This window comes from Pholcus phalangioides, unplaced genomic scaffold, assembly GCF_987345545.1.
Source record: "Pholcus phalangioides strain wild (caught in Gottingen) unplaced genomic scaffold, Ppha-v1.0 ptg000009l_1, whole genome shotgun sequence".
NCBI lineage: Eukaryota > Metazoa > Arthropoda > Arachnida > Araneae > Pholcidae > Pholcus > Pholcus phalangioides.
Window position 1 is genome coordinate 57,058,524 of NW_028301602.1, and position 550,213 is coordinate 57,608,736.

General features: G+C 35.5%; 14 protein-coding genes across 26 annotated transcripts; 7 read left to right on the top strand and 7 right to left on the bottom strand.

Moving 5' to 3' along the window:
- The first annotated feature begins 236 nt into the window (after positions 1-236).
- Positions 237-73,038, top strand: dsf (nuclear receptor dissatisfaction). 2 transcript variants are annotated; one of them, XM_089236613.1, is made up of 8 exons: positions 237-864; positions 6,576-6,634; positions 39,960-40,040; positions 48,389-48,550; positions 64,191-64,951; positions 68,346-68,601; positions 71,828-72,089; positions 72,777-73,038. In XM_089236613.1, exons 2-7 carry the CDS (start codon positions 6,625-6,627, stop codon positions 72,076-72,078), a joined length of 1,521 nt encoding a protein of 506 aa, XP_089092739.1. In that variant the 5' UTR covers positions 237-864; positions 6,576-6,624; the 3' UTR covers positions 72,079-72,089; positions 72,777-73,038. The 2 variants fall into 2 exon arrangements, with proteins under 2 accessions (XP_089092739.1, XP_089092740.1); XM_089236614.1 differs by having other exon boundaries at positions 64,194-64,951.
- A 47,728-nt stretch (positions 73,039-120,766) lies between these two features.
- LOC149083358 (monocarboxylate transporter 10-like) lies at positions 120,767-224,036 on the top strand. The gene is made up of 5 exons (XM_089236615.1): positions 120,767-121,841; positions 215,318-215,651; positions 215,835-216,117; positions 218,980-219,361; positions 221,679-224,036. The coding sequence occupies exons 1-5, from the start codon at positions 121,301-121,303 to the stop codon at positions 222,338-222,340; spliced, it is 2,202 nt and encodes a 733-aa protein (XP_089092741.1). The 5' UTR covers positions 120,767-121,300; the 3' UTR covers positions 222,341-224,036.
- A 5,635-nt stretch (positions 224,037-229,671) lies between these two features.
- Lerp (lysosomal enzyme receptor protein) lies at positions 229,672-349,413 on the bottom strand. Of its 2 annotated transcripts, XM_089236617.1 has the most exons (43): positions 349,132-349,413; positions 341,858-342,152; positions 341,520-341,754; positions 339,622-339,833; positions 337,278-337,452; positions 333,343-333,523; positions 331,066-331,169; positions 324,435-324,599; positions 315,374-315,514; positions 314,277-314,429; positions 310,784-310,921; positions 305,908-306,061; positions 296,569-296,865; positions 295,311-295,461; positions 294,993-295,145; positions 293,794-294,003; positions 290,476-290,677; positions 286,825-287,139; positions 286,056-286,249; positions 285,892-285,972; positions 284,278-284,500; positions 283,499-283,873; positions 282,816-282,882; positions 279,076-279,232; positions 278,164-278,296; positions 277,109-277,231; positions 274,466-274,719; positions 272,161-272,373; positions 268,702-268,848; positions 268,211-268,390; positions 265,094-265,301; positions 263,070-263,137; positions 257,259-257,416; positions 256,022-256,170; positions 250,650-250,854; positions 249,061-249,138; positions 248,110-248,291; positions 246,251-246,360; positions 242,778-242,863; positions 240,082-240,243; positions 239,512-239,581; positions 234,436-234,484; positions 229,672-232,669 (listed from the first exon to the last, which is right to left on the bottom strand). In XM_089236617.1, the coding sequence occupies exons 1-42, from the start codon at positions 349,257-349,259 to the stop codon at positions 234,449-234,451; spliced, it is 7,068 nt and encodes a 2,355-aa protein (XP_089092743.1). In that variant the 5' UTR covers positions 349,260-349,413; the 3' UTR covers positions 229,672-232,669; positions 234,436-234,448. The 2 variants fall into 2 exon arrangements, with proteins under 2 accessions (XP_089092743.1, XP_089092742.1); XM_089236616.1 differs by lacking the exon at positions 234,436-234,484.
- Positions 349,414-361,137: 11,724 nt separating this feature from the next.
- On the top strand, positions 361,138-367,215 carry LOC149083360 (PHD finger protein 10-like). The gene has a single exon (XM_089236620.1). The coding sequence runs from the start codon at positions 361,459-361,461 to the stop codon at positions 363,442-363,444; it is 1,986 nt and encodes a 661-aa protein (XP_089092746.1). The 5' UTR covers positions 361,138-361,458; the 3' UTR covers positions 363,445-367,215.
- Positions 367,216-367,343: 128 nt separating this feature from the next.
- On the bottom strand, positions 367,344-395,382 carry LOC149083361 (epsin-2-like). 2 transcript variants are annotated; one of them, XM_089236621.1, is made up of 8 exons: positions 395,112-395,382; positions 393,796-394,089; positions 392,196-392,420; positions 388,368-388,434; positions 386,082-386,392; positions 383,650-383,716; positions 380,151-380,321; positions 367,344-376,072 (listed from the first exon to the last, which is right to left on the bottom strand). In XM_089236621.1, exons 2-8 carry the CDS (start codon positions 394,069-394,071, stop codon positions 375,885-375,887), a joined length of 1,305 nt encoding a protein of 434 aa, XP_089092747.1. In that variant the 5' UTR covers positions 394,072-394,089; positions 395,112-395,382; the 3' UTR covers positions 367,344-375,884. The 2 variants fall into 2 exon arrangements, with proteins under 2 accessions (XP_089092747.1, XP_089092748.1); XM_089236622.1 differs by lacking the exon at positions 395,112-395,382 and adding an exon at positions 394,646-394,829.
- A 1,044-nt stretch (positions 395,383-396,426) lies between these two features.
- Positions 396,427-401,004, top strand: LOC149083362 (oxidized purine nucleoside triphosphate hydrolase-like). Its single transcript, XM_089236623.1, has 3 exons — positions 396,427-396,861; positions 397,961-398,106; positions 400,780-401,004. Exons 1-3 carry the CDS (start codon positions 396,713-396,715, stop codon positions 400,959-400,961), a joined length of 477 nt encoding a protein of 158 aa, XP_089092749.1. The 5' UTR covers positions 396,427-396,712; the 3' UTR covers positions 400,962-401,004.
- A 4,054-nt stretch (positions 401,005-405,058) lies between these two features.
- Positions 405,059-406,985, bottom strand: mRpS9 (mitochondrial ribosomal protein S9). The gene is made up of 2 exons (XM_089236624.1): positions 406,812-406,985; positions 405,059-406,535 (listed from the first exon to the last, which is right to left on the bottom strand). Exon 2 carries the CDS (start codon positions 406,364-406,366, stop codon positions 405,113-405,115), a length of 1,254 nt encoding a protein of 417 aa, XP_089092750.1. The 5' UTR covers positions 406,367-406,535; positions 406,812-406,985; the 3' UTR covers positions 405,059-405,112.
- A 208-nt stretch (positions 406,986-407,193) lies between these two features.
- Cluap1 (clusterin associated protein 1) lies at positions 407,194-421,886 on the top strand. Of its 2 annotated transcripts, none has more exons than XM_089236630.1 (11): positions 407,194-407,361; positions 410,420-410,531; positions 411,031-411,115; positions 411,465-411,647; positions 411,968-412,063; positions 413,922-414,005; positions 414,231-414,364; positions 414,639-414,780; positions 416,928-417,093; positions 418,797-418,861; positions 421,539-421,886. In XM_089236630.1, the coding sequence occupies exons 1-11, from the start codon at positions 407,340-407,342 to the stop codon at positions 421,689-421,691; spliced, it is 1,242 nt and encodes a 413-aa protein (XP_089092756.1). In that variant the 5' UTR covers positions 407,194-407,339; the 3' UTR covers positions 421,692-421,886. The 2 variants fall into 2 exon arrangements, with proteins under 2 accessions (XP_089092756.1, XP_089092757.1); XM_089236631.1 differs by having other exon boundaries at positions 407,207-407,435.
- A 556-nt stretch (positions 421,887-422,442) lies between these two features.
- On the bottom strand, positions 422,443-437,263 carry Shmt (serine hydroxymethyl transferase). 4 transcript variants are annotated; one of them, XM_089236625.1, is made up of 8 exons: positions 437,068-437,263; positions 430,752-430,961; positions 428,492-428,850; positions 425,459-425,671; positions 425,246-425,329; positions 424,138-424,260; positions 423,089-423,316; positions 422,443-422,781 (listed from the first exon to the last, which is right to left on the bottom strand). In XM_089236625.1, exons 1-8 carry the CDS (start codon positions 437,184-437,186, stop codon positions 422,615-422,617), a joined length of 1,503 nt encoding a protein of 500 aa, XP_089092751.1. In that variant the 5' UTR covers positions 437,187-437,263; the 3' UTR covers positions 422,443-422,614. The 4 variants fall into 4 exon arrangements, with proteins under 4 accessions (XP_089092751.1, XP_089092755.1, XP_089092752.1 ...); XM_089236629.1 differs by having other exon boundaries at positions 430,752-430,951; positions 437,068-437,162; XM_089236626.1 differs by lacking the exon at positions 437,068-437,263 and adding an exon at positions 432,349-432,585.
- A 76-nt stretch (positions 437,264-437,339) lies between these two features.
- On the top strand, positions 437,340-454,421 carry LOC149083366 (phosphoribosyl pyrophosphate synthase-associated protein 2). 4 transcript variants are annotated; one of them, XM_089236632.1, is made up of 12 exons: positions 437,472-437,595; positions 437,817-437,943; positions 444,963-444,989; positions 447,895-447,947; positions 448,094-448,160; positions 449,798-449,970; positions 450,483-450,598; positions 450,707-450,794; positions 451,120-451,242; positions 452,438-452,508; positions 453,808-453,954; positions 454,100-454,421. In XM_089236632.1, the coding sequence occupies exons 2-12, from the start codon at positions 437,867-437,869 to the stop codon at positions 454,256-454,258; spliced, it is 1,101 nt and encodes a 366-aa protein (XP_089092758.1). In that variant the 5' UTR covers positions 437,472-437,595; positions 437,817-437,866; the 3' UTR covers positions 454,259-454,421. The 4 variants fall into 4 exon arrangements, with proteins under 4 accessions (XP_089092760.1, XP_089092758.1, XP_089092761.1 ...); XM_089236633.1 differs by lacking the exon at positions 437,472-437,595 and adding an exon at positions 437,650-437,671; XM_089236634.1 differs by lacking the exon at positions 444,963-444,989 and having other exon boundaries at positions 437,340-437,595.
- Positions 454,422-455,485: 1,064 nt separating this feature from the next.
- On the bottom strand, positions 455,486-479,715 carry LOC149083367 (uncharacterized). 2 transcript variants are annotated; one of them, XM_089236636.1, is made up of 10 exons: positions 479,589-479,715; positions 472,360-472,446; positions 470,697-470,756; positions 462,263-464,896; positions 462,008-462,160; positions 461,143-461,318; positions 459,572-459,808; positions 458,441-458,543; positions 456,769-456,917; positions 455,486-455,891 (listed from the first exon to the last, which is right to left on the bottom strand). In XM_089236636.1, exons 2-10 carry the CDS (start codon positions 472,429-472,431, stop codon positions 455,663-455,665), a joined length of 3,813 nt encoding a protein of 1,270 aa, XP_089092762.1. In that variant the 5' UTR covers positions 472,432-472,446; positions 479,589-479,715; the 3' UTR covers positions 455,486-455,662. The 2 variants fall into 2 exon arrangements, with proteins under 2 accessions (XP_089092762.1, XP_089092763.1); XM_089236637.1 differs by lacking the exons at positions 455,486-455,891; positions 456,769-456,917 and having other exon boundaries at positions 458,459-458,543; positions 459,664-459,808.
- A 10,546-nt stretch (positions 479,716-490,261) lies between these two features.
- Positions 490,262-513,306, bottom strand: LOC149083368 (monocarboxylate transporter 9-like). 2 transcript variants are annotated; one of them, XM_089236639.1, is made up of 5 exons: positions 507,459-507,796; positions 499,041-500,508; positions 497,212-497,439; positions 495,357-495,639; positions 490,262-492,527 (listed from the first exon to the last, which is right to left on the bottom strand). In XM_089236639.1, the coding sequence occupies exons 2-5, from the start codon at positions 500,337-500,339 to the stop codon at positions 492,121-492,123; spliced, it is 2,217 nt and encodes a 738-aa protein (XP_089092765.1). In that variant the 5' UTR covers positions 500,340-500,508; positions 507,459-507,796; the 3' UTR covers positions 490,262-492,120. The 2 variants fall into 2 exon arrangements, with proteins under 2 accessions (XP_089092765.1, XP_089092766.1); XM_089236640.1 differs by lacking the exon at positions 507,459-507,796 and adding an exon at positions 513,081-513,306 and having other exon boundaries at positions 492,014-492,527.
- Positions 513,307-515,799: 2,493 nt separating this feature from the next.
- On the top strand, positions 515,800-518,308 carry Exo84 (exocyst complex component Exo84). Its single transcript, XM_089236641.1, has one exon. It carries the CDS (start codon positions 516,126-516,128, stop codon positions 518,184-518,186), a length of 2,061 nt encoding a protein of 686 aa, XP_089092767.1. The 5' UTR covers positions 515,800-516,125; the 3' UTR covers positions 518,187-518,308.
- Positions 518,309-525,948: 7,640 nt separating this feature from the next.
- Positions 525,949-537,699, bottom strand: LOC149083370 (mitochondrial thiamine pyrophosphate carrier-like). Its single transcript, XM_089236642.1, has 6 exons — positions 537,537-537,699; positions 534,099-534,250; positions 533,178-533,333; positions 528,722-528,901; positions 527,896-528,082; positions 525,949-526,760 (listed from the first exon to the last, which is right to left on the bottom strand). The coding sequence occupies exons 2-6, from the start codon at positions 534,225-534,227 to the stop codon at positions 526,462-526,464; spliced, it is 951 nt and encodes a 316-aa protein (XP_089092768.1). The 5' UTR covers positions 534,228-534,250; positions 537,537-537,699; the 3' UTR covers positions 525,949-526,461.
- Between the last annotated feature and the right edge of the window lie 12,514 nt (positions 537,700-550,213).

Genomic DNA, 550,213 nt, shown 5'->3' on the forward strand with positions numbered 1-550,213 from the left:
CAGGAGTTTCCGCAGCTTCCTTCAAATCAGTGATAGTTTCCCGCCAAATCCGGGTTCCTCACAGATGAGCGTATTGGACTCCGCCTCCGAAGAGCAAATCAACCTCTGAGAATCTTTGGGCTGCTCTCGGAGCTCCTCCTTCCTCACTGAGTTCGCTTCCCAACTGCGCAGCATTCAAGCAGCTGCCCACGTTCCCAAAGTATTTAATTCGCTTCTATGACATGGTGGCAGTTGGTTTCCTTCCCGCTTACGCCTTTTTTGTATATTTTTATTGTTTTTTCTTTTTTTCCCCATATTACTCGGTCGAGGAAACCTTTGCACTCTTTGCACATGAGTCTCACACCTGAACCGGCTTCGAACGAAAGCAGACATGACAGATTTCTCTGCTGATTAACTCATATAGAAATATTATACATTTTTGAAAAAAAATACCCCATTAAATTATCATCTTAAATCTTTGCCGAAACTCGTATACAACGATGGTGGTTATTTGAAGAGTTTTGTCACTCTGTGTCAAAATTGACTTTGACTCTCGAACTTTGGAAACTATAATTGTCGTGCACTTCTTTTTTCGAGTAAATACTTTTCTATTTCGAAAAAGTAAAAGTCGCCAGTATTTTTTTTTTTTTTTTGCGACTGCATAAATATGTAATACATTTTCCAATACGGCAACGGAGACATCAAAAGAGGTTATAAATTGACTTACGATGTAGATTTCACATTAAAAGTGAAGATATATCTATGTTTGGAAACTGCGTCTCCGAATAATTAATCAGGCTCCAAATATTTTGAAGTTTTATTTAAGAAGAAAATATAAGAAGTCAAGCTGTTTTCGCCAAGTTCAAGACCGTGCTTGTTTTTCAGGTAAGTCCGTCGTTAACCATTTACTTTCTCACGCTAAATAGTCACACGCATTCAGAAACGAATAAATACTTCAACTTTTACCACCACGTTCACAAAAGCATCCTTGATTATCGTAGTTTGAACAGGTTTTGGGTTAACGTTAAAATTATTACGTGATTATCTCATCCAAAAACATTTTAGCATGCAATGAGTTGTTGCAAAATGTTCAATTGGCAATGTGGTTATCATCAGAAGTATGAAAACCGTAAAAGAATTGTGTGAAAAAATTTCGATAGAAATAGTAGAAAAGATGATAAAGATTAAACTTTCTCTCATTCGCTTCAGAATTTCCAAAATGTATTTACATATCTACAGTTGAAGAAAAGACACTTAAAACAAAATATTTCTTAGGAAAATGATAAGTGAAACTTAAGAAATTACATATAAAAAAGGAGAATCGAAAAAAAAGGTTTTTCTCTTTCAGTTCTCATGAAATTCATGAGCCGTACATAAGTTATGCCTATTTCGTTGTTGTTCCAGGTTCTAAAATTTTCCTCAATGTTCCGTACAATAATGCAAAACTTGCATCCAAACAGTAATCCAAACTTGAATAAAACCAGAAGTTGACAAGTTAAATATCTAAAATATGTAAAAATGAGGTAGAATATACTACATGGATGTTTTTTTTTATTTTTTTAGTACGATTTTGCTTTTAAACATAACGTTTAAAACTTGAATATTTGAAAGACGAATGTTATAGTTTTGATGAAATCGAATTTAAAATTTTCTGAACGTAACTAACCATTTGAAACAAAATTTTCGTAAATATATATATTTCAGTCCTATCCATTTTCATTCGTATATACAGTATTTTTATATAATTAAACGTTAGAGAGAGATTTCACAAACAATACTCAATATTAAACGTGTATCCACAATATGCTCGATGATTGTATGCTCAATTGTTTTTAGTTCGTTTTTCTTGTAATTGTGCCTATACTGCAAAGTAGGATTTATCGATAGATGTTTGTGTTTGCATCCCACTTATTCTGCAGGGAAAGATCATAAATTGATCAAGAACGTGATAATTTTCTACAGCACATTACTAAATTATAATTAACGTAGTATGACTTCGTCATATAACATTAGATTTATCACGAGGAAGTAAAGAAAATTACAATGGTGCTATGAACGGAACAAATGACAGTTTTTTTATGATGATTTAATATGTTGTTTGTGAATATTTTTAATGAATTTTTTGATATCTAACATTGTTTATTAGAAGCAAATAATAATGCTAAAAACATCATCGCGATGAAGAAATCATTGTAAAATATATTTTCAGCGTAAAACTATCATAAGCATAATAACGATGATAAACTAGAATTTATTTTTAAATGTGGTAATGAATGCCCGAATTTTTTTTAACTGAATACTTTACATATTTAGTAATATTATACTGTTAATAAGTATGTTCTTCATCAGCTTATTAGCTGTTTTCGTGGAACAAATAAGGAAAAACGTCTCGTCTATCCATCCTATTGTTAAGTTTCTTTGCAGTATAGATATTATTGCAGCAAAAACTCCCTCAAGGTATGTTTATAGAGTATGGTAGTATTTACGTGCAATTTCTTACAGAATCAAGTATATATAACGAAAAAATATATATAATGAGACATTTGTGATTGCTTACAGTGTCAACATTTATCTTTTTTTGTACTACTGTTAATCTCAGAATAATTCTTAAAAAAAGAGCCACACGCTTAAAATGTTTCCAGCTTCTGACGTAATCATAGAATAAAAAGAAGACTACTACCAAAAAATGCACTCTGATATTACGTAAGTTCTTTATGTTTAAGAAGATTAAACGGATTAAAATTTTTGAACCAAAAGAATAAACATTTAGAAGACTTCAGAATGTTATGAATAATTTAGTAAGCATTTTGAAAAACTATTTTTGGAAAAATATGACACATCTTGTTCCACACTTTCTAAATTCTCGACACTTACTAAATTCAATAATGAGAATTTTAAACGATAATTATGTTTGAAATTATGGTAAAAAATATATTTTGTATTAAAAAAAATTTAATTGATTAATAAGCAACTAGTATTTGTGATGTTTGAAGCGTTTGAAGTTCAGCCACACAGGGGATTTTATGGTATGAAAACTTATTACTTTTTTTTGTTATTCGTAAATATCAACTGAAATATGTATTCATTTTTCTTTCCATTTAGAATTAAACCTAATGTTATTTCTAGTTTGTAGTGAACTCTTCTTTTACTAATCACAAATATTTTATGGACATTGATTGAAATTTTTTATCTTTTCGTACATGGGGAAAATACTCGTTAGAATGAAAGATAGGATAGCATAGTTTTTTTATTGCTATAGAATACCATAAATATATAAGTTGCAGTAAATGTGATAAATTTGGTTATTATGAATAATCATCGAAAATTTTGGGAAGTTTGATAAATTTCAATAAATTCATAATTTTTACCGGTGATTATGCATGATACCCAAGCATCTTTAGTAAACATGATAAATCGTGATAAATTCATTACACTTGCCGATTATCATGCATAATCATCATTTCGTATTGATAAACATGGTCGGTCTCATTTCCGTGATAAGATTTATTATGTAGATGACCGTATTCGTGAACCAGATATAATGAACTATGATTTAACATTTTCTGAACATCTTCCGAAATTACTCCTATATGATGAATTCCAAAATCGTAACTCGATATAACAAATTCCTATTTAACAAATTTTACAATCATACTCCGATAAAATGAACTTCTATCTAACAATCTAACAAATTTTATGATTTTACCCGATATAATGAACAAAAAAAGTTTTTGTGCTGATGCAATCAAACCCCAGTATAACAAATTCCTATTTAACGAATTCTATAATAGGATCCCGATATACTCATTTGGGATTTTTTCCATGCTCATACAAATAAACTAGATACGTTTGGGTATTATCAATCGCAAAAGTTGTAATATTTTCAGTATTTATCAAATTTACCAACGACACTTGTGTGGGTATTAGTGGTAAAAGTAATAAATTCATCAAATCTACCAAGACGATTGGCGATTATGCATAGTATAACCAATTTATCACATTTACCGTAATATATATATTTCATATTGTCATTGGAAAAATTCACATCTCAGTGCTTCTGACACTTTAAGCTTTACCCTTCAGCACTATAAATTGGATGTTTTAACGAGGGATAATAAATTGAAAAAAAAACAACAACATTAATGCTGAATTTATGAAATAAAACTACACAGATTTCTTCATCGAATAGTGAGTCATCGACTATCGTGACGTTCCTGCGGTAATTAACTTCACGCAATGTCAAGGAGCTGGACCGTGAAATCTCAAGACGGAGAACACGTTAAGAGATATCTACAACGGGCGAGACTTTATTTAACACTTTCGAAGTTTAGATAGAATCACGGTTTATTGGACCGTTAAGTCAATTTTCTAATTCTCAAGAGACACGGAGAAAATTTGTGTGTGGATTCCAATTCAGAAAAGTTGCGTTTCATTTACGCTCCCGGGAGCGGAAGAGCTTTCGTCGGTGACAGGACTCGTCGGCGATGCTGCTGTTTTAAATAGTGATGATTAATTGGCAAAACACGGAATGAGAGATAAATATTTGAATCTTCTCGTTGCTCTTCTTTGGAAAACGATTTCAGCATCTGTCATATTCGAAAGATCATTAGTTTCACTGTAAAATAAACTATATGCGTATACAGTTGTTGTTCAGATGTTTTCCCCATTAAAACGGATTAACACATTTCAAATAAAATTTACTTTTTTTGAATTTCGAATACTTATATATATATATAATCTTCACCATATTTTTAAGTAAGTTTTTGGTGGGGGGTAGCCCAAGTAAATAACATATCCACGATGTCAAAGAACGTTCCGTGATTTCTCGAATGTAAGACCCGTTCACTCCTCGTCTGAATCTTTCCTGAGAAAGAGATGAAATATTTTCACTTTTGACAGATAGATGGCGACAAAACAATCACACAAACATTTGGCAGAAGTTCCACACAGAGTGGTTAGTGAACTAATCACTCGGTGAGAGACAGGGGAAGAAAATAAGGTGGGAAAATTTGTTCTGGTGATCATAACATGGGGGGTGGTGGAACAAAAACGGGGGAAAATAAATAAAATGGCTATTTTTAACTTAAATCTCTTGATTTTTCTAAAAATCGAGAGAATCATATACTTTTGAATGATTGAAAACATAGAACTCTCTTTCTACAAGACTTTTTACATCTTTTTCTTTTTTGAGAGAATATACACTCTGAGGTCGAAAAATACTCATTAAGCTTCCTATGTAATTTTTTTATACAAAAAAAACTTTTTATTTACATTCTATACCAAATTTAACTTTAGTAGTTCAAGAAATGCTAATTTGAATACTCATATTTTAATGTATTTTTATTTATCACGTAGTACTGAAACCAAGTAGTCATATGTACTAGATTTTTAATGCTTGCACGGAATGATTAGATGTTAACGTGCAAGCACTCATTTGACACGGTTTTGAGACGGCTTTGACAAAATTTATATACTAATATTAAACAAAACAGCTGATTGCAAAATTAAATACAACCCAACATAACATGATTTATTTGTCCCCAGTCATTAAGATAAAATTATACAACGGGGTGGGAACCCACGGCACGCTTGTCACGAGTGGCATGCCATGGTATCAGGAGTGGCACGCGAAATCTTTTAAAACATTAAAGAAATTCAATTTCATTTTTCTATTAGAGAAATTCTCTCCTACTTTTAAACAATCATTTCCTTATGAACGAAAATGCCTTGTAGGCTGCCAAACCTATATTCACTATGGTAGATACTCTTGAAATAATAGTTTTGTGATGAATTTATATTCAATGTGGTCCTGTTCGGTTTTCTATTTTTAGACATAGTTGCTGGACGTCTCGTATATGAGATTCAGGATTGTCCGCATAGGGTACATCGTATAACCATGAATTCTTGCATTCTGGGGGGGGGGGGGCCTAAGCCTATTTAGTGAGTGGGAAGGCAAGCACCATGAGCCCTGAGATTCCAGTTTCTACGCTCAACATGGTTTAGGTAAGATGATTTATGATCCAAACTAAAAATAATTTGTAACTCAAAACAATGATAAACTGAATGTTTTTATGAAAAATAAGAGGACATTCAGCCGAACAATATTTAAAAAAAAAAAAAAACGGAAAGAATGCTCGTGTCCCGTAAAAAGGGACATATGGTCTGCTCGTTAAAATTCTTAAAGTGGGACGCGCATCGAAAGTGATCTTGATTGTGGCTCGGCTTGGAAAAAGGTTGGCCACCACTGCTATACAAGTAAAAGTTTACAATGAAATTACATATTTTACAATATTTAAAAGAAAATCCAAAAAGAGAAAGAAAAACAAGAGAGACTTGTACTGTATATAAGACAACAATAGAACAGTTATTTATTGTGTGATGAAAAACCTAGGACAGGGAGGAGAGCAGCAGCTTGATGCTAGTAAACTGCTAGTAATGCTAGTAAAAAATACAATAAAATTAATTAGCTTTGTTAAAATCTCCATCTTATACGATGAAATTATATAAGTCGTGGCTGTGAACTAACTAGAATGATGATTTAGTAAAATGCAAGTGATCATACTATACGTCTTAGCTCTCTTTTGTTTATTCATTAGGAGTCCAGATGTGAGCCGTTATCAAGGAAAGTGGAGCGGACCACAGAAGATGGAAAAAAGTGAGTTCCACTGAAATATAACTAGCCCATCAAGAAATAATGAAATAAATAATAATGAACACAACTTTTTTACAAATATATAGATGAAATTGTAAAAAACATTGCCAAATATATGCAGTTTTCTGTTTAAATAATCAGTTTTTGATGTATCACGTGAGCGTTTATATGTACACAAGAGCAAGATAGAGCGAGACCTACTTCTGCTTAACCGCACATGCACATGTAAACATTTCTCTGTGGAATTTCTGACAAATCGATACATGCCAGGTGTGTCTGTAACACGTTTATGCTGTCAGGGTTATGCGTGTTTTATGTTCTGGTGGTGCTGCCATTTGCCTTCCATATTTTGAAGTGAAAATTACCGATGCCAGACTTTTCATGTTATGTAAGTACCGCGTTGAAGGTCTGCCTGCTCTTTGCGGGGAGACTTTTACAAATGGAAGACCGGCATTCGCTCGAAACTGGCACCTACAGTTTTAATTCTACTACAGTTTTAATTCTAATGCACCTACAGCATTCTATTCATTCCGAATTCCGAACGGTAGTGTTTCGATGTGATTTGAAATCTGTGAAGCCAGATAATGTTGCTGTAAAAACTCAATCGATAGGTGACTTAGTTCTTAAGTGACTTATTTAGCGTCATATTAAAAATGTTAAAATATGATGACAGTTACAAAGCAGCAGCGATTATTCTAAAACTTCGATGATTCTAGTCTTGATTAAATTTGAATCAATATGTTTCCTGAAATTAACACAAAATAATCCCCATTTTTTCCGTAAATAACTTTCGTTTTTTAATATTAATTATAGCTTAATGAGATTTTGATGTAAACTTCTTTTCACTAATTTTGATAGCGTAAAATAATAAGCCTATTGTTCATCCAAGATTTAAACAAAAAGTCGCGTCACAGTGTAGTCGAATGGCTTTTATATGTTGGAGCATATACATTCAATTCACAGTAAAGGGCATCAAAAAAGAGCAAGAGAATCACCCCGGCCGGGGCCTTTTACCATCCATCGTGTGTGACCTGAAGAACTGGATCACGCGATTCTTCCTAGAGAGATATTAAATATATGTGACTATTTTAGATAACTCGCAATCATTTAGCATTAGATGCCGCTTTAACGAGAGGGGGAGAAGGAGGAGAATATAAAAATAAAAGGTAGGAAAAACAATAAAGAAAGAAGAAGAAGAAGAATTACACCACACAAGAAATGCAATGCTTGTTTTTTGCAGTTTCTTACACGCTTTCGCTTTCAAAAGAAGCTTAAAAACTGACATTTGCTCTAGCTTAAAGCTGATCGCGTGCCGCAAACGTTGGAATTTTTATGCACGGGGCATGTAGGCCATGCCAAACACAACAAAAGAAAACCTACCTTGGGCAAAGGCTAAAAAGAATGCATTCCCTCCCCTTCCAAAAAATACTTTTTCAACTTCTTTTTCGGATTTTTTTTTAATATTTATTTCTCCGAATATTTCAACCCAACTTTTAACAAGCGCGTTTTTTTAATGCCACCATAAAAGCGGCAAAATATTAAAAAGCCCTCCCTGAAAATATCCATATTAATGATGATGTTTTTTCTAATCGCGAGATTTTTCCCCTTAATTACCTCTTTAACCAAATTCCAAGGAACGAACCGTGACGGGTTTTCATGTTGTTTTAAGAATCATCAACTGCCAGAAAGTCCATGAATATGAATGTTTTAATTGCCCCCATGTGAAGCAAGAGCAGAGATTAAGAAATTAATAATATATATGTATGAAAAAATTTTACATTGTTTTAAAGTGATTTTTTTTCCTACCGTTTCCTCCGTAACTTTCTACGCATCGAATTTACAACCGTTTAAAACAGATTAATGAAGCCTGTAATTTGTTTTTTGGCTTAATTGTCTTCGTACTTCTTGATATAGTTTTGATTTTTTTTTGAATATTTTCTTGGTTTTTTTCTGCATTTTTACTTATAGGAAAACGCGGAAAAGAAAACAGAAATCCTATTTGTTATAAATATAGAAATAAGGAGATTGAACAGAAACTTCAAAATCTCTTACGGACTAATTAATATTTTCAACTCTTTTGAATATTCCTCGGTGAGTGATGCTGAGAAAGAAACACCATTCAAATAACTTCAATTTTCAAAGAAAAATAAGCTTATTAATTACTTCACTAATAAAAAAAAATTTAAAGCAAGTTCATTCACAAAGAGCAGGGCGTTAACGACACCCCCCCCCTTAATTGTTCAAAATAAATAAAGTTCTTAGGTTCTTCATAGGATGATTTATAAACAGTTTTCTAAGATAATTTTGTTAGATTAAATACTATAGGCATCTCTGGAACAGGTTTCCTGTAAGCCCCCCTTTGAACCCACAGGCGTATACTTACTATTAAACCACACACACACATGCACCTCGTCCATATTCCTTTGTGGAACTTTTAACGAATTGGTACATGTTGGAATGCGTGTGTGTGTATGTATTGCGAACCTGACGTGAAGTTTGTTACTGTGTAATGCTTGTTATGTGTAGTGCTCTGTCATCTGCCACCAACTTTTCTCACTATGACTGAAGTGTAATGACTGAATAATTTTATCGTTGTAGGGCTGTTGCTCTCTGTGGCGAGACTTTTTAATTGGGAGATCGGCTCACATTCGCGCCCTGAAGTTGGGAACCACAGAAAACCAACTTCAGCCGACCACCATTGTGGTGACGGTGGGGTTCGAACCCGGATTCTCGCGATGCGAGTCCGTCACTATGACCACTCGACTACCACAGTGGCGGCGTATACCTACTAAAGATTAGTCCTTCTTATACTCCTGGTTAGAAGAGTTTATTTGAGATTTACATGTCAGACATTCAAACGTACAGTGATATCTTGGCTAACGAAGATAATTCGTTCCAGAATCACATTCGTAAGCCGAAACGCGATTTTCCATAAGTTTCTAGAGGAAATCATTTAATTCATTCCAGAAATGTAAAACAAATTCGTAAGCCAAGGCATTCGTTCGCCAAGGTATCACTGTATTTAAGTATTAAACACATTACACGTATTCGTAATCCATGTTGTCTCCTAAATACTGTCACGGTGAATAGCGATTACGTCCCTCTGATCACTTAAAATCACGAACTCGTTCACGAAGAAGAGTTGTTTCATAAAACACTTAGAAGCACTGTAAAAAAAAAAAATACTTTATGGGAGGCTGAGATAAACAACGTCACAATTGGATGAAGATGAATTTAAAGTAAATGAGATGCTGAACATCTGTTTATTTTACACTAATGTACGTACGCTATACAGTGAGAAATTCGTGAGCCAAAGTGAAAAAAATGTATGTTAGGGGGTATGCTATGTGAAGTAGTCAGCTCATTCCTCTATCACACACATGAAGATGCCTAGAATACCCAGACTGTTCAGTTTGGTATTAAGATTCTTTACCGCACCCACTGAAACCATTAAAACAGGAGGGTTTTTCAAAAATTAATTTTTTAAATGAATTTTCTCTTAGGTTAATCATTTATTTTACATGAAATGGCTCAAAATCTATCTGAAAAAGTAAACAGAGTTGTATCTGGAAAGTGATTTAGAGATAGAAGTAGATCATCTGGCTCAAGTGAAATTCAGTTACTCATTGGATTTATTTTTATTGGCACGGGAATTCAACTCGCGACACGTCTGTTTTATATTAGTGCATGCATCCATATTGACTAAAATGTTCGTTAGCTGGATCCGCATTCGTTGTCCGTATCAGAAAAATATCGGAAACAGTATCCGTGAGACGAACAATTTGTAATCCGAGGTGTTCGTTAGCCAAGGTATCACTGTATTTAAGTATTAAAAACACATTACACGTATTCGTAATCCATGTTGTCTCCTAAATAATGGCACAGTGAATGGCAATAACGTCCCTGTGTGTGATCACTTACTACCTCTTACTCGTTCAAAATTTACAGCTAAGGTAGAAAATCAAAGTTATTTTTCGGTTCAGATGAAAAAAAGAATTCGAAACAGTCCCATACGGCTTCGGCAATTTTTCAGTTGAAAGCAGCGCATAGGGGAGTTTTGCGATTTGTATTCATACCCAGTCAGATGGAAAAGACATGCACAGCACAGCCCCCTTGATGAAGCTTAGGGAAAGTTAAATTGGCCGATTCAGGATTTTCTTTTTCTGCATGATATAAAGCAGTGGTTCTCAATCTCTGAAAGTCCACGGCTCGGTTGATTTCCTCTTTTCTTCGTAAGTGAATGAATCGGTCATACCCACGACTGATAGGAAATGAATGAGGGAAAATAAATAGGAAAATCACAAGCGCGCGCGCGCGGCCTGGTTTTATTGATGTGAGGTCCGGCGATTGCACCTATGAAAAGTATCCAAATTGTGACATGTTCAAAAAATGAGTAGATCTGAAACTTCGATTGATGTAATATTACTACTAATTAATCTCCAGACCAACCGTGGCCCCCGCTCTGCTCCACTACTTCTTAACTGTACATACACGTAGTGCACATTCCTCTGTGGAATTTATAACGAATTGGTACATGCCGGAATGTGAAACCTGAGTGTATGTGTGGCCCCTAACTTATTTATATTGCCAGAGTTGCACTTGATTCGTGCTTTTTCACGTATATTCACTCTGCTGGTGATGCCACCGGTCTTCCATCATATTTTGATGTGAAGATGATAAATGCTTGAATTTTCATGTTATGTGTGTCACATTGAATGTCTGCCTGCACTCTGCGGAGAGTTTTTTCAAATGGGGGACCAGAGTTCACATTAGCGCTTCGAAATTGGAAAACCGCAGAAAACAAACGTTAGCCGACCACCGCTGAGCAGCCAACGGGGGTTCAAACCTGGATCCTTACGACGATGGTCCAGCACGATACCCACACGACCGCATAGCGGCTTGATGTACTACAACTTGACCTCACGTGCACCTCGTAAAGATTCCTCTGGGGGATTTTTAGGAACTTTGTTACACGCAAGAACGTGTTCTGTGTATGACCCTAACGCAGTTGTGTTGTCAGATTCATACTGTTGAAGTGAAAATGGCGAATACCTGAACTTCCATGTTATGGAAGTATAGTACTGGAGGTCTGCCTGCTAATCAGACAGAGGGATTGATTTATATGCTTAAAACAAACTAAATCACACACGCGCGAAATCAACATAGAAATCAACATAGTATGGTCGTATATTCGCTCTCGGAAATTGCATTTTATCCATAACGGAGTTCCTAAACGGTTCAGATTATCTGAAAATTAATTCTGTTTAAAAAGCATGTTTTCCAATTCATCGAAGGGTTGAAAATCATGAAAATTTATGCATGTGAGTACTCTATTATAGATCGACGCGGATTCCAAAGCAACCTTGTAGATTCTTGTACTAGAGACAAAACTTCGCACTATTTTGTGTATGCTAAACATTTTGTTGGTAAAGAAATCCATTTTCTCAAATTATTCCTTCCCCCTTCTATATGATAGTTAAATGTCAAGGAATTGGTCATGCACGAGCACGCGTGGTGTGTCTTGCGGGAAAGTTCAAGCAAACGCGAAGTAATTTCTATGGTATGAGCCATTCGCCCACGAATGCGTTGGTCTCAGAGGGAGGAACAAACGTCATTAGCAATAAGGGAAAACGTCTTCTAGTTCGCCCAACACTTTATAATACGAGTCTATGATCTTTCACCGTATCATGTTGGTTCTTCGTTTTGGATAACTATACACCAACGCGGATATCATTAGTGCTTATTTAAGAATCATGGCGGAGGCGTTTAACGACCTTTCAGCTTAATCAACGATAACTAAGTTTCCAAATATCTTTACGACCGACGCTAACATTTCTCGCTGGTATGTTTAATGTTTGCTAGTGTGCCGTTACACTTGGCTTCCTCTTCACCCACTAACTTTGATATCATTTCGTTTCATACACAGTATGTAATAAACATTAGAGCTTGAATCTCATTAAAAAAAATGTCATAACTTTGTCATTGCCATCATTTAATACCAACATGATCGTAGAAACATTTCAAACATTCATAAGCATATGCATGAGTCGACATATCGGAACATAGCTTTGAGATATCGGCATCTCAATCAGGATTGTTAATGACGAAACCTTGGCTGATGTGTATTCCCCAATTAAAGAAATAGAAGGATCTTGATGATTCAAGTAATCAACTACAACAAATGAACAGCCGAACCGATATAATCTCACTTTACTTTATTGAACATTCATAACCCTGGTCCATTGCTATGGACAATTCACTACCATTTTGCCTCCTATGACGTGGATTGTGTTGGGCTAATGTTTTATACGTGGAACCTACTAGTTCAGAATGTGTGCCATCTACCTTAAGTCGGAAGTAAGAAATTGACAGATTGAGTAAACTATGGGAGCAATTTAATGTCGCGGGTCCGCTGCCACTGCTCAAACGGTACCACTAATCTCACGCACCCATGCATAATGTCTCTCAAAATTTAAGATAGCTATAATAACAGATTAAAAGCCACAGCTGCGAGCAAGATCATGTAATATGTTCCCCATATTCAAGAAAATGAAATTGCTGCATAAAATAGTGACTTGCAACAGAACACGGTTCGTTGAGGTATCGGTTAATCCAAACAGGTGAAAATCACGTTGACCTGGTCATAACCTCATCATACATTACCACTTCATATCGCTACGTGTATCATCTTCAACTACTGCTACTAAACATCATCTCATAAATATTCCTTTGAGAAACTTTTAACGAAATAGAACGTGTCGGAGTGCGCTGCGCGTGTATGTTGTGAGCCTAAGGTGAAGTTTGTTTCTGAGGAATGACTGTTATGTATATTCCAAAGTGCTACTTCACCGTGCAACAACTCCGGTTTTACCGCCATTTGCTTTTAACTGAACGTGTGTATTTTTCGATACGATATTTTGATTTTTCTTACCTTCTTGACTCTTCCTGTCCCTATCATACTCTTTTTCCCCCGACGGTAACCTATCGGTTAGAAGTTCTTCGGAATATGGGTCACCGTTTCGGTCAGTAAGTAAGTAAGGTCTTACCGCCATATATCAATTTACTACCGATCGAGTTGGGACGGAAATATTTCTTTCTAGAGAAATTCATGATACACTTCCGTACTCGTCTTGAGCATGGAGGAGACTTTGCGAGGGCATATTGAAAAAATTACATTTACCGGTGGCTGCCTCAAGTTCGGTAGGGAAAGAGCTTCCCCGGGACCTGATGGCAAAGAAGTTCTGCCATCTAACTTCCGAATTCCGAAGATAACTCGGCTGGCTATTTAGCTCGCTGCATCACGTGGAAATTTTTTAAATGTGGTAGGTCTGATTGCTCTTTGTGGAGAGACCATTTTAAATGAGAGTTTGGCTCGCATTCACGACTTGAATTTGGAAAACCAACTTCAAATTACCACCAGTGGTTCAATAGAATTAAAACCTGACCCTCACGATGAAATTCCATCACGATGCCCACGCGTCCACACAGCGACTCGTCTCGCCGATACTCATTTTACTTCTGTCAACGATGTTATCGTTGTTTGTTCACTAGAAACACCCCATTTTCGTTCGAATCAGAAACCGTTACTTTTCGAAAACAAGCCAGAATGCAAAAATACATAAACGAAGTTTATAACGAGAATTGCATAAGAATTTAAGTTTCCAAAAATTGCTGTGTCGAGTTCAAGTGAAAAAGCTAGAGAAAGAAAGAATAGAGTTTCACACACCGAATACATACTATTTCGTGTAATATCTGTACTTATGTTACAGCTGAAATTTTCGGTTTTATGATAGTGTATTTAGTTACATTGACGTTATGTTAATGATTCGCGTGAAATTCAGCTTTGCTGAGGAAAAAAATTATTCTGAAACACATTCACTACATGCACATGGTAGTTCTCGCTGTAACAAGGGGGAATATTTAAATAATTTTTTGCTTCAGCAAAATAAATTCTGTATTTTTTTATTTAAATTAAAGAAAAAAAGGCTGCATAGAAGTAAGTATTACATGCCTTACATTTTTATGAAGCCAAGAATACACATGCAAAGCATATAGATTAAATATTTGCTGTCTGAAAGGGCCCTTTAACTTATTCTTCTATAAATTTTTTGCAGCATGAAACTTTGCGGCTTTCTCGAGTGCCGTGTTTATACAGCCTGTATTTATACAGCCAATGTTACTTTTTCATATTTTCTTCATGTTTCCGGGTTTTTTTATCTCTTTCCAATCACTTTAAAAGGTGCTTTTTTTATGCAGTGTATATATACAGGTATTTTTCTTTGTCCCGTGTTTTTATCTATGTATTATTTCTGAAACATTCGACGAAGAAATTTCTTGGCGGAATTCGAATTTAAAACCACGGCAAGCCTCGAGAGGAATTTTCGTGACTTCTCACTGATTTAACAAAACATGAGTCTGTGGCTGCTGCGGGAAAAAAAAAAAAGAGCGTTTTTTTCCTATTTCTCCTGTTTATAGGAATCCGGAAAGAAAGAAATATTTTTCCGTATTTTCACACACAAAGAAAGAACTCTTCGACTTTACTTTTAGATTTATAAAGCCCAAGATGGGGGGTTGTCTTCTTGTGCGCAATGCATTCGAACCATTCCGTGTGCTTTGCGAAGCGTTCAATGTCGATTCGGAACTTAAATTACAATCAAAGTTCTGAATCGACATTGAATGATTATTTAATGATTATTTAATGATCATTGTACGTGTATACCGATGGTATCTAATCACCTAACATTATACAATTAATATTTTCTTTTAGGGAAAAATTATCTAAAAGTATCTTATATAGAGTCAATAAAAATTCATTGATCATTTTCGTCACTCCACGGTCATTTTCTGTACACAACAGCTATATGGACTGGGACCTATAGAGTTTATTTCCGGTTCCGAACGGCAGCTTTCGACGTGTTTTTTTACGTATCTCGTCGAGAGGTTGGTGCACTAGCCCTTCGGGGGGGGGGGGGCTCACTGCGGAAAAAATATTTTCCGTGGGAATTCTATCGCCTTTTCTGTTGCACCTCCGCATCAGGATGGACTCACAAGGATTCGGGTATCGATCTCCCCGTAAAATGTCTCGTGATAAAGAGCAACAGGCCTACAACGGCGCATTTATTTAATAACTCATAGTTAGAAAAATTGACGGCAGCTGGCAGCATTGTAATAAGCATTACGCAGAAACAAACTTCCAGTTGAATTAACAGCAGATGCGTGCACATTTTCCAGCATGGCCCAGGTCTTCTTCTATCACCTGCTTATATCTTTTCATTGAGACAAAGTGGCAGGCCATGATCAGGTTAGGAGAAGGAGGGTATCATACTCGTGACACCTTTAAGATCCTGTGATACCTAAGGTGGGTATCGACCTGAGCTACCGCGCGCCCCAAAACATAATTTCACAATCGTAATTACATAGTCATTGTAATTATGCTTTTTGAAAGAAAATGAAAACGAACATATTGATGTGTGCCTACTCATTAGGAGCCCCTTTCACAGAAGTGTCCCAAACATATGGTTACGGGCCAAGAAAACCACGGGTGTAAAAAGTTTGAAAATAACTGGTTAAGGAGTTAATTGTAATAAAAGCCGGAAAACGAACGACAACTATTAAATCACTCATACGCGTACTAAACATACCTCTGATGAATTTTGAACGAATTGGTGCGTGGCGAAAGGTGTTATATGCATATGCATTTGTGTATCTAACACATCTATGAGTGTCAGGTGTGCGTATTATGTGTGTGAAGCGCTAGACTGCAAAACCTGACAGGTTGTATCTCATAGAGATTTCAAACATTGCTATCGAAGCTAGAATGTGAAGTTGTTGACCGTTATACCAACGAGTACGGCTTCCCAATGAGCCAAATCGAGGATTATCCCGAGTTTGAAGTGCTGCCACCGACGTTCTAATTCGCTAGTGAGTGTAAATGGTGTAGAGATAATTGGGTAGTTCGTAAATTATTAAATTGTTTGTTTTATTAATTACGCTGGTTGTTTCTTTCAGTTATTCTGATACTATTTCCTTCAAAAATTCTGAAATTATTTTTTTCATTAAAGGGGTTTTCAAGCATTTTTGTGAATTATGAAATTATTTATGATTTTTTTTCCCACTTGAGATAATGAAACTAAGGCCCCCGGAAAGTGTTTGCTCCCCTTAACCCGTTAAAACGGCCCTGGTCAGATGCGCACCGTTAATGCGGGCTTCATCGATATATTTATTTGCTTAACATCTTAACATAGCTGTTTCTCAAAAATGGTAGGCGCACCACAGCAAAAAACTCTGATTATTATCCCATGGGCCATGCTTTGGAGCCCGTTTCCCAAAGATATACGCTTATCAGTATAGTCGAGATTTTGTGAATTGAATGTCCCAGGATTGCGCAGATTTCAGGTGATGAAAAGAAATAAAATACGAAATCTCTCTCTTCTCAGGCTCAACAAACATACGTCACGGTTTGACTTGATATAATCCGAATAAACAGTTCATTCGGAGAATATTCATAGCAATATTTCACCACGTGCTAATTAGAAAAAAATTTCGTTGTTGATTTTTTTTATACATTGGAATCTCTCACACACTTACCGATAAAGCCGCGAGAGATATCCGTACTCAATCTACTCAAAATAAGATTTATTTGTATAAAAAAAAAGATGAATTTGTTTATTTTATAATTGCTTTATAATTTATGATAAATTCTTACGTGGGACCAACTCAAAAATAAATAATATTTTTTTCCTATTTATCGAGAAAATCTACTGATTAATCGGCATGAAAAATTGATACCATGATCATAAATTTATAAATAACCGAAAACGATTTTCTGAATGGATGGTGCGTGATTCAAGCATTCTTAGATGTATGAAAGTCCCCTTAAAAAGTTGAATAGGTCTCCATTTTTTCGATAGCGACTTTGGCCAGCTGCCTCTTAAGCACATCCCTTAAGGAATAGCAAATCTAGCTCTGTCTGACTTGAACGAAAAGAAATGCACACACACATATATACGTATATAGAAGTTGGCTACAGAATAAGTTGCTTTTACCTATTCCTCTCCGTCTACAGCTATTCCATCAGCAAGAAAAGGAGGAGTGCTTGCGTTTCGCTTTGGATTCCGTCGCCACCCACTTTTTGCCAAGGGGCAAACTCACTTTTCTTGCATGGCACGGCCAAAAATCTTTGAATGATTGCCCAGTCCGTGCTTTCCCAAAAGGGGCTTTTTGAAAACTCTGGATACAGTCAGGCAATAGGCTTTCCATTTTTTCCCCCCTTGTTATTACTTTTGCCTTACACGAGATAACATCACACAACGCTGCCTAAAATCATTGTGGGGAAAGAAAAGAAAAAACACTTTTCAATAGAAAATATTTATTTTTCGCCGATCATCCTTTACCCAACAGATTTTGTGCGAAGAGTCCATTTTTCACTGGGCAATTTCGGTGTTGATGTATATTTTTTTTTCGGGATAGCTAGCCAACCACTATGTGCGTTTCGACTTATCCTCCGGGTATCGGATAACGGAGTGTATGATGGAATGTATCCGTGACTGTTTCGCGGATTCTTAATGGTTTTGGCTCTTGAAACTTCCAGCTTTCTCTCTCTTTTTTTTTCTGCTAGGATGTTATTCTTCCTTGAAAGTGGATTATTTCCTTCAACCTTTTCTCAAAGAAAGATGATGCCGATGTGAAATACGAATCGCGAACGATTACAGGAAAAACCCTACTTTGACCGAATCCTTTCTATCTACAGGGGAGATGCGCGACGAGTCTCATTTTCACTTGTACCTGAGAAGTTTTTAGTTTGTTGTCGAGACACGTTGCTTTATGATTTCAGAAGTCAAATAACTGTCGGTAACTGTAAGTACAATGATGATAAAGCTTTATGAAAAAGACAAATTTCGAGTTTTAATTTAAATATGAGGGTTGATTTTCGTCCTGGACAGGAGTATGCTGTAAGGGTTTGAAGATCATACCTACAGAGAGACCTTGACATGGTTGAGGAGGATGTAAAGAAGAGTTACGCGTGTTCTTGTTGGTGCAAGGGGCTTGAGCTATGAAGAGAGACCTCTCATTTTTTGAATGTGTTTACATTGGAAGAACGCGGGGGTTCAGAATTTTTGACGGGATGGATAGGATTTAGACTTGAGTTATTAATACATCTTCAATCGAGTGTTTCGACGAGGGGCACCAGTATCGATTGGTAGTGGTGTAGCAAGATCTTTACCTACCGAGCCTAGGGCGACCACCGATGGATGGAGCCTTCATTTCAAACTCCACTAGTTGGAAATTGCCGTATGGCGATATATGACCGGAGTTGGTGTGCGGTAAAGAAGTATCGATTGGTAAGGGACAACTCCAGGTTGGGGTGTCGCATGGGATTTTTTTCTCTGACTGGGTTGTGAATAAATGGAATAGCTTTTCCTGGGTGTCACGAATTCTACCACAATTGACTCTGTTGAAAAGAAATACGATATTCATATGGTATAAATCGAGAAGCTATCCATACTTATACAAGACAACTATAATTTTTTATGGGGTAGTGTATTTTATCATAATTATTAGTTTTTTTTTATGATAATTGGTCTTTTTTTGAGTTGGTATGTTTTAATTATATTTAAAATCCATATTTTTTGTATATGGACATCTTTTTTTTAACCACCTCATTGAGCATTTTACTTATTGTGGCCTTGTTTTACGGAAAAAAAGAAAAAACAGCAACAACAACTATGCTTTCAATATTCCAATTTCTCCCCCATTCGAATTCCACAAACCCAATTTCTGTTGTTATCGTTTCCCTTCTGTCCTACAGGGATTCAAGATTTTGTTGAACCATGCCACGGTAATTGTGTGTCGATTGACATTCCGGAACCTTCATTTCTACTTATTTCTCTGCTTAGAAACGCTGGCCGGAAAGAAACCTTTCTAGTGCAAGGAAGGTGTGAGCTTATAGAGACTCTCGGTGATAACTTTGGGCTGTTGATTGAACTGTATATATAATTCCTGCCAGCAAAGGCATTTTATTAGAACTTGCCTAGATACCAGATCAATGCCTCAAGTAATAATGAGTAATAATGTGATATTTTTTTGCGGAGTAAGATCAGCGGAAAATCTGCGATTGAAAGTAAGAAGTAAGAAATTGTGGGTTATCTTCCGATTTTGATTGCATGTGCGGTGCCGTCTATAAATACAACTCAGTTGGTGTGAAAATGTTAATTATTATTGGAGAACTTGTGGGGAAAAAAATCTATCAATCAGATGTCGTTTAGTTAAAAGTGAACTACTCAATCGTGTATTCACTTCGTATAAACGTATAAACATTTCTCTGGGGAATTTCTAACAAATTGGTTACTTGCCGGGACGTGTCGTGCGTGTGTATGATGCTTCACCCTAACGTATAAATGTTGTCAGAGATGCTTGTTTCGTGTTATACTGCTGCTCAGCCACTTGACTTCCATATTTTGAAATGAAAATGGCAAACGCCTGAATTTTCGTGTTATTTAAGGATCGTGTTGAACGTCTGCCTGCTCTCAGCGTAAAGACGTTTTCAAATGGGGGACCATTTGGTATTTGTATCTTGAAATTAGGAAACCGCAGAAAACAAATTTCGGGAGAGCACCAAAAAATGTGGTTCGAACCTTGATCTTCACGATGAGAATACAGCACGATGCCCCCTACTCCCCACCCCCCGACCGTACAATCTAAAAGTGAATTGCAGAATCTGTGAAACATTGTTTAAGCATGGCGAGTGATACGTACACAAAACAACATCAACAACAACACCAGGGAAAATGCGTCTTGATTTCTATACATGAAATACTGAAGACTACGTTTGATGAGTGCATCGGAAACAATAATAGTCAAACTTTTAAGGTAGTTCTATGGTGACATTGATCTAGAGCCGAATTCTTGACTTTTTTCCAGTCACGAGCATTGCCTGTACCCATCATCAAAAGAAGAACACTCTTCCGGCAAGTTTAACATACGAATGTATAAAATGACAATGATTTCAAAATCCTTGAATGCAATTCCTCAAAGGTATTTAATTGAAACTTTGATGAAGTGCTCACGAGCATGAAATCGGACACGAGCATCGAACACTCTGGGTACTTCAGGGAGCACAGTGGTGATCGCAAGCAACGGGTTGAAGATGTCTGATCTACAGTATCTAGAGATGAAAATTATGATAATGCAGGTAATTTGGATGACCAAGAACTTGTGAATTTATTTCAAATGGCCTTTTAAAATTTTTCCAATTTTTGTTGGTACATTATTTCAATAAGGTCTTAATGCGGTGATAGAGTAGAACTTACGATAATCCCCCCCCCCAATATGATCAAATACATTCATCTGTGACCTTATCGTGCCATATGGCATAAAACCTTTTTTTAATTTTTGCTCCCCCCCCCCCCAAATGGGATCAAAGTGCATCGCAGGCCTTACATCTTTTTCAGATTTCAATGTGGTGATAAGGGATGGATGCATCACCAGCGTTTATTTATAAATCAAACTTATATACAACGACGATCATAATCACATCAAAATTTGGTAAATTAAAGATGATAGGTAATGAACGATGATGTTGTAGATCACTTGTTGAGAAGTCCCGGATCTCTCATCGGTTAGTAGTCACGGTCTTGTTATGCGAATCGCGATAAGCTTAACTGTACTGTCCTCTTATTGTAAAGACGATGTAAGTTTCTTTCCACTAATTGGAGAATGCGATCAAGTCGCGTATAGTTCATTGGGCTTTGTATAATCCGTCTCTTGCACAACCACAGGTCTGCAATAGACGCATTTCCAAAGTGCAGTGTTGCAGTCTGTGGGCATTCGAGGCGCAAATGAGTACTGATCTCCCCCTTACAAAGTCTCACCACAGACGGCAGCAGACCTACAACGGTACAATTATTCAATCATTACACTTCACTCATAGAAAACTGATGGCAGATGACAGCACTGCTCATAACAAGTATCACACAGGAAATACACTTCGCGTTAGTTTCACAACACGTACACGCACATTCCAGTATATACCAATTCGTGAGAAATTCCGTAGAAGAATGTAAAGGAGGTGCATTTACGGTTAAGCAGTAGGCGTCTGTGGGCATTGGGATATGCAGTGCCACAAAGAGCCCTCGGCTCCACACACGCAAATGTCATTGTCCACATTTTTGAAACAGAGAAGATAATTCGAGAATGGCCGAAGTTCAGTTATTACATTGTTTTCAGATAATGGTCCCCCCTCCCCCCAATAAACATTGTGATAAACACCCATGTCCAGACGTAAATAGACTATGCTCGTATCTGATATGTAGAATTGTAGAAATTGCTTGAGATAGTAAGAAAGTAAGAAACGGGTAAAGAGAGGTTGATTATGATACCCTTCCTCCCTCACCCGGAAAGAATAGAAAGCCACGGAAAAAAAAAATTAATTTGAAAAAAAGTGTATAAATAATGTTGATGTAAGAGAGAGAGAGACAGTGTGTGTGTGTATGTGTTGCACACACACAGCGAATCCAGAAATGATTAAAGTTCAGCTAAAGTAAATGGCCTCCGACACGCACGATTTTCCTTTGGCCCACCAACTGAATTTTAGCACCTTCGAGAGATAAAAGAAAAGCTCTAGTGACACCAACAAACTAACTTTCCAGTCGTTTACTCTTTTTTTTCCCCTCAGCCTAAAACCACGATTCGTTTACTACCAGTACCATTTCTCACGTCTGCTATCATGTTGTCAGACCCTACGCAAGGCAAAAGTAATTTACTCTTTCTAACATGTGAGAATTCATGTTGTGTTCATTTATTCATTATTTTCTTTCTTTCTATTTTAACCTCGAACTGGAATTACCATAAATTAGAGAAAAGTGGCTGAACAATTTCGGCTCTGTGCTGACTTCCCTTAAGGATTATTTGTTCTTTGCTATAATAATAGTAAAACCTATTTCTTCACATGTGTATATAATAATTAGTATATATTTGAAAAAAAAAATATTTCATTAGGGAATTGGAACAAGTGCTAACTTCGCAATACTGTAGATTATAATTTTTTGATGGTCAATACGAGTTAGTCAAATTCGGTTATAACGGCACTGAAGATCCCACGAACATTTGTTTGATTATTTTGATCATTTTTGTTCTACTGCGGTCATTTTCTGCACACGAGCGTTAATTAGACCGGGACCTACAATTTATTGCTGATTCCGAAAGGCAGCCTTTTTTATACTGACCGAGAGGTTTGTATACAAAACCCTCGGTGTGGGACTCCATGCGGTAGCAATATTTTCTGTGGTCATATCGCCGTTTCTGTTGTACTCTTGTGTCAGGAAAGTTTCTGACAAAGACGAACAGGGTATTGAACTCACAACTCTAAACATCCTTTGGCACTTAAGGCGAGTATCTTATCGACCTGGGCTATCGCACCCACATTTTTACAACCTCTGTCGTTATACAACCGAGGTTGACGTTACTAAGACCTATCAGATATGAGGAATGTAATCAGATGCAATAAAATACTGTACACACGAAGTTGTCATTCCATTGTCATCAGGGCGACCATATTTTAGGGAGAAAAATATACCGAAAATATCTTTCTTTCCCAGAATAATACCGATGCATGATATTGCCAATTTGGGCTCCAAAAAATGTTACAAATTGTTGGTGAAATTGTCAGTTTTGCTGCGCATAAATAACCCTAGGCGGGAAGTAAAGTTCCGTAGCAGGTACGCAGTGCCATAAAATGCATTTCCCGAAAAGAAAAGTTGAACGTGACAAATACATGAGAAATAAACATTTACAATCATATTCATTATTAAAAAATATATAATTTATAAATTATGCAAATTATGTCCATACCCGATTTTGGAAAATATTGGGAATATTCAGTTTCAATTCAATTGTGCATATAAGCAACATTGAAAAAAACGAGATTTTTTTATAAAATGTTTGGTAAAATTGCAGAAAAATACAGGGATGGCCCGTATACAGGTTATACCAATAAGCAAGCCGAACTGCCAAACATGTAACAAATCTTTTTTTATTATTGTTAATTATCAATAGAACAATAGACAAATGTTCTCTCAATCTCATCTCAAAAATTAACATTAAATTAAAAATATATTAATATTCTCTCAATTGCTGAGTTCTAATCCCTTCTATATCTTTGAAAAATGCCAAAAAAATTGCAACTAAAGCATCGAAAAAAATGTTATTATATCGGAGGTCGTTGCACTTTATTACCATTATAATCTACGGGAATCAGTCGGGACCAACAATATTTGACGTTATAGCCGAGGTAACGTGACAAATGAGCTCGTTATAACCAAATTTGACAGTATTTTAGCTACCAATATAACCTACATACAAGAGGATATTAACAAACGTATTTTGGAGAGCTTTCTAGCGAATCGTTTTATAAATTACTTTTCAAGATTATTAGTCTATGGGTATTCCCCATTCACAACTCAAATGTATCTAAATGCTTCTATGTTGTCATTCCTGTGTGTTTCTATAAATTTTGCCCCTTTGCAGTTTTTTTTTTCATATTTGCTTCATTTGGAAATGAATTTGTGAAAGAATTAGTTTTGCAAAAATTTATCAGGATAACAATTGTGAACAATTTTTAACTTTTTTTTTATAACATGAGTGAAATGAATTTTTTTAGACTAATTTTGGGGTGCCAAATTATGATTGTAAAAAATCTCCATCACGTACATTTTTTTCTGTATGCATGATGGTCATTTTTGCGAAATACACATACACTATGCAAACCTTACGCATCTTGAAGTTGAGATAATTGTCATATTCTTAATAAATTGTAATATATTTATTACGATAGTTACTTTATCATACATAGTTATATATGAAATAGCAAAAAAAGTTTTTCTTCAAACACATACATATAATATATGTAAGAGTTCGCATGTATATGTTACGGTAAATGAGAGAAATCCAGTTATTGTACATAATAACCGGTTATTATCCATAATCGCCAAGCATTTTGGTAAATTTGATAAATTTCCATAAATTTATCACTTTTACCGGCGATTATGCGTAATACCCAAGCATCACGTGGTAAACATGATAAATCGTACTATAGGATATACTATACATGATAATTCGTACATGTAGTGTATCATTATATCAGGATACGATCGCAAAATTTGTTATCATTATATCGGGGTCCGACTATATTCTTCACACACACCAGATTCATTTGGAATTTTTTTAATATTTATCAAATTCATTTATTACATTAGGGTGTTATGCATAGTCACATATAAAGGTGATAAATTTCAAGTATTTATCACATATGCCAATGGCACGTGGTAATTATACATAATCGCCGGTAAAAGTGATAACGTTTTCAGTATTTATCAAACAACGTTTGCGTATTATGGATATTCGCAGGGAAAAGATAAATTTATCAAATTTACCTAGACGAAAGCTAAGTATTCATAACAACCGATTTATCACATTTACCGTAACATATATGCACAAAACTAAATTTATAGCCATTTTTCTAGTATTTTAAGAAAAATAATTCATTTCTTTCTCTTACGTATCGTGTTGCGTTCTTTCTGCAAAAACCAACAGGTAATCACTCATCATTGTAGGGTCCCACCCGTCTCATACATATTTCGAAAGGTGGAATCTTTGTTCTGGTTCATCACTGACTGCATCTAGGTTATCAGGCAAAAAATCAAAATTTATTTTTGGAGACATTCGATTTCCAATATTTTTGTACGAACAAGGAAAGTCTTGGTAATACAAGCGGTTGGTAATTTTCCTCTTTGCGGTTCAATAAAAACTTCTTCACTGTAGATGTGAATAACTGTCGTACAACAAGTTTATTTCTAATTAAAATTGTTGTAAAAACAGAATTACTCTAATAGTATCCGTATTGGAGAGCCTATAAAGATTCCTTCTTTCAGTTTTTTTGCCTCACTCAATTTTTCTTTTACGTGCGTTAAACCTGAGCCAGATTTGTCCATAGCTTTCACAAAGTTTTTCATCGGCCCCAATTCAATGTGGAGCGTTGGCAACGAAATATCAGTTGGATTAAGAAGAAAACAATTATGAATGTTATTTTTCCCTGAAATGAAGATATCTTATTTAGGCCAATCTTTTCTTTTGTGATTATTTACTGTGGTCCTGCTATCCCACATGCAGAGAAAGCAACAGAATATGGTGAAACCAGTGTGAAGCTCAAATAAGAGGGACATTACTTTCAGACCCCCACATAGTTTCTTATATTAATTATATTTTATTGCAGAGACAATGCTCTTCATGATTTCGCGTCTCCTTCATACCTACAGTATGTATTTCTGCCATCTTTTATACTTACCTAGTTTCATTTCACACGTACAAATATGCTAGTTTTCAAAGATAATAAATGTTGAATACCAAATAGCACAAAAACAAAATAGACATGATGGCTACTTTTTTAAGGTGCGATCTAGAGAGAATCAGCACCTAAAAATTAATTAACAACAGCTAAATTTCTCCATGTCATAAAATCTTGTAGATCAACGTAATTTATGGAGACGTCAATTAATTTTTTTGTTGAGCCCTTACAAATAAATAGTTGTCGCCATAAATTTTTTTATTCGTAGTCACAGCAGATTTTTTTGAACAATGCTGAATAGAGATTTCACATTTCGTACTACGTCTAAGATGTTAAAATAGCGTGACACAATGATGAATTGAGCAAAGGTCCTTGAAAAACTATCGGTAATTTTCTGAAATATTAACCAATTCTAAATGCTGAAATTAGATTTTCAAATTGAGCAGTTGTTAAATATGACTGTAGATCACTCAATAATCCCACAAAATTGACACTGAACGATTGGAGCTATTCCATCGATATTATTACTTTGTTTCCTTCTCTAAGAACACCACGCCTACAACGAAGAAAAATGTTTGCAGGAAAAATGAGTGCATAATTGCCAATTTTGAACAAAAATAACGTGCTAAATCCTAGAACTATTCTTATAGTACCAGTGATACTACGTAACACTTTCCTGCATGTTCCATGTTTTCATGGAGTTCCTCAGACAAATATTTACCAGAAGTATGTGATACAAGCTGTCTTCTCAGCAGAGAACAAGCAGACTTTCAACCTGACAAAAAATAAACACGGAAATACAGTCATCGGCCACTCTTACGGAATACAGATGGCAGCAGTAAAAGAATATCAAACATGCATTGCTAAGAAGTACATCTACAATCCAGATTGCAGTTTTGGTGGTCAGCAAAGAGCAGGCAGACACTCAACATGATACTAACATAATATGGAAATTTAGGCATCTGCTAGTTTAATTTCAAAATATGGAAACAGATGGCAGCACTACTAAAACATGATGCACTCCTATATAAGTCATGACACCATAAATACGTTAGAACCACACAACAAAACAAGTTCCTGCATGCAGGATTGACCTTTGGAGGGGAGAGGGTGTACAGCGGGTATGAGAAGGATACAATGAATTTTGTAACGAAAATTCTCAGTTATCAATCGTTAAAAAACATTTCGAATCAACAGAAATCGATTCAGATAGCACATAAATGTGTTTTTTTTCTGTTTTAATCAATTTACAGTTTCTTAAATTTTATTTTTTATTTTTGATTGACTTGTGAGGGAGGCGCGAGCTTCCCGTTCTCCCCCCCCCCCACACCGGTGAGAGCCTTTGTAAACATGCAAGAAATTCTCCCAGAGGAATGTGTACGAGGTGTATGTACGGTTATATTGTGAGTGGCGCAGTGGTAAGATGCTCGTTGACCACACTGTAGGTTATTGTCAGGGCCACAGTTTCGATCCCAAGGATTGGCAAGGTAAAGTTCTTACCCCATCGAACTTGAGTCCCACCGAGAGATAGATGAAACCTCCTCAATATACTCTCATCAGAAGTCTTAGTTATGCTCAAGACGAGAACGGAAGTACACCACATTCTCTAGACAGGAAGATTTCCGACCCAACTCGAGATCGGTAGTGAATTAGTGTATGGCGATGTGACCTAAGTTGGTGGTGAGCGGTGAAAAGAAAGAAAGTAGTAGTGTCACTGAGAATATTTTGCAATTAGCGTGAGAGACTGGCGCTGTGTGGCCGCGTGGCCATGATGACGGACTCGCATCGCGAGAACGCGGGTTAATGATGTATAATTTTTGTTGGATGTATGTTTTGAAGAGGGATACCATGTTGTGCATGTATTTTGGGCCATGATACCCTTAAAGGCAACACAGAAGGAAGCATAGGTAACAGCACAAACGGCATTTGGTATTTTACTGGCAAACCGTTGATCCTAGAAAGGCATACATGCAATTGCAATTAAAAAAAGTACCCAAATAACGTGTGGAACTCGGGGGTTGCATAGTTATTAAAATAAAAAATAATTTTATACAGTCTCCGTGTGCTTCAAAACCTAATTAGGAACTTGTTGCCCTGTCTCTCCTGATGGAAAAAAATTCCACTTTTCTAAGTGCAATAGTCGCTGAGATATTCGAATTCGAGAAACGAAGGAAAGTTGGGAGAAAAATCAGCATTAAATACGGGCAAAACCGTTTAACCGCATTTAATGCTGTTTTTCCAATTTTCTTCATTATTTGAATTCAAAAATATCTCAGCGAATATTGCATTTAGAAACGTGGAATTTTTTTGTATAGTCATAAGGAGAGGTATAACAACAACTGTCTAATCCGGTTTTCGGGCACACGAGGACTTTTTTTTTCGAGAACACTACTTTTTCTAATTGGAAGTATGCCGCTTGGATCGACGGTTTGCCAGTAAAATGCCGTGCGTGCTGTTACCTATGCACCCTGAATAAAGATATTATATATCCGCAAGAAGATTATTTAATGGTTTTCTCTGTGGTTCCCACAGCTGCGAGGCACGAATGTGAGTCGATTTCCCCCTTAAAAATTTTTACCACAGAGAGCAACAGTCCTACAACGGTACAAATATTCAATGTCATTAAACCTTACTCATCGTTTGAAAAACAGATGGCAGCGATAAAAATTTTCACGCACAACACTAGATACGCACATTTCCGACACAACTCATTCGGTAGTAAGTACGCCGATCGACGTGCTCGGTTTGGAAGAAGAAGAAGAAGAAAAATTGAAACTTCCCCCTTATAAGAAAATTCTGCGTACGCCTATGCCGGTGCAAATTCACAAATAATTCATGTACAATATAGTACGTTCTAGCATTCAATGGCAGCTCCCATAAAATTAAATTAAACTTTCGTTAAAAAAGATAACAAAAATTAAACTTTCAGTATTTATTTCTTTGAGCTACAAAAACACGAAAAAGACAATATTTTAAAGAAAGAATTAAAATTTTGTTTCCTAACAAAGATGGACGTACGGGCGTGATTTGAAGTACATATGCGTAATCGAAGCAATCTTATTGTCGAATGCATGAAAAATCAGCTTAACATATTGTTTCCAAAATTCAATTCTAAACATTTTTTTTTATTATCAGGGAAATGCCTTGGAAGAGACTTACATCTTCCTATGAATGATTTCATCAAACGAAAAAAATATATATATGATTTACTTTTTACCATTCATTTCAAAAGCAACGAAATATCAGGGAGGGGAAAAAAATTAGACATTTCCATTTCAGGAAAAAGCATCTAAAGCAAACGAAACTAAAGTAATTCCCCCTAACGTAACATTTAAATGAAACATGGAGAAATAAAAAAAGTAAAAACAAATGGAGACGGAAAAACTAGAAATAAATTCATGCAAACAGAACGACATCAAACGACGAAACTAAAATTAAAACTTTTCGATCGACTGAACACATTCCCGAATGAATATTCGGAAAAACATAAAATAATAATAAAGAAGAGCCTCACCGTTAACATCGAGCCAAACAATCAGATTTTTGATTGTTTAATCAAACTGTTTTCCGGAACATTCGCCACATTCCTCGCGTCACACTCCCATCCTATACCGCCACTACAACGTGATTTCATCTATACACAATCGGCAAAAATTCCTTTGCCACCCCCGCCCCGCTAAATTCTTGTTGTATTCCCACGCGCTGTTCCCGCTACCACCACCACTTTCCACACACAGCCACCCCTCCCCCCATTTTATTTCGTGTAACCGTCCCCTCCACCTTCATTTCTCTGTCTACCTGCCCTCTATACTTGAATACAGAATTTTTCGAAATTCGAAAATATTTTTGCCCATTAATTTTTGAAATAGTCACAAAATGATAAAAGATAAACACTCGTAAAACGAATGAAATTGTTCGGAAATATGCTCTGAAGGAAAGAAATAGAGGAGGGCAAGGGGTGTGTGCGGGAATCGAAGAGGGCAAGCCTTTGCTCTTTTGTATTTTCACATGCATGCGTACATGCGGGGTGGGGTTTATGCACACGTGTATGCATGCGTGCAACTAAGCGAGAACATATTACTACATCAGTTACCGGCAGCCGCGCTTTTATCATTAAATCAAAGAGGCGAAAAATGATTTTTACGTTTTCCTGAAGCAAACAGACGAAAATCGCAAATGACAAATTGTTCAGTTCTCTCTCTCTCTCTCTCTCTCTGTCTGTCTATTCCCTATTCGCTTTCCATGGTAAAGATTGGTGGAGACAGAGTGGGGTCGATGGAACCCAGTTTTACCTATGTCTGTTTCTTTTTGCTGCCCCCGTGTGAAAGCAAATTGTGTTCCAACCACCCATAGAGAGAGAGAGAGAGAGAGAGAAAGAGATGACAGTTTTTGGTGGTATTGAGAAGAAAACATGAGGGTTGGTTGGATGGTCGGGATGAATGAAGGGTGGTAAGATGTTAATGGGATTATCATCCCGAATGGCAATGGGCGGAGGTAATAGGTGAAGTGGGTACCAATGGAAAAGTGGGACAATTTCCGGAGATTAGCCACCCCTGGATGTCTCCTTTTAATAAAGCTTGTTTTCTTTCGTGTCAGTAGAGAGTGAATCGCGTGGTTCTTTGTGCCCCCTACAACCCTCTTTTACCACCGCCATCATCGTCACCGATTTGCGCGGAAAAACTCTGCAAATCATCCGCCGATTCAAAAGCAATTAGCGTTTTCGATCCGGCCTTCCCCTCGCTTTTTGAGAATGACAATCGAATATATGTACTTACATGAACATTTATATGTATGCATGTACAAAAGCGTATCACGACCATTGATTTTTTTTTCTCTTTTATGTTAAATATTTTTACTGTGTTTTAGGGTCTACGAGAGGGAAGTTCCTATTAGAATTCGGTCGGAATTGGGTTATTGAAAATTTATTGGAAAATTTTCATTCTTTTATTGAAAAATTGGTTGCAAACGTGTCTGCGAAATGGAAGATGGTAAATTTCGTGCTTATGGCTATTGAAAAATAAATTTATGTAATTTCTCTCTCTCTCTCGTGGATCGAAAAAGTCTGATTTCAATGTCGATTATAATTGAAACCAATAAATCAATCGGTTATTTATGGGTATGAATGGAATCGTAAGCAATGAACTCTAGATGTTTTTCAGTCTCGTAGAAATTAGAAAAAGGGCTAAATGAAAATATTTAATATTTCTAAAATATATTGTGTAATGCCGGTTAATAGTGATAGTCTTATCCGAAAAAATAATTTTGAAAAGTAAGGGATATTTTTTAATAAAAAGAGGGGAAACCTTGAGGGGTAACCAGTGAGAAATAATTCTATTTATTAATTATTATATACTAAATACCCACTCAGAATGTTAGGAAAAGATACAAACATACTTCGCGCACAACGCACTAGTAAATTGCCCATAGCGATAGACCAAAGTTGAACTCCATTTAAAGAGGAAAAAAACCATTTACGGGCACTGATACTGTTGAATGAATGAACGCCAGAACTTTGCCACTGGACTTATCCCGTTGCCGAGATCTCTTCCAGCCCAGCTTCGTGACAGAGTCTGGAACACTTTATTTTGTGTCAAAAAAGAAAAAAAAGGGAGAGGGGGAAAGAACAAATATAAAAATTTTTACAACATATTTTCCCCGGACAATTGGGTACTGTCACGATTAACAAATTTTGTGGTGATTACAGACGAGATGGTGCTGGGAGTTGGAGAAAAGTTCCGAGGCTTCTTTAAGACGGAGAATGTACGCATATTGGGATGAAAGTATATTTTAAAAGCAATTGAGGACCCCCCCCCCCGCCATTTTATCTGTTATCTTACACTTGCCATATTATATACACAGGATACAAAAAAAAACAACAACGAAATGAGAATCTTATTGTGGAATATAAAATATCCATCGGAACGAGTCATCTCGCTAAACACCTTATTGGTGAGAAAATGGGTTTGATAACTTGCGGACTAGAAGCCAGCATCAGTTTTGTTGGGTTGAGTTCACTCGCTCCGGTGGATTTAATGAAAATATACAAAATAGAAATATTGAGGGGGGGGGGAATAATATACAATTAGGGATGACCCGTGCCATTTCGCTTCACTGACACTGCTGTGGCGTTTACATTAATTTATACGAAGAATGCCCCCAAGAAACGGACTGTGAAAATCATCGTAAAAAAAATGCAAATATCAAATAACTAAATTCCATTCCAACCGCTCAAGAACGTGTAGGTGTCGCTGTATTACGTTGATGTTACGTTACCACAAATCTTCTATAAAAATGCGGTTGACGATTCTTTCTTCTTTTTTTACTTTAAACCTTCAAGCATACCTGCTTTAAGTTTTACGATTTTTTAACATGTTTTGCTAACCAGTTCGTTTTGAAGTTGTGTTTTTAATAAATTTATAATGTTAATTTACTAAAAAGAACAGGGGGGGGGTAGTAGTAATTCTTGGAATCAGGGCAAACAAAAGGTCCTACCATCATGTGGTTCCGACGAAGTGACAATTCCTTATCGCTACATTCATGGTGGTACAAACGTGTTCCAAGCACTATACCTAAGCTAAAGCTAAATGTTATCTTGAAAAGTAAGGGCTGGACCTAAATTGAATTTTTTTTTTGGATTGTGGTGTTTACGTTGTATAAAACGGTAATTTAATAAGGCAATACGTGTTTCATTCCATATTCACCATATAGTGGATATTAATTTTTTTCCTTCAATTTAATTCACTTTATTGTTTCATTTTGTTACATGAAATACAAGATGAGGCAAAATATCAGCCAAGTGGTCTAGAGACGCATACTGGTTGTTACATTGCAAGTTTATAATGAATACTAATGAACGCTTACTTAATTAGTGAATAATATCACCAAACTAAAACGGAAAAAAGAAATATAATCAAAAAACGCAAAAGGGGGAATTTAAAAATTAAAATTTTCTTTTTTTTCCCCCCTGTTTTTTTTTTGCAGTGGTTAATATGAGGGGAAAAAAAGCAAATATATCAAACAAACTTTCGCATGATTTGTAGTATTTTTGGCAACAGGGAAGGCGTGCAACTATATGAAATATACAACTATATGCATGGTTTTCAGATGAGTGCAAATAACAAGAAACAATATAATGTTGCAATGCGTAAGATCGAATAGATTCATAATTTAACTGAGTAAGGAGTATATGACAATTGAAAAAAAACTCTCAATGTCACTGATTGAAAAATGATATTACTTCCCGAGTCTTTTGGAAGGTAATAAATTAGTAATATTAAGGATATCAGATGACAAAGAGTTGCAAAATTTTGGGATGAGATAAGTAAAATGCTTCTTTAGAAGGGTTTTGTGAATAAGTAGTAGCGAGTATATATTGTTCAATCTGTTTGAGAAACTGTTTAAAGGCAAAGTAAATTGTCGTTTAAAAATAATTATAGTACATTTGTAGAAGTAAAGCTGATGTAGGGAAAGGATTCCATTTCTATGTGTTAGAATCAATTAACTAAGACAGGCCGGTTGCCCACTGGAAGCGACTTGAAGCAATAAACGAGTCGTTCGCAGATGTCTGCATTCGCAAGACTGATCTCATTGCACTGAAAATACAAGAGCCTCGTTCATTAGCAACGATCTTCAGCTAGTGATTTCCGGCAACAACATCAGACGACAAATATTCCGAATCGAATGGGATCTCACACTTATTGCCGTATCTGCGCAAGCACAGTATGGTTGTTTATTGTTTTTCGCGCCATTCGCTGCATTTTTCTCTTCCTTTCTGGTTTCTTTCCCTCCATCCCTCCTTTCACGCATGAACATGGAAGCTGAAAGTTTGATTTACAGCTTCCAAACTATGAACTGCCGTTTATGGGTTGTGATGGTAAGTAGTAAATAGTAGTTAAGTAGTTAAATAATTTATTTACAATAGGGACGCCTTCTCCGAGTTTTTGTCAGATGTCTCATTAAGACTTGATAAATTTTACCCAAAAAATTTAGTTTTCCAATATTTCCTCAAATTTATTTAACGAACACATTCGTCTGAATGGAGTGCAGTCACAAACTAAATAGCTGTAAGGGTCGCTTTCAGTGGACAACGTCAGACACCCTTTGTCGTCGGACTCAATATAGACTGTTGCCGCTCGCGTAGCTTGTCGCATGTTGCCGCTTCCAGTGGACGGCCAGCCTCAGAGTTTTTTTTTTTAGATATTTTTCGTTTATTCGATCGACTAGAATTTATCTTTCCTTTACTCTAATCAAAGCAGGAAAAGTAGAAAAAGATATTAACAATAGAAAATTTGGCAGCAAGTTCCAAGTTCGATTACACCCCCAGTTTAAACCGCATTATTTCTCGTGTGGTAATGACAGTGAAGGCTTTAAGCTAACTTACACACACGATAAAAGAAAGGTAAATACGAAATTGCACGTTGGAATATAATTATGCAAATCAACGTTAAATTTCTCTCCTCCCTTTTTCCGAAGATATCTACAGCGTAAGATAGTATATCGATATGAAAATATGCTTTCTTTTCACACGTTCTTAAAGAAGTCGTGGTTCAAAGATGATCTCTTTACGCTTAGCTTCTAAGAGTTTTTGGCTTGTAAATAAGCAAAAATATGCGTTGAAAATTTAAATACCCGCGTGGTTAAAAATGTAAATGGCGTTGATTTGTTAAAAATCTTGTTTACACTGATCTTTCCTCGAAGATATTTCTTGAAAAATGAAACGGGGGGAAAAAAGGCTATGAATTTTTCTTCGCTGGAAAAATATAACATCAACGATAGTTTGAATTTGCTGTTTTATTTGTAACAAAGTATTTTTACAAAAATCTCTTTATTTATTTATTTAATTTTTCTATCTTCGTTGTGAACTGAACTAATTATACTTAATACATGCGAGAGCCCATTAGACTACATCGCCGAAAATATGACTTTTTGTTGCTGAAAGTAATGAGAGAGAGAAGTTATATATTCCAAGATAAATAAACGAAACTTTCGGGAAAAATGTTTTATATTTCTGAATAAGGTTATATTCGTTTATTCAAGGCCTTCTATTGAACTCGAATATGCAGTAAAGTTGATTAATCCATATAAAAAAGATTTGACGTGTTTTATGTTTTATTATTATGCAGGATGAATGCTTCTCCATGCGCTGCAAATTAACTGAAGACCGTGGATCCTTGAAGTATACTTCTAATTGAAAAAAGGTATCCAAATAACGCGCGCTAGTACAGACTCCAGAGATACGTCATTGATATTTCGAGAGCACAGTTATTAAACTAAAAGAATTAAGTTTTTGTTTGGTCACCACGTCCTAAAAAAATCCAATTAGTTATTTCTTCTCCTGAGGCCAACAAAAGAATTTCCATGTTTTTAAGTGCAATATTCGCTTAGGTATTTAAATTCAAAAATCGCTGAAAAAAAATGAACCGCATAAACTAACGAACAAGTTCATTCATTCTACGCTTCTTTTCCTACCTTTTCAGCGATTCCTTATTTAATTCAAGTATCCCAGTGAATTCTCATAAGAGACAGGGAAACAACTTTCTAGTGGGGTTTATGAGCACAGGGTGTCCGTATAAAAAGTTAATGTTTATATTTTAATAACTATACAACTCCTTATACAATATGAATGAAATATCTGAGTTCTACACATTAATTTGATACTTTTTATAATTGGAAGTATGCCTCTAGGTTCACCAGTAAAATACCATACGCTTTCTGTTACCTATACTTTTTTCTAATTGCATCCTGTATAAGAAGCGCAACAATAGTATGCATAAAAACACATACTGGCATAGGGACATGAGCGTTTACCCTGTATACAGTGCAGTAGGCCCACTGCATAAAAACGCTGCATAGTGCCTACTTTTTTTTAGAAAAATATTGTTTTTTGATGCAGCTCTCTACGGGCTGCAGTAAATTTAGACAGTTTAGAGAATCAACTTAGAACAAACTTTCAAAGAAAAAAAAATCTGAAATTTTAAAGATTATTATCGTTTTAGTCCATTCTTTCTTTTTTCATTTATGCTCATCTTTTTTCTTCTTTCTTTCATATATATATATATATATCGTGACTAGAACCATTGGTGTATACCAATAAGATTCTAAAATTTCTTGCCTTCTTACATCCTAATATAAATTCACTGAACTTCACTTCGCGAGTTAAGACGATTATTAATAATTGAGCACGTGTTTTCGTAAATATATGTATGCGTAACGAAAATTAACCGATATTAATTGGAAATTCAATTCCATCAAGGTGTCCGCGCACATCGATGCGGCGCTTACATTACACACCTAAATGTATTTAAAAAAAATGACTGCTATAGATACGCTAATTTATCACTCATTCTACGAAATATTACTTAAGCTGCGGTATAGAAAATTATGATGAAGCTTTTTTGTAAATTTTAACTATTATTCCTATTTTATTATTTATGGTATTTGAAAAAAAAAAACCGTTTCTTGGTATTTGAGCCTATTCCAAGGTTAGCTATTACTGTATTTAACACTAGAACGGCCAGAGCAATCATTTGCATGGTTTTTGATTTTGAAACGCTCTCGACAGTACGTAACGTACACACTCAATTTTTGGCGATTTTTGATTATTTCTATACGTCTCTCGATGTACAAAAATTTTAAAATTTTGAAGGTTTTGTGTGGGAGATATTGATATTTATACCTAGAACGGATAAGAGCAGTCATTTCGATTGCTACATGTAAATTGTATATGTTTTCTTGTTGGGATAGTTGATGTATGTTTTTAGGTACATCTATACTCCTTATCATTCACTGATGACACACACAACACAACGCATATTCACTAGTGTGATACAGATAAGAAAAATAAAAAAATGATATTTGTGTGGTATCGTGGTACTCGGTTTTCGGCTAGCTAAAAAGGCTGTTTGCCGGGACCGAAGAAGTTCATGTATTCACAATCAAGACACAATTTCTTATTTGGATGTATATGTAGTCTCGGTTATCAAAGTTGAGGAAGCTTTTTTTATGATCGTTTACCTGGCAAGCTTGGTTTTTGTTTGTCAGACTTTAGATAACTCTTCATGCCATCATCTGCTTTGAAAGCTTCCTAGGAAACAGAAATTCATTCAGTGTGTGAAAATGGTTTTTAGAAGACGGGACGTGTTTGAAAGACGATGATATTTTATCAGTACTAAAGCAGACAATGAATCTCAGGCTGAAGAGATTTACGATGATTTTGTACCACATCCACCCGAAAGAGAAATTACCGATTAACGAAAATGGCTGGTCTGAATCTGATAAGACTGATTAAAAGAAAGACAAAGATGTATTTTTAATTTGTGTGTGTGTGTACTTTTTATAAATTAATTTGCACAAAGGCATTTCAGTAGTAGGCTAGTTTTTAATCAATATGAAAATGTATAGTAACATAATATTATGTGTTATCCGTTGTGTGCGCGAACAACTATATAATTAAAAAAAATTAACATCTCAAATAATAAATATCTTTACAACATCCAGTCTTCCGTATATCTTGTATCAACTACATAGTCTCAATAGAAATCATCAAAATAGAGCAATGTACGATGTGATGTGAGTGTTTATCTGTTTATCTAGCATTTTTTTACAGTAAATTCGTCAATAAACAGTTGTCCCCTCTATTTTAAAATTTAAAGTTGGAGAGTCATTTTATGGACTCGCCGTATGCTAAAAAAAAGTAAACTTCAAGATGAACAAATTAACCATGTAAGACATTTCATTTTTTTTATTTCACAGCCTAGGCTCTATCGACCATTGGGACAATGCTAGTTACTTTTTATTGTAAAATTTAGTGTGATTAAGTATATTGTACTAAAAAGAAGGAGCAGCCACACAAAATGAATGCGTTGGCCCTTATAATAACAATAATAATAAGCTGATGCGTCATACTAAGTCCGAACGAGAATTGTCCTCTAACTGTAGCGATAACTATAATCATTCCTTCGACGTATTTCATATTATTTCTGAAAATGTCCATTGTTTCGTTTACAAAGAGCAGTTCTGTTAAAATCGTGTATTTTCCACAATCCAACCAGACAAAACCTAATTTTTATAATTTCGCACCTCTTTGAATTTAAAATTGAAAAACTGTTTCATTATTTTAATGATATTGTGAAGTTCCTGAATTTTTTAAATTGAAGTGTATGTGTGTGTGTGTGTGCGTGTTCTGTGCCTTACAAGTTGTATATTAATGATTTGTAATTTAATACTTGTATGTTTTATCTCTGTACTCCATCCTTGCATGGGTCTGGCCCCATAGGCAAATAAATTATTATTATAGTGAGTAAAATATAATTACTACTTGTGAGGGAGAAAAAAATGTACCGGGTGAGGAAAAAATTAACCAACGACAAAAAATATCATAATTTTTTTTGCAAAAAAATTAACAGTGGGAAAAAATAACCACAAAAAACGCATTTATACATCATTCGGGGGTCACAAATTACACAAAAAAACCCCCAAAAAAAACAAAAACAAAACAACCCTCAAACTTTTCTGCTGTTTCCGAAAGATGAGTCTAAAAACTTGACATTTTTCACATCATTTATCCCGGGTGCCCATTGGTATAGCACAAACGGCTTAATTCCCCCAACACATTTTTTTTCATAATTCAAAAAAAAAAATCCTCACACCTCCAGAAAACACGTCATTAAGCTCTTTTTTCTTTTTCAAAATACCGATCAATAACAAAGAATTTATATAATATACGACTGTGAATGAAGCATTGAAAACACTAGAGAGAAAGTTATGGAAGGTGTGTGTATATATTTTTATATCGACACTTAAATCTTCAGACAGGAAAAAAAAATGTTTTTTTTGACAAATTTGCATATTTTGGGGAAGAAAAGGTGTGGGGGAGGGGAGAAGAAAAGATGTTCCGAATTGAACAATTCAACATTTAAGACCACACTTAATAGCAACGTTCCTTAATAGCCTTTACTTCTCTTCTTTCTGAAGTATTCCCTTGTAAAGAAAACAGATAGTTACCGGTTTTTTATCTAGCGGATACGTACGTGCCACCGACATTTACCAAAAAACTGAAGATTCTCAGCGTAATTATGATCTTCAGATACGTTTTATCATTGGTAAAATACTATTGGTTTCTAATCAGCTTGGATTTATTTGATTCTTTTTCTTTCCTTCATTTTTTAAACTTTCCGCCTTAATTTCCAAAAGCGTTAATTTCTCTACGTACTTTTATTTTACCGATAAAATGCGTTTGAATATATTCACCGCCAAAGTAGTTTTTTCTCTCTCGCTCCATTAACTACTTGTTTCGGTTAAAGCTATGATCAGCTAACGATTATTTTTACATTAATAACCATAGATAATGTCTTCTTATCGCTAACATGTGAAATAAAGAATCGAAGCTGTCCAATTTGAGTTAGTGTCTTTAGTCTTTTAAAAAATATTCAAATCTCCAAAGACTTTTTTCTCCCTTCCGAATTTAGAATGTGTATCGAAAATTCCCTCTCTAATGGTAATTATTCCCCTTTATTATCAAAGATACTAAAAGAACAAATTCGGTTATTCTTTTAAACTTTGAAAATTTAAAAAAATATTCGGATTTTAAAAAAAAATTAGAAAGTCAGCGAATGTGTATATTTGACATTTGTGCTCGTCAAAAGAAATATTTATAAGAAATCTTATAAATTGACCAGTGTCTGTTAGTTTCCGAAAATGTAATATTCGATAGAATAATCAGATTTATTCTTTTTGTCTCAGCATCAAATAACTCTTTGATGTGTTGAACGCCCGATCACATTCGATTGACTATTTCTCAACTAGATTTTTTTCAGTAAACTTGTATATTTTGAACTTGCTATTATTCTGTATTAGTTACTGTGTGGGGTGTTTTTTGAATAAAAACAATAAAAAAATGATATTTTCTTTTACATTTAAAACATTTTTACTTTCATTCGATTTTCAAAAGTTTCTAAGAATTCGTCTTGTTTTTGTTCTCATTTCGCCTAGAGGATCGGCTACTGGACATTCCATGTAGAGTATGTGGAGATAGAAGTTCCGGCAAGCATTACGGTATATACAGTTGCGACGGTATGAAATTTCTTAGTTTATTGAAATTGTTCATGTGTTTGCATACTGTATTGAAATAATTGAAAATAAATGGGAAAAGCAAAAAAGAAATTCGAAATCAAAGCTAAATAAATAAATTAAAATTTTCATTCACCTATAATATAAAATAACGTGTGAATGCAGATAAATTGTTGATTGCGTAATAACTAACATACATAATAAAATTATAAATAAAACAATGAAGTAGATATATTGATATTGTGGAACATTAAACTTCAAAACTTCGAAAAATGTAAGTTTTCTATATAAAAGCTGCCACAGTATAGTAAGCTTGTACGAAAACGAATATTCTTAGTTGTATTGCTACAAACCCCATTGAGAAGAGGCATGTTTAATAATGAGGCACACACACGAGGAAAAGAAAAGAAAACGCTTACAACGAATCAGTGAATGGCCCAAATGAAATAAAATAACGTGATAAAATAATGATTTTACGTTCATCGGTTACAATGGCATGTTAAAATAGATAAACATTTTATGGGGAAAGAAAGTAATAATGTATTTGCTTAGAAAAAATTCAGCTAATATTCAGACGAAATGGTTGACAGAAAAGTTTTGGTTGCGAAGTTACATGCAAAAAAAAGAGGTATAGTATTGTACTAGCAGATTTTTGATTGCGCATTCAAGTTTATTTCGTAGTGAGATGTTTTCAAATATGGCTAAATGTGAGAAAAGAAATGCTGTTAAACTTGAATACATATGAAAAGATAGCGAAACACTAAAGGAAGAGGCAAAACGACGATTTGTAAGGAAAAAAATCAAACTGGAAACATCAAAGGACAGAATCGATCAAAGGCTGGCCGATTAGGCTGGCCCATTCGTCATCTATGATCACGACGTCAGTATTATCGCAATACTCAAATGATGTTTCCTACCCTGTTTTTTTCAACGATTAGACACCACTTAAAGCGGCAAGATGGACGAACGATGAGTCCAATCTCCTTGGTCACTAAGATCCAGGTCTGTTAAACAAGACCAAACCTCTTCAACATGTAGCTTTCGTCAGTCTGACACTATGGTATCGTTTATTTCTTTTGGTTCGTATATGATTCGTAATAAATGTTTCTTCATCGTCTCAGTTTTATCGTTCCATTATTACATATAGCAGAAAGACCACATCTTAAAATCTGAAATGCTCTGAATATCTCTCTGTATCGTCATCCCAGATGTAAATTTGGAAAAAAAATTTGAGATGGTTTGCAGATATTATCCAATAAGGAAATACCTGAATTTTTTTTCCAAAACTGAGTTATATTTAGGCCAAAAATATAGATATTCATAACATCTGAGATTTTGGATGTAGCTTTGTTGGCAACAAAGTCGTGATTAGGACTTTTGGGGGGGGGGGTGGACATGATTTTTCGCCTACCCCACTGTAAAATTCGATGATTGTATAACGGTGTTTTTGTTCACACCTAATATTCGCCGCCGACAGTTGCACCCTTTGCCTTCCTCTAGTTCTCGGCTCCTCTCGGGTAAGGTTTCTTGCATTGCATCTACAGTTAGATGCTCTTTGCTAAGGTTGAAGTTAGAGACACGAAAAAGAAAACTGTATCACAGCAGTTTTTAAAATTATATAGGGATATCTCTCTCTATAACTGCATAATAAGCATAAATAAAAGAAATTACAAAGTCGAAAACTTCGAATGGAGGCAAGGAAACTACGAATTTTCCTGATCCGTTTCGTCTCTATGGGCATCGTCTTCAATTAAAAAATTCATAGGAAAAAGGTTTGGAGTGTATATCTCTTATAATAAATATAAAGTGTATTTTTTTAAAAGTCGTTGATGATAGCCCATGTGATGTTTTGGAGTGGAAACATCCTTTCTCTGTCTCTCTCTTTTGTAGAACAACGTCTAGGCCTAAAGAGGCAAAAGTTTTTCAATGACACCACACACACAACCGAACTTTTACAGTCATTATCTTGATTTTCCATTTATTTTCTCTCTTGGCGTGTGCCGCTGCTTTTGAGAATTTGTATGCAGACGCTTATGCTAACTTTGCGAAACGCAAATTATACAAATTTGACGCAAACCGCCCACCCCCTCCACATTTTGCTTCACAGCGCACTTTACTCATTTGGTATTTCGTGGAAAGAAGAGGGGGGGGGGGGGGGTTCGTGTGTTTGGGAGTTTGAATATGTGGGAGACTAGGGTAATTTCTTTGAAACTCGTTGAAATTTTATGGCGTTCTTGGTGGTCGTGGGTAAAAGCAAAGGGGAAGGGGCCCGACCCGGGTTCAATCCCCCTCCCCTCTACATGGATTCATAACGGCATGTGAGAAAGGCAGATGTTGAGGCGGGTGGATTAATTTCCTCATAAGACACATTCGGTTAATGAGGAATTCAGATGTTGCTAAGTTGCTCGTGTATCTCAGGGAAAAACTCCTCAACGAATGACGTCAACTCCGTAGTTCGAAATTCCTTTATTTTCTTTACTGTTATTATTTCAACTATTTAAAGGAAAAAACACTTTTAATTGTTCGGTTTCTTCTTTTTTCAATTAATTCAAGACTTACTGAAGCGTAAGTCTTGAGTTAATTGAACAAATATATAAATATATTTGCAATCGATTGTACTCAAATTTTATTCTATTTTGACACAAAAAATATTTTTTCTTGAAAACGAAAGTGAAGTTTTTAATATAACCGTTTTGAGTTGAATTATTCTCTAATTTTGTATGTATTTAAGCTTCTGTGTATCATGAATGCATTTAAGACCAAGTACATCTATTAGTTTAGATGCTGTTCAATCAATGGGAATTACAAACTAGAGAAATTAAATGTAAAAAACATTATCGATTCAGTGATACTCCGGCACTTAATTTCTATTTAGATATAGTAATTATATTGACTACGCTATTGACTGAAAAATTTATAGGAAGTGCAAAAAAAATTTTTCATATTTTAAGTTTAAAAACATTGTTTGATAATACGGAATAAAAAAGGAAGCAAAGAGTTAAATACGAGTAGTACTCGCTGAAATACGATGCTGTACATCTGATTTCAGTGTTTTTGTTTTTATCTTGAGCAGGAAAAAAAACCCATTGTTAGACAGCCCTGTATTGCCAAATCGTTGTTAATCAAACAATGTTAACACTTTTACTACTACTAAAGTACACATATATCTCATAAATATCTATCTGAGGAACTTCTGACGAATTTTTACATGCCATAATATGTCGTGTATATGTGGTGTGTATTTACCATGGAGTTTGTTTCTAAAGAATGCTTGCTATGTATTCAAATAGTGCTACTATCTGCCTTTCGAATTCAAAAGCAAAAACGTTGCTTGCTATTTTGCCGGTTTCGTATGAAACCGGAACGTTAAATGTTTTGGGCCAGTCAAAGCAAACGCGTAAAACAGTTACCGTATTTCTCCGAATTAGTCGGCACGCCAGAAACATCGAGGGAGACCCCTCGGTCACAGACTCCGAAAATGTTTTAATTTCTGGACTTTGAGAATTTGTTGATTTGGGAGATTTGAAGCTTTTCTGTTCTCTGCATTTCAAGATCTTCCGTGTTTAACGAACTACGTCGGAGATGGCTCGAATTTTACGTTTACTTTAACTACCGTTAATTTTGGTTTTTAGATGATCTAAATGGAAAAATTAGTGGACTGCGGAGTAGTTTTGTGTCATTTAATCAAGCGTTTAACATTTGAATAAAACAGAGAAAAAAAAATCAGGAATTGCACTGAGAAATATTGCATTGAAATTGAAATCGTACTTCGTATTAGGCTGGTGATAATTAGATTAGAGCGATAAATAAATGCTCAATTTTCATTATGGTTATGAAATTCTTGGACAAAACAAGTTTTCACTGTGACCCATCTAGTGATGGACGCTGTCGCCAAACACTTTTACCTGCGATTATGCATAATACCCTAGTGTCGTTGATAAACATGATTAATCGTTCCAAATTCATCACATTTGCCAGGTTTTTTTGCATAATTGCCATTTCTATATTTGTAAATGCCTATAATAAAATATATATTTGCAAATACCTATAATAAAATATATATTGTAAATACCTATAATAAAATATATATTTGTAAATACCTATAATAAAAATATAATAATCAGCCGTGATACGATTCATCATTTAGATGACCGTACTTTTGAGCCAGATTTAGTCTGAACCGGATTTAATGAACTCTGATTGAATAAATTTTTCCGAACGTAACCGAAATAACTCTTGATGAATTCTGAAATCGTACCTCGATATAACAAACTCAAATTTAAGGAGTTTTACGATTTCACCCCGATATAATGATCTTTCATTTAACAAATTTGGCGCCGGTACTCCGATATAACGAACTCTCATTAAACAAATTGCTTGATTTAACGAAGTTTTGTGCGTATGAAATCAGACATCAATGTAACAAACTCCTACTTTACGAATTCTACAATTGGATCCCGATATAACTATTTCTATTTAACAAATTTCATGACTGCATCTGATATAATAAACTCTCATTCAATAAATTTCGCGATCGTACCCCGATATTACGTATCATTTCATCGAATTATTATTATTATTACCTATAATTTTTAGCATTTACCAAATTTACCAACGATACTAAGATATTATTGATAACCACCGGTAAAATTGGTAATTTTTTATCTTTAGCATTCATCAAATTTGCCACCGACGCTTGTGCATAATCTCACCGGTAAAAGCGATAAATTTATCACAAACAACTTATAAATTTATAATAACCAACAATAACCGGTTATTACGCGTAATAACCGACTTCTCACATACACATATGATAACATATATAACTTCCGTTCAAGTAGTTGCAAGGCGATTCCAATTTTAAAAAAATTTGTCTCGCCCTTTATTAAATCACATTCTATAAGAATGTGACAATATATCAGAAATGTTCTTTCATTATATTATAATATAATAAGAGAACATTTTTGATATTGTAATAAAAAAATGAGTTACATAAAATTAAATTAAATGTGTTTTATTTAACACATTATTTATATAAATATTAGTCTGATAATATACAAAAAGAACTACGTTGCTTCGAGTTATCATACTAAATAAAATTGTATTTATATATTTATGTATTTATGTTTAGCGAGGAGAAATTCGGCGTCGAGATTGTTTTAATAAACACAGAGTAATCTGTAATTGTAGGATACATAATCATTCCAACATGTCAAAATAAAACAATGATATGGAAAATCTCTCGAGACTTTTGAAAGAATATAATAACATTCACGAGCGTAATATTTGCATTTACCCCAAAAAGAGAGAGAGAGAGAGAGCGCATCGCGTGCTAACGGGGGGAGCGAAAACTAGCAATTGTTTCCGTATGATTTTAATTGCAGTGAAGGCGCTTTCTGAACAATTCTACCGCTATGATAGCACTATCCTCTGAAAGCTACTCTCTCTACAAGGGAAAACTGCCGGCCTTAGGAAAATATTGATAATTTCTCGTGAGCTTAGTTCGTGTCCTCCCTCGCTCCACTCTTTTCACTATTTCTTCCGCCGCCGCCACAAATTTCCGAGATGCTTTTACACTCATAAATGAACCTTTCTCTCATGAAACCGGAAAAAAAGAGACTCATACACACGTCATATTATAATAATAAGGGGGGGAGAAAAAAATGTAATAATTCGCTCTTTTAGATGTGATTCGTCGAATCTTCATGAGATTTGTGAATGACGTGATGTTTTCAGGGAAGGAAAAGAGCGGTTGTAACAACAACGGGAAACAACAATCGCAATCACATACACGACTGCATAACTAACACTGCTGTGCGAATCTGAAATGAGATTGTCAGCTGTAGAAGTTGATGGTTCTATGTTTTTACTTCGGGGGGGGGGGGGGGGGAGGTAAAAGCATGCTTTCTCTCTTATTCTGTCTCTTTCCTAATCACGCATAAAGAGGGAATCCTTTAATAGGATTAAGTGGAGAGTTTGCCAATCTTTTCATATTTGTCAGAAGTATATATTTCCTAGCCCACCCGTGATAATATGTGTATGAACTTGCGTTTTGCGTTTTTTCCTTTTTTATTTTCCGTTCAAAATCCTGTAAATGAGATTGAGGTTGTTGAGAACGAAGAGGTTCATCTAATTACACCGAGAGAAAGAGAGAGAGAGTTTGTTGCTTTGTATTTAGGTATCGCTTCCGCGTTTCTTTCTACTTTTGGTTTGGGAAAGGATAATAACACTCTACCTCCAATCTTTTCTTTGAGATATATTCTCAGAATGTGTACTGAAAATACATTTCGAAAATTTTTCTTTTCGAAGCCGTATACGCGTATAAGACAGTCGAAAGTTCTAAATATTTATTTGCTTTCCTAACAACGAATGTCTTATATGCTTTATTAATTTGTCTCTAAACTAAGATTCATTTACTCTAGCACCTGTTAGTGTAATGAAACAATTTTCTATCTCAATTTGAGGAAATCCTTTACCGCCAGATGTTTATTCTCATTGAAATCTTTTCTAAGCTTTTACTTGGAAAGAGACAACAGCTAATCTTTTTCGAATGAGAGGGAAAACATCTCCGATTCATTAAAAAACCCTTTTCTCTTATTGAAATTTTTGCATCGTCTCTTTGCTTACTTATTACATCTAATTTGCGCAGCATGTTTTACTCAGAATTTTTCATAACTAGCATCACGAGGCATTCTTTTGAACAACATCTCAATGAAGTTTCCTACACCAAGACAATGAAAATATACGCGTTTGTTTCAAAAAATTAGAACGTCTCAGAAATTTACCAGCGCAGTGCATGAAATGCTCAAGTTGGAAAGCCGAAATTTACAAGCATGGCTGTTTTTTGTATTTTCATCTTCTAAGAGGTTGTTCTTGAGCATACCGGTGGCAGAAAATTTGCATAAAGTAGATTGAATGCGTCTTAAAATGCCGAATTCCTTTTTGTTTTGAAAAATTAGAACATCCCCAATATTTGTCTCAAGTAATTAGAACATCGGACGTTAAACGAATTATTACATGTAATATTTTTATGCATATTTCCATCAACTCGATCAAATGAGTGTTGTACGTTTTTCCTGGTTATGTATGTAAATTTAGAATAGTTCAATCTTCATATCACGAGTAGAGAAATGGGACATTTCTTCGAACGAAATATTACATATACATTGTGCTTGTATAGTATGAGGAAACGCGAGCTGATATCATACGAATACTTTGTACTGTGGCCATCTTTGGCCTTGACCATGGATTTTATGCATCAAAAGTTGAACATTTGTCCATAGATGACAATTTCACTTGCTGTCATTTTGGTTATGTTAATTTCAGTAGCATTGACACAGCTTAATGAACGTGGTCAACATCTTAATACCATATTCCCCTCCAGAATTTGAAGACTTCTGGAATCGGAAAATAGAAAGTGTAATGTTCTCAGAAAGGTCTTCTGATTCTTCTGGTCTTTTTTTCTGGCTCCAATAGCTGGAGACTTTATTTGAAGATTGAAAACGCAGATCTTATCAAGAAGTCAGAAATGTCTTTCAAATATCGTCGACAGTTTAGTGGTTTCCATTATATTTCATTATTTTACCTGATGCCGATCCTATCAAAAGATTGAGGTGTCTTGGTGAAAAAAAAAGGTTGACCAATTCCAAACCAGCTCCTACAGGCTCTACAATAGCGAAGAGGAGATTCATAGTTGAATTCCAACTCAGATCTGTGCTGGGGACTTATCTATTTAATGTCTTGATGCATAAAAACCATGATTAAGATCGAAGATTAGTTACAATATATTCGTATTATATCAGCTCGTGTTTTCCCAATACTGTCCAAGCAGATACACATGTAATTTTGCGTTTGCAGATGTGACTCGTTTTTCTATCCGTAATGCGAAGATTGAACTATTATAAATTTACATATACGTAGTCGGAAAATACATACAACACGAGCTGATGCAAATATGCATGAAAATATTCAGGTAATAATCCGTTTCAAGTTAGCTGTTCTAATTCTTTGAAACTACTTTCGGGCTGTTCTAATTTTTAGAAACAAAGAGAAAAAAGTAATTTGGCATTTTTTAGAGGACGCATTTAATCTCCTTTACGCAAATTTTTTGTCTCCGATATGTTCAGGAAGAATGTCTTAGACGGAAATGCAAATTATAGCCATACTATAAATTTTTGCTTTCTAACTTGAAAATTTCATGAACCGCACTCGTAAATTTCTGGTATTTTTTAAACAAATGTGTATATTTTTTAATTGAAGAACGTGAACTCATTCAAATCATATGAAGTAAATTTTATTACTTTGAAAAGAAATTATTGTAAAAATGTTTTATCCTATATTGTTTATCATAGGTTGTTCCGGTTTCTTTAAACGCAGTATACACAGAAACAGGGTCTATACTTGTAAAGCTCAGGGCGAGTTGAAAGGAAAGTGTCCTATCGATAAAACCCATAGGAACCAGTGCAGAGCCTGTCGACTTAGGAAGTGTTTTGAGGCGTGTATGAACAAAGACGGTGAGACTCCTCATTTTCAATATTAGTAAAATTAATATGCATATGCGTTATTTTCGTCACAGCATCCACATATCGGCAGCATTCAAGCAAAAGTCATCCAGTCTACCAAAAACCTTTTGATGCACTACTTCAGTTGATTAATTGCAATTAATTATTTCATGATATGAACCACGAACTTGTTATCTAAACATCACTAAACATACTGTAAGCATTAAAAATCTTCAAAATAATTTTCACTATTTTTCATAATGATTCAAAAGTTTTAATTGAGAAAATCTCAAAACTGGACCTGGTGACTTTTGCTTGAACGCAGACGGCATATAATTGCGATGTGATTTTTTTCTTATATAAATTCAGTTTCAATTTTTTCCTTTTACCGAAATTTTAACACAACGTTGTATTGTTATTGAACAATAATGTTGAGTTTGATATTTCGACGTTTCTATCACTATCAAAAGTTCAGGATGATGAAAAGTTGACAAATCATTTTTATGTTAGAGAGACTCTTAAAAAATAACAATCTTATTCATTTCTTCTTCCACGGATTTGCGTTCATAGTACAGATGAAAATATTACAGCGGACACCTCTCATATCCGGTCCCGGGGATTAGGGCTTTAACGTATTTCACTCCCCGTTAGCGGACAGTAAAATTAGGCAAATTCTAATTTGTTAATTTTCGATCATAAAGCGGGAATTTATCATATTCAACGGTGATTATGGATAATCCCAAGCTGGTAGATATTGGTAAATATGATACTTTCACTCAATTAATTACTTGATTAACTGAACATATAACTATGATACAGGATGCTGATTGTGGATGGTAATTTTGGTTTCGTTCGCACTTGTTAATACGTGTGAAGAAAGCCAAAGTAACTGATAATGTCGTTATGAACTTTTATTTCTCTCTTCTTCACACTTGATTTAATTTAACTTTGATTGCAAATATACGTAGTGCACGTATCATGTACGGGAAAAAATAATTAATTGATTTAATGAAATTACCGAAAGGTTGTAAATTTTTCTATATTTATCACTTTCCAATCATTATTTGGGAATTATGCATAATCGCCGGTAAAAGTGATAAATATAGTGAAATTTAATGAAACTTTCTTTATCGAGACGATTGATTATAACCACTGGTGTATATCATTTTTACGCACAGTAACGTATAAGGACCAATTGCGAAAGAAGCTGAACGTCGTATAAATTGGAGAGTCGTATAAACGACGTTCTATTATGTATCGTACCTCCCCAATAGCGGACTTTCCCCGTTAGCGGATAAATATTTTGGTCCCATGGGTGTCAGTTATCAAGAGGTTCTACTGTACTACAGTGGTGGAAGAAATTATAGGCCAAGTGAAAAATTGCGGTTAAATAAAAGTAACAATCGGAATTTTCCCAATTTTTTTTTCAGAGATGATGACCAAAATGATCTTCAAAATTTAGTAAAAAAAAACTGCAATACTTTTTCAGTAAATATATATATTTTTTGATTTACACTATATTGGAATAAACTATAAAGCCACTCCCTTTTACTAGCGTCACTAAAATCATTCGCACATGCTTATGGCTATGTCAAATCTCATGACTGTGTGTGTGTGTGCTCGTAAGGGGTCGTCAGGAAAGCCTTTTCTTCGAACACACTGTATGTGGACCTCCTAATCTTCTATTTTGGACAATAATACTGATACAAGAGAAATCATAAACGTTCGCAATTTTCTCTGAAGACATTGTTTCTGTTCACATCTCGAATTATTACTATTCTCTTCCACCAATCTGTTGATGACGATGGCCTAACTGTACGTTTATACGCCGAATAAAATTCGCTGTTCTTAAAGAAATAGTAAACCAATTTTAAGGACATTATTTTCTACCCATTTTCTCAAGAAATTGGAGGGGGCACATATCACGACCTCTAAAGTCGATTTTTCAGAAACAACTTGAAAAAATACTCAATTTTTTCTCAAACTAAATGCAAAAAATCAGTCAATTTTTTCCTCCGAAACCAAAAAGAAAAATAATTTATTATAGCGTAAATGCATACAATAAAAAAAATACTTTGAACGCGATTTCTTCACACTTAAGTTTTGAGCATGTAAGTTTTTCCGTAAGGTTAAGAAAAAATACCCCCCCCCCCCCCGTATACCAAAATTGCTGAAATTTTGTAGGAATATTCATACGAAGTGTCATTAAAATGAACCTAAAAAGGGAATATCTGACTATTCCTTAGAATTCCAAGTTTTTAAAGTTGGAAGAAAAAAAATAAATTTCGAAAATTTGAATTCAGATTTTTTTGAAAAAATACTTCTCACTAGCGTCAGTTGTTAAATCGGGAGTTCATTTTATTAACACATGTCGAATACACATTTCAGCAAAACTTCAGTATTTTTTGTGCAGTATTTTCTTTTTAAATCTTACAGATGGGCTGAAAAACTTCAGAAATTCCATCTGAGAAAAACACGTTTCATTGGTTTGTCTCTTATACTTTACACTGCCATTCATTATATCTTTTTTTTATTTTGAAAGAACCATTTAACAGACCGACACGAATTGAAATGTTTTTTTGCATTTAATTTGCAATCAAATGAAATCATTTCTATAGACCTTTTTGGAAAAATTGTCATTTTTGAACCTCAGAGCTCGTGATACTGTGGCGATGCTGTCGGCAAGAGTGTGTAGGTGTTGGTTTCGAATAGCATAAATCTGCCAACACCTCGTTATGTGCGCGCGCCTTTTCTTAGCCTCTCTTCCGCTTTTTGGCAGAGAAGGCTTTGGTTTCTTGCAGAGTAGAGATGTCTTTTGACTGTGTGTCCGTGTATTATTATTTCGTATATATGTGTTAACGTGCCGTGTGTTTCTTCTAATTAATAAACCGTATATTTAACCGTATCTAGAATTGAACAGACTTAGTGGAGTCAAATAAAATTTAACTATGGATAAATAGCTACTTCAATTTAAATGTCATTATCACCTCCGGCAACTACATATGGTGTCCACAAACTGGTGACTCAGGACTATCGGATTCGTTACAACGAATCATGAATACCTCTCTGCAATGTGGATTTTAATTTCAGTTTCGTGGTGAGTGAATATTTCTCTCTTTCGTAGGACTATTGCCGTCTTCATTCTTTCGCTATGGCAAATCCGCAAGCAACTGCTAGTCAGACTGAACTTTCCCTTTCGGGAACCGAAGTCTCACGTGTTTCATTCCGTGCGCCTCCATTTTGGGAAGCCGACGTTGATTTATGGTTCCTTCAAGTGGAATCCCAGTTTATCACGGCAGGCATTACCGCGGATAAGACGAAGTTTCATTCGGTGATTTCCGTTCTCGACACAAAAATCTTGTCTTACGTGAGTGATTTAGTACGTAATCCTCCCTCACACGATTTATATGAGACTCTAAAGAAACGTATTCTTTCCCGATTTGCTCAATCTGAAACTGCTCGCTTGAAATCTCTTTTTCATGAGTGCGAGCTAGGCGACAAAAAACCGTCCCAGCTACTTTGTGAGATGCGAAACTTGTCGAATAACACAATCAGTGATGATGTTTTGAGCACATTATGGCAGCAAAGATTACCCGTCAGTGTTCAACAAATTTTGTCGATTTGTCGGGATCCTCTTGACTCTTTAGCTCAGATAGCTGATCGCATATTAGAAGCTTCGAGTTTCAACGCTGTCGTTTCTCAGGTGTCTCAACCTCCTCTGCCTTCTTCAGAGTTGCATGAGCTTAAAAAAGAAATTGCATCGCTCGCTACACGAGTCGAAGAGCTCTCTCGTTCTCGAAACCAATACAGAGGTCGGTCGCGAAACAATTCGAAAACTCGTGAGCGGAAAAAATCTTCAGATCGCTCCGATCGACGCAAATTGTGCTGGTATCATGCTCGATATGGTGAAAAAGCACATCGTTGCATTTCACCTTGCCAACACTCGGAAAACTAGTGGGCAATCCTGTTACAGCGGCGGCCGGAGATTGCCACTTTCAAAGTCGCTTATTCATTTGTGATAGAAAATCGAAAATTCGTTTTCTTGTTGACAGTGGTGCAGCTGTGAGCTGTTTTCCTAAATCACTTGCCAAAGTTTCCAAGCCTGACGACCTTTCGTTATATGCGGCTAATGGCACTAAAATTCACACATATGGAACTAAGCATTTTGAACTTGATCTCGGACTGAGGAGAATATTCTCATTCAATTTCTTAGTGGCCGACGTCACAAGTCCTATTTTGGGTGCCGATTTCTTGGAGAGATTCGGTTTACTTGTTGATGTCAAGAATCGCCGGTTGGTTGATAATTTGACAACTCTATACTCTCTTGGTGTCGTTACCACTGGTCCTTCTCTCGGTCTAACTACAGTTTCTGGTGCCACTACATACCATAAAATTTTGACCAAGTTCCCAAATCTCACTGGTTCGGTCTTAAATTCTCAACCCAAACCACATGCCATTATCCACTTCATCGAAACATCAGGGCCTCCCGTCTTCGCAAAGGCTAGACGTCTTTCTCCTGAAAAACTTTTTGCCGTCAAGAAAGAATTTAACTTGCTTTTGAAGCAAGGCATCATTCGTCCTAGCAAAAGCCCTTGGGCTAGTCCTATCCACCTAGTCCCAAAAAAGACAGGTGGTTGGCGCATATGTGGTGATTTTCGTCGGTTGAATGCCGTAACTACTCCTGATCGTTATCCTATTCCCAATATTCAAGACTTTTCTTTCGGTCTGGCTGGAAAAAGAATATTTTCTAAACTCGATCTTGTAAAGGCATACCACCAGATTCCTGTGAAAGAAAGTGATATTCCCAAGACGGCTGTGATTACACCGCACGGTCTCTTTGAGTATGTTTTCATGACCTTTGGGCTCAGGAACGCCGCACAAACATTTCAACGATTCGTTGACAGCATCCTCTCGGATCTCGACTTCTGCTATGTTTACTTAGACGACATTCTTGTTGCGTCAGCTGATGAGAAGTCGCATGAACAAGATCTCGATGTGTTGTTCAAGAGACTAAGCGAATACGGTTTAGTTCTCAATCCTGACAAATGCCAATTTGGACTCAAAGAAATTCAGTTTTTAGGTCATCTTGTGTCAGAAAAGGGCATTTCCCCGTTGCCGGATCGTGTTACCGCCCTTTTGGACTATCCATTGCCCAACACAATCGATGAGCTGCGACGTTTTCTGGCACTAATAAATTTTTATCATCGTTTCATGAAAAACGCTGCCTCTACGCAAGCATGTTTACATGATCTAGTTAAAGGCAAACAAAAACGGGATAAAACAAAAATCGTCTGGTCTGAGGAAGCAAAATCTGCATTCGAGTCATGCAAGCAAATGATTTCCAATGCTGCTCTATTGGCTCATCCTATTTCAAGTGCGCATCTCCTTCTAGCTGTCGACGCGTCTGATTTCGCGATTGGCGGAGTTTTGAATCAAGCAGTTAATGATCAAACTCAGCCATTAGGATTCTTCTCGCGTAAGCTAACTTCAGCTGAACGCAGATACAGTGCGTACGATCGAGAATTGCTAGCGATATATTCAGCAATTAAATATTTTCGACATATGCTGGAGGGATCTGACTTCGAAATTCTCACAGACCACAAACCATTGGTCTATGCATTTTCCCAAAAAAGTGAAAAATGTTCACCTAGGCAGATTCGTCATCTAGAATTCATTAGTCAATTTTCAACCCGTATCAAGCACATTTCAGGCGATCGAAATGCAGTAGCCGATGCATTTTCAAGAATATCGGAAATTGAAATACCTCCTAGTATCGATTTCGCCGAGATGGCTCGCGCTCAGGATGAGGAAGAATTGCGATTACTTCGTGAAATGGACTCAGGTCTCGAGTTAAAACCAATGACTTTCGGTTCTCCTGAAGTCACTCTACAGTGTGATGTTTCCACTGGTTCAATTAGACCTTACGTACCGTCAACGTTTCGCCGCGCTATTTTTGATGCAGTGCACAACCTCTCCCACCCTGGTGCCAAAGCTACTACTGAAATGGTTCGCAGACGATTCATCTGGAAATTTTTAGAAAGGGACTGCAAAGAGTGGTGCAAAACTTGCATCCATTGCCAGCGATCCAAAGTTGGTCGTCACACACATTCTCCTATTGGTGCATTCGGATTACCTTCCGCAAGGTTCTCGCATGTCCATATTGACATCGTGGGTCCACTTCCACCAAGTAAAGGAAATCGCTACGTTGTGACTTGCAGTGACCGATTCACCAGATGGCCGGAAGCTATTCCTGTACCCGATCAGACTGCTGAAACTGTGGCATTCGCTTTCCTGTCGAATTGGATCTCCCGTTTTGGCGTTCCAGAACGCATTACTACGGACAGGGGTTCTCAGTTTGAATCTGAACTCTTCCGATCTCTTGCGAAGTTGCTGGGTGTGGACAGGGTGCGTACTACCGCTTACCACCCACAAAGCAATGGAGCCATCGAGAGATTCCACAGGGACTTGAAAGCTGCCATCATGTGTCACGCCACTGAAAGATGGGTTGACGTTCTTCCTACCATTCTACTCGGGATACGCTCAAGTTTCAAACCTGATTTTGGTGCTACGCCGGCGGACATGGTCTACGGAACATCTCTGAGGTTACCAGGAGACTTCTTCAAAGATTCCGGTAAGCACACCTCAAAATCTGATTATGTCACGAACTTGCGTATGACTATGTCAAAGCTTCGTCCTTCGCCTTTGTCCAATCATTCCTCAAAAAACATTTTTGTGCACAAGGACTTGGCCAGATCCACACACGTTTTTGTGAGGGTTGACACTGTAAGGCGTTCGCTACAGCAGCCTTACCAAGGACCTTATGAAGTTTTGAATAGGACTGATAAATTTTTTACTTTGCGTATCAATAATGAATCTAAGTGTATTTCTATTGATCGTTTAAAACCTGCATTTTTGTTTAATTCTCTCGAATGCAAAGAATCTAATGTTCGCAAATCATCTATATGTAATGCCCCAGCCTCGCCACAGGGCTTCGTCACGAGGTCCGGACGGAAAGTCCGTTTTGTAACACCTTATCAAGCTTAACGTCCTTCGGACTCGTGGGGGAGTACTGTGGCGATGCTGTCGGCAAGAGTGTGTAGGTGTTGGTTTCGAATAGCATAAATCTGCCAACACCTCGTTATGTGCGCGCGCCTTTTCTTAGCCTCTCTTCCGCTTTTTGGCAGAGAAGGCTTTGGTTTCTTGCAGAGTAGAGATGTCTTTTGACTGTGTGTCCGTGTATTATTATTTCGTATATATGTGTTAACGTGCCGTGTGTTTCTTCTAATTAATAAACCGTATATTTAACCGTATCTAGAATTGAACAGACTTAGTGGAGTCAAATAAAATTTAACTATGGATAAATAGCTACTTCAATTTAAATGTCATTATCACCTCCGGCAACTACATATGGTGTCCACAATACGCCTATTAATCTACACTTTTTCAAAACGATCTTACCTTTTACTATAAAATATAGCTTTTTATCTCGTGCCGTCTTTGTCGTCCAATTGTTCAAGAAGTTCCTACAATGATGTCTAGCCATCATTTGCAAATAAAGTAAGTGACGCGAGTAAAACAGGGAGTGGCCTTATAGTATTTTCTGATTGCAATGCACACAGTGAATAAATTAATATATATTTACTGTAAAAGCGTGTACATTTTTTGAATAAATTTTCAAGATATTATTTCTTATTGTAGTCGTAATCTCTGAAAAAAAATTGCAAAATTCTGACGGTTACTTCTTTTTAATGGCATTTTTCGCCTGGCTCTATACGTTCTTTCATCACTGTACTTCATTTAAAACATCTATGTAAAAAAAATTATTTTCTGTCTGCGTGTGTGCGTATGTTCTCTCTACAAATCTGCACCTTTAGATCGATCGTAGCCAAATTTTGCATACATACGAAACAGAACCAGGATTAAACGATAGGCTGCTTTAAAAATTCGTCAGAGCTGGGCGATAAAAATCTGTCACGCAACAATGATTCCTAGGCCTCAACGATGATTTTTAGAATGTTTATTTCGGTTACCGTGGTTCCCTAACAATGCGTCTTGGACACGTTTATTGCTTTGCAATGGTTTGTCACTTTTTCAATGCTCCCAGTATATTGAGAAAACCCGGGCAGCGCCGGGTATTACAGCTAGTCATTAACAAATAAGAACAAAGCAATATTCACGTATATAGAAAATGACCAGAATATCTTCCATGCATCGTTGCGTTATTCAGTTTATGGATGTTTTTTCTTAAAAGAAAAGTTGAGTTCCGAGTTTAGAAGTTTCTCAAAGTTAATAATAAAAAAATGTCCTCCCGTCTTAAATTTCAAAAGTTTTTAAAAATGTGAGCCAAGAATAAATGTTTGCTCGTGCGACAGCGAAGAATAGAACTTACTTTTTTCTTAAACCGTTCTGTACTGACAGCTGACGTACGTATATATAGATACATAGATAGTAAAGTAGAAAAGAACGGGAAAAGCTACAGAAAAATCTTCAGGATTTCAAGGAATGCCTTTAAGCTCTTTGCCTCCATTCTCTCCGCACTCTCAGCCAGCCGGAAGATGGCTGGCTGTATGTATCTTGCACTCCTACTGGTCGATACATACACCCTTTCTGCTGCTGCTGATGGCATTTGATATAACTCCATCCTCTAGAAAGGAACATGATCTGCTGTACCGAAGTTGAGAGGTCAAACAATCGGAAGAACACAGTAGAGAGGAGGAGCTGAGAGAGAAGAAGTGTATGTGTGAGAGAGAGAGAACCTTCGTGGGATGGATATGTACGTATGTAGTTCGCGAATGGAAGGTTGGGTTGGGCAAGCAAAAGAGAGATCCATAGAGAGATAACTGGTGGAAACGCAGTCTCATGCTCTCTCTCTCTCGCTGTGTGTGTACTCCTCCCCGTCGTCGACGTGACGATTATGCGTTCTCCCGGGTTTAACTCCTGTCAACAAAGTAAAGGGCAGCAGGGGATTAGGGCGAGCAGCGACGTGTAATTCAGTCCGGCTTACGGACCTGGCGTTGTTGCAGGCGTAACCTTTTATCAAAGCAAACAGCTGAGCAGAGTGTTGTTGGTTAAGTGTTTCTAGAGGGTAACACAGAGAGAGGGGAAAGAGAGGTGAATGGGTTTCGTTACAGAGGAGAGAATGTCATCGTAGTTCTCTGTATGTGTCTGTATATATATATATATAGAGGCCATGGTGTATGCTAAGAACGAGAGAGAGATGTTTGAAAGTGCTGGTGCATGTATATATGGGGTAGAAAACGCACTACATCAAGGCGGAATGTCGAAATGTATGACTGCTCGGTGGTGAAGGACAGGTTTGTATACCATCAGGAATATCTAAAAGTTGCAAAACTTTCCGAAAGACGTCTAAGCTTAACTACTTATGTTTGTTGTGCAGGCAAGGAAATTTCGTAGTTCTCAAAAATCATCCATTGAGGCTTAAGAAACTAGCAAAGAGGCTTGAAGAATCTATACTGCAATGTGCTGATGAACCATCTTTTTTTTTCCTCGTGCAAGTGGGGATATGACTTACCCCTGGTTAAACATCTGCTTACAAAGTCTATGGCACATATAATAATACAAGAAAAAGTGAAATAATTAGCAAAAAGGTTTTAAATTTTTTTTCTGGATGCAATGTGTCTTTTATCATCAAAATTTACGCATACGTATGCCTTTTTTCTCTATTACAATATTATACCTTTTCAACGGGTTGGAGGAAGGGTTTGAATGGTAGACACGCGTTTAAGGTTTTGCTAAAATAGGTGTTTCGTGATAAATAGCAAAACAATAAAAGCAAGATAGAAAAGTTCGTGGAATCAGCAGAAGTTTTCTTTAATTGTCAAAAATTAGCTTGCAATCTTCAAACGCGCGAAAAACATCCGAGCCCCCTTTGTCTGTCTTCGTTGCAGCGTTAATGATATTGCAGTGAAAATATTTGCAAGTATTTGTAACAAATTCTAAATGGCTCAGCGAATATCTCGCAAGTACTGTGCAGTATTACGAAACCCCGGAATTAGATGTAACTTATATATACCCTCTGAAATCACTAAATATGTGTGTATCTTTATAACTATATTGAAGCTAAACTAAACAAATTTTCATGCGGAACTCATTATGTAGTTGCAGAGAGTGTTTTGGAAAGTGATTTCCACTGCACTAACTCCATTCTCAAGCGTGTAATTGATCTCGAAATTAATGTTTTCAGACTTGCTGGCTATGAGCATATGATTATTCTATTTACTTGATAAATGAGCATACGCTAGAATTTACTCATAAAAAATAAGTAATAATAATAGCACCTGTAATGTCACATCAGGGTGTATAGCACATGAGTAAAGGATACAGAGAGGAAAGTAATGAATCATTTTAATACTGGAAGAAAAAAATGACGAATTTCGTTCGGGCCGCATTTTTCGAATAATTCAGAGGATGATGAATAAAGAAGCGTTTCGAAATGAATGATGGAAAAATATAATTTGATTACAATAATAAAAAAAACAGGAAGAGCAAAGAGAGTAAAATGAATAAAGGAGACTGAAAATTTCTCTGGAATAAAAATCGTTGGGAAACCGCTGCAAAGTCGGAAACCTCCACACGATGACACTTTGTTGGTTAAGAAAACATCCTTTGGGCTTCTTTTTTGTTCTTGATGCTCTAACGAAAGCCTGATCTTTGCTTTTAAATCTTTTCTTGCTTTTCTTCTTATCATCATCATCTTTCTTCTTTTTTGTCTCTCTGCACTTGCATACTCTCTCTCTCTCTCATCCTATAGTAGAAACAACGTCTCGAGGCATTGTTCGGAACCAAGAGATGCCAGTTCCCTAATTAATTTCGAGACTTTGATTAATGATGCTGCTGTCAATGTCTCCAACTCCCCAGCTTCTTTCTTCTGCAACTAGCGGAAGTTTATAAGGCAGTCTTGTTAACAATGGAAAGCCTTTTTTTTCCATTTTCGCCGTCGTCCACTATAGTTTTCACAACGAGCTGACACTATGGATGTATACTTTGTCTTGTAGAAAACCTTCTGAAGACCGTGTGAAACTCAAATCCAGAAGCGAGAATTTTTCTCGACTGTACACAGTTTTCTTCCTTCGAACGTCTCCAATGCATTAAACACTCATCATGCACTCTAGTGCGTTATTTCATCACCTCACACTGACACTACTCAAACCAGACATACACCTCGTCGATATTCCTCTGCGGAACTTCTAACAAATTGGTACATGTTGGAATGTGTGTGTATGTATAGTGAACCTGCCGTGAAGTTTGTTTCTGTGTAGTGCTTATTATGTGCAGTGCTGCCATCTGCAATCAATTTTTTAAACTATGGGCTTTTTCTCAACTCATAGTGAGTGAAGTGTAATGAATGAATAATTGTAATGTTGTAGGCCTGTTGCTCTCTGCGGCGAGTCTTTTTAACGGAGAGATCGGCTCGCATTCGCGCCTCGAAATTGGGAATCGCAGATAGCCAACTTCAGCCGACCAACACTGCGGCGACGATGGGGTTTGAACCCGAATCTGAAACCGTACTTAACGTCGTAATAACAGTGCATAGTATTCGACGTGATTCATGTACGTGTGGATCTGCTTTTTTAGTGGCCTTCCTATAAAATGAAAGCAAAAGAGCCCTTTTATTCAATTCTTGACGAGTTTCTTTCAGTTGATCAGCTTCAACTTTCGTTTTCCAAAAAACTTTCTCAAGGGATCTATGAAACGTATAGTATGTGAATTAAAAATATATTGTAATTCGTGATATACATTAATCAGTTCCATTCTAACGCCTCACAATGGCTGAATAACAAAAAATGTGAGATTTTAGCTCAAAGGGGGAAGAAAGTCCTGTTTTAGATTTTAAAAAAAATGGTAAACGATTAAACATTTTAATACCAATTATTAGGGAAAGAAAACATAGTTCTGCCCCGTTTTACCAATACCCGTCTACCATACGTCCCGTTCAATCAGACGGGATGTATGGTCACCGTACTTGCAAACGAAACTTTTTCGGGTATAGTTATCACATTCAGTTATTGTTATCAGAAAATGGTAGTCCCGATGTGATCACATTGTCACATCATCGGCGTGGATTGTACCCTATATTTGCCAATGCAACGACAAGAATCCAAATTTTTTATAAGAAAATACACGGTTCAGGTTCCTATCACCTTTTAAATTGGAATAATCAAAACAAAATTAAAAATGGCATTCCATACCCGCGCAGGTTCTATATCATACCGATCGTAGACCTGACTTGAAAATACTGATCTCCCCCGAAGTTTAAGTATACCAAAAATCTATTCCACTGATCGATTCATACTACTCTCTATCAATTTAGCTGGCGTGAGTGTTCACCAGGCTTCAAATTAAAATCTGATTTCGTATCAGAATACTCCCAGTAATTCTAGGGTACAACACGTATGAATCTGAATATTAATCAAAAGGATCCTCTTTAACAACTGTTTAATAACACCAATGTTGAATATACCAACCTTCAATGATTCATATCACCTGGAAAACGTTTGAAGATATATTAGACATGCAATAATGGACTCTAAATATTTATATCTTAAACTGAACTTAAATATTTTGGATAAAAATTGATTTCATATATAACGATCGGAATAGGTATAGAACATTTGAATAAATAACTTGAAACATATCTTACCTTGAGGGGGAAACAGAAATAAGAAATAAATTCGCAAGAAAAATGTTTAAAATGTTGCCATCGCACAAAGCAAATTCCTCCTTCCAGCAAATAATCGATTATTCCTCTCTCATTCTTTATTTTTACAACGATGATAATATATATATAACGAGGCCGTCAACGGTTCGATTAACTTGTAATCGAAGGTAATTTTTGACGCGATTGTAAGCAAAAAAGTCATTGAATTTTCCTTCGTGTTATCTTTAACATCTTACTAAGATCTAAAAAAAAGAAGAAAATGTTCGCTTTTTCTTTTTTGTACGACACCTCATCAATTGTTTTCTACATTCAGAAATTGGAAGAAATATTTTTCTCCGTGCCTTAATGGAATTTTCATGAGAAAAAACTTGCCATGATGAATTTTGTGTGTCTTCTATCGATTCCGAAAGAGGGAAAAAATAAAAACTTACACATTTTTAATTCCCATTTCCATATTCTTTTCTTTGTTACTTTATTACGAACTCGTAAATGTACATGTTTTTGGATTGACGTTATATTTATAACACCGCACTAAAAAAAATACATCAGTTTTTTCGTATTTTTAAAAGATTATCAAAATAGATGTTTATTTGTGCTGGGTAATCTGTATGCATGAAAAAAAGGCGTGAAAGTAGCATTTATTACAAAACATAAAATATTTATTATTACAGAATTTTTTGTAGAATATTTAACGCAGCATTTGGTTTCATAAAAAAAAATGTTTTCAGAAGTTTTTCATTGATGCGGTGCATACTTCAAGTGTTGTTTCAGAAATAGTCTTGATGTGTGTGTTGGAATCTAAAAATTCTCTTGCACAACTCTTAAATATCAATTAATTTAATCGAGTTTCCACTATGTATTTACATTTGTTATGAGTAATTAGCATTTTCCGCTCTTGATCCTCTCTGTCGGAACAAATGTATCTGTTAGGCACATCATAGGTTTTTTTTTTGTATTTCTCGCGAAAAACTCCGACGGAACCTAAAATATTTGTCTGAAAATTACAAGAAAACTGTTATCATATGGAAGTTGAATTTTATTCTAGAAAATCACGGGACATACGCAAATGTGACGCTAATTTCGGGAAATGTGGAACATATAGTTTTCAATTGAAATTCATTTGATGTAGTGATGTATTTGGATTCAGCTGTACATGATTATTCTTGCATATTATTCATAGCAATATCAGTGGGAATACATATAAATTCATTTTTCGAAATTAATGCAAAAGTTGAAAAATATCTGATATTTGACTGTTGTTTTTTTTAATGGTAAATGAATTACAGTGAAGCCTCGCTACATCGATACTCGATATAACGATAAATAACTCTACAACGATATTTTTCTGAATCTTGTTTTTAATAGCCAATTGTCTAATGTTTAACTCCTCTCGAAACAACAATATCACTTAATACGATAAATCCCCATATAAAAATATTTTTGGGGATATTTAGAAACCCCCCATTACAACGATATTTTTTATATTTCACTCAAAATCACCTACAATATATTTTTAAATTCCTCACAAGTGTTTGTTCTTTCGAGGGTGATTTTCGTTTTTTCTTCAACTAATCAATCAGAATATTTCTTGCGGTAAATAAATGCTTATAAATCCATTTTATCGCGGTACTAACAATGCCATTTCAAAAGTGATGCCAACAACATCATAAATTTGGTGGCACCTGATGATAATGCTACCTCTCGATATAACGATAACCCCCCCCCCCCCTACAACGATATTTTTTTCTTGATCAACAGAGTATCGTCATATCGAGGTTTCATTGTATACGCTTAGAAATACTAATATGATTAATATGGTCGGTTTTATTTTATTGTGTTTTACTAAATAGCTTATTATAATTAGCTGTATAACACAATCATGTGTCTACAGGTATATGTGCCATAATTTATGCGGTAATTATGGCAAAAACTTTTAATGTTCATCTCCCATATATTTGTAAGGTTTAACTTTTTTCCGCGATTTTTCAGGAATTTTAATTATGATCGGTGATTGTGCTTACTTATGGCAAAGTTTGTTAATGACAATTGGTGATGTTCAATATTTTACGGATTATTATTCAAGATCCCAGTTTTTACCGTATTTCTCTCAATGAAATATGGCCATCAGATCGTTTGAATATTTTTTCGTGAGGTACTGCACATTTTTGTTGATGATGAGATTTGTAGCAGCCCTTTATTTCCACACTTTTCAACAATTCTATCAGTGATTACAAAACTGCATTTAAAGCAATAAATTGCCTTTTTTTCAGCAAAATTTAATGATATCCCTTATTTAAGATCACAATTTCCTGCATTGTCCTCCTCGATGATGTATGGTGAACCTAAGTATGAAGGTATAATTTCATTTGAAAACCCATATGGATATTACTAATATCATTTACAACGGGTGAATAATTTTATCAAGTCTGCCTGCGGACCACCTATTGGCATCATCGCGGACTATAAGTTAAGAAACGCTGACCTAGACCTATTTTCCGTGTCACCTGTTTTCGAAAATAATTTAGGAAGCTTACACTAATACTACATCTATGATAGTTTTTATTAAAAAAGAAAAACAAACTCGAAAAAAATCGATTTTATGATTATTGTCGTAAAAAAATTAATTAATAATGGAATTCTAAACGAATGCATGAAAATTAAGTGACTTATTTCACATGTTTATGTTTTGTTCCGGGAAGGTGCTGAGCACACGACAAGAAATGTGTTAAACATGCATTTTATAGCTATCTGTGTTTAACTAATAATGCTCAAAACATATCCGAGTGAAAATAGTCAATTTAATTTTGAAAGATAGTCATAGTTTTTTAATGCTGCTCATAACTGTTGTTGATAATATTTCCAAGTAATATAAAAATTATGCGTCAAAAATTTAAATTGTAAATTTTTTGTCGTTTTGTTTCGAACAATGACGTCTAAATCTGTTCTATTTGTTTTTCAATATTAATTATATAGCAGTTCAGCACGAGCGAGGACCACGAAAACCAAAATTCAAAGACGCTGGTGATCATCTAAATCATCATCATCATCATCACCATCATCATCAAAACCACGCCAACAAATCGAACGCGCTACAGCATCTGCATCCGGCCGTTCCACCCATCTACGGTTCAACAAAGCTCACCTTCGACATGAGCAAGCTGCCGACGTCCATCGCCGCGGCGGCGGCCGCCGCTGCTGCCGTGGGCAATCAGGACGGCATCTTCAGCTCGACGACGCCCACCAGCGGCAAAGACCACCCAGCTGCTGCGGCTGCTGCTTACTTCGGCTCGTCCTCGGCGGGACTCTTGCAAATGCTGCTGAACGCCGAGAAATCCCAAGAACTAATATGGAATAGCGTCAAGTTGAATAGTGGCTTGGGTCTGGCCGTCAATCTAGGAGGACTGGGCAAGATCGGCGATCACCACTTCGGCAACTTCGCTACCTTGCCGCCACCCCATGCCCCGATGCTCTGCTCCCAGATGATACCGCCGACGTCCTGTTCGGACAGCAACGGAGGAGGAAGCAGCGCTAATGGTAGCAGCTGTAGCTCTTCACCTACCCTCAGGCCTGCTGCAATCGGTGCAAGTGGAGGAATCCTAGGATTCGGAAACTCTATTCATGGCATAGGATCTTCTAGAGAATCTGTCCATGAAATCACCGCTCGATTGCTGTTCATGGTCATGCGCTGGGTGAAGTGCCTGCCGACTTTCCAGACACTGTCAAAGAGCGACCAGGTAAAAAGGAACCCCCACCTTCTCCCCCCCCCCCACAAAAAAAAACCAACTAAAATACTCGTCAGACATTGGCAAAACTTTACCAGAAATTCTAAGATCCCTCCCTTCCATTTAACAAAGCATAATAACAAAATTTACGTCAATTTTTAATATAATGATGCTTCTCATAAATAATTTTCACTGATTGCTGTGATGTCCAGAAATAATAAGAAATTTTTCGATGTTTCCGAAGACAGTTTCAGATGCGAAATTTCCCATATTCATGGCCGAAGATACAAAATTTCTATTGCTAAAATCTAATGATTTAAGGAAATAGACCTTTATTTCTAGATATTATGCCACAAGTTGAACTCGGAAGGAAATTAATCTGATCTCCACTGGGAATCGAACCCACACAGGTGCTCTTGCAAACCGGGCAAATGCGCTACCAAATACACCACAGGGGATACGGCCCTCTCATTTCACGCACTGTGACGCACTGTGAGGCACTGGAGTAGAGACAGTAGCCTTTCATAACTTCAGCAAATGTTACCCAGGTGGGACGGTAGAGAGAGAAAGAAAGAGTGAGACGGCTTTTTTCTCAGTCCAAATACATCAAGGAAATAGACCGTTTCGGGTTATTATGCCAAGGTGAACTCGGGAAGCAAAGTCATCTGGGCTCCTCCGGTAACCGAACGCAGGTCGTCTTACAAACTAGGCAAGTTTGATGATTTAGTTCGATCGAATAACCAGTGTATCAATCCTTAGACTCGTGCACCAAATATTTCATAGGCAAAGCCTAGCTATGAACTGCTATAATTTAAAAAGATTGCATTTTTATCTTTTTCCCCCATAGAAATAAAGTTCTTTTTAGAAGATTATGCGATTAGAACCTGGTCTTCGAATCATGTAGCACTGGATCATAAATTTCACTGTTTAGTGATTAGTAATTATGGCTATACATTATAGTTCTTAATGTTATTAGCCTTTCTGGCTGCACAGGATGATCAGAGGTGGATTTATGGCTTTGTGCAAGGTGTTCAAATTTTGCCGCCCTTCTTCTATTCTAATTTCTGCTTTTTCATGTTCTTGACCATACAAATATGACGCTTCCATAAACACAAACCTATCTAGTTTGGTGGGTTTCGATTTGCAAGTCAATTTATTTTTCAGTGAAAAACAGTACAAAAATAACAAAAAAAAAAAAGATAGACAAATGATATTTATTTTGAGCGTAATAGGATTGATACTTAAATTTTGAATTAATCTTTAAGATTAATTCACGATGGAACGATGTAAATAAATTACCCACAAAGCGAAGCCCCAGTTTTGGTCGGAACAGTGCCACAAACTTACTATCGAGCATATAATGATAAATGATAAGTGAGTTACAACTATATAAAAATGATTTAAAAGAGAATTAGTTCCCCTACATATAAATAAACAGCATTTACTTTCTAATCAAGTTTTTGACAGCAAAGTGCAACTTTTTCCTGACAAAAATCCCATTTGAAACCAACTACTTCTCCAAACATCAACTCTGGCCATATCGCTGTACTGCAATTTACTGCCATTAATGGGGTTGGGGGTGCAGCATGGGTTGGAAACGAAGGCGCTGTCTATCTGTGGTCGCCTCAAGTTCGTTAGGGAAAATATCTTATCTATATCGTCCCTCGGATTCGAACCCGGGACAGCAACCTTCACGGTGGTAGACGAGCATCGTACCACCACGGAACACGGGTGTTGTTTGAAACTAAACTAGCACAGATATGTTTATCAAACGATATCCAAAATAGCGGAAAATTACTAACTCAAGAGTTGACCAATGATGTTCCCGTCGAGAAAAACCGAAACCGTTTTGAAATTTTCATTACAATAGCCATTAGGCAACGATGAATTTAATATTTTTCAGGATTAGTGCAAAGTAGCCCCGGAGATTACGGTACCTAAACATATCATTTCAGATTACTGCGCAATTATTAGGCAACCGGAACTTTTTTTAAAAAACACCGCAGTGACCATACGGCCCCCCATATATGTATATATATTCAACTTCCAAAAAAAAATTTACTTCCCGAGAGAGAATTTTTTCCCCATTACTTAAGAAATTAATTACAATCTTAAAGTGAAAGCGCTTCTGCTCCCGCTTCTTTGCTAATTCCCCTTTTTTTTCTTCTCCTTCTTAATTCTTCTTATTTCCACCACCTTTACCTTGTGTTTCCTCTACGGAAAAGCCCTGGGAAATTCCGTTCAAAAAAAAACACACACACACACACACACACATTGAGAGGGAAAAAACCCTCTGCCTGCACCATCTTCTTCATCACAGTACATTCAGTACTTGGGGGTAAAAAAGGTATTTTTTATACTCTTCATTATACTGAAAAAAAAAGAGAGTTTTTTTCTGATCTCGTTTGTGTGTCTCTTTATCGTAGTCATGAAAAAACACACATAATATTAATTGAACTTTTTTACTTAGAACAGCTTCCAAGTAACTTGAATCTTATCCCTGGGAGAGAATTTTTTTCCCTCTCCCACATCGTGCGTTTCCTCGAGAATTTCGGTATTTTTTCTGTGTATGTGCATACATGCACAGATACTTTCTTTTATAAGTAACAAGGTTTGAGAGGGAGGGCAGTTTAACGCCTCAGTTAATAACACCTCATTTACAGAAGCTTAAAGTTTTATCTTTTACACCGGAGATAACAGGTAAAAAAGGATTCTTATTCCTGTTATGCTTATAACGTTTTCTTTCTACCTTAACACTCGCTTTGCCTTGGGTGTTACCATCTCTCTCTCTCTCTCTCTCACACACATACACACACACACAATGTTTGAACTTTGATGATGAGTCTTTTTTTTCAAGTCTTGATGTACTTTTAAGTTGTTGTTTTTTTTTTTTTTTACTATTCCACTTTTTTTGAATTTAAGAAAAAAAAGTGTCATGTTAATTTTATTACAAAAAAAAAAATTCTGTAAAAAAATTGTTTTTTTAAGCATATGGTTCCTTCTCCTCCTTCCCCCCCCCCCTCTTTTTTTCTCATGAAATTGTAATTTCTTGTAGGGATCAATTGATATCAATGTTGACTCATTATAATAATGATGAAATTCATTTACTATGTTTGGAATGCAAAAATTAGATTTTTTTTTCAATTTTTTTTCTCAGCAATGTTTTTTTTTTTTTTTTTTTTTGGTGTTAGAAATTTAGAGGAATTTTTCTCTTATCAATATCAATCAATTGAGCGAACATTTATGGAGTTTATGTACCGAATCATATTGGTTTTGCAATTTCTTTTTGCCTCGAAAATGTTAAAAATATTGAGTATAAGAGTATGAAGAATTTGTGTGAAATTTCTCAAATCAATATTTAGTGTATTGTTATCTGAGTGTTCATTTATAAGGTTCTTACTTTTAGGTAATTTTGTTGGAGGAATCGTGGAAGGATCTTTTCTTGCTGAATATGGCGCAGTGGTCAGTGACGCTCGACCTAATGTCAACCTTACCGGGCCTGACTTTGTCATTGGACCGGGCTTCCTCAGACCAGAAAGGTGAGGACAGTACCCACATCGTCGATATGCACTATGTTCAAGAGATCATGAGAAGACTCCGTCAACTGTCGCCGGATGGTACCGAATGTAGCTGTCTGAAAGCTATCATACTTTTCAGACCAGGTAATATATATTTCCGGAGAATTGAACCTTTCTCTCTTTTACTCCTCACCTACAAACAATCATTAAATTTAAAGTTGAATAAGTTCTCCAAAGCAATCATTAAAATTGACTGTTGCAACAAGTGAGCTGTTTACAAGGAGGTACCATATATAGCAGTGGTTCTCAACCTTTTTGGAACCGTGGCCCAACGAATTAAATTTCTATGAGTCTACGGCCCGGTCAGGAATAGCTTACTCGTTCATAAGTTAATAATTAATAAACAGTCAATTACATTTTAAATGCGAGCTAATTATGATTAATTAATTAAAACAACTTTAATTGATTAATTGATTTAAACCCTTTTAATTAATTAATTTCAATTATTTTAATTAATTGATTAAATAATTTAAATCGCTTTAATTAGTTAAAACCATTTTAATGAATTGAATCCATTATTATCTTACGGAGTGATGTAAAAATTTTTTTCGGTAATGTAGTAATAACGTGCAGAAGTTAAAACATAAGCAAAGCGTTTCATCAGCAACTGCAGTAAACATTCTCATTGCTTAGGCGCCGGAACCTGGGTAATGAGGCTGTTTGAGCGCCCCAATACATTTTTCGAGGGGAGTTGAGCCTCCCAATAATTAATTAATATACAATGCAAAGTACCACTCCCTCTCCTGCATAAAGGCTTGAGCCCGTATATACGGGACAAATGACAACTTTCAGCCCCCCTCAATGCTTTCTTTATTTCGTTTTTATGTTTTTTTAATTCTTTAATTCTCTACCTCATTAGAAAATTCATTTGATCGCGAATCAAACGAAACGTCTTAATATTCAATTTTACAGACTAATTTCGCATGGTGTGCAAAAATACGAAGTTTTCATTAAATTTATTTGTGCTGACATCGACGCAACACTTATTTATCAACACTTTTTAATAACTTAGTGTAAAATATATTTTACGATCGAGCTTTGTAATTAATCTTAGCTAGAAAGAAGGTAATGATATTAAAAAAATTGCCTATATTGTAACTCACCATAAAAGTCCGCTGAAGAGCAGAAAATTGTTCAGTTTCTGACGAAACATTCTTTTCGTATATTCACAATAGATGCTTACGTTAAATGGTGTAACTTAATAAATTTCTAATACTTTGAGCGCGCGATTTTTCTATTCTAAAACTTGAAAACGTTTCTCTACTTTTTAACAAAAATTTAGATTCAGTAACCTATCATTTGAACAAATGAAAAATACGACACTGGGAAAAAAAATCAAAACGGAAACTCTCGCAACGTAATTCACTGAGTTCTTGCAAAGAAAACAGTATTCGAGTTATCACCAGTAGTTATGTGTGCACCTTGATGACCGATTCAAAACACACTATTTTCTGTATACAGCAGGTGCTTCACTGATTAGCCGCTGACATTCGCCACGCATATGTAAAATATTCCGTTCATTTCTGAGAACACGTACTAAATCATTATAATAGGACTACTAGAGGTTTTTACCGCTGGCCATAAATAATGGGCAACGAATCCAATGGTCGAAAGTGGTTTTCTATTGCCCGGAAATTCCAAATCACTCATAAATATTATATTTTGAAGTCATGCGGCTTGGTTACTGGCGAGTAGCACACAGATGTTTTTCCAGTCTCCGAGGAATTATACAGATATCGAGTTTTCTCATGGTATTATTGTCTTCAGGACATTTTCTGTAGTACCGACAATGGTAAATCGTGAACACGGCAAACAACAGTGTCATCTGGTTGTCAACAGAGAGCCCTGAAGCAGTAGGATATTTTCGGGGGAAAGGAACGAAGAGTATGGAGAAACTTTCTCTTCTCCCCCCCCCCCCTCCCGCCCGCTGTATTGTGCGGGTTTCATGATGACGGGTACTCAAAAGTTCGAAAAGAAAAAAATACAATTAAAAATAGTAGTTTCGAGGGGAGTGGGGACTATATATATAGAGGCACGTTTCCCTTCCTTGGGGCCTTGCAACGAAACGAAGGATTTTCAGTGCGATGTAAGGGAAACAGGGATCCTCCAAATTCTTATAATTTGCAATTGGCCTTTGTTCTGGAACTCTAGGAGGGTTTTTCATCATTTCCCTTGTATGATTTTTAGACTGAAAAATTCGAACAATATGTCCCATAATAGTGAAAAAAAAAATAAACCAATTATAGTTATATATTCGTGGAAATACTTTGGAAAATGAAAGGGCAATGAATGTATTCTCGTGGCCCGGCGGTTGAGAAACACTGGTATATAGTAGTACTTGCTTCCACTGCTATTGTGGTAGTGTCTATAAGGACCCGGGTTCGTCGAACCTCGTGAGGATTAAGATTATTAGGAGAAGAAAACTCTCTCGAGGAGTGTTCGATTTAAACTTTGAGCGCTAATGTTCCAATGTTTTTCGGTTAAGCATGTAATCGTAGTGCTGCTTTGTATATTGACAGAAAATTAAAAAAATCAATGTTCGAATCGTCATACACACCACACTGACCGTCACACTGTTTAATAGTTTATGAAACAACTTTGCAGCCATCTCACTGATGGGAACTAAATCCCTATATTGATTTTAAAATAAAATTAGCTGTCCGTAAATTCGTAATAGTGTCCTAATAAAATATGAAGAACCTGTAGATATGATGAAATAAATTTCTTAATATGGAATACAAGTGGCAACACCAGTAAAAACAACAAACAAGCATAACTCTGACAACGTTAATACGTTAGGGGGCACACATACAACTTAGAAAACACATTCTGGCATGTACCGATTAGTTGGAAATTCCTCAGAGGAATGTGTTTGAGGTGCATGTACTAATATCAGTAGTAGACTAACTATTGATATTAGTACTAGACATGTTCAAATTATTATCTCAAATTATTATCTCAAATTATTATCTCAAATTATTATCTCAAATTATTCTGGAAATATTTTTAGAGATTAAAAGAAATACGAAAGTTTATTTCTGGGAATTTCTGAAAATTAAATTAATGATCATGATAAGTATAAGGTTTTCAAAAATTTCTATAACTCTCTGCGGGTAGATTTTCTTTTTGTGGGGGGATTTTGATGTATGGCCGTGTCTTGCTCTCTCTCGCTCTCTCTCTCTCTCTCTCCTTTGTGTATGTGTGTGTGTGTTTTAAATTTTATTGTGGTTTTCGAATAGTTAAAATTATGCCTAATTCCAAGAATGCGCACATATGATATTTCTACATGAAAAAAACAATCTATATGCAGAAACGCTGCGTTTGTGCGATGTCCATCCAGTGGAAATGCTGCAAGACCAAGCGCAATGCATCCTGGGAGATTACGTGCGTCACAAGTATCCTCGTCAACCGACGCGGTTCGGTCGCCTCCTGTTGCTGATCCCTTGCCTCAGAGCAGTCAGTGCTATGGCCGTCGAAAAGCTCTTCTTCAAGGACACCATCGGTGACATACCGATAGAGAAGCTCATTGGCGACATGTACCATATGGAGAGACTCGAATAAACGAACCTCAGGTATGATGACACGAACTCTTACAATGACACGAGCGTGAATCTAAAATCCAATATGAAAGACAACAAACAAACAACCGCTAATAAAAATGATCAGCTTCGAGTTTTCAGCTCTCGCTTCATTAACCGAGGCTAATAATGACTCGGAAGAAGCGAGAGATTAGCTCACTAATGGACATTAATTCTCATTTGCGTTCATTTAATGTGTTATTTGTTTTGACTTCTCCGCTACAGAAACAAAAATTTTCGCTCTTTTACGGTGACAAGGGAAGAAAAAACCAATTACTTGATGTGCGGAAATGCTTTATACGAAAAGGCATTAAGGCATGTAAAAAATCATTAAGATGCCATTAAATAGTATCGCTAATGACTCGAGGTTGATAATGGCAATACGTAAATTATCTCTGAAAGTAATGGCATGGCGGCATTGAGAATCGCAACAATCGTAGAGAAAAAAAATTCAAATAACATTTATAAGTAAATGTAATTAAAATGCATTAATTACGTTTCATTTATCAGCCCTTGAGACTATGCTGAGTTAACATTTCTCAGTCACATCTTACGATGAGCGAAACGTCATTGAGCATGAAAGCATGATAATCAATATACTGAAGCATGTTTTTTCTTTTAAATTCGCCACAAAGGGCAAATATCTTGACCATTGAAATATCACTTTTCTTTATTTTACAGGATAGCATTATGTGTATCAATCCTTCCTTGAATCACCGAACCTTTCAAATTCAAGAGGCTGTTGCCAGCAAAAGAAAAAGAAAGATCAATTCAAAAAAATAAATTGATGAATGGATCGATCCCCGATGTATGAGAAATAAATCCTGTACATTTTTACATGACGCTGAACTTTTGGTTCCCCGAACAAAATCGTTGATGTTGTAAAATCCTGACAGTTTTTTTTTCTAAATAAATGTACAGCGTTGTGTGTTGATATTATCCATTACTGTGAGCTATCTTTATTACTTAGTATTAAAAAAAATCAAAGGCACAATGTCTTTGATTTTTTTTTTCTTTTTGAATATGAGTTCATGCATTGATTTTGGAATTATTTACGGATACAAAGTTTTACTAATTCTGTGGTCTTCGATACGTAGACTATATGAGACGGTACATTAATTTTAATTATGTTTAAAAAGCCAACTGTTTTGAACATTTTACATATCACGCACAGTTAAAACTATTGATAAAGTGCGTGGAAACTCTGTAGCATGTTCTAGGAATGCAAAAATAATATACTTCTATATTCCTGAAGTATCCTCATCTTTTAATTCGAATGTCATATTCCAATATGTGCAGGGTGGACGTGAATTCCTGGACACATTTAAAAAAATTAATAACAAGTAAACCAATTTATATAAAAAGGTGCGGTTTGCACTAAAAAACTTATAACCTAGAGGGGTTTTTTTTTTGATAAACTGAAAAAGTTCAAATTTCACTCACAGGTGGCACTGTAAAACGAAAAACTCGTCATCTATATGTATATATAAAATTGATTTTCTTTCTGTCTCTGTGCGTATGCTCTCAATATAAATCTGGAATTTTAGACCGATCATCACCACATTTTGCATATACAGTCGAACCTCGTTAATGCGTCACTCTTGGGAAAGCAAAAATATGACTTAGTAAGCGGAGTGACTCGTTAAATGGAGTAAGCCATAGCTGTGCTAATTCCTGCCCGAGGATAATTGGGACTTCCAAAAAGTGACCCGGTAAGCGGAGTGACGTGTTATCCGGGTGACGCACTAACGAGGTTTGACTGTATACCAAACAGGACCCGAATTGAACGATAGGCTACTAGGCTACTTTAAAAGCTTTTATGAGCAGGGCAAATGCTCGAAACGGGCGAAAAACCGTCGGGCAACAATGGATCTTGGGCCTTAACAATGACTTTTGGTATGTTTACTTTAGCTACCGTTGTCCCCTAAAAACACGTTTCACATATGTTTATGCCTTTACAATGATTTTTTTCACTTCTCCAATTCTCTCAGTATATGAAAAAAAACCCAAGTGGCGAAGGGTATTATAGCTAGTAACTCATAAAACGCAACACAAACAGTACATAATTAATGTTTATGACACAAGTTGCATTTATAAAAAAACACTTCCATATTTCAGACCCTGAAACCCGTTTAGATGTAAGCTCGAGCTAAAAAGGGCGCCCATATTGAAACGCGATAGTTTTATGAAACGCAAATTGCCATTAAAATTAATTATGAATTTTTGTTTGTGTTTCATTCAATACGTTTTGTCAAGTTTTTTCGTGATACGGCACCATCTGTGAGTGAAACGGTTTTTACTTAATTTTTCAAGAAAACTCTAGGCTATGGTAAGTATTTCAGTGCAAATCGCAAATTTTTATGTTAATTGGTTGATTTGTTATTAATTTTTTAAATGTGTCCACCCTGTATCACACCTTCATGAAATAATTTTACAGTACAGGACCTCATTGAATAATGAAAATGGGTGACAATGGTCATAGAAAAAGCATCCACATCAAACGGATACATTACCGTTGGTTGCTGTCATCTTACATTTTATGAGTGCTACAACGTATGAGATTATTACAATAGCAAATATTGTATTTTTACAGGGCAAAAAAATGGAAATAGCTTCTTCTTTTTCATGACAATCAATGCCATTTTCCGGATGCGATGTCCGATGTCCTGGTTAATTCGAGACTAGCTGATACACTCATTGTATAGGAAATTGGTCGTGGTAAAGCAAAGCTGTAAATGTGAATTGGAAAGTTATTCATTATGCCAATTTTTCAAACAGGAAAAAAAATTCTCTAAAAAATACAAATTGCGCATATTTCTTTGTGAATTTTGAAATGACTTCTAGAGAGAAACTTTTTTTTTCGTTTTTGTCAGTTTTATGGAAATTGCTGAGGTTTTTTCTTTCTCCTTTTTTTCAATGATTTGAATAGAGCAGGGGAGCACAACTTTTTCAAACCGCGGGTTATATATATATATACGGCAATTCTGCCACTCACGGGCCAGAAGCTCACTTATATAAAGGGTAGCCGTATACCTTGTGTTTTACGAAATGTTCCTGTAATTTTGCCCTTCCCCCCCCCCCCCCGTTCTAACCTTTTCCCTTATTTTCAAAGAGGCTGAGTTGAATTTTTGGATATCAAGATTATTTTCATTACTTACGAATTATATATGATAATTATTACTCTAAAATTATAATAGTTAATAATAGTCGTATATAAATGTATTTATCTCACATATTTGTCAATCGAATTGCATTTTGACTTGCAGTACCCATCATTTTCTGCGATTGGCAATTCTACTAGCCTCGAACAATATTTTTGTCTGTAATTGACAACATCACTGGCCCTTGACAATTTTTTCTGGCTGTAAATGGCAACTTTGCTCGTTTCTGAAAATTTTTTTTAGTTGACAATTTCTGGATGTAAATGGTAACTCTACTCGTATTTGACAATTTTTTTTTGCTGTAACTGGTAACTTTACTTACCTTTGACAAATTTCTTGGCTGTAACTGACAAGTTTACTCACCCTTGACAAGATTTTTGGGCAATTGTACCTACCTTGGGCAATTTTTTGGGCTGTAATTGGCAACTTGACTTGCTTCGATACACTTTTTTGTGATATACCGTATCTTTATGAGAGAAATATGGTAAGCTCTATAGATAAATAAATCTATGTAATGTGCCATAAATAGGGTGATGTGTGGATTATCGTGTCGTGTATTGATACTTTTGTAACGGAAAAACTTTTGCGAGCCAGTTGGAATCTCTTGGCGGGCCATATATGTCCCGCGTGCAGGAGGTTTTGCACCAATGGAATAGGGTATTTAATTGAATATATATATATATATATATACATACATACATACATACACACACACACACACACACACACACACACACACACATATGTATTTCTCTCTCTCTTTGAAAAACAGTTTTTCAATGACGCTAGTTTTGAAGACCACAAAAACTTCGTCCATTGAAATACGATCCTCTTCCTCATGAAACTCATGAATTCTTTCAAATACACGTATTTGAATAGTGTGAAGAAAAGGTAATTACTGAAAAACACATAAATCATCATTTTTTAAATAAAATTTTTATTTTTTGTGAAATATACTTTTTTTTAATTTAATAAAATTGAGAGCAAAATTGAGTCCATCACTTACGGTTGAAAAATATCGAATGCACACGATTCTTATGTAAGAATTTGCCTCATCTTATTCCTCTTATCAGAAAACAAAGAGACTATATCGCTTAAAATTTAATTTAGTGGGGGAGGATTTCGATACACCAAGTTTAAATCTCGTGTGCACATTTTCCCAGTGCTAGATAGCATTCGCACACACGGAAATCATAGCCTGGCTTCGAATATTCTGCTCCACTCGGTAATTCGTGAAGCTGGCAGGTGGATTGTTGTTGTTGTTGTGATGGTGGCAGTAACGACTGCCGAGTGCGTGCCGCTTTAATAAGGTTAACGCTGAGTGATTTAGAGTAATGCTACCCACTAAATACCGAGGTAGAGGATACTGCATCCCAATTACCTCGCCGAGAGGTAGCGGCGGCGTGCTCGCATGCTAGATGGAATTACGTCGATATGCTGCTTTATTGGAACGCGAAGTCAGGTGGCCGAATTTGCATGGCCGGATCGAGAAGCCACGCATACGTATCTCGAGGGTGCACGACGAGCGTGGATAGTAATCGTTAAAGTTGGCAATGACGTTTATGAATTGAAATCTGGTTGGGAAGCGAATACCCGTAATAACTAGGAAGCTACCGCAACACGCATCGTCTCACAACACGTCATGCACCAAGACGCGAGCCACAATTCCAATTCTGCGTTTCAATCGTGCAACAATCTAGCAAATCCAGCCAAGTGTTCCACGGCCAACAATTGCATTTTCGTCTATTATTCGATATTATGTATTTTTTTTTATCAGAGTGTGTCCGTTCTCCATCATTCTTCATCACTTATCCTACTAATACAAAACTGTGTGTGTAATCATTTCTGACATAACGACCATTAATTATTGATCGAATCAATGTGTCTCAAAGTTACGCTGAATCTCCTACAATTAATCCGTGTAGGAAACCTGTTATGATTTTTCCATCATTCTCTGCCGATGTTGATGATGAAGCGTTGAAACAACCACACGTCTAGCAGGAATATAATTTTCAAAATGATCGATAATGACCTGATTTTCGCATTGGCTAACGGAGGGGGGGGGGGATTTCTCCAGGCTATCAAAATTTAACCCCTTTACAATCACGGCCGTAATATTACGTCAAAACCCCAGTGGAATAAATTCAAACTAGAGTTCCCAGTGTTTTCCTTCCTCTCTCTTCACCATCGCGAAGCTTTATAGTAACCCTTTTTTTACTTAATTTTTTTCTATACCCCTGTTAATGATTTTTTCCCCCATATATATATATATAACGTATCTTTCTGCTATATACACGTAAGATCGAAAGATAACACGTATATTTTTTCTTTCCCCCATCATCATTTGTCCAACATGCAGTTAGGTTAGGACAAGGTTACCAGATTTATCGCTGATTCGTCAAGTAGAGATAATCCAAATTTCTTGCCAAAAGCTTGTGCATGAAATGCTTAAAGAACACATATTCATGATTCACCAACTGCCAATTCATTGGCTTAGTCACTGGAGCTCCCCCCATCTATTATTTTAAGTTACATGCCCGGTCGGACATGTAACTTAAAATAATAGATGTCCAAATTACAAAATCAGTATTTTACAAGCCCAAAAAATATTATCACTGGATTTACCTACTTTTTAAAACAAATCGATTCATTTGCATAAAAATATCGAAAGTGGTATAATTTTTTTTAAATCGAAATTTCAAAAAAATAAAAAACGAAAATTCAAAAGAAAAGTAGTCACCAATTGAAAATGTAAAGTTAGTCAAACAGCTAATGACACTCGTGTCCATAAATTAAGGATAATGCCAGCTCCGGCAAATAAAGGTTCAGAAACAAAACAAACGTTACTTATTCATAAAGCCCATTTATTAAACAAAAGATAAAGAACAAAAACGATGGTGTATGTATGATGGCATTCATAAAAACTACGATTTTTGCTCCCTGGAGCAATTGTAAAAAATATCTCCTTTACAAAAACCTACTATTACATGGTTAGTATGATGGTTAATACATTTCATGTCTCCCATGCGATGAAATACAGTCCGTACAACGCCTAGGCATGCTGAGTATCAAATTATCGATCTGATCTTGGGGAAGATCACTCCACTCAGCAAGCAATGCTCTCCGAAGTTCCGGTACACATGTAGGAGATGGTTGACGGGCTGCAACTCCTCGGCCAAGCATGTCCCACACATGCTCTATCGGATTCAAGTCAGGTGAGAATGCTGGCCATTCCATACGGGTTATATCCTCAGATTCAAGGCATTCGTTTACGATGTTTGAGGACGGGCGTTGTCATCCATAAACACAAATTCTGCGCCCATGGCACCCCTAAACAAACGTACATGTTGTTCGAGAATGATGTCCCGATAAATTTGGGCTTTCATGGTTCCGGTTTGAACATGCAGATCTGTTCTGGAACCCAGTATAATTCCATCCCAAACGAGCAATGCTGCACCACCGTAACGGTGTTGTTCGATGATGTTGTCTTGGTGGTAACGGGTACCTGGCGTTCTCCATATGGAAGTCCGACGTGAATCAGACTGCAAGCTAAACCTGGACTCGTCGGAAAACATCACACAAGCCCACTGTGACGATGTCAACATTGCATATTCTTTACTCCAGGCTAATCGCTGCCGACAGTGAGTTGCCGTGAGCGGAACACATCTGACAGGCCTGCGAGCATATAGACCAATATTTCCCAAACGACTGTACTCGGTTTGCCTTGAAACTGTGGTACCCGTGGCTGCAGATAGCTGACGAGACAGGTCGGATGCTGTGCTCCGTCTGCTTCTTTTGGCAGTTACTGCCAAATACCGGTCTTCATTCGGCGTTGTAACTCGGGGGCGACCTGTACTGTAACTTCTACTGACATTTCCGTTATCTTGGAATCGTTGCCAAAGCCTAGAAATGACACTTTGGGCAATTTCAAGTTCCTCGGATACTTCCATCTGAGTACGCCCACATTCCAGGCGGCCGATAATTCTACCACGTAAAAAATCATCCACATTCGTCCTCTGTATCATAACTATTCGCTTATGGCACTGAGCGCCTTACAGAACTCTTGTGAACAATTTTACTTCTTTGCCACCATTCCTTATATACACCCCTCTTCCTTATATACACCACTCTCGTCATTGTGACGTACTATCGGCATCATCTGGTGGTTTCCTGAAATTTGCATATCATTCTTGCAGATGTGTGTGATAATTCTACAAGTGAAATTTTTACTTTAGATTTCGATTTCCGTGTGATTCTGAATTATCCTTAATTTATGGACATGAGTGTATATACAATTTTCCGCGCTGTTGGCATCGGAAAAAAAGTAGAATAACAGCCGATTCACGGTACGGGACTGGATGGCATCAACTGAGAAACCGAGACATTTAAATAAACTGATAAAATCCGGAACACACCTTGAATTTTTTTTTTTTCAGAAGGCATCAATCATAGTGTCGAATTTCAAGGCAATGGATAAAATTACCTATTGGCGTAGGGCTATTGGGCATTGCGCGGTTTAGTTCAGTGTGTTCTTCAATCTTTTTTCCTCATTGTTTTTCCTCAAAATTTTTGCGAACAGGCATAAATGGGAAAAATAATTTGCGAACTGGTGAAAAAAAATTGGAGGGAAATTAGCTGACCCCTGTCTATATATTGATTGCTATTATAAATTCGAGAAACCGCTTTCAGCTAGAACCCCTGCTGTCACCTATTGAAAGAAAATCAAAACTATCTGTTATGATTCTCAATATAAAATGGTTGTTGGTTTTAAATCGATGTGAATGATAAAAATGGGGACATGTATGAAAATACAATGTTTTCATTTTTGGTCTGCATACTGGTGTAAATTGTATGCTCCAAAAAATGCCGGTTACTGTTTTTTTTTATGTTTACAAAAAGTACCGTAAACTGGGGTGACTTTGTGCCAAGGTTCCGACTGTATGCTTTCACGCATTACTTCCTGGGAACGTATGAACCATTGGTTTGAAGATTTTTCATGCCGATTCAGGAGCTGTAGGGGAGTCACCGACACTATTTCTTGCATCAGCTATTATCTGGAGAATCTTTTAGAATATATTGTGATTTACACGAAATTTTTCAAATGCGTATAAACCTCTTCTGGTGCAGGCAGTGTGTGCTTTGTGTAAACTAGGTAAGTTAAAATTTCTATGAAAAGTTACTTACGATTAGAAATACCTATTTGAATTGTAAAAATTCTGCATTTTGGCAGAAATATGACGAATGAACAAAAAGATGGGATTCGGGTGGCGACTTTGTGCTACATGTTGTTTTTGTTTCAGCGTTCTTCACCTTTTTTTCACTAGTTTGTTATTTTTTATTGTTCCAGCAATGGTTCGCAATTACGTGCGGAATCTGGGTGGTCGACCGTACCGCAATTACTCAAATGAAGCACTTGACGAGGCTCTTCGCGCTATAAGAAACAAGCAGATGCTCATCAGTTTTGATCATATTGGGGAGGCCAAGACTCTTCTTTATTCTAGTTTATGTTTCAGCAAATTAAAATGTCCCAAAAAAAAAGTAAAAATATATGTTTCCTTTACTTAAAAACGTCTATAAACTGTTTTTTTTTTCTTTAGATTTCAGAGACCTTTAATTTATTTAAAACTTCAAAAATGACCTTATTTTGGGCAGAAATAATTTTTTCAAAGGGTTCCCAGTAAAGTTAAAACCCTTAATTCAATAAATCTGGGTGCGACAATGTGCCACGACTTGTTTCCAGGGAGTTATAGGTGAGAAAAGTGATGGCACCATAGACTAAAGATATAATTCTTACTCTGTGGATGGCACATACTCCCCCCGCCAAGGGGGCGACTACGACTTCCACACGAAAAAAATTCCTTGTCCCTTCCTCGTCATCACAATTTTTTTTAACATCAGAAGTCGAAAGCTGAGATGTGAGACTACCTTTGGTAAAATCCTCAGCAGCCTAGGAAAATTACAAGGGAAAAATATCAAGGAAAAACCTCAAAAAGTGGCACAAAGTCACCCCAGTTTACGGTAATTTAGCGGCAAACACCAGAACATATTACCGGCATTTCCGCGAATAAAATTTCAACGATATGCAGCATAAACACAAATAGTATATAGTATTACAACACATATTGTTTCATTTATAACTTTCTTTAAAAATTATAACAGATTGTTTACTTTTAACTTGACAGGTGGCAGCTAGTTCGTATATTTTTATGATTGATGTTTCTTCTGAACTGAATTAGTCCCAAAATTATTTTTCTATTATTGTCATGAGTATCTCAAAAATTCGTTTTGGTTTTTGTTCTTTCAACCATTTAAAAATTTGAATTGAAAAATGTTTTTATGAGGTAATTTCCACTAAGAGTATTTTTCTCCGATCCATTTCAGTTGAAATACGAATAACGTTAGTTATGGTCGAGCGCTGGTGTGTGCGAACCCGTGTTGAACTGAATGCAGATAAGATTAAGTTCATGTGGTTCACGAACAGAACATCACTACCACAATAGGCATTTATAGAGGTGCAAGGAATTATTGTCAACCCTGTCACTCACAATAAATATTTGGGTGTGATTGTGGACAAGAGATTCGGTTTCTCCCGGCAGTGTGTGGATGCCGTTCGCAGGGCGACTGTGGCGTCGGTCATGCTCAATAGGCTAAGCCACAGGCACTCAAGTCTTTCAGTTCGAAATAAAATTATATTGTACAAGATGGCGATTAGACCGATACTGTTGTATGCAGCACCTGTCTGGCTGTTTTCAGGGAGGATGAATATCACCGCATTGGAAAGATTTCAAAATAAAATCCTGAGGCGTTACACCGGTTTACCATGGTTTGACAGAAACGTCAACATCAGAAAGGCTTCTGGAGTGACTGATGTAACATCTTATGCTAAGAAGCTAGCGAAAAAACTATACGATAAACTTAGCAACTCTGAAATTCCACGTCTCATGGAGATTTCCTCATATGACAGCAGAGATAAAGCACGTCTCAAAAGACCAAAAAATTTTCTTCATATGCCCAGGCCTGCGCTGCCAGGTCTGTGAACATTGTACGAAGTATACAAAAACATTGCTCATTGCTCTTGAAAACGAGGTGATGCTGCATGTCGGTACATCTATTTATATATATTAATACTCATATAATTATAATTATGTGGTGAGCGTACTCACCTTGGCCCTGATGAGATTCCTTTTTGAGGGGGGGGGGGAAATTGTAAATACATTTAATCATTTTTACTACCGCATTTTTTCGTGATATTCAATTTTATCCTTGTGAGATATGTCTTGCGAAAGCAAATTGCACTGGAACAGTGTAATACTCAGGAATATTCTCAAGTATTATTTCTCAAGTACTTATTTATCAAAAAAAAAAAAAAATTTTGCTACCTTTGGGTCTCAGGTGAACTTAAGTCTTTCACCCACCTCGTTGATCTTTATTTTCTTTTCATTTGCAAAGCGCACTACTGCAACAGGAATTGGCAGAGTCATGATGAAGGGGGTTTGATGGGTTATAACTACCCATTGGAACCCTGTTTCACCAATTATGGTTTTCGGTTTCGGTTTTTCGAACGTTAGTTAAGGATTATTTTTTGAATTGATTGAAAGCCAGCTCGATACGAATAATTTCTATTAACTTTTGAACTTCCTGATAATTTCTGGTTGCCTTTTTGGTTTCATTTGACTAAGGTGTGACAATTGGCTTCCTTATTACCAGATGCCCGATACAAAAATCGTTCACGAGCCAAAAACAGGCGTAATCCGCGGGGAAGGGGGAGCCAGAAAGACAATGGAAAATAATCGTTCTATCTCGTAAAATAAGGGGCATTTATTCACCGTGCTTTCTTTACTTCCCCTAATTCGCTGTTCCGATATATTGGCCTAGATCAGTTGGATGGCCAACACCTACACCGCATGCGGCCCGCGACTAATGAAAAAAATTATAAAAATTATATAAATTAAAAATTATAAAAAAAATTATATTTTTTATATTAGTTTGGATTGACGAAATTGTGGTTAATGTAGAAAAAAATATTATTTCTGATTTGACAAAAACAATTTGTATTTTCAACATACAAGCACAAAACCTCTTTAAACACACAAGTCGCACGATTGATTTCTCAAACCTACTGTGGGAGTTATGGGAGTAACAGTAGCAGATTTTCTTACGCAATCATCGGAGGTCAGTGATGGTAATGTTGACGAGAAAAATTTCTCTGAAAAATTTTCCTTTTCTAAGTAAGTATTTCCATAAAAATTCTAAACTAATGTGCTGTCGTCTATTGGTAAAAATATTCGGTCAAGTATTTAGCTGGAACAAAAAAACTAGAAAAGGGTAATTGCATGGAAGTCAGGAAAACAAATTTCAAAATATAAAATTATTCTTTCGTTTGATAAACTTTAAACACTTTATGAAGTACATAACACTCTAGTTACAGCATTAACATTTGTAATTTGCCGAAAGAAAAGACAAATAAAAAAGTATGAATGCGTGTGAAAGAGAGAGGTTATTGAAGTATTACGTCAGCATTCGATGGGGGGGGGGTCCGATTTGTTGACTTTTGATGACAGGGGGGGGGTGGAGGTTTGGATGTGGCTTACGTCATCAACCATCCTTTATAAAAATATGAAATATTCTTAATGGCATCTTACTCGAGAGTGCCAAAAACGAGAAAAACCTTTCCCTAGTTTCTGGGCACCTGTGAACTAACATTCTTCTCCTTATTGGTAAGTCCACCACAGAGCCACTTTAGTGATCTCTAAATGTTCCGCGGATCCAAGTGCTCTGGAACTGGGCCGTGCGTCACTCAAGTGATCTGTAATTATGCCGAGTATCACTTAAGTATTCTGGGAATGTGGCGTGGGTAACTTGAGTGATGTAGAACCACACTGGGTCCGCTTAAGTGCTCTAAAACTGTGCCGCATGTCACTCAAGGGATCTCTAAATGGGGCCTCTCTTCAGGGGGACAGCCACATCAGATTTACCCCCCAGGGGCCACATTTGGTCCGCGGGCCAAAGGTTTACCATATGTCTTAGGGGGGGTCCCAATGAATTTCTTAAAAAGACATTTTTAGAGTTCTTAGCCTTCAAATAGCATTGAAATTAACAGAAATTGATTATAATTACGTATAAAGGTATTTTCTTTCAAAATTTTAATTTTTTTAAATATTTTTCGATTTAAAAAAATAAATTTTTGATCGGGGGGGGGGGGGGGCACGAGCCCCCTATGCTCCCTCCCGCGCGTGTGTCTCTTATCCCACCAATGTACGTTAGGAGGTAGGAGACAGAGCTGACGCAATTTTGCTGACAAGTGGGGGTTCAGAGTTTTGTTGACAACGGGGGGGGGGGGGTAAAAAGTGGCTAAAATTTGCTGACGTAATACTTTGAACGGCCCCTTAACACTAATAAGATACCGAGATAATAAACGTGTAAATTTATGCAGGGCTGTAACTAGAGGAGGGCGGCTGTTTGAGGTGGGAAGAACACTATTACAAAATTATCGAATTCAAAAGTTGTAGGGTGGCAAAAATCTTAGTTACGTCCCTGATTTATATTATGCATTGAAGCTTCTCTGAAACAAACATTATTCCGACCATGATTGAATGTAACGCCAAACTCGTTACAGCGCCAAAATTCTTCGGGACCGATGGTGGTGTTACGACGGAGTTCGACTGTATGTTAGAGAGAGTAAAAAATAATCCCAGGAAGAAAAGAAAAATTATTCCGGAAACCTGAAAAAAAAGAACAAAAAATAATGACGAATATTCCGAAACGTAGGAGGACGTTTGGAATGACAACAAAAAGGAGGACATCTCCTAAAGGAAGACGTCTGATAACCCTACTTACACCACTCCGACTTTGCCCCCTCACGTGAAGGTGACTGCTTCATTTATGAAAATGTTCAGGGAAATCTAAATAATACGAGAAATTAGAGAACATTATGCAGTACCCCTTAAAAAAAATCTCCATGATTACCTCCGACCCCCCACCCCCCCGTCGGGTAAGGGCACGACCACCTAAATTACACATCTAGTTATCTAGGTGGTCGTGGTAAGGGCGGCCCTGGTTATAATTATACACGGGGAGCACACTTCTTTCATGTGAATTGAATTTTCTGCATTATCGCAGCATTGGAAAAATGAAGTGCAAATACGAAGTGATCGTGGTGAGACTGCTGCTGCCATCTTTTAGTGTTATTGAAAACGATAAAAATTTAAGATTCTCAAAAAGGTTGGAAGATGGCAGTTTGGGATAGAGAGTGTTTTAGCTGCTACTAATAAGACACTGAACCATTATACATTATTATTACTATTTTGCAAACACATGAGACAACCCAATTAATTCGAATCTAATATGCAATATTCGGTCACAAGACTTAGACAATGAGTTTTGGATCTTTTGAAACACGGGTACAAAAAAAGTTACGTAATTTTGCCACTATTTTTGGCAATAGAGTGTTGTTATTTTACACGTTGATCTTGAAAGATATTGCTATTATTTGTGAAACTATTATTGGGAAACATTGCCATTAAAAGTATTGTTGGGAAACAATATTTTTCAAAGTATTGTAGGCAGATATCATTGTTGAAACCATTAATAGAAAACATTACTGTGTGTGTATATAAAAACATTATTTTTTTTGGAAGCATTATTGGGAAACATTTTTGCTGAAAGTATTGTTGAAAAACCTTTTTGCTGAAAATCTTGATGCAAAACATTATTGAAAACAGAAAAACATTATTACAAAGGTATTATTAGAAAAGGTTACCGTTAAAATCAATTGTTGGGAAGTATTATGTTTTGGAAATATTATTGGGAAACATTATAGTTGAAAGCAAAGCGCTTGAAGAGGCGTGCAAGCGCTTTGGTTGAAAGGGTTGTTGAGAAACATTTTATTGTTCAAACTATTCTTGGATAACACTTTTCCAACCGCGGCGCCCCCTTTCCCTAATCAACGCTTATACGCGGCTAACCAGAGAAACAGTATTTTTAATAAAGAATCTCTTAAAAAGAAACTTTAGTCCGCTCACCAGGGTGACGCGGTGCATTGCTAGAAAACCTCCTCTTTGTTCTAGAGGTGCACATATGAAGACCTTCAGGTTTAACGGTTTTCAATAGTTTTAAATGTTTTTTTTTTCAAGTTTAAACCTGAGGCACATATATGTGTGTCTAACTCCAATGATCCACGCAAATACTGTATATCGACCCAAATTAATTAATTATTTGATTAATTAAGATTTTTTAAAAATCAGGTTTTCTTTTTAAGGGACAATCTGACATACAATACACACCAAATCAATTTAATACATATATATATACAATTGTACATATATCTACTCTATACTACATATATCTACTCGCCGCTGTGGTGGTCGAGTGGTTATAGTGCCGGACTCGTGATGCGAGGATCCGGGTTCGAACCCCACAGTGGTGGTCGGCTGAAGTTGGTTTTCTGTGGTTCCCAACTTCAAGGCGCAAATGCGAGCCGATCTCCCCGTTAAAAAGTCTCGCCACAGAGAGCAACAGTCCTACAACGGTAAATCATTCAACCATAACACTTCACGCATAGTTAGAAAAACTGGGGGCAGATGACAGCACTACACATAACAAGCATTACACAGAAACAAACTTTACGTCAGGTTGCACTACACGTACACGCACATTCCCGCATGTACCGATTCGTTGGGGGTTCGTTGGGGGGGGGGGGTTTCGCGGGGGAAGGGTGCATATGTGGTGTAGCAGTGGTAGGTAGGGCCTCCAAAAAATGGCTCGGGGATCCATGATGTTCTTAAGTCAGCCACCTCGTTGGGCAATTTGCCTGTTGTGGCGTTGTATTTGTATTTGTATAATATAAAATCACAAACTCGAAAAGGGCCTGTTTCTATGCTAGAGAAATCGATAACGATTTTGCGTGAAGTTTGCATTTCTCTTGAATATATCGGGAACCGTTTGACCTATCGGGACCAAATTATGTGTATGTACTGAAAGTCGTGGCCTCCACATCCTACGACAGGGCCCCTAGGCCGGGATAGTTGGCGGTCTCCAAACCAGCTTTTTCACGGGGCCCCTCTGTGGTTAATTTATAGTGTGAAAAATCGAAAAGTAGTAAGAATCGTTCCGGCCCCTGCCAGTCCTGTGGCCATGTGGGGGCCATTCCGAGAGATATGTATAATATACATATTGGCGCTTCACAATATGCACCTGCTGATTTCTTTGGGGCTTGCTTCGCACTATTGCCATTTTACAAACAGTAATAATGAGAATAATTGATAAAAATGAAGAAAACAAAAATAAAACGATCCCCGATGTGTAACATTACACGTATACCTTCATGGGGAAGTTAAAAGGTTTCATTTCCAGGGGCCTTTGACGAATCTCATTGTTTTCTTGCTGCTTTAACAAGAAAAACTTGCAATAGTGGAAGCCCAAGATATCCAGTCTGGGGGCCTCCATAAAAATATGCGAATTGGGTTCCGGCTCCTTGATTGGGGGGCCCTGGATTTTATTCGTTGTTAAAATGAATACAAATAAAACTTTTTCGTGGCCCTCACAGTGGGGATGTTCGACAAGTCTCCAGGTCGGGGCCTTCATGAAAAAGTCGACAGATTTCATTTCGGGGGGACTATGATGAATCTCAATGATTTCTGTTGTTTAACATTGTAAAATTTGCAACAGCGGAAGCCCGAGATAAATTTAGTTTGGGGAGCCCCACTAAAAATCTGCGTATTAGGTCCCAGGTTGGGGCCTGGATTTTAGTAGTTGTTAAAATGAATATAAATGAACATTTTTCGTGACCCTCACAGAGGGGGGACAAGCTTCCAGATCGGGGGCCCCATGTGGAAGTAGACAGGTTTCATTTTGGGAGTCCTGGATGAATTGTTTCTAAAATTCTGCGAATTGGTTCCTGGGTCCTTGATTGGGGCCCTGGAATTTAATTGTTCGTAAATTGAATGCAAATAAATTTTTTCGTTGCCCTCACAGAGGTGATGTCCGACAAGCTTCCAGGTCGGTGGCCGATGTGGTAGTTGACGGGTTTCATTTTGGGGGGGGGGGCCTGGATGATTCGCATTGTTTTTTGTTGTTTTACACAGTAAAATTTGCAACAGTGGAAGTCCGGGATAACTCCAGTCTGTGCTCCGCTAAAATTCTGGTCCTTGATATTGGGGCCCCGGAATTTATTTGTTGGTAAGAAGAATACGAGTGAAAATTTTTCGTGGTCCAACAAGGCCCCAGTCTGGGGACCCCATGGAGAAGTTTTCTAGGGGTACTTTATGAATCACACTTGCTTTTTTTTTCTTTATTATTGTAAAATTCGTCAGTAAGGTCGTGCTTTGATATGTCACTTTTCATAGCACTCTGATGAAGTGGGGCGAAATAAACAAGATATGTTGTAAAAAGAAAAGGGAAGAGGTTGTGCAGGGGGCAGAGTCCATCCTAGTATATATACATATATTTATTTATTTAATAACCAGTTTTGGTTAAGGGGTAAACAGTTTATGACGTATGCATTGTTATATGTGCATTTACATTAATTTATTTGCAAGTATTGTCGTTGCACAAAGCACCGTTGAATAGTTTTAAAAGGATTGTTTGAGGAACATAAATTTATCTTCTGAAACGTTAGACCAGTGGTTCTCAACCGGAGCTCCGCGGAGCCCCAAGGGCTCCATGTGCACACCCCAGGAGCACCGCGGCAGCTCGAGAAAAATAAAAAAAAAATAGTAAATTTGAAAAAAATAATTATAAATAATTTTAAATAATAAAAATAAATCAGAAACTCCGATGTATAAATAAAAAATAGACCTATGGGGCTGTACCATAGAAATTATAGACCACAGAAAGGGCTCCGCGAGTCAAAAACGGTTGAGAGAGAACCACTGCGTTACACTATGCAATGCAATTTTTGTTCCTTCGAAACAAACCTCATTTTCCAATGACTTACGACTAAAAAAGGCAGAAAATAGCCATTTTATGTTTAAAACGTTGCTTTTGAACTCGGAAGAGCGAATTTTCGTTAGTTTGGAAGTCAAATACCTGAAAAGTAGGACTATGAGTTTTAAGGAAGTTTCAAGGTAAATTAGTATTTCTAGTCAAAATATTATGCTATAAATGACAGTTTTTACCCTGGAGATGTCAGTTGTTGATCTCACAAATCATGGATACCCAATCTCACAAATCATGGATACCCAAAGGTGACCATATTTCATTGAGACTAAAGCGGGATCTATAGCCAATTGTAGTTAATCAATCGCTCTGCTTACCAAAACCAAAGTTCGGCCAAACAAAAATAAGTGGTTTGACACGAAAAACCGCAGATACATATCCAACGGTATAATCGCATTCACAGCGTCTCCTTATTCAGCACCGTGTGTTGCATGGTAAACGTTTTTAAAAATACCAACAATGTTCATTTCAGATGACTGATCTCCAAAAGTATTTATGGCTCCATTGTAGATAAAAATTAGCCGCATAAAAAATAATTTATCCTAGCCCTAGATGAGAAATCAACAGCATTAAACAACTTCAACATGTTACTGTTTTTCTGTTGCAAAGATTAAAAGAGAGGTTTCATCCGATTACAGTAAGAAAATGTGGAAGACGAGGAACTTTTTTTATAAAATAACTCATAGACCAAAATAAGCTTGGAATATCTTTGTTTGCATGCTTAACGGCTTTTTACGTCAATCTAGGCGTCGACCATTTTGAGTTTATGAAAAAAAAAACCAAAATCTATATAAAAATTGAATGTCCAATTTTTCTTTAAATGGTACACCGCATTCTCAACGCTCATCTCGACAAATTCAAAGAAGGCATGGATCCTTACTCAGAAGAGCATGCTCACCAAGGAATTCTCAACATGCAGCATATACGTATCAGAGGACATCGAAAATATTACAGAGATTACTTTTGGGAGCTGAAACGTGAAAATATATGAGAATAGCGAATAAATTCCATCACTTTTTAAATTTAAAAATTTATTTTAACTCTGGCTATCTGTGAAACGTTCAGATACGCGACTTATATTCTGAAAGTTATTCGCAGTTTTTAAAACAAAATTGAATTCGTTTTTTTTTGTTTTTTTTTTGTTGATTTCTGAGGAAAGAAAATGTTTTTTCTCGATTCATTACTCGACAATTCATATCATTTATTTAAAAATAAAGTTTCTCATGATCCGATTGACATTATTACGTCGCTGCGTTGAAAATAATAATTTCTAATTGACCAAATGCATTGACGCATATCTTCGATTTGAAACAAATAAATTGAATTATTGTTTCAATGTAAAATAATTGTTTCCCTCGCGTATTTATGAAAAATCTTGAATTCATGGATTATTTGTTCCTTTGCAAACTCGGATCAATCGATATTGCATCTGGGTACGTGTCCAAAAATATATATTATCATTTGAGGGGTTCTGAACGTCTCAATCTGATGCCGTTTATGACGTTCTATTAAAACTGTCTTTAATAGCTTTCTCATTACATATCAGTCGGTATACCAGAGAGGCATCGATATCTTTGTTTGTCGAACGTGTCATTCTTTTCCCCAACTCAGAAAGAAAGTTTTTAACTAATAAACGAACTAATCATCATAGCACAGCTGTTTAATCCACCGCAGCTGCAACATTAAAATAGCACCAATACACGAAATCCTCGCAACAAACGTTAACGCTAATATACAATAATGACTTATTAGTACGTAGATGTCATTAGTGGGTTTAATGGCCGCGGGACCATCAGTTTTAATGGAAAACACATAGTCATTAGTTTGACAAAACGTGCAAACATTTAGTCAATGGCACAGAACCTATTTCGTTAAGAAGGTGCTTTCGTGGAGGTGTTGACGCGAAGTTCGATACAAGGTGACCATTGACCAATTTAGATTGAATTATCGAAGGAGATTAAACTTCAACGACCATTCTTCAGTATACGATATTATCATTAGTGTTATTAGTCTTGAAGTTCAGCACATCAAATCCCTCTACATTTCTAATTTGAAATGTAAATATATATGCTTTAATATGTCAATATACATGCTTAAGCTGATCTAGAAACAGTTAGATGAATTCAAAAATGAAAAAAAAAATTGGATTGAAAGAGAAGAACGATCAAAATAACTTGTGTACAGGGTGCAAAAGAAAGTCCCTTTATCCTGGAATAACTCGCGAACCGTTGATCACAGAAGAATACTTCAAATTCAAAAAAATATCCAAATAACGTGTAGACCTCGGATAAGTCATTCATATTGCAAGGTTTTGTACTTAGGGATTATAGTTGGTGAAATAAAAAAAATTAACTTTTTATTTGTCACCTTGTGCTGAAAAGTCCAATTAAAAAGTTGTTTTTCTGTCTCTTCTAGAACAACCAAAAAAAATTGTATGCTTTTAATGATATATTCGAATGAGAAAATCGTTTTAAAATGAGGGAAAGAACAGCATATATGAAGTGTAGAATGAGCTTATTCGTTAGTTTATGCGGTCCTTCCCTTCATTTTCAGCGCTTTTGAATTCAAATATCTAAGCGAATATTGCACTTAAAAACATAGAATTTTTTTCATGGCCGCAGGACAGAACAACAACTTTATACAAATGCTGCACAAACATAAATACAAAGGCCACAACATACCAAATGTCCAACTATGTGACTGAAAAAAGATGCCCATGAAAAATATGGATGTCGATTATGTATTTAAACTGTATCAAAAATATATCAATCCAAAAAGAGCAATGAAAAATCAATAATTATGAAAAAATATAAGTATACTACCCATAAAAAGTAATGGTTTTTGTCTCCTCTAAGTATGGATAGCTTGTCGATTTATCCCACTATGTTTATCGTATTTTTTTTTAACGGGTCCATCGTGTTAGAATTCACGAACCCAAGGGTGAGCTAATCCATTTATTCACGACCCTATTAGAGAAAACACCCTGCGGCACCACAACTCGGAGTTGTTGTGACCAATCGATACTACTACTACTACTAAACCGAACATGCACCTCGTACGCATTCCTCTGTGGAATTTTTAACAAAACGGTACATGTCGAAACTTGTTATATGAGTGTAAGTATATGCATGGCCCTAACATACCTACATTATCCGACTTTTACTTGTTTGTGTAGTTTCTAGTGCTGCCATCTGTGTTCATATTTCGAAGTAAAGATGTTAAATTTGTGAATTGTTTTCATGTTACGTCAGAACTGCATGCTCTGTGGAAAGACTTTTTAAATAGGAGACCGGGTCGCATTCGTCCCACGAATTTGAAAAACCGCAGAAAACAATCGATACTGATGTCTCCTTGGTGAAGCAGTTGATTGACGATATGTTAATAACTCGTAGTCCATTTTATCCATCCCGTTGAAAAAATTTTAAACATCTCAATCATATTCCCCTGACACTTGTGTTGTTCCAATGTAAGAATTTTTAAAAAATCAAGTCTCTCTTCATAGGTTAAGCCCCGTGTGCAATCAAGAACACGCGTGGCTTTTCTCTGCACCCCCTCTGTCTGTTTGTAAGTATGGTCTTCAAAACCTGACGGCATACTCCAGTCCAGGACGAACTAAGCCCCGGAAAAGTGGAAAGATAACTTTAGAAAAAAGCGAAGAGCCCTTTTTGAGAATGAAACCAAGCAATCTATTTGATTTTTTGACTACCGCTGAACAATGTTCAGAAAACTTAAGTCGCTCGTCAGTGAGAATTCCCAAATCGTAAACCGTAGTTGCATCCGGATAGTCATACCATTCAACTCGTAAGTGAAACGTGGGTTGCTTGAATCAAAATGTGTGACCATGCACTTGTCAACACTAAAAGACGCTAAAAGCAATCCTGCTTAGATTGGTCTGGAGCAACTCCCTATTGCTTTGATTTCTAACACCCCCCCCCCCCCTCCCCTTAGCTTCACGTCATATGAGAATTTTCTAACAATTCCATCGATTCACTAATCGAGTTTATCGATAAAAAGTGAAAAAATGGAAGTTGAATGATTGTAGTGCTTCCCATTACCAAAATCTGCACCCGAATGATTTCATCAAACCTGATAATTATAATTTTACAGTGTTGTCTGCAAGCATGAAAAAAAAAAATTTTTTTTTTCCATTTACCTGTTTGCAAGACTTCCAATTTTAATGAGGCGAGTTTCCCTTTTCCAGAAACCCTATAATTTCTAATTTATCCGTTGTGTGCTTTACTTCTGACTAGTGAGTGCGCACATGGATAATAGCTCGGCTACGATTTAAGGTGTGTTTTAGGTTTCACATAATATTCATTTCGGCTGCGAAAGAATAAAATAAATTTATTTAAACTTATTTTAAGGCGTTTAAATTTTGAAAATGTTTTGCGACCCCCCCCCCCTCCCCCCAGGGGTTTGCGACCAACAGTTTGGGAACCTCTACCTTATACCATTTTCAATAAACACCTAAAAATATTCAAAATACTGTGCGTGCACACATAAATTTTTTAATGATTCCGAAGCCATAAAACTTTCAAAAACAAAAACACATCTGTCTCAATTTTTTTTTAAATCGAGTTTGGATCTTCATTTGAACGAATGTGCATAACTTTTTCTTTTATGACTTCCTATCACAAAAAGACAAAAAAGGCGAAAGATGGTAACATGCGCTCCAAAACTTCGTCTACATTTACGTCGTTAATGTTCGAAGGAACAAGAAATCGGTCTCACAAATTTCAATTTTCCGAGTTTTCCGTAAGATGTTTGAGAGAGAGAGAGAGAGAGAGAGATGCTATTTTTTGCTCGGGAGATGCTCTTTGGCGTATCTGTGTCAGGAGAGCTTTTAAAGAGTGAAATATTAACGAAGTGATAGCAATTGCAGAGCGGTGCGTGTCAGTTTTTGGAACCTCGGGTTTCCACTTCTTTTTAAAAATCTTATTTTTTGCTCGTTTTCCTTTCTTTTTTTCCCAGACCTTTTTATTTTCTGCTATTTTTCCAGCTCACTGCGATTTTTCTTGTTCTCGTGAATGAATGAATGATTACGTGCTGCCGCCGCGAGAGAGTCAAGCCGAAGGAAAATACTCGGGGCGTCCATAATTGCATCGGGAGAAAGAACTTGGAAACAACCCTGCTTAAATTAGATAAACAACTTGGGTTACAACACATTATATATTCTCTTTCTTGAATACTCATTCATATATCTAGTCACACGCGTTCTTGATTTGATGCGCTTCCTGTTGGAATCCGGAAAAGCCATACGCTATAGTAGAAAAATATACTTCATGGGCATACTTAAATCTTGATCAGGCATCATGCATTATATTTTATATTCAGGAATGAAATTATAGTAGAAATTCGGTCAACGTATGCGGTCAGATAGTATGCATGTGTAAAATTTTCGCAAAGTAAAAATATCAAGGATAAAGTCTTGTCCTTATACACCCTTTAAGTTGTATTTTGTACCGTTTATAATATAAACATCATAAAAATCAATTAGAAAAATTATCCAAATAACGTCACCATTTCAGATACAGCATGTCATTTCTTCTACAAGGCGCTGTCGTTGTACCCAGATACGAAATTTAATTTTTTATACGGTCCACCCCCGTTCTGTAACTTTCCAATCAGAAAGTCTTGTCTTGTTTTTTTTTAGCAAAAAACAAGCAAAAACATTCTACGTAACTTTCTACAGTCGCAAATCTAAAAGCCGAAGAACACGTCCACACTCACTTGCAAAGTCACTCAACACGTCACTCTGAAGTAGCACGTTTGATAATTTGTTATGTATTAACTAATTTATGGAAAACAATATTTTTTAAAATTTATATTTGCTACCAAAGTGACCTACCAAATAATTACATAATCGTTATTTATTATTATTATTATATTCATATGAATTGATGCAGTTGAATATTAAAAGACAATAAGCAGACATTAATTTTCATGCTTGAGAAGATGTAAATAAAAAGTTGAAATCAATGTTATTTTGCACGAATATCCAACTCAAAAGTAGGTCCGGCTAATTACTCCATATTTAATCTCCTGGGCTTCGTATCTCTAAGCGATATTTTGAAAATCGGGAATGCAATACAATTTTTCAAATTATTGGTGCGACAGAAAACGCCACCAAATTTCCGCATTTCTACAGTAAAATCCGCAATTTTAACACTGATTTCTATGAGGACCACCTTTTTCCTGACCCTCAAAATGATGCTGATGATGATTCTGACGTCTATTCAAAAAGCCTGATTACTGAGAGCATTGAAAATGTGGCAAACCATTATAAAGCCATAAACTATTATACATACACACTGGCAGCGTTAAAGAAGTGACACAAACCATTGTAAAGGTAATAACAAAAGTAAACGGTAATAACCAAAGTAAACGTTCGGAAAGTGATTGTTGAGGTACAAAAACCATTGTTGCCCGACAGTTTTTTTACCCATTTGGGGCATTTGCCCTGCTCTGACGAGATTTTAAAGTAGCCTATCGTTCAAATACCACGCCACAACAGGCAAACTGCCCAACGAGGTGGCTGACTTAAGAACATCATGGATCCCCGAGCCATTTTTTGGGGGCCCTACCTACTACTACTACACACACACCGCCCGCTGACTTTTAACATTTTTTTCATATCCCTTTCAGACCAGGTACGTACAAATGGAAGGAGGAGATTCCTTTTTCGGGTTGTAGATATTATTATTATTTTTCTAGGATGAAACATCCACAACCTCCTAACTCGGAGCTGAACTCGTTGAGGTTGTAAAAGAATATCTAGCAAGAAGCAAAAAGCAATCTCCATGTTTGTGCTACTACATGGGTCTGAAAGTGTTGTAAAAATAAAACGGTACAAGAACATTTCTTGATATTCACAAATTTTACAATTTGGATGATTTTTGCAGCCAACCTTGGCGTGCCGTAGTTTGGCCACTCCTGGTTCAGGGCATCAGAGAGTCTCTAGTTGATGTATGAAGACTTTAATAGATTGATAGATTCGGATTGGATGCCATCGCTGCCTAAATGCTCGCTCCTATCAGCTGTTACAATGCGTATAATCGTCTAATTAGATGCTTGTATCAGCGGGACCATTAATCGTTCGCTCGCAAGTACATGAAACTTGGCATGATCGGAGCCAAAAGCCGTTAGAAATTGTTTCTTTATCTGGTCTAGACCGGGCTGTTCCGTTGATCGCATTAATAATAATAGCAGTCAGCGCTTATGCACGTTAACCACGCGCTTCAACTCAAAGGTTTTGTCTTCTTTGCCAGAGAATACCATTTATTTTTGTGACTGGGTTCGGGGAGATAATAGCCTTTTCTCCCAGATACTGCAAGAACGAAATGTACCATTTCGCCCCGTTCGAGGCAATTTATTCGTGCGGGAACATTTATGTAATTACGTATCACAAGAGTATCGACCTCATTTCCTTCGCTTCAAAATAATTAAAATTTAAAATTATTCACCCTCAAAATTATTTTCCAATTCACAGTTTCTTCTTTTCAACATCATTTCGAAAAGATGGCTGAAATTTTGTTTCGATTGAGTGAGGAAATTTGAATTTTCATGTCTCATGGGACTGTTCAAATGATCTTAATTCATTTTAAGGAAAAAACAACTTTTGATATTTTTATTTGAAAACTTTTAGCAGTTCAGCATTAATAATTTATGAAAAAATTCATTACTAAAATTTCTTAAAATGTCACCAACTTGACTCGATAGAACATATACATGTATTGATACGATTGTTGATGGCTGGTAAGAACTATGGATTTATTTTTATATAATCTGATCAAGTTGATGTAGATTATTGCATTTTATTATGGGCGAAAAACGCTCCCGTCTGTTTCTTATCACAGCGGCATGACAAAGTGTGTGTGTGTGTGTGTGTGTGTGTGTGTGTGTGTGTGTGTGTGTCATGAAACACAAAAATTCAAACAACTGCTCCTTCCACTTCCAATGTGGAAGACAGATGGCAACACTTTTTAAACACGACCCCACGCATAACTCTTATATCATAAAGACATTAGGGTAACAAATAATCACACACAGCATTTTCCGACATACAACCAATTCATTAGAAATTCTTCACGCGCCGGCGCGTTCTTTTCCCTATTATGTGGACAGCGCCATACAGTGGTGGTCGCCACACATGTACGGGCTCAGTAGAGCTATTCCATCTCTTGATTGTGGAATGAAGACGTATATCTATTGAATACAAACACGGTCACAACGACATCGATCGAAAAAGCAGCCAATTTGTGATAAATGTACGAGACGGAATATTTGTTTGAATTTTTTTTTTCTTAATTTTTTAAAGGTGAACCTCAAGTGTTTTCAAAGGTATTATTTATTTATCGTGAATGGCAGGGGGTGGTGCTTACATCACAAATAGGGGGGGGGGGGAAGAACACAAACAAATAAACATACATTAGCTTGATCCGTCGAGGGAATTTGTTAGTTTTAGTAATTCTTTTTTAAAACCAATTATTATATAAATAAAATCGAATAAAATAAATCTCACCAAAAATATAAAATCCAACAGGAATTCATAAATCTTTTCTTTACCAACTCTTTGAAAAACATTAAAATTTAAAGTCTGTTTCTTCACAAACACAATAAGTATTGCATAAGAGAGGAAGAGAAATGACCTCTGGGTTACTTTTACGAGACAGCATTAGCATATACTGCTTTTCCTTTTTTTACTTCGAGAACGAAGAGAAATATAGAGAAATCCATAAAACACCAAACTCGTCCCATAGAACTGTTTTATAGTCCGAATATAGCGATGAAAAAAAAAGAGGAAAGCGTTCCAGCGTATATAAAAAAGCTCCCTACATCAAATCAACAGGAACTTTGATTTTTAGAACTCGCACAAAAAGTATTTCAGGGTGGTGTACGGAGCAAAACATGTAAAGTTGGCTGGGAAAAATCGATTTAGAGCAACGAGTATATGCTAAGTACGGTATGGATTTTAGAAAATGTTTTTCTTCAAAAGTAAGTAAAGGTGTTTATAATCGAGGTTCCCTTGTTTCAAGCTGTCTATAGACGTAACAGCGCATCAGTAAGCTATAAATCTTTAGGGAGTCTTTTTGTTTCGTTATTGACCCTTCGAAGATCAAAAATTTCTCAAAGCTTCTCTGGTGCGTGGAATCGCTATTTTCATAAACTAACAAAACTATGCTTTTGTAACCTCATTCGTGATATTCATTAACACTGGAACGGAACGACGGGAATTTCGAACTACCTAGAACATAGTCTACCAAACTTTTTGTTCCATCGCCCCCTTAATCAGAAATTTTTTCCTCTCATCGCCCCCCAACTCAAGTAAACCCATAGGATCCTATGTTAAATCAGTAGGTTCTATCGCCCCCTTGGACCATTCCATCGCCCACCAGGGGGCGATATTGCCCACTTTGGGAAACACTGACCTAGAACGACGGATAGCGGTCATTTTGACCGCAATAGAAAAAATTCAAAATAAATTATTTTTCCTTTACCGAATCTTCTTAAAATAGCATCTATTCAGTCTCTTTCACTTATTTCTGCAATAAACTCTTATGTGATATTTTTTTGGAATTTTGGAGAAAAAAGACTTGTTATAACAAACACTAATCCCGAAAAGGTTTGAATATGATTTTTCAGTTTTTGCTATTCGTGGCTTCATTTTCACTTGGCAGTCCTTTCACAAGGTTTGGAATATAATACTTGTATACTGTATTTGAAAAATTTGCAAGAGATTGAATGTGCCGAATGAAAAATCGTGAATATCCGCCAAATCCTGAGCAATGTAAAATACACACGTAAGGCAGCTTTTTGATGCTAATCGAATAGTGCATTGAATGATTTAGTTTTGTCGAGAAAACACAAACGGCACTCATTAGTAGAGCAATAGAATTTCATAATTTCTAGAAAAAATTTTCTTTGTCCGTGATTTCAATTTTGTGTGTGCACAGTACTCAAGGCCTAGATTTTCTCTCCTTACCAACTATAGAATTATTTTTTTGCTCGGTCGAAAACATGATGTGTTGTAAAATAACAGATCCCAACGTCATCTAGCAGGGAGCCCTACGTGGAGATATTTTGTGGGGCCCCCGTGCCGCCCCCCGCCCTATATTAAGTTTATAGTGTGAAGATACAAAAAATGACAAGGATCATCTCGCCCTCCAGGCTGGAGCCCTGTCCATGGGAAAAATATCGAAGAATCTTTTATTTTAGGAATATAACAGCCTTAACAAGGTGAGAAGAGTCGTGAAATTTCAACTACCAGAGATAAACTGTTTGAGTGTGATCGCATGTCAAAGTAGCTTTGTGGTCAAAATGACCACTTTCGTCGTTCTGGTGTTAAATAGAAATAAGAATGAAAGCTGTTTAGACAACTTGCCATGGAGATAGAGCAATCTGGACTCATGTTTGCCAAAAAAAAAAAAAAAATAGCATGTGTACTGCAATTTATACAGGCTGCCCCAAATTGTTTGCACAGCGGATATCTCTCTACAACCATTGATTTTAGACACATACCTCCAGTTTCAAAAGTTTTCTAATGACGCGCGGTCACTCAAAATGTGTTAGATTTCTCATAGGGTCGTACACATAAAAAAAAATAGAAGAACTAACTTTTACTATAGGCTTTGTGCGTTAAAACGTCCAGTAATTGCGTCTCTGAAAAGGTCATTTACAAAAATTTGCATATTTTTGAATGCAGTATCTCGGAGATATTTGACTTTCAAGTTTTTTGCCGCCAGTGATTGGGGGTGCGGTTCGCAAATCACGAAACGTAAATTAAATTCAAAATTGTAATACTCTGTAATTTCAAAACAATTGTCAAAATAATGTAATTGCTATTTATTGTAAAGAAAAATTAAAATGTGTGTGGGTCGAGTTAATTCTATTTGTGCGCAAATTTAAATACAAAGGCCACAACAGACGAAATGCCCAACGAGATGGCTGAAAAAAAAGATGCCCATAAAAAATATGGATGTCAAATCTACTATAACAAAAATACAGCGACCCAATAAAAATAATAAAAAATTATAATATAAATATATTGCCCATAAAAAAAAGGTGCAACTGTAGAACAAATAAAAACATGCCAACGCATTGATAAGTTGCGAAAACAGTGATTTTGTGTATTCAATGTCTCGATAAATTTGCGTTTAAAAATATGAACTTTTTTGGCCACGATTTCTCAAAAAGCAGGATCCATATTTCACTAATTGAATGTTTTAGCGCACACACGGGATACACATAAAGAGTTGATTCTATTTTTTTTATGCATATGACCCCTTGGGAAATTTAAAACATTTTGAATAACCGCACGTCATTTGAAAATCTTTCGTAACTGGAAGTGTATGTCCCTAAAGTCAACGGTTGCAGAGATATCCGCTGTGCAAACAATTTGGGATAGCCTATAAACGTCCTATTGCTTTCAATTTTCTTCTTATTTCTTCGTCAAGACGTTCCCAAAGTTTAAAAGCTTTCTGTTGATATTTATGGCTGTAAAAAACTCAAAACTAATTATTTTCCCCACGTGTACGATCAAATTTATCAATTATCCCCACACCTTTTACCTGTGATAACCTTTTTATGGCAAATGATATTAAATCTCTCAAAACATAACTAGACATGAAATTAATCTAATCAAATTTAATTGTTTTTGAAACGAAACAGGAATCAAGTAATTTTTAATATTTTAATCAGTTTACATAAATAAATTGATTAAATTAATGTGAATGTGAATTAAAAAGCCTTGAGCACCAAGGAATAATTTAATTAGTTCGTTATCGAGATGATATACAATGCATTAACCATCGATAAGAGCGGATTCTTTTTATTTATTTTTTTCATTTTTTGCACATTGTGTGCATTGATGCCGGTATTTGCATAAACTGTAATCGTGAGAGAGGTGTTATTTTCCGATACGATGAATGAAAGACCACGTAATTTACAGCAGTTAATGACACATCCACACGAGCAACGAAAAAAATTAATATTTCAAAAGAGAAATTGGCTTTTATGCATATATTCATTGGATATCGAATTTTAAAGATATCGTTATAGAATATAAAAGAACTTCAAATTTATTTTTTAAAGAAGAGAAGCAACATGAAGTTTGCGTGAGTCATGATATAACGTAATACCCTATCATTAGTTTGAGCAAAATTTATTTCGTACTAAAAAAGAATAGTTCGTCTCGGTGATGCATCGAAAATTACGGGTAATTTAAAATTTTTTGCTGGAGAAAATTTCGCTTAAGAGAACATTTGCGAAATTGTAGACTGTAATATGGCAGTCAGTTCCTGACAGTTTCTCTAGTGTATGATTTTGGAGCTTGATTGATAAGGTGATAATTCATTGAATCTCCATCCATAATGTATAATGAACTCGAAAACATTTAGAAACGAGTAGTGCAATGGCTCTTAAAAAACTTGCAGGTATTTATTTAATAAGCACATTTTGAAATGAATATGATGCAGCAGTATGGAGCGTTTATTTTGAGAGAAAAGCTTTCAAATTTACCCCGAATATTATTTCGTCGTTATATACAAATACAACGCCACAACAGGCAAAATGCCCTATCGGGATTCGAACCCACGACAACCGATAAAGTATTTCGTTCTCCAGGCTAGTGTGCTAACCACTGAACCAAATAGACTTCGGATGTTGTTTTTTTACTGCATGTAAGACACAGTCTTCCCTCGGTATTCGTGGAGATTACGTTCCGGAAGTGACCGCGAATACGTAAAATCCGCGAATATCACAAATCATGAACATTTTTGTGTTTTTTAGACGCATCTCGTTTATATCTGCTTTGTTTGGCAAAAGTAGAAAGGGGCGTCCAGTGATTCTCGGTGATGTTTTTCTGGAAGAATATTATAATGTCCCTAAGCTATTTCTTCTTCATTTAAGTTAATTTGTTACAGTATGGTAACTTCCTACACGACCCCACTCTTCGACAGGGCAGTGACTAAAATTGGCTTAAGTCGATAGAGCCTTGACCGTGTTCGGTTTGAAAGAAAAAGTATGTAACAAGGCTTTCTCTTCCGATTTTTCTACATGTAAAAACGCACCATAGATGGGTCTACGTAATGGGAACAATCCATTGCCGATTTAAACTTACGAAGCCCTTGCGGTATGTTGCTCATGATGATCTTGTTCACCAATGCGGTTAATTAATTCTCTTATTTCCTTCTATGTCCACTTCATCGAACCCTTCTCCATCCACCTGCTTCGCTAATGTGACAATATCTTTCATAACCTTTTCAGCTGGCTTCGTAAAAATGTGTGTCCTCAGACGTACATTGTGGCCAAAAGTTCTCCCAATACGAAATGTTCCCATCTTTATAGTTTCCACGTTTCTAGCGATGACGCAATGACAACGGTGAAATTCATCCATGATTTTAAGACGTTTCCTGCATTTGCATCTTTTTCGAATGGAAGCACAATCATCATTGACTAATGTGTATAGCGAGCCATAAATGTCCGCATAACATCCGAACAAACAGCTGAATGCTAAACATGGGATTAGAAGGTACACACAGGACTTAAGTGCTAGCAAAAACAACTTCAGAAGTGGTTTTAAAAATGTTTATTTAACACGTACAATCTATATTATGTTCGTATTCGAGAATTGGCACTGCAACGGTATTTTAGTAGAAAACTAGGAAGAAGACACTACTCTACAGGTGCCTGGTGTTGAACTATGAGATCCAGCCAACTGTGTCGTACCTTCTGGAGGCTCGACGGAGTCACCTAATGGTACAAGCGTGTTACTCTCTAATGGATATTTCCTTGGATAGAAATGAGTCCCCATTCTCTGATAAAGAGGCAAAACTAAGCATCGCTAAAAAAAAAAAAAAGCAAGTCTCTAAAAAACTCTGTAAAAAGAGTTCTAAGTCTCAAGTTCTCCGTAAAAAAAGTGAATACGACTCACAGCTAAATTACGGCGATACAAATCCAATAAAACTCAAAGACTGGAAACAAGACCACGAAAAGTAAAACCGTGAATACGGAAACGGCGAATACTGAGGGATGACTGTAATTTATTCTCATACTATATTTAATTTCGAATAATCCCGGGAACGATCAACCTTTACAAATAGGAAATTAAAAAGGAGTTATAGTGTACAAACTTTCTTTTAATTTACTTTTCTGTAAATAAAAAAGATCCATCAAAAATGACAAATTAAATATATATTAATTTTGATATACTGATTAACGTTGTTAAACAGTTTCTCTTCCTTCCTACAACGTTTCTTTGTATGATGAATTTAAAGACAACTTATTGTGATGTTGTGCGCAAATATGAAACATTGATGATCCTAGATACTTAGAATTTCAATTTTACATTCTCAATATTTGCATTGCGTTGCTTTTTTTCGGTAATAAATTATTGTATTTTGTACCCAACGAGATCTTTCGGGTCTTCAATCTTTTGATAAGAACAAAAAAAATACAAATACAAGGCCACGACAGGGAAAATGCCCAACGAGGTGGCTGAGAAAAGATGCCCACGACAAATATGGATATCATATATTTTAAAGTACAGCAACCTATTAAAAATTCAATTATGACAACTAAACACTATATTCAAGATTAAATACTATTATACAATGCCCGTAAAAAATATTTATGGTTGTCTTATCTAAGAATGGGTAGCTCCTCGATTTACCCCAACATGTTTATCGTATTTCTCTTCAAAAGTGTGAATTGCGTTAGAATTTACTACCTCCGGGGGTAAGCTATTTAATTTATTAACAACATTGTTAGAGAAAAATTCCCTGCAACACCACGACCTAGAATTGCCCCTTACCAACCGATACTGATGCCCTCTTGTAACAAAGCGGTCGATTCACGGCGTATTAGTTATTCATGGTTCATCCTTTTCATCCCGTTGAAAATTTTGAACACTTCGATCATAGATCCCCGTCACCTGCGTTCTTCCAATTAAAACATCTTCAAAAAAATGAAATGTGCCAACAAGGACACGCATAGCTCTTTTCCGCACTCTTTGAACCAAGTCTATGTCCCTCTGTAAATATAGTGTCCAAACCTTACAGCATACTACGGTCCAGGACGAACTAAGCCTCGGGAATGAGGCAGAATGACTTGGAGAACGCGAAGAGACCTTTAAGAAAATGAAACAGAGCATTCTATTCGCTTTTTTTACCACCGCTGAACAATGTTCAGAAAGAAAGGCCATAATTTTTTTTTTCAAAATTTTTCTAAATTTGAAAACATCTAAGTATTAAACATCCGAAAAGTTCTAATTTGAAAACATCGAGTTCTTCAACTTTTTTGTACAGACGGTGTATTTTGTCATCTACTGATCTGATTTCTTTTCCCTCGACATAATTATAATGTAATTTAGCATGTGGTGAAATGTTTGCCCTGAAATAATGATAAATACGTTGTTTTTCTTTTTTTTTTTTTCTTCTTTCAGAAGAGAGTAAGTGATTTCAAAATACTTGTTGTGATGCCAAGAAAGACGCGTTCATATTTTTTTTTTTTTCGTATTCGGAAATGATGTATAATTTCCTCTTTTTGAAAGATACAATAATAAGAAAACTTACACTAAAATAAACGTAGTTTTAACTTGAGATTTTTTTTTTCGTATTTCAGCAGCTCGTTCGTATGTGTTCGCAGCTCCCGTTTTCTTCACCTTTCCCTGTGTGACTTTTCCTCTCTCTCTTTCTCTCATTACATTTTCTTATCTCCTTTCTGAAAAGAGGCCTTTTTTTTAATGAGCACGTCTTTTTCTTTTTTTTGCAGAAAGCTTTCATGACAAAGTACCCCGTCAAAAATAAACGGCTGACGCCTCAACTCATTAAGCGCGTTTCCACCCGCTGATCTTTTATGTGTGGCTTCGTTTCGTTCGACTTTTTTTCTCAGAATATGTTACCAAATGCATCTTTCGTACTTTTGATAATAGTATTTTTTCCCTTGCTCTTTAAAAAACTGGGGAGAGCAACTAGCACCTGAACATATGTTGCATCAACACACAACTTCCTTGCTACCCTAGAAATTTCCGCATCAACACTCGCCTTTGATTTTAATAGAAATTTCCCGCATGAACACACACGTTTGCTATCCTAGAAATTTCCATCTTCTCTCTCTCTAAACATCTACAAATCTTGGATGATTCGGACATGCACATTTTGAGCAATAGTTAAGAAATAAATACGCATCTTTTCAAATGGTATGGGGAAATTTCCTGCGCAACAAATGAAAATTTGATTGAAAACATTCACGCGTATTTCGACATAATTATAAAAATGACATTAACAGTTTGTATTCATTTTTGATTTCCAGAGGGAAAGATGTGGGAGAAAAATCGAAATTTAAACATTTATCCTAGTGGAAAATTCCGGATGTAAATCCATCTCGCATCCTCGATTTGTTATTCTAAAGGTAATCGATATCTGTTATTTCGGATTCCTATATTTAGAATTTTCCTCCGGGGCACTGAAACTGGGATGGGTTCGAGGACCATTTTTATTTCTGAGGGAACGGATCTTCCTTATTTCTGCTTTGAATATTTGTTTGGTATTCACCGTTGTCTTATGCATTCAATATAATTTTCTTCGTGGAAATCAAGTTATTGCACTTGATTGGCTTTCTCGTGTTGTTATAGTAACGTATAAATGGTGGTGACATACAGGGTGAACCCGACCATTATATTCTGCCAAACGAGGGGGTGATAGATGAGCCCAAGGGGTTCATGAAACACCCCACCAACCCTGTTCTATCTCAAACAGTTTTCGAGTTATGGTCAATATGATCGAGTTAGGGTTCGAGTTATGGGACAATCGATTATAGAAAACAAATGCGTCAAGTCGGAAAAAAAGCAAAATTTGTGAAGTTTCTGAGAAACCTATACGCAAATCACGCACACATTTTGAAAGAACAGAAAAAATACTAGTTACACACACACACAATCGGTCAAATTTACAAAAAACTTGCCCATTCCTCGAAAGAGCCTAGGATCAAATTTTCGAAGGGGGCACACAAGATTTGCGAAGGGGGAAGCACAAGAATCTCCTCTAAAGAAATTTTGAGTGACTAATCTTTTAAATGCATTTTAAATTTACAGAAATTGATTAAGATTGATTGTAAAGGTAAATTCTTTTGACATTTAAAAATTTTTTTTAATTATTCAGTTTTTTTTAAATTTCTGATGGTTGTGTGGGAGAGCATGTGCCCCCTCCCCTTTCTGCGTACCCTTATGACCATTTCCTCACCGATTCTGACGGAAAATCACCAAATACAGTACATGTATGGTTTGTGTAGGTCAGGGGTGGCCAATCTTATTCTAAGCCGTGCCAAAATCAATATTATTTTCCATACATGTGCCATTCTACGGATTTTAGCACGTAGATCATACGTCCCGTTTTTACGGCGCCTCTTATTCTCGCCGTTCCTGCAAAATATCATTCGGTTAGGCTCTTATTTTCGTAAAAATGTTGAATTTGTCACTCTTTTGGGTTCTAAATTGTTTCTATTCACGAGTCATGAGGACTCGGTGCTTGGACCCCCTCCCGAATAAACTTTGTAAGGGGGCTTAGATTCCCTCCCAAGAATTCGTGGATACATATCTTGTAATGGTTTTATAGAACGCATGTCCCCCATGTGGGCGATCTTGAATCTCGTACACATGAGACATACAGCAACTACGCCCAAAGATGAAAAACTGAACAGAATGGCATTGAACAGTAAGTCATCTCATAATTGTTATTTTAAGGGGGCCTATCATACTAAATTTAAATTTGGCAACCAACAAGACCAATTCACAAGAAAAGAATTGTTTAAAAGTTGGAGAGCATTTCTTTGATAGAGCGTGAAAAATGGAATAAAATTTCTTTTACTTTTGAAAAGCGTTCGCGTGCCAGTCCTGATGCCATGGCATTCCAATTGCATCATCCCTGTTGTAGGTCATAGTAGTATCTAAACCTTTTTTGTTCATTGCCTCCTCACCCTCAGAAAATTTTTCTCATCGCCTTTCCCTCCCCTTTCGAGTGATATTCTACATTGTATCCGTAACTATTACCTTCCCGCAGAGGGCGATATTGCTCACTTTAGGAATCGGTGGAGACGTGGTCATAGGAGTAGTTGGTCATCTTTGGGCGTAGTTGCTGGACTTTTAAAAACCTCTTACAAAGTTTATGCGGAAAGGGGGGGGGGGATCTAAGCCCTCTTACCACAAAACCATCAGAAATTTCTAACACTTTTGAATAATTTAAGAAAAAAATTAAAATATCAAAAGGAAACAAACACCTTCACATGCCATCTCAATCAATTTCTGTAAATTTAAAATTCTTTTGTGAAGGTTAGTAACTCAAAATTTCTTTAGAGGATATTCCTGTGCTTTCCCTTCCCCAAATCTTATGTGCCCAATCCGAAAATTCGATCCTATGTACGCCTCAAGAACGTACAGTCCAGAGAAGTTGTTTTTGCATTATGTTTGACTTTTGGACACGAGAGAGTGTATTTTTCTATTTTCCTGTAAATATAATTAATTTCATTCAGAAATGTCAAATCTTCTTTTTCCAGCCATGTTGGATGATTGTTCTTGTTTTAGGTCGGGATTATATTAGAAAAGTCTAAAAAAAAATTATTTTATAGAACTTGAAAATGCAACCAATAACCGTACCGGTTACATTCTCGCCAATGCATCCGATAGAGTCCTATTGGCTGTATTTTTTAAGTTTTATAAAAGAACTTTCATCAAACTTTTATAATGTAATCCCGGCCTAAGATCCAAAAGTTTTATCGTGATTATCATAAGATAATGTTAAAAGTACATCAATGCTTTTAAAAGTTCTATGCCAGCGACTCCTTTGTACTCGGTTTATCTAGTCGATAAACTGAGAAACTTTTAAGACAAAACTTTGTTCCGTCAGCCGCATCCGAATAAAACTTCGTGAGCAATTATAATATTAGTCTGTCCCTCTATCGCATAAAACCTTAAGACGAGAAACAACTCGTGCGGAATACGTAATAAACCTGGGACTATAAACATTCACGGAATCAAATCAAGATGGTCTTTATTTTTATACTGGGACAGGCTGGTCCTAGATGCACGAGAGGATGGAGCAAGGGTTGTCGAGAAGGAGGGAATATGTTGTGAAAAACCATAAATCATCTGGTTTACGATCGCACTGCCACCAGCTATTTGCTAGTAGTACAAACAGCATCTAATTTCTCTCTCCAACTCCGAGCAATAAACATAGCCATTAAACCTCATTTGCTGTCGTTAAAATATTGAATCGTAATCTTTAATTTATCGGTGACGGAATATTAATGTCATTTGCGACCCATAATAGCTCGTTTCAGGCAGGGCTCTGTACGATTGTGTGTGTGTGTGTGTGTGTAAGTTATGTCTCTTTTTTCTTTTAAAACTTACCATAAGCCAGCAGCGGCCTGATCCTGCGACTTTTTTTTTTTTTTTTTGAGTGCCCTACGAGCACGGTGGTCTTTTACGCAGGCATGCACAGCCTACCCTGCACAGCCTATGCGTGAGAATGGGGCTATTAGTATGACCGCGAGGGTAGGGGTGAGAGAGATTTGAATCTGAACATTATGGAAATTTCATTGTGAAACAAGTCGTATGGTGTCTGCAATTAGCAAAAACAAAAAAAACTAATACTATTTGATTGGAAAACTAATTCTGTTTCATTATTCATTTATTCAGAAGAAACACTACTGAGAAAATTGAAGCTAATTTAGATGGTCTCTTGATTAAGGAATCACATACAAAAACTGTTACGATTAGAACTGTATTTTTATTTGCCTACAAATTCATTCGAGTTATGAATAGAAACACATTTCTCCAATTTGAATCTGAATAAACGCGAGAATTTTAAAAGAGACTTCCACCATCAACTGTTTTTTTAATACATTGGTAATAGAAATAAATAAACATCATTTTCGTGATAGAGACTCGTGAGACTTTATATCTTTTCAATTACATGATAACAGAGGTGTTCGCAGTGAAAAATATTTGCGCTGCGTGATCATGTGGGCATCGTGATGGACTTCGGTCGCGAGAATCCAGGTTCGAACTCCGTTAGTGACACAGTGGTAGTCGGCTGAAGTTGGTTTTCTGGAGTTTTCCAACTTTGAGGAGCAAATGCAAACCGGTTTCCCATTTGAAAAAGTCTTTCCATAGACAGCAAGCATACTTACAGCACGATATTTATGCCAGGTCCCACACCGGCCGCGTTAGGTGATTCTAAGCTGCGCAAAACCAGTTTTGGAGGGGTGGCTACGCTAAATCGACTATTAAAATAGCCCGTGCTGTGCTAGCCACACCTCAAAACCGCTTTTTCCTCGAGTTGAAGCTGCGTAGCGCTGCGAGTGTGGAGTAGAGTGGAGTGACTTTACATTTCATGAAAATTCAAGCATTTACCATCTTCACTTCAAGATATGTAGGGAAGCAGATGACAATAACAGCACGAACACGAAAGAATCACAACTCCGTCAATATAAATACGTTGGTGGGGGGGGGGGGCATATACTCATAACACACATTCCGGCATGTACAGATTCGTCAGAAATGCCGCAGAGGAATGTGTACGCAATGTGCACGAGGTGCATGTACGGTTAAGTTGTAGTAGCAAAAAAAGATTTGGGTATACAATTTATCACATATAAAAAAACAAAAATATATTTCAATAGGAGTGATGAAGTCCCAAGCTTTTTAGCCTAAAACATTTGATAATAATGTCCGGTAAAACATTTATAGATGCACCTTGAAAATTTATAATAATAATAATAATAATAATCTTTATTGTTTAGGGCCAATTGCCCCGTTACAAGGAAACAAGATGAACAGTTAAATTTTTTTTGTTTTATATGAAGTACATGTATAGGGGAAAAAAAAAAAAAAAAAAAAATATATATATATATATATATATATATATATATATATATATATACATAAATATATGCAAGCAAAAAGAGGGAGTAAAAACAAAAATAAGAAAAGTAATAAGCATGTGAGAAGCATGCATGGTTATACATTCGAGTAAATTAAAAGAAATATATACATAAAGATTAAAAGGAAAAGAAAAAAAAATACACAAGTCAGAACTGGAAAGTTGTGCACAAATTAACACACACACACACATAAATATACATAGAAACAGGGCCGCAATCAGGGGGGAGCAGGCGGGCCTCATGTTATGTTGAATTGTCAAAATTCATCATAACATTACATTAACTTAATCTTAAAATAGTTTTAATTGTAGAGAAAGAAAAGATTATTATATTGAATAGATTTTGCCTTATGTTTTATTTGTACAACGGAATCTTGCGTAATTAATCATTTGATTATACCTACATTTAATTGTATATATTATGGTACATATAATAATAATAATAGTGGAAAGCAAAATCTATTCAATAGAAAGTTTAGGCCTTAAGATACAGTTGTACACCGTACTGCTGCTTTGGGGGCCCCAGATGAGAAACACGGATCGAATTACAAAGGGTTGTAAGAAAGTGAAGGAGATGGTCATCGAGCCATATAAGGTAATGTTTGTTTTTCAGGGGGTGTAATTAAGGGTCCTTGGCGAGAAGAATTTCTCCGAAGGTCTTAACGGTCCCCTTAAGATTTTCCCCTTTCTCTGTTGTACCTCAATTCCCCCTCTCTCTCCCTTCTCCGCCAACGCTAAATTAAAACGCCGAATAATTCCGTTCAGGACCTGTACTTAGTACATTTTCATATAGTTTTGAATCGCCAAGGGGCCTTTTTAACATACCCTCTGGGAAAATTCGCTCTAGTCTCTTGAGATAATTTCTACGCTACTGTCGGAGGAGAGTTTTTGCTCTCGCTTGTAATTGAAGATGAAAACTCTCGATACCTTTCTTACTATGAGCGAGTTATATATGTTCACTCGCTGGTGATTTGAATTTACTATGTGCCTCGTTGAAAATAATTACGCTGCCAGAAATGTAGTATTCACGACTCCTGTGATCTCGAGTAAATTGCGTGCGTCTACCGCTATGTGCTAAATAACGATTGTACGAAAGAGCAGAAATCATATGGATGGAGGGTCTGGATCAATGGCCATTCCAGCAATTACTATGATAGAGGAAAAAAGAACGGCTTCGCCTTCCAAAAGGCCGGTAGTAGCCAGTCGGTGAGTGCCCCTACCAACCTGTTCCTGAGAGGTGCTCTTAACAACAGGAATGCTCCTACGAACCCTCTCCTGAAAGGTGTTCCTAACAGCAGGAAGGATTCCTAGCCGCCAGTGACCTGCAGAATACGTGGGAAAATAAATTCCGTCTTCATTATGGACAAACCTCCATATTCACTTCTTCGAGCTTCAACCGTAGTCTGCATAAATAGACAGAACGATAATATGTAAGTTTTTTATTTAAATCATTGTAAAGCGATGTTTTTTTTTGTCTCGGAAAATCTAACCTCCATTTGCAACCTTTTTTAATTGTTGAAAAGTAGGTAGAGGCAGAGATGAGTTTTTTCCTTCCTTAAAAAATTAACATCTAAAATAATAAATATCTTCACAACATCCAGTCTTCTGTATATCTTGTATTTTCTTTTTCCTTAAAATTTGACTTTGATTTACTTGTTCACGAAAGTGTTGTGGTGTTTTCTTTCGTCTTATGGATTGCTTAAACCCTTGTCTTGATCCTGTAATATTTATTCGAACCTGGGTGAATGGATTCCAATTTTGAATCAAAGTAAAATATAAATTAAAGAGGAAAAGGATCAAGACACTCATGCCCTGGACCGGAGTGGGTGCAGAATTTATTCTCAGATCTCTCTTCAACCCAAGGGGGCGCCAAAATGAGCACCTGCCCCGGGTGACCAAGCATCCAGCTGCGGCGCCACATACACATACGTATGCACATGTACAGACATATATATTAAACATGTTTAAAAATTGAGATGCAAGATGGAGTCGAACAGGAAAATACAAAAAGAATGAAGAAAAAGTACAAAAAGCAAACAAATTTATTCAAGGGGGAAAAATTAACAATAGAATGCGGGGGGGGGGAACAAAATAGCAGATAGTGTGTTCATTGCCTTCCCTTCACCCGAGGATTTTATTCAAAACATCTACATGCCCTCGCTCTCAGCTAAAACAAAATTTCTTAGTTTTAGGATAGACTGGAACCATACGCAAGGCCTACGCATATCCAAAGGTATGCATGCATGTCTCCTATGCATATCCAGAGGTATGCACGGACGCCACTTCCTACATATTTTTATGGATACGCAAAGCCCCTCCTACGGATATCCAGGGGTATACATGCATGCCTCCTACGCATTTCAAGTGGTAAGAAATGTAGTTCTTCCAAGCATTTCTAGGTTAATGCGTATTTCCCACGCATTTCTGGGAATACTCACACTTCTTACTTTTATATTGGGGTGCGTACCCCTTATACGCCTTTGTGGGGATTAACAAGCCTCCTACGCATTTGGAAGTATACTCAAGTTCCCTAAGCATTTCCAGAGAATACTTGAAGCATAAAACGTCAGGAACCACTCTTCTAACCAACAAATTTCTCATTTAAAAAAATTCATAATAACTAAATGTAAAAGTTTTGGAAAACTTGAATTGTTCTGCATTAATGACATCTAGTTATTTGGAAATTTGATAACGAAAAAAAACCTATTGAAAACAAATCGTATCTGATCGCCGTATAGAATTCACTAATTAGATGTAATTGATCACGGTGATGATAATGATGATGTATTTCGGAATTCTTTTGAATTTTGATGAACTGGCTGTGTAATGAAAAAAAACCGAACACACATTACGACTAATGGTGCAATGTGATAGACTTCTTTCCGAACATGATAAATTCCAATATTGCTAATCAGCTGTAAGCTACTTTCACAAGACTCGTGTATCGTGTCACGAACTAATTCGTCGAGATTGTAAATAGTATAAGGAGTCTATCATCATACTGTCTTGTAGCACAAAACAATTAGGCCCCGGTGGAAATTAATGAAAATGATGAAAAATGGTGAAATACTAATGATATTTACTATCGTAATTTGTCACGATGATTTAGGCCATTAATTATTGTCTCCATTTGTCATCGGTGTCGTGTATTAATAGTCGACTCTAATTTCATTTTAATGCCTCCTCGGTGTCTGTTCTGTTAGGCATTCATTTTGCGGCCGGACACTGGATATTATAATAATTACATGGATTAATTTAATTTCCTCTCGTTTTTCTGGGGGAGGGGGAAGATGTCTCTTATTTGTTTTGGGATAAGACAGATTCTTATTAATCTGCGATGCCACTTGTTTCATAAGGGATGTCATAATGATGTGATCAGCGGTTTTTTTTTAAAAATATCACTCAAATCGAAATTACCATTTTAATATTTTTCAATTATTTATCCACAATAAATTAAATTGTAATTAGTTTGGAAATAATTGATGAACTCATGTACAAGCCTTTTGTGCATAACTAATGACACCTTGATCGGCTATATTTGAAGGAAAAAAAAATGTTCGAATCTACCTTTTATAAATGTAAAGTACTCGTATCATTCGTATTTGTCGCACCGCTGTCATTTTCTGCATTCTAGGGCTTCTCTTATGGCTTACAACAACCCGGGCAAGTCGCCTCTGGGCCATTTACGGCCACATACACACTACTTCACCCCAACTCTGGCCATATCACCGTATTGCAATTTACTGCCATTAATGAGATGGGTTGGAAATGAAGATGCTGTCTATTGGTGATCGCCTCAAGTTCGGAAAATGCCTTACCTATATCCTCCTTCGGGTTCGAACCCGGGACAGCAACCTTCACGGTGGTACACGATTATCTTACCACCACGCCTCTCGGGCGATGGGGGGCTAGTATACCTATGGGACTTTTTTTTTTGCCAATTCTTAACGGCAGCAATGTATTTTTTTTCCCCCTCTTCATATGCCTCGCTGAGACATTGGTGCTCTTACTCGGACGGGAGGGATTCTCAGGGATGTATAATAACGGCTGTTTCGTGACCATAGGTAGAGATAGACTTGGAAATCTGGGGGCTCGGTCATTATTTCTGGGGGGGGGGGGCACGATGATGATGATGTCAATTCATATATGCATATATACATTGGATCAGTCAACTTCACCTTTGACGCTGGGGGGCAAAGCCCCTATGCCCCGCCTATCTCTGCCCATGTTCATGACTCGCTGAGGTTGGTACCAGCTGGCGTGATGAGTGTCCGAGTGGTGCTTAAGTTAGATGCTCGTCTTCTACCATGAAGGTTGCCGTCAGGGTCCACAGGTTCGATACGGGGGGAAGAACATAGAAAACCAATTCTTTCCCTACCGAGCTGGGGTGAACACCGATGGATGGCACCTTCATTTCCTCCCAGCCAGCTCCATTAGTTGGAAATTGTTGTATGGCGATATGACCAGAGTTGGTGTGCGGTAAAGTAGTAGGGCCGCTGTGGTGGTCGAGTGGTCATAATGACGGTTTCGCATCGCGAGGATCCGGGTTCGAACCCCACCGTCGCCACAGTGATGGTCGGCTCAAGTTGGTTTCCTGTGGTTCCTAACTTCAAGGCGCAAATGCGAGCCGATCTCCCCATTAAAAAGTCTCGCCACAGAGAGCAACAGGCCTACAACGATAAATTATCCAATCCTTACACTTCACTTATAGTTAGAAAAACTGATGGCAGCACTACACATAACAACTTCACAAAGAAACAAACTTCACGTCAGGTTTCATTACACGCGCATTCCAGCATGTACCAATTCGTTAGAGGTTCCGCAGAGGAAAATGGACGAGGTGCATGCGGGGTTTAATAGTAGTAGCGGTATCCTGTGGTTCCCAACTTCTAGGTGCAAATGCGAGCCGATCTCCCCATTGTAAAGTCTCGCCACAGACAGCAGCAGACCTACAAACAGTACAAATGCAATTCAATCATAACACACCACTTCCCTTCTGAAATGTAGATGACAGCAATGAAAAATCAAACACATCACTACATATGCACTCAGACTGTTAGGTACACACACACACAGTTACACTTCCGGCACAAATCACTAGGTAGTAAATCGCCCACATAAATTGTTAAGTCCCCTACAGAGCCAGTTTGGTGATCTCTAAATATTTCACGGATCCTTCAAGTGATCTGGAAATGTTTCCGTGCCGTTTAAGTACTCTGAAACTGTGTCACGTATAACTCAAGTGATCCGTTATTATGCCACCGATCACTTAAGTAATCTGGGAATGTTCCGCAGGTAACGTGAGTAATGCAGAACCGCACTGGGGGCCGCTTAAGAGCTTTAAAACTGCCACATGTCAGTGACATGATGTCACTCAAGGGATCTCTAAACGTGCCACGGATCGTTTAAGTGTTCTGGAATTGTGTCGCGGGTTACTTAAGTCATCTTTGAGGCTTACTTCAGTGATCTGAAAATGTTCCCCCTGGCCACATAAATGCTCTGTAATTGTGCCACGGGTCATTTAGGCGATTTGTAAATGTGCCGCTTAGTTGATTTATACAAAATTAGGTTTGGGGGGGCGGCAAGCCACATCAGATAACCTTCAGGGTCACATTTGGTCTGCGGGTTTACCAAATATGGCTGAAAGGGTGGGTCACAATGAATTTCTTAAGGAGAAATTTTGATTTCTTACCCTTCAAATAGCATTGGAATTAACAGAAATTTATTATAATAACATATAAGGTATTTTCTTTCGAAATTTCAATTTTTTTAAACAATTTTCTGCATTAAAAAAACTTTTTTTTTCGTCTGGGGGGAGGCGCACGCGCCCCTATGCCCTCCCCTCCCGCGTACGTTTCTGGTCCCACGAATATGCGTTAGGAGGTAGGGGACAGTGCAGACAAAATTTTGCTGACAAGTGGGGGGGGGGGTCAAAAATGGCTAAAAATTTGCTGACGTAATACTTGAATGGCCCCAAGACGGAAAGCACGACTTACCCTCGGGGATGAAACATGTTTTTCTATAAAGCCTTTTGAGGTATTCTTTGGGCAGCAGTGTGGTCCGCGATTACCTTGTCACAGTTTCCGCTAAACTTTCCGAATCAACAGATATAATACTCTCACAAGAGCTAATCAAGCATCCTCTCTGAGAATCCAAAAATCAAGGAAGCTCTGAACATTCAATAGTACAGTAATCGAATATCTTATCCACGTGAGCTACCGTTCGAGGTACTTTCAAAAACTAATTATATATTTTTATGGGAGTATTACATCTACTGAATACTTTTAAATTACTAAGTTCCCTGGGAAAACTGCTGAAGAAAAATCAATGTGATAGGGATAAAAGTGAGAAAAAATTTTTAATTGCAAACAATATTTAAGTAACATTGGAAAAAATTATTCCAGCTGTTTTGTACTAAACTCTGTAATTTTATATTTTATTACCATTTCATAATTTTGTTCACTTTTTTTTATTCATATACACTGCTCAAAACAATTAGGGGAGCAAGCAAAAAAGTGAAGAAAACCGTGCGAGACAGCCACGTATTGGCATACAATGGATAGTACACGCGTATCAATGCGCGATACAGAGAAAAGACGTAAAAAAATTTGGAATTAAGCTTTAATTCTTTGAAAATATGGAAAAAACATGAAAAGATGATTTAGGGCAACAATTTGGTTACATGTAAACGATAAAAAAAAGTACTGTTTAGACATGATGCACGAGTTTTAATAGGGCGTGTGGTCTCCTCGAACAGCTAAGACTGCTGCACACCTGTTTGCCATGGATGCGATGAGGTTATCGATCAGACTTTGGGGAATACTGTTCCACTCCTCAAGAAGTGCAATCTGCAAGTCTCGGACAGTAACAGGCGGCCTTGGTCGCGCAGCAATGCGTCGTCCAAACATGCTCGATTGGATTCAGGTCAGGAGAGCACGCTGGCCATTCCATACGCTGTATTGTTTCAGCTTCAAGCATGTTTTCCACCAGACGAGCTCTATGCGGTCGGGCATTATCATCCTGGAAAACAAAGGAATCTCCAATGGCTCCAGTGTAAGGGATGACATGAGGTCGCAGTATCTCGTCTGCATACCTTCGGGCCGTCAAAGTGCCATTCCGAATGATATGCAGGTCCGTACGTCCGCCTATGCCGATTCCACCCCATACCATCCAACCAGCTCGTCTGTATTGTGACCTTTCACGAACGAATGCGGGGTTATTTCGAGTGCCCCTGTCCCTCCATACCAGAACACGTCGGGTGTCACACTCCAGACTGAATCGGGACTCGTCTGTAAACAGCACTTGGCTCCAATCATGTTGCTCCCAATCTCGATGTTCAGCAGCCCATCTTCTTCGGGCCGCACGGTGGCGTGGGGTGAACGGAATGCAGACCATTGACCTACGTGCATAGAGCCCTCCCTCATGAAGCCGATTACGTACTGTTTAGCTGGACACCCTTCGTCCTGTTGCCAAGAGCAACCGTCTTTGCAGCTGCGTAGCATTCTTTGTTCTGTTTCGACGGGCTGTTAATCGTATATACCGGTCATCAGTTGCTGTAGTGGCGCGTGGCCGACCTTGCCCTGGTCGACGTCTAACATTTCCTGTTTCTTGGAATCGATTCCACAGCCTTGCAACAACACTTCTGGCGACTCCAACAGCGTCCGCGACACTACGTTGTGTTTGCCCGAATTCCAGTCTGCCTATAACACGCCATGCCATGGATTCCGGTAAATCACGTTGTTGAGACATCCTCTAGTCACCTTGTCTCAAAAAAAAAAATACTGCGCAATCGAATTTCACAGTTACGGCAGTAAAACAGACGTTTCTGCAACATCCCGATTTCTGCCCTTATCTCCTTTTTCTGGTTTTTGACGTCATGAACTTTGATTTGCATATGAAGTTTTCTTCTTCCGTTTCCTGCTAGGCTTTAAATTATGGATGATTCATTTTATGTTACTTATCGGTATACATCTTTGCGTAATTTTGTTAAAACCATGTGCTCCCCTAATTGTTTTGAGCAGTGTAGTAGTAGTCTATAGTATTCCTTTGCTTATAGTTATCCTTTTTGTTCATTTCCAAGTAAAACTCAAAAGAAAACAAATTCATCATAAAAACGTTTTTTTTAATATCTATAATATCTGAATTCTCAATCGTTTTATCGCTCTTATAATTTTTCATAAATAATGAAATTATGTTTTTCAATAATTCTAAAACTATTTCATTCGTTAAGGTGTTTTTAGCATTTTTGTAAATTCTGTAATTACGAATACCTTTTGGACGCCTAATTTACCCTCTCGAAATATGTAGTCTATAAGAAATCATAGGCCTCAATACAGGGCCGTCATTTCAACTTTTTCCAGTGGGGGGGGGGGGCAAAGAGCATGTACTCTCAATGTACTTATCTATCTTCTATATATATAAAATTGCTTTTCTGTCTGTCTGTCTGTCTGTGTGTGTGTGTGTGTGTGTGTGTTCGCTATACAAATCTACAATTTTAGATCGATCGTCGCCAAATTTTGCATATATACCAAATGGGACCCGACTTGAACGATAGGCTACTTTAAAATTTTGTCAGAGCAGGGCAAATGCCCTAAATGGGCAAAAAACCATATGGCAACAATGGTTTTTGGACCTCAACAATCACTTTACGAACGTTTACTTTGGTTGCCGTGGTTTCCTAGCAATGCGTTTAAGACGTGCATATTCCTTTACAATGGTTTGTCATTTCTTCAACGCTGTCAGTATATGTATAATATTTATGCCTTTATAATGGTGTGCCACATTTTCAATGCCCCCAGTAATGAGGTTTTTTGAATGACGTCATAATCATCAGCATTACTTTGAGGGTCAAGAAAAGGTTGATCCTCATAGAAATCAGTGTTAAAATTGTCGATTTTAATGTAGAAATGCGGAAATTTGGTGGGGTTTTCTGTCACATCAATAATTTTAAAAATTGTATTGAATTCTCGATTTTGAAATGTTGAGTTCGCTTAGAGATATGCGAAGCCCAGAAAATTAAATATGAAGTAATTAGCCGGACCTACTTTTGAGTTGGATATTCATGCAATAACATTGATTTCAACTTTTTATTTATATCTTCTCAAGCATGAACATTAATGTCTCCGTATTGTCTTTTGATATTCAACTGCATAAATTCATATAGTTTAGGATATTTTAAAATGAATTATGGGCCCGTAAAAAGTACATCATACCGAAAAAATTCCACAGCTTTAATTAAGCATTTTTTGGAGCAGAAGTTCAAAGGGAGGAGGAGGATCGAAATACCTCCGGTTGTTTTAAAATTAATTATGGGTCCATAGAGTACATCAAAGAAGTTCCACAGCTTTAATTAAGCATTTTTGGAAGCTGGAACAGACAGATGGATAACTTGAAGTTCAAGGGGGGAATCGAAATACTTAGCACCCCTTAAAAAAGGAGAAAAAATATATTCATTTCTACGTTTTTTTAAATCTAGATTTTTGTATTTCATGAGTCGCGCAGGAAGTCGCTATATTGGTTATCTAAGACACGGTTTGCATGTCCCTCAAAGAAAGAGGGAGATATCACGTGATCCAAAAAGCCTCATTAGAGAAAACCCGGGCAGCGCCGGGTATTATAGCTAGTAATTTATAAAAGCGTTTGGCTTTTGAAAATACACTAAAACTGCCCCCTCCCCAAATGACGGGTCTGCCTCAATAACTGTTTTGTACAGGGTCCCCGAATTCGTTACTATGGCCCTTATAATGTATCAAGTGCCCAGCATTACCATTGAATCTGGAAACTATTGCACAGTTCTCAATTCAGCGGTACATATTTCAGTGGACTGAGCTATGCAACGGTTTTTTTAAATATTTAATCGTTTTTTCTATGTAATATATCTATTTTCTAAAAACGGTTAAAGGGCCACATTTTGCCTGCGGGCCATGGGTTGAAAACCCCTGACATACAATATGAAGGCCCACCATAAAAAAAATGGTTAATGTTTCGAGCTTTACAGAAATTTTAATCTTTTAACAGTTTTTCAATGACTCTCCTTACTTTTGACATGGAAATAATCGCGGGAAAAAAAGTTCTCCCATTTTAACATTTTATTATAAAAAGTACTAAAATTATAAATTAATTATGTTTACAACAGTTTGATTGCACTTTTTTCACTTCAATTGCAATTTATATTCAAATTATCTACCAAATTTTTCTTTAATCAAATATCATCACCTAATTACATATTTAATTTTTCCAAGCTCAAATAACATTACCAAAAGGCGAAGCAAGAGAAAAAGAAAATTTATCATTAAAAATTATTTTTTGTAATTGAATTATTCCAACTGTAAGTGACATTTTGATAGATTTACAAAAAAAAAAAATGATTTGCATTAAAAAAAAACTCGTTATCTCGAAAAGGGCGAGAAAATGTAATAAAATAAAGTAGAAATACACAATTTTTCCTCACGTTTCCCAAGGAGAAAAGTTTTAAGAGCGATAGCAGCGCGGCTATTGACAGAAAACGGGCTCCAAACTGCGGCTGCGGCTCCTTTTCAAAAAGTGTATGGAGGACGTCCAAAGCGTTCGGCTGTTTGTTGGTTTTCTTGCATCAGCACAACCCTCGGCCGATTTTTCTCGTTTCTCTCTCTCTCTCTCTCTCTTCATTTCTCAGTCGACCGGTTACAGAAACAGATCGTATATTATTCCGAAGAAGTTGGTGTGTGATCAGCGTGTGGCTGCGAAAACGTGCTCTGAATACTAATTCGTGATTCTCGTGGTATTTTTTTTTTGGTTTTATTAATCAGATTCAAGAAGCATTTGATCTCTTTGTTGTCCCCTCAAGACATCGAGCAATGAAGTATTCGATATTTCGATTTGATATCAACGGAATTACTTGAGTGGAAAGTGAAACATTTTCTATACGGTTTCTAAATTGTTAAACGATGATTTTCTAAGTAGCCTGAGCTAATGAAACTCCACAATTTGATTACTCCGACCTGAAACAGTTGTTTTATATGAATTAGAAAAATTACTTTGATTGAGTTTGTGATTAGCTTTGTTTTTACGAGGAAGTATTTTTGAGTGCCTACTGTGTGATGTTTTAAATTAGTCATCTTCAGAGAAAAATTTTTTTTTGAAGTTATGTAATATATAAATATTTATTTATATTCAAAAGTAAGAGAAAGTTAATTCGATGTTGTCTGATGCGAGAACTTTCGAAGAGAAGTCGGAGGAGGACCCCGCGTGGAATTTGCTATCGTCTGTGGAGCAAGGTAGCAGCTCCGCGGCTGCAGATGACACCACGACGGTGTCCCGCGCTGGCGGACATCGTCGAAGATACCGTTCGAAATCCGCGGTATCCACGGACCCCCGCAGCCCGTATTACACCAGCCCGGGTCTGAACGAGGATAGTGTAAAGATAGCGGGTGGACGGTTCACGAAAGCGCCGAGCGTATCTTGCGTGCCTGGATACGATGGCCATAAGTACGCCGAAGCCGCAAACAAGAGTCGCCTGAAATTCAACGGTGGGATACCTGGATTGAACCTCGCTCTGGACGATCCGAAAACGGCTACGATAAGACAGCATTACTATCCAGAAGGGGGTTGGGGCCGCGTCGTTTGTTTCTGCGCTGTTATGATCGAGTTTCTTGTTGGGGGTCTTCTCTATTCGTTCGGAATGCTCTTGGTCATCATTTTGCACTTGTTCAGGAAGGAGTCTTCGGTATGGTATGCAGGTGAGTGCCAAGATGTTTTTATTTCATTTTTTTTTATCGCTCGTGAGTGATGTTTCCTGTATATATGCGCAGTCGAAATTTTTATACGATCTCCTTGATTTCTCTATTAAAAAGTTGTTGCCCTGTCTTCCCTGATGCCAACCAAAAAACAATTCCATGTTTCTACTACCATGTTTCATTCCAATATTAGCTGATATATTATATAATTCAGAAATCGGAGTAAAGTTGGGAAAGAACAGCATAAACCAACGGACACACAGAGCTCCTTTCCCTCATTTATGCTGTTTTTTCACAAATTCTCTCCGGTTTTTGAATTCTATATAGTATATCAGCTAATATTGCACTTAGAAATATGGATTTTTTTTGTTGGCTTCAGGAGAGACAGGGGCAAGAACTTTCTAATTAAAAGTTAGAGGGCTGGAGACCATATAAAAATTTATATATTTTTTATGACAAACTGTATTTTTACTCTCAAAACTGGTTCAAGGTGATTTTTGAATACATTTTGAGCATTTTTTAAATTGAAACTCTACCTCTATGACGACCAGTTGGTAATATAAGGGTCCAATATAGGGCTTATATAGGACACCCTGTATAATAACTTATATAGGAGAGAAGTAACCACATTATACACACATCACTTATACAATGTTAGTATATGACATTCATTGAAGAATTACCCTGAATAAATTTTTGGCTTTGCTTTGATTAACTAGTTAATAAACAATGTTAATCTCAGTCACACGACAGCAGCCATCTATTCCATTGTAGCTTAGAATGTGACTGATCTGAACGGAGCAATACTTTGTCGATCAGAAGAGGTCAAATTTTGATACAGCATTTCAAATTGAAGTAGTTTTCACCGAAGCAACTTTGTTATCATTAGTGCACTGCCATCTGTTTTCGAGCACCAAACATAACAGGGGTTTTCGACACTGATATTCATGGGATAGTAACACCCCGCTTCACATCTCCAAGAGGAGATTTCGATGCGTTTACCGGAAAATGGGAGCATCCGGAAGTACAACAAACCCTTAACATTTATTAGATTCCGAAGAGGTACAAAAGAAAAAGAACGAGCTGACAAACTTGATCACAGTAACATTGAGAAAAAGACATTTTTGACAAAAGTCTAGTGACTCCCTAGTTCATCTGGACGGGGAATTGCTTAGCTTTATAGGTCGGTCTGTCGGCAACGGGAAAGTTCTTTCCCTTTTGGGAAGACCACCGATATATGTAGCCTTCTGAATATACCATCAAGAAAAGTCTCCTCCATGCTTAAAATGAGGTCGAGAGTATAACATGACTTTCTCCAGAGAGAGGAATCATTTCCGCCCCAACTCGTTCGGTAGTAAATTGCTGTTCATTGATATGACCGAAATCGATTGGTGTGGAAAGGACCTCTCGTATTTTCTCAGCCGATGTTATCCTTTCGCATTAGTGACACTTAGTGCTCCGCTGTCTTTATTTCAATCAATTCATCACAGTAGTGCTCTTTGTATAGTTACAGAGACTGCATAGTTTCAGACGTACTGTGCTAGAAAGTCGACAATCATAATTTTTTTTTTCAAATGATAAATAGAGTTTTAATAATTAGTTTTCAGTGTACTAGAGTTACGATTAGAATAATGAATAGATTTTCTAATTCATAATAGTAACGACTGAAACATTTTGCAAATGCCTTCATCTCTTCCTTATATTACCACTGAGACAGCTTGTTACTTTTGCCTCGTGATCAATAATGTGACTGTGACTCGAACGTGTCGTTTAATTTCTAAAATAGCGTTTCTTCATGACAAATTTTTTTCTTCAAGTAAATATATCATTCATAGGATTATACTACTCCAAATTTATAGGAACCTGATAAAATCAAGAATTCATGCGAAAAAACATTCACAATGACAATCCAAAACATACAAATAATCATTCTGATTTTATAGGAAGACATTTTCAATTCCAAATTCTAATTCAAAGTAGTCATTAGCAATAAAAAAAAGTTAGAAATTTCATTGACCAATTGAAATCTTTAGAAAAACAAATACGGTAATTAGACATTCCTTTGCTTTGATACGAAACCGTTAATTAAAAATAAATTGTAAGTTGCGTTTGAAGCGAAGCATCGATTGGAAAGAAGTTCTTTGAATGCCAAGAGTTTTCCAGGCAGGTAAATAAATCGACATCGTTCAAGACCGATTGAGGAAATCCAAGATAAAATAAAGGTTATTCCTTGAGTAAAGGTTCTCATTCCCCACATTTATTTTGTTTTTCTTTCGTAAGTAAGCTCCGAGGTATTTTCGTGTTTCCTTCGAGTCTCTGAAACGAATGGAATGTTTGAGTTGTATTGCGTCATTATTCCCATGGGAATCATACACGGGAACAAACATTTATTCGGGAATCCTCTCATACCGTGTTCCACTCCTCATCTTTTCTCAGACTAAAAGTATCCATCGAACCAATACTTTTACGTGATTCTTTCTTTCGACATACACATAACGCGATTTCTGAAAGTCATGCACTTATTGTTTTCTGCGAGAATCGTGAATTCATTCTTACGTTTTGAAGAATAAAATTGTTTAAAATTAATGAATTAAATCTGAAATACTTTCTTTCGGTAGTTACGAAGAATATATGTAAGTATATACATTTATGCTCCAAATAAAACCCCTGAAATTCATTTCAAAAGAGCCTTGTTATTCAGCAGAACTCAAATGTTAAAGTTTGATTTTATTAAATTTATCGAGCTATTTTTAAGACTGGTATTGTGATCAGCGTTCCACTCTGAGGACGTATTTTCCCCAAAGAAGTATCAATACTCTATGACTATATATCATTGAAATTCTTTAATTTATGTATTGTGGTATCCTTTGAATTCATATTAATCGTACTAATACTAATGATCATAACACCCCATAAAAATTAAAAATAGTTTAAAAATTCATAAAAATTGAAAGAATTGGTTTAGTTTGAGTGTGATTAGCAAAAAATTTATTCTCACAAAAGGGATTTTTTTTTTGGTACAGAAAAAAAATTAGTTAAAATTTTTGTCGAATGAGGTCACTGCACGATAGCAAATCACTAGAAATATGCAAATCAGAGTCCTATAAAATGCACGGTGTACGATTAACAGCTCATTTCTGAATTTTCCTTTTACTGGCGCTGGCATGAGTCTTTCATTGTGATATTGATATTTGTAGGTGAAGCACTATTGGCGAGACTGTTTTGCTTCAGCCATGAATCATCAGATAACGTTTCACGAACATTTCGGACACAAAAGAAAAAAATTAAGAAAGTTCAGGTATAGTTACTTCTTCCGGACTGGCTTTCCTGACCACCTTCACTCTCAAGGAAATTGAACTCAAAAGAAAAGTCATCTGGTCTCGGCCGGAACTTTTCGTTCCGAGTTCACTTCGGCATAATATCTAGAAAATATCTTTTCCCTTGTTATCTTGGGCTGAAAAAAAGCCGTCTATCTCTTTCTTCCACTCTGTCGACAAAAATTTTCACTAAATTTTTTTTTTACCAAAAAAGGATTCCCCCTAAATGAGAATAACTTTCCACAAACCTCATTCAAATATACCATTTCCTTCCATGAATTTTTAAACTAGGTATTTACGAATTTATGGGATACCCTGTACATAGTCATTATTATTTCAATATATCATCGTGTATTACCAGAATGAGATATGATATAGAAAATTTTTTTAGGAGTATTTATACACTATAGCACTGATATCTACCCGAAATCAAAGATAAAGTTATTTAATAGTATAATTAGATGTAATTAAAATAAAACGCATTTTATGTAAATTGATAAAGTAGATCTGAACCCATTTCGGATATGTGATATATGCGTAAAAGAGCTAAATAAGGGTATTCAAAGTTGTAGATATAATTTGATTGTTTATTTGTAACATTTTACATAAATCTAAAAAAAAGAATCAGACTAAAAATTATCGCTATTTCCTTTATTTTTTTGTTCACTGCCTTTGCGTATGAAAAACAGAGTTCTCACGTTGTCCTCGGCCCCATACTTTTTTCACTTTTTATCGATAAACTCGATCAGGGTATCGATGGGATTACTAGCAAATTCGCAGATGATGTGAAGCTAATGGGGGTAATCGGGAATGAAAGCGATAGGGAGTTGCTCCAGACCAACTTAAACAGGATCGCAGCATGGGCAAATGAATGGAGCATGACGTTTAGCGTTGGACTGGAGTATGCTGTAAGGTTTTGGAGACCATACCTACAGAGGGACATAGACTTGGTTGAAGGGGTGCAGAGAAGAGCTACGCGTGTCCTTATTGGCACACGGGGTTTGAGTTATGAAGAGAGACTTCATTTTTTTCAATATGTTCACATTCGATGAACGCAGGTGTCGAGGAGATATGATCGAAGTGTTCAAAGTTTTCAATGGGACGGATAGGATGGACCATGAACTTTTAGTACACCGCCAATCGACTGCTTTTACAAGGAGACACCAGTATCGATTGGTGAGGGACAATGCAAGGCTATGGTGTCGCAGGGAATTTTTCTCTAACAGGGTTGTTAATAAATGGAATAGCTTACCCCCGGAGGTAGTAAATTGTAACACAATCGACACGTTTAAAAAGAAATACGATAAACACGTTGGGGTAAATCGAGAAGCTATCCATACTTAGAATAAGACAACCATAAGTATTCTTTATGGGCATTGTATAATATTTTATCATGTGTATATATTGTTTATAATTTTTGTTAATTGCATTTTTAATTGGGTTGCTGTATTTGAGAAATATATGACATCCATATTTTTATGGGCATCTTTTTCTCAGCCACCTCGTTGGGCATTTTGCCTGTTGTGGCGTTGTATTTGTATTTGCATTTGTATCTTTGTACGTATATGCACGTATAAAAATTATTTCGTTGTTGATACTACAAGTTTTGTATATGAGAGATTTTACTGCATAAATGTGCATGGAATATTATCTGATGTAGGTAACAAATATAAAATTTAGAACAAATATAAAATTTAGAACAAATATAAAATTTAGAACAAATATAAAATTTAGAACAAATATAAAATTTAGAACAAATATAAAATTTAGAACAAATATAAAATTTAGAACAAATATAAAATTTAGAACAAATATAAAATTTAGAACAAATATAAAATTTAGAACAAATATAAGAAACTTATGAATGACTTTATATATTACTGATGACTTTTTATTATGATATTATTATGACTTTATTTTTGCATTGAACAAAATTTTTAATGCTCGTGCGTTCAAGTTTCCATTCCGTACCAATAGATACATAGCAATAATTATAAAATGAGTATTTGCATAATCTAAGTTTAAGAAACCAATTGATTGAAACATTTGGCAGAAATAAAATAAATTGGTAGAGAAAAATTTTGTAGTTTAATTAAATACAGTAATTTTTCGTTTTATTTAAAACTTAAACAGTGCTTTCGTCGGAAGGAAAAAAACACGCGAATAATTCTAAGAAAAGGACGGAAAGGAACCGTAATCTCACCGAAAAACAGGAAAGATTAAAAGAAAAATCTTCATCTGATAAAAGAAAAACGCGTGATTAAAAAGTTCAAAATTTTTTTTCAAACAATTTATTTCATTGAAGTCATGATAAGAAGGAAGAAAAGGAAGAAAAAAAGAGAAGAAACTACAAGAAAAAAAATCCATCACCAAGAAAGTGCTTCCGGAAGAAGTAACGTACGTTATTTCTTGGAACTACTTCTCGTTTTTGTGTCTTAAGTTCTTTCAAAATTGCCACTGTTTTTTCTTGGTGCAACGAATTCCGATGTCTGAACAGCACGGAAGGAAAAAAGGATTCCCCCCCCCCTTCGATTTATTCCTTCGAATTCACGTTCAAAGCGCTCCACGACTTCTACAAGAAGAATCGTAAGAACAAATGCATAAATGCTCTGTATTTAACAACGGGGGGAAAAAACAAGTTTATTTCATTTTGAATTTCTACGCAAATAAAATATTTAGGTTTGGAGAGAGAAAAATAACCATTTTTTTGGTAGGTGGAGGGTGAAGAAAAGCAATATACCTATATATTATTATTTTTCCTTTTCTTAAGCCACAAAAAGTTTTGCAGTGAAAACGAAAAGAAATGGCAGCTACGTTTCGAACGCAAAACGTGGCACAGAGATCTGTTGAAATGTCCAAAAAAGAAGCAATAGTTTTTGTTTTTTTTTAAATCGAAAAAAAGTTTTTTTTGTAAAAACCTAAAGAATTGAAAAAACAGTTGAGGAAGAGTAAAGAATGTACTTGACCACACACACATCTTGCCTTTTTATATTAAAAAATAATAGTATTTATCACGTGCATTTATGTTATCGCAATAGTTCTTAAACTCCTTTCATCTCATTTCAACTATGGCTTTTTTTTTTGCGTGGTCTCCCTGTAATAATCAGGGGCTCCCATGTCCAAAAGCTGGCCCTTTCCACTTATTGACTGATCTCAGTTATCAGTTTCTGTAACGTGCGTACCTAGCTGAAATGTTAAAAAAAGAGTCAGCTATTTAAGTGTTTTGCTTGTATAATGTGGTGTAAAGGTTGGACGCGTTTCAAAACTTCAAACAAGTCCCATCTTCAGTTGCGAAACTATTAAAAAAAATTTACAAAATGAAAAAAAAATGTTTAAAAAACCCCTCTTCATACTGTCTGTACGTAAGATGAAGTCTTAAATGATGGAGACAAATGATTAACATAATTTTTTAAGAAGACTAGATTGATGCATTAATATCTTGCCTGTCAACCATACGTTCATCAAAGTTCATTTCATCACATCTCGTATATCATGGAATGAAATGTAGACAAAAATCTGGAACCTGGCCATAAAACATTGACAACCTTCGTTGTCAGAACGGAATCAAATTTCACATGAATATTGTTTTGAGAGGAACGAATAATAACACTAGGAATCAATTTCATATTGTAGATGAGACTACTGCTACTACTTAACTGTTCATGCACCTCGTACACATCCCTCCTAACAAATCGGCACGTGCCGGAATGCGTATTCTCAGCGTATGTGTGACCCTAACGTATTTATGTTGTTGGACGAATTGTGCTTGCTGGTGTTGCCACCAGTCGTACATAATCAAGTAAAGATCTTACATGCTTGAATTTTCATTTTATGTAAGTATCATTTTGTAAGCCTGTTTGTTCGCTATGGAGTGACCTTTTTAAATGACTCGCAGACTAGCTCGCTGTGGAGTGACCTTTTTAAATGACTCGCAGACTAGCTCGCATTCACTCATCGGAGATGGAAAACCACAGAAAACAAACTTCAGCCGACCATCACTGCGCATAAACGGGGGGATCGAACCTGGATCCTTATGATGAGAGTCCAGCACGATGTCCGCACGACCGCTCAGCGGTAGGGAACTACTTCTACTGTGATTACGCCCCAACTCCGGCCTATATTACTATACTGCAATTTACTGCCGTTAACGAGTTGGGATGGAAATGAAGCACCATCTTTTGTTGGTCACCTCAAGCTCGTTAGGAGAATCTTTCGATTTGAATTCGTCCCTCGGATTGAACCCGGAACCTGACGACAACCTTCATGGTGGTAGACGAGCGCTTTTCCACCACGCCACTCGGGCACAGGGAACTACTACTTTCTTTCTTTCAAACCGAGCACAACTCAGGTCTACCGCTATCTATGGGCAATTTACTACCTAGTGAGTTGTGCCGGAAGTGTAAGTGTGTGTACCTAACAGCCTGAGTGCGTACCTAGTGTTGTGTCTGATTTTTCATTGCTATCATCTATATTTCAGAAGTGAAATGAGTGAAGTGTAACAATTGAATTATATTTGTACCGTTTGTAGGTCTGTTGCTCTTTGTGGCGAGACTTTTTAAATGACAGTTCGCGCGCTTCGAAGTAGGGAACCACAGAAAACCAACTTCAACCGACCAACACTTTTTGTACATGTCGAAACGTGTTGTGGGCGTGTTTGGCAGTGTAGTGTGTGTGTGTGTGTACATGCGTTAGGGCCACGCATGTACACATGCGAAACAAAGTTGCAATTACGTAAAAGAAATTGTCAAAAGCGTTAAGAGTTGTCAATTATAGTAAAAAAATACTGCCAATGGCAAGCAAAATTTTCAATTACCGTAAAAAAATAGTAAAATTAAAAAAAGTCAATTGCAGCCAAAAAAACTGACATAGGCAAACAAAGCTGCCAGTTATAGCTAAAAAAATCATCGGTGGTAAGTAAAATTGCCATGTAACGCTGAAATTGCTAGGACATTGTAGATGCCGGGAAATAGAAGGTTACAAAAACACGTTTTTGACAAATACGTGAAATGAATACATGTGTATAATTGTAATTAATTATGATAGATCCATAGCCATCATAATATCATTTCTAAGTTGTAAAAGTAATTTTTATTCTTCATCTGAAAAATGCAATAACCGTTGTTGAAATTAAGGGAGAAAAAGGGGCATTGTATATGTATGGAAAAGTTAGGACGGCCCAATTTAAACAGAAATGTCTCGCAAAATACAGGTCTTGTGGTCACCCTATATATTTTCACATTTCTGGCCCGCGAGCGGAAAAGTTTGTGCAGCCCGATCTATATGTTTCAGTCTGGCTAATGCGGAATACCACTCGTCAGTAAAAACAGAAAGTAAACAAATGCGCCAACCCGTCTCTTTCTAAAAATAATATATTAAAGCTATAAATTTTTCGAAGCAAACGACTGGACATTACGTGGCATATACATACATACATGTATCGAATATATAACTTATTATTAATTATCCTCATTTAGTTAGTGTATAATTTTCCCAACCTTTCATGCATAAAATAATGTTGCATGTATATATGAATGTATATGTGTATATAAAACTGCATAACTCGTTTACTCTCGATCGCACACGTAAATACACAAGAAAAACATTTAAATATGTAGATTATTAATCAATTCTTATATAGCTTCTTTTTCGGGAATCGGCTTATGAATACCGATCGAAATCTGTATAATCAAGATCGTAGGTATCGGATTGTATTCGATCAAGAAAGAAAACACAAGATGAAATCGTATTATCTCCGCCCAGTTGATGGGCTCGGCTTCGTCTTATCACGTATAACAATCTTCATGCATTTTTTTTAATCGGAGATATGCAACGCACACATATATAACAAGTCTCTCGGCCCCACCCAATTATTTCGCTGCAAGTGAACCCCACGTCAATTCAATAGACTCACCGGTGATTTGATAAGGGTGTGGCTATTTTCAAAAAGATATAAACAGAAAAGCTGCTAAATAACGTGTAGCTCAATTTTGACACCTTTCCATGATTTTGGATCTGGTCTAGGAATTTTGACCTCATTTATTTTTTTGCTTTTGAGTTGTCTAATCAACAATCAACTCATTGACCGAAACACGACTGGTACGAGAAAAAAGGGAAAAAATTCAATATTGAAATGAAATATTAATAATGCAAATTCTGGAGTTCAAAAACTGTACTGACATATAGATGTCATCTTTGTTTTTCTAAAGTATCGTGGGCGCAAGTTTTAGGTTGAAACATTTCGTGTATGGACGATGTCAAAAATATTTGCGACAAATACTCCATTTTCTACAACTTGGAATTATCTGGAAGTAGATTTCATTCCAGGGTCAGTACTAAGTATATAGTGAAATTTCCAATGATACTTATACAGTTTAATCAACTTTCGTGTTGCTCGTTTTTCCTCTAAAAATACCCTTGAACTGTGTAAAGTAGGCTATATAATGTGTGGTTGGTGGTTATGAGAGAAAAAATTTCACATTCTGTTACGCTCTATTAATATTTGTTCAAAACCCCTATTCATTAGCTTTGAAAAAAATCTGATAAATAGTTATTTTATGGAACGTGTCGTTCGAGCATTGCGCATCTGTTTCGTACCTAGAAGAATGTGCGTAAGCTCATTAACCATAGACGGAGATAGACATGGAGGTCTGGTGGGGGGGGAGCACGATGATTATGATGTCAATTCATATATGCATATATACATTAGATCAGTCAACTTCACCTTTAATGCTGGGGACCCCCCGCCCCGTATCTCTCCGGCCATGTCATCAACATCCTTCATTTATTTCCAATAGTGCTTCGCCAAGTGAATTGGTAACAATACTTAGAATGATATGTATGAAAAACTACTGCATGATGCATCGTAACTGTTGACATCTGCAGCAGCATGTTGTCCAGCAAACAACTGGCTGTTCTTACTTTAGACTTCTCATTTTTAACTGATGTTGCGTTTGCGCAACGCGTTGTTTAAAAAATTTGCAATTAATTTTCATACAAATTTTTGTATGAAATGAACATTTTTGGAAAGTAAAAAGTTTAATGAGAGAGAGTCTTTTTCCTAAATTTTTTTTTGTCACATGGAACATATTTATAATATTTATCTATTAAATAACATATATTATAAGTAATGTTTATTTTAAAGAAAATAAGTTAATTTATATTAATTAAAAGTTGATTAATTGAAAATTTACTTAAATTACAAAGAAAAACGTGCTAACTTAATGCCCAATATTTTTAAATTTCTCAAACATGTTATTTAAAAAAACCAGTTACCATGTAAAAGAAATTATTTATCATATAAAGTTGAAGATAGGTTCACCGCATCTCCAACTGGGACGAGCTTAATTTAAGTACGGAAGAGAAAAGGTTTTTTTCTCCTCTCTTTCACGTTGCTCTTAATATTTTGCTCTTTTTATCTCAGGCTGTTCTGAAAATTGAGGAAAAAAATTTATTCCATGATTCTACATTCGATAATTTTCTGTGAAAGGCGAAAAACCCATTCACCCAAAATAACAAAAACCTCTCTGCGTTTTTATTACCTTTATAACCTTTGTATTATGGTTTTTAAACCCTTCAAGTGGTTTTATAAATTTCACTGATTCAGCAAAGTTAAAATGGTCAAACCCTCAGTATAATCTATACAGGGTGCTTAGGTAACAGGGCGTATGACATTTTACTGGTGAACCGCTGATCCTAGAGGCATATTTCTGCTTAGAAAATTACCCAAATAACGTGTAGTACTCAGATATGTCATTCGTGTTGCAAGAAATGGTATAGTTGTTAAAATAAAAAACAATTAACTTTTTATACAGTCCCCCCCCCCATGTGCCCAAAAACCTAATTAAAAAGTTGTTGCCCTGTCTCTCCTATTGTCAAAAAAATTCCTTGTTTCTAAGTGCAATATTCACCGAGATATTCGCATTCAGAAAATTAAGAAAACTTGGAAGAAAACAAAACAGCATTAAATACGGGTAAAACGGTTTACCCGTATTTAATGCTCTTTCCTGTTTCTTCCGTTTTCCGAATTCGAATTTCTGAGTGAATATTGCACTTAGAAACATGGGATTTTTTCGGCATCAGGAGAGACAGGGCAGCAACTTTTTAATTGGGTTTTTTTGGGCACATGGGGACTGTATAAAAAGTTAATTGTTTTTTATTTTAACAACTGTACAATTTCTTGCAACATGAATGACGTATCTGAATATTTGAATACTTTTTATAATTGGAAGTATGGCTCTTGGATCAACGGTTCCCCAGTAAAATGCCATAGCCCTGTTACCTATGTACCCTGTATATATAAAATTTATTTTCTGTGTGTCCGTGTGTATGTTCTCCATACAAATCTACAATTTTAGGCCGATCTCCGCCAAATATTGCAAATATACCAAACGGGACACGACTTCAACGATAGGCTAATTTAAAAGTTCATCAGAGTTGGGCAAATGCCCGAAATGGGCTAAAAAGCTATCAGGTAACAATGGCTCATGAGCTTCAACAATCACTTTTGGAATCTTTACTTTGGTTATCGTAATTTCCTAACGATGCGTTTTATACAGGTATATGCCTTCACAATAGTTTACTTCTTTAATGCTGCCAGTGTATGGGGGAAGCCCGAGGGGGGGGGAAGACCGGTTATTATAGCTAGTACCAAATATTTTTAAAAAAAAAAAGACTTTTCCGGATTTTGTGCAGGTGATAGTGGTTAATCTACATGTGGGGGGGGGGGTTTATGGAAAGTAAATGCTCAAAGATGAAGCCAACAATAAAAACTGTCTAGGCTGGTCATTGTCTCAATAAGAGAGTTTTAAATAGATGAGATATCTCGCGTAATTCCCTAAATACAAAGCATCAAGTTAGACGAGATATCTCGTAATTATCTCGAAGGATCTTTGCTTGATGGCCCAGACGAGTCTTCACGCTTCCCAAAATACGCGGACAAATGAGTTTTCAAAAACAAACATCCTAAAATCTAAATGATCCTATCCTCATAGCTCTCCTAATTTATGATTTTGTTATGATATTCTGACAGGATAAAATAAAGAATCCAGAAACGGCTTATTCTCTGGATATCTGGGGAAGTTTTTCTAGATTATAGATAGGGGCAGAGTCGTGAGCTCTGTAATTTGATCTAATATCTAATTAAACCCGCTTTAATATCTCGTGACAACGATAATAGTGTCATTCTCATATAGCAATTTATCGACCGCGAGATGTTGAATTTGTTCGAAGTGTAGAATTTCTCCTTGTCAGGGGAGTCGAAGTTCGAATCTTCCTGTCATCAACGCTTTAACTTTGAAAGGGCGGTTTCATCATCATTATCATCGTATTCCATTCGGTGATCAAGCGCGGTCGCACTTCAAACTAATGGCATTCATTGACACGCGGACTAGAGCATTTCTTCCCTTCCACCGCACATGTCCAATGCGAATTCCTTCTGACGGCCACAGATCCGTAGAATCGAAGCTCTTGCTGCTATTTTATTTCAAGTGATGTGATAATCAGCTTTTCTTGGAACTATGGAGAGTGAATGCAACATCAACAGTCAAATGACAAAATATCCATGCTATATATTCATACTTCGCCGAAAACCAGGCATTCTATAGAAAACTGGATTTCATACATTGTCTGTGACAACCATAACTACAGTATAACTTCAGTTATCTGAGGTACTGTAAACTGGGATGACTTAAGTACAGATTTTGGAATTTTTTTTGGTATTATCGCCCTTATGAATTAACATTTTCTACTAAAAGTTGCCCCAATAAAAAGAGAGGAATAAATTTTTAGTTATCGGTCTATGCAAAAATTTCCTGTTTTGGTAAAATCTTTAAATGTGGTGTTAATCTATTAAATTAATTAAAAAGTTAATCTGATCTTCTGTGTAATTTCTACAGGGCCTAGAGCCTAACATTTTCTTATATGTTCGCGGCATCTGTATAACTGTGTGTACCTGTAACGAATATAATATATGGTCCCCAAATCAACCAAGAAATATTAAATATTTCACTAATGAGACCACCAGCATTTAATAAACTAATTTAATTGGATTATTATCTTATTCAATTCATCTCTCCATAGTTCAAAAAATAAATACACTTACTAGAGCAAATTTCTATCAAGATTGTAAGATGTAACTACTAAGCACTGTAAGCAAAGTTTTCATGCAACCACAAAATGCAGGTTATAGTAAAAGTAGGCAGGATAATTATATGAGGCATATGGGAACCGTTTTTAATCATGGAGGATCACTCTGGCGGCTATTCTTGGAATCACTTGTCTATTTCACTTATTGTGGCTAGGACGGCATCTAAAATAAGAAATTAGAGTGTGTACATAAGTCATTCCAGTTCACGGTAATGGGAGGGGGGGGGGGGAAGAAGAAGGTGGGCAACCGAAAAACATGGTGAAGGGAAAAGAAAAGTCAAGTTGCGTATTAGTAAAAAAAAAACTTTCATAAAAGATATGTTTATGCATTTTACCTTTTTAAAAAAAATGAATATTCAATGGAAAAAAATTCCCCCAGATTGAAACAATGTTTACTAGCATACAAAACATTTGAACCAGGCTAGAAAGGGTCCCTAGTGACTGTTTTTTGCCCAGGTTTCCTTCACGTCAAGTAAAGCGACGAAAATCGGGCTGCATTAATGAAAATCATTGTTTCCCAATAGGGTGAATAATCATACATGAGAAACTACCCCATGCTCTTTTGGTGATCACTCAAACAACAATCTTGAAACCAAATCGAAAATAAAAAAAATAACGGAAATAGAAAACTTTTGACTGGCGACTGTTCGTGAAATTTACTCCACAAATTTTTATCCCTCTAATTTATTTTTATAGCAACGATGCATCGACATTTATTTTTAGCATCGTGTCTATTCATGTCTATTGATAACAATGCTAATTAATTATGCTGTCTTTTCAATGTTAAGCAAATAACTTTTTTTTCCTCGTGTCTCTTTTGATAACACTATGCAATCAATGTCTTTCAAACATACGACACAAAACGACGGAGGTCAAAGCTTCATCATGTCAACCTTACAACTTTGAGCACGCAGCAAAACAAGATGCGCGTATTGACAGATAGCACCTCGTCTCGACTGGTTTGGTATTTGTTTTCATCTACAGTATACAGCATCATCTTCTTGTAGAATTTTCCTTTGTCCATAACTTAAGATCCATGTGTAAATACAAAGCGTGCTACTTTTATATATATTCAGTTGCACCCCATAAAGTTCAGTATGCCTACTACATTATTTAATTTGAGTTTCCTTCCCTAGTTTAGTTTTATTGCATAAATTCTCACCGTTATTTAACTTTAAAAAATATGTATAACATATATGAGATCTATTAAAAGCAACAGAAATACAAGTCATCTTCAGTTACCATGACTTACATAAAAAAGGTTTAAATTTCATGTTCCGAGGGGTCTACAACCATAAAATTCATAAAGCAACTATGAAATTTCACGAGAAAGTCTTCTTGAAAGGATGAAAATAAAATTTAAGACAAAGAGAAAGCATTCAAAAGCCACCGCTAGAGGGCGTGTTAGTATATTTTATTCTTATTTATTATTCACACTAATGTGGCCACACGGATATCGTACTGGGCTCTCATCGTGAGAATCCAGATTTGAATCCCATTGACGGCACAGAGGTGGTCGGCTGAAATTGGTTATTTGCGGTTTCCCAACTTGAGGGCGTGAATGCCCAGACAGTCTCCCATTCAAAAAAGTCTCTCCGTAGAGAGCAAGCAAACCTACAACAGAGTACTTACACAGCATGAAAATTCAAGCATTTACCCTCACTTACTTCAAAATATGAAAGCCAGATGGCAGCAAAAGCTAGAACACGAAAAAAGCACAATTCTGGCGACATAAATTCTTTAGGGCCACTCGGAACACATATTCCGGCGTGTACCAATTTGCTAGAAATTCCGCAGGGGAATGTGTACGAGTCACACGTGTGTGACGAGTCATCACGGCGTGTTTTTCCTTTCTCCAGGATACTAGCCACATTGATAAAATTACCGTTAATATCGAGTGACGTCAAAAGTCACATGTATTTGGAGTCGGAATTAGAGTCACTGAGTCGGAATTAAGGACCAAATTGCTGGCTCAAACAGTGGCTGACTGCGGCATTACATCTTCCGATGTAATTGTCTTCGAAGTAATTTAATATTGGTATATTAAACTTCCTTCAATAGTTGAAGCATTGTCATCTCTTCATTCACTCCCCGTAAAACATCGATTGCATCCTCAATGTTTTCCATGGGTACAAAAGCCAAAGCAAGAATCGTACGAGTACCCGAGCAAAAACCGAAAATCAGTGCTGTATCGATGAGTAAGATGTTCCAGAAGCGAGATGCTGCTTTATATTTTTTACTAAATAGAATAAAGATCTGTACGATTTTGCATTTGGAAACGCATTGGGAAACACGCTACTGGAGTTGGAACGGCGGCGTCCAAACTGCACGAGTCCACGTGTCTCGCGTCCAATGAGCTGCGTCGAAACGTAATGTACCCCGTATAAGGCAATAACACTAATTAAATAAAAGCCGAATGAAACGGTAGGAGTAATCGCAAAATACTCTTCGGGTAAAGAGACAATCACACTAAACGCAATGATCGCAATTTCCCAGGTTCAATAAGAAAGACAAGAGGAAAGATATAAGGGAATTGCTAAGAGAGTAACAACACGCACACACATATACAATTCTCCTTTTCTTTTCCTCTCAACGGAAACGAATGTCGTTAAACGAGAAAAGGAAATTTATCGTCAAGGAACCAGATGAAAAATGAGTTTTCTTTCAATCGATCAATGAAATATATCTCAAAAATAAAAAAAAGATTTAAAAACAAATCTTTATACATTTCGTTTGTAGTAATGTTAAGCGATATGCTGTCCAGAATGATTTACGCAAACAGGAATTGATAACATCCGTCAGAGAGCCTACAGGAAAACAAAGACCGTTCCGAAAAACAAATTTGACTTATATGCATCGCTACCGTTATCCTCTTTGACGTCTCGATGAAAGTTTCAATACGGCTGGTCACTATTATCTTATTTCTTGTCTTCAGTTTTGGTAAAAAAAAACACATTACTAACGTTCATACATAATATAATATAACGTTTATTTGCATGCGTATAAAAACTATTCTAGTTATTCTCCGACTTTGTATTCCGTTTTACGGACTTTTACGGATATAAGACTTTATATCACCATATTTCTGCGCATTAGACGACATGCCATTGAAATCCGGGGACGCCAGGTTTTGAATGCTAGATCCTGGTCCACTCCTGGCATCCCGGGAAAAGCGGGTTCAGTAAGGATCATATATGATATATTCAGATTACCGATATCGATATACAGGGTGTTTCAAAAAGAATCATCCGATTAAAAAAAAAATCATAACTATTCAGCTTTTAATTCGTTTTGCTTGAATAATGTATAGGTAGAAAGAGGGAAATCTCGAGTTTCACGTAGTTACCGACAGGTAGCGCTAACGCTGTTCCTTCGGCCGTCATTGCAGTGTTTGTCAAGATGGCGACTGCACAACAGAAATCGTTTTGTGTTCTAAGCTTCGCGAAGTGTGAGTTCGTAACAACTGTTCATCGTGCTTTTCGTCGACAATACCCTGGTGTTGAACTTCCTACCGGTCAGAGCATTAGGCGATGGTATAAACAATTCCGACACAAGTGTTGTCTGTGTAAGGGGAAATCCCCTAGCCGTCCCCGCATGTCAGACGAAAATTTGGAGCGCATCCGACGGAGTTTTGCATGTAGCCTGCAGAAATCCTCTCGCAGTGGTTGGGGCAAATTTGACTACCGTATAGACATATGCCGCGCATCCCAAGGTGGACATATTGAGCACCTTTAATTTGTTTGTAAGTTTTAGTTTGTAAAAACTTTTATGATTAGTCATGTAATATAAAATTAATCTGAAGTGTCTATGTGTGTTCAATATTTTTCGTAATATACGCATTTCAAATCGGGTGACTCTTTTTGAAACACCCTGTATTTTTGAACACCCAAACAGTCAATAAATAAGCGAATCGAATCAAAATAATAGTGTTCCGGATAATGTCTCTTACATGCACTCGAAATAGCAAAACACGAATCAATTCGAAGGACAACACAGATTTATCTCATAGAGCAGTTACGTGCACGTATGCATAAGCAGAGATTTGCCTATACACGTTAAACAGAGAGCACCTGAAAGTTGGCTTCTCACGAACACACGCAAGAGTGTTTTCTCTCTCAACTACTCGTTTGTTTTGTTTTGGCGGCGCTTTTATACAGGGAAAAAATTTCAAAAAAATTCATTAAACCATTTTCGCCAGATCCCATCCTTTCTACAAATTTCTCTTCGCACTATCGCAGTGTTTCCCAAAGTGGGCGATGGAAAGGTCCAAGGGGGCGATAGAAGCCACGGATATAACATAGGATCCTATGGGTTCGCTTGAGTTGGGGGGGGGGGGGGTGATGAGAGAAAAATTTCTCTGAAGAAGGGGGCGATGGAACAAAAAGTTTGGGAAACTATGCACTATCGCGTCGCAGAGCTATGACATCATCAGAGCTGTTGCCAAAGCGTCAAGTTTGTTGCTGATTTGGCGAGATTTACAGAGAAATGTTCATTTTTGTTTTTACTTAAGATAACGACTATTTACAAGAGATAAATGTTATAATAAATGATAAATAAGGACTATTTACGTAATTTTTGTAATAACAGTTTTCACAAAGAGCAAACGGGTTTTATATAGGAAATTAAGCATTTATTTATCACTCTAACTGAATTGTCACGAGTCTAACACAAAATACAGATACTGGTGTTGGTTTTTTTTTTCATGTTCAGTGATTGAGGAAATATGCCGTTGCTTCAGCATTGCAATTACAAGTTTTTCAGTTGAATTCTTGAAAAATGTTCTTCAAAAATGAAAAAAAATGCAAATTTCATCAACATCCGAGCTCTTGTGATCATAATAAACTTGGGTAATGATTTGTGATCATTTCGTTACCCTCAGTCAGTTATGCATTCTAGTTTACCAGTAATATCACAATCAAAAGAAAAAAATATTCATACATATACTAAAAAGGGAGACGATGATAAACTAGTACCTGAGTGTAATCAACATAAAAGCTTTATAACACCATCTTATTCGTGTCGTTCACGCAATCATATGGTTTAATCCATTTTGCATCAGAACACCCACGAACCTAAAGGCGATATAAAAACATTGTAATTATGGACGAGAAAGAATCAAAAGTATTCCAGATTTGCCAATATAAAGAAAAAATAATAAAAGCTCAGAAGGCATCCGGTTGGTCGTCGTCTCTCTGTCGGTGAATTCTCGAGTCTGATTCGCTGCAGTAGAAACAAACAAAAGTTCAGTCAGCTTAATGTTCGGTGTCTGCCGCAGCTCAAATATGATGCCTTATATTATTCTTTTCTCTTTCTCCGCTTATTTTTCTGATAATCCCGGTATCCGATATCCTTTTTCCCGGATTCATCAGGCGCTAAAAGCATAAAAATATGAGAAATAGGTGATACGCGTCAGAGTAGGATAATATTTTTCTAGTCTATCTATGGGCTTGAGGATTTTCGAATGGGAAGATGATAGAACTTTTGTTCTGGTGCTGGGCGAGAAAAGTTATTTTCTACAATTCTAGAGAGGTGAATTGAATTCTTATAAGAAAATATAACATCTCGAGACATTTCGGATAGAATATAAATTCACTTGGTTTCTTATCTCATACGTCAAATGTTTTTTATTATGATATGACCTAATTAGAACTTCAACCATATTCGAAAAATTAGTAAAAGGAAAAGGAGGGAGAGACGACCGAAATTCTTGATCGATAGAGATGGATAATCGTTATATCATGAGAACATAATTAAAAGAAGTTTTGAAGGCATTTTCAGAGTTGATCGATCATGTTTCACATATTCTAATAATCGGCCAAAAAAGTAAGAAATTCACTTTTTTTTATATATGTTTAGTGAAAGTATTTTCTTATACCGTATTCCGAGCACGTTTTTCTTTACTGAAGGGGCATTCACTGCGAATAAAGATGCGCCTCCATTCTCTGCGTTGGACATGTAGCTATTAATACCCAGAACTGAACTTCTCCGAATGTTCGACACATAATCAATCATATCCCTTAATTAATCATTAGTACATTGAAGATATTTAATTGATAATTAAACATATTTCTTATTTATTATGCGTGTATGGAGGTGATATTACTAATGGTTAAATTAATTATAAACGTTTCTTGTATCCGCTCTTTTATGGTATCACGATTTTTTTTTCCTCTTTACTATCTTCTTTTTTTTTCGAAGGAGTTTCAAAACTCTCTGCATCGAAAAATAACAACAAAAAATTTAAGTTAAAATAGCCATTAATATCAAATCAGTGCAATCATTTTAAGGGGTGTCACAACCCCTGAAGTACGTTTTCCAAAAATGACAAAAAAATATTTGATTTAATTACAAATCAAATTAAAAAACAATTCATGTCAATTGGTTGATTTTTCATCTTCAAGATTAAAGGAGAAGAAGTAGTGAATTATATAGTGTAAATGTATACAACAAAATACACTTTGAACGCGATTTTCTTGGATTACAGTTTTTGAGCTCATTCGCAAGATTTAAAAAAACCACTGCATCAGAAATTTTACAGAAACGTTTATTCAACATATGTTAGTAAAATTAACTTCGGGCTTGGATATCTGACTATTCGTTAGAATTTTATGGTTATTTTTAAAGTTTGAAAAATATATAAAAATTTCAAAAATCTAAAAAAATTCAGCATTTTTTAAAAAATACTTTCCATAAATCCATTTCTAAATCGGAAGTTCATTTTATTAACAGATGCCGATTAAAAATTTCAGTGCAGTAGTTTTTTTTAAATCTTATGAGACTCAAAAACTGCAATCTGAGAAAATCGCGTTCAACGTGTTTTTTTTCCTTTTATCATATACACTATAATTCATTATTAACACGAAATTTTTTTGTATTTGATTTGGAAATAAATAAAATGTTTTTAAAGTGATTTTCAAACAATTGACGTCAGGGGTCGTGACACCCATTAAAATCATTTACAGCGATCGGAAAAGTTACGAAAAAAGTCTTTCAGTATAAAAATACTACACGGTTTAAAGGTAAAATTATTTATATAGAGGTAAGCATTTATAAAGATAATATATATTTTTATGTGAAAATTTTGAAATTATTTCAAGATGTTCTCAGGATAACCTTTGGTTTTTGTTGGTTTTTTTTTGTAACTATATCTGTGCAGGAGCTTTATATTCGACTCTTTTTTTATGCATAATGTCGTGAATTTAAAGTTGATTATTACAAGGAAGCGCCGGTTGGTTCTAAGAAAATTTTCGCCGCCACCACCGCAGGAATAAAAACAAAATAATGAAAATAAGAGTGTTAGAACTAACAACTATACGTTTTTAAGAGTTCCCATTTTGTATTTCTATTTATTTTGGAGAAGAAAATACACGAATGTATATCTTTCTTTTTTTTCTTTTTTGTGAGCTTCGCCATCTTGTGTTTGTGCAGCTGACACCTTCCATTTTGCTTCTGAGGAGTTATAAGAGTCATTTAAAGTGAAACAAAAAAACATTGTCGGTTTTTTTTAAAGGCCCGAGATAAGAAAGCAAATTCACGTTTTATGCTGCTCTCCAATGTCTTTTCTTCTAGAAAAAACTTCTCGTTAGAAAGATTCTTTTTTTTCCAATTAGTTCAAATGAAAGTTTTTAGATTGAATCTTTGAATTAATCTATAAAATATTCAAATTTATGTTAGAAGAAAACTTTGTTAATAAAAAAGAAAATGAAATCTAAAATACGACCATTTATGTTTTTTCTTGCATTTATTTACATTCGTTTGGTGGATTCTACTGACTTGGATAGAAATCATACAATACTTCACCAACTCTGGCCATATCGCTATATTGCAATTTACTGCCATTAATGAGATGGGTTGGAAATGAAGGTGCTGTCTATCGATGGTCGGTTCAAATTCGTTAGGGAAAATATCTTATGTATATATCCTCCCTCGGGTTCGAACCCGGGACCGTGACAGCAACCTTCACGATGGGAAAAGAGGATCTTGCCACCACGACACTCAGGCGTAAAATTTAGGATTACTCTGGCTTCCAAAAGTAAAGCACCCGACGGATTACATCACGACAAATTAAATCTCGCCTCTCTGGATTGGATAGTTAGACAAAAACACTTCGACTTCGAAAACCGAACCCAATCCTGAAGTGTCACTGAAGAGTTATGTCTGCCGTAAAACTTGGGTCGGAATTTTATAAATTCTCTCTAAATATTACATATATATCTAATAAATAATATATAACATATTAAATGTGTAATATGTTATATATCTAATAAATAATATACAACATATTACACATTTTATCTGAATAGTACATATATATCTGTATGCCAGATGTGGAGGACACTGTCCATTTTCGTCGATATTGAGATAACGCTATTAATTTGCAGTACTTTCGTTATACTACACATAGATGTAAGTCACTAAGTCCTATTTTAATAAACAACCAAGATATTCACTTTATAAAACAAGCGAGCTCCATAGACACCCATACAAAAAAATCCCATGTTTCTAACTGCAATATTCGTTGAGATATTTGAATTCAAAAATCTGAGAAAAGTTATGAAAGAACAGCAGAAACTAATGAACAACCCTCCGTCCTTCCCCTCATTTGAGCTGTCCTTTTTCAACTTTTTTTAATTATTGAATTCAAATACCTCAGCGAATATTGCATTCAAAAATTAGGATTTTTTTTCTGTTGGTTTCAGAAGAGACAGGGCAACATATTTTTAATTGGAAGTTAAAGGACAGATGGACCGTATACAAATTTAGACGTTTTATTTTGTTACCCACTGAAAAAGTAGCTCCGACAGTGTTTCATATTCGCTTCATTTCATGTGTGAAAAAAACCAAAACGAGGTTACTCGGGCTTGCAGTCCCTTCATATGGAGCCTTCGGCTCACAGTACAGGCTGGAAGAGATGATCTCGGCAACGGGATAAGTTCTGCGTTCATTCATTCAATACAAGCAGATATTGTCTTACCAAGTGCTGAAATGCTGCAGCCTTCCAACCACGAATGTAACAGTTATAGAGGTCACTCGTTGATTAACTTCGTATGGTAGCGGAGAGTGACGTCATCCTTGTATAAGTCGCCATCTGGTGGCAACGTCAGCAGTTGTGAGCTTGGCCTGAGTCTGGTCCGGCCGTCCATGTACGGTCCCTTTCAGTGTACACGAGCTCCAAGGAAAGATTGAGAGATTCTGTGCCTATGTAGTCTAGTGGTCTAGGGCGTTCACCCGGAAAGTGAAAGGATGTGGGTTCGATTCCCCGCAGGGGCAGTTGAATTTTCTCTCTTTCCGAAATATATTTTCGCAACAGCCAGTTGTTAAAAACCTTCGTATGGTAGCGGAGAGTGACGTCATCCTTGTATAGTAATGTACCTATCATCAGAGTGGGATCGTAACCCTTGGTCTGTTCTTTCTTTCAAACCAACCGCAACTCGGTCTATCGATATGGTCAATTTAATTTACAAACGAGTGACTTTTTTTGTCGGAAGTTGTATACACACACACACACACTTCCGACCTAACAGTTTGTGTACCTAAACAGTCTGAGTGCGTGTTATGTCTGATTTTTCAGTGCTGCCATCTATATTTCAGAAGTGAAGTGAGTCAAGTGTAATTATTAAATATTTTGACGGTTGCTCTCTGTGGTCAGACTTTTTTAACGGGGAGATAAGCTTGCATTTGCGCCTCGAAGTTGGAAACCACAATCTTGGTCGACTGTGCACAGGTTTCTGGTCAACTGTTTCTTTCAAACCAAGACAACTTGTTCGGAATTCTTTTCATAATCGGTATGTTGCTATAGTTGCCAAGCGAAAGTGACCTCCATAACCTGTAACCTGTTACATCCATGGTTGCAGCGTCACTTGGTAAGGCAAAAAAGGACAGTACGACCGATTACTATGTATTTAGTTTCACTAACCGTCTAATCCAGAGTGGCAAAATTAAACTGATGTCGTTATGTTATATAAGCCGTCGCACGCCTAACTTTTGGTAGCCAGTGTGTTTGTACTTTTTAATGAACCTACATGTGATACTGTATTTTGCTAAAAGAATGCCTTGTAAGTTCATAGAATTCTACATGAAACCTATAGTTTTGTCAAACATTTCAATGTTTCACAACTGCTTTAAAAAATGGGAATCGTATGCTTGTAACAATGAAATCTGCGTGTTTTTTTTATTTTTTTAATTATCACGTATTCCCAAGAGATCTTTACGATCTATCCAGAGAATTTGTGTTAGTTAGTTAATCCATGCCCGAACTCAGACCTTCACAGTGAGAAGCTAGCTCCCTAACCACTGGACTGCCAATCGGCAGTCAATTGTTTGCTGAAATGCGCTGATACTAAAAGCAAGTTTACCGAATACTGATGGCAATGATTATTCCGTAATTCGGTTTTCAATGTAATAATCCCGAATAAAACCTCCAATTAAGAAAGCATCAAATATAAATAAAATATGAAATGTTGGAGAGGAAAATAGTGTATTCAATGAATTTAACGTTTAAATTCATACCAAAATAAGAAGATTCCTATTATATTATAAGCATTTGCTCTCTAAATACTGTCGAAATTGGAAATAACACTTTTTCATGAATGATTCTTCCCAAACGTGATGAAATCAATTTAAGGTGATGATAAAAAAGGAATTTATTCAATTTTTTGGGACCATTATTTAAATGTAGTTTGTCTTGTTTTTTTATGTTTGTGCGTAAGTGAAGAAATTACCACTGCTATGCACATCTCTCGCAACATATTTATGTATTCATAATTTACTGAATGGATTGTGAAGAGAAAGGCAGAACATGAGGGAACCCTCTTTCGTATTCTTCAATGTTTCCAAGAATAATCAAGTTATGACTGCGTTTGGTGACCTGATCTATTTTCAGGAAAGATTCCCAGAATAAACGCGGTAATTTTAAGCGATGCAATTACCAGTGTTTTTTCGGGTTTAGGGCCATCCACATCCGTTTTAATGCGAAACATCCGTGTAAAATAGACGGTGTTGAAGGGTAAAAGGCCAACTACAACGCTTCCAGGAAATTGGGCAGAGCAGAGCTCATTTATTGTAGAGAAGTAGCATTTAAACGATCTTGATGACACACCTGTTTCTAATAAAGTTGAACGGCGCTTATTATAATCATGTATAATGTTATCATTCTGGTATTGTTATCAATCTCGCCAAGTACGGACCGAAATCATAGCATGGGAATAAATTCGTTTGTAGATGTCAGGACGTATCGGTTTATGTCATCAATTTGTTTTCGTCGAAAGTTTTTCTTTTTACATATTTTGAATTTGAGGTTGAACCAGAATCATTTTTTCCCTGTAGGCTATTGTTACAAACCTGCAAGACTATGTAGGAGGTCAAAAAGCTCCATTATTAACGAATATTTCTGTACTGAGTTTACATTGTCCTAATCGGACCGTAATAGCTACTGTGATCCATGCGCTGCTTTTTCAATGGATTAGTGAAGGAATGTGTAAGGTTAAAAAAAAGTCTCTTTTTTCAGCTCATGGTCAGTTTCTTACTAGTGGCCACATTCACAATTCCATGGCACAGGAAACTTTTACAAGGGATCTATGGAACGTACCGTACAGGCTGGACAAATCGCTAAAAAATTTAAGCACCAGAAAAAAATTTTGGGAGTCAAAAGGAAATTTTACCTGAAGAAAAAGATGCAAAATAATACTTCTTTTGACTTTTTCGGGGCATAATGGCACTCTTTCATGTTGACAGATAGGATGCTATAAATTCCAAACATTTTGTGCTGCTCTCAGCCCGCAATGTAGTAACTGCACAAGGAAATTTTAGGCACCAACACCAATTCTTTAGTCGCCACGGTGACCTGGCGCCTGGGATTTGTTCAGTCCTAGTACCGTACAGTATAAAAGTATCGTAATTCATAATACACACTCGGCAGTTCCATTTCAACTATAAATTTCTATAATTAAAACTTAGTTTCTATTTCTCCTTAAATACACAAAATATATATATATGTTACGGTAAATGTGATAAATGCGTTTATTATAACCGTAATAACCGTTTATCATGCGTACTTACCAAACATTTTAGTAAGTTTGATAAATTTCCCTAAATTTATCTCTTGCTGGCATAATCATGCATAATACCCAAGCGTCGCGTCGTTGGTAAATATGATAAACCATCTATGTGATATACTATACATGATAGTTCATATATATATATATATTGTATCATTATATAGGGGTACGATAGTGATATTTGTTATCATTATATCGGGATTCCAACTATATTTATCGCACATATTATTTTAGACTATAGGCTCATGTGGAATTTTTTTCATATTTATCAAATTTACCAATCACACTAGGGTATTGTGCATAATCACAGATAAAGGTGTTAAATTTCAAGTATTTATCAAATTTACCAACGACACTTGGTTACTATGCATAATCACCGGTAAAAGTTCATTTTTTATTTTTTTTAGTATTTATCAAATTTATCAACGACGCTCAAGTATTATGCATATTCGCCGGTAAAAGTGATAAATGTATCAAACTCACAAGACGATTGTAAATTACGCATAATAACCGGTTATTACATACAATAACAACCGGTTACTATATATAATAACCGATTTATCGCATTTACGGTAACATGTAGTTACATATTTATTAAAGTATTTTAATATCAGAACGGAACTTATAGGGGGAAAAAATGATCGTTCAATGTTTTAGTGCATCTGTTGGTACAAATTCTTTCATCTCTCTCTCTACGAGAGGGTAATAATTCATAAAACAAAAACAAATGCGTCCAAAAGAGCGGGCAAAAATAAAAGGCAGACGCATTAAGGGCATCAAACTGCCACATTAGATTATAAATCAAAATGGCAGATCCCAACATCACTCACGAGGCCGAAAGAAAAGATGATATGTGAAAATATTTGCCCCCGCCGCCGCAGTAGAAGAAAGATCCCGTCAGACTAAACAATAATAAATCTTTTGTGTAAACGCCCCCCCCCCCAGCAGTTTCGCTAAGGAAGAGGTAAAATGACGGACGGAACTAAACGCCCCCCCCCCTTCTCCTCCTTTTTTGGTGTGAATTTACGTGTGAATCAATATGAAGAGAAAAAAAACGAAGAGTACGCGAGAAACTGGGGTTTTTGTTTCTCCTTTACGGTATCCTATGACAGAGTTACTAGGTTTCAACAAATTTGTCTCCATAAATTTTTGCTGTTCGAAAAGCAAAAATAAAGAACTTGGGGGGTTCTTTTCCTTGTTTCTCTAAGTATAACAAATGAATTGTTATAACGTAATTAGAAAACGGGATCGGGAATTTTCGCCTGCCCTGAACTCATGAGTGACCGAGTGAATGACCAAGTGATTGGGCGAGTGCCCGTATGAGTGAGTGTGACTTCGAGTGATTGCATGGTTGAGTGAATGACCACATGAATGATCAAGTGAGTGACAGTGACCAAGTGCCTGACCGTATGAGTGACTACATTAGTGATCAAGTTCGTGACCGTATGAGTGACTACATTAGTGATCAAGTTAGTGACCGTATGAGTGGCTATATTAGTGATCGTATGAGTGGCTATATTAGTGATCGTATGAGTGGCTATATTAGTGATCGTATGAGTGACTATATTAGTAATCAAGTTAGTGACCGTATGAGTGATCAAGTTAGTGACCGTATGAGTGATCAAGTTAGTGACCGTATGAGTGATCAAGTTAGTGCCCGTATGAGTGACCGTATTAGTGATCAAGTTAGTGACCGTATGAGTGATCAAGTTAGTGCCCGTATGAGTGACCGTATTAGTGATCAAGTTAGTGACCGTGTGAGTGACCAGACTCACTAGGTCTCTCATACGGTCATATACTTTCACTCACCCACTCACTTGTGCACTAACACGATCACCCATTCCACTTATACGGCCACTCACCTCTTCAACTAGTCACTCATACTACCACTCAGCCACTCACTTGGTCACTCATACTACCACTCACCCACTTACTTGGTCATTCATGCAGTCACTTACTTGGTCATTCATGCAGTCACTTACTTGGTCATTCATGCAGTCACTTACTTGGTCATTCATGCAGTCACTTACTTGGTCATTCATGCAGTCACTTACTTGGTAGCTCATGCATTCACTTACTTGGTAACTCACCCACTCACTTGGTCACTCACACGGCAGGGCAGGCAAAATGTATCGGAGACGAAAATCTAGAAGCCATTGAACTGCGATATGCGATTGCTTACTCTCCTTAATTCGTGCTTACTAACATTAGCTCGAATATTTTGCAATATTTTTCCCAAAAAATGACTGATTGTCTTACTATTACAGGATGTCCCAAATTGTTTTCACATCAGATATGTGTCTGCAACCATTGATTTTGGAAAAACTTTCGATTACCAATTTCTTTTTAAAAGATGTGAAGGTAATTGAAATCGCAAAATTTGTTTGATCGATCGTATACACACATAAACAATAAAGACTAACTTTTTTATACAGTCCCCGTGTGCTAAAAATTCTAATTATCAAACTGTAGATCCTGCTGTAAAGTCATTTCCAAAAAAAATTCGTACTTTTAAGTGCAATATTTATCGAGATATTGAGTATATAAAATCACTATATGTTTTGGCAAGTTTCCATTGACTAGTTGTCATTTTTAAGGATTGACACAAATAGAATGAACTCAATTATATAATTTTTTTGTTCAAAATAAATAACAATTGCATTTCTGACACTTGTTTTGACAATTACCGAATTTTTCCAACTTTGAATCAAATTTACGTTTCTCAATCTGTAAATCACAACCTCAATTATCGGCAATAAATGCTGAAAACTTAAAAATCAAATATTTCCGTTAATATTTCATTTAAAATTATGCACACTTCAGAGCCGCATATTTTTATGTGAACGACCACTTGGGAAATTTAAGACACTTTGAGTAACCGCACGTCATTTGAAAACTCTCTGTAGTTGAAAGTACATTTCTAAAGTCAACGGTTGCAGAGATATCCGCTGTGCAAACAAAAGTATAAAATATTACCCATAAATAAAACATAGTTTCTAAAATATATAGTTTGTGATTTCACTTGATAGTCGAAATTATTTCTTTTTGTTCAAATTTTCATAATGAGATAATCTTGAAAACTTCTGGTGACTTTAGCGCATTCAGATCGAAATTAAGTGCTAAATTTTGTGGTAAGATATAAAAAATTTTATGCTTGGGATATTTTCAATCTTTTAGTAATTTACAGTTAAATTTATTTATTTATTTTCAAACACAGTTAATAAGTGAAATTATGATATGAGTTATTTCGTTTTCAACGTGAAATAAAATTTAGCTTTCAAAGCTCACGCGAATGCGAGTCGGTTTCTCATTCGAAAAAGTCTATCCGCAGAGAGTAGGCAGACCTCCGACACGATTCTTACATAATACGAAAATCCAGACATCTGCTGTTATCACTTCGATATATAGAAGGTAAATTGCAGCACTTCTAAAGCACGAAAAAATCATAACTCTGACAACATTGATGCGATAGTTCCACACATACACCACGAACTTACATTCCGGCATGTGCCGATTCATTAGAAATTTCCCCGAGGCAATGTTTAGGAGTTGCACGTACGATGAAGTAGAAGTATTAGCCCCCCCCCCCCCCAGAAGGGAAAATTTTTATTCACTTCTTACGTACTCTATTTTCTATAGCAAAATTTTTAACAGTTCACTCTAGAACTTCATTAATGGGAATTTTATAGCCTCGACCATAGTGGATACAGGCTCTTCAAACGGGGTAGGGGAGTGAATTTTCTACCTTTCCGCTATGCCAATAATACAAAAAAGGGGAACGGGGATGGTAAGGTGACCACTCCCCTTCCCCCCCTCCCCTTGTATCTACCTATGGTCTCGACAATATCTGTGGTCTCATATTTTTGTGCGTAAAGTTTCTACGCGTTTAGATTTTCTATCAATCGCAAAATATTTCTCATATAATATTCATAGTTATTTTTTTTTTCATGAAAGAAAAGATAGACTTTGTAGAGCTAGTTCTTACACGTCTTCTTCTAGGCGGACTATATAAATGATCTTCCGGGGTTGAAATTACGTACTAGACGTAGCCTATATTTTGAGTTATCTCAAACTGTCTAGAATTGCAGACTGATCTCAAATTCGGTTTAACTCATACATGATACAGAATACTAGATTCAAATTTTTCTTCACATTTCTATGAAAAATATAGTATATACTGTTATTCATCTCCCTTACAGTTTATGTACTTCTTTCACACAACGAAAGAATTTTAAAAAAAATTTCCTTCTCATTACTTATATCTAACATATATCGAAGCGGACGTCGTGGTGCATTATATCATTTTTCCCCCTTTAGGTCTCCCATAAAATCGGTTTTTACGACTTTTTTTCCTCACTTTCGAAACTCTAAAATTCGTTCACTGGAGAACTGTTACAATAAATTTACGAGTTTTTCAACCCGCCAGTAGGAATCTTTATGGAAGTTTTACATAGCTTAAAAAAAAGCGAAGTTGCTAAGAATAAAATTTCCCGGCCTCGTAGAGTTAGTTGCGTGCAGTTCTCGCCAAATTGGGAATATATTTCTTAAATATTTACGAAAATATTTTTCCAAATAAACTTGGCAAGTATAATACGTATAGTAACGGTCACTCGTGAAAAAATCCTTAACCAACTCAAATGTATCAATTTATTTTTGTGTAAATTCCAATTAATTGCAATCAATATGTCTGATAATTGATTTTAGTATTTAGTGATTATACTATAATCCGCAGATGCGGATGTTTCTCCTTCGAGAGAAAATGTCACCGTATAATCCACGTATGCGAATTTCTTCCCCTAATAATGGAACGGGTGAGCAAATGTTCACGAGTCTCACAGTCCCATACTGAATTATACGTCACATGAAATATTTATACACTTTCCTTTTTTAGAATTTTGATGCATTTATTATTACATCATTGTATGGAAGAGTTGATCAACTTTGCCCATAAATATTAAGAAGACACCAACGAATAAGGCAAATACCTATTGGTGTTGAAATCCATTAGGACTTTTTGTATTTTCGTGTATTTGCCTTATTCGTTGGTGTCTTAATACGTCATTTTAGCTACAATAAGCTACAACATAAAATGAATGTAATTAACCATTGCTGTATTTTTTTTACATTAAATTTCAAATTAATAGTTCCGGATTGTTCACTACATCACAGTGAAGCAGAAACTCAATGATGAAACCATAAAATGTTTTGTTTTTTTTTATCTACGTGAAATAGACCTTATAGTATGAAAGTACATTCCCGTTTTAACGAATACTGTTACAGCGATAAAATCTTATTTTAGGGAAAATTTTTCTAATCTCCCGGATATAAGTTTACAAGGAAAGAATGTAAGAATCTCAGGAATTCCTTTATAACCAAATTTCGTTATTACGAAGTGATTTATCCGATCTCTTGGAGTTCGTTGTAACGGGATTCAACTGTATATGCATTCATTATATAATTTTTACAGTCATTACAATATAACTATATCAATTAAAATTGAAAAAGATTTTGCTTGGTGACACGGGTGGGATCTCACAGACCCAGATACAGATAAATCTTTATATAGTTCTGGGAAAAATAACCACCATGCCAAAAGTTGGCACAGCAGATAAAACGAGTTGAAACAGTAAATTACCAGTAACCTCAAGAAAGTTGATCCTGCCACCTGTCGGTAAATGAGAGAAATACATGAGCCTGGGTCTCACAGACGCAACCCACGCACTTGGGAGTCAATACTAAATGGACAGGGTTGTTGGTATACGCAATCTACAAACTGAAAAAAAGAAAGAAAGATTGTTTACAAAATAATTTTTTAAATATCAATTCCTATTTCGCCTTCTTAGGAACAAAACAGCTGAAGATAATACGCAAAGCTCTATAATCCACTCAATAAAACTACATCTTTTTCAACTTATAATCTGCAGATTGTACGCAGGAAACTAAAATTTTTATAAAAAATTGAAAATTTCCTGTTCTTATTTACGTATACGATATTTTACAAAAATTCAGAAAATAACGACGAGCAACTCAAATAGCACCACAGATATTTCATTCGCACGTCTTTTCCGTATATACTGATACATTCGGAACTATTTACGAAGAATCTCCCGTTCTGGATGCCTTTGATGTATGAATTCCTTGAAATTTATGGATCATTCTGCGAAAGTTGAAATCTACATCATTTATATTTCCACACCAAAACCTCCATAAACACAGTATTTCCATCCTGGAACTTCTACCTTAATGTTTGTTAGTGTGTTTTCTTGCTGAGGTTCGGTTCAATTTTACGGGGTAAAATGGATTTCACAAATCTTGAAATGGTATCGATATCAATACGAGTTTTTTTCGTTGTGAAAAATTCACAGCAAAATAGCGCGTTCTGAAAACTTTTCGGAGATATCAATCATATTCAGAATGCGCTTAATTTTATTCAATCAGAGATTGTATGGCGTAAGCAATTTGCGTATTTATGTAACAATTTCCGTTACATAAAAATATCACATTTTAATATGAACGCCCTTTTTATCTCGGGCTAAATCTAAACGGGTGAAAGGGTTACAAATTAAATTAAGCTTCGTTGAAAAAAACTGGACAATTCTGTAAAAAGTTGGAATGAAAAAAAATTACAATAATATCCCGTAACATTCGGGCGCGCTATTCGTGCTGTAAATTGGGGATCCGTCGAATTGTTTCAAATACTTTACTCGTCCTTGGATTCAGGAAAATTTTTGAAAGGCTGGATTAGACTACATTGTAAGATAATAAAGAAAACTGGATGAGTTGCATGAAGATGCTGATTTTTTTAAAAAGAAAAATCAACATCTCTGCAAAAAAAAATCAGCATCTTCACACAACATCCAGGTTTCTGTATATCTTGCATAAACGAAGCGATATCATGTCATATAGAGTATAGGCCCGTAATAGTAGCATGTGTCTCACTGACCTATTGATACTTGCCTAGGGCGCAGTAGCCCAGGTCGATAAGATACTCACCTAAAATACCAAAGGATGTTTAGAGGTGTCACGAGTTCGATACCAGATTCATCCTTGTCATTAACTTCCTTGAAACGACGATACAGCAAAAACGGTGACAACATGGCCGCAGAAAAAGATTGCAACTACAGGAAGTTCCACCCCGAGGGGTTCGCGCACCAACCTCTCGGTGATAGTAAAAAAAAAAAGGGAAATGTTCTGCCAAAAAATTGCAGGTCCCGGTCTAATTAACCCTCGTGTGCAGAAAATGACCGTAGTGCGACAAAATATTCAAACGATACCGGTCTACTTGGTGATAGAAGCAACCACCCGATTGATTGAATTATTATTTTTGTCGGAATATGATGTGTACAGAGGTATATCGTCACTAGGTTGTCGAAAGTGAAAGAACTATTTAATTTTATATTGCAAATGTAAATTTGAATTTTAATCTAAATTTTGAAAATTGATTGCAATCACATAATTTTTATCTAAATGTATATTTGGCTTATTTTTATTTTAAGCAAGCGATAAATGAATAGAAATGACTATGTTTTTTTTTTTAATGCTCTAAATCGAAACTTTTCCAAGAACCCCCCCCCCCCCCTGCATTTCAATAGAGGATCCACTGAACCTGAAGAAATAAATTGAGATGTTAAAGGATCATTCACAGAATTCTTCATGTCAGATGAGAATTTCATTTTTTTCCCCTTTAGTCTATTTCATAGAAAGAACGAGATACTTTCCAGAAAAGTACTGTGTTTTGCAGCAGATTCTAGATATTTTCTTAGTTTTTGTTGAAAATTCCTTTTAAGGAGGAGAAAAAATGGCCGGAATCGAGATTCCGTTGGTAAACGTTCCAGCTCATTAACCATGAATATACGATACCATCCGTTAAAAAGTTACCGACGAAATAAACAAAAACTTTCTTTTGAAAGTGAACAAGAAATTCCAGATACACACACAAAAAAAATACATTTATATTAAATGGCTTGAATTTTAAAGAGAGTAAAGGCAGTTTCTGTTTCTTTTGTACTCGGTAAAAAACGAATCTCATCTCCTTAAATAATAAATATATAAATTTTATCCATTGTAGCATTCAAGATATATTGTCAGTTTCTGCATTTTAGACACAGACTCAGAAAAAATTTGAACACAGTGCAGTATATTTTTAAGAAAAGTTTTCTTTTATGTGACCCTATTGGTTTCCACAAATTCTTGTAAAGTGCACGCCGCTTAATGTTATCACATCGGGACTCCGGTTTTCTGATAACAGTAACCAATTGAAATCTATATCGGAATGAAACCCAGATGCTACTATAACCATACCTCCCGTTTGGTCGAACAGGGTGTATAAAAACGGGACAACTCCATTATTCTTTCTACATTACTGGATGCAAAATGTTCAATTGTGCCATTTTATTTCATATCGTTCTAAAATGGGATTTTTTTTTCATTTATATGAAAAAATCCCGTAATTTTTTTTTTTCTTTTTGACATTGTGAAGACTTGAAATACTGAAGAACGATATATACTGTTTTTAATGTACGATAAGTTCCAAAGATCCATTGAGAAAGTCTTTCAAATGAACTGTTTGTGCGATTGGGTGTGAATCGAGACTACTGAAAGAAACCTGCTAAGGACTAAATCTGAGTTAAGGTTGTTTTTTTAAGTTTATTGCAAATGTGATTCCACACGTACTTGGATCATAGCACCTACTATGGCCCGATTAGGACGTTGCGAATCGAGTACGGTAACGTATGTCAACAAGGAATATAGGGGTATACATCGTAATCTCTTACATAGTCTTGCAGACTTATAAAGATAACTTGCGGAGAAAAAATTAGTCAGGTTAAGCCTTCAAAATACGAAGAAAAAACATTTTTGCACGAAAAAAAAACTTGATGACATAAAGCGAAGTCCAAAGATGGCGTCGCTCTCCTCTATCCATGCGAAAGTTTTCAACAGAGGGCTGATGTGAAGATGAATTTAGAAAAGGAAAATTCAACTGCCCTTGCGGGGAATCGAACCTACGTCCTCTCATTTGTCGGGTGAGCGCTGCCACAAGATGGTGACTCACCCAGGGATGATGGAATCCTTGCATAAGCCGCCATCCGGTGGCAATGTCAGCAGTTGCGAGCTTTAGCCCAAGTTAGGTCTGACCGTCCATGTACGGTCTCGTTCATAGCACACGAGCTCTAAGGAAAGATTGAGATTCATTAACTTTGTAGTTTAGTGGTGTAGAGCGCTCACCCAGCAAGTGAGAGAACGTGGGTTCGATTCCCCGCAAGCGCAGTTGAATTTTCTTTCATTCTTCTTCTCATCTTCGCATCAACCAGCTGTTGAAAACCTTCGTACAAACCGAAGTCCCTGTAACAAAAAACGAAGTTTTCCCACATATTATGATATTGGTCCCTTCCGTACTTTGCAAAAGCAGTAGCAATACCCGAATAATAACATTATCTGTGATTCCAATAAGCCACGTCTACTGTACTTTCTTTGAATGTGCGCCTATCCGTCATGTGTAAGACTATACAGAACTGTCCAATGTGTTTCTAAACGTTCTCGATAATTTCTCTTTTGTCCTATAGAAATAATGATAGGTCATTATATAAAAATGCATTACTTTTTTCTAAGACACGCTTCTCACGAATAATCCTCACAACAATATTGTCAATCAAGCCCGTATTCAAAAAACTTCTCAACTACGAGTAAAGTTCTCACCATGATTGAAATAAAAATACAGCCTCACAACGATTGAGGTCGGCATACGAGTATTATTCACGTGATTTCCCACAGTCCGGCTTCTATATTAATTCAAGTAAATGAGATGGAAAAATATGAAAAAAAAATTTAATAACATTACAAAATTGGTGAAAAAGAAGAAGAAAGATAAAAAACAAAAATGACGACGAGAAGAATCGTGGCTTTTTTTTGTTCTCTGTCTAATATATGGGGCACGTGTTTTGCGCTATTCGAACCTTTGAATGAGACTATTTCTCATGATAAAAAAAAAAACCTGTTCAGCAAGAAACCTCTTCTTTTTTTATCATTATGATTATTATTTCGTTTACGCTATGCTATAATAGGAACTCGCACAACAAACTTGATGATCAAAAGATGATGCATTAAGCACACGGGCACATCAGCAACAAGATAGATGTGGGCGGCGCAGCGTTCGAACTACGACGTGAGGGTTATCTGTGATGAGTGAGCTTCATTCCTTACGAAATTTTATATGCTCTATCACAGAGGTGCACGGCCTTTTAAGTACGTGGGCCAGATACGGGGTATTTCTACCGCTCGCGGAAAAGAAATTTGTTTACATCGGGGTGATCATATGGCCTTTATTTTACGGGAAATTTCCGTAATTTCTTACGTCCCGACTTTTTAAAAAATATCCCGTTTTTGTACCCTATTTTCAACGAGGCTTTACTTGAATTTTTGATATCGGGAAATTAAGATTATTCTCATGAGTTACGAATCATATTATGATAATTAATACTCCATCATAATTGATTATAGTTATATATAAATATATTCATCTCGCATGTTTGTCAAACATATACTATTTTTTGTTGAATTGCTTGTTTTTAGCAATTCTTTTGACTAAAATTGGCAATTTTACTTGCATTCGACAATTTTTTTGCTATAATTCACAGTTTTACAAATGTTTTCTCGACAATCGATAACTTCACGTGCATTTGACAATGCTTTTCGGCTGTAATTTTACTTGAATTTGTTTTTTTTTTGTTTTTTTGACAATAATTAGCAATATCCCGATTTCCCATATTTTATGAAGAAAATATGGTCAACCTATGTATTTATTGAACGGCGTTTTTTTATACTTTTCTATATATATATATACCGGAACACCTTTCGCTGAACGGAGGTTGTGCACCCCTGCTCTATCAGGACAGAATTTAGTAGAACGAAACAAAAACAAAATGGACAGTTTTTCCTTTGCCTTCTTTCTACTTTGGTCTCTGTGATTATTCTTCTATTCATGTCTTGACAGTATAATGGAAGCATAACAAAAAATAATAATAATAACACGTGATATGTAGAGCAGCAGCTGATTCGTTTTCTCGATAAGTTTATATAAATCGGGGTCACGAACGAAGGGACGACGTCTAATCAAATGATTCCAAGGAGAATAAAAGCGACAAAAGAATTTCATAAACACACAATTTATCTCTTTTGTAGAATCTTTGAGTGAGCATGTGTTTATTCTAGCAACAACAAAAAAAAGAAAAACGATGAAAGAAAATATATCTGAGAATAGTTTCTTTCCATAAAGGTGAATGAGGTAGAAAAAAAATCGACTGTTTGAACATGGATGTGATAAAAATCAAGATAACAACACAAAGAAGAATTGGGGAGTACAGTTACGATTACTTTGATATGTGCGTGTCTGACCCTTATAGATGAGTGGTTTGTCTATTTTCCGAAACATGGCGAAATAACCGAGTTCATTATTCCAATACATAAAAATTAAGAAAATCTACAAATTTGTATGAGTTTTTTGAAAAGAGAGAGAAACTGCATCCACAAAATGTCATTGAATCTTTAAGACTGCCGTTATTTCATAGTTCCATAGAACGATTATACATTTTAGTTTGTCATTTGTTTTGGCGCAATTTAACCAAAGTGGCCCTTGCGCCAAAAAAAACCAAAATCCGAACCAATTCCTAGAAAACTCGTAACTCTGACAAATACTTGAAATCGTAATTTAAAATCACAATATCAATAAGTAGGAAGAGCTTATGTTATTAGAAAAAAAAATTGATCCACCATGAATGAATAGATAACACACAGGGTAGGCTATACCAGAAAGGATTCCTGAAATCATTTGAAATGACATAACTTAGAAACACAGTGATGGATAGAAAGATCAAACAAGTAGTTCGTTCAATGGGCAGGCCTGTAACTTCAATGACACCGGTTCGTGGAATTAGTTACAACTTTAACTAACAGATGGCACTACAGTCTCGGTGTAATTCGTTTTGAACATAAGTGAATATTATTCTTCGCAAACATGGATCAAACCGCATGATCTTCTTGCTTAGCAATGGCATTTGATCATTTTTGTCACAACGGTCATTTTCTGCATACTGCTAATTAGACAGGGATTTACAATTTATTGCCGATTCTGAACGGTAGTAAAATTGTAGTTAATTTTGCAAACGGTGAATTTAAAATTCCAAGTCAGTCCATCAAACGTACCTGTTTCTTCTTCCTATCCTTCATTGTTCCCAAATTATGTCATTTCAAAGGGAGTCCGTTCTGAAACCCCCCATTTAAACACAATAATGAGTAAACAGATGTTAATCCAAAAGAAACAGGTAAGTGTCACATTTTCCTGTCATTTCATCTTCTTTGCTTAGTTCCATTTCCATTTACATGAGCGCAACTCATTCTAGTATATCTCTTTTTTTTCCACCCGGAAAAGAAGAAAAATCGTAACTTTCCCATTGAACATGAGAGAAAAAAAATATTCGTTAAGGAAAAGAAATTAATGGCTTGTCAGGTCAAAACGTGAGAAAAAGTTCTGCTTCCTTTTTTTTCATCTATTTCCTTAATGACTTTCACCAACCAGTGATCGACCTATCACGTTTGCGACCTTTTCCTTCCGAGTTCGATCCCATGCCGATGCAACAAGCATTTTTCACTCCATTTGTTAAGACTCACGTGTTATGTAACTCGAAACGAAAAACAAAATTGGAAAAACAAAATTTACTTAGTGACAACTAAGTAAAATAATTTAATCTTTCAGTTGTTGATCCAGTAACACTATACGCGAATCATGATGCTATCATGATCGTCTATCAAACCGCGTTTCAGAATCGGTCTCACCTTATGACAGCCGATCAACTCCGATAATCAGTAGATCTTCTTAACCCTTTAAAACCAATTTTTGACCGCGGTCTTACAATTCGTGACCAAATCGCACAATTTTCTTATACGTATATATATATGACGACTGGGTACATAATATCATACTTTCGAAGTTTCAAGAAACTGGACATCAATTTAGCATGTTCTTCTTTGTAATTAATGTACACTTCCAATTAATTAACTTCCTAATTAATGTATATTAATTATCTAAGTTTAATCACAATAATTATAATTGCAATTTTAGGAAACCTCATGTACCACCATGAGGGCTACCAAACAAAATTTTTGGGAAAAATTATTATTTTTTATTTTTTAAAAATTTATTTCTGTTCGTGACCAATAAATGAATGAATGAACGCCAGAACTCTTTGCCACTGGACTTATCCCGTTGCCGAGACCTCTTCCAGCCCAGCTTCGTGACAGAGTCTGGAACATCTGTTCGTGGCCAGGAAAAAAGAATTTCAGATAGAAAATCGGAATAAAATTTCTGAAAATTTCATTTTTGAAAAATCATCAAAAATAAAATTTGATTGTAAGCAAATTCAAAAAAATAATATGACAATTGTTAGATCTCAAAAATGTTCATTTCATACAAAAATTTGAAAGAAAAGTATTTGAAAAAAAAAATTATATAACGACGCGTTTCGCGCAAATGCAACGTCAGTCAAAAATGGGTTAATTGGCAAGCATTTAAATATACAGAACAAAGGAATTTTGAGGGGTTATATATATTAAGCAAATCAGGTACCCTGAATATCATTTGATGACAAAAAAAATTTATTGTCAATGTTTAAATAAATATGGGATGTTGCACTTCCGGGAACGCACTGTATTTATATGATTTACGTATATTTGAATAGCATAAAAAAAAATTTTATTTGTTGTTTATCAACTTACTTTTGTATCATTGTTGAAAAATGAACAGCAATATATGTCTACTCCACACATGGTATTTCCCTCCAAAATACAAGGATCATAAATCGTTCTAGCTTAGTTTGTCAAGAATAAGGAGACGTGTACCTTTAAGCCATTTTGCTGGTAATTAGAGAAACTTCATGAACAGGTCACGAGTAAAAATCGAATATTTAGGAGTTGCTTAGAAGCATCAATGCCGAAACGAGCTCAAAATATGCAATGCCCTTATTTGAAAAATATAAGAAACTAATGTTGCTTTTTTTTTTGGAGCACAACCTGCAAAATAAAAGGTTAAAACGTTGCTGAAATCAAATAACATTGATCAACAAATTTTGACAAAGTTTCTGCGTCCGAGACCAAAATGACATTCCTTATGTAATTAGGTACGCTGAACGCGAATTGGCATGAAAACAATGAACGCAATGGTGACGTAGACCGTCGTTCCTATCCATGACCCTCACATAGTGGGTGCTGACAGGGCCCGGAACGGTTATAATCTTTTTTTTTTTTGCTTTTCACGCTATAAATTAACTACAGAAGAGGCCCGTTAAAAGTCTGAGCGAGGGGACCGCAAAAGATTCCAGCCTAGGGGCCCCGCTACAGGATGTGGGGGCCATGTTCCTATCACTTATAGAACTTGCCTATTGCAGCTGTGTAAAGTGATATAGCAACGACATTTGTTGGTTTCTGCGGGAATTTAATTAAGGAATGTGGAACAGAAGTTATATAGAACGTTATTCAGTCAAAAACATGATTTCACGAAACATGTAACATAGACCGTTATTCGGCCGAACCCTTCAAATATACAGAAAAAACAACACGAATATGTAAAAATTTCACTTACAAGCACAATATCATAATATAGAGAGTGCATAGGTAAAAGCACGCACCACAAATTACTGGTGAACCGTTGAAAAAAACAGCATGAAATGTATGTAAAACGGTTTACCAACATTTATATAATGCTGTTTTTCCACAACTTTCCTCCGTTTTTCGAATTCAAATATCTCGGTAAGTAATTGCACGTAGAAACATGGAATTATTTTTGATCAGGACAGACAGGGCAACAACTTTCTAATTGGGTTTTTGAGCACAGGGTATCTGTATAAAAAGTTAACTTTTTCGTATTTTAATACCAAAACACCTATTGCAACATGAATGACGTACCTGAAATCCACACGTTATTAGAATACTTTTTCTAATTTGAAGTATGCCTCAAAGATCAACGATTCACCAGTAATTTGCTGTGCGTGCTGTTACCTATACACCCTGTATATACAATAAAAACACAACACAAATACGTAGAATAACAATAAAAATACATAGAAACGCAAATATACATTTATTACAGCGTAATACATGTATATTTAGTTCATTTATCCGCGTCTGAAACCCGTACTCTTTGTTTCTTTTGCAATGCCCTTGTACTGGACATAAGGAGTATCCCCTTACAATTGTCCAACAGCCATCGTCGAGGATAATGAACACTTTTTCTGGTAACGTTGTTCTATGCGTGTGGTCCTATCACTTCTTCACCATGTAATTATGCTCGTAAAGCGCTTATTTAACTGATAACTAGATAATATCTCAAAACAAGAACCAACAAAACTTTTCGTATAAACGATATTCGTATTCAGCAGGTCAAAACTATACAGAATTGTATGGTTTTGACCTGCAATTGTATGTAGAAATGTCCTGCCCACTTGTTAATAAAAAATTCCTCGAAAGACTGGTTATATTTTTGGAGATGATGATTACGAGGAAGAAAATTCGTCTCTGTGCTCGCAGCAAACGAGGGACCGGGGTTCGAGTTCCCGTGGAGGCAGACATAAATTTTCTTCCTCGTAATTATCATCTCCAAAAATATAACCAGTCTTTCGAGGAATCTTGTATTAATTAGTGAAGAGGACATTTCCACATACATGTCGCCATCTGGTGGCCTATGTCATTCACGAGCTATTAGTTGATTGCTGTCGCCGTCCATATACAGAGTCTTTCAACATGTATATATACGCTAATGGGGAGAAGTATTCTATCTGTTTCCATAGCTTAGTTGGTAGAGCTCTCGTCCGGCAAACGAAAGACAGGGCTTTGATTCGCCCTGGATTCAGGAATGAATTTTCTTCCTTGTATATTCGCATGTCGGATGCAATTTCATTATTGTACAGTGTAACCATTCTAAAAATACATAATTAAAGGACACGGCTACAAGAGAAGGCTTCATTATGGCTTGAATGTGATGAATTATATTATATAATTTTTTTCTTTCTTACATGAATCAATCACTTTCACACATGAAGAAATCAAACTAATATCGGAGCGAAAACAAACTTTATCGTAAATTTTTCTGAGTTCTTGGAACTTCAACAGATAGCTCTCGCTTCGCTGATCGCTTAATTTCAAAACGTCAGAAACTTGCAAAATAAGCCAGACTCTTTCACACATAAGAAAACTGTTCGAGAAACTCTGACAGCTCCGACCTTCTTTTCGCATTTGCGAAATTAGTTTTCTACCTCTTGTCAAAACATTCACTTCCCATGAATTCGAACGTCTTTGGATTTTTCCGGAAACGCATCCGAGAAATTCATCTGCGAAAAAATATCATTTGACGTCATCCTGTTGAATAATAGTATATAGAGAACTCATATATATATATATGTGTGTATATGCTGTACATACATTCAGTCTGGTTGGTATATCTCATCATTTCCTGTTTCGTTTCGCTTTTCTTATTTTCTAGGAGACATGATTGATTCTGTTGTTTCTTTCAGTAGAGAGAAATCCCGTCATTATTTTTCAAAAAAAGTTATAAGGACTATATTTTCTCGCAATGGGACTCGTTTCAATGACTTTTTTTCCCCCCTAATACAGTATAGTATGCGAGTTTTTCTTCAAGATATCATAACCGTTGAAATGTCTTCGTTTTTCGGTCGAGTACTCGCAATAAAATATAATCGTTTTTTTGGAGTTGGCGCTGTAGAGGAAAAAACCAGTGAAAAAAAAACCCACAAAAAAGATGAAAAAAACATAAAAAGTTAGCGAAAGTTGTTGAGATGGAGGTATCCGATAAAGCAGATGCCGCAACCCATTACACAATATCGTTTACCCTGTGGCTGCGGTCTTCTCGGTATGAGGAACTAGATAGTCTTTGTTAATGTCACGAGTCCTTTCGGGTGATTGAGAAATGATCCATAGAAGACTGTGAGCACTTTCATTTTTCTTCTCTCTATCACGCCTAAAATGAGAGTCTTCGTTCGTCGCTAGAGAAGATGGAGCTTCATTATGCTCAGCAGACCAAAAAATATTGTATACATTCTGAGGTTGATGATTCTGCGAAAAACTTTGCAAGAAGCAAGGGTATTTTCTAGAATAAAGTCCGTGAATACACTGTCTCACTAATCCTTAATTCGCTATACAGTATCTTAGTTGAAGTTTACTACGACTAAAATGAAAAAATATATGTATATACAGTGTGCGAACTCAAGTCCGTTTCCACCTTAAATAACTCTTAAACCGTTGGCTATAGAAACAGACTTTCCATTAGAAAAAGTATTTGAACCACGCGCTCATCTCAGATGCGTCATTTAAATTATGAAGTGCCGTATATGTACCCAGATACAAAATTTAATTTTTAATACACGCAGATTCCCCCCCCCCATTCTGTAGCTTTCAATTAGAAAGTTTCGGCCCTGTCTCTCCTCAGCGTTCTCCAAAACTTATTCTTTCGCTTTTCCAAGGCGTAGTTCGCCATGGATTGGGGTATGCCTTAACATATTTTGGAGACCATACCTACAGAGGGACATTGACTTGGTTGAGCAAGTGCTGGAAAGAGCTACGCGTGCTCTTGTTGGCACACAAGGCTTGAACTATAGAGCACAGGTGTAGCGGGGATATGATCGAGTCATTGAAAATTTTGAACGGGATGTGGATATATAGGATAGACCATGAGATATTAATACACCCTCGATCGAGTGCTTCAACAAGAGGACACCAGTATCGTTTAGTAAGGGTTTCTAGGTTGTGGTGTCGCAGGGAATGGATTAATAATAGGGCTGTTGTAAATGGAATAACTTACACCCGGGGGTCTTGAAATCTAACACAATTAACACGTTTGGAAAGAAATACGATAAAAATGTTGGGATAAATCGAAAAAAGCTATCCACACTATATTTAACACAACCATAATATTTTTATGGGCAGTGTATTACACGGGGTGTCTTGTAAGTGCTAGCACGGCCTTTATCACATCAACCACCCGTCGTATAGGTATGATTCCAATTTCAAAAATGTTCAACGGGTGTTCAAAAATTACCCTGTACCAGTTTTCAAAGTGAAAATACAGTGTGTAGCAAAGTGATAAATCACAATTTTTGGACGGTGTCCCTGTGCTCTAATTTGCAATTACAGAGTTGTTGCCTTGTATCGAAAAACAAGGACATGAAAAAAAAAATTCCATGTTTCTAAGTTCAATATTCACAGATATTCGAATTCAAAAAACGGAAGAAATTTGGGAAAGAACAGCACATTAAATGCGGTTAAAACGGATTTTTCCACATTTATCGCCGTTCTTAAGTATTAATTATCGGTTTTTTTTACTTTCGTGATATTTACTTTTATATTGAGTTGCTGCATTTTGGTTACATTGACATCCATATTTTTTTATGGACATCTTTTCTTCGGTCCCCTCGTTGGGCAATTTGCCTTTTGTGGCTTTTGTGTTTGTATATGTATGTTATGCTCATAAGTTACACCCAAATCGGTTGATGTGCACGTGAATTTTTTGTAATTTCATTTTACACATCGTGTAATAAATACTGTAATTAGATTAACACTTTATATTTTAGTTCACAACCTTAGTGCATGAAAGATTATCACATAAAAATTTTGTAATGTTTTTGTAACATTTTTGGAGAAGTCATGTTTCTAACTCACAATTGAGATGTCAAAAATATATAGCATTCTTCGTGGAACGCATTTAAAGTTATTATTCACAGATTACTTGATGTCAAAACGCAACACTAAAGTTATCGTAACTTCGGTTCTAAGCGTCATCAAAACATAACAAAGCCTGTTTTGGAATCGCAAAAAAATGGGGATTTCATAAAAAAAATTAAAACAAAACAAATTGGCATTTTCTTCCAAAATGACGTTTTAAACGTAGTCGGATAGCTTAATAGCAAGAAAACAGAAGTTTGTTATTTCTTCAATATTTATATCAGTGTGTGAGAGACCAAAGTAATCTTGGAGATATCCAGGTCCCCAGCAATATGATGTTTAATAATGTTGTTATATAAAATGTAAATGTATATGTTTACATTGGAAGAACGCAGGTGTCGGGGGGATATGATCGAAGTGCCTAAAATTTACAACGGGAGAGGTAGTATGGACCAAGAGTTATTAATACACCGTCAATCAACTACTTCGACAAGGGAACACCAGCATTGATTGCTGCCCGAGTGGCGTAGTGGTAAAGATGCTCGTCTTCCACTGTGAAGGTTGCCATCAAGGTTCATGGGTTCGAATCCGGGCATAGAACATCAGAAGCAAGTTCTTTACCTACCGATCCTAGGGCTACCACCGGTGGATGGAGCCTTCATTTCCCTCCCAACTCCAATGGTGGGAAATTACCTTATGGCGATATAGGACCGGAGTTTGTGTGCGGTGAAGTAGTAGTATCGATTGCTGAGGAAAAATTCTAGGCTGTGGTGTAGCAGGGAATTTTTCTCTAATGTGGTTGTTAATAAATGGAATAGCTTACCCCCGGGGGTTGTAAATTGTAACACTATTGGCACGTTTAAAAACAAATACAATAAACTTATTGCGATAAATCGAGAAGCTATCCATACTTATATGAGACAACCATAATTTTTTTTTTATGGGCAGTGTATTATATAGTATTAATTATTAGTTTAAACTTTCGCGATACGGTAAAACCTGTCTTCAACAGAGAGAGAGAGAATCGCTAGGGAGCGAATTTTTTTCTCCCGTTGAACACAGGTTTCCGCTTAATAGAGGTTCAATTGACATAATGTGTGAAATTAGGTAACGATCTCGTATGTAATTGATGTGCAGTATAATAAAAATAAATCAACTGAAAATGAACTAATTAATTTAAATGTACATAAAATAAAGTAACGTCATTATTTACTCTATAGTTACTAAATGTTTAGGTAGGTTTTCACAGCATCTGTATGAAACTTTACACCACGCTGTTCTTCATCTGAAATGACTACATTTACGTTTTTTTTCACTTTCTATGAAATTTTCAATGAAGGTATCAATATCTGTCTTGGCGGGTTCAGTTTGTACATTGTCGGCTATATTTATGTAATCCTCAGCACCAGGACCGTAACTAGAATTTTTGTGGAGGGGCGGCAACATGATTTCGCTGCACCGGCCACTGTAAAATTCAATGATTTTCCCACATAAAATTTGCCACCTCCTAAATTTTTCCGCCCGAGCAATTGCTCGCTTCCCTTTAATTCAGGCTCTACTCAGCACTTGCGATCACAGAAAGCAGCTTACACACAATTTTGAAAGTCATTTTATATCATTTGGAAATCTAACCATTACACTGATTTCTCCTACAGAAAAACCTGCTTTACCGAAAAAATTTTGTTACAAAATTTCCCCGAAAGCAACTGTTTCACTTCATGTGGTTTTTCAAAAACCACAGCATCAAGTACGGGAACGGTTTTTACAAATCTAAGAGTGGGTGAAGTAGAACCCGCATTGGCAAGCAGTCTCATTGCATTAAAAATTTCGATAGAACTAATATTTTGTATGATCTTTTGGTCAATTGGTCGCAAAACAGTCGCGGTGTTTGTGTGAAATTTTTCTTTAAAAGATTTAAAGTCTTATAGTCTTTTCTTTAAAGTTTCTTTTCCGTTTCCGCGTTAGACAGGTTCCGTTTAATCCAGGTTTTTAATGTGTATTTTGACATTGAAATCACGGGACAACGATTTTTTTCCGTTTAAGGTCGGTATTACACTATATAATTTTAATAAAATCCCTTTTATAAAACTTGAAAATCCAGGTCACCTTCGAGCAAATGCAATCGATGATCTTACTGGTTGAATTTTTGAATTTTATAAAAGAACTTTTAGAAAACTTTTATAGTGTAATCCCGGTCTAAGACAGGTTTCCGCTTAATACAGGTTCCGTTTAACACAGGTTTTACTGTATATGCTTTTTATATTGGGTTGCTGTATTTTGATTATATCTGGCATCCACGCTTTTTAATGGGTCTCATTTTCCAGTCACCCCGTTGGGCAATTTGCCTGTTTTGGCCTTTCTGTTTGTATTTGTATTGTTTCTAACAAGAAAAGAGCCACAAGGTGTCACCCTGAAAAAATTATGAAAAAAATCAAGTACATTCATCTCACCCAGAAACATTCAAAAACAAAACAATTAGCGGTGGAATGCAATTATTAAAGCTTAAAAATATAATTTTTTCCCCCTCCCCCCCGAAACGAATTCCCATCACTTCATGAAGTCCTCCATAAAATTTCACACTTTTCTGGTGACTGGTTTCGCCTGTAGGCTACTTTAAGATAGGGCCTTTTATTTACGGTTGTATGTTTCTACAGACAACAGTTTACGAATTATTTGACGTGAAATGGTTTTCACCCTAACCAGTGTTCCCATACCTAAGTATTCCAACCAATACGCATCGAAATTCAGTTTCACTCCTCCAAATTCCATTTTGAGGAGTGGAAATACTTCTTCAAACTTCAGGTCATTTTTTTAATAGTTATTTCTCTGCTTTTCATTTAAAAAATACTCCTCTTTTTACAAAATTACCCCATAAAATTTTAAAGAGGAGTTAAATAGCTCTTCAAAATTATTTTTTGGGATTACACTGACCCTTCCTACCAAAAGTTTTTTGATTTTAAATATCTAAAAAAAAAAAAATTTTTTCTTCCAAAAATCGATGAGATATTGAGAATTTGTAACAGGCAAGCTGTTAACAAGGATGTACAGCAATACTTTTATTCACGAGACACGTGAGATTTAAGTTGTATCGAGAGACGAAGACATTCTAGAGAGTTCGATTTTAACCTTCATCACGAAGGGTTGTGTGTTTCGCATGTTAATGCAAAATAAAGGAATGTTTCATGTTCGTCGCTTCGTATACACCTCACCAATCGTCACATTGGCGCCCAACGTTTAAAATAGACGCGTGAGTGTTTTTAGCTAAGCGGACATCCTAATTAGGTACCAAGTGAGTGAAAATGGCATACTTGGCGAAATATCGAAAAGACGAACTCCGTCGCCTTGCCGAAGAGATGGGCGAACCTACCGAACCCGAGATGAAAGTGATAGAGCTGAAGAAGCTGATTACGTCCAGTAAAGAATACGATGAGGTCTTCGCAAAAGGAGTGCTACAGACCCTCGTAGAAGAGAGAATTCGACAAGAAGAAGCAGAAGAAAGAATTCGACGAGAAGAAACAGAAGAAAGAATTCGACGAGAAGAAACAGAGGAGAGGATTCGACGGGAAGATGCCGAAGAGAGGAACCGGCGAGCAGAAATGCAGTTCGAACTCGAGAAACTGAGGATAGAAGCGGAGAAGTGCCAAGCTTCCGTTCGACCGGCTGTGACAAATCGGGACTTTCAAGTGTCGGTTCCGCGTTTTGAATCATCAGATGACATTTCACTGTTCCTGGTCCTGTTCGAACGACACATGGGATTACACCAGATTCCGGAAGAATTGTGGATTACGTATCTCATCAATAGTTTACCGAAGGAGGTGGCTAGGATCTGTGCCAGGGAGCCTGACGAGAAGTTCAAGGACTATCGGTATCTCAAGGAACTGCTGTTAAAGCGATTTAAGCTACATGCGGACAGATTTCGACAGCTTTTTGTAGAGCATCGGAAGAACTCGGAGAGTTCATGGCGTGATTTTTATTTTGAGTTGAAAACGTATCTTGAAGGGTGGTTAACAGAAGTTAAGGTCACAACATTCGAGGACTTGATTAATCTAGTCATAGCTGATCAGATGAAGAAGAAGTGCCCTCCACAAGTGAAAGAACATTTCATCGATGTATGGGCCATGTTGATCTCCCCATCGGAACTAGCTGAGAAACTCGACGCGTATGAAGATGTCAGGAGTACATCCACAAAGAAATTCAACCAGCAGTACGATGTCGAGGGTCGTCGAAAGCAAACACCGATGAAATATCCATGGACCTCATCAAAACCAGTGATTCGTGCAGATGAACAGACACTTCCCATGATCAGCCTGGATGAACAGCGACCTCTAAGCTGCTATGGATGTGGATATCCGGGGGTAATTAGAGCGCAGTGTCCGACCTGTAATCCCGAAATGACAGCGACAACCGCTCAGTTTGGTCAGTTGGAACTGAATCTATGCTCTTCTGTAACAAAACCCGTAGCATTGTTAAAAATTCATGTAAATGGCAAAGTGGGAACTGCCTGTGCCGACAGCGGTGCTACGCACTGTATCGCAAGTGATACTCTGCATCGTATTTTGAAAGAGCAAAACGCCAAATTCCATCAGGAAACTATCGAGATGCGTCTTGCAAACGGACAGCAATCAACGGTGAATGTGTGGACCACAACGGTATTGGTCAACATCCAATGGAAGCGACTAAGGACGAAATTTATAGTTCTTCCTGGAATCGTCGGTAACAGAACTCTTTTGGGAATCGACTTTCTAGAGAAAGCTGGTATCGTGTTGGATCTCAAGCGAAGGCAATGGTTCTTCGGGGAAAATACTCGGAAGCGATTCCACTTTGTGAACGAGTCTACGATTAAAACTGTTCAACATGTAATGTAATAGAGCATGTTAACTTGAATTCTTGCCAACTACGACAAGTTGAAGGAGAGCAACGGAAACAAGTGCTGAACAGGTCGTGGAAAAAGAATGAAAATTTTTTCAGTCCAGGGGGAGGAGACACTCCCGAAGGCGAAGTTCACCATGGTGATATGGCATCGGAACCTCAGCGGTGGGATCGGTCTAGACGTCTCAGGAACCAAACAGGTCGCGTCCGTGACTATCCACGTCATGTTTCTGGCTATCCACGTCCTGCTGTCCATAGCGAAATCCACCGATCCGCAAGAAGCTTTCATCACCAATCGGTGCAAAGGCAACCACGAGTTACTCCGACAGGCAGGCAAGTACTAGACTTACGTTTCCGCAGGAACGAACGAGTCGAACTTTCCGGTGCCAGGCGACGCAGCCCAGGATCACCAGGATATTATCACATACTGCATCGTTGTAAAATGCCAAGCCAAACAATAACGTCTAGCAATAGCTTCCATGAGTCAAGGACCCAAACAAGTATAAACAGTGCTAGAGAAGGGAACGATAAATGCAGGGGGAGCGGCATTAAATATTCGGATCAAACCCCTAACGCGCGTCGATCAGAAAGTCGCAGCCATGCCCAAAGAAGTCGTGAAAACAGGTTGACTCCCATGCAAAGCCTTACAAGAGTTTCTGTGAAGCAGAAAGTGGAACAAAAACGGGATGAACGCAAAGGTTATGTTGACAACGGTTCCAAACCGAGTTCTCGAAGGAAGAACTGGTCGACAAAGTTCACGCCACAACGAGATGGACCGTACCCTGTGCTAGCCCAGAGATCGCCTACGAGGTACATAGTCGCTGATCCGGCCAAATCGGGTGTCTCTGTCAGCGTATATTGTACTTCTGCTCTCACACCATGTGCGAAACCGGATGCTGTATCCGTAGTGCCATCACGAAAGAAGGGACGACCACTCAAAGTTGGAACTAACAAGAACACTGAACAACTTCCCATAACGCCTATTGCTGGTTCCTTGCCGGGACGTCCGCGAAACCAGAGGGGGAGTATGTAACAGGCAAGCTGTTAACAAGGATGTACAGCAATACTTTTATTCACGAGACACGTGAGATTTAAGTTGTATCGAGAGACGAAGACATTCTAGAGAGTTCGATTTTAACCTTCATCACGAAGGGTTGTGTGTTTCGCATGTTAATGCAAAATAAAGGAATGTTTCATGTTCGTCGCTTCGTATACACCTCACCAATCGTCACAAATTCGCAAAAAAAAATTGAATTTGTGATAATGACCAACAACATGTCAATGGCTTGACTGGTAGGTTATTTCTGGGTATAGGATAGATAGGAATTTTTTTCGTTAGGAAATGCGGTAGTGCACACGTTTCTGCGATTTTGACTTTCATCCATTTGCCCGATGCTCGGAAAGAAATTCGAAATCCACTTTGCTGCTGTTGCATCCACGACCTCGAGGAAATATCCGTAATTCCCTGTACGGATTTCGAGGAGATTTATGGCCTCTGACGAAACTGATGCACCAAAGGGCATACGGAATGAAAGAATTTGGTAGAGACCAGTTGCATTGATGCCTGTAAACTATTTTTATCTTCTGTACGACTTCTCCGCTACATCCAATCGGTTGGACGAAACGAAAAAAAAATTTTCTTTCTCCATGTTTCACTCTCACTCTTGCAGTTTGACAACGCCCATAAACAAAAAAAAAACCTTCCTAATGTTCATGTTTTTGAACACCGTCGTTGCATGAACGTAATATAAGATAACAATCGATTGTACGTCGGTAAATCGAAATTTCTAATGTTTCCAATAAATTTCCCCCCCCCCCACACACACACACATGACTGGTTGTGACGTCATGTAGCGTCTTTGCATCGTTTTAACAGGCACTCCAAGTGAAAACTCTGCATCTTTTATGGCAGGGTTCTTAAACCTTCCACACCCACACACATTGCTGGTTGAATTAGAACTTTCCGTGAAGCAGTGAGCCACCAAGTAATACTGCGGTATCTAGAATTTCAAAATGATATCCAGACTCGCGGGACTCGATGTATAGTACACTACTACCAGTATACCAATACAGGTACATGCACCTCATACACGTTCCTCTACGGACTTTCTAACTGATCGGTTACATAACCCAACGTGTTGTGTGTCTGACCCCTAACTTGAAAATTCGTGAAAATTGAAGGAATTGGTATATTTGAATGCGGTTTGCGAAAAGTTATCCTCACGAGTACGGGAGGTTTGTTTTTGGTGCAGAAAAAAAAATAGTTTAAATTTTTGTCAATAGAGAGGTACTGCACAGAATCAAATCCCTGGAAATATGCAAATCAGAGTCCTATGAAATGCAGGGTGTACAGGTCATTTCTCAAGATTTATGTGACGGGCTCTTACATAAGGTTCCGTTGTGATGTTGACATTGGAGGAGAAGCTGCTGAAGCTTTACCAACATGTCCGAAACAGCAGAAACTGCAGAGAGGTTCATTTGCCGAATTTGCCTGTATGTGTGTGTTTCTTTTGAATACGTACTTGTATCGCAGAAGATATATATAAGAAAAAACCTCAAACATATTTTTTTCAAATAGGGTGATGAAAACAGCTAAAGTTATTTTAGCATTTGTCTTATTACAGCAGCCGGCGGATTTCATTTTTCACAGTTCAAGCCCAGAATGTTCCAGCAGTCACGTAACGTGAAACTGAATTTCCAAAGTAGTATCCGAAAAAAATGAGGGAGCGCATATCGATTATTGACGGAAAAACAAAGCTAAAAGAAGTTTATTCGAAATCGATTGAGCTCCAAGTCATTAAATAACAATCTGATGCTGTTGTCATCTATCATCTCGTGGATATTCCGGGTGTTGGAACATTGGTCTAAGGAGGGGGAGATCAGAGAAAAGAGCTTAATCTTTCACGAATAACCATCAATAGTTGTTTTAGTAGGCTTCTCTCCGCAGCGCGTGATCTAATCGATTATTTATTTTTACCAGATACACATTTTGTTATCAGTGAAATATATATATGCCGCGAGAAGACTCTCTAAACTTTTTTCTTTTTTTTTCACAAGCAGTAGAAATTTACTCGAAGTTCTTGATAATATTTTTGACAGGTTCAATATATATCTTTTCATTGCACGACAAATCGTGATAAATCACTTCAATTTTTTCTAGGTTTCATGTAAAAAGACGACACAAATAAAATACCATTATAAAGCTAGTTCTTTCAAAAACAAAAGCAGCTGTGTTGAAATTTAAGGTAATGGTAACTACCTACAGACTATGATAGCATCCTAATCGTGAATTCACGGCAAAGATTCTTTGGTGATAAATACCTGCACGTGTCCTATAATTTCCCGATAGTTCCCTTGATTGAATGCAATAGTGAGAGTCTGATTTTGTTTTTGTTTTTAATCACTGTATATCCCGCATTATTAGAGATGTACAAAATAATCAGATCAATTTTTTTCATTACTAAACCGTACATGCACCTCGTCGTTCCTATCGTCAGGGGGCGATAGCCTGAACGAAGGCGGAAATCTTCAACAGCAAATGCAGTGGAGGTAGACATCTTCAGCGGCGAATGAGCCGAGGCAGATATCTTCAGCTGTGAATGGAGCAGAAATTGACATCATTCAGCTGCGATTAGAGCGGTGACAGGTATTTTCAAATGCGAATGAGCCGAGGCGGATATCTTCAGGTGCGAATGGAACGATGTCAAGTATCTTCAGCTGTGAATGAAGCCGAGACAGATATCTTCACCTACGAATAGATATCGGTTCCGTGTGTACCCGGCTTTTTTGTGTCCACGTCGGATTATCCCGTATTTTACGAGACAGACAAATTTTCCCCATTTTATTCGGCTTTTGAGAGGGGCGATCACCCCCATCTCCCCCCCACGGAACCGTTATTGCATTTCACTCCTTCCATGAAACTTATTGGTCTTATGGGGCGGAAATGGACTTTATCTCAATATATACTAAAACCACTTAATAAAGGACACCCATTCAACCAATCTTTTATCCCTCTTACAGGGTGATCAGCGAATAAGCCCTTATTTCAAAATTAAACATCTCTACAACAAAGATCAATAGAATTATGCGGTAAACGGTACGTTTATGAGCAAAACTGTAAGAATGTTGTACAGAAATTTCGAAAATTTAGTTTTTTTTAAATTTTTTAAAATTTAAAAAAAAAAAAAAACTGGAGATTTTGGGGTTCCGAAAATCCTCGTTTGTGTGAAGAGAAACCACTGCATTCGCCTAAAGTTACTGCATGGGCTGCGGTATGCGCCAGAGGCATTATCGGCCCCTTCTTCGTGCGAGAAACGATTACTACTGAACGTTACGTTACAATTTCGGAACAATTTGTCAGCACACATGGCGCATACCGCAGCCCATGCAATAGCTTTAGGCGAATGCAGTGGTTTCTCTTCACACAAATGAGGATTTTCGGAGCCCCAAAATCTCCAGTTTTTTTTGTTTTTTTTTAATTTTAAAAAATTAGAAAAAAACTAAATTTTCGAAATTTCTGTACAACATTCTTACAGTTTTGCTAATAAACGTACCGTTTACCGCATAATTCTATTTATCTTTGTTGTAGAGATATTTAATTTTGAAATAAGGGTTTATTCGCTGATCACCCTGTATCTCTATCTGTTGTTTAGAGGTAAATGAGAGCCTATTCAAAAAAACACATCATGATATCCATCCCTTAAGTAAGTGTCCCTTATCGGACTGTGCCTAAAATAAAGGTTTGAATTAAAATACAAGACCTATGTTAATATTCCTTGTGGAACCTGTAAACTGTAATAGAGGTGTAACTGTATTTCTAGCGAAATCTTGCTCTGATATAATATAAGACGATTTCTGAGAAACCCGTGATAAGTGATAACTGCCACCATAAATAACACCATAAAATTTTCTCAATATACTATTATAGTGTTCTGGAAATACATGCTTTGCTGTTTGGCTTTTTTCCCCTCGTCAATCGTAACAGCGAAGCTTTGCAATTTAATCTGCATTGTTAACCTTTTTGACTGCGGGAATAGTCGAAAAAATGTTTCTCTTACTGTGAGAGCGTAAAAAAATTACCTTTCTCTTTTCAGTTTTCTTCTGTGAAAGATAGATGGCAATCAAACTCAGACGTTATAAGTTCAATACAATCGAAAAAAAAAGGGGTGATACAAACGCAAAATGTGGGTTCGAACCCAAAATCAACTACACACTAGAGATTGGAGCCAGACACACTACCACCACTTGGTATACTGCATACCCTACAATACAGTACAAGCAAATTTATCAGAGAATAGTGAGCTAATAAAAAATATATATATATATAAAAAACGGGAGTATATACGCGTATGCCATCTATATGTCATTTAAAGGCTTTCAATTTGAAGCGAAATCAATTTCTAATCATCACAGGATGATTGAGCAGGCTACTACGTTCGTCATCTCTATATAAGCTCTGTGGGTAAAACAGTTTTACTCAGTATGCAGTTTGTTGTAAAACCGCATCGATATAACTCTATGGAAGATAGCAAGGAAAACGATTTCCCCTCGTTTTCGAGATGGCATGTTTATTAAGTTATACGAAGCCCCCGATGAGGTTTCACGAAATAAGTTGGGAGTTCAGTTAACCTTTATTATCCAGAGATATCTTGTTTAGCTCCAAGTAATAGCTGGGTCTGAAAACAAACCAACAAACGAACATGGGATTACTATAAGGTCGGGAATAAATACGGGAGACATCGTTGCCCATTAGAAGCTAAATGACCGAACATAATCCTTTTTTGGCTCCAAGAGATTCGGTCGCTGCTATTGACGCGAATCTAAGAGAAAAGTAATGGACCGAAAGATTGCGTACTCATTTGCTATTTTTAGTCCCAAAAAGAAAGAGTTCTTTTTCATCCTCTGATAATCTCCACGACGAAGAAACCAATCATTACTTTGGTGAATGGAAAATTCTATCTAGCAGATTTTAGCGAAAAGTTCGATTTTATATAACAACATTTATAAAACATCATATTGCTGGGACCCTGTATATTTCTAAGATTACTTTGGTCTCCCTCACATTGATACAGATATCGAAGAAATAACAAATTTCTCTCTTCTTGTTATTAACCTATCCGACTTCGTTCAAAACGTCATTTTGGAAGAAAATTTCAACCGATCATGTCCCACTTTATTTTGACTTTTCTTGAAAGTCCCATTTTTGGTGATTCCAAAACAGGCTTTGTTATGTTTTGATGACGCTTAGAACCGAAGTTATGACCACCTTGATGTTGAGTTTTGACATCAAGTAATCTGTGAATAAAATCTTTAAACGCGTTTTACAAAGAATGCTATTTTTGATATCTTACTTGAGTTAGAAACGTGATTTCTAAAAATCTATTGATTGCATCATTTCAAGATTTCACTATGATATTTTGTCATACATTGTTAAGGTTTTGAACAAATATCTAAGGTCTATTGTATGTATTTGTTAAATTACAATGCTTGTTTAATTACAGTGTTTGTTACACGATATGTAAAATGAAATTACAAAAAAATTCGCATGTACATCAACCGATTTGGATGTAACTTATGAGCATAACATACAAACACAAAAGCCACAACAGGGAAATTTCCCAACGATGTGGCTGAAAAGAAAAGATGCCCGCAAAATACAGCAACCCAATATGAAAGCATACGCATATCACGAAAGAAAAAAACTAATAATTAATATTATCACAAAAATTAAAACTTTGCCTGCCTGGTTTTAATTTATACCAGAAATTGACACGCCTTTAAGACAAATAAAAATTTAATTTGTTTCGGCTCTACAATGGAGAGCCGTTATCAGGACCTCGTGGTCAGAAATCACATGAGTGAGTCGTTGAAGGGTCACACTCGGCATCGGCAAATACAAAGGCGAACGCTCCGGGCAACCAAACATAAACATAACCCCTTCAACAACTCACTTGTGTGATTTCTGACCACGAGGTCCTGATGACGGTTCTCCGTTGTAGAGCCGGAACGCGTCGACCAATGAAAATTTTATTTATCTTAAAGGCGTGTCAACTCTTTGCATGAATAATAATTAATAATATAATATAATAATATATATAATGTAATCATTTTAGTGTATTATATTAAAATGCACTGCCCATAAAAAGATTACGGTTGTCTTAATCTAAGTATGGATAGCTTCTCGATTTATCCTACTGTGTATCGTACTTCTTTTTAAACATATCAATTGTAGTGGAAGTCGCGACCTCCGGAGGTAAGCTATTCCATTATTGACAACCCTATTAGAGTAAAACTGTGTGCGACACCACAACCTGAAATTGTCCCTTACTAAACGATATTGGTGTCCCCTTATCGAAGTAGTTGATTGACGGTGTATTAATAACTCATGGGCCATCCTATCCATCCCGTTGAAAATTTTAAACACTTCGATCACATCCTTCCCCCCCCCCCCATTCACTCACCGATACCTCCATTCTTCCAATATAAACATATTCAAGAAATAAAGTTCTTTCTTCATGGCTCAAGCCTTGTATAATAACAAGAACACGCGGGGCTCTTCTCTGCGCCCTCTCAGCTAAGTCCATGTCCCTCTGTAAGTATGGTCTCTAAATCCTTATGGCATACTCCAGTCCTTGACGAACTAAGCCTCGGAAAAGTGGAAGAATGACTTTAGGAACAATCCTTAAAATTTTGGTTCATAACCTGCATCATCACTAGCTGAATGTACTGTGAAAGTAACAAAGACTTGCGTTCATAGAACTTTTCGCGATCGCTTTTCTGGTATTACATGAAATTTTGCTTAAAATTTGACTTTTTCATAGAAAATGACATCGTTCGAAACTTATTATTATTTTTTCACAATTTCTCTCTCGAGACAATTTCTATCAAAAAATTTTATTAAAGTTCGCTCCAGCACCATTTTTGGAAAGTGACAAGAAAGGTAGTCTGTCAATGAAGAATACCTTACAAGGATGACGTCACTCTCCGCTACCATATACGAAGGTTTTAACAACTGGATGTTGCGCAGATATATTTTGGAAAGAGTTGAATTTTCTCTCTTTCCAAAATATATCTTCGCAACATCCAGTTGTTAAAACCTTCGTATATGGTAGCGGAGAGTAACGTTATCCTTGTATAAGTCGCCATCTGGTGGCAGCATCAGCAGTTGTGAGCTTGGCCTGAGTCTGGTCCAGCCGTCCATGTACGGTCCCTTTTAGTGTACACGAGCTCCAAGGAAAGATTGAGAGATTCGGTGCCTCTGTAGTCTAGGGCATTCACCCGGAAAGTGAAAGGACGTGGGTTCGATTCCCCGCAGGGGCAATTGAATTTTCTGTCTTTCCAAAATATATCTTCGCAACATCCAGTTGTTAAAACCTTAGAATACCTTAGTTAAATTCTCTGCAATCGTATTGTAGCATCGGCATAGGGTGGGTACAGAATTTCCTTATCTGAAAAAAAAAGTGAGCTATTTGATAGTATTTTCAAATTTTTTTCGATATGAGTAGAGTATAGTAAGGAAAATAGCATGTAAAAAAACTTTATAGCATTACATGAAACAAAAAAAACAGACAGCTTAGTTGATTGTAAAAAACATTGGCATCATAAAACATGAAAAAACTATTTACTGCACCGTAATATTTGATGAAATATATTACAATAGTAAAATGATATATTGTGGAAGAGAAGGATTTAACGGCAACTGGGACTGAATATAGCGATAGCGGGGATTCGAAAAAGCAAATGGAAATATTATTTCTTGATGTACTGGACATCCACTTCGCAAATGTACCGTACCCGAATGCTCTTATACGCGTATACTCCAGTGTATATATATCGGTATTATACCAAATATATACTCCATAACCATCGGACCTAGCGAAGATTTACAACTCGCATCTTGACAATAGCAATGGAAAGATTCGGCCAAAAAAAAATGTCTTCGGCATTTATGGTCCTCGTGACCCGAAGTAGTCGTAATTCAATTCCCTTATACAATATATAAAATGTGAGGAATGAGGTGGGAGAGGTTCATATTCCGTTCATCTGCCCGTAAACATTGATAGCCAAGGCAAGAACTACACGCGAGGAAAACCAAAAACGAAAATTATATCTTTCTATCTTTTTCTGGAAGGCGTTGTGGAGGCAATCCTTCGGCTTCGTAAAAATTAATAGAGCTTGTCGTTGGGATGAACTGCGAAATAAAATCCAGGAAGACCGAAATTTATCGTTTCGTTCTCACTATGTAATATCGAAAAGCAATTTATTCCCAGGTGTACTTTAATGTCACTTTTATAAATGACGTATCCGAACAAGAGATTCTGGGAGTGTCCTCATTGAGTCCAGAATAAAGAGATGAATGAATCCAAATAAAATTTTGTGGATGCATTTTAATACATTTCTCATACTTAATGATAATGTTAACATTTGGCTATTATCATCACATTTGCGAAGAACGGAACGGACAATATCATAAGGGGAAAAATTCGTGGTAAAATTTATGGGAAAAAAATTCGTTTAAAGTTATCGGGACTTCAGATAATTTTATCTTTTTTTCCGTCGAAAGTTTTTTTGTGCATTCTGGGCGCTAAGGTTTAATCTTCATTTTTCCCTCTAAGTTATCGTTATTAGGCTGCATAGCTATGTAGGAGTCCACAAGGTGTCATTTCTCCCCCCCCCCCTCTGCTTGACTAACATTTCCGTACTTAATGTCGTAATCAGTCCGTGGTATTCACTGGGGTCCATGTCCTGATGGCAAATGTAAAAAAAATTCACTTTTCCTTAGTTCTTGATTTAGAATTTTTTCAGTTGAACAGATTCAATTTTCTTTTTCCGAGAGACTTTCTCAAGAGTTCTGGGAAACGTATTGTACATTAGTAAAAATATTGTAATTCGTGATATACACTACTCAAAACAATTAGGGGAGCAAGCAAAAAAGTGAAGAAAACCGTGCGAGACAGCCACGTATTGGCATACAATGGATAGTACACGCGTATCAATGCGCGATACAGAGAAAAGACGTAAAAAAATTTGGAATTAAGCTTTAATTCTTTGAAAATATGGAAAAAACATGAAAAGATGATTTAGGGCAACAATTTGGTTACATGTAAACGATAAAAAAAAGTACTGTTTAGACATGATGCATGAATTTTAATAGGGCGTGTGGTCTCCTCGAACAGCTAAGACTGCTGCACACCTGTTTGCCATGGATGCGATGAGGTTATCGATCAGACTTTGGGGAATACTGTTCCACTCCTCAAGAAGTGCAATCTGCAAGTCTCGGACAGTAACAGGCGGCCTTGGTCGCGCAGCAATGCGTCGTCCGAGCATGTCCGAAAACATGCTCGGGAATCGAGCATGTTTGGGACATGCTCCATTGGATTCAGGTCAGGAGAGCACGCTGGCCATTCCATACGCTGTATTGTTTCAGCTTCATGCATGTTCTCCAACAGACGAGCTCTACGCGGTCGGGTATTATCATCCTGGAAAGCAAAGGAATCTCCAATGGCTCCAGCGTAAGGGATGACATGAGGTCGCAGTATCTCGTCTGCATACCTTCGGGCCGTCAAAGTGCCATTCCGAATGACATGCAGGTCCGTACGTCCGACTATGCTGATTCCACCCCATACCATCCAACCAGCTCGTCTGTATTATACAAATACAAACACAAATACAACGCCACAACAGGCAAATTGCCCTTTGCCTTTGTGACCTTTCACGAATGAATGCGGGGTTATTTCGAGTGCCCCTGTCCCTCCATACCAGAACACGTCGGGTGTCACACTCCAGACTGAATCGGGACTCGTCTGTAAACAGCACTTGGCTCCAATCATGTTGCTCCCAATCTCGATGTTCAGCAGCCCATCTTCTTCGGGCCGCACGGTGGCGTGGGGTGAACGGAATGCAGACCATTGGCCTACGTGCATAGAGCCCTTCCTCATGAAGCCGATTACGTACTGTTTGGCTGGACACCCTTCGTCCTGTTGCCAAGAGCAACCGTTTTGCAGCTGCGTAGCATTCTCTGTTCTGTTTCGACGGGCTGTCAACCGTACATACCGGTCATCAGTTGCTGTAGTGGCGCGTGGCCGACCTTGCCCTGGTCGACGTCTAACATTTCCTGTTTCTTGGAATCGATTCCACAGCCTTGCAACAACACTTCTGGCGACTCCAACAGCGTCCGCGACACTACGTTGTGTTTGCCCGGATTCCAGTCTGCCCATAACACGCCATGCCATTGATTCCGGTAAATCACGTTGTTGAGACATCCTCAAGTCACCTTGTCTCAAAAAAAAAAATACTGCGCAATCGAATTTCACAGTTACGGCAGTAAAACAGACGTTTCTGCAACATCCCGATTTCTGCCCTTATCTCCTTTTTCTGGTTTTTGACGTCATGAACTTTGATTTGCATATGAAGTTTTCTTCTTCCGTTTCCTGCTAGGCTTTAAATTATGGATGATTCATTTTATGTTACTTATCGGTATACATCTTTGCATAATTTTGTTAAAACCATGTGCTCCCGTAATTGTTTTGAGCAGTATATATTAGAAGTGATGTATCACTTCTAACACCTCGCAATGGCTGAATAACAGAAAAATGCAGGATTTTAGCTCAAAGGGAAAAAGTCCCAATTCAGAATAAAATAATAAAAGAAGCAACGAGAGATTGAACATTTTGCCACTAATTATGTGGCAAAGGAAAAAAAAAAAGAGTTATTCCGTTATATCAATATCGGTTTATCATGCATCCCGTTCGACCAGAGAGGATGTATGGTCACTCTACTTGCAAACGGGATTTTTTCGGATATAGTTATCTTTCAGTTTTTTATCAGAAACCCCGTTTTCCCAATATGATCACATTAAGCGTCGTGGACTGTAGTACAATCAACGTAGCAAAATTTTTCACAACAGAGATATCGTTTCTTGAAATTAAACAGCAAAACAGCAAACAGGTGAATCAAAACTCGCTATATACAATTTTAAAGTATATTTTATTCGTCGTGATCATGAATGCTTGCTATTTTGCTTGTAGTTGTAGCATATCATACGTTTTCACTTTTTTAAATATTCATTTTTCGTGGGAAAAACTAATTCGCACGTTGCAAAAGTTTGTATTAGTCATAGAAGTACACCAAATTGCAACTAACGAAGTCACATGTTTCAAATATTTTTGTTCACCACATGATAGCATCAGTTTATAACGTACGGAGCGAGTTCAAAAACAATATAATTTTTCTTCAAAAATTGATCTTCCTAAAAAAACGGACGTGTTTAAAAGACCTGCCACTGCTTGCCAAGAAATATCATCAACAAAACAGTGTACGTGGTAACTAAACAAAAAGAGAGAAGACATCAACTTTAATATCTTCAAATCAAGAATTTATAGATAAATTCAACTGTTCTGTAAGATTTTATTTTTATCATATCAGAATGTTTTTTTTTCCTTTTTTCGATTTCAATAATCTTTTTTTTTTTACTCTATTTTTTGCCAGTTTTTCGCTCGGAGGTATTTCTTTTGGTCCACCGATCATTTTGACAAAATGGTTGGAAATATTGAAAAACGATGAATTATAGAATTAATTGAAAAAATAGTAATTCTAAAATTAATGAAAAAAAAATTCTAGGATTGACGAAATAAATAATTCCAGAACGAATTGATGAAAGAATAATCCCAAAGTGTTAACGAAAATTCAGAATTAATGAAAGAATAATTCCAGAATTTATGAATGAATATTATTCCAGAATTTATGAATGAATATTATTCCAGAATTAATAAAAAATAATTACAGACTTAATAAAAAAATAATTACGGAATTAATAAAAGAATAATTACAGACTTAATAAAAAAATAATTACGGAATTAATAAAAGAATAATTACAGAATTTTCGAAAGAAATAATTTTTGAATTTTCGAAAGAAATAATTTTTGAATTTTTGAAAAAAATGGTTTCTGAGTTACTGAAAAAATAACATAAAGCAATGAGAGAGAAATAATTTCGTAATTTGATAAAAATTATTTCACAATTGATAAAGGAATAATTACATAATTATTGAAAGGAAAAATATTAAGATATACCTTTTGAGAAGGAAATAATTACAGAATTACTGAAATAAATAATTATAGAATCATATAAAGTGATCAAAGACTAAAATTAATCAGAAAGTTCTTCAGAATTGGTGAAAGAAATTATTTCAGAACTAAACAGTTGATAATTAATAACATGAATAATTTTACAATAAACGGACCTTTTTTAAATACTTAATAAGATGTCACTGAAAGTTACATGAGTGGTAAATCTAGATTCTACATGCAATTAATCAATACCTCAGTATGAGTTGGTGGCCCACGGGTAATTTCAATTTGGAACGCGTTCTGAAAGATTGAAACCCCCTGCACTAAAAGATCGTGCTCCCCGGGTTGAAAATCAATCAATTTACCGTTATTCACCGTGAAATCTCCGCTGTGTGTATGACAAATGTGTATTATCGCATCCGGAAATTGTGAATCCAAAAATTAGCAGCAAGCGCGATATATCGAATGCTAGTGTTGTAATGCAAATTATTATTCAAATTATGGGATATGATCGATCCAGAGCCGCCTTTAGGGGCGTGCGACAGGTGCAGTCGCACCAGACCGCATTTACAGTAGTAATAATTTCTTTCATAAGTTCTGAATTTTCATCAATTCTGGAAACCTGAATTTTCATCTAGAAAGAAATATAATTCTGGAATTATTTTATATTTTATATTATCTTTCATAAATCCTGAATTTTCATAAATCCTGAATTTTCATAAATCCTGAATTTTCATCAATTCTGAAAATTTTTATCCATTCTGAGATTATAAATTTTCATCAATTCTGAAAATTTTTATCCATTCTGAGATTATAAATTTTCATTAATTCTGGAACTATTTCTTTAGCTGATTCTGAAACTATTTCTTTAGCTGATTCTGAAACTATTTCTTTCACTTATTCTAAATTTTTTCATTAATTCTGAAACTATTTATTTTATCTATTCAAAATTTCCATCAATTCTAAAATCTAAAAGTACTTCTTTCATTTACTTTGAAAATTTTTATCGGTGTGTTCTAGAAGTATTTCTTCCATTCATTCTGCGCTTCCATCAATTCTGTAATTATGTCTTTCATTTATTCTAGATGCTCATCAATTTTCATTTTCTGAATTTTCGATTCCCCCTCTCACAGAAGAAAAAAATCGTGCCTTGCTATTATTTTCGCACCGGGGCCCGCGTCTGGTAAGGGCAGCCCTAGAGGCTGTTGCCACATAGCCGGCAAAACGAGAAACCTTGCTGAGAAAAGTTTAAATAAGGCGTGTCTTACAGAACCCTGAGTAATACCCGTACGATTTTCATGTGTTTTGAAGTGGTTATACCAGCGTTTCTCTACCTTCCTAAGCTAAGGACCAGTTAAATAGCTGAAAAAAATTCAAAGCATCACCGATTTTCAACACGTGTTCTTTTATTTGGGCCTATATGTGAAGATGATATCCGTAGCATACAATTTGAAAAAATTTCCATAAATAAGAATTCAAATTTCAAGCCTGCTTGCGGAGCACCTGCCCCATGTTCACGTACCACTTCCTGTCCGCGGACCTTAGGTTGAGAAACGCTACACCACGCCCGGGCCGCCTTACCAGACGAGGGGCCCGGTGCAAAAATAATTACGTGGTCTGAGGCTTCTTAATAATTTCGGACCTCCTCTCTCCCTTAGCCCCGAATTTTATATATTCTCTGGGAACATCGACACATCCAAAATGCTAGAAAAATTTCAATGCGAAAAAATATAAATTGATGAAGGAAACAATTTCAAAACCAATTAAAATTGAGTCTAATGAAAGCAATTGTTTGAGAACTAATGTGAATTCAAAATTGATTAATAAAAAATGAGAAAAATAATTAACAGAGATAAAATCCGAGCACCAATGAAAATTCAGAACATACGAAAGAAACTATCATTACCGTAAATGCGGGGCCCGGTGCGACATCCGCACCGGTCGCACATCGCTTAGGGCGGCTCTCTGTTCCACGAGTATAGAAAAATTTTGCATTCGTAGTGATAAATGTACACGATTGTGTGGAAAAATATAAATTTTTTTTATAAATATCCATCTCATGAACGTCTTTCAATTTCAGATTTTTACCGCAAATTTTAATCTTTTTATAGTAAATTTTGTTGCATTAACTCGTTGTCAAAGTTCAGTGATACTCGCTCAAAATGTCATGCTAGTCCATGATGATGAAAGACAATTTTTTTTCAGAAAGAAATGCAAATATTATGGCGTTAAATATATATATCTTTATCTGCGGATTTCAAAAAATAAAAATATGAGACGGAAATGCAGAAGAAAAGAAGAGCTTGCGTGATTGATTAAGATGAGCACTTGCCTATATTTTTTTTTTTATTCCAGCATTTATCTTTATTTTTTCTCTCTCTGCGGTTCTTTCTGTTCTTCTTGGGTTGATGTCTCATTCTATGTGTTCTTGCTTCCGCTGAACCTAATCAGATCTGATGTCATCGACACACCCCAGATAAAGGAAAACAAAACAAAAAATATATAAGGAAGAAGTCACTGCCTGTTGTCGCCTAGTCGATAAGACTAAGGATACTGTCGTCGCCCACCTCGAACGAAATTCATCCTCTTGACCACCACCACCACTACTGCCCAGTTCATGTCCAAGACAACAACGTATTAGATTCCCTTTGACATTAACATCTAAACATAGCAATGATATTGGACATCATCCCAGATCTGAATCTCGATTGCAAACACGAGTGAAACGTTCAGAATGTGATCTTCCGATTGCGTCAAGATTTTTCTTTTCCCTTATTCTTATTCCCCCTTTATGAACATTTCATTATTTTTTCTACATTGAAGATAATGTAAAAATTGAGTATTTTGATCTATTTCTTAATAATGGGTTCCTGCGTTAAACGCGTTGCTTAGAATCCAAAAGATGTCCTATGGGTATGATGAGATATGATGGTGACTAAGGTGGCTACGTTAGGGCCTGAAAATCAAATGAGTATCATTTTAAACCATGCTTATCGGCGCATAATTCTGTTGGAAGATTCCCCAACACGTCAAAATTGTGCAAGACATAAATGGGTGTAACATAAAAGATGTGCACGTAGCTTTCATCTGTCAGAGACACACCAAGGGTCCTATTGAAATCCTAATGAATGCACTTAATGCTATCACCAAGCCGCGATAAGATCGCACCCCCGTGAACAAGCAGAGTAATTAGCTTGAATATGGCGTGTTTCACATGATATTAACCTTTCGTGATGCACATTTGTTATGAATTGTTAGCTCATACTTTCACTCCCTACGTATGCAGTTATGTGGATCCCGAAAGCGGGCGAGTTGCGAAGCTTTGTGCTTATGCGTCCCACAAGATCATTAGGTCTGAGCATTGGTTTTGAAAAGCAATGGATTAAGCAATGAACAATCGCCGCAGTGTCCGAAGAAGAGTGTTGGCAGCACTACTGGATCACATAACACGCATTCGTAAGAAATAAATTTCAAGTTTGGATCACAATATATATACGCACATTCCAACATTAAATCATTCGTTAGAAATCCCATAGAGGGATATAGACGAGGAGCATGCGTGGTTTATCAGTCCAAGGGGCGAATGCGAGCCGATCTCCCATTTGAAAAAAAGTACAAGACGCAGACCTTCAACACAATACTTGCATAACACGAAAATTAAGGCCATTTTCACCACAAAATACGGAATATACACTCAGTGACCAAAAAATTACTAACACTCCCCCCCCCCAGACTTCGACTCGTCCGTTCAATTACTACGTCCGCTGACGTAGTAATTTGAATTTTTTGATAAAAATTTTTAATTAAAAACATAGTTAATAAGGACAGTAAATTACAATGGCAAAAAGCATCGTAGAAAACGTGGTAAACTTTAAATTACAGAACAAAAATTCGTGCAGTGAAAGGTTAAGCAAAAGTCGCGTAGAATAATTCTTCACTAGTTGAACCACCACTTGTAGATCCGTCCCATCGCGTCAAAAACTAGACGATTCTTTGCCGTTATTGATGTCCATAAATTCAAATATGTTGAGTGGTTTGTTGTTCGGGTTTTTGTATGGTGGGGGGGGGGGGGTATGGTATGACGCTGCGGATACGAAAGAGCGAGATGATTTACGATGTTCGGCAAGAAGAATAAAAGACGTTGAGGGAGGGTGAATCAATATCGCCACTGTATGATGAAACCAATAGGAAGGTCGGGAGGAAAAGGATAGACGCTCGCTCGTCCTCTCTCTTTTGTTTTGGACCGTGAGTGTTTTGGTGCCAACTTGACATTTTTCTGCGGTTGACGCCGGCGTAAATAATGACCGTCGTGTCAGTGGCGTATAAGGTGGATGGCGGGAAAATGAGGGACCGTCACCATCAGAGGCATTCCTTGTGCGATCGGTCAGAGCTGCTAAATGAAAGAATCATTCCTTCTCTTCTCTCTCGCTCACGGCACCGTCATTCCGATACATAGCTACACTACACCACATACGTACGTAGGGGCCATCGTACACTCAACGTGGACACGGTATCGATTTTTATTGGTCTGAGAACGTAAAGTTTAGAGGTTTCTTTTCTTTTTTTTTTTTCTCTTTCTTTTTCGAGAGACAAAATTCTAAGCGATCCTTCACAATTCGCTTCCGATACATCGATTTTTTTCTAGTCTGTCTTTTTTTTTTCCTTCTCTTTTTCAAACTAGATCAATGACACGTGTGTTTGGATCAATAGTATATCAGTAGTAAATTTGTATTGATTCCTTTGAGAGAGAGATATTGGGTATTTTAAAAAAAAATATTGATACAACAGACGCCGCTTATTAAAATCATGGGTAATGTTGCGATTCGTGTCCTGTTATCGCTTTCGCTAAGTGCGGAACGGACCAACATCATAACATGAGAAAAACTCGTTTATAGTTATCAGAACTTGGGTTAACGGTATCAATTTTTTTGTTGGAAGTTTTTTTTCTTTTTGCATATTTTGAAACTATGCGATTATGCATACATTTATTACACATTTAAACAAGTGGTTGGTAAAAAAATTATCACTTTTAGCGGTGATTATATGTAATACCCAAGCGTCGTTAGAAGACACGATAAATCGTAATAAATTCCTCACATTTGCCGGTTATTGTGTATAATCCACGTTTCGTATTGGTAAATATGAGATATTGCTCCCATTGCGGTGATAAAATTTGTTATTCGGATAACCGTAGTTGTGAGCCAAAGTCCGAACCAGATATAATGAACTCTAATTTTTCTCGAACATCCTCGAAATAACTCCTAGAATGAACTCCTACTTAACGAATTTTACGATCTCACCCCGATATAACGAACTTTATTTTTACAAATTGTTTCACTCAACGAATTCTTACAAGTTTTTGTGAGATAAGTTGATAAAAAAATTTACAGTTTTCAAGTTTATTAATTACACTAGGGTATTATGGAATAATCACCGGTAAAAACGATAAATTTCAAGTATTTATCTAATTTACCAGGTACGCTTGAGTATTATGTATAAGCATCGGCAAAAGTGCTTACTTTTTTTGGTATAAATCAAATTTACCAAAGACGCTTGGGTATTATGCATAATCACTGGTGAAAGTGACAAATATATGAAACTTACCGAGAGGACAGGCGATTATGCATAACCGATTTATCGCATTTACAGTAGTCGATCCCCCCCCCCCTCAAATAAAAATGGATGTTTGTGTTAAGTGTAGTCCACCGCGGTGAGACGATAATTCGCAAGAAAGCCCTTCTTTATTATTTTCGTTGCCGTCGTTTCAAAAATATTTTTTTTCTCTCTCGTGGAGACATCCTAATCAATCCTTGTGGTCAGAATATAAAGGAACAACGTCTTTTTATTTGGAGTGACGTCTCTATCTCGTCATTGCGGTCCATTGACTTTGACGTGGAAATATATGTCCATAATGTATGTATTAAAGCATCGTGTGAGAGAGAAAAAAAAATAGTGATCTGTGGGCGATATTTTCCAAAAGCTTCGTTTTTTAAAATTGTGAGAATTTTCTTTATATATGTTCCAGGTCAATCACTTCGAAAGGAAAGTGTTTTTTTTAGTTTTATCTTGAGCACTGTTTGATTTGGAGTTAATGTAAAAAAACTGAACTATGTGTATTTTTTATTAAATAAAATATATATGTGTAAAATGTTACGGCGAATGTGATAAATCTGGCGATTATGAATATTTACCGGTTACTATGCGTAATCACTGCCACCATTTTCGTATGTTAGCCAATAGCGGTAAGATAACAAATAAGATAAGCGAATTTATCTCATTCACTAATGATCATGTATAATTCCCAGGTCGTATTGGTAAATAAGATAAATTGTCAAAGAAATTACTCAAAATTTTCCCGAATTGTGTTTAACTTCAGGCTAGGATGCGACAAATTATTACTCAATGATATACGATTATTTTTAGTAGGTAAATGATTATTAATTGCGCATGTGCAGGAAATATAAATTTTATTTTTTCACAATTTGATTGCCAGATACATAGTGCAACTTACATAAAAATTCCAGCTTTAATGTCGTGAAAATTCCGAAAGATATCGGTGATGCAGTAATTCCGAAACTTGCTGAAAGTAATTGAATTATAAGAGGGATTTTCCACAAAGTATTTAAATTATTTCCGTTTGTTTCATTATTGACTAAAATTTGTTCATTTTGACATCATATATATGCGTGTTATGCTAAAACGCTTCTTCGAGGAAGATGTCACTCTCCGCTATCCATACAAAGATTTTTAACAGCTGGCTGACGCAAAGATATACTGTATTTAGGAAAGAGTAGAATTTTCTCTCTTTCTTCAATATATCTTCGCATCAGCCAGCTGTTAAAACCCTTCGTAAAACGATTCTTTTTCTCGCATCAGACACACGTCTTCGCTCATTCGCATAATGCTGTGGGCTTATTTTCGAAATATTCAAATAACAGAAAATAATCGAAATACGAATTTGAGGTTTACCCTTATCATTCAGATACTTTCAGCAGGTTACGAAATTACAGCTCACTGTATCACAGATGTCTTTCTGAATTTTCATGACATTCAGCTGGAATCTTCTTATAAGTATCACGATACATCAGGGGCAATCAAATTGTGAAAAAATAAAATTTATATTTTTCGAACATGTGCAATATTAATAGTCATTTACTAAAAATACTCTATTGAGCAATAATTTGTCACATTTTAAATTTCCAAACAGTGTCTCATGTAGATCGTCATTTTTTCTGTAAAGTTCATAAAAATGTGTTGGAAATTCCGCATGCTATAAGCAAAAAAAAACATGCAATGAAAACTAGGATTTTTATAGAAAACGTTTATATTTCCGTGAATATACATGCTTTTCTCACGAAAATAATCAGAAGTATTGCACAAAGCTAGTACATTATTTTATTAAACTTACAGGTTATTTGCAGGTTTTTCTGATACAGGGCAGATCGAAAGCATGTTTTTTTTCTTATTTAATTTTTTTATCGGTCCCCTAAATGTACCCGCGACTAAATTTTCACTGGAAATATCGAGTGCTAACATACGTTATATATAACTAAAATTTGAGTAATTCATTCAGTATTTTTCTAGAAATTCTACACAAAATGTCTAAACTCCGAAGTCCACACCGACTTTTGGCTATAGAGTGTATATTTATTTAGCTTGAAAAAATATATAATACGGTTCAATCAAAACTGACAATAACACTTGCCTATCCAGACAGACAAACAATAATCTTATGATTCCACGTCAAAAATATCTTTCGCCCAAACGGCATAGAGATACTCGATGCGTATGCATCTCTCTCTCGTGGAAAGTTTTTGTACCATTTCTTCTTTCGGTTTAAGATAATAAAGAAAGAACAGCGTACTCTGAGGGAAGAAATACTTCATACAAGAGCATATCGTCTTTCATAATCAGAAAAATACAGAAGAATATAAGAAATATAAAAGAGAAAAATATATGAGCACAATATCAGTTGTAGACTTGACCGAACCTTTTCTTGAATGGAAAAGATTGATGTGATACTTACTGTAAAACCCCATCGTCTTCTACTCCATTACTTTCTAATTCCTGTCTTCCTCCCTTTCTTATACATTGAGATAAAGTAGAAAACATCTCAAATATGGAAAAAATGTTATCTTTGTTTTTTTTTTGTTTTTTTTCATTTCTTCAGCCAAGGATGTTTTCTGAATTATTTCTGTTGGTTGATCATAAATACAGGGTGCATAAAAGAAAGGCTCTTTGCTCTGCAATAACTCGTGAAATAAACTTCGATCTTAAAAACATACTTCCAACTGGGAAAAAAGTGTCCAAATAACACGTAGACATCAAATATGTCATTCATGTAGCAATTGTTGTATTAAAATAAAAACAAAAAAAAGTTCACCATGTGTTAAAAAGCCAATTAGAAAAATTTTGTGGCTTGCCGCCCCCGAGCCCAACAATAAAAAATCCATCCTTTTAAGTTGCAGTATTTGCTGAGATAGTTGAATTTGAAACCGCTGAAAATGAAGGGAATAACATTAGTTTACAGCACACCAACTCTGCTCACCATACGGTAATTTTGAAGAAAAGAACAGCATAATAAGCATAGAATGGGCTTATCTGTTAGTTTATGCTGTTCTTTTCCTCCCATTTTCAGCGATTTTCGAATTCAAATGTCTCAGCAAATATTGCACTTAAAATATCGAATTTCTTTTGTTGGGTTCACGAGAGGAAGGGCAAAAAGTTTTTAATTTGATTTTTTAAGACCACGAAACTAAATAAAAAGTTGATTTTTTTATTTCAATTAACTGTGCACAACCCTTTGCAACATGAATGCCGTATCTGAAGTCACCGAGTTATTTGCATACTTTTTCCAATTGTAAATATACTTCTAGGATCAACGATTCGTAAGTTATTCCAAAATAAAGGGATTTTCCTATGCACCTCTGTATATATATCACAATAAATTTATCTATACATGCAAAATAACATGTCCTGAATGATTTCATTTCATGTCCTGAAAAATTCACACGCAACACTATATAGCATTCAGACTGTTAGGGTACACATTCACACTGCCGGCACAACTCAATCGGTAGTAAATTGCCTATGGCGATAGATTGGAGTTGTGCTCGGTTTGGAAGAATTACGCTATGTGTACACGTACATGATTACTTGTACGGTATATGTGGGTGAACCAAAAAATTATTTAATTTGTATTTATTTGAAATAAGGGGGGTCATCAGATACTCTGCGAGCCAAAAAATAATTTCTATGAAGCCAACAAGTCATACTGTGGTATCTAGCGCCATCTTAACATATGGGCCGAACGGGGCCTAGGACTCCGAGTCAAACAGGGAGCTTATATTATTGGGGAATTTCATTTATTGTGAGATTATTTTTTTCATTAAATATGAATTTTCATTCAAAAGTCATTTTTTCATTGAATATGAATTTCTTTATTTTTCCATCAACCCTAAAACAGTTTTCGTTCAATATGAAAATTTTCATCAATTCTGAAAATATTTATAGAGATATTTTTCGTTAGTTATGAATTTTCACGAATCATTTTTGAAATTATTTCTAAAATCTGAATTTATTGGAAGTTATTTCTTTCAGCAATTCTGAAATGTTTTCCAAAAGTAATTTTGAACATTTTTCTTTCCCTAATTCTAGAATACATATTTTTCTCATTGGGATTTTTTCTTCTGCACAATTCTATAAATTCTGTAACTATGTAAGCCTTTTCATTGGCGAACCACAGCAAAAAGCTTGGAGGGCCACGTGAGCCCCGAACAGCACAAGCTATGCGCCCTCGACCTTCGAGGGAAAGAAGATCTCCCCTATTAAAACAATTAAAGTTATTTTGTGGTTGTTGTTTTTAATATTGTGAGTAGATAGGTAAATTGCGCACTTTTGATTTCAGCAAAAACACTATTTCACTTGATTTAGACGCAAGAAAATCAATTTTGTTAAATTCAAATTAAAACGAAAAGTTACAAGTCCATTATTAGCGCAATTATTCTATACAACCGTTAAGCATTCTTCCATATGAAATGAGTTTCCAAAGCATAGACTAAAGATATAACTTCTATATTATTCTTACTCTGTGTTCCAAAGTCATACGGGAAACACCTTTAAGTGTGGCTCAAACTCATCGCATTTTAAAGCGGTAGTGGTTCTTTATTTTCAACGAACTTCTCAAAGTTTCGAAATGACAGTTTGGTTTTTCCTCTAGAGTAGGGGGGGGGGGGGTTCATAACCTCCGTCCCGAGGGCCAAATCCGTCCCACCGAGGGGGTTCTATCCGGCCCCGGAAAAAGAGTGTTTCCGTAGTATAAAGTATCAAAACACGATAAACACATAGGCTGGCTATATTTCCTTCATAGAAATACGGAAAACCAGGATTCATATGGGATATCGCCAATTATCGCCAAAAAAATGTTGTCAAATGCAAATAAAATTGCCGAATATAGCCAAAAAAGTTCCAAAAGCCGGTGAAATTTAAAATTGTATCAAAAAAATTGATATAATTGAAAAAAATGAAATGGATTCAAATGCAAGTGAAATTGCCAATTATAGCCGTAAAAATTGTCAAAGGCAAGTGAAGTTGCCAATTTTAGTCAAAATAGTTAATTAATTATCAATGGCAAGTAAATCACCAAAAATCATAAATATTTGACAAATATGTGGGATGGTATTTTCACGACTACAGTCACCCCTGGCTTTCGCGTATTCCATATTCATGGTCTCTTTCCCAGTTTTCTGGAAAACACTTTTGCAGTACTAATTCTTGAATCAGAATAAAATCTAAATTCTACGCATTAAATAAAGTTTTATAAACCCCTCGCGCGTAAAGATTTTTTTAGTTCTTCTGGGAATATTTCTAGAAGTCTGTTATTTAAATGTTTCTGAAAGTTGAAGACTTGAAAGAAAAATTTGAAATACTTTCAATGGGGTTAGCTCTATTGCTGCGGTTTCCCGTTATTTATGGCATCAATAAGTCTACAGTCAAATACATCAAGGAAAAAGAACTTAAAAGTTCGATCAGCCGTTGCTGTAGCTACACATGTTACTATATAGCCCTGAATCTGCATGTCTCTCATGTAGAAAGCGCGGTTTTTCTGTGGGTACGATAAAAAATATATGCTAGTCATGTATTGCATAACTTACATACTATTGCCGTCATTAACTAATCTGTAAACGCTGAGACGGGAGAGTCATTATAAGGTTGCTTATAATGACTAGAAGCATAGTCATTATAAGCAACCATAGTAGTAAACCAACCAACCAACCAACTTAGTTCATTATAAGCAACATAGCAAAGACTAAGTTTTAATCGGCAATGGATTGTTTCCATGAAATAGACCCCATCCGTGATACGTTTTTCACAAGTAAAAAAATTGGTAAAGGAAGCCTTGTTCCAATCTAGCAAATTAATGGGAATTCAGAGGAAACGAGTAACAGACGTTCTGTTGTTCTTTCCAGAAAGTATTGTCTTTTGATTCAACAGGACCTTCACCCCTCCCCCTAATTCTTCCACACAAAGCAGATACTGTAAAAATTAGATGTCTAAAGAACGAAATTTTAGGGTTTGGGTTATTCGCTCCGTATTCGCGGCCACCCCGGGAACGTAACCCCGTGAATACGGAGGGACGACTGAATAATTAATTATGATATAGTCATGATTACCATAATAAAATTTATAAGTCATGAATATACTCTTAATTCTTAATTTCGAAAATTTATGTAGAACCTCGTTGAGAAAACAAGGAAAAAAAACAGGACATTTTATAAAAACGTTGGGACGATCGAAATTACAGGAATGTCCCGTAAAATGCGGGTCATATGATCACTTTACACTTAAGAGATTTTTGGCGAGTCGTAGAATTACCGCACGTCTGCCCCACGGACTAAAAAGTTGTGCATCCCTGGCTCTAGGACATTATAATTCGATTGCGCATTTCATTTTGGTCTCTTTATATTTTCGAACACAACTACAGTATATACAATCACCTTCAGTGACTGCCGATTGTGGCAAAATATTTCGTGCTTGTCGACTATAAGGATATTAATCGATGCTGTTACTGTCAAGTCAAATACTTTTAACCTTCACGTCATTTTCCCAAAGGAAGATAAGAAAAAGAAAAAACAAGGGAGGGAGAGGGGAGTTATAAAGCCGATGGGCTCTAAATTTGTGAAAAGACATATGTCAGAAACTACACAATCCTATTGCTCAATGACCTACATGGAATGTCATTAGTAAGATCCAGTTGTCGAAGAGAGGGAATAAAGCGAAGCAACGCCCTTTTTGACTCTTAAAACCTCCGTCGTCACATGTTGCGAAAGGCGATTCGTGTTTTTCAAGTGAAATAATGATTCTTTTTAGCTTCTTTTTTCAATCCTTCAACTCCCTTTCAATGCGAATAAAAAAAATCACAATTTAGGAACACTTATTGCGTCATCCCTTACTAGATGTCACTTATCACGATCTTGATGTCAGGCTTAACCGGGTCTTTTAAATCATGAAAACCTCAATATCTTTGGGCATGACTATATAATTCGCCGTTTCAAAAAAAGATACCTTTTCTTATATGTAAGGGTCATTCTCAAAAAAATAGAAAAAAAAACGGAAAAAAAATTATCAAAAATAAATATCGACAAAATAAAACTCTTAGGGACACTTCTTTACCTGCTGATAAATGAAAAAAGTCAGCAGCGAAGTTCATTCAAAATTCATGGTGTAAAAAATAGTATTTAAGATTAAGAACATTTAGAGATAGGCAAATATAACGAGGCATTTTGCCTATTTCAACACTAACTGGATATTTACGCGAATCGAGGATTCGAATCAATGTTTCCAAATGTCAAAAATGGAAGAAAAAAAAAGTTGTGGAAAATTTTAATTTGACTATAAACTATTGATAAACATATTGAAAGTTATAAAAAAGATGAATTAGGAAAGTATACGGATCTTAAAAAAACATACAGTTAAACCTCGGTATAACGATACGCTGCGAACCAAGAGAAAATATCGATGTTGAGGGATTATTTTTTATATCGGGATGTAGTATTAACATCGATCACCGCCAAATTTATGCTGTTGTTGGCATCTCTATTGAATTAGCGCGTTGTTAGTACTACCATAAAAAGCATTTATAAGTATTTATTTGCGGCAAAATATTATAATTAATTAGTTGATTAATAAAATTTAGTTTGTTGTTTCACCCTGCAAAAAAAATTTTTTTTGCACGATGCTATTGTGTACTAAACAGAAAACAGCTTCACGGCAACTTCGTTAACACTATCGGAAGGTAAATAATGCAAAATCGTACCAATGTTATTAAACACCCTCGAAAGAACAGAAACTGGCGAGGAATTCAAAAGTATATCGAAGTTGATTTTTTGTGAAGTATAAAAAATATCGTTACAGCGGTTTTGAAACATTCTCAAAAATATCGTTATATATCGTAATAAGGATATGGTTGTATAGAGAGGAGTTTAACATTAGACTATAGGCAATTCCAAACAAGATTTTAAAAAAATATCGTTCTAGAGTGGTTTATCGTTATATCGAGTACCATTGTAATGAGAGTTCACTATATTATTGAAAATAAGAATGTATTTTCGTTTTAATATAGAATAATTTTAAAATGTGGAGAATGGGGGTGGGGACGGGCAGGAGAAGGGCATTTTCTCAAGAAATGAAAATACGTTCAAGCAAATTTAAAAAGTTATAAATAGAGTTTGTGACTTGTCAGAAACAGAAATATAAAGTGACGGGGAAAAAAAAGTTCTTTGTCAAACATATTTTGTATAAACTGCGACGCGGTTCGGGAGAATGACCCATACGTATTCTTCAAATTCTCCAGTAAATTGCTCGCACATTTTGCAATATTGAAGGCCCTTGGTACTTGCTTCGTTTCCGAGAGAAAATAACATAACGTGTTAAGGCTGCTTCCGTTTCGATGGTTTCGTCTATCTCACTTCAGGAAGACTGAACATTCTGTCGCCCCCTCACATTTCATCCTCGAAGAGGTTAATCGTGGTCTGTCAGCATAAGGGAAATAGCGAACGTCGTCCACGATCCGGTCGTTAACGTCGTCCTAGAATCAGATCGGGTGCCGTAATACAATCCATAGATTCCTTAAATTGGAGATAGTTGTTGGATGCATCCATTTTTAACGCCGGATCTCTGAAATTTCCGAGTTTTTACGACTTTGCTACTGCACTATGACGCGATGTATGTATTTACATACGATGCAGTTCACGCCAAAACTGCGAATATTTCAAAAAGTGCAAAAGTCTATTTTTTTTAATGACGAAATTTAAATTCATGGTGTCGGATCGAGATGGACGGTATATGCCATGAGCTCCCAAGGAAATGAAATGATTTCAGCTCTACTACTTCTCAAAAAATCTTTTATATACATTATAAAATACGATTTATGACGAGTTGATGTTTAAAAGAAATACTTGTATACATTTATTCCCCACACACACACACATAGAAAGCATGAAAACTATTTCTTTTCTTCACGATACATATCTACATACGCATACATATTTAATTCGAAACATAAGAAATGTTTATTCAAAGTGTATTTGCATATTTCATCCAGCTTAATGCCCATCTCAAACGTGTTTCTTGGCAGTGGATGATATGGTTTCAGAGTGAAATATTTGGATTATAAAAAAAAGCACACAAAAAGAAGATTGCATTATTTTTTGCGAATTTTCTTTGCCATTTATTCTTTCGTGTCTGAATTTTAAATTTTTTCGAGATTTTTTCACCAATGCCCCGTTCGCATCAATTGCGTAATCTACGTACATTCACATCACAAAAAAATTAAAATTGTGTATGTTTAGTTATGCTAATATACTTGTAAACGCGATTATGTTATAATATGCTAATATAAATGATATATGGGATTATGATTGTGGGATTATGTATTATGTACACCTCTTTTTGTTTTCGACACATAGCAAAAATTTGAATCCCATCCTCTTCTAGTGACGCCGGAGACAGAAGTGATGTGGGTACCCGAGTAACCCCAGAATTAATTCAGAAACTCAAATTTTCTACATAAAGCTGTAGAAGAGCACCCACACACCTAAAACGGACACTCTGACTCAGGGCTATATAGTAAGGGCTGTTTCATGTCTTCGATGTTGCGTTTGCCACCTTGGCTCAGTGGTTATGGTCTCGGAGCTGCTGGATGACGCCGCGCGTCTGCTACTTTTTTTTTATAGCAAACTAGCAAAACTACCCTCCGCTTCCAGGGTTTTCTTCAATTACTGGGAGGATAGAAAAAGTGAAAAACGCATCGTTAGGGAACCACGGTAACCAAAGTCAACATTCCGGCCGCTGTGGTGGTCGAGTGGTTATAGTGACGGACTCGCGATGCGAGGATCCGGGTTCGAACCCCACAGTGGTGGTCGGCTGAAGTTGGTTTTCTGTGGTTCCCAACTTCAAGGCGCAAATGCGAGCCGATCTCCCCGTTAAAAAGCCTCGCCACAGAGAGCAACAGCCCTACAACGATAAATCATTCAAGCATAACACTTCACTCATAGTTAGAAAAACTGGTGGCAGATGGCAGCACTACACATAACAAGCATTACAGAGAAACAAAAAAACTTCACGTCAGGTTTCACTACACGTACACGCACATTCCCGCATGTATCGATTCGTTGGGGGTTCGTTGGTTGTCATATAATTTCATTAGTATTCACCATAACCAGCTGACTCTCCAATTATTCACGACTAACTTGACCCATAAACACGTGAAATGTGAGGTATTTCAACGAAGAGACAGCTCTTCCCATCAGAATACTTTGACACGGAAGAAAAACTCACGCGTTAATTTTAATGCTTCATTTACTTCTACTCGGTTTTCAGACGAGAAATAATTAACCGTCTGTTACACCAGACCCGTTCAATCAGGCATCGTCAACCTTTCGGTCTTATGAAATGAACGTATGCCATTAATACGAAAGCGAACTTTGATGTTCTAGGAATTTAGTCCTAGTAAACAGAAGCGCAACTGGTTTTCCCAATTATAATCTTCGAGTTCGAACAAGGGTTAACCGTGTTTCGTTGAATATTCATCAGACGAAACTTCTTCGAATGATTATTATTATTATTATTATTTGTTCTTCGGCTCATTTGATGTCGTTTTCCGTAAATTCATTCATAATGCAGTCAAACCCGGTTATCACGACATCGAAGATTCCATGGAATTTTGTCATTACAACCGAAGTGTCGTTACAACCAAGTTTGACGTTTTCGAGACATTTTTTTTTTTACGAAAGATATAATCAGAAGCAATCAAATTCTTTGCGTGAGGTTTTTATTTACTTATGATTAGAATTACCAACTTGATCGTGAAAAATACGGGAAATTGTGACGACTGATACGAAACATCGCCGATTCTCACTAAACATGTTGCCAAAACATGTTGCAAAAAAAAATGCTACAAGAATTTCGCTAAAATGTATTTCACGGGAAAAAATGAATTAGCTGCAAATTATGAGATGATTATTTATTCATATTTATTTTATTGTGGCGTAATTTACAAATTATGCAAACTACCTACATTCCTGATTCTAGTAAAGATGGGGAGGAATTGACGCAAGCTTCTCGTTGAAAAAAAAGGGGGGGGGGGCATTTTTATAAGAAAACGTAGGGAAGGGCAAAATACGGAAATGTTTCATATAGTGTTCATGTCAATCAGTAAGTCGATGTGTCAAACATGCAATAAATCTTTTTCCTCAACGTTAGGTATAGATAGAATTCAACAGATGAACATTCCCTAGATGTAATCAGTTCTAATTTTAGGAATTTCTAGGAAAAAAACATCATTGAAACGGAAACAAAAGTGACAAAAAATTTGTTGTTGTATCCGAAGTGGTTGCTTTTTATCAACGTTATAAGCAAAGCTTATTAGCATTATTCTCTATGTCAGTGGTTTCCCAAACTGTAGATTGCGACCCCCTGGAGGCCACGTGAATAGCTAGAGGGATCGCGAAATATTTTCCAAAACTTGAACGTCTTGAAATAAATTTATTACTTAAATGAATATATCAAACCTAAAATATACCTTAAATCTTACTTCATCTAGAGGGTGTTTGGAAAAGAAAACTCTTAAATTAAAATTTAAATTCTTGAGAACGATAAATGAAAAATCTTTTTTTTTTTCACGCTTGCAGACAACCCCGTAAAATTTTAATTATCGGGTTTGACAAGGGTTACCAGATTCGAAAACTGGGAAAGGAGGATGCCTGTGCCCTTTTCAACGTCACTTTTCCCAATTTTCACAATAGTTGGCACCATTAGTAGTCAGCACTGGGTGTTGTTTGCACCCTGTTTTATTTGTTTCTGAATGGAAGAGGCAAGACCCCCCCCCCCTTAGAGTTTGGTGAGCAAACAATGGTACTCTCAAAATGAATGTTTCGGTTTTCTTCTTCCACAGCTGTTTTTCGGACTGTCTTTCTTTCACATTATTCCGAAGGAAGCTGTGTCTTGGTTAGAAAAGCATCTGTCCTGCTTGAAGACAACTTGGGTTCTTGTATTCTGCGAATTTCGACGGCGATTGATCGAGGCAAAGTATGTAAACGCGTGTGGGAAAAAAGCACACACACACAAACACTCGTGTCAAATGTCACTGAAACGATATATGTTTCAGAATGGGAAAATAGTTTCTCCAGAAAAATAATTGCGACACCTTAAAAGGACGACAAAAGGGTGAATTTTCTAAAACATAGGAGGAGACGCTTAAAATGACATCAAATAGGATGACGTCTGTTAACCCTAGGTTCGACGAAATCGTTTAGTTGCAGATTTTGGTGATAGGAAGCCACACAATCATATCCAACTTTCATTGCTGGCTAACACAGGTTGATATATCAACTACATACACACATATAAGCACGAGCACTGGCGTATCTCTCTTTTTCTCTCAGGATGTCAGTTTTTCAAAAAATTTGAAAAATGCAGAGTTGATTTTGCACATAGTATCAGTGTAGTGCCATCTATCGGTAAAATTTTAACTGAAGTTGAAAAACAAGAGGGTCGCCAATAAAATTCTTGTCAAAAGGGGAGGGTCACGCTTCAAAAAGTTTGGGTTGTCCACTGCTCTATGGGAAGCAGTCCGGTCCGCCAATTATTGACGCAATAGCCAAAGTGTCGTTATAACCGAAGTCATTATAACCGAATTTTATTGTATTATCAAAAATATTGAAAAAAAAAAACCTCTGAAATTCTCGTGGTTTCATGATTCGTTTGTGGTTTATCTTCGGTATTATTTTGTGATAAAATTCATATTTTGTCATGTGCATTGAGAAAAATATTTTTAGAAAGTTATATAAAAAGAGTGCTTTCTCTGGACATGAATGAGTGTTGCTGTCCACGTTTCCAACGTGACTATATATAGAGATATGCCAACGTCTTAGCGATTTCAGGCACGTATACGTATTACGGCTGTTGCAACAGCTGTCTTGTTGTTGACGGTAGAGCGTGAAATATGAGAAGAAATCGAACTTAAACCGCGGCTATTCCTCCTAATATCCGATCAAGATGCCGATGAGTGGACACGAGCGACCAGAGAGCCGTTTCGGAAAGAAAATAAAAAAAAAAGAATGGAAAGCCCAAAATAAAAATCTGACACGATTCCGTTTGGTGAAAATGCTGCAACCCGTATTGGGGATATTGGAAACAAAGAGCATGTTATTTTTCTATATGTCTCACGAAAAGAATGTCTTCCTACAGACAATTCTTTCCGCACAGTCCATGGTATTTCTCTATTTATCCACAAAGACGTTAATTCTACATTCAGAATCGAGCATCTTTCTTTAAAATTTTCAAATACATTATTGTTCAAAGAACTGCTGGGACACATTATTGTTGAAAATATTGTAGAAAAGCGTTATTGTTGAAAGTACTGTTGGAAAACGTTATTTTTTAAAGTATAGTAGATCACATTGTTGTTAAAAGTATTGGTGATAAACATTGTCTAAGTATTGGTGATAAACATTGTTGGAAGTATTGGTGATAAACATTGTTGGAAGTATTGTAAGAACACACTGTTGAATGTATTGTAAGAGCACGTAGTTGAAAGTACTGTAGGGACACATTATTGTTGAAAGTATTGTAGGGACACATTATTGTTGAAAGAATTTAACTCATTTTTGAAAGAATTGAACACATATTGTTGAAAGAATTGAACACGTATTGTTGAAAGAATTGAACACATATTGTTGAAAGAATTGAACACATATTGTTGAAAGAATTGAACACATATTGTTGAAAGAATTGAGCACGTGTTGTTGAAACAACATTATTATAGATCACATTGTTTCCCACACACATGGTAGAAAACATTGTTAAAAGTACGGTAAGAACACACTATTGTGGAAAGTATTGGTGGAAAACATTGTTGAAAACTAAAGTTGCAATTTACAGCCAAAAATTAGTCGCTTTCTTCCGTAAAAAATGTCAAAGAGAAGTAAAGTTGCCAATTACAACTGAAGAAATTGTCAATGGAAAAAAAAGTTGCCATTTGTTTAATGCCAAGCTCGTGTTGGTAAATGTGATAAATCATCCACTAATTACTTGATTAATAGAACATAATTGTGGTCCAGGATGGGGAATTCGAATGTTAGTTTTGTTTGCACATGTTGATACATGTGAAGAAAATTAACATTACAAGACTGATTTTTATTGCAAAATATGTGCAGCGTGCATATCATGTACGGGTAAAAATAATTGGTTTTACGAAGCTACCCAAAAGTTATAAATTTTTTCACATTTGTCAGACTTGCCAACTTTGTTTGGGAATTATGCATAATCACCGGTAAACATAATAAATGTAAAACATAATACTTAATCAAACTTTCTCTATCGAGACGATTGGGGATTATGTACAACCACTGAATGCATATTATTTCATCATGAATTTTAACATTGAAATGTATAAGAAATAATTGCGACCGAAATCAAACGTAGTATAAATGTAAAAGTCGTCCAAACGAGGTTCCCTGTATCTCCTACCTCCCCAATAGCGGACAAAATTTATGGTCCCATGGGTTTCCGTTATCGAGAGGTTCTACTGTACTTCCGAAAAAAACTGTGAGAGACAAGTAAAGTTGCCATTCATAGCCGAAAAATTGTCGCTAGAATTGCTGAAAATAATGGACACTGCAAGACAAAATGTAATTCATCAAAAAAAAAACATCTTTGACAAATATGTGAAATGAATATATTTATATGACTACTACACTACTAAACCACACATGTACCTCGTCCATATTCCTCTGCGGAATTTCTAACGAATTGGTACATGTTGGGATGTGCCTGTCAGTGTTGTGAACCTAAAGTGAAGCTTGTTTTTGGTTGTAGTCCTGCCATCTACCACATATTATTCGAATTATGAGGGAAGTGTAACGTTTGTAGATTTTATCGTTGTAGGCCTGTTGCTCTCTGCGGCGATATATATATGACCGTAGTTAATTATAATAATTAGTCATAATTATCATAATATAATTTAATAAGTCATGAAAATTATCTTAATTTTTTATTTTTTTCAAATTCAAATTTTCTTTATTTAAGATTTTTGAACACAGTTACAAAACATTTAGGGGCTAAGCAAGCTTGTGAGCCCACGAAACAATATCCGATACATATCTGTCGGCATAAATAATAACGAGAGAAAAAGAGAAAGAAAAAAAATCACACATACATATAACACCAAGAAATAAGTGGCAATAGGAATGGAATTGATAAACAAAAAAATTGTCATTTAGCAGCGTATGCAAGATAAAAGAAGATTACATTACAATATCAAACAGATAATTTAAATCTTCTTGAGTTAACAACCAAGGTTTTAAATTGATAAAAAAAAAGATGTACATGAAGATTACGTTCACTTATTAACTGAGGAAGTAAATTAAATATTTTGGGAGCTAAATAAAGGAAAAATTTTTGGAAACGAGTTTTATTTGGTCTTGGTACCTGTATAGTATGACGTCTAAATTGCATTCCAGACTTATGTAATTTCAGATTGAGATGGCCACTTCTTTTATAAAACATTTTTAAACTTTTATAAACGTACAAATGTTGTAGAAGGAGTAGCTTTAATTGATTGAAAAGTGGAAATGTATGCGTGAGTCTATTTTTACTCAAAATGATACGGATGAAGGACTTCTGTGTGACAAAAAGTGAAGAAAGATTGCTGAAGTATGTCCCACCCCAGCATGTACATAACTACAACTACGCCGTAACTCAATCTAGATTCTACTAACGCAGAATAAAGAAGTTTTAAAATAGATTGGGAACATTTATTCCTGATAAAATAAAATTTCCTAATGCTCAGATTTAATTCTACACTCAAATAAGTAATATGTGTTTTCCAGGATAGTTTTGAATCTAAAAATATCCCTAAATACTTAAAGGTGTCTACTCTATTTACAACTGTGCACATACAATCCGAGATACAGCCATCTGTCATACTGTGATATTTTAGGACACCAAAATCATCGAAAGTACCAGAACCAAATAACATATATTTAGTTTTATCTATATGTAATTTTAAATTATTATTTCTAAACCAGATATTTATTGAGTTAAGATCATTTTTCATGTTATTCCTCAAGTTGATTGAAGAGCTTTCAGAGTAACAAAGAGCTAAATCATCAGCAAAAGCAGTGATTTTTCCTTTCAAATTAAAGTTACACAGGTCATTTATATATGTATATTAGGAATAAAATAGGTCCAAGTACTGATACTTGAGGTACACCAGATGTAATTTGTCTTTTAGAACTCAAAACGGAATTTGCTTTCACACTTTGAACTCTGTTAAAAAATTCAATTAAGTTTTATTGAAAATAGAGGGGAAAACGGGATGTTTTATAAAAAATAAAGTTGGGACACCAAAATAACGGGAATAGCGTATGAAATACGGGTCATATTGTTATTCTTTTAATACAGGTTTCTGGTAGAGCGTTTAATACAAGTTTCTGGTAGAGCGTTTAATACAAGTTTTAATACAGCAGAAATACCGTATATTTGGCCCGCGGACCGGAAAAAGTCATGCGCCCCCTTCTGTAATTAAATTCTTCAAAGTTGGGTCTGATGAAATATCAACTTTTTAACGACGACACAAGTTAACTCAAGCTTTCGAATATATTTATTATTTATTTATTCATTCATCGTTGCTGTATTGTTTGGGTTCATTTTGCGCATCTACACCAGGAGAGGTCTTAGATATTAATTATCAGATGAGAATGAATAATGGTGACGTTCACGCTCCGGAAAATCTTGTCTACTTTGTAATCAATTTACATAAAAGACTCTCCGATGTAAACACATGCATGTTGTTCCCAAGTTTTAAGCAGTTGTGTAACTGAATTTTCCTCGCTTTCCTATTGTCCAAGATCACCAGCGAAGTATTCAAGAAATACTAATTAGAAACTAATTAACAAAGTAACTCCGAAAAGAAGTGTTTCCAGTTTCCTTCTTCCATCCAGGAGTTCGCGAGAGGCGACTGGCAGCCTAATTCGCCTCTTCAAACGATGAGCCTCTCTTCGTGGATGGAGCGATTAATTCAGCTATCGAATAAATGCTATCGTTTGCGGGGAATTCCGTCCTGAATCTTTTAAATAAATTTAGACGAGAAAAATATGTCTCTCTCTCTCTCTAATTTTTTTATCTTTTTCCTCAATAAATATAAATTGAGAATTTAGCTATGTTTGGGCATCTCTGGGGTTACCTAAGCCAGCGTGTCTCAACCTGGGACCATATGATGACCCTGGATACATCCTGTGGGTGGAGTGGGGAGGCACGAATGACAATCAAGTGAGAGGAGAGCCGCGACGAATGGTTAAGTGGGCCACGGAGAGCTGTGAAAAAAAAATTAAAAGTGAAGAAATGATGGCTCTTAAGTGAAATACGGAGAGGAAAAATGTGTGACTACTTTCAGAATTCAGCGGAACTGTCCATAGTACCTGGACCATCTTAACTTAGGAGGTCCACTTGATGAAATCTGGTATTATCATTTTCGCGAGTGAGTGCGCACATACTTTTTAAGCCGTTACTTCCAACTAAGTATGGGATCTTCAGAAAATATCACTTCACCCGGACCCATGATGTTCAGACCACCCTACATAGAACCTCCGCAAAAGGAAGCTCATTGAACTCTGGCCCAGGGTCGGCGCGGGTCCGGGGTGATTGATTTTGTACGTTTGTTCCATAGTCCCGTATTTTACGGGATTGACCAATTTCCCCTATATAATTTGGTTTTTGGAGGGATGGCCACCTTCCTCTGTACCTGCACTTGGCCTAAAGTTCCAGAGACCAGCCTTATTTATAAGATTTCTGTTTATTTATAAATTTAGTTTTGATTAAATTCAATTCAATAAGTAGAAAGTGTCTCGCTCCTGGATGAAGGCGAGGGCCCTGGATTAGACGGGGGGGGGGGGGTCCACGAGAAGGAGGAAATATTGTCCAAAGTTGCCGTGGTTGAAAAAAAGGTGAAAACTTCATATACACACAAAAAGTGTGTGTGTGTGTGTGTGTGTGTGTGTGTGTGTGTGTGTGTGTGTGTGTGTGTGTGTGTGTGTGTGTGTGTGTGTGTGTGTGTGCGTTGCGTGCTTGCGTGCGTGCGTGCGCGCGCGCATCAAAAAGAAAAAAAATTCTTCACCTGTGTAATTAATAGACTAACCAATATAACTGAATTAAAGTAATATTCTTCATAAAAGAAAAAGATATTTATATCACATATAGCGTACGCAGCATATGATATCAACGTATCTACAAAGACGGGGAGAGAGGGGTAGATCTAAAGGAAAAAATTGTCTACTTTTTCTTGTCTGTTCTCATTCCACTCAATCACTCAATTAATTGAATCAATCCTGAGTAGAGTTTCCACACACATGCACAAGTGACCAATGAATCACCATCGAATCTTACGAAATACCACTTATTCTCCGGCTGTATCTATAATTTCCTTTATTAGAGATCGGGTGACGATATCGACTAAAGACAAGAGTCAGCACACTATTAAAAAAAAATTAAATCATTGATTAAATATCACAAAACACATCAGTCAATATACCATTAATCAATCAGATGCGATATAGACACGTGATTTCCGTAAAACTCACCGATGTGAGCATATTTTTTCAACTTTTAATGCGATTCAAGGAATCTTTAAATATCTAGAGCTAGATATTTTCTTCAAGCAATAGGTTGATAAACTGAAGCACAAAAATTAGAATGGAAGCAATAAACCAGGGGTGCACAACCTCTGGCACGAAGGCCAAATGCGGCCTGCAAATGAATTCCATCTGGCCCGCGAAAGGTGGTCCGGTAGGAAAGTATCAATATGCACAACACGGTAGATGCCCCTGCTGATCATATTTCCTTCATAAAAATACGGAAATCGGGATCCATACTTGATATCACTTGATATATTACCGCGAAAAAATTGGCAAAGGCAAGTACAGTTGCCAATTACAACCAAAAAAAATTTTCAAAGGCAAGCAGAGTTGTCAATTGCAGCCGAAAAAATTGTAAAAGGCAAGTAAAGTTGCCAATTACAGCCAGACAAGTTGTCAGAGGCAAGTAAAGTTACCGAAAGGCTGAAAAATCGCTTAAATGACGGGAAATGGAGAGATGCAAGTCTCAATGGGTAAAAAAAATGTAATTCGCCAAAAAAAAAGAAGTGTATGTCTGACAAATATGTGAGATAAATATACTGTATTTATATTACTATAATTATAATAGAGTCATAATTATCATAGTATAATCATGAAATAATATAGTCACAAAAATTATTTCAATTCTTGTGATTTCGGTAACCAATAAAAATTCAAGCAGGCCTCATTGGAAATATGGGAGGAAAACGTGACAGTTTATAAAAAACTCTGGGCAACCAAAATTACGGGAATGTCCCGTAAATACGGGCCTTATGGTAAACCTCATGTATACAAGTTTCTGACCGACGAGCGGTAGAAATACCCCTTATCAAACCCACGGACTAAGAAGGCTGTGCTACCCTTGCAATAAACCCATATTTTGAGACCAGTCACATTTTCAAAAAAAAATTCCATCAGGTGCTAAGCTCTTCGAATATTTTCTCGTTAAAAGTATCACAGTATTTTCTTTTTAACAGTAAAACATTCTGAAAACAACAGCGTGAACCAACTAATGCGGTAACCCCGTCGATAACCACGTAGGAAACCTCTCAATCCAAAAGAACACTTACAGATAATAACATAAACGGGACATGGTAATCTTACTCCGTACAAAGCGCTAACAAACTATCCTTTAAAAGGACGTATAGCCCTTGTTTCGTTCTGCCCCAACCCCCTCCCCACTCCCTCTTCTCTTTGAAAATGAATTGCAACTGATCGGCTAAGCAATTCACGTCCTTCCATTGGCAGGTTTTAAACTAGATATAAGACAAGCTACTAAACTGATGGGGCGTGTTCCGCATATAAATTCGAACACACTTCTGTTGCTGCTGCTACGTACAAGAAGTTCAAGCCACCAACCGACACAGTGTAAATGGACCACGTTTACTTCTTATTTTTTTTTAATTTAAAAATTAATTCGTTCGGATGAAGACCGTGGATCTGTCTCTACGTGTATCAGTAACGCCTTGCTTTTTTTCCTTTAAAAAACCATAATAACAAATAAATGAATGTTGTACACCAAAGCTTGAAAAATGATCAAGAGTATTTAATCGATTATAGCTTTCTTGATGAGATGATCATTCGAGCTAAGAAAAGAAACCGTTGAACTGCGTTCCTCTGTGAGAATCAAATTTATATTCCTGAGAGGGTTATAAAGGTATTTTCAGTCATTTTGCAAATCTGATTCGTATTTCAACATTCTGTTACATCTAGGGTTGCCCTTCTTAAGGTGGTCACTGACATTTTCTAGGACTAAGTTGAAATTTAAACAGAACATTGTGGTCCATGTCGGGGTATCGTAATCATCAACAATTTTCAATCAACCTTTTTTGAATGTATGTGGATTCCCCCCCCCCTCAGTGATATTATTATGTACGTTTGCCACACACACTTTCAATTGACTCCAGCCACCTCCCTGATCCCATCACTCCAACTGATTGGGACGCTTTCTCTGACGTTAAATACAAATACAAAGGCCACACAACAAGCAAAATGCCCGAAAGGTAGCTGAAAAAAAGATGCCCATAAAAATGTGAATTTAAATCACGGTGAAACCTCGCTACAACGATAAATCCCTCTACAACGATATTTTTTCAAGTCTTGTTTGGAATGCCTATCGTCTAATATAACACTCTAGCCTCTCGATATATAACGATAATCCCTCTACAATTTTTTTATCGTGGTCCACATAGTATCGTTATATCGGGAATCACTTTATATCAAATTACAACATCCCAAAATAATATCAATTATCGTGAAAACTATTAATTATGGTAAAATACACTGTCTATAAAAAGCAATAGTTGTCTCGTCTAAGTATGGATAGCTTCTCGATTTATCCCCGATATGTTTATCGTATTTGTGTTTAAACGTGTCAATTGTGTTAAAATTCACGACTCCTAGGCGTACGCTATTCCATTTATTCACAACCCAACCTTGAGTTGTCCCTTATCAATCGATACTGGTGTCCCCTTGTCGAAGCACTCGATTGATGATGTCTTAATAACTCATGGTCCATCCTATCCCTCCCGTTGAAAATTTTAAGAACTTCAATCATATCCCCCGACACACCCGCATTCTTCCAATGTAAACATATTCAGAACATCAAGTTTCTCTTCATAGCCAGCAAGAGCACGCGCTGCACACATCTCTTCTCTGCACCCTCTCGACCAAGTCTGTGTTCCTCTGTAGGTATGGTCTCCAAAACCTTAAGGCATACTCCAATCCGGGAAAAGTGGAAGGATCACTTTAAGAAAACGCGAAGAGACATTTTTAAGAATGAAATCATTGTATTCGCTTTTTTTTACCACCGTGATGCAATGTTCAGAAAACCCGAGTCGCTCGTCAATGAGCATGTCCATATCAGTGATCCTAGTTGCATCGGGAACAACTGTGCCATTCAACTCGTAAGTGAAGCGTGGGTTGTTCGAACCAAAATATTTAGGGGCAATACAAATTCAGAACATGTGTGGCCCATGTTGTCCAGTTTTCTAGAAATATGTCTCGCCCTTTTCCATTTTAAACGTTTGGTTCTCTCCATGACATCATATGCCTTTGTTCGGCTTCTTATCCAAAGTGATTCGTTTTCTATCTCTCCTAACATTTTTCTTTACATGATCCATTGCACTATCTAAAGCCTTTGTGCTGTTTCACTCATCATTGGAAACACACATACAAAAGTATTTTATCATTTATTTTAATTCATCCGATTTGTTGCTGATAATAACATTGGTAAACGTAAAAAAATTAAACTCCATGCATTTTTATTCGTTTCTTAACCAATATTCTCTAAATCTTCAACTCCAACCAACAGGTCACATGTGGACCTCGAAGCTTTTTGCAATGTCCCTCCGACGAAAACACATACATAATTCCAGAATTTATAGAAATGCTAGAAAAGAAACCTCAATGAAGAAGTGTATTTCAGAATTGGCGAAAGAAGTAATTTTTTAAAAATTATTTTAAGAAAATCTTTCAGAGCTAATGAGAAATAATTTCAGTATTGATGGGGAATTATTTCAAAATTATCGAAAAAATCATTTCAGAATTGGGGGAAAACATTATTTCCAATTTAAACAATTTTTAATTAATGAAAAATATTTCTAAAATAATTTAAAGATTTTTTTTCAGAATCAGTGAAGACTCATATTTGATGAAAAAAATAATAATAATCTTAGAATAAATAAAACTCTCCAATAAAAAAGGCCCACTGTTGGACTCGGAACCCTGGGCTCAGTTAGGCCCTCCCATTGACACCAATGTATGAATGTAGATACCACAGAAGGACTTGTGGGCCCTCCTGGTTCATGGATTTTTTTTGACCCGCAACGTCTGAAAGGCTGAAGACTCCTGCTCTAAATACTTCTTCTAATTCGGTAATAAATAGCATTAATGAGATAGTAGGAGTGCCAAGCTCTACATAAATATCATGAATTTCGATGAATCAGTGAATAAGTGTTAGTTAACTTAGTTTTTTAGGTTAATTTTTTTTTTTTTTTTGATGGTCCTCCTTCTGTAGATCATTTTTGTTGCAAAATCTTTGACCTTATTATCCAAAAAAAGAGGGAAAAATGAAGACATATTTTTGTTTTTACACCCATATACGGTCTCTCAATTTTCATTTATTTATTTTATTTTTTTACCAGGTATTGAAAAAAACTTTTTTAATTATTTATTGTATGTTTAAAAAAGAAAGTGATGAAAGAAAAGAAGATAAATGATTCACAGACAAGGAAAGGGTGTTTGTTTTTTTATTGTTAGTAAACAAGTGTCTTTTCAGACAGCGCTAAGGCTTCCATCAATCACGAGTTCCGACTGCGAATGTTACTACTACAGGGTTCTGGAGATTAATGACTTTGCTTAACGATCTTTGCCTTCCTTCTCTGGAGAGACAGAGAGAGGAATCCATTTATTTGTCGGATTTGCTTCATCAACACCGATTAGTGACCGCGTCAATCTGTTGCGAAACCTTACCACCATCATCACCATAAGTTGAAGAGAAAATGAAATACATTTATCACACACCGATATAGACCGATCATTTCACATCCACCTTTGAAATATTCAAAAATTCAAACGTGGGACTTTTTCTCTACCTTTTTTATACACGTGGTGATAGATTAATCGATGTCATATGAGTTAGGTTTCACGAAAAATAAAATAAATAAACCAGTTCCCTCTCTCTCTCTCTCTCTAATATAATCTTTGAAAAAAACATATAGCTGCCGTATTTACTATCGTATAAGGGACAATTCTAGGTTGTGGTGTCGCGGGGAATTTTTCTCTAATAGGGTTGTTAATAAATGGAATAGCTTGTCCCGGGGGTTGTAAATTCTAACACAATTGGCACGTTTGAAAAGACACGATAAACATGTTTGGGTAAATCGAGAAGCTATCCGTACTTAGAATAAGTATTTTTATGGGAATGTATAATATTTTATCATTGTATATATAGCTTTTAGTTTTTATAATTGCAATTTTAATTGGGTTGCTGTATTTTAGAAATATATGACATCCTTATTTGTTATGGGCATCTTTTCCACAGTCACCTCGTTTGGCATTTTTCCTGTTGTTGCCTTGTATTTGTATAGGATGAGTTTTTTTATTCAATTTTCACTGCTTCAAACACGCAGGTCGACCTATAGGCACGAGCGGATATGTAAAAAAAATTCACTAAGAGACATCAATCATATATATTTATTGCTGCCCCGCCCCTAGAGGCATACAGCTAAGAGACATAAAAGAGATAAAATAAACATGCGAATTAATTTAAGAAATAACTCCAGAACTAATGATAATTTTCACTGTTTGGAAATAATGATTCGGGATTCATTAAAAAATCAATATTGATGAAGAAATATAAAATGCTCCAAAACTAATGAAAGAAATAGCTCCAGAATTTAAGGAAAATTCAGAATTTATGAAAGTTTTCAGAACTCTTTTGGGGCTTCGCATTAATAAAGGAACAGAATTAATAAATCTAGTTTACTTTATGTTGATCTCATAAAATCATCCCTCGCCTTATATGCGGTATATCGTAGACGAATTCAAGTATGATATTAAGCTGTTTTGTACAAAATGTGTAAAGGATTTAAGAAAAATTTCTTGAAACTTGCCTCAATCTTGTTATATCCCCCCCCCCCCCCGGATTTTTTTATGTGCCAAAGACATGAATGTGCAAATTTTCCTTTTTGGCTTTACCAGCTGATTGTATAACTTATTAACTAAGTTTTGCCTGAAACGCGAATGTGTACCTCCTATTGGAACATATTTTACAAAACATTTTAGGGAAATAACTTCCATAAAATAACGTGGTTAGAATAAACATTCAAACAACGCGTCGTTTTCGAAGTTCTTGAAATTTGCAAATTTGTTTCTGGCGTAAGGGGGACGATGAAATACGATTGAACTCGGATACCACGGTACCTCCACTATATCGTCGATAAGTCACAGTTCGGATGAATTCCCTCGTTAATGATTCTCACTTTTAACGTCAACAAAGTGCAGTCATCTCGGATGTAACGGCACATTTCCCTAAAATTTTTGTTTCCAATTTTATGATGTTTTTTCAAGAAAATCTTATAATTTTAGCTTACACTCACACAAACCATTGTTGAGACATAGGTCGGCTTTTCTATTAATAACTATGAATTTAAAAACGTCCGCGTTACATGAATGACGAACATAAATGTTGAGATTCCAACCATTTCACGCGTAAACATTGGCAGATTTCCTGGAGGCCATAGGTCCGTATTGATACCCGCTTCTTAGTATATATTTCTTATTTGTCAGGGGATCTTGAGATCCTTAATTCGGTTCAATCCATACAAGTCTTCGGACTGTCATCTGTTTGAACAAAAACAACTCCTATAATTCACCCAAAAAAACTCACTTAAGGAAATTTCTCAGGGTTAAAAATAAAAAACTCATACTTGTTTTTATCATTAATCCTGATTCCAAAGCATTATACAGTATCAGAAATAATAAGAGATTTAGCGTAAAAAAATCTCTTTATAATAAAGACCTCATGTGGAGGTGGTGCAAACTTTGTTTATTTCCGCAGAATTTATATTAAGGGTGAAATAACCACTTCCAAAAAAGAATCTGACCGTATTACTGATCCGTATATACATAACTATATACTATATACACAACTACTACTACTGAACAACACATGCACTTCGTCCATATTCCTCTGCGGAATTTCTAACGAATTGGTAATTACTATGTGCAGTAATACATATCATTATTTCTTAATTCCAACCTCGTTTATAACAACACAATTTCATGCTCCCTTTGTCTTTAAAGCAAAGTTCCATTGTGTATTTTGTTTTTATGGGAGAGAGATAAGATTGTCAATATAAAGTTGGCGATCCAACACCGAAAATTTGATTCAAATTCTTGTTAGTGTCAATGAAACATCATAAGTCCCATTTCTGTGCATGTTTGTGTATATACCGAGATAAATATACATGATGATTTTTATCACCTGAATTCAGTCGATTCTATTCCTATTATACTTATCATTAAATGCTCTTCATTCTAGTTTTCTTAGATTTCTTGGCGTAATTTAGTCATTAATTAGAAAGTGTTTATTCACGACGATAGCTCATTTTATCTTGTTTCATTTCTCCGTAGTATGCGTCGGAGCGTCTTCCATGTGCTTCTCTCAACTGATGTCGCCTGTGATAGTAGCCCTGAGCCGCAAGAAGAGCGTCCGGCTGATGGCGATTCTTGGTGGTCTCGTTACTGCACTCGGTTGCCTATTTACGTCCTTCGCTTCGCAGATGCACCAGCTGTTCTTCAGCTTCGGCATATTCATCGGAGGAGGTGCGTGTCTCACCAGGGACACTTCGACTGTAATTGTCGGACAATACTTCAAGAGGAGAAGGGAATTCGTTGAAATATTTGTGATTTCGGGAACTGGTCTCGGACTTGCCTTCATGCCCGTTTCGGTCACTCAGCTCGTCAGGTGAGTTCCTATATCTTCGAATGCGACCGAATTCAAGATCCCGTGGACCCAGCATTTTTCGAAAACATCCATTAATTTAGTGGCAAAGGCTACGAAGTAGCTTGTGTTTCGACACAATTTAAATTAATGATGACGCTGTCAAATATAATCAGCATGTTTTCACCATGTAAACTGTACTTATAGGTCTTTCGGATGGAGACTGGGGCTTCAGACTGTAACTGGAATATTGTCGCTGACGTTCATTCTCGGTATTTTTTATCGTCCAGCCTCTCTATACCATCCTCAGCGCCGTGCCATCCTACACCTCAAGGGGCTACAGAAGAGATCGAAGGCCAAAGACAAAAACGCTGCCAAAGAAAAACCGCCTTTCTTCGACTTTGGCGTTCTCAAATCGAAGACGGTTCAGATTCTGATTTCCGGGAGTGCTGTGTCCGCCTTTGGAGTGAACGCACCGATCATGTTACTGGTAAAGTCATTTTACGAACCCTCTTTTTTCTAATCTGCATGCGCTACTCATTAAGTTAGGGTTGTATATTTTCTTTCCTGGATATCATTATTGAGTTTTTATTTACATTTGCCAAACTTGTAAAAAGTATCCTGACTTGAGCAATGACGAAATTCATGTTCACTGGTGGACTATGGAGTCTGTTTGCACCCCTGCCCAAAAAATGTTCCGTGTCCGAAGTCTATAGTCTAAACTAAAAGCTATCTAGTAGAAGTCTAGACTTCTATAGGTTTTACGATTTCGACAGTCGGCGCCGTTACGCGGATTGGAAGGTTTTTTCCTTCCAATCCGTTACGGTGCCAACTTTCGGAAGCTGCACTATAGTCTTACCTTTAGATCAGGGATTCCTAACCTTTGTGATGCACTGACCCTTTGCACCTGTTATTTAGATGAGGCCAATAAGGTGAAGGCCACGGATCCCTTTCCCGAATAACATTCAGCATATAATCACAATAACTCTCATCCAAACTCACTGCCCTTCCTGAAATTTCTCCGGAAGGGGTGGGGGGAGGGGGGTCTTTGGACCTCTGGTTAATCACTGTATTAGATTTTGTTTTAAAAAAACTGGTTTTTCTTTATCTTTGTCGAATTTTAGAAATTCGTAAAAAACTTTGACTACGTATGACTTTAAAATCAATACAAATCCCCAAGTTCTACAACAAAACAAAAAATAAACAATTTTAATTTCAAACAAAAAAAAAATTTAAACTCAAATGAATTCTCATATAAGACGCCGTTGTTATCCCCCCCCCCCAGTTTTTAGCTGCGCTCGTTGTTTCACTTCGTTTTCCATTTATTTTCACAATCTGTCAAGGAATTTAGAAAAGAACTGGAAGGATGAAAATAACACCAAAAAGAGATAAAAATGAGGCCCAAACACAAAAAACAAAGCGAGCATTTGGTTTGTACAGATAAAAATGTAGGCGGAACTTGTTGGACATGGTCTTGGCAGGAGTTGCTTCCACGCTATTAACCGTCAACGTAAATAAATCAGAACGAAATCCCCCCTTAATCCCCATCTAGCAACTGAGTCGGAAATTGTTCATCCATCCCGAAGAAAGAGGAAAATACCACGGCCGGGATATACCAGAAGAAGGAAAAACAAATAAAGAAACGGTTTGGCGCAATCAGGGAGTATCCATTTCTTTTCGCATAACTTATTTTTGTCCTGGAAAATGGAAAGAAAATTTATCGCTTGTTTCTTCTCTTGCGGGTTTTCACTTCTGCGACACGAGTTTTATGGTGGGGGTGGACCTTAAAAATACGCGGAAGCAAAATTGTTCGTTGCTGATGTATGTTATTACAGTGTAAAAAAACCTCAGAGCGGAAACAAACTTGACACTCCCTCTCTAGCTAAAATTTTTCAACAAAAATACCGTCATCATCATCATCATCATCATCATCAAACGAAACCGAGAGCTTCGCTTTTTTTTTCCATCCCCTTCATCAGATTCAATTCCATCTCGAATTTCGGCGAAAAAATAAAAACAGAAGGTCTCTGTTTCTTTCATTTTTTTGTTTTAATTAAAAAGTCTCTCCAACGAGATCAGGCAAACCTACAACATGACACTCACATTACATGAAAATGCAGGCATTTGCCATTTTCACTTCAAAAGTATTCAATTCAGGTAGCAGTCATGCACGCTGCAGTTAGTGAGGGCCCTACCACTTTGTCACAGAGTACTAAGACAGGTAGCAGCACCGCCGCTGTGGTGGTTCAGTGATCATAGTGATGGACTCGCATCGCGGGGTCCCGGGTTCGATCGCAACTGGCGCCACAGTAGTGGTTGGCTGAAGTTGGTTTTCTGTGGTTCACAACTTCGCGGTGCAAGTGCGAACAGATTTTTTTTTATAATAATAACGTGATCCTCACGTATTCCCAAGAGACCCACTACTACTTAACCGTACATACTCCTCGTACGCATTCCTCTACGGAATTTCTAACGATTCGGCACATTACGGAATGTGTGTGTGTGTGTGTGTGTTGCCTGATGAAAATACGGAAAAACGGTAATAATATTTTTAATGCAGTCAATCCTCGGTTTGCGTACAATCCGCTTAACGAACAAAAAAAAATTTGTTCGGATTATGAACTTGTTCTTGAGTTACGAACATGCAGGTCGGAAAAAATTACACTAAATCCGAAGGAATGATGGATGAGTAAGTCAATGGCCACATGGCGGTTTTTTTTTTTAAGTTCTTTTCTCTAAATACGACTCCTCTTATCCTCAGGGATCAACGTGACATTTCAAACTTTAATAAGGTTTACATCTAAACAAATTTTCAGAAATGTTTTGCTATAATCTCTGACACAGAATCAGCATTCACTGATTTCTGGAAACATAATTTTAATGTCCTAAATTGCTCATAGTTCTTATTAATAAAGCTTGGCAGCAAGTGACTCACAGGATCATGAATTCTGTTTGGAAGGCATTGTGGCCAGATTGCAGGCAGAAATTTTGAGGGCTTCAATTTGAGATTAATAGATGGAAATTACTGAGAGACCAGATATGAATCCGGCTCTGTTCTCTTACAGGATATAAGCCCGTTACCTCTCGTAAGGTTAGGATTATTTCTATCAAGAAGAAAGTGCTTTCACAGAGTCAGTAGATGATTTTAATTGGTTTTACATAAAGGCACTTGAGCGTGAAACGTTGTTGCAAAAATTGACACTAGAAATCTTCAAGGATCTCAGGAACGAATTAATCTATTTTACATTTTGTGATTCCTATTAAAAAAACTATTTCGGTTTTTGAACAAACTTCAGGAACGAGTTTTAAGTTGGTAAACCGAGTGTTGATTGTATGTTGTGTTTCATTGCAGATGCATCAAGGTAAGAAAGAAGGAATGGACTATAACTCTCTACTGCTGTTGCAGTCTTTCCTCGGAGTAGCATCTACTCTAGGCACGGCAGCCTTCGGATTCATCGTCGTCAAGAACAGCATGCAGTGCATGATAGCTAGGCAGTACCTAAGCCAAGCGTCCTGCTTCGTTATGGCGTTGTCCTTGCTGGCCTTCACTTGCCTCAAAGACTATTACGGTTACCTTATCTTCGTGTGGGTTTACGGTTTCTTCTATGGAGGTTACCAATATTCCCTGAAGATGTTCGCTTTTGAGAAGGTCAGGGCTAGAAATTTCACGAAAGCCTGGGGTTACTTGCAGTGCGGTCAAGCCATTCCTCATGCTGTCGGGCTCCCACTCACAGGTGATTATTTCCATGGTCATTTTTGAAAAAATCGGCTGATTATTTCTATTGTATAATTTCATATGAACGTGTAGATATCTCAGAATCTCATAAAAATCATATTTGAATCTATTTGAGCTAAGTAGGGGTTATCTAAGTTTTCCGGTTAAATTAAGACTGACGTCTCGAAATGATTCATGTTGAGTGTTGACTGTCATTGTCTATTCACATGCACATCAGTAGACTTCTGAGAGTTTCCGTTTGAAAGCAATGTGTTTCCTAGCTTGGTGGGTAACTAATCACGCATTTATTTCTTCATATAAGTTCTTTTGTGGATCAAAATATGGTCAAACTTGGTTACAACGACCTTAGTTGTAATGACACCTCTGCTATACCGTCAATAATGATAGTAGTCCGAACTGATTCCCACAGAGAATAATGTTGAAGAAACTTGCTTATAACGGCGATGAAAAGCAACTACCTCGGATGTAACGACAAATGCTTAGCCACATTTGTTTTCGTTTGAATGACGTTTTGTCAAGATTTTTCAAATATTAGTTTTCCTTTCCAAAGTATTAATTTTCCAAGTGTGTTTTTTTTTTCTTTTTTTTTAAGCAGATTTGGTGTAGCACTGTATTTCTCGCCAAGAATATATTTGGAAATATTAGTCAAATTCGCCAACACTTGGCAACATGTCTGTCGAGAATCAGCAATTTCCCGCATTAATTATCTCAATTTCCCGTATTTTTCTCGATCAAATTGGCCACCCTAATCATAGAAAAATAAAAACTTCCCCGTGGAAACGTCAACGCCCGTTGTAGTGGCACCTCGGTTGTAATGACAAAATGTCATGGAATTTTCGGTGTCGTTATAATCGAGTTTGACTATACGCACTTTTATGAATTTTTCTTTGATCGTCTGTATTTTGATATACATGATATTTCCCAAAGAGTGTCCGAAAGCAATGAAAATTATACGGTTTATTTTCAAATGAAAATAAAATTTAAAAATATCAGCAAAAACTAAATAAATGTAGCTGCGAAGAGGCAATTCTGAAAATAATAATACTTAGTGCAATATTTTAAGAAAGAAAGTGTGCTAAAAATTTGGACCTCTCTTCTGATTATTCTAGTTTAAGAAATTTTCGATATTTGGATAAAAATTCGCGGGTGATTAAAATATTTCAAAACTCAAAAATCAAGACGTTAACCATACATCTATCTCGAATAACCCTTTTTCATTCCTTTCAATTTCCACTCTTCTCTCCCTCTGTACCCACAAGTTTGCGCCTGTTAAAAATCGGAAGAAAGCCTACTTCAGTAATTTAGATATGGTATTTTCGGGGGGGGGGGAGTTCAGTGATTTATGCTGTGCCGCTTAAAGCTTTAATCTTGTGTTCCACCGACTCTTTGTACCCATAAGGCGAACACCGGCGACTCCCCGCTTAGTGCCATGAAAGCCATAGACCCCCTTCACAGAATAACATTATAGCGCATAATAATGCAAAACACAATAAGTTAATTCTTGTCTCATCCAAGCTCACACGGATCTCCTAAAACCTCTCCAAGGACCCCAAGGAGAATAAAAACTAATTGTGGTGTTGATCTCTGCATATACTAGACAGGGTATAACCAGGGGCGTAGCCAGAAATTTCGTTCGGGGGGGTGACCAAAGTGACAGAACAATAGATTTGGCCATCTTTTTCCCTTTTTTCGGTCATTTTCTCACATTTCGGGGGGGGGGGGGGGACCAGACCCCCAAGTCCCCCCCCACGGCTACGCCCTTGGGTATAACTATACTGATGGTCAATACTGCAAGGGGGTGATAGAACTCGCCAAGACAAACAATAACCATACAATAACAATAATTCACCATACAATGTGGGGTCAAAAGGTAAGCCGAGAGGGCACCTGCGTGGTGAAAATGCAGGACACAATAAAGACGAAAAATAAAGAACAAGGAACCTTTATTATAGAAAACTTTAACACAAATGCTGAAATGAGCGATCACCAGTTGCGATACAGGCGTTACATCAGAGACGGACAGCAGCTGAATGTCGGGTTCTTCGAAAAAGGATGTTTCATCCCCTCCAGAAAAAAGCGCCCTCTCACGGCTCGCCACTTTGCTTTCCGACCCCACATGATATGGTTTGTTTTGGTGAGTTCTATCACCCCTAACAGTTCTGACCATCAATTTAGTTACTTAATTAGCTAATTAGTTAGCTTAATTAGTTAGTTAATTAGCTTATATATATATAAGCGTATACACATATCTGTTTAATAACAACCATAAATATACATAGCAAATATTCGTTGCACTGATATGTCTTGTATTCTAGGGTACTTGAATGAACGATTTGGAAGCAAGAGAGGATTCTACTTCTCGTCAGCATGCCTTTTCGCTGGCAGCTTGTTCCTATTCCTGATAGACGTCCATAAGAGGAACGTCAAAAGGCAAAAGGACAGTCGCCGCAGCGCAGCAAACAACGAACAGATTCCGGAAGAAAACCCGGAGAAACCGCAGAGGACGGACTACTCCGGTGGTAGCCGCAGATCCTCTCTTCAGGAACTCCCAGCGAACGAATACGAACATTTCGGTAAACAGAGGACGAGAAGCTTAGGGAACTTCGTCAGTGAAGTCCATCGACAAGAACTCACCTGCATATCAGAGGAGGTCGCCATCGACAACTTCATGGAGGATTTCATCGACGACTGCATCACTTCCTGCAACAAGGAAGAGAAATACCTGATGCTCAGTGAGTTCGAGAACAATCTGAATAGTCAGGAATCCGGCAGCAGGTCTTGCCATGAAATCAAGCGACTGCCACCGTTACGGAAAATGTCCACCGTGACTCCACCGACCTTCGAGCAGTGCCCTCAATGCCTACGGGTAGTGTCGGCGGACGGTTGCACGGAAAGCAACAACGTCATACAGATAACAAACCAAAAGTCGAAGGACGGGATAGAAGACTGTGGGATAAACACGACTACGATGCTGTAATATGATAACAAAAACATTGTTCAAATTTACTGGATGTGCCAGTGGCGTCGGAGCCGGGGGTGCTGTGGGCACGGAAGTTTGTAAAACGGGTCCGAGCACCCACAGAATTGATTCAGAAATCGAAATTTACTACATTGGACTCAAGACGAGCACCCACAAGTTCGGAACACTTCCGATGCCCCTGGGATGTGCGATGTCCAGAAAGAGAGAGAGACATTGAGCTTCAACGCACAGAACAGCCAACATAAAAGACAAAGTGTCCGTGATATGAGCATTCGCAAGTGGGTTCAAAGAAAGTAACTGCGAAAAATCTGATTTCGTGAGTTCGGTTTTCTCTAGACAAAAACCTCAAATTTCTATTTTCATCCACGAAAAACAGAAAATTCATCCATTTACATGAATGTTATCTACAGTTATTCTCCAGCAATTGCGTCAAATTTCAGATGGAACTGGTTGTATTTAAAGCTTCCATCTGATCGGAGCCCCGAATAGAGCATTCTTACTGATCAATTCTAAAAACCACCACAAAGTTTGGGAAACTACAAGAGCAATAGCACGTCAAGTTTTTTTGTTTTGTTTTTTTTGACCTATTTAACCCCTTTATGATCATCCCTTTACGATCCTCAAAAACAAACTTCACGTCAAGTACACAACGCATACACGGCATATTCCGACGTACACCAATTCGTTAGAAGTTAATCAAAGTAATGTTCACGAGGTGCATTTGCAGTTCAGCTACAGTAGTAGTATAGCCTCTATTTCAACATTCATTGAAAAAAGAAACGTACACAGGGGAAAAAGTGCACAGCCGTTAAAAGAGAAACTAAAATGTGTGTAAAGTTTTCAATATATATATTAAATTTCTCATGTTTTAATCCAGATTAATGAAGCAATTATTAAGCCTGATTAAAAAGGGTTTTTTCCTTAATTCAGACGGGCAACTTCGAGAATTCAAAGAATAAATTTAATAAACTTTTGAGTTATTTTTAGCATTCTGAAATCGGTCAGGCTGGCACATATTTCGGTTACATCAGACGAGAGAAATTAGGATTTTTCTTCGAATATATTCAATTTCTTTCATGATGCATACACATTTTTGAAGTCCCGATTCCATTCCCAGCGAAATCTGAAACAGATCAGTGAACAGTCCAGGAAAAACTGGATTTTGATAATCTTATGTCACTTTGCTTCACAGAAGACACCTTTCCATAATAAATCGCACACAAAAACAAAGAAACATGCCAAATGCCGGAATATTTCCTCTTATCAGTAACAAAAACCTTAACTGTGCACATTGAAATATTTTTTTTCTTTCCCAAATACATTTTCATGTACAATGTTATTCTATCATGAAAAACTACATAAAATTCAGATGTGTTTTTCAGTCCCGAAAATTCTACGAATTCTTACTATGAATCTAAAAACTCAATCAGAGGAAATGATGTTAAAGGAAAAACGAACGCGAACTGGTAATGGAAGAGAATGCACAAATTCTGTCGTATTTTGATCGAGGTGGTGCGACTTTCGAGCTTTGGAAATATTTTGCCGCTTTTGAGAAAAAATGTGTACTTTATAAAAGAAAAAATATTTATTTGTCTCGAACTGAAAACAACTTGATTTGGCAAATTATGTGTGAATTATATTTGTAAGAGTGTAAAAAGACATATTTATTAAAAAAAAAAAGCTTTGGAATCTGAAATGCTTGATTTTAAATGCATGAGTGTAGGCCTATATTTCAAAGAAACGATGTGTTATCAGCAATAAAATTATATCTATATGTCAAGGTAAAAGTGATAAATCCGGAGATCATTCATAATCACCCTACCATTTTGGTAAATTTTGTTAATTTACAGCATCGCAAATTTATCACATTTACTGGTGATTATGTATAATCCTCGGCTCGTATTAGCAAATACAGATGGCAGCACTGAAAAATCGAATTCAACACTACATACGCACTCAGACCGTTAGCTACACACACAGCTACACTTCCGGTACAACCGGTAAACCACCCACAGATGGTAATAGACCTGAGTTGCGCTCGGTTTCAAAGAAAGAAAGCTCGTATTAGCAAATATGGGTGAACAAGGGAATTCCCCATCCGGACACGATGATTGTTTCTGTCGAAAATAGAGAAGCATTCATCTTTCAAATTGCGCCGGTGAATATCTCTTGAATCAATCATCTATCCTCAATTTTTTAAATGAGCACTACGAATCTTACAAGGGTAAGGCTGGTAGGGCTCTAGCAAGGGACAAGCCTCGTGGTTTTTTACATTATAAATTCACTTTAGAAGAGGCCCACCAAGGATTTCAGTCTTGGTGGGGGTACATGATGAGCACCGAGACGCTCACGGTAAAAAAGGGAAATTTTCATTCTCATGAAATGTTAGCTTCCCGAACTTTTTTTTCAGATAAGGGGCACATTATCTTTTATTTCACCTGCACAGACCTGTTTCTGTTCTCACAGAATTTCGATATCTGTGCGGAATGACAAAATATTATGCTGCCTTATACAACATGGGAAATTTTTTTCTGTGCAACAAAAAAAACTGCGTACACAGAAGCATTTTCAGTTATTCTCAGACTCTAAACTTCCATATTTTGTAAACTTTTTCCACCATGAAAAAAAAGGCACCTTACTCGGGCACTTTGTCCATAACCAATAAACGAGTGAAAATAAAATTTCATCAGCAAAAATATGCCTTCCGGAAAATATTGAAAGCAATTATAAAGTACAGTATTTTAAGTTATTACATGTGAGATAGACATCAATGAACTAGAAACCCCTTCCGCCATCTATCAAATAAAACTATTACAATTTTTCAATTGAAATTAGCGACCGAATTTTGATTAATCTGCCGTATGAAAAAAAAACAATATGAAGTGATATTAGTTATTTTTATAAGCAAAAATATTAGTTAAATTATCAAGTTTCCCTTGAAATTTCGGGGCAAAAACTTGATAATTCAACTAATATTTTTTCTTATAAAATATTAACAAATATCATACCATATTCTTTTTTTTTCATACGGCGCATTATGTCAAAATCTGGTCACTAATTTCAATCGAAGAATTGTAACAGGTTTATTTGCTAGGTGGCGTAAGGGGTTCGAGTTTATTGTTGTCTTTCTCACATTAATTCAGAATTATTCTAAATTCACGGGATGATAACTTTAACGATACACCTAAACAAGCATTTTTGATCATAGAATGTGCGGTCGTATCACAATAGCAAAGGCGTTAGAGGGTGTTTTAGGTGAGTGCACAATAGCACTTCACCAAAAACAAATATCATACTTTTCCGACGGATTTGCTGAGAAATGTGCCATCAACCATTCGAGGGTGCGTATTCCTTCCTTTAGAAACAATGAATATGTACCTAGTTTAGTTAGAAATGGAGCCCATTGTAAAATTTTAACGACTAAATTGCCCGAATTTTCACCATGGCGTATACAAATCTGCGAGTTTTCTGGGGCATTTTACTGGTGCAGCTTATACACCGGCGTGTTGCCTCTACTACGGCCCGCGACGCTGCAGCTGACCATTATGTTGCTTCTCAAATAGTGAGAAGTTGGCTACTCCTGACATAAACCCAAGATCTGATAAATTTGTTCGAATTTTTCCCATGCTATGATATCAGTCCGTTCCGTACTTTGCGGAAGTAACAATACCTGAATATGATAACATTATCCGTGATTACAATGAGTGGCATCTAGTATAGCAGAACTTAGTAGTCGTGAATTACACAATTTCATTTTCTCTGACAAGGTCTTTAAAGAAACACGCCCCATGAAAAAAAAAGACTAAACTTTTATGCTTTGAGATTTTTCTATACTTTCAATCATCTATTTTTGTGTGTCCCCCTCCCCCCCCCCCCTATTTTGCGGTCCGGTGCGATGCTCCCTTACATTGTTTTCTTTCCTAGTTTCTTCGGTAGAAATATCCACAAAAAGGGAACGTTATAAGTAGGGCTCGGATTTTTTACCTAAAAATCTTGGAAATATACGATATAATATTACAAAACATATAGGACCTTATAGTTTTCTCTCATTATCGCTTCTTTTTCAGTAATTGTTTATTTTATTGCATTATAAACCTAAACACAACCAAAAATCAATTTTCCTGTTTAAAATGTTTCAAATGATTTTTAATTGAAGCTATCTCACGAAATGCAAATGAAAACCACGCCTACCTTATCCATGCCACATTCTCTTCTAGAAAGTTTTAGCATTTCACATTAGTTGTATGTTCAAATATTTACAAAAATGTTTTTATTTTGTTTCTTCTAAGAAACATCTGAAGAAACCATTTCGCAAAGGTTTTTAAAAGATTCGGAAAAATCATCACATTGGGCAAAGTATTTGATGAAACCTCGTCATAAAGTAGAAGTTGCAGGTTTCTGGTCGCAGCGAGAAGCGCTCAAGAAAGACACAAGACTTCTTTTTTTTAATTTCTTTGTTGAAACCTAACAATTAAAAAAAACGTTGTCTTGATAGGTTAGGTTTTTAACAAAACATATTAAAAACAAAAAGTGTTCTGTTGCCTTCGTATTTTTCTGTGGGATCCACAGAAAAATCATTACAAATTTGGATTTTCAGGAGTTCAAACTGGATTGGAGATCGATGTCAGCTGAAACAGACTGATTTTAATCGACGAGGTGCGTTCTATAGACCTGTGTCATATCCCTCCATGCGGATGGGACAGTATTGTAAGATGACGTTGAGGAGGAGATCGGGGTATACAACCAGGATATTCAGAGATGTTTAGATCAAGTCCTTGAAAATGTGGGTGATATCTTCCCAGGGAATGATCTTGAAAAGTACGTTTCAAAATCACTTTGATTTAAATCAGGCCACAGAGAGACCTGCTTCCCCAGGTCTCTCTGCCCGTTTTTTTTATGGTTGTCGAGTCCGTATAAAGGACCGCACAGATCTGAACTTAAAAAAAAGTTTATAAAATAAATGTAATGATAAAATAAAGTGAAATTAGAAAATTTCACACATATAAAATTTAATAAAGCTTTGTCTCGAACTAAAAATTCTTACAAGAAAATAAAAAACTCAATCAGAGAAAATTCTTTTAAACGAAAAACAGACATGAATTTGGATAGAAGAGATTATTACATAAATTCTATCATATTTTGATCGAGATGGTAAGAGTTTCGAGCCAGGGAAATATTTTGCTACTTTTGAGAAGAATGTGTTTATATTGAATGTTTACTTTGTCGAAAGAAAAAATGCTTATTTACCTCAAACTGGAAATAAACTTTCTTGGCAGGTGATGTGTGAATTAAGGTACAAAGGCAACATAACCATAGCATAATAAAAAAATCCCTCAAAAAAAAGTAATTTTTATTTTTCTATTTCTAAAACAAAAAAAAAAGGATTCAGCACTATTTTAGTATCCTATAAGACTGACTAGAGTTAAAGCAAAATGGCAGAAATGACTTGGAAACAAAAACAATTTTTGATCAAAACAGTGTACTAGCAAATAGAGATAATTATTTTCTGTCTCTCCTAACAATATATATATATTCTTTTTTGGAGTCTTCCACAGTCAAGTCTGTCAACTCGCTTTGTCAATGCACAGCGAATTATGAAGGCATGCAAATTTTTTAAGAATGACGCTCTTTTGAGACCACTTTCAAAAGCACAATGCAAAATATGTAAATTATAAGGTCCGATGTAAATAAGTCAAAGTGAACCTAATGATTTTACTGTGCTGTCCATCTTTTTTTTTAAAGGGATTTGTTTACTGAAGCACTTTCATTTCTAGCTCTTTGCTGAGTATTGTGAATATTATTTATGCCTCTGCATGCCCTAAAAATACAGAAGGCAATTGAGTAGCATCAAAATCACCAAACCTAGATTAGGCTTAAGTATCCCACTGCTTTGTTATGCAAACTATTGTTTCACCTATACACAAAATGCGCACCATAATTTTGAATGATGAATGCTAGTTACTGTCCAAGTAGTAAATACAAAATTATTTTTTCCATCCAGACAGAAGTTTTACTGACTATTCTACTTGTTGAGCCCTCAAACTAAGCAAATGAAAAATTAATAAACTTAAACTAAATGGTCCACATAATCCCCCCCCCCCCAATAACCTAAAAAATTATACAATGTCTGCTTTAGCAGAATTATTAATTGCAATCTACATCATTTGTATCATTTGACGATATATCGATGATTCCCTCCTCAATTAAAATCAATTACACGAATTTTGTTGATAGGATTTGTGGTGAAAAAAGTAGGACAAAAGTATGACTTTTTACCAAAAAGTAGGTAAAGTGGGTGTCCTGCATATTTATTTTTAAAACAAGTTTCAAATCTGAGATTCTTGATTTTAAATTCATGAGAGTATATTTCAAAGAAATGAGAAGTATACAAAATTGTAATATAGGTATTACAAGTAAAGACATGCCAACATTGACTTAAAGCTCGTCAGTACTGATGAATGTTCAGCTTCACCATGGGGAAAGGGGGTACCCCCTAGGACAACATAATCATAGTACATTAAAAAATAATCACTCAAAAATTTAATTTTTTTTAATTTTAATTCAAAGTTCATTAAATACACCACCTCAGTGGCACTGGAATTTAGAGGGCTTAGGCCACGTGAGCCCCTCCCGAAACAATGTTCCGAGGTCCTTAATAATTCATGAATATTCAATGCAACCCTCCCCCAATCCCAGTTTTCTTCGTATCAAAGCTCCTATGACGAAACATTCTTTCCGACACAAGTTCCGTGAGCTCGACCATGCACTATGCAAATGAAGCCGAGTCCGGATCCGCGAGCGCTGAACCATTCAAAAACCTGTTTATCCCACAGCGTGGGCGGTTTTGACGTAAAACAGGTTTTTGTGCGTTTGGGCATCGAGTAGAGCCAACACCTTCGCACAAAGCCTTCGCGAGAAGCTTTGACGTCACTGAAGTCGGCTTTCTGGTCTTGGTAGAGCGGCGGGTTTAGACGGCTTTACAGACTGCCTTCGCGCACAGACAAAACAAATCAGCTCCGAGTTTGTCTTCTCTCGAAGTCTCTCACATGCGTATACGAATTCATCGTTACGGATCGCGATGCAATTTTATAAAAATAATTATAGAAAAATAAGTAAAACACCGCAAAAAAAACTCAAAGACTCGATTTTTTTAAAACCGATTTCCGCGTAGTATTGAGAGTGTCTCTCGTAGCTCCTTAAACTACGGACAATTCACAGCAGTTTGCAAGTATATTAGTGTTTTTAAAGTAATTAGTAAGTATTAATGATCATCGAACATTTTAAATGCAAAAGGATTCAAACATAACACAGTAATGATGATAAAAGGATTCTTTTATGTGAACGTTCTTTTTATTTATCATTTTTGAAAGTGCATACAACTTGTGCATAAAATTGGTGCATAAAAATTAAACTGAAACCCCACTACACATACTTTTTTGCAACAGATTTTTTTGTCTCCTGCAACTCTCTTTAAATCTCTCTTCTAAATTACATAAAGATTTCTTAATCTGCTAAAAAAATGAAATTAACAAAACAATATTTATCTATAATTCAATTATAATCTACGTGAATATCATAAACATATCAAAAGCCTATTTAAAAAATGAAATAAAGGCTATCCTCAATAGATATATACTACACTACATATATATGTAATATATTCACACATTTTAGAATTATTATTCCACAAACATAAACTATAAACTATATTTGTCAATTTTGATAGCAATCTGCAGTTCCCAAGTAGTGTTTATTTATACAATATGTACATACTTTATACAAACTTTTATGTTACATGAAAGCTTATGGAAAATGGTGTGATAATTACCATCTTCCTAGGCATAATGGACGGCTCCATAAATTACTTTGGACTAAAAACAGCACACTTTTTCAAAAAATAAATAAATGTAACATTATTTCAAGCAATGTAATAGATGATCCATTCATAAGTATTTTTTTAAAGCCAGAAATATATAATGCAGAAAGGGGGAGGACATAAAAACGGAAAATTAGTTGATTGGTTAGCTTGATTATGTGAGAACTACAGAGAGGAAAAAAATATTTAGAATTAAGGAATGTATATAAACAATCACAGATGGAAGCTGTGTTACTCAGCAAAACAAAAACACCAACTTAATATACATGATATCACCAAATTGTTTCTAGATTATAATGGATGAGTATTATTTGAAAATGCCATAATACCCTCAAATGCACAAATTCTATTCTATTTACCAAATCCTTGAGTTCACATCAAACATATCTTGTAACAAATACAATTAAAGACAAGTTATAATTTTAAAAAAAAAGGTCAAAAAAGCTTAAAAAAATGACAAATAGAGAAATTATGAAACACACAATAGACATGCAATGATAGAGTTCTCACATCTACCTACACATTTCATGTTTAACCAGTCATCTGGCCAATTAATTTCTTTGTGTGCTCCCTCATTGCTCCTTTTTATGAAGGTCAACATGCTTTTTTTCTGAGTTTGAAGGTAATAAAACAGATTTTTTGATTAAAGTTTTAATGTATTCATAGAAAGTTGAGTTTGTTGAGTTTATCATGTTCTTTGCTGTTTTTTAAAAACACCAGAAAAAAACAATAATAATAACAACAATTGAAGTAATTAATAAATAGCTTTCTAAATAGATATATTTAATTCTTAATTATATATGTGGAATATATAGACTGGAAGTAGCATGACATGCTTGCTATCCCTTCATAGACGCCACAGTTTCATATGGCCATGATGTGCTATTCCTTCATAGCCAGATGACTAGTTAAGACCGTTTATGAATAATAGCTGATACGTTTTTAAGCAATGACACCTATTGATCAATTTGAGAGAAAAAAATCAATTTTAATACAGCACTGGTTGCAAAGTATCCGAAAAAATATTCTTTTAATTATTTCATATAAATAAACATCATTATGGAACCATAGTAACTTAATAAAACATAATACACAAACATATATAGAACTTCAAAAAAAAATTTATAACAGGCATAAGTTAGTTATTAATGAAAGTCAATTATGTTTGTGATTGGCAAGGAAACAAAAAAGAACTATGACTGAAATTTGAAAATAGTCAACTTTGAAACTTATTGATAACCCCATATCTCATAGACAAAACTTTAAATAAAAAGCTAAAATGAAAATTAGAGACTAATATATATAAATAGAAGAATTCCTAAAATAAAAATCTGCATCATAATATGTTGTACTTAATGTCCACAGAAAGACTAACATATAATTTTAAGTTAAATAAAATTTTGTTTTAGTTTATATCTCAGATGTGAAAAACTAACACCTCCATTATCTTCACAGAAAACGTATCAAAGTAAATAACACACACTCTTCTGTCTCTCCATTTCCATAGAACTTTTTCAAAAATTAATATCTGTTATAAAACTTATATAGAAAATACTATTAAAGATACCTCTAAAAAGAGGAAACAAGAAACATAATATTGCAACCATAACCGAAAAATGAAAATAAAAAGATGTTGTCCTATACATACAGTGTACAAGTGTTAATATTCTGAAATGAAAGACTAGAAAATAGCTGTAGCAATGATGAATATTACTTTTCTGTAGGGCTTCAAAAAATGAGAAGTCACAATGAAAATTAGCAAACATTAAAAACAATAAAAAATAAATACAGATGACTAAGCAATGCAAAAAAAATTAAATTAAAATGCAGTAAAAAATACATCTTGCAGCACAACCAAAACTGAGCTTTCGAAAAGAAAAAAAAAATAGTAATCAATTTCAACATAAAATAATCCTTCATTAACCACACACACCCCATACAAAAAAAACTATGTATATCTAATGTGGAAACTTTTTCTAAATAATGCACCAGGGAAAAAAAATATTTCTCACACAAAATACATTTTAATGGAAAAAATGAAATGTTTTTATCTGGACTTAAAAATAATTCTCACAATATCACAAAAAAAAGGAAAAAGGTTTTTTTTTTCTCTCTCGATATCCATGGAGAGTGGTCATAGTCACCAATAAAAACACATAAACATGTATCTCAAAAGCACAACAGGATATCACAAAAATAAAGTGAAAACTTCCCAAAAAAAAAAAATAGATGCACAAGAGGTTTTTTTACCTTGTGGGGAAAAAAATGTATACTCAGATATATTATATATATATCCTTTAGAAAAACACATACACATACATAAGAATTTGAACGCAAAAAAAAGTTCTTTTTCTCAATGCTCACAATAATAAGTTATCATCATCTTCACTGACTGAATAAGGACTCTTTGGTTGCATATCATCAACAAGTATGACGTTCTCACCATTACACTAAAAAAATATACAAAGAATAATCTAAATGTTCAGTGAATGCATATAAGCAATTACAATCATTAACGCTATAGAAAATTAAACATTGCACAAACAACTTTTTCTTTTCTGAACCCATCATGGTATACGTATGGACATATATCAAACGAACTTACATCCAACTTTTTAAGATTAAGATAGGCACACGGGACAATGTGATCATAAAAATGCCAGTTCAAAACTCTTTGAAGGGCAGACATTTTTCCAAAACCAATAGAAAAGCATGTAAACTGAAGGGACTGCAGGACAGATAGGCATTGATTAAGTGCTCACGAGAAAAAAATTTAACATGGGCATAATCTACGTGTGCTTCAGGGAGCACAGTGGTGCTCGCGAGCAACAGGTTGAAGATGCTTGTACTAGAATTAATTTATTAATTTTAATGATAAATTATGTAGACATAATTTTCACAACGTAATTTGCATAATATTCTCCATTCTTTCAGAGACACGAATAACAGTAACTTTCTCATACCACTCTGACTTGGCTTTGCCTAAGAACTTAGCCAAACACACATGGCAGACACTCTTTTTGAAAATTTAGTCAAGCAGGAAACACAATGAAGTCGCACAAAATCAGCGAAAGATATTTTTTTATAACAGACATCAAATAAAAATTTTAGTTAAATGGAAAAAATCTGCAAATTTTTAAATCAAATGATTATTATCCAGTCTCAATGGAAGAATGAAGAACGACAGTCTGCATTTTCAAGCATTAAAAACTTCCCACAGGTTTTGGCACCACAGATTTTCTACTTTAATGTCTGTTTTTCTCTCTATCAGCTGTCATTGGTTTAAGTCTCATTTATTGAAATCAAATTTGATGATTAAACCCTTACAGTTGGTAAACAAGGTCTGCAACAAGCTGGTCCCTATATTTTGCACACAAAATTCCAAGTAGGGTTTCACTCTCTCAGCAATTTAGTATTTAATTCCAAACTAAATATTACTGAACCATCAGACCCTTAACTTCGGAACATAAGTGATAACCATTGTAAGAAGCAAGTTAAAACCAAGTTATTATCAAATACTTTGTTATATCTGATTTTATCACATATCAGCCAAGATTTATTATTTTTCTCAGTGCATTTCAAAAAAATGTTAAAATTAACAATATTTGAGCTGAAAAAAAACTGGCGCTTACTCACAAACCTCTGAGAGAAAAAAAAGCACATTGAATAATTTTGTGAGGTTGATGATGTTTGATTAGCATACAGTAATACAAAATCAGAACAAAGGTTCTCATATGATGAAATGTAATAATTTTAAGGTTATAATATTTATTTTTTACAACACAGAAATTTTACAATTTTATACAGAGGTTTCAGAATGACGGTTTCAAAATAAAAGATTTAATTCCTACTTTAGCACTAAACAAAAATTAGTAAAATTAGATATAAATAAAAGCATTATTAAGTACAATTTTAAAGAATATTTCATAAATAAGAACTATATAATTCCAAAACTGCATAATGAAAAATTCACATAGACATAAAATAAGCAAAACTCAACAGGCAAGGCTCATTGGAAATGAACAGAGTAAAATCTAAAAGTGATATTGAAGCTATGCAAACATTAGATGTTTTTGAAAGCTAGCGAAATTATTATGATTTACATAGCCATTATATGAGTGCAAGGCGAGCATGCTTTTTTTTTTTAGCCCTGCATCAGTTAGTATTTACCAGCCACCTATGTTACACTCATGCAGGAATAAACACACAAAGATACCTTTGGTTTTATTTTAGAAATCCGATTGTAACTCTGTAAGCACATCACCCTAAAAATTGAAAATTTTCCAATCTTTCATTCTAATATTTACACATAAGGCAAACTGAGAAAAATATAGGTTGCCAATATACATCCAAAGCATTTGCATCGACCAATTCTTATATTAAAGGACTACATACACCTTAGACAAAATATATGTATTTTAGTTTCATTCAGTAGTTCAAGTTTATTCCACTAAATATATGCCAATAAATTCATCACCAATTTTTTTATTCACTATGAAATTCAAACAGTAGAAATTTAGATTTAAGAATTATTCATATGATTATTTGTTTCCAACTTTCCAAGTGAACAGTTGTTTTTCACATTGCAAATACTCATGAATAATGGTCATAGTCATAAACAAAGAATATTTTAATATTTGTCAATTTCAATTCTCAATCTTAAGTTCATCCTTACACAATTGACCATTTTTTTGTAAATTGGAAAGGGAGATCTTTCCCCCAAAGTTTTAGGTGTATGCAAACCTTCAGAAAGTAATAATTTCAGACAAACAAAAACAGCAGGATAGGGTGAAATATTTTGGGGGAAAAAAACTATGGAAAATATATCAACTGATGCAAAATAGTTACAAAACCTTTTAATTTAATCAAGGAATCCCATGCTACATTCCATTATCCATGCAATCATTTTAACAGATCTAATCCAACACATTCCAGGAAAACAAAAATAAGTAGTACTTCTTTCAAAGCTTTATCTTTGTTTGATTTTCTAGTTTTGATATTGTAAGTTAAGGCTGACCACAACTTTCTGCACTGCATACTAAATGTCTTGTAAGAAAAACTAATTTTATTCTGCACAATATTGTACGAGAGTATTAATATTATGGTGATGAAATAATCAATTGAAACAAACTCTATCATTTTAAGTGGTTAAGTTTGGTTTGTGATACCAGTTTTTCATGATACCAGTAACCTTCAAGAAAAAAGGAAACATAACTTGAGGTGCCACTGTAAAATTAGAGAGAAGAAATCTTTTCATTTCTCTTTATTACATTAATGCCCATTTTTCATATAATTTATGCATTTAACTGTAATAAATAATAAAGGCAAATGCACCAACATTATAAAAAAATTTTGTGACTATTTTGAATTTTAAAAATAACCGTTTGGAAAAAAAAGTCAAATTTAACTAATAAAAGCACCTAATATTTTTTCACATCTTATATCTAACTCATCCTTTCCACACACAAACCTAAAAAAACTTTGTAAAACCAATTACACAAAAAATATGTATTGATGCTAATACTGAATCACTGAAATTAAAATTGAGATATAGAAAGTAAAAACTAGATATTTTTATTTTTTAAAAATTATGTACCAAATTCCCCTGCATTAGACGGAAAATAGCTAAGAGAAACCAGCATGCCAGGAAAAAAAATATAAATAGATAAAAACAACAAAAATCATATCCACATGACTGCCACTACTAACACATTACCATTACATGAACAAGATATAGTATGTACTAGCGGGACCCGAACAAGAACTTTTATCGCATTCCCTTAACAACGATGTAAATGTGATAGCCACAAGTGTCCTCCATTCAGCTCTTTTAGCAGGGGTGCTAGACAAGAGGACACGAATGGTTTCATAATAATCATTATGTGTAGTTTTTATTTTATATACATTCATTTCTTATAAATATAGCCAGTCAGAGCGAGTCAACCAAAACAACAAAACTGAAGCTAATCCTTTGTTAAGGCTCTCTCCAGACCAGGGTGGTAAAAAAAACCAAAAAACCGGGTTTTTTGGTTTAAACCAGGTTTTTTGGTTTAAACCAGGTTTTTTGGTTTAAACCAGGTTTTTTGGTTTAAACCAGGTTTTTTGGTTTAAACCGGTTTTTTGTTTTATATAGTATTAACATTAAAAACAATGAAATTTCTGAAAAATCATTCAAACTTCTAATAATTAACTAAAATAAAATGGTTATGAATGTACTTAACACTATTCCCATACTAATTTATCAGTAAATATTTCTTACATTTTAACAAAAACCAACTTTTGCAATTTAATTATTTTTTGCTTAACTCAATGGTGTGTTTGAAAATTCTTTCAATGTTATTATTAATCGTACAGTATATAAAGGTTTTTCTCCAGTTACTTTCAGTATACTTAATTAGGAAGCTATTTTGCAAAAAGTAATAAAAATTAGGTGAATATAATGTATTTAATGAAGCATAAATAATGCAGATTAATTAGCAATGATTTACGATATACAGGGTGATTATAACTAAGGTTCTGATTTCAAAACACTGTAAAAAAAAAAACGATTGTCAGAATGACTTGAAAATTGACATGAATATTCCTGAAAAAATTCAATTTTATTTGGTAAAGGGGAAAAAATATTTAAAAATATAAAATTAATGACATCATCCAACATGTGGGAAATTTGCTCGCAGAATGGAAACGATAGCCAGTCATGGCAAAATTATAACTTAATTATAGCATTGCACGAGTCCATAATTCACGGAAACATCACAAAAAAAATGAAGTAATTGAACAAATAACTACAACTTACTCAAAAAATGTTAAATATGTTGTCCACCGCGTGTTCTGGCTATGAGGTTGAAAGCACAAAAATTCTTGTTCAACAGCAGAATCGGAGTATGCCATGGTCATAATGTGGATGTGCTTGCAATTCAGCTTTATTAAACCAAACGCGCCCCCTTTCCCCCGTTCATATTCCTGAGGAATGAGGAACTTCTAACATATAGGGAATGTGCTGGAGATTGCAATTCACCAAAGTTTGCAATCTGACCACAGTTTATAACATTTTGAGGTACCCCCACAGCCAGAAGTTGCAAGGGTTAAGGTGCATTCTGTCAAAATGGGTGTTCAGCAGCTGCTTTGCTGGTATTGCAATGTGCATCTTGATAGAAGTTCTATCCACACAGTGATGCTGTGGAAGTGCCGAAATGATGTGGTTGTACAAAATAGATTATACTGTTGGCCAAGTATAGCATCATCTACTTGCACATTTTGCACTTTTTTTCTTTTGCGAAAGAAACGTCTATTGCTTCAGGAGTATCCATGCAAATTTTCAAGTCATTCCGATCAGTACTTATTGTATAGTTTTGGAATCAAAACTTAAATTATAATCACCCTGTACATAGCTGATTATTTTTCATAAATCTGTTACTACTATACAGTAGAACCTTGATTAACTGGGCTTAACAGTGTGTGTGTGAAAGTATAAAAAAAACTATTGAATATTAAGACTGGGAGATATACAATAGGAGATGTGCTACTTCTTATGGGAACGAAAATGTATGTGAGGTAATGTAACAACTAGTACACTAGTCTTTGTCCTTTAAGGACAGCTGGTGTCTTTATTGGATTATAGGACCACCTGCCCCTATCATGATGGCGTCACTACTGTAGCTGCTTCTCTGTGAAGGGAAAAAGAAACCCTGTGAGATAATACACCATTACATTTAAATGTGTGATGCAATCCTTATTCATGAATTTGCTAAAGATAGAGCATCAGAATGTAGCCAAAGGTTAGAAAATGTTGTAAGAATGAGAAATTTTGGCTTTTATATATAACTTTAAATGACTAAGATACTTCATATGAAAAATATATATTCTGGCCACTTTTATGAGACTTTTTGAAAAAAAACCACTTATAAAATCTTATGTCATTTAAAGATATACCGTCAGAATGTACCCCAAGGATATAAAATGTGGTAAAAATGAAACATTTTGGCTAATAATGAACAAATATGATATTTTTCAAGGAAAAAATGATATTTAAGCCACTTTTATCTGATTTTTTGAAAAAAACCAGTTGGTTTAAACCAAACAACCCTGCTCCAGACCATGCCCGATTTAAACTAATCCCACATTGCTCACCACAATAGGTTCGGAGCAAGACAACTCAACCTGGTAGTTATATGAATGCATGTATATGTGTATTTCTCTCTTTCTTCCCTCTATTTGAGTTCTTCATGCATTTCATGTCCACAACACATGTGCATACTCATATTGTCCTATTAATTTTGCTCACCGAATAAGGTGCTAAGCAAGATGACATGGGTGATCTCTAATTGTATATATATTCCCCCCACACATTATTTTTATTCCATATACTTTCACCAGATTCCCCCCCCCCCTCCCCCAGAGCAAGTGAACTCAACCCAATAAAACTGATGCTAGCTTCTAGCCCAAAAATTATCAAACCCATTTGCTCACCAACAAGGTGTTAAGCGAGACATTTTGTTTGTTTGCTGTACCCTAAGTATATATTTGACAAGTGTAAGACAAACAGATGAGATAGAAGTAATTGGAGGGGGCCCATGCTAACATATACCTTGATTATAATATATGTACATTGATCCTTCTTAACGAAACCTCTAGAACTTTTCTCCAACTCCCAACCCCATCTCGTCTGGAATCACGACAGTACCCACGGGGGCAAATATGTTGTAAAAATTTTGCATGTTTCTTTTTTTTCTTCTTTTTTGACTCAAAATAAAGTGTTCCGGACTCTGCCACAAAGCTGGGCTAAAAAAGAGCTTGGCAACTGGAAAAGTCCAGTGGCGAAGTGCTGACATTCATTCATTTATTCAGTATCTGTATTTCATATCAGATTAGTGATAATTAGGTTAAAGCAATAAGTAAATACTGAATTTTCATTATCGTTATCAGATTCATGGACAAAAAACATTGGCTACAATGGAAAACCATTATTCCATTCAGATTTACGTATTAACTCACACAGTATTTAATATTGATTAACATTGCTCTTCTAAATGTATCATGTGAACCTTATTGAACCTCCCTTTTCCCAGCAAAGTAGAATTTTGGAAATTGAAAAATTCTCAACAATTTAATGTCGGGAAGGACCAGACACTCCATCATTCAAAAGGTTGATGTCATCATCGTCTGATTTTTAGGGCATGCTGGCAAATTCATGGGAATTCTGCATATAACTTTCAAAAGAAAGTCACATTCATATATACACACACCATAAATTTAAATTTTGCAAAAATATGAATTTTACAAAAATACTTACCCTTTTGTACCTGAAACGTGGAAAGGTAACTCTTCGGTAGCATGACCTAAGTTTTGATGTCATCGCTTCTCTGGAAAATGATCAAAAAATTTTGGAGACTGAAAAATTCTCAACTACTAAATGTTTTATAAGAGATGTTGGTACTATTGAATCAGCATGGGAAATATTTTTAATATGCAGATAGTTTAATCTCATGCCAGATTGTTTTGAGGGGGGGACAAAACTCATTGAATCCTCAAATTAAGTTCATTCACATCACATTTGATACTAAAAAAGCTGTTACAAGTCTTCTAAAGTTATCATGTTTGCAATTATTCTAGTTGGATAGATGTCATTACAGCATTAATTTTGGAAACAATTTATCATTCAATTTCACTCAAACTGTTGGAATGCATTATGACTGTGGTGTGAGGACATATCACTGAGTTTCTCACTTTTTTTATTACACACAGAACTAGATATGCATACATAAACTAACAGCCCAAAAATGTAACACAAATGTAAAAAACCACATCCTAATTTTCATAAAAATTGACAAAAAAATTAACTAAAAGAAAAATGCATAAATACCTTCTTTCTGGTTTCCGAAGAATAAATCCAACGTAACAGCCAATTGCAATCACAATCAATAAACAAGACACAATGAGAGATGTATTATGACCAGATTGTGGTGAGTTAGAATGGTCATCAATGAAATTATCTGTGTTTGTTGCATTTTTATGCTTATCAGGCCTAAACAAGAAATTTACAAAACCATCAATAAATTTATTTTGGATCACAATATTTGATTAAAAACACAAATTTTCAAGCAGGTAAAAAACTTGTTTCGAATAGAGAAAAATGTGTTATGCATATTAATGATATATTACGATGCATATGATGATTATGATTAATATCATAAATAAGAAGAGTTTATTTAAAAGATGTAATACAACTATATGCATAATTAATTTAATTACTAAAAAACAAAGTAAAAAATTCAGGCTTGACAAAAAAACTAATGATTCATATTCAACAAATGTGGAAAAAATTTATATATATATATAAGGAACTCACATGCCACACACACAGATGCATGTTTTTAATCTCTTCAATGACTTTTCATAAAATATCCACTTCAAGTTAATTTTTTTTATTTATTTGATTAAATGATCACTATTCCATGGCTCAGCAACTCATTCCAAGTCAAAGAGGTTGTGATGAAATAATAAATGCATGAAGAGGTTGTGGTGAAAAGATGAAATAATAAATGAATGAGTATTCAAGATAATTCTGCCAATCAGTTCAAAAACAAATGTAAGCATTGTCTTTATGCTGTTTGTTTTGAAATTTATTTTTTCTACAGTGATTTATGCCCTTTATTATGAGATATCTCCTTCACACAAGTTGTGGTCTACAGACGCGCCAACTTTTGGAATCCAAAAATTCGGAGATTCTCCCGAAGGGGTATCCCCCCGCCCCCCGGCACTCATAGCCTCAATCAAAAAAAAAAAAAAAAATTTGATCAAAAATTTCCATTCTCCCCCCCCCCCACAAGGCAGGTTCTGCATCCCCCCCCCTCCCGAGCAGAATATACACTGGTGAAATAAATTAAGAGAATTTGCATATTTTATCGAATTTCATGAAAATAACTGAACTGAATGTAAAACCACTGCTTCTAGACAAAAATGCAAATCTTGTACGTCAAATACGTAAGCATATACGTGTGTGTAGGCGAAGCCAGTAGAAAAACAGGCTTTATAAGCGCGCGTAAGTTAAGACGCATTTCATTCGCTAGCACACCTCGGCGAATTTCTTGGTTTTATTTCGCAGCAATCGGTTAATTTAAAATTGTAACAATAAAAATAAGTAACCACCAACGTTTAGATGATGGAATGAGGTGGCGAATTGTGGGGAGCCTAGAAGCAGGCCAATCTCAAGTCCAGATTTGTAGAGAGCTCAATTTAACGCCCAGCGTCGTGTGTAACTTACGGAAACAGTTCCAGGATCCATCGAGAGAAAGCCTGGGCAAGGTCGTCCAAGAGCCACGACGGCCAGAGAAGATCGCCATTTGTCGATTATAGCGAGGCGGAACAAGAGTGCTACAGCTTCTCAACTCTCTCGTGACTTGTATGCAGCCACAGGAACCCGTGTATCAAGGGTGACTGTTTCCAAAAGACTTCATGAGAGAGGGTTATTTGCAAGAAGACTGTTTGCGTCCCGCTCACTTCTACGGACAGGAGAATCCGTTTATCATGGTGCAGAGAGCATAGAGATTGGAGTATGGATCAATGGGCGACCGTTCTCTTCACTGATGAGTCCCGGTTCAGCCTAAGCACCGATTCTCGCCATACGTTCATATGGAGAGAACCAGGGACCCGCTACCTACTCTCCAATGTCCGCGAAATCGACCATTATGGCTGAGGAGGTTTAATTGTCTGGGCAGTCATCATGTTGGATGGCTGCACACCTCTCCATGTCTTTGAAAGAGGCACTGTGACTGGTGTGAGGTATAGGGGATGAGGTCTTGGAGCCCTATGTTCGCCTTTTCAGGGGTGCAGTTGGCCCTGAGTTCATTTTAATGGGCGATAACGCGAGACCACATAGAGCTCTTCTGCTCGACGATTTTCTAGAGAGTGAGGATATTCGCCGGATGGATTGGCCAGCCAGATCTCCAGACCTTAACCCAATAGAGCATGTCTGGGATGCTCTGGGGAGGGCAGTTGCAACTCGCAACCCCCCTCCGGGAACCATCCAGGGAATGAAAACAGCGTTGCTGAACGAGTGGGACCAATTGCCACAGGGAATGATAAACTGCCTTATTTCAAGTATGAAATCACGCTGCGAGACCTGCGGAGATTTTCCGAACGACGACGGCAATCATTGACATCACGACAACGTGAAAGCTCGCGTAAAATCTAATTTTCTGCGAAAATCCGGAGAAATTTTAACAAATCCGGAGAGCGGGAGGAAGGATGAAAAATCCGGAGTCTCCCGCCTAAATCCGGAGAGTTGGCAGGTCTGGGTCTATATTTTTGCAGTTCTTTCATGGATGTGCATTTTTAGCACCTGGAGATCAGGTCTGTATCATGTAATCAATCTGAGCATATTTTCAACAGACCTTGAAACCAATTTGGTTACCTGCTTCAATAGAAGAGCAGGATCCATGGAGGCCTCATTTACTAGAAAGGAGATGATTCACCCAGCTACTTTGGAGCAGCTTTTTGAAATAGACTTTCAGTGAAAAAAGTGACCAGCGTCAATCCTTACAATTTATGATCATTTACCTGTGAAATTTTGGACACACTGCATACGTATCCCAGTTGAATATGTAATCACAGCCACCAGATTCATACACAAATTCTATCTGCCCCTGCACATGAAAATAAGACATATAACATAAATTATATAAATTTATACAAATTTTGAAACAACTTCCCAAAAAAAAAACATCTCAAATACAGTACAGTATTAATTACAACAACATTAACGGCAAATACATTGATATTTTTCCATGACTTTCACTCTCTCGCTCTCATCTTATATTTTGTACATAAAAATTGCATGACTCATTATTTTGGTTAACGCTTTTTTTTTAAATTATCATTGGCAAGAACCATATATGCAATCTTGCTTTACAATAAATAAGCAGAATCATTGAAACAAAAAGCCCTCAACAACTGAATTATGATGAATACTTAAATCAAATAATTGAAAACTTCCACTATTTTGTAAAAATGCATAAAATATAGTTATGTGTCTATCTCGCTTAGCTACTAAAAAATATTTATAGTTATTTATTAATCCAAAACTGATAATTATACATTAGGTGGTCCAAAAAGTTTCTTATACTTTATATAGTGAGCACACATGCATAATATGTTGAGTTACATGTTTTTAGTGTTTTACATGCATGATCTATTATGCTTTATTGCAGAGTTCTAATTCATAAATTTTACTACTCAGATAATTCTCTATATGCTTATTAGATCTTCCTTTTATTAGAAGATTATTCTAATAGCAAGATCTTCTAGAGTAATAAACAACAACAACAAAATTATAATAGTATTTTCCCAAAAAACTACAAAAGTTTCGAAAAGATGTTATTATGCAGCTTCCACAGATGTGGAAGAAGATAACAGAACAGAATGGATCTTTTTATACAGGGTGATCCAAAAGTCATGCAACCTGTTACAAAATAATTAATTTCTCAAATTCTACTCGTTTTAAATGCAAAGTTTTTTCATAGACTGCAGCATTATACAGTTCAAGATGGAAGGTCTTTTTTTTTTTTTTTTTTTTTTCATGCATGCTGATACTCTCAGTGGCTTTTTGTTTGCTGTATGATCAAGATGGTCTTTTGCCAGAAGCAAAGAATTTTTATGATTGAACAATACTTTTCAACTCATTCATTTGAAGCCATTATTATTGAGGCATTCAAAAATAAATTCCCAAATGTTTCTGTGCCCAATAGGACAACAACTATCTTCCGATTGGTGTCCCATTTTCAAGAAACTAGAAATGTTGAAGACCGCAGGTGAAGTGGGCATCTGTTGCTACTGAGCCAGCATGGAATGCGTGAGAAGTTACAATAGACAAAAATGGTGAACACCCCGTCAAAGAGTGTAAGAAAGTTTGCATCACAGATGGATCTGTCCTATGGGACTGCTCATAGAGCTCTGAAGAAATTAGAGTTAGCCTATCGTGTTCGGGTTGTTCATGAGTCTCCACCTGGGCATGAACCCAGTCCGGATATTTTAACTGAGGTGAACTTGGAAGAAAAGTCATCACGTCTTCATCGGGACTCAAACCCAGGCCCTCTTGCATACCGGGCAAGGATGCTACCATCTACACTAATGGAGACACAACCCTGCTTTCCTTATCCCACACACTGCAGCATGAGGGGCTGAAGTAGAGGCACAGTAGCCTCTCTTAACTTCAGGAAATGCCCCCCCCCCATCCAGGTAGGATGGTAGAGGGAGATAGATGTCTTTTTCTCAGCCCAAGACATCAAGGAAACATATATTTCCTTTATATTATGATGAGGTGAACTCAAAAACAAAAGTCATCTTGTCTCTGTCGGGACATGAATTATTGTCAATGACTCAGACCCCCTCATTGATGAAAACTGTATTGATAATCTTGATTCTGTGTTCTTTATAGATGAAGGCTGGTTCCATCTAACAGGTTATGTTAACAATCAAAACAGCAGGATTTGGTGTACCAAAAATCTGCCTGTCTATCATGAAAATCCTCTACTAAACCAGACATGCACCTCGTCCATATTTCTTTGCGGGACTTTTAACGAATTGGTACATGTTGGAATGTGTGTGTACATATAGTGAACCTTTTGTGAAGTTTGTTTCTGTGTAATGTTTGTTATGTGTAGTGCTGCCATCTGCAATCAGTTTTTTTAAACTGAGTTTTTTCTCAACTCATAGTGACTGAAGTGTAATGAATAAATAATTGTAGGCCTGTTGCTCTCTGCGGCAAGACTTTTTAACTGGGAGATCAGCTTGCATTCGTACCTCAAAGTTGAGAACTGCAGAAAACCAACTTTAGTCAACCACCACTGCAGTGACAGTGGGGTTTGAACCTGGATCCTGGTGATGCGAGTTCGTCACTATTACCACTCGACCACCACAGCGGCCATGAAAATCCTCTGCATCCGGTCAAAATTGGTGAATGATACGCAATTTCATGCCATAGGATAGCGAGCCAAATTTTTTTGAAGAAACATTGGATGGCAAATTGTATAGGTATATTGTTTTAAAATTCATCACACTGTGGGTTATAAATGAATATTTTTACTTTTTTGCTACTGGATGGAGCAACCTGTCATATGTCTAATGAGGCACAATGACATTTCTCCACGAATCTTTCGTAGACAGCCTTATTTCAAAAGGATTGTGGCCACCAAGATCATGAGACCTGTTCTCCCCCTCCACGAATTTTTCCTGTAAGGACACCTGAAGACAAATGTATACAAGAATAATACCCATTCCATTTATATACTAAAAAAACATTCAATTTGAGATTGAAAAGATAAGTGCACTTACCCTGAGAAAAGTGGCCAGAAACATGGCAAAAAAGAATATGTGCTTGCATTCACACAAAAGGCTTACATTTTGAACACTTCCCGTGACATTTTGAAACAAACTGTTTTTATATCTATAAATTCATTCAGAAATAAATAAATTTCATTCGAACCAATATCGTTTTTTGATTTATTTCTTAATAGTATTTTAAAAATAAAATATTTTCGAATGAATTGCATGACTTTTGGCTCACCCTGTATCTGATTCATAAAACATTAAATATTGCATAGTTCATTCATTGAATAATTTGCTTCTGTTTCACCCTGTTTCAGTGAGGTAGTGTGTTTTTTCATAAGTGTGAGTGTGTGAGTTATGATGAAAATGTGTGTGTGTGTACCTTATAGTCTATATGAGTATCTAATATTGCGTGTGCAGTTAGTGCTGAAAAAAGGCATACACAGATGAACAGTGAAAAAAGAAATTACAATTGAAATACAGTAGCCCCTCAGTAGAATGCACATTTGGATATTTTGATTCTTTTATTAGGACAATGTTTGAATTTAATTAACATCCAAATCTGGATGAAGACTTCAATTATATCATGCTCTTGATATATCACTTTTTCATAGTCTTCCACATGCGACATATGAGGGGTTACTGTATTACTGTTCATAATGAAACAATGAATGAATAACTTGTAAGACATAGCATATCAGCCATACAATTCCAGCTGCACTGGCACACTGCATACGGAATAATGTTGTCACATTTCTTTCACTGTTTTTACCACAAGAACGTTCATTTGAAACAAGAGTGAGATACAGTTCAGAACCTAGAGAAGAAAAATATATTCAACAAATTTGAAAGGTTTTTTAGAAGAAATAAAAGTGCAGTGGTTCAACTAAGTTTATCAACTAAATAAAACAAATTCTATTGACAAGATTATTTCTTGCACAATTAATGGATGTGTTTCCGACTTGCATGATGTTGCTTAACAATTTACACATTTTTATTCTTTCACAGATTTAATGAGCTTTGGTAAAAAAACAAATAAACTCAAAATTTTAATATGAAAAGTATCTCAAGAGTCAAAAGCCCAATGATATTTATGTTGGTACAACATTATTATATAGTAATATTACTTATTGTAAAAACGTAAATATTAGTTTGCTGTAAATTTGATTAAATACTGTGAAACCTTTCTTAACCAACATCTCTCAGATACAGTCACCCCCGTTTCATAGTCAAACAAAATTTTTTAGGTAAAAAATCCATTCAAAGAATGCAGGATCCCTATTAACAGTCACCCCAAAGATGTCATTGCCCCCATTCTACACGAAATAAAAATTCTGAACCTGTACTTAACAGTCACCCTTACAAGTCAATACAATCACTCAAATTTAATAAAGCATTAATGAATGAACTACAAACAAACTACATGCAAAAAATACAAACACCAAAAATATGTGTTTATGTAACATGAAAGATTGCTGAGCCAAAATTAACTTCATGGATTAGCATTTCTTTGTATACAAAAGTGCTTTCATATTTATGAGTCTCCCCCCCCCCCCTAATTAAAGTGAATGAGTGGTGACAACTCAGTATCACACATATGATGCAGACATCTCAATTCACTCGATGTACAACCAAAGGGTCATTCAGCATCAACTAAATAAAACATTCTATTGACAAGATTATTTCTTGCACAATTAATGGATGTGTTTCTGACTTGAATGGTGTTGCTAAATAATTTACACATTTTTATTCCTTCACAGATTTAATGAGTTTTGGTAAAAAAAAACAAGTAAACTCAAAATTTTAATATGAAAAGTATCTCAAAAGTCAAAAGCCCAATGATATTTATGTTGGTACAACATCTATTATTATTTTAAATCAGCAATTAGGGCATAAGATTCAAAGTTTTATACAAAAAATTTTTCCTCTGTTTTATAATCAGAGGAACCCTAGTATTTGCCAATGTTTCCATTAAATTTGCCTGAAGACTTATTTAATGGATATAAGAATCTTGGGAAGAGTAACTGATGAATACACTCCAGTGGTACTCAAATCAAAATTATCTTCGATATTGGCATAGCTTAGAAAAAGGTTGGCCACCCCTGGTCTAAACCAGTTTCCCAAAATTTTCATTCCATCATCCCCTTTTTCAACAGTTTTTTGTTTTCATCTGCCCCAACTGAAGCCAAGCCATAGGATCCCATACAAACCTATAGCTGCTATACAAAACCCATAAAGAGGGAGATATTGCCCCACTTTGGAAAATCTGTTTAAACTCTCAATCAGTCAAAATTATAATTACACATACAACAACATTTCACAGATGTATACACAATAATAATTTATCCTTAGATAAAGGCTTCATCTCTAAGAAAAATTGAGATGTTGAATTTATCATGAAATTCAAATTGATACATCTGACACAACTGAAGCAACCCTGGTCTGAAGGAAATTTATTGCCAGCTAAACATGACTGTATAAATATAACATTTTTAAAAATGAAAACATTCTATTGCAACTGAAACATTTTTAAACAAATTATAAGATACTTTATGTGCACTCATACCTCTGGCATGAAATTGTCTCGTGCCAATACTTCCAATGTCTCGCATAAAGCCAGTTTTAGTTTGACAAACTGCAGTTGCTGAACATTTTGTGCCATCACCTGATCCATTGAGCTTAATACCATCCAAGTTGATAAGGTAAGTATATGTTTCTTTTTCAGTTTTTCCTTCTACTTCAAAAGTCCTACAAAAAAATTAAAAACCATCAGCCTTCAAAGTTATCACAATATATATATAAACCACACATGCCATTTTGATATTTTAATTCAGATTATGGTGTCAAATATTCTAGAAGAAACAATTCCAATAATATCCTTCATTTGTATCCATGTGTTGAATAACCCTGTTCCCTTATTGATATACAGTGATACGGAACAGGTAGCAAATTTAGAGAAAGGATGCAAATAGGATAAGAGAATATATGATATGAAAGACTTTCCATATGTGAAAAAAGTCACAATATATTATATATTATAAATGCTGTTATAATATATTATCCGAATACCGATCAACCAAAAGCATTTAGTCAGCAAATTCACTGCCTTGAAACGAGTATGAAGTGGTTAGAACAAGAAGAATGTGATGCTACCTTTAAAACCTTTGCAAGATTTAGTGGCAAAAAAACTAGTCTAAGCTCTAAAGCAGAAGAAAACTTTGAACTTGTCAAACTAGGCTATTTATTCTCTGTGTTATTTGTAAGATGTGTGACACAATATGTTTACAGTTTTGTGTTTAATATCACTGTTTCTTTGTTTCATATTGCTGCTACGACATTGGGTACAATTTTTTTTATGAATGATTGGTTATCCAAACATCCCCCAGTCTTCAATAGTTTCAGATAATCAATGCTCTACTGTATATTATGAGCAGTGACTCTACTTCTGTATTCCTCACAAATGTAATATTATTCTTGAAACCTATTGTAAATTTTATTTTAATGTGCTGAATATTACCTATTCAAGATGGGTCTGATATCCATTTCATGTTGATTATCCTTCAGTATGCCATTTTCTTCTTTCAGAACAACATCACTAAATTATGTATAAATCAATACATTAATCATCTTATTTTTAAATCATTTTCATAACCTAAATTTATCAACAGTGCAGTAGTTCAATAGCAATGTAATTATCACATTTATAATTTTGAACATGACAGTTTAATAATAGTATTGAATCTTTGGTTATCTTTTTGCTGATCTTCCCATTTACATTGTGCAATGACAATGTATGTGATCATCCATACATCATCATTATGTAATACTGATATGTGATTGATTGAATTCTTCAAAGTAAAACTTGTTCAATCTATGTGTCACCTTATCTCAAAGTTTCTATAAGAGTATAAACTTTTGCATTCTTCATAATGTAGAATGCATTAAGAAAAAATTATTATAATACAGCGTTTCTCAACCTTCCTGAACTCAAGGACCAGTAAAATGCTTGAAACAATTTGCCAACCACTTGTGTCTCATATTACGGAACATTACTGAATAATTGGTTGATCTGACTTTTTTTTTACACGTTAGTCTTGTTTTTTCAACAATTCTTATTTGAATCTGTAATAAGTTATTTTTTCTAAAATCATTAATAAACAGTGTTTTCATAACTTATAAACTATTTATTTATAATTACGGCTATAAATATTTATCTCACATATTTTTAAGGTGACTGGGCATGTGAATTTTTTTTAGATTTGACCAGCCCTGTCATCTTATTTGAATGTTTCTTTTTTTATGAAATACATATTTTTACTGCGATATATAGCAGACCTTCACTTTCCCACCCTTTGACAATTTTAGCAAATTTGTCCAAAATTGGATTTTTTGGTGATAGCAATATCCCTTATTTAGGATCACAATTTCTCTCATTTTTCCTGATGAAGTATATCAGACTTAAGTATTTTCAGACATAATCAGGCTTAAGTAAATTTTATTTGAACTCATATGGATATTACTAATATCAAAATTACAACAATTAAATAATTTTTCATTCAGTTAGAATTAAATTATCAAATCTGCTTCCAGACCAGATTGAGAAATGCTGTTATAATATATTGTATATCAAAATACCCCTCTTTCAATTTATGAACAGAAGAAATTACTATTCTGAGAGAATTTGAGACCCTATTTTCTCTTGGAGAAAATATATTTCACTTCCACAATGTCTCCACCTCTCTCACTCACTCCCAAGTAGAAATTGTCCAAACATATCAAGATTTATAAATATGAGCTACCACATCCAGAATCGCTTGAGCTTTAAGCTATCAATATTCTCTATGGATTACACATTGTATTTAGCAGTTTGGCAGAAAAATTTTATGCTGGGGTGACAAAGCAGTAGTGTGCCTTCTCGGAGCCCTGAGGCAGACTTTTTCTTGGGGCCCCTTAAAAGGTTATTATTATGCAAAATAGGTATACCTTTTTCTGAGGGGGTCCCATTTGGCTCAAGGCCCCGGTCAGCCCAATTTAGTTATGGGTCTGGTGGTAATGTCTAATTGTGAGAAGTTTTTTAAAAATATAATACAACAAAATATATCTCACAAATTGTCTTGACATGCCAGGCTTGTTTCCCATTCAAAATCATAGAAACACTGTTTATCTGGTCCAGATATATATTTTGGTGAACCCAAAGATGAACCACATGTCATGAAGATTCTAGTTATAGCAGAAACATTTGAGGCATCTTTCAGATCTGCACATGCTAAAGGACTCTGTGATTCATAAGTCAATACTACAGTAGATGTATCTGGGGGGAAAAAAAGAATTAATCAAGTTGATCAACTTAGTTTTACAAATAATAGGAAAAAAGTTGTGATGTACAACTTAAAATCACATTTCAGAATTGAAATACCATAAGGAAGATGCAAATATGAAGATAATTATTATTAAAGCAATGATCTGCTCAGGAATTTTGCAAAAAGTTTATTAACAATTCAAAACTCAATTACAATGAAACTTTACTACAATAATTGATATAACAATAAATCTAAATCTTGTTTGGATTGCTGTATATTATGCTATATTTGTTAATGTTTAAACTAATCAAGAATAGTGCTCTTCATAATTTAAAAACACCTCAAAACTTTATTGCAGAGATATATATACATACAATATTTTACTTCATATATTTAGTGAAAAAATTTAAAGGAGAGAAGAACATACCGTGTTTCCCCAAAAATAAGACCTACCCCGAAAATAAGCCCTAGCTAAAATCGTCTATGAGACACATCTAGTATACCATTGCAACACATGACAGATGTATTGAAATATATAAAATGAGAGATAATGGTTTTATTATTATTTATTATCAAATAAAAATATAAATAAATAATATCATTGAAATTAATTACAATATAAACAAAAATTAAATTTTCATTAGCATTCAAGCAAGCCTCCTCGTATGAGAGGTGAACGCCTACGTAAACAGATAAATTTGAGACTTTGACTTTTATCGATGAAAATTATTACTCACAATGTTTCTGATGTGAAATGAAAAAACAACATAAGGCTGATATTACACTATGAAAGTCTTTTATAAAATTTAAAAATGTAACCAATAAGCGTATTCGTTATATTTCAGTAAATGTAGCCGAATAGGCTTATATTGGCTGTTTGTTTTTTTTTCCAAGTTCTATAAAAGAACTTTTCTAAAATGTTTTATAGTGCAATATGCATGACATATTCCAGCTACCAAATGAATGCTGTTGTCATAGGCTGGGATTACACTATAAATAGTCTGTGAAAGCTCTTTGATAAAACTTGGAAAATGCAACCAATAAGTGTATTGGTTACATTTGTGCAAATGTAACTAATAGGCTTATTAGTTGTTTTTTTTTCCAAGTTTTGTAAAATATCTGTTATCAACTTTTATAGTATAATCCCAGCCATAAGTATACAACTGGTACAGTTCGATACTGAGGACCAAATGAAGCGTTGTGTATTTCCAGCGGGCATGGACACATCGCCTCGTTTGGTCCTGAAAATCTACAGCGAACTTCCCATTTACTTTAAACGGCCACACCCAAAAAATATGTTTTATGACTTTGCAATTTCTAGTCGATTTTTGGAGTAATCATCATTCAAGAATGTCTTCAAAAAGAGTTATTCTACCAAAAAAAAATAAGCCTTAGTATGATTTTTCAGGATTCTCTTAATATAAGCCCTACCCTGAAAATAAGACCTAATGCATTTTTTGAAGCAAAAATTAATATCAGACCAGGGAATGAACAATCCTGTTCTCCTTAGAGCAATTTTTTTCCTTACACCCGCTTTTTGTCGTTATTTAACAAAAATGGAAAAGTTTCCATAAAACATGCTCAGCTTTCCCTAAATAAGTAATCCCCCCCCCCCACATAACAACGACAAAGCAAGATCCTCTCATTCAGCATAAGGATAAATTTATTCTCTGTACTGGCGGCGTGATGTGTGCTCGGATGGAAGATATTTTTGATTCAAAAAATTCTTGTGTTTTTCCATACTATTAATGCTTGATACACGCATTTAATTAAAAAATATATATATATACAGTCAAATTCCATTATAACGAACTCCAAGAGACCAGAGAAACTACTTCGCCGTAACAAAGTTTCGTTATAAAGAAATTCCAGGATTTTGCATTTTATTCCTATGTAAACTATCTGGGGGATTAGAAAACTGTTCGTTAAAATGAGATTTTCGCTATAACGGCATTCGTTAAAACGGGATTCGACTGTATATATATTTAGGGTAACGAAAAATACAACCAGCAATTCGAGGAGTTTGAGCCAAAGATGAAGATAGGACTTGCTGTTGAGTAGAAAGTAGGTGTTAACATATCATATGAGACTGATTTTTTTTTTCTTAACATGACATTTCCCTCATTTTGAATGAATGTTGATGTTTTATACTCGAGGCTTTGGGAAAAACATCCTACTGACCGACCTCATTGTAAAATATGTACTGATAGCAAGATGACCATATATATATATACATGCAAGCTATATTAGTAAACATTAAACTCGTTCATAAATATAGAAAACATGTATTATATACAATAACAATGTATTATGTTTGGATTATATCAAGGTCACATTTTATATTTCTGTGTTAGTATATATTTTTGTGCCATCTTAAGAACGTCATAGGCACCCCCCCCCCCCAGGCTGAATGATTTTTCTGAAGCCTCCTGCATTAGAAATACCTGACCAATTTACATACTTGCTGCCAAAAATTGCATGCAGATCTCATTTGCACTACTAAACACACATGCATCTCAAAGTAACACTTATTTTCCGGATATTTTAACTGAGGTGAACTTGGAAGAAAAGTCATCACGTCTTCATCGGGACTCAAACCCAGGCCCTCTTGCATACCGGGCAAGCATGCTACCATCTACACCACTGGAGACATGACCCTGCCTTCCTTATTTTACGCACTGTGGCGTGAGGCGCTGAAGTAGAGGCATTAGTAGCCTCTCTTAATTTCTTCCTGAAGTAAGTGGTGTAGATGGTAGCATGCTCACACAGTATGCAAGAGGGCCTGGGTTCGAGTCCCGGTGGTGACGTGATGACTTTTCTTCCGAGTTCACCTCAGCTAAAATATACGGAAAATAACTGTTTCCTTGATATCTCGGGCTGAGAAAAAGCCATCTATCTCACTCTACACATGCATCTCATCCACATCCTCCGTGGAACTTCTAATCATTAAATTACTGCAAAACTCTTAGTGATAGGTTGGTGGCAGACACAGATTGAAAAATGTTCAATACTATAATTTGTGTATTAAATCTTTGAATATACTGTACAATATAATATAATTTATATAATTTACATTAAGCGATGCATTTAAAATTGGCCTGTACAATTTTTTTTTAAGAACTTGTTAAAATCACTGGTGGAAAATTATTTCATATTTGGGGTCCTTCGTCCGGCTGACGACCCCTCCCCCCCCCCCCCCATGAGATATATAAGCATTAAACATAATAAATTATAAAGAACAAATTCTTGATATTAATGGGTCTATAGAGAAACTTGAAGAAACAATAATTGTCTGTACTTATTAAGTAGGAACATGGTTACAAGTGTTCGATGTAGTTGTTCAAATGGTACTTGAGGGTAGGTTATTCATTAGTAATTGCTCCTAAGTATATTTTTCTAATATTTAACAAATAGATATATAAATAAAAGCTACAACAGACAAAATGCCCAACGAGGTGGCTGAAATATATATATATATCTGAGTTCACAGAGAACAGATTGACCCTCAATATGGTACTCCTAGAGCATCTGTCATCATCACTTTCAGTATAAAAAAAATAGATGATAGTATGTCGAACATGAAACATGCATACCTCGGATATTGCAATAATTTTTCCAGGGACACAAAAACTTAAGTACACACATAACACTTTCTTAAGGCATGGCAATTAGAAATTCCTCAGAAAAATATTTATCACGTGCATATGTGGTTTGGTGGTACTAGCAGTTTGTTGGCAAATTGTTTTAGTCGACAACTAACATGTTATTTTATTCCATCACACTGCTGATATATTGAAATATGTTTAGTACTATCAATATATATATAGAATTGATTTTCTGTCTGTCTGTGTATGTTCTCTATACAAATCTACAATTTTAGATCGATTGTCGCCAAATTTTGCATATATACCAAATGGGACCCGACTTGAACGATAGGCTACTTTAAAATTTCATCAGCCCAGGGCAAATGCCCCAAATGGGCAAAAAACTGTCCGGCAACAATGGTTTTTGGGCCTCAACAATCACTTTCCGAATGTTTACTTTGGTTACCATGGTTCCCTAGCAATGCCTTTCAGACGTGTATATGCCTTTACAACGGTTTGTCACTTCTTTAATCCTGTAAGTATATGTATAATAGTTTATGCCTTTATAATGGTTTGCCACATTTTCAATATACTCTCCGTAATGAGGCTTTTTGAATAGACGTCATAATCATCATCAGCATCGCTTTGAGAGTCAGAAAAAGGGTGATCCTCATAGAAATCAGTGCTAAAATTGTCGATTTTACTGTAGAAATGTGGAAATTAGTGGGATTTTCCGCCCCATCAATAATTTTAAAAATTGTATTGAATTCTCGATTTTTGAAATATTCAGTTTGCTTAGAGATATATGAGCATGCCAATGTAAAAAAAAAATGAGAAAAAAATCACGCAAAAATAAAGTAAAAGCACAGTTGTTGCCACCAATATTGAAGAAATATTGATTTTTAATACATAGTAGCAGTTGTAAACTTTGTTTTATATTGATTGGTTGAATGGTGAGCTGAACTGTAAAACTGAATAAATGAACTGAAGGATTGGTTTTTATTCTGCAACCTGTCACATGATCCTAAGGCCAATGTTCAAAGCAAAGGGGAACAGTGCCACTTGAGGAATTTTCCTTGGAATGTGCCTTACAACAGTTCCTTACTTAACGACAAGCGCTGAAATAAGGAAAGAGGGATTGTTCACCTCCCGGTCTTATTTTCAGGGTATACAGTACATAAGGATAAAAAAGTGATAAAGCACACAAAACAAAACAATGTTTTTTGTTTTGCAATGCATTGGCTCAAGTGGTGTTATAAACAAATTAGGTGCATATCAGGCTACTAAATGGTAACGAAACAGCAGACCTAACCAAGATTATATCACGATTACTCAAATAAGTCTCTTTATAAAAAAAAATGTTGATAAGAACTTAAAGAAATTAAGTAAATGAAGAGAATTAGTTTGATTTCCTCAATAGTTCTTGTGTTAGCATCTGTTATTTTAACACATCATTTGTGCAGCTATGGTACAAAACAAAAAATGCTTGTTTCAGTGTGTGTTTTTCTCCTTGAAGACGGCTCCATTAGTTCAGAACCAACTTATACAGAAATATATGAGAAATAGAATGTATATGCAAATAAATAAAACACACTCATTTCCATTTTCTTTGCTTTGACAAAGTTGACCATGCCGAGGGCCATGTGTGATCCATCCTTGCCTCGCATACAAACTGCTGCTGATGGCGGACATCCATATGTATCAGAATTCCTTTGGATGCCTCTACACAAATTCAAAAAATATCTATGGAAATAGAAAAAATTCGGAAATTTATTCATAATATTTTGAAGTGTTTAAAAAATTATTAATACACAAATGAATAAGCCAAAATATATATTAATAAAAAAACTAATTTTATAGTTTCTTGTTTACAAAATGAAAAATATAGAATTATAGTTCTTTAGAATGTGCTGTAATTTCCTGAATTTAATCAGCAGATACCAATTTCGCTACTTAAAGGAGAAAAATGTTATAGTATGACCTGCAGCCACGTATAATTTGCATAAAAAAATTTTAATTACCAATTATGAAATCTTGAAGAATAGAAACAGTTGTTTGTAAGTTTTTGTAAAAAAAATATTTGTCTTTTTACTAACGTTTTATGCATCTTATAAATCTCTAAAACTATTTTTTAGAATTTAATTTTAAAATTATTCATTTCTATGCCAACCACTCAGGAAAAAACACCTACAGATAAGATGAAGTCGTATATAATCGGCACTAAGAATTTCGGATACATTTTTTAAAACATATAATTCAGGGAAACACTGAGCTTCTTACAAAAATTCGGGAGCTCACAGCTTTGAAACAATTGCAAAACGTTCTCTGCCAAAGAATAAGTTGCAATTGGTTTTTATATAAGTAGATGAAATTATTAGGCATGTTGTCTTGTCTCATCAATACACATAACATAACATTCATCACATAATTATAGGTTCAAAATTTTTCATTTTTCATTTTCTATGAATGTAAGCAGTATTTTTATAGAAAATGAAAAAATTAAAATTTTTGAGGCTATAATTATGTGATGAATGTTATGTTCTGTGTATTGATGAGACAAGACAACATGCCTAGTAATTTCACTTACTTATTCAAATAAGTAGGTACATTCAAATTTACAAATGTTAACACATTCTAGTTCCATAGCATTTACAGCTTGCTTTGAGTTTATTTCTTTGGAATGGTGTTGCTATGGGAAGGTGTGACAGTCACAAAAAAATACTGACTGCAAACTAAATTCAAGTGATACTTTTCTGAGATATGCACAATCATTTTGTTAAATTTTCAGTAAGTCCCTACCACTGTATACATATATTAAAAATTTCACTTACATATTTCCATCTTCATCAGATGCATTCCAGTTATGAGTTAAACTAGATAACAGATGAAAGTCGTATATATTGCTGCCAAAATCAAACGTACATGGATGCTGAAAATTTCTACAAACAAGATTGGTCTCCCACATAAATACCACTAGGCAGGAAAATTTCTAAGAAAAATAAAACAATTAATTAATTTATTTTTTCATGTCCAAAGGAAAATGTATATGATATCACTTTTCAAAACTTCCGACAAATTTTTATTGCAATAGCACTTGCTTCAACTACTATTAAAATTAATGACAGTTATAATGTAGCTTGATAATATCTGAAGAAAGATGCCTATAAAAAATATGGATGTCAAATACAACAAAATACAGCTAAATAAGACTAAAATACAGCAACCAAATATAACAGCATATATTACGGAAAAAACAAATTACTAAAAATCTATAATACACTTCTTATAAAAAGATTATGGTTGCCTTATTCCAAGTATGGATAGCTTATCAATTTATCCCAATATGTTTGTTGCACTTCTTTTTAAATTTGTCAATTAGTCAATTGTTAGGATTAATGACCACCAGAGGTAAACTATTTCATTTATTGACAACCCTATTAAAAAAGTATAATTTAAATTAACTGAGAGATTGCATCCTTGGACCTTTGGCAGCATAATCAGATGCTCTACCAGCTATGCTACATAAAAGAATAAATAAATAAAAGAACACATCCAGCACTGCCATTTAGAACCAGCAATAAACTGTATGTCCCATCTAATTAGCCCTTGTGTTCAGAAAATGAATGTGGTGCATTTGAAAATAAACAAGAAGCAAACAAGTTCATGCTAAATAACTCATATATTTATCAGGATTTCATTCCCATAAAATTAAATAACATTAACCCTTTAAGAGGTTTTAAAATTTTTCCTGATCTGCATTATAACAGCAACACGCAAAATAACTGGCACTTCTAAAAAATTTACCACCTAATTTTCAAGATTTTTTTTCAGATTACAAGCTGATAACCGCTTTTTCCCCAAAACAAAATAATAATAATGAAAAACATACAAAAGAAGAAAAAAAATTCTGCTATTGATGCTGTATGCAATTACTGGTGAACCACTGATCCTAGAGGCATACTTCCAATTAGAAAAAGTATCCAATTATCCAGATATGTCATTCATGTTCGAAGGGGTTGTATAGTTATTAAAATTAAAAAAAATTAACTTTTTATATGGACCTGTGCCCAAAAATGCAATTAGAAAATTGATGCTGTCTCTCTTGATACCAACAAAAAAACTATGTTTCTAAGTGCAATATTCACTGAGATATTCAAATTCAAAAAACGGAGGGAAGTTGGGAAAAAAAACAGAATGCAGGTAAAACAGTATATTTAATGCAACCTGTATATATTTTAAATGGACGACATATCAGAAAAAAACATATATATATATATATATATAGCTTTTTTTTTTAATTAAGAAAAAAAAACACAATATATATAGTCCACCGATCACGAGAACAACACTGGCTATGTCACGTCGGACGATTCTATTATTTACTTTTAGGTAAAGCAACTGCCCATCGATAATAGCGCATTAGCAACGGCGCTTTCCCGTTTAGCGTCTTTAGCGCTATTTTGGCCTCCTAGAAATTGCACTAAAAGTGCCGTGACAGTGCTCTCGATAACATCGTCATCGCAATGTTTTTGTTGCGTAAACACCGACTGTTCGACAATGTCGTCTTGAGGCATTGTCGCATTAGATTCACAAAAATAAGATCTGGTTGAAATTTTCCAGAATTTGCATGGTAGGGCCTCAGAAAAATTACTGGGTCCGGGAAAGCCAGTGATGCTCTTAAGACGGCCCGGCTGCTCGAGCACTTACGGCACATTATTTTAATACAAAAAAATTATTTTTATTCCGCAGAAGGGATCGAAAACTCCAGCCTTTTTTTAATAATCAGTTCCATGCATCAAGCTGAAGCTGAACACTGCTCGTATAAAACATTTTCGACCATGGCCCCCAGATGGATGGGCTACTACACCTCACACCAACTCCGGTCATATATCGCCATACAGCAATTTCCAACCAGTGGAGTTGAGTGGGAAATGAAGGCTCCATCCATTGGTGGTCGCCCTAGGCTCCGTAGGTAAAGAACTTGTTTCGAATGTCCTATGCCCGGATTCGAACCCATGGACCTTGATGGTAGCCTTCATAGTGGCAGACGAGCTGAAGAGACAAAATCCAGCCTATAGGAGAATTCTTATAATTTTCTCTTTTTTTTCCACACTGTAAATTCAGAATGGACGGCCGATGAAAGATCCCAGCCAGGATCCCTGCTGCAGCATGAGAGGACCATTCTTCCGTTTTATAGTTGTAAACATTGGACCATTTATAGTTGTAAAAAATGATTAGAATCATACAGGGCTCCAGGCCTGGATCCCTGTCAGCCCTGCCCTTGGGGGGACATACCCTTAAGGTGGCTACAGACGTAAACTTGACAAGCAGGCATGCTCAATCTTTTTATTTGTCACCTATTTAAAAAGCCCATATGAGTAGCTTCTGTGGAGAAAGTAAAAAAGGAAAAAAAAGACGATGATATGTCTATAAGAGAAGGTAAACAGAAGAAGAATGGCTAATTGCTAGCAGATGGCATTCTCTTGTTGCGGCATAGAAATTAAACCGAAGAAAATGCCATATACAGTAGTACCATTTATACAGTAGTAATAAATTATTATTATTATATTAATAATACTCCTTTTGTATTAAATTATTAATTTAACGGCTGGAATTAATAAATAAGTAATTTTACTCCCTTCATTACTAAATGATCACTACTCCCTTCGAATTTTTTTCTGTATCAAATATTTTAGTTAAAAATATTAAATTTAATAAAAATTCAAATTTTTTTAAATTAAAAAATTTTACTTCCAAAATTTATAACAATTTTCGAGTACATCATTTAACAAATGCCAACTCAAAAAGCGCAGCTCACTCAAGAGTGTCTTCGACTGGCGGAGTTCACTGAAGCGTGAAGAATACCCGCATAACATAGAGAGAACCGATTTGCGCCAAGACGGCCTTTACTGGCAACCCGGGAAAATTTTTATCCTTTCCCGCGCCGAAATGGACCCTCTCCAGAGAGGGGTGTTCGCGTAACTCTTCACGTGATCTGAGAACTGTATAAATACAGTAATCAACTCAAGGGATCGCTTGATCCGTCCAGAGTATACAAACATATGTTTTTTCTGTGGTGGCAAACACTTTCATATACTAACAAGTACTAAACAAAATACAAGTATACAAATAGACAAACATTACAGAGGCCTTGGTGTGACAACACTCTATACTGGGGGGCGAGAAGTACCTTCCTATTGTAGTAAAATATTAATATAATTGATAATTAGTTTTTGAAAGCTCTTAATTCCTTTTCATATTTTATTTCATTTGGCAGGTTATTAAAATATAATGAAGCCAAATATATGAATATTGCTTTTGGGTTAATGTTTTTTTAGGTTGTATAATATTATATTGAAAACCTTGACAGAGACGTGCGTGCGTGTGTGTGTGGGCAATGCTTGATTTCAAACCAAGTAGGAAATTTTTATAAATAAACACATTAGACTTCAGTATATATAGTTTTTAAATATTAAATCTATAGTCTGATTTATAATTATAGGCAGATGGTGTATGGTTACGAAAGGAAATAATATTTATAGTTTTTTCCAGAGCACTTATTAAAGCATTTAAGTTGGACTCATAATCACCTCCCCAAACACATATAGCATACTGAATAGGTAAGTAGAATCAAGCAAAATAAAGTGTATGAATAAACTGAGGAGATATAATATTTTTCAAGCAATATAAACGAACATTCGTGTATTTTATTTTGTTACTAAGTGCAGTTGCATGAGAGTTCTATTTTAAATTTTTGTTTATAGTGACTCCTAAATATTTAAACTCTTCAGTTTCCAAGACAATCGGACAAAAACATTGGTCATCAGAACATCCCAACTCATGGGATCGAATTATAAGTGTCTCAATATTTTGATTATATAATTGAAAATTTATATATATTTTTTAGTTTTGTTGAGATTCAAGGTTAACTTATTATGCCTCAACCAAGTGTTAATTTCTGTTAAATCTTCAATATCAGATTTCAGTATGGTTAATGTTTGTTCTGACAAAACAATAGCTGTCATCGGATGTAGATCCAGATTATTGATATCATTAACAAAGATTAGAAAAAAAATTGGTCCAAGAACAGAACCCTGTGGGACACCATTTTTAATAATCCTATATGTACCTATTGTATCATTTATTTTAACTGCTTGTATTCTATTTGACAGATAAGTTTTAAACCAGTGATAAGTGTTGCCTCTTAGACCTGAACAATATAACTTATGCATAAGATTTGGATGATCGACACTATCAAAGGCTTTTTTTAAGTCTAAAAACATAGCAAGGGTTCTATTTGCTCTCATTAATACTTTCATATACTTTTTCTGAAAATTTCAAAATTGCCATCTCTGTATTCTTATTTTCAAGGAAACCGAACTGATTTCTCAAAAAAAAAAATTAATTGATTAAATGCAGACATGAGACTTGTGTACTCATCACTGTCCGTGTGTCCGATTTCAATATATCCATATTAATATCTCCAGCATAGATAATATTTTTATACCTTGAATTGCTAATAATTGATCTGAACTCATTGGTATAATCCATTCAAGAAAAATCATGAGATCTGTAAATTAAAATTATGCATAGATCTAACATTTCACTGTACAAATATAAGCTTTCAGCTGTATTCATATTCAAGGCAGTACTTAAAAATTAATATTTGTTATTTACGTATGCAATAACGCCTCCTGATCTATTTTTATTTTATCCAAGTCATTTATGTTACGAATATGATAAAGTTTTACTAATTTCAGTCAATATTTTCTTCACATCCTCCCTTCCCCCCTTTTCCTCCAGCATTCCTTGTATCTCTATATTGCATTCGTATATTGACTATATATTGACTTCGATCGTAACTCAATTTTATCCAGTTCATCGTAAATGTTCTTGATTTTTTCCTTCAAAACATTATTTCACTTCGCAACTTTTCATTCAAACTCTTCATTGTCTGTAATTCTTCCTTTACCTCTGATAGTTCATTCATGTCCTTGAGTGTTTCATCATTGAACTTGATTGATTTTCACAATTCCGTCATTTCGGATTTCAACACACTGCATTCTTCAGAGAATTTTTTTTCTATCTGTTTAGTCATAATTTGCCATTCTTCACAAATAATATCATGTATTTTTTCAAGCTCTAATTTTTCCTGTTTTTCGATCTTTGCTGATATTATGCAGTCAGTACACCGCTATTTTTGTTTCATTTCAGCAGACATTTTTTTTTTTTAATTTGAGTCTGTGGTCCCAATATATTTCGGATGAATAAGTGATTCACAACCAGAACATGAAAACCTTCCCTTCAGGACTTTGCCTTCACAAATTAAACATGTATCCACCATTGTTATGACTGATCAAAACAGATATATTAACATAAATATCAAGAACTCTGTGGACATCATTTGCAGAAATCACTTATGTCTATGGATTAATTTTACTTCATCGACATACTTAGAAATAAATACTTTTCTATCACACACAAACAACTTAAATATTTTTAAAAAATGAGCAATAAATAAATGGTAAATCGGATAAATTCCCGAAGCATAACAATATGCGTGCTTCCTCCTACTGTCATGTTGCTACCCCACATTATAATCTATGCTTAAAAAAATAAAACAAAAGAATTATTACGCTTACCTCATATATTTTTGGATGACCAATTCCAGCAGTAGGATTGCATGTGAAGAAAATTTCAGACGAACGCCCTTTTTAAAATATATATATATATATATATATATACATTATTATTTCAATTTTTAATCAATATTCATTGATTTGATAATTACTTAATGATTTCTTAATAAAAGTTTTCTAACTGTTACATATGCACGTGTGAACTCATAAAATAATTAAAACTAATATCAACTAATTAAATCATAAATTTTTCTATTGGTTAAAAAAAAGAAAAAGCAGTTCACACACACTCTATGTGAAAGTATATACTTTCATGGCTTTCAGAGTACAACTGCACAAGCTCGCATATTAAATTCAAATTGATAAACAGAATATGCAGCGTTAAAATTCTGTGGACTATGTGCGTTGTATAAAATACTACTTCACCAAACACCAATTCTGGGCATATCACTGTATTGCAATTTACTTCCATTCCATTAATGAGTTGGGTTGAAAATGAAGGCGCCAACTATCTGTGGTCGCCTCAAGCTCATTACGGAAAATATCTTACCTATATTTTCCTCTGGGAGTGACAGCAACCTTCCTGATGGTAGCCACTACATATTAAGTATTGAGAGTATATAATATTATACATATTATTTGATAATTTTTTGCTGCACCCCAGTCATTTTCCGCACAAGAGAATTAATCAGACCAGGGCATACAATTTGTTATTCAAAGTGATGGTGTACACAACATTTAGCCTTTTTTTCACTCACCAAGAAGTTGGTGCGCTAACCCCCTCTGTATGGGACTCCCTGCGGTAGCCATCTTTTTTTTCTGTGGTCATGTGGTTAGTCATCTTCGGAAATGATGGCAATATTGCCAATATTTTTGTATTTGTCTACAAGACATGCAGTAAAAGTCTGCTATTATGAGATATGATAATTGCTGGAAAAATTGTCATTATAACAGTTTTAGTTACATGGGTATTTCAATTTTTTGCTGTCCGGAAATAGATTGCTGAACATCACTACTTTACCCGCATTAAAATAATCCTTTATAGATCATTTAGTTATGATATCAGCGGATGAACATGTTTCAAATCTTGACATTGCTATGATTTGCCTCAAAGCAGTTGATTCGTTAAAACATTTCACTGTAGAATATATCGTTATATGTCATATTCACAAAACTACAGACCAACCGAAACAATTGCAATTCTCAATTATTATCTCACGGTTTAATTCCATGGTTTAAAGGACTCTTTCACTTTATCTGAAGGTGTTTCACAATTTTTATAGAACTTTGAACTGTTTGTTTCAATCAAATAAGCCCTGGCTGTGAAAGATGATTGTGGTCTTTCAGTTACTAGACATAACAAAAATTAAACAAAATGTATATTGGGAAAGCTTAAAAATAGGAAAAGGATAGTGAAAATTTTTTTACTTTTCTAAGTACATCCTCTGTGATAGAATAACTTAGAGAACTTTAGAATAATGTTAGCGAAGATTTTGTAAGAATTTTGTTCTTGTTATAGTGAAAGCTTCATAATTTTGGAATTCTTTCTAAACACATATATATTTTTTTTTTACTTTTAACATTAGCTATTTGGCAATTGTGTGCAATCAGTAGTGATAGCAAAATACTCATTATAAGTTCTGTAGGCCTACTTGTTACATCAGGCCTTTACTGTAGTTAAGTAAAAGTCTGTTAGAAGAGTCAGAACCTTTTCTCAACATCTTATGGGGATGAATTTCAGACATAAGGTGGATAATACTAAAGTGGAAGTATTTTAGCTCACTTTTTATCGCAACACTGGCAACAATGCTACGTTGCAACCTTGACATGAGTTGCATTTCTTCCCTGATTCTATTTACTCATACTTAATGCATATTAGTAGTTTTAACTTTCTGCAGCTGTGCAGTGAGATACATTCAAATCCAATGAAGCAGGAACTAAGATCTGAATCCTCCACTTGCAATTACTTCATTTCAACTCAAATCAAGCATTTTCAAATATATCATAAACAAGCAACAATAACTTACTGCCATTCATGCAATCATCTCCGTTTTTATATGACAGCCAAAGTTTATTTGGAGTATAATAAAAGTCACTGGAAACTAAGCCATAGTTTTGAACATCTGATCCATTCTGATAACAGACACCAGCATTCTGGCATTTATCTAGTTTAGATGAGTTCACGTTATCACAGACATTTATAAAGAATGAGCCAATACCATCTTCATCTTTAACCTACAAAAAAAAATTTCAACACAAAAATAGAGCAATCACTTTTCAAGATCTTATTCTTTTTTTGAAAAGAAACTAAGAAATAATCAAAAAATTTGTTTTTTAAATTGGCAATTTTTATGACATTAGATAATTAATGTAATCAATCACAAAAATCAAAATCTTCTGACAAATAGGCAACACATTATCAATAAGGTGCGAGAACATAAATCAGATTTCACTGATGGTGAGTGAGGGATGGAGGAAAAGTTTAAAAACTACTACCGTGGAATGTCCAAACTATTCAGTTTGATGCTAAGAGTTTCAAACAAAAAGAATGTGTGCACTGAAAACATTGAAGAACAAGTTGTTTTTTTTAATCATTCATTTCAACCAAAATGGTTCAAAAGCTTTCTGGAAGTGATATAGAGACGACATTCGAAAAGTGATTCCGAGGCGGACATAAATTAACCAGTCTCAAAGCATGGTAATTCTGATCATTGTGCAAAAATTCAGTTTGTAACACCTTATGCATATTCCTTTGTGGAATTTATAACAAATCAGTGCATGCCGGAATGTGTGTGTGTGTTTATGTGTGGGGCCAAACGTATATATGATGTCAGAGTTGTGCTTGTTTTGTGTTCTTGCTCTCTTTAGTGTTACCATCTGTCTGTCTCCTATATTTTGAAGATGATAAATGCTTGAATTTTCATGTTATGCAAGTACCATGTTGAGGATTTGCCTGCTCTCTGCTGAGAGACTTTTTTGAAAATGGATGATGGCCTCACATTTGCACCTTGAAGTTGGAAAACCGCAGAAAACAACTTCAGCCAATCAACATGATGCCAATGGGGTTAGAACCTGGATCCTCATGATAAAGACTCCAGCAAATAAAACTGGAATTTTAACTAATAACACTGCTGATCTATGTGAGGGCATGCATCCATGTCAACTAAAACATTTATTAGTGAAAGTAGAAATATCACAAAAAAATTATCTTTGCAGACAAAAAATTCATAAGCTGAGGCATCAGTGTACTGGATAAAAGAATAAGCTAGTAAAACTGATGGTGTTAATTAGTCTCATTTCCATTTCAATACTTTTATTGGAAAAAAAATTGGATAAGGTGGATACCATTTAATTAGGTAAACCATGCAAATTAATGCTTATTTTCAGTCCAAATTTTCAAATCACAATATGAATAACGCTCATTAATTGGATACCAAATTTTTTCATGAAAAACGAAGATAAGAATTATCCAGAATAAAGAATAAGATTATCCAGTAAGACAACTCGGACACCTCTTGATGATGCCACCTACTAGCATTGGAGAAGCGCTGACAAAAAAAGTCAACTTGTACTAACGATGGATCTTTACCTTGAGAACCTCTCTTGCAATTGACAACGGTTACAAATTACAGTAAAACCTGTGAGTTTGGACACCTCTACACATTGAACAGTTTTGACAACAGATATGTAAATTTGGTGGCACTTCCTTTTTATGTTGTGTGAAACAAGCAAAACAATCGTCTAATTAATTGTTAATTAAAGTAATTAATTCAACTAAGTTTACTTGTTCTTGATTTTGTCTTAATATCAAGACGGTAGATAAATATGTATGACTATATTGCAATAGAAAGATTTACCAAGAAATAATATCCTTATACTGAGATAAGATTAACATTAGAATAAAGGCATTTTTGAGCAAGATTTGAAAAAAATATTGTTGTAAAGTGATTTATCATAGTATTAAGTATCTTTGTAATGTGGTATCACTGTGAATAATTTTTCCTATTGGTATGTGTGATTAGATAACATTTTAAACAATAATGCTGTCTCTGAATTATGTTACTTAGTTAAGTAAAATAATTCCGATAATTGTTGTTCATTATACAACAACATATATTCATTGAACAACTATTAATTTGTCTCTGTTGCTCTTGCCTTCATAGAAAAATGGAAGCAAACGGCCATGTTTATTTCTGTAACTTAAGCTCAATGACTGCTATCCAATCCTCATTATTTACTGCTTGGCATAGCAATAAAGATAACGAAGATCATTAGTAACAATGTAAGAAAATTCAACCTTTAGTGATGGTGACGTAAATCTACCCCATAATACATTGCAAACCCAAACCCATGAAAATATAAAGCTCTTTTGTCATAACGACATCAGCATAATAGTCCCCCCCCCCCCCAGGTCATTGGAGCATCCAAAAATCGATAGTCTATGACATGGCTCCACAAATTGTAAAAAAACTAGGTGCCATGCTAGAAAGTTTCAAGGTCAAGCATTTGTTTTTAGAAAAAAAAATGTAAAAAATTTGTTTCCTCTATTTCTCCAAGAAAGTGACCCCCCCTCCCTAAATGTTAGACATGCTGATATGAATTTCATAAATTTAGTGTCCTCAGACTTCAATTCAGTAATCACATTTTCAAAATTTTAGGCACCAATATCAATTTTTTAGTAACCATGGTGACTGGGCATCTGGGATTTGTCAGGTGCTAGTTTATGCGCTTCTCTTGAGCCTCCAAAGTTTGCTCACAGCTCCCATGGATTATTTCTAACAAGGTTGTGTTTTGAAAAAAAAAACTACTCATGGAGTAGTTTAGGAGATTCTGAAATTTTTACAGCTCCTCTAAAAAGTGTGAGCCTTATTTAAATATAAATTTTAATTCAATAACAATGTTTATGCAATTGGCGTTATAGTTATAGCAACCATTTCATTACAATGACTGCTAGGGTAAGTCCACATTTGCATGTGAGTATCATATGCATGTATTTCTTTTGATGTAACAAACACTCTTGGTGGAAAGATGGGGTCATTATATGAGCATAGACTGTATCTCATAATTCAGTATCTTAGTGCTAAAACGTTTCTGAGAATACAATTTTTTTCTTTTAAAATTAATAAATCCTTGTGCTTTCTTACCTCATAATATGATCCGGGATCACGAGCTGATGAAAGATCAAAATATAATCCTTTGCCTTCATCTTTAAACGAGCATGTTTTAGGACTAATGGTTGGCTTTGATGGACAAACAACACTGGTCTTCCATTCAAATATGAAAACACAGTCATTTTCTAGCTTTGAAACAAGAACAGGCTCACCCTGTGAAAAGAGAAAAAAAATTGTGTTTTTCAAAATTATTTTTTAAACAAACATAAATGATATTTTAAAATAAAACTAGATGCAAAAAAAAACCTGATATACATTAAGTTTCAAATGAAATTACCCCTTATGTGTATTATATTGGCATTTACTCTCTGAAAAATTATTGATACATTTTTATGAAATTATTTTTTGTTGCTGTAACTCATGCTAAAACTTGAAAATTTGACTGATAAAATAATAATCCGGAAAAACAATTATAAAAAATCCAACTGAAGATGCATCAATGAATAAATTTAGTTCAAATTTACCAGCATTTCTGTAGGGTCACACAGGAATATGACTCTTGAACGATACCTCTCACTTTTGTTTCCTTCACAGATCGAGCCATTGGTATAAATGGCCGTAGCATGCCCTTGAAAGTCAAGAAATGGCAAATGCCATTCATGGCCTAGGTTCTGTAATTATATAACAAATATCTTTTATTATTGAAAAATCATTTTCATTTCATGCGTATGATATACTTAATATCAGGATTGGCAAATTTTTACCATAGTGGAAAATACCACTTGGCAAAAAGTTTTTGCCATATTTTTGCCATTTTTTGTTAAGGAAAATGAGCTTGTTAAAAATATGCTTGAACGATTTTGTTTGAAATGCACACCACTTACACGAAAAACTCTCACAAAAGCTCTTAGAAATATAAAAAGCTAAATAGTGAAAAATGTATTTACCAAAATTGTAATTCTAATGATTGAAAACTGCATAACATTCATAATATTATGTGTATTTTAAATTTTTTTGTCATTTTTAGCACTTTTTTTACTTGATTTTTTCCAGTTTTTGCCACTGTCCTGGTGAAAATTCAGCCCTGCTTAATATTCATTCACTGTGGTAACCCCCCCCCCCCCCAATAATCAAATCGGTTTTATCGCCAAACAATATTTTTCCATTAAGGAATATACTACATTTTAAACCCTTCCTCAATGATCATCATCATAGATATGGTTACCGGCATTACTTTCATGATTCCTTCCATTAGATAAGAACCCCCTGGTATGCAACACAATCATTGTTTGAATATTACTTTTCCCTAAATATGCATGCATACTGAAAACCTAGGTAGCAAGCATTTCTGCTGCTTGAACAAAATCTCATTCATCCTGATATGGCAAAAAAAAGTGCATGCAGAATATAATAAGGGTTTCCATGGAAAAAAGTTAGCTTCTCACAGAATTTAAAGAAATGATTAAATTTAAAAACGAAATGCAAAAAACGAGAAAAATATACATACCTCATTTACTTCAATTTCTCAACATAATAGCATGTTAATAAATTAATTTTTTTTTCTGCTGTTTTCTGAGCCTGAAGCCTGTTACAATATCTTCTACACGAATCACGAGTCGCTTTCAGAAGCTCAGCATCCTAATGACAATTTTTTTCGAATTTTTCATGCCCTTGAACATAAGATTTTGTGTCTTATTCTTTTAAAGCATTGGATGGACAGATTTTTCACTATTCAAACAGACTTTTGTTAACACTGAACTCTCTTTCACTGTCTACATTACCATGTGCTAAAGATAAAAAAGCCTTCACCAAAACTAGCAAAATTTTGGGCTGCTCTCAAGGTTTCTAAGTTTGAATATGTCCGCCCAATATCTATATATTCTCTGAACTGATTTCACTTCTTGTAATTCTTTGCATTGTAGTGCAACCCATTCATCACTCATAATTGATAGTTCTATTGGTGATATAATGTTAAGTAAAATCCTAGCAATACGTGAAGGAGTAATGCACCATTCCAGCAATGCACGAGAAGGAGCGCGAAAAACAAGAGAGGGTGCAAGCATTTCATTCTCTCTAACATGTTTTGGAAAGGTAGGACATTTCTATATAATAGGTATTTCACACAAGTTATGTAAAATGAGCATGCTCCTGGCAAAAACTCCTTCCTTTGACCATTGTTAAGAGCATGCCCCTCCCCCACCAATGCAGGGGCGGACCATGCATCCATATTGGGCGGCGCTCTAGGAGGGGTGCTAACTGGAGTTGAAAGAGTGAAAAAAACTTTGTCAACCAAAAAAAATGTGGTCAGTAGCTCCAAAAATAGGTTCTGCATGGGTAGAGAATTTTTTTTCCTCGAGCCGACCCTGTCCGCCAAATCCGGATTTTCGCGATGTGAAATTGTTACGATCGGCAACCGCTGACGACAACCATACGACCGCATAGTGGCTAGATGACAAAACTATGGATATTTTAGCTGGAGTTTTTACAGATCCCATTTTTTCCCAACAATCTCGGAAAAAATTTGGTAATTTAAAGGAGTAAACCAATCCTCCTTTTTGATTCTTCGCAAAGGCGCGTTTGCAATCTTGGGGGAAATAAAGCGAATTTACCCCATAGTTAGGCTGTCTTTGAATGCAGGTTGGTAGCAGAGAAATTGCCGTTATTTTCAGTATATAACCCACACGAAAAAAAACGCTCTTCGAAATCTGGAAATTCGGCATATTCATTCAGGGACTTTGATATCCCGTGGGTTATACCAATAACAGTACAGCACCATTATTGGGGACTACTTCAAAGCAGTACAACTACTTTTCAAGGACACGAGATGACGCGATTGTGGTAGATGGTGAGAAGTAAAAAAATTGAAGTCTCCCCATCCATATCTTTTTCCTTGTCTTGGAAAGAACGCGTCCCGTGAAGAAAATTTTCATGCTTCTTTTTCCTAAATTCCAGGTATTTGACGCACTACGTGCATTAGCGGTACCTCCGCGAACCACAAACAAGAATTGATGCAAATGTGCAGGGATTCTGAGCCTTGGCGCACCATGCAGCAAGAGAACCGTTTCGGTGCAGTTTTGTGCAATTGGCACAGCTCTTGCACCCTTGCATTTTAGTTCAGTAGAAATAGTGAATAAAAAGATTGGTATCTGTTTGAAATATAAATAAAGTATAAAACAATTGAAAACCTGTTTGACAAGAAGAGAGGTCTGCTTGGAGTTACTCAACAAAGATCTCAAAATTTCAATTTACACATGTATGATTTTTCCAAATTCGAAATTACAAGTGTAGTTGAGCTAGTTTAGTCTATATCAGGTATGGTCAACCTTTCAGCACGTGCACCATTCAGTTGTACCCCATGGTACTGAGAACTGCATATGAAGATTTGTAATGAAAAAAATTTTTAATTAAAAAAATTTAAAGACGGGGAATATATATTTTGCCTACCGTCATACCACTCAATAAGAAATAATTTTTGTTTGTGAAAGAAAGACTTACCTTCTGATGTCAATCCAGAGTATTGCCTACATTGTATTAACAAGTTCAAAAGGAAAAAATGAATGGCAAGTGCAAAAATTTGTGTGTCTGAGAGTGACATGAATTTGTGGTCTTGATATTGGCAGTGGTTGAAGAAAGATTAGCTACCACTAGTCTACATAATCATGCATTTTTAATATTACCAATTACTAGCTCTACTTATAATATTAAGCTCTAACACTGCGAAAAAAAAAATCCTGTCATTGAAAAACCTAAGAGTGTGGTTTGTGTCCATGTAAATTAACTCCTTCTACATCTTCAACGCAAATATTTATTAGAATCACAAAATTTCAATGAATGATAAAATATATATATATATATATATATATATATATATCGTTTGTCTTATGTTGTGAGTTATAATTTCAGGATATAAATTAAATCACTACACAAACTTTTTTCGACTGTTACTAAAGTTGTAGTAACTCACAAAAGGAATAAGTTCTTACTTCTGCATAGGATCCATGTTTGGTAACTCTGCATATTGATGCCGATGGTGGACATGGAACATCATCCAGTTCTCCAAGAGGACCACAAACTCTTAAGAAATATACAGCATCTGGGTCATCACCATATAGTGTAGATTTGACTGAGAAAGAACGTGCATTTGATAATGGAGCCAAACTGAAGTAATCTGATCCATTCCTGATGGCACAATGTACCTTGAAGAAAACAAAATTGAGCACAGAGATCTGCATCAATACATGTGAAAATACTATACAACCAACTCGATATTTTCTAACTAGAAACCATCAGACGCAGGGCTCCCACTCATAAAATTATAAAAAGTAGGACGGGTAAGGTACCCCCTTAGCCAACATAATCATAGGCATAATTTTAGAATAAATCACTCAAATTTTTTAATTTTCAAAAAATTTTAAAATATTCTTTTTTCTTTTTTTTCATAACACTATTTCAATATCCTATTAAGATTGACTCGATCCAAAGCAAAATGATAGAAATGACTCAGTAACAAAAACAATTTTGGGTCAAAACCATCTACTAGCAACTAGAGATGGGAGGAATATTTGGCTGCTACTTGGTATTACAACCTTTTTGCTGAATATTTGGTTCAGCCGAATATCTGTGTAAATCTAAGCACAACAAACTAATTTTAAAAAAATCATATTAATTAGAATTTTATAATGAAATGATAAATGAAAAATTAACAAATACAAATTTACTGATTACGTAAATGAAAAATTTACTTATTATATTTCATTGTGTGGCGTATATATTCCTTCCTGTGAAAAAGGTTATGTCAGTTTTATTTTCAATTAAAAACACCAATTTTATTCATAATTGTGATGAATTTTAAGAAAATGTATGTTCGGTTAAATCACTATTCGTCTCATCCGTACTAGCAACCACAGATTTTCTATGGTTGAGTATGTCTCTCCACACAATATATATATGTAACATTTTTTCAAGAGGTCATCCACAGTAAAAGTCCAGTCTGTCAACTTTTTTCCTTCATACACAGCAAATTATGAAGACATTTAAGTTTTTTTTAAGAATGACGCTCTTTCGAGACCACTTCCAAAAGCACAATGTGTAAATTATAATGTTGAATGTAAATAAGTTAAGTTGAACCAAATGGTTTTACTGTGCTGTCCATCTTTTTTTTTTAAAGATTTATTTACATTTTACTGTTCAATGCCAGTGTCATCATTTTTGACAAATGAAACACTTTCATTTCTAGCTCTTTGAGGAGCTTTGTAAAGATTGTTTATGCTTCTACATGTCCTGAAAATACAGAATGATTTATCAAATACAATGTTAGTTATTGTACAATGAATAGACCAAAACCATGAAAAATGCAAAATTATTTTTTCCCATCCCGACAAAAGTTTTTGACTACTCTACTTTTTGAATCCTTAAACTAAGCAAAAGAACAATTAATAAAACCAAATGGTCCACATACACCCTTGAATAACACGGAAAATGATAATATTCCTGCGTTGGCAGAATCATGAATTGCAACCTACTACATTTGTATTACTTGGCAATATATCGATGATTCCCTCTTCAATTAAAAACAACAAACACAAATTTTGTTGACAGGATTTAGTAAAAAAAATAGGACATTTTATCAAAAAGTAGGAAGTAGACCAAGTGATCATTTGTAGATTGCCCTGCAGATGTAATAATCAAAAATTGTTATTTCTTAACTCCAGATTGCACCAATAAAATACTCTCAATACTGGTTTTCTTTTCTGCCCTTATCATGAGCATGGCCGTGAATATCTTTCTGCTAGTCCACATATTGCTGTTTCATGTTTCCACTGGTTCGTAAAATGTTTTGCCTATTTGCACTAGTTATATAGCCATTGTGGTGGTCATAGTGACTGACTTGCAGCGCAGGGACCCGGGTTGTTAAAGCCCCACCGCCGCCACAGTGGTGGTCAGCTGAAATTGGTTTTCTATGGTTCCCAATTTCGAGGTGCAAAGGCAAGCAGTTCTCTCTGTTAAAAAGTTTCACCACAGAGAGCAACAGGCCTATGTACAGTACAAATATTCAATCAGTACACTTCACTTCTTAAATGTAGATGGCAGCACTGAAATCAGACGCAACACTAGATACTAGCTCAGACTGTTAGGTACACACACTTCCGGTACAACTCACTAGGTAGTAAATTGCCCATGGTGATAGACCTGAGTTGTGCTTAGTTTGAAAGAAAGAAAAGTCCACAGTTATAAAAATGTTTAAGAGCACTGTTTTAGATTACAAATACATAATAAACAAATATATACCAGGGATTGACATGCTAGTTCTGTCATCCATGTGAAATGGTAAGTGCAATCAGTTGACTCATACAGAAACATTGGTTCTCCTATGTCAGTACCACAGTGAAATTGTATGATGGTGTTACGTTCAAATCTTCCTTCATGACATGGAGCTCCATCAGTATAATTCAGGTACAAGATACCATCACTGAAATGAAGATTACTGTTTGGTTTTCCAGCATTCCAATTCCTACCTCCACTATTTTCTTCTTGGCAAACACCTATTTAAAAAAAATAAATAAAAATATACATGATGGAGAAAAATGTCAAAAAATAATCAAACTCAGTTATGGCATCAAAAAGGCCACAAAATTTTGTTGTTACAACCAAGATTTATGCTTTTAAGTGTCAAAAGTATAATTAGATGCAATCAAATACTATATATTAGTGATTCCCAATGTGGGCGTTAACGCCCTCTGGCGGAGGGGTGATGGAATGTTTCAGGGGGTGGTAGAAGCTACTGGTATAACATAGGATCCTATGGGTTAGATTGCATTGGGGAGTGGGGGAAAAAAAATTCTGAAGAAGGGGAGCGATGGGACAAAAAAGGTTGGGAAACACTGCTATACATGAAGTTATTTCTTTGATAAATAATTCCAAAATAAACTAAGCTTTGTTTTCTGTCATTATTTAAACAATATTAGAAAAATAATCAAGATTTCCCGATATAGGAATTCAAAACTTTTTCAGTTCTGATCACTTTTGTGAAATATATTGATAATTTTCTTTTTTGCTTTTCAAATGGTACATTCCATAGAATAGACCAATTGAATTATCATCAAATATGACCACTTTTATCTTCCTTTATTTGAGAACTTCATTAATGCTAGGTCACCAGGACGACTGAAAAATTGGTAATGACACTATGCGAGCCAATCTCCCCATTGAAAAGTCTCACCAAAGAGAGCAACAGCCCTACAAACAGTACAAATATTCAATCATCAGGCTTCACTCACTTCACTTATAAAATATACGTGGCAGCGCTGAAAAGTCAGACACAACACTAGATATGCACTTAGACTGTTAAGTAAACACACTTCTGGCACAACTCACCAGGAAGTAAATTGCCCATGGCGAATTGTGATCAGTTTGAAAGAAAGAGAAAGAAAAATGATTTTGAAATGCACAAACAAAGAACACTGAATGAATGAGTTATGCAAGTAATTCTTTTAAAACTTATTGGCACTTATGATTGTCAACAAAAAAACACAGTCAATCAAGAAAAAAAAACATCACCCATTTCATGGAGTCTTCCTACTAAGGGATGCAAAATACAACATAATTCAGGATCACACTTTCCAATTTTATGACAGAAATATACATTGAAACTCCTTTTTATTCCTTTAAATTTCTTTGAGTGAAAATACTCTTTAAAATTTTAGGTTGAAAAAAAAATTATTTTTGAAAATATTCCCAAGATTCCCAATGTGGGCGTTAACGCCCTCTGGCGGAGGGGTGATGGAATGTTTCAGGGGGTGGTAGAAGCTACTGGTATAACATAGGATCCTATGGGTTAGATTGCATTGGGGAGTGGGGGAAAAAAAATTCTGAAGAAGGGGAGCGATGGGACAAAAAAGGTTGGGAAACACTGCTATACATGAAGTTATTTCTTTGATAAATAATTCCAAAATAAACTAAGCTTTGTTTTCTGTCATTATTTAAACAATATTAGAAAAATAATCAAGATTTCCCGATATAGGAATTCAAAACTTTTTCAGTTCTGATCACTTTTGTGAAATATATTGATAATTTTCTTTTTTGCTTTTCAAATGGTACATTCCATAGAATAGACCAATTGAATTATCATCAAATATGACCACTTTTATCTTCCTTTATTTGAGAACTTCATTAATGCTAGGTCACCAGGACGACTGAAAAATTGGTAATGACACTATGCGAGCCAATCTCCCCATTGAAAAGTCTCACCAAAGAGAGCAACAGCCCTACAAACAGTACAAATATTCAATCATCAGGCTTCACTCACTTCACTTATAAAATATACGTGGCAGCGCTGAAAAGTCAGACACAACACTAGATATGCACTTAGACTGTTAAGTAAACACACTTCTGGCACAACTCACCAGGAAGTAAATTGCCCATGGCGAATTGTGATCAGTTTGAAAGAAAGAGAAAGAAAAATGATTTTGAAATGCACAAACAAAGAACACTGAATGAATGAGTTATGCAAGTAATTCTTTTAAAACTTATTGGCACTTATGATTGTCAACAAAAAAACACAGTCAATCAAGAAAAAAAAACATCACCCATTTCATGGAGTCTTCCTACTAAGGGATGCAAAATACAACATAATTCAGGATCACACTTTCCAATTTTATGACAGAAATATACATTGAAACTCCTTTTTATTCCTTTAAATTTCTTTGAGTGAAAATACTCTTTAAAATTTTAGGTTGAAAAAAAAATTATTTTTGAAAATATTTGTGAATAAAAACAAATGTATAGTGAAAAAGACACTGATAGTACAGGTGTTTTATATATAGCCATTCAAGCCCTCTAATTTTGTTATATGGGAAGCTTTCAGATATCTCACTTATTCCTATACAATAACATATAGGGGAAAATTTTCGGGCCAGAACAAAATAATTTTACCTGATTGTGCACCACATGGAGAATTCTTCACTGATCCACAAATATTGAGATGATAGATATGGTTGTTTGTTTGAACTTTGTAGGGTATGCCACTCCTCAATGAAGATAGACTGAATTTGAAACCTGTATAAAGACAATATGACTATGTAAATATGATGAATCTGTAACACATCAGTGAGCCATGAAAAAAGAAAATGTCAAAGGAAAACCATGAAGGAAAAACCAGAATTTTTTTAACACAGTCATATGGAATAAAATCTTTTGCTGTTTTTATAAAAGGAAAAATTATAATATCCCCCCCCCCCACCTTGTAAATTTCTATGCAGTGAATATCGTTTGACCACAAAAAGAGAACGCTCATTCTTTAGTAGGAAGAAACAGGTGGGAAAAAAATTCTCCAGGATTGCTCCCATTCTGACTTGGGGTGAATACCATTTGCCGCCAATTCATTTTCACCAAGACCTAAACAATAGAGTTTAAGAGCTAATCATGTAGAAATATATACTGAAGCGATAAATGGAATTTCTACAAACCCTTATGAGCAAACTCTCGTTTGGCAAATCTGAAGTTAGAGCAAGTTTTCTTGAGGGTAAGTTAGTTTTGAGGTGATAAAAAAAAATGCAAAAGATGACCCTTTGTCCAAGGATTTTTGCTTAGTATTTCCAAGGACTTTTTCACGTCAATGTTTTTTTGATCCCATTACTGATAAAGAATGAGGAGATACAAGTCAACCGATCAAATATAGAATTTCTCATCTGAGCAGAAAGTATTTTAAAAGTAATTCCTTCGAAGAATTTGTTGAAAGATGTGTAAAAAAGTTATTAAATGGCACAATAAAGCAGAAGTGATGATTCTATGAACCACATCAATTTGGTTATTGAAAAATAACCAATGATCCATAAACCAATGATTCTATTATGCTCAATTTGTTATATTGTGTCATATTATTTCATTCAGAAGTTTTTTAAAATCTTTAGCTCTTATAAATATATCCTATTCATTAAATGATATAAACTGTATATTTCTTAAAAATTTATGCATTAGAAACCCTTCACCTGTCATAGGATCAGTGACAGAGCAATCAGATGTGGTTATTGCAGGAGGCTGTTGAAGTGGGCAAGCAAAGGTTGAAGCCCAATCAAAATAATAGACACAACCATCTCTTCCAACATATTCAGGATCACTTGCCTAAAAAAGTCATTTTTTAAAAAAATCTACAAAAAACATAATAAAGCGTGAAATATAAAACTATATTCAATTCGAAAAACTTGGCGTACTATAGAATAAAATTCTTTGATGCATAGCCACAGGATTTGCTTTGAGAATAATACAATACACTGCATGGTGAACATAAAATTTCTAAGAACAAGATGATAAACCTCTGCCCTAACTAATTACACAAAGTACAGATGACTGAATACCAAGCGAAGATAATTGAAAAGTCACATTCCCCTGTGGGGAAATCGAACTGCCAACCTTGCACTTTCCAGGCACGTGCTCTACCATTAAGCTACAGAGGACAGACATATTCTTTCCTAAGAACACTGTGTTCCTTTGGACTGAATGGAACTGTGCAATAGACAGCATCCTAACTCAGCAACAGCTCGAAACAAAATTAGCCCCCAGATGGCGACATAGAACAAAACAATGAGATGAGATTGGTAGTTTGATTCCCTACAGAGGAATGTAACTTTTATTTTCCGATTATCTTCATTTGGTATCCAGTCATCTGTACTTTGTATTAAATTTGCAAGTTGATACATAATAACTAAGTGCTGTTTTTGTTTTCAGTCATTCAAAAAAAATTTTCTTTATCATAATCAGAAATTCATATGAACTCATTTCTGTACATCAATATACTATTTAAGTTATAACAAAGCAAATATCAATCTTTAAACATTACATTTAAAACAATTATACACTACTTGAATAACATGCAATTTTTTTATCATTTTGCAATCACATACCACAGCATTCTCATTACAAGAGAAATTAATAACAGTCTCCATGAAACGTGCAGATGAGAAATGATCTCTTGTACATGGTTCACCATTAGTGTATTTGATACGTAAAATATTGTCTTTGAAATATGGACCTTCCTCTACTCTGCCAATGTTTCTTCTCCTAAAAATTGAAAAAACAATTGATATAATTGTTATTTTTAGTCACCCTGAATTTTCGAAATAGCAAAGACAACATTCTCAGTTTAAGTTTTAGATATGAAGGGAAACATACATACATAATTACATGATAGACCTGGACATATTCACTTTTCAAATTAATAAAATGTTATACAAAAATTTCCCATAAAAATTCAAATGTTGTAGCAAAGATTAATTTTCAAATATAACTAAACAATTTATTTATTTATTTAGACACAAACTAAACTTGTATGAGCTAATCAGAATTAAATCAACTGCAAAAAAAGCTATGGAAGGCTTCATATATGATTATATTATTAAGTAACTTGTGTGTGCAAGACTGAATTTAAAGGACTATAAAACTTGAAAATGAATGCTGATAAAAACTGAAATACAGTGGTACTTCTATTTATAAGTTAATTCATTCCTGAAAGTTACATCTTTAACAACTAATGTCTGAAAGCTAATTCTCTCATTAACATAATGAAGACCACATTAAGACATTTCATGTCCTCAAAATACAGTAAAACTCCTTCTAACAAAAGATGAGTGACTGTTAAAAATCACCCTTGTTCAATGGTCAAAAAATAATTTTCTTGTTATACTAAAAGTATGTATTTCAAACCCCTGACTAATAGTCATCCCCCTCAGAACTATGTGAAGTTCCTTCTCCAGTAGCTAACAAAATACAAAATGGGAAACATGGCAAAGAAAAACCCCATACAGCGGGTCTTACTCACTATATAGGGTTAATGATAAATTTATTTACATTCTAATGCGAGTTGTTGAATTTATTTTAAGTTTAATAAAAACTTATAATACTAACTTTTAATAAAGTTCTTTAATAGTGGTTCTGATCATTGATCATTTTTGTCGCACCACTGTCATTTTCTGCACACGAAGGCTAATTAGACCGGGACCTACAATTTATTGCAGATTCCGAACTGCAGGCTTGTTTTTTATACTCATCGAGGGGTTGGTACGCGAACCCCTCGATGGGGGACTCCCTCCGGTAGCAATGTTTTCTGTGGTCGTGTCACCGTTTCTGTTGTACCCCTATGTCAGGAAAGTTTTCTGACAAGGATGAACCAGGTATCGAACTCGCGACACCTCTGCACATCCTTTGGTACTTTAGGAGAGTATCTTATCGACCTGGGCTACCGCGTCCAATAGTGGTTCTATTAAATAGTGTGAAATATCAAAATACATGTTATAATGAAGTGTGGTGCAACAAGGAGTTACTGTAGTTTCATTTACAACAGAGATCTCACATGGCCTGTCAAGCTCTATAACATGCATATAGTATATCTTAATGGCCCATGCAACTTCATTAAAATGTCAAATGTGGCCTGCAGAGGGTCAATGGTTGAAGGCCCAGATTTATAAGACGAACTCTGTACACTGACACAACACTGTCTGATAATTGCTTTTGAATTAAACTTGTTCAAAGCATTTAAAGCTTTGTGTGTCTAATGCACTTTTGCTCAAATCATGCTGTTTTGTCAATACTTTGCTTATACATGTTTGAGCACTTTCAACAAATAGTTTTTACTTTTTACTTCAGATTGTTTGTGAGTCAATGCACTCACAGGTTGAAGAATATTACTGTAGATAAAATATTTCAATTCAATTCAATTTTCAATCCAGTTCAAGAAAATTTCATGAAATTTTATCTATAACTAGGGGGGGGGGGGCAAAGCCCCCTCAACTCCTCCTATGGAGCTAACTACTCATCACATCTTCTTTAATTATAAAGCAAAATATTCCTCAGGCACTTCAAATGCTTGTGAAATAGTTATTCATTGCCAGTTTCCCATTCTGATTTCGATAAGCAATGCACTGCCATCATAAATACAACAGAATACTTGATGCACTGCAATACATACGTGATGCACCACTATCGGCAATAAAGCACAATACTCAATCCACTACTATATGCAGTGCACCACAATACAGCACAAAACGCAATGTACCACCATCGGCAATGCAGCAATAAGCAATGCACCACCATCGGCAATGCAGCAATAAGCAATGCACCACTATATGCAATGCATCAACAACATCAATACTGCAAAATAAGTAGTGTACCATGATAAGGAATGCACCACAATACGCGATGCATCACAATACGCGATGCATCACAATAGGCAAAGTACCATATTACAAATATGTACCACAATACACTGTAAACACTGCATTACAATAAGCACAATACAGCGCAATATGCAAAGCACCACAGTATGAAATGTATCGCATTGAACAAAACACAATAATACACAATGCACCACAATGCGCAATAAGCACTGCGTTGCAATAAGCAATACAGCACGCGATGCACTACAATATGGAATGCACCACTATTTGCAGTGCGCCGCAATAAGCAATAAGCACTCATTAAAATAAGCAATACAGCACGCAATGCACCACAAGAAGCAATACAGTATGATAAGCAATCCACCACAATACGCAAACGCAATGTATCGCATCAAGCAAAGCAGAATAATACGCAATGCACCTCAATACGCAATAAAAACTGCATTACAATAAGCAATACAGCACATTATGCACTACAGTACGTAATGCATAACAATACAAATCAACAACCAGCAAAATCAGCAATGCGCTGCAATCAGCGAAGCATCACAATAAGCAATTTACCACAATACGCAATGAACCACAATACACCATAAGCACTGCATTAGAATAAGCAATATGGTACGTCATTCACTAAAATACGTAATGCATAACAATGCGCAATTGACCAATATTTACAATGCTGCACCACAATAAGCAATGCAGCACAATACCTCATGCACCACAATACCGCATAATATGTGATGCACCGCACTAAAAAAAGCACCATAATATGCAATGAGTCATAATAATCCATAAGCACTGCATTACAATAAGCAATACAGCACTCAGTACATTACAACACGTAAAGCATCACAATCAGTAATGTAGTAATGTGTGTAATCAGTAATATTGTACACCACAAATAAGCAATGCAGCATAGTATGGGATGCATCGCAATAAGCAAAGCACTATAGTATGCAATGCACCGCAATGCTCATTACAATGAGCAATACAGCACGCGATGCACTACAATATGCAATGCACCGCATTCAGTAATGCCCCATTATTTTTGCAGTGCCACAATAAGCAATGCAGCACAATGCGCAATGAGAAGCAAGTATTCCTTCTCGACTCAAAATGAAACCTGTCATAGAGATCTGTCGAATGCCCCATCCTGGGTACCCGAACCCTGTGAGGAGCATTGGTGATTTATACATACCTCTGGGTACATGCACAAATCTTGATCCCTACAGGTCAAGCGGTTCCCGATGTGTTCAGGAGTTAAATGAAAACTCGACCCAAAATCGTAACCGAGTTCAGTAACACAAAAACGTCACCCATTTCCGTAACAAAAAATCTTCACTAATTTTGGTTGCTTAGAAACAGGCCCGTTTCGATTTTGTAATTTTATAATAATAGATATTATTCTCATTTCATTCACCAGTACAACTTAATTATGAAATTCGAATAAAATAAAAAATAATATATACCCCTGAATTTGATTAGGTTTTCCGATGTCTAGCAAACATGCACCAGAATGGTAAGGGCATCTGGACTCTATAAATTAGAAGAAAATAAATTGACAAACACATCGGATATTGATCAGATTTCATATTTCACATTAATTTAAATGAATGCAAAAATATTTTTAAAAAAAGAAATGATTATAAAAACAGAAAAGGACTAATAATATACAGTCAACACTTATTATAATGACAATGGATAGGGAGGGGATGAGTGAAAACCAAGCTGGAATATCAGTGAAATGAAATTCACGTATATTATTTGCTTATTGTTAATTAGCAGTTTGCATTGTAAATTAATTAGAAAGAGACCCATCAAGAATCCTGACCAGAGGACTTGGTAACTCGAGCACATGCTGCAGGACCCTGAAAATCCTTCCCAAACTTGTTTAATGAGATATGGTTATGAAAGATGAATAAAAATTGAATAGCATTTTGAATTGAATTTATTTTGTAATAAAAATTATAGATGAATTTCTTGCAGAGCGTCGATAGACTGCAGGTTATACATAGAAAATTACACTATCTTAAATTTATTTAAACATATTTCAACATAAAAATGGATAAAAAAGGCTATTGAATTATTCTATTTATAGAGAGCTTTCTAATATCCAAGCATTCAGCACTTTGGCAGAAAATATGCACCTTACCTTGCGTATAAACAACAGTGCGACAGACATTGAGAACAAATGTCTGGTTTCTGTTCATAGGATTCCTCACATAATAATTGGTGTTAGTCAGTCCTAAAGCAGTTAAATCATATACATTTCCTAATGCATCTTGTGTTGAACACTCAACAGTATGATAGGGTGGGCAAGCATAACTAGTCTGCCACTCAAACAAGTAGGTACAATCTTCTGCCTCTGATACAAAGATTGGTTTTCCTATGCTATCTTCAGCATGCTCATCACAAGTGAATGTTATGATTGTTGAACGATTGTATTTTCCATGACAATTTCCACTACCAGATGTATACTTCAAAGTGATGACTCCTTTTTCATACATTAGGTCTGAGCTTGGCAAACCTTATAAAAATAAAAATGCTATGATTAAGAAAAATTGTTAAAAATAGTTAAAATTTTTTAAAATTATGGAATTTAAAAATTTTATATCTAGTTCACATAAGATCTTAAAATATAACATGAGATGTTATCACATTTATAAGATTAGTGTTCATTAAAAAAAGGGAGCCCTTAAACCAAATAATGGATATTGATAATGTATCTACAGTAGTGATATGTAATAAAAAATTTTGTACAGGTTTTGAAAAATAAACATTTATATAACTATGGGTTTTAGTTGATTATAGGCTATTCTTGTTTATTTTCCTGCAACCAATCTTGTTAATCAAGTGATTCACTTATGTTCACAAAAAAATTATAAAACATAGGAAAATAATTGACGATTCCCAAATAATAAAGTTTTTTACCTAAGCTTTTTGCAAAGGTTTTGTCACTTGGTATTGTCTGACACACAGCTGAGAGACCACATGATTCTGGAATATGATCATCATTCCCAAGATTACTGCAAACCTTTATCAAATACTCATAGTTTCCATCTTTCACAGAAACTGTTTTTTGTCTGAGAGGATTCAAATTCAACACATAACCAAAATCAGGTTCTGCCACAGAGCAATTGACACCATAACTTGTCTAAAAGGGAAAAAAAACATTTTGAATTGAATTTGAATAGTAAAGGAACATTTTAAGTAAAAATACCATGATCAAATTTTATACCATGTGAAGTTTAATTGCTTATCTTCATTCCACTTTTCAAATTTGAAAAATGTTTATGCCCTTATTTTTATTATTAATAATCAAATATACAGGCGGCCTTCGACTTTTTCACAATTGTTATTTTGGGCATTTTAAAAATTCAATTTTTTAAAGATTTTTGTCAGTAACGCAAAAATTGTTTGCTCTTCCAGGCAGTCGTTCCCATGAAGAGCAGTAGCTCGCGCTCACTCACACATTGTCTCCCTCTCAGAATTGTTGTCATATCACTGAGGTTCTGAGCTGCAATGGCAGGGTTGAATGCTCGGTCTTGTGTTAGAGCATGTGTCGATGCATTGTGTGTTTTGCCAAATTATTTGTTACTTATTTACAGCGAGCCTTTGAAATTATCTCCTGAGTCCACAGGAGCCACTCTCTAACTAACTGAAAACACACCAAGCTTCTTTCCTCTTCGACGTCGAGGGCCTTTCTCCCCACCACCCAAGCTTTCTAATCCCTTCCCGATGGGGGGAAAACCTTACAATGTTAGCAAAGTAAGTGATGAAGAAGGATTGAATGGTGTCGGCATAGAAAAATGGAGAATTAGTAAACAGCAATTCAGAAATCGACAAAAGAATGGATTTCAAGCTAGCTGATTGCTTTTAAAACCAAAGCGACGACCAAAATCATGAAGATGATTGATAGAAAGAAGTGAAAGACCAACTATAAGAAAAATTAACGCAAGGGTTTCGTAAGTTTAAATCAGCAACTGATTGTTTGCATGACAGAGACCATCTATGGTATGTTCTTCACATGTAGAAAGATTGTTGGGGGGGGGGGGAGCCTTGCTACCATACAAATTAACTGAAATAAAACATTACCAAATCAGCTTCTTGTGTACAATATTGTTTTCTTAAAGAATAAATTAAATTGACTGGATTGATTGATTAAGAAACAGCTAACAGACATTGTAATAATTCTTCTAGAAAGCATGCCTAGAGAATCACTGGATGCCCACTTCTATTTCTGCCACAAGAATAGGATATAAATGCCTAAGAAATTAAAGTTTATGGTTTGTGTTATTTGCAGATTTTTCGTGTTTGTGTGGTTGTACTCAGAACGAAACCCCCATAAATACCAAGGGACAACTGAATAGTCAAGCCCAACTATACACCTGTGTGTGTTTAGGGAGACATGATTTTACCTACTCTGTAACCATGTGATTGAATAAATAAATATAAATTAGAAATGCCATGTCCCAAATCAGAAAATCTGTGACATGAATTATCAAAGAAATAATGGGAATCGCTGTGTTCCAATTTATCACTCACTTGTAATGGGCATGCTGCTGGAGTGTCCATTGAAAATAGATATTCACACTCTGGAGTTCTTCCAAGAAAAACCAAGTTTCCCTGAAGAACAACAGAAAATAAATGATTTAGAGGAATAAATTTTCAAATTTACTCAACAGTTCAATGGTTATAGATTCACAAACCTGGTATTGAGAACAAAACAATGTTATTCGAGTGCTATACGTGAACTGCCCATTTTCACATATTGAACCTCCTTTGTAATGAAGAACTAAAGTGCCATCCTCTGATACAGTTGGTGGTCTAAACTGTGAACCAAGACTTGATCCCATATGTTCAGGACTGTTGATATCTAATCGACAAGCTGCTACAGACCCACCTAATTGAAAAAGAACAATAATAGGTCAAATACATTGAAGCACTAATTTACTGCACACCAACTCTAGTCACATCACCATACCCGTGGACATTGACAGTAACCTTCATGGTGGAAGAAGAGCATCTTACCACTGCAACATTAGAGCACTATATTGAAATACTGGTATTCTCAAATACTTTGCAACAGAGTTGCAGTTCAATTTAAGTTCATATAAGATAAAATATTTTGAATGCTAAACATACAGTTGGGTAAACTACAATGTTTGCACTACAATGTTTGGTTACATAGATAACAAAAACATGGTAACAACTCCAGAAACTCAATCATTTTATAAAATATTTCTTTTTATGCTTCAAATAAATTTTAATCTATCATTTTCATTCTCACTGAATCTTATGTATTGCAAAGCAAGTACTGGAAATTTTTTAGTCTTCCTAAAGTTTAAAATCCAAAAAGTGAGAATTTTTCAGAAAATAAATTAATTAAAGTCAAAATAAAGAACAATTAGACGGTTTGATAGCAGGAGAAATGAGGGCAACCAAAATGAGACATAAATTATCAAAATAAATTATCACCTGAGCATTTTTGGACAGTTCCACTGTTTAATGGTCTGCAAAAAGAAATATGATATCTGTAGTTGCTTTCCTCTTGTTGTGAACCACCGATAACCCAATCACGCCCCTCTGTATTTGAAAGTGGAGTAAGATCATATTCATTGCCTTTATCATCATTGAACATGCAATCAAAATGTGCTGATTGGCAAGTAAGTTGTGTCTCCATTTCGAATACATATCTATTGAACTCTTTGTGTACAAATGTCAGTTTTGGCATGGAAGCATTGCTTGAAACACTTGAACAAGGAAATTTTATCACAACCTCTGCAGACTTTCCTAAAAAATATATAAAAAATGCATAACAAAAGCAGAAAACTATTTTCTTCTGTAAAAAATATTGATAGGAAAATCTATCTAAACATCAAACTCGCAAGGGTACAAATTTTACATTTACTGTCCATATTAGTGTATAACCTTATGTGTAATATATAAGCATGTATGCAAGTTAACCCCCCACCCCCCAACACTTGAAAATCATAATACTGGCTAATTGTGCAAGTAATCCGGTTTTGATCCCAAGGGATCGCTAACTTAAAACCAAAAAACTGCAGAAAATTTAAAATCAGTGTATAAGCCAACCCCCAAAAAAGACAAATTTTGAAGAAATTTGTATGTGCAAATTATAAGCAGGAGATCATGGTAATTATGAATGCATAATTATTTTAACATTAATTGTATACAATTACAAAAAAATATTTTATAATATAGGTATCCCTCTCTTCATGTGATACCACTTGACGGATTTTCACTACAACACGCATACAACTTCAGAAAATTAATATTAAAAACTGCAACCTGTGAAATTTTAATTTGAGTTTGACTCTGATGATTTTAATCTTGAAAGTGTCTCTCAAATTAAGAACATGACAGTGTTGAAAGGACAAACTCTATGGGATTTGAGGATGTGGATGAAATCCCAATAACCAAAGACCACCAATGAGCCTTTTGGAAATGGAAAAAAACATGAATGATGAAAGTCAAGAGCTTTTGTTGTTAAGCCCATTAAGTCGTTTTCAGCCCACAAAGCAGTCAAGAAAACAAAATGATTTTTTCAAACTACTGACAATACCATTAGAATTGTAATCAAATAAAATCATTCTAATGAGATTGGAATTGTTACATTTGGGAAGAGATGTACATAATTCTGTAGCTTACTATAAAGCATATTTATAGAGAATACTGACTGTAAACCAGATCTGGACTGTTTAACCGAAAAAACTATCAGCCTATCAACCCAGTGTTGGGATGCAAGTAACTTCTTTTACTGATGCCACAACAATCCTTTCTCTTTCATATTGTAGCCATCTTTAATCATGTTTTTTTTCATGCTGAGTGCAATTATATAGAACTTTCATTGTGTTGAATATGCATAATTGATATTTCTTTTATTTTAAGCTGTTCTTCATGCTCATTAGCCTGTTTCTTAATTTTTTTCCACAACAATCCTTTCCCTTTTATACTATAACCATCTTCCGACACATTTTTTCTCTTCTTCAAAATGATTTCCTTTCTTTGTAAACCTATTCCAATCTACTTGCCTTCTTCTGTTACATTCCTCCATCAACTTAAGCAACTGGTTTTTTTTTCAACTTCTTATATTTTCCCCAAAAGTTGTGTGTACTTTCAATCTTCAGCTGAGGAGGTTTTCTCTATGTCCTAAATTACCCTTCTTAACTTGTTTTTCCTTATTCTATTTGACATCTATTGGACACAATTTCTTATACTGGAGATGTTGGCTCCTGACTCCTCTCAAATGTGTATTTGCTGAAGGCCACCTAGAATTCCTTGATCATTGACGGCTGCATTATGGAAACATGCTCTTCTTGATTGGTCAAGAAATCACAAGGCGGCATTCCATCCCTTTGCCCCGAAAAAATTTTTTTTTAGGGAAGATTTCTTGGAGTTAATCAGAGAAGTTTTGGAACTACAGTATATATGCATATAAAAACGTCCTCTCCACTTGTCAATACAAGATCCATCGAAAGACTGGTTATTTGTGGAGATGAAGATTACAAGGAAGAAAATTCATCACTGCCCCCACGGGGACTTGAACCCCAGTCTCTCGCTTGCCGGACGAGTGATCTACCATCTAAGCTATGGAAGCGGATAGAATATTTCAACCTTGGAGCTTATATATATGTAGAAAGGCACCGTACATGGACGGCGTCAACAATCAACTAATAGCTCGTGAATGACAAAGGCCAACCAGATGACCATATGCATATAGAAACGTCCTCTCCACTTGTCAATACAAGATTCATCGAAAGACTGGTTATTTGTGGAGATCAAAGACTGTATAAACTTCTGCACGCAGACATGCAGAATGAATATGTTTTCCTCTTCTATGCTTGAAGGAAAAACGCCTGATTATTGGACAGGCCAGATTAGTGAATGGCCAGATTATTGAGAGTCTGCTGTATTAGAGTTAAAATGGAAAGTTGAGTTAGCTTGTTGGTGGGAGATTCAGCTCAAAAGACCAGATTATAGATACGGACAAGGTAAGAGACTTATTTTTTGTGCCTTGATGGTTGTTGATGTTAGTTCATGTTTATTATTCATTTGCTCCCCATTTAACTTCTAAAATGTTCAATATTTAAATAAAACTATAATCAAGTCCATTCATTATTCGATTGGGTAGTAGTAGCGTCAAAGCCAGGGTGCTGCAGCACCCATACTTGGTTTGGTCACGTGGAGCCAAGCTATCCCAGAATTGATTCCAAAATCAAAATTTCCTAGGCAGAGTATAAGCCAAGCATCCACAGGTGAAAAGCATTTGAGACACACCTGGATAGTCAGAAGCATCAAGGTGATTCAGAAGTCATGGGATAAAACTTCAAGGAGTAATAAAACGCACCTAAAGAAGCAATTTTTGTTGTACAATACATGGCCGCAATGCAAGCAGTGAACTAATAGATGATGTTATTGAAAGCATAAAGCGCTGGTTTTGCCTCTTTTCATTTTTGCCTTTATCATGTATTGCAGAAAGAATGGGAAGGAGGACATTTCTTCCATCTTTCCATGACGAAGGATGGTACAGAAAAGCTTTGGAAGCATAAAGACTGTACAAAAGCATTTTCCAATAAGAAACATGCAGATCAAAAAACCTTTGAGTTATTTCATTGATGCCTATGCAAAATGTATTTTTGTGGTGTCCTCACACTCTTAGCATAACAAACCCACCACATAAAGCAGGGGGGGGGGGGTACGCATAATAAATTTTGTTAATTACTAATACAGTCGAATCCCGTTTTAACGAATACTGTTACAGGGAAAAATCTCATTTTAACAAACCTCTAACCCCACCAGATAAGTTTACATAGGAACAATTCAAAAACTTGAGATTCCTTTATAACGAAATTTTGTTATAACGAAGTGATTTCTCCAGTCTTTTGGAGTTCGTTATAATGGGAGTCCACTGTATATAATTATGACTCCACAGATCTATGTATCAATCAAAGAAGCAAATAAAATTTCAGCTTTATTTTGTTGTAATTATATACAATCTCACAAACAATATCTTCACACAAAGCATCTAGTTTTTCTCACTAAAAATGAATTTTACTCTTAAAATTAATTAAAAATCCATAAAAAATAATGATTACAGTTATTTACCAGAAGAGTCCAAACTTTTGTTTCTGTATGTCAATGTGAGGGCAGTCTCTTTGGAGTAGCTGAGGGTGTATGAGTCATTACTTGCAAGAACAGCTATTAATTTTCCTGTTTTTTTATCTTCTTCACAAACACTTGTATTAGAATTAACTGTGGCACCATCAGTAGCAGAACAGCCATGCTTTACTGCTCCACAAATATTCAACTGCAGGATGGAAACCAGGTATTAATCAAAGGTTATTTTATTTTTATTACATTTATATAATTTTATGTATAGAGAGCAATAGAAAGTGACCTTTTAAACAAAAAAAATGTGGAGATAGAACACATCTCAATCAAGATGAACAACACTTGCAATGGAGCCTAAGGCCACATAGACCATGAAGTACAGTCGGCACCTCTGTATTCATGGTTTTTTTTTATTTATTGGAAAAAAAATTCAGCAACACTCAATAATCGTCATCCACATGCGTTTTTTACAAAATTTGAGTTGTGCGTGATTAAGATAGCTCACTTTTCTAGTGCTACTGATAAAGCTTCGAAAAAACAAAAAAAATTGAAAACTTGGGATATATTGACTATACTTGGGGAAAGTAAGTCAATTACTGATGTGGTCCGCCAATACGAAATCCACGAATCTACGGTGATATATGTATTAAAAAAAGGAATCAAATTCAATCAGCCGTGCCTTTAGCTGCACCTGTGAGAGTGAAAATTTTGCATTGCCTACAAGATCCATGTGTTTCTCGTACAGAAAATGCTATGCCGTTTTTTTATGGGTACAACTCTACTACAAAAAAGGTATTCCAATTGATTGTAATATTATAGCGGGGGGGGGGGGAGAAGAAAAATGTACTCTTCTATAAAAGAAAGGGATGGTGAAACATCTATTTCATCAGAATTTTACGCAAGTAAAGGCTCATTTCATAGGTTTAAGAAACAACTCAGCTTATGCAATGTAAAAATCACTGGTGATCAAGCCTCTGCCAACCAGCAGGAGGCAGCTAGAAAATTTCCCAAGACAGAGAATTATTGAAGAGAATTGTTTTTATGCACCTCATCAGGTATTTAACGCTGCCGAAACTGCACTATTTTGGAAGAAAATACAGCAAAGAACATTTATCACCCAAGAAGAAAAGCTAACCCCTGGTTTTAAGGCAAGTGAAGGATAGACTTACTATGATATATATATAACTCAAAGCTTCCAGTATTTTGGATGAACAATAAAAAGGCTTGGACTACAAAAACACTTTTCCTGGATTGGTTTAAACAGTGTTCTGTTCCGGAAGTCAGGAGGTACCTTGAGAGTGAAGACATGCCACCCAAAGTTCTTTTAATACTGGATAATGTTCCTGGACACCCAGATGTCAATGAGTTCAATGCAGATGGCGTGAAAGTCCTTTATATGCCTCCTAATACTAAATCTATCATTCAGCCCCTTGATCGGGGGTAATGCGAGCATTCAAGGCTCACTATACACGTCACTAAATGGCGATGATTGTGCATGCAATAGAAGATGCAAATGCAGAAAATGTCTTGAAGGTATGGAAGAATTACACTATCTCTTATGCCATTACTGTCATCACTAGAGCCATGGCAGCTCTTAAGAGAGAAACGGTCAACTCTGGTTGGATTAACCTTTGGCCACAATGTGTGCTCCAAGACACAACCATTTCTAGAGAGCCAACTGAAGAGATTATAAAAGACATTGTCACGTTATACATAGAAGAAGTCATGCAGCTAATTCATTGCAATTCAGAGGCACTGACTGAGGAGGAATAAATGCAGCTGAAACTGAAGGGGTAGCAGATGAAGACAATCAAAATAAAGAAGTGGAAGACAAGTTCACCATGAGTAACATAGCGGAAGTGCTTCACAAGTTCAAATCAGCAAAAGATTATTTTCATGACATAGATCCCTCTATGCTACGTTCTCATACAACATAATATAAAGAAGAAACAGCAAATGGAAATCACAAGGTTCTTGCAGAAAACAAACACAACAATCAATACACCCTCTTTTACATTCCCTTCTACTTTTGCTTCACCTTGCTCTTCTCGTGATGTTCAATAAGCGAGATGTACAAAAATAACCAATGATTTTGGTTATTTGCGGATTTCCTGTATTTGTGGCCACCCCAGGAACATAACCCCTATGGATATGGGGGGGGGGGCCCTGACTGTGTATATGATACATGTCTGATTAGCTTGCAAATAAGCCAGTCGGAGCCTAGATGACATACAAATACATACATTTTATTCTGCATGGAATCTGTGGTTGCCTCTCATATCCAGTAAAAATCTCTGAGAGAAAGACTATGCGACCATTGCTGAAAGAACACAAGCTGATAATAACAATATTCTCTGAGAAATGTCATTGTGTAGGTTTGCTGATACTTCTGAAACTACCTGGAGGTACTTTCCTGATCCCCAAACTCCCCAGACTTACGCCCAATAGAAAACACTTCGAGCCAACTGGATCATGTTCACTCAACTTTTTAGCAATTGTCGAATGGACTGCAGTCTGCTTATCTGCCATCTTCATTTCAAAACATGGAAGACAGATGGCAACACCAGTATAACTTAAAACAACATAACTGACAACTTAAATATGTTAAGACCACAAATACACTCAAAACACGAATTCTGGCATGCACCAATTCAAATGTAAAAATTTTGCAGAAGCATATGTATATATTGTATAGTTAAGCAGTTTTAGTAGTCTGATTATCTTCAGATATCCATGATAAACCTCCAATATCTAATTATGTTACTTCCAGACCGACAGCTGCTGGAACGGCACAAAACAATAAAAATTAATATATAATAGTTTTGATAGGAAAAAAATTAATTTGATATCAAGCAGATGATCAAATTAATGTGTCTTGGCAGCTTATATACATAATAGTATGAGTATATGGACTGAAATAACACACTCCAATTAGCCAATGAATGTTTCACCATTAGATTGATTATACATTTTATTGAATTCACTCTTTTCAGACACCATGAGAGCTTTATGTAAGCCTAGTTATTGTTGTTTCAGTTGATTTGTATAGTGCAATTTGTATGACTAGCAAGTGTGAATTTCTGTGTAACATAAATCAATGTAAATACCAATGACTAAGCTTGTCTAAAGCTGTCTTGTGTGCGAGCACAGTCATTTTATTGGATAGCAAATATTGTTCATCTTTTTATTTACCCTGTTTATATTTATTATTATTTATTTAAAGAGTTCACACAATTGCACTGAATATACTTGTATGATAACTATTATGATCTTTAATATAAACTGATATAACATAGATTCTCAATAGCTTACTCGATACTGCTTGTCTCCAACAACTACAGAATATGGTTGCAAATCATTTCTTAGCGGTGTCAAGTCAAATAAGAAGCCTGTATCAGGATCTGTCAACATACATTCATCTTTTACCACTGTATTATTAGATGGGCATGCTGCTTTTGTGGTCCAAAGGAAAGAAAATTGACAGGCACCAACTTTACCAAGAGGCCAAATATTGTCTTCTCTCTGAAAAAAATAAGAATGAATTTATTAAGTATTTACTCATACTTACACAGATCTACAACAAAATATCACTGGATTAAAATTATGTACAGCAGTGCTCAAGTCTTGATAACAATAAATGCTTGTCAACATTAAAAAATTTGTATGTGAATTTTTTAATGAAATCTATTCTATAAACACAAACATGCAATCTCATTATAACTATAACAAATGAAAGAGTTTCTTTTTCTACGCAAGTTCAAACTTCTTGCAACTGCAATGCTAAAGCCTGAGCATACAATATTGTGGTGGCATAACTCACTCCTTGATGTAACATCCGAAAATGGATGCAGATAATCTCCATTTATTGTGTAACCTGATTTCATAATAAATTATATGTCTGGCATACTCTCTCTCTCTCTCTCTCTCTTTCTTTACACATCAACCGCAAGTTTAGTAAATCCCTCAAGAATAATGCATACCATGCATGATGTAGAACAGATCTTAACAAAGTGGATAATGTTAATGCTTGGTTGCAAAACCTTACCAAACCCAAATAAACTAATTTTAATTGCAAATGCCAAAAAATATCTTCCTTCTGCTTCATAAATGTTATAGCCATGGCAACGCATTCACTGCGTGAGCTGGTGTTAGTAACACTATCACAACAAATGACTTTTGAGCACTATTGTATCTAAAAACTGCTAAAAGTAATTCTTTAGTGTAACTTGGGTCTATTAATTTTCCCTATAATCTACATTTTGACTTAAGGTTAAGAGAATCTTGCCATTCTTAGCAGAATATAAACATCATTATAATGACTCTTTCAAAACCATTTTTAACTTTTTCAAGAGATGATATTCCAAAAAAATTTATAATTATTTAGAGCCCTTTTTGAAAGGTATAATTTTTAATGCATAACTATTGCCATGATTGTTTTTCTTTTAATCAATAATTGATAGTATCACTATTTCAAGATTTCAAGCATCAAAAGTTTTTCCTACAACACTTACATTCGGTTCAGCACAAAGAAAATGAATTACAGTAGTGTATGTGGTATTGTCTCCAAAAGCAGTGCAAGGCATTCCTTCCGTGAAATTCAATTGCAAATGGCCTTCTGAAGATATTTGTGGTCTATGATGAGCTCTGCCTGCATTCGGAACAACCTGAAAATATTAAATACCATTGAAAAAAACAAAGGTTCTAAAAAAAATACAAAGTTTTTAAAGTTATTCAAGAAATAATGAGGAAAAATTCAATGGAAGGGAAAAAAAATAAAAAACTTAGTAAAGTCAACAATTAGTAGGAATAAATTTTAAAAAAAATCCAACCTTTCCACCATGTATATCCACAACACATACAGCAGCATCAGGGTCACAGTTGTTTTGAGCAACTAATGGGCGACAAATATTTATGTAAGCTTTCCTGCTCAAATGACCCTCTTCATAAGGAGTTACCCAATTCCTTGCTTCCAGTGCCAAACTGAACAGAAAAATTTATTAAGATGCACATTTCTTTGAATTTATAAGATTCTTTCTTAAAACATTGACTTTTTTCATGCATAAATATTTCTTTAAAATAAAGGCAAATTTTCGTGAACATGGTTCCTTCCAGGATGTTGCATGGTAAAAGTACTTCCACACAAACAAAATCACTGAATACACTATCAATATATATGTGACCTCAACCTCAATCAGAAAGTTTCGTATTCATATCACATCTGGGTCACCACTGTGGATGGCACCGCTTGATGGTGGAAGAGCTCAAAAGATAAATATTGATTTCTAATTATATATACATGTTTTATTTACAATTTATACAAGTAATAATAACATAACACTAGGAGCATGGAACATCGCATCGCGGGGACCCGGGTTGGAGCCCCACCGTCACCACAGTGGTGGTCGGCTGAAGTTGGTTTTCTGTGGTTCCCAACTTCGAGACGCAAATGCGAGCCGATCTCCCTGTTAAAAAGTCTCGCCACAGAGATCAACAGTCCTACAAACAGTACAAATATTCAGTCACTACACATCACTCACTTCACTTCTGAGATATAGATGGCAGCACTAAAAAATCATACACAACACTAGATATGCACTCAGACTGTTAGGTACACACACACTTCCGGCACAACTCACTAGGTAGTACATTGCCTATGGCAATAGACCTGAGTTGTGCTCGGTGTGGGAAAAAAAAAAGCATGGAACAGATGTGTCAGTAAGAGGAAAACAAACAAAACAACAGTGATGGTAGGCTTTGACTCCAAAAATTACATGTGTTAACACACTATACTAAATAATAATGGGAATAATATAATAAAATACTGTTGAAAGGTGTCGCTACATATATGTCATTTTTTTTACATATGCAGAGGTAAGAAAAGAATTCGAAGGAACACTGTTCATGAACAATTAACAGCTTATTAAAAAATAAGTAATATTAATTTTAGTAAGAAAGAAATAAGGTGAAAAAGAAATTAAAAAGAATATATCCAGTTATGAATTGTGTAATTTATATAATCAGGGGATCAACTTATCATTTTCAGTTTTCAGAACACATTATAAGTAAAATAAAATAAGTTATGCATACCTACTAAGATCATACATACGATGAGCTACTGGATCGTGAACAGTGCATTCCGTTGAGACTTGCTGGAGACAAGCATATTCAGTGAACCAATAAAACACATAGTCTAACTGTGTAACACCCGAAACCTCAGGTTTACCAGGTCCTGATCCAGGATAACACCCAAATATAATTACTACATTGCTTATGTTGCTTCCCTTTACTTTCAATTTCTCATTTAATTTGTATCTCAATTGGATTACTCCATTCTCATATGTGACATCTGAACTTTGTTCTGCAGCTGCTATTAATTTACCAGAACTAGAAAGAGAAATAGACATAGTTTATATAAACTCACACAAGATAATTGATCGAAAAAAATGCTATAGAGGCGAAGAATAAATATATTTAAGCCTTTTCCAACAAACCAATGAAAATAAAGAGAAATCAATGAAGTAGTGATCTCTCAATTATGTGGCGGAACATGGGAAAAAGATGCATACATGAGATAGGTGTAGAAGCATTATTATGATATATCTTTGACCGGGAGTGCAGAAAATTATCTTATAACTGAAAGAAACGTATAAGAGAGAAAGTGTACAAGTGAAAAATCACTGTATTAAAATTAAATGAGGATATAAATGATAAAGAATCATACATGTGCAAAAGCTAACACTAGGCATCACATTTTCGTTACCTTTCTTGATACAAGAAAATTTTGTAAACTAATTAATCTGTTAGTTCAAATATCACTGTATTTTGAGCATCTATAAATACTTCAGGAGTGGAAAATGAAAATTTGATTTTTGTAGCAGGAAAAATTATTTTTTTAGCAGCAAAAATGTTGTTTTTGTAGCACTTTAAATTTTTGGCAGTAAATAAAATACACAGTTTTTATATACATATATGCAGTAGCATACACAGGATTACACTTTACTTCAAGAAAAAGTGTCATTTCCAGCTCAGAAAGGGGTGTGTGTGTCCCCCCCACAAGGTACAAAATACATAGCAGAGATGCCACTGCATCTCTGCATTCGAGAAGCTATCCATACTTAGAATAAGACAACCATAAGTATTCTTTATGGGCATTGTATCATGTGTATACATTGTTCACAATTTTTTTTAATTGCATTTTTAATTGGGTTGCTTAATTTTTGAAATATATGACATCCATATTTTTATGGGCATCTTTTTCTCAGGCACCTCGTTGGGCATTTTGCCTGTTGTGGCGTTGTATTTGTATTTGGACTATAATTTACCTGGATTCCGGGACCCAGGTTATTTAAAAAATCTGGGTCCTTTATGAGTGAAAGTGGGTCCCTCTCAAAAAAAATTTATCTTGAAAAAAATTATGCCCCCCCCCCCCACACACACACATAACTCACTGATATCTCTATGAATTTTCTTCCAGTATGCTCCAGGTCTTTGATTACCTGCTTATATTTCTTTGTTGAGACTGAGCGGTGGGTCATGTTCCGGGTAAGAGGAGAAGGTATCTGTGAATCAAGTATAATCATTTCTAAAAGGTTAATTTACTTTCATTGTCTACTAGTAGGAAAAACTTGCAAAAAAGCTCATTAGCACTGAGAATTTAACGTATGGAATTCCACACATGTAATATATCTAAAACAAATATACAGTTGATCCCGCTTATAACGTTTCTCCCGTTTAGTACGTTTTTCCACTTAGTACAATTTATTTTTGTGGTCCTAACAATAAGAAATTCTCATTGAGATTTCCCATTTAAAGTGTTTTCCTATTTACAATGTTTTTATGACGGTTTTTGAAAAACGTTATAAGGCACACATTTATATAATTTACTAATAATCAATATATAAATTCCCTTCTGATTGATTTTACATTTCGTTAAAAAAATCGTTTACATTTTCAATATCTTCTGATCAAATTTAAAGCAAATCAGATTCTCTCTCTCTTCTCTCTCAGACACTTATCTTCTCATTCCCTATTCATATACTTTGGTTATCCTGGTAAAATGATTTCATTTTTCTTCCCTGATGGTCCACCATTCTGATTTGTCGCCATTTAACTGCCACATATTTTAACACCTGAATATAGGAGCTATGTCAGATTTGTGTTGGAGAAACTTAACAGTGTGCTTATGTACGTGTGCCTAGCATTTGGCAGGTTTTGTGTTCAGTAGGTGGTGTCATCTATCTAGCGCCGCAACTAGATACTTTCTCAAATGGGACAAGTAGACATTTTGGCACACCCATGTAATGTAGAAGCAGTTATAAAGGGTGAATTCGGTGCCCCCCCCCCACTCTAGTCCAGAACCTAGGACACTAGGCCCGCCTGCCCCTCCTAGTTGCGGCCCTGCATCTATTCTCCAAACTGGTAATGTGTGCATTTGAAGTTCAATGTACGCATATTTCTGTTGTAGGTCTGTGTGATCTCCATGGCAACCAAGTTTTTTCAAAGGAATAGCCAACTCAAAATTTGAAATCGTTATAAAATCACATTTTTAGCCAATTACCATTGCGCAATCTCAAGTTTCAAACACGGATTTTCACCAAAAGCAAAATTTGGGGGGGGGGGCGTTATAAGGGGCCTTTTCCTTTCCTCCCCCCGGAGATCAAAAAATTTAAAATATTTTTTGTAGAGAATTAAAATATTTGAATAAAATAATTTCTTTTACACTATCTGTGAAGAATTAGATCCTCTTGTGTCCCTCCAAAAGCCGATTCTGCTTACACACCCATGATTTCTGAGATGAGAAACAGTGACTACCGTATAGCAGCTAGATGACAAAACTGTGGATATTCAAGGTCACGTTTTTACAGATTCAGGTTTTTTTACGATATCGGGAAGGTTTTACAATTTGATCGGGCGTTCCAATCCATGATTTTTTAAAAAACGCTCGCTCACAATATTGTAGGAACAAGATGAATTTACGCCGTATAATAACGGTCTTTGGATGCTGGCCGATAGCTGCAAAAGTACCATAATTTCCCCGTATATAGCCGGAAGGGAGAAAATCTGCAAGGTAATAAAAATCAGAAATTTGAAACTTCTGTACACGGCCCCTCATTCAGGAAAGCAACCAAATATCCCCCATCTTATTCTTCAACAACCCGCGTGCATATCAATACAGTAGTGTACAAAGTAGTAAAACCAATTTTTCAAGGTCGCACAATCATTGATACACAGTAAAAAATTGGAGATTTCTCTCTCTACTTTTTCTCTTAGAACTAGGAAAGGAAGTGCGAACAAAATTTTTATGCGTTCTTTTCCAAAATTCCGGGTATTTGATGCGTTATAACGCATCAATGGCATCTCTGTACATAGAGACTTCCCCTAGAAGAAATAATTATATTTTTCTAAATATTCAAATCATAAAATTTTTTGGGAGACTTCTTGATATTTATATTTTTACATTCTCTAAAATATCAACAAATGAGAGGCTTTTAACATACAGACGACATTTCAGATTTAAAAAATAATTTGAAAATGAGTTTTTTTAGATTTAGCTTGTAGACTTGATATAATCACTAATTAAAAATAAAATTACTACAGAAGAGACATTACACACATTCGAGAAGTAATTATTGTTTTACTTGTTTTTGCCGCTGATGCAAGTCTAAGTAGTGCATTTGTTCTCTTCAGTTTCAAGCATTTTTGAACGTTTGATCTTGCTTTTTTTACCAGTTTACCCATTTCCTGTTTAAAATGACGTGTTTCTCTTTAAGTTTGCTCTTGATTATATTACGTCAATTTGATTCGACATACTTTGAGATGACTTCTTTTCCTGGGTCATTCTTAGAATATTTATTAGAAATTCTCAGAAATTTAAGTGATTAAACACTAGACTTAAATTATTTTTAATTTAAACTACAGAAATAAAAACTATAAAATAATGATTAAACTATTAGAAATTTAATAGAATGATTCTATTTTCACAAAAAATTCAATCCAAGTACATTTGTTTTTACTCTTTATTTTTAACTCATTTGTGATTGCTGCATTATGTTATTTTCCAGCATCTTTAACAGATTTTCAGTATCTAATTTTACTTCCAAGTTTTCTATTATTCATTTCTACTATTCATTCTTTTGATATGCCATTTCTTTTTATGTTATCCACCAGCATGTTTAAGTTCAATGGAAAATGGTTTCCAGATGAGCATTAATTAAAATTACTTTGTCAAGACCATGGTAGTGGTTGGTTTCAAAGGAACGAAAAGATAATTCACGTAAGTGTTGCGCTTGTTATGTGTTCAAGTGTTGCTATCTATCTTTCAAATCCAAAATTAGAATGAAAATGAAAATTTTTTCTGCAAATTTCAAATTATGACTGTATTGGATGGAATAATTTTCAGAAACCATTGTAATTTATGATTCATCTCATCTAGCTGGAACACAACTCAAGATAGTATACAATAAATATGTGTAAGTTTATGAAGTAAGTGAATATAAAGCCCACGGTAAGAGCTTTAATAACCAATCTGCATATGTTATCTCTCACCGGCATGGACCTATGGGGGAAGGGGGGGTCACCCTGATCACCCCCCCCCCCCCCCCCGCAAGTGAAATGTGAATATGATAATATTGCATTCAATAAATCCGTTGAAATTACTTGTATCAATATTTTTGATTAAATAACAAATTCAAGAAAACTTGGACTAAAAAACTGAAAAAACCGGGGCATTTTCCTAAAAAAAGTCGGGAAGAAAGAAAGCCATGACTGCCCCAAAAATACTGGACAATGTGGGATGTACGGTCACAACAATGTAAGGGGGGAAAACACCCCTCCCAACAGTCAGTGAGCTCTAGATCTGCCCCTGATCTCTCACCATATTAAGCCGGGTTTTCCTAGGAGCATGTTTCTACAGCGCATGCAACGTGAAAACGCTGATTGGTCAAAAAAAAAAATTTCACCAATCAGTGTTTTTCACGCTGCACACGGCGCAGAAATTCTACTCCTAGGAAAACCCAGCTTTACTCATAGCATATACAAAAATCTGCGAGTTTCCCCCAGATAATTTTACTCATGCGGCTTATATGCCAGAGGGGCATCAGAATGATGTCTTGCACAGGTGAGAATTTTGTCTCAAGTCTTCCCTGCTCCTTCACATGATTGAATAGGGGCTATTATATATTTTTTAATAAAGGGACCCGTGAAAAATTAGAACCTGGGTGTCCATAGAAAATAACGACCTAGGCAAACCACATTCCCAGATGTGGACACCCATAGCTGTCAGTAAAACTGCTCCATCTAAAAGCACTGTAGCCTGCGTGGGATGACCGTTAAATAAAGGATAGGTCCAGGGAAATTATTTCATAGATTTGTTAGATCATCTCATATTTTATGATACAGACCAATGTTTCTCATAGTATTCAGATCTTGGAAGGGGCCATCACCGTCCTCTGGAACTGCGTCTGTTTTGGAATCGGCTATAAACTGTAGATCCCAATACAATTAGCCTAGATATGATAATGATGAGACAAAAATGGTCACTGTAGCCTGTGAGGGATGATAGCTTGTTACCATATCATTTTCATTATCAGAATGTCTACCACATACCCAAAGAAAGGTTTTCTGAATTTTTGTTGCCCTCTACTTATCTGCGTAGAATGTTGACTACAAACCAAATATGAATATGGTCATTTTAATTAATGCACAGCTGGAAAACATTTTCCATTGAACACTAGACATGCTGGTGAATGGTGTAAAAGGAAATTATATATCAAGAGAAAGAATAGTAGAAAATGAATAATAGAAAACTTGGAAGCAAAACGAGAGACTGAAAATGTATTAAAGATGCTGGCTAATTCGATTTACGGTCCCCAAGAAATAAAATTACGAGGAACACAAATGGCATCATCGAAAAGTCAGCGTCCATTATGACGCAGCTTAAAAATTTCCTAAGGGTGGTGCAAGATGGCGCAGAATTGAAGAATTGCGGCATTTTTGTAACAATAAGTATGTAACATACGAGGGGAAAATTGTCAAAATTGTAGCAGTTTGTAGCAATTGTAGCAGATTTTCCACTCCTGAATACTTAATTTATGGAACAAAATTAAATCATGAATGTTTTCTTAATTTTTTTTTTACATGATTTTTTTTTTCCAAGCAATACACTCGGTGTCCTGTAAGTGCTAATGTGACCTTTATTACATCAACCATCCATCATAGAGGTTTAGTTTCAGTTTAAAAAATACTCAAAAGGCATTCAAAAATTACCCTATACTAGTTTTTAGAGTGAAAATCTATATTTTCATGCCCCCCCCCCTCTAACTTCCAATTAGAAAATTGTTGCCCTGTATCTCCTGAGGCCAATAGAAAAAATGCCATGTTTCTAAGTGAAATATTCACTAAGATATTTGAATTCAAAAACCAGAGAGAAAAGTTATGAAAAAACACCAAAAACTAAGAGACACAATGCTCTTTTACCCCATTTATGTTGTTCTTTTGCCAAATTTGCTCCGATTTTTGAATTTGAATATCTCGGCAAATGTTGTACTTAGAAACTTGAAATTTATTTTGTTGGTCTCAGGAGAGACAGGGCAACAGTTTTTTAAGTTAGAGGATGAGGGACCATACAAAAATTTAGATTTTTTTTATTTTGTGACACTGTATTTTCACTCTCAAAAGCGGTACAATCATTTTCCAATGATTTTTTAGCATTTTTTTTAATTGAAATCATACCTCTACGGTGGACAGTTGATGAGATAAAGGTTCATTAGTACTTACAGGACACCCTGTATACTTCAGTATTTAAAAAAGTTAGTTCCCATAGACCAGTGGTTCCCAACCTTTTTCAGTCCGCGTACCCCCAGCTGGCTCAGTTCCTTTTCACGTACCCGCAACCCCGAATCCTCCGAGCTCCCCCCCCCCTGTTTTACCCATTACAGTTTTCGGAAAACTTAAAAAAAGGTACATGTTGAATATTAAATTAAATGGTCTATTCCTTCATTATTTAGCTTTTTTTATTTTCCAAGTAAGCAAACAAATTAACACAAAGTTTGGGAAAAAAATTAATGTTTGGGACTGTTGAATTACAAAGTTTTGAAAAATTAAGCTCACAAAAGAGGATAAATAGAAACTCAAATCTGGAGCGCGGTCAATTTGCTTTGTATATTTACGATTATTTTTTATGTAAGTATACGAAGAAAACGCCCGTTCAACAAGCTCAGTGCTAACAAACAGCAACAAAAATATTATGGTTTTTCTAGAAAGTTCAACGTATTCGTCACCGCTGCAAGTCCAAAAACTGACTAAGTTCACCATCCCGTCATTGAAGCGGATATTCAGAGGGGTATCTCATGAGAGCTCCAGTGATTTATCTTTTTCTGGAATCGACAATCAAGCCGGTTGAAAATAGTCTTCTTTGAAAGGATTAGATATCCACTGATCACCCATTTCCTCTGAAAAATATTTTTCAAACAAGGATTTTAATCCTTCCAACTGGCCAACTGTTAAATTTAGCTCGGCTTGTGACAAGAAATCGTGAAGTGTTTTAAACACTTCCTAAAAAAAGGGCTATCTCGTTCCGGAGTTCGAACAGCAACGTCAGGACTTAACCCCGGGATGTCCATATCTTCCCACAATCAGGGCCATCATAAGAGCATCATGGGCCAAGTGGTTTTTCTGAGGCTCTACCAGGTACATTCTAGAAAATTTCAACCGGATCTCATTTTTGTTAAGCCCCCTCTTCTCTTGAGGCCCCCCGGGCCGTGCCCGGGTGGGCCCATGCGTTAAGACGGTACTGCCACAACAATTAAAACAACCTGTAGTTGATAGGATTCATCTTGACAAAGTTAAAAACCTTGATCGCTTCATCAAGCAAATTTGGAAGCAACGGTTTTGATGCAGGGATCTGTCTGTGAATATAGCAGTGAGTTCATTTCATTTTGGGAGCGACTTCTGCTACGCGTGCATGACGGCCTGAGTGGCAACCTTCCATGGATTTTCCTCCATCTCTTGTGAGCCCAATGCATTTTGACCATTGAATTCTTTTTCAACGTGATAATGATCAATTGCTTCAAATAAGTCTTAAAGAGTCATACGACCCCTTCAATGGGTGACAAATAAAAACTTTACTTCAAGTTCTCTTTCAAGTACTTAGCAATTAAAAATAGCACAGAATATTGCGCAAAACGTCGGTACTTTCGTCTACTTGGATAGAAAAAAATTCACCTTTGACATGACTTATGATTGTGCTCTCAACATCGCCTGACATGTCCTGTATTCTTCGAGACATTTCATTATTTTATAGAGATAATAACTCATTATAAGAGCACTTCCCTCTTCAAACATGCATCTGACAGCATCTTTTAACCAATAGTGTGATTTTTTTCTCGTCTCGTAATGAGATAGCTAATATAGTAGGAGGTTTCGGTAGCTTTGGCAGAATCACTCTTGGAAGATTCAAAATATGTTTTCACGTTTACAGGTGCACGGTATTTCATTTCGGTGTTTCGGTCAACTTCCGCATAGATCTAGATTTTAGCCACTGACCCATAGCGCAAATCGCGTGAGTAGTAGGTGCTTGGTAGAAAAGTTGATGCAGAAAATTGTGGGAATAATACGCACACGCCTCAATACAACAACCCACAACAAAAGTTAAACACAACACAAATTAATTCTTCGCTTTTATGCACAGCCCCACATGTGTCAACAATCAAATCTAAAACACAGAAGTAAAGTGAGCCGAGAGGAAGGAGTTCACGAATCCCGATCATAGGTTGGGGGCGGTAGGGGGGAAGGCCGACTGTTCCTGCGGACACAACCCCTCTGTTATAGAAGATTTTATTGATAGGGAGGTCAATATATTACAACTGACAATATTAGTAAAAACCTCTACCTACTTTTAAAAAATTATTTTTAATGTTTTTAATTATTTTGTTCTTTTTTTAGATGGATGGCCGCCATTACCATTTCCTTTTTTGCGTACCCCCCTAACGGCCTTTCGCGTACCCCCGGTTGGGAACCGCTGCCATAGACGATAAATTTACAAAAACTGATGCCTGAAATTTTACTATGAAGTGTAGTTTACCAGTTTTGTTGTGCTGATCTGGCTTAATTACTAATTCCAATATAAATGTCTTTTCAATTACCTTTATGATTTGTACATATCACATACATGTGGCTAGGATTAACATCACTAAAAAGAAATACTTTTCTACTTGTCTCTTGATATATTGAATGCAATTAATTAAATTTTCAAACAAATTGGATTTTTTTTTAGTTCCCTCATCCCCCAATAAACTGATACTTTTTTTAGTTTAATCCCATTCGATGCAACTATGTGAAGTAACACAAAGAAAAGCTAGATGTAAAAAAATACAGTTTATTTATACTGAATATACTTGAATGAGAAAAAAGTTGTGTGACTAAACTTACTGATCAACTTGACAAAATGAAGAATTTATTGTTTCTGAGTTATTCATACATGGGCTATTCTTGGCAGCTTCACAAATTCCAAAGTATAATTTGTTTCCCAGAAAATCTAATTCATGTGTAATTGAACGCAATGGATTCAGGTTGAAATTAAGCCCTTAAAGAAATATTAAAAAAATGAATCAATAAAATAATTAAAATACTAAGTTTTAAATATACTCTACAAACCACAAAGCACGGTTAACAATCAATCATGAATAAATGCTCAAAATGGGATTAGTATAAAAGATAAATATAGTAAACCAGGGGGTGTACCACCTTCTGATTCTTAATAACCAATCATCCAAACGTAAGAATTGGTTTGTAAGAATCCCGTTAAGACTCGAGCTCCGAATGCAACGACTGTGTGATTGTTAAAAGTTATTCTTAAGGTCACGTGACGATAGACCGGCTGATAAATTTCCCTTTTTGGGGAATTTTGCCATTGGACAATCAGCACCCAGCTAAAAATAACAACAACTTGTTGTTGACAAGATGGAGAGGAAAAGAAATTTTAGAGCGACACTAGCCTGAAAAAATGGCAGAGATTATTTCAGCAAATGTGAATACGGTTTTGAAGAAATGATAAATACATAATATTTTTTTAACATGTTGCAGTAAAAAATAAACATATCCATACTTAATCATCCGATATTGATTTGAATCAAAGATTCATCCCACGTTCACTGGGATAGATCCCTGCCACCTTCCATGAAGAGGGGCTATGCTATATATGTTATGGTGAAAGTGATAAAGAGCTGTTATTATATGAATAATCATCTGCCATTTCGGTAAGTTTGATCAATTTTGCTCATATACCGTGAATCTATCACATTTGTAGGTCATTATGCATAATTGTCAAACCATGGTTAATGTGATGAATGAGTCATCGTTGTGTTTACATTATGTATGTAAGTGAAGCTAACATTACAAGACTAACAATAATTTTTATAATATGCTTCATGTTTCTTTAAATTGATTGTCATGGTGAATTGAACGTAGTGATGTACATGTATTGCATAGCTGCTTCGTGGTCAACTAACAATGATAGTGATCAGATAATACATCAATATTAAAAATGGTCATCGCTTCTGTAATGTTGGCTTTTCACGTACACCGAAGCATGTGAAAAAAACAAACGCAGCAGCACATTAATAATGATTTTTAATTTATGTACAATTATATTTCGGCCGATTAGAGCTTTATCTCACATATTTTGTAGGAGAAATTCAATTTTCTCTCAAATTTTAAGCTAATAAAAAATTTAAAACCTACAAGTTCCCATAATATGAAAAAAATTCTATTTACTACTCATCGATCATGATATTTATGGATTTAAAATTTGAGAATTATGCATAATCACTGGTAATGTGATAAATGTAGCAAAATTTATCAAACTTTACTGAAATAATCCGATATTTTATCACTATTATCAACATAAACTGAAGAGCCAAAAAAACTGGTACAGGCATACGTATGCAAATAAAGAGATATGGAACCAATCAGAGTACGGTGCTGCGGTCTGCAACGCCTATATAACACAACAAGTGTCTGGCAGAGTTGTTAGATCGGTCCCTGCTGCTACAATGGCAGGTTATCGAGATTTAAGTGAGTTTGAACGAGGTGTTATAGTTGGTGCACAAGAGATGAGACACAGCATCTCCGAAGTAGCGATGAAATTTGGATTTTCCCGTACGACCATTTCACGAGTGTACCGTGAATATCAGGAATCCGGTAAAAAATTAAATCTACGACATCGCTGCGGCCGAAAGAAAATCATGAAAGAACGGGACCAACGACGACTGACGAGAATCATTAAACGTGACAGACGTGCAACCCTTCTGCAAATTGCTGCAGATTTCAATGCTGGGTCATCAACGTGCGAACCATTCAACGAAACATCATCGATATGGACTTTCGGAGCCGAAGGCCCACTCGTGTACCCTTGATGACTGCACGACACAAAGCTTTATGCCTCACCTGGGCCCGACAACACCGACATTGGACTGTTGAGGACTGGAAACATGTTGCCTGGTCTGACGAGTCTCGGTTCCGATTGCTTGGAGCTGATGGACGTGTACGGGTATGGAGACAACCTCATGAATCCATGGACCCTATATGTCAACAGGGGACTGTTCAAGCTGGCGGAGGCTCTGTGACGGTATGGGGTGTGTGCAGTTGGCGTGATATGGGACCCCTGATACGTGTAGATACGACTCTGACAGATGACAGATACGTAAGCATCCTGTCTGATCACCTGCACCCATTCATTTCCATTGTGCATTCCGACGGACTTGGACAATTTCAGCAGGACAATGCGACACCCCACATGTCCAGAATTGCTACAAAGTGGCTCCAGGAACACTCTTCTGACTTCAGACACTTTCGCTGGCCACCAAAATCCCCAGACTTGAGCATTATTGAACATATCTGGGATGCTTTGCAACGTGCTGTTCAAAAGAGATCTCCACCCCCCCCCCCTCTTACTCCTACGGATTCATGGACAGCCCTGCAGGATTCACGGTGTCAATTACCTCTAGCATTACTTCAGACATTAGTCGAGTCCATGCCACGTCGTGTTGCGGCACTTCTGTGTGCTCGCGGGGGGCCCTACACGATATTAGGCAGGTGTACCAGTTTTTTTGGCTCTTCAGTGTAAATATAGTGGTGTATTATCTCATAGGGTTTTTTTGTTTCTGTTTTTTTCTTTCACAAAGAAGCAACAACAGTAGTAACACCATCATGCTAGGGATTGATTTTTTTCCAATCCTGGTTTGTAAAACCGGGTTTTTATCAGGCAGGAACCAGTTTTTTTGGCTCTTCAGTGTATATGTGGTGTATATAGACTAACACTGTTTTTACCTCTCCCACACAACCTTCAGATAACTTTTCGATAACTTTAAAAGTCTGACGAATTCCTTATTTGGAAATAAAAATGCAAAGTTAATTTTTTTTCCCATTTTTTAAAATATGAATCATAAAAAAACTTTTATTAAAGAAAGAATTTAAGTTATCTCACATAGAAGAAAAAAATTGTTTACTAAGAATCAAGCTAAGAAGTGGGTAGTCTTGGTTCTTAACTCGATTCTTAACTATGGAACAAAAATGATTCTTAGTTAAGAATTTGGTAGCAAAATTCCCTCTTAATTTTCAACTAAAGATCAAATCCATAGTTAAGAAGCAGACTCTTATTAAGAATCAGAAGGTGGTACATCCCCAGGCTTATAATATAAAATTTTTGACTCAAGCATCACTAAAATCCTACACATTGCTCCTTTATTAGATCCTATATAAACAAACCAAATTGTTTCTTGAAGTTCTTCACTCTCAAAACTGGTACAGAATGATTCCTGAACACATTCTGAGTATTTATTAAACTATAACCATACCTCTACGATGAATGGTTGATGAGATAAAGGCCACATTAGGACTTACAGGGGCACCCTGAATATGTAACTAATTTTTCACTGTTTTTAATCTATGTAGCTCAGCCTGAGTATCTCTCAACCGGAGCTGAACTAGCTGTTGCAGCTAGCCCGGTTAAGAAAGGTTGTATTGTTCATTCATTTGAGAGAGAGAAAAATATATATAAAAATAAAAATATTTACTACATGGCCATTCTCAAACTTATGAACGATTCAAGTTTAGTAATATAAGGTGCTCTTAGAAAATTCTAGGCTGACCTAGACAAGAATGTTTTAACTTGTCTCCCTTTTAGTTGTGTGAAGATGCTGATTTTTTTGGCCAAGAAAAATTCATCTCTGCCTCTACGAAGAATCAAACCAGACTCCCTTGTGTGCGAAATTTTTCTTTAAAACAAATCTCTCTCTCTCTCAGCATCTTCCCAAGAAAAATCATCATCTTCACAACATTCAGATTTCCATATCTCTTGCATAAACAAGTAGAAAGAGACACCATGCCATATATATATGTAGCCATCTGATGGCCTTCGTCATCTACGAGCCATTAGTGGATTGTGTCAGATTGCCCATTGCACTGTCCCGTTCTGCATATATACGCTACAAGAAAGGAATTTTCTATCTCGTCTGTAGCTCAGTAGTATGACCACTCGTCCAGCATATAAAGGACCCGGGTTCAATTCCCAGTAGAGGAAGAGATGAAATTTTCTTTCCAAAAGAAAATCTGTGCTTTCATACAACATTTACTTTTCTGTATATCTTGCAAATAAAGTTAAATTGAAAAACTCTGAAGTTAGCACAGAAAACAAAAGCTGGACAGCGCTTTTTTCCATACCAGAAAATTCTTCCCATGTTAAATATTTACTCATAGATGTTCCTTACTCTCTGTGTAATGCCCACTATTTTTCGTTAAGACATGTATATAGCATTAGGAAAATCAGCCTGGAATCCGAACATGAAAAAATAATTTAATATGACTTCTCTTTTCCTTTCTTATATTTATATAATCATAGCTTCCCTTATTTGACCTCGGGAAAAATAAAATGCATTTAAATAAATTAATGACCTAATATACTTTAACAAGAAGCTATCCAAGCAGGACTGGCTTCAATTGAATGCTGAAACATGCAGCCAGTGGACCATAAGAATTTTTTTGAGGAGCATATGCATTTATAGCAGTAGTAGCCAGAGGACTACAATCATAAGAAAGGAAAACAAAGAAATTGAAAAGACGTATGTTTTAAATCTCCCACCAAAGAGAAGAAAAATTTCAAGGCTCTGAGTGATTAGGCAAATTTGTTCAAGTATCTTTGATCATGAAGAATATTTTTATTTTCAAACAATGATGAACAAATTTGACTTTTCAACAATGACAATAATTATTAATTTTTAAATATAATCTTTCAAACAATAAAACTTACCTAAAGTAGAGTTATAAATAATGCAGTTTGAACCAGATAATTTTCCAAAAGGACATGCTGTGGCAGTGTACCATTCAATTTCATACACACACTCCTCTTTGTTTACATTGACAAGGCTAGGTGAACCTGCGAGATGGCCTGAAATGAACATAGATAACAAAACTCTCCAGATATAAAAGTATGTGAGTAAATAAGTATGACCATATGATTATAGGTTTCACATAAAATTTTTAACACAGATTGTTAGCTCAATCATAAAATATTCTTGTTAGTGGTCCTCTAGCGAAATTAAACTAACATAACTGAAACCTATCTGATGTGGCAATTTTGTTTTAAATCTTACACCAATAGTGAAACTCCAAAAAAGAGCAATAAGACTCATTACAAATAACTTTTTACTCTTTTTACTTTCAAAGCAATTTTTTCACAATCTTGGAATCCTTCCCCTGCGTCAGCTTTACTTTTACAAATCTATAATTGTTTGTAAATGACCATTTGTTTTGCTTTTAAACAGCTCCTGTTTCTCAAATAGATTGAACAATATATACTCGCTACCACTTATTCACAAAACTCATCTGAAGAAGCATTTTATATAGGTGCAAATTTCCAGAGTTGAAAAATCTGTACTTTGTCATGTGACAAAAGATTTTGCTACCAAAGAAAATATGAAACATAAATAACAGAGAAAACTTGGTATTTTTCATGGTGGCTATACGGCCTGTTTTTCTGGGATATTTCCCTTATTTTCCTGTAATATTTTGGCCCTTCCAACTTTCTTTTTTCTATTAAAATTGGCCCTTTTCTTCACATATTTTAATGGAATTTACTTTTTATTTTTCACTGAAATCAAGCAGATTATTATGACTAAGAATATATGTCATGTTAAATTTTTTTTCTTGGAATTCATTCTGATCCATTGCAATGTGCAATAGTAATAAATGGAAACTTTGATCAGTTTTGGTATCCTAGTTGGCAATATTTTTCTGGACTCTGGCATTTTCTTTGGGGATTTTTAATTTTTATGAAGCACAATTCAAGGATTTTTAAGGGAGTTTTCTCATACAGATACGAAAATTTGAAAGAATCTGGTTCTTGACCAGAAGATTTTGATTAGACTAAAAAATTGGAAGACTCCCAAGTAAATAGGAAGCATTGGCACCTATGATTTTACCTACCTCATCTCAAAATTTTGCAACTCTTTACTACCTGATAACTTTACAACATACTAATTTATTACCTTTCAAACGTCCCATGAAGCAATATAATTTTTCAATCAGTGACATCAAGAGCTTCTTTTGATTTGTTATATGGTCCTTAATCAGTTAAATTATGAATCTATTTGATCTTACGCATTGCAACATTATATTGATTTTTATTATTCGTACTCATCTGAAAATCATGCAATATATATTTCATATAGTTGCCCTCCTTGCTGCTGCAAAAAATACTACAAATCATGCTGCAGTTTTGTTTTGACATTTGATTTTTTTCCTCATATTAACCAATACATAGAAAATTTAATTTTTAATTTTTTTCTTTTGCAAAAATTATGTGGTGGTGTGGTTTGTTTTTTTTTTTTGTTTTTTTTGTATTTCTTTTTTCCCATTTTGTTATTTTTTTCACTAATAAGTAACTGTGTTCATTATTATCTTATATTTAAATGTGAAAGTCTGTATGTATGTTCTTTATACAAATCTACAGTTTTAGATCGATCGTCACCACATTTTGCATATATACCAAACAGGACCAGGATTGAACCGTAGGCTACTTTAAAAGTTCGTCAGAGCTGGACAAATGCCCGAAATGGGCGAAAAACTGTTGGGCAACAATGGTTTTGGGGCCTCAACAATTACTTTTGGAACGGTTACTTTGGTTACCATGGTTTCCAACAATGCGTTTCAGACGTGTATATATGCCTTTACAATGGTTTATTCCTTTATAATGGTTTGTCACTTTTCCAATCCTCCCAGTAATTGAAGAAAACCTGGGAAGCGCCGGGGATTTCTGCTAGCCTATATACAGGGTGTCCTGTAAGTGCTAATGCGGCCTTTATCTCATCAACCGCCCATCGTAAAGTTATAGTTTCAATTTAAAAAATGCTTTAAAGGCATTTGAATAATATTCACTGCACAAGCTGGACATATGACGTCACTAACAACAGAGAACAACAACTACGACAACAAAACTGGGAATAAAAATGTTCAACGCCAGCTGATGAACTCAATGCTTGCCTCAAATCGTCAACACTCTGGCACGAAGTTAAAAAATTATTATCATCCACCAACATGCGAGTTCAACTGCAAAATGACTCAGCACTGCTATCATTTTTACAAAGTCTTCCCAAACATTCAATAAAATGACTGAAACCATGACTGGCTTTGTGAGTGGCGTTCCGGCATCAAAAAATGACAGTGTGAACAAGATCATCGAAAAAATCCTAAAAATTATTCCGGGAGACTCCACATCTTACAAATCGGTTGTCACTGTCACAGACTCAGCGCAGACAGTTCTGTATCCTGAAGAATTTCTGAACTCTTTGGATATTCCGGGTGTACGGCCACACAACTTGACCCTCAACGTCGGAGCGCCTATAATGCTTTTAAGAAATTTGGAGACACCGACACTCTGCAATGGCATTAGACTCTGTGTGAAGAAATTGCACAATTACATAATTGAAGCAACGATTCTACTTGGATGTGCCAGAGGGGAAGATGTCTTCATTCAACGTATCCCAATTATCACTGAAGAAATGCCATTCACTTTAAAGCTATTACAGTTCCCGATTCGTTTAGTTTTTGCCATGACAATCAACAAAGCGCAAGGCCAGTCATTAGCAGTGGCAGGTATCAACCTACTTGAGCCCTGTTTTTCACACGGACAGCTTTACGTCGCCTGTTTGCGTGTTGGTAGTCCTAAAAATTTTTACATCTACACACCAGATGGAAAAACAAAACATATCGTGTATTATCCACAAGCGATTGCGCCTGAAGTTTTAAATTATAATATTTAAAAATAAAAGTAATTTTTTCTTACTTGATGCAGAAAATTTTTTTGATTAAGAAATAATTCATAAGCTATACATTTATACACTTTTTACGGGGCGGGTAACGTCGCCGGGTATCAGCTAGTTCATTATAAACTTGAAATATATCAACCAGTATGGGTCTCTTGACCCTTAGCTGATTTTTTTTCCCCATCTTGAATTCATGTAAGAAATTAAAAAAATAAAGTGAATTGAAAAAAACTGATCAGAAATTGTGATCAGATATCATCTAATCTCAGCTGCATCATCCAATATTTTTGTGTAAATGATATAAAACTAATTTTTCATAACAATACAGTTTTGAAAAAAAAAATTAAAAATATATCTGGGCAAAAAAACACCTGTTATGCTTAATATAAACTTACAGATAGGAGATTCACAAATCCAGAAGAAAAAAGGAGATTGTTGTTAAAAAATAGGAACAATTGACTGAATGTGAAAAATGCCTACCTGGTTTACACTTGAAATGAATTCGAGACTGCCATTTTTTATTGGAGCCACAAATACCACCGCTTGTGTACGTTAAAATAATTTCTTTGCTTTCAGAATCATAAACTGGAGACGATTCATATTGACCAAGGCTTGTGTAATTCCCAGAATCATCTGTATTACAGTGAATGAATAATTGAATGATAAAGTTCATAATACTGCATTGTATATAAACAAAAGTTGTCTATCTCCATCTACCAAAAATATTTGGCAAATTTCGAAAACATGTTAAACTGCACACAAGCTTTGTTTGAGATAGGGAAAGTGAGAGACCTTTACAAAAAAAATGGTTTATAAATGTTTAATTTTTTATTTTTAAATGACCATCTGAAATAAAGTAAAATGCATCCAACATATTAATCCTGATGACGAAGGATAATCATAATAAGGATTTGCATAGGCACGAACAAGACTGATATATTTTCAAATACTTTTTGTAATCTTTCTCTCTCACAAGCATGTTTTCTCATGATCAGTCCATGCCTTTCTTAACCAAGCGAAAGGGTTTTTCGAAATAACTAATTCATCAGGACAAAATTTTGTTGAGAAAAAGTTTGCTAACTCACTTTGCAGTCAACAAGAGTTACAATTTGGTGGTTCTCGAAGTATTCAGGATTGTTGAGTCGTGTTACATCCAATCAATGAAAGCAATGTAACTATAATTGCCAGTTGGCCTGATTCCTGAATGTGTTGATGAGCCGTTCATGTTTTTTTCTTCTTTTTTCACTCTTGTGTGGTAGTTAGTAGCAATTGAGTACCACGAAATATTGTCATATAGTTAAGTTGCGTAAGGCATTTGATAACACAATTTAGGTATGTTGGTCCATAATGAAAGTTTTTTGACAAACTAGCACCTGAAACTCTCGACATCACAAGCGCTCTTTATTTACAAAACTGTAGACTACCCAGCATAAAAATTGTTTCAATGGTCCAAAAAGAAATATTTGATGAACCTGTATTAGGAGCCCTAACTCAAAACAAATGTTTCATGAAAAGGAAAAAGAAAACAAAGAGCACTTACATATAAATCTGAAAATGGAAGAAAAAAAAAATCTCACCTTTCAAACAAATAGCAGTTCCTGATCCACAATAACTAGTATTTTTAAAAACTGATAAATCACCACAGACATTCATATAAATTTCAGCAGCCTGATTATGGTTATCACCAGCTCTAGCATCAAACACTTCCCATGGAAGTCCTTAAAATTAGAAAGAAAGAAAATAATAATATACAGTCAAACTCTTGCTCTTGTATAATGATGCTCAAGGGACCAGAGAAAAGTATTCTTATACAGGATTTACCATCATAGATGGTGTTCGTGACAGTGAACCGAGGAAGAATTCCAGGTTTAAATGAAAACAAAAGAACTTTAATTAGATCCGAATTGTACAGATATCTTATGTTGTGACCTCTTCACAGAAGCGAAAGAGCAAATCACCAAGGCAGCAGCATTCTAAAAACTTAATTAAAACTCACGTGATCATGAGCAATAACAGATGGAATATATTAACACTATGTAAAGTGTACCATGGCTGGAGATTGACATAGTTATACAGTCGCCCTCTGAATTCGCAGATTTCTTATTTGTGGCCTCCTTCCCTGTTTTCTGGAAAACACTGTTGCACGCAGTGCCAATTCTTTTATCGAAACAAAATATAAATTGCACCCACATGTTAAATAAACATTTAAAAAAACTCCTCTTGACATTTTTCCTAGTGCTTGAGTCCTCTATATGCCTTCTTACTCCACATCTAGCATTCAGTTGCTTCTTGGATGTGAACATAGCATCTGATATTTTTTTTCCCCACATTTTATGACTTGCTGCACATTACTCAATAATGATTGTGCAGCATTTGAAAAATATGCAGATAAAGGAAATGTCTTAAAATCGTGGATGGATTTCACTTATGCCATTAACGCCATTGCTAGAATTGTGGAAGCTATAAAGACGGGAACATCTCATATTGGAAGAACTTTTTGGCCACAATGTGTGATAAATTTCTACAGAGCCAGCTGAAAACTTTATGGAAGATATTGTTCAGGGTTTATACAAAATTTTCAAAATGAAAAGTAAGGAGTTTTTAAGGAGTTTCAAGCTGTTTTTAAGGAGTCATGGCAAACTTCATAACTTACAAGTTTTACAGCAAAAAAAGGGGAAGGCACATATGCAAATTTATTTTTAATTTGCAAACAAACTTTCCCTCTTCTCAAAAATATAGATGTAGAAGAGGTTCAAAAATTACAAGTTTTGATTTGTTACCCAGCATGATAAGAATTCATAAAATAATCAATCCACATACATGCTTTCTGTTGTCACCAAAGTGTTCTAAAACCTTCAAGTATTAGTCAAAAATATAACTCATAACAGCATCACATAAATTATAAAAATTCTAAGTGATATTCATTCCCCCTCCAATTATTCAAAATAAAAACCACAGCCGACAAAGATTTTTCTTACAAAATTATTTATATTTGCAGCAACCCTAGGCACACACACACTTTTAGCACAACTTCCTAGATAGTAAATTGCCCATAGATGGTAATAGACCTGAGTTGTGCTTGGTTTGAAAGAAAGCCCCCCCCCCTCCCCCCGGAAATCACTCACTCAAACAATCTGGGAATGTGCTGCGGGCCGCTCAATTGAAGTAAGAATTTGCCAGGAGCCACTTGAGGCAGGCCACATTTAAGCCATGTGTTGAGCACATGTATGCTTTAAAATAAGGGGCTGTTCAAGTATTAGGTCAGCAAATTTTCAGCAATTTTTGACTCACCCATCTTGTCAGAAAAAGTCAGCAAAACTCTCACCCTCCCCCTGTCAGCGCTCTGTCCCCTTCCTCCTAACGCTTATTGGTGGAATCTGAATCTGAATTGCCCCCCCCCCCTAGATGATCGAATGTGGCCCTGGCATTATGATGTAGCCTGCCCCTAAATCTATTTTTGTAACAATGAACCAAGTGACACATTTACAGATCACTTAAGTGACTCGTGGCACAATTCCAGACCATTTAAGCGATCTGTGGCACATTAAGGGATCCCTTGAGTGACGTGTGACAAAGTTTTAGAGCATTGGTCCTGCCACCAGTGCGGTTCTACATCACTCAAGTTATCCGCGGCACATTCCCAGATTACTTAAGTGATCTGCGGCATAGTCACGGATTACTTATATGATGCGCGGCACAGCTCCAGAGCATTTGGATCCGCTAAGTATTTGAAGATCACTAGAGTGGCTCTGTAGGGGACTCGATAGGGAGAATGTTAGTTCAGGTGCCTAACAACTAGTGAAAAGTTTTACTCGTTTTTCGCGCACCGAGTGAGACGCCATTAAGAATATTTCATATTTTTTGTAAAGGGTGGTCGATGAGGTAAGAATTTCCCCCCCCCCTCCTTCACGTCATCAAGTCAGCAAATCGAAAATCCCCCATCCATGCTGACGTAATACTTGAATGACCCCTAACATAAAGATACCCTAAAGTTATTTTCTGAAGGTTAAAAAAAGTGGGTTCAGTTATAGCGGCTGATCGGCTCGTCCCCCCCCCCCATAACCAGACGTGGCTCGGGCTGTCACTTTTAAAAGCCGGGTTTTACTAGCAGGTTTTCTATGCCGCACGCAACGTGAATCACCCAGCGTGACATGCTGTCTATTCATCAATATGAAAAGCAGTACGACTGTTTTCCCACAGAGCACAATACGGCTCACGACAGCGCTTTACGTCGGGAGTGATTGGCAGACTGCTTCTGGAGGAGTTAAGCGTCATGTGCCGCGCGTTTCAGCGATCTTCCCTTCATTTTCGTGTTGTGTCTCTTCCCTTTAAACCGGAGCATGCAGCCGATAGAGTAGATGACGCCAGGGTCATATACTATATAGCCGTCCTGAGCCGATGCGCCACGCTTGGAAAACGCAAATACGTAACGTCATTATGTAACTCATTTCTGCCGACACGAAATGATCCAGATAGGTTCACGCGGCGCAAAAAGCCTACTCCTAGGAAAACCTGGCTTCAGGGATGAACGCTCGTTACGGGATCCCAGGAGAGAGAAACCCATTGTCTCTCATAGAGTCTCTTGTGTGTGGATAGAGCCTGTTCCTCTTTTTTTTGCCTTTTTATTTACGACAACCAATCTGCGAAACAGATTCGCTTTCCCCACTGGACTTCAGTTTTTAGCACTTTAAGGCGTCCCTTACTCCAGTGGAACTGAAGTTTTTTTTCCTTTCTTCCTTTTCAGTAGCGAGTTGTAGTGTGAATAAAACACGTAAAAAAAAACTGCGGAAAGCAGTGACATTTTGCAGTTTCTCAGAATTTTCGTAGTGAGATATTGGCTGTAAGCAAATGGGAAGGAGGGATAAAATAGGAATAGTAGGAGAGAATTGCAGTAAAAAAAAAGACGATTGCGGTGAAAGTAGGAAAAATAGGAAAGCTGCGAGGTCTGCACTCAGTATACTGCGTAATATAGGAGGTTCGGGACATCGTTTCGCCGCATAAGTAAAAACTTGAAAAAACTTTCTCCCCACTGGGCATGGGGGAATTTTCGGCTACTGGTTCAGCGGAGTGATGTCGTTCTACGGACCATCGATTTCCAATGCTGACCAGTTTGCGACATAGGCAGGAATACACGTCAAAACTAGCGATTCGGTAAAAAATCTCATTTTTAGAAGCAAAAGCGTATAATCGTATTAATTTACTAAATACGACAAAATCGTAACAGTTGGCAGGTATGCACAACCATTGGATGTTCCAATCCCATCCCCTGCTTTCACATTTCCTATTACAAAGGGAGAGAGCGTTTTTTTTCTCTTTTCTTCCTCTTATTTTTCTAGGCAATGCTATTCATCACCATGGGGAATGCCTATTCTAAGAAAGATCATCCATCCCTTCAGAGAAAAAAAAAGGACTTTTTCAGGCGTGGCTGCAAAAAGTAAGGAGTTATAAGGGCCCTTCCAGAGGGAAATGAAAAGTTAGGAGTTTTTAAGGAGTTTGTAAGGATATGCGAACCCTGTTGTTACGTCAGTGAAGCAGATGGATGGATAGAGAAGGATTCAATGAAGTAGACATAAAAGAAATTTAGGAATTAGCGATTTCAGAAATTTGGAAATTGGCAGGGGAAGGACTAATCCAACTGACTGCTCTTGAAACTAAAGCAATATGGCATGATGATCAAGATTAAGTGGACAACAAGTTCCTTATGAGTAACATAGAGCAAGGGCTTTGTAAGTTTAAAAGTGTTCCCCAAAGCAAAGTGGGCAATGCAATGGTCCAAGGAAGCAGTAGAAGCTTTGCGTTGAATATAGGATCCTATGGGTTGCCATGAGTTGGGGGTGATGAGAATAAAAAATTTTTGAAGGGGGAGAAGGCAATGGAAGAAAAAGTTTGGAAGCAGCGTTTCCTAAAGTGGGCAATATCACCCCCCCCCCCCCCCCAGTTGGCGATGAAATGGTCCAGGGGGTGCGATAAAAGCTACTAGTTTAACATAGGATCCTATAAGTTCACTTCAGTGGAGGGGGGCAATGAGAGAAAAAAAAAATTCTGAGGGAGGCGATTGTAGTGTTCTGTAGCGCGTCTCTCAGTTGACAACCTTGACGAAACAATATGGTATAAGGCTCGAGAGCATAAGAAGAAGAAAAGCCTCAGGAGACCGGAGGTTGCAAAAAAAAAAACTAGACATTCGAAAATAAACAGAGAGAGAGAGGGTGTGGAAAAGCGATCGAGTAGGATCGTCGTCTCATGTTAACGTTCTTATTTTATTTTTTTTTATTAATAAATTTCTGTTTATGCTTGTCATCATGAGTGCTCACTATTCAAAGAACATAAGGTCACTACATTGGCGCAGTCGACAGGATAGTGAGCAATAAATCGGACAATATTTAACGGAAAAACTTTCGTCGTGAGAAGGCGACGCGAAGAGAACTTTTGTCGTGAGGAGACGATACGAAGAGCACTTGAAGAGTGTTGGAAGAACGAAGGAAAAGTGCGGTGAGTGTTTTTTTTCATAAGAAAATTCGCTGGTTTCCTTTTCTTTGAGAGAATCATGGCTTTCTTAGCCAAAGGCAAAAAAGAGGACTTACAGCAAGTCGCTGCGGAAATGGGACTTGAAAATGTTATGCAGATGAAAGTATTTCAACTCAAATCCGCAATAACGGAGGCAGAATGCTATGACAAAGAGTTCATCGAACAGTTTTTGAACACCGTAATTGAGGAGAGAAAACAGACAGAGATGGAAGCAAGCGAGGAGAGAAAACGGAAAGAGATGGAAGCAAGTGAGGAGAGAAAACGGAAAGAGATGGAAGCAAGTGAGGAGAGAAAACGGAAAGAGATGGAAGCAAGTGAGGAGAGAAAACGGAAAGAGATGGAAGCTAGTGAGGAGAGACGAATGGAGTTCGAACTCAGAAAAATGCAACTAGAAAATGAAAGGATTCGCATCAGCGCGGCAGGTGAATCCCCGATTAACTCAATGGCAAGGCCAAGGCTAGAGCTACAGAACATTTTACAAAAGTTCAATCCGAAGAGCAACGAGATTAGCCTCTACCTGGTGCTGTTTGAAAGGCAAGCGAAAAGAGCCGAAATAAAAAGGGAACTTTGGGTTTCATATCTGATTGGACTATTACCTTATGATGTGGCGCAAGTCATTGCTAGAGAAAATGAAGAGACAACAGATGACTATGACCAAGTCAAATCCATTTTGCTTAAGAGATATAAGCTTACTCCCGAGAGGTTTCGACAGATGTTCACGAAGCACAGTAAACGATCGGAAGCAACGTGGTGTGATTTTGCTTATGAACTCAGAAACTTCTTCACTGAATGGATCCGAGGCCTGGAGATTACCACGATTGAAGAACTGTCTGATTTGATTATTACGGATCAGATAAAACGGAAAGTACCATCAGAGATTCGAGATCATTTTATAGATGAGTGGTCTCAATTCAAGCGACCCGACATCCTTGCTAGTAAATTGGATGACTACGAGAACGTCAGGGCAGACATCTGCGGGGATAAGAAAGCTTTTTACGGAGAAGAAAAGTCATTGTTACAGCAACAACACTTCAGTTATAGAGAGGGACGAGGAACATCGCCAAGAACAGCATATCAACCACCAACTCGGAAATATCATAGCAATAAGGACTGGAACAAGACCGAAAACACGATTATCAGAAAACCCCAAAGGAGTGTTACATCTGTGGACTGAACCATTTCGCTCGAGATTGTGACCGAAGATATAAGGCTAACACAAAAGAGAAATTGGAAGATAATGTGTTGATCGCAGAAATTCGATCGGAATTATTTAATTCTAGTGAATCGAGTCTGGATTTGAACCCTTTACGTTATGCTGATATTTGCATAGATGATAGAAAAATCAGAAGCTTAGTGGATTCTGGTTGTCAAATCCCAGTGATTCATTCTGACTGTATACAGGGACCAATAACTAAGAAAGGGAAAATCATCTTAGCGAGTGCATTTGGCGAAAGAATTGAAGCATCCCTTGTGAATATCAGTGCTTCGCTGGAAATAGGAAATAACAAAGATTTTTGTAAACCTGTTGAAATTCTCGCTGCAGTAACAGATAAAATTCGAGAACAATGCATTATTCCACCAAACGTACATGGACTACTTTGTGAGGCCGCAGACACCGAAGAAGGGCGATTGTCCTTCCCCACTAAAAGGGAATATCACAAGCCTCCTGCGACAGAGCGAAGGGAGAAGGGCGTGAGTGTGAATATTGAAGAGGACAAGATGTCATCTCTACCCGAGGACAAATACAAAAGACAGACTGAGCTGGTGGATGACCTGACTGAGCATTTCGACACCACCAAAATCTGCGAAATCAAACGCGAGAAGGTTGGAGAAACTCACCATCTCAATACAACCAAGAGCCGAAGCAAATCTGAGTGCACCCTACAAATGGAATTGGATCTAAGAAGGATCATAGCGGAAGCTCGTGATTATGACGAAATGGCATACTTGTGGACATCTTGGACAGACGTCACTGATAAACCCGTCAGGAAATATTTCTGGGAATTCGAGAAGCTCAGCAACGAAACCACGAAGCTTAATGACTTTGAAGACACCATATCCATGTGGCGGGATAACTACGAGTGTGACATACTCGAAGACGCCATATCTAAGCTGTGGAATCAGGTGAAACCGCCGCACAAGCAACTCCACGCTTATGTCCAGTGCATGACCAGGAACTGTTATGGTAGCGACAAGATTCAAGAAAGCGGCCCTGTTCCGGCGCATATTTTAGAGGACACGTGGGCCCATCAATGGAGTAGCATTATGGACCACATGAAGCTATTTACCGAGAAGCCATCGGTGGATGTCGCTGTGGCACTAAAAGTGAAGAATATGACGGTGCTGAAAGTGAAGACGGCTGAAGAGTTTTTCACTTCGTTGAGATTGAAGCCGATGACGAAGGTCTTCTGGAAGATGTTTATATTCAACAGATCCAAAGGCAAAAAGGTGGTTTGCCACGCGTTTGTCCACGAATTGTCCAATGGATTGGACTTCTGGATCAAAATGTTCGCACACAGAACCGAGGATGATTTCATCACTATTCACCATGAGATGGGACAAATTCAGTTTTTCATGCAGTACGAGCATCTACCACACGTTTTCCGGGGCGGAACGAATCCTGGTTTCCACGAGGCCACCGGGGACATCCTCGTCCTGCTGTTGATAAAGGACTTCGACATGAAACACGAGGGTTTAATCACGTTGATGTCCGACGTGTTGCGGTCATTCCTGAACATCGACGTGAAAGTGCTGATTCATACCAATCGGTCCAACAAGTTGGCGTCCGAGAAGTTCTGCGAGTCTACCGTAGATTGCAGAGATGCGGCGACCGACAAGATGCTCAAGAAACTCCTCCAAACGGATTACTTCCGAATCTTTGTGATAGACGGCGTGGAGATCATCGAGGTGATAATGACCAGGGCAGCTAGAGAGTTGATGCTGGACCGTTGCTGAGATACTTCGAGCCGCGCTGTTGGAATTCTTCAAAGAACAGAACAAACAAGAGAATTCAGTTTGTGTTTATAGGTAAACCCAATCTTGCGTGGGGGGTGTAGTGTTCTGTAGCGCGTCTCTCAGTTGACAACCTTGACGAAACAATATGGTATAAGGCTCGAGAGCATAAGAAGAAGAAAAGCCTCAGGAGACCGGAGGTTGCAAAAAAAAAAACTAGACATTCGAAAATAAACAGAGAGAGAGAGGGTGTGGAAAAGCGATCGAGTAGGATCGTCGTCTCATGTTAACGTTCTTATTTTATTTTTTTTTATTAATAAATTTCTGTTTATGCTTGTCATCATGAGTGCTCACTATTCAAAGAACATAAGGTCACTACAGCGATGGAAGAAAAAGTTTGAAAAACTATGGTTTAAAGCATCAATGCATTGTTTCCAAGACATAACCCATCTATGGCATGTTTTCACATGTAGAAAAATTGGAAGAGTTGCTACCATACTTTTCCTTTCTTTCAAACCAAATATGGTCAAGACCCTATTAACTTTAGCCGTTGCCCATTGAAGAGTGAGGTCATGTAGTAAATTACCATACACTAACAAATTAACTGAAATGAAGAAGAAACAGCTAACAGATATTGTAATATTCTTTCAGAAAACATCACAGAGAATCACTGTAGGCCCCTCCTACTTCTACCACAAAGCAAATAATATAAACGAGAAATCTAAAAAAAAGTGAAAATTCATGGTTTATGTTAATCGTGGGTTTCTTGCATTTATGGTCACTCACCTGCCAAACATAACCCCAAGGGAGGACTGTATAGACAATTTTAGTTAAGTTATGGAGGGTATTGAGGCTATGCTGGATTTTCATTCTATATTCAAGTCCTTTCACAAAAACTGTATTATTAGTGATTCATTATATCGCATTTATGCACCCGTGGGTTAAAACAGGACCAATAAATTATAGGCACTTCTAAATAACACTTACTTCCATGTTTTTCACAGGGAAATTATTTTAGCTGAGAGTGGTACAATATTATTCCTGCTATATTTTCAGTTATAAATGAAACACAAATTCAATCATGAATAAAAAAGGAGAAATTAATGGTCATTAACTATGAAAGGAAATTATTATTTTAAATGGTAACTGGTGCTCTCTTACCATCTTTTTGTGGTTTGAACAATCTTTGGAGATCAATTGTTTCCCCATTCTGTGTAACAGTGCAAGATATATCTTCATGAGAATCTTTGACACATGCATGAATGGTGTGCCATTCAAAAAGATGGACACAGCCACTGGATGACAAATGAAGAGGTCCAGTTTCATCTGAAAATAAATCAAGAAAATAATGGAATTTTTTTTTTTATTTCCACTCACTTTATATATTTGCTGGAAATTTTTTTGTAAACCATTATTAATACAGTCGGCGCTCGTTACACTCCCATCCCCCATAGCAATCATTGCACTGACCAGTAGAATAAGTCCTAAACGTTTTCATATAATGACTATCATATACGTTTTCATTTCGATATAATGACCGTATTAATACAACGCCCGTTTTCGAGGGGATGCTGGGATTGTTATATCAAGCATCGACTGTATAAATATTTGTAATAACAATCCAGCTTTTATATCTTTTCAGCCATGTGTATCTTTTCAACAGTAAAGATGTGAGAGAATTAAAACTTAATGTGTGTGCAAGCAAAGCACTATATAGCAGCAGGCAGATGACATTTGTCCTTAAGGAATGTGCTAATCAACTGTTGAGGCCAGTTGCACAGATTTACAGAAGTAGTATCGCTGAGGGTATTGTCCCAGGGGATTGGAAGCTTGCTAATGCGGTTCCAATATTCAAAAAGGGTAGTAGAGAAACCGTGTCTAATTATCGTCCAGTGAGTTTGACGAGCTCCCTCTCAAAAATTTTGGAAATTATTATCAAAAAGCAGTCGGTGAAGTGGATAGATCAGAACATGTTGTAAAACCAGCAATGGCTCAGGAAGGGGAAGTCATGTGTAACTAACCTCCTTTGCTTCAATGATCATGTGACTAAAACTTTGAGAAATGGCAAAAACGTTGATGTTCTTTATTTTGATTTCCAGAAGGTATTCAATAGAGTCCAACATGGCAAACTCTTGATGCATTTACATGAGATTGGGATTGGAAGCAACTTTTTGAATTGTATAGAATCATGGTTGAGAGATAGGCCACAACAGGTTATAGTGAACTGGGAATTTTCTGATTGGACAGGTGTCAAACATGGAGTCCTTGGGCCCATACTTTTTTCTCACTTATCAATGAACTGGATCAGGGTATTGATGGGATTGTAAACAAATGTAAAGCTGATGGGGGGGGGGGGGGTAGTCGGGAATCCAAGTGATAGGGAGATGCTCCAAACAAACTTGAATAGGATTGCAGCATGAGCTAATGAATGGAGCATGAACTTTAGTGTCAATAAGTGCATGGTCCCTCATTTTGATACAAACAACCCATGTTTCACTTTCACATTCAATGGTATTACTATCCTGGATTCAACTAGGATCACCGATTTGAGAATTCTCATTGACGAGTGGCTTAAGTTTTCTGAACATTGCTCAGCAGTGGTCAAAAAAGCAAAAAGAATGCCCAGAATGTTTAATTTTTAAAAAGGTCTCTTTGCTTTCTCCTGAAGTCATCCTTCCACTTTTTTAAGGCTCAGTTTGTCTTGCACTGGAATATCCATTAGGTTTTGGAGAGCTCACCTACAGGACCATAGACTTGGTTGAGAGGGGTGTAGAGAAGAGCTACGCGTACTCTTGTTGACACACACGAGGCTTGAGCTATGAAGAAAGACTTGATTTCCTGAATATGTTTACATTAGAGGTTTCCTGAATATGTTTACATTAGAGGTTTCCTGAATATGTTTACATTAGAGGTTTCCTGAATATGTTACATGAGATGGATAGGATGAACTACAATTTATTAATAAACCGTCAATCGTGCTTTGACAAGTGGACATTACTATCGTTTAGTGAGGGGCAATTTTCAGGTTGTGGTGTCGCTGGGAGTTTTCCACTAATAGGGTTGTTAATAAATGGAATAGCTTACCTCCAGAGGTTGTGAATTCCATCACAATTGATGTTTTAAAAAGAATTATGATAGATGCAGTGGGATAAATTGAGAAGTTATCCATACTTAGATACGACAACCCTAACCTTTCTTATGGGCAGTATATTACATATTGTTACGAAGGGTAGAATTTGAAAAGGCTTGGTTAACGCATGCAAGGTTCGTGTGGCATGTGATTGTGATAATAGAAGAACGAGATTCAAAATGGACTCGGAAAGTAGAACGCGAAGGGAGAAGACGTTCGGAAGGCTGCTCTAGTTTAGCAGTAGTTTTAGCAGCTCATGTAAATAAAAGCGAGTATTTGTTCTCGAATCCTCGTTCGTGTGATTGTCTACCCATGTTCAAGTCCTCGGCGAAGAACCCTGGAGAGATCCACGCGACGGGACGGGTCTGGTGAGAAGAGGTTCGACCAGTGACCCGGCGCCGCGACGTAACAAAACTGGTGTCAGAAGAGCGACGCTGCAAGGACTTGAATGGTCAAGACAAGAGTATGGAGAAGAACGAGACGGGAGAACAGTTCAAGCAGCTGATGGAGATGATGGTCCAGATGAAAGTTAGCATGGAGTCCAATATCGCCGCCGTCAACACATCCATCGCTGCTCTCAAGGAGGATATTGTCAATGGTGTGAGGCAAACCATCGCCGCTGCTTGTGAAGAAAGCGCATTAAGTCGAGTGTATCATGGCTCACAGCGGCATGGTGGGGAGCGTAGACTGTGCAAGGAAATTGAGTTTCCATGCCAGATGGATATCGACCCTGGAGTCAACGTCAGAATCGTTTGGAGAGACCTGGATCGAAGATTCCAGCAGCGAATTCTGTACGTGGCACCGTCGTTGACCCTACAGACAGTCAAGGGAGAGAAGGTGACTGTGCGTGGAAAGTTGGAAGTCTCAGCGAGGTTGGTGTCGGTCACCTATCGTCTTCGCAGCCGACATCCAGGACACGGGCATCCTCGGACTGGACTTCCTGAAGAAGCATGGACTGTCTTTGGATATTCGGAGTGACCAGTTGTCTAAAATGAAAGAACAAAACGTCGTCCTACTTGGAGGTTGTCACGACGAAGTCCTTCAGCGGAAAGTGATGGCTGTTCCAGAAGCAGGAATCCCCGATGGGAGCATGGACGATGGTGGAATCGGAGTCGTTCTCTTGAGAAGGCCGGGTAGCCGTAAGAGAAGAATCCAGCATCGTGAGGGAGCATCGCGGAGAGATGCCGTTGCCATATCGAGGAAACCATGCCCACGGAACTGCCGTCATTGTCTCAAGGTAGAAAGGAAATACAGGTCTGCAGAACCTATTGCGAGGCAGCTACAGTCTCAGGACTTAAGTGACGATCCTTGGAGTGACGAGCACACTCGAAAGGCACAACTGGAAGATCCGGACGTACAAGTGGTCATACACTGGAGGGAATCCACCAGGAACAGACCAGGGTGGCAAGACGTCGTTTCTTCCAGTCCGACCACAAAAATATATTGGGCCCTCTGGGACTCCTTGGAGATGGGGAACAGCATGCTCTACCGCCGTTGGGAGTCAGAGGCTGGAAAGACTTTCAGACGGCAACTCATCATAACCGAAGGCCGTGTGATAGAAGTTTTGAAAGGGTCGCACGGAAGCGCGACTGATGGACATTTCGACATCACCAGAATGGTACGGAGGATTCGTGTGCGATACTATTGGGACAAGTTCAGGACCAATGTGGAGAAGTGGTGTGAGAACTGTGACACATGTGCTGCCCGAAAAAGACATCCGAAGTGGACTTGTGGCCGACTTCAACGCTACAATGTTGGTGTGCCATTCAAGAGAGTTGCCTTAGACATCTTAGGACCGTCACCTGAAACCCACGATGGTAACAAGTCTATACTTGTGGTGATGGACTGTTTCACCAATTGGACGGAAGCATTTCCTGTTCCCGATGAGAAGGCCGAGACTCTAGCACAAGTGTTGGTGCGGAATTGGGTGTCTCGATTCGGAGTACCCATGATGATCTATTCTGATCAGGGACGAAACTTTACGTCAGCGGTGTTCCTTGAGATGTGCAAACTTCTGGGAATGGAAAAGACGCGTTCTACTCCGCTTCATCCGGAATCCGATGGGATGGTGGAGAGATTCAACAGGACCCTTCTGAATCACCTCTCGTTGTTCATGTCGAAATACAAACAAGATTGGGACTCAAAGTTACTGCTGCTTTTGCTGACCTATAGGAGTGCCGTCAACGAGGGCAGTGGATTCTCACCGTCACAGATGATCATAGGATGGGATCTTCGGATGTCAAGTGGCCTGCTGTTTGGGCGACCGCAAGACGCTCCTCTTCGTATGGAAGAATACGTCGAAAAATTCCGGGAGCACCATGAGGATGTGCATCGAATCGCCAGAGACAGGATCGACATCGGCCCCGAGAAGATGAGAGTTTGCTACGATGCGAAGGCCCCATCTCACGACTTCAAGGAGAGAGACCTTGTCTGGCTTTGGAATCCGAAATGCAGGAAAGAAGGACGTCCGAAACGACGGATAGAAAGGCGTCTGACACGACAGGAAGAGTGGTGCCCGAAGCTCCGGAAAGGAGGGTGTCCAAAACGATGGAAAGGAGGATGTCTGAGACGTCGGAAAGGAGGATGTCAGAAACTCCACACTTCATGGAAAGGACGTCACCGTGTCAGGAAGAAACGGTGTCCGAAACTTCAGACCTCATGGGAAGGACGCCGTCGTCTTAGGAAGAGACTAGACATCATCATGATGTGGATTCAAAGGACACTGAAGTTCAAGGTTGTCTATGTCATCAGACTTACTTATTACCATAAGGACTAAGGAGGACTCACCGATTTGAGGACTGCATTGCCCGGGACGTGCAACTTTCGAGGAGGGGGGGCAATGTTACGAAGGGTAGAATTTGAAAAGGCTTGGTTAACGCATGCAAGGTTCGCGTGGCATGCGATTGTGATAATAGAAGAACGAGATTCAAAATGGACTCGGAAAGTAGAACGCGAAGGGAGAAGACGTTCGGAAGGTTGCTCTAGTTTAGCAGCTCATGTAAATAAAAGCGAGTATTTGTTCTCGAATCCTCGTTTGTGTGATTGTCTACCCATGTTCAAGTCCTCGGCAAAGAACCCTGGAGAGATCCGCGCGACGGGACGGGTCTGGTGAGAAGAGGTTCGACGAGTGACCCGGCAGCGCGACGTAACAATATTATAATTAGAGTTTTTGGTTATATATGCTTTTATATTGCTGCTGTATTTTAGTTATATTTGACATTCATATTTTTTATGGGCATAATTTTTCAGCTACTTTGTTGGGCAATTTGCTTGTTGTGGCCATTGTATTTGTATAAGTTGTGATTGAAAAATACTTTTCTCGAGTACACAGTGCCATCTTAACGTATGGGTCTACCCGGGACCTCAAGAGAAGAGGGGCCTCAGTAAATTGAGTTAATTTTTCAAAAATTTGCCAGGCAGGGCTTCAGAAAAATCACTTGGCCCGTGGGCCCTGCAAGTACTGAGTTTTTAGGCCAGCAATAAATTATTTTATTACAAAATCACTTAAGCTACAGTGAAACCTGTCTGAATCTAAAAATCATTTCCGTTTTGGAGAGGATTCTGTTTTATGAAGGCACACATCAAAGCATTAATCATAGAAGGGACTAATGTTTAATTCCATTTAAGACATCTGTCTCATACGCTGTCCAACTTAAACAGGTTTCAATGTACTAAAAATTTATGATTCACTGGTATTGTTTGTTTTTTTCATAGAAATTTTAAAAAAGAAAATTTAATTGTTTTTAATTTATCTCAAATATTTGGAATTGTATTACTTTTATTACAATTTTGGGAACTATGAAAAAATTAAGGCATATAAGCTGTAACTTATATTCCTCCTCTCAAAAACTTAAGTCTCGCTGCAGTGTTGAACATTGAATATATGTTTTGATAGGCAACTATGATTCGCAACTTATCGCTGAACACAAGAGTTGATTGGCAGTTTTGCTCAAATAAACACAGTTTATGAATGAACGCTCAAAAAATTGCCATTTTTGGCATTTAACTATTTTCATTATGAACCAATATCAAAGGAATGGGTGGGCACCCTATAAATCAATAAATGATAGCAAGGCCCAGCTCTGCGAGCTGTTATTATCATCAACTTGATGCAGCTGAACTGCATTTGGATTAAATCAGAAAAAAATTAAAACATTTTTTAGTGTGGGGATGGCCCCTACCCATCGCTGTTTGGGAACAATCCCCTAGTCCCATGCATCTGACGATTGGTGGTAAATATAATATAATGAATCCCATTTTTATGGGCAACGGTTTAAAAAAATTAAATTTCATTAAAATGAAATATAAATTTAAAATCATCAAGAAACAATGATGGTAGGGAGGGGAAAAAAATTGACTACTAGATATGAGAGGGAATTGAACCCACAATCTTCATTATGTGTCCCATGCTCTAACGACTGTACCAATAGAGGATGTTAGTTTCTGGTAAAATTAAGTATATCTATTATTAAACGTGGCCAAGAAATATGTTGGCGCAACCAACAGTCACCAGAAAATCATGTCAATCACGTGCATGCACATTCTGACAATGTTCAACACTGCAGCGAGTTGCTTCTCTCAAAATTTGTCAAAACATTCTTTTCAACATGTTACTGTAGTTATTCTAATCCAGAATATAAAAATATCTTGAATTTACTCAACTGTTTTTGTTACACACAAAGTTTATCACAGTTTTTTCATGAAGTTCACCAGCTCCACAAAGTCTGCCATTTCCATAAGAAAGAAAAACTTGTCCATCAGCAAATCTGGGATTTAAAAAAAAATGACACTGTTTATGCCAATCGGTATGGACTCTTGTAAATTTTGCATACAAAAATGAGAACTTGAGAATAAGTACTGCATAAGCATATGAGCCAGAGCATTCCTCATATGTATTTTTATACGCACATGTGAATTTTTCAGTGTAAGCCTGCAGTTCAATGGATAAAATCCAAAAATAATGAATCTATACCATACAATCAATCATACAAATAATTACATAAGATCTAATAACAATATATTCACGTTTTCTATGAATACCAGTCTAGAATCTATATTACAACAATAATACAATCACATGATACAATCCATCTGTATGTAAAATTTCTTTATAACATAAATACAAAAAAAACAAAAAAAAAAATGTATATTGAACAATTATAAACCGACCTAAACCATAATAGGCTGTTGCTAAGAAAAATAATCCACGGAGAAACCCCTTGTAGACCTACTGGAAGGACAGGTATGTCCCTTGAGGTCAAAAGTGTATGTTGAATGTGTTTCTGTATATGTTTGTATGTTATAATTTAAAAAAAAAAAAAATTATTTAACACACTGACTTATGTCATTAATTTATTCACAATAAACATTAATGGTCATACATCAGGGTTGGTAAAAACCCGGTTTTACAAACCAGGAATGGAAAAAAATCAATCCCTAGCATGATGGTATTACTACTGTTGTTGCTTCTTTGTGAAAGAAAAAAACAGAAAAAAAAAAACCCTATGAGATAATACACCACTATTTTTACACTTAAGAGCCAAAAAAACTGGTACACCTGCCTAATATCGTGTAGGGCCCCCCGCGAGCACACAGAAGTGCCGCAAAACGACATGGCATGGACTCGACTAATGTCTGAAGTAGTGCTAGAGGTAATTGACACAGTGAATCCTGCAGGGCTGTCCATGAATCCGTAGGAGTAAGAGGGGGAGGGGTGGAGATCTCTTTTGAACAGCACGTTGCAAAGCATCCCAGATATGTTCAATAATGCTCAAGTCTGGGGATTTTGGTGGCCAGCGAAAGTGTCTGAAGTCAGAAGAGTGTTCCTGGAGCCACTTTGTAGCAATTCTGGACGTGTGGGGTGTCGCATTGTCCTGCTGAAATTGTCCAAGTCCGTCGGAATGCACAATGGAAATGAATGGGTGCAGGTGATCAGACAGGATGCTTACGTATCTGTCATCTGTCAGAGTCGTATCTACACGTATCAGGGGTCCCATATCACGCCAACTGCACACGCCCCATACCGTCACAGAGCCTCCGCCAGCTTGAACAGTCCCCTGTTGACATATAGGGTCCATGGATTCATGAGGTTGTCTCCATACCCGTACACGTCCATCAGCTCCAAGCAATCGGAACCGAGACTCGTCAGACCAGGCAACATGTTTCCAGTCCTCAACAGTCCAATGTCGGTGTTGTCGGGCCCAAGTGAGGCATAAAGCTTTGTGTCGTGCAGTCATCAAGGGTACACGAGTGGGCCTTCGGCTCCGAAAGCCCATATCGATGATGTTTCGTTGAATGGTTCGCACGTTGATGACCCAGCATTGAAATCTGCAGCAATTTGCAGAAGGGTTGCACGTATGTCACGTTTCATGATTCTCGTCAGTCGTCGTTGGTCCTGTTCTTTCATGATCTTCTTCCGGCCGCAGCGATGTCGTAGATTTAATTTTTTACCGGATTCCCTGGACAGATGCTATGTCCCATCTCTCGTGCACCGACTATAACACCACGTTCAAACTCACTTAAATCTCGATAACCTGCCATTGTAGTAGCAGTAACCGATCTAACAACTATGCCAGACACTTGTTGTGTTATATAGGCGTTGCCGACTGCAGTGTCGTACTCTGATTGGTTCCATATCTCTTTATTTGCATACGCATGCCTGTACCAGTTTTTTTGGCTCTTCAGTTTAGATGTGTGGTGCAATCCTTATTCATGAATCTGCTAAAGATACAGCATGAGAATGTAGCCAAAGGTTAGAAAATGTGGTAAGAATGAGAAATTTTGGCTTCTGGTATATAACTTTAAATAACTAAGATACTTTATATGAAAAAAATATGCATGTTCAGGAGACCTGAACCCTGTACATCTATTAAAAGTGATGAAAAGTGTCAATGAAAAAGAATATATATGGAAAGCCAATTCAGAAAAACATTTGTGTACTTCAATTCAGAATCAATTTTTGTTCCTATACGATGTGATGCATTGGTTTTAACTTCCTCCATACAAGCTGCTATGGACTTCCATTGAGTGCCATTGCAAGTTACATTATCTAATCCTCCACATACATTGAGGTAAAATTTCACTGGTTCCTCATCTACAGTTCCTTCTATAACATATGGTTCTGGAAAGAAAAAAAAAAACTTTCTCAAAAGACCTTCTAAACTAGGAGACTATTTTTTTCTTATTTATTATAAATAATTATGCTGTCTTATAAAAAGCCTCTAAATATAACACACAAAGCATGAAAATCAGATTTTGGAGGAAAGTGGGGAGGACAATGCCTATATCCCTCCTAAAAGACAAGACTACATTGAAGTGTAGAAATATGGAATAAATCTTTCAGAACTGAAAAGGAATGCACATGCTCAATTATTACTCAGTAAATACAGTGAAACCTGTATAAAACAGTATGTCAAGAGACAAATTATTTTCCATTTTAGACAGGTTTCCGTTTTATAGAGGTGCACATAAAAATATATATAGTGATTTATTTCTATTGTTTACGAAACTTGAGTTTTGAGAACCTCACCCTAACTTCTATAAACCAACGAGTGTTAAACAGAGCCATGCATATTATTATTTTGAATTTTTTCATGTTTGCTGTTTCAAATAACTACACATTTGAAATTCCATATTTAATGTGCTAATAGTTAGACTTCATTACAAAACTTTCTCCTGCATAGCAATAGAATGAACACTTACTTTTATCAAAAATTAAATTTTTTCAATGCAGTGAAACGTTGGTATAGCAATATTCTGTGGACCAAGAAAAGTATCATTGTAGAGGGATTATCATTACATCGAGAAGCACAATTATCCTTACGTGTGATCCAATTTATGCTGTTGTTGACATTTTTTCTACACTGACACTGTTAATACCATCAGAAAATGTGTTTTTATGTATTTATTCGCTGCAAAAAACCGTATTTGATTAATTTATAATAAAAATTCACTAAGATGAACTGCTCCTGTAAAGAAGTTTACTGAATTGCACTTTTATGTCTTGCACAGAAAGTACCAATAACTTACTTAAGCTTTCGGTTATTTTTTAGAGCAAAATACTGATGATATCAGATACCTTCAGAAGAAGGAAAACAAGCAACAAAGTTAAAATTAAATTCAAAATGATTTTGAGCAAAATATTAAAAAAAATTGTTTTATAGTAATTTCAAAAATTTCCTAAAAATATTGTTATAGAGGTATTTATCGTAACAAAGGACATCGTTATATTGAGTATCGTTGTAGTGAGGTTTCACTGTATTTAAAATAAAAATTCAGAAATTGCATATCTTTTTAAAAAACAGTGATAATGAGATCAACAACCAATAAAGTTAGTGAAAGAAAGATTCTGCATATCTGTAGCACTTAAATTTCGCTTTTTTATGTCTATATGAACTCCACTTTTGTGTTCAAATTCGATACGTATTTCTTGTTGCTGGTGGCCGTTTGTACATTGAATGAAAATCTCAGCAGTAGCCAAAACATAGTATCACTAAATTGTGAACAATAATTCAGTCTCCCTCGCATACTACTATCACAAAATTATCAAAATTTTTCCAAGACATAAGAGTGTTTTTTAACAAAAGTCACCATTTCCATCATAAATGAAATGCTACACAAGCTTTTACTAAATTTTGAATAATAAATCTGCTTCCTATAAGCACAATCCCCAGAGCCAGTTCAGATAGATAATAAGCATTCATTATTTTTACAAGAAATGAAAGAGTTCACCTAACAAAAGGAGGATCAGAACGATGTAACTTTCTTCCCAACCAAAAGACAAAAACTTGCACATGGCCAAAAATTCTTCCCATTTTAGCAGGTTTTGTAGCTACGAATAGACTAAATATGCCTTCCGTTTTCGCGTAAGACAATTTCTGTCTTAAAGAGGTTTCCTAATATTGTAAAACATTAATTATCCACCAGACCATATATTTGTTCCAATTAAGACAGGTTTTCACTTCATACAGTGTCCATCTTAGACAGGTTTTCACTTCATACAGTGTCCATCTTAGACAGGTTTTCACTTCATACAGTGTCCATCTTAGACAGGTTTTCACTTCATACAGTGTCCATCTTAGACAGGTTTTCACTTCATACAGTGTCCATCTTAGACAGGTTTTCACTTCATACAGTGTCCATCTTAGACAGGTTTCACTAATTATAATATATTCATGTTTTTTGTGATAGATGAGACTGTATTAATATTATTAAGAAGTCATCAACAAATAAGGCAAATACACAAAAAATACAAAATTCCTAATGCATTTTGACACACAATGGGTGTCCTCTTCAGAGGAAAACATATTAAACCACTAATCATGCTTACCGAGTATCCCACTTGGGTTGAATACCAAACCGTAACTCTTGATTGCTCAGCGGAGAAAAATATGTTTGCTCTCTTCAAACGCCGTAGTCAGAATAAAGGTGAGAGCCTATGATACCAATGCAGAATCCTGATTGGACGCTTGCAGAATTGAGCTACCTGATTGGTCTATTTAAATTTTTTTAGAATTCCCGCTCGTAATGAATACTTAGCGTGATTAGTGGTTCAATATTTTTTCCTCTGAAGATGCCACCCATTGTGTGTTGAAATGCATTAGGAATTTTTTATTTTTTGTGTATTTGCCTTATTCGATAATTACTTATTCATATTCTTGGACAAAGTTGATCTACTCTTCTATATTAATATTCTTCATGATTTTCTTTTTTGATATGATCCATGTTCTTTTATTTGACAGAATGTAAAAAATTCTGTATATAGTGAACAGAATGGCTGATTCTCCTAAAGTTAATAGCAGGGTTTGCAAGTGATTATTTTTCAACTAATACAACACAAAGTGTCTATTTGTTATGGATGTGTAATTTAATAGGTGAAATGAAACTTAGTCGTATATATATGTTACTGCCAAAGCCTGATTTGATTTTGGCCAAAATCTGATTTTCAGAAATTATTCAAGCTTTGACCAGGGATCTCACCAGAGATCAATGAATCAATGTTTTGATGTAAGATGCCCCCCTAGCAGCCACCAAATTTTTTTGTTTTTTCCCATTGACAACGTGATGGCTATAGTAGCTGTATTGGATTAGCTCAATGTGAGGAGAGAAGAGAAATTTGAGAGAAAAACTACATAATAATATAGATATATATAGTTTTTTCTGTCAAATTAAAAAAGGAGAGAGAGATTACCACATCGTGACTATGATTTGATGGGTTGTCATAGCTAATGTGGACATAATTAATAAGCACGAAAAAATATGTCAACTTGGCAATGCAAACTGACTGGCCAAAGACTGAAATTGAGACATTGGATAGGTCAATTTATAAAGAAAGTTGCCAATTTGCAAAGTGGGCAATTTTGGGCTTTGGCAGTAACATGGTGGCATTTGAGGCATGAGTATTCTGCCAATCTAGCACTCGTGCACTTTTATTCAAAATTTTTAGCAATAAAAACTATATATTGATACAAATTTTAAAAAATTGCCATCGAATTGGCCAATTTCAGAAACCTTCCACAGGTCCCACACTTACATGCAATGCAGAATTTCTAACCAGTTTATGACATTACAAGGAGATTCTGGCAAGTTATCTATCCATGATAATGCAGCATTTCTTCCAGAAATTATAATTAAAAGCAAAAATTAGATAATGAGTTCAAAGACTAGATCTCACAATCTATGGAGAGAAAATCTAATTGTTTTTTAATTACATACACTGATTTATTAAGAAATTAGTCATTCTTAGCATTCTACATAATTGCAAAATTTCCTTTTGTTTGAGTAGACTACTATAAGTAAAATTTTTAAATGCACAGGAGCATAAAGTTTACTGTTCATGCAATATGCAAGTCCATAAAAGTTCATTAACTAAATACCTTTTCTTTTCAAAGGACTCAGATCTATGATAACATCATTGTTTTCCTTGGTAAAACTGCACTGCTTTAAATTACCATTCAGCAATTTATCTGGGCATGCATATTCAGTTTCCCATTCAATAAAATACTTGCATTGATGTACAGCATCTGTAGACATGATTCTTGGAGGATGATTCTGATAAATTACAAATCGACAGTTGCTTAGAAAAATGGTATGTAAAAATAAAGTATTCTATGACTTTCCAAAACACAAAAATAATATGAAAAAATAATTTAAAAAAATACTGAGCAGTTCAAAAGCATCTAAGGGCTTCCAATAATTTCTTGTATTCATTCTATCTACTAAAGCAATGGTTCCCAAACTTTTTGAAGAATTTAACCCCTTTAACAAGAATTTTATCAGTGATTCCTTACATAGAATGACCATGTCCTGTTTTCCAGGACATTCTTGAATTTTTTTTGTTAATCAATGTGCTTTAATTTCCATAATCAATGTACCCAAATGCTTTTTAGCTTTGAATCCTGTAGATGGTGTCATAAACAGAGCTACAAGTTGATAAAATGCATATCTTGGGCTTCATAATGGTGCAGAGTGGATAACTTGGTAACCACACTCACGGTCACCATTACCAATCGTATGGCCCAGTGCAAAAATATTTTCTGGTTCCTTTTGTAGGAACAATAATTTTAGTTGATCTGTTATATTATTTTGAATATTCATTACATTTTGATGGTTGTGGCACAGCCACCCTTGCTTTATTATACAAAATTATTACTGCAAGTTTTTTCTTTTATAGCGATATATATTTTATGCACTCGCTGTAGTCCCCACAGTATTTTTAAGCCCTACCATCCTTCTTCCTTATATTTTTCAGCCCCCCCCCCAATATTGTCAATGACTTTGTTTTTTCATCAAAAGAGCTTCATAAACAATACACTAGTGTTATTCATTATTCATAATCTCAAATGTAGAAATTTATCCTACACGTTCACATATTATTCAACATTCTGTGCTTTTAATTTTTAAAAATATACAAAATATTTTAAAATTGATTGATTTTTTCTGAATCCCCTGTACAAATATTAATTTGATCTATTGATCATTGTGCATGTAGAATTTGATAAAATTACATTGTATGATACATGTATAGTAAGTAGCTGTTCAGCTGAGTTTTGAGGTATTTTTTACTTTTTTGAGTTTTTTATATTTGCTTGTGTTGAGAAAAATAAAAACAAATTTCTTATTTGGACGTTTACATTTTCGGGAATCGCTCACAACCCACCGCACTAAAGCAATGGTTTATAATCAAGGGTATAAGAAGGTAATCATAGCTGTGCAAGTAAAATAACATTCTATGAATTTGATTCTATAATGATTGATTTTTTGAAGGGGTAGGAGAATGTAAATTGAAGTTCACTGGAATGCAACCTACTGAAAAGATTAAGAACCTCTGCATTAGAACAACTTTCATTTATTTTGATTTTTCTTATATCATTATATGGAAAATGTAAAGAACAAAAAAAAAACCATGACGTAACAGTTCATATTGGTATTTGAAATTCACTAGAAAAAGTATATTTTTCAACAATAGTGAAATTTTAATTTTGCACCATCTTTCATTGAAAAGAAAATGGCATTTCCAGAAACTCAAAATCGAAGAAAAAGTTCGAATTATTATACATTATTTTCATAGTTCACTGAAATGACTATCTTGCAAATATATCAGCAACTTCACTGTACATCTTAAAACTTGATAAACAAAAATAAAATATTTTATAACTAAACGATTCCAAATTGAGAAAAATGAAATAATCTAATGTTTGACATTTTTGCAACACAAATTTATCAATCTTGTGAATAAATTATGTTTCGATGTAAAAACCGAGAAATTTACATTAAGAAAAAAAAAGACAGTTAGTTTTGATATTTATTATCTCATTAGCTGACATGCCAGGAAACAGAAAAGGAGACCAGCGTGCCGAGAAATTTGAATCTCACAGATTCTGGAAAATTCTTAAATATCTTTATTCTAAATGAATCAAATTTGCTGAATGAATTTTGTGTGTGTGAGCCTTATTAAACCTTGCTTTTCCTGGTATGAAATGACCAGGCAACAGCTTTAAAAAACTGGTGTCAATCTGGTTTTGCGGCATGCAGGGGAATACTGTAAATATTTTTACAGAATACCCATTACGTTCAATAATCTGAACCTCAAACTAAAAAACTCAAGAAGTAGTCATACTTCAAATACTTATAATATATGCCTCTACATCACCATCACTAAGTTCAACACAAATCCAAAATGAAATTAATGCAACTATATTTTATTTCCAAGGTTCTTACCTGCAATCTGCCACTACACTTGAAGTATATATGAGTCGAAAAACTACACTGGCCATGAGCTTGATTTATACTGCTCCCATTCTCATAAACAAGGATTGCGCCACTTTTTGTTGGTTGAAGTCTTTGAGCTAAGCCTCCCAAAGAATATACCTGACCATTTTCAGATATTCTACATGCAGATACATTTGACGGGCATCTTGCAGTGTCTCCTGCTGTAAAATTCATACAAGAGAAACCATTTCACTACTTAGTTAGAAACAGCATAATCCAGGGATAAAGAAGTCAACTAAGAAATTGACATTGTGGCGACTAATTTTTTTTCCTTTCTTCTTCTGTCACTAAATAGAAAAAGTATCCGGGTAACAAAAGTGTTTGAAAATTATGACAACTAGTCTACTAACATAAGAGGGGTCACCAAGTCCCAGAAAACTATTTCAAACAGATTTTTTTTAGAAAAAAATGTGACAAGGAATTTGGCTTTTGCCTAAATAATTTTTCAATTCATAAACCCCTGACATAATCATGCATTGGATTTTTACAATTAGAGCCTCACAGATTTCCAAATTGAACATTATATGAATCATATAATGAGTGACTAACTTTTAAGTAATCCTAAGTTACAAGCAAAAGAAAATTTTCGAACTTTTAACCATGAAATTAATTAATTTAACCATGAGGAGAAAAAGTCATCATTAAGAAAAGCTCAGAAGCTTTTAACAGATTCAATCTAAGTCTCCGCAAATTATTTATTTATCCTTTAAATGAATTAAATTCAATTTTGCATAGCATCACCAGGTATTGTAATTAATTTTAATAATTTTATTTTTTTTATTTGTTTATTTATTATTGAAATTTGGAATGAATATACAAAAAAAACCACTATTATTTTATAATTTTTTTTTGAAATAGAATTCTTTTAGGATACAAATAACTGTGATTGAAGGTGCAACTGCATTGACCTTTTAACAGCCAATGCTGGGTACATATGTTTTATTAACCCTTAAATGTGTAGCTTTGCATACGTGGAAAGGGTTCTTTAAACGCTCATGACTATAGCCAGTTTGAATATAAAAATTTAGAATTGCCTTTGCACATAAGGTTAGATCATACTTTTTCTATTTTATATTTTGAAATTGCAGGTAGATATCCCAACCAATGACAACAACTCTTTGTTTATTGCGGAGCATATGTGGTTGCATTTTCACTAATTTGTTTAAATGCTTTGTTTGAAGTTATTTTCTTTTTTTACTTCAAAGTTTGCATCCAAATTTTTTTCTTACTAGCTTGAATCGTAAAAGTTTTTTCAGAAAGCAATATATCTGACATTTATATTATATGCAATTTTTGAGGCGCTGTGCATTCTCTGAGGCCCTCTATAAGTAATATAACTTGAAATAGATTTTTTTAATGATTTTCCTGGATTCCAATACATGTCATTAACTATGAAAAAAATTTAGAATTTAAGGATTAATAAGAAAAAAAATTTTGAGTTCATGAAAGCACTTGATTTCTTCCCCCCCCCCCCCCTCCCCGAAGTTGTGAGGGTTCAAACTTAATTTACAGAACAGAAATTTTATTCATTTCAGCACTTATGTCATAAATTTATCAATTTTTGTTAAGAATAAAATTTAATTTCCGTGTTTTTAATTTCAATGTTGTTTCCGTGGACATGGACAAGGTCAGAACACATGTGGGAATTTTTTTTACATGAATATTTTTGACAGTATCTCTAAACTAAAGGATCACAGGAGGAAATAAAAGGAAAAATTATGAAAATGAATACAAATATAAATTCATTTAGTAAAGGGTTCATTTAACCGACATTCTGAAATAATATTCTCCAAAATATCAAACGGGCATATGTTTAAATTATATGAACATTTGACATTCCCACATACCTAATGATATGTCTGAACAGACATTGATGTAAATTTTTTCATTAGGATTAGCGGGGTCATCTACAATGTACGATCCATTTTCTTTGATCAAGTATGAAAGATCTACTTTATTTCCATCTAGATCTACATAATAACAAGGCACTTCACGATGTTTTGGTGGATCTTTGCATGCTACAGATGTACTCCATATGAAATTGGCTTGGCAATCACCAGATGGTATTAATTCTGGTGAACCCTGTAAAATAAAGGAAATGTGACACCTATCAATAAATAGAAGGGGGTGAGAGAAAATAGAAAATTATTTGGAAATTTAAAAATAATAATAATTTGATTCTCACCAAGTGTGGTCCACATGTGAAGCTTATCGATGCTCTAGCTTTTTCCTTTTTATCTTTACAGCCATCAGGAGAAGTTAAAAATACATTAAAGCCGCCAAGGTGATTGCCTAAAACATAATAATCTAACGAGTTGTTGCTGAATTGTGCCAAACTTACAGTCTCATTGTACGTGAGTCTACAAACAGCACTATCAACACAACTACCCCTATTGTTTGCTGACACATAATTGAAAGGATCACATAAACTTATCACATACTTGTGATTTTTTGTTCCTGGCAACGAGACAGGCCACTCCCTGCAAAGAAAAAAACCCATATCTGTCATCAAACTGATAAAAACTGTGAATAAACTAAAACTGGGCCAAAAGAAAAATTCAAACCAAAGCTGAAGATTTAAACAAAAGAAATGAAAGCAGATTGAATAATGTTTCAACAAATAAAGGTAATGTCTAAAAAATGCTAACATTTAAAAATCCTTGTATAGTGACCTTAGGTTCTCCAGATAGTGAGCACTCATCAAGACAAACTTAAACAGGGATTTATTAGTAAAAATTAAAATAAGAACATACACTGGAGATGTTGATCCTACTCGATCGTTTTTCACACCTCTTTTCATTTTTGAATGAACTAACCCCCTTTTAAGAGCCCTTCAGTTCTCGTAATTTTTGTTCTCCCGAGGATTTTTCTTCCTCTTGAGTTTTATACAGTATTGTTAAGCCAAGGTTTAAACTGGGAGATGTACATACAGAACTCCACACACCCCATGCAAGATTGGGTTTACATATATACACAAACTGAATTTTCTTGTTGGTTCTGTTCTTTGAGTAAATTGAACAGCGTGGATTGAAGTACCTCAGCAACGGTCCAGCATCAAACTTCTTGGATGCCCTGGATGTCATCACCTCGAGAGTTTAGCACCAGTGCTCCTTGCATCCAAGCACCATACCTTTGCTAAATAGCTTGCCGACTTCTTTGAACTGGTAAATGGCACATTTGTGAAGCAGTTCTAGGTCATCAATGCATATTGTAACATATTGCCCTTATGGGCTCACATGTTCCATTAGCAACTAACACTAAATGGTCCCCCAGGAGAAGACTTGGTCGAGTTAGGGGATTTGTGAACGTATATTTCTTAGGCCTATTTATGCATAATATGTTATTTCATTGTGCTAATATATATACGTAATGAAATTCATTGCATTTTTATTAAATAAATTGTTTCACGGGAGGAGGTACCCACAGGCTTCCATTCCGTCATAATAATTCCATGATCTCAAACTGCCATATTCATGTAAACATTGTGGAGAAGCCTGATCAACTTCCTCCATGTTGTTGAGACCGTTGCCACCAGAAAAATAATTCACTCCATGTGTACATATGCAAATCCATTGAGTGATGTCATCAATTTCCTTGTATGCGAAAACCAGCAGTATTCCAATTTTGGTCCAAAAACAACCCCGTTCTCCACTACTATAAATAGTCCAAGTAGACACTACATCTGAGCATTCATTCCAGCAGTGTTCGTTTGAGAGCAGTAAAGCTCTTCACCATAAAGTACTAATAATATGTGACGTGTTGTTCCAGTCTACTACCAATGTTTGAATAATTTTCAAGTGAATCTTACTAATCCAAGTAGTCAGTAGTAATTTATTCATTGATGCTTTCATAAGTTTTAGTTGTGATCAAGTGGGTCAACTTGAGTGTCAGACGTCCTTCTCAAATATGATATACATCTACTTGTCTACAAATCGGTGTTCCATGATTAACTTGGAATCTGCTATGAATAGGATGGTGATCATCATTTGGTAAGATCATTGAGATCCATTGTGTTTTCGTCTCCTAACATTCCATTATCATGCCACATCCTTGATATGCTGATCCCTCGATCGTAAACTGTTGTCGTGTGAAATAGATTCTGATTGTCGTTTGTTTCAACAGAGAGATCATGGCAATTTCTCTGATTTAGAGGATTTTCATCGACTTAAGCGGGTGAGATAATTCTTTGTTATACATCGAGATCATGGTTATTATGGTATAATAGTAATGTGGAAAATAACTAGTAACTAATGCAATTGAATCTTATGACTTACATGTAAATAAATGACTTAGTCTGAAATTCACCAATGTTTTTCTTGGATTGCCTGAAGACATATATTGAATGCATGAATCTCAGGAAGTAGCTGACATATACGCTACACTACGTACGAAGCTTCGTGTATCTGGAACAGCACGATGAAGTTCACAAAATACCTGATATAAGGAAAACATGCCGAGATGTGGAATTTGGAAGCTGTATCGAAACTGTCTTTGGTTCGAAACACAGGAGAACACGTTACTACTTCAACCTCAGCTACCTCCATCTGCTGTACAAGTCCTGTTGCTTGATGTTGCCTCTGAAGAACTCTCATCTCCATAGATCAACTGTGTATGCATAGGATAGAAAGGCTACTTTCTTCAGAGTATGGCCATGAAGTAATTGATATCTGCTTCTGGATTGTCTGTAACGTCTTTCAGGAGTCTGATTTTTTCTACGCGATTCGGAATCAACACCAACAGGACGAGGATGTCCTGTAGGAAACTAAGATTAGTTAGAAAAAGTGAGGCAGATGCGCGTACTACATGAAGTACTGAATATGTCCCATCTTATGGCGAATAGTGATGAAATCATCCTCAGTTTTGTCTGCACACATCTTGATCCAGAAGTCCAATCCATCAGAGAAATCAGGATCCGGACATTTTGCCCCTGGAACGTTTCGTCCCCATTACATTCCACCCCTGGAAATTTCGCCCCAGTACATTTGGTCCCTGGTACGTTTGACCGTGTGAGTGTGAAATTGACTTTAAAAGTGATTGGATGACTGTACAAATGACTGGCTATGTGAGTGACCGAATGACTGACCATATGAATGATTGTATGAGTATCCAAATGAGTGATTGACCATGAGTATCCAAAGAAATTACTGAGTGATTGACCATGAGTATCCAAAGAAATTACTGAGTGATTGACCATGAGTATCCAAAGAAATTACTGAGTGATTGACCATGAGTATCCAAAGAAATTACTGAGTGATTGACCATAAGTATCCAATGGAATTACTGAGTGATTGACCACATGAGTGGCCGAGTGAATGCCTGTATGAGTTCCAAGTGAGTGACTGAGTGATTGACCATGAGTGACCAAGTGATTGCTTGTACTAGTTCCAAAGAGAGTGACTGAGTGATTGACCAAATGAGTGACCAAGTTATTGCTCGTGCGAGTTTCAAAATGGGTTACTGAATGATTGACCGTATGAGCATCCAAGTGAGTGATTAACCATATGAATGATTATATGAGTGTCCAAGTGAGTGATTGACTGAATGAGTGTCGAGTGACTATATGATTGACCAAATCATTGAAGAAGTGAATGGGTGAGTGTCTGCAAAGATGCTTCCCCTCTTCACATCCCCCCCCCTCTTATAGATGGTTATGTAGTACTTTAATGGGTCCTATGAATTTTGAACTTGCTGCTTACTTGGTCACTCACTTTGTTACTCCTGCAGTCATTTCCATGATCACTCATATGGTCTCTTTCTCATGGCAGATGAAACACCAGTGGGTAAATGTCCAATTTATTTGATTATCCATGCAGTCACTCATACAATCATTCATATGTTCACTATACAGTCATTTATACCAGTGGTTCTCAACTGGAGGCCATGTGGCTCCCTTGTGGTACTGGGATACTTCAAGGGGGCCACGGAAGAAAATGGAGAAAGGGGCCTTGACAGTGGTGTGGAGAGCTGAGAAGACAAATTAAGGTGTGGAGAAATAAAGATTTTATATTAGTGACTAACACTTACAGTGAGAGAGAGAGAATCCAACAAAACCACCCCTAAAACTAGGGCCTTCTTTAGGGCATGGATCCCATGGAGGTTTAGGGGGTTTTTCTAACCGGGTTTTTTAGCCGGGGTCCCCGGCTAAATTTTTCAGACCCCCTTCTCCATATAAAATTTATTGTATGAAAACCATATTAGGCCCCGGGCTGTATGGTTCAGTCCCACTCTTGTGAGGGGTCATGCCCATAAGTGACCCCACTTTATATTTTGTATAGTACAATTAATTTTGAAAGTAAGTAGGAAATATGCAGGCTGTTTATTTCCAGCTAAAGTATGGGTCTACCATAGCATCACTTTGCCTAAGATGGAGGCCCCATGATATTGAGACGGTCCTGATAGAACTCAGACTAGCGGGGAGATCAATAAATTCTAGGCTAGTGGTCTGGAGGCCAATTTTCTTTGCAAAATTTTCGTTCAGTATAAATTCACTGAAAAAAATCATTTCAATACGTATAAAGTGTCTTGCTTGTAGATGAGAGTTGAAAACTCTGGGTAAAACACCACGAGAAAAAAATTTAGTTCAAAGGGGGCCACGGGCAAGAAAAGGTTAAGAAACACTGATTTATACCATTGCTCATACAGTTAGGGCAGGTGAAATGTCAAGAAGTATATGTCCAACTCACTTGATCACTCATAGGGCCACTCATTTGGTCACCCATATGGTCAGGGCAAGCAAAATGTGATAGGTAGACGTTCAACTCATTTGATCACTCATTCATATGGTCAGAGCAGGCAAAATGCCATTGGGAGGAGAGGGGGGGGGTTAATGTCCAATTTACTTGATCATTCATATGGTCACTTATCAGCGCAAATTAAATGTCGGGGGAGTAAATGTTCAATTCACTTGATCACTCATACAGTCAGGGCAGGAAAAATATCATTTGGGGGGGGGGATGTCCAATTTACATGATCACTCATAACATTGTTCATACGGTCAGGGCAGGTGAAATGTGGAGAGAGTAATTGACAATCCACTTGATCACTCATATAGTGAGGGTAGGGAAAATGTCACGGATAAATGTCCAACTCACTTGATCACTCATACGGTCACTCACTTGTACCATCATTCATGTTCACTCATATGGTCAGGGCAGGCAAATGTCAGGGGTGAAATTTCCAGGGGCCAAATGTACTAGGGACAAAACGTGCTAGAGGCAAGATGTCAGGGATGAAATGTTGGGGGCAAGGTTTCTGTGAGGAGAAATCGTGGGCAAAACGCTTGCAAACCATCTTCTTGCTTTTGGATCTTTTGAATATAGACTTCTCCCAGAACACCTTTGTCATTGGCTTCAATCTCAGTGAAGTGAAAACTTTTTCGGCCATCTTCGCCATTTTCAGCACCCACCACATTTTTCACTTTTAATGTCAGAGTAACGTCCACCGATGACTTCTCAGGAAATTGCTTCATGACGTCCATGATGCTATTCCATTGGTGGGCGACGCTTCCCCTACAATATGCGCCGGAATGGGTCAGCATTCTTGAATCTTGTAGCTACCATAATGGTTTGTGGGCTTGCACCGGGCATAAGCATGGAGTTGCTTGTACAGCGGCTTCACCTGATTCTACAGTTTGGGCATGGCATCTTTGAATATACCACACTCTCAGGTATCCCACCACATGTCTTTGGTGTCTTCAAAGCCATTAATCTTTGCAGCTTCATTGCTGAGCTTCTCTATATCCCAGAAATGTTTCCTGATTGGTTTACCGGTGACGTCTCTCCAAGATTTTCACAAGTATACCAACTCCTCATAGAGCCGAGTTTCTGCCATGATCCTCCTTAGATTCTGTTCCATTTTTAGATCGCACTCTTTCGATGGGCTTCTGCTACTGGTTGCATTACGATGGCGAATTTTTCCGACCTTCCTGTGTTTGAATAAGCAGATTTTGATGGAGCTGAAATTCTCAATCATGTTTCACTAGCTCTGTTTGCCTTTTGTATTTGTCCTCAGGCAGAAAGGACATCCTGTCCTCTTTTCCAATATTTTCACTCACGCCCTCCTCACTTTGCTCCGTCGCAGGAGGCTTGTGCTTTTCCCTGTCTGTGGGGAAGGACAATCGCCCTTCTTCAGTGTCTGCATTCTCGCAAAGTAATCCATGTACATTTGGTAGAATAATGCACTCTTCTCAAATTTTATCTGTTACAGCAGCGACAATTCCAACAGGTTTACAAAAATCTTTGTTATTTCTCACTCACAACGAAACACTAATATTCACAAATGATGTTTCAATTCTTTCGCCAAATGCATTTGTTAAAATGAGATTTCCCTTTTCTAATTATTGAGTTCAGTATACAGTCAGAACGAATCACTGGACTTTGACAACCAGAATCCACTAAGCTGATTCAAAATTTTCGGAAAAAGAAATTACTCTTCAGTTTCAATTCAAATTTTATGCACAAGCAGTATGCATTTTCAAGTAAGTGTTTTGCTCTCATGTAAAATTTGCGATTTGGCACTCACCATTTCATTCCAGTTGTTTCTGTAAAGTTTTCAATTTCTTGTCTTTCAGAAAGATTTTTCAAAAGCACTAGAAAAGCCAGGAGAGTCATCGTCAATATGCACAATTCATATTTTTCTCCAATACTGAAGCTACTTAACCAAACACTAACTCTGGCATTATCCCTATATTACAATTTATTGTCATTAAAATGAAGGTGGCATCTGATGGTGGTGCCCTCAAGCCTGTTAGGGAAAATATCTTATCTGTATTCTTCCCCGCATCTTACCACCACTTCACTCAGGTGCAGTTCCGGTACCAGAAAAAACACAGCAGGAACAGTGTTTTCCTAAAATGGGGGGGGGGGGGGAACCTCAGAATACAAAAACTGCGAATATGGAGGGCAGATGTACCATTGTAGCTTTTGCCTAGTGAAGTGGTTTCAGTAGCTCTCCCTCTCTAGGTTTCTTTCTCTCTCCATTTAATGGTAACATGATCAGGGCTGTAACTAGATACTTTGTCAACTGCATGCCAGAATTTTGGCACCCCTTGCATGTAGAAGCAGCAGTTAAAGGGTGAATTCGTCACCAGATCCGTCCGCTTCAGGCCTCAACACGTCACCTAAATGTCACCATTGAGGATTGACTCAAAATATAATTCGCTAATGATTTGGCACAGAGCCTTACTGCCCGATACACGATTGAGTTTGTCTTCGATTATTCACAATTATTTTTTTAACTAATGCACGATATTAAAATACGGTTTAATAGCAAATGCGCGCATTTAAAACAATATCACATGTGATTGTTTAACTGTCATAACAATCGGGCGTTACAAATTAGGCTATATATATAGACACTGAGCTGTTTTAATATAAGCAATACAATTGTATTGATACTTTAATTCCGTAACACCACTTCCACAATTAGTAGAGATTCATATAGTAAAAGAACCCTTCATACCCTCGCAATGGAGATAAATCATAAACACCATGTGAACCGATGCAGCTGCTACAAGATATTTTCAAAACACATTGACATAACAGTATAAATATCGCGACATAATTTCTGTACACACTTTCCAACGACATTTTAGAGAAAAAAGTTATTGGTGCTGAACAACGATCATATGATGTCGAAATTGTTGGTCATTAGACGGGAAAATGTGCTCACATTATCTGAGTTAAAACAGCTTTTATTACAAAAACCGCGATTGACTCACACGCACGATGTTGGGAGGAAGAAAAAAAAACTAAACAAACACATATGAGGGAGAAGTGTCACGTGCTACGTCGAACGGCAGCGAATCAAAATACGTGTATGATTTGAATCGTTTTTAGAATAGCTGATGTATAATAAACGTCGTGACCATATGTACTGTATTTATGACCGTGTGTGTGTGTGTGTGTGTGTGTGTGTGTGTGTGTATGCGTGTGTATCAGCCATCGAGCTGGAGGACGGGGCTAACGAGAAAGAGATCGCCGTCTCTTTCTCGTTAGCCCCGCTGGAGCACGACCTCCTATATAACCTATCTAGGTTATCTAGGTGGTCGTGGCTAAAACGCATACATGTATTAAGGAGTTCTAGTCGTGGCTGGAGGGAGTATGACGTCAGTGGTCTTCGCCTTGGCTAAAACTCCTTAATACACTATATGAAGGTATGATGTACGTATATGAAGGCGTCTTAGCCTTGGCAATGCTTAAGACGCCGTCATATACGTGTATATAGCATTGAGAAGAAATATAATATATGTAATATATTTCTCCTCTAAGGCCAGTATTACACTATAAAAGTTTTCTCAGTCATTTTATAAAACTTGAAAAATTCAACCAATAAGATTATCGGTTGCATTTGCTCTATGAGCTTTATTTGTTGGATTTTTTGAGTTTTATAAAAGGGATTTTATCAAGCTTTTGTAGTGTAATACTGGGCTAAGGTATATAGGGGTTGTAAAAATGCTGAGAACGTTGTCCGCAATATCATTTGTCGGGAGATCACGTGACTCGGTGAAAATATACACACAATCCACCGTTATTTTCTTCTGGCATAAATCATTGAGAAAAGGAATATGAGAAAGAATAACTTTATTTCTCCTCTAAGGCATAAATGGGAGTTTAAAACAATAAATGAAAGAAATAATTTCAGCATCGATGAGATAATTCCAAAATCAATGGAAGATTTAATTTCAGCATCGATGAGATAATTCCAAAATTAATGGAAGATTTAATTCAGCATTAGTGAAAGATAATTCCAGCATTAATAAAATTTCAAAATTAATGAAAGCAATAATTGCAGCATTAACGAAAGATAATTGCAGTAATGAAAGAAAAATTCTAGAATTAATGAAAGATAATTCTGGAATTAATGAAAGATAATTCCGCAATTAATGAAAGAGGTAATTCTAGAATTAATGAGATATAGTTCCAGAATCAATGGAAGAAATAATTCCAGTATTAATAAAACAAATAATTTCAGCATTAATGAAAGAAATAATTATTAATGAACGAAATAATTCCAGAATTAATTAACGAAAATTTCAGAATTGACGAAAGAAATTTTTCAGTACAGTCTAACCGTTATAGCGAAATTCTCGTTGTAATGAACACTTTTCTAATCCTATAAGTTTACATAAGAACAATGCGAAAACATGGAATTCCTTTATAACGAAATTTCATTTTAACGAAGCGATTTCTCCGGTGTCTTGGAATTCGCTATAACGGGATTCGACTGAATTTAGAGACTTGACTGTACATTTTAATGGAGAAATTGCCAGGCACGAACTGTGTTTTCACCGACACGATTCCTTACATTCGATGTTGCTGCCGTCGTGGCGGCTGGATGCTCCCTCCAGTAATATAAGCTCGATGGTATCAACGTTTCCCTGAGGAATCCCAGAGGGTGCCCTCATGGCCATCTCATGGTCCAATAATAGAATTATTAAAAAATTAATGCGATGTTGAAATAATATAAATAAATCACACAAAGAGAAAAGCTCCACGTTTACGAGCAAAAGCAACATCGCAACGTTGGTTGAGTAAAATATTTCTTCTGATTTGTCAAAAATTGCACTTGTGACACAAAAATTTCACAACACTGAGCTATAAGGAAAGTGGAATGAGGACTGCGCGACCGCATCACACCCTTTTGGAGCGAGATAGGCAAAACATTTCCTGACCGTGTTAATGCAATGGGACAATTCCAAATACGAGACCTGTAAATTCCGTTTTTTTTTCACTTTTGGGCCAATAATTATGCATTCTTTATCTTAAAATTTTTTTTATAAAAATGAATATTCACTTTCGTACAAGGAAAATACCTTTTTTTCAAAAATTTAAGAGGAACAATTTTTTTTATATAGAAACATCATACTTTTCTAACATTATGTTTAGCATTTTATTGAAAGCTTCCACTTCGAAAATTCGTAGCAGTGAATATTTCCGCGAATTAACTGCTGAAAAAACAACTTTTAATGCAAGAAATGAGATGAAAATTGGAGAGAAAAAAAAAGTTTTTAATCTTTTTTTTTCAAACATTATATATACAACAATGTACACATGCAAGTTTTTAAATAAACAATTTACAAACAGGTCCACGGAGCATAATTTGGAATATTAAAATCGCAATTCACAAGAGCACTTATGTTTGCTATTAAATAAGTTACAATGAAAAACCGCAACAGCATGATCTTTCAAATAGCGTATAGGACTTGTAGATGTTAGCTGTGAAATACTCAGCACAAAGAACAGATGCTTTAGTTGGATGCCAAGACTTTCTTTTCACAGCTTCCATGAATTGTTTAAAGAACTTCTGGGTTTCGAAGAGACCTTTATTTAAAAGAAAAAGTGTATTCATTAACCAGGCTTCAAGAAAGCAATAGAAGCAATCAATCATTGTTCGTAGTTGTAGCTTAACAATGATAATTGTTTGATAATTATAATACATTCATAATGTAATTAGATATTATAAACATAATTATAACAATTTGATGATTATGATACATTTATGATTTTGCATATTTCGCTTTTAATATTAAAGCAAAAACTGATTATGTAAATAATATTAATTGCATTTTACCACTCCTCATTCTCACATTATTTTCCCAAAATTATTTTTACCAGAAATAGAAAAGTTTATTTAAAGGAAAAACTGACGAAATATGCTTCATTAAAAATTGCATTCCATAATCCCTTGTAAATTAAAGGAACGAAGGACCAAACAGGTCCTTCGTTCCTTTAATTTACAAGGGATTATGGAATGCAATTTTTAATGAAGCATATTTCGTCAGTTTTTCTGTCATAAAAATTCTAACCCAAATAGTAATAAGCAATTTCTACACGATTTAAAAAAAATATTTATGAGGTTTAAAATTCATGTGAAATTTATTTCGAATTAATGCACATTAAACAGAAATTTAATGTGAAAGTAAAAGAAACTACATGCATTTAATTTTACAATTTTAGTACAAAAATCAATGCATCTTTTAATATAAAACTACATGCACTTACCTATGAAAAAAACCGAAGCTTATTTCCATCTTCCTTCAATTTTCTCCATCGGTTGGTGCAAACATAGGTAGAACACGATATCAGCATTTGTGTACGTGCAGATGGAGGACTATACTAATGAAATAATATGAAAACAACTGAAAAAAATACTGAAGATGGAAGTTTCCCCCATTGTTTGAATGCTGAAATACTAGCGGCTAAAAATCCGACATTCCCTGGTGAACTTGACCAATCACAGAGGAGCGGGAGTGAGTTACTCTCGAACCGGTCGTTACTTCGTGTGGAAGACTTCGGAAACTGTCGTGACTTCGGAAACGGTTCGGAACTTACAATGCGCAAGCGCGTTCTCGTAATGTTATAATATTCTGCGCTCTTTTCTCATCATTTTTTTCTGGCTCATCTTTATTTTTTTCCACCAATATTTTCTATATAGTTCTCTTTTTTTCATCAATTTCCTGTTGGTTTGTGTTTATGTATTTGAGGTTAATTGATTTTTCTTTTATAATTATTTTTCCTACATTATGTATTATTCTGTTTTTATTTTTCCTGCATTAAATACATTTTCCTGTTATTTTTCCTACATTACGTATATTTTTGTTTTTATTTTTCCTACATTTACATTTTCCTGTAATTTTTCCCACATCGTGTATTTTCCTGTAATTACTTTTCTTACATTACATGTACTTTTCTGTTTTTATTTTTCCTGCATATTAAGTACATTTTCTTGTAATTATATTTTCTACAGTAAGTATACTTTCCTGCAAAGGATAAAAAATCTTAAACCCCCTCCTCGAGAAAATTCTACGTCCGCCTATGCTTTCCTGTAATTATCTATTTGATTAATTTCTATAACCCCTTTTAAATATGAATCAATAGAATTAAAGAAATCTTTGGGATGAAATAAAATAGAATTTACAATGTCTAAGTCTCTTCGCTCATACCGTTTCCATGATTTATTCAATGTGGAAAAGAACCAAAAAAAATAAAGCTGTCTTATTCATTAACATTTGCACTTTTAAAGTGGTTTACTACAATTCCTGCTTGTATCACTGAACTTTTGTGACAAGCTTATGACTTTTGAATTTAGAAAACTAATCATTTCCACAACCCTTAAGGTTTTTCTTGACTTGGTGCTATGGATACAACACATCCTCAGACCGATATTTTGGAATTAGCTCATGATCAGTGGTAAGTTATTAAAAGTTGTTTTAGCCCCACTGTTTGGGATGGTCAGCTCAAGTTGGTTTTCCAATTTTAAGGTGCAAATCTAAGCCAAACTCCCATTTAACCCTTTAAGTAGTTTTTGAAATTTTCCTGATCAACATTATAATTGCCACATGTGAAATTACCAAACCTTGCCATTACGTGTGTGGCTTTCTATGAAGAGAAACCTTTTTGTATTATTTGTACTGAGCATATATTTATTTTTTTTTTCTTACTTCTTCTTATCTAACCTAGAACAATAGCTAACTCCCCCACTGACAGTTCATTGGTTGGAGGGGAATGGAAAACATTTTATTGTAAAAACAGTTTCACTGCATTTTTATAGAAGACAAATTATTTCGGGGTGACAGAAATAAAGCAGATCAGGTTTGACAAGATATCTCAGGATTGCCGCTGAAAGGGTAAAAAAGGTCTCTTTGGGCAGAGTAACATGGTTTATAATATTAAAAATTTAATGCATGATCATGTTTATTTTTAATATTGTAGAATCGTGCCTGCAATGTCTTATTGATGGCCTTATCCTCTCGGCTTTTAGAATAATTGTTTATTCTAGTTTATATCTGTTTATCTACTGTATATATATGTTTATCTTCAATGTTATAGAACGTCTGTGATCTCATTATGATTTTAATGATCCTCTCTGCTATATCGAGAAATTATTCTATAATGTATAAAAATTCAAAACACCATGTACATCTGCACAGTATTACAGAATACTATGAAAAATAGTATTTTCAACCTATGGAAATACAAGTAGCACTTAAGAAAAATTTTCAATTTCAAAATATATACAATCATATTTATTTCAAATTGCCTTTGGGACTATGACAACTATGTGTGCAACTTTATTTATGTTAAACACCATTCAAACACATGACTTAATAAAAAAATTTGTGTTCAAAAGTTTTTCCCTCTCACTGTGTATAATTATTTGTACATTTCTATTCTCACAACCGTTCAAATATTACATAAGCACCAATAGGGAAAAATAGGGTTTTGTATTTGCTTTTAATAGCAAGGAAGGGAGGGATTGGAATGATTATTTAAGCATTTTGATGAGAACATATTGGCATGGCTTTATTCAAATCGAATTTGAAGAAAAAAATCGAAAAAAATATATCAGTTTATTGAGGGAGGATATATAACTACAGAGTACCTTGGCTAACAAATGCCTCTGCTGGTGAATTTTTTTGCAAACAATTTATTTTCCTTAGTTTCTCTGCCTTGGCTAACGGATGCGATTAATGAACATTTTCTTTGATACAAATGCAAGCAACAACATGAATCAGCTGCATCATGAGCTGAATTTAAGCTAATCATTGTCAGAATGTCACTCGAGCATTGATTTACACACACATCCCATTTTTGTAATCTTTTCTCCTGATGTACCAAAACACTCGACTGTGTTAACACTGGCTTAAGCAGAATAAAGCTGGTGTTTATTGTGTGCATAGTTTAAAACAAAAAGATCTTATGTATCTCATACTCCTATAAATTCTCATTCATTCCAATTTCAAAGCTATTCATTTTAGCGTTTGGTCAGTTTTTATCATCTTTATTACATTCCTTGGTATTTTAAAAAACTTATCTTTAAATTTTGAGCCATACCTGGAATAAATTAAACAATAGTCCATAGAAACTTATGGCAAATTGTGTTTCAACAAACAAAAGTGATTCTGAAACGAATTTCTTCATACAGTACTGTATCTTCATTCAGAGCCGCAACTAGATACTTTGTCACCCAGGGCAAGCCGGAATTTTGGCACCCCTTGCATGCAGAGGAAGTAGTTAAGGATGAATTTGGTGCCCCTTATGGTTCAGCGACCGGGGCACCAGACCCGCCTGCAGCCCTGTCCTCATTTCCAACCAAATTGAATACAGTATCTCATACAACTAAAGACATAATTATCAAAAATTTCCTGTTAATTGAGCATTCATCGCACTGATATAGATTTTTAATAGAATCATTCTTCACCCTTTTATTTAAGCATTTTTATTAAGCACCCCTTATACAAGCATTGATATGGTATTTGGAAAATTCTGCATCAGTACTTAGACCAGATCAAGGTGATGGCCACATTTGACATTTTAATGAAACTCACAGGGCACTAAGATATGCTACACATATAACACGTAAACAGCTCAGCAAACCATGCGTTGAAGATTATTGTTTAGATAAAAGGGGTTTTGAAACCAACTTGATCGATGCTCTTCTGGGCATTCAAAATGTACATGCACTATTAAGGAATCAAAAAGAGATATTTTTAGTTTTGCTGGCAAGGGGGATGTTAGTAAAATATTATAAAGCACAATGGCAATTGATAGTTGTTTTGTTGATTCGTAGAGGTGCTCACCTCAGCAGTGCAATGTCCTGAAATCTCGATTTATTCTCCTAGGATGCTTCAGATCAACAAGAGGGCCCGGGGGAAGGAGGGGATTACACAGGACCTGCCTTTAAATGGGCACAGAGTAAAATATTTCCTCTCATCACAAGCTTTCAAAAAACATTTTGGGGGCTTACAAAAAACATAAGGGGCTTACACAGATATTTTTCTACGATATTTCATTTAAAAAAAATTTGAATTTAAATTTTTAAATTGAATTTTTATCTCTTGGAGTTCACGGGGGGGGGGGTGTACATTATACAATATATTATTATATCCCCCACCCGCGTATTTCTCGAGAATGGGGAGGGCAGCCGAAGCCACCTTGGTTAATAACAGTACTAATCTAGAAGGTTTTGGTCCAGTTTACTTGATTTTGCTGACAAGTGGGGTTGGGGAGGGGTAAAAAAAGCCCATAATTTTGCTTAAGTAATACTTGAACGGTCCATAGTTACTGCCCAACCACTTCCTTTTAGAACTACACTGCTCAAAACAATTAGGGGAGCACATGGTTTTAACAAAATTACGCAAAGATGTATACCGATAAGTAACATAAAATCAATCATCCATAATTTAAAGCCTAGCAGGAAACGGAAGAAGAAAACTTCATATGCAAATCAAAGTTCATGACGTCAAAAACCAGAAAAAGGAGATAAGGGCAGAAATCGGAATGTTGCAGAAACGTCTGTTTTACTGCCGTAACTGTGAAATTCGATTGCGCAGAATTTTTTTTTGAGACAAGGTGACTTGAGGATGTCTTAGCAACGTGATTTACAGGAATCCATGGCATGGCGTGTTATAGGCAGACTGGAATCCGGGCAAACACAACGTAGTGTCGCGGACGCTGTTGGAGTCGCCAGAAGTGTTGTTGCAAGGCTGTGGAATCAATTCCAAGAAACAGGAAATGCTAGACGTCGACCAGGGCAAGGTCGGCCACGTGCCACTACAGCAACTGATGACCGGTATATACGATTAACAGCCCGTCGAAACAGAACAGAGAATGCTACGCAGCTGCAAAGACGGTTGCTCTTGGCAACAGGACGAAGGGTGTCCAGCTAAACAGTACGTAATCGGCTTCATGAGGGAGGGCTCTATGCACGTAGGCCAATGGTCTGCATTCCGTTGACCCCACGCCACCGTGCGGCCCGAAGAAGATGGGCTGCTGAACATCGAGATTGGGAGCAACATGATTGGAGCCAAGTGCTGTTTACAGACGAGTCCCGATTCAGTCTGGAGTGTGACACCCGACGTGTTCTGGTATGGAGGGACAGGGGCACTCGAAATAACCCCGCATTCGTTCGTGAAAGGTCACAATACAGACGAGCTGGTTGGATGGTATGGGGTGGAATCAGTATAGGCGGACGTACGGACCTGCATATCATTCGGAATGGCACTTTGACGGCCCGAAGGTATGCAGACGAGATACTGTGACCTCATGTCATCCCTTACGCTGGAGTTATTGGAGATTCCTTTATTTTCCAGGATGATAATGCCCGACCGCATAGAGCTCGTCTGGTGGAGAACATGCTTGAAGCTGAAACAATACAGCGTATGAAATGGCCAGCGTGCTCTCCTGACTTGAGGACGACTGCGCGACCAAGGCCGCCTGTCCGAGACTTGCAGATTGCACTTCTTGAGGAGTGGAACAGTATTCCTCAAAGTCTGATCGATAACCTCATCGCATCCATGGCAAACAGGTGTGCAGCAGTCTTAGCTGTTCGAGGAGACCACACGCCCTATTAAAACTCATGCATCATGTCTAAACAGTACTTTTTTTTATCGTTTACATGTAACCAAATTGTTGCCCTAAATCATCTTTTCATGTTTTTTCCATATTTTCAAAGAATTAAAGCTTAATTCCAAATTTTTTTACGTCTTTTTTCTGTATTGCGCATTGATACGCGTGTACTATCCATTGTATGCCAATACGTGGCTGTCTCGCACGGTTTTCTTCACTTTTTTGCTTGCTCCCCTAATTGTTTTGAGCAGTGTATTTTAACTTTTTTCCAGCTCCGAAGGTTTCAATCAGTTGTTTACACCCGAAGCTGTATTAAAGATCTAAAGTCGCTTTGTTTACACCTCTCGAAAAGTGTTTACGCCGCTAAATTTACGGTTCGAGAGTAACTCAATCCCGCTCCTCTGTGATTGGTCGAATTCACTAGGGAATGTCGGATTTTTAGCCGCTAGTGCTGAAATAAGCAATGTTTTGCCTGTTTCGCTCCGTCACGCCCACTTTTGTATTCCTCCGCGTCGGCTCGCGCACGTCTGTGTTATTGCATAGGAGTCTTCACTCCACTTTACTTATAGCTCAGTGTGTCACAAGGACAATTTTTGGTTCTCTTGCGGTTCAGTAGATGGCATTGCTATCGGATAACACAGTAGTTCCCAACCTTTTTCAGTCCGCGTACCCCCAGCTGGCTCGGTTCCTTTCCGCGTACCCCGAATGCTCCGGACTCTCCCCCCCCCCTCCCTCAACTGTTTCACCCATTACAGTTTTCGAAAAACTTCATAAAAAGGTACATATTGATATAAATTAAATGCTATATTTTTTCATTATTTAGCTTTTTTTATTTTCCAAGTAAGGAAACAAATTAACACAAAGATTGGGGGAAAAATTGATGTGATGTTTGGGACTGTATTCAATTACAAAGTTTTGGAAAATTAAGCTCAAAAGAAGGTAAATAGAAACTCAAATCCGGAGCTGCGGAAAGAAAAATGCAATTTGCTTCCACATTTATTTTTTAATTAAGTATACGAAGAAAACGCCTGTTCAACAAGCTCCGTGCTAACAAACGGCAACAAAAATATTATGGCTTTTCTAGAAAGTTCAACGTATTCGTCACCGCGGCAAGCCCAAAAACTGACTAGGTTCACCATTCCGCCATTGAAGAGAATCTTCAGAGGGGTATCTGATGGGAGCTCTAGCGATTTCTTCTTTTCTGGAATAAACAATGAAGCTGGTTCAAAATACTCTTCTTTGAAAGGATTACGGCCGTATTCACCAACACAGTTTCAACTGCAATCGCAGGTTAAACGATCAGCGATCGACACGGATTGGTTAAAATCCTTAATTTAACCAATCCGTTTCGATCTTCAATCCTTTCACCTGCGATTGCAGTTGAAACTGTGTTGGTGAATACGGCCGTTTCCGGCTCTGAAAAATATATTTCAAACGAGGATTTTAATCCTTCCAAGTGGCTGACTGTTAAATTTAGCTCAGCTTGTGACAAGAAATCGTGAAGTGTTTCAAACACTTCCTAAAAGAAAGAGCTACTTCGTGCCGAAGTTTGAACAGCAACATCAGGACTTAACCCCGGGACTACCACCTAACTTCGGAGTGTAGTTTTAGACACAGATCTAGTTTTAAGCAACTGATCCATATCGCAAATCACATGAGTAGTGGTGCTTGGTAGAAAAGTTGACGTAGAAAATTGTGGGAATAACACACACACGCCTCAATACAAACGCCCACACACAACAAAAGTTAAACACACACGAATTAACTCTTCGCTTTTATTCACAGCTCGGCATGTGTCAACAATCAAATCTAAAACACCGAAGAAAAGTGAGCCAAGAGGAAGGAGTTCACGAATCCCGATCATAGGTTGGGCGCGGGCGGTAGGAGGGAAGGCCGATCCTTCCAGCGGACACAACCCTTCTTTCATAGACTTTATTGATAGGGAGGTCAATACATTACAACTGACAATATTAGTAAAAACCTCTACCTACTTTTAAAAATTCTTTCTAATTTTTTTTAATTAATTTGTTATTTTTATAGATGGATGGCCGCCATTACCATTTTCTTTTCGCGTACCCCCTGTTGGGAACCGCTGGGGTTACAGACAGACAGACATGACCGCTGACCGCACAGAGAGACCATCGCTATAGGATAACATTTGCCGATACTTTCTTTCTTTCAAACCGAGCACAACTCAGGTCTATCACCATCTATGGGCGATGATAAGTAGTCACCTGACGTCAAATATCATTTGAAAATTTGGTCATTTTCGCTGAATGACGTATGTAAAAAAAAAATCACGTCATTTCAAAGTCATTTAATGACCACGAACAATAAAGGTCAGGAAATAACGTGATTCTTGATGACCTAAATGAAATATCAGGTCATTTCATGACGCCATGAAGGGCATGAAATGACGTGATTTTTTATGGCGTAAATGTTTTTGCGTCATAAAAATCACGAATTTCTTTCGAACTGAAAAATTCTGTTCCGGATGAAAATATCAAAATTATCCAAAATGTTTGTTAAGGAACCTTCAAAGGGTTTTTCAAAATTACCCTAGGCGAATTCGTTACTGGTTGTCACAAGATAAATGAAGTACTTTTAATTGCGATTTTAATTTCGTCAGCAACTTGATGACTTTTAAGCAACTTTCAAACCCCCCCCCCCTCCTTGTCATCAAGATTCAGCAAATCCGACCGCCCCAAAGCGTATTAAAGACGCTTAATAAAAATTATTGATACGCTTTGGACCGCCCCCCCCCCCGATGATGACGTAATACTTGAATGACCCTTTAGTAGTATTTTTTTTTCTTTTTTGCTTTTTTTTTCACACGTGATTTTACGAAAGATTTTTTGAACCAAATCAACACGGTGTTGGCCAAATGCAGGTGGTGCTGATATTATCGTTAACTATTTCGAAATCCCTGACATTGTTGAATATTTTGTTCTAAAAAATCATCTCGATCAAAAAAATAAATAAAAATGAAATAATAATAAAAAAATAAAAAAATTTTAAGCATAATATATCACGGAATAAATACCGTGACCATATGAAGACCTTTTCGTATTTGCTGTGAAGCTGCCTTGAATTTGGAATGTTCTCTGAAATGTTGGATGAAGATGAAACATCGAATTCGAAGTGAATGGAATGCTGCAGGATGCATTCCATAAAAAAATATTTCTAAATCATAATTTATATCATTGAATATTCGAATTTACTTCGTTGTAGAAACAGGACATTTGCATTTCATTATGGGAATGGTTATTTAAAGAAGATAAACACTCCAGTGTTCAGTAATTATTCTTGGCGGCTTTGTTTGGGTTGCTCAGGGGTGAGGGAATGGAGCAAGTCGGTATGGTAGGTCGTTATTCAGTAGTGGAAACTGATCACCATTGAATTCACGAGTTAATTTCGTGTTTTCTGTAATTCGTTCGCAATGGATCCAGGAAGCTCAGTTGAGGAAGATCATCCCACTAAGGCAGCGGAAGAAGAGGTGGGAGACGTGCCGGTGGTACCTCCAGGGATCGCCGAGGATTGTCAAAACTCGGGAACTGATGACGTGAAGAAAGATATTCAGGACTTTCTCGACGTTTCGATCGATTCAATTGCGAATGAATTAGAAGATATGTCCCGCGGAGAAAAAGGTACGGAGGAAATCGCTGTCTCTGAGAGTGAACGCGACCAAAATGAACTGGGAAAGGATGACAACGAAGACAAGAATAAAGTGACGGCCGATGAAGTGAAAGCTTTGGACGGAACTCCAATCCCCGAGCCACACGCCTGTGAGGAGGCAAATTCAGCTCCCGATGTGTCCGACGCGAATAAGCCGAGTCCCAAATCGTCAGAGGGTCTTCATCTCGAAGAAGAAAGCAGAAGCTCGTTCACTGCTGAGATTGTGCAAAGAACAGCTGAAGATGATGTACCTATTAGTGCACCCAATCAAAAGAGTAAGGTTAAGGTTTCATCCAAAGCACCGGGAATCGATGAGGATTCCCAGCACAGTGTGGGCAGTCAGAAAAGTCATAAGCGTAAGCACGATGGCGAAGCAGGCAAGTCATTATTGTTTCCCCCTGAGAATGTGTTTGAGTACATGTGGCCCGTAGAGAAAGGGGAGTACTTTTTCCTTCAAGAGCAAATCAGTGATTACTTGAATGTGAAGTCTTTCAAAAGGAAGTATCCAGATTTACCGCGGCGTCCTGCAGACAAAGCAGAAAAGATATTCTTGAGAGAAAAGGGTGTTGTTAATGAAACTCAGTGTGAACTAGGCTTGACCGCTTTGAAGTCAGAGGATGTGATGGAGCTAATGTCGAAAGATTATCCGGATAAATATCGAGATTATATCAAAGTGCTCCGTGAAAAAGAAAAACAGACTAATGCAGAGAAACACAAACAATACCTCAGCAGTGTTGATCGCAACAAGATTGGCGAGGTCGCCAAGAAAGCTGTTAAATCAGCTGCAGAGTACAATGCTCATTTGAACCAAGAAAGAAAAGAAGAGCGTCGCTGTTGTTTCGATCTACAGACTTACACTATACATTATCCCATTGGTAGGAATAAAAAGACAGAGACTGTTAAAATGGGGAAATATCCAATTGCTTTATTACCGGGTCAATATCAAGATGGCTATAAAGATTATACTCCAGAAGAATTAAAGTACTTGCCGTTGAACACAGTGTTGTATGGTCCAGTGCGCGAATTGAAAAATATCTCGCAAACAATGTCTGATAGCAGTCGTTCCGATTCTGAAGATAGTACGGGTTCAGAAAATTCCTGCAGTTCCAGTCAGGGTACTCATGAGGATGGAAGTGGTGAAAGTAGCTCTAGTTCTGAAAAGAATGACAGGAAGGAAACGTCAAGCAGTTCTCAAGCATCTGGTCCCATTTCTGATAAATCGTCTCAAAAGCTTGGGAATCCTTTCAAGATAAAAGATAAGGCTAGTGATCTCTGTAAGGTCTGCAAAATGAAAAGTGGACCAGGTAAAGACGAAAAGAATGAGCCGATGGTGAATTGCTCTGTTTGTGATAAGAATGCTCATCTCACCTGCCTTCAACTTTCGCCTAATATGCTTGATGCATTGAAAGCATATCCTTGGCAGTGCGGGGATTGCAAAACTTGTTTTTACTGCTCAGCGAAACACAATGAGGATAAGCTGCTCTCTTGTGATGTATGTGACAGGGTATTCCATACATTCTGTGTGGGGGTGAAAGTTCTGCCCCAAGTGAAATGGATTTGTAAGTTATGTGGCCAGTGTTCCGTTTGTAATGTCACACAACCTGGATCTAATAGTTCTAAAGCCCAGTGGCAATATGACTCTACTGTTAGCTTGACTGTGTTGAATGACCCTTCAACTATTAAACGTAAACATGTTCTTTGTCAGTCCTGTTCAAGGCGAAAATATAAGACAATAAACCAGTGTATGTAAATAACAGAATTTGATTGGTGCACAAATTTCAAAATATGTAGTGCACTAGTGCTTGAAACCAAAAAGAGTAATTTCGGTTTTGATTGCAACAAGAAATATTAGAAAATTTAAGTGTACTGTTCCTGTTCATTGCAAAGTACAATCAGCCTCTGTTTCACATCACTAATAGGCTTTGTTGGTATAGTGTCACCCTCAGGAATTGAATAAATCTTAGTGGAGTGTGACATGATAACGAATAAGCAAGATTCGGAAATTATGCTATTAAGAACCTTTAAAAACTGGTGTTAGTGATGGACTTGATACTGAGGTCTGACTATGTACACAATGTTTTGACACTTGTAAAATTTTATTGCATTTGTATTATAATTGGTGTTTTTATAGTTCTTTTTATTTTTGCCTTTGGCATTTTTGTCGATTGATGAAATTGTAATACGTACACTGAATTCAAATAAGTATAATATTAATCATCTTTTATTCTATGTGTAATTCATGTAAGTATGATTTTTTTTTCTGGAGGGAGAGGGGATGTCCTTTTTACTGTAATTTTTAGTGTTGTCTCTTCAACATTGCTCTGTTCTTCTGCCCCCTTCCCCAGTTTCAGCCCTGAACCAACATAATCATATTGAGTCCTGGTCTGTCTCCACAGATGCAATTTATTGCCAATTTACCTCTGAAGAAATGGCTGTGTTAGACTTAATTACTATAGAATCTCTTGTGTATTTATTAAGTTTCAAGCATGCATGTCTTTAGTTCTTGCATTCTATCTTCTACGGATGAAACTGAAATGATTGGAAATTAATTCTTAAAAGAATGATTTAAATGCTGTAGGGTCTGTTACGGGGACGTCATTTCAACTTTTCCCCGGGGGGGGGGGGCAAAGCACATGTACTCAATGTATGTATATATATCTGTATGTATATATATATACCATTTTTTAGTGTATTTTCAAAAGCCAGGCTCCCCCTGGCTTTTGAAAAGCCCTAAATGACGGGCCTGATCTGTTACACCCTTTGTTGCAAGATATTTTTTTAAAAGAGGGAGATTACTACCTCAGTGCACACCAACTCTGGTCATATTGACATACAGTTGAGTGGGAAATTAAGGCACCATCTGTCAGTGGTTGTTTTCAATGTTTTCTTCCCAGATCTCAAACCTGTAGACCCTTCCTCTGCGAACGTCATTGGTACAAATTTGTGTATGAGTTGTGAACCTAAAACCTAACGTGAAGTTTGTTTCTGTATAATGTGTGCTATAAGTGCTGCCATCTATTTTTCAAACTGAGTAACGGTTTGTACTATTGTGGATAGGGGTGGCGTAGTATTTACCGTCTTGGTAAAACATTTTCCCCATGGTTTTTACCACCTTCAGAGAAAAAAAAGTCACTGTTTCTGTGATTATTTTAGAAATTTATCCACTTTTTCTTCATCCTTCCTGAATGAAATGAGTACTTTGAGACACTGTTCTATAAAATATGCAGATTTTAAATGTCCAAAGCAGAATGTTTTGCAACGAGCCCCTCTGCTTACTGGAAATGTTCTGCTGTAAAATTCCCATAATAGTGTTTCATGCACTGTCATTACTGTATATTGTCACAGATTTCAGCATATTCTCACTATATTCTTACATCATTGGCACCATTCTTCTAATTTTCCGGCCTTATGAAAATCTTCGTCGGAAATCCAATTCTTCCGATTTATCTATCTTTATAGAAAAATCCCAATAAGTCATTAGATTGAGCTTTGTTTGAATGGGAAATCCCTAAAGAAAATACTCTTCCAGTCCTTGCAATTTTAGGCTGATCCCATTTCCTCTGGAAAAATATGGTGAATCAGGATTTCAAGTATGAAAAATTAGTAATTGTTTCTAAATATGTGATGCCAAAAGCAAGAAAAGTGGCTAATTATAACTTAAAAAATCAAGACAGTGAAAAAATGTCCCGGAAAAACAGGCTTTATATACGGTCATCCATTGAGATTTCTAAAAAAATCCCTGGTTTTTCCCTTTTGTTTGCTTTCTTCTATGGGAATATGTCATCAAGGGATGTACTACAGATTTTTAAAGTCTGAACCTGTAACTATGTTACATTCATATTAAAGTACAGCAAAACCTCTTTGAACGGACACACCCCTTTTTTATAACCAAATAATTTCTTGTATAATAAAAGTATTGTTTCAAACCTGATTAACGGTCACCTTTTTTTTACGGACAAATTTTTTTGTCCCGCCATCAATTGCAAAAGAGGTTTACTGTATATTATGCTCATTTATTACATTAATTATAAATTTTCTTGCTATAGAGATAATCTCATATCGGATATACCAGGTGTATAAGTATGAAATGCGGATTTCAGAAAACAGATGGTGCACCAATGCAGTTTGTGCTATAAAGATTTGACACTGTGCCATCTTGTTGTGTCAGATGCGCACGAGTGATAAATTGGAAAAGTGGGTGCATAGTGTTGTATTCAATATGTCGAAAGTTATACTGAACAAAGAGCATTCGCGGACAGCATTAATTTTTTTGTTTTCATTTGAAGAAAACTGCTGCTGAATCATACCGATTACTTCGAGAAGCTTATGGTGAACATGCTCCATCGCAAGATACGTGTGAATGATGGTTTTGGTGTTTCAAAAGTGGCGACTTTGATGTTGCAGACAAGGAACATGGAAAACTGCCAAAAAAAAAATGATGTGGAATTGGAAGCATTACTGGACGAAGATGATACTACACAGACACAAAAACAACTCGTAGAGCAATTGGGCGTTAGTCAACAAGCTGTTTCCAATTGCAATGCTCCATCACATACGGCAAAAGCGGTTCGCGGCACGTTGGAAGCACTTAGCTGGAAGTTCTACCCTATGCGGCTTACTCACCAGACTTGGCTCCTTCCGATTACCACTTGTTTGCATTGATGGGTCACGCACTTTCTGAGCAGTGCTTTGGTTCGTACGAAGATGTGAAAAAATAGCTCGATGAATAATTCGCAGCAAAAGGGGACGATTTTTACTGGCGTGGTATTCACAAATTTCAGGAAAGATGGGGGGGGGGGGAAATGTATAACAAGCAATGGGGCATACTTTGAATAAAGCATTTTTTTTTTTATCATTCTTCCAAATTTAACGTGTTTTTAAAAAAAAAAAAATACGCATTTCATACTTGTACACCTGGTATACTAAAATAGAAACAAGTATATGTGTTATAAATTGTTACTCAAAGCAAAGTATGTGTTTATAAATAGCAGCAGCAGATTCATGGCTTTGCCACCTGAATTTTGTAGCCCTCCTCTTGCTTGAATTTCAGGGATGTGTTTTTCACAGAAAATTGTGTAGGACAGTGTTTTTCCAACCCATGTGGATCTGTGCGTACTTTGTTAGATGTTGAGGGGCCTCATTTTTATTTACTTCCATTGCATGAATGATATATTTAGTGTTGTGAGATTCCAATTCAATTTTTATTTGTAAAATATTAAAAAATATACTTTGGGATTCATGGTGGAGGATCCACGACATCAAAAGGTTGGGGAAACACTAACCTAGACTATTAACTCGTGTTTTGTCATGCGTCAAGTAACCTTATATATAAATAATTGAAGTTTTTCAAAGTGCCATTTTGCTTTTATCTGTCGAAAAGAAAAACCAGCACAATGTGAATGTTTTAATGTTAACGTTGAATGCATTCTTACTATTAATGTCACATCTTCATTATTTTATGCAATATTATTTCGTTTTCTCAAAAAATTCAAACGTGGGTAAATAAAATTTTTTTTTATGTCTTATAAATTTGCCATTGACATAATATCAATAGTTATTATAATTTCAACACATTTGTGAGTAAACTATGAAAAATTTTATTTTGGATTCATAAAAATCAATCAATCCAAAAGTTTTAAAAAAGGATTTATTTTTGTAATTCTGCTGGAGGTTGGGCACATCCATCAAACAAAACAGTATGCTATTATAGTACTTAATAATTCAAACAATTCTATGGGTATATATATATATATATTTTTTTTCACAATTAACATGTTCCAAGTTTTTGGACAGACAGTAAAGAAATGTTAGCATAAGGAAAAATACACATATTTTGTGCACAATAAAGATAAAAATTCGATATAGGTATATCTCAAGTCGCACTCAAGAAACGTGTCCTACAAACTACACTAATGCAACAGAATTTTCCATCACTTGATGTAAAGTGCCCAAAGTTTACAGCAAAAATAATACATCAAAAGCTCATAACAATATTTTTCTTTTCAAAACTTTGTAAGAAACATCAGGAATAGATTTTTTTGTATAACTAACATGGAACATTGGTCAGTTACATGAAACAGTAAGAAATATTGGCCATTGATTCATTTTTAACAAATAAATCAAAGTGGTGACTTTGTGACACAATAAATGCAGTTTTTTTTTTTTTTTCAAATTTCATTTTAATTATTCTGGAAATATAGCTCTTGGAGTTTTTTGCTAGGACGTTCATTGACTTACCAAATAAGCTTCTCATACCAGAGTATGAGGAGAGAATATGTATTAATTTCATAAATACACTATAACTTAACAAATTTTCATACAGATTTCAGCTTGGCAGCCTGAAAGATTTCCAATGCAGACATAGTATCTGTTTAATAAGCTAGCTTTTGATATAATTTCATAATCACACAGTAATCTCTCACTTATATGTTCCTCTCTCAGTTATAAGAGGATTTTCTGCGCTCCTGGTCAAAGATATAAGTAAATAATGTATAAATATACATTTATATGCCCCTTCATATATTTGTTCCCTGGCGCTGATGCATAAGTGAAAGATTACTGTATTTTATTATTCAGACAGGAAAGAATTACAAAGGGCAGTAATTTTTTGCATCTATAAAAAATTGAGTTGCAAGCTAAAAATAACTGGCATCAATCATTAGCAAAGAAAAACTAATTTTCACAAAGTGTAATTTTCCTATACTTTTCTGATAATCATACCAAGCATTTTCTACACCAAATTGGCTTGTTTCTTTCCGCACTTCTTTGGGGTGATACTAAGCTTGCGTATAACTATTAGGTTGTTCAGAAAGTAATTTCGTTTTTTCCCAACAGAGAACTTAATTGTATTTTTTCACAGCCAACTTCACACTTAAGCCACATAATCATTATATATTTTGACAGCTGATATAGCAAGGCTTGCTAGTGAAAAAGTTCAGTTGATTCTACGCAGTAGTTTATGGTTGGTGCCCTTTCAAATATGGAAAGTGAAAAGCAGCATTTTCGGCATATTTTACTATCGAAAAGGTAAAAATTATCCGATGTGTATGGAGAAGATGTTTGACAAACGTCAGTGCCAAAACTGGTTTGCAAAATTTCTATCCGTCAATTTTGATGTTGACGATGCACCATGTTCTGGAAGGCCAGTTGAGAGAAAAGCTGGTGAAAACACAATAAAGGCATTAATTGATGCAAACAGGCGAATAACAACTCGTGAGATAGCTGAGAGATTAAATTTATCTAATTCGACCGTTCATGATCATTTGAAAAGCCTAGGTTTAATCTCAAAGCTTGACATATGGTTCCTCGTGTTCTTATGGAAAGAAATTTATGCAGTCATGTTGACGTTTGTGATTTGCTTCTCGAACATCAAGGAAATGATCAATTTTTAAAGCGCATCATCACTGGGGATGAGAAATGGGTTGTCTACAACGATGTTAAATGCAAGAGATCATGAAGTTAAAAAGATGAACTAGGCTCAAAGCACGTCGAAAGTCGATATTCGTCAAAAAAGGGTGATACTATTTGTTTGGTGTGATTTCAAAGGAATCAGTTTTTTTAACTTCTACCGGACAACACAATGATCAATTCTGAAGTGTACTGTCATCAGCTGGACAAATTGAATGATTCACTTAAACAGAAAAGGCCAGAATTGATCAATAGAAAAGGTGTGGTGTTTCACGAAGATAATGCGAGACCTCATACACGTTTGGTAACTCGCCAAAAGCTTTTACAGCTTGGATGAGATAATACTGCCACACCCACCATATTCTCCAGATCTGGCATTTTCTGATTATTATTTGTTCCGGTATCTGCAAAATTTTTTAGACTGTGAAACCTTTACTTCAAATGAGGTCAAAAATCACATGGATCAGTTTTTTGCCAGCAAAGAACAAAAATTTTATGAGCGTGGAATCATGCTACTGCCAGAAAGATGACAAAAGGTATTGGACCAGAATGAACAATATATAATTCAATAAAATATTTATTCATTATAAGAAAATCGTCTTTCATTTTCATTAAAAAAAACGAAATTACTTTCCGAACAACCTAATACTATATCCACTATGAGCACTGACTTCGAGAAAAGTCGCCAGGTGGTATGGTTATAATAGAAAAGTACCCAATTTTCAATCTGATGTCCAGAGATTATGATTACTCTGACCACTGCTTTAACAAAGTTGCCAATTACGCAGCACATAAAAGATCCACACAAATTTATTCCATGGACCACCTGTAAGCCAACAACATGATTGAAAACTGCTCAAGAAAAAAAAAAGGGTTTGTCTGTTAGGCCGGTATTACACTATAAAAGTTTGATAAAATCCCTTGTATAAAACTCAAAAAATTCAACCAATAAAGTTCATAGGTTACATTCGAGAAAATGAAACTGATAATCTCATTGGTGGCATTTTACAAGTTTTATAAAATTACTTTTATCAAACTTTTATAGTGTAATCCCGGCCTTAGGCTGGGATTATATACTATAAAAGTTTGATAAAAGATCTTTTACAAAAATTCAACTGATAAGTATATTGTTACTTTCAAGCAAATGTAACTTGTACACTTATTGGTTATTCTATAGAAGATCTTTTATCAACCTTTCATAGTATAATCCCGATCTTAGGTTTTTCCCTTTATGGTAATCCAATAGGGTAAATATTTATAAAAACACAAAAAAAATTATCACAAATTTCAAAATTTTTTTGTTTTTCAAACCATTTGAGGACCTAAAAATCATTTTATTTTAATAAATTTTTTTTAAAACCCTGGTGATTGATTATAGCATTAAACTTGAGAGTTAAATTTTTGAGTTTAACACCTTGGCTTCAGCGCATAAATGGTTTATACCGCCGTTCAGAATTAGATTTGCAATTTTACATAGAATTTCATTCCAAGCTATTTGATTTTCAATTTCTATTTTCATAACAACTTTTCAAGCTTTCTTTCAAGATCCGAGCACAACTCAGATCTATCGCCATGATCAATTTACTACCTAGTGAGTTGTGCCAGACATGTAAGCATCTAACAGTCTGAGTGCGTATCTAGTGTTGTGTATGATTTTTCAGTGCTGCCATCTATATATTCAGGAGTGAAATGTAATGGCTGAATATTTGTACTGTTTGTAGGAATGTTGCTCTGTGGCGAGACTTTTTAATGGAGAGATTAGCTCACATTTGTCCCTCGAAGTTGGAAACCACAGAAAACCAACTCCAGCCAACCACAGGTGGGACTCGAACCTAGGACCTCACAATGCAAGTCTGTCACTATGATCACACGACCACCACAGCTGCAACCTTTCAAAAGCTGTTATGCTGCATTCAAGGTTTTTATTAGCAAGGGATGGCAAGCAAGGAGACGATACGACCTCCTCGGAAGACTGCAATCTGGTGCTTCAGCTGGAGATGCAGTGGAATCTGTATCGTCATTGTGTAAGTAGGGCATAAGAACCTATGGCTGTGAAAGCCCTGCCTTATCTTTTCAGATTAATAATTAATTTATCTGCAAAGAGTAATGTCCCCTTAATTGACAGCAGAAAAAAAAAAATTCGTTCAATTACTTAATGTAAGATTCCTTCATTGAGACAGAGCACAGGGTCATGATCTGGTTAGGAGGAGTCTTTAAAGACCAGGGAAAATTTTACATTAAAAACACCAAAATGATTGATCTCAACTCATCCTCCCTCTTTTTTTTGCAAAGAAATAGACAAAATTCATAGTTGAGTGTATTTGACCTTGATCTTTATGCCTGGAGAAGGAAAGATAAAGCATTGTCACTTCTACAGAAAACCCTTTAGTTAAGTATTGCCCTCACTGGGAACAGGGCAAATCATAGCAAGGTGCCAAAATAGCCAATTCATTGAATATTCCCGAGAACCATAATTAATTTTAACAATAATTTAAAACCATGATTTTAAGTTATGAAAGCAGAGTTGGGGTTTCCTTCTTTGTGTAGTCGATCATGGGAAGGGAAATTCCAACAATTGGAAGTGGAGAAGCTAAATTTTATGACTTTTTAAAAACTTTCCATATAACGACCTCCCAATATAAAACGTCCGTTTTCCGTGGAACAAAGGGGGGTCATTATAAGAAGCATCGACTGTATATATTTTTTGTATTTTCTTAAGTGAACCAGTCAATTTTGGATTCTAAGTGATGAAAACAAAATTTTCAAAGTATTTTTTTTTACATTCTATTTTGTCACCATATCAGAATATTTGGATCTCCAGATGAGAAAACACCTAAGACAAGTTTTCACATATACTGTATAACAGTTCGCATCAAGTCACTAGTATTCTTTTTTAACCATAAAAGACATGAAAGGTAATTGTATATAATTTGTTTTCTTTCATACATTGAATTCTAATGTAATTGCATCAAATAATTATGTATATGCTCTTCATAATAAAACACTGTTATTACTTATGATCTATAAATACAAACAAAATTTTCAACACTGACATTTTTACCATGATAAATGCAATAATTATGTAGAAAAATATATTGTGCCAGTATAATTTTTTTTCAATTTATTTTTAAGAAAATGATGCTATGAAATTGAATCGGTAGATCAGGGGTGCACAACCCTCTCAGTCTATGGGCCGCAAATTGGTGTACATACTGTGTGCATTTTTATTTTAGGAATGCCTGATGTGAGCTGGGGGTTGAACACCCATGTTCTAGATAGTATCATAATTTTATCAGCAAACCTTTCCATAAGCCAAATAAAAGAACTGACCACACTTATCAAAGAGTTGCAAAAGTGGTTCAAAACAAATATTGTATGGTCATCAGAATATATACCAGTTTTTTTACTGGTATTAGAACTATGCATACTATTACATAATTGCTCATACTTCTTCCTGATATTTTATTTTAAAAAAATAAAAAATTAACTAATAACATCATCTTCGTTAGCCAAGGTATCAATACACTTTATAAATAATATCTTGAGAAATAATAAAGTGAATCAAAATATATTTTTTGAAAACAGTTGAAAGTTATATTAACACTGAAACTAAAGAAATCATATTAGAATGTATAGTTGAACATCTCTAAAGCCCCATTTTTACATGGAAAATAAAGAAGCCAGTTTATTTTATCCACCAACAGAGAAAAATTGTAAAGGATTACGAGAGAGGTGGCACAGAACCCATACATCCACCAAGAAAATACTCTTTAGCCGCGTTCACATGTACAATAAAACATCCCGGGAAGTTCCCGGTAACGGGGATTTTCGCTACAAACCGTTCACATGTCGTTAAGTTTATGCCGGTAATCCTCCTCTTCTTTCCGGAAGTCGTCACTGGTTACGTAGGTTGAACGGAAATGATTGATTCAAGATGGTTGACGAAGGAGCTTGTAGCAGTTTTCGCGGCGCAAAGGATTATGGGAGAGAAGGTCGGTGTCGACCTCCAATCCACCCCAAGAAAGATGGCCTTTTTTTGATGAACTTCTCTCCCACCTTTTTCTTCCCTACGAGGGGAAAAACGTTGTCATGCCAGTAATTACCACCAAAGCGACCCCCAATCTTGCACATGTGAACGGGGCTTTTGTATTGCCTTTTTTTCCTGATGAGAGGAAAAAGTTACCAAGCAGGTTCATATTCACCAAACAAATCCCTATTCAACCCCAATCTTGTCCATGTAAACAGAGCTTAAGTGATACTCTTGAACACCTTACCTTATTTTAACAACTTCCCCAGCATAGAAGAAAAATTACTAAACCTTTCTTCCAATTTTCAGCAGATGCAAAGTAAGGGTTCTAGGGAAAAGAATTTCATATAGAAATCAGCTTTACAAAATATCTGAGCTTGTCAATGCTAAAATAAGAGGCTTTTAAGGAGAGATATGTCATCAATGCTGCTTAGGGTTAATCTAATGAAAATTACCTCAATTAAAGCTTTACCTAGTATGCTTCAATGAGTCTTTTCTCTCTGTGACCACATAATTCATACAATCAAGATTGTACACACGAAGACTTATGGGACTGAGGTAAATATTTGTTATACAAATCTGATTTTTGTGAAAACAAACTAAAAAAAATACAAGTTTAAAATCTACAGAAAGTAATAGCAATATCAACTGTAACTAAAATTATAGTTTGGTACATATATATATATACACTGCTTCAAACACTTAAGGGAAATATTTTTTGTGATATTTAAACATTCTAATTGAAAAAATATTGGCAAAGAACATTGTAAGATATTCACAAAGAATTGTGTCACAAAAGTTAATAATCAACTAAATTTAAATAAATTTAATATATTTAAATGAATAATGTATATTCCCTGTTTGTTCTGAGTAGTGTATAATAACACAGTGTAACAAATAACTCAGCAATACTCAATTAATCTTAACAAAAAACAAAACATTCACCCCATCAAAAAAAAAATCATCAGTATTTGTCAGAAAACATGAGAAACAAGAGTAAATGCATGAAATAATAATAAAAAAATGTATACTGTATAAATGTATATTTGTTCCCTCTAAAGAGTAAGCTCAAAAATAAAAAACACAGGGATGGAGAATATTTCTTACCTTCACAGAATGTAGTAAATGCATACTGGTTTCAATTTGTTTCAGTAAAGAAATTGCACATGTGAAAAAAAGGAGAGAAATACAAAAAAAGTCCACATGACCCGAGTCCAGAACATTTAACAAGACATCCAGATTATAGCCACTGGAAAAATCCAGGCAGACTCATCATCTGCTATTAATGCGCAGTGTAATATTATCGCTAGAGCCAATTACTGTTCCCTATGCCATTTTTCTAATGATAAGACATCATTTTGAGCGGAAAATTGGTTTTTCCACCCTTAGTAAGTCCACTAGGGTATACAGTCAGCTCAATTCAGATTACTGCAGAACAAATAGGTAAATTTATAGGCAACAAAAAAGTCCTCTGAAACATAGCGTCCATTGATGAGACATGGATCATTTGAAAAAGATCAAACAAAAGAAAGGATGGTTCAGAACCAAAGAGAAAGGATGGTTCAGAACCAAAGAGAAATGCTTGTCAGCATCATGCTTCAATAGGTTTGGAATCAAACTTACATCAGAACTCAGAGACATGATTGGATGCGAACCAGTCCTTCATTTAAAAAGTCTCTTCACAGAGAGCAGGCACACTTTCAACACAATAGTCACATAAATACTAAAATTCAGGCATGTCTTCCCACTTTAGCTTCCAATACAAAAGGCAGATGGCAGCTCTTCTCTAACACAAAACACACATTTTTGACATCATGAATATGTTGAGACCATGCAAACAACTCTTTCTGGCATGCACCAATCTGTTAGAAATTCCCCATTGAAATGTTTACAAGGTGCATGAGTAATTCAGTAGTGGTAGTAGCAGCAAACACGAGGTGATCAGCAAATATATTAAAACTTTCATTCCCCCAGATCTGTCAGTTACAAACAGTAATTGATGGTGTATCATATTCCTATGTTAAGGCATTGCATGTGACCTTAGGTAATGAAATGCAAGATGGAAATCAATGGTACCTGGCTATTTCAAAACTGTCAACAGCGCATTGACAATGAAGAGCAATGCTTTGAATAAGAGAAGTAGGCCCGCACCAAGCATTTCTTGGATGCCTTAAAAAAACAAAATGTATAGCTTTTGCTTTTCTTCTTTTCCAGCCAAGCATAAACCCATTGTGACTGTGTTGCTACTCCGTCAAATTAAAAGCCACATTTTCTTAATGTATTTAGAACTAATAAAGCATAAGCTGCACTTTTCTCCTTCCTGGTCCAGAAAGACGGATTGAAGTTAAATTCAGCATGCACAACACAACTTTTATTACTCATTCCTCCAAAACAAATCAAAATTTATAGGTGATTAATTTGTTTAAAAAAATAATCCCTCTTTAAACTCATCTGAAATCTCGCTTTGCGTATCTGACAATTGAAACTGAAATATGACCATTATAGTATTAAATGAATACATATTCCATGTAATTAAAATATTGTTAAATAAGTTGATTTGAAATTTAAGCAAGAATTACAATGTTGAAAAACTGCACCTATTCATGTGAGAGACCACCATCACATGAATCAGGTAATTCAAGGAAAATACACACACACATGTACACAGAGATATATACATAACTACATGTATCTGACTGTGAAAGAAATTCTTTTGTACCAAACACTACTGCTTCAACCTTAGAAATATTAATTATTCAAATGAAAGGGTTATTTGAAAGTTGGAGGAAATCTTTATTTGATGCTGATTCATTCCTAGCCGACAAGTGGGATAAATGTGGAAGGGCTGACTTAGATGGAAGTGTTGCTGCTGAAAAACTATTGCTTTGAGCTCGAAGCTCATTTATTGATGGCTGAGATGGCTTTGGTGGCTGGAATGGATTCCCTATAGAAAAAAAAAAGTTAATTTTTTTTTAAATAAGCACTATTATTGATTTAATATAATATACACCAGACAATATGATGAAACATGATACTGAGCTCTATGGTTCAAATTACAATTTAATCTTCTTCACCCATGAGTCATTGGAGATAAATGTTTATAATTCAAAATGTTTTATTGCATTGGAAAATTTTTTTTAACTTCTTGCAACGGTGGCTTCTTTAAGCTCCTAAAATCTGCACACACCTTTCCTAAGCTTTCTAAATATGGATATGCTGTTCTATCAAAGAGTATCATAATTCCCTGAAGAAAATCTGTGGGTTGCATGTTGCGTATGGATTTGCTTTGTATCATTCACATTTTTTTTTTCTTTTCTGTGAGAAAATTGGATAAAAATTAATATTTTAAGAAATAATTTTTTAAAGAAAGTGTACAAATACAAAGAGAAGGCTTAACTTGTTAGCTTAAAAAATATGCCTAGGAATCTCTTTCATTTCTTAAGATTTCATTCTTCAGAGGTAACAGATAGCTATTAAAAATTTGTATGTGTGGATTTGTATATATGCTGTTGGGGGTAATAAGACAATTTTTTCTCTCTCGAAATAACAAGATTTGCAAGTGCAGAATATAGGCAGAAAATGACAGTACTTAAAGAAAACCTTTAAGTAAATATTCTTCAAAATTCACAGCGCTTGCAACTCCAGAAGGTTAGCCTTACAGTTTGAAAAACTTGGTATATGTAATGTAACAATCATGGGATTTTTTACATTTGAAACATTTTCTTGAAACAAATTAATCTGATGATTCAGTGAGAACAAAATATTTGATGAAAACTATAAAAAGTAGCTAAAATTAAATTATCAAAAGCTTAAACTTTTATTCAAAACTATTTATAAAGTAGGGGGAAGATTAGTATATATATTATGTATATGCATCTGTTTCGTCAATCATTTATATGCTGGGGAAAGCCTAATTGTATGAGAACAAGTTAACAGAATCCACACACACATGCAGAGATGCCACTGTACTCTAATTAACCTGGGTCCCGGGACCCAGGTTCTTCGAAAAATCTGGGTCCTTTTTGAGTGAAACTGGATCCCTCTGAAAAAAATAAAAATATCTTGAAAAAAATTACACCGTCTTCCCCTCCCCGTAATTCACTGGCATCTATGAATTTTCTTCCAGCATGTCCCAGGTCTTTTGATCACCTGCTTATATTTTTCAGTTGAGACTGAGTGGTGGGTCATGTTCTGGATAGCAGAAGGTATCTGTATGAATCAAGTAATTCATTTCTAAAAACATGCTCTATCCAAAGGTTCATTTATTTTCATTGTCTACTAATTGGAAAAGCTTGCAAAGAAGCTCATTAGCACTGAGAATTTAATGTATGGAATTCCGCACATGTAATAAATCTAAAACAAATATACAGTTTATCCCGCTTATAATGTTTCTCCCATTTAGTACAATTTATTTTCCTGGTCCTAACAATAAGTAATTCTCATTAAGATTTTCCGTTTAGAGTGTTTTCCTATTTACAATGTTTTTTATGACAGTTTTTTGAAAACTTTATAAGCAGGATCTACTTTAACTAACAGTTGAAGGCACACATTTATATATTTACTAATAAATCAATCGATAAATTCCCTTCTGATTGATTTTAAATTTCGTGAAAAAAATCTTAGCAATTTCAATATCTTCTGATCAAATTTAAAGCAAATCAGATTCTCTCTCAGACACTTATCTTCTCATTCCCTATTCATATACTTTGGTTATCCTGGAAAAATTATTTCATTTTTCTTCCCTGATGGTCTACCATTCTGATTTGTCGCCATTTAACTGCCACATATTTTAACACCTGAATATAGGAGCTATGTCAGATTTGTGTTGGAGAAACTTAACAGTGTGCTTATGTTTGTGTGCCTAGCATTTGGCGTGTTTTGTGTTCAGTAGGTGGTGTCATCTATCTAGCGCCGCAACTAGATACTTTCTCAAATGGGGCAAGTACACATTTTGGCACACTCATGTAATGTAGAAGCAGTTATAAAGGGTGAATTTGGTGCCCCCCTCTAGTCCAGAACCTAGGACACTGGGCCCGCCTGCCCCTCCTAGTTGCGGCCCTGCATCTATTCTCCAAACTGGTAATGTGTGCATTTGAAGTTCAATGTACGCATATTTCTGTTGTAGGTCTGTGTGATCTCCATGGCAACCAAGTTTTTTTTTCAAAGGAATAGCCAACTCCTATTTACAATGTTTTTTATGACAGTTTTTTGAAAACTTTATAAGCAGGATCTACTTTAATTAACAGTTGAAGGCACACATTTATATATTTACTAATAAATCAATCGATAAATTCCCTTCTGATTGATTTTAAATTTCGTTAAAAAAATCTTAGCAATTTCAATATCTTCTGATCAAATTTAAAGAAAATTATATTCTTCCTCCTCTCTCAGACACTTATCTTCTGATTCCCTATTCATACTTTGGTTTTCCTGGTAAAATGATTTTATTTTCCCTCCCTGATGGTCCACCATTCTGATCTGCCACCATTTAACTGCCACATATTTTAACACCTAAATATAAGAGCTAAATAAGATTTGCGTTGGAGAAACTTAACAGTGTGCTTATGTGTGTGTGCCCAGCATTTGGCATGTTTTGTGTTCGGTAGGTGGTGCCATCTATTTAGCGCCGCAACTATATACTTTCTCAAACGGGGCATGCACACATTTTGGCACACCAATGTAATGTAGAAGAAGCAGCTATAAAGGGTGAATTTTGGTGCCCTCTCTGGTCCAGAGCCCGGGACACTAGATCCCCCTGTCCCTCCCAGTTGCAGCTCTGCATCTATCCTCCAAACTGGTAACGCGTGCATTTGAAGTTTAATGTATGCATATTTGTGTTGTAAGTCTGTGTGATCGCCATGGTAACCAGAAGTTTTTCAAAAGAACAGCCAATTCAAAATTTGAAATCTTTATGATCGTATTCATCGACAGAGTTTAAACTACAATCACAGGTTAAAGGATTAGCGATCGACACTTATATAAAATCCTCAATTTAACCAATCTGTTTCGATCTTCAATAATTTCATCTGCGATTGTAGTTTAAACTGTGTTGGTGAATACCGCTGTTAGAAAAATCACATTTTCAGTCGATTATCATTGCACAGTCGCGAGTTCCAAACCTATATTTTCACCAAAAGGAAAATTTGGGTGTGGGTATAAAGAGCCCTCCCCCCGAGATAAAAAATTAAAAATATTTTTGTAGAGAATTAAAATATTGGAATAAAATAATTTCTTTTATACTATCTGTTAATTTAAAATTGTTTTCGAGTGTTACTGATCCAAACTTTGTGAAGAATTAGACCCTCTTGTGCCCCTCCAAAAGCAGATTCTGCGTACACACCATGATTTTCGTGATGCGAAACGGTGACCACCACATATAGCCACTAGATGACAAAATTGTGAATATTCAAGTTTTTACAGATTTGGTTTTTTTTCCCATGATATCGGGAAAGTTTTACAATTTGAATGAGCATTCCAATCTTTTATGCTTGAAAAAAAATGAAAATACACATTCGCAATATTGTAGGATCAAGACAAATTTACGCCGTATAGATGCAGTCTTTGAATGCTGGTAGATAGCTGCAAAAGTACCGTAATTTCCGGTATGTAACCGGAAGGAAGAAAATCTGCAGGGGAATAAAAAATCCGAAATTTGACATTACACGGCCCCTCATTCAGGGAAGCAACTAGACATCCCCTCCTCTTATTCTTCAATAATCCGCGTGTATATCAATACAGTACAGTGTACAAAGTAGTAAAACCACTTTTTCAAGGTCGGGCGATCATGGTACATGGTTGAAAGAAAGGGAAAAAAGTTGGGAGGTTTTTCCCTCTACTTTTTTTTCTTCTTAGAACCAGAAAAGAACGCGTCCCTGAGGGCGTGTGAACAAATTTTTTATGCGTCTTTTTCTGAGATTCTGGGTATTTGATATGTTATAGCACGTAAATGCCATCTCTGCACATGTATATATACAAAACTTGAAACTGTTTAAATAAATCAATGAAAGCAAAGTGTTTCTCACCGTGAGATCTACCCTCAACCAGAGAATCCAGATTCACTAAATTTGAATTTTCTCCAAGGAATTCGGAAGGAATGGTAACTTTCTCTGCTGATAAAGCAGCAACTTCTGAAGAATCAGAGAGAGAATGCTTCATACCAGAAAAATCATAACAGCTTGCTGAATTGCTCATGACTGTAATGATTGCATACAAAATATACAAGTTATTAATCAAGTTAGAAAAAAACATTCAATGAATGTATGCTAACATTCAATGAATGTATGCTAACATTCACAAATGTTTAGTCACAATAATTTTTAAGTTGTTACATTCAAGTATTAACATATTTTATATTTCCACAGAAATAAATTAAATTAATTAAAAATTAAAGATTTCTTCTCTGAACCTGGATGTTTCTTCTCTCCCCTGGATGTTCATTTTCCCACCAGTGTTTTTTATCTTCAAATAATTTTTTCTTTCAAAATCATAAAATCATAGACAATAGTGGATAGTATAAAATAAATTTTTAAAGCGATAGAAAGCTGTTTACATCTTGCTTAACACTATAAATTTTTAGTGAACAAATCTTTCATATGACAGAATTACATGGGTTGAACATTGATTTGACACAACACCAAATCCATTATACTCATAGCTCCAGAATTCTGTGTGGCATTGAATCAGAGCTCTACTTTTATTCAGAGAGATTGCAACACCAAAACTTGCATACAAGTGTGACTATGAAGCAGTAAATGTATACACTAAAGCAGAGTTAGGTTTTTGATGTTAAAAACCTAAATGAATGCTTTTGGATAATATTTTGAATACAATAGGTATATAACATGATGAAGAACTTAACTTTACATATTACAGTGTTTTATTTTTTAAACACTAATTTATTACAATACGAATTATAATTTACAATTTTGTATTCTTCGACACAAAGAATCTGGAACAGATAATATATAATTTTATAATTTATGTTATCTAAACTATTGATTATCTGTGTTCAATTTACTAAGTGAAATAGAGTTGTTTATTCAAAATATGTGACTAAGGATGATTAGGTTTTTGACCTCGGAAACGCAGTATTGGAACAGTGAAAAACTTATTGCCAATGTTGTCAAAGTTTTCTTTTACCTGATAGATATATTAAATAACAAAACACTTACTTTTAGGAAGATTAAATTGTATTATATTTTGAACTACAATTACTAAGCACAACATGTGTACTTCATATTTTAAATTTTCTGATCTGCCCAAAATTTTATTCCACATAAAAAATTCTCGCGCAGAATCTGTTAATACACTAACTAAACTCATTTATTCTCACCTAAAAATTTCTTAGCTTAGTTTGTATAAATTCAGAGTTTTAAAGAGTTATTTTCAATCAAAGCAGAGCTGGCAGGACTTGATATACCCAAGACATTGTTTTGTACTTTTAGATACAGCTTCAATTGGAAAACAATTGCATTATATAAATGCCAAGTAAATATACCATATCATAGTCAAACTTTGCACAAAGACTAAATTAGAGGAGTTTATTAAGCATCATATACACGCGAGCACTGCCTAATTAAAAGACATTTTAGTCCTACAATTTAGTATTTCTCGATTGCTAGATATATTTGAATGTTATGCACAATAAGGATGTTGTTTTAAGCATCAGTGATTATCTAGATAATTCGGTAGTAATAGAAATCAACATGACATATATGGCATTTTTAAACACACACACAACTATCTGTTATAAAAAGAGTACAGCACATGTTTATGTCCATACACATTTATATGCAGTTGAAGAAATTTTGTAAGGTCAAGATTCATCTTTAACTGCAGAAAATCAAACAGTTCCACAGTTTTTCCTTCAGCTTTTATGCTATGCTCTATTCAAATTGTATATTTTATAAGGAAAAAAACCCACATATATTGTGTAATATAATTCTGTAGAGAGTAGAAAATTATTTTACAATCATATTAAGTATTTATTCTTTGTATAAAATAATCATTTTAAACATTACATGCAATTAATGTATTTCCAATGGGAATTTTTATAGTGAAAAGCAAATATTTGAGGTTTTTGATGGAAGTTTTTAGACGTGACAGTTTAAACTGTGATTTAAACTGTCATGTCAAAAACTGCCTCATGCATCAAAAACCTAACAACACTGTACCAAAGATGTTCTGGCAGTCAGACTGTTTGAAGTATGGGAAGGGCAACTAATATACATGGTGAAAACTTGAGTCTGTTTCACCTCAAATAACTCGTAAACTGTAAGATAAAGAAACACTTTCAATTAGGAAAAGTATTTAAATAATGTGCCTATCTTAGATGTGTCACCTTTATTTTACTAAGGACCATATACGTACTGACATACAAAATTTAACATTTTATGTGGTCCATTTTTGCTCTGTCTCTCCTGAGGCCCCCCACCAAAAAAAATTCCATGCTTCTAAGTGCAATATTCACAGAGATATTTGAATTCAAATACCGCTGAAAATAAAGTAAAGAACCATATAAACTAGCAAACACATTCTGTACCTCATATGCAGCTCTTTCCCTAATCTTCAGCAATTTTTGAATTCAAATATCTTGGAAATATTGTCCTTTAGAAACATGAATTTTTTTGTTAGGCTCGGGCAAGGCAGAACAGTAACTTCGTAATTGGAAGTTACATAACACAGTAACTGTATAAAAAAATAATTTTGTATCTGTGCACATATACAGCCCTTAGTGAAATGAACGACATATCTGAAATGGGCATGTTTTTTAAATTCCTTTTTCCCAACTGAAAGCATGCTTCTATAGCCATGCATAACTCATGTTCATGTGTTATTTGAAGTGTTCATCCGGTATATATACACACTACCTTCTGAAACATGGTTTCTTGCAAAATAAAATATGAATATCGAAAGTGAAAGAAATCCATGAAGCAGAGAAGATTCTATACTAGTTCGAAATACCCAGAGAATTAAAACCATTTTAGCAAAGATGAAACTATGCTGATTATGTCTTCTCAGAAAAATTCAATTCCAACTGTAGCAATGCATTATATTTTTATATTTGCAGATAGACAAAAATTTGACTTTACTTTAAAAGGACAAATGCATTTGTTTAAAGGCAGATTGAAAGTTTTAAACCTACTTCTACAACATGGGAGGAAATACGGGGGGGGGGGGGGGCAGCATCAAAGGTGGAGTCGACTGATCTAATGTATATATGTATATATGAGCTGACATCATCATCATCGTGCCCCCCCCCCCAGATTTCCAAGTCAATCTCTGCCTATGTTCTACAATATGAGTAATCAAAATAACACTAATGAGCAATACTAAATTTGTGGAACATGGAAAAATTTGTTATACACATGTATGTGAAATATTTGTGTTTGTTATAAGCAGATTTGAATATAGTATAAGGATTGGTAGTACATTATAATGTAGACACTATGAATAATGCTATTTAATAATAATAATGTAGATTATATTATTAAGGAAATTATTGTAAACCTTAGAACTTACACGAGTTGAATCCTTTGTCAGGCATCATCAATGGCAAATCCCCAGATGCAGAACTTGCAAGAGAGTTCTGATATGTAAAAAAATATATACATGTATTATGTACTTTATACAGTAGTCTAATTCAAATTATATATATACTAGCTATATATATATAACCCGGCATTGCCCGGGTTTTCTTCAACGAGGCTTTTTGAATAACGTGATATCTCCCTCTTTCTTTGAGGGACATGCAGTGTCTAAGTTAACCAATATGGCGACTTCCTGCGCGACTCATGAAATAAGCAAATCTAAATTTAAAGAAATGTAAAAATAAATAAATATATATATATATTTTTTAAAGGGTGCTAGATATTTCGATCCCCCCCTGAACTTCAAGTTATCTATCTCTGCCTGTTTCTGCTTCAAAAAATGCTTAATTAAAGCTGTGGAATTTCTTCGATGTACTTTACGGACCCAAAATTAATTTTAAAACATCCTAAACTATGAGTTTATGCAGTTCAATATCAAAAGACAATACGGGGACATTAATTTTCATGCTTGAGAAGATATGAATAAAAAGTTGAAATCCCAATGTTATTGCCTGGATATCCAATTCAAAAAAGTAGGTCCGGGTAATTACTTCATATTTAATCTCCTGGGCTTCGTATATCTCTAAGTAAACTCAATATTTCAAAAATTGAGTATTTAATACAATTTTTAAAATTATTGATGTGACAGAAAACCCCATCCAATTTCTGCATTTCTACATTAAAATCTGCAATTTTAACACTGATTTCTATGAGGATCACCCTTTTCCTGACTCCTCAAAGTGAGGCTGATTATGATTATGACGTCGTTCAAAAAACCTCATTGCTGGGAGTATTGAAAATGTGGCAAACCAATTATAAAGGCATAAATATTATACATATACTGACAGCGTTGAAGAAATGACAAACCATTGTAAAGGCATATACACGTCTGAAATGCATTGCTAGGGAACCACGGTAACCAAAGTAAATGTTTGGAAAGTGATTGTTGAAGCCCAAAAACCATTTGGGCCCATTTGGGGCATTTGCCCTGCTCTGACGAAATTTTAAAGTAGCCTATCGTTCAAGTCGGGTCCCATTTGGTATATATGCAAAATTTGGTGACGATCGATCTAAAATTGTAGATTTGTATAGAGAACATACACACACACACACAGAAAATCAATTTTATAGATATATATAGATGTGACCTAACGGGTGGTTTTTGTGCCAGGGAGAATTATCATTTTTATTAATTTTTAAAAAAAAAATAGCTTGTTTAACGGTAAATTCACTCACAGAAACGACCACTAAAACTATTGAACAGTGAAACAACTGAAGAGATGATATTTAGTGTTATTTAAATATTTATTGTGCAAACTTTTAGCACAGGAAGTTTATAGAGGGAACAGAAGGTTTATTAAGGGAACTAATATTACAGAATATTAGTTCCCTGATTCTCTTGTTGGAGACTTACTGCAACACCTCGTGTGACCCACTCAGTCCCCTGATCTTAATATAATTGAACCTTTGTGGAGTATTTTGGAGGCCAAACTATGAAGTAGGTTTCCACCTTCAAAAACAAGTTTTGAATTAGTGACCTTTTTGCAGGAGGAGTGGCTACGTATCCCTGTGACTGTTGTGCATGACTTGTATTTATACATCCCACGACGAATACAAGCTGTAATTAATGCAAAAAGAGGGCCAACAACCTATTAATAAAGATTTTGTCTCATTTCACAGGTGTTCATATTATTTTGCCCAACCCCTGTACACAGGGCCACCAGTCAATCTGCCTTCGTCACTGAACTAAAGCGCCAACTCAATATGCAATTTCTTTTCACCCAGACATATCTCTAGATTAATTTTCCTTTTCAAAATCCTCCATGGCCATTTTCATATCGACACATCCAATTTTCTAACTCCAGCTTCATACTTTTCTAATAGAATTAACCATTCTCAAAAATTGAAACCCATCTTTGCATCCACAGATTGTTTCACAAATTTAGTTTCTTTCCTGGAACAATAACGGATTGAAACAACCTCTCATTAAACATTATTGATTGTACAACAGTTTCTGATTTCCTTTGTAACATCAATCATTTCCTCTGTAAAACTTCATCACCGCATTCCCTTGAACAGGCCAAGCAATATTGTGTAAATAAATAAAAAATTATGTCTATTTTATCACTTCAAATATTTAATATTATCAGGGAACAAAAGAGGTTCAGCTTTATTCTAAAATTAACAAAAAGCACAGAAACATCTTTTTTTAAAAACTGTAACCTCCATTTCATCATGTAATTTTTCCCATAATATTTACAGATAATTAGTTTGCATAATAAAAAAACAACTTTTTCCTTATAAATGTCACAGATAACATAAATTAATGCAACATATATACTTCAAGATATCCTATATTCTTACCTGAGACTGGGAGACTGGCATACCCCAAGGATCAATGTTGGACAATGTGGCATGCTCACTATCTTCCTGCCTTGTGAAAACGTCAATCAAATCTTCCATGGCCGAAGATGCATTTGGAGGTTGAGTCTTATCTTTTTCATAAGCTTCACGGCTTTCTGAAAGGGCCATCTGTAATCTTAGCTCATCATTTCGTTTCAATCGCTCTGCTTGGTCTGCTTCCTCTTTGCTGACAGCAAGTGCAAGTTGAAGTTGTAGTTCCTCTTCACCAATTGTTTGCGGTCGCACTCTTTCCAATTCAGATCTCAAAACATCTAAAATTTGATGAATTTTTGAATATTCACATTTCCAATTTTGAATACCAAAATTCGAAATACAATCAGTCGCAACATATGACTATCAACTTTGTAATTGCATAAAAAAATTAAATATAGAAAAAATGTCATGAAACAAAAAATTCTTGATATTTCTTTATTCAATTAATTCTATTAAGCTGATACTTAAAATAATTCTTTTATTTATAATTTTATTGATTTAATTTTAATGCTTCTCCCCTTTCTGCACACAAAGCCTCATTAACTTGTTAAAAAACCTAAAATGATAAACTCCTCAAAAAAATGCTTCATATTTTTCACACCTACATCTTTACACATAGAGAGAAACAAAAATCTACAGAATTTTTTTCATCACATAAGGCTTTGATCTATTGCATAGTTTCCCAACCTTTCTTGTCCCATCGCCCCCTTCAGAAAATTTTTTCTCCCATCGCAATCTAACCCATAGGATTTTATGTTATACCTGTAGCTTCTACTGCCCCCTGGAATATTCTATTGCCCCGTCTTGGACTGGAGTATGCTGTAAGGTTTTGGAAACCATACCTACAGAGAGACATAGACTTAGTATTGAAGGTAGTTGAAGGGGTGCAGAGAAGAGCTACACGTTTCCTTGTTGGCACACTGGGCTTGGGTTAGGAAAAAAGCCTTCATTTTTTGAAGATGTTTACATTGGAAGAATGCAGGCTGTGTCGGCTTAACACATGGGCCCACCCAGGCACTGCCCGGGGGCCTCAACAGAAGAGAGGACCTCACAAAAAGGAGATCTGGTTCAAATTTTCTAGAATTTACCAGGTAGGACCTAAAAAAAAACCACTTGGCCCGGGGGCCCTATGATGATCTTAAGACGGCCCTGAATGCAGGTGTAAGGGGGGATGTGACCGAAGTATTCAAAATTTTCAGGGATGGATAGGATGAACCATGAATTATTAATACACAGTCAATTGACTGCTTTGACAAAGAGACACCAGTATAGATTGGTAAGGGGCAATTCTAGGTTGTGATGTTGCAGGGAATTTTTCTCCTTACCCTCCTTAGCTTCCGCTCCTCCCCAGGTAGTAAAGTCTAACATAATGGACACATTTAAAAATAAATACGATAAACATGTTGGGGTAAATATAGAAAGGCTATCCATACTTAGAATGAGTCAACCATAAATATTTTTATGGATATTGTATAATAAATATTTTATCATGTAAATATAGTTTTTTGTTTTATAATTGCATTTTTAATTGGGTTGCTGTATTTTAGAAATATATGACACCCATATTTGTTATGAGCATCTTTTCTCAGCCACCTTGTTGGGCATTTTGCCTGCTGTGGCCTTTGTGTTTATATTTGTATAATGATAATTGAAGTTACATATTTAATCATAGTCATCAACATGAATACCACTGCTTTCAATCTTTACCTTCACCTTCCTTTACAATATAATCTTTCACTTCGTCAAAAAGCTTTCAAATGTGAATAATTCAACCCTTTCTTCAGCATGTTTCACTTCACAGGCTCATGTTAGTGCAGGCACACTTCTCAGTGTCACAGTAATGTTTAAACTGCTCCCACCGAGAAAGGATAAGCTCAGTAGGTTGCTGAATTGCAAGTTGATTTGCAACACAGGGAAAAAAGTTCTATTCTTGCGCAAACAGAAAAACATATTCACAATAATTTATAGTTTGGTAATTAAAATGCCATATCATTTTTCATAACAAAGGTTATCTTCCAATTTTTAGCAGATGCACATTACAGGGTATGGATAGGAAAGAATTCTCCATTGAGAAATAAGCTTTAAAAGTAGCTAGACATAGCCAAAAATAGACTTTCAAGAAGTGAAGACATTTTGTTAATATCAAGATACGAGGCATTAATTTTGGCTAGATGTCCTGTCAATACCAGCAAGATAATTTTAAATAAATAGGCACAATGATAGGAGCTCACAAAAACAAAATAAAAGCCATACCTCTGGAAGAGACTGCTGCTTGATCAAAAGATGCCTGTCTTTCTGCATATTCCTCAGGGCTGTATTGCTGCAATTAATGACGAGAATGACAAGAACTAATAAAATCGCCAAATAAATTAATTTCAACAATTTATTCAGAAATTTATGTTTTTAAAAGAGATTTTGTGAACATACAAATAATGTATAGCTCTTTTTGTTTCTTTCCCATCACTCTAACAAACTAGTGATATTAAATATAATTTAATAAAGATGAAATAATTATTAAAAATACAATTAAATTGCACATCTTACTACAGTCGAATCCCACTATAACGAACTCCAAGAAACCGAAGAAATCACTTCGTTATAGCGAAATTTTGTTATAAAGAAATTTCCAATTTTTAACATGCGTAAAAAAAAGAAAATTGCAGCAGAATTTGATTCTAGGGGAAAAAATAGTTATTTACATTCTAGATAATGAAAAAATAGAATGAAGTTGAATTTAAAAAATAAACACAAAGCAAAACTCAAATCAATTGAGCATTGGAATTTTTTCATAAGTTTTACTTAATTAGCATTTTAGAGGCAAATAATCCGCAAGTTATTATTATTTTGCAGAAGTATTGTAAAAGCCAAGGAAACAACAAATTCCTCTGAAGTATACGCATGATCAAACAAATGGTTTGGAAGGTTCTCTTGATCCGATATCATTTTAGAGTTCCAAACTAGCTAAGGCTTCAAGTGCTATAGGTAGCAAAGCATACTCCAGTACAGCGGTTCCCAACCTTTTTTTGACTCGCGGAGCCCTTTCTGGTACATAATTTATATGGTGGAGCCCTGTAGGCCTATTTTTTATTTATCCCTTTCGCTATTTCACCAGCTTTCCATTCATTCATGTTTTTCATATCAACTGAATTTGCTTCCCCGCAAATCTGTTTTGCTACAACACCATTTGAAACGATTCAACCAGCCGACACTTGCTTGAAAGTTTTCGCATTCAACAGCACGTGTGAATTCCAAAACTTTTTCCCCTATGAGTGGACCACCGGTAACTGGCACACATTTCGGGAACGAATGTCCTGAAACCAGGTAAAGACAGCTGCATCCACATCTTGTAAATTCGAAAGTTAGATCTTTTTCCTAGGAGATCCTATAAAAACTATGTCCCACGAGAGCTTGCTTGGGGACGGTGGGTAAGATAATTAAAGTTAAAGATAATAAAAGTCTTTGTCAGGATCCGCGGTCGTATCGGGCCTTGTGGAAGCAATCATTTTTATGGCTTGCAATATAAAGGCAGTGGAACGAGCGTCTTCCTTTGAAATGACGGAATTAGTACGAATTACTTCACACCGGCTGTGGTTTTTGCAGTTTACGTCCAACAAAGACTTGTATTATCTTTAGACTTTTATTAACTTTAATTATCTTACCCAGTGTCCCCAAGAAAACTCTCATGGGACATAAGCTTTTCTTTTTGTTTTTTGTAATTTCAATTTCATCCGATTTTTCAAAAATGTTGAAAGAGTAGATGGAGATTGACTCTGTTGTTTTTCGGACAATTGTTTTAGAGTTCGTTATACCGGAATCGTGTAATACATTGTTACTATGTAAACTGATTTGAAGGATTGGAAAAGATTTTGTTACAACGAGATTTTCGCTATAGCGGTATTCGTTATAACGGGATCCAACTGTATAAGCCAAATGCTACAAAAAAAAATTCTTCTGAATTATCCTTAGCTTAGAAACTATATACATGACACATACAGAGCGTTTTTAAACTGTTTGTTGAAAAAGATGGAGGGATGAAGATAGAGTACCCAAGACGAACAATATTCACAATAGAACCCATGATCACAATCCACTAAGTGTCAGAAAAGTGTAAAGTAAATTGTCCATGTTGAAGTTTCAACAGTAAAGAAAAGAGACATAACAAAATCATAAGTTGCACAATAAGTTGCTGTGCAGATCAGAGAACGACTCAAAGATGATCATAATGTCATCCAAGGGTGTCGTTACATAGTTCACATTAGCAAACTATGCACATCCTTTCGTAAACTCCTGGTATCATACTAATGTTGTCTGCTGCAACTGAAGTTTTTGCAACATCAGGGGTGGGAAGTGACTAAGTCCATTTCGAAGCAGCAAAATTCAGGATTCTGAGAAGTTTTGGAGCAGCAAAATATGGGATTCAGAGCAGATATTTATAAATTGGAGCAGTGAAATTAACAAAAATATTTTCGTTAACCCTAAACCCTTTTCAAAATAAAACTGCACTGTCTTTTGTTATCAAACATCTTTTCGTCAGCTTGATTTTTGTTTTTGGTGTTTTACGCTTTTCACACCTTGTTTGAAAGAGCGGCTGTCATAAAATTTTTTGCACCCGTCTATTTAAGATGATTTTTGCTTACTGAGGGCACTATTTACTGCCTTGAACAGCAGCACTTCAAATGAGCTAAAAAAATTTATAAGTTTTCATTTTTTTTTATATTTGGAAAGAAATTGTTGCAAAATGGAAGAGAATTTCAGAAGAATCAACACGATGTTTGGCAATTCAGCACTCATTATCTGGCGAGATTGGCGATCTGACACTCGTTATTTGGCGAGATTGACGGTCTGACACTCGTTATTTGGTGAGATTGCCGGTCAGACACTCGTTATTTGGCGGTATTGATGATTTAACGCAAGTTATTTGGCAACATTGGCAAGTTAACGCTAGTAATTCTGCAAAGTTTCTAAACTAACATTCGTAATTCGGCGGACATTTTACTCCCAGAATGAAAATTTTTTTCATGAAACATCTGAATTTAACACAATGACGATCGACTACAGTAATTTCTGCTGCTTCCAGTGGAGATTTTTTTTTTAAACGGAAACACTCACATTTGCACTTTAAAGCTGAAAGACATTGCAAACCATCTTCAGTTCCACGATCACAGACAATATCGGGTTTCGTGATGGAAACCCTGATGTGTGTGTGGTGTGTGTGAGGGGCCGATACTTTAAGGCGATAGTTTAAGTATAGTGGAATAAAACACGCTCTTCTTGGAAAGAATCGTTTCGTGACTAGCAGGAACAAAAATTTTTGGCGTCCTTTCCGAAATTACGGGCATACTGAAGCAAAATTCGCTATTTGGCGCAGAAAAATACGCTATTGGAGCAGGATGGCGCAAGATATTAGTTTTGGCGCATTGCGGCGCACAGTTCCCACCACTGAACATCCTCCGCAGAGTTTACAAGATGTCTCGTACACCAATGCTATCATGTGTACCCACAAGTCCAGTGGATTTAAGTCCACGAGCATGGAAGCCATGCCACAGGTCCACTATGACCAATTTACCTTCTGAGATATCGCATTCAAGACATGTCAGGCAGCAGTATTGTAGTGAGCTGGGAGTTTCATCATGCAAAAAGCAGAATGTCCCTATGTGTTGTGCGAAACAGGTTCCTCTTTGACAGAGCAGAAATGACATCAGAAGCGAGGACTTGTGCTTGTTGGACATGTTTCTGAGGTTTGCTTTTCTGACACTCTGACTGAATTGTGACCATAGGTTCCATTGTAAATATTCTTTGTCCTAATATGGGTACTATCACTCTTTAAATTTTTTCAACACAATTTACGAACACCTTGTACCTTTTACATGCCTCGACATTAGTTTGTCTCTGGTTGATTGAACTTGAAAACAAATGGTGCTCTAAAAAAACAAAATGCAGTCTTGTTAAAGAACAATTGACAACTTATCAAAAAAAAATTGATATGGATATTTTGATACTTTCTGGTTGACCATTAAAGATCTTATTATGTACTCCATCAAACAACCCATGTACACAAAGATAAAATGTGTTCTCAATTACTTTTTCATATTCCATACGTTCTGCTGATGAGGAATGGGAAAATCGTTCTCTGGCTTTCAATGCACGAGCTCTTTCATTTTTCAATCTTTCATCGTCTTTTAAAAGTGACACAATCAGCTTAGCTTTTTCTCTTATACTTATTCCTTGGTCTTTATTCTCTTCAACATGGCGGAAATCTTTCAGTGTTTCAATAACAAAAATATTTTCTTTGCACTGTTGTATTATCTAAATGAATGCCAATATAGACAATGAGTTGAATTGTCAATTTCTTTATTATAATATTTTTAGCAAAAATTAACATTAACAAGCTTCTATACTAGAGATGTAAAATTCTCGAGAATATTCTCCGAAAGATTATTCTTGAGAATATCCTTATCAAGAATAATATTCTCTGGCATGACTACTAGGCCTATTATAAATAACTTGAGAATATTCTTATAAGTTCTTGATGATAATATTCTCCTGTTATTTATAATATAGTTACATATAATATCCTTGAGAATATTCTCTGGGACTTTAATAAATTACTGGGGAATATTCTTATCGAAAATAATAAGAATTATAATAAGTTATTAATAAGTCCTTTTAGAGAATATTTTCCTCAATGAGAATTTTCTTCAGTTACTGAAGTCCTTCCAGAGAGTATTATCGAGAATATATGTAAAAACATGTATTATAATAAATACTCTCTATAAATAATTTGAGAATAATAATTATATTATTTTCGATAAGAATATTCTCTAGTAATTTATAATAGTAGCCTTTCAGACAATATACTCAAGAATAATCTCTGTCCCCGTCTCTCTTCCCGTCAAGAAGACAGGAAATATTGAAGTTTGTAGCCCCCGATACTAACGTTTAAAAGCAAGAAAATTAAACCAACATGGCTGAATTGCACTACTTGAAAAGAAATGCGAGCGATACAGAATTTAAGTGTATGTACATTGAAGAAAACAACAATTTCTGTATCTTCTTAGAATGACGGTGATTGTATAAGAATAGCTTCCTTTATCGATCACCTTTGGTTTAGTTTTTGTTCTGAAACTTTTTCTAAAAATTTATCTTATTTTAAAATGATTTTGTAAGGTTTTAATCTCAAGGTTTCTAAAATCTCCATAACCAAACTTTTAAAACCTCTCATCATGACCAAGGTTCTGAGAATATTCTCGAACTAAACGTTGCCATTGGGGAAGCGATTATGTCAAAAAATTGATTTTTTTTAATGTTTCAGGCTATGAAAACTGATTTATATTTCATAATATAAACAAAATTAGTAAAAATGTTTCATTACTAACAAGAAAAATGAATATTCTCGATTATTCTCCAATTTTTACATCCAGAATATTCTCACACACACACACATTCTCCAAGAATATTTTTACATCTCATCTTTATTCTAAACTAATACTTTTAGAAACATGATCACGGCATTTATTATAAGAAAACATTATATGAAGTCAAACTTTGATATCTCAAAGGATTTCTAGAAACTGATCTTGTGTGAATTTATATGAGAGCTCATAAATATATTAAGTTGTTTATTATTTTATTATAAAATACAAGTAATGATTAATAGACAATCAGAATAAACACCAATTACCCGATCAGATCCACATTTCAACAAGTATTCCATCAAAATAAGGGCTTTATAAACATGCTTCCAATTTTTTCCATGATCATTCAACCTTTTCCATATAACCTGCATGATTTCTGAAAATGCTACAACATTGTATGAGAGATCAGCGATTTCACTCATCAGTGTTCCAGAGGGGCCCCATGGATCATTGGATGTTGCTTCTCGAACCTTTATTTGCACATCTGTGTAGTTCTTCACAACATTTTTCACATTGCGTCTAAGACCTTGAACTTTAATCATCTTTTCTGTCTTTTTCAACTGAAACCCAAGAGATTTGAATGAATAACACAAAGACAAGCTTCTGATTTGTTCATCTTTCTTTTTACCACAATCATTGATTGGATGAAAACTTCAAAATTTCATCACCAAAATATCAATATTGAAACTTAAAATTTCAAAATGTTTTAATTAGATTAGGAACATCATTATACCAGGGCTTGGCAAAAGAACTTGGTGTCAGTTAAATATCCTTGGAGCCAAGCACATTTTCATTTTAGAAAAATGCCTAAAATAACTTTATAACTTTTTTAGGCTTTAACCCTTTAAGGGGCACAGTAGAGATCACTAAACTCCCCCTTTTTAAAAAAAAAACCCCATATTTTTTTAAAAATGAAATATGCTTTCTTTTGATTTAAAAAGCATACTTTTAAATCAAAATATCCATGAATTATACTTCTTTTTATTAGCAAGCGACTGCTTCTGAAGGAGTCAAATGCGCCATGCAATTCACTGCTCTTTACTTTCACGTACAAATTACTGAACAACCAATTGCAAATGCTTACATTATATGATCCATGTGCTAATGTATACGAACCTTATTGTATCACATTCACTAGTACAGGATAGAATGAACTTGATTGTTTGAGAACATTGTCGCTGATAGATGGCCGTAGTTTCTGCTGATCGTGGCCCCCACATCCTGGAGCCCTAGGCTGGGATCTTTCACAGAGGTGGGGGGCTTCTATAATGAAGTTATAACATGAAAAAACAAAAAATGATGGCAATTGAAAGGAGCCCTGAAGTCTTCTCCCCCCCTCCCCGGGTCCACAATAGACATCAAGATTTCCGGAAGTGGGGTGTCCCGGACTGAAAGCGCTGCCCTAGGATAATTTTGCAATACATATAGTTCATTTAAAAATTACACTCATTGCAGAAACATTAAATATACATAGTCAATTTCAAACAAATGCTTACTTAGTTTTCAAAGCTAAATGAGATCTAAATATACACAGCGAGAAATGATATTTAATATTCAAGGAAATGGACAAATTTTAACATACTCAACAAATGAATTCAGTTTGATATCAAAGAAAAATTGCTCCAATAGTTCATCTGATCCTCTGTAAAATGCAACGATGAAATTTCAAGGAAATTTATTAAATAAATAAATAAAAGCTAATTGAGACAATCGTACTTTCACAGCCACTGGTGACATACACACACAGCAGATTATTATGAAATATGTAGTAAGTAATTGAATAACGTTGCCGAGATCAATGGCGACCTACTCTTGAGGTGGCTATAATTATTTGAGTTTTCATCTCCCCACCGTTTCGTTTATTTTTTTGTTTAAAAAAAACTTGACTCAAACGGAAATGGCAGGAACGTTGTCTTTAGGTTGATTCATTCGAATGATTAATCTGCTTCTGTTTTTCAATCTCGCATCGTAATTATCTATTTTGAAACCGCGTTTTCCCAGGAGCAGGTTTTCTGCGCTACGTGCAACGTGATCGCTCAGCGCGACACAACCGTCCACTCACCAGTACGACTGGTTGAATACAGAGCGCAACACGTCTCACGTCAGCGCTTTACGTCAGGCGTGATTAATTGACTGCTTCTGGAGTCAAGTGCGTCGCGCGTTTCACCGCTCTTCACTTGTTTTCTTTCCCTTCCTTTCTGTCCTACTTTTTAATTGTGCAAAATAGCAGAAATACGTGCATATGCTGTACATACCGCCAGGGCAGCAACAAGGGGTCTACTGCGCATAGGCGGTGATTGACTTGGAAGTCTGGGGGGGGGGGCAAGGTCATTATTATCACAAAAAATGAGTAACTTTGCCTAAAAACCTTTGTATAAAAGGTCATTATTGTTGTGGGGGGGGGGGAGCACGATGATGATGTCAATTCATATGTATATATTAGATCAGTCGACTCCACCGTTGACGCTGGGGGGGGGGTCGCATCTCCACCCATGCTACTGCCCCGGGCGCTGGACCAGAAGGGGTGCAAATATTTCACACTTCTCTCTCTCTTTAACATTACAAGGGGGCGCCAAAATGCATGCTTGCCCCCTGCTGACTAAGCTGTCTAGTTGCGGCTTTGCATACGGCAGAACAGCTGATGCACCACGCTCAAACGCGTGATAAAGTTACACGTTTCTGCGGACGTGAAGTGATCCTTCATTTGGATCACGCGGTACTAAAGCCGGGTTTTCCTAGGAGCAGGTTTCCTGTGCCACGCGCAACGTGATTCGCCCAGCGCGACACGCCATCCACTCACCAATGACTATTTAGCAGCATGACTGTTTTCCTACAGAGCGCAATACGCTTCACGGCAGCGCTTTACGTCGGGCGTGATTGGCCGACTGCTTCTGGAGGAGTCAAATGCGTTGTGCGCCGCGGTTTTGCCGATGTTCTCTTCACTCTCATGTTTTTTTTCCCTTCCTCCAGTTTCAGTGGTCGCGCTGGATAATTCACGTTGTAGCCGGCGCAAAAAAAACGTGTTCCTAAAATTTACTGCAGTCTCAAAAAGGCCGGCAATATGTGGCGCCATCTCTTTGATTATTATAAAAAGCAGAACTAAAAAAGCATGGATTCAATGGCAAAGCTGCATTTCAAGCGGCTTTGATTCAATGGAGTATTGACGGAAATTCTTCTCATGTGATGCCGAGACAGCAATTGACCTTGGTTCTGGTTCGCAGAAATGACTCTGTTCTTTTGGGTATGAAGAAAAGAGGTTTCGGTGTCGGAAAATGGAATGGATTCGGTGGTAAAGTTCACGATGGTGAGACCGTCGTCCAGTGTGCCAAACGGTATGCATTCATACAAATTACAATGCTGTACGCACCGGTTCTCGAGAACTTACAGTATTTCGAATTTATTTTTCAGGTGTAACTTCTCTCCCTTCGAGTTCAATGTACGTGGTGCCCCGGGGGCAGAATTCATTCAGAAATCAAATTATCCCACACAATGTTCAAGCGAGCACCCACCACATTAGGATGCCACTGACCACGTGCTTATTTTTTTCCTGGACAGGAAACAATTTCATAAAAAAAATCGCGGCGTAAATTTTTTTTTTTCCAGATAAAATATATAGTAGCAGCTACTATTTAGTTTTTTAAGCTGTTTGTATTTATAAAAAAGAAAAAATTAGCAATTTGATAATCGTTCCTACGCTTTGCAGTGCATATAAGCATATTAAAGACGTATTAATAATACGCTTTGGGACATTGGGTCATAGGCGGAGATTGACTTGGAAGTCTGGGGTGGGGGGGGCCCAGCCCAAGGTCATTATTGCTGGGGGGCACGATGATGATGATGTTAGCTCATATATACATTACATCAGTCGACACCACCTTTGAGGCTGGGAGTGGGGGCATGCACTGGGTTGGTTACAACTGCTGAAAATAGGCCTACATGGGGAAACGAACAATATTTAAAATTTGTGGTATTGTCATTACGAGGATTTTCTTTTTCACAGCACTGATATATACACTTTCTTTTTTATGCAACAATTTGAAACTTCTTGAATTCTAATTAAAAACTCATAAAGAACAAAAGAAAAATCATTAGAAAAAAGCTTTAACAGCCAATGAAATAATGGTTGTGAATTGATAATTTTTATTTTTCGTAAAGGAAAAAGATTTATAATTTCTCTAATTCGACACGTTAAAATCCCCTCTTTGTTATCAGTTTTGTAATCAAAATTTTAAATGTGGTATATAATTTTATAAGGAAATTTGTGAAAATATATATTAAAACAAGTATATTTTGTTTCAAATGGAATTTTCTTTGTATGTTTCATAGAAAATTATAAAAAAAATTGTTTTTATCAGATTTAATTTTTCTTGTGATTTATGATTAAAGAAATTTTCATTTAAAAATAAAAACATACATTTTTTACTTTCTTAGGGAATTGTTTGAAGAAAGCTCACTGGTGACTGATGACCTGGAGAAAATAGGTTTTTTAACATTTGAATTTGATGGAGATCCCATCTTACTGGACGTGCATGTATTTTCAGTAAATACTTTTCAAGGCTCTCCCCAAGAGAGTGATGGTAATTATCAAATCCTCTTTTTCAAAGTTTATATTTTTTCCACAAAGCTATTTTTCATATCACCCGAATGCCTTCAAGAAGACATTTAGATGTCGTCTTGAAGGCCATGTTAATGGAAGAAATACAGTACATTTGAGCACTCTTTTTCTTCATTCGAGACTCTTCATTGGTACAACCATGTAAAAAAATTTTTTCCCTCTTTTTTACCTCAACATCTTTCTTCTTTTCTCTCTCTCCATGGTTTGATGAGTAATAATAATTATAATAATAATTTTTTTTTTATATAAAGTATCTAATTCATAAGTTAACATTATACAGTAGACTCTCGGTAACTCGACGCTCCAAAAGTATAGACAAACATGTTGACTTAAGTGGATGTCGAGTTAGTGGAGTTTCATTCTAAATTTTTGTCCAATCGTTTTTGTGTACGTAATTATATACATTCTAATAATTTTATTAAATAAAATGTTAATTCACATTTTCATTTGGGGTTGTTTCAAAATAAAATCTAAACATATAAAAAAATTTACCTCATGAAAAATAATGAAGTACATTTGCTTGTTTTTCTTTCTGAAGAGAAAACAAAAAAATTTTCTACACTATTCAGTTACCGCGATTGTTCGGCTCTTTCCTGACTGCGTAGGAAGTGACGTATCACATCTTGAGTTTTTAGTGCATCATGGAGAGATGGTGCAGATACTTCTTCATCTGAGCTTTCTGTGTGTGTGTGTGTGTGTGTGTGTGAGATTCTATTTCTTCGAAACATGAAGCACTTGCTTTGGGTGATTGATTCTAGAATATCGTTGTCTGCTTAAAGTCCTGAAGTTACAAGATCATGGGTTCCGTGCAACTCCCCACCGAGTTTTACCCGATTCTAGTTTTTTCAAAATTTCAACTTTTAATTTTAAACTTAGTGTGGAATTTGCTTTGAGCCATTGTATTCACGGTCGTCGATACTCACAATGATAACCAAATGACATATTCAGGGTCTAACCAGGCTTTAGCTCTTTTTCTTTTATTCCTTTTCCAAGAAATCGTAAAACCGAGTTCCGCCAAAAACATTCTCCGCAATAGACAATATCAAAACTCACAATAGATGAGATTTTTATCCCTATTGGATGTTGAAATTGTCAACATCCAATAGGGATGACACCACACTTTAGGGATCATCCACACTTCTTTTGGCCATGAAAAGGATGAAAGACCTGTCCTAGAAATGGCACTAAAATGATAGGCCGGACAAGAGGCTTCAAACATTCATTCTTCACATGCACGACTCCCCCCCCCCCCCCACATAGTGCAAAAAAAGGACCCATCATATAGAACAAAGAAACAAAAGATTATCGAAGTACCCATGGATAATGTCAAAAAATTCTTAGAATGGTAATACACGGGAAATTGTAAAAACCAGCAAAAAGGGACAAAAATCGTAGTTAACTTAAGCTGAGTTAAGCCAAACATGTGTTGAGTTAGAGAGTTTCCCCTTCATTGAAATTAGTATTGGGGCAACCAAGGGAATAATAGATGTTGAGTTATCCATGTATCGAGTTACAGAGAGTCTATTATATATACCACTTTGGGATTTATCTCTGCTAGTTAGACTGCACATTGTCTAAATTTGTTGCCAAAAGCTTTTGAGCATGGTGTGGAGTGATAAATTTTTTTTAAATTATGAAATTTGATACATAAACAAAGACTTTTTTATTCTGAAATTCCAAAGCATAATTTTTTGCATTGTTCTGCCATAAAAATTCCCACAATAGTGTTTTCTGCGCCAACTGTTTTCTGTTCTTCTATTAAGAACAATTCTTAGAGATTTTTTTTGCACTGCACCTTGAATGTTCAGCATATTCTGCTTTGGAGTTCTGAATATTGAAAATTTGCTTATATTGGTCTGACAATGAATATTATATCTCTGAATATGCCATGCAATAGTTCCATTTCCAAATTTATTTTCACAGCTCCAAAAATAGAAGTTCAACATAAACCTCTCAAACTCTGCATGATAATAACAATAATTCAAGAACAGCATATCAGACATCATATACATTAGATTAGAGATGAATATTCGGTTTGATCGAATAATGCTGAGGTATTCGGTTGAATATCTGTGTAAATCGAAGCACAACAAATTAATTTTAAAAAATTATATTAATTGGAATTATTCCCATAAATTAAAAATTTACTGATTATATTTTATTGTGTGGTGTATATCTGTTTCTGTGAAAGAGAGGTTCTGTCAGGGTTATCTCTAGGGTAAGCAAAACATGAAACTGAAAATATAATTCTACTCCAATAAAATGGAAGTGAGCATTTTATTGATATATATATTTTATCATCATTAAATTTGATTGCCAGTATCATGGCAATAATAGTCTTTCAAATGTCATTTTTTTGAATATTTATTAAATAAATTCATTATTTGAATATTAATAAATTGCATCATTAAAATTCAATCATTCAAAATTACCAATAATTTTATTTTTAATTAAAAACATCAGTTTTATTCATCATTGTGATGAATTTGAAGAAAATTGATATTCTACAAAAACTTCAGTCTAATATTCGGTATTCTGCCAAATCACTATTCGTCCCATCCCTAATATACATTAGTATGGTGTGTGGTTGATACATTAATTTATATTATATTAAAATTTTTTTTCTTTCTTTCAGAAATGTTACCAAAATGGTTCGCCATAAATGACATTCCTTACACAAGTATGTGGGTAGATGACAAGCAGTGGTTTCCTCTTTATCTCAAAGGACTAAAATTCAAAGGATATTTCAAATTTTTAGGCCATGAGAAAATTTTACACCAGGAATTAAAAACTGTTGCAGATATTGATGTTCTATAAATCAATAATGTAATAATCATAATAAAGTGTTCATTCAACCTGACTGAACATAATTATTCGACTGCACTAGGAACTTTCCATAACACAATACAGTAGAACCTTGTTTAGCCGAACATCAATTTCTTTCGAACACCTTTTCAACCCAGCCCATTTTGAGTTTTCTATAGTCAATGATGCTCAACGGTTTGTATTTTCTTGGAACTTGAGTCCTCTTACCTTCCAATTCGATAGCTTCCTTCTATTACACAATAATTTCCTCCCAAACAATTGTATATGCTGTACCTGTGAGCTATAGATGTAAGTAGGGGTGGATTCGGGTACAGTTTACGTAGTCATAAACGATTGACAAGCAAACAAACGCGTGAATAGGAGCAGATTTAGCTGCTCTCTTCTATCCATCTAACGAATTCATCTTAATCCTATGGGTGTGCCTTAATAAGAGGAAGGAGTGCATCTTCTTGACAACATACAGGTAACAGTTATCATCACTGTTTTGCCGGAGGTGGGGTATCATTTGTTGCTCAATATAAATTCTTTTCCTTTGAACTATCGAATCAGTATCAAAATCAATTTTCCGAACACCCTTCAGTCCCAATGTGTTCGGATAATCGATGTTATATTGTACTGGAACACACAAGGTTTGTTCAAATAGTAATAATTATTCACACGTAAACCAGTGAAGCGAGGGGGGAAGGTTTGGTACACATATAGGCAGGGCTGTGGCATGTCTTTTTGGGGGCCCCTTGAAAAAGTTGCAAATAAGTGTATTTTTTTTAGGCTCGGGGGCAGTGCCTCAATTGCTCCAGCCTAGTTACGGCCCAGCATGCAGTCTATCTTGGTGTACTTGCTTGAAATTTTACCTGCCAATGGAAGCTGGCAGACAGCTGATGAATGAGAAAGTGTAAGTGAACATTGTCTAATTTCCGTGTTTGACAAAATGGCAGGAAATACATGAACAACAATACTGCATTAAACTGAGTGAAGCTGGGTGATTCCAGAGTGGAAACAATTTGAAAGATTCAACAGACCTTCAGAGATGAAGAAATGGGCATTACACTGATAAAGGAGTAACTCACTAAATGGAGTACACTAAAAAGGTACAACTGCTTCAAAGATATCCACACATCAGGGCTCCCACTCATCCTACTTTTTGATAAAATGTCCTACTTTTTTACCCAATCCTATAAAAAAATCAGTGTAATTGGCTTTAATTGAGCAATAAATCATTGATATGTTACCAAATATTGCAAATGTTGTCGATTGCAATTTATGATTTTGCCAAAGCAGAAATTGTATCATTTTCAAAGTTATTTGTGGGGTGTATGTGAATCATTTGGTTTATTAATTTTTCATTTGTTTAGTTCCACGGTTCAACAAGTAGAGTAGTCATTAAAAACTTCAGTCTGGATGGAAAAAATAATTTTGTATTTACTTTTCATGGTCTTGGACAGTAACTAACATTCATAATCCAAAATTATGGTGTACATTTTGTGTAAGTGAAGCAGCAGTTTGCATTGCATTGGATACATAGACCTATTCTAGGTTTGGTAATTCTGATGCTACCCAATGGCATTCAATTGTCTTTTGTATTTTTAGGGCATGCAGAGACATAAACAGTATTTACAATGCTCAGCAAAGAGCTAGAAAGTGCTTCATTTGTCAAAAATGATTACACTAGTATTGATCAGAAAAATGTAAAAAAATCCCTTAAAAAAAAGATAGACAACACAGTAAAATGCTCCGATTCACCTTGGCCTACTTACAGCAGATCTTGTAATTTACACGTTTTCCACTGTACTTTTGAAAGTTGTCTGGAAGGACCATCATTCTTAAAAAAAACTACACATCTTCATAATTTGCTGTGCTTTGTTGAAGAGAGTTGACAAGCTGAAGTGTGGAAGAATTTAAAAAAAAGAATGTAATATATATTGTAAGGAGCGACAGAAAAGAATGTTCTGTGGTTGCTAGTACACTGTTTTTGGTCAAAAATTGTTTTTCACTAAGTCATTTCTGTCATTTTGCTTTGGCTCTGTCCATGAATAAAAGAAATTAATATTCATTGATGTTAAAATTTTGGTGTGATAAATTTTAAAATTGGAAAATCAATTTCTTGTTTGTCTTCACTAACTACACTATAGTCCAGTGATGGATGATCTTTTTGGTACTCTTGCACGAGTTTGATATACTGTCTGCATTTTCAACAGATCATGTAAAAATCAATGAGTTTGTTAATGGTTACAATTGAATATATTTTTTTTTACCTAAATTCTGAATGAGAGAGACCAATTTGATAAAGACAATATTAGGTTCAAAAATACTGATTTAACAAACAAATAATACTCTTTTGTATATTAGAGCCAATATTTCAATTCATTTTTAATTTAAATATACATTCCGGACAATTTTTTACTTTGGCATCTTATTTCTTGCTTCTCTCTCTCTGAGTAAAAAATTTCCCCCACATGTTTTGTGTGGGAGAATGTATAAAATATACCTTTACACTTAGAAAAAAAAATGAGAGGGCAGAGAAAAAAGTTTTTCTTCCCCCAGCTACATCCATATTTTTTCACCTCCACAGTTACGGATAAAGAAAAGCGTGCTTGAAAAATATAGGCCTACTGAGGATTCATTAAAAAAACTTCAATTTCCACATTATCCTTTTAATAGTCTGGACCTGTTCAACCTTGTGCAGGGATTCCCAATAATTTTGTTTTCATGGCACTCATGGAGATTTTAACCATCTCTAGGCACCCTCAATTATTGTAATGCCCTTGTTTCAAGTCTTTCTTTCTTTCAAACCAAGCACAACTCAGGTCTATCACCATTTATGGGTGATTTACTACCTAGTGAGTTGTGCCGGAAGTGTAACTGTATGTGTGCACCTAACAGTCTTTTGAGTGCATATATAGTATTGTGTTTGATTTTTCAGTGCTGCCATCTATATTTCAGAAGGGAAGTGAGCAATGTGTTATGATTGAATTGCATTTGTAGGTCTGTTGCTCTCTGCGACGGGACTTTTTAAAGGGGAGATCAGCTCGCATTCGCGCCTTGGCCTTAAAGTTGGGAACCACAGAACTTCAGCAGACCTTTGTTTCAAGTCAGCCTTATTATTACATTCAGCATAATTTTATCCTTAGGATAGCTTGAGAAACACTGTTGCAAACTAACTGCTCTAGCCCATGGCTTGACAAATCCAAGGTGCCATGGGACTTCAAAATTGGTATTGGCACCTAAAATACTCTGTATGTGATTGCTCAGCCATCTCATTGGGCATTTTGCCTGTTGTGGTATTTGCTATAAATTGGAAACTAATATGAATGAAAAAAGAATATCTGATTTCATATGGCAGTGTTTCTTTTAACATAAAATGATATAAAGTTCTGGAAAAGTAAAAAAAAAAAAATATTATTTACTGCCATTTTTCCTTGAGATTAAAATTATTCTTGTTTTCTAAGAAATTAAGCTGGGGTCTAAAATTTTTTTCCCGATTTGTCAAGCCCTACTCTACCTCACAAAATTTTTAAAGCAGTAATAAAAATACAACTAAATTTAAAAGAAAAGAATTTTTTTGAAATTGTTGACGCCAAACAACACGCTACCCATATCCTCAGCTGCTTTGAAAATGTGAAATGAAAATCTGAATAGATGCTTTCATAATTGAAAAGCTTGAAATTAAAGTATCACTAAAATAGAACCATGTATACAAAAACATACTAAACAGCTGAAGCAGGCAAGCATTTTGGTGCCCCCCCCCTTTCTAAACTCCAACCCCATATCTTGGCAACAGGATAAGTCCAGTGGCAGAGTTCTGACATTTAGGATCATACCTTCCTTTACACCAAATCGTGGGTCAGCTTCTTTGTTCCCTGAGATGCGAGTATTGCAATATAGTATAACACTTGAAATTAAAAAAATATATATATCTAAATCCGATGGAAGGATTTTGTAAAATCTCTAGAGGAGTGTATTTATTTTTCTCTTTTCACTTTTTTTTGTGAGCTACATTAATGTATTATGCCATTCACTATGTTTTTGTACTTTTGTATTGTAATGTAGGCCTCTATGTGTCTTGGAAATTGAAAAAAAAAGAACCTTCATTGGTTCATAATTCTTTTTAATCAATGAAAAGTTGACATAAGTTTTCAATGTTTCTAGCGTTTTTTCCAAGTGAATTTTGCACGAGCACCCCTCTGTCCAGGTTTTTTACGTTCACGACGTCTTTTATCATTTGTCAGTAGACCAGCAAGTCTCATCCTTTCCCGAACATCTGGTGGCACAAAGCTCCTTAGGCAAATCGATATAGCATAACGAATTGCAGCAGCCTGTGCAGAAATCCCACTGCCTTCAACAGTCGCTTCAACATCAACCTGACCTAGCACACCTGAAAGCTGCAGTGGGAACATCAATTTCTCTCTCTCTTGTATTGTATGGAAATAACTTATGTCCCGGCTGTTGATAGTTATCTTTCCTGTACCATCTCCATAAACAATGGCAGAAGCTCTCGCATGTTTTTTTTTACCTGTAGCCTCCATGTATGGTCTCTTGTTCTCATCGTATTTCAGTTCCGGAATATCTTCCATTACGCTCAAGTCTTTGAAATCTTTCCGATACCTCCATATGTATTCCTTGATCCTGAAAGCATAGGGATGTTCAGCGAGTCTAGTCAAAGTAGTTATGATGAAATCATAGTGATACTCATTTATCTCTTCCACAAATATCTTACGCAGTTCTTCGATGGACAGCCACTCCCCACCTGCTAAAGTGAGCTGAGTTTCTGGCGGAGGCTCCCGAATACCCCTTTGTATCATTCGATCTTCAAAGTCATCTAGCTCATCCATTTTGGCCACCAATTCATGCATATTTTGATAGAAGTTAGCTCTGATAGTGTAGAAAAATGGACTAAATGGCCTTCCACTCTCGTCAAACTGAGCAGCTTTTTCCTTCGGGTAGATCTCTAGGGGAGGTCTCATTATGGGTCTTGCTTTGGGTTGGTACAATCCCGAAGGCAGGAGATACTTTATAGCTTTATCTATGTCCTCTTGAGTCATACTATCCGCATCCAAGCCCATCATGTTTGCCAAGTGTTGCTTACCGATTTCGAATTCCTCTGTTTTTTCTTTAATGAAATCTTCATATTTTTTAGCTCTTTCAAGATAAGCTTTCATTGCTTTGCTTATTTTTTTCACCTTCAAGTTCGTTGAAGAAGATTTGCTCACTGATTGCAGCACGTTCAATGTCTTTTCAACGCCCGTGGAAATTTGCGACGTAGATTCGTATCGGGCAATTATCAAAGCACCGCAACTTGAGAAATCTATTGGAGAAGAAGCTCTCTTATAACTCGGTAGTATAAATCTGCAAGTGCAATTCTGCAATGATAGAAGTCTTAAGCTTTGTAAAATATTCATGGTAAGTTTCGCTACTTGATCACAGTTCAAGAGTTTTGTAATATAATGTTACAAAATTGAACAAAAATACACATTTGAAATTCACAGCCTTCTCTGACGGGTCACGCCCAGAACAAATTCTTCTAACTTGACTGAACTTTTTTTTATGTCCTTTTGTATCAACCTAGGACTTAAGGATGAGAAAAAAAGCACAAAGTAAATTACAAGGTTAGTGTATTAGATTCTAATTATTTTTTAGCTAATTAGCACCATATATCTAAATACACACATTCATGTTGGACTATATGTATTAAATATATACAGTTGTGATACTATATTTAACAAAATGTACAAATATTAAATCAAAATCACAGTATAAACAGCACAAAAAATGTTCAAGAAACAAAACAAATGTAAAATATACAATTATATACAAGAATCCCACTAATACTAGCGTGATCCTAACCTGATTTTTGGCTTGCTGAGAGAAATTACATGAACCTTGTCTTGATTGGACTTGTTTCACGTCCTTTTGTACCAACTATGAATCTTGTATATATGAACAATACAGATAGATTATAATGTCCTCTATGCCTGAATATGAACAAATTATATATTCTATAAAGATAAACCTTAATATGAACGGCGGTGACTGTGGATGCCGGTAGATTTTGAAGTAATTTCTCCAGAGTATATTCAAAATGAGCTTGAAAATTATATTTCATCAAGCTTACAAAAGTTTTGAACTCAATAGTTTTGTAAAAAAAACTCTCAGAAGAATCGTTCTATATGCAATATAATATTTTCTTACAGTATAACAATTCGTACCTCCTAAATCTTGTTTACGAGTGTTGAACTGTTGCTACGAAAGCGGAATGTAAACAAACATCCTGACTAGCGTTACTCGGGTGTAATGAACTGGATTGCGTCCGAAATAATGTCAAAAATTTTGCTCATTTTCACCAGCTCTTAACTTCTTTTGAGTTTTGGCAAAATGTCTTTCAAGGACTTGAGAAGTATTATATTTTTAATCGTATCTAACACCCATTTTTGAAAGCTCTGAGTTTTCGACAAAATCTTACAATCATCGGTATGTAGGGGATTCATTACCTACGGGTCGCAGGAGCTTCGAGATGGGTCGTGTAAACCCATTTACAGCCGAGTATTCTTGAGCTATGGATCACGACCCAAACTTGATTGTCAGGGTCATAAAAATCTACTAATGGCCTATGGGTCACGACCTAAACTTGATTCACAGGGGCTTCCTAGATGAGTCATACAAATCCACTAACAGTCTTGTTATAAATGTATTTATTGCATCACTGGTTTCACTAATTTTGAAAAACAAACAGTTCCATGGGTCACGCTGATCATGTTGATTTTGGGTCACGGCTGAAAAAAGTTAAGAATAGTATGTATATATGTACAATGTATGTCACAGTAAATACCTGTAAATTGGTCAAACCTAGGATTTACTGAAGTGACTTGGTAAAGGTGTGAAAATAGGAATGTAAAGGGTCAAAAATGCAGGGTTTCAACTAAATTGTTTATCATTATCAGTTGATAAAAAGCCCCTTTTCTTTTCAACTGGTGTTTGAGTGAAAAATCTGCTCGCTCAGTCATGGGGAGAACACTGATTGCTTATAATGGCAGAAATATGTATAGTAAATTTCTCTTATTTAAATAAACAGTTTACTCAGTGTTTAAAAAATACAAGGTGGTAGCACAAACCAAGCATTTAATGTCATAGTTTATTGGGTTTGAAATTAAACGTAAAGGTGCCATGGGGCGCTTAATGGTGACTGAGGTGAAGTAAAAACACAAGAATCACTTGGAAGTTATGAAATGATTTTGTAATCATTGGCTCAATTTTGGCTCAAAATCATCTGCAGAAATGCGCAACTTTGTCACACTACATTTTTAAGTATATTTTCCTAGCATGGTGCTATGTTGTCTGCACATTCCTCCATTCGAGCATTTAATTTCTATGAAAACAAAACAAAAATGTAGAGAAGATCGATGAAACACATGGCTACTATGCCTCCACAACCAGTCTGCAATTTGACTGCAAACCTCAATGCATGTCTCACAACAGTGATGGAGAGATTGGCAAAGTCTTTCAACAGGCTTTTTGCATACAATGAATCAGCCAGTGTGATATGTGGTTCACTCACCAATAGGAAAAAGCAGTATGACTTTTTCCTACAAAGCATGAGATGCTTCATGCCAGTGCTTTGCGTTGGGCGTGATCGGCCGACTAGCTGTGGAGGCATAGTAGCCATGTGTTTCATCAATCTTCTCTACATTTTTGTTTTGTTTTCATAGAAATGAAATGCTTGAATGGAGGAATATACAGATAACATAGCACCATGCTAGGAAAATATACTTAAAAATGTAGTGTGACAAAGTTGCACATTTCTGCAGATGAGAAGTGGTTTTATTCAATTCATACATTGTAAAAAAACCTGCTCCTAGGAAAATTACAGTTTGTGTAGCTGCTACTCCCAACAAGTAAGTGCCTTCTAGCACCTTGATGTTTTATTTTCAGCCTGATAAACTATGATGATAAATATTTGGTTTGATGTGTACAACCACTTTGCAAAGTTTTTGCCCTCACTTTTTTAAATAATCTCAATTTTTTTAATAATTTCCTCAATTTTTTAAAAAATCATTATTTGCTGAAGCCTTCACAGCATGCAAATGAGAGGTGTACAGAGTCCATCAAACTGAAAGATACCCTGGCCACATCGCCATATGGCAATATCAGGTCATTGTCCTCACAAACTGGATACCGCTGGCAGTTTATTTATAAAAAAACATACATCAAAATACATTACAATCATAACAAGCATAAAATCATAATATAAATGTAAACTCAGTTGTAAGATCACAATCTTATACAATCAGAAATCAAACATATAATCCTGTATCGCATATTAAATCTTAATTCGAATATAAAATCCTAAATCGGATATTGAAATCGATAATAAATCAGATATAGAATTCATAATCCATTTCATTTTCAATTTAAATCGTTCGATTTATACAGCATTATACTCTTCTTGTGCCATTAGTCAGTCAGTCTTCTTATCTGTCAGGTGTATGGTCCAGTGAAGTAGCTCTAGGGCAACTGTTCCCAACCCTTTTCCTCTTCCCGCACCCCCAGAGCAATGTGACTTACCTTCCCGCATCCTCTTGGATAATGTTTTTTTATCTGTTAGAAAATTCATGTTTTCTTTCTGTAATTGATTACGTTAATTATCCAATAATTAATTTCTATGAATTCTTTTACTTATTGTTCAAATGTCTTTTCGACTGCGGCTAATATTTAATTTTAACTTCCTTTTTTTTTTAATTAATTCAAAAATGAAACTAAAAAACTATTATTTTTATATATTTTTTTTTGATTTGCAAAGGAAATTCATCAAAATAGTTCACTTGTTGATTCCAGCCACAACAATTATAACAGGCATCTTCAACCTGTTACTCACGAGCACCACAGTGCTCCCTGAAGTACCCAGAGTGCTCAATGCTCTTGCCTGGTTTCGTGCTCGCGAGCACTTGATCAACGTTCCAATTAAACACCACGGAGGAATTGCATTCAAGGATTGAAATCACTATTTCATGAATTGGTATGTTAAACTTGACATAAAGGTGCTCTTCTTTTAATGATGGGTACAAGCAGTGCTAGTGACTGGAAAAGGTTGAGGACCTCTGAACTGTAAATTAATGTTTCTTTGACACTTGACTGAATTTTTTTACTTTTTTTCCTGAGTCGTGTGTACATGACAGTATCAAATCTAAGCACAGCATACTAATAACACGAGGTACTAATGTAAACAATCATCTTCATTTTCCTGAATAATCAGTCAACATTTCGTAATTTTTTTTCCCTTCTCACACCCCCAAAAATGCTTTCTCCCGGTTGGGAGACTGCTCTAGGGAGATCACTGATATTACCACTAGTATTATCATTAATACTCTGGTTTTTTTCCCATTCAAATTTTTCAGGTGCACGAATATTAAATGTTTTCTTTTATATTTTCATTCTTGCCTATGTTATTCTAATTCTAGCATTTATTGAAATGATGCGGGCGTTGGGTTACCCTAGATTGATATCATTTGAAAATTTTAGACAGTCAAATTTTCCTCTCGTGGCAGAAATACTCCAGTGGCTCGTCAAAAGGTAACTTTCTTGACCATTGAGTTAATTTCACTTCCATATTGTTATTGTAGCTATTAAAATTTAAATTGTATTTTTTCTTTTTTTAAAAATTAGATATTTACATCATTGTGTGTTTAACTGCTGTCTGCTGAGTCTACTAAGTGCTTTTATTTAGATTAACCCCTTGAACTGAAATGATGAGTCCAGCTCGCCATGAAATTGTGCCTGAGCAGTGCTGCCTGAAAATGAATTCCAGTTCAAGGGGTTAAATGGAAATGAACTTGTGGGAGAGAGTTATTTTTTAATGTAACTAATAGCATAATAGGCATTAATTTTTTTTTAGTTCTATAAGAGAAATAGAGGAAAAAAATCCATTTTGTTGTAAAGTAAATTGTGCCATTGATATTAAAAAAAATAATTTTTGTTGAAATGTCCTTGATATTCAAAATTATTTGTCATTTTTTCCTTTTTATGTTAATGAATAATTTGTCAGCTATGTGAACATTAATGTAAATTACAGATATGACCCTAATGTGGAATTGCCATTTGATACAGAAACAGAACAAGATCGGGTTCTATTCATCAAGTCAGTGGCACAATTCATGGTAATACTGATTTTATATGATGTCATACTTTTTGCTGTTGTGTGAGTGTAATATAAGAGAAATTTTTTTTTCACCCATTAATGTGTTCAATGACATAAATTTTTTTAAACCAACATAAGTTATTATTGCATATGTATGTTATTCAACATCAGCTGAAACATTGTACTAAGACTGGTTTTATTGCTTCTGATAGAAAAATTGGTTTCATCAAAAGTTGGGAATAAAATTAGGAATTTTATGTTATAGAAAGAGATTCTGTGAAGAAATTTCCATTAAAATTTTTAATATTTATTTTAGATTACAAAAGATTCCTTTAGCAATACAGGGCTTTTATTTTCCCATCTTTTAGGCCACAAAAGCACAAATAAAGCTGAATACAAAGAAAATGTATATTGCTGATGGCTATGCAGTGAAAGAGTTGCTGAAAATAGCTTCATTGCTGTATGAAGCTATGAAATCTAGACCTGAAAATGAGAATGATATCTCAAATGAAGATGAAAATGTTAATTTTTCATTTGATATCTCATCGAAGGTAAAAACAATAAATTTGTTTCATTAGCAAGAGAATTTTGAACAAACTTTTGATCATACCTTTAAATAAACAGAATAGTGTATCACACCATTGAAAATTCACAACTTACCATTTATTTGTTTCAATTTTTTTCTTTTATTTGTAGTTTATAATTGTAGTCATTCTTGTCATGCCACAGTTGTTTTCTGCACACAAGGACAGCATTAAACTTTTTTGATGTGTCTCATCCAGAGGTTGGCGCATTAACCCTTCACTGGACAGGAGACATACCGTGGTAATAATGCGTTCTTATGTCTGTTAATTTGCTTATTTTTTTTCAGTTGAGAGAGTTGAAACTTACCAGGCAAATGGCGTCAGAAATCACAATGAAAGGAGCATCTTTATTTGATCTTCTTGGGAAAGAGGCCGAGCTGAAGGTAAATATTTAATCATAAGATCTTTAGTATATGGGTGTATCAATATATATTTTTATCAGAGAAAAATTTTATTGTGAAGGAAAAAATGTATTTGATCACAATTATGTCTTTTGGTTGCTGTCACATTTTGAATGGTTTTCAGTTTCCTGTTGACCTTAAATAGAAGTACAGTAAAAGCTCACTACAACAATACTCGATATAAAGATAAATTGCTCTACAATATTTTTTTCAAAACTATTTGTTTATTGTTTGGAATTGCCTATATTTCTAATGTTAAACTACTCTTGATACAACGACATCTTTTATCATGATAAATCCCTCTATAAAGATAATAACAATAATAATCCTTCTATAATAAAGATATGTTTTGAGGAGATTGTAAAACTGCAACAACAATAATTTTTATATTTCACTCAAAATCACTATATTTCAATATATTTTTGAATTCCTTACAATTTTTCTTTTGAGGTTGAAGAATATAGGTATTTGATAACATGGGTATTTTGTACTATCTACCCTCCGAATGTGTTAATGAAAATGCCACAAAGCTACTTTTTGTGGAGTATGCAAAAGTAATGTAATAGAAGCTACTTTAAGGGTGAAACAAGCAACTGAATTTTTATTCATGAATTAATCCACTAGAATTTTTTACTGCCAAATAAATGCTTATAAATGCATTTTATGGTGGTACAAACAGTGGCAATTCAGAAGAGATGCTAACAACAGCATAAATTTGGTGGTGTCTTATGCTACCTCTCAATATAATGATAATCCTTCTACAATAATATTTTTTCTTGGTAAGTAAAGTATTGTTGTATTAAGGTTTCACTGTAATATCACAATATGAATACTTTTTTATTTTTGATTTTTATTAATTTTTTTTAAAGTACGGTAACATATAATAACCTAAAAAAATCTATGCTTGCTCATACTTATATGAAACTATGTCTCTCAGATGTATAGGTACCATTCTATAGGGGTTAATAAAATTCAGTTTTTAATAAAATGTTAATACGACAAAAAATATATGAACTGCATATACAAGGTGCATAGGAAAGTCTCTTTATGCTGGAATAACTCAAAAAACACACATTAATCTTAGAAGAAAATTCTTTGGATTAGAAAGAATGTAGAGCTCAGATATGTCATTTATATTGTAAGGGGATAAATAGTTATATTAAAATATTAAATAACTTTTATTTGGTCACCCTGTCCTAAAAAATCCAATTAGAAGGCCCAAAAAGTTTTAAAGTGCAATATTCTCACTTAGATATTTGAATTAAAAAATGGCTGAAAATGAGGGAAAGACAGCATATGAAGCATAGAATGAGCTTTTACATTAGTTTATGTGGTTCTTACCGTCTTTTTTTCAGTGGTTTTTGAATTCAAATACCTAATCGAATATTGCACTTAAAAACATGCACCTTTTTTTGGCCCCAGGAGAGAGAGACGGCAACAACTTTCTAATTGGGTTGTTTAAGACACAAGTTAATTTTTTTATTTTGATAACCATACAACCCCTTGCAGTATGAATGACATATCTGAGGCCTACACATTATTTGGGTATTTTTCTTATTGGAAATATGCATTCTAGGACCAACGATTCGTAAGTTATTCCAAGAGATACAGGGACTTTGCCAATGTACTGGGAATAGAGTAGTGTTTTGAGGGGGGGGGGGGGTCACACTGTTTCATGCAGATACATGTCAACTGGTCTTAAGACTGGAAATTTTCCTCTATGTTTTGTGAATGAAACATTTCATTCATTATTATCTTTATGCTTTTCTTTTCGTTTCTGATATCAATTTTTATTCATTATGATTTTAGTTTCATAATATCGCTTTTGTTTGTGTAATAGGAAGTTCGATCTTCTGTCTTAGCTAGGCAACTTGACATCACTGATGTAGAACAAAATTTGCAAAATGTTACAAAAGCTATAGAGGTAAGAAACAAAAACAAGTTCTTTGTCTGAAATAAGAATTTTCTTTTATGAATAAATTTTTTGGGTTGTCATTATTTACTTTAGAAAATACACATTTTACTTTATCAATGACAATTTTTATTTGATATATTTATATATTGCATGACATAATTTATTCAATATGATCCAATTTTATTTTGCAAAAGAAAGAAAAAACTTAAGGTTTTTTTTAATGATTATTTAAAGGAAGAAATAAAGAAAACAACACTGATGATCGAAAATATTGCTTCAGATGAATCTACCCTTGATAACAAAATTGATAAGAAAAAAGCAGATTTGGAGAGAAATCAGAAAAGGCTCCAAACTCTTAAATCTGTCAGGTGAATTTTTTCTTCTTCATATGACAGAAGAATTAGTCAATTTAATTTTTATTCACAAGGATTGGTGTGATTATAGCACATAAATGAAGCAAATATAGCAAATATAATGTTTTATGGGCATTTTTCTTTTGTGTATGTGTGTGTACCTATTACAGGCAATTTCAAAAGTCTGGCTAATGTGCAGAGTGGCCAAGCTTTTTTGGATCAGATTTTTGTCAAAAATTATTGCAATTTTGTTTATAAACTTTATACTGACTCTAAATTTCTGATTCAGGCCTGCTTTCATGGATGAATATGAAAGGCTGGAACAAGAACTTTCTGTACTGTATGAGAAGTATGTCACCAAGTTCCACTGGTTGGCTTACCTAGAACAGCAGCTGGAAGAGTTGGAGAAAGTTGAACAAGAAATGATACAGGTTTAAATTTTCAGTATATTAGTGAATAAATTTAGTGATGCTAAAAGAATTAAGTATTGCAAAGTTTCTTTTAAGTAAATATTCTCCAAAATAATCTGAATAACATATTAAAGCAGACATCTTCAACTCGTTGCTCGCAAACACTACGGTGCTCTCTGAAGTGCTCAATGCTCCTTTGTGCTCAGGAGCACTTGATCAACATTTCAATTAAACACTGTGTACAAATTGCATTCAGGGATTGAAATCATCCTGATTTCATGCACTCGCATGTTAAACTTGCCGTAAGAATGCTCTTCTTTTGATGATGGTTACAGGCAGTGCTTGTGACTGCGAAAGGATTGAAGACCTCTGTATTAAATGTTCTAACACAAAAAAACAAAAACAATAAACTGAGACCAACCTATCAAATGCACAGTTAAATTATTTTTATACAAGATCACAGCAAATATGCACACTTATATATATATATATATATAAAGCTGCCTTTGGCTCTCTAGTTAATTGCATTACAAATATAGTGTTTTTTACAACCTTTAGATTCAGGAATAAACAGGTCTTTCAAAAGCAATGTTAGAGCCTATTGGGAAAAGTAGATGACTGAAAGAAATCAAAAGGCGGAAATTTACGCCAAGCTTCTTATGCAGAAGTATGCCAGTGGGTTAATGAAGTGCTTGAAAGGAGGTGACTATAAAAACTATAAAGGGTTCATTCACACAATGTAGACTTAAAACTTTGAACTCCAGTGTTTCTGACTCTGAAAATGAAAACTGATCTTAGGAATTAGATGAACTATTGCGCTTATTCATTCTGATTCAGATGTCTGAAATTGAAGGTTTTTGATTAAACTGTAAATTTTGTTTTGTGTGTAAATAATGTTAGTTTCATAAATATATTTCATTAATTAGCATACCAATGGATTGATTATTGAAATTTATTATTTTTTATTTAAATTCTGTGGATAATATGGCACCCCGGATTATATGTTTTTTTCTTTCTTCAAACTTCGCTTGTGGATTATGTGCCACCGCAGATTATACACAGGAAAATACTGTAACTTTTTGTCCATGTGGATGGTCCTTTGCTTATAGCAAAGGACCATCCACAATGGGCAGAAGTGACAAAACTTTACCACTTCTAAACTTTTAGAAATGGTGGAGATCAGGCTGGGCCAGATTTCCACATGAAAAAGTGGATCATTTGCTTAGTGCAAGGGTTCTCAAACTGTGCGCCATGGCAACGCTGACGAAGGTTTTTTAAAGCGATTCTTTGTTAAACTGCTTTTGGGGGATAATGGTAGGATTAAGCCTCATGTAAGCATTGATTAAAGAAAGGGGTCACCGCGGGTGAAAGAATTTCAAGAACCCATTGGCCTAGTGAATGTTCTAAAAATTCAAACAACATGAATGAATAACCAAATATATTCAATCATAGTTGACTGCATTCGCCTTCCTAATTTCATTTCCCCCATTTTTTGTTTGGCTTAACTTTGGTTCTGGTAATGGGGGGCAATTTGACTCTTTTGATGAGTGGCTGTATGTTTTGCTTTATAAAATGAAATATGGCCACTCTTGGGTATCCATGATCTGTGAGATCAATAACTAGGAAGTATAGGAAAAAACTGTCATTTATCACATAATACTTTTGTGATACTTACAACTTGCATAATCCTGCTTTTCAGGTATTGGACCTCTCCAAAACAACAAAAATTGCTCTCTTGAATTCAAAAGCAAAGTTTGAAACATAAAATTGTTATTTTTTTGCCCCTTTTAGTAATAAGTCATTGGGGGAATAAGATTTATTACCCCCCAGGAACAAAAATTGTGTTACATGGTGTTAATCATAGTTAAAAAAAATATTAATAGTGAGACAAACGAATTTTTGAAACTGAAGTAATCAAGTACCCAAAATAGATGATTGGTAAGAAAAATGATGCTGGAAAGAATCTATTCTTCTCCATATACATCTACTTCCTTTAGATTTATTCTTTACTTGCACAACCAATTTTTAAATACTCTGTGAGTTCAATAAAATTTGGAGCACTTTGTTACACACAGGATGTACTTAAAATAATTTGTTAGCTAACAGCCTTTCTTTCTAAATACAAGATACACCATACTAAAATATATCATGTCTTCACTTCCATCAAGCAAAGAGAAGAAATGGCAAGAAAGATGGTTGAGAAGCTGAGGCAAGATGAATTGCTTCGAGCAGATGACACAGGTAGCTTGGATGATCTGATTTCTGGTGACTTAGGGAACAAAACGTCTGCTGGTAGTCCAAGAGAGAAACCTAGACGACCTCAACCAGCTGGAAGTAAGTGCACACTGAATGGTAGTTTGCGATAAATATAAAAGTGCCTGTTCTGAAATTTAATATATTTTGTTCAGGAATTTATCATCTCATAGCTGCCTACTTTGGAGAATGATAATTAGGGAGGTTTTTGCACAAATCCTAGCTCCATACAAAAATGAATATAAAAGGGATTTTTGAAAAACAGTGCAGGGATTTTACAAGTAAAATACTTTTTTTTTTTCAAAATCCTGACATTGTGCAAGCCATTGCTGATTAGCTCCAAATCCCCTATCATCCCCAACCAGTAAAAATTACCTGTCATTACTACTCTCAAATCAAATCTCGCTAACAAAAAATTCACCACAAGGACCCAAAAACAGATAATAGACTCAACGGGACATATGGCCAAAGCTAACACAAGTGATTCGGCAATTTTGGATGTCAAAAAGGTCTAATTGATATTTACTGCTTGGTGAATTTTGTATTTTCTCCCGAAAATTAAATATTTTTTTGTGACTCAACACAATGGCTACAATTTAAATTACACGTGTGGCTTCATTTTGGAAATAAGAAAACAAAATGAAAGACTTTTTTCCAAGTAAATTCTTTGAAAATAATTTTTCCTACCAAGAATAGGGATTTTTTGCAATCATGGTCGAAATCTGGCAGATATAATAATTTTTTGAGAAAAATTCAGGAGACGGCAGTTATGCCATTTTTTGAACAATTTTCGACTTTTGAGAAGCAACCACTCATGATCTCTTTTTGTGCTGGTAAAAAAAATTCCTCGTGAATATTTCTGACTTAAATATACTTGTTGAATGATGGAACTACATTTTTACAAGCTACAATTACTACATTATATATTAGCAAACAAACATACCTAAAATTCAGTCATTTTCATAATTAAGTAATCAATAATAACAGCACTGTAACCAATGTTCTAGTCTGACAATTAAGTATGAAATGTGCACTAATGCATAGGCAGAGATAGGCACAGACATGAAGGGCTGAGGAGGGGGTACAATACTGATAGTACATGAAGAAATTTTATTCCTGCTAATATGTTTGTAATTGATTACAGTTCAATTTTTCATCAGTAAAATTCTCTTTTCATTCAATCCATTGTTGAAATAAGTATTCCCGAAATTCAATGTCAGCTTTGAATAAGTGTTTCCCAAAGTGGGCAATCTCCCCTCACAGGGATGATGGGAAGTACCAGAGGGCGATAAATTTATGGATGTGATATAGGATCCTGTGAAATTTATGATGGGGTATGTATTGTAGGATCCATCATTTTCAGGAAGGGGAGTGATGAGAAAAAAAAAAAATTCTCAGCAGGGGTGATGAACAAAAAAGTTTGAGAAATTATGCTTTAGATCAAGCACAATACATATATGACCTACAAATTTACTTGTTGATGATGGTATTTTTCAATGATTTTGGCTGACATGGAGTTAATCCAAGCAATACAGATATTTTGATATAATTACAATACAGTGGCATCTTGACCTAAGAGTGTCTTGACTTTTGAGTAATCAAAGCTAGAAACAAAAAATATTTGCTGAGAACGCTCCAACTTGCAAGCAAATATTTGACTAATAGAAATGAAACATACAAAAAAGAAAACTTTCAGCACATGAAAGCTTGGGTGAAATATGTAATTTATATATGTATATTGGTTCGTATCAAAAAATAAATGTATATATAACCAATTTCAACAGCTTCTGGTATAAGAAGAGATCCCAATAGAAGAGTTTTTGGTTCAATGAGTGGAGGTGACAGAGATGTAAGTTTATTTTTACTTAGTACTTTATTTAAATAAAATTTACATAATGTTTCTTTTCTCAAATTACAGATGTAACTTTTAAATCATTAAATCTGGTTAAGTGAAAGGGTTTTGACATTTAACGCGGATAAAATTGGTTCCTAACAATTTATTCACTATTCTATTAACCTGGTACCCTGGAACATAGTGATTGGAAAAACCTGGGTTCTTATGAAAAGTAAAGGGGTGCTGTGAAATACGCACAAATTAAATTTTTACTTGCCTTTTTTTCACCAAACTTTTGGGTATTTGACATGCTACAGTATGCCTGCCATTTCTCTCAAATTCTTCTCAATGCTAGTAAAAATTTCTGGTGCTATTCAGAAAACAAGTCATGCATGGACAAAAGTATGATAGTGTGTTTATTAGCATATTTCACCATCTTTCTGGCCTCATGGTTCAGACCAGTCAAATAATTGCCACAAGTCTAGGGAATTTCCAGAGAGTTGAACTTTTACAGTGTATTTCTTTTAATTTGAAATTGAGAAACACACAGACAGTGTGACAATCAGAAACATTGTATAGACATTCTTGATTGATTTCGCTTGACGAAAAAGTATGCATTATTTTCAATCATATTGTACATATATACAGTACAGTGATACCTTGTCTAATAAATGCCTCAGCATACAAATTTTCAGCTAACAAAGTTTTTTCATGATTTTTGTGCCTTGGCTAACAAACATTTTCGTTGATATGGATGCATGCCTTAACATAAAAAAGCTGCGTCCTGAGCTGAATTTTAGTGCCAATCATCATAAGGGGCCATTCAAGTATTACATCAGCATCGATGGGGGGAGGGGATTTGGATAATGCTTACGTCATCAAACAACCTTTATGAAAATATGAAATATTTTTAATGGCATCTTACTCGGTCTGCCATCGACTTGGTAAATGGCATCTTACCGCAGATCACTTAAATAATCTGATGGGAATGTGCCGCGGGTAACTTGAGTGATGTAGAACGGCACTGGGGGCCACTTATGTGCTCTAAAACTACATCACATGTTACTCAAGGGATCTCTAAATGTGTCACGGAACTGTGTCCCGGGTCATTTGTGATCTGAAAATGTGCCACGGGCCACTAAAATGCTCTGGAATTGTACCATGGGACACTTAAGTGATCTGCAAATGTGCCGCTTAGTTAATTTTTACAAAATTAGGTTTGAAGAGGGCAGGCCGCATCAGATAACCCCCAGGGCCATATTTGGTCCGCGGGCCAAGGGCCTTTATGCGATTTATCATTATATGGCTTAGAGCAGTGATTCCCAACGTGGGCATTAACGCCCCTGGAGGGCGATGGAATGTTCCAGAGAAGCGGTAGAAGCTACAGGTACAGCATAGGATTCTATGGGTTAGATTGCGTCGGGGGCGCTGAGAGAAAAAAAATTCTGAAGAAGTGGGCGATGGGACAAAAAAGGTTGGGAAACTATGGTGTAGAGGGTGGGTCACAATGAATTTATTAAAGCGTCGGGGGCGCTGAGAGAAAAAAAATTCTGAAGAAGTGGGCGATGGGACAAAAAAGGTTGGGAAACTATGGTGTAGAGGGTGGGTCACAATGAATTTATTAAAGATACATTTTTTGAGTTCATAGCTTTCAAATAACATTGAAATTAATTATAATAACATATAAAGTTGTTTTCTTCCGAAATTTAAATTGAAAAAATATTTTTGGCATTAAGAAAATAATTTTTTGATCATCGAGGGTGGGGTACGATTCCCCTATGCCCCCCACCTGTGTATGTCTCTAATCCCACCAATATGCATTAGGATTCAGAGGGGCAGAGCTGATGAAGAAATTTTGCTGAGTGGGGGGGAAGAGGTCAAAAATGGCTAAAAATTTGCTTACGTAATACTTGAACGGCCCCTAACTACTGTCAATCAAGCCCGATTAGTTCCTGTCCACCTTAATCCTCTTCCGGATGTACCTCTACTTTCTGAAAATTTTTGAATCATTTCATACAAAAAGATTAAACTGAGAGAAAACAATGCATTCAAAAAAAGGAGCCTATATTTTCATAGCATGCCTTCTTTTAGAGCAAGACAAGAGCAAGTCTTGCTCTAAAAGAAAAACATCGAACTGAACAGTCTGGAGATTCAAGGAGCTTATCTTTTCCATCTGCATGTATCAAACATACCAATGAGCCGACCAAATCACAAATAGATGGGGGACACTACAAAATAAAAAGGTCTTCAGAATCTCATCATCTTATCAATTTTCAATTATCCCATTTTGAAACTGATTATTTTAGCCTTAGGTGTTTTTTAACAGCATTCAAGGTAAAGCCACCACCCTGTTATGATTTCCATTCTTGTAATGTAGCAAATAAATATCTCGGTCCACATATATTTTTCTGCAAAAATTTGAAAAATTTATCTTTAAATTTTGGGTATCTATTACCTGGAACAAATTAAATAATTTTTCATAGAAACCTATGGAAAACTGTATTTCAGCTAACGAATGCAATTCTGGAACAAATTATCTTCATTAGTTAAAGTATCACAGTATCAATCTCTGGTAGAATTATTAGTTTAGAACCATTAACTCAGTAATGTCAGTTTTTTTTTTGTTTTTTTTTATGCTAGCTAGACATTCATTCGAAATGTTAAATTTAATTTTTCTCTCTCCTTTGAACAGGACAGCTTAGATACAGATTCAGACTTAGATCTAGATGGAGATGATGATGAAGATGGCACAGAAGTCAGTGATGATGACCAAGAGCTTGAGAACCTTACAGATAAAAAAAGCATACCATCCACAGCAGGTACTCATCAAAACGATGACTTCTAGTCAAATACTGTAGTTGGTTAGTCTTGTCATTTAGAAAACATTGTGTGAGATTCAAATTTAAAAATTAAGTGGTTATTTTAAAATTTATGTAAAAATATTTATCCCTGCAAGCTCACTTGATTGTAATTTTATAATTGTTATTGTTCCGATTTTCAGAATTATATCATTAGTAAATAAAAAGTATTGTTCAGTGTATCCTGACCATGCAATTTAATCAGATTTATATACGCATAAGTATTACAGCTTTGGTATTGCTACTCTTTGGCAGATTAAACGTTGTGTTACAGTGTTTGTTAAACTGCAATCATCGTGAAAGAAATTCTATACAGTTTGATTTTTTTGATATAAGTGCAGTCCAGCAATTGTTTGCATGAGCTCTACTTGTGGGACTCCTAAAATTTCGGATGAGTGTCCTGTATTTCACATTGGATGGTTTGAGTTCAAAGTGGAAATATTTTTGATTATTGAGAAATCAATCATGTAGCTTTACAATTATATATTTTTGATATGTATGATTTTTGACAAAAACTACTTCCAGATAAAAATAAATTTATGATTTTTCTTTAAAGAATTTATCAATAGACATAATTTATTATTTCCTTCATACAACATACTACTTGTTTAATTTTCAGAGAAAATATTTCTGGAATCAAAGAATTTGAAATGGCAACAAAATAAATTATGTATTTCAAATAATATAGAGATCTTACTTTAACATAATAGATGTGAATGAATAATTCAACACAGATACTACATGCATATCAAAAGTTTTATTAATTTTTTGAAAAAGTAATATAAAAAAATGCTTTTCAACAACACCATGTATAAAGTGGAAAAACAAGCATGAGAATGCTATAAAAATAATTTCCAAAAGGCACAAATGGCACATTACAGAATGTTTCACTTTTACATAAATTTTCTGATCAGTATCCATCGTATCCAGGCAGAGGGAACTTCAAAGCAAAAACTTCAACTTCGGTCTTCAGATCAAGAAGCCTCTTATGAATATTGGGATCTTTTGTCAGAACCGCTTTGAAATCTACTAATTTCGGGCCACTCAACTTGGCAGCATCTTTGCATAAGACTAACCCTAAAATATGAAAACAAATAAATAATAAATTAGCTGGAGAAACTTTTACATCTGTGGTTCAAAACAAACAGCTGCATTTTTAAAATAACCTCACATAATCATGATCTCATATTCTGGAGCAGATCCCCAAGCCCTTCTTAGTGAATTTGTAGCATAAAAAAAAAATTTTGGTTATTGCCCCGGGGCGGGAGCTCTGTCAGCCACACCCTTGTGAGGACCATGGACATAATTTGTATAATATAGAATTTTTGTTAATTTTTATAATTATCTAGTTGAAAAATTTGAAATGCTGAAAAAACTGACATACCTTTATGAATGAAGTCTCCAACAACTTGGAAATGTTCTTCTTTGAGACCCCGTGTAGTAAGAGCTGGTGTCCCCAATCTGACACCACCTGGATTCATGGCTTTTTTATCACCAGGCACAGTGTTTTTATTGCAGGCAATGCTGATATCCTCCAGTACCTTTTCTGCTTTTGAGCCTGTTAAACCATGTGGTCGAAGATCAACCCATACAATATGATTATCTGTACCACCTGGAAGCAATTTAAAATCATTTAATCAGAGTGTATAAAATGACAGTAGTACAACAACGATTGAAATGTGAATAACTATAGTAAAATAGTGTATGTGTTATGCCAAATGCACGATGTCTAGGCTTTTTAAGTGGTTAGGCTAGACTTTTGCTGTAACATATTTCATAGAACTCATACTCAGAGAGGAGCTCAAGCAACCAATGAAAATAATCATTAAATCCAGGAACTTATTCAATTTTTTTAAGTCACCAGGGAAAAATTATGTCCTGGAGACCCCACTTCAGGGTATGGAGTTGATTGTAATTGCTATGTTCTCATCAGTTGGTTCATCTTTCTGCACTCATTCCCTATCCCTAGAAAAAGTGCCACATATTCCTGCTTAATTATCTACAACAGATATGATAAGCTCTTTTTTTAGATCATTTGGTTGACATTCACACCCTCGTCAAGTGGATTAGTTTGTTATTGTGATAGTGGCCAAAAAAAAAAAAAAAAAATGAAGCAGTTCTGCGGCTCCTTCCACTTTTCATTTTATGTTTTTTTCTTTCAACTTCTCCCTCTTAGCTCCCTTGCCGAACCTGAAATTCTGAAAAAAACTTGCCAGTTAAAAATGACAAGATTGTAATACAATTGACACTGTGTCAAATAAAATAACTGAATTTCCTCTATAAAGGAGGGGTGGGGGGCTTATATATATATATATTATAAGTTGGTCCTACAGTACACAGCTAACTCAAACAATTTTCTCACTCCTGTTTTAAAACAAAATCACTCAATATTTCAGGGGCATACAATGGTTGAATGAGAAATATTTCATTTACCTGTAACAATATTGTAACCATAACTTTGCAGAACACTTGCAAGTTTTTTTGCATTTGCAACAACCTGTTTTTGATAGGTGATAAACTCTGAAGTCTGCGCTTGTTTTAATGCTGTTGCAATCCCTGTAAAAAAATATATATATCTATATTCAGTTCAAGTCTTATTTGAACTATACAAAATGTTTGCTGACTGTTAAAATAAATATGTTAGAAGAAAAACTTCTCTGTAAGTAAATTACCTATTCTAAATTTCACAAACATATTGTTAATTAGGAAAAATTAAATTCTATTTCTACGTTACTTTTCCAATAATGAGATTGAGAAAACAGAGAGAGGAATCTCAGAAGAATCGCTAAATAGTTACAATGTTTCTTGTGGTAAAGCAGTGGTTTTCTTCAGCTGTTTGTGTTCTACTGACTCTTTGTGCCAATAAATTGAAGGCCACAGACCCCCCCCCCCCAAGAGCAAGATGCAGACAGCAATTTTATATTAAACTAGCTATAATACCCAGCGCTGCCTGGGTTTTCTTCAATTACTGGGAGGATTGAAAAAGTGACAAACCATTATAAAGGCATATGAACTATTATACATAACACTGGCAGCATTAAAGAAATGGCAAACCATTGTAAAGGCATATTCATGTCTGAAATGCATTGCTAGGGGAACCACGGTAATGAAAGTAAACATTTTGAAAGCGATTGTCGAGGGGAACCACGGTAAGCCTATCGTTCAAGTAGAGAGAGAGAGAGACAGAGAATCAATTTTATATATAGGCAATCTTCTACTCCTTCACCAAATAATATTTTGCACGTAATAATGCAAAAACAAAATTTTAATTTTTTTCTCATTAAAGCTCATGGACCTGTGGATAAGAACTATTGTGCTAAAGTCATCCAAAAGTTACACAAAGAAAAAATAGTGTATTTTTAACTCAGTATATTACTTTTTAGTTCAACAGCTTCAAAAAATAATCAATGTGCCTCCAGTATTTAATCCATTCAACAGAAAATCAAACATTTCACAATTAAATTAAGGCCCATAATATTTGATACAACATCAAAACTGTATTATAGAAGTTAGAGCACATGTACTGATTCAATATACTAACCAGCGATGCTGTTATTGTGAGGACCTCCTTGCAATCCAGGAAAAACTGCATTATTAATTTTTGTTTCATAATCATAACTTCCACCTGGAATGTATTTTAAAAAAATTCATATTTTCAGTTATGACATAATGAGTGTTTAACATTTTAAAACTCATTGATAAGCAACTATACGAATGAATGTAAAATTCCACCAGAAACATATAACTTGCATACCTTTCCGGTAAAATATAAGGCCAGCTCTTGGACCTCTCAATGTCTTATGTGTTGTGGTGGTTACTATATCACAATAAGTAAATGGACTGGGAGCAACACCAGCTGCCACTAATCCACTAACGTGAGCCATATCTGCCATAAGAATGGCCTTATTCTCATCTGCAATTTCACGGAATCTGGCATAATCCAAGTCCCTGGGATAGCAGCTGATGCCTATAAAAAACCAATATGAACCATTTTATTAAGTGTTCACCTGAAATAAACATGTGAGGAGAGAAAGAAAACCATCAAATTGAAATTACTTTTCATTCAAATAGTATTACTATCAAAGGAAATTTCGGAAAACAATATTTATTATCAATAAATTTTCATTGAATGATAAAACTATATAATCATACTATGTCACTATTAATCTGTATAGTGAAATTCCAGAAAAGTGAAAAGTCTAGAGTTTGCTTATTTCTTTACCAAACTCATTAAATCAGGGAAAGAATAAAAATGTGTAAATTATTAAGCAACATCATCACAATAAATGCATCCATCAATTACGCAAGAAACAATCTCATCAATATAGAATATTTTTTCATTTAGTTGATGCTGAATGACCCTTTGGTTGTACATCAAGTGAATTGAGAAATCCTGTTCCATATGTAATACTGAGTTGCCACTAGGCACTTACTTTAGGGGGGGGGGGGAGCCATAATGAATAAAAGCGCTCTACAAGAAAAATGTTAATTCATGAAGTTAATTCTGGCTCAACGGCCTTTCGTGTGACATAAACAGTTCTTTTGGTGTCATGATTTTTCCATACCTCCATATTGAATTGATGCTTGTTTTAACCCCTTAAATGGCACTGATGAGATATCTCGAGCACTAAGAAGACTCTTATTTTTTTTGAAAATTTTCCTTTTGAAAACAATCCTTAATTTTATAAAAAGTAATCCAGTTGATTTTGTATGAAAAACTGAAATAAAAAAATTTATGGTTTCGTTTATCATATTTACTATTTTGTATAATATATAGTACTATTTGAAGGGTCCCTTTCTTCATCTGGAATTTTGTAAAGCGCTCATGTTTCAGATCCAGAATTTTATGAAAGATTGGAAAATGGACCCAAATTCTAACTAGACGGATTCCCCTGATATGGTTAAAAAATCATGAAAAAAAAAAAAAAAAAAAAAACAGATAAACAAAGACAAACTGATTTGCCAGTTTTAAGACCAAAAATAGCTAAATTACTTTTCTACTCTAAAGCCAAGGCACATCAAGATTCAATTTTACTCCTTCAAATTTCATTTGGAGAATGAAAATACTCTTTAATTAATACTCATAAATTTTAAGTGATTTTTTTAATAGAGTTATTTCTCATTGATAAAAAAAATACTCTTCATTTAACAAAAATACCCCTTATAATTTTGGAGAGGAGTGAAATTACTCTTTAAAATTATTTTTTCGGATAACACTGCTCTAAGCTTCACTCTACACAAGAATGGTAAGAAAAAAACAAAGATCAGTCCGTAGAAGCAAATATTGGGGAAGAGTGTAAGGGTGCTCATAAATTAGCATGCCAATCTTGTAACGTACAACCCCCTGCAGCAATTCTAATCCGTTCATGGGTACACAAATTTCCTTTGTGTTCATTGAAAAAACCGATTCCCAGTGATCCAGTTCAAACAGCTCAAGAATTGTTCACAACACTGTACAAATTACTGAACAAACAATTGTGCAAATGCTTACATTATATGATCCACACACGTGCTATACATATGTACTCAAAAAATCATCAATGAAGAAGGCAAATACCAGGAAATACTAAAAAATTCCTAATGCATTTCGACATGCTATGGGTGTCGTCTTCAGAGGATAAGAGCTGACCAAGTTTCCCACTTGGATTGAGTACCAAATCTTCAATCTTGGTTGCTCAATGGAATGAAAAAACAATGTTAAAGTGAAACGTAGCGGCAAGAATGAAGTGAAGTGCCTGCGTGTGAGTCTTTTGCACAACTTAATTGGCTGCTCGCAAAATGGAGTTACTCGATTGGTCGATTCAAATTTTCTTTCAATTCCATGCTTGTAATAAGTCATGGCGATGCAATCTATGGTGTTGATTTACTGTCATTTACTAATTTATTTTTTTGAACACCCGGATGTATGTGCCTTCATAGAAGTCTAAATCTGCTATGGATTTCACTGTGAAAAACTCTCACTTCCTCAAATTTGAATCTATGGTGCTTTTGCCGACAGTGAGCGGTGATGGTCAATTTTTCACATTCTTGATTTTTAACACAGCGAGCATGTTCATTTAATCTAGTTTTTATGGGTCTCCGTGTTTGTCCTCTGTAGCCAAGTGGGCAATCACCACATGGAATATAATAAATGTCCCATTGTTTATTCTGTGGTATAGCAGGTTTGAAACAAAAGATTTTAGTAGGCACATCTAAGGTTAAACTTTTTGAGAATCTGCTTGATCTTAGTGAGACTATTGGATTGTATGGTATAACTACACTTTCATTGAGTGGCTTGTCAGTAATATTTTCCAAAGTGGTTTCTCTTCCTGGTTTCATGAATTTTCTACTCATTTCGTCAACAATCTTGGTGTTGAACCCCAAATATTCATTGAAAATTTTTTGAGTATTAATAGGCAAAGTCATCTACTATTATGTAATATATATGTGCCTTGAGGTTTAAGAAAATGAAGTATCACACTCATAGTTTTTTCAATTTCTCAAAACTTGATTTTTTTCCTTTCTTAAAACTGATGATTCAATTGAATGTAAAAAAAAATTGTGGTAATGGAAGTGTTAAAGAGCATGTTTAGCTTACTTAATACTTGATTTCATATTGATTAATTTTTGCCTTCTGAATGATCCTAGGTAAATCTTTCTTTTTCCATCATGCCAGGGGGGGGGGGAAAAATCAGGATTCAACATTTAAGAACTTTGTATTCCTCAAATTCTTATGGTATGGTAGTTATTGTGGGGGGGGGGGGGAAACAAAATAATAAAAATTGGCAGAAAAGGTGAATTAACTTACCAGCTATGATTAACTTGGGTCTGAAGAGCTTTGCATTTTTTTGGAAGGAATCATAATCAATCAAACCAGTTACAGTGTCTACTTTGTAAGGCATTGACTCAAAAAACATAGATGTAGCAGATATCTTCTTGTCCTCCATGAAATAACCATGTGTCAAATGCCCACCATCAGGAAGATCCAACCCCATGATACGCCCATGAGGTCCAACTAAGGCAGTGTAAACAGCGAAATTAGCAGGTGATCCAGAATATGGTTGGACATTAACTCCCCATTCTTCAGGATTCAGTTTGTAAGCCTCCAATGCTCTTTTCTGACAAAGACGCTCCACTTCATCGATGTGTTCATTACCTCCATAAAACCTGAAATATTAAAATTGAAAAAAACAATCCTCCTCTAATTTCATGCAAATAATACCATGACAAGAAAAAAAACCATTGAATGATTTTATATTTAGTTGAGTCATAGACATGAGTCTAAAAGTTAAGGATGAAAAAATGTTTCTACTCACATTGAGAAAACCGCTGCTGTTTACATGTTTGTTCTATTTCTGATAAGTTTTCTCAACATGTGTAAAAAAAGTATTTCTTCAACTTTTTCACCACATGTGTGGATGCTATATTGAGTTTTGAAATGGCATTCAGCTATACAGTTGAAATTTTCAGTAAGTTTCATAAAAATTGATGGAACACTCCACATTTTATAAGCAAAAAAAACATGCAATGGAAATAGGAATTTTTTATAAGAAACATGAATATCTTCATGAATATTTCCTCTACAGAATTTCTAACGAATTGGTACATAATGGAATGTGCATGCACGTGTTGTGAACCTAACTTTGAAGTCTGTTACTCTGTGAAATATTGTTATGTGTAGTGACGCCATCTCTATCAATTTTTCTAACTATGAGTGAAGTGCAATGATTGAATAATTGTACAGTTGTAAGCCTGTTGCTCTCTGTGGCAAGACTTCTTAAAGGGGAGATTGGTTAGCATTTGTACCTCAAAATTGGGTACCACAGAAAACTAACTTCAGCCAACCACCAATGTGGCAACGGTGGGGTTTAAACTCGGGACCTGTCTGTCCGTCACTATGACCACTCGACCATCATAGCAGGTGTTGGTTTTTCCCCCCATTGGTTACGTGAGATTTTGTGGAGGTTTGTGATGAAAACAAACATCTCAATTTTTTTTAACTGGATTTCCCCATTCTTTTACAGAACCATTCCCTCCCCTCTATTCTCAGAGATGAACTCCCATGTCAACGCATTGAAATAGCAGCTCCCATGTGTATACATAAGAACCAGACATTGTCCTGGAGTGATAGAAGATTTCCAGCCAATTACAGGAAATGCCGAGAAATTAGTTGAATTGCTTTTTTTGCAACTGAAAGATAAAGCACAAGAACGGTGTAACTTTGGATGTGGTCACGTGACAGCATGGCTCATCGGCTGGACTAGTGCTATTTCTTGTTTATGTCATTCTTGTAGTACGTTTTATAATAATAGTAGTAGTACATTTTATGACTGCAGAATGGCTGACAGGAAAATTATAACAGTTTTCAGTGTGTTATCTGTGATCACCTTCCCCAACATTAGTTTGGATAATCAAAGTTCTACTGTGTTTCTGACATCAATGAAACCTAATATATTAGTAGGATCAACACTATTTTTTATTAGATTTTCTCACATAAACAGGTAAAATACATAAATATTTTTTCCCTAATTTCGTTATTCTAAATTATTTGTTTTACTCCCGGCGGTTAACAGTGTTTTCCAGATATCCGTGTTCATCTTCCCCCACCATTAGTTCATATAATCAAGGTTCTACTGTCAGAAATTACAGAACAATGTGGTCATAGCATATATTTACTTAAAACTGTCAGGTGGTCATAATACAGTGGCCACTCAGTGTCAAATGAAAACCTGTCTAAAATGGAATATTATTTTTGTCCCTAAATGTTTAGTTGTATACAGGTTCCACTATATTATAGCATATATTTACTTAAAACTGTCAGGTGGTCATAATACAGTGGCCACTCAGTGTCAAATGAAAACCTGTCTAAAATGGAATATTATTTTTGTCCCTAAATGTTTAGTTGTATACAGGTTCCACTATATTATCTTTTCGAAATTTTTTCAAATGTAAAAATAAAATTTTCATTACTGATTAGTCTGTAGCCTATGGTGAAGTTCTGAATAAAACATTAAAGGTATAGATCCAAAACTTTACACACTAACAGTATAAGATGAATGAAAAATCACCTCTGTCCAGGATATCCTTCGGAATATTTATTATGAAGACATGAGCTGAGAGCATGTAGGACACTTTTGCTGGTGAAATTTTCGGAAGCAATCATTTCTAAACCTCTGGCCTGCCTCTGTTTTTCTTTTTGTATCATGGCAAAGAGTTCTTGGTCGGACTCATCCAATGTCTTGTTCAAAATATCCATTTTTGTTCTGATCTGTACGAAACTTTTTTAAAATGTTTTGTCAACTATTTTCTTACAATGATGAAAATTCATACCAAACTTACATGCAGAATTAGTGAATCTGAGAGAATCATTAGTAATATTAGGCTACATTAAATTTTTTGTAAAGGATAGGGGCCTAACAATAAGGGCGTTTAAAGTGTTTGCAACCTGTGAGTGCTCATCTCTAGTTTCATAGGCCTACATAAAATATCGATTTCTGAATCAATTCTAGGGATGCTCTACAAATTTCTGTGACTGTTCAAGCATCCACAGCTCTGAGACGCCACCTGATAACAATCAAAATGCAATCCAAATTGAAAAACTACAGTAGAGCCTCTAACTCTACATTCATTATTCTCGTGGTTGGCATAATACTAAATTCAATGGGGAGAAACTTTTTTGACTCAACACAAGATAGCTAAACCCTGCTCAAGTCGACTACGATTCTCAGTTTTATCACAACTACTTTTTCTAAATTGCCCTTGTATTGGCCAGTCAATAAATTTTCATGACATTTCTCTCATATATTTTCACAATACTTTAATTACATTTGTTGGTCGAAAATACTTCTTCATACCTTGGGAGCAGAGCCACTTTCCATTTTTTTGGAGCCTGGAAACTCGACTTATGGACTACGAAAGTCAGAGATAAGCGTGGATGATATTCAAAATTTTTGAGTGACAGATGGTTGAACAAGCTACAAAATTACTTTTTTTTAGATCAAAATTTCAAAGTAATAAAAAGGTTTAACTTTCCCCAATGGCACTGCTCATTTGCAAATAACAGATATTTCAATGCGCTTACGTTTTTTCACCATAATTATTTGACATTATTCTGAAACTTTTCATAGAAAATTTCAGATATTAATTTATAGGTGATTGAATGGAATTGCTCAACTATAGGAACCTATACAAAGAACATATACATGACATAAATGATATTTAAAAATTGGGAGGGTGAGGTCAAACGAAATCTTGCTAATTTGGCATCCACTCAAGTTTACATGTTCATCGTTACTTTTAGGGGTGTCGAGTTATCAAAGTTGCACTGTACAATAATTGGATGGTTAAAGTTTGAGTGGTGTAAATGACATTTTCAGTAATTCTGTAAGTATGAACCAAGTTGCAGCTTCAATAGTAGTTAGCCACTAGATTGTAAAATCACAAAATTTTTAACATGGGACTCTATTATCACAAAGATTCTAGTAGAACCTTCTTTTTCTCAAGATGAGGATTATTGACTTGCACCACTGTAACTATAACCCGTCCAATAAATTAAAAAAAAAAAAAAAAACAATCTTAAAACTTAGGCAGCTATAATTGAATTTTAAAATTCAGTACTTTCCCTAGAATAAATTACCCACCATTATTAAAGATGAAGCTACTTACTCAAATTAAAAGCCTATGTGAATGGGACAAATACTGAAGAAAGTTAGAGCTGGTATTTTTTTAATGGAGAAATGTTTTAGCTTTTAAAAAAAAAGGTGATAGCAAAGAAAGAAAACAGTTTTTGATACTGAAAGAAAAAAGATTAATCTTCTTCATCTACGTCATTTGTTATCAAAGTCCTCTTGATAAGCTAAAGAACATTACTACTGCATGAAAACTAAGAACCCTTGAATATCCAATAAAAACACGTTTGGCAATTTATGATTCTACCAGCCATTATCTATAGCACATGCGTCAAAAGCATAAAAGATATGAACCAATTGAAAGATTATGAATCTAATAGTGATAAGGCTCTGTTTGCTGAGGTACACTACACTTAAGAGATTTGAATATATTCAACCCTCTAATGCAAGTGTGCCCATTAATCATGAATGTGTATCTATAGAAATGGGTACAATAAACTTTCTATCTGGGTTGGCAAGGTTTTGGACAATACGGTAAAAATCATGGTATTTACAGTGGGTTTTTACTGTATTGTCCAAAACCTCCTATTTATAACTATAAGTGAAAAACCTTACAATTTGATGAAGAAGTAACTTCTATAATCAAATAAAAAACTTTGTACTGTATACATTATATTATTAATTACATTCAATATAATATAATTTTGAAATTCAAAACAGTATATGAAAAGGGCTGTATGACAGATCTCGGGTTATCAAGCTATGGGAATTGTACTCAAAAACTGAACTGTCTTGAGGTTAAATATTAGATTTATTGAAACATGAAAGATACAAGAATGGGACAAAAATTTGTCACATGAAAATTAGAAAAACGCAAGAGATATGACTACAGAATGTGAAATTAAATTTATGTAATAATCAAGCTCAGCTGTGCCTATTAACATTTGATAACACATAACTAATTTCGCTGCCCCATATGTGCCAAGATGACTTCAAAGATTACAAAATTTGAAAATATTCTTTCAATTGATGCATAATTTGCGGGACATGAAAAAAAAAAAAAAAACCAATGTTTTAAAGACAGTCTTTTGATAAGCATTCTTCTTCCAGTGTTTTTCTGACTGCTGTCAACCATGTGATAGAATTGTATATGAATTTATAAAGTAAAATATTAGCTTCTAGCTTCATTAGTTTTTGTAATTTCATTTTTAAGTGGGGTTGGTATATTTTAGAAATATATCACATCCATATTTGTTATGGGCATCTTTTATGCCACCTCGTTGGGCATTTTGTCTGTTGTGGCATTGCATTTGTATAAGAGCAACAACATAAATTTAATAAAAATTTTGAGCTCTTTTATCATCATATAGGCATAATCTGTGTTTGTGAAAGTGTGTTCTGTTAATCATGTGTAGGTGCTACATAGTGGCCTCATTTTGTTCAGATATTTTCCTTTATTTAAAATTAGTTTTTTAAATTCAAAATTGAGAATATAGAATAGAAAGTTCACTTAAAATTTAAAAAAAAAAAGTTTGAAAAGTCAAAATAGAGCAATTTGCATTACATAAACATTACACCATTGATATTTTTATTTACATCATTACAATGTTATCCAATGAAAAATTATATGTATGTTAAGTTTCAAAATAATGCATAATAAAATTGGTGTTTTTAATTGATAATAAAATTATTGGTAATTTCAAATGATTGATAATGAATTTTAACTATGCAATTTATTTAAATAAATATTAAAAAAACCACTGGTAATTGAAAGATTTTTATTGCCATGATACTGGCAATCAAATTTAATGATGTTTAATATTAATTACAGAATCAATTTTTTTTTCAACACTTGTCACAATTTTACATTTAATCAAGAAAATGTCAACCATTATTTACTAGTGATGCATCATAAAATTTATAACTTATTTTTTATTTTTCCTCTTTAGATGTTCTTTGCCTCTTTTATGAGCTCAATACGTTTCTTGTGTAATTGTAGTAGGATTCTATTTTCAGTTTCATGTGTTACTTATCCAAGAAATTCAGCCTGACATAACCCATTTCACAGAAAAGGATATACACCACCACACAATAAAATATAATCAGTAATTTTTTAATTTATGCGAAAAATTCTAATTAATATAATTTTTTAAAATTAATTTGTAGTGATTAGATTTACACAGGTATTCAGCCAAATACCTAAGGGGCCATTCAAGCATTACTTAAGCAGATTTTTAGCCATTTTTGACCCCCCTCCCCATCAGCAAAATGTCGTCAGCAGCTTAAAATATTTCATATCTTCAAAAAGGGGTGGTTGATGACGTAAGCAACCTTCAAACCCTCCCTCGATGCTGACGTAATACTTGAATGACCCCCCCCCCTTAAGCATTATTCAACCGAACCGAATATTTGGCAAAAGAGCTGAATAGCAGCCAAATATTCATCCCATCTCTCTAACACATAACATTTTCAAACTTGGGATGTTTGGACAGTTTAGTTTATTTCACATCCTGTCCAAAACCCCAACCTTACTTTCTATGTTGAATTTTTTTTTTCAAGTTTAAAAGCTATTCAATTCAAAGGCCTGTCCATTATCAAATAAAGAGGAATCCTTCTAGGCTTTCATAGATTTCGATTTTTGCTTGTTGAAGATTTACATTTTTTCCAAGGCCAGAGTGTGTGTGACTCATTTCATCAGATGTTTTTGGGTCTAAAAGTAGTATCATATTTAGATAATTTCCTGGTGTTTCATCTAACTATATATTTTATTTGGCGTTAACATTCAATTAGACGTAATCAAAATGTCACATTTCTGAAGGGTACCTAAACTTCATGCTACTCAAATGGCTGTGAAATGTGAGGCCTTTGACTCTTTCAGAATCAGTTGGCCAATCACGCCTGACATGATGAGCTGGTGTGAGGTATCTTGCACTCTGTAGGAAAGCAGCCCTTATTGATGAGTGAATGGTGTGCTGTGCTGTGTGATTTACGTTGTGCGTAATGCAACAAACCTGCTCCTAAGAAAACATGGCTATAATATGAAAAATAGACTTCTTCTTGTTGTACTTAAGAACCAAAACACTTATTCACTTACCAACTAAATCTGTGTAAATGGATCTCAAGTCTCGTTTTCCTAGGGACAGATTTTGCACAGCTGATGTGCCGTGCTAGAAAACACTAACACATAGCATGGTAAAATTACCTGTTTCTCCCAATTTGAAATGGTCCTATTTTGTTCATGCGGTACAAAAAAAACCTGCTCCTATGAAAACACGGCTTTAAAGTCTGCATACATTCCAAAGTAATTGACGACCTAAAATTTAGTTAACTACTTAATACGCCTGTTAGTACAGCCTATAAATAAGGCCTGTTTACACGGATTAAGTGTAACAGGCCTTCACATTAAGGGAGTAAAAAAAAAAATATGACTTTTCTGTACCCATCCTCTGTTAAAGTACTTCAGAATTATTTTTACAAGTAGCATGAGCAGTAAGTGATTGATTGGTAAATCTCTTATACCCAGTGCCAGCCTACTTATTCAGGTACAAGAAGTCATCTAATGCATCTGTGTTAAGATTGGCACTCTATTACACTATGTGACAATAAAGTTTCATTTTGGTAAGATACAAGAACAAAACTCTGTCAGACCAGAAAAGACCCAGACTCTGTCCCTCCCGGGATATAAACCTTTTACCCGTGTGGGTAACAAGAACAAAACTAGCATATCCACAAAAATAGAACTCTTAACAGACCCATCAAGGTGCAACGTTTGGCCAACCTCATTACATACTTAGAAGAAAATTTATACAGTCTTTACAACAAGACGTTAGTGCATGCAAAGAACATGGGCCTTACATGTTCACCATTGCGAACCTGTTGCATCTTAATAACAAGATGCTTTCCACCGGTGCTAATCCAGAGATTCTCAAACTGTGCACCGCCAACCTTTGCTAGGTGAAGCACAATTTGAGCCACACGCAACATTCGCGATACGACACAGGGCAGCACTGTTTTGCGGCAAACAGAAATCAAAAGAACAGAGCGAATTGAAACTTCAGGACATTACACTAATCGCATGTACTCGTTGGCGCTTAGGAGGCCCACACAGGGGCGGCCCTGACAAAGGTTTTTTGAAGAGATTCTTTGTTAAACTGCTCTGGGGAGGCGCAGATAAGCGTCAACTGGGGAAAGGGGCGCAGCAGATGGAAAAAGTTTCAGAACCCGTGGACTACTCCATGCTTCTAGATTTTATCAACGCTATACTTATAGTGATTTATATACATTAAAGAAATCAATAAAATTTCCGAATTCGCTTATCCTTCGCGACTACTTCGACATATCTTTGAGATGCAAAGCGGGAGGCAAAGCCGCTTGAAGGGTAACTCTTAATGCAGCTTTGGCACACGCTTCATCTTAATGCAGCTTTGGCACACGCTTCATCTTAATGCAGCTTTGGCGGGAGGTGTCCGGTCCTTTAATATCAATGACGTTATAGTGAAAGCTTCTTGATTCGCTGTAAACGAATATTTTTGGTATCTTTAACAATCATTTGGAAACTACTCGTAATAGCGAGATCCTTGTTATAACGGCCTTTCACTGTGGTATAATTTTTTTGCTTATTTTCTAGAGTTCCCTACGTGATATACTGTATTTACAAAGACCCCTAATTAAACGTTATACACGGTTCTTGAGGTGGAAAATGAGCGATTTTGGAGCTTGCTAATATCTGATAAGAAGTCTGAAAATGTATACATACCGATCTTGATAACGCTGTAAAAGAATTTCGATAGACTTTGACTCACAATCACGTGTTTCGTATGCGCAACACGTGTGCTGATCCTTAAAAAAAACAAAAACAAAAAAAAGCACGGACATACTAGATTGAACAGTACATCTGAAGTCAACTAATTCTACGGATGTTGCAGCACATAAGGATTGTTTTAAAATACATTTAGTCAGCAAAATAATATCTTTCATGTTTATATTAATACGTGAAATTTATTTATCAGTTATTAGATTTCTTTTATCATTAAATGCGTACGAATGAATGATTTTGGTAGCAGATGACGGAGCTTCATTCCCCAGTGAAGTCCGTAGAGCTTTCATGAGATGGTGGGTACTGAGTAGATAAAGTTTAGCGCACGGCTGTAGGATATGAAGATGAAAACTAATAACCACTCATCATTGATTTATTTGCGTTAAGAGAGTGTTTTTTTTTCGTTATTAATTTTTTTGTTGAACTTTACATTGAAAGTCGATCGTGTGAGTCTGGGATCGTAAACTGGTGAGTATTTGCTGCGATATTTATCAGTCAATGGATGGCAGTATTATGCATGAAAGAGACTTTAGATAACCTTTTCGTAAGCCTCTAAAGGAGTAATTGAACTATTAAAAGTTGTAAATTTTGTTTATGTGGTACTCTCGAGTGCAACTCGTCACGTGAATGTGCATCTTCTGTACTTAGAGAGAAATTGATCCGATCCGATTTGTATATTTATTTAACAGGTGCGTGTCATTTCTGTTTATGGTCGAATATAGGCTCTAATTGAACAGCCATGAATATTCCGGGCTCAACTGATATCATCATTTTAGCCGGAAATTCTCACCCGGATCTGGCTCAGAAAATCGCCAGGTATAAACATTCATTTCTTTCCTAGAAATCAATGAAATTTCAACGTGTACTTATATATAAATTCTTTGAGGTGGTATTTTATTGATCTTGCAACATTTGAATGTAAAATAAAGTGTCTGCACTGGCTGCTATTTGATACGGATTTGTTATTTGATACTTGCCTTTGTTTTACACATTCCTCAATAAGTTATAGAGAAAATTATTTTAACGCTGCGGATATGTACACAGAGTTGGACGTATGGCGGAACAGAAAGTGACGTTACTGCTCTGTCCATTCTGAAAGCACATATACAAGGCCACAACAGGCAAAATACCCAATGAGGTGGCTGAGAAAAAGATGCCCATAACAAATGTGGACAACAACACCCCAATTAAAATGCAATTATATACAGCCGATTCCTGTTATAACAAACTCCACTAGACTGGAGAAGTTATTTGTTATAAAGGAATTCCAGGTTTTTGCATTGTTCCTATGTGAACTTATCTTGGAAAGAAGGTTAGAAAAGTGTTCGTTAAAACAAGATTTTTTCGCTTTAACAGTATTCCACTGTATACATGATAAAATATTATACGATGCCCCCCAAAAAAAAAAAACTTGTGGTTGCCTTACATGCGCATGAGTGACAAGTGGATATCCAAGAATTGATTAATCAAGACTGACTAGCGTCTACTGTTAGCCCAGTTGGTACAGTATGAAACTGGGAGTAAGAAAGTTGATGGTTTGAATCCCGATTTTAACTAGTATTTTTCCCCTCTTTTACTTAAATCTTCAATTTATTAAATGATTAGGCCTACTGATTTTTCTTTGTTCTCCACTTGTATGAAAGCTGATATTAAGCATCCGGTCATCCCCAGTGGGTCGCTACGGCCAAGCCAGGGCGTATGCAGGATCGACCTTTAGAAGGGGCACAAAAATTTTCTTCCCGAGAAATTTTGAGTTACCACCCTTCAAAAGGCCTTTACATTAACAAAAATTGGTTAATTTTGCATGTTTAGGGTATTTTCTTTATGATATTTCAATTTTTCCATCGAAACATTACATTTTTTTCTAATTTTTGGTGGACTTGGGGGGGGGGACAAAGGCTCCTGAGCACCTTCCTGCGTACGTCTCTGTGATAATTGATTCACTTTTAATTACTTATATTCAGAGGTGAAGGGTCATGATGTGCTTACTGTGCGGGGTGGTGGATCAACGAGCTAAGCACCCCCACCAGCCCACAAGCCATCATAACAAAATATGTAAAAGTGTGATCGTATTGCGCTAATTATAATATAGGTGAGATAATTATTTATTTCTAAAAGATACAGCAAGCCAGTGATGTGTCAAACATCACAGTATATCTGTCATATACTGCATAAACGTTCGGCTCCGTATATGTATCCTCTGCTTTTTTTTAATGTAATGAAAGGTGGCCTCATTTGCTAAGTGTTATGAGTTTTTAGGTCGCTATAGCATCAAAAATGTACATTTATGGCAGTGTCGGTATAGAGTCTCTTTAGCATGAACTTCTTGGAAAAAAATCAGTAATTTGTCCAATGAAAAACGATGACTTTCATAGCAATCTAATCCCAGTGTGCACTTTTATGTATTGTACTTTCGTTACATTAAAATAATGGTAAGTAATTTGGAATGCCTGAATGTTACTATTCTTTTTCACGAGAAATTCGAAAAAAAATTCTTGCTAAACAATATAACATTGGACGATTGAAAACAACTATAGTGCAATCCCTAGTTGGCAAGTTTTGGCGACTGTTTCCTTTCTAGCCTCTTGACACTTTTCTTCTTGGTCTGTGGTTGTCAGTCATTTTCTTCTGTTGGTATTTTTCCCTTGCCAGCTATGATAATTTTTTTTTTTTTTTTTTTGTTATTTGTTGTCTGAAGGTGACTTTAGCTCTGGAAAGTAGCTGTAATTATAATAGGTTGCTGCATTTAAATTTAGTCCGTAAGTATCCAAATTCAAATGCAGTGGCCTATTGTGTGTGTGCATGCACACACTTTTTCGGAGCTCTTTTTTGTTCGTTATGTTGTATATCATACATACTGTTTACAGGATTATGTATGGATTCTCTCAGGTTGTGCATGTTTCATATTTGTGTTTTAATTAATTTGTTGCATACTGGCTGTTAGATTCCGCAATCATGTTTTTATTGCCCCCAGAGATTGTTTTTGACTAAACTCAAAGTGCTTTCCCCTCCCCGACCATTGTATTATTTAAAAGAATGAGTTTGTATAAAAATCATCCCATACATGGTCTAGGACAGTGTTTCTCAATTGGCTCGGTACTGTGCCCTGACATCATTCATACCAGGCTGCGAGTGATTAACCATTTCATTCTTCCTTATTCATTTTCTGTTGGCCGTGCATTATTGGCCTTCGACTCGCAAAAATGGAGGAAGTCGGGCCGCAGGATTGAAAAGGTTGAGAACCACTGGTCTGGGTTGTTTTATTTGTAATCTTGATCTTGTTTTATCTTCATTTATTCATTTTAACAGCCACAGTGTTATCTGTTTTTAGCGATGTGTTGCTGATTTTTTTTCTTTGGCAAGAAAGATGTGCAAGAGCATGATTTTGTTTCGCTCTTGGCGACTTCTCGTCATGCTTTCAAATGTTTTTCTTGCCAACACATCACTAACTAGGCTATATACTATAGCTGTTCTGGACAATCCTATTGTTTTAGCTGTCGTAAGAACCAATTTAGGGATTAGCTATAGAATAATCCTTTTTTTAGCTATGTGTTAGATATTTTTTTTTCCTAGACAAAAAAATAAATCTCCAATGTTTTTTTGACAAGAAAAACGTCTCAAAGTATGACTGGAAGGTGCCAAGAGTGAGACGCAGTCATACTTTCAGATGTCTTTCTTGCCAAAGAAAAAAATCAGCACGTGTATCGCTAAAAAAAGGATAAAGGTCATTCCCAAATTTGAATTTTCAAAATAAAACTGTTCTCAAATTATAGCCAATAACTTGAAGTTTAATATTTCATAAATATTTTTCACTTTTATTTTGTAATAATATTTTATTTTTTGGGTTTTATGACTGAAAAAAAAAGTCGTGGATTTTGTCTACTCTGTTACCGAAACAAATAGCATTCTAAAAAAATTATTTCTGCTATTTTTATCTCTTCAAATAATGAAATCAGCTTATTTCTTACACATATTCTAAAAAAAAAAAGCAGTTGAAAATTTTGACTCTTTTTTTTTTTTTTTTTTCTGTCATTTTGATGGTTTTTCATGATTTTTTTTTCCGAAATAGCACATAGAAAAGTTTAATTTTTACATATATTTAGGTACTTAAAATCAAAATTTTTTATTTCTGACAGACAATGGGTTTATAATTTAACATCTTAGTTTGAAGTTTTCTTAAATGTTTCTGCCTGTGAACTGCAAAAATGCTTCCCGTAACAGAGTGGACACCACTATAATAGAATGAACAGAAATATTTAACTGAGAGAAGGGTATGTCAAATATTCTAAATAGGCCGTGCAAATATACTTTTATTTTCCCAAAAATTATATAAAAAATGTGATAGGTGACCCAGAAACTCTTCTTATAACACATCTGGGGCGTGTTATACACCCCATGACCAAATTCTAAAAACACACACCTCATCTCTCATAGTTTCAATTTTGGTCTGGTAAAATTATTAAAATCTGGTCAAAGTGGACACTGGACTTGCTTAGCTGTATATTATACCACCAGAATGATTTTTCTTTTATTTAAAAGATTTTTGATGAAATTGAATAGTAATTCGATGTTGGTATAAATCTCACATTTATGTCTCTCACATTAGTGATCCAGAGTGGCCTGGGGGGGGGGGGAATTGAACTTGGAAACACAAATATAGGAAGATAATGGTTCTGTCTCATAAAATACAGAATGTATTGTCATATAATGACTTTCACTCATACTAGAATGCTCCTTATGACACATCTCCCTGGATCTGTGCCGAGCAGTGATTTTAACGATCTGTATTACTTTTTTTTTTCGTGTTCTGAATGTATAGAATGTGCTAAAGGGGTTAAATTTAATAGATAACTCTTATTAAATTCAATTTAAACCTTCAAAACCTTTTAACTAAGAAAAATTTACATTAAATAATAGTTTCTATTCTGTTGCATTGCTTGAGTTTTTGGAAGACGTAAATGATTTGACGTAATTGAGTTGTTGGAAAACGAGTGGACAAATTAGCCTAAATTTTTTTTCATTATTAATTTAAATGATTGATGTAAGCTTTTATTATATTTTGAAGCATATCTCCATATACTATCACTTGATGTTGATATAGATTAAAAAAAATTATTTATGATAATGACATAACAGAGTGGACATCTGACAGAGAAAAATCGGGTACTAAAGACATAACATGCATATTAATGTGTTTTGCAAAAGTCAAATCAAAGAAAGTTTATCGATCATTAAAAATGAACCTTTCAATGAGCTCAAAAGTGTTTACAGATGTAATCTGGTATAAAAATATATTTTCCAAATGACCGTAACAGAGTGGACATTTTAAAATGGGAAAAATTTTGGGACACCAACAAAAAAAGTTTGATAAGAATTTTTTTTTTTTTTCAAAATTTTACTGTCAGTTTTATTCACATTTATAAAATGTGATTCCAAGTTTTCTGGAAAAAAATTCCAGAGATTTGCACCTAGTCTCTTTGTTTAATACTTTTTGAAGCTGGGACAGCCAGATTTTGACATTTTTCTGCAAACAATGATTTAAAAAAAAGTTATATACTAACTGAAACAAATCAAGAAATTCCATATGACAGAGAATTAAATGAAGTATAAGAAAAAAATTAAAATTACTATCATAGTGCTCGGAAACGGTTTGTACACTTTTTTCAGGAATGACCCATAATGCTATGGCTGTTAAAATGAAAAAAATAAATGATAACAAACAGAACATAGACTTGATAAGTGACCAAAATTAAAAATATAACATCCTTTTCAATCCTAGATACAGGATTGAAAATATTAAAAACCAGGATTCTCTATCTTTTAAATAATATAATGGTCAGGGCTAAAAAAGCTCTCTGGGTTAAAACCGTGATTGCGGTATTAAAATTACAACCAACAACTAGAATGCAAAAAAAAAAAAAAAAAAAAATGGAAATATGATATATATGAGAGAATCCAAATGGAATCCCGAAAACAAATTTGAAATGAAATATTCCAACCATAAAAACTGAATGTAACCTGCAGGGGAAACAGTATGTGTATGACACACACACAACATTCATTGTATGATGAACGAGGGGGGAAAAACTCCAAATGTGTATGTGCTAACAGATTCAAATGCTGCTTTGTATACAAAAGCCTCCTATTACTAGCAACCTGTAGAAGATGATGTTGCCTTCAGACGATAACCAACAGTACATAAAAGGAATAGAAACCTAGAAGCAATAATTATTATTGTAGGCAAAAAAAATTCACATGGAAGAAAATGGTCGATCATCATTGACCTGGAGGGAAAGCAGCAACAGGCTAAAAGAAAATCGCCAAAAAAATGTTGCTTAAGAAAGAAAGGATTATATACTATAGCTGTTTCCAATTTAGTGACTGTGCATCAAATGTTTCTCTCCTTCACTATTATTTTGGCATTTTAAATCTTGAGGAATCTCATGCACCAGGTCACCATGGTGACTAAAAAATTAGTACTGATGCCTAAAATTTCCTATGCATGATTACTAGCTTAGGCAAAAGAAATAAGCTCGGCTTCTAAAACATTTGGTTGATACCTAGATTTTTTCTCGATTTGTCAGGCCCTGTCTTAAATATAATTGAGTTATAGTGCTAACACACTAAATGACATTGAATATAATATAATAACACTGTTAAAATAACTAAAGGCCTATTTACATTGGTTAAATAATTTTGTAGCTAACTAAATTCTAAGTCTGCGAGTACTTTAGAATGTATGCAGAAGTTAAAGGCCATTTACATAGATTTTATTGGCAAGTGATTTAGTGGTTAAGTAGCACAAAGAGAGGTATATTTTCTCTGTTGAGTAGGCGCTATGTGCAAGTGGGAATGGGCTCGTATTATCCCATGAGCATTCACTGCTTAATTACTTATGTTGGAACAGATTTTAGAGCACTCAACGACTTAAAATTTAGTTAATTACTCAATCACTTATGTTAACAGGCTTCCAGTGACATAGACTGGTTTGCACCGAAATTGCTGCTGGTAATCCTGGTTCTGGTCCGATTTGAATGGTGGAGTTTCCAAGCTAGAGGAAAAAAAACTTGTCATAAACAGAATCTAAAGTGGCAGAAAAAGTTTAGAAATGAGAGCATTTTTTTTTTCCTCTTAGAATTCATTGCAACAAATTATCTAAATGCAATGATAGGGAGACAAACTGAAACAATGTCAAATCCATATTCAAAGCTTAAGGTAGCTCCACAATACACATGCTCAACTCACCAAGTTCCTGCTCGTCAGAAAAAGGCTTTTGTTGTATATCAGCACATTGACCATTTGCACATATAGCATCACAACTTTGTGCCATACATAATTTGGAAGACATGGCAGGAGTCTCATGAATTAATAATAGACACATCTTGGTGAATCATAGGTGCAGGAACTTGGGGATTCCCCCTCCAATGAATATACAATGCAGCATACATACACACACACTATTCCGCCTCCTGCTTATAGGCTTGAGTCCCATATATACAAGATGAATGTCTACTTTCAGTCTCCTCCCCCCCAAAGTGTTCATATTGGCACTTCTGCCACAACTTGTCATCCCTGTCCACATGACACAAGCTCAGAAAATTCTAGTACAACTCAAGGCATGCATGATATTAACCTACTTTTTTATATAGGTCAATAAAAAAATAATAAAAAATGAGGGTGTTTGAAGCAAGTAATTTAAGTGTTGCACAAAGTTGAGTTTTTTTTTTGATTTGATAACATTATTATGCTTTATTTCAAAAATAATTGTTCCATCCAAAAAGATGTTTGTTGATTCAATACTCGTCCATTAATAACTGAATATTCTTTATTTAAAGGAACATCCGAGGAGAAGATCAAATGATGTATGAACTGGTTATTAGACTGCTTATGTTTTAACAAATGTAGCCTGTATGATGTAACATTTTTAGTTGTGCATGTGCGGAAAAAAATATGCTGAAGGTTTCTGTTTTGTGAAAGAAATATGATGTATGGCGGACATTGGTAATCTCAAGCGTGTGATGTGCCATGGTGTTCTAATACTACAGTGAATCCCATTTGAAAAATTCCCTTTCAAGATATTTTCCTGTTTAAATGTCTTATGACATTTTTCCTGTTAAAATGATTCTTGATTCCTTTTTTTATTGTTTCTAGACATTAATAATCTGTTTCCCTGCTTTTTACATTTGTATTGCATGGCCCTGGTGACAGTATATAAAGTGAGATGTACAACCTACGAGCTATCGTCCCCTTCTCATATACAACATCCTTTTCCCCTGAAGACATCAATTTAAATTGTGAACAATTTAGAGTTTTAAATTAACAGTTTCGTCATGTTAAATAGAAAACAAACTAAAGTTATTTGGGAATTCAGGCCTAGCAATGATTTTCATGTTTGCAGAGATGGAAGTGCTTCACTTTAGATGGAAATTCTTAAAATTTTACTTTTTTCTCCCCGAAATACTCCCTGGACAACTTTAGTTACTGTATATACTTGTGCATAAGCCAACCCCCCCCCCCTCACTTCAGGATTACCAAAACCGCAATAAATTGAAAACCTGTGTATTTAAGCAGACCCTGACAATCAGATCATTTTAAAGGGGGAAAAAATTCATATATTTTCATGCAACCAAAGTTATAATGGAAAAATGAGAGATTCAAATTTTCGAATCCGTTTCTTCTGATTCTGCAAGCTCTACATTGAAAGCCGTCATCATATGGTGTGGCATCTTTGTTTTCATTTTTGACTGTACTGTCATCACCGCCATCACTTTCAAAGTGGATGTTGTCTTAAAGTTCCATCCATCGCTTTACTGACGCAACAGTTTTGAAAAGATTTGATTATAGTTTTCGTAGAAACATAATTCCATACCTCATGAACCCACTGGCTCACCAGACCAATGTCTGTTTTCTTCAACCATTTTTGGTGCTATGTCAAGTCCACCTCGTAAGTCAAGGTGGGCTCGACATGGGACCTCTTCAGGAAACAACAGTAGTTTTTATTGTTACAACAGTTTACGATAATAGGAAGGCCTCTGTGAATTCAATTTCTCAGCAAAACTCACAAGCTATAAAAAAAACAGCCAAAAGACAAACATGTAGGGATCTTCGTTATTGCGGGGGAGTTGCTGTAAAGAACAAACTGTACCAAAGAAGTGCCGAAAAAATCCTGGACTGCAAAAAGTTAAGGCACTGCATTTTGCTCTTTCTTTATCTTCGGAACTCATCCATTTGGTTCATAAATTCCTTGAAAAATCTTTAAAAGGCTTGTTGATGCTCACATCTAATGTATCTAAAATCAATGTTAGTCCACCAGGTATCGATGCCAAAAACATTTTTGACTTTTTTTGCTTTGGCTTTAATATCATCGGTTCCATGAGGTCGAACATGGCTAAAAAATCACTCTATTATTGACATATCTATAGCTACAAATATTGCTCTACTACTCAATGACAGCATCTAAAGTAGTCCAATGACGTTGCAGATCTTCAAGCTAGAGATGCATAGGTCATGTAGCTATGATTTGGTTAATTGGGGTCAGTATTTTGTGGTGTGCTTCGCATGGGAAGCTGCAGGTCTAGATAGTTGTGCATCTGTTGCATTGTACAGTAGAGCCTTGATTGAGATTATGTGGCCAGATCAAGGTCATTTGGTTACAAACTTCATCTACTGTTGCAAAAGTAATGAGTTTCATTAACAAATATAGAATAGTTGTGGTATCAGTGGAAAAGTGACAGCAATTTAAAGACTAAAATTACAAATATATCAAGTGAGACTTGAACTGGGGGTGATGGTAGTTGCCCCATGGGCGGCAATTGTGATATGACAAATTTTAGAGAAAATTGTTTTCATTGTTGAAAATTGTGAACTAATTTACATGCTAGTTGTATTTATCAAACATTTTTTTTCCTGAAAAATTGTCTGAAATAACATTTTCGAGTTGGGCATAGAGACATAAAATTTTCAAAAAATATTTTTTGTCATCACGCTGAGGACCAGAACTGTGGGCTTCCCCACGAAAAAAAAAATTCTTGTCATGGCCCTTCTCACACTGAAAATTTAGTAATAATGTATTATAAAATTTTAGGCATCAGTATGAATTTTTTGTCTTAATGAGATTTGTCAAGACCTGATGCAAGTCATCATCAAATTAACCTATAATCAGCAGGCTGTTATTTTTTTGCATATCCGGGGATCATCTCTATTAACTAAATTTCTCAATATCTGAAATGATTTTGCATCCTGATTAACAAGGTCAAGTGAGTGTTTTTAGGACACTATTAGCAAGCTTGGTGAAACCGTTCAGAGGCTCATTTTGCCCACAGACAGCAGGTTTTGCAGCCCTACCATGTATGATTTAAGAAGACAAAATGATCAGTGCAGTTTTTTTTATATACTGTGAAATGATGTACATTGTATGTGTATAAAGATACTGTCTATTATGATATTTTCTTTGGTCCCAGCTGAATTCCTATTCAATAGGAAATAGCTAAATATGTTTATACCCGTAGCTTGTACTGCCCCCCTGGAACTTTCCATGCCCCCAATGGGGCACAAACGCCCACAATGGGAATCGCTGCTCTATAAAAAATATTTTTTTCTCAGGTTGCTACAGTATCATTATAGACAGACTTTACTGTATATATGAAAGAAATTTTTCACCACAGATTACATTTGCTGTGTTCTCTTGAGCTAAAATATCATTTTGATTGATTTTTAGTTGTTTCAAAAACATTTTAAATGTGATGCCAACATCGTTTTTCTTTCCAGTCGACTTGGAATCCGTGTTGGTAATTGTTCTGTGATTCACGCAGCCAATCGAGGTTGGTATATATTTTAGCTTAAATGTAGGGCATTTAATATTTTAAATCATCAATTAGAGTAGAAAAGCTTCTTAGAAGTTGTTTTTTGCTGTCAAAATTGTGCAAATAAGATTATCTCTTTGTAATGTATATTTTTTTTAAACTAGAAACTTTAGTGGATATTGGAGAATCAGTTCGTGGCCGTGATGTATACATATTGCAAACTGGAACAAAGTTAGCTACATTTATTTTTTATCTATTCAATATTATGATCTGTTTAATGTAACAATCTATCACACTTGAAAATGGGAGAAATAAATTTAATGATTTCCATTGATTGTGAACTTATATTTATTTTTTTAATGCATAAGTTGTGCTACTTTTATGCATTAGCATAATTAACATTTATACTGGGGTAAATTGGGCATTTTGCCTGTTGTGGAGTTGTATTTGTATTTATAAGACAACCATAAATACATTTTATGGGCATTGTATATTTCATCATGTATATATTTGGTTGGAATTGCATTTTTAATTGGGTTGCTGTATTTTCGAAATATGACATCCATATTTGTTATGGGAATCTTTTTCTCAGCCATCTCGTTAGGCATTTCGCCCATTGTGGCTTTGTATTTGCAAATTGTTCTTCATATTTAAATTACAAGGGTCATCCAGAAAGCAATGACTGATTAGCTGCAATATTTAAAAAAAATTATTTTTTTATCAATTAAACCTCACCTAAGTGATCTTTATTTTATTTCTCCCAATCATTTCTTTGATTTTAAGCATTTATCATATCTGTCTGTGAACATTTGAGTTCCATTGTTGTGCTCAGTCACCGCCAGCCTATTGATGAAATGTTTAGGAAAGCAATATGCAAATCATCAAGAGTTATGCACTTTTCTTCCAAAATTTTGTCACTGTCTTCATGCAACAAAGTATCTGTAACGAGTGATGTGAGCGTCCGATGCAACTATTGTCATGCACATTAGTTTGTCCTTCATTAAACATCACAACACTTTCTCACATTTCTTTCATTCATTATTGTATCACTATACTTTTCCTGTAATTAATGATGAATTCGTGCAGGATTCACTTTTTGATGGTCCAGGAATCATAACTCCCCGCACTTTACAGTCGGTGGGATTTTGAATCAAACAGTTCATTTTAAATTAGCACAAAATCTGCAAAAATAAACTTTTATGGCCAATACTTATAGAAAACTAAAGAGAATAGTTGGGGAAACTGGACAATCTCTTAAATGACGAAGATCGTGGGACATTCCCACATGCAGTGGGAATATGCAATCAGTCGTTACTTTTTGGATGACCTTACGTTTCACATGCAGTTAAACTCAATATATTGAGACATTCACAAATTGATAGATGATGTGTCTTCAGTTATGCAAGATGGTTGCATATCAATTTCTTGTGCTTGTGTTTTTGCAAAAATGCTATGAGTACAGCTTATACAAACAATTGTTTGACATTTTCCTATCAATGAAAAATGATAATGGGAACTTCAACTGTATATGAATTTTTTTCATGGGAGAATCATGAAACTTGGCATGTCATCATTACTTTTGTCATTCTTGCTGGAATTTACTTAACGGGAACAAATCTCTCTGTGTTCACTGTCGCCTACTATATTTTCTTATTGACTCCTCAATTATTTTTCTTTGCTAAAATTCAGAATTTGAACTGCAAGCATAAGGTATGGGACACTGCGGCAGCTTGTCATTTGATTTATCAATAAATATTACACAATCTTAGCGTGTGATGATATTAATAATGATTTTAAAGGTTATAGGTTCAACATTTTAATGTTTTTATTGTCATTAATAAAAGTTTTTCTTCCCCCACATTTTTTAGAGAAGTGAATAACAATGTGATGGAGTTCTTGATAATGGCCTACGCATGCAAAACCTCTTGTGCCCGTAAAATTGTGGGGGTTATTCCATATCTGCCATATAGCAAGCAGAGCAAAATGAGAAAAAGGGGTTGCATTGTGTCAAAGCTACTAGCGAAAATGATGTGCAATGCTGGTGAGGATATGTTTTTTAACCTTTTTGTTGGATTTTCATCTCTAAAACAGGGGTCATCTTCCTGTCATGTACCTTTATTTAGATGGATATGTATAGTGGAGCATCTAACTGACATTCCCCTTTAGCGGATAAAACTTTTGGTCCCATAGTGCCAGTTACCAGGAGGCTCCACTGTATCATTAGAAGTCTTTTAGTTGATATTAAACTGAATTTCATGGTACAGAGATATAACCTTCTCAGTCCTGGCATCGTTTGTAGGAGACACCAGACAACCACTTTTAAAAAATTCTACCTATCTAAATGAAATGATCACAGACCTCAAAATTATTTTTAGATCTTGTAACATGTAGTAGCAATTTATTCACAATCAGCTGTCAATGGAAAATAATTTTAAAGAGCTGAAAATAAATGTAGACTATAGTTTCCTTTAGGACTGAGGAGGAGAATCAATTACGAAGTTATAAATAAAATTTAATTGTGTAGTTTTCACCTTGGACAACTCTGCATTTCAGGTCTTTCCCACTTGATCACTATGGATTTGCATTCAAAAGAGGTCCAAGGTTTTTTTGACATTCCAGTTGACAATTTGAGAGCTTCTCCTTTTCTTTTGCAATATATACAGGAAAGTGTAAGTATGCTAATGATTTGGCCGAATCATTTGATACATACTCCATTGCTTAGTAAAGTTTTTTACAGAATGACATGTGTTTTATATTGATTTTTAATGTTTCTCTAGATACCTGATTACAGAAATGCTGTGATTGTGGCAAGAAATCCTGGTTCAGCTAAAAAGGCCACATCTTACGCTGAGCGATTACGTTTAGGTAACAAGCATGCACACCTATTACTTTGCTATAGATATAACAGAACCCTGTTGTATCTCGACTTAATACAGTGCGAGCACCATCATATCCTGTTGTTATAAAATTCACTTTTTGATTACTCTGTTAAAACATTGAGTATTAATGTTATCCCATGAAACTCTTGTCTAGCACGGTTAATTTTTATTCCCTTCAGACCCTCTTGGTGAAATATCTCGCATAATGTTGTATAAAAAAATTATAAATCTAAAATTTTAATGTAGTCTGTTTGAAAATTATATTGTTTAGCGTTATAAGTATATTGTACTTTAATTATATTTCTTAACAGGCATTGCAGTCATTCATGGTGAGCAAAAAGAAGCAGAATCTGACATGGTAGATGGCAGATACTCTCCCCCTCCTCCCGTGTCTGCATGCAGAACAATGGATGTTGGATTAGATATCATGCCTGGTAAAGGGGAAAAAGACTTGATGGATTTCAATGTTCAAATTTTTACTCCAATATAAATAAGTGGATACACCATGCAAAAAAAAGGATTTAATAATGAAAAGATGACAAAATTATAAATATGCAATTTCTTGTAATTTTCTCACTTATCATTAATTTTTTTCTATATTTTTGTGTTAAATTCTATGTTTCTATCAAAACATTTGCAACATTTTCTCGGCACAGGGTTGGCAGGTTTTTGACTCGTGGCAGTTTTTGACGGTTTAAACTGTCATGTCAAAAACCTTAGATATTGCTTTTGAATATGAAAATTGCATTGAATAAATAATTAGTAATTGTAAAATAATTTTCTGCTCTCCACGGAATTATTTTGGATAATATACAATTTGAATAGAGCATAACATAAAAGCTGAAGGAAAAACTATGGAACTATTTCATATTCTTCTATTTACGATGAGATTCTTGATCTTCAAAAATTTCTTTAAAACTGCTTATATATGTGTATTGTGATATAAATTATCTACTGTACTCTTTTCATAACACATAGGTGTTTAAAAAGTTCTCTTATGCCAAAAATATAATGTTGATTTCTATTATTATCTGAATTACTAACACTTAAAACGATACCCTTATTATGCATAACATTAGAATATAGCTAGCAATCAAAATACTAAATTGTAAGACTAAAGTGTCCTTTAATTTAGCAGTGCTGATGGCATATGTGATGCTTAAGAAAAGCTGTTATAAGTTATTCTAAGAAAAAAAGAGTAAGAATGACAAAAACATTGACAATAAGTTTTTGAGGTCAAAACTTAACCCTGTCATCTCCTATCACACATATTTTAAATAAACAGTTCTATTTCGCTTAGTAAATTGAACACAGGTAATCAGTAGTTTAGATAAGATATACCATAAAATTATACATTATCTGCTTCAGACTGTCGAAAAATTCAGAATTATAATTAAAACAAATTGGTATTTAAAAATAAAACACAATACACAGACAAAAAAGTTTTTTTTTTACTTATGTTATCAATCTGTTGTGCTCCAAAATATTGTCCAAAAGCATCTGTTTAGGTTTTTGACGCTTGTCATGTCAAAAACCCAACTTTCTGAGTTCAATAATTACTTGGTTTTCAATAGCTATTACCCAAACTGATAATAACTTGAATTAATTTTTTTCAAATTTTTTTTTTAGTGTTGGCTGCAAAAGAGAAGCCGCCTATAAATGTAGTAGGTGATGTTGGTGGTAGAATAGCTATCATGGTTGTGAGTATTGTATTCTTTCTCGCATACTTTTATCATTATTTCAAATATTTGTCATTGAGCCCTTTAACTTATGACAGTTGATTCTTTTCAAACATCTAACCATATTGGTGTAGCATAACTTAAAAGTTCCTTTGTGCCATTAAAAGACAAAAAAAATCCAACCATGGTGAAATACCCATTTTTATTGAGGTTGCCAAAACTTTAGTGACATAAAAATTCATGTGGAATGAAGTAGAAAACACGGTTTGTTGCTTTGCTATTTTTAATAATAAGGAGATGTGATGACCCAGTCACTAACCATCTACTTATCACATCGTGAAGGTAACTGATATGTAAGAAACAGTTTGCTAAATCTTGTAGAATAAATTTGTAAATTAACCTTTTCAATACTTCAAGCCTGTCATGAGACAAAGAAAAAGTACAGTCTAACCAATGACTTCATCTGCATTTTATTACTAATTAAATTTTTAATGATGGTTCTAATTAACCCTTAGGCTTCAGGAATAGTCTGAGAATAGCCGCTCTGAGTGGCTGAGTAATAAAAAAAATTGTTTTTCAGTTGTCTTGTCAAAGATAGATGGCAATTGAATATGATAAAAAAAAAGTACGATTCAAACAGAGAATCTGAATCTGGGGAGCCACAATCACCAATAAAATAGGGACACGGGTAGGCAAGTACTCAACAATGTACAGCCATCCAATATAGTACAAGCAAATCTTTCAGAAAATAAACTAAAATATATATATATATATGTGCCATTTATACGTCATTTAAAGAAAAAATTGTAATCTTCCCTGGATGATAGGAGTATACTGAGAGTTAAAGGCAGGAAATATATTCTGATGCATATTATAAAGAAGCATGGTGTAATGAGAAGCTATAGTATGTTAACCAGTTGCTTCCACTGCATTATGGCCCAATTCAAACTCTTGAAGCAAACATTTTAAATTTTTAAACAAAATCTTTGCACCTCTCCAAATTTAAATGGAACTAGGAAATGTATATTGAAGGACCTGACACACCCTACTTCACATCTCTGAGATATATCAAAGTATTAAGAAATGCACAATGAATCAACATGAAAACTATTTTTTGTTGATCGTATGGCATACATGCTTCAAACTATGTTCGTTAAATATTGGAAAAAGTTTCATGAGCCTCAATACTTGAATGTGTATAATAATCATTTATATGATAGTTGAGGCTCTTTTCATTACATTGACAGACTCATCTATTTTTTATAATAAAATCTGCATGTTTACATGTTCCCATATTTTCTTATTCTATTCCCTCTGTAGGATGATATGATAGATGATGTAGAATCGTTTGTTACTGCAGCTGAGGTCCTGAAGGAAAGGGGTGCATATAAAATCTATGTTCTTGCTACTCATGGTTTATTGTCTTCTGATGCCCCTCGCCTACTCGAAGATTCTCTTATAGACGAAGTATATTCATAAGTATTTTTCTTAGTTGGGAATACACATAGTGAATGTGTTGATCATATTATATCATTTTTAATTGTTTTTGTGCGGAATACTTTCAATACATGACCAATCTCACTTTTTAAGGGATATTTTTTCTTTTTAAAAGGTTGTAGTTACAAATACTGTTCCTCATGAAGTACAAAAGATGCAATGCCATAAAATCAAGACTGTGGATATCAGTGTCCTTCTTGCAGAAGCCATTCGTCGTATCCATAATAAGGAATCTATGTCTTACCTTTTCCGCAACGTGACCTTAGAGGATTAAGAGAGATTTTCAGCTGCATGAATTATGTAAAACACAGATTTGTAGAGTTTATATATACATATATATATGAATCAAACTTTTTTTTAAAGATTGAATAATAAAAAAAAATGATGCACTGAAAATTGTATAAACAAGATTGCAAATTAAAAAATGTTTTTTGAAAGTGCAGAAATTTGAGTTATTTTCAAAATTTCCTATATGAAAATCCTTTGTGGTAGACAGTAATACCCCAACTTATGTCACCTCGTCCTAAATTTTTTTCTTCTTCAAATGGATACACTGAGCGAATGTTTTCCTATAACGCCCGTATTCACAGACACAGTTTAAATTACAGGTGAAAGGATTGGAAATCGACACCGATTGGCTAAATTCAGGATTTTAACCAATCTGTCTATCTCGAATCTTTCAACCTGTGATTGTAGTTTAAACTCTGTTTGTGAATACAGCCGTTAGAGTTGCTGAAAAATTAAATAGATAAGAAAACCTACACACATTCACTTTCTTCTCTTTCTAAGGAAGGAGGATTATTAATGAAAAATATCTCTCTTGACTAGCATCTTTTTCAACTTGCATTGCACAGAGAGAAAGTTAACTTGATATTTTTGTGTTTAGAGTCTTATCACACACTGATTAATTTGTCAGGTTAATTGTAGAGATGAGAAAATATCTTTTGGAACAATGGGTTGATTGGTTATATAAAACAAATTGTACATTTCATAGAAACAGTGAACAATTGTAACTTATACAATAAGAATTTAAGTAATTTTTTAGTCTCTTGCAATATATTTTCTATAAAGCAGTTTTATAGCTCCAAGTAAAACAGTCAAGCTTTGTTATCGAACTTTAAGTTACCACAAAGATTTGATTAGCTCCATCTGATCTAATAAGAAAACATCCGATGGCAGTGTTTCCCAATCTTTCTGATTGATGACTGTTCCCATGAGGGTCAATTTCGATGCGACCCTCCCATAAAAGCTGGAATATATTGCTTTTCATTATTAGCATTCTCAAAAAATTAAATACCTTGCATTTTCACAGCACAAAATGTGTCATTCATGCAATGATCCAGCAAACCCTCAGGGCATAGGTTGAAAAACAGTCTTATGGGATGGGATTGAAAATTTTGTTCAATATATGATGGGTTTGTTAAAGCAAGATTTGATGAATTTTCAAAAGCATATCAATATAAAAGTTGGACTGCATTTGAAAAAACATATCCATATATATAGATTCAATTTCTTTTTTATTCATAAAAATTATTCACCTTTGATAACATAAAACTATAGTACTCTTTCATAAAAAAAAAGTTTATAATTACATAATATGCAAAATTGAAATTTCTCAACATTGTAAAGAAGAAAGACTAGTTCAACAAAAACCTGGTTATCAAACCTAAGAATACATCTATTTTTCACCACCATTTCTGTCTTTACACTTTTCACACATAAGGTAATAAATGGATAAGTTTCTTTGTTTACCAGCTACTGCAACCATGTACCCAGCAGCAGCAACATTTTCAACTTCACCAGGTAGAATTCGGGTAATCTGTTTGCCACCCCAGCATTCGTGAAAGAATATACTGTCATCATAGAGTGATAGGTAGAAACGACTGTAGATAAATGCTTTGTGTATCCTGTGGGGAAATAATTATTTTCAGAGGCATTATATAAAATGTTTCAAGTAGATATAACTTCTAAGATGTAATCTGATATAAAAATGATTGAAAAATTCTAATAATTTTTTAGTTGCTTTTCTACCAACCAACAATGATATTCATTAATTATTAATAATCTGAACCTTTTTTCCAAAAATTTAAAAAAAGGATGATTTTTTTTTAAAATAATTCCCTGTGATTTTGAAACAGCAAATCATCATCAGACATTTCCAAAGTGTACGATGCTGGTTTTGGAAATTCATAAAAGAGAAAAAGTATATTTTAAATATACACTTCTAAATTCTATTAAGTAAAATTAGTCACCAACACATTTAATTTTGAAACAGTGCCTAGCAGCCAAAAGTAGAAATTTTTTTGTAAATGAAAACAAAATTATAGGAATTTTTCTCCTTGCAGAAAAACGTAACATTGTTGTCACTAATCATTGCCAAACATTAGGTTTAATCACCTGTTATCACTACACTCAAATCTAATCATGGCAACAAAAAAATTATTATCAGGACATAGAGATCTAACAGGACGTATGGTTGTTCAAACTGCATAATTTACGAGATGATATTATCATCTTGTAAATTTGACTGCTGAGAGGTAGATTTAACATTGGCTGTGTTTGATGAATTTTGTCTATCCCACCAAATTGAAACATTTCTTCCATAATTCAATGCAATGCCAACAGTTTGAATTAAACTTGTGACGTCATTTTGGGGAAAACAAAAGCAGCAGTCTTTTTCCATGGATGAATGATTTTTCTAAGGAATTTTTGCATTCAGTCTAAATTCAGGAGACATAGTAGCTATGAGTGTATGAACACAGAAACATTTTTTTTATCACATACCTGCTGCGCATGCTAATATTGTCGCCAGAATAAATGTAGTTGCAAACTTTCTCTCCACTATTACGTCTTAATGAATACATAATTACCATGCACTGATCATAGTAAAATTCCTCAAATGGTGTGATAAATAAAGTAACAACTTGAATATCCTGAAAATAATACAAACATTTATCCAAAGAACTAACAACTCACAGAAAAATACTATTAATGTTAGAAGTAATTATCAATGACTCAGGAGTATAAATATAAAGAATATGAATAAAAAAAAGGTAAAGATATGTGTACCACAATCTGCAATGATCTGCAACTGACTATGCACTGAAAATAATTGAAAATCTATTTTAAATTTTATCTTTTATGGAATTCTCACAATCTTTGAATTCAATCCTGTGATCACTGATATGTCACTCACAATCTGATAATTGTGACATAATTGTTGAACAGCATAGGATATGTCGTGCTCTCCAACATATTCTAGTGCAGCGGTTTTCTCAACCTGTGGTCCAAGAAGCAGAGTTGATTCGTGACGATAATACAGGTTTGCGAGCAGACTTGAAAATTCAATTCCGACTGAACGAAAATTATTCTGTGCTATGCAACTAATATCAATGATGAGTGAGATAGATGGCTTTTTTCTCAGCCCGAGATATCAAGGAAACTGTTATTTTCCAGATATTATGCTGAGGTGAACTCGGAAAGAAAAGTCATCATATCTTCGCCGGGACTCGAACCCAGGCCCTCTTGCATACCGGGCAAGCATGCTACCATCTACACCACTGAAGACATGACCCTGCTCAAAAAAGTGGTGTTTCAGAAAATTTAGTGGTCTGTGGGTTCAGAAAAGTTGACAAATGCTCTGTTATAGTTAAAAAAACTTTCTTGTGAAATATTATTTATATACCCATAGTGATTTATTTAAAATTTTTACCACATATATTTGATTATGTATGTTATTCTATGCCAGTACAAAATTTTAAATATTTGCAATACTTAATTTTTTACAAATTAAAAAAAACAGCTTTCACTCATGATAAAATTACATGAAATCAATGTAATTGAATAAAAAATGATTCAAAATAAAGAAAACTGTTCGGTTCAGAAAATGATGAAAAAGATTGAAATTTTATCGATTCAATCTTATTCAAATTTACATTTTTAAAAAAATTACAAAAAAAAAATTTATAACCCAAGTATTTATGACTGGATCTCAAATCTTTTTCATCATTTTATGAACTGAACAGTTCCCTCTATTTTGAATCAATTTTTTTTCAATTTATTGATGTCATGTTATTTTATCATATGTGCAATCTGTTTTTAATGCATTTTTTTTTTGTTCAAAATTTGTAAGAAACAAGTATTGAAGATACATAAAATTTTATACTGATGTAAGATAGCATATGCAATCAAATATATGTGGTAAAATTTTGAAATCAATGGATATATAAATAATATTTTTAATAATATTTATGCATAAGAAAGTTTTTTACCATGTTAAAAAGTAGGAGACCTCTTAAAGTAATAGAAAAAAATCCTCAGAAATTCTTATGTCAGACAAAATGATCAAAAAACCCGTTGTGGAATAAAATACATTTTTCTAAGGTAAGATTAATACTCGTATGAGTCACTAAGCCAATTTTATATTTTTTGATTAATAAAAATGATGGAGACATACCTCATCATAATTTGCATCTATGATCTTAAAATCGAAGGGCACTAGGCGAGGTGATAAAGAGAACTTCGTACATTGCACTTCTTCTGGAAAAGTGGAATAATTACTGGAAAAAGAAAAACATAATCACATAAAAGTGTAAGTGCATTTCATGCCTTCTGGGTTATTGTAAATAAATAAATATCAAAATAAAACTTTCAAGAAAGATTTCACCAGAAGGGCATTTTAAATGTGGCAAAATACAGTACAGCAAAAAATTCTTATATGACATTTCAAGAACTTGATTTCTCATTTCCATTAATTTCTAAATTTCCAGGAGCATCAAAATGCAGTAACTCTTGTTACATTGCTCATGTTGGGAGACAAAGGGAAAATGTGAGGCACCCTATGAAAGTTTAATATAGTAGACACGCCGCTTATTAAAATCGCAGATAATGTTATCATTCATGTGTTATTACTCTTGTTAAGCAATGGAATGGACCAATACCATAACATGGGAAAAAATTTGTTCATAGTTATCAGGAATTCTGTTTATATGTTAACTTGTTTTTCATCGTTTTTTTTCTTTAGGAGGTCAGAAGGCTGCCTTATTGAAAAAAAATTCCATACTCAGTTGACGATTTCTTAATCGGGCCATGAGAGCAGTTATGATTCATGTATGTGTAGTGCTTCTTTTGCAATTTCTTTCCTATAGTGAAGGTACGTGTAACCTGATGTGATCACATTAAATGCAGTGCACAATATAATGAATAATTTTTTAAATCTTGATTCTAATGGAAAATGTAAGATATTTAAATGGTTGTTACAATAAGTGGTTACTGTATTAAATTTCTTGCACAAACAATCAACAAAAATAGTATATGTGTTTCCAGTTATAATAATCAAAGATTCTGAAAACAAAAAAAAATTGTTTTTTTTTTCCAGTAACTAGAAATAAAAATTTTCCCCTTGAAAAAGTTTCTGTGGTCCTTTAAGAGCTGATATTGCAATGTAAATAAATAAATGGGCGGGGGGACAACTTGCATTAATAAAAACTGTAATTTAGTCGGAAGAAGTGGGTCTCTGAAGATAATTTTTAGGACATCCTATTCAGGATTAAAAAATCATGAGCTCAGTATATGGACTAATATTTACCATAAGATTATATGATTTTCTTCGTTGATGAGAAACATGGGCCAGTTATCGATTCCACAAATGCCTGATATTTTTAAATCATCAATCAATACCTGAGTTGAAACCACGTGATGAAGTTCAGCATCCAAAATGTGGCACCTGCTCAAGTATATTTCTTGGCGAAGATTTTCTGAGAATGTGCAGGTTACAAAATTTAATCCTCGGAGATGAGCAGTGAGGATTTCTTTTTCAGACTGCCTGAAATGATCAATAGCCTGTGTTACATGTACTGTAGATTAAGTAATAACTGATTAATTTTTATTTCCAAACAACAAGACGTGTCTGTGCGCTTAAATAAAATAAGCACATCACACAAATACAGCGAAACCTCACTATAATGAGACTCGATATAATGAAAATAAGGAGCATCATCAACCCACTCAAAGAACCTGAGTATGATGAAATTTTGGAATTGAAGGTGGCCATTTGCTAGAGAGTAGAGATGAAGAACCAATGGAGAGGGTGAAAGCGAACTTAAGCACAGCAACATTTATGCTCTAGGACAGTGTTTTCCAAAGTGGGCAATATCACTCCCCCTGGTGGGAGATGAAATGGTCTGGGGGCGATAGAACCTATGGACTCAACATAGGATCCTATGGGTTCACTTGAGTTGGGGGGGGGGGGCGATGAGAGGAAAAAAATTGCTGATGAAGGGGGCGATGGAACAAAAAGTTTTGGAAACTGCTCTAGGAAATAGCCATTATCTAAGAGGTATAATTTTTCATACATAAGAAGAGTGAAATGGCAGGGGGGGAGCGTAATGACATATTTCTGTTTGATTCATTAAATGAATTTATTATACAGTGTGGCTATAAATAAACACACTACTCAGATGTATGTACCGCCAATTCTGATGGAGGTATTTTGATGGAACTTGGTATATAGAATATATGGACCATGGGGAAAAGATTCAATAAAAAAATAGTTAAATTTTTGAACACCAGGTGAAAAAGTGGCACTTTTTAAAGCAATTATCTTTTTTTCAACGGTCCAAGTAACGTATGTAAGTTTTTTGAATCAAGTTTCAATGAAATATGTCTACCACAATGGGCACTACGTACATCAGAGTAGTGTCAGTTTAATTATACTGACACTACTCCAACCTATGTAGCACCTGTTGTAGTGGGCGTATTTCAATGAAACTTGGTACATACGTTATTTAGACTATGGGAAGAAGGTAACTGCAATAATAAAAGCTTTTTTTTTTCTTCTTTTACCCATGGGTCATACATCCTATATATAAAGTTTCATCAAAATACCTCCATAAGAATGGGCGCTACATATGTCTAAGCAGTGTCCGTTTATTTATAGCCACCCTGTACACTAAAAATTGAACATTAATGTTTATTTTAAAAGCATGTTGTTGTGTTGCACCCCCTTTGCTCTCTTTGGTTGAGAAAATCAAATAGAGCCAAACAGAAACCCTTCTTTAAATGCTGTCTAATGGAAGGACCATATTAAATGCATATAGTGAAAACTTGTCAATGCACACTCATACAAAAACATGATTTTCAAAATATACTCATACTAACAACTTTGTTAATTTCAGAACTTCACAAAGGTCTTCTTTTGCAAAAATTTGAATGTCATTATGCGCTTCCTTGATGTGGAAAAATACTGTGATAGTACCTCCATCAGGCATTGTGAGCATGACAATTAACACTGCATCCTTGCCATCTTTGATAAAGAACGCTTGTCGGAAAACCTCCTGTAATCAAAAGTTTTATTTTATTCAGCATTATATATCATGAATGTTAGCATGCGCCAAAGTTCTCTGTATTGGCTATTGCATCAAATATCATAAGAGAGTCCCTGATTGGTGTCCCATCAATATATCATCTCAGCTCCTCACGTAGAGTCTTTTTTTAAAAAATTTGCATGGTAATACACACTTTTCCGCGTTGTTACAGAATGTATTGTGGTACCAAAAAACATTTTCCTCATTGCAGATGTAGACTATGCACATGTGAAAACTGTTACCATGAGGTGCAAACGCGATCATAAGACCTTTTTCAGCTCATGGCATATCTTTTAAGCATATCATGGCATATCTTTTAAGCATATCATGGCATAGTTTACCTATCTCATCTTGAAATTGTGTGTAATCGAATTCTACTGTTGAGGTTTAGCAACTTCATCTACATGTGGAGAGCTGACTTCATGTATCTTGTCAGCAAGTTGAGCAGCTTTGTCACGGAAGAATGGAATGACAGCAGCAAGAACGGATTGAGCTGATGATAAGTATTGGAGAAAGTAATAGAGATTCATCGGAGGAGGCATAAATCATTTCAACCTCATCAACATAAATCCATATATAACTGCCTTTTATTCCATTTTCTTTTCACAAGCAGATATAAATCGATTTCCAATGAAAACCTTACCTTACATTTTACTTACCTCGTTTTTGAACGTGAATGAGTAAATTTTATTCCAACAGCAACTTAAGCGCTGATGCATGACACGTAAGCCCTCAGCATATAGCACCACTATGAAATAGGATACCCCCAAATGGATGACGAAGATTTCCTTTATGGTCGACATGCATAATTTCTGCAGAACAAGTAAAAATCAAATTTTTACAAACAAACAAATTTTGTCCTCTTTTTGCAACCATTTATGAAAAATTCAGTGAGTACAAAAATATACACTTACTTCAAAACTTTCCCCTCGAATGAGGCACAGACGAGTGACAAACTCTTCTTCTTTGAAAGAACAATGTTTCTGTATAACTCTTGCGACCATGTTCTGCTGAAATACCATACCAGGTAAAGTTGAAGGATGGAATACGAGTCTTGTTTCTTTTGTTGGGTTATAAACTGGTTCTCTTCTGATTGCGCACAAGATTTTGACCATGTGACTTATGGGATCAATAAAAAATCTTTCCACTTTCTCCTCATATGAATTTTGCTGAAATCCATTTTTCTGAACAAATGCATCAACAAATCTGATACAAGTGTTCTGAACTTCATTATTCAGGTCACTGCATAAAATCTGCATATCTAAGGCTGATGATGAAACATTCATGTTTGCGTCTTCAGATTTCAAAATCCAAATTTGGCGATCGTGATCAGGATATGATGTGAATTGGCCTATTAATGAATCTAAAATTTCACCAGCATCTGAATGTAATAGTGAGTTAGCTTCATGGGGATCAGATGGATTTGGATGATTGTTCGGTAATGATTTGTCTTCGTTATGAGTTGGTTCCCAAATAGATGACATCTCATCCAGGTCATTGTTTAACAGTGTATCAAATTCTGTATCCATATTTTCATTAGTTTTTGGCATGATGGGAGAGGTACTTGTGGATTGCTCGGGTCTATCTGAATTATCCAACTTTGAGTTGCGCTGAAAATCAGGAATGTTACGAACGGGTTCCTTCAAGAATTTTGGACTTTTAGAACAAAATTCTTCTTCATATTTGTGACTTTCTTGAGAAGCTTCGCCTGCATGAGGAAGACAAGCATTTGTGAGAGAGTAATCTTTCATGACTGCTTCCCATTCACCTGAAGATTCTAAAGCACAAGAGTCAGACGTTTTCCTTTCATAAAAACTCTTTTGCTGATGATCAATTGCATTTTGGGGGTTATGATGACTTCTTTCTATGTCAGCTGTGCCTGTATTCCAAAGCTGTTGTTCTGTTGGATGATAAGGAGTATCATCTTTAGTGTGGCAATCGGAATTCTCTTCACCTGAACCAAAATTATTGGCATTCTTCGGTAAAACTATATCTTGACCTCTAGCAATGTTGTTTTGTGAACTTTCAAAGTCAACTTGATACATTTTTTTGTCAACAGATATTTCAGTGAAATCAGAGCTTTTCACCTTGCTTATCTTTTCTTTGAGGTCTGTTAGGCTGGTCAAAATGCATTTTGTTTCTACACGAACCCCTGAATTTTCCGTGATCACTTTGCTTTCAGGAACTTCAGAAACAAAGGAATCTATTCTGTTACTTCTCGATAACACATTTGAAGTAGGTAGAAGACTTTTTGACACTTCAACATCCATTGATTCGTATGTCTCATCTTTGTACAAAGAGTTATCTCTGGTGCAATTTGTAGGACTGCCCAATTTAAGGCAATTTTCATCTGGCATCTGGCTGAAATTCCAATCAATGTTATCTTCTTCTTGCAAAACTTTGCTTGTGGGTAATGTTGTGGATGTATCAACTTTTTTTTCCTTTGCTTCTACCTGAGCAACAAGAGCACTTATAGAGACAAACTGTTTAGGCTTCACAAACTTTGATGAAACACTGCTGTACAAATTTTTGGCTTTCGAAATTGAACATAAAAATTTCGATGGTTCCGAATCTTGTGCAGGTACAAAGTCTGAAAATTCAGTGCTCATAAATTTATCAATGCAATCTTTAGTAGGGACAGGATTATCACTTGATTTTTCACTTTTTGAATTAAAGCTTCCTGCTTTAGAGTCATTACATTCTGAAGTTTCATGTAACTGAAAAAGAGGAGCCATGGATGGATTTTGTTCATCAAAATTAACTTCAGGAAAACCATCTGATTTATTGCTTTGCAATGAACATTCAAGGGGACATTTAACTTTTTCAGAAGTTGGAGGAGAACAGCCAACAAATAATTTCTCTCTGATGGATAATTCTGAAATGGTCTGTTCAAATGGCAAAACCTCTGAATCGAAACAAAATGTTGTTTGACAGTCAGCTTTATCTTTAACAACCAGCTCTGTGGGCTTCTCTTCTGCATTATGTCTGCTAGTTTCAGAAAGAAGAAGTGATTTGAGATCCTGCGATTGTTTGCATGAAGAAAGAGATACAGTTTTGTCACAACTGTTCAAGTTGTTATAGCAAGAGTATGACTTTTTATTTGAACATTCGGCACAATCTTCCTTTCTATCATAATTAGATGCAAAACGAGAATCACACAATTCTGATTCATGACAACCATTTTCATTCTCAGTATTAGGTATGCTAGCAAACAAGCAAGTCATGTTATCATCAAACAAATTTTCTGTGTCTTGAATGCTTTGGTAATTGTTAGATTCACTACAAGAAACAGCTGTTACATTTGTTTTCATAAACGAGTTTGAAGGAACTTTCATATTTTTTGTATTGACTAATTTTGGATCTGAGCCACTTGGTCCATCACATCCATTAAGTGATTTATCATTTTCAACACCATTACAAAAGTATGTTTTCGCTATACCGTTGCGGGTTTGTTTTGAAGTGGTAGAATTCATGACTTTAGTATCTAATTGGAACTTGCACTTGTCTGTCAATCTCTTCTGCTTTGCTTTTTTTGATTTTTCGATTTTCTGAAAATATTTGAAAAAAATTTAAAAACAAAATTTAATTTCTTCCAGAAAGAGATGCCATTATATGCTTTTTTGATCTGTAATCCACATTGATATCAATTTCAATTACTCATATATTCTCCCTGATCGAAAATGCCTACATAAGGAGATGCATAGCCTCTGGTCTGCATAAAGTATTCAGCAAGGCCTTCCTTACTGATTGATATATCCAAAGCATTTGATAGGGGGTGCCCCACATTAAACTTCTTAAACTCCAAAACCTTTGCCTATGTGTTCAACTATTTAAATAGGTGGAGGCCTTCCTTGCTGATTGCAGTCAGTTTGTCTGTTTAAAGGACTAAAACTCCTCCTACCTCTGAGACCTATGAGTCAAGTTTAGCATGCCTCAAGCATCGGTCCTCTACCAATATCAATCAATTGCAGCATCAGACTTTTTGCCAATGATTGCATTATTTATCAAATGATTTACAGTATATCTGACCAAGATTCTCTTCAGCACCTTAACATTATATCCAAATGGTGCTCATCTTGGCAATTACCCCCAAACATCTCGAAAACACTCTCTTCATGAAACTTACCCGCAAAAGATCTTCCCTTAAATTCCCGTGCTTAATTGTTGGAACCTCCAAACGGATTATATATTTCAAAAATGCCTCAAAAAACTTTTCCTTTTTCGTAACCCTAAATATTCCATCCACCACCTCCGACATCTATGCTTTCAAACTTATATCCTGCTTATCCTCTCCTATGCCTGTGAAATTTGAGACCCCTATGCACAAACCAATATAGATAAGCTGGAATCTATCCAAAATAAATCTACCCATTTTATTTTAAACTGCTGGTCTTCCTCTGTTTCCAACACAAAGCTTAAACGCCAACTTAATATAACCTACAACTTATCTCCCATAGATATATTGCTTGCCTAACCCTAGTTTTCAAAATTATCCACAGCTATTTTAACTTTGACATTTCCCATATTCTAATCATTTTTCCGATAGACTCAATCACTCCCAAAAATTGAAACCTTTCCTTTAATCCACCGATTGCTTCAAATTTAGTCCTTCCCCCAAATAATTATAGATTGGAGAACAACCTTCCATCAAAATAGATTGTACTTCAATTTCTGATTTTGTATGTAGCATCAATCCCCTCCTATGTCAAATCTCATCACTGCATTCCCTTGTATAGGCTCATCAAACAATATCGTATCAATAAATTAATTTAACAAGTATCATATTTAATCATCAATCATCATATTTTAAATACAAAATATGATGATTTGAAAATATTACATTTAAATATCCAAAGTATGCGTAGTAACTTTGATCAGCTCGTTGTTTATTTAAAAACTTTAAACTTTTCATTTAATTTGATTTTGTTATCCGAAATTTGGATCAAAGAAAATGAAGTTGATAATTATCATATTGAAGGATATTATGCATATAATAGATGCAGATGTTCAAACAGATCTGGAGGTGTCATGATTTTCATAAAAAATGATTTATATTTTTCACCCGTTTCCCAAAACATGGAAACAGCCGAGATTCTAAATATTTACTGTAAACAGATGGATCTAGATATTATTTTAATTTATAGATCACATGAATATACCCCGATGCTATTTATAGAAGAATTGAGTAATATTATTGCTAATCAAAATAAAAAAAATATGATTATAATAGGTGATATTAATATTGATTTAATGAAAAATGACAATAATACAAACGAATATAAAGGTTTAATGTCAGAACACGGTTTGCAACAATATATAAGCAATCCTACCCGAAATAATTCGTGTATTGATCACATATTTATAAGAAATAAAAAAATGAACTCAAAATATAAAACTGCTATTGTTAAAAGCTCGATTTCCGATCATTGGCCAATAGTCTTAAAGATCGATATAAATAGAGAAATTGGAAATAAAAATGAATTAAATGAACAAAATCTCAGTAAAAAAGTTAACTATTTCAAATTCAATATTTCCATGAAATCTTCGAGAATCTCAGATGAAATATATGAAGAAAAAAATGTAGACATCATCTATGAAGCGTTTCTGGAATTAATAAATAAACATAAGAAACACTGGATGTGCGAACCTGAAAATACTAACAATAAACATAATTGGATGAATTCCGAAATAAAACCAATGATAAATTATAAAGAAAAACTATATAAAACTCATAGGCACGACATTAATAATGTACAGAAATACAGAGACTATAAAAAATTTAATACCTTGCTGAAACAAAAAATCAAATTCATCAAAGAAAGATATTTTCAAAATGAATTTCTTAAATGTGGCAAAAATAATAGAAAACAATGGAGACTAGTGAACATGATTGTTAAGGGACCTCAGCCACGGATTGTTTCACCAGAATCCCTAAATGATGCTAAATTGGCTGAAGATTTTAATGGTTTTTTCATCAACACAGTTGAAAACATTTCTCCCAATCTAGATGAACATATGGATCATATTTCACACTCCGAAAGAAATTCAATGGTATTCAGCCCAATAAATGAAAAAAATTTACAAATAGTGATAAATAGTTTGGAAAATAATAAAGCACGTGGTTATGATGGTATTACTGCAAAGATGTTAAAAATAGTGTATAAATATCATTCTAAATTCTTACTCTATCTTGTAAACACTTCCATATTAGAAGGGAAATTTGTGGAAAAATTAAAATACGCAACTGTAAAACCCATCTATAAGACCGGAAATAAAAATAACTTAACAAATTTTCACCCCATTTCGATTTTGCCCATATTCTCAAAAGCAATCGAATCAGTTGTTAGAAATCAAATTTTCAATTTTCTTGACAAACATGGTAATTTTTCGAGTTCACACTTTGGTTTCCGAAAAAATATGAATACAGAAATGGCCATTTTGAAATTCTCTGAATATATCTACACCGAAAATAATAAAAACTTAGCCCTTTTCTTAGATATAAAGAAAGCGTTTGAAAGTATCGATCATGATATATTAATGAAAAAATTCTATAATGCAGGTTTAAGGGGGGAAAATTTTTAACTGGCTTACGAGTTATCTTGAAAATAGAAAGCAAGCTGTTAAAATAAATAATATAACAAGTGATTATAAGATAATAAGAAAAGGACCATTGGCATTTTTAGTATATATAAACAACATTCATTCTTTGCAACTGCATGGGAAATTAGTTACATTTGCCGACGATGCCGCATTGAGCATATCAGCTTTAAATGATCAAGTATTAAAGCAATATACAGAAGAAGACTTAAATCGAATTCAATATTGGCTCCATAGAAATAAACTCCAGTTAAACGTCTCGAAAACAAAATACATAAAATTTCAGCTTCGAAGAAATGACGTTGACATTTCAGATAAGGTATCACTCTCTAAATTGTATGAATGAGCTCTGCGATTGCCCTCAAATACAAAAGACTGAAACCTTCAAGTATTTAGGAATAACATTTAGTAGAGATTTGAAATAGAATAATCATATAGAAATTATCAACAATAGAATGAAATATTGTAATATAAGAATATATAACCTTCGAAACATTATTTCAGAAAAATTTTTGTTAACTATTTACAATGCTTGGATCCTGTCCACCATTCATTATGGAATTTGTGTATGGGGAGGTGATTATGACTGTAATATCCAATTACTCAATAAAACAATAAACAAAAGCTTAAATATAATCTGGACAAATACTCATCATCCATCAAATATCCAAATAAATGACTACAGATCAAATGTTCGTAAAACCTATGTTTATAGACTATTACTCTTTCTATTCAGAAATACAGATTGGTTTAAAATGAGACAAATTCAAAGAAATATCAGAAAAACGGGACCCAATTTCAAATAATTCTTCCTCGTAAAATTATAATAAAAAAACAATTTATCTATTTAGGACCAAAAATTTATAATTCCCTGGATTCACACATAAAAAATGAAAAATGCATAAAAAAGTATAAAACTCGGATTAAAACATATGTGGAAAATACCAATATCATAAATAGTATACAAAGTTTTAACACAGACCAATAAACACATACATAAAAACCATGGGGCAATTTATATGTGTGTTGTATGTGTACGTGTAACACATACGTGTATATATTAAACGATGTGTTGGCCACGAGAAAACATTTTTGGTATTGTTTTCATGGATCTGCCCTGGATGGACATAAGGTCCCTTGGGAGATCATACTCTTGTATACAGTTTGTGTGTAGTTTCATGTGTTGTGTTGTTTTTTTTTTTTATGTTGTTGTATGTAGTTTATTCATACAAATAAATCTTTATTCTCTTTATTCTCTCATAATCCACATTGAATTGGTGAGAAATTCTCACAACAATGAATAAGAATTCTCACATACAGCTCAATAAAAAAGAGGGATCTCAGCTAAAAGGGGAAAAAAAAACCTGTTTTAGATCAGTATGATTTGAAAAAAAAAATGCAGTGGCATGATTGAACATTTTGCAACCAGGAGTGCAGAGAAAAAAAAACAAGTTGTCCAATTTTACATAAATGGGACATATGGTCGGTATGTTGGCCCCTGGGTTTCTTTTGGATATAATTATCAATATGGTTATTACTATCAGAAACCCTGAATACTGATGTGATCACATTAAGCAGAGTGAATTGTATTTCATCACAACATGATATTTTAGGTCATTTGCCATCTATACAGACAACTCTATGTTTATGAATAGCTCTGTTCACAAACTAGTCTTGCTTCATGAACACGCAAACAGACTGAATCCCGAGGGAAAGATATTTCAGAAGCGCCCGGACATGTGTCGATTTTAGGTGATAATTTGTTTATTAAATAGTTTTATTTTTAGTAAGTAGCATATTCATGGTCACAGAATTGATAATAGTATTGTGGTTACTTGTTGTGAAATTTAAATTCAACTTCGGTTTTAAGAAATCATTTTTAAATTAGCATTAAAACAGAAGGGGAAAAATTTAGCATTACATTTTTATTATACAGGGTGATTACTTAATTCCCCTCGCTGCATTTTACTGGAGAACCGTTGATCTTAGAGGCATACTTTCAATTAGAAAAATTATCCAAATAACATGTAGAGCTCAGATACGTCATTCATATTGCAAAGGGTTGAAAAATTATTAAAATATAAAAATTAATTCTTCATATGGACACCCTGTCCTCAAAAACCCAATTAGAAAGGTGTTGCTTTGTCTCTCCTGTGGCCAATAAAAATACTTCTGCATGTCTAAGTGCAATATTCACAGAGATATTTTAATTCAAAAATCTGAGAGAAATTGGGGAAAAACATCATAAAGTAAGGAGCAACACTTTTAGCCCTGATTTATGCTGTTCTTTCTCAACTTTAATCCGATTTTTAAATTCAAATATCTCTGCGAATACTGCACTTAGAAATGTGAATTTTATTTTTCTGTCTGCCTCAGGGGAGACAGGGCAACAACTTTCAAATTGGGTTTTTGAGGACACAAGCCCATACAATAAGGCATTTTCTCTATTTTAATAAATGTTCAACCCCTTGAAACATGAATGGTGTATCTGAGTTGATACATATGGTTAGCAAGTATGCCTCTAGAATCAATGGTTTGCCAGTAAAATGCAGTTAAAATGCAGTAAATGTGACAAGTGGTTTAGTAGTAGTAATAACGTGCAGCAAGGAAATTAGGTAATCACCTTGTACATACTTATCGTACTTTATTGATAAGTTTGATGATTAAGAGCTTGTTCAATAAGTTTTACAGCAAATTATTACAGATTTTAAATAGCGTGCCCATAGTAGTTCAAACAAGAAATAAACTGACCTCTAACATCAGCTGTCTGATTTGTATTTCTTTCTGTAATTTTTGCATCTTTGCTAAAAGCTGGAAAATACAAAAAAAAAGTATACATAGAACAAAATGTACTAATAATGTTTAAATGATATGTTCACGCATGTTGATTCAGAATAATGAAGCATTAATTAATCCGGATAAGCTATTTTAATTGAAACTATTTGCAAACTCTACCAATTTCGGACTCCCATGCTGAAAGTATGTATGCATATATTATAAAAATTAGGTTATACAGTAGATGCCGCTTAATGTGATCACATTGCGATTCACAGTTTTTGATAACAGAAAGACCAGACACACCTCCACGTTAAAAAAAATATTAAATAATGATCCCACTCAGTTTTTGATAACATTCATTCATTCAAACCGAGCACAACTCAGGTCTATCACCATTTATGGGCGATTTACTAATTAGTGAGTTGTGCCGGAGGTGTAACTGTGTGTGTACCTAACAGTCCGAGTGCGTATGTAGTGTTGTGTTTGATTTTTCAGTGCTGCCATCTATATTTCAGAAGGGAAGTGAGTGATGTGTTATGCTTGAATTACATTTGTGCTCTTTGTAGGTCTGTTGCTCTCTGACTCTCGAGACTTTTTAACGGGGAGATTGGCTCGCATTCGCGCCTTAAAGTTGGGAACCACAGAAAACCAACTTCAGCCGACCACCACTATGGCGACGGTGGGACTCAAACCATGGTCCTCGCGATGGAAACAATAGACAAGTTTGAAGTTTGATAACATTTCATTTTCATTTCATTCCGTGCACCGCCCAGGCTCTATTGACCAAGTTTGATAACAATAGACAATTGATATCTACATCCGAAATAAATCCCGGTCATCAGGTTGATGACCATACGTCCCATCTGATCAAACAGGATGCATGGCCATCGTACTTGAGGTCAGAAAATGGAAAAACTCTATTTTTTTCCCAAATAACTTGCAAAATGTATATTTGTTCTGGTGTGTTTTTCTCCCTCTTTAAGCTAAAATCCTAATTTTTTTATTCAGTCACTATGAGAAGTTAAAATGTACCTGTCTCTAATGTATATCACAAATTCCAAAATTTTCTATAATGTACAGTACCTTTCATAGATCTTGAGAAAGTATTTCAGACAAAAACTGTGAATCTGGACACCAAACGAAGTGACGAAGAACTGAAGGAAAGGGTTTTTTTTTTGCATCAAACATTATAGAAAGGCCATTGCAAAAGCAGCCTCACAGTATATGGATCATAGCGAATAATACAGCTGAATAACATCATGTATGGAAATATTTATCAACAAGGGAAGGGAGGACGGAACAATTTCTAGCTTCCTTATATAGTTTTGCAGGCTGCTAACGATAACTTAGAGGGAAAAAATTAAAATGGGGAAACCTTAACTTTGAAATGCACTGCAAAAAAACTTTCAACAGCAAAAAAAAAAGTTCATAACATAACTGATAACTATAAAAGAATTTTTTCCCCATGTTATGGTATTGGGCCATTCCATTGCCCACGAAAGTGATAAAAATACCATAATGATAACATTGTTTGTGATTTTAATAAGCGGCGTCAACTGTAATAAAAATCTATAATTTTAGTTATATTTTTTGAAACAGAAAAAAACCAACCGAAGCAAACCTTCAAGAAAATTACCTTCTCTTTTCTCTTTGGATGTTTTGTCTTTTTATACCCATCATCTTCCAATCCATTACCTTCACCATCCATTTCCAATTAGTTGATCTGCATTGAAAAAAGTTTGTGTAATTAATAATTCAAAGTTTTTCAATTCAATGTTTCAATCATGCAAAAAATTGTATGCATGCCCTCTTTTATTAGAATTACCATTAAAAAACTGTGACAAAATCTTATTGAATAACATATTAAACAAATCAAAGTTATCATCAAAGCAAGATGTTATTCTTTTGACAAGTAATTTCTTGTGTATATTATAGGGGCTTTTTAAACTTTTTTCATCCTTATTTCATGAGCTTCCAAAATTTGCTGGAAAAACCCTCTCCTAGGGCTGTCTCAATGTATGGGTTCACAAAGGTATAGCCCAACCCCAGGTGCTTCAGAAGTCCTTGTGAAATCTGATACAATCATTTTCAAGAGTTTTTGTAAACTAAAATGTACCTTCAGTCAGGTCAAAGAGGCCAGAAACATTACTGTGAGACTTCTGATACTGTTGAGATGGCTCAGATTTTCTTTTTTAAAGAAAGATCATGAACTGATAAATTCACTGAGCTGTAGGGAAACTGGAGTGAAGACTCCCTCTATAACAACAAAGATGTGCGCAAGCCAACTCCGGGGGAATACAAAAGTAGGCGTGATGGAGTGAGGCAGGCAAAACATTGCCTGCTGCCATCTAAACTATGGGAAAACTTCTATCTTCAGCAGGGTTGTTTGGTTTAAACCACGTTGGTTTAAACCTTGGTTTTAACCAAGTGGTTTTTTTCAAAAAATCAAATAATAGTTGCCTAAATATCATTTTTTTCCTTGAAAAATATCATATTGGTTCATTATTAGCCAAAATGTTTCATTTTTACCACATTTTATATCCTTGGGGTACATTCTGATGGTATATCTTTAAATGACATAAGATTTTACAAGTGGTTTTTTTCAAAAAGTCTCATAAAAGTGGCCAGAATATATATACATTTTTCATACGAAGTATCTTAGTTATTCAAAGTTATATATAAAAGCCAAAATTTCTCATTCTTACAACATTTTCTAACCTTTGGCTACATTCTGATGCTCTATCTTTAGCAAATTCATGAATAAGGATTGCATCACACATTTAAATGTAATGGTGTATTATCTCACAGGGTTTCTTTTTCCCTTCACAGAGAAGCAGCTACAGTAGTGACACAATCATGCTAGGGGCAGGTGGTCCTATAATCCAATAAAGACACCAGCTGTCCTTAAAGGACAAAGACTAGTGTACTAGTTGTTACATTACCTCACATACATTTTCATTTTCTTTCCCATAAGAAGTAGCGCATCTCCTACTGTATATCTTCCAGTCTTAATATTCAATAGTTGTTTTTTTTATACTTTCACACACACACACTGTTAAGCCCAGTTAATCAAGGTTCTACTGTAGTAGTAACAGATTTCTGAAAAATAATCAGCTATATACAGGGTGATTATAATTTAAGTTTTGATTCCAAAACTATACAATAAGTACTGATCAGAATAACTTGAAAATTTGCATGGATACTCCTGAAGCAATGGAAGTTTCTTTCGCAAAAGAAAAAAGTGCAAAATGTGCAAGTAGACGATGCTGTACTTGGCCAGCAGTATAATCTATTTTACTTCCACAGCATCAGTGTGTGGATAGAACTTCTATCAAGATGCACATTGCAATACCAGCAAAGCAGCTGCTGAACACCCATTTTGACAGAATGCACCTTAACCCTTGCAACTTCTGGCTGTGGGGGTACCTCAAAATGTTATAAACAGTGGTCAGATTAAGTGGCTTAATAAAGCTGAATTGCAAGCACATCCACATAATGACCATGGCATACTCCGATTCCGTTGTTGAACAAGAATTTTTGTGCTTTCAAACTAATAGCCAGAACACGCGGTGGACAACATATTTAACATTTCTTAAGTAAGTTGTAGTTATTTGTTCAATTACTTCGTTTTTTGTGATGTTTCCATGAATTATGAAATCGTGAAATGCTATAATTAAGGTATCATTCTGCCATGACAGTCTATCGTTTCCATTCTGCGGGCAAATTTCCCACATGTTGGATGATGTGATTAATTTTACATTTCTAAGTATTTTTTCCCCTTTATCAAATAAAATTGAATTTTTTCAGGAATATTCATGTCAATTTTCAAGTCATTCATACAATTGTTCTTTCTTTACAGTGTTTTGAAATCAGAACCTTAGTTATAATCACCTCGTATATCGTAAGTCATTGCTAATTAATCTGCATTATCTATGCTTCATTAAATACATTATATTCACAAGGGAGATAGAAATAAACTTCAGTTTCATAAGTAAGTGCATGGGGTTTTATATTAAGAGATGCATTGATTTTTATCCTACAATTGTAAAATTAAACACATGTAATTTTCCATTTCACGTTCAATTTCTGTTTGATGAGCACAATTCAAAATTACAAATTAATTTCACATGAATTTTAAACTTCAGAAATATTTTTTGAAATAGTGTAGAAATTGCTTATTACTATTTGTATGACATGATTTCGCTCTCCACTTGTTAATGCAAGATATACAGAAAAATGTAAAAAAAATTTTCTGTATATATCTTGTATTACTATTAGGGTTAGAATTTTCAACTGACAAAATATGCTTCATTAAAAATTGCATGTATGTCCTAAAAAAACTGATAATGCCTTAAAGAACTAAAATTATCCCTTGTAAATTAAAGAGACAAAGGACCTAAACTTTTCCATTTCTGGTAAAAATAATCATGGGAAAATAATGTGAGAATGAGGAGTGGTAAAAGTATATGCAATTAATACTATTTACATCATCAGTTTTCGCTTAAATATGAAAAGCCAAATATTCAAAATAATAAATGTATCATAATCATCAAAGTGTTATAATTATGTTAATATAAATTTATATATTATCAACATGTTATAGTTATCAAACAACTATCATTTTAATATTCTAAATTATGATCTGTGGACCTGTTTGTAAATTGTTTATTGGAAAAAACTTGTAGGTGTGTACATTGTTGTATATATAAATATATAATGTTGCGAAAAAAATATTAAAAACCGTTTTTTCCTCTAATTTTTATTTCATTTCTTGGATTGAAAGTACTTTATCAGCAGTTAATTCACGGAAACATTCACTGTTCCAATTTTTTAAAGTGGAATCCTCCACCAAAATGCAAAACATAATGTTAGAGATGTTTTTTTTAATATGAAAAAATAGTTCCTCTTAAGCTTTTAAAAAAAGGACATTTTTCTTGTACGAAAGTTAGGTATTCACACACACACACAATTTTTTTAAGATGAAGAATGCATAATTATTGACAGAAAAGTGAAAAAAAACGGAATGTATAGGTCTTGTATTTGGAATTCGCCCATTGCATTAACATGTTCAGGAAATGTTTTGCGCGCTTCGCTCCATAACGGTGTAATGAGGTTGAGTAGGGATGGCTCGCAAAGTCCTCACTCCACTTTCCTTATAGCTCAGTGGATAAATTAGAAATTTCAGTTTCTTTTATGTCGGGCTTGACAAATCTCAGACATCAGGCCACCATAGCAACTAAAAAATTCATGTAGGTACCAAATTTTTTTTTTAGCTATGATAACTGAATTGAAGTCTAAGGGCAGCACAAAATTTTCAGAAATATGTCAGCATGTCTGCATGGAAAAGAGTTCCCGATTTCCAGACAAGTTGAAAAATATGTATCTCTCGCTTTACGCAATTTTGCTATGTAACGCTATTTTGAAAAGTTGATTTCAGAAATCGCAACCTGCAAAATTTAGTCTGGAGTTTGATGTTAATTTTGAAAATGCCTGCAAAAAAAGCTCACAAATTAAAGATATAAAATGGCAAAAATGACAAAATTTATTGGATTTCATGATTTAGATCAGTGTTTCCCAAAGTGGGAGATGGAAAAGTCCAAGGGGGCTATAGAAGCCACGGGTATAACATAGGATCCTATGGGTTCGCTTGAGTTGGGGGGGCGATGAGTGAAAAATTCCTCTGAAGAAGGGGACGATGGAACAAAAAGTTTGGGAAACTATGATTTAGATGAAGCAAATGTGGGACAAACACTCAAATTCACTTCATCAGATCTCACTAATAATCTTTTGATGACATTGGCAATGCTATCAGAATTTAGTCATACCTCTACAACAGATGGTTTATGGGATTAAGGCCGCATTATGACTTACAAGACTCTCTATACGAAAGCACAACATTAATATACATAAATACACATCACAAATATATACACCACAGTAACAGTTCCTTCATCATGTCTAACACATACTTAGTTTTGCATTATACTTGTACTGCATAACAGAGGCAGCGAAATAAAGAAAACATTGAGAGGGCTGAAAGTTACCACTTTTCTTGGATTTTTATAGAGGAGGGGGAGTGGTGCGTTGCATCAACTATTGGAAAGGGCATAGCTAACACCATCTACAGCAGAAGGCCTCCGCGTGAAGCTTTGACGTCACAGAAGAAGTCTATTTCACCTGTAGCCATTGGATACAGCAGGCCGCCCCATGCAATATTTTACCTTTTTTGCAGCATACCCAATGACTATAGCTGAAATGGACTTCTACAGTGACATCACCAGCTCCGCATTGAGGCTTTCTGCTATAGATGAAGTTGGCATAGGCACCTCTCTCCTGTAAACTTTATTGGTGGGGGGGGGGAGGCTCAAACAACCTCAGCTACTAGGTTTGAGTGCATATGGTACTGGACACTAGGAGCATTTTTCAAAATTTTCCAGCAGTAGTCAGCTAACATCACGGTTGACCATTTTCCTTAGTAACATTGTTGTATGGTCTTTACCACTTTTGCACTATACAATAACGCTTGTAAAGCACTTTTTAACTGTTAAAAGGGAGTCTAATCTCAAGAAGAGAACCATAGAAGAGAACAATAGAACCATAAAACTTTTTTATGGTGATATTAGTATTCAACAGGTCAAAATCATTTGGAATTGTATATTTTCGTGTTAGGCACAATTTATTTGCGGTCCAGTGCTATCACAGCATTTAATTGAAGAGCATTTCTAAAATTTTTCTAGCGAAATATATGTTACACATCAAAATATATAAAAAAAGTTTGTTTTTATTTTTCTGAATTTATACAATTAATCATTCTATTCAATAATATACCTAGATTCTCACCCACACATTCAATTAAGAAATCAATATATTGCCTTAAAACACAGCTGGACAAGCGCCAGGGTGACTAAAAAATTGGTATTGGTGCTGAAATTTTCTTTGCGTAGTTACTAAATTGCAGACTGAGAGCAGCACAAAATGTCTCTAATTTATAGCAGCACATCTGCCAACATGAAAGAAGGTCATTATGCCCTAAAAAAAAGTAAAAAAAACCATTATTTTGGACCTTTTTCTCCGGGTAAAAAATTTTTTTTGCCACCTAGATTTTTCTGCGATTTGTCCAGCCCTGCCTTAAAACTGCTTGAATGAAAGACCTAAAAGAGGAACTATCTCAGGTTAAGATTCCGTATACAGGGTTTGCACCAAATTGGGTGATTTCTCCAATTTTAGAAATCACAAAAGGGTTTGCCCCTTAACAATCTGGAATTTTTTTGCTCACCAAACATCTTCCAATATTGTGAGATGGCCAACAAAAAAAAAAAAAATCTGGCAATTCTTTTTGGCAAGCTAGAATTTCGGAACCGATGAAGAAAGTACTGGCAAATGGAAGCAACTGCATGCTTGGTTCACCGGGGCAAGAATGCATCTTGGCGCCCTTTGCAGTGTTGAAGGAAAGATTAAAGGATGGAATTTGCACTTACTTTGGTGCAGTAACCAGGGTAAAAAATTCTGCATGCTCCCTTTTAGTTGTGGCCCTGGCCACAGGATTCATAGACCCATTACCATCAGATTTTGTGTTCTATTCCGGCAACCTAATGACAACTGAATTTCTTGGTGCAATCAAAACCATGATAGCGGCATATTTCAAGAACGAAACTATTCTTTTGCAGGTATCACGCCAACTTATCTATCAAAACCTGAAGTTTTTTTTTGTCTGACTGAAGAATGCTCATTCATGAGAAAATAGAAAAATTCACGAGCAAAGGATGTATGATGATGAACAGGGCTTCGGCCTATTGCTCATTAAATTTTGATGGGGAAGAACATGATATCGAGATCTAAGACGTTGGTGACAATAAGAAATGACGCTAAAATAGAAATGATAGCACGCTGTCCTGAAAAACATCAGTACAGGTGCTGTATAATCCAGACCGCCAAATCCAATATAATCCAGATCGCCAAGGGCGCTATAAGTTGCCAACGCAGGCGCTCTAACTTATTTTGCCGGGTTGTCGTTGTTCTTTCTAGAAGCTTCCATTACCTATCCATTATAGATGGCGCTTTTCAAACGGATAACAGCGTTTTTTCCCTTTGTGCAGTAGCGTCGTTGTCTTGGATTATTCCCGATTACCTTTCGCTAGTTGTTTTTAGCGTGTCTTTTCAAACGTTTGAACAGCCATTTAGTTTTTTTCGTTCCGAGCGTTAGGATTACACGAACCGGATTACATTTTCGTCGACCGGTAAAGCTGTATCCTTTTCATTTATTTTTCTTAGTAATATTCGTTATTTTATTCAATTTTCGTTATTTATATAAAAGAATCTGGATACCCGGAAAAAGTCCGGGTTTTAATTTTTTTTTTAAACCTAGAATATGCTTATTTATACAACATGCAGGACCGTTGTTTATTTAAATATACCATTATATTTTGTTTCACGATATTTTTCATATTTGAATGGGTTTTTGTTATTGTTTTCCATGCTGGCGATTTTTTTTCGGCATCCGCAGTGTCTAACGGCCTTGGCGACTTTTGATCGGGTCGTCGGACGTGTTTGACGCCGAAAAAAAAATTCGCCAGAAATCGCCAATCTTTGGATTATACAGCACCTGTTCCAAAACATCATTGTCACCAAGGGAAAATTTTGAAAGAGCTAAAGCGTAGAGGTAAAAGTTGGCGTCAAAAAATAATCGCCAAATTTGGCGCAACCCCGCTAACGGAATCAGACTTATCTCACCAAAAATACAGAGTTTATTGAATAGAAATTTCACGCCAAGTTTGTTTTTTATACATACTGCGAATATCGAGAATTGTTTATATTATAACAATATTAAAATGCTAAGATTTTCTGTAGTGATCGCAAACCACTCACTTGAATAACGGAATATTTACGATTTTACGAGTCACCAACACGTCAAAGCTTGAATTTCATACAATTCCCTGCAACTGATTTATATCAACAATCTTGAAAAATCGTAAACAGCAGCGGTAAAAGCGCGCTAAACCTTTCATCCGGACGACTTAAGCCGAATAAATTTTTTGAAGCTTTTAAAATAAGACCATATGAACCAAAACATATGTACCGTGTTTTTCAGGATGTTGGAGTATTTTGACAAAATGACCATACGGTTACTATTTTAGTCCTGTTTTTTTCTGTTTCTTGTACATCCTCTTCCTCAGATCTTAACCCTCCGCTCTGTCTCAATGAAGAGATATAAGCAGGAGGACGAAAAAGACCTGCGCCATGATGGAAGCTGTGCGTAAATGTGTTGCGAAACTAACGTGAAGTTTATTTCTGTGTAATGCTTTTGTTATAGTGCTGCCATCTGCCATCTATTACATACACCCTTCGGTTTACAAACGGTTCGGTTTACGAACAACAAAACATGATTCGGTTTATGAACCGAACATGATTAACTTGGTTCACGAACACGCAAAACGGTCTGAATCTAACGTTCCACCGTTTCTAACGTTCTACTCCCGGATTCGAACCCATGGACCTTGGTGGTAACCTTTATAGCGGAAGACGAGCCTCAATCATGGTGATAGACCGGGATCGTACTCGGTTTGAAAGAAAGAAAAGAACACTTCTTTTCTTTCCAACGCAAAGAAGAATCCTTCCCGACGCTTGACGTTATACAGCTAGACAAGGACACCTTCCTTGAAGTCGTGAGATGTGACCTTCTCGGAACCGATGTTGATCCTGTTTCTGGTGATCATCCTCGAGTGCTTTGATGTATCCTTCCGGTGGAAGAGCAGCATCTATCGGTCGCCCAAACAGCAAGTCACCTGGTAGCCGAAAATCCGTCCCATGAGCATTTGTGTGCTGGTGAAAATCCGGTGCTCGCGTAGATGGTTCTCGGTAACGGTCCCAGGATGTCCATGTCGATTCTCTCGAGTGGCGCTCTAACGTTGTGGTGTTGGAGGTGCGGCCCGGGTGTACCTCGGCGGTCCTTTGCGAACTGCGTAGGCTTCGCAATTCTTGCATCACTTTTCCACATCGGTCCTGGACTTGTCCCAATAGAATCATTCATGGAGCTTTTGAAGAGTCCTGATTAGGTCAAAATGTCTACCGGTCGGGCTTCCGTGTAATTCTTTCAAAACTTCTTCTACTCGGCCTAAGGTAGGATAAGTTGCCACCTGAACGTCTTTCCATCTTCTGACTCCCATTAGCACTCCCAGTACAGCACGCCATCTCTCATCTCCAGGGAGTCCCATATAGCGCCCACTATCTTTTGGTCGTCAGACTGGAAGAGGCGACGTCTTTCACGTTGATTTGTTCCCGGTGGATTCCTTCAAGTGTCGTACGTCAAGATCTTCCAATTCGGCTTTCCAGGTGTTCTCGTTGCTCCAAGAATCGCTACTTGATATTTGAGATGTTACCTGTCTCACTACAGAGTTTACCGGCCCGTACTTTTTTTCTGCTTTGAAGCAATGGTGACGGTTTTATAGATCCGGTCCTGAAGACCAGGCAGCAGAAAGCTGGAGAGACATTGCAAGACTGCCATGGACATCGAAAGGCTGTTATACAAGGACGTGAAAAGTGCCCTCGTCTACGCCATGAGAATTCGAAACAGCTCATCAAGCTTCGAGGGGAGAACGAGTGGTTCGCAGGACTGTTGTGGAGGATACTACGGCGAACATCATCAGAGAAATGAAAGAATTCCTGAAGAGTGCCAGGAACCATCGTGGGAACTGAAGTCACGCGTGCTAGAAGACATGAAAAGGGCCATCCGAGGAGCGCATGCACCGGTAAGGAAGATCCGCCTAAGACGCCTTCATATATTAAGGAGTTCTAGATCCGCCATGCAGTGTACCACGTCTCACAGCTGCTTGGTGAAGACCATGGAGTCTACGTGAGAGGCAAAGCGTATTAAAGATTATTAATACGCTTTGGTGAGAGCAGGGACGGGCTTAAGTATTTTGCAGCCCCTCTGAACAGGGGTTTTCCAATACCCCAGGGTGTCCATGCGTACTCTGGTGCCCGAGAACGACTGTAAAACTCCTTCGTAGTCATATATAAAAAATGCCATTTGACAATAAATATGGACAAAAGTGTCCGCTTCCCAGTGAAAAAATTGCAAGTGCGCCCCAGGCACTCGAAGATTTGGGGCTCTCAGGTCCTCAACCTTAAAGTTTGCTAAGTTGAAGTCAAAATGTAATCAAAACATTTTTATACCCTTTTGCGGCCGCGTCCTGCCTAAATCCGACCCTGGGTGAGAGGCAAAATTGATGGACACCGGAGCTAACGCGAGCATGTTAGGACGGACCTGGCGCAAAAATTCCAGCACACTACAGTCGTGCAAGGTGGGTAGTATTTTACTGGCGAACCGTTGATCCTAGATATGTCATTCATGTTGCAAGAGATTGCATATAGTTATTTTAAAATTAAAAAAAAAAACTTTATAGTCCCCATATCCCAAAACCCAATTAGACAGTTGTCCTATCTTTCCTGATGCAAAAAAAAAAAATTTCCATGTTTCTAAGTGCAATATTCACCGAGATATTCGAAAAATGGAGATTTTTGAAAAAAACATTAAATGTAGGTAAAACGTTTTTCCCAACTTTCTTGTTTTTCGAATTCGAACATCTCAGTGAATATTGCACTTAGAAACATGGAGCTCTTTCTCCAACAGAAGACAACTTTCTCATTGGGTTTTGGAGCACAGTCCATTTGGAGCTAAAAGTCCATTTTATTTTAATAACTATACAATTTCTTGAAACATGAAATACCTGAGAAAACGTTATTTGGAAACTTTTTCAAATTGGAAGTATGCCTCCGACGCCCTGTTTGTTATGCACCTTGTATATACGGTGTATGAAAAATATACATACCGTAAACACAAAGGAAAAAAAATCGTATTAGTCAATGATTGAGGCCTCTGAATCTGGGCACTGTTCGAAGTAATGTCATGAAGTTTTTTGAGTGCCTTACAGTTCCGCCCTCACGAGACAAAAGGCCCCTTAGCCAGATTTTTTTTTTCTTCTATAGGAGAAGAGGAATCAAATATTCTGAATAAATGCAAGAAATAATTCCACCACCCATGAAAATTTAAAATCTGGAATTATTTCATGTAATACATTCTATGAAAATTCAAAATTAGAAAAAAACAGTTCTAGACATGGTGGAAATTCAGAATTTAGGAAAGAAATCATTAGCGTAAATGTGTGGCCCAGTGCGATCGCACTTGGCACATCCCCACCCCCCAAGGGTAACTCTGGGTCTTGTAATTTTTTCTTAGTCTAATTATCAATAATTACGTGGACAAACCAGACTAAATATTTCATGTTTACAATGACCTGAAAGAAAAACTTCCCTTTATGTACTAATGAATCAATCATCGTCTAGTCTTATGAAACTTATAATTACCAAGAGAAAAAACCCATTATTAAACTAATCAGAAAAACAGTCATTCAAAAACAATGCAGATCAAATATCTTTATTTACATAACAATTCATATAACAGGGAATATTATATATATATACATTTATTTCATTCTAGTAGGCACTCAAACTGGGAGCCAAATGTGTGTGATCAATAATGATCACTCCGAATCAGCCTTCAAAGCTATGCGGAGTGTGAATAGAATTTTTCACACAACATAGAACAGAAAAATGAAATCTTCAGAAACGCATTGCTATTGTACAGCAGGTGAGCAAATTTATACAAAGCAAAAAAATTTGGGAGATTTTATTTAGAGAAAAACTTAAATCCTTGATTTTTATCCTATTTATCTTAAATCAACTGGAAAGAAAACACCAAATATGAGAAACTGATAAATGCTGTATATACTTATATATACACAAAAATACCTAGATATACGTTTCTATAACTTTTCTTTTGCAAGTTCAATTGAAAACTAGTATTCTGTTCCTGATTATACAATTTAAATGCCATCAGGCAAGAAAGGAAATATGACTGATAGTGATGGAAAAAAAAAGTGGCTATTCTATATTGAGCTGATTATCATTTGCCTCTTGCTTTACAAAGCTGTTGCAGTCAGTATAGAGATTTTGAAACTTTCAAATATACCGTACTGATGACAAATGATTCCAGGCTATGATGTGAAACCATCAGTTTACAATAGTTTTCAAGACCATTATAGAGCAGCAATATCAGTGTGAAAGCTGAAACCACCATGCAGAGCTAATCGCATAAACAGATAATGATGAAATTCAGACAAGTACATAGTAATTATTGAAAATGAAATCTTCTACTCTTCTTTAGGCTGATGCCAGGCACGAGCGTGATTATCCACGTACATGATAATTCACACAACGCTCAATTAGTTGCCAGACAAGCGCTGTTTTTTACGCAGGAAATAATCTCATAATAGAAAAAACATCCAGTCCGTGATGAAGTGCTGCACAATTTTTCGCGCCCGCGATATGGAAAAATTCCAGTTAATTCTTCATCTCTCAAAGCGAGTGCAAAAAATCCTGTACGTGAAGTACTAATGCTCATAAAAATTTGCCTTAGCTTCAAAATTCAAAAAATTTAAAACTAGTAAAAATACGTAGAGAGAATATTGAAACATCAAATCACAAAAACTAGCTAAAGAAACTGATTAACTGCATCAATGCATGATGGAATTTGTAAGTAAACTAACTCAAAATGTGAGAAGCATGATTGACAGTCAAGAGTATGATGAATGTTTCCCCCCCCTCCAATATATTTTTTCAAGCAACCATCTATAATTCCATAACAACTTTGTGTCTCTTTTTGAAAACCAACAGCAAAACATTTCATTTAATTTCAACAATAAAAGTTTAGCTTCATGAAAAGGAAGAATGTAAAAAATGAGCATGGAATATAAAAATTCCATTATGATACAGAAACCTTTACTTTAAATTTAAAATACATACATTAAAAATAATTGGATTTCTGGTACCCTTCATTTTAATTCAATGAGAACACCTGACACTCATGAGACCCGTGAATATTTCTACTAAAGAACGCTGTTAAGGAAATCGCCAGATTTGATATTATTTCTAATATAAGATATATACAGTATAATCACTTATTCTAAAAAAAAAAAAATCAAATACTGTGCATAAAATACTGTACATTTTCAAACAGAAATCAAGCAACTTTCATCCTGTTAGTACTATCACAGCATTTTGCTCTTCTTAAAATGCACTGAGTAGTAAAGAACCAAACTATAGAGGATAAGAGAACCTTCAAGTTTTGGTTGCGGAAAAAAAAAAGAAAAAAAAAGAAGGAATCGTGAATGGAAAATGAATTAAGAACATTTTTTTTGCTAATTTTGAGGAATGAATTAGGAATTATAGCAACCACATACATGTTTTCAGACTCAAGAAAAAAAGGTTTTCTGATGTCAACTCTATCTAGTTCCCTTTGTTCCGAGAAATTCTCTCCAACCAGAAGAAATGGATTATCTTCATTTTGTAAAATGCCATATATATATTGATTGAGAACAGTTCAGGCTAAACATCACCTACTGGCAATGCATCTTATGAATGGATAGTTAACACTCTTGAGCTAACTTATAAGTGAAATATGATAACTACCACATTTTAACGTGTATAAAGAACCCCCTTTTGCCAAAAATAAAAGGGAGGTTCCTTATACATAGGTTTGTTAGATATCAACAAATTACTCAATTCCTTGCGATTTATGATGAGAGGGACTGATGATAATGAACAAGTATCAGATGAGAGTGATGAGGAATTTAATGGTTTCTCTATGATGAATAAAAATATTTTTTTTATATATCTTAAAATAAAAAATATTTCTGATGAAAATTTATTCCCAAATTTTAAACAAAAATCAGGGGGTTTCTTATACACATTAAAATACGGTACATGACTTATCTAATATATCTCAACATAACTTATCTTGAAATACTTCAAAACTTTATGAGAAAAAAACAAAAAGATGAGTCATAAAAAACCCCTTAATATTACACTATTCTCAGAGTATTCTGTGGTATTTTTTTTAGAAATACTTCAGATACCGTACCATTTTGATTCTCAGCGACTCAATCCCATACAGAAAAATATGCAATTCATTAATCAATTTTCTCTTACGATGTGTATTAATAACTGCTGTACAGTTTAAACACTGTTTACGATGAGGTTCACGATCCTCTAAAAAAAAATTATCTACGGTGACTGAAGTTGACATCAACTATGATAAAAACATGAAATAAAAAGAGACAACGACGATATTAGATGAAAATAGTCAAATGCGAAGACTTTTTTTTGTGGGAAAGTTTCATAATTCACTTGGAGAAAAATATTAATGAATGTTACGAATGGCAGGAGATGAAAAAAAAATGCTACAGTTGACTTTTTTAAACACCATAAATCATTGTGACTAATGAAAAAAACCAAGAAAATTATATAATAAAGAATTATCATTTCAGATTACGAAGACTGAATTTAGATGAACAATGTAAAGAAATAAATTTCATGAAACATGCTGAATTTTTTCATTAAACAAATGGAATCAAAGGTTTGACCATGCTTTATATATATTTTCACTATGTTATAATATTAATAAATATCAGTCTAATGAAAAATATTGTATTATCAAGAGTCTAATATTTCTTAGTTTAAATGCCACAAAACAAGAAACAATGGAAATTTTTTTTCAATACAAGTGCAGCATTGGCATAAGAGCCATATTTTCCAAGGAGTTAACTTTCATGTAATTACTGTTTTCTTGTATTCTATAAACAAATATTTGTTGAAAAACGTTCAGGACCAATTCTTAATCATTTAAATGCACAAGTTTAATTACTGTGAATCCCTGCATATAATCCACAGATACGAATTTTGCTACAATGAGGAAAAAATGTCTTTGTATAATGCATAGGAAAATTTCATTTACCAATGATGACAATCTTAAGTAATGAAAGAGATTGTTGATCTTTCTTACCATCTTATTGGAAATTATTTAGAAGTCGTTTAAAATTTTTTTTTGTTGAAAAAATGAAAATGTTTCAAAATATTTATTTCTTTTGATATTGGAAATGCTTCCCTGATGCGGTAGGGTACACAGAAACTCAGAATTGAAAGGACACTACGTAAGTCAACACACATTTTAATAATAAATGTGCATCGAAAAAGCAGCAGTGGCCAAAGGTGTTCAAAGTATCATCCACGAACTGTAAAGTCTTGCATCTCAGGCAAATTTTGAACATTCTGGAAGACTGGAAAGCATGTCTAGGACTTCCCTACAATGCAGACAACAAGTTCCTCAGAGCTGTCATACACAAATTTTTTGATATGCCTCCAGTCTGGGGACTTCGGAAGAAGTTATCAAGGCATGATAGACCTGGCAATCAAGCAGGCTAGTGCACCAAAAGCCCCGGGCCACCACTCCCATATAACACCATCTAACCTGTAAGGAAAACATTTCCAACCCTGCATTACATGATTCCCAGTCATCTGGGTGCACCCTACCCCTCCCAAAGTTTGTAAACATGGGGGGACCAGACACCCTATATAAACCATTAAGAAATCCAGCAGTTTTTTTTTTTTTCAATTCAAAATACTGTGAGGATCATATGCAAGAAAAGTTATTTTCTATGGTTATATGTTAATTATATGCACAAGAATGGGTAGTTAATATTTGAATGTTATTTGGTAATATTTATTAGATTTTTTGGAAATTGTGATTTTGATAAAAATTTTGATTTTCCAATGTAGGCTTGCACCAATTATGTCAGATAATCTAGGCTCTACTGTACTACTCATACCAGGATTTAACCCCTATTTGCATCCTCCATTGAATTCACTAACTGGCTTGCACATCAACCTATCAATAAGAAAATGACTTTACATACTGCATAAACCAATTATTCCAGTACTCTGTGATAAAAAGAATCTTACAAATTTGTCCAAAGATGATTACTGTTTCAGGATGCAAATGGGTAAATGAACAATCATTAAATTTGACTTTCCTTAAAAAGTCAATTTTTCACAATTCAAGAAAAATGCACGCGATTTTTTTTTAAACCAGGACAACAGTGCATGCAACATAGATTTGTAGTGAGAAAATAGTTGTATGGTCTTACCTTACAAAAATACAAAATACAGTTGATGGTAGATTTTATGAACTGGTCTTCTAGTCCCAAACAATATTCCATTTCTTTAACGTCTTTCCCATTTACAAACTTTCGATTTTATAAACCAATTGTTTATGACCATACGGGTTCATAAAAATGGAGTGTCGTCTGTATTGGATATAATTAGTGTAATGGAAACTTAAATACACAATAAAGCATAATTGCATTTATGCACACTAACTAAATCCTATATAACAGTGGTTCTCAACCCTTTTGAGACTCGCGGAACCCTTTTTAATAAAAAATTTCTATGGAGGAGCCCCAAGGGGAATATTTTTTATTCGTCAAAGATATAGATTTCATTTTATAATTTAAAAATGTAATTTTTTCAAATTCAAATTTAGTTTTTTTATTTTCCTCGAGCGGCTATGGAACCCCTGGAGAGTGCACACAGAGCCCCAAGGGCTCCTCAGAGCACCGGTTGAGAACCACTGCTATATAACAAGAATAGTTAAAACCTAGATACACTAATAAGGAACACATGAACAATAGACACCACCTTATGTATATCACACTCTATATAAATTTACACAGGTTGTTACCAACCAGTACAGAAACTTTGATGCAAAGTTCCACACAGCCACTTCATTAGTATAATCTCACTTGGCGATTACAATTGTCACCATTACTGATGTCACATGAACATATATTTTACATGTTCCTAATTCATAAGTACAATCAAATCCATTTCTATTGCATCAAACACAAAATATCAGAAATAATTCATTCTATAGCATGACCTTTGATGCAACATCTAAATGTATCATCTAAGTCACTTATAAATAATCATGTGTGAGAAACAGGAACTTCATACCTTATCTTAATAAATGAGTAAAACTAAATGGGAGGGGAAAAACCCATAAAATTTGAACACATTTTAAAGAAAAAATAAGAGCTTTGGGTCAAAAAACATTTTGTAAGGTACAAAAAATGACTTTCTATATCGATCACAAATACACATCATTTAAGGTTGATCCATATATAATACAAATGATAAAAATAAAAACTACCTTGGCATTTGTGCACATACAGTTTTTGTCAACATACACACTGACACACATGAATATCACATTTTGTTTAAAAATGTCAACTTCATTTCACTTGTTTTCGATGCGTTTTTCATATACTTTTCAAACTGAATGCAAGGATGAAACAGGAACAAATGATTCAAAATGTTGAATGCGAGTATGATCAATGTTGCAAATGATCAATGTATTCTAAATTGGAGAACTATGAACTACTTCCCCAAATTTGGAGTTAGTCATGAACAAAACTAAAAACCATCAAAAACACATAAGAAATTAGTGAAAGTTAACAAAACTCATTCATGGAAAAATATATTCACTACAGACAGAAGTTTTAAAAGTAAAGTAGAATAACCAATTAAAATTTACTTTTTTCAACCGTTCACCTGAGCAAGTGATATGTAAACCTCATGCCCAGAACACTGGTTAAGAATTCAAGTATCTTGTACAAATACATTACACCAATTTACAACATACGCACTCAATTAAAAAATATATAACTATACATAATGCCATATCTATAATTTATTGCCATCATCCTCCATAACCAATTCAACAAAATAAAAAAAAAAGTAGTTAGCGTTTGAAACTAAAATCTCTCTCACACCGAGATGTGATATTTACAATGTTGCCCATATTAAGAGGTGGGGGGGTATGTCTAGTAATTTTGTACTTACAGAGGTGATTGAAGAAAAACCATCTTTCTACAAAATATAAAACTTAAAAAAAAGAAAAATATATATAATTAAAAGTTAATTTCCAAAATTTTATTCGCCTATATATCTTACAAGTATTCTCCCAAAAAATTCATATTAACCACATGCATAGGAGAGGAAAAAATATTCTTAATTGAAATATTGCAAATGTGCCCGATATAGGAGATTCAAGACAAGATAAAAAAAAAAGCATTTGAATAGAAGTTAAGGCAGTGCGATATTGGCAACATTGCCATTTTAACCTAAAAGAGGCGAGAAATAATGTACTAAAATAAATGCTATTGCAAACATAACTTTCAATTCTCATTTTCAATGCAGCATTCTATTGAATTACTTACATGGTAATATTTCAACATTTAGTTTAGCCTCTCAATCTTTATAGGGAATAACTTATTTTTCTGGCATAGATGTAAATTCCAAATGGTAAATTGTTACAAAAAAATAACGTTTCATTATAAGGAGGAATAAGTTATCAGAGCTTGCTTGCTCTTCAAAAATAAAATGACCAGTACTTTGAAAACCAAGACCTTGAGTTTTGCCATTAACAAAATTATGATAAAAATTAAAAATCTGGACTAGCTACTCAGAAATTTTTCATATAAACCTATTATAGCCACTCCCTGACTTGAAAATGTTCAACTGGCAGACAGACTCTCAAATAGGGAAGGTGTGGGAGCTGACAATTAACCTAGGAAATTTTTTTTTTTCCACACGAACAATTTTGGCCTGGGATGCCAGTTCCAGGAGAACATGGCATGTTCTGTATACTTTTCGTAATTTAGCACCTGGATGAGATGCGATTGAACACTGCATTAAAATATCTGGACGAAAAGTATTAAAAAGATTTATGAGCATTTTGAACACCATAAGTAAGAATGTAAATTTGAAGACGCATTAGTGAATATAGCAAATGAGAATTGAATTGAAAAGTGTGAAATGCAGAAATAGTCCAACTCACCAGAGATGGTGTGAAAGAATACACCAATGAAGACTTAATAGATTTAAAAGTGTCAAAGCAGTTAAAAAAAAAAAAAACATCATGGAGGGCCACAAACATTTTCTTGAAAATTTAGTGTACGCTTTTCATAAAATTCATTAAAGCCTATTAATTGAGGAAAAATAAATCAGATGAAAATTCAGTCTAATTTCAGACAGTCATAAGATAGATTCTTCGTATAATAGGGAAAAATTAGAAAAAAAAAAATAGGCACGCTAGTCGCAAGTAGAAGTCTAAAGTTTTGTACCTATTCAAGTAAAAAAAAATTGGTACAAAAATTTGAAATTCAACTCTGCTTCATTTATTAGAATAAAATGATTCCAACATTATTTTTCCTCAACTTAGGCTGAACATTTTATTCTGAATGGGACTGCCATTTCTGACACCAAATTAGTGTGACTTTGCGATGATGCTTGGGACAGATCCTGTTCATAGGTCAGGGAGTGGTTATATACTAAATTATATTCAAGCACAAAGCTTTCCAAGATTGATTTTCAAACTTATCCGTACTTATATTAAATGATTTTACATACAAAAGTAGTTGTCAACAAAAGTTTTGTTGTAGCCATACAAAAATTTTAATTATTAATACATTAACATTATCTTTCATGAGCTTTTAATTAAAAGAAAGTGTGATTGGAGAAAAGTAATGAGATGTAACCTCAATTAAACAAATTAGAAGAGATTATCTCAATGAACTTTTCAAATAGAGAACTTTGTACAACTGATTGAATTTTTTTAGATTCCATTTTTCTATTGCAATGTGAATTGGAAGAAACAAAAGTCTGCTGACTGGAAATAGCCACTGTTACTGATAAATTACCTATAAAACATTTCACCAATACTTCGAGAAGTTTAAGTAATGACTATATAGAAGTTCATGCAAGATAATATAGCACATAAGCATTCTGAGAGACATATCCAGAAACAAAAATTAATACAAGAAAAAAAATCTCTCTTACCCCCCCAAAAGGTGACTTCATTTTTATATAGTGAACCAATAAATCATGAACATAATGAAAAATAAAAGGAAATAGCATCTTAAATAATAATGAAAACAATAAGAACTAAAATAAAATTGACTAAAAAAAATACTCTATTGAGCTTGAGAAATTTAAATTACACCAATACTTTTTCACTTTCAATCACATAATTCAATGCGAATAATTCTATAGGCAACATCATATAAAGAGAGATTCAACCAAAACATACACTTCCATAATGACACATCAATACCAGTTTAACATATTCTCAAACTTCCCATATGGTTTGCCCATATCTTCTCTGCAAGTGAATTTTTTTTACATACCTACAAGAACAAATTGGTTTTGAATACCCATGCGTACAAGAGAACGATTATCCAACAACAAATTTGAAACGAAACACGAAGTTGAACTAAAAGTTGAACATAAAGTTGAAAAACAGGTATGGAATACACACACATGGAATGCTATTTTCTGATACATATATCATAAAATAGCTATGATGGAAAAATTTTTGTAGAAAAAAATTTCACAACAGTTGTATGAAACGAAAAACAAAAACAAACATTGAGAGTTACAATTGTGATTAAGCTTTGGATGCTGGATTGCAAAACTCCAGTGAATCTTCAATTTTTGTGTTTTTGACAAGACTATTTCTAGAGCCATTCATGTCTGCTAAGAATGGAACTGTTACATTACCATCGGAACTTTTGGAATCCAGAGGTTCTGGGACAAAGAAAGACTTGGGCATAATACCATCATCCTCAAAGACTGAATCGCTCTGGTGACCAGGATGCTCTTTAAACCGTACTTTTGACACTGATGATGCATTTTGTTTCTGCATTTCCTCATCAGGGTGTTTAGCAAGCTTCAAGCTCTTTTTGCAGCAGAATAACTTATCAAATGGTATGACCATTGAACCCGACAAGATGATACATAATCCAGTTGCAAAAAATGTTATGTCATAATTTCCACTCAAGTCAAACAGCATTCCTGAAAGAAACATGCCTCAATTAAAAATCTCCAATTCAATCTAATTTTTTTACTCAATTATTTTTATTGTACCATTGCTATTTTATACACACAAGGGGCAATCTGATTGGGACTTATAGCTACAAGTTAGTTCAGAATGACTATGCTTCCATTCTATTCATCAGGATTAGATTCCTTCAAACCAGAGGTTGGAGTGCTAATCAATTGGATGTCAAATGACTCTCAATCACAATCCTTATATTTCTCAAACCACACAACTGCATATTTAAAATGGTCCACATTTATGAGCTTTCTACGCTACCAAAGTAAATGTGTACTTAATAAATTACTTAAATAGTAAATGGCATGAGTCTAATGAAGTTTTATAATTTGGAAGATAGGTAATGTTGAAGTAAATGTATTTTCTTGTTATTGAACTTAATTCTCATTTTGGTTGAGACTTTCCACTTTTGGTATTCTCCCAAATAACTTTATATAACAAAAATACAGTGAAACCTCCAACAATGGCTGCAAACAGGTCTAAGAAAAAAATGTGGGCCGTTATTGAGAGGTTGCCATTTTTGAGAGATTAGTATATCTTGTATTTAGTATTTATGATGAAAAAAAATAATTTTTGATTTCATTCATTAAAATCCGTACTATGCAGCGTGACATTTATTTTACATTGAATATATATGTGAATTTTGCATTAAAAAAATCTTGCGCACCCATTAACTACTTGTGAAACCCCAGAGCCATGGACCACATTTAGGAAACAAATGTAGCAAGGGCACCAAATCAGTGGTGAAGGGGAGAAAATAACTGCAGAATAAATTAATAAAAAAGATGATTTGTCTGTGAAATTCAAACTGTGAATGCATTAGATGAAATGATTCATAGGGAAATCTAATTTGATGCATTTCATCTGGCTGGCAGTTGTTCTAAGCATTTTTACAAATTACAAGATTTTCTCTAGAGCAAAATATTGTTTCCACACCCCTTCCAGCATAGAAAATCTTGCCTCCATCCTTGTGACAAAGAGAATAATATTTTTATGTTCGTAGGGTACAACAAAGAAAAACTTTAGCGCAAGTATTTAAGGCTATTTTCCTTATGATATACGTCATTTTTCTATTTCATGGCCAAAAATGACTAATTCAGAAATCCTTGACCAGAGTTTCACCTTGATGTAAATAAAAAAAAAAAGATGGATGTTGTTCAGAGGTTACCATTGTTCTGAGGTCACAGTTATAGGAGGTTCTATTGTATAAGTTGTAAATTACGAATCCCCAAACCATTTAGAAACTTATTTCCTTTTCTCACAACATATTTTATATAGAATGACTTATTTCAAAACAAAATCACCCAGATGGCTGATCATACATGACTCACCATTAAAATCAGTTCCAAACTGATGGAAAAAATCATGTTTTATTGACCTTTCATCTCTTAGACAAAAATAGTTTGCAACAAAACCACTAGAGCAGCAGTTTGCAACCTTTTTTGACTCGCGGAGTCCTTTTTCTAGTACATAATTTCTATGGTGGAGCCCTATAAGCCCATTTTTTATGTATTCTTCAAAGTTATTGATTTATTTTTATTATTTAAAAATATTTATAATTTTTTTTTTTTAATTTACCGTTTCTTTGTTTACTTTCTTTGAGCAGTTGTGGATCCCCTAGAGTGCACACAGAGCATCGGTTGAGAACAGCTGCACTAGAGAATGAACAGAGAACTAAACTGATTGAAACCAACACGCCTATAGAAGAAGGCCTCTGCACGAAGCTTGTGGTGTCACTGAAGGCCATCTCACCTATAGCCATTGGATATACTAGAAAAAAAGGGTAAAGATTGTGCATACGTCTGCCCGCTATATCCAATGGCTATAAGCTAGATAGTCTTCAGTGGCATCACAAGCTTCATGCAGAAGCCTTCTTTTCTAGGTGTTGATTAAACCCACAAGTACCCAGGCTGTTTTTTATATTACAATTCGCATTGTAATGTTAAATTTACACAGTAATGGTTGAACCATTTTGACTTTGAACAAAATACATGACTGCTTAAAGGCTGATGATGTATCTCTTGGATACTTTATATAATCACTTACTACCACTTCTGCTTAACTGTACATGTATTTCTCATAAATATTCTTCTGGGGAGTTTATAATGAATTAAGGCATGCTAGATCATGTGTTTAAAAAAAATGTATTGATATAACGTAATTATGATGTCATGGTTATGTATGTTTTGTGTCTGTTGGTGCTTAACATCTGTCTTCTATATTAGAAGTGGAAAGTGGTAGATGCCGCTATGTTGAAGTCTGCTCTTAATCACTTGCTGAAAAAAAGGTTAAAAATTAGATCCAAAAAAATTCAAGTTTGATGCATCAACTAAGATGATGAAAGTTTACTAGTAAAAAAGACTTGTAGAGGCGGCTACTTTTTCCCTATCAGTAGTGTACCATCCAGTCACATTTGAGATTAGCTTGAACTAAAACTTGAAGTTTTCAATATTTCTGGGCTACTATTTGCAATAGCGAAACACTGCCATTTCCAGCATCAACATAACCTTACTACTGTTCAACTACAGCTTATTTTCACTACTGCTGAAGATGAACCACAAGTTCTCTAAGGGGTTCTAAGTTAGAACTTCTAACACTTGTATTTCTCACGTCTTCATCTTTTTTAACACTAGTAAATTTTCTACAGAAATGTGTATGAAAATGAGCAAGACATTGTCCCATAAATGATATATTGATCAATTCCAAAATGGAATATATTAAGCAGAAGGGAAAAAAAAAACCCACCAAGCACGTGTTTCATCTTGAATTCAACCATCAAGCATACATACCTGCAAGTGGTGGGCCAGCAAGTGTTGCAATACCCTGTACAAGAAGCAGCATGCCATATGCTCCAGTAAAGCTGTCAAGTGAAATCAGATTTACTGTGATGATAGGCACTAAAGTATAATTAGCACTTATAGTGAAACCATATATTCCACATACTGATGCTAGACCATAATAATCTGGGACCCATGGAATAGCTCCAATGAGAAACCCACTAACTATGATGAAAACACTGTACAGCACGGACGAATCAATCCAAGTCTTATCACCAATGTAACCAACAATAACCTAAAAAGTGTGCGATGGAAACAGCATTATAAACTATTAGTTACTTTAAGTATTTTATAGCAACTAATACAGACATAACAAAAATTACTCTAAAATCATGCAAATGTAACTACTACAATCGATTTACTACCAGTAATTACTTAATCAATCTTGTTAAATACTGATTGCAAACACTTTGTTTGGCCACTACTAGCAACTTACACAACCTGAATTTTGTTGTATCTACTGAATCAGAATTTTATATATATACCTGCTACTTAATTTTTTTTCTCACAGTAATTTATTTTTTTACACAGGTGTCTGTATAAGACTTAGTCATTTAACTTAGGTAACATGGCTACTTCAGATAATTTTGTCATTGCTCCATAATGATATAAATAAACATATTTATTAATTTTTGAACTGAAACTTCTTTGGTCACTGTTAAGTGAATATAATGCATGGAAAATCAGTGTCCCAAAAAGTGATAAGCTTCCATCATTCCATCTATAACCCAAGTCTTTCATATCAAATGGCAGAGTCTCCTCACTTTTCATCATTAGCGGGTGGATGAAAGTGGGTTCCTACTCCATGTGCTAGATAGAAAATCTATATTTTATATTATCTCTATAAATCATTTATATTATCATTTCTTACTTCAGAATCCAATCTTTTTTTTTTGGGGGGGGGGGGGCATCTCACAGTGAATGGGGGTTAGATTCTACGTTATAAATGCTGTGAAAAAATCAGTTCATGAGATTCGGCATAAGTCCTTTAAATATCTTCTCAATACGTATTCATGTGATATTAGAAAATTTCTGAATCAAATTTCTTTATAGGTCTGATTTCAAGTTCACTTTTGCCCTGTGAGATTATCGTGCAATTTTTTCCTTTTAGCAAGTGATAACAAAAACACGGTTACAAAGGCTAAGCATATGTTTTCCAACTGTGAATGAAACAGATATGCAAAACAAATATGTTTAATGTATGATGCAGTAATTAAAAGCATAAGATTTAAATTTTTATATTCTTACATTTTTATAGTATCTCATTATTTTGGTTTATACTAGTTAAAAAATGCAGAACAAAAGTGCCTTGCTTTTGATACCAAAATTCCTTGGAATTGTAAATGTGTGAAATTGCAGAACGAGCTTATATGGATGCCGCACTCAAAAGGTGTATACAGAAGGATGGTCTATATAACACTATACACACCCTCAGTGATCCCCCGTCCCATGTCATGACACTGTCATGTCAGTAGTTTGGTGACAGAACTGTTGAATTCTGAGGTGCACCACTGTACTAATAAAAAAATATCTAATCTTTCTTGAATACCTCAAATTCGCCGCTCTGGGTGTTCTTTTGCCATCTGTGAATAAACCTCTGGCCAAACATGAAACACAAATATTATGTGTTTCAGTATTTTTGGTAGAAAAACAAACTCTCAAACCCTTTTTAAAGACATATTTCTTGAGAGCTATACTCAGACTACGTGGAAAAATTCATACATAGGAAGAATCATACATTAATCTCAAAGAAACAAAAACAAGGTAGTGAACAAAATATCACATTAGCAATTAAAAATGTACTTACAACCCCGAATGTATTGAGCACACCCAAAAACGATATGAGATAGGAGGCACTTTTTTTGTCAAAATTCAAACTTTCAGCCAAGTCCGGAATATACACATATGGTACGTCAATGCAGGCATACAGAAGAAAATTGGAAATGCAAAACAATGTGTACTGTATGTTTCTGAAAATTGTGAGATCAAACATGTCTAGCAACAGCTCTTTCAAGTCGGCAAAACATGCACATGACTGAAAAAAAAAAGTAAATGTACACATAATAGGCAACATCAGTTTTGCAATCTGAATTTACATGCAAAAAAAATTATGCAATCAAAGCACAAATGTGATAATCATGAAATAAATTTACCAGTTCCAACTGTATTTATGCATGTTTAGTATTTTTTTAAAAGGGGGGGGGGATTATTGCATCTCAGGCTATTGATTTCTATTTTTTTTTTTTTAACTCTTATTGCCAATTATGAATTTCTAACAAGTCATGTTATAAATATACAAATCCAAGGCCATAACAGACAAAATGCCAAATGAATTGGCTGAAAAAAAAATTACAAATGCCCATAAAAAAATATGGATGTTAAAAAAGAGTAATAAAAGTTTATTTCTAAAAGGAAATCAGCATAAAAATTATCTAAAGACTTGCTCGAAAAATGACAAAGGAATGCATTATGCAATAGGGACTTCTACGATATAATAATGCCAATAATCATTTACCTGAGCCAAGGGTGCTCAACCTTTAAGATAGAGTGAGCCATAGGTCACTTAAGTGATCTGTAGAAATAAACTTTTATTCTTTTCAACATCCATATTTTTTTATGGGCATTTGTAATTTTTTTTTTCAGCCAACTCATTTGGCATTTTGTCTGTTACAGCCTTGTATTTATATATTTATAACATGACTTGTTAGAAATTCATAATTGACAATAAAAGTAAAAAAAAAAAATAGAAATCAATATGCCATGCGTCACTTAAGGATCTGTAGCTGTGCCGTGGATTACTTAAGTGTTCTTTAAATCTGCTATGGTTCACTTAAATGGTCTCTGAATGTGCTGTGGGATACTAAAGTGGAATACAATATGCTCTGTGAGCCATTCAAGTGACCCGTAACTGTGCCGTGAGTTATTAAAGTTATCTATAAATGTGCCACAAGATACTAAAATATGAGAATATATGCCGTGGACCACTTTTTAATCTGTAACTGTGTGTGGGTCACTCAGGTGACTTATAAATATGCTACGGGTCACTTAAGTCATCCATAAATATTTCGCAGGTTACTCAAGTAATCTGGGAATGTGCCACGGGGATAAATATGCTGTGGGGCACTTGAGTGATCTGAAAATATGCTGCGGGTAACTTAAATTATCTGGAAAAATATACAGCTTAGTTCATTTTTATAAAAATAGGTTTGAGGCCACATCAGATGACTCTGACGGCCACATTTGCCCCTGGGTTGAGCATGTATGACCTAAACCAATATAACTTGACATTTTGTGGAGAACATAGATAAGTTTTCCTTCCAATTTAATTTTTCTTCTTACATTCAAATACAAACACGACCACAACAGGAGGCAAACTGCCCAACGAGGTGGCTGAAAAAAAAGATGCCCATAAAAAAACATGGGGATGTCAAATATAACTAAAATACAGCAAACAAATATAAGACCCATTCAATATAGTTTATTATCATTAGTGACGTCAGTAAAATAAATCTCGCCCAGAGACAGATTTTTTTCATTAACAAATATGCAGGTATTTTTAGAAACTTACATACCCGCATCTTTGAAAGATATTTCCACGAGCACATATTTTTAGCAAGTTTACAGAAACATACTTACCTTCTCCTCATTTATAGTCATCATACTGTTGCGGTATATGTCAGGACAACTAGATGCACGAAGCCTGTAGCGACGTATATTTAACATAGCATTCCTATATGTGAGACTCCCTCTGTGAAATCGCATGTTGCAAAGATACCCAGAATCAAACTTTGCTGAAGAGTTGTCTTGGCGGAGATGAGAGTAATCACCACCTGTTTTAGGATGCAAGGCATTTTGTTTTAGTTTTTTCTTTCTTTGTGAATGTGATTTCACTGCAGTGTTTGAACCTTGAATCGAGTGGTTCCCTGCATTATCTAAATTGATTCCATTATTACTGCTTAGTAAGTAAGGATGCTGCTGCAACAGAGAGCTGAGATATCCGCCTTCCTTATTTGATATTTCTGTAATAACTTCAAACGGTACATTATCTCTCAAGTATGTTGGCAATTGAACTAAAGAGCTACATAGTCTTTCTGAGTCTTCGAGTGTAGAGTTATCTGGCTCAAGCAACTGAGATGAATGTGAAGATTTACAGCTGGAATTGTAGGGTTCAAGCTCACGCATAAGAGCGCCGAAAGCAACCATGTTTAAAAAAAAACCAGACAGAATAAGCAAAGAACCTTGCCAGTCATACTCTTCCAGGAGATACATTGTTAGTGGTGGGAATATGAAGGTGCCTATGCCAGTTCCACATGATGACAATCCTGTTGCCAGCGACCTCTTTTTCTCGAAGTAGTATGCCACAACAACAATGGAAGTGACATAGCAGAGTGCTAGACCTAATCCTGCGATGGTAAAAGTGAGGAAGAGCACCTCTATAGTGGTAGCATAAGTACTGATGATAAAAGCTGCAGTTGAAAGAAGAGCTCCTGCTATGCAGACTTTGCGACACCCAAACCGATCTGAGAGGTAGCTTGCAATAGGTCCAGCTATAAGTGGCATACTGAAGAATATGGAGCCTACCCATGATGTCTTGGCTTTGCTTTCACCAAAATACTTCACCAGATCTACATAAAGAATACCAAATGACAGGGATACACCATCTGCTATAAGGTTGACCATAAAAGATGCAAATACGATAACCCAACCCCAACCTCCATCAGGTGGATTAAGCATCGATGCAGTAGTGACGCCATGATGAGAACAGGTCGAGGAAGAGCTTGATGTAGCTTGATGGCCACCAGATGACAATGATGTGTTCCTGTGATTTTCATCATTTATAATACTTTCAGGTTCAAAGTTCTCACTTGGGGAAACTTGAGTTTCTGAGTCATTAGAGTCCACATTTTCCCGGCCAAGAGGAGTTTCTGGAGCCATATCTGTGACACTAAATTTTTACTGCTGTAAATTTCTTCAACAGAGATTCCAAATTCTTGCAATGCTAAGAGTTTTGCCATCGGCCGTAAGGAATACACTTTGTTCTTCAGCCTGAAGTTCTTCATCAAGATCTCTTGGCCATCAGAAGATCCCAGAAGAAAAATATGATCTAATGGTATCAAACAGAAATAAGAGTGAAAATCATTATAGCATCAACAAGACAAACCAATCCAATGCAACATTTTTTTCATAGTTTCTTTCAACCCATTTGCATCTGAAAGCGAAATAATCTACAAATTGTGAGTGCCTTCTTTATTGCAGAGAGCAGCAGGATAATCAGTTTCCCCAGTACGTAAAAACAAGTTCACCTAATCAATGCTTGGTGATTGAAGAGTTAACAAATTCAAAAAGATGCAAATGAGTTAAGGAGAAGATTTCACACATTCATAGACACAATCTCACAATAAATCTTTCTTAACCCCTGTATTTGACACATCCATGATAAATCATAAAAACTGGTTTTCTTGCTAGTATGCTAGAAAGAAAAAGCGGGGAGGGGCAAGAGGAAAGATAAGTGCAGATCGTTCTTTGGTAATGCTTTAGAAAATGAAATGTCATACAGAATGAATAAATTTTATTTTTTGGAAAATTGACGTGACAGATTTTTAATGTTTACATCAAAAAGTTTAATGTTTAGCACAAAGAAAGATGATAAAAAAGAGGGAAAAAATGTAGAGGTGAAAAAGTAGTAAAGTAAAGAAATCAGGAAGAGATGGAATTAATTTCTTGCATTTGCATTGGGCTGTGATATCTCATCCCTAATTATTGAGGTAATACAAATAAACATCTTTGATTTCTTGTCAGTCACACATGATTTTTGATTTTCCATATTCTTCCCTTGATTTTGCAGTCAGTGTTAACTTAGTAAAACCCCGTTAACTAGAGATGCAGGAAACAGAAAAAAAGCACAGAAGGAAGTGCTGAATCTGAGGAAAAAAAAAATAAAATAAAGAGCAATTTTCAGAAAATATAAATGGAATTGAAGATTCTCAAAAGGGGGGGGGGGAAATTATTGGAATGATTTGAGCAAATTGTCATATTTCACACCAAATCCTATAATTATGGAAATGGCTAATAAAATGTGTCAAGTACAGGGTTATTTAAAAGTCAGTTTAATAAAATTTGAAAGTTTAATAGTTTCACGTACATTAGTCTGCAAATTATTGAACTTTTAAATGTTTGCGGACTTTTGGATCACCCTGTATATACGAAACTACACAGACTTATTGGAAAGTAATAGATACTGCAATTGAAGCCAAAAGAGAAAATGTCCCCTTTTTAGAAAAGGCAGTAAAAACTGCCTTCCCCTTCAGAGACCCTGTCTCAACACACTGTTCTTTTGAAACAAAAAGTTTCTATTTCTGATAGAAGTTTCTTTTGTTCTAACAGGCGTATAGGTCAATTCTTGCTCTAATACAAAAAGATGGACCTCTGATAAAACTTCCCCCATTGAAAAAATCTTGCGTACCAATGAATTTTAGGTTCATAGAATAAACTAAAGGCCAATGAAATATAAATGTATTTTAAGGAGCTCTAGAGAGGATAAACTAGTTTAAGCTAAACTACCGTAAAATAGCATAGAAAAGGGGGGGGGGGGGAAGAAAGACAATCCAACCAACACCCCCTTAAAGAGGCCTTTGGGGTGGGGGTGTTGATAAAGCGCCTATGTTACAGGTTTTTCAAGCATCTCTGGATCCAATTACAGCACACGAATTAGGTCATTTTCCAAGAAATGGGAAAGGTTTTCGGACTCGTGTTTTGCCGAAAGTCGTTGTTTTGTTGAGTAAACAAGGTAATTTTCTATCACTATCAATGACCGTAAAATTACCGTGACGAAATGGCAATTTTTTATAGTAGATAAATTCGTACGTTCGAATTCGAAAAATATCGCGTTGAACGACGGGGAAGAAAAATTTCAAGTTTTAAAATGGTGCATAATAAAAACAAGGCCGTAATATTCGTTTCAAAAGGTATTTTCATTTTTTTTTTTGTGGGGAGGGAAGCTTTATTGAGTATTTTTCTCGTCTAATTTTAAGGATTTTTATTTTTAATAATATGGTCTATTTCTCCGCAGCCTTTTCGTTTCTCGAAACGAGTTTTTTGTTGTCAGGGATAGAAATTTGGATGCAATGTTTTTCCAATCAATCACATCACTGATTGGAAAAAAATTCGTCCAAACATATATATTCCAGCTCCATCGGAAAATAATTCATAAATTATATTTTCTCCCTTGCTGCTACTCTGAGAAGTTTTGGGACTCAGGGCTGTCAACAAAAAAGCAACTCTTTAAGGCCAAGCACAATTTAAAAAAAAACTTTTTTTTTTTTTATCACCCAATGCGGGTGAGAGTTATTGGCGCCAACATTCTTTAGGAATTTTTCGATATAATTCCACTCTTTTCACAGATCGTAAAGCTACGCACTTGAAGTTAATCGAATGCCCTTTTTTCTTCCTTTCACTCGACAATATTTATAAAAAAAAAAAAAAATCTGAAAATGGAGCACACTGCAATTGTCTCAATCGAAACACATGAAGCAACTTTTGAAGTCCTTGTGTAAACATGCGTGACCATCTCCACAACGATCTAACAAATAAAGTCGTTGGTTCTACCGGATTCGTTAAATCTGTGTTTGAGAAAAAAAGTAGTATACTACCCGTGCCAAAACGTGTTCGATCACATACTAATACTCTACCATGGTACGTTTAAAACGCAAAAAAAAAAAAAAATTGTTTTCTCTCAGTGAAAAGGGTCTGGCCCGGAGCACCAGATCCACCCAGTAAAGACGTATTAAGAGCATCATGGGCCCCCGGAGAAAGTGATTTTTCTGAGGCCCTACTTGAAAAATTTAACTACTTCTCGTTTTTCTGGGGCTCTTCTTGTCTTGAAGGTCTCGGCGTGGCCCATTCGTTAAGACGGCACTGCTTCTAGTTGCGGCCCTGGCTGCCAGATGCCAATTCGAATGAGGTTTAGGTGTCGATTCATTGAACCTAAATCTCTTTTCCCGTAAAAGATTGCGTAAAATATGGGTGCAGACACGAACCTAGTACTTTGTCACCGCCGCTGTGGTGGTCGAGTGGTCAGAGTGACGGATTCGCATCGCGACGATCCGGGTTCGAACCCCACCGGCGCCACAGTGGTGGTCGGCTGAAGTTGGTTTCCTGTGGTTCTCAACTTCAAGGCGTGAATGCGAGCCGATCTCCCCGTTAAAAAGTCTCCCCACAGAGAGCAACAGGCCTACAACGTTACAAATATTCAATCATTACACTTCACTCACAATTTGAAGTATAGATGGCAGCACTGAAATATCAAGCACAACACTAGCTACACACTCAGACTGTTAGGTGCACTCACTTTGTTCCAGACTCTGCCACGAAGCTGGGCTGGAAGAGATCTCGGCAACGGGATAAGTCCGGTGGCAGAGACTCTGGCGTTCATTCAGTACTTTGTCACCACTGAATTTTTTCAGCTTTCTAAGGGTGGCGCAATTCCTCTTGGTTTAATTTTCTATCACCTCTCCCTGTGATTCCAGGTACGCGACAAGCCGCGGCGAATCAGTAATGTATCAACACACACAAGTCGTCCGATATTTTTTCCAAAGAAATCTCACCATACTTTGAGCACAATAAAACATGGAAATTTATCAGTTTTTTGGATCATCAGGAAAGACATCTTTTGGGAGCCATCTCAGTGCTTCAGAAGTTGTAATGATGGAAAATCCCGTTGCATTAATTTTTTATACATTGTCTGCGGCTCCCTGCAACTGCTCAAACACTATTTCATTCAGACATTTCACGCCATATTTTTTTGAAACAGTGATCAAACACTTATTTTCCACCAGCCACGGATAAGCGTTTCATTGGGGTAAGGGTTGCCACGGGTGGGCAAAAGTTTTAGAACTCCTGGTCTAAAGTACGATCGCTAATTGAAAAAGAAACTTTCACAACGCAAAATCCGTACGACACATTTCTGCGAGCACAGAAGATGCGTTAAAATATTGGTATATATATTTTAAGAATTAAAAAAAAATTCAGTTTTTATCATTTTCCTGAATAAGCTCAGTCAACATGTTATATATTTTTTCATCTCGCACCTACAAAAATGCTCTCCCGCACCCCAGGTTGGGAATAACTGTCCTAACATAACCGCATGTTAGAAAAAGGAAGGAAAGAAAAGTAGAAAAATAAGAAATTAAACAAATGAAAAAACAACACATACGTATAAGAGATATATGGTTATCCATATATAAGGTATTATACTCTCATCTCTTCCCCCACCCCCATCTATAATACTTAGATAACAGAGTAGGCACGAAGTAGATTTCTCTTTTCACACTCACCTACCTGTTCACTTTTGCTCTTAGATGTATATAGAAGGATACATCACGGAGGTAGAAAACTTTTTCGTAGGGTTGCAAAGAGCTTCGCGATAAGTAGAAGAAAGAAAACTTGTTGAATTTATTCCACTGGCATTTGGACGCAATATTACACCCGTGATCGTGAAGTGGTTAAACGTACCATTGGTAGCGTGTTTCAGGGCACCTCCTCAAAACATTAGAAAAAGTAGGGAAAAAAGGACGGGACGTCCCTTTAGACACAACATAATCATAGCATAAAAAAATCCCTAATATTTCTTAAAATTTTTAAATTTATTTTTTTACATTTTTCTGTTCGATGCCAGTGTAATCGTTTTTGATAAATGAAGCACTTATTTCTAGCTCTTTGCTGAGTATTGTAAATTTTGCATATGCCACTGCATGCTAAAGATACAGAAGACAATTGAATGCTACAAGGCCGATGCATCCAACTGCTTTGTTTCACTTATACACAAAATGTGCAACATAATTTTGAATGATGAATGCTAGTTACTGTCCAAGACCATGTAGTAAATAAAAAAAAATTTCCCATCGACGCAGAAGTATTTAATGACTACGCTACTTGTTGAACCCTCAAACTAAGCAAATGAAAAATTAATAAACCAAAAAGTCCACATACACCCCCCCCCCACAAATATAACCTCAAAAACGATATAATTTCTGCACTGCAGAATCATTAATTGCAATCTACAACTTTTGTAATATTTGGCAATATATCGATAATTCCCTTAATTAAAATCAATTTTGTTGATAGGATTTGGTAAAAAGGTAGGAAAAGTAGGACAAAACCGAGAAAGGAGGACAAAAGTAGGACATTTTACCAAAAAAAGTAGGACAAGTGGGAACCCTGGTGTTTGTATAGGATCGGGCACTTTTTGCCATGGGTACTAAAAAACTATAACCTATATAAGAAATTACAATTTCTCAAAGGATTTTCCGATGCAAGAACAGTGGCAAGCTTAGTTCTCAAAAAACCAGACGGTTTGGTAAGCATGATAGCGATTTCTTCATACGAATAACCACTCAAAATAATTGTATCAGGAACTGCATGACATTAAACTTTTGGGCGTCATTCACCTAGAAAAATTTAAATTATATATTTAAATTTGGATTGAACTATCGGACCTGGTAACTATGCGGTCTCCAATAATACATCAGCATTTCAATTTCGTACATTCTTACACGTACGTTAATATCGACTTCAAAAATTCGAAAAAATATATAGTAGTACCACTTCGAATTTCGTGTCTCCCGACTTACGATTTTCCAAGTTACAAGCAAAATATATTCGCTAAAAATTAAATTTTTTAAACAAATATTCTACTTATGAGCTAAAACGGATGTCTAAAATAGTCCATTTTAGACGTAAAAGATTGCAAATTTTTAAGATGGATTCACATCTACAAACACACACACCCTGTCGTGACAGACCAGCTGGACAGACACGGCAAACATTTTTTATCATAAAACCAATGAAAGTTCATATCTATCGTATCGTGGCTGCGCAGGCGTAAACAGGCATTTTTATGCTAAAAACTGGTTGCATGTCTGAAACGACACGGTGAGTATCTGTAGATGCGAATCTACCCTTATGGGTGCTTTGAGCATGTCGAAGCCGGCCACAATTTCCGGACTATACCGTGTACCATAGGCGGAGATAGATTTAAAAGGTTGGGAGGGGCACGATGATGTCGATTAATATATTTACATTTACATCAGTCGGCTTCATCATTGAGGAAGGGAAGTAGGGCATTGCCACCCTCATATCTCCGTCCATACAGAGTACAGCAGAAACCACTATTGCGTCGCTTTCATTGAGAAAAAATGATTAATATCGCGGTTGGCAATATATCGACGATTCCCTCATCCTCAATTAAAATAAATTTTGTTGATAGGATTTGGTAGACAAGTGGGAGCTGAGGTGTTAAAGACTTATTTTAAATATTATCAAGGAATTATTTTAAATGGAAAAATTCGCTTTGAGATATGTACAAGTTCATGATACGAGTAATTTTAGGAATAAATGTTAATATCCATAACTCGTGGTACCACCGTATTCAAGGTAAAGCAATAACCACGGAAGGAACTAGACGATTTAATTCATAAGAAGCGTTAATAAAACCTTGAAACTACAAATCACGAATACTAAAATACATGTATAAAGATCAGTTTGAAAAATCGACAATAAGTAGTTTAAAAAAATCGACAGCAAAGAAAATTTTTTATCATCGCATTTGTATAGTTTTCATTAAATCTAAAAAGCAAGGTTAATCGATTTCAAGCTGTGGGTTATAAAGCAGGTCATTCTTTAAGAAATCAACCAAAATGATATTCGGGTATAGTTTCGGGAACAGACTTTAAAAGATGTTACTTTTTTGAGTATTATTATGCAAAGTCATCTCTTCCGTACTTATCAGTCTCTCCAGGAAAAACAAAAGTTAAATAAAAAAAATATATATATAGATGTATTTCAGTAGACATGAGATTGCTCTCGCAAAACGAAATCCCTGCATAATTTGACAAATGTTCGTCAACGAAAATTCATCTTCATTCAAATCGCATTAAGACTCTCACCAGCATGAGAACGTAAATTTTGTTATTAATCAGTTTTGTCTTGTTGATGAGTAAATTAATAATATAAAACTGTGGATCATATTGTTTTCAACATCAATTAATAAAAACTCACCAGAGATGAAAGATCTAGCTGATTTACATAACTAACCCGAAGGTCGAATGACAATGTATAACAATGACAGAAATAATGTCTCCCAACTCCAGAGCTAAAACAAGAGACCAGAGTAGATCCTCTATAAAAAGTACCAACACGTCATCGATAACGAAGTTCGCGGCATTGTACCGAAGAGGAGGAAGAAAAAAAAACAACTTGGCAATACACCAACAAATTCAAAAACACGCGCAGTTCAACACAACATGGGATGAACTGCCAAACTCAACATACAAACAAACGAGAGAGGAGAAAGCTATACACTCTTTAATACAACCAACTTTCTCTAATAAGAAAGAATGGAGAAAGTGCTTGGAAGTGGGAAGTGAGAGGGGGAAAGAAAACACGCACACACACAAGGAGAAAGAAAGATAGCTTCCTTTTCATTGGCTTGTTTCTAGACAGTATATGATCTTGAAAATTTTCAGTCTGCTTGTTTTCGTCGCATCACAGTTACCATCTCATCTCCCGCTCCTCGGATCACATACACATATGTGAACTGTGACAGAACTAAAGGGTGATTCCAAATGACTAGAAAGATTTGCTTGATCATCTTGTATGACGATCGCATCGAGACTCACAAGTCGTGCAATTGGTGGAAAAGACTCGTGACACTACGTAAACTACTATAAAATAAAAAACTAGAACATACAAGAAACTCGCAACTTAATATAGGATCGGGAAGAAAAACTCAACAGCAGTAGTCTGATAAACTCATTTTGCAATCAGAGGCGGATTTATGGCTTAGCCGCGTGTGGGCTATTCCAATTTTGTTGCTCTTCTCCCGTTCAAATTTGATATTCTTGACCACCAATAAACGAGATTCGACTCAACTCCGAACTTGCCACCCTGGGCTATAGCTTAATTAAGCCTCCGCGTAAATATACATCTGCTTGCAACCCATAAAATGTGATATAATTTCCAACTTATAAAATGTGATACCCATAAATTTAATGATTCAATCATTAAATTTTTTCCAAAGTGGGTTGTTGGATAATCCGGAAGGGGGCAGTAGGAACTACGAGTTCAGGACCGTCTTAAGAGCATCACAGTTCCCCTGGGCATTCCGAACATGGGCGAAGATACGGAGGGGGAAGGGCGCAGCGTCAGCAACGGAGCCAACTGATTTAATGTATATACAGTAGAATCCCGTTACAACGAACTCCAAGAGACCGTAAAAATCACTTCGTTATAAAGGAATTCCAGGCTTCTCCATTGTTCCTATGTAAACTTATCTTGGGGATTAGAAAAGTGTTCGTTATAAAACGAGATTTTCGCTGTAACGGATTCGTTAAAACGGGATTCGAGTGTATATGAATTGACATCATCATTCCTTTCCCCAGAACTTTCATGTGCATCTCCACCTATGATTCTGAACTGCTCATAATTCTCTAATGAGGTTTGGTTTCATTTCACCTGCGCAGATACATTTAATTGGGGAAAATTCAGTACCCTAACTTCACACAACTGTGGTCCAAACACCCGTGCTCACTAAAACATCAATAATCAAAATGCTAACAACATCTAGTCGACTTTAAATACTAGCCAAGTCTGAGGTGATACAGTCGAATCCCGTTTTAACGAATACCGTTATAGCGAAACTCTCGTTTTAGGGACGATGAGTTTGTATAGGAATAATGATAAAACCTGGAATTCCTTTATAACGAAATTTCATTATAACGAAGTGATTTCTCCGGTCTATTAGAGTTCGTTGTAACGTGATTCGACTGTATTTCTAGGACTTCAAGCCCTACCTAAGGCGCCCAAAGAAAAGGCGATACTTCTTGTAGCTTGAATCCTAGCCATTGATCGCTCCAAAGCTCCCCCACCGGCTACGCCATTGCCCAGATGGAGAAGTGCTGTTTGACTCCTTCATAAAATATATTGAAATGACAAGGAAACAAGCAGTAGGACAAGAGACATACGTAGAGAGAAGAAAGAAGCTTGGTGTTGAGTCAGGTAAAATTATTTCAGCTGAAAAACTTGCCATCTATCGTACTTCTCACACAAGTTGCAATTTCCTCAAATAAAAAGAAAGTTTCTTGCAAGGAGAAGCCTTTAGAAAGTTCTAAGTGAAGAAGATATTCTCCTTGGCTTCAGATACTTCACTGAACTTATCAAATACTGATGAGGCCGTTGGGGATACAACAAACCATGAGATCCTGAGTGATGATAGTATGCCTGAAAAGGATGGATTTTTAACCGTAAATTATAAAGAATACATAGGCACGTTGTGACTATGGAGCTCATCAAAAAGCATGACAAGACTTCATTCAAACAGGAGGTTTGAGCAAAACCTCCGGTCACCTAAAATGCATTCAAACAGAGCAAAATCTCGTCTATCGCATGGGCAATTTACTACCGAATGAGTTGTGCCGGAAGTCTGAGCGTGTGCTGTTGTGTCTGATTTTCAGTGCTGCCATCCATATTTCGTATTGTGATGATTAAATATTTGTACTGTTGTTGGCCTACTGTTCTCTGTGCTGACTTTTCAACAGGGAAATCGACTCTCGTCGCCATCTATATTTCACATAAGTCAACTGAAAAAAAAAAAAGAGTTTTTATACTCAGCCACACTGAGAGCAGTTTTTCTCCGGTTATTTCCACGGCCTAAAGGTTAACACAATTTTATTAGAATGTTTTTTTCATCACAGAAGAAATAATCACACCCTAGGGTGACCAATTTTATATCATGAAATTAGGAGGGTGATTAGGTCATGATAAATTTTAGCAAAATATTTTGGGGGAGATATCAAAGGCATACTTATTAGGGGCCATAGGTGGAAATACAGGGTCATGACCCCTCTCTCCAGTGTTAAAGGTGTAGCCAACTGATCTACTGCATATGTGCATATATGAATTGACATCATCATGCCTCCCCAGCAATCATCACTGTGGCCACCCCAGACTTTCTCAAGCCTACCTCCGCTAGTGAGGACGGGGATGTATAGGGGCTCATACCCCCGCCCACAAATTAAAAATATTTTTAAATATATTTCCATAAAAAATTACAATATCACTAACAATCTTCCTCTGCTATTTTAACTAATTCATGTTAATTTAAATGATTCTTATGCATTAAAACAGCATTGGAATACAGCGATTCTTGGCAAAAAGTTGCTGATTATTGTAGTGATTGATATGATAAAAAAAAATCATGCATTCCACGTGTTTTGGGGGAATTCCTAATCTACATAAATCGCACGAGAAATTATGTAGATATTCAACTTGCAAAAGAGAAGAAAAATAGTCATAATGGTGACCAAGATGCTGCAACATTTTTTTCTGGTTTGTATTTTTACTGAGGCACATTGTTCCTGAAAATGGGCAAAAAAAGGTTTTGGACTGGAATAATAGGAAATCATGAAGCTTATTCCACACTAATCTGCATTATAGGCTTGGATCAACAACTAGGGGACCACCAATGGATGCCAGAACAACAAGAATGTTGAGTGATCAAACAAAACTGCTGCTTGTTCAGCAGACTTCCACATCGGAGTCGCTATATAGGCTAAGTACAGTGAAACTTCGATATAACGATATTCTGTGGACCAAGAAAAAATATCATTGTGGAGGGATTATCTTAATATCGAGAGGCAACATTATCACCATGTGTCACCAAATTTATGCTATTGTTGTCATCTTTTCTACATTGTCATTGTTGGTACCATCAGAAAATGTGCTTTTATGCAGTTATTTGCTGTGAAAAATCATAATTAATTAGATTAATAAAATTCAGTTGCATGCATTGCCCCTGCAAAGTTTTCTAACCGCATTGTACTTTTTGTGACTTACACAGAAAGTGGCAATAGCTTCTTTAGCGCTTCCAGTGATCCTGTGGAGCAAATTTATTGATGTTATTAGACATCTTTCAGAAGAACGAAAAAAAAGTGAAATTAGAAATGAATCTGAGAAAATTGTAAAAAAAAAGTCATTGTAGCAGTTTTTCAAAAATATCCTAAAAATATTGTTATAGAGGGATTTATCATAGCAAAGAATATTGTTGCATGAGTTTAACATTGAACTACTAGAATTCCTATCACATGGATTTCTTTTTTGGCCAAGGACATAGGGACTGCTTTTAACACTCACAAGGAGCAGGTTATTTTGCCTCGTGTACAACATGAATCACCCAGCATGATACGTTCAATCACCAATAGGAAAAGCAGTATGACTGTTTTCCTACAGAGCGGAGGCCTCATGCCAGCACTCTACATCAGGGTGATTGGCTGACTGTTTCTGGAAGAGAAGAGCCAAAGGTGTCATGTTTTTGTTTTATTTATTTATTCAATAGTTTAGCAGAGGCCTTTACAAGAGGATACAGAAGTTATGTATGAAGTGTCGATATTAAAAAAAACCCATGGAGGATTTTGAAAAGAAAAGTTAAACGAGAGATAAGTCTAAGAGAGGAAAGCAGTCATGTGCTGCACATTTCGCCCACCTTCTCTGAATTTTTGTTGTGTTCCCACATAAAGCAAAGGCTTGAATGTAAATATGCAGAATAGCATAATAGATAATAATAATAACAGCATAATGCAGATAACAGAACAGCTGATGCACCATACTAGGAAAGTGAAGTGATAAAGTTACACGTTTCTGCCGATGCGAAATGGTCTTATTCGGTTCACACAGTGGAAAAAAAAATCTTGCTCCACGGAAAATACAGCTTAAGGTTAAAAACAGGGTTGGTAGGTTTTTGACGCTATAGTATAATGAACTTTTGGCAATGTTTTCCTGGCATGAAAGATGTCCAAAAGCATGACTGTTTCACTCTTGGCAACTTATTCTCGTCATGCTTTCGGACGTTTTTCTCACCAAAGAAAAAAATTACCAACACATCGCCTTAAGGGCTATATGCCTACTATAGCTGTTCCACGTATTGTTCAATCAAGATTTCACTGTATATGCATCAGCAGAGACAGAACTATGGTGTGCCTTCAAAGGGCAGACTTTTTCTTAAAGGCCCCTTGAAAGGGCTATTATTATGCAAAATGAGTATGCTTTTTTTGTAGCCAAATTCATCTCGGGGGGGAGGGGGCAATTGCTCGTCTAGTTAGAAGCCTGAGCAGAGATAGACTTGACGGCACAGCGATGATGTGTCGGTACATATTATATTTACTTATCAACATCATTGTTGTCAAAAGGTTTAAGGTACACTAGCGCTTGACTTGAGAGTGAAAAACAGATTGATTTCTGAATCAATTTTGAGGGTGCTACAAAATAACTCTGAGTGCTCGAGCACCCCTAGCTCCGACGCCACTGATCGTAGTACATGATTTTGCTCGAATATTTATATTAGATCAAATAAATTCTGCCACTTTCCCATATCTTCATCCATGTTTTGTTTCTGGGACTGAAGTATTTACATGGAAAATCTTTATAGCCCTATATTATTTTACTGTGCTTGACTTTCAACATCACTAAAATATAATTTAGGGCTATAAGATTTTATAAGACTAATCATAATGCAAAAGTTTTTGAAAGATGAAATATTTTTTTTCTTCGTTTAAGTTACAACTGAAATCAAAAATATTACGTAAAGCAACTGTGTGCACATGAAGAGTGTGATGCTTACAAACTCACCAAATAGGTTTTATTCTTTTCCACAATGAAGTTTGCTTATCGATGCACCATGAAAAGTGGTCATTGATTAATACTGAATATATTTACAAAATTCGGGTCTTCCAATCTAGAATAAAAATTGTCTCGACGGATAGAAAAGAAAGCGAAATGAGATCGAAACCATCAAAGACTAGTTCGGAAATAATGAAAGGAAATGTTTGTGCAAAAAAATAACGACACCGTTGCCACACACTTTAGGAGAAAGTTCCGCGCTGCCTACAGCGCCTTTATGCACGCGAGTCTCGCGACGGTAACATATCTGTCACAAAGCGCATGCGCAAAGTTGAAGAAGCAATTTTTTTAAATGAAATGGCAACTTATCGCCAAATGCTCGATTGGTAGGGTCTTTTTTCGATTTGAAACCAGGATTTTTTCTTTCAATATAAAAGCTGAAAAGCTGGGTTTTCCTCTTTTAGATGAGATATATATCCTACCTTATACTTCCTCTAAGGTTTTCCTGGGAGCAGATTTTTTTTTTTTTGCATTGCGTGAATCCAACAAGACTAGGATGATACGTCCCGTATTTCCCGAGTGTGTGTGTGTCCCGATTTTTCCTGTATTTTACATGAAGGCTACTTGAATATTTATTCTTTATTGAAGTCAAAGATTGAAATTATTTTTCAACTCATAAATTATGTTATGATAATTACAACTATAAATGAGAATATTAATCTCTCACATTTGTCTTGGTGAATGTTTTTTTCCGTGGAATTCATTTTAATCCACTGCAATTCGCAGTAATGCTTCATTTCCCGCCATTGTGATTTTTTCGTAAATTCTGCAATATTTGGCACGTTTTTTCGGTTTTGGCAATAATTGGCGATGTCATGAATTTTCCCGTATTTGCAATCGCAATTTCCCGTATTTCTTTCGAGGAAATATGGTCAGCGTAAACAGGACCCTTTCGCGTCGGCAGAAACGTGAACCTTATTAGACTACGCGTTGTTTCGTTGTTGCGTAGTTTTTCCAGCGTGGCACATCAGCTGTTCCGTCGTCTGCGTGCTCTGGTCTGAAGGTGAGAGCCCCTTTTATATACGTCTTAGGGGCCGTTCAGGTATTACTGGGTAAAACTCTTACATCCCTCTTGGGACAGAGCGTGGATCATGTCTGGTCTTACAGGTATTACGTCATCATCGATGGGGGGGGGGGGGAGTTTCCGATTTGATGACAAGGGGGAGGGGGTTTGGATAATACTTACGTCATCAAGGAACCTTTATGAAAATATTAAATATTTTTAATGGCATCTTACTCGGTGCGCCAAAAACGAGAAAACCTTTCGATAGTTCGTGGGCACTTGAAAAGAAACACTCATTCCATTGATAAGTGCCCTACAGAGCCACTTTAGTGATCTCTATGTTTCGCGGATCCAAGTTATCTGGAAATGTGCCACGCATCACTCAAGTGATCCGTAATTATATGCCGCGCGGATCACTAAAATAATCTGAGAATGTGCCGCGGGTAACTTGAGTGATGTAGAACCGCATTGAGGCAATACCTTCTAAAGCAGAAAGCCTGATCCCGAGATTCGTGACGTCATCGCATTCCGTCCTACGAATCTTAAAGTTTCATTCTTTCTTTTAGACGCAGCACTGGCGATATTGTAACTCTAGGACAAGTTTATCTTAATATACCCATATCTTGTGTTTGTCCCCCCTCCCCCATTTTGTATTTTCTCACCAACTTACCAACTAAATCTCTTGTGCACTTGCACACTTGTCAACTAAAGCCGTGTAAACGGCCCTTATCGTCTGCATACATTGTATCGTACTTGGCAACTAAAAATTAAGTTACCAACTAAAGTACTTGCCTCGTGTAAACGGACCTTTAGACGAAGGAAAAGAGATTCGAACACAATTTCTTTACCTCCGTTTTCAAAATGTGGCAAAGACCTAAGAAACGAACATGGAAGGGATGAAAAAAAAAAAAGGATTGCTTTGAGACGAGAGGGCAACGAACCACTGCAGTGAGAGTCATGCGCTATCCCAGGGCACTGAGCTATAAGTAAACTTTCCTTATAGCTCAGTGTCCCAGGGCCGTCCTTAGGGGTGTGCATGTGCAGTCGCAACGCGATTTTCATCAATTCTGTGATTTTTTTCTCATTAATTCTCAATTTTCATCTATTCTGAAAATTTTCGCTTTCATTAATTCTGAATTTCTATCAATTCTGGAAATATTTTTTTTTTATCAATTCTTAATTTTCCTCAATTCTGGGATTATTTTCTTTGATTATTTCTGAATTTTCATTGGCAAGTAGATATTTTCAGCATTCCTGTATATTCTACAATATTGCATGAAATTTTGTATGCCGATTCTCCTCATCCGGTTTAAGGAGCCCGACAAAGCGAACCCGAGAATGAATTCACACTGGGCTCCGCGTCTGATAAGGCGGCCTGGCACTACCCTCTGCATCAGTGACTAAGTTATGTAGAGCACTAGATCAATATATATATATTACTATTATTTTTTATTTGTATCTCCATCTTTGGCTTTCATTATCGGCGTGATCACTAATACAAACCGGTTTTAGTTGAAATTATATTTTTCAATTGTTCAATTTTGAATTGTTCTGCTGGTCGCCAGCAAAAATATTAGCGCCAATTAACAGTCGCCAAATGCCAACCAACATTCCTATAACCTCACGCGCATGCGCTTTCAGGCAGGTAATTTACTGGTGGAAGACACTTGTGTTCTTAAGCCAATTTTTTTCTAATTTCTTCCTGCAAACAGATATCAATGATTTTTATATTGAATGTATTTTAAAAATTCTACACACTGATTGTTTAAAACAAAACTTCTGATCGAATGATTTAGTCTTAAAATGAGAGAGAGAAAAAAAAAAAACCTCATTCAAATACTCCTCTATTATCGAAAAAGAAATAGTCACGGTCGTCCAGACTTCGTTGATCAGATCAGATGGGTGTTTACCTTCTTCGAGGTGTGTTTTGATTGTACTTGGTTTCTTTAAAGATTAAAAAAAAAAGAAGTAATAGACGTAGAAAAAAGGAGATGGCGAATAATTTGATGAAGAGGCTTTCAACGGAAGATTTCGATCCTCACTCGTACGTCCGAGAATTGACCCTTCAGTGCAATGGAGTCGATGATTTGTTGTCTACCAGGGATAGGATTCACAAACTCTCCGAAGAGACAAACGCGATGCTCAAGAAAAACGTGTATAAGAATTACACGCAGTTCATCGACACTGCCAAAGAGATATCGTTCCTGGAGAGCGAAATGTACCAACTCAGCCATATGCTGACCGAGCAACAGGATGTTTTGAATTCGGTGATGGACATCAGTATAGCTGGAGGCAAATCCTTCGATTCGACCGAAAAGCTCGGTAAAGTTGAAGAGAGTCATTACAAGAGCCTTTCGTCGCTCTTAGAGAAGGTCGAAGGATGTGGCGCTGTGTTGGATGAAAAGAAACGTTCCGTGGTACACTGCGGCGAGCTTCTAGAGCTTGATCTGACGGAACTCAGGTTCATCGAGAAAATCTATTGCGTTCTTTTGACAGATGGTTTTTTAACGGCGCAGAAATGTGGGAGAACGCGGAGTCCCATACAATACAAGTTCCAAACTGTTTATGAGCTTGATAATTTAGCCCTGGTTAATATAAAAGACGACGCAACTGTGAGAAACGCTTTCAAGATTTTGGTGTTCCCAGATTCTAGAATGTTCCAGGCTCCAAACCAGGCGATAAAAGAGGAATGGTTGTTGATGGTTGAACAAGCAAAGAGGAAGAAGATGTCTATCTTCAAGAGACAGTTATCTCTATCAGATTCCAGAAACCCGTTTGAAGATGACGAAGAAGATGAGGGGTTACCTTATGAAGACAATAACTCTGGCAGTTTTGACAAGGACTCTGAGTCTGAGGCCCCAAATTGGCTGATGGAACTTCCAGAAGATTTGGATGTTTGCATTGCTCAGAGAGAATTTGAGGAAGCGGTTGATCTAATTAGTAAAGCAAATCAACACCTTGCCAGCTATCCCAAAATACCAAATGGAAAAGAAATAAAAGCCAAGATAGATGGCAGAGCCAAGCAACTGATAGAGATACTAAAAAACGAATTGAAGGTGTCGCCGGACAGGTCTGTTCATGGAGGACCCAGAGCTGCAAGAAGAGCGGTTGCAGTTTTACTGAGCCTTGGAAAATCACCCATTGCATGTGATCTGTTCCTGAAGCATCGCTCTGCACTCTTGAAACATGCTTTAAAACAACAAACAATGGGTGCAGCCACAACTACTTACATAGAAAAATTATGTTCTGTGTTTTTTGGCGGACTGATTGAAGCTGGTAATGAGTTCAATAAAGCATTCAGTAATAGTAACAGCAGTGCTTCATCTTTTGTGATATGGACAAAAAAAGAGCTTCAGAACTTTGTTCAAATGTTCTCCAGGCACGTTTTCACTCCACAAGTAAATGCATCTGTTTCTGCAGAATGTATATCTCATGCCAGGGTACATTGTGATCGTCTTTCGGAAATAGGCATAGATTTGTCTTTTGAATTGAACAATTTGTTGCAAGTCTATGTAGAAGGTCTAGTAACAGAGATTAAAGACAAGTTATTAGAAGCGATCAAGTTAAGATCATCCGATGATAAGTGGCGGCCACAGAATTTCCAAAGTATCAGTAATTTGAAGAAATTCCTTGACGATATGAAAGAATTCAACATTGAAGGTATTGAATCATTCATTCACGATGAATGTTGGGTTACTTTGACAAGCAACAGTATTGCTTTCGGGAAAACATACTTGAATTTCGTTGATGATTTGCTGAAACTCCACACTTCACCGGTTCATAAACTGATTAATGAAGCTCTCGCCATTACCTTCCAGGCTCAAATTTTGCATATTACTAGTGCATATCAGAATGCACTGGACAGTGCTGACAAGCAATTTATCTCTAAAAACTCTTTATTCTTGCATGATTGTATTCTTCCGGTGGCTGAAAAAAATTACAAAAAGAAGTTAGGTTTGGTTTTTCCAAGAATCGTTGAACTCAAAGCAGATTTAGCCAAGTTTCATTCAACAAGCGTGACTTCGAAATATTCCCCGACCGTATATGTTTAGATACAACTTTAAAGTAACGCTATGAAAACTTAATGTAAATGTTTATAGAGCTGGTATTTCAAACCGATTGTTGCTTTAATCATACGAAATTAAAATAATCATATTTCTCTGTGAAATGTCAATCTGTGGATTCTGTATAAGTTTCATTCAGTTTCAAATGTTGACATATTACATGATTTGACAAAAACCATGCACCAGGTTGTAATGGTGACTAAAAAAAAATTAGCATTGGAACCACGGCTGGACAAATCTAAAAAAAATTACATTCCTGGTAGGCCATGTAAATTGAAAAAATACATGCCCGAATCAATATTTTACATGCCTGGAAACATTGCTCAAAATAAATGTGCTGCTATCTAATGATGAAAATATGCAGATATATAGAAATGTAATGCTCTTAATTCAAAAACAAAATTCAAATTACTTTCTTCTTTGATGAGACTTCAGAATTTCGCAAATCCTCATAACCAAATCATGCTGTCTGAGTGAAGAGATTTTAGTAGGTGGTCGAACACTTGGGCCATGCTGGGAAATGTGCGTGTATGTGTTATAAACTTAATTTGAAGATTGTTTCTGTGTAATGCTTGTTATAGTGTTGCCATGAATTTTTCAAACTATGAGTGAAATGTATTTATTGAATAATTGTATCGTTGTAGGCCTGTTAATCTCTGCAGTGAGACTTTTTAACAGGGAGATTGGCTCGCATTCGAATTTCAAAGTTAGGAACCATAGAAAACCAATTTCAAACGACCACCACTTACTATGACCACTTGACCACCACAACGGCTCCTACATGGACTAGTTTTAGACAATCCCCCCCCCCCCCCCCCCAGTTTTCATAAACTAGATTAGAAGTTATAGCTGATTCCCAGCCATACAGGACAGGCTTACCCCAGAAAAGTCTGTGAAAAGGATTAGAGAAGACTATTTTTGTGTGCCAGTTGTATATCCCCGAGCTTTGAACAGTGATGGCCATCTAGTGTAATGCTGGCATTATACTGAGCTTGATGAATACAACCAATAAGCAAATCAGTGACTCCAGAAAATACAACCGATAAGCTTATTGGTTACATTAGTCACGTTTTGTAAGAGCTTCCATAAAACGTTTATAGTGTGGTCTAAAGAAATTTCCTTTTTCTCTCATATTTTCTCCACACATTCAAAGCATGTGTTGCCATCTATTGATGAAAATACTGAAGAATTTAAATAAGAAACTATGCATACAGTTGAATCCTGTTTTAACAAATACCATTATAGTGAAAAAAACCTTGTTTTAATGAATACTTTTCTAATAATCTAGATAAGTTAACATAGGAAAAATGAAATTACCTGAAATTCCTTTCTAATGAAGAGATTTCTCCGGTCTCATAGATTTCGTAATAACAGGATTTAACTGTATATATTTATTTACTTTTCTTATTTGTTTAATGAACTCTCAAAATTTCCTTTTTTTTACAAACCCTAAAAATTTTCTCCATTTTGTGGATTTCTCGTGGTAAAAAAAATTACATGCCAGAGCAAAATTTTTATATGCTTCAGACATGTTGGGCAACCGATTTCTTTATGTATGATAACTGAATTGAAGTCTGAGGAAAGAACAAAATTATTGATGTTAGCTAACACAGAAAGGGGTTCTCTAGTCCGAGACGAGTAGAAGAATCCACTATTTTTGGACTGAGTTTATCGGGGAAAAAATGCCTGGTACCTAAATTTTTTCCTACTTTGCTAAGCCTTAACTTATTAGCATATTTTATGGAATAAACACTGGTGCCTAGGCTTTTTTAAAAAAATTTATCATATGCCAATGCTGTACTTGTATTAAGCTAACAAATGTTTTTGTTCAGCTGTGCATATGGTCTATAAAGAGTTCAGTTGTGATGTGAGTATGTATGTGGTCATTCGAGTGCATGTACGGTCAAATTTCTCTATCTTGAAACTGACGGGACTGAAAAGAATTCTGAGATAGGGGGTTTTCAACGAGTTTTTGTTGCATAAGAAAGGAAAACACGTCAAAAATTTCAATTGATGAAAACTAAAAACACTGTACCAAAATTTTACAACATACTGATGAAATTATCTTCATCATATTACTTATGTTCAATCACCCTGCATGCGAATACACTAAAATAAATATATGTTGCAATTTTTTTCTTCAGTTCAATTTTTATTTAAAATTTGTAAGCTTAGATTGATGCATATTTTTGCTCCTTCAAAATAGTGTCTATACTAGCAAGCAGGGTCATAACTACAAGCTGGGTCAGCCAAGGAGAGCGTGCTTTTTGATGAGTCCATGTAATGTTGAAGGTGTGAGATTAAAGAATGAAATTTGCGCTCCTTCTGGTCTAGTGCCTGGTGCACCAGATCCGTTGGTCCCGCTAGCAACAACATCTAGGACTTCATCCCAGCTTTAAAAAATACAATAGAAATGAACAAACAAAGTGAAATATATATATTTAAATAATGATAGTTTATTGAGAAAAAATACAAATATATATATACACACAATATTCTACTCAAGGCATCGTTTGATTCATCCAGAGTGTATAACAAATTTCTCTGTTTTGGCAAATACTTTCATAACATCAAGTATACTAAACTAAATATTAGAGGCCTTGGTGTGACAACACTGTATAGTGCACTGGGGAAAGGGGGTTCTGAGCTTATTGTTTGTTTCCTTGCTTATTGTACTAAAATACAGGGCTCCCACTCGTCCTACTTTTTGGTAAAATGTCCTACTTTTTAGTTTTTGTCCTACTTTTCCTTACCAAATCCTATCGACAAAATTTGTGTAATTGATTTTAATTGAGCAGGAAATTATTGATATATTGCCAAATATTAGAGAATGCAATTAATGATTCTGCCAAAGCAGAAATTTTATCATTTTTAAGGTAATTTGGGGGGGGGGGGTATGTGGACCATTTGATTGATTAATCTTTCATTTGCTTAGTTTGAGGGTTCAACAAGTATAGTAGTCATAAAAACTTCTGCCTGGATGGAAAAATAATTTTGTATTTATTACTTCGTGGTCTTGGACAGTAACTTTCATCATTCAAAATTATGGTGCAAATAGGTGAAACAACAGTTTGCATTTCAAAGCAGTTGGATACATAGGACTATTCTAGGTTTGGTGATTCTGATGCTACCCTATAGCATTCAGTTGTTTTCTGTATTTTTAAGGCATGAACAGGCATAAACAATATTTACAATGCTCTGCAAAGAGCTAGAAATGGAAGTGCTTCATTTGTCAAAAACGATTACACTGGCATTGAACAGTAAAATGTGAACAAAACAGAAAAATTTAAAAAATGATGAGCAACGCAGTAAAACTATCTGGTTCACCTTGCCTTATATACTTTGGATCTTGTAATTTACACATTTTTTGCATTGTGATTTCGAAAGTGGTCTCAAAGGTGCATCATTCTTAAAAAATGTATGTCTTCGAAATTTGCCGTGCCTTGTCGAAGAGAGTTGACAAGCTTGTCACTTTGGAAGACTCCAAAAAAGAATATAATACATATGAGGAGAGACAGCAAAGAATTATCTGTGGTTGCTAGTGCACTGTTTTGGCCAAAAATTGGTTTTGTAACCAAGTCATTTGCCATTTTGTTTTGGCTTGACTGAAATAGTGCTAGGGGGAAAAAAATTAAATTTTTTTTTTCCATTACGCTTATGATTATGTTGTCTAAGGGGGTTACCCTCCCCCATCCTACTTTTTAGTCCTGCGTTTTCTTACTTTTTCTCATTTTTTGAATGGGAGCCCTGAAAATATTAATTTAATTAGTTTCTTAAAAGCTCTTAATTTGTTTTATATTTTATTTGGCAGGTTATTAAAATACTGGCTATAATACCTGGTGCTGCCTGGTTTTTTTTTCAATTACTGGGAGGATTGAAAAGTGACAAACCATTGTAAAGGAATAAATATTATATACTGACAGCATTAAAGTGAAATAATTATAAAGGCATATACACTAGGGTGGAACGAATTTTTTTTTTTCGAAATTACCATTGTAATAGAATTTAAAATATGCCTTTATGTGAAGAAATGCCATTCCTAATTTTTTCCCCAAAATTCAAACTTCTTGAGGTTCCTCATCACCTCTGAAGTTTTACACACGTGTGGAATTCTGTAACATGACACCGCAGAGGAGGCTTTCCTATTCCCCTGAATACGTGATTCATTCAGTGACCTCAATATTTTCCCCTTATTTTCAGTATTCATTTGCAATCTTACCCCTTAACTGAGAGGGTGTACAGCAGTCAAAATGATGACCAGAAGCTTTTATTGTTGTGACATTTTAGGAAATCCCATAGAGAGTTGGATTCTCTGTTCTCGCCCACCTATGGTGATGTTAAGCTTAGTTATTTGCTGACTCAACGCAATATCAAGGCACAACAATCAAGAAAAGATCCAGCTATTGCAGACATTCTTGAAATTATCGTGCCAAAGATAGAAAATATTTGGAAAAATGCTTCAATTCCTACGGTTTCTCGCCAATGGATACGCAAAAATTTAAAAGACTTTTACTGTAAATACAAGAATCTTCAGAAAAATATGAAAGCAAGGCAAGATTCTCAAACTTTCAAGTTGAACTTGAAATCTTTTCAGCGCGAAGCACGGAAATTGTTTGACATTACATCATGCAAATGTGATTTTGAAGACTTTAAGTGTGACAAGTTGAGAAAAGTCCCAAATTTAGAGCGAGATTTCTTGCAAGATCAAAGAAGTACACGCAAGATGGCCATTGGTCAATTAGATGTCCTAACAACGAAGAAATTTAAAAACAAAGGAAAATTAAAATTGGTATCCCATTTGAAGACATCTTAAGAAGAAACGGCGGAAACTAGTTCATCAACCACTGAAAACTCATCTATATCCAACGATTCTGAGGAAAGTGATCTATATGAGCCAAAACACAGTTTGCCGTTGAAGTTAGCATTTCCATCTACCAGTACCTGAAGCTGGTTCATCAATCGGTGCCGAAGCAAGTACTTCATTTGCTTTTGAAGTTCTATCATCATCCTCTCAGATGTGAACTAAATTACCAAATGTTCCTCTTGCTTGTGGTAGAACTGGTGTGTCTGATTGATCAGCTGCAATTATTTCGAATGCTGTGTTGGAAGATGTTGGGTTATTGACGAAAGAGAAGCCAAATATGATAATAGACCGGATGAAAATAAGGCGTGAAAGAGCATCACAGAGAGTTCTTTTGCAAGTTAAAATTCCTAGAACAAAATGTGCAAGGAATATATTTTGATGGTCGAAAAGACAAAACCTTAGCTAATGCCAAAGAAGGTGATTCTTTCCATAGAAGAACCATATCTGAAGAACACATAACTATATTGCAGGAACCCGAGTCAATTTATCTCGGTCACACAACTCCAAGAAGCTGTAGAGCAAGGGATATCAAATCATCAATCCTAGACTTTTTGAAACAAGATTTTGATACGAAGGAATTGATGGCGATCGTACGCGAAGGGACTGTTACCAATACTGGTTATAAAAATGGTGTTATCAAATTAATAGAGAAAGAAATAAGCCATCCCTTGCAATGTCTTATTTGTCTTTTTCACTTTAATGAGTTACCTCTAAGGCATCTTGTGAAGCATCTAGATCAGTGATTCCCAACGTGGGCGTTAACGCCCCCTGGGGGGGGGGGTGGTAGAAGCTACGGGTAATAACATGGGATCGATTGTGTTGAGGGGGTGATGGGAGAAAAAACTTCTACGCCCACCCACACAGAATTTATTGCTCTCATTACTCTCAGATGAGAATCAAGAGAATTCTAAAAATTAGAAATGAAGGATTATCAGAAGCAGAAATCCGTACATTCCATGTTCCGAAAATAAACGTTTCTGCTAAGCACTATTCGGAACTATGTGCATGGAATCAATTGCGAGTGACTGAACCACCTATTATAAAAAAATCAGGAAATGGACCCACAAAAATTATCCGAACCTGCTTTTCCACCTATACCAAATTTTCCGTGTCACACACAAGCAGTTTAACGGTGTGTTTGACTCGTAACTGAAGCATCTCTTGCTGTATCAGCAACCGTGACATCAGCAGTCATGAAAGCTTTATTCAAGCCATAATATAATCAAGGAGTACTCTTCCATCGTTTGAAAAAAAGTGGACTATGATAACAGAGAGGCACAATAGAAGCATTCTCCTGACGCTATATCGTTAAACTGTTTTTTTTAATTTGGAACATGGTTATAGTTTTGTCCATAACTTCGTTTATGTTTAAAAAGGTTTTTATAATGTGTACTTAGAAAAGTCTTTTTACTCGACCTTTAGGGTCTGTGAGGAACCTCAAGATATTAAAATATTTTCCTAGATTTTTTGGTATAACTTCTTAAAACCTTGAAACACATCTTTTGGATACTAAGGCAACATCAATTTCTAAAAAAAGTGAAAAAACACCCTTTTTTGTTCCACCCTAATATACACGTCTGAAACGCATTGCTGGAGGAGCCACAGTAGCTGAAGTAAACATCCCACAAGTAATTGTTGAGGTCCAGGAACCATTGTTACCTGGCAGTTTTTGCCCATTTTGGGCATTTACCCAGCTCAAACTTTAAAGTAGCCTATTGTTCAAGTCAGGTCTCATTTGGTACATATGCAAAATTTGGCCAAGATAGATCTGAAATTGTAGATTTGTATAGAGAACAGACAGAAAACCAATTTTATAGATAACTAGCTTCAATACCCGGTGCTGCCCAGGTTTTCAATCAATGGGAGGATTGGAAAAGTGAAACCATTGCAAAGGCATGAACTATTATACATATAGTTTATACAGGATTAAAGAAGTGGCAACCACACACATTGTAAAGGCATATGCATGTCTGAAACACATTGCTAGGGAACCATGGTAATCAAAGTAAACATTCCGAAAGTGATTGTTGAGGCCCAGAAACCATTGTTGCCACAGTTTTTTGCCCATTTCAGGCATTTGCCCTGCTCCGAGAAACTTTTAAAATAGCCTATGGTTTAAGCCGGGCCCTGTTTGGTATATATGTAAAATTTGGCGACGATCGATTAAAAATTGTAGATTTGTCTCTTGAGAACACAGAAAATACATATTATATATAGATGGAGCCAAATATATGAACTGCTTTTGGGTTAATGTTTTTTAGGTTGTATAATATTATATTGAAAACCTTGATGGAGATGTATTTGTTGGGCATTGCCTGATTTCAAACCAAGTAGGATTTGAGTATATGTTCTTTTCACCCTCTGGAAAAGGTGAAATGACAGGCCTGGAGCAATGAGAAACAACTAGCTCTATTGAAAGAATTCAAAATGCTAATTTGTAAGTTTAGTTGGTTTTTTTCTAGACTACTGTTTATTTTAATATTTTTCAGTCTGAATGTATCAAAATTGTCAATCACTCAACATGAATTGGTTGTTCAACATCTGGAATTAGATTTCTTCATGGCAATTTCTTCTAACAATCCTAATGAAAATAGATTTCCCCAATATCATACAAATAATTAGCAAAATTTAGGAAACAGTTTTGTAACTGATGAGATCAGTAACTGTTTTTGTAAATCAGGCTTTGGGCATGATAAAAAAATATACAGTGATACTAATCCAGAATGGTGGAATAATGTAGCAAGCTAAGATAAATTATCTATTCCATGTGAATATAGATGATTATGTTACAATTTGTATTCATTTTATAGTTTCAATATAGATTAATTGGATAATTCAAATTTTTTGCTGTTCAGTTTCAAATCAACCAAGTTTTACTTGTACTGAAAATAAAATTTATTAAAAACACACAATAAACTGCAAAAAAATGTGTATTGCACATACAAGATATGATTTGTATCTTCAATTTCTGAAAACGATATAGCAATTCAAATATATTGTCCTCTGAGCTTGAGATGTCATTGGCGATTCATGTGTCTCATTACCAATTTGACTAATATAAACATATTTCCCCCGTCAAGATTGTGTTAAACAGATATTATATAAAATAAACTTCATGTACATATATATATATATATATATATATAGACAAGAACTTAGAATAACTAAATCCTGCCAAGACAAGTTTTTGAAGCTCCTAATCGGATGCAGTATAAAAAATCATGCATGTGGAACATTTCATTGTAAAATGCCGAAGACATAAACCTGGACGAGTTTATTCATTGAATCTAAAAAAAAACCAACAACAACAATCCTGAGAAAATAAATTGGAAAAGCGAAAAATATATTTAAAACAGACCAATAATTCATAAATTCTTCAAATTTCAACAATAGCAGGTTTCATTTTTGAGTAAGTATTTTTCGAATTTCTTCATAAAATAAGAAATGACTCGCAGTAGTCAGAGCTGCTTTATAAACACTAGGTGTTAAACCTTTATACAATGCAAGGATGCCTTCTTGCCGAACAATGGAACTTGAGCAGTGAAGGAAGCCCCTGTAGCTGTGCATGGTGCCGAAACTTTCTCTGGCTTTTTCAAACCCTTGAATTTGTAGCCTTTTCTTTATCAGGTCAAGTGGATAGACAACAGTCTTAGCAACTATTCCTGCAGAAGCACCACAAGTGGTTGCTTGTAAAGCACCTTAAAAAGAGAAGAAATTTCATGCAAAATCATAGTTTAAAAAAAATGTCATTCAAACAGAATTGAAGGAACTTGATTTAATATTTGATTTTTCTTTTTTTTAAAAAACTGTCCAAAAATCAGAATAAAAATTTAAATGAAGTCAATGCTCATTATAACAACTATGCCTTATTATGATGTTCGATTATAACAGGTATGATATATACGTCCCAAATATGTTTTCATATTCATCCCTCATATATATATTTTTTATTTAATATAATGATCCACAAAGACCATTCAATCCAATAAAGTGCCAAAATTCAGCTCTGGACTCTTTTCTGCAAAGAAATGAACAAAATCTTTCACTGCAATTGCTTACAAGAAAATTAAGATTATAGTTTATTTCATCTGAACGTTGTATTCATATTGCTTTTAATTACCTCACACTTAGAATGCCAGTTTTTAAAGGTCCCTTCTAGCATAATTAATAAATTGAACTGACTCGTTAAAAAGTAACCTAGGTTAAGAAGTCGTTTTTATTCAGTGGGTTTTTTTTTACATTAGGCCACAGTGTTATCTTTTGTTAGAGCAGTTTGGATTCTCAAACATCCAAGATAAATGGGAAAGGGAAAGCTAATTGAATTTCAGGATTTATGATAAAAATTTGGGAATTGTTTTTTAGGATTTTTTAATATTCACGCGTTTATATAACCTTTAAATTTCAATAATTTTAATAATCTTCTCTTAAGGAATCGTGAAATGTTCCATGACAATTGATGAATCAGAAAACAATGAAAAGGATTGTTGATTTTGGAGAAATTGTTATTTTATTATAAAGTGCAGTGTAAAAGTAAATGGCAGCAGCCTAGGCTTTCATTGAGAATAATAAAAATTAGAAATAGAATAATAAAAATATTATTCATTTGAATAATAAAAATTTACAAAACACCTTAGTTTTGTCACTCTTGAGCCATGCTTTGACAACGAAGATGTCGAGAAAATTTCAGGAATTTGGACTAATACCACACTTTTTGGACTAATACCACCCCACTATTTCTGTTTATGAATTAAAAAAAAAAAAAAAAAAAATATCATGAAAAAAAAATTCTCTTAGAAATGACACAAAATGTATGAATTTATGAAATAAACAAACTTGGTGCTTCATAAGATTCTTTCTTATTCATCGTGTTCCAAAGCTCTTCAGAAAATTTATAAAATGCAAATTGAACACCAGCATGAGGAGCTATTTGGATAAGAGTTGGCAATAAACCTTTGAAAAAACTTCTGCAGCCCTCTTGGACTAGCATATTTTTGGCAGCGTTCAGTGATCCTTTATAAACCTGGAAAATTGAAAAATAATTATTCAATGAACCTTTTCACTCATATTTATCATTTTAATTTATAAAACTGACTTATGCTGCATTTAAATATTGATCCTTAACTAGCAATGTGTTGTGAAATTCAGGACTCGTTTTCCTATTTTTTATCTTTAGAAGTTTCCCCATCACACCATTTTCAGTGGCTTAATATCTTGTTTAAATACAACCTCCAATAATGAACTTGATTTGAATGACAAAATGAAAGTCATTGTTAATGACTTTCACAAATCAAGTTATTGTTAGTGGCTTTCTTTAGACAATATTTAGGATCCTTAATCATTTGCATCTCACTTTTTTTTAAATATAAATTTCGACTATTTTTAATGTATCATATTCACGATTTCAATGCAATTGCTATGTATTATGTATACTATGTATTATTGAAGCCACTAATCAATTTACTTTTATTGCATTTGCTACTTGTTATTTAATAAAATTTCCGGACACATCCATGAGTCGAGAACATTTCAATATCTCTGAGAGATGTGAAGTGGGGTGTGATCGGCCCCTCAATGTTCAATTTCTAACAGTATCTTTAAATCTTGCTGCATGTTAGAAAGCACAGAGTAGTAAGTGACTAAAGATAATAGCAAGACTAGCCTTTGGTTCTCCTTGACCAACCAATCTAGTACGAATGACATCAAAAGGGAAGCTTGCAAAGGTTGCAATAGCACCTGACAATGCTCCACATGTGAAATTGACAGCAGGCTTGAAATCCTTGGACACTCTGGGTGGAAGCAACGTCCAGGATTGTTTCGTTAGCAATTCAAAAGATAGGAACTAAAAAGGAATAAAAATTGTAATTCATAATTTGTAAATTCATTAAAATAGAAAATAAATGGTATAATAATTTTTATATATCGGACAAAAATGAAATATACGCTCTTTATTATAAGATATTTTTGAAAAAATAATGTTCCAAGAGAGGATTATGCAAATTAAGCAATGCAATACCAAATTTGAAAAAATCAGTTGCTCCATAAAATCAATCTCTCCATTCAAGTATTTTAAAACGACATAATTCATTTGTAACCCTTTTTCTCTCACAGCATTTGTATTTTTCCAGCCCAGAAAACTCATGCTTCATTTTTTAAAATTTCTAGGTTTTCTTAAAAAATTTCCTGCCAGGCTATTTTTTGGTCACAGATATCTTTGAATAAATAATGAAAACACATTATTTATGTAAAATTTTTTTTGCATGAAGCCGCATGGCAGATTAGCTGCGATGGATGGATGAAGATACAATTCCTTTTGTTTATGCTCCAAGAGTATAAATGAATAAACTTCACCTCATTAGTTTAGCTGGGATCATTTACATCAATGTTTAAAATTTGTTATTTGACACACAAGTTTAAAAATATAACTGATATATTATCTTGAGCTTCAAATACAAAGGCCACAACTGGCAAATTGCCCAAAGAGGTGGCTGAGGCGACCCAAGATTTTTCAAGTCCTGGTGCAACAGCCATCGAATGTAATTCATGACATAATGCTGCCTTGGACCCAACCTGAACAACAAATCGCAACCCATTCCATTTTCCCTTGGGCAACAACCACTTTCATGAGAAATCCCCAGCAAATGAGATATACTTTCATCTTCTTCCCATGGAATCCACATTTTTACTTCTAAAGCATCGCACAGCTCAAGGCATGTTGGCAAAATGTGATGGATGTCGAGAGGGATCACTGAGTATGTGGCAGTTACTTTGCGTATATTGTTTTTGATAATTAAAAACTATGGCATAGCTGCTAACTTTGGATAGTGAGAATTAGTTGGGTTTTTGCATGGATACAAATTTCCGTACAAAAAGTATATAAAAGATTTTTGAAATTTTTCATGAAGAAAAACTACACTCAAATCAAATCATGGCAACAAAAAATTGCCATCAGGCCTGAAAGGGGACATACAGACTTAACACAGCATATGGTCAAATCAGATAAAAGTCATCTCATCAATTTCGGATGTCAAAAGAACAAATTGGTGCTGGCTGTTTGGTGAATTTCCTCCCCCCAGAAAGAGAAACACATTTACTTTTCTGTGATTCGGCACAATGGCAACAATTTATTTTATGCTTGTGACACCATTTCTGGGATAAAAAAAAAACAAAAACAACTGTCTTTTTTCGAGGTAAATTCTTTGGGAAAATAATTTACCTGGAAAATAGGATAGGATCATGGTTGAAATCCAGAAGATATAAGAATTTTTAGGAGTCCGAGAGATGGTGGAGAAATTCGAGAGCCTCCCAGAAAATCTGGGAGACTTGGCAGCTATGCAACAACGACACCCTATGAGGATCTGATCGCATCAACCTTCATGCAGAGAGAGACTTTCATTCAAAGGGTTAATTTGTATTTATACAATATTTTCGTATCAGCCTTATCAGGACTTGACAAATCACAAACGCTAGGTCTCTGCAGTGACTAAAAAATTGGTATTCACATTTGAAATTTTCTATGCGTGATTGCTTAATTGGGGTCTAAGGGTAACACCAAATTTTCAGAACTTGTCTTTGCATCTAATGCTAAAGAGGCCACTAAATCTTGGAAAGTTAAAAAAAAAGTTATTACACTGTTTTTCTTAAAAAAAAATGCTTGGCTTTTAAGATATTTGGTTGGTGACCAGTTATTTAAATTTTCCAAGCTGTGGCTTTGATGTACATTGTCAAATGTTAGGTAGCACCACTTCACTGAAAGACCTATATATGCACAATGTTTGTGGTGCAACTGCTTCCTGCTGTCCTCTTGCATCACTACTAGCCAGAATGTTTTGTGAGTAGTTAATGTATTAACAAGTTTATATTAACCCGTGGCCCAGGTCATTATTTTATAAGAAATTCAAACTGGTGGACCTCTTTGAGGAAAGGGCATCCAACAATGTGGTGGGAGTCAATGATTGACAAAAAAAAACAATAGTTCATTGCCCATAAGTGAAATTTTTTTCTCTTCACTGGTGGGAAAAATAGAAAGGATGGTGAGCTAGAAATCCTACCAGTTAACGTGTTAAATGTTAAAAGAGCTTGTGGTAATCGATTAAATTTAAGTATTCCTGTATAAATGTGTTGACAACATCCTTCCGACTACTACTCAACTGTACATGCACCTTATGCACATTCCTCTACAGAATTTCTAACAAACTGTTACGCGACAGAATGTGCTTGTACATGTTATAAATCTAATGTGAGGTTTATTTCTGTGTAATGCTTGTTATATGTGGTGCTGCCATCTGCCATAAATTTTTCTAACTATGAGTGAAGTTTAATGATCGAATAATTGTACTGTTGTAGGCCTGATGCTCTGATGGCGAGACTTTATAACGGAAAGATACCGCTTATTTGCACCTCAAATTTGGGAACCACAGAAAACCGACATCCTTTGGACTATCTTTCACTCCTAAACTATTTCAGATTTCATATATAAATGTGAAAGTGTGTGTATGTATGCATGCTAGTTCTTTATACAAATCTGCAATTTTCGCCAAATTTTTCATATATACCAAACAGGACTGGGATTGAACCATAGGCTACTTTAAAAGTTTGTCAGAGCTGGGCAAATGCCCGAAATGGGCAAAAAATCATCCGGCAACAATGGTTGCTGGACCCCCAACAGCCATTTTCAAAATGTTTACTTTGGTTACCGTGGTTCCCTAACAATGCGTTTCAGACATGCATATGCCTCACTTCTTTTATGCTGTATTATGCAATATAACAGTGCCAGTATTATGTATAATAGCTTATTATAATGGTTTATCACTTTTTCAATCCTCAGTAATTGAAGAAAACTCGGGTATTTTTGCTAGTTTAAGTAGTATCATATATAATAATGATTAACATATTTAATCATAGAATTTACTACTGTAACGAATCTATTTTCCCAGTATGGATATTTTTATTAACTCTCTGTGGCCTTACAGCACCTAATGCGTTTTGTTTGTTTATACGTTGTTAAAAGAAGTTGAGAAGAGAAAATCTATCTTCCAAGAGAAGAGAACGTGAGTTGGAATGTGGCTTCCGTCCTGGAAGGTTGTCTGTTTTGAGTGTGCTTCGAAATAAAGGCTTCTTCGTTAAGTTCCATAGTTTCGTGCTTTAATTGGACACCCCTCCAATATTAAGTACTAAGGGATATTCCGCCACCTCACGGAAAAGAGACGCACCTTCGATGCGACGTCCCCTTATACTACCTCAATGATTATTATGCTAACACAATGGACACGTTTAAAATGAAATACAATGAAACATGTTGGGGTAAATCGTGAAGCTATCCATACTTAGAATAAAGCAACTATAAGTATATTCAGTCATATATATATTGTTTCTAGTTATTGTAATTGTATTTTTAATTAGGTTGTATTTTAGAAATATGATATCCATATTTGTTATGGGCATCTTTTTCTCAGCCACCTCATTGGACATTTCGTTTGTTGTGGCTTTGTATTTCACTTATAAACAAATTGATTTTCTATAATTCTTTTTTTTTATAGTTAACCCTCAAATATTTAGGATTGTGTATATTATTATAGAATCACATATTTATTGTTTGTTACATTTCCTGAAATATATTTATAAAAATATAACCACATGTTTCAAGTGTGTTTGTTGATTCATGTTTCATTTATGTTTAGTGAATAGAATAAAGCAATGCTACCTGAACAGAGGTTTGAGCTGGAAAACTTTCAAAGATACAAAAGTCATTGATTCCATGTAGTATACTCATTATTCAAAAGGGGTGTAAAATGCAAACTGAAGTACACTACTACCAGTTAACTTGTACATGCGCCTCATAAACATTCCTTTGGGGGAATTTCAAAGTTGAACAGCTGATCATCAATGAGGTTCACTGTGGAGTGCAGCCGAGTAAAATTATCAGGAATTACTGGAGTAAAGTAAATCTGAATGGTGCATAGCAATGTATTTTAATGAGCAATATTTATCCATCCACATGTGTATATGATTAGCTGAAATAAATCTATTGATAGCCACAAAATAGAAAAATGCTCAGTAGCTTTCAAGTCCAAAACATATATTTGAAAAATCGCATTATAAAGATATAGTGACTGCACCTGAAATGCTCCATATGATATGGACAAACATTGAGCAGGAACTAGACCTTTCCAAAATGCACGAACACCTTCTTCTATCCAAATACATTTGATAGCATGGACAAGACCTTTATATTTTGAAGGCTGACTAGAGGCTCTCAGAGGATCCACCTGAAGCTGAACGGAAAAAAAAAAAAACCACAAAAAAACAAAGTTAAAAAAAAACTCCTTCAATGATATCAGTTGTAAGCAAAGTTTCCATCAATCTTTTTAAACTGATGTGCATCACTTTTTCCTGCGCACGGCAATATGCAAATAGAGTAATTAGTGATTTTGCATCCTCAGAAGCATTTCTGTCAAGTGGGCCAGGTTAGAGGGAACACTAAACAGAAGAAAAACAATGTAGATATACTCCAAATATGATGAGAACGAGATCTGTTTTGGAGCTATATCAAGTTTCTTTTCCAGTAGCATAGAAAACAAAAATTCAAAAAATAACCTTTTATAGCAAACATTGCTTGCTTGTCGGAACACAAAGTCGAACAAAGTCAGTAGAGTTGTTATTTCAACTTTGCGTGTAGAAAATCAAGCAATGTCTCCCCTATATAAGGCTATTTTCGTTCTTTTGTTTTTTATGCTATTGAAGAGAACTTTATTTTGTTCTGAAATGCGTATAGCTGTCACTCTCACCATATTTTGGTTTATCTATGTGTTTTTTTCCTGTTTATCACTTTCGGGTGGAGGTAATCTCTTTCTATAGAGGGAAGCAATGATTGCATGAAATAAGGGAATAATCTAAAATAACTACATGATTACTAGAGCCTGGAAGTTCAGGCACTAGGCAGGCAAAAAGGCACTAAAAATGCCTAAAATAGGCACTAAAAAAAGCATTTGTAATTTATGGAAGGAAGGAAGTATAATTAAACCACATTTCATACGTACTTGAAAACGTATTTTTAAGACATCAAATGGTTGAAATAGGCATCTTGTGATGAATCCACTGGCAGCACCAGCAGTGACATAGTCAGATACCCGTGCCTTGGAATCTGATTCATGGTTAAAACCTACCATTGTAAGTTTCCATAGACTTTTTTCTTTCAAAGAAAAAAAAAATTAATATAAACAAGAATTGCACATTACTTTTACCAAGATTTAGAAAGAAATCATAACCAAGAGAGAAAAGAAAAAAAAAAAATGATATTTTTGGTTCTACCAATAAAGAACATGACCATTCAATTTGACTGGAACCAATATAAACAATGCAAATACATGAGCTAATTTTTTTTATAGAGATCATTACAGCATTGTTGCAATGATGCTGTGAAACGGAGCCAGGCCATGTTGTTTATACCACAAGTTAAATACTTACACTCCCTCAAAGCAAATGAACTCCCCCCCCCCCCCCAAATGCACGGGCACAGTGATAACAGGAACAAAGTAGTTGTGAATGAGCCAGTCGAAAAAATATAGTTGCAATATTTTGCAACCTGTGTAATGTTCTGGTTAAAAATTTAATGTGCTAGAGGTAGCAATGCACAGCAGTGTCACCAAGGACTTAAAGAAGATTGCGATGCATTTGCATCACCTTACTGAACAAGCAAGGTGTGTAAGAGGACCAAAGCTGATATAGCAATTGACCAAACGACATCATCACGAGTTATTGCAAAGGACATTGGTTCAGCAGACCACCACCAATGTGAAAGCTATGACTACGATTGGGACAGTGTCATCGTTAAGCATGTCGTTCCCTGAAGGAATACAGTGAATGTGGAGCACTACTGTTTGTTTTGCAAAGCAATCTGCAAGCAGCTCTGAGAAGAAAACTTAAAAATTTTACTTTATACATAAACCACCCATCATTCTGCATGACAATGCAAGGGTGCATAGGCAGCAGGAACTGTGTCTAATTTCAGTCGTAGGGAAGTGCTTCACCCTTATACATTCCAAGTTAAGGCCCCTACGCGACTTTAACCTAATCTCTACGATTAAAAGAACCACTTTGTTGGTTTCACTTACTAACAGTTGACGACATTTTTTTTCGCATTAACTACAGTTTAGGTGGTGACAACAGTATCCAAAGGCTTCCGCATCACTGGAAACACGTAATACGCAATGCTGGTAGCTACACAGAAGGCATGGTCAAACGCGGAACCTTGTATGCATACTACTACTAAACCTCACATGCACCTCATCCATATTCCTCTGTGGAACTTCATCGGAACTTCTAATGAATTGGTACCTGCTAGAATGTGTGTGTGTAGAGAAGCTGACATGAAGTTGCAATAAAAAAAAAAAAGACAGAAAAGAAAAAGAAAACAAAAGTAAAGACAAAATCGACGAAATGTGTGGCACACAATGCAATTGATTCCTCCAGAAGCAGCTGGCCAATCATTCTTCATGTAAAGTGCTGGCTTTTCCTATTGGTAAGTGGATGACGATTCACCTTGCATGCAGCACAGAAAATCTGCTCCTAGGAAAACCCGGCTTTCAGGAGTTGGGCACAATTGAATTTTTTTTAGAGTCATTAGCCTTGAAGTAGCATTGAAATTAACATAAATTGACAAAACATTTTCTTTTAATATTTTTATTTTATTGAAAAAAATATTTTTGCACCCCAAATAATTTTTGATTGTCTTGGAGGAAAAGAAACACGAGCCCCCTATTGCTCCTCTCCTGCATACACCTCTGATACCAATATACAGGAGATGGGAAGTGGGGCCGAGCTGACAAAATCTTGTTGACAAGGGGGTGGGGTCAAAAATGGCTAAAAGTCTGTTGACGTAAAGGCCCATTTATACGTGTTAATTGATTAAGTAGTTAACTAAATTTTAAGTTAATGATTGGTCAAAAAGTGTCCACAAGATAAGTGATTAAGTAGATACTCATTGGATAATTTTTCTGGAAGCCAAGAGCAACTAGCGGATGAGTGCTTCAGTCTACTCAAATCAATGGAGAGAGACGAAACGCACGAGAAAATAATAGGAGTTTTTCTTTTAAAGCTCATAGCTTCAACAACAATGGATGAAGATGATCCAGTAGAACTTAGATATTGTGATCACTCTCTCAGAGCCATATTATATATTTTAATGGAAGTTAAAGATGAGATAAATTATGAATTATGTAAGCCGAAAAGACTATGGGAGAAGATTCTTTGCATTTGTAGGAAATTTTAAGGATTCATTAAACATAAAAATTATTTGAAATTTAAAAAAAAAATGTAATGCAGATGATATCGTTATGTTAAATACTTGATTATGTATTTTTACCAAATAGATGGCAGCAAATTCGTTTTGGATGAGGGAAATATTCCAAACCCGTCCAGTTTTTAATATACTATAAATCATTCACACCAGCCATGGCCCCCACAAGGGGTGGGCTGACAAGGCTCCAGCTCTGGGGCCCGGGAGGATTTTAATCATTTTTTTGTTTTTTCACGTTATAAATTCACCATAAAGGGAACCTCATCAAAGTCTGCTCGGGGGGCCCATAAAAGATCCCAGCCTAGGGGCCCTGCTTCAGGATGTGGGGGCCATGACACCAGCACTCGATATATATTTTTGAACCTTCAATTTTTTTCAACTCCTGGCACCACGTTAACTGAATATTCCATAGCTTCCACTATTTCCCAACAACGATTAATTTTCACCTTGTTTTTTAAGGCAATTCACATCTGTAGGTCAACAAACATTCATGGTGTAGATATTCTTCAACAAACTTGAATGTTGTGTCCTCTGGTCACTTTGCCATCCCATATTTCTTAGGAATTCTAGCTAAAAGGAAGGAGACAACAGAGAATGAACACGCTTAAGATCAAAATAAAGCTCCCAAGAGAGAGCGAAAAGACTCGTCCAAGAGTGGCAGGCCACGCCCACTGGTGCATGCATATAGGTCTACTTAACGAAAAAAATAGAACCATCTTTATTTCACTAAATAACTTAAACACTTACCAACTAAACCCGTGTAAACGGCCCTTATCGTTTGCATACATTTTCACGTACTTGACAACTTAAAATTTAGTTAACTACTTAATCACTTAACGCGAGTAAACGGGTCGTAACAGTTGAATGACCCCACACATATATATAGACATCATCCTGAGCCCCCATCCCACACCAGCATAATTATCGTGTCCTCCCCCAGACTTTGAGGCCTATGATATCTATCAATTCGGTATAGATACAAAGCAATACTTTCGCATCCCCTCCGACTCCGTTATAAGCGGGTCCCCGACTGTATATAGGTTTGCTTTCAAATACGAATGTTTTGGATTAAGAGCACGTTTGTGGAACGAATTGTTATTCTCGCTCACCGAAATACCACTGCATAGAAAAATGAGAACAAATATAAAGTTTGTTTCAATGGTAGAAATGGAAAACTTACGCCACAACTGCGAGACATCAAAAACGCCATCGGGGATCAACTAGCAAGCTTCTACTAAACGGCGGTGACCATCATGACGGGCGTGACTGCTAACACTCCAAATCTTTGTGACGGAAATAAATAACCGAAAACTTGAACCTCTTATACCAAGAAATGAAATTCTAGAGACAGCAGACAACAAGCTCACTTTATAGTTTCGTTTGTTTATTTTTACAAAATGATCAAGATCATGATAACGTGCGATTATCAAGCGAGTTTTCTTTCTCTCTTCAAGGATCGATTTCACAGCAAAAAGTTTGACTTATTTGATGAGGCTTTTCGAATAGAGGCCATAATCATCATCAGCATCACTGAGGGACAAGCACACGATGTTCCCCCCATAGAAATCAATGTTAAAATTAGCGATTTTACCGTAGAAATGCGGGAATTTGGTGGGGTTTTCCGAAACATCAATGGTTTTAAAAATTGAATTGGATTCTGCATTTTCGAAATATATCGAGTTCGCTTAGAGATACGGAGCCCAGAAAATTAAGTATAAAATAATTAGCCGGACCTACTCTTGAGTTGGATATCCATGCAATAACACACATTGATTTCAACTTTTTTACTTATGTCTTTTCATCAAATACGAAAGTTAAAATTAATGTCTCCGTATTGTCTTATAATATCAATAATAAACTGCTTCAATACATATAGTTTAGGATGTTTTGAAATTAGTTATGTGGGCCCATAAATTACATTGAAGAAATTCCGCAGCATTTATGAAGCAAAAACAGCCAGATCAATAACTTGAACTTCAAGAAAATTTTCGAAATATCTCTCTAGAGCATGGGCGGAGATACGGGGCGCCCCCCCCCCAGCACGAAAGGTGAAGTCGACTGATCTAATGCATATATGTATAGATGAATGAACACCATCATCGTGTTCCTCCCCCACAGCAATAATGACCGTGCTCCCCCAGAGGTCCAAGTCTATCCCCACCTATGATCTAGAGCCCATCAAAAAAATGAATAGTTTTTTTTTCTAAAAGTTTCTTTAATTTAGATTTATTTATATGAAGAGATGGTATTTTTTCGGCCTGTAATATACTGAAAAATTGAATTTTCTGGATGTGTTGGCTGTCCGGAGGCTCCTGATTCCACTCAGCGCTTCATGCTAGTACTAATGCGTATTATGAGAAATTTAAAAGTGTGTCTCTGGTGTATTGGTTAGGGGCCGTTCAAGTATTACGTCATAATTGATGGGGGGGGGGGGTTCCGATTTGCTGACTTTTGATGACAAGGGGGGAGGGGGTTTTGGATAATGCTTACGTCATCAGCCACCCTTTATGAAAATATGAGTTAGGATTCAGAGGGGCAGAGCTGATGACCAAAATTTTGCTGACAAGGGGGGGGGGGGTCGAAAATGGTAAAAATTTGCTTACGTAATACTTGAACGGCCCCTTAGCGCGCTTGCCCGTTAAGCAAGGGGACCCGGGTTCGCTTCCCGGAGGAGGCAAATCACTTTTCTTTCCAAATATCAGTTTCAGCATAACATCCAGAAAATTCAATTTCTTAGATTTATTTCTTTCAGTCGAGTAGGAAGCGCCATATTGGTTACTTTGTATGGCCCCAAAAAAGAGGGAAATATCACATGATCCAAAAAGCTTTTTTTAGTCCGTTCAGTGGATGAGTGAGGTTTTGGGGATAATTAAAAAAAACGAGCAGAAGTGCCTTAACGGCTGAACTGGTGAAATCACAAGTGCCCAGAGAAAGACAGTCTCCTCCTCCACCTCCCCAAGTTGTCACCCGACGTCAATACAAACGTTTTTCCAAAGTCGTAATATGTCTAAAAATTGATGTGATAAAAATATGCTCATCATATTCATTTTGAAAACTTCATAAAATTATCATATGAAAATACATCGACTTTTAAAAGATAGATGGCGTTATTAGAGGATAAAAAAAAGCTCCGCGGTGTTGGGAATCGAACTAACACACCCTATAGATAAGAAGTATTGATCGAACCCTCGAACGTTTAAGGCTACCAGGTTCTAAAACTGAGAAGGAAGCCTGCACGCGCACCCTTAGAAACGTCTCACTTTCCAAATTTTCACAACAGATGAAGGAACTATATTGACCGCAAAAAAAGCCAGCCACTATAATAATTTTTCCCAATAATCAGAACGCTAAAACGCAATCCCTAAATATTTATTTATTATATTATAATATCCAGATATATATACATATATCTATCCCTTATAAATGATAAATAAAAATTTATCTAAATCTATAAATAAATTTCCTAACGTTTGGTCAATTTTATTGCTTTGTGGCCTTTGCCTGAAGCATGGTGAGGTTTTATTGGCCAAGAGCCTTTCGTCTTTTGTTATACTTATTGGCATTCTTGAAGGCTTATATAGCCTCTTGTTAAGCTCTACCCTTAGAAGGTTTTTTTCTCTTTCCGAAGTACTGCTTCTTGCTGGGGGGGGGGGATTTTGCATAGGAATCAGCATTGAGTGTTACATCCTATTGTTGTGTTTGCACCCTATTTTCTCTACTTCTGAATGGAAGCGGTAACCTTTCCTGCCCACTTTAGTACACAGCATCGCTGTTCGAACGCAAACACGGGGTTAAAATAACATCTGCCCTGCTTGGAGACAACTTCAAAGCGTGTAAACGCGTGGCACCCGCACACCAGGGTTTAAGCTGGATAAAAAATTCCTTTCGCAAAAAAACGAAAATGGGTGGAAAAGCTTTAGCAAAATGCTGCAATGCCAACAAGGGCAGTGGGGGGGTCTGGTTAAACCCCCCCCCGAAATGTGAAAAAATGGCCGAAAAAGGGAAAAAGATGGCCAAATCTATTGTTCTATCACTTTGTCCCCCCCCCCCCCGAATGAAATTTCTGGCTACGCCCCTGAATGCGTATGTAATGATTGATGGTTGGACGTCTACTCGTCGCGTACCTCCTGTATGCATTTTCGCGAAAGTTGTTGCTACTTTTTTCGCATTCTATGGTTTTCTTTCGCATTTTGCGAAAAATGTGACCGTATCTTAAACCCTGGTGCGCACACACCTAAAAAAATGAGATTTGTCCCGCGGCTCCCGTGCTACAGATCTGCCAGCCCTACACTTGTAGAGGAGGTCGTGGTGCTCACTTCAACCATAGAGGATGCTTGATTCAGGGTCATCTTAACGCATGGGCCCACCCGGGCATGGCCTCAAGAGAAAGGGCTCTCACAAAAATGAGATCTGGTTAAAATTTTCTAAAATTTAATAGGTAGGGCTTCACAAAAGTCACTTTGCCTGAGTGCCCATGATGCTCGTAAGTACGAAATCAAGCCAGGACCGTATTAAGAGGTATTCACCGACAACTCGGATGAACACCCTATGATTCAATGATTAGCATCACGATTATTTCAGTTAAAGCACGTTACGGGAGCTTTTCTCTTCTGGTGATGATCTGAGGTTATGATTATCCGATGATGAGGTCATGTGATCTCTGATAACTGAGATCTACGGTTACAATCAAAGCTCTTGATTCGTGAATATGCCTCCCATTAGTCTACTCCAACTTCGTGAGCCCCAACAGTGAGTTCAACCGGCCACAGTAAGGAGACTCATGTCCCCACACGTCACAGTGGGCCCCCAGGCTGAGATCTTTAATGGGACCCCCAGGACAGACTCTTCACGGGCCTTTTATGAAGTTATAGTGCTATTATGAATTTATAATGTGAAAGACGAAAAATGATGATCATCTCGAGTCCCCGAGCTGCGTAGCCGGTCAATTTGTCGCAATCAACTTGTCGCGCTCAACTCGTCGCGCATCAATTTGTCGCAGTGCCAATTCGTCGCGGTACAAATTCGTCGCAGAGCCAATTCGTCGCGATACAAATTCGTCGCGGTACAAATTCGTCGCGATACAAATTCGTCGCGGTACAAATTCGTCGCAGAGCCAATTCGTCGCGGTACAAATTCGTCGCAGAGCCAATTCGTCGCGGTACAAATTCGTCGCAGTGACAATTTGTCGTGTGGAAGCATGCGGGGACCTCTGTTGAATAGGGACTTCCAGGTGTTATCGACCTGGCACAATGGTTAATGACACGATGGATATATATATTAAGCCCTCTTTCATTTTGCCCTGGGGCTATGCTGCTGTTGAGACGGTGGTAGAGAGAGACACTTTATTTGGATTAAATATTCAAAAAATTTGAGTTACGTAGAACAGCCTCATTATCATCAAGGGTACCACAGAACTATCAAGGGTTCCGTGAGAAACTTTATGCTTGAAAACCCCTGGATAAGACAGTTCGATACCAACTCCTCACAATTTTTGAATAGGCAAACGGTAAGCTCTTTAAAGGGGGAAAAAATCCTGTTTTAGAACAATTGAAAAAAAAAAGAGCAAGATTTAACATTTTGAAACCTGTTATGTGGTAATGAAAAACGTCCTATTTCCACTCGTCCCGTTCGACTGAGTAGAACATATGGTCCTCGTACTTACAACCGAGATTTTTTGTATATAGTTAATCTTTTTTTTATATACTTAATATATATAGTTTGTATATAGTTATCAATCGGCTTTTGTTATCAGAAGCCCCAAGTCCCGATGTGATCATTTTAAGCGGCGTGCACTGTACATCCATACCTGTTCAATTTCAGATTGAAGATCATACTTATGGGCGGTCTGGTGAAATGACTATATTGTAAATGGCACAATATAAGCGACGTGGATGTTACAAATCATTGAACACATCAAGAAAGATCGGAGCCTGTATTTTTTGCCTCATAATTCAAGGAGGAGGCTGCGGAAAGGGAGCCAGACATTGTGCATCCGCTTTTTCTTATTATGGCTTACACAGGACACACTAAAATTTCACATAGTTGGAATTGAGGGTAGAGATGGCTTTCGGAAGTCAGTGGGTTTTTATCAGTAACTTTTTTTTCATTTCTAGTGGATTCTTCAATCCACACTGTGTGGTATCTTGTGGTTTTACGTGGGCGGCACAGACTGTTAGATAGAGGTGTTGAGCTGTAGAATATCGTACGTTACAGAAGACGACGTTCAGTGGGAAAAGACCATTCCCAACTTGTTGATCATTTGTCAAAGTGGTGTTGAAACTGTTCCGAAGTAGGCGAAACAACTTTATCTGTTTCTGATAAGTGAACCAAGTGACAGACTCACGGAAAAAAAAAAGGAAAGAATCTTCTTTCCGCATTTATCTCTTTTTCCTTCATTTTACTTATCTCATTTCTTTTTTCCCGTGAAAAATACATGACTGAATGAATTGCTCTTCTCAGTGGAGTTTGGGACATGGTGGTTTAAATTATCAACCAGACATCAAAATGCGCTGATATGTATGGCCAAGTATCCAAACTAGGGCCGGGAATTGACTAAAGTTTTTAACTGGTTAATCAAAAATTTTTAATCGATTAATCGAATATATTTTGTGACCATATAATATTAATATAGATGCTATGAAAATATATTTTATTCATTTCACTCACCTATTCGGCAGATGTAAAAAAATACAGGAATAGGTTAATAAATTAAGACTGCCCGCTTCTCTCTCTCTCTCAAGCAATTTAATATGCTAAACATGATTGCCAAAACCTGTAATTTCTTCACTAGGATCTTGCCTATTTTTTTTTTTTCAAATCCGTTATTATTCACTTTCGAAACTACTTTCGATTATATACTGTTGCTTGTTTTCCTAGAAACTCCTCTCGAATGGTACTTGTGAGATGAGCCGATTTCTTCCAAAAATACGAAAAACTACTGCTTATAATGGAGACAATAAATTTTGGTATTGTATTTTAAAACTTTCATTAAACTCAATTTAAAATTGAAATCAGTTTTCACTGAATCTAATTTGATCAAAATATTGATTCAAATATATTTAAATATGGTCACTTATCCAAAATGTTCTGTATAGATCATGATTTATAAAACATCTAATCGGGTTTTCCAAAAAAAAAAGCAAGTTAATTCACAAACTTTTAATAAAAATTTTAATCGAATTTATCGAGTCGATTAACTCAACTAAAAGTTTTAACTGAGATTAACAATTGATCGATTAACCTACCCAATTAATCGAACCGGCCCTAATCCAAACATAATCCATTCCCAGAATCGAAAATCAAAGCTATCACTGTGGCGTCAAATATTATCTGTTAAGCAGATTACACAAGTGTGATTCGATAAATAAATTCATCGAGTACGTATTAACTGCATAACAAATGTTCAAAACTGAAATTAAAAACCTGATTTTTTCGGAACTTTAAAAAAAATTTAATTCTTTTTATTAGAATTGAGCTGGTGAAAGAAAACATTCCTCTAATGTCAGTACAAGACACTAAACCAGGGGTCTTCAACCCATGGCTCCCGGGCCAAATGTGGCCTTCGAAGGTTTTTGCCGTGACCCACCGACCATTAAGAAAATAACCATTTTAGATAGAAAAATATTAAATTACAAAAAAAATCTAGTCAAAGAGCGCTTTCCACTGAAATCTGTGGTGCTGTGTTTAAATACTTTACAGATTTAATAATAATACAATGCATTTTATACATTGAAAGGACTGCCGTAACGAGAATCCGGGGTATAATCCAGATCCAAAACACTCTTTGAGACCCATATTTTCATACGTCTTGATTTCAGAGGCAAAATTCGGCGTCCAAAAGGAAAATATGGTATATAATTACAGAATTTACAGAAATTCTGAAAACCACCTAAAAATGAAATAAATAATTTTAGAATTACTGAAAAAAAATAATTTCATAATTGATGAAAATTTGTAATTAAGGGGAAAAATAGATCTAGAATTACTGATAATTACAGAATTATAAAAAAAAATTGTGAATGGAGTAATTTCATAACTAATGAAAATTTAAATTTTTAATAAAAAAAATAATTTCAGAATTAATAAAGAAATAATAAAAAAAAATCGGAATCGGGAGAAGAAATTTCAAAATAAATAAAAACTAAAATTTAATGAAAAAAAAATTCAAAGTAAATAAAATTGGGTGTTCAATAATTTAGGGGAACTGTGCTTAATAACGGGGAATACCACGGTATGACTTGATGGCCCGCGGGATTCATGGAAAGTTTTAATTTGGCCCGCGATGCCCCTGAAAGATTGAAAACCCCTGAGGCTAGACTAATCAAGACCTAGTCAGTACCATCAGGCTCATTCTCCATGTGCTAGGGCGCTCACCCGGCAAGTGAGAGGACGTGGGTCCGATTCCCCGCAAGGCCAATTTTCTTTCTTAGATATATCTTCGCATTAGCCGGCTGTCAAAATCTTCGTAGTAATAGCGGAGAGTGACACCACACACACGCACCTTCGGATAACCCAAAAGACCTCATTTGTCAACACTTATCAAAACTGCAAGATGCACAATAGATATGCACTTTCCATCTCTTTCCACTGAGAATTTCGACTGGGTTGTCTCACCATTTGATTTCGCAGACAGTGCGGAGGAAATAGATTTCACTGCTTGCGAACAATATGCATTTAATGATTTTTGCGCTGAAGAAATTTTACTCGAAGGCAAGAGTGAGGCGTCGGTGACTGCTTTTTGACCTGCACTCAGAGAGGAGTATCCTAATCTAACGGAGAAAGCAATTAACGCATTTTTGCCCTTTTCAACATCATATCTATGCGAACAAGCCTTCTCTGCTATGGAGACAATAAAATACAAAGCAAGAAATAGACTACTACTATAAAACCGTACATGCATCTCGTACAAATTCCTCTAACGAATCGGTACATGACGGAATGCGCGTGTACGTGTTCTGAAACCAACGTAAAGTTTGTTTCTGTGTGGTGCTGCCATCTGTCAGGAAATAGACTACTACTTAACCGTACATGCACTCTAAGGAATTTCTAACGAATCGGCACATGTAGAAATGAGTGTTCTTAGTGTATGTGTGGTTCTAGAACTCCTTAATATGAAGGCGTCTTATGTGGTTCTAACGTGTTTATGTTGTTGAGTTGCGCTTGTTTTGTGTTCGTGCTGCCATCTGTCTTCCATTTGCTGAAGTAAAGATGGAAATGCTTGAATTTTCATGCTATGTCAGTATCGTGTTGGAGACACTTTTTCAAATGGGAGACCAGCTTGCATGCGCACCTCGAAGCTGGAAAACCGCAGAAAACCAAGTTCAGCCGACCACCGTGCCCGTCAACGGGGTTCGAACCAGGGGCTGTACTATCTCTTCATGCTTATCGGGAATCCGATCCGTATCCCCGCCGATTATGACGATATAAGCATGAAAGGGAAATTTCCGTACTAGCGCCATTCTCCCTCCGAAAACAAGCATCGTATTTCTCCGAATATTCGGATGACGATAAGGATAGGGGAGACCCACTTCTTAAGCATCGGATGATCGTATTTTCTACTCGCCATCGCGAGTAGAAAATACGAAAAATGAAAAATTTATTTCTTGGACTTGGAAATTTATAACGATGACTTAAGTGGTGTTTTTCCTTGAAAGAAAACTATGCAATTTCGTCGGCTTTTTGTAATTGATTGGATGGATTCAATTAGAAATCCAAGTGTAGTATACAGTGGAACCTCGCTACAACGATGCTCGATATAACGATAATTCCCCCTACAGCTATATTTTTTCGAGATTTTTTTTCACGGTATATTTCTCGATGATATAATTATATCCTAAAACTATATACATATATAGGTATATATATAAAATAAATGAAGCAAAGTGTAATAATCACCCACGTCCATCAAAATAGGCAATGGAGGACAATACATTATTATCCCAATGTGATTTCGGTAGTTCCTTATGAAGTACGCGGCTTAAAAAGGACTTCAATAAATTAATTAGAATGTTGATATATCTTTCTGAATAATATTTACACGCTGAAAAATATATTTTAATTATAGAAATAACTTCATATACTCTTATTTTCCATCCTCCCCATTTAAAAAAAATAAAAAAAAGTATCTAGCTGATAGCCCCGCTAACATCTTCCGTTTTTAACGTTAAAGAACGTGAAAAAAAAACAAACAACAACAACAAATGTTCTGCACGTGCATTACATGGAGGAAAGAATTAGTAAAACTGAATTGCGTTGCCACCGTCGTTGAACAAAAAATTCAGCAAATGTATAGTAGTAGTTGTATACCCCAAGCTTAATTTTGATTGGTCAGTGGTCGATCGGCCATACGGAAAAATTACTTTTCCCTGTGTAGAAAGCGATTTCTTTGATTTTCCCTCTTTCACGTCACGTGACGTTAAGGAGTGAGCCTACGAATAATTCCTTGGTATCGTTTTTCGGATTATTCTTAACGTCATGATTATGAACCGATGCTTATAATTCGGATCGGATGAGAATAAGCATGAGGAGGTAGTACAGCCCCTGTATCCTTAGGACGAGAGTCCAGTACGATGTCCACACGACCCACAGAGAAATAGACTGCGAGACCTTGAGGACAAATTATGTGTTTCGTAGCCAACTGTAAGGCCTAATTTCAAATATCTGTGCTCTAAGCATCAATCACAAGTTTCACATTAACGATTAATCGAGCAAAACTCTACTGATGTATTTTCACCCAGTTATTTTTGTTGTAGTTAACCGTATTCAAGGAAAGGTGCTCCAAGTTTTTAATGTTATTCCCAAGGGTGCCGCGAACTTCAAAAGGTTGGGAAACACTGATCTAGACCTTCGACATGCGAAAATATCGCGATAAAGCTGGGTTTTCCTAGGAAAAGGTTTTCTACGGTGCGCTCAGCGTGAAATCGCTGATTGGTTAAAACCTGAAATTCACGTTTTTTAACCAATCAGGGTTTTCACGCTGCAGGTAACCTGCTCCTAGGAAAACCCGGCTTCACCACACGGCGTCACATTGTCAGATTGGGGAACTTCCATAGCTTCGTGCAATTTTCGGAACTCCCACAAAATGTGATGGAACGTCCACATCAGGTGAAAAAGACCTCGTGAGTAATATCCATATCTCTGTGAGGGACGGAAGAACATTTTGAGCCCTTACAATGACTCGTAAAACTATCACATCTTCTTAGAGCATTACCTTTTTCCTATACGTATAGTGAAACCAACCAAAAGTGTTGAGAGCCACCCGTTCTTCTAGGCAGCCATTTCACGTCGCCGAAGTTCATGTTTATTCACATTAAAACGATAGAGAAAACGGGGTAGGAAAAAATAACACCAAGGATGGCTTAGCCTTTTGAAGCAGTCAAGGGTGAATTCTATTTCGAAACTGTTCAGCCTCAAGAAGTAGCAATAAAATGGAATCCCTATCGTTTCTAACGCCTTAAATATTTACAGTATTATAACGCGTTTGCCTTCCGGTAAGAGAGATCCACTTGGAAGAGAAAAACTGTAAGTGGTTCCCTGAAAGTTTTCGAGGAGACCATCATTCATCAACACTGCCGGCAGCAATCTATTTTTCCTGCAAGTATTCACAGCCTGTGAGAAAATGCCTACTCATATGTCCACATGTTCGCCAGCGGCTTAAAGTTTAGGTTGGGCGCAGGCTATGTATCAGCTTTATTATTCTTTTTGAAGGAGGAGGACAAAATACATCCTTAGCCATAAGATGATGGGGGTTGAAAACTTTCAACCTTTCGAGTACATATAAAACTCATGCATATTTGGGAATACTTTTATAGGGAAAATTTATCGAGGGATAATGTAGAGAATTTTATGGCATTAAATTCAAAATTCGTTCGCAAAATTTGTTTACATCTGATCTGTTGAGTAACAAACAGAGAACAATATGTGTGTATATTTATTCTTTTGTGTGTGTGTTAATTATATTTCATGATTATAACTTGATTTAATGTCAGATATAAAAACTGGTCTGTTGCCAAGAATATACAAATCATGAAACCCTGGATAGGGATCTTGTGATCCCTTGAGTGTAATATTTAGAATGTATAATGTGTTTTCTGTGTTAACTGATGTGTGTTAAATTTCAAAAATTTCAAATAAAGTTCGACACCTCATTCAAAACTTCATAGAAAGTTGAGCATTTAATTATACGGTTTTTATAAAATGTGTGTTTGATAGTGTTTTTTTCAAAATAATTTTGAGGGGAAAAAAATCAAATTGAAATTTTTAAAAATATTTGTGTTTCTATCAGCTGAGATTATGTCGATTTATAAACAAAAATAAATATTTACAAGAATCAATCCAAATGAATAAATAAAATTTTGAAAAACCGGGTTCAAAAATTAGATCAGTGACATGGTGTGTTCATGACAAAGCCCCCGGAAATTTCTTTCGAAAGAATATAACGTGCTTTGGGGGAAGGGGAACCAAACTATAGCATAGTAAACTTACGGTATCCTTCGAGAGCACTTTTCTATAAAATGGTACTGGAGTGGACTTTAATATCATTTTTTGATAGAAAGTGTCCCAAAATGGTTAAAAATAAAATTTGAACTACCTGCGCCATTTTCAATGAAAAAGTCATTTTACGTCAAATTTTGAGCAAAATTCGTGTTATATTCGAAACACGATTACAAAAAATTTATGAATGCAATGTTTTATTATTTTTACTGTACATTTAGCTAGTGTTAATGTAGGCGATGAACCAAAATTTAAAGGATTGTATGGTATGCTCATTAGTTACATTCAAATCTGTTAATGTATGTGTGAATTTTAGAAATTTAATTCCACATATCGCTATAAAACACTGTTATTAGTCGAATATATGTGATAGACCTTAATATTGATTTATAACCTTAACAATATATAGCAGAATATCAGAATAAAATTTCGTAATGAATATGGACTTTAAGAAAGCATGTTTCAAATTCACGTAAGATGCCAAAAAAAAAAAAAAAAAAAAAAAAAAATTAGCATTCTTCGTAAAACACGTTTAAAGTTTTTATTCACGGATTACTTGCATGTAAAAACACAACGTGAAAGTGGGCGTAACTTTTTTTTCTAAGCGTTATAAAAACAAAACAAGGCCTGTTTGGGAATCGCAAGAATAAAAATTGGGCTCATAAAAAAAATAAAAATTGATACTTTCTTTCAAATGACGTTTTCAACGTAGTCAGATGCCTTAACCATATACGATTCCTTGTATAAAGGGTAGTCATAAAATACCTTTGCCGATACACAAGCCTCTTGTGGTCGCAAAAGTCAACGAATTCGAATGAAATTCGGGATATAGGTGTTTGAAGGTGAGAACGAAGAGAAAAGCAAAATCTAGCTCTCACGGTTGCGGTCACAGCAACAAAATTTCGAAAAATTCAAATGGCAATACTCACTTTTATGCATCGCGAAGTGAGAAACCAATGAATGGTTGGAACGGCTCATTCTGGGGCGGATCTAGGACTCATGTTGAGGGGTGATTTTTTCTTTCTTCAATTTGTTGTGAATGGGATGACCATACGTCCCGTATTTTCTCGAACAGTCCCAGGTTTTTGTTTTTTTCTCCATCCCGACTTTTTTAAAAAAAATATGCCCCATTTTTTTATTTTTTAGCCGAAGTTTTCTTGAATTTTTTATCAACTAATTTACTTAATGATTACCTGTATCAATCAAAAACGTTGATACAGGTAATTTTCAACGGATTTATTGAATGCAATATTATCACATAGGAGATCCTGAAATTTTCACCAGTTGGGGTGATTACCCCACTCACCCTCCCCATAGATAAGCGCCTGGTAGCACCATAAATGGTGGCACAGGACGCAAATAAAG

What these genes read in the sequence shown, in the direction of transcription:
- dsf (XM_089236613.1), top strand. An exon ending in GGCGTGTATGAACAAAGACG is followed by an intron (nt 48,551 to 64,190) that starts GTGAGACTCCTC and finishes TTAATTATATAG; the next exon opens with CAGTTCAGCACGAGCGAGGA. An exon ending in CACTGTCAAAGAGCGACCAG is followed by an intron (nt 64,952 to 68,345) that starts GTAAAAAGGAAC and finishes TCTTACTTTTAG; the next exon opens with GTAATTTTGTTGGAGGAATC.
- LOC149083358 (XM_089236615.1), top strand. Translation starts at nt 121,301, where the DNA reads ATGTTGTCTGATGCGAGAACTTTCGAAGAGAAGTCGGAGGAGGACCCC. An exon ending in TCGGTCACTCAGCTCGTCAG is followed by an intron (nt 215,652 to 215,834) that starts GTGAGTTCCTAT and finishes CTGTACTTATAG; the next exon opens with GTCTTTCGGATGGAGACTGG. An exon ending in TGTCGGGCTCCCACTCACAG is followed by an intron (nt 219,362 to 221,678) that starts GTGATTATTTCC and finishes CTTGTATTCTAG; the next exon opens with GGTACTTGAATGAACGATTT.
- Lerp (XM_089236616.1), bottom strand. Translation starts at nt 349,259, where the DNA reads ATGTCGTTGGAAAGTGTGTACAGAAATTATGTCGCGATATTTATACTG. An exon ending in GATTTATCTCCATTGCGAGG is followed by an intron (nt 342,153 to 349,131) that starts GTATGAAGGGTT and finishes TTTTCTTTGCAG; the next exon opens with GGAGTGGCCTGTCTCGTTGC. An exon ending in GTGTGTCCAAAATTTCACAG is followed by an intron (nt 240,244 to 242,777) that starts GTAAATGATCAT and finishes TTTCTTGTTTAG; the next exon opens with GCCTGATAAGCATAAAAATG.
- LOC149083360 (XM_089236620.1), top strand. Translation starts at nt 361,459, where the DNA reads ATGGATCCAGGAAGCTCAGTTGAGGAAGATCATCCCACTAAGGCAGCG.
- LOC149083361 (XM_089236621.1), bottom strand. Translation starts at nt 394,071, where the DNA reads ATGATTAAAGTTCAAGGTCTTAGACGCAATGTGAAAAATGTTGTGAAG. An exon ending in TGAAATGTGGATCTGATCGG is followed by an intron (nt 392,421 to 393,795) that starts GTAATTGGTGTT and finishes GCATTCATTTAG; the next exon opens with ATAATACAACAGTGCAAAGA. An exon ending in AACGTATGGAATATGAAAAA is followed by an intron (nt 388,435 to 392,195) that starts GTAATTGAGAAC and finishes CATTAATTGCAG; the next exon opens with CAATACAGCCCTGAGGAATA.
- LOC149083362 (XM_089236623.1), top strand. Translation starts at nt 396,713, where the DNA reads ATGCCGAGACAGCAATTGACCTTGGTTCTGGTTCGCAGAAATGACTCT. An exon ending in GTCGTCCAGTGTGCCAAACG is followed by an intron (nt 396,862 to 397,960) that starts GTATGCATTCAT and finishes TTACTTTCTTAG; the next exon opens with GGAATTGTTTGAAGAAAGCT. An exon ending in CTCTCCCCAAGAGAGTGATG is followed by an intron (nt 398,107 to 400,779) that starts GTAATTATCAAA and finishes TCTTTCTTTCAG; the next exon opens with AAATGTTACCAAAATGGTTC.
- mRpS9 (XM_089236624.1), bottom strand. Translation starts at nt 406,366, where the DNA reads ATGAATATTTTACAAAGCTTAAGACTTCTATCATTGCAGAATTGCACT.
- Cluap1 (XM_089236630.1), top strand. Translation starts at nt 407,340, where the DNA reads ATGTCTTTCAAGGACTTGAGAA. An exon ending in GTCTTTCAAGGACTTGAGAA is followed by an intron (nt 407,362 to 410,419) that starts GTATTATATTTT and finishes TTCTAATTCTAG; the next exon opens with CATTTATTGAAATGATGCGG. An exon ending in CATTTGATATCTCATCGAAG is followed by an intron (nt 411,648 to 411,967) that starts GTAAAAACAATA and finishes ATTTTTTTTCAG; the next exon opens with TTGAGAGAGTTGAAACTTAC.
- Shmt (XM_089236625.1), bottom strand. Translation starts at nt 437,186, where the DNA reads ATGTCCGTGCTTTTTTTTGTTTTTGTTTTTTTTAAGGATCAGCACACG. An exon ending in CCTTATATTTTACCGGAAAG is followed by an intron (nt 425,330 to 425,458) that starts GTATGCAAGTTA and finishes AATACATTCCAG; the next exon opens with GTGGAAGTTATGATTATGAA. An exon ending in TCACAATAACAGCATCGCTG is followed by an intron (nt 424,261 to 425,245) that starts GTTAGTATATTG and finishes ATTTTTTTACAG; the next exon opens with GGATTGCAACAGCATTAAAA.
- LOC149083366 (XM_089236632.1), top strand. Translation starts at nt 437,867, where the DNA reads ATGAATATTCCGGGCTCAACTGATATCATCATTTTAGCCGGAAATTCT. An exon ending in CGAGGAGAAGATCAAATGAT is followed by an intron (nt 444,990 to 447,894) that starts GTATGAACTGGT and finishes TTTTCTTTCCAG; the next exon opens with TCGACTTGGAATCCGTGTTG. An exon ending in GTAGAATAGCTATCATGGTT is followed by an intron (nt 452,509 to 453,807) that starts GTGAGTATTGTA and finishes TTCCCTCTGTAG; the next exon opens with GATGATATGATAGATGATGT.
- LOC149083367 (XM_089236636.1), bottom strand. Translation starts at nt 472,431, where the DNA reads ATGGATGGTGAAGGTAATGGATTGGAAGATGATGGGTATAAAAAGACA. An exon ending in GTTCTGAAATTAACAAAGTT is followed by an intron (nt 459,809 to 461,142) that starts GTTAGTATGAGT and finishes TGATCATTTCAG; the next exon opens with GCAGTCTGAAAAAGAAATCC. An exon ending in AATATTAGCATGCGCAGCAG is followed by an intron (nt 455,892 to 456,768) that starts GTATGTGATAAA and finishes ATTTCCCCACAG; the next exon opens with GATACACAAAGCATTTATCT.
- LOC149083368 (XM_089236639.1), bottom strand. Translation starts at nt 500,339, where the DNA reads ATGGCTCCAGAAACTCCTCTTGGCCGGGAAAATGTGGACTCTAATGAC. An exon ending in TGACTATAAATGAGGAGAAG is followed by an intron (nt 497,440 to 499,040) that starts GTAAGTATGTTT and finishes TTTTTTTTTCAG; the next exon opens with TCATGTGCATGTTTTGCCGA. An exon ending in TGCTCAATACATTCGGGGTT is followed by an intron (nt 495,640 to 497,211) that starts GTAAGTACATTT and finishes CACACTTTTTAG; the next exon opens with GTTATTGTTGGTTACATTGG.
- Exo84 (XM_089236641.1), top strand. Translation starts at nt 516,126, where the DNA reads ATGGCGAATAATTTGATGAAGAGGCTTTCAACGGAAGATTTCGATCCT.
- LOC149083370 (XM_089236642.1), bottom strand. Translation starts at nt 534,227, where the DNA reads ATGGTAGGTTTTAACCATGAATCAGATTCCAAGGCACGGGTATCTGAC. An exon ending in TCTTAAAAATACGTTTTCAA is followed by an intron (nt 533,334 to 534,098) that starts GTACGTATGAAA and finishes TTTTCCGTTCAG; the next exon opens with CTTCAGGTGGATCCTCTGAG. An exon ending in TATCATATGGAGCATTTCAG is followed by an intron (nt 528,902 to 533,177) that starts GTGCAGTCACTA and finishes ATTCCTTTTTAG; the next exon opens with TTCCTATCTTTTGAATTGCT.